The sequence below is a fragment of the Pituophis catenifer genome, unplaced genomic scaffold, assembly GCF_029215685.1.
Source record: "Pituophis catenifer annectens isolate HBS135680 unplaced genomic scaffold, rPitCat1.0.hap2 SCAF_10, whole genome shotgun sequence".
NCBI classification, from domain to species: domain Eukaryota; kingdom Metazoa; phylum Chordata; class Lepidosauria; order Squamata; family Colubridae; genus Pituophis; species Pituophis catenifer.
The window spans coordinates 1,378,262-1,945,617 of NW_027256890.1; the positions used below are offsets into that span (position 1 = coordinate 1,378,262).

The 567,356-nt window shown below is 46.7% G+C and overlaps 17 protein-coding genes across 29 annotated transcripts; 7 read left to right on the forward strand and 10 right to left on the reverse strand.

Annotated features, from left to right (window-relative positions):
- The first annotated feature begins 6,192 nt into the window (after positions 1-6,192).
- PISD (phosphatidylserine decarboxylase) lies at positions 6,193-43,566 on the forward strand. Its single transcript, XM_070950309.1, is given in 9 exon segments — positions 6,193-6,281; positions 21,493-21,606; positions 21,609-21,915; positions 23,525-23,690; positions 35,873-36,109; positions 36,366-36,504; positions 37,650-37,796; positions 41,097-41,257; positions 41,672-43,566. Coding segments are annotated over 9 exon segments (1,503 nt in total). The 5' UTR covers positions 6,193-6,274; the 3' UTR covers positions 41,897-43,566.
- Position 43,567: 1 nt separating this feature from the next.
- Positions 43,568-79,421, reverse strand: SFI1 (SFI1 centrin binding protein). 3 transcript variants are annotated; one of them, XM_070950307.1, is made up of 33 exons: positions 79,322-79,421; positions 79,046-79,103; positions 76,749-76,913; positions 75,454-75,525; positions 74,352-74,462; positions 72,639-72,733; positions 70,744-70,861; positions 70,003-70,105; positions 69,721-69,877; positions 68,474-68,623; positions 67,470-67,540; positions 67,029-67,121; positions 66,033-66,130; positions 65,276-65,342; positions 64,958-65,088; positions 63,618-63,699; positions 63,040-63,218; positions 61,382-61,457; positions 59,346-59,441; positions 58,407-58,483; positions 58,138-58,240; positions 57,197-57,293; positions 55,663-55,823; positions 55,334-55,408; positions 55,056-55,130; positions 52,323-52,499; positions 51,896-52,125; positions 50,118-50,210; positions 48,968-49,142; positions 48,634-48,757; positions 46,257-46,356; positions 45,294-45,393; positions 43,568-43,878 (listed from the first exon to the last, which is right to left on the reverse strand). In XM_070950307.1, exons 2-33 carry the CDS (start codon positions 79,066-79,068, stop codon positions 43,744-43,746), a joined length of 3,609 nt encoding a protein of 1,202 aa, XP_070806408.1. In that variant the 5' UTR covers positions 79,069-79,103; positions 79,322-79,421; the 3' UTR covers positions 43,568-43,743. The 3 variants fall into 3 exon arrangements, with proteins under 3 accessions (XP_070806408.1, XP_070806406.1, XP_070806409.1); XM_070950305.1 differs by having other exon boundaries at positions 48,968-49,208; XM_070950308.1 differs by lacking the exon at positions 55,334-55,408 and having other exon boundaries at positions 48,968-49,208.
- Positions 79,422-79,811: 390 nt separating this feature from the next.
- On the forward strand, positions 79,812-106,100 carry EIF4ENIF1 (eukaryotic translation initiation factor 4E nuclear import factor 1). Of its 4 annotated transcripts, none has more exons than XM_070950528.1 (19): positions 79,812-80,221; positions 81,401-81,506; positions 82,685-82,758; positions 87,930-88,057; positions 88,359-88,645; positions 89,316-89,517; positions 90,349-90,524; positions 94,777-94,912; positions 95,141-95,320; positions 97,559-97,785; positions 100,227-100,298; positions 100,806-101,022; positions 101,633-101,721; positions 102,570-102,709; positions 102,910-103,000; positions 103,300-103,429; positions 104,055-104,399; positions 105,034-105,198; positions 105,320-106,100. In XM_070950528.1, the coding sequence occupies exons 2-19, from the start codon at positions 81,408-81,410 to the stop codon at positions 105,547-105,549; spliced, it is 2,988 nt and encodes a 995-aa protein (XP_070806629.1). In that variant the 5' UTR covers positions 79,812-80,221; positions 81,401-81,407; the 3' UTR covers positions 105,550-106,100. The 4 variants fall into 4 exon arrangements, with proteins under 4 accessions (XP_070806629.1, XP_070806631.1, XP_070806630.1 ...); XM_070950530.1 differs by having other exon boundaries at positions 100,806-101,001; XM_070950529.1 differs by having other exon boundaries at positions 79,812-80,037.
- Positions 106,101-109,925: 3,825 nt separating this feature from the next.
- DRG1 (developmentally regulated GTP binding protein 1) lies at positions 109,926-118,165 on the reverse strand. The gene is made up of 9 exons (XM_070950267.1): positions 117,941-118,165; positions 117,136-117,259; positions 116,197-116,372; positions 112,938-113,007; positions 112,436-112,605; positions 111,842-111,972; positions 111,303-111,470; positions 110,633-110,755; positions 109,926-110,308 (listed from the first exon to the last, which is right to left on the reverse strand). Exons 1-9 carry the CDS (start codon positions 117,980-117,982, stop codon positions 110,209-110,211), a joined length of 1,104 nt encoding a protein of 367 aa, XP_070806368.1. The 5' UTR covers positions 117,983-118,165; the 3' UTR covers positions 109,926-110,208.
- A 3,541-nt stretch (positions 118,166-121,706) lies between these two features.
- On the forward strand, positions 121,707-146,666 carry PATZ1 (POZ/BTB and AT hook containing zinc finger 1). The gene is given in 7 exon segments (XM_070950856.1): positions 121,707-121,760; positions 121,762-123,026; positions 127,615-127,678; positions 131,702-131,773; positions 134,387-134,558; positions 142,311-142,448; positions 145,021-146,666. Coding segments are annotated over 7 exon segments (2,184 nt in total). The 3' UTR covers positions 145,440-146,666.
- A 13,489-nt stretch (positions 146,667-160,155) lies between these two features.
- PIK3IP1 (phosphoinositide-3-kinase interacting protein 1) lies at positions 160,156-164,020 on the forward strand. Its single transcript, XM_070951012.1, has 4 exons — positions 160,156-160,376; positions 161,108-161,284; positions 161,490-161,568; positions 162,988-164,020. The coding sequence occupies exons 1-4, from the start codon at positions 160,181-160,183 to the stop codon at positions 163,193-163,195; spliced, it is 660 nt and encodes a 219-aa protein (XP_070807113.1). The 5' UTR covers positions 160,156-160,180; the 3' UTR covers positions 163,196-164,020.
- A 521-nt stretch (positions 164,021-164,541) lies between these two features.
- LIMK2 (LIM domain kinase 2) lies at positions 164,542-211,088 on the reverse strand. 2 transcript variants are annotated; one of them, XM_070950688.1, is made up of 16 exons: positions 211,028-211,088; positions 206,251-206,350; positions 188,304-188,439; positions 185,942-186,051; positions 184,994-185,182; positions 183,909-184,014; positions 183,184-183,377; positions 178,557-178,743; positions 172,685-172,771; positions 172,312-172,443; positions 171,028-171,084; positions 170,393-170,458; positions 169,051-169,225; positions 168,024-168,079; positions 166,186-166,343; positions 164,542-165,886 (listed from the first exon to the last, which is right to left on the reverse strand). In XM_070950688.1, exons 1-16 carry the CDS (start codon positions 211,053-211,055, stop codon positions 165,730-165,732), a joined length of 1,938 nt encoding a protein of 645 aa, XP_070806789.1. In that variant the 5' UTR covers positions 211,056-211,088; the 3' UTR covers positions 164,542-165,729. The 2 variants fall into 2 exon arrangements, with proteins under 2 accessions (XP_070806789.1, XP_070806790.1); XM_070950689.1 differs by lacking the exons at positions 206,251-206,350; positions 211,028-211,088 and adding an exon at positions 190,941-190,993.
- Positions 211,089-212,130: 1,042 nt separating this feature from the next.
- RNF185 (ring finger protein 185) lies at positions 212,131-227,685 on the reverse strand. 3 transcript variants are annotated; one of them, XM_070951009.1, is made up of 7 exons: positions 227,628-227,685; positions 221,207-221,418; positions 220,247-220,265; positions 218,197-218,309; positions 217,386-217,440; positions 215,609-215,726; positions 212,131-214,365 (listed from the first exon to the last, which is right to left on the reverse strand). In XM_070951009.1, the coding sequence occupies exons 2-7, from the start codon at positions 221,377-221,379 to the stop codon at positions 214,268-214,270; spliced, it is 576 nt and encodes a 191-aa protein (XP_070807110.1). In that variant the 5' UTR covers positions 221,380-221,418; positions 227,628-227,685; the 3' UTR covers positions 212,131-214,267. The 3 variants fall into 3 exon arrangements, with proteins under 3 accessions (XP_070807110.1, XP_070807112.1, XP_070807111.1); XM_070951011.1 differs by lacking the exon at positions 227,628-227,685 and adding an exon at positions 227,489-227,595; XM_070951010.1 differs by lacking the exon at positions 227,628-227,685 and adding an exon at positions 225,738-226,029.
- Positions 227,686-227,766: 81 nt separating this feature from the next.
- On the forward strand, positions 227,767-238,916 carry CUNH12orf43 (chromosome unknown C12orf43 homolog). The gene is made up of 6 exons (XM_070950330.1): positions 227,767-228,035; positions 232,243-232,288; positions 232,950-233,048; positions 236,336-236,409; positions 236,813-236,906; positions 238,067-238,916. Exons 1-6 carry the CDS (start codon positions 227,921-227,923, stop codon positions 238,413-238,415), a joined length of 777 nt encoding a protein of 258 aa, XP_070806431.1. The 5' UTR covers positions 227,767-227,920; the 3' UTR covers positions 238,416-238,916.
- A 21-nt stretch (positions 238,917-238,937) lies between these two features.
- HNF1A (HNF1 homeobox A) lies at positions 238,938-264,826 on the reverse strand. The gene is made up of 10 exons (XM_070950331.1): positions 264,295-264,826; positions 253,129-253,328; positions 251,877-252,063; positions 249,204-249,442; positions 246,498-246,700; positions 245,883-246,084; positions 244,985-245,176; positions 244,713-244,834; positions 241,723-241,864; positions 238,938-240,774 (listed from the first exon to the last, which is right to left on the reverse strand). The coding sequence occupies exons 1-10, from the start codon at positions 264,624-264,626 to the stop codon at positions 240,653-240,655; spliced, it is 1,941 nt and encodes a 646-aa protein (XP_070806432.1). The 5' UTR covers positions 264,627-264,826; the 3' UTR covers positions 238,938-240,652.
- A 13,038-nt stretch (positions 264,827-277,864) lies between these two features.
- SPPL3 (signal peptide peptidase like 3) lies at positions 277,865-373,828 on the forward strand. Its single transcript, XM_070950974.1, has 11 exons — positions 277,865-277,912; positions 337,682-337,759; positions 345,550-345,638; positions 347,733-347,852; positions 349,290-349,368; positions 352,411-352,523; positions 359,310-359,416; positions 360,976-361,139; positions 361,339-361,538; positions 363,932-364,041; positions 370,430-373,828. The coding sequence occupies exons 1-11, from the start codon at positions 277,890-277,892 to the stop codon at positions 370,499-370,501; spliced, it is 1,155 nt and encodes a 384-aa protein (XP_070807075.1). The 5' UTR covers positions 277,865-277,889; the 3' UTR covers positions 370,502-373,828.
- A 3,932-nt stretch (positions 373,829-377,760) lies between these two features.
- Positions 377,761-385,564, reverse strand: ACADS (acyl-CoA dehydrogenase short chain). Its single transcript, XM_070950658.1, has 10 exons — positions 385,471-385,564; positions 385,200-385,330; positions 383,953-384,102; positions 383,694-383,805; positions 381,323-381,474; positions 380,781-380,951; positions 380,558-380,695; positions 379,502-379,597; positions 378,648-378,704; positions 377,761-378,475 (listed from the first exon to the last, which is right to left on the reverse strand). Exons 1-10 carry the CDS (start codon positions 385,523-385,525, stop codon positions 378,323-378,325), a joined length of 1,215 nt encoding a protein of 404 aa, XP_070806759.1. The 5' UTR covers positions 385,526-385,564; the 3' UTR covers positions 377,761-378,322.
- A 2,308-nt stretch (positions 385,565-387,872) lies between these two features.
- On the reverse strand, positions 387,873-396,597 carry UNC119B (unc-119 lipid binding chaperone B). The gene is made up of 5 exons (XM_070950984.1): positions 396,374-396,597; positions 391,934-392,047; positions 391,319-391,427; positions 390,636-390,808; positions 387,873-390,231 (listed from the first exon to the last, which is right to left on the reverse strand). The coding sequence occupies exons 1-5, from the start codon at positions 396,576-396,578 to the stop codon at positions 390,119-390,121; spliced, it is 714 nt and encodes a 237-aa protein (XP_070807085.1). The 5' UTR covers positions 396,579-396,597; the 3' UTR covers positions 387,873-390,118.
- A 982-nt stretch (positions 396,598-397,579) lies between these two features.
- MLEC (malectin) lies at positions 397,580-419,967 on the reverse strand. The gene is made up of 5 exons (XM_070950731.1): positions 419,905-419,967; positions 410,289-410,467; positions 409,603-409,779; positions 406,588-406,645; positions 397,580-403,147 (listed from the first exon to the last, which is right to left on the reverse strand). Exons 2-5 carry the CDS (start codon positions 410,451-410,453, stop codon positions 402,918-402,920), a joined length of 630 nt encoding a protein of 209 aa, XP_070806832.1. The 5' UTR covers positions 410,454-410,467; positions 419,905-419,967; the 3' UTR covers positions 397,580-402,917.
- An 11,931-nt stretch (positions 419,968-431,898) lies between these two features.
- Positions 431,899-451,300, reverse strand: CABP1 (calcium binding protein 1). Of its 3 annotated transcripts, none has more exons than XM_070950866.1 (7): positions 451,242-451,300; positions 443,346-443,531; positions 441,188-441,218; positions 439,206-439,349; positions 435,219-435,328; positions 434,248-434,395; positions 431,899-432,209 (listed from the first exon to the last, which is right to left on the reverse strand). In XM_070950866.1, the coding sequence occupies exons 1-7, from the start codon at positions 451,284-451,286 to the stop codon at positions 432,184-432,186; spliced, it is 690 nt and encodes a 229-aa protein (XP_070806967.1). In that variant the 5' UTR covers positions 451,287-451,300; the 3' UTR covers positions 431,899-432,183. The 3 variants fall into 3 exon arrangements, with proteins under 3 accessions (XP_070806967.1, XP_070806968.1, XP_070806969.1); XM_070950867.1 differs by having other exon boundaries at positions 443,346-443,534; positions 451,242-451,286; XM_070950868.1 differs by lacking the exon at positions 451,242-451,300 and having other exon boundaries at positions 441,188-441,199; positions 443,312-443,411.
- A 78,457-nt stretch (positions 451,301-529,757) lies between these two features.
- Positions 529,758-538,892, forward strand: POP5 (POP5 homolog, ribonuclease P/MRP subunit). The gene is made up of 5 exons (XM_070950576.1): positions 529,758-529,818; positions 531,804-531,946; positions 532,325-532,474; positions 536,720-536,803; positions 538,065-538,892. Exons 1-5 carry the CDS (start codon positions 529,799-529,801, stop codon positions 538,163-538,165), a joined length of 498 nt encoding a protein of 165 aa, XP_070806677.1. The 5' UTR covers positions 529,758-529,798; the 3' UTR covers positions 538,166-538,892.
- Positions 538,893-541,822: 2,930 nt separating this feature from the next.
- RNF10 (ring finger protein 10) lies at positions 541,823-564,807 on the reverse strand. Of its 3 annotated transcripts, none has more exons than XM_070951552.1 (17): positions 564,236-564,807; positions 558,238-558,443; positions 555,551-555,750; positions 554,831-554,921; positions 553,245-553,429; positions 553,022-553,158; positions 551,215-551,375; positions 548,655-548,774; positions 547,534-547,786; positions 547,247-547,380; positions 546,917-547,034; positions 545,916-546,017; positions 545,280-545,417; positions 544,621-544,718; positions 544,325-544,385; positions 543,519-543,677; positions 541,823-542,762 (listed from the first exon to the last, which is right to left on the reverse strand). In XM_070951552.1, the coding sequence occupies exons 1-17, from the start codon at positions 564,357-564,359 to the stop codon at positions 542,689-542,691; spliced, it is 2,361 nt and encodes a 786-aa protein (XP_070807653.1). In that variant the 5' UTR covers positions 564,360-564,807; the 3' UTR covers positions 541,823-542,688. The 3 variants fall into 3 exon arrangements, with proteins under 3 accessions (XP_070807653.1, XP_070807651.1, XP_070807652.1); XM_070951550.1 differs by having other exon boundaries at positions 543,519-543,704; XM_070951551.1 differs by having other exon boundaries at positions 543,519-543,680; positions 564,236-564,806.
- Positions 564,808-567,356: the final 2,549 nt, after the last annotated feature.

Consider the following 567,356-nt stretch of genomic DNA (forward strand, 5'->3'; position numbering starts at 1 on the left):
GGAGAGATTGGAGAGAAAGGGATTACAAAACAGTAAGGATCCTTCTTCTTTTGAAATGTCTTCTTCTCTCCACTGAATGAAATTACAAACAGTAATTCCCTTTTTGCTAATTATTCCACCACCAGGTAAACATTCCAAAAGGTGGTGAAAAAGGAAAGCATAGTAGCTCTCACTTAGTAACTGCATCACTTAATTGCTAAATTGCCAATCCCAATAGTGGTTGCTAAACTAGGATTACTTGTACAAGACCATATCTATATGGAAATATCCCAGGGACTTCAATCAGATTAACAGATTAACAGTTGGAAGGGACTTTGTACGTTATCTAGTCCAACCTCCTGCCCAAGCAGGAGACCTTACACAATTTCTGACAGATGACAGTCCAGTTTTTTCTTTGAAGCCTCCAGTGATGAAGCTCCCAGAACTTCCAAATGCAACTTCTGTTCCGTTGGTTGATTGTTCTCACTGTCAGAAAATTTCTCCTTATTTCTAGGTTGAATCTCTCCTTGATCAGTTTCCATCCATTATTCCTTGCCTGGCCTTCAGGTGCCTTGGAAAATAGCTTGACCCCCCCCTCCTTTCTATGGTAGCCCCTCAAATATTGGATCACTGCTATTCTGTCTCCACTGGTTCTCTTCTCTTCTCTTCTCTTCTCTTCTCTTCTCTTCTCTTCTCTTCTCTTCTCTTCTCTTCTCTTCTCTTCTCTTCACTAGCCACGTCCAGTTCCTGTAACCATTCTTCATATGTTTTAGCCTCCAGTCCCTTAATCATCTTTTTTGCTCTTCTCTGCACTCTTTCTTATAGTGTGGTGACCAAAACTGGATGCAGTATTCTAGGTGTGGTCTTACTAAGGCTTTATAGAGTGGTATTAGTACCTCACTTGATCTTGATTGGATCCCTCTGTTAATGCAATTTAGGATTGCATTGGCTTTTTTGGCTGCTGCCACACACTGTTCACTCATATTTAATTGGTTGTCCACTAAGACTCCAAGATTCCCCTCACAGTTACTGCTATTAAGCCTGGTTTCACCCAGTCTATATGTCTACTTTTGGTTTTTCTTGCCTAAGTGTAAGACTTTACTTTTCTCTACACTGTATTTCATTTTGTTAGATAGGACCCAAGTCTGTCAATTTCCATCTGGATATTGAACCTATCTTCTAGGGTGTTAAGCTATTCCTGCCAGTTTAGTATCATCCACAAATTTGTTGAGTTTCCCTTCTATTCCCTCATCTAAGTCATTTATGAAGATATTGAAGAGTACTGGGCCTAAGGCGGAACCTTGTGGTACCGCACTCCTTAGGGGTTTCAATCAGAGAATACAGAATCTGGGCTGTCTCACTGTCTCAAGCATTAGCACTAACACAACTGCAGAATCAAATTTCATGGACTTAATATTCCCAGCTAGAGAAGACATCCTAAGAAATGTCTCTATAAGCAATCTTCCTAATTTTTACCATTTGGGCCACCATGGATTTTGAGGCACTGTATATATGAAACAACCGGACTTCAAGGCATCATCCACTGGAGGTGATTAGACAATAAATTTAAAGAAAAAAAAAGCAAAATAACTGGTGTCTTGCCACCAGACTGTAATATACCATATTATTTCACCTTTGGTATTTGCATGTACCCACAAATATGTGGCAAAGCCATGGGCAAAAATTATGACGGGCTCCTCAGAGCTACTTATGACCTGGTTCTGCAGTTGGATGGCCACATTTCTTTCCCTCCAGTCATGTGTTTGACAACTGGCTTTTATTTACAGCATCCTGCATTCATGGGACAGCAGTTTTTGGCATCATTTCATGTCAGTTTCTGGCATTTACTTCTGTTGTCTGTCAAAAAATGTCTATTGAAGAAAACTGGTTTGCTTAATGATCACAGTGTTCACTTAATAATTGGTACAAATCGTGCATGGTAATGTGTGGATCCTGCTAATGACTGCCAGAATTTACGACCATAATTCCAGGCTCAATTATGGCTGTAATCTGAGGACTACCTATATGGCAGCATATATGTGGCTGACTTAGAACGGTTTTTCCCCTCTGAAGCTCCTTCTTTAGTAGTAGTTTTAACCATTCAGTTGTGTCTGACTCTGTGTGATTTTGCAGGAAAGTGCTCTCCATGCTGCCTTGTCGAGCACAGCTTCTTTCAGTTGTTGGGCTTCGTATCAGCTTTGATGGTATCAAGCCAGTGAGCTCTTTGCTTGCCACTTTGCCATCCACTAACCAATCCTAGCATCGTTGACTTTTCCCATGAATTTGTATCTTGATATGGCCAAAGTAAATCAGACGTAGTCTTATGATTTTGGCTTCTAGTAATGTTTTATAGGATTCGGCACCTCTCTATTAGTTCTGGCTGTCCATGGTATACACAATAATTTACACCAGTACCACAGTTCAAAGGCCTAAATTCTTCTTTGCTCAGCCTTTTGTATCTCTATCAATATCTCTGCTTTTCCAGATCTATTGCAGTGCAGCCTGAGGTTATCCTGCATTTCCTTTCAGATGTAGAACTGCCATCGTGAACAATTCTTGATCCAAGGAAGATAAATTCTCGAATTAATTCCATTTCCTCCTTGTTGATTTTAAACATCTCATGTCTATCTGCAGCTGCTGTCGTTATTTTTGTTTTCCTGAAGTTAAGAATCAGTCCTACTTTTTTACTTTCATCCTTCATTTTCCAGATCATTTTTCCAGGTCTTCCTTATTTTCAGCCAATAGTGTTGTATTATCTGCATATCTCACATTATTTATGGTTCTTCCCCCAATCTTCACTCCAACATCAGGCAGTTCCAGATCTAATTTACACATGATCACTTCAGCATACAGATTGAAGAAAAATGGTGATAAAATGCCTGCCTGTCTAACTCCATTTCTCCCACCTGTTTGTTCTCTTCGGTTTCTGGCATGGACGTACTTTCCAGCAATTTCCATGATGTTACCTTGGATCTGTTCATTTCTAGTTTCGGTGGTTCTTAACTTCTGTGGCATATCTTCTTATCTTTATCTTTATCTGATTTATATACCGCCCTACTCCCGAAGGACTCAGGGCGGTGAACAGCCAAAACAGTAAAAATACATAAATACAAAATTTAAAAACAGAATAAAATCGAATTAAACAATTTGGCCCAGACAAATTAAAACACCCCAATCATTTAAAAACTGATTAAAATTTACATAATTAAAAAAGAGGGAAAAGATTAGGCCAGGCCCGCCTGATGGAATAAAAAGGTCTTTAGAGCATGGCGGAAGGTGCGCAGATCCAGGATCCTCCGTATCTCTGGGGGTAGCTCATTCCAGATAGTAGGTGCACCCACAGAGAAGGCTCTCCCCCTAGGGGCCGCCAGTTGACATTGTTTGGCCGACGGCACCCAGAGGAGCCCCTCTCTATGAGAGCGTACCGGCCAGTGGGAGGCTATTGGTGGTAGTAGGCGGTCCCATAAGTAACCAGGTCCTAAGCCATGGAGCGCTCTAAAGGTGGTAACCAAAACCTTGAAGCGCACCCGGAAGACCACCGGGAGCCAGTGCAGCTCGCGCAGGAGAGGTGTTACATGGGAATGCCTTGTTATTCCCATAACCACCCGCGCGGCCGCACTCTGCGCCAGTTGGAGCCTCCGGGTGCTCCTCAAGGGGATCCTCTTCCTTGATGTCCCTCTACAAGTACATCATGCACACATTAGCTCCATCTTATGCAGGAGAACTGCCGAATGCTTCCAGCTTTCACCCAGGACACACCATCTGTAGCCAAACTCTCTGCTACAAGCACATTTGTTCTGGCCTGCTGGACAGAGATGGAAGCAGGCCTTCAGGAAACTAAATTACCCCTCCAGGGAAATCTATAGACCAGGGGTCAGCAATCTGCGGCTCTGGAGCTGCATGTGGCTTTTTCACCCCTCTGCTGCGGCTCCCTGTCACTCAAAATACGTGTCACAACCGCCAATGTGTGACACCTGCTGGCACATGATTTATTGAACTTTTCAACCCCCGGTAGGCCAACCATGGATAAATCCAAGAAAAGAAAAGTTTCAGAAGAAAACAGAACGTTTAATTCAACTACATATGCTAGTTTTGTGGCCGCTCAAGAAATAGCCAGGCATGGGAAGGGTTTTGTGGCTCCCGGTGTTTTCTTTTCTGTGGGAAATGGGTCCAAATGGCTCTTTCAGTGTTTAAGGTTGCAGACCCCTGCTCTGGACTAATCCATGGAGCCCTCTCAGGGAGCAGAGAACAGAGCAAAAGTATTCAGACAATCTTAAAAGACCTCAACAAACACAAGGCGCTTTTAACACATTGCAATTTTTAATTGATCAGTTGCTTACAATCAGTCTCACATCTGCTTCTGCATAACCAAGCAATTTTCCCTGTCCTTCCTTCCACTTTCCCCTAATTTAAATCCTACACTAGACTAGTCATTCCACGCATCTGATAACTTAAGTTGCAGCTCAAGAAAACTGATGCCTTTTAAATAAAAACTGTTACTCAGAAAAAGGGCTACTGGACCCCTGGTTTTTATTTTTTTGCCATCGTGGACTAACATGGCTCTCCTCCTCCACCATCTCATGAGGAAGTGATGGGATATTTGTTAGATTTGTGTCTTAGCTGCTTACGAGAATTTGCCTCCTTGTGAGGGAGCTGGACTGAGAGACAGTGAATGGCTCAGAATCCCCCAGGGAGCTTCATTGTCTTTTGTTGACATTGGCCAATGAGTCAGATTGTGTTTCTCTTCAGCTCAGTCAGTGCATCTCAACTGTGGTCCTCTTGATGCGGAAGCAAATTCACACTCACCTCCAAATTCTGAAATGCTGTTAGCAAGCAGTTCCATAGCAGGAACTGTCCAGCAGGAGGCAGCAGAACCATAGAAGGTTATTCTGAAACCTCAATGAGGGAGATATCTTCCCTTTGCAAAGAGCAGAAGGTAGATTGGGCTCTTATGTTAGATATTTGCAGTGAATCTGCACTGGCTGGCAATTTCCATGGTAGCCAAATTGCACAAAAGATTTAAGGGTCTAGGACACCTTAAAGACTAACACATTTATTACAGACCAGGACCAAGGCACTTCACGTAGTACCTGTTTTATACCGGTGAATTGATTTTATGTTCAATCTGCATTCCTTCATTTGTCAATCATTCCTGATAAAGGGGAATGTTTGTAACTCAGGGTTGAAATGAGGGGTCCTTAGTGCTTCCTGAGTTTGATGGTTTTCTTGCAGATGTTTCATTACCAACCTAGGTAACTTCATCGTTCGTTACTTTTAAATAAAAAAATCAAAGCAGCCAAATTCAATCAGATTTTGGGGTTCCCACCTTAAATCTAGCTAGATCTGGCAACCTCCTGGCATCTGATAAAATTTAAATGTATTTTAATATCCCACACACCATGGACCACGTTCAGTAGACTATCATAGTTCTCAGAAATGAAAAAAGGGTGTTCTACTAAATCTAATTTCATTTGGAAGAAGCAAAGTAGATGCCTTATTATGGTTAACTCTTGTTCAGTGTTCTGGTTTGCCGATAGCTTAGGATTGTGGTTTTTCTGAAGTGCCTCATGTCTGACAAATTTGAGTTGCAAGCCAATGTAGCTAGCGACAAGCTACAAACCTGTATGACAGGCAGCAAGCTAGTCTTTTTGTCCTTTTGGATACAAATTTTGCCTTTGTGAAGCCCTGTCATCTTAAGCCTTTGGCTTGAACCACAAGCTGGGCTGCAACCTCTTGCCTGCTTTGATTTCAAGAGCCTTGATGGTGCAGCGGACTAAAGTGCTGTTAAGTAGCACTTAGCTGCCAGCTGCCTGCAATTACTGCGAGTTCAAATCTCACCAGGCTCAAGGTTGACTCAGCCTTCCATCCTTCCGAGGTAGGTAAAATGAGGACCCGGATTGTGGGGGCAATAAGCTGACTTTGTATAAAAAAGAACATCACTTACAGGGGGCCAAAAGCCCTACTAAGCAGGTATATAAAAAAGTATGAAGGCTATTGCTTAACGGATTGTAAGCCGCCCTGAGTCTCCGGAGAAGGGCGGCATATAAATCGAATCAATCAATCAATCAATCAATCAATCAATCAATCAATCAATCAATATCTAAAGAGTGGACCCTTTCATTCCAGGGCAGAGACCCTTGCACACCGGACCTCTGAATGTGGTGCTGCGCATCCGTCCACTGCATCTTCTTGTGGCTACAGGCACAGGATATGTGGGATACAAGCAATATGAGAAGCACAAGGACAAGAATCTTGAAAAGTTGGGTGTGGAGGTGGCCCCCAAAATTGCAACTGAATGGGAAGTAAGTGATTAAGCATTCTGTAACTTGTTCTTAAATGCCAAATCAAAAAAATATATATTAAGTGTTCTGTAACTTGTTCTAAATGCCAAATCCTTCCAAGGAAACATGAGAAGAAACAAGTATTGTAGTGCATTGTTTAAAATGCTGAATTTGGCAAGTGAGAATCTATCTTAGAATTTCTGCTTATCTACTGGTATTACTTCTGCTCAGCCAATTAAAGCCATGCTTCCACAGCTGATCTGGATCAAAATTGTGGTTTGTCCCTGCACTGTAAATTTATAGGGAAGTATTTAAGATTCCCAGATATCAGCATCTTGCTGGTATGAGCAGAGGTGAGGAGAGGCTACAGAATCCTACAATTGTCTTTTGTTATACAAACATTAAAAATACTGAATGAAAAAGACCTTACATTTTTTGGATTCCCCCCCCCTAATTTTCTGGTAATGTTAGGTAAATGAATGGATTTGTCTATTCCTGGTTTGCATCGGTTCATTTATCCCATTCCTACATTAATCAATAACTGTTTTTGAAAAAAATTCATGAACCATGAGTGTTACTTTAAAACAATTCACTTTGAATCTTTGAAATCTAAAACATGCAATGTATACATTTTAACATCCAATTTGATTTTAATACTTTAATTCAGAGAAATGTGAAATCTAGAGACTAATTGCATTTTGGTTCACATGTTAGAATGGGAATCATGTAAGATGGTTAAAAATGTGGATTGAACAAAATTCTTGAGCTTTGCTAAATATAAGAGCCAATGAGCATAATCTGTGGTAGAAGGATTTTTTTTGTTGTTTTAAATCACTGCTCCCTTAACAAATCTTGTAGTGGTGAAAGTTAATGCTTACAGGTCTCATCCTGTTGGCAAACAGTCCCAGTGCATTGTTGGCTAAATGCATCAATTCGTTTCTGAAAAGGAAAAGGTTTGTTTTGATTGACATACTTAGTGTGGCGCTATTTCTGTATTTTTTGCTGAGGGTGAATTTCCAGTAACCAGATCTCAAAGTGCTCTGTGGGGAATCCTGTACATTAATTCATTAGAGGTGAGCGAGTGGCTGGATTGCCTTGTTGACCTCTTGGGCAGCCGGCAGGATCTGAGGCATCCCGGAGCACTTCTGCTGCCCCAGCTGAGTCCAAGGCTTTAACGTTAGGAGAGGATGTTTTTGATATCAATACTGTGTATATTTTATGGTGGCTAGATGTGTTTCACTCTGTCCTGCGGAAGGGCGGGATACAAATTCTCTTCTTAATTAAGAGGTGTGATATCCATTAGCTCACTGCCCGTTATGATAACAAAGTTTTAAAGCAATAAAAATAAAGATAAAAAGACAGTAGGAGCATAATTTATTTCCCCACAGAGGTGTGTCTGAATAAGATGTTTTTGGACCTGTGGGGGAAAATCCTGCTCTAATGGTCACCCTGGTTCAAGCTTTTCTTCCAGCTTCCCTTGGTTTGCCAAAGGTCAGAAGTGGAGCCACAGCAGTCCATGCTTTACTGACCTTCCCTACAACCCTGGTTGCATTATTCAATGTGTTCATCAATTGCCTTGAAGCTCAATTGGGAATTCTGTTTGGTGGATGGGGTGGTAGCATCTCAATACCATTAGAATAGGGGTCTCCAAACTTGGCAACTTTAAGACTTGTGGACTTTAACTCTCAGAATTCCTCAGCTGACAGGGTGATTCTGAGAGTTAAAGTCCACAAAGATGCCGAGTTTGGAGACCCCTGCACTAGAAGGAGGGGGCAAGATTTTTACTCTCATTTCTGCCATTGTCGGGGTGCACCAGTTGTCGTTGCCACATGTCTAGGTATGGCATGGCCTCTCTAATATTCCACATTCGGTTTTCCACTCCAGAGGCTTTGTCAGCTGTGGGAAACACATTTTGGGAGGGATTCAAGAAAGTGGGTTTAGCCCTGAGGTTACTCGCTCCCAAACGGTGTAGTAGAATATCTGCTATTTGTTTTGAGGTGATGTGCTTCCTCCCGGGTTTCATGGCCTGCCCTTCATCTATCCCTAAATTTCTGAAGCAGCTTTCTTTCCCTGTGCCAAAGGGTCTATCTATGCCAGGGGTTTCAAACTTGATTTCATTGAGGGCCAGATAAGCATTGAGTTTGACACTCCTGATCTATGCAAATAATTTCCGTTTTTCTTTTGAAAAACAGCTTGTTTGATACCTACAAGGATGAGGGCTACTCTCTGCTAGGGTCCTGATTTTGGAATGCCCCCCTGCATTCTATTATTTTGGCATCATTGAAACCTTTCTTTTAAAGGTGTTGTAATACAAATGAGGTATTCCATTTTTGCATTTAAGTGTGCATTTTTAATCCTTGTCAAAGCAGCCTCCCCTTTGGTTTCATAGGGTAGTTTGCATCTTGTGCTGAATGCTGCTGTTTTCTCATGGCCTGGGCTGCCTTGTCTTTGCGTTCTGCCTGGGGTTTGCTGCTGATGTTGTGAGCTGCTGATGCTGTGACATCAGTGGGGTAGAAGGGGGGTACGCTTTCAAACTGGTGAGGGGGTGCTTGTTAAGCAGCAAAATGAATACTTTAAACCAGGGGTGTTAAACTCGATTTCATTGAGGGCCGCATCAGGGTTGTGTTTGATCTTGGGGAGCCAGGGTGGGTGTGGCCAGGGTGGGTGGGTGTGGCCAGCTTGATGTCACTAGTGTTGGGGGCATCTGTTGTGGCCCGAGTGCTCTGCTAGCAAAAATGGGCTCCCAACAGTGGTGGGTTGCTACCAGTTCGCACTGGTTCGGGTGAGCTGGTAGCGGCGATGGTGAGGTGAGAGCGAATCAGTTCGCTCCGACTGTCAGCTGGGCCCTCCCGCCTGCCCCTGCGCTATACTTACCTATATTTGTTCATTTTTAGCCCAGCTGATAGGCGCGACAGAGCAGATCTGAAATGCTGTTCTGAAATGCAATGCGCTTGCGTGGAGTGCAAGTTTGGCGTGCGTGTGAGCGAAGCGAGCAAAGAAACAAAATGGTAGTAACACTGGTTGAAACCCACCACTGGCTCCCAAGCTCCGTTTCCGATTGTGACAGCCTCCTGTAACTCTCTGCCAGCAAAAACGGAGCTTGGGAGGGCCCTGTGTGCCCTGAGCTCTGTTTTTGCTGGCAGAGGCACTGCGGGCCGGTCCTTTCGCTGTTTCCAGGGCGACCCCGCAGGCCAGATTTAAGCAGTTTGACACCCCTGCCTTAAACCCTGTTAAAATAGGAGAATATGCTTAATTTGTCAAGAGGGGCTCTGCAAAGTTTACGGCACCAATTCATATCCCCAAACTGCCTAGAGTCACCCCAAAAAACAATATGGAATAAACAAATAAATATCATTAATAAATAATGAAAACATATTGAAGAAGCATCTAAAATATTCCCCCCTGCCCATTCCAGGGGGAGTGTTGGAGCTACTAGTGCAGTGCTGAGCATTCCCCTCCCCCCCTTCATACCATTTCCAAATCTCTTGAAGTGTGTAGCTTTGAAAAGGACCTATTTGAGGGACCATTTTCCCCCAGTCACACCTACTGTACCTGACCCACCAGAGCAGGGAGGCCGAGAATGTCTCCTCTCCTAAGGAGGTCCATCTAGTGGGACAATGAAGAAGGGCCTTCCCTGGGGTGGCTCTCTCCCTGGGGAATATCAGCTCTGCATAGGTCAGAGTGGCCTTGATATTCTTTTGAAAACCCCCGGAGATGTGGTCTCGCCCTATGGACCCCAGGGGGATACGGAGCCCATGAAGTCATTTGTTGGATTGTTGTCACAAAGGGAGGGGGGTGGGGGCTTGTTCAGTTTTGTATTGGGGTTTTTATTTCTGTAAGCTGCCCAGGGTCACCGTGAGTGAGTTGGTCAGCCATTTAAATTTTCTTAATAAATAATAATGGACTGAAAAACCACCAGAGGTGTTGCCAGATGGGTTTCTTTAAAATGCCTCCCTTGAATGAAGGCCAGCAGATTTTTCTCCTGGACACAATCAGGCTGTAAAGGCCAGAGTGAGTCACTTGTGCTTTTTCCGCCTTCTGCTCCCTTGTTTGTTTTCCTTTAAATATAGACTGCAGATTACGCTGCTGTCGGAAAACACCGAGTAGCTGGCAGGAGGACTGTCTAAAGTCTGGCAGAGGAGCAGCACACGTCCCCTGAACCCAGTGTCCTTTGGCCCCAGTTCATGGTAACACCTTATCCCAGGGAGGCTGGTGCAGCGTGGCATTCCAGCTGAGCTCTGCCCTTGACACCTGTCCGGGTCAGGAAGACCCCCAAGTTTCTCAGCCTTCCTCCGGGCCCTGGTTGGCGCAGCAGGGGGGTGGGGCCAGGGTTTGCAAACAGCCCCTTGGGCCCAAAGGGCAGCGGGTTTGCTGCACCAGAGTGTGCAAGAGCTGTTGCCCCATGGGAGATCATGGCTCCAAAAAAAGATCAATGGAAAAGGCCAGAGCGTGAACCTCCTGTACAGAGGGAAGCCTTCTTCCAGGCCAGCTGTCCAGGGAGAGAGGGGGAGGGAATGTAACCCCTGACCCTCTGTCCAGAGGATAGGCCGCAGTATTGGTGTGACTCAAAGGGCTGCTACAAAGACTATGGAATTTGATCCCTTGGGAACACTGGAATGTTCAGTACTATTATTAAATAGGGAAATGCGTTTTAATGCGAAGACCTCCCGTAAATCAGCATTTCTATGGGAATGATAAGTTTTTTGTATATATGCTATAACTTGGGTTAAATCTGATCTGAAGGCCATGAGGGGCTAACCATTTTCCACAAATCAGCTTTTTTCTTGCTAGCTGTGTCCAGAGGCCTCCTGGGCTGAGAATACATAAAGATCTCTCTTGGATGATTAAGTGGTTCTGAGTGTTGTATATCATGGTAAATCAGTACTTCAGAGAATGAGAGTTTGGGTATGACCTATGTACTCCATCATTTGCATTGGTTCATGTGTCCCTCACATGTAGATTCAAGGGTCAGTTTGGTGTGGCAGTTTAAGGCTCCAGGCTAGAAACTGAGAGCCACAAAGGCTTTTTGGCACAAAACCAGCTGGGAGACTTTGGGTCCCTCGTGCTCTCTTAGCCTTGGGAAGAAGCAATGGCAAAGGACTTCCAAAAATCTCACCAAGAAAACTGTATAGACTTGTCCAGGCAGCTGCCAGGAATCAATAATGTCTTCCCAAAACAAACCAAAATGTTCATTCAGATGTTATGAAAATGACATTTTCTTACTTTTTTTAAAACTCTGGAAGTTAGAGACGGTAGCTTAAATGTTTTAGTTTATTTAATTCCATAAGGTGTGTGGATTTCTTGGATTAATTAAAGATGTTGTGCATCTTTATTCCCGTTCCATCTTTATATCAGTATAATTGATACCCCTTATGCACTGGAGGGTTTGGGGGTCCAAGTGTGAAATTCCTTTCCTTGCAGGTTAAAGACCCTGGGTGGAATGAATACTGCAGATCACTTAATAGGATATCCTGAAAAATCAATATTTATGATTAAAATGCTTTTTTGCCATCCAGATGTAAACCTGTAGCCTTGACTGCTCTAGAATCCCTTCTACTATGACCACATTAATCTTATAATAGCTGTTAGAAATTGTTGTTAAATGCCAGTAAGTTGTATACTCAAAAGTATAGGGAGGCATGAAAGAAAGGAAGGGTTGGAGTGTCTGATCTATGAATGTCACTACATCATTTTGGTACCATCAAATCATTTTTCTGTGGATTAAAAATTACACTTAACACAAGACAAATTATTATTTTCTATATTATTGGACCGTGGTAGGTCATTTGGGAATAAAATTGATGAGGTCAGTTCATTGGAACGTGGTGCTCAATAACATGATACAGTATGCTCATGTGCCATGTTTTTGGAAATTATCTCACACAGTTTCGGATGCATCTTTTTTTTTTTAGGGATTAAATTGTTTTGAATAAACTGATGGGAGACAATTGCTGTTGTTTTCTTTTATGAGATAAACATATGGATCCTCTCCACCAGTATAAGACTGGAAGGATGCCTTTCCCTATCAGAGATCTGAAGAAATCTCTTTATTTTCACAAGGAATTTATGAAGCTCCATTTGGAGAACTGTGCAATATGTTTAGGATTTTAATTTCCTGCATTTTCTCATTATTAATTAAATATTACATTGCATACTCTTACATGATTATATGCATAACATTAGATTTGTTTAGTTTATAAGAGGGACATGCTTTTGTTGTCTTTATTTATTTTCCCTTTTATCAGCAATATATTTTGAAATTCAGCTTTTATCATTTATAATAGTTTTCATGAATGAATATGAATCATGTTGGGCCTTTCTAACCACTAGATATTATAAAGAGCTGTTTGTAATTTGCTCTGCTTGATATTAGTTGGTATATCTCTTTTGTTATCATCGTTGTCATTACTTGTTAGATGTTTGTAGGGCAGGCAAACAGGTTCTAAATGTGCAAGCAACGGAATTCCAATTTGGGAAGCCTGAAAAGTCTTCATGAGCAGCTAAGTGGCACTGAGGTCTGTTGGTGAGCATCGGGTGGATTGCACATGAGAAAAAGATTAGCTTCTCAGAAACTTGGAAACCAGGGGTTGGTTGTTGGGAGAATTGGAAGCACAAATGCTGTATACACTGTGTGGAGCTTCTGGAAGAATGATGGGATATAAATTTAATAAATAAATAGAAAACTTCAGGATGCTTCCAAAATAAATTGAATCTAGATGCTGTTGGGAAAAGAGCAATCCTTGCTCTTTTTTTATTGTTGTGATGAAGAGTTTTGGAACCAGAAGTAGATGGGGAAGGTGGTTGCTGAAGGAAATGGGGTATTGGCATGGGCATATTCCCACACATTTGTTGGGAAGATGGAGAGCAGGGAACACTTATTAAGGGAAAATTATTGCGTGAAGACAAGGTTCCCAAGTGAAAAAACTGTCATTGGGATGAGATAAAATGCATTTGGCCCTCGCCACAAGTTCTTTCTACTCTCCTTCCCTTGCTCGAATATTCATTGCCCAAAGGAGAATGTGCTGCTTTGCAAGCTCCAGGTCTGGTTTCATGCCTCAAGTGCTTGCGCTCTAATCTACTAAGGGTCTACTTCCAGCAGGTGAAACTTACGCTGTGCAATTCTCAGGAGACGAATCTGACATTCCACCAGTTTTAGCACTAATTCTAGCCAGGTCTGAACATGCTAAGGCTTGTGGCTTGCAAGTGGGCACCCTGTTGAAGCAGCTCTTCCCTGTGGTGGCACCTGTCTTGTGGAATGATTTGCCCAAGGCAAGTATGTTTTGACAGATATACAGTACTTGACAGATGGCATCTAGCCTTACACCTCCAGCAAAGAAGAGTCCACCAAGACACTGAACGCCTGCAACTGTAGGTGGTTTTTCCTTTTGTCCACCTGAAGTCTGCTTCCTTATCACTTGTCCTGACTTCTCTTGACCCCTAACGTTTCTCTCGTCTCTTCTCTAAGCTAAACATCTCTATGTCCCCAACTATTCCTTAAACAGTGTTGCAGTATTCCTTCATCATCTAGGTTGCTCTCTTCTGGGCACTCTATATGTTGTCAACCAGCTCCCTAAAATGTGATGTGCAGGCCTGGCACAATCCTTCACGTGTGATTGGACCAGTTCAGAATTGAAAGGAAGGCGAGCTTGTCTTGAGCTTGACAATTAAGATGGTGACCATAATTGCATTTCCTTTTTTTTCCCAACTTAATCCCACTTTGAGATCATGTTCAGCTTGTGATCCATCAAGACAATTATATATATTTTGATGTTCTACTACCAAGTGTAATCATCCCAGCTCATGTCCTTAATTTTTCTTACTCAAAAATGGAACTTTTTTTAACAAAAAATTGATTTATATGTCGCCCTTCTCTGGAGACTCAGGGCGGCTTACAATGCGTTAAGCAATAGCTTTCATACTTTTGTATATTTATACAAAGTCAGCTTATTGCCCCCACAAACTGGGTCCTCATTTCACCTATCTCAGAAAGGATGGAAGGCTGAGTCAACCTTGAGCCTGGTGAGATTCGAACTTGCAGAAATTGCAGGCAGCTGGTATTAATCACAATGCTATCAGTCTGCTGAGCCACCAAGCCCTACCAGGCACAACTTTGTTTTTGTCCCTAACAATTTTGCTGACTTTTGCCCATTGTATCAGATTCCTCCTGAATTTTGATACTGTCCCTTAAGCAGCTTGCTATCTTTCTTATTCATATGCCATCCACAATTGGCCATTCATATTTTCAACCAAGTTTTTTGTAAATACATTGAACTGCATAAGGCCGAAATGGGGAATCTCATCTGGCAACTTAACGTGGCATGATTGAGATGCGATATTTGTTCAGCCAACTCTGTGACCTGCTAATGGCAGCGTTATCCAGCCCACATGTTGAATGGTTGAATGCTTTTCAAGGAAAAAAGGCATGCTGTGTCCATCCTGGTCCCATGGTCAATTTTATTTCAGACGTTGTTTTTACGTTACTGTTGTAAATTGCTTCATGGTTCACATAAATGTCTAGTAGTCTTTTAATTTGTGTGTGTGTGCGTGCGTGCATGTGTGTGCACATACATGTGTGCATTAAGTCATTTAAAGTTAAATGGATTTTATCTCAAGTAAGCAGATGTGGAATTGTAACCACAGCCCTAGAGGACAAAAAGTACAATGTGTGAAAAAGTGGGGTAGATTATTCTGCACATTTAAATTGGGAATACTAAACATTCAGTTATTTACTTTAGCCATTAGTTTACACACTTGGCTTATTTTACACTTTCAGTTACAAAACAGCAGGTGCAAGAAGGCTTGCAACAAAAGAAAAGAAAACATTATTACTGTGAAATCCATTTAAATGCAATAAATGCTTAGGGGACAGACAAAGCGATACAAATTTCATGTCTCTTTAGACACCCTTCTAAAATGGCCCTTCTAGGACAGAGTCCTCCTCGTCCTCCCAGGACTTTCTCCGCAGATCAGGACAAACGCTTGGCAGCAGCATTGCCCAAGTGCAAGTTCATATTAACTGTCAGTGGGTGCGCCTATGCCTTAAATGTCTTGCTGAGGAGAAGGTGTGGATGGAAGATCTGGAGGTCTTGTTCCCGTCAGTAATGCTTAGGAGTCACAAAGGCCATGAGAGAATTCCATGGAAAGGAGGAGGGCTCCTCCCCTTCTCCCCCTCCCCTCCCGTCCGTGACTTATAAAGTAGTTGGGAAGATCAGGAGCGGTGTTTATTCCGGTAGAAAAGCAAACGGCAGAAGACCTGGGGGCAGGTGAAGTCCCTGGGCCTTGGATTGGATTGTCTCATCTTCTCACCTGGGAAAAGTGCTTGGCTTCTCTGGAGATCCATCAATAGGGTACTTAACTCTGTGGGAAGGTAGACTGCCTTCATTCCCCCGTCTCTCAGTAAGACAGTGGATGTCACGGCTAACCTGAACCTGCTTTTCTTTGAGAATAAAGTCTTGTTTAGATGCCCTGCATTTCACCTGTTTCCTAGCCATCCTTTAGCTCAGGGTCTTTCCAAAATGGTTTACAGCAGTGGTGCTCAATCTATGGTCTGCGGACCCCTGGGAGCCCGCGATGTCGTCACAGGGGGTCTGCGAAAGCTTTGAAGAAACATTATTATTTAGATGTTGAGTCTTGGGGGTCTGCGGCCATGGAAGGTATTTAAAGGGAATTCATGGTAAAGAAAAGCTTGAGAACCGCTGGCTTACAGCATCCAAGCAAAAGAGTCGATGCGATTTGGCAGCGTCTGCTCAAGGGGGCTTTTCGTGCTTAACATTTTCAAATGCTGTTTTTCTGACCTCCATTAATATTTTTCTCTGTTCAGGAAGTTGATCTGCTGTTTCAACCTTTTGTGGGAGTTAATTGGTTTATAAATCAGTGCTGGCTTTTGTCTGCAGTCTCAGAGTCTCCCCGCCTGAAGCGTCTCAGCCAGTTGCAAAGGAAGGCTTCTCCCGTGACCCACCCAGCCCCCTCTTCAGACGCTGCCGCTTGCTGCCTTTGGCACATGCTGCCGGCAGTGGCCGGCGGGCTCTGGAGCTGGCAGGAAGCCTGGGGGAAGTGAGCAAGCCTTGTCATGCGGCCGGTGGCTCCTCCTGCCCCATTGCCTGCTGCGCCTCTCTTAAAGAAGCCCGGCTCCTGCTCTGGTATTCGTTGAAAAGCCACCTCTCCATCTCGGATGGTGGGGCGTCCTTAAGAGGAAACCATTGAAATCTGAGCCAGCTTTTCTACTCCACTGAGCTGCTTTCTTAAAAAAAAAGGCTGCTGAGGCTGCACTTCATCAGAACGGGGGATCCCAGGAGGGACCTTCATTTCTGAGGCCTCTCTAGGTCTCCCACATGCCTCTTCTTCTTCTTCTTCTTCATCCTCATGATGAGTCAAGGGTATGGCAAAATTACTCTCCTGCTGACTTACTTTTTCTCTCAATTGTAAATGCAAATGTTACCTCGGAGGGTTTGAATAGGGAAGCGGGTGATTCCAGGTACATTAGGCAATGTTATGGTTCCGGTTACAGGGTGATCAGAGTTTATATTTGCCTTGAAAAGTATACGATGAAACAAGGCTCTTTTAACGGTGATCCAGTGTGTCTCCTCAGCCTGGACCAGCCTTACCTGCCTGGCCTTGATCAAGGCATTGGTGAGGAGAGGTTGATCTCAAGCCAAAATAACCCAGTAGAATGCCTGTGCGGGTAACAGTAACAGAGTTGGAAGGGACCTTGGAGGTCATCTAGTCCAACCAGGCTGGGATTGGCAAAGATCTCTCTTTCCATCCCCCCCAAAAAAGTTGATAAATTTACATTCTTGTTGAGGACTGCTTAGTAGGCATCAAAGCAAGGGCCTTCTACCTTCGGGCACAGGGAGCTGTTTCTATGGAAGGAGGCATCCGTGTTCTGGTTTTGAAACTGAGTAACTGGGAGAGTTTGGAAGGAGAACACGGCCATCCTAATTCTTCCCCATTTTTAAATTATGGAAGCAGAGTGTGCAATGCATATAAAAGATGGGCATAGCTTCAGTTGCACCATCCTGGCTGCCATCTTGCCTTTTTTGAGCACCCCATGCAGACACCCCTGAAACTAGGGAGTAACTTTTCAGGGGTTGCTGTTATGACAGTGAAACCTGAAATGGCATTTGTTTGGGCCGACCTCTTGGGCAGCTCCTCAGGGAAATGCTTCCTTCCCAGGGTGAGCATATGAGCCTTGCTCAGCCCCTGCTCCCTGGTCAGGATGAGGGGCTATTTTTTATTTTATTTTATTTTATTATTTTATTTTATTTTATTTTATTTTATTTTATTTTATTTTATTTTATTTTATTATTTTATTTTATTTTATTTTATTATTTTATTTTATTTTATTTTTTCTTTTCTTTTCTTTTCTTTTCTTTTTTTATATTATTATTATTATTATTATTATTATTATTATTATTATTATTATTATTTAATTTTTTATTGTTTTCTGATGAGCCGTTGCAAAATACTAAAGAAAAGTGGTTGAAAAATGCCTCCTTTCATTGATTCTTTCAGGGCATGAAATTTTCTTCCCTTGTGAGGAAGGAAAGGGCTGCTTCTTGAAAATGGCGTGAGCCGAGCAGCAGCCAATCAGAGGCAGGCTTTCCGTCTCTATTGTTCGGCAGGGGTTACAGCGTGCAAAAGTTTGTGGAAAAGAAAGAGCGGTCCCAAGAGGCAGCGAGGAGGATTTAAAGAGAAAGAGCCAGTTGTGAAAGGAAAGTGGTAAAGAGACAAAAAGTATTTTGCCTCATGAGAGAGACTCTGCTTTTATACAGCACCAAGAAATGCCCTGGCGGTACAAAAGCGGCACTGAATTCCTTCCTGAGGTGCCAAGTTTATTTGATCATTTCTTTGTTTCAGTAGGAAGGGGAGCCTTTAATTCTGAAGCCTTCTTCCATCCGCTCTCTGGGCCTGGGTGACATAACGTGGCCCACAAGGCACCCAGTGTGTCTCAGGCCTGAAGGGCCTCAGGTTGTGGGTGCAGATTTGCCTGAGTTAGGATTAACCAACCAAGACTCTGCAAACTGAATCTGAAAAGAAGCCCATAATTCTTGGAGAATAATTCTCCGTATAATCTACCTATTAGAACTCTTCACGCAGATCTCTTACGTGGATAATTAAAATCTGCTTAGCTAATTGATTATCCTGATTTATCAACCCCGTAATCAAATGCTAATGATCAGAAAGTAGGAAAATCTTCTTGGGTGCCTAAAGTAAAGTGTGATCAGTTTGTTTGAGAAGTACAGAAATAGGGCTCGGAGAATCAGAGTTTCTTGCACAACGTTAAAATAAGTTTAAAAGACACAGGATGTAATAATGAGCCTGGGCAGCAGAGGGATTTCTCTCCGTCTCCTCTCAGACTCCAATTCTGGAATCAGGTCTCCCCTCAGAAGGAAAGACAAAAATAAATTTGGTGAACTCTCGCTTCTAGGCGTCAGGTTCATGAGGTTCAACCTGATATTGCAGCATCTGATTGCTAAGTCCCTGAGACCTTGGAGTTCCTATGGAGCCATTCAGCTGGTAATATTATAGTTTTATTAGGCTGAATATAAGGTGAAGTGGGGAAATTGCCAGAAGTAATTTGAATGACAGGAAGAATGTGGAAATGTGGACTTCTCATTAACGGTGGAGAGCAAAACAACAATCAAAATGAAATGTGTTCGGTTAGTATCTAGGTGCAAGCAGCTACTCAAGTGGAGGATCTGAGTATCATTCAAGCTGGGAGTGGAACGGAACAGACTGATCCCATCATGGGATGCGGTCGGTAGGATCCAGTGGAGAAAAGCAGAACCTGGGCGCCTCAGTTGCCACCCTGAAACATAAACTAGCCAGTCCTAGTTTAGATTGTTTGGTTGTATGAACTCTGTGCTTTATTTGAAGTTGAGTCTGAAAGCTCAAAAATAAATTGAATAAACTCTATTTAATTAACCACAAGTAAGCACATTGTGCAACCACAACCAATGAAGTCTCAGGAGAATAAGGTAAAGGTTTCCCCTGTTCATTTGTTTCTGACTCTAGGGCACAATCTCCATTTCTTAGCCAAGGAAGCCAGAAGACACATCCGTGGTCATATCGCCAGCATGACTAATATATGCCAAGGCGCACAGAATGCTGTTACCTTCCCACCAAAGTGGTACCTATTTAGCTACTCGCATTTACATGCTGTCGAACTGCTAGGTAGGCAGGAGCTGGGGCAAGAACGAGAGCTCACTCCGTCACGCGGTACTTGGGTGTCAAATTGACACGCCCAGGATATTAACCGCTGAGCTTTTGTGCCTTTGATCAGGAGGAAAAAACGGTAGTTATCTCTTTCCTGTTCTGGAAGAAAGGCAAAGTAATAACGTTTACCCCATCCAGAGGCAATTCAGGAGCCAGTTTGGCCTAGTGGTTAAGGTACCAGGCTAGAGAGCGGGAGATCATGAGTTCTAGTTCCGCTTTAGCCATGAATGTCAACTGGGTGACTTTGGGCCAGTCACTCCTCTTAGGCCAATCCACCTCACAGGGTTATTGTAGGGAAAATAGGAAGAGGAAGAAAGTGTGTTGGATATGTTCACTGCTTTGAGTCATTTGTAAAAATAATAAGGACAGGATACAAATAAATAAATAAATTCTCACATGATTAAAATGTGAACCAGGGGATGACGAGACCTGAATATATATATTTAAATACCATCTTATCTGTCCTGGAGGGGGAAAAAGCTCAAATCCCCAATGCCAACAAAACCCCAAATTTACCCTTGCTTGTTCTGAATTTGTAAATGTAAAGCAAAAGAAAACGTGGTCCTCATAACTAATAACAAAATACATATGTAAATAGGACTTTGTTACTGTGTATATTCTTTTTCCTAAAAAAAAAAAGGTTTCTCAATGCCCAGCCATTTCTTGGTGGGGCTGCTGTCCATTTTACATAAGGATACTGATAGAAGCAGGAGATTTTCTGAAATTTAGGTTTGGATCTGGAAGGAATATTTTAGAATAGATACAGGTAGTCCTTGACTTACAGCCATTCGTTTAGTGACTGTTTGATGTTACAATGGCGCTGAAATAAGCGACTTGTGACCATTTTTCATACTTGCGAATGCTGCAGCATCCCTATGGCCTTGTGATCAAAATCCAGATGCTTGGCATGCGTTTAGTATGGCTGCAATATCCCGGGATCACGTGATCCCTTTTGCAACCTTCTGACAAGCAAAGTCAATAGGGAAACCATATTCAGTTAAGAACCATCTTACTAACTTAACAGCTGCAGTGACTCCCTTGACAATTGTAGCAAGAAAGGTTATAAAATGGGGCAAAACTCACTGAACAACTGTCTCACTTAGCAACAGAAATTTTGGGCCCATTTGTGGCCGTAAGTCGAGGACTACCTGTATCTGTCCAGTTGACTTGGTTGAAGGAGGAAGGGCTTGTTCTCCGGCCTGCTTTTTCTCTCTGGGCTTCCTCCCTTCCTTCCTTCCTGAAACAGACATCTCCTTCCTTGAATGCTGCTGGCAATATTTGGCGACCAGAAACCAACTCACTACTTTCCTCACCCAGACTCCGCCTTGGCTCTTTGGAGAGTGACGGAGGTCCCTTATCATCAGGCTTCTGGTGTGGTTTCTGGTCCCCTGTTTGGCACCAACTCAGATACCTGGCATGACTCCGGCAGTCTTTGGGAGACGATGGTCCTGTCTATAAACCTTTTGAGTTGTTGCCTGCACTGCTCGGTTATCAATTCTGGTTCATTCTGTTGCTAGAAAATGTTTGCGGAGAGGATGATTCCCTGGGCCAGGGCCAGGGCCAGGGCCAGGTGGGCTTCCCAGTGCCCCTCCTGCTGCCTGCCTGGCGTGAGAATGCCCCCTCTCTCCCTGGCCTCCAGCTGGCCTTGGCTGGACAAGGAGAGATTCTTTGGCCCTAAGAATGCTGCATGCGTTGCCGGGCCTTGCACGCCTGCCCAGAACCATCCAGGCTGTCATTACTGCAGTGCAGAGTTGAGGCGAGAAGCGTCTCCCCCTCCTCCCGGCCAGCCTCACTCGCCTTCAGCCCGGCTTTGGGGAGAGATGCCTGCGGCTGGCTGGCCGAGCTCCTGACCGTGGGGCTTCAGTCTCCCACCGCTGCTCCAGACTCTTCCAAGAAGCAGCCCGGCTCCTATGGCAGCCCCCGGCTGAAGCGGGGCCTCTGCATGTGTATGGGGGAGAGGAGCCTTTGCTTTGTCTCTGCAGAAAGATGTGATACGGTGCCTGTTTGTTTGCACTAGCTGAGACCATCCTAAGAGCGAGAGGCAGGGCCAGTCGGAGGACATACCTGCAGGAGAAGTTGGGAGCCGTGACTGCGCCTCCTCCTTGCCTCCTCCTCCTTTCCCGCTGCCGGAGCCAGGGGGGGAAAGAAGCAAGAGAGAGAGAGAGAGAGAGGAACTGAGTCTCAGCCTGACAGCCCAGGATGTGTCAGTCAAGCGCCCTGCAGGGACCAGAGCTGCACTCAGGGAAATGGTGAGATGCTGCAAAGCTTTACCTAACCCTCCTCCCTCTTGCTGCAACCTCCACAAAGTTAAAATCCATGTCCGGAGGCTGCGCTCAGGAAACGGTGGCGGTGGCGGCGGCGGCGGTGCTGGGGAGCAGCATCCACAGCTGGAAAGCCCGGTCCCAGCTGGGAGCACCCCAAATAGGAAAGCCCGTTTCAGGTACTGTCTGGCGTCTCTGGCTTTGCGAGGAGGAGGAGGAGGGAGGGAGAGGAAACTGGCAGGTGTCCACCAAGCCTTTGTTTGGCCTAACTGCGGTGACAAACCTCTGGATTCACTTGATTGGCACAGGAAGGAGGGGCATCGCAGGTCTGTCAGGCCCTTTGGGGGGGGGTGGGACAAGAGATGCTGGGCCTCACCTGGGGATCAAAGGGAATCTTTGGAAAAGGAGGCCCTGCCTGGAGGGCCTGGGTCCTTTTTCAGGCAGCTCTTAAACCGCCACTCGGCAGGGATTGGCTGGGATTGTCTGCAGTGAAAGGGGAAGACGGAGCCAGGAAGCGAGCGTGATGCCCTGCCTCTCAGCTCTTGCCATTGTCTCCTGTCAGGCTAGCTTTGGGGGAGGGGGGGGTAAGGAGTGGGGGGGGGGAGAGGAATGAGCAGCATGCAGGAGGCCCCTTTTAGCCTCCTTGCACTTTTTTAGCTGAAATACAGCAGCCCCCCCCCTGGGGCTATGGGCTGGGGGTGGGGAAGCTGCTTGAGTCCTCAGGGATCCAAACTAATTGATTCTAGTCCAGGTTTTATTCTTGGGACAGATCCCTGCTGCACTTTCCAGAAGTTCTTTCTCCTGAAGGAGTTATTTTTTTCCTGAGGGGAGTTTGTGCTTTGCAAACCTGCCCTAGGTGGGCAACTGGGCTGCCCATTGAGGCTCGAAATACAAGTCCACAGCCAGTTTTGCTCCTAATTTGTAACTAATATATGCTAGAAGAAGAGTGAACTCTGTCTTTCCAGATAAAATAAAAATGAATAACTGGGTGGAATTTGCTAGTGGTGCTCTTTGTTTTGGCCATTTTAAGGTTAATCCAGTCCTTGTCCCTTTTTCTTATGAAGAGTTTGATCTGGAGATCAGGTGTTTTAGGAGCCCTGTGTGAATCAGGGTTTTAAACTACTTTCCTGGTGTAAAGCAGTGCTGTGGGTAGTCCCCACGGGATTTCCTTTTTCCCTTGGGACTTGTTGCCTGCTGAGAGGAAGTGGCTGGCTTCCTTGTGGGTGTTATGAGACCCACCTGGTCCTAACGCAGGATTCTTTATAGTGCTAGCAACTTGCAGGATATCCCAGTGAGGTCTTCAGGTGAAAGGAGACAAACTCTCAGACCAGTATCCATACTCCTGTCCTACAGAAGATCCCCCCATTATTCCCTGCAAAGGCCAGCAGACATGTCTGTTCTTACAAAACGACAGGGAAAGGGGCCTTGACTTCATCCTGTAGCAGAGGAGGCGAAATTCCCCAGGAAGCAGGATTTGCCACTTCCTGTACCATCTTGCAGCTCTGCTTTTGCTGCAGACAGTGGTAAAACTGTCCTTGTGGGATATATTTGCAGGGGCTTCTCTTATCTTTCTCACCCGGTACTGCTTCTGGACTCTACGGGAGCTTCCTTGAGGGCAAGACCATCTGAATCATGGCGAACTGGGCTGCTCTGCTTTGCTGGGGTTAGGCCAACTTTGTTTCTGATAGGAGGGGCCCTGTTTTGGGGGAAAGCCTCAGGAGGCAAAAGAGAGGCCCCTCCCCATGACACCAGGTTGGCTGACCATCTTGTGTGTCTGTAATCCCACAGGTTGCAATTTCCCCAGCTGGCCCTGAGGCGGAGGTTGGGCCAGCTGAGCTGTATGTCTAGGCCTGCTCTGAAACTCCGTTCTTGGCCTCTGACTATTCTCTATTATCTCCTGCCTTTCGGTGCTCTTAAACCTTTGACCAGAGTGAGATGGAGGCCTGTGAGCCGGGTAAGTGCTTGTGAGTTTGTCTTGTGCTTGTGGTGCCCTGTTGTTGGGGGGGGGGGGGGGGGGCTCTTGGTAGGCCACAGAAGCCGAACCCGAGATGGCCGCTGAAGGGGAAGGATGCCGGAAGAGTCTGTCTTTTCCTTTCCTCTTGCACCTTGCCCGCCTCCATTATGGCTTTGCAGAAGGGACCTCCAGGGAGTGCTTCTGCCTGGAAACTACTGGCACAGAGTGGGAGAGAAAGTCATGCCAGCTTCTGTTCCTTGTCTTGGGAAGCTAGAGAAGGGTTGGCGCCTATCTTTAGGCTACTCAGAATTGTACCATGGAGAACTAAAGCGACTTGGCTTTGGGAGCTGCAGGACATGTCTACAAAGGGGTCCAAAAGGGCCCCCTTTCCTTTCCCGGTACCCTTGGGGCTTTCTTTGTGTGGTCTTGGACACATTCAGCTCTGCATCCTTGAGGAAAACTATCCTTCTGAAAGCATCTCTAGGGTCAAGGGATTTTGTTGCAGGAGGTTATGATCACAGCTATTCAATTTGTTCCTTTTAATTATGAAAAGACATTGGTATTAAGTAGATAATTAGCATGAAAAGCAGGTGTGATGGGAAGCTGTTGCTTTTGTTCCGGACTTCCCAAAGCTGCTGCTCTTCCCTTGTTTGTTTACTATCTATCTTGGGATGCTGCTGTTTCAACTGTGAAATAGAAATTAGGACAAAAGTTTAACAAAAAGAATCCGAAGTTCTGCCAAGAAAGTAAAATGAGGAAATGATGCATAATATATCAGTTAGCAAACTAATGCCACATACCAGTTTATACATTCTAAACTTTACGTTTCATATGATTTCACATCAATGTATGTGTAGTCTTACCCATTTTAGAATGCAGTGGGTTGGGGTAAGAGGTTGAGGAAAAGATTACATATTCTACGTTTGTCTCTTCTTGTTTTGGAGTTGGTGTAATTCATGTGTGAACTCTTGGCACACCTGTGCATACCTGTCTATTACAAAAGTACTCCCTGTTATGTCTGCATGCAGAGATCTGTGAAGAGTATCTTCAAAGTGTTTCCAGTTAGAGATCCATACCATATACTTTCCATCGTTTGAACTTTTGGCTTGAGCCCAAGGTAGATGTTATCTGCGTTTCTGCCCAAGTTAGGGCTTTACCCATTGACTGTTATCAACAACCTGCTGTGATCCTTTGGCCTTCACTTCTTGGACTGATTGGCTGATGAACACTCTGGTTGGAGATGATCTACTGAAGGTTAAGAGGTTGAGAGGCTCTCTTGCCCTCCTGCAGTTTCACACATTTTGGATCCCTGGGGTTTGGCCCCTGGTTTTCTTGCTGCTGTTTGAGGGTACATTTTATTGTACTCGACATTCTTGGGCCCCTTTCCCACAAAAGCCATCCGAGGGGTGGGGGCAGTTGGGTCAACTTTGGGTAGAGGATGATGCGTTTTGAGATTTCCTTGAGGTGCCCGTTCTCCCAGCCCATGTGCTATGGTTGGCATATTTAAATTTAAGGGCCTTTAAAGCACCCCCCCCTTTGAGTTCACAGAGACTTCAGAGAACAGAACAGTTTGCATGCAGCCATTGAAAGAATGTCAGTTTTGTCAAGTGAGAGATTAGTTGCTGCTTCCATCCAATGCACTAGGAACTTGGCAGAGAAAAAGGTCATTTAGGTAAGCACTTAAAATAAACTGGAATCACCCAGTGGACTGAGCCTGATAAATAATGGAGGTTGGTATGCCTCTACTGCTCTTGCTACTTTTATTCCCCACCCCACCCCCCAGTGTTTTCTTATAAATGATTTTTAAAAGGGACCATGTTTTCAAAGGCAAAAATCTTTTCTGTTTTGTGTTAGGGAGCTCATCGTGAGGGGCCCTGGGATTCTCTAAAATCAGGATGCTCATTAGGAAACAATAGAAGCTGACTGGCTGTATCGTTCTCAGGGCAGCCGTAGTGATGGCAATAGACTGGAATTCGGGTCATGTGGCAGTTCCTGGCAGCTCCCTTGGGCAAATGAAACTAGGCACACACACACATACTCCTGGGCACAGAGGCATTGCTCTGACCCTAGCTTTGCCGCACCAACAATTCCTTGAAGAACTGCACAAGCAGGAATGATATGGGATGCAATGATAGTAAACAATCAATCAGGTTAGTTTCTTATTTAGAAAAGCTTCATTTCCAGGAAAACTGACACTTGGAAAACAGGACCGTTTTTTATCTCCTTGGCCTGCAAGTAAAGTCCCTCATTCTAGCCTGCCTGGTGAATTGCAGCTCAGTCATGTCTGGAAGAACAAGGTTTGTCACTCCTGGTGTAGGGCACGCCTGGTTGCATGGAGGAGTAGTAAGAACGTCCGCTTGAAGCCAAGGTTGGAGCTGTTAGAAATATTAGGTTCACTCAGCTTCAGATGATTCTCACCAGGCTTAAGGAGGAACATTGTAGTCTCTTTCAGCACTTCCAATCTTGAGGCCAGAGCTAAACTATTGACCTGGCCCTGAATATACTTACGCAAGTACCTCAAATCCTCTCCTGACCCAGTGTTCCTCAACCTTGGTGACTTCAAGATGTGTGGACTTAAATTCCCAGAATTCCCCAGCTAGCAAAGTTAGATTTTCCCACACATCTTAAAGTTGCCAAGGTTGAGAAACATTGCTCTACTGGGGGGTCATGCAGCTGGACCCCCATGTCTGTTCCTTTAAAATTCTGGAGTGGCAGAAGGCCAGAGGTAAAAGATGATTCAACAAGAGGTTTGAGGGTATTTGGGGCACATTTTTTTAAAATTCTAAATTCTGATTTTGTTTACAACTTTTACAGGTACATATACTACCTTTTAAAGGCCTAACACACTTTTATTTGAAGTTGAAAATGCCATTTTCTTGGCCATTCTGCAGATGTGTTGTTGAATGAACACCTGTGTCAGGTGCATTGCTGGCCCAAAGAAAACAGAGAGGACAGTCTGAATTGTGTCTCCTCCTCGCCATGGGTCACTAACTACCTGGTAGATCTGAGCTAATGTATCTTGCTGCTTTTTCCTTAGTCCTCTCCTATGACTTGTATACCAGGTGAAGCGGAGCCAGTGCCTGTAATTTTAGAGACGGCCAAATTGTTATTTTCCAGACACTCTTTATGAAACTTAAGCCAAGGAACCTACAATGTTCAGTCTCTTGTGATATTAACCATCGCCATCATAGTTCCTCCCGATGGAACCTTGTTTGCTAATACCCAGTCCTCAACTTCTGACATTCCCATGCCGGTAATTTGGCTGTGCAGAGAGATTTTGAAATTGTCATTCTGCAGTCACAAATAGGGTTCCACAATGAGTGTCTAGTAAGGTCATCTGTCGTAGAATGAGGAACTCTGCCCCTGAAGCAATGGTTATTTAGAACAGATGTACGGGAATCCATTCCGTAAGGAGTATGCAGCAGTCAGACTTCTAGAATCAGAAGCTACCACTGAGTAAGACGGCTATGCAATACAATTGTCCTTAAAGTGCTTAGGGAACAATGGGATGGACAGTTAGGGTAATCCTTGTGATGAATACACTGACTTGGCAGTTGCCTGTGCTGTAGAGTTGCGCCATTTGCTTGTTTCAAAGAGTAGCTATCAAGGACTTTAAGGACCTACAGCCATAGAGGATTAGGAGTTAAACTACTGCTCACTGTCCAGTGTCAATATTAATCATCACCTGGCAGCACCTCCTAGCAACCAGGCCCTGTCAAAAGAACAACGGGTACTGTACAAATATGACAGACAAATACAGGAAGTCCTTGGATTACAACCACTTGTTCAGCAGGCGTTCAAAATTATGACTGCGTTGAATCAGGAGGACCTTCAACCAGTCCTTAACGTTGCAATTGTCACGGTGTCCTCACACTCATGTGATTGTGATTCAGGTTGTCGGCAACTGGATTGCAATTTCAATGGCTTCAGTGTCCTATTGTCATGTGAGCACCATTTGAGACCTTGCTTGAAACAAATATAGTTACTGGGGAAGCCGGCAGGAGGTCACACCTGCTGCTGCTTCTCCCAAGGGGGCCCTTGGCGGCATCGGGGATCTTGTGCCCATACCCTATAGTGCCCAAGCACAGCACCTACCCACCTGCAGCACCTGCCCATTTGTTTCCATTTCGGAGCACTGGCACATGGTGCCAGCCCACCTGTACTCCATAGTGCTGCTCATGGTACTTGCCCACAATCTGTAGTGGCCGCCTGTAGCACCTGCCTATCTACCCATAGCTCTGACCTCCCAGCCTGCTTGCCTGGGATGCAGTTGCAGGTCCTACACTCCAGTCACATGAGGTCCTTGCTTAATGAATGGTGTTGCCCATCTATTGCTCTTGCTAAGTGATGCAGTCATGTGCCTTATGGTATAAGGACCCTTGCCTTGGGCAGGGGGTTGGACCTGGAGACCCCCAAGATCCCTTCCAGCACACACACACACACAGTAGTCAAAGCAGATGACAAGAAGACCTGGCAATAGCTAAGAGCAGGAAAGTTGAAGAAAGAGACAGAGACAGAGGGGCAAATTCTGGATACACAAGACCAAGCCATGAGAACAAATACATAGAAAGCCTGAATTGAGAAGAAAGCAACAGGTAGAAGCTAAAAAAAATAGTGGATCACCTGGTTAGCTGCTGCAAGAAGATCTCCCAGACTGACTACAAGCAACGGCATGGTAAAGTGGCAACAGTGATGCGTTGGAAGATCTGCAAGAAATACCATTTGCTTGCAAGCAAGAACTGGTGGGACCACAAAATAGACAATAATAGAGAATGAAGAAACTAAAATGCTCTGGGACTTTAAAATTCAAACTAATATCTTCCAGACAACATCCTAGGTTTAACAACTGTTGATAAGAAAGACAAGAAAGTGTTCCTTTTTGCAGAAGAGAAAGAACTGTAGAAAATCACAAAATAGAAAATCCTGCAAATAAAAGGGAAACAACAATGGGAAAAGAAAGTAAAGGCAATACTAGTAGTAATTGGTGTCTTGGGTTCAACCTTAAAACATCTCGAACACAATCGGCATTGACAAAATGCCCATCACTCAATTGCAAAAGGCAGCTTTAAGTGTGAGAATACATTTAACACTATTAAACAACTTCTGCTTATCCTAGACTCGATAGATGGACAAAAATGCCAAACTAGTCTAACCATCTGGCTGATTGTGTGACCAATCATAATTTCTTAAATTTGTATGCCACCTAATTCTCAACGACTCAGTGCTCACATTGTTAAACATTTCTCTTCTTCTGATTAATTGCAACAGGCAGAAAAGTTGAAAAGAACAATTACAGCCACTGTGATTGCATAAAAGGCGCAGTGAAAATGGGAGTGTCAAAACGGATCAGTACAGAGAACAAAAGAAAAAGAAAGCAAGAGCAAGGAAAAAAATGGTTCAGGGTGGTGCCATTAACGTTTGGAATGGCTGAAATTCCAAAAGGGTGCTAAAGCCAACAAAAAGTGTTTCCAGAAATAAAGAGAAGGGAAAAGAAATAGTATATAGAAAAGGCTAAAGGATAACGAAAGAAAACAGGAGGAGGACCTCTCTCGGAGTCCTATTTTGATGACTCCTTCCCCGGCCAAAGAAGTTTTCCACTGGCTAATAGTGAAAGCAGAATGAAAAGGCAGGGCCGAAGCTTGAGCAAGACAGAGCTATAGATGCGTAGAGCTGCAGAGAAGGAGCAAAGAGGTCAGATGTCTTGCATCCTTGGCTACTGGCTGTTACTTTTGAGAAATCCTAGACTCGGGGTTGTTTAAATGTCTCTATTTGAAACAAAAAATAAAGTAAAAGGAGGATGCAGAATTATAGACCAGTCAGTCTGGCAGCAACGTCTGGGAAGATTCAAGAGCAGATCATAGAGAGGTCAAGAGATTTGAAAATAATGCAGGAATTACATGAAGTTGTCTCTTCTCAAAAAAAAAATCTTCAAAATTTTAACAAACTTCTTTTGTAAATCTAATATAACAATAGCAATAGCACCTAGACTTACATATTGCCCCATAATGCTTTACAGCCTTCTCTAAGTGGTTTACAGAAGTACCCTATAGACCCCCAAAATCTGGGCCCTCATTTTACCGATCTTGGAAGGATGGAAGCTGAGTCAACCTTGAGCCAGTGAGAATCGAACTGCTGGCAATTGGCAAAGTTAATCTGCAATAGTGCATTCCAATTACTGCGCTACCACGGTTCCTCATTAATATAATATAGGAACATTATCAAAGTCATTCTCTTTTTTTTTATTTGTACATCCCTTTTTATTATTAAGACATCAGCCGTTTTTTTCCCTGTATTTTCAAATTGGTCTTAGTCTTCTCCAGTAAGATTTGTTCCTCTTCCATAACATCTTTTAAACACAGTTTCTAAAGAGGCAGACACACTTAATTTCTGGATCCATTGTTCAAAAATCTCCATCCGTATGTAAAATATTACAATATATGCTCTATTCTGTATTAATTAAATTTGTGTTTCTTTTCTTTAATTGTAAAGTTTAGTTCCTTCTAGTCCCCTCTAGTGTCCAACTTTCAAAGTTCATCCTATCAATTTTCTCATGGGAAGAATTTTTCCAAAATCTTATCCCAATTTTCTAGAGTCTTAGTACATTTGTAACTTTTTTGAAATAATTTTTATTTATTTCAAAGATAAAATATTAAGCATCTCTGTGGAGCACTTGTGATCGATATCCAGCCTTCCCGATGCTGGAGAGGAATTGCAAAGAGCTGGTCTGCTTGCCAGCTCTTCATTATGCCAGGATCAGCGGCTCTGCTTTTAGTGAGAGAGGGACTTCTGTGGGACTTGATTCTTTGGCCAAGCTTGCCTGCTGGTGTAGGTCACTCTGCGTGGGGACAGGAAGGCTATGAGAGCGCCCCTACCTCTTCTCTCCCGCTTGCAGTTGCTGGCCAAGGAAGCTCTTTAGCCTCTCTCCCAGGGTATGAGAGCCCCTCGGTGTCCAGTGTCGGTTCCACATTGCACATAATCAGGAGCGTAGTAAAGGTGGGGAGAATGGAGACCACCGTGGTCCTTAGGTTGAGAAGTGGATTTGAATTGAGCTCAGTAATCTTAAGGGAGTTTAAAAGCAAGAGAAGGAAAATCCCATCACAAGAGCAGCTGCAGGATGGATCTTAGCAATCTTCTAGTGAAATCGGGAGATGAATCACCAGAAAGAGGAGAATGTCCTTATTCAGCTTTCAAGGCAATTGGATAAAGGGACATTATTGAATCTGTGTGCCAGGCTGCATGAAATGGGCAAGGCCCTGGTAAAAGCATCATTGGCTGTTTTGTCTGCTGGCAGAGACCTAAACACACTCGCGTTGAGAGGTTGGTGTATCTCCCTCCCATAAACGGAGACCAAAGCATTATGTGCGGCCCAAGGAGACGCTCTCCAATGAAACAGACACTACTAGATAAATTGACCAAAGGAAGGGGTGCAGCCCCTGCCACAGCAGCCAGCTTGAGCAGCTCAGACCTTTCCTGGGATACATCTGGCTTCAGTGGCATTTTGGATCCCTCAAAGTCCAGTGCAATCTAATCCTGGACTGAGAGTCCACAAGATCCCAATTCCTATCCTGGTTTGTGGGTTTGTTGCCTGTGGCTCACTCCTAACATAAGACATGGCCTTCCCAGCTGTAGTATGATTGTAACCAACCTGGTTTAAATCTTAATTATCTGGTGAGTATCTGAGCCTTGGAGCCCTTGATCTTGGGAAGTCCCAGAGGGCTCTCCTGGCAGTCTTCCATTGTCGAGATGAGATCAGCAGCCATCTGTGCCAACTAAGCCACCCGCTCGTTTTGCCACTCCTACTCACCTTTTCACCAGTCTACTCATCCTACAAAGACACATGACACTCATTTGCATAGGTTGACTGTCTTCAGATGGACTAGCTTATTTTGGAGCCTCTGGAATCACGAGATCTAATGCTCCCTAAATAGCAAGATTCTTGATTTCAGATCTGTATTCCCATGAGGTCAGAATAGTAAACAAGAGTTTTAAAAACTTGAGACTGACTTCAAAATAGCAGGAGGAAGTATGTGATTCCTGCTTGAAGAAATATATCTGCACTCTCCTCTAAAGGGATTTCTTTCAGACAGCAAAGGATAGAAGAGGCAAAAGAGACGCCAGTGTAAATCAGCCCCTAGAGAAGGCAATCCACATTAGAGGCCCATGTGCAATCATGAATTGAAGCCCTGAGGAAACTAAAGTGCAGCCCTTAGAAATCTAGCCTGTACCGCTTCTAGGGGTTTGGCTCTTTATCTTTAAAAATCTGTGAATCATAATGGTGGCTGATTACCTTGTCTTTAAAAAAAAATCAGCATCCTGAACTTACTTCTTCCTATATGAGTGTTAGGGCCCCAGGCAGTAACAGCCCTTACTTGTTCTTTTCAGCAGTAGAAGATTGAAAAATGGCTCCGTTTAGAAGCCTCCATTTGCTCTTTGTAGATGCCATTGAGCCTACAGTAATAAGCTTCTTAATGGCACCGCCAGTACCTTTATCTTCGGTAACTGATGGCCAGTTTCTCCTTAGTGCAGAAGGAGAGCTTGAAGGCTCTGCTTTACGCTGCTTTGCTCAGTGGGTGGGATGGCTGCTGTGCCATCAGTGTAGAGCAGGGACCTCCAGCCTTGGCAACTTTAAGACTTGTGGGTTTCAACTCCCAGAATTCCTCAGCCAGCTATGTAGAAGACTGGCTGGAGCTCTGCTGCTGTTAAGGACAGAAATGAGGGTGAAAGGCACCCTACAACAGGTGCAGGAGAAATTGACTCAGTCACCCTCTCCAGACAGGGACAGAGATGAAGGTGAAGGAATGTTAGATCTCCCTTCAAAAACCATGGAGGGTGAAGAATTGAATCTTATTGGGAAGAAGATTCTTCTGTGGAGAACAACAGGATATTTATGACAATTGGCAGAAGTGAAGGGACTTGTAAACAAACCATCTTTGTAATAGTAAGGGGAAAATATTCACCTTCTTTGGAAGTCATAAACAAGTATCTCTTGTTTTAGCTCCACATTGGTTCTCTCAAAATCCAATGAATCTAAATACTGGGCCCAGAAGCTACAATTTCTACAATCTTCCACAAGGACCCAAAATTATCTCCAAAGATAAGGAATGCCAAAGATCTCTGCATAAAGGCGGGTTTTAATTAGAATTTAAGGTGTCGTGGTCCCACATGAGTCATCAGCTACTGGGCTCAACTGAAGTACACAGCAGTGTTGATGACACACTGCAGAATCTTATAAGTGACTTTGAAAATAGTGAAATTGTTGCCATCTAGACCAGACAATATGATTGAGCCTTTCCATGGGAGTCTTGGCCAGGCAGGTTTACCCTGGACAACATACTGCACGCTAATTTCACAGCCTAAGAGAAGCAATCACTACTAGTTGGGGTATCCTTTTTAAAGACCTTTTATCAGTTTTGGAGACAAGAAGTAATCTGCAATTCTGGCACCACATCTGCCCCATCCCTTTTGATGGTCCCTTTCTACAGATCCAAGATGGTTGAGTCAGAGTTAATGATCATTAGGGCCATCTGCTGGTCCCTGTGATCTTGGAGTGACAAACTGAAGATGGATCAAGCCATTAGGTGAAGAGGAGAATAAGCACTTGAGTCACATATAAAGAGTTTGGGTCAAGTCTAGCCATCAAATCAACAGCAAGAATTACAGTAGAATCATGATATGTTAATATCAAGATATACATAATTTTCAAGCTTATTTTTGCCATTAGTTTGTCTCAGTAACTGCTGAAGAGAATGGGAAATATTAAATAACAGTAAGATAATTCAATTGCTTTGAAATTTAGGGCCAAAGCCATAAACCATCTTGTTTGAAATGGTATAGGATCTCCTGCTTGAGCAGGGGGCTAGACTAGAAGACCTCCAAGGTCCCTTCCAGCTCTATTCTATTCTGACACCATGAGATGTTTGGGCCTTCTTTTTGGTCATGGTCCATCAGGTGAACTTGCAGTAGGCAGGTGTTATACCTTGACTATAACTTATTGGGGCAGAATATGCACTTTTGGATGCTTCCTCCCCTCTCTCCTTTTATAGTTTCATTATTTTGTACTATGACTTGCTAACACTTTTCATTTTCTACCAAAACCCAACCCAAAGCTATGGAGTATTTGTAGCATAATTTCATAAAGGCTTGTGGGCTGTAAATCTATTGGAGAGCAACCATCCCAGTTTGCAGGAGGGCTCAAGCAGGGAATTAGTCTGGACTCACTTTGTAAATGCAAGAGGGCAAAGTGTGACACCCCCCCCCCCGCAATGCCCTTGAGCCTTAATTAGTGTTTCCCAGGCACTAAATAGTTTGGGGAAGATTCCTGTATTATTGGCAGCGAACAATAAAGTTGTTCTGACCCAGCCTTAGCAGAAACAAGAAACAGACTCCTTGTCACGAAAAACCCCTCTTTATTTATCTCCTGTGAATTAATGACATCCACACACCGAAAAATCCAGGCAATAATCCTTCAAAGAGTTAACTGCAGTAACAGACCTTCTCAGTTCCTTGAGATGGGAACTTCCAGCCGCAAAGCTGTAAATAAAGTTCTGGCAAGCAGTCTCTGAGGCACAAAACACATGAGCCAAATCTTCAAAATCCAAAGGGTTGTTTCCCACAACCACCACTCCCCTTTCCTTCTATTTGTTTCCCAGCCAGGGAGGGGCCATTCAGCATCCACATGTGCCTTTTTCCCCAAGTCGACTCCTTGTCTTCAGTTGTTCTCCTCTCCTAAGAGCTCTCTGCATGCACGCATCTGGAACAGGCCCCAGCTGTTCTTCCTCCCCACTTACCTCCACCTCCGAAGGCAGCTGGGAAATGTCTGACGGCCCTGGCTCTATCTCTGCTTCTGATGCAGAGCATCCATCAGAGCCTTCCCCAGACTCCAGAACTGGCCCAAGGTCGGCCCCAACCTCCTCCTCATCCAAGCCTAGTTTAACTCTATAAGTGTGGATCTGATTGTTCATGTGGATCTGATTCTTCGGGCTTGGCAAAAAGGTTCAAGGCTGGGGTCATTCCATTTTATTCTGGGATGTCCAGGTGTTTCTTCCTTGCCAGAGGTGCAGAGCTCTTTGGGCCTTCAGGAAGGAGGAAACTCCAGCCTCGCAATGCTCTGAAAAACTTCCCGGCCTCTTCTCTTCCACTGTTACCGCTTGATCCGGGACCAGCGGAGGAAACCATCTAGAGGACAGAGCTTCCGTTGGCTTGAGACAAGGCAGGCTGAGCTGGATGGGCCTTTTTTGACCATGGAGCTAAACAGGCATGGAGCCATGCAGCCTTTGTGGGAAAGGGGGAGGGGAATTGCATTGGTCAAGAAAAGGAGGGCTGATTTCTTACTTCTGATAATTGGCCAGTTTCTGCAGTCTCAGGTTCTAAACCCAAAGGCAGAAATGTAAGTAATAGTCATAGTCAACATGCTGCAATTCTTAGCCATCTGTGATGAAGTGTTTCCATTGCTTTGTGCCGGTTAAAACAGAGTCGGCTCATCCCGACTCTGACTTCTTCCTCATATAGTAGTAAATGTGTGAAGGCAGAGGGGGGGAGAGGAGGCCCTGGAATGAACAATGAAAAACAGCCCAGAGCACTTCCGCATTTCCTTCTGGCATGGATTTTGTGATGGTGGTGGGAAGGAGTAGCTGATGGAAGGTGACTTTTGCCTTTTGCTATCAAAACCAATTAACCATCCAAACAACCCTCTCTGCAGAAGTAGGCCGCCCCATTCTGAGGTGCAAATGGCTCCTGAATCTCTCAAGGAAACCCCAGGAGGGTTCTTTGCAGAGGCTGCAAAGGGTTCTTGGCCTCTCTGGGGAAAACATGTGAACCGAATGGAGGCGTCCCTGTGCCAGGGGATTGCTCATCCCATCCCTCCTCAGAGCTCCATGTGGATAGCAGGTTCCCTGCTCTGGGTTGTTTGGGTGTTTTGGTCTTCCGTTCAGTCGTGCCTCATTCTCGGAGACTGCTTGGACAGAGTTCCAGTTAAATCAACAGGATATTGTGTGACTACAAGAGACCCATGTCGGGAGTCTATACCAGCCTTCCCAGTTCCAGTATCCCAGGAGGGAGGGAGGTCCCTGCTCTTGATCTGAAACTTTTACCAGGGGGATTTTTCTCCTTCTTCCCCCAAATTGCAGATGACCCTTGTGGCCACACCGTGGTGCACCTGACTCCCTGCCTCCCCCTCTCTCTAGGTCTCTCTGTACAAGTCAGTGCCAACCCGCCTGCTCTCCCGTGCGTGGGGCCGGCTGAACAACGTGGAGCTGCCCACCTGGCTGCGGAAGCCCGTCCTCAGCCTCTACATCTGGACCTTTGGGGTGAACATGAAGGAGGCGGCTGTGGAGGACCTCCATCACTACCGGAACCTGAGTGAATTTTTCCGACGGAAGCTGAAACCCCAGGCGCGGCCCGTCTGCGACCGGCACAGCGTGGTCAGTTTCTGGGTCAAAGGGCAGCTGCTCTGCTTCCTCCTTTTCCATTTTTGGATAGGGAAGTTGTAGAAAACCTTTTCAGTTAAAGTTGTTTTACTGCTGCTTGTTTGGGTCGGTTAATCACATCCATATTATTCTTATTGCATTTAACGAAAGTAGGACAAAGTACTGTAAATTCGAGTAACCATTGATATTGTTTAGTAGAAGTGGAAGAGAAAATAGCATCCAGCTTCTTTTTACTCTTTCTCCTCTACAGATCAGTCCTTCGGATGGAAAGATCCTCAGTTTTGGACAAGTGAAGAACTGTGAAGTGGAACAAGTAAAAGGCATCACTTACTCTCTCGAGTCCTTCCTGGGTCCCCATGCCAGTCACGACAACTGCCAAAATAATCCAAGTGAGTCTTCCCTTTGAGCCCCAGGATCCTTCTTTTCAAACAGTTTGCTAGCGGGGCAGAAGGCAGCCCTGCTGAACAGAGCAGCCCTCTCCCTTCTTGGACAGACTTCGAAGCATCTTTAGAAGGATGAATTGCACCAAGGCAAGGCCCCCCGCCTCCTCTCCCTCCCTAGAAACATCAGAAGGAGTTAAGTGGAGTTAAAGAACCAGGTGCACCTTGCATCTGTACTGCCTCCCCCCTTTTGCTCAGCGGAGGAGTCAAGAGACAAAGGCTGGCAATCCATGGAAGGCAGCTATGTCTGTCCTGTGGGAGGAGCCATGCAGCTCAGGACTGCCGTGCACCCAGGAAAGTGAGGGAATTTCTCCTGTCCCCAAGGAGAAATTCACTTCATTTCTCTTTGTTGTTCATTTGCTCTGCTTGTCCTCCAAGGAGGCAAACTCCTTCCACAACTTTCCCACGGGGTAGGTAGGATTGAGAGAGGGTTTTGGGCAGACATTCAATCTGCTCTGTGGCCAAGGATGACCAGATCTCTTGTCAGAAGATGTGATGGTCTCCAAGGTAGTTTTTTCAGAAGCCAAATTTGCAGTGTTTGGTGCCCCAATGGCTGTTCAGCTCCTAACCCTCACACACAAGGAATAAGTGGTGTTCTGTAATTCAGTCTGATGGCTGTATATTTAATATAAATTTGCAGGGGAAAGGTGCATGTCGGTGCGCCACCGCTGTTCTTGTGTTCACTTCTGGATTTTCATCAGTAATGAATCTGGAATGAAAGCTCAAGATCGGCATTCCAGCTTTGCTTCTGAGTTTCTCTATGTCCCGCATAAGGCCATACGCAGCAGTCGATGCTTTGAAAAACCAAATTGTTGCAAGAAAACGCTGGTTCCCCTCTCCAAGTATCACTGGACATTTAGATGTACCTTGTTTTTAAAGCTATGGCCGTTGCATGTTCCCCCCTCCCCATCCAGTTGCCTCTGAGTCTTCTTGCTCTGGGCTGGGCCCTGCTTTACATGCAGGTGATGCCAGGATCAGCCCTTAGCTTTTGTCTGGAGCAGGTGAAGGAGTGAATGATTTGAGTTGCTGGATCAGGAACTAGGCAGCTTTGCAGTTCTTTCTCAGAAAACCCTCCCTCTGCTGCTCTTTTCCAGCTTCCTGTTGCGAGTCCTTCCAAAAACAGTTGGTCACAAAAGACAACAACGAGCTCTTCCATTGTGTGATTTACCTGGCCCCAGGAGACTACCACTGCTTCCACTCACCCACCGACTGGAAGGTCTCTCATCGCCGTCACTTCCCAGGTAGGCTTCTTTTCCACAGGTGGGAGAGCCAGAGGCAGCTCTTCACACACTGACATTTGTTCATGGAACAAGTGAAACATCAGTTCTTTTCCAAGCACCGCTCAGGAACACCCTCTCATCACAGCGGCCTGCAAACGGCTTCAGTGTTTATTTAGATTTACAGTCAGGTCCAGAAATATTGGGACATCGACACAATTCTAACATCTTTGGCTCTATACACCACCACAATGGAGTTGGAATGAAACAAACACAATGTGCTTTAACTGCAGACTGTCAGCTTTAATTTGAGGGTATGTACATCCAACTCAGGTGAACGGTGTAGGACTTACAGCAGTTTGCATATGTGCCTCCCACTTGTTAAGGGACCAAAAGTAATGGGACAATTGGCTTCTCAGCTGTTCCATGGCCAGTGTGTGATATTCCCTCATTACCCCAATTACAATGTGCAGATAAAAGGCCCAGAGTTCATTTCAAGTGTGCTATTTGCATTTGGAATCTGTTGCTGTCAACTCTCAAGATGAGATCCAAAGAGCTGTCACTATCAGTGAAGCAAGCCATCATTAGGCTGAAGAAACAAAACAAACCTATCAGAGAGATAGCAAGAACATTAGGCGTGGCCAAAACAACTGTTTGAAACATTCTCAAAAAGAAGGAATGCATCGGTGAGCTCAGCAACACCAAAAGACCTGGGAGACCATGGAAAACAAGTGTGGTGGATGACTGAAGAATTCTTTCCCTGGTGAAGAAAACACCCTTCACAACAGTTGGCCAGATCAAGAACACTCTCCAGGAGGTAGGTGTATGTGCGTCAAAGTCAACAGTCAAGAGAAGACTTCACCAGAGTGAATACAGAGGGTTCACCACAAGATGTAAACCATTGGTGAGCCTCAAAAACAGGAAGGCCAGATTAGAGTTTGTCAAACAACATCTAGCAAAGCCTTCACAGTTCTGGAACAAGATCCTATGGACAGATGAGACCAAGATCAACTTGTACCAGAGTGATGGGAAGAGAAGAGTATGGAGAAGGAAAGGAATTGCTCATGATCCTAAGCATACCACCTCATCAGTGAAGCATGGTGGTGGTAGTGTCATGGCGTGGGCATGTATGGCTGCCTGTGGAACTGGTTCTCTTGTATTTATTGATGATGTGACTGCTGACAAAAGCAGCAGGATGAATTCTGAAGTGTTTCGGGCAATATTATCTGCTCACATTCAGCCAAATGCTGCAGAACTCATTGGACGGCGCTTCACAGTGCAGATGGACAATGACCCAAAGCATACTGCAAAAGCAACCAGAGAGTTTTTGAAGGGACAGAAGTGGAATGTTATGCAATGGCCAAGTCAATCACCTGACCTGAATCCCATTGAGCATGCATTTCACTTGCTGAAGACAAAACTGAAAGGAAAATGCCCCAAGATCAGGAACTGAAGACAGTTGCAGTAGAGGCCTGGCAGAGCATCACCAGGGATGAAACCCAATTTCTGGTGATGTCTATGCGTTCCAGACTTCAGGCTGTGATTGACTGCAAAGGATTTGCAACAAAGTATTAAGAAGGGAAAGTTTGATTTATGATTATTATTCTGTCCCATTACCTTTGGTCCCTTAACAAGTGGGAGGCACATATGCAAACTGCTGTAAGTCCTACACCGTTCACCTGAGTTGGATGTACATACCCTCAAATTAAAGCTGACAGTCTGCAGTTAAAGCACATTGTGTTTGTTTCATTCCAACTCCATTGTGGTGGTGTATAGAGCCAAAGATGTTAGAATTGTGTCGATGTCCCAATATTTCTGGACCTGACTGTGTATGGCTGCCCACTCACTCCCAGTGACTCTGGGCAGCTTACAAATAATAAAAACCCAATATAAAAGAATAAAATGACAACAATTACAACCAGTGATCACACAAAATCAAATGAGCCACTTGATAGGTTCCACCTCACTCTGGGTTCCCGAGCAGCGTCTTCTCTGCTGAATTGATGCCAACATCCATTGGGGGATGGCAGTTTGATTCACTAAGTTTATGCTGCACATTCCCAGAATCTCCCCACTTCAGAGAAATCTGGAGTTGGTGATTCTCCCCACAGTCCTCTGCAGGTAGACAAGAAAACCTGATGAAGAGGAAGCCATGAATTAGAAGTAATTTTGGGATCCAAAGTCTTTGTCCCAGGGATGGATCAAAGACAGCTGTTCCTAAAGAAGTTTGGAGTTTTCTTTGTTTAGCAAATGCTGGGCTCTTTCAGCCACTGCCCAATCTTTGCTTCTCTGAAACAACAGGGAGGTGCAGGAAGGCATCCTAGCAAGAAAGGGGGCTGGGTGGAGTCTTGCGAAGCCCCATCCCTGGCAGCAGAGAAAGGTCAGGAGACCAAAAGGGAGGGGAAGACCTTAAGCCCTTTCCCATCATTTCCAGCCCCCTCAGAGGTCCAGGAGGACAGCACCCACTTTAGCTCCCACTCACTTGAGAGGGAGATCTTTCTTATGAGCCTTAGTGGTGCAGTGCAGTATTGCACTGCACTTAAAAGTACAGTATTGTAAGCTAACAGAGCTCGCTGCCAAGAGTTCAATTCTGACTGGCTCAGGGTTGACTCAGCCTTCCATCCTTCTGAGGTGGATAAAATGAGAACCCCAGATTGTTGGGGGTGGTATGCTGACTCTGTAAACCGCTTAGAGAGGGCTGGAAACCACTGTGAAGCAGTATATAAGTCTAAGGGCTATTGCTATCCCCACAGTAGTTCAAACAGAGCAGCAGTCCAGAGCGGTATGTAACCTTGTGGCAGATCCCTTCCTGGGGGAAGGAATCGAGTCCCCACCTCTAGTTTTTCTCCCTCAGCCTGCCTTGGCAAGCCTTCTCTCCCTCTCTTCACTAGCACTAGCACTTAAACTTACAATATGTACCACCCCATAGTGATTTACAGCCCTCTCTGTGTGGGTTAGCACAGGATTAGAGTCAGCATGTTGCCCCCAACAATCTGGGTCCTCATTTTACCCACCTCAGAAGGATGGAAGGCTGAGTCAATCTCGAGCCTGTCAGGGTCAAACTGCAGACAGTGGGCCTGCAATCCTGCATTCTAACCACGGTGCCACCAGGGCAATAGATTAAATGAATGTTAGGGGCAATCCTTCTCTGGTAGACGTTGTCTTCAAACTCCTGCTGAGCTACTTTTCACAATGGTTGGAGACTTTAGAGTGCCTCAAAGGGGCCCCGAGTCGGACTTCTGGCATCTCCCCTCCCACCACCTCAGTTCTGCTCCCACCTTCTGGATAAGCCAAAGCAACAGCAGAGACTGGCTCTCTCCCCAGGTGCCCTGATGTCTGTGAACCCTGGTGTAGCACGTTGGATCAAAGAACTCTTCTGCCATAACGAGCGGGTCGTCCTCTCCGGCTACTGGAAACACGGCTTCTTTTCCTTGACAGCAGTAGGAGCTCAGAATGTGGGATCCATCCGCATTTACTGCGATCAGGTGAGGAAACGTCAAAGGGAGGCATTTGTGGGTGGGGTGTGCAGCCCTCAGGTGCGGATGAACCCCGGAATCTCTGCCTATTGGCGCCTGCCCAGAGGCACAAGGAGACTAGGCTCCAGAATAGCTGGAGGGCCACCAGGTGATTGAGTTGGCAGGGAGGGAAGCTTAAGTAGTTTGTGGACCCCGGAAGTTGCTCCTGTCACTATAAAAAAACCCGAGTTGGGCCAAGGCTGGCAGGGCTTCCCCAGGAGTACCAGAGCCCCCTTCTGAGGATCAGGCAGGACCACCACCCTTGGGTTCCCCCATCTTTAACACACAGAGCGAGTTCAGGCAATAGACAAAGAATGAAAGTGGCTGACTGCGTCTTCCTCACCTGCAAGATAAACCGCCTTTTCCCCTCCTCTCTCTCGGCAGAAGCTGCAGACCAACAGCCCTCACTACAGCAAAGGATCCTTCAATGATTTCAGCTTTGTAACCACCAAGGACCACGAAGGCATTCCAATGAGGAAAGGAGAACATTTAGGCGAATTTAATTTAGGCTCAACAATTGTTCTAATCTTTGAGGCACCCAAAGATTTCAACTTCTACTTGAAGCCTGGCCAGAAGATCCGCTTTGGGGAGGCTTTGGGGTCCCTCTAAGGTCTCGGTGGTCAGAGGGGAGGGGCTTTTCTATGGATAGGGACTCTGTTCATACAAGGAAGCCGTTCGGTATGGTGGAGTATTGCTCAGCAGGACCTGAGTGAAGAGAACGAGTCCTTAGTCTCAACCTGGGGGTGCCAGGCTAGTCTCATCGTGAGGGTTGCAGATTGATCGGGGACCGTGGCCCTGAAGAATGTGGATCGGGTGGCTTTTCTTCCCTCGGGGCTCTGGAAGGACGGCAGCTTCTTCCCCTTGCTCCACCTGCAGCTTGCCTTTGCACCACTCCTCAAGCTCTGTCCTGAGATGCCATAAGCTCTGCGGTCAAGAGGAAGAGGAAAGGCAGAAGGAAGCTCTCTTCTTTAAAGGGACAGGATCCAACTGGCCTCATTCAATTGAGGTTACACACACCAGTTTTTCAGTCCAATCCTAGAGAAGGGGGAGGGCTAAACAGAAAAAAAAATGCAGCTTGAAATCCAATTAAGAAACCTGCTAAAAATCTAGTTCTCTCCCTTTAAAGGAGAGGTTTGCGCTGTCTTTGAGCCTCCAACATCCAGTCCGTGTTCAGCATTTCACTTGATGTTGCTTTGGATTGGAGGAGCCCAGCTGGCCTCTTCCTCTAGCTTCCTCCAACTTCTAAAACTGTCTTGCCGTGCTGGGCCTTCACTTTTTCTGTGTTGCACGGGGGATATCAGATTTCCTTTCTTGAACCTGGCTTGCCAAAACACACACCAGTCCCATCACAAGGGATGAGAGTTTGCTTCTCTTCCCACTGTGCAGGGAAGTGGCACGGTGGACTCTGCCCAGCACCACTTAAAAAACATCATTAGGAATATTAAATCATTCTCATCTTTTCTCCTGTGCGTTAACTTCTAATTCTCTGCTGGAGCTAGTTAAGGCTGAGGAGGAAGCTGAATTGAACACAATAAATTCTCCAGGTTGCCCTAAAATATTATTTATAGGCTTCAGACTTTGGAGTTATGCCACCCCCCCCCCCCAATGGTCTCTTTGTTTTAATGGCCAGTAGTTTTAGGAGACACCCAGGCTGTAGATAAATGTAGAACAGGGCTTGATCAGACCCGTGTCCTGTGTGTGATGCTGCTTTATCTATGATAAGAGCCTTTTTCTGTGGCTGTGAGGGATGAGAGGCAGAAAGTGGTCCTTTGTGATGGCTGGTCCCTCCCTCCCTTCCCCCCCAAATGCAGAAGTGAAGTCCTTAACCAGAAAACAGCTCTTTAATCCTCCAAAATCAGCCTGTGCTCTGCTGCCATCCGGCCCAGGGAAGTCATTAGGAGACCCACGGCAGACAGCTGTGCCTTGCCCTATTCGTGGAGAGGAATTACTTGCTTCTCTTTGCTTGCATTGCAGTTCGACTCTGAGCCTCCCGTTTTCTTGTTGCTCGAATTCTGCTGTAGAGGAGCCCCTTCAGCGGGTCTCCGTCAGAAGGCGGTTCTGGGCCAGGTCCTGTGAAGCGGTGGGCTCAGGGGGTCACCCAAACTCTAAACAGACGGGAGTGGGTTTCTTGGTGACGCTGTGAATTTCTCCAACATGGAGAATCCTTTTATTTTTCAACTGTATCAGTAGCACAGTATTTTTGTATGTCAAAATGTACAACTTAAGACATTAACTCATTAATGGCAAATGTTTTAAAGTAAAAATAAGAACTGACCATGCTTTGTCTGTTAAAAGTGTTTTAATTTTGGAAAATGCCCTTGATGGGTTCTTAAAAGCAAGTCCCCTTTTCCCTTCCTGGGGTGGTTCGGTTTCAGGGTCCCCTGAGGAACAGGCGGGACTATCTGGGCGCAGCTTCTCCGGCCAGGCAGAAGAGCAAATCCTCCGTGCGTCCTCACCTAGACCGGAGGTGGAGATGCCATTGCCCAGGTCTTCAGAGCGGCTCGGATGTCCTGGACGCGGCCCACATGTTTCTGCATCAGCTGCCGCTCTCCTTCCAACGTGCTTACAAGTGAGGCAATCTGCACCTTCAGCTGCAAAAAACAGAACCAAACCCAGAACCATGAAGGGGGACGTGATGGCACGCTGTACCTTTCTGAAACTATTGCTAGGCTCCTTCATCCTAAACGTTTTTCCATCAGCAACCACCAGTCTCGCACTTCCTGCCGGTCCTCAATCTGCCAGAGCAATTCTAAGTTTATTTCTCAGGGATCTGAGGGAAGCAAGAGCAGCTTCATTTACTTCCAAGCAAAATGTGGGGTTAGCAATGTAATGTCTCTGCTAAAAGAAGATGAGTATTATTTTGGAGTGTGTTAACGGGAGCACAGAAGTCAGGAGAAGTCATTGTTCCTCTCTCCTTTGCCTTAATCGAGACCTGCTGGGAATATTCTTCCAGTTCTGGGCACCACAGGTCAAAAAGGAGAGAGGGGCCCACTGGGGAGAGTTCAGGTGGTGAAGGGCCCACAACCCAAGACCTGCACAGTTGGAGAAGTGGAAGAATGTGCGTGTTTCATCTACAGAAGAGCAGATAGGACAGCAATCTTTAAATATCTGAAGATATCACACACAGGTGGCAGTGGGCTTCTTCTCTTGAGAAAAGCAAGGGTTAAAGTTGCAAGGAAGGCTACACGTCAAGAGAAGCCTCTGGACTATGAGCCAGATGTGGGAAGCCTGAGCTCTCTTTTGCTGGAAGCCTTGAAACGGGCTGAATGGTCATCTGCCTGAGGTTCCAGTGAATCCCTGACAAGAGTTAGAGGGGTTGGACTGATGTTCCTTCCAATTTCATGAGTCTGAACCAATTGTTCTCAACATTGGTATTTTTAAGATAAGCATATTTCAACTTTTATGCTTGCTGGGGAATTCTGGGAGTTGAAGTCCACATATCTTCAAGCTGCCAAAGTTGAGAAACACTGGTCTAAATTTTAGTCTTGTGTCTAACTAGGATCAATCATAATTTCTCTCGTTTGCAAATATCATGGAAAGGTATGTGGAGGGTGCTAAGCAACCTGCGAATTATGATGCAGCTGCCAATTTTCTGGATTCTGAAAGTGATTATCGGGTTCAGCATAGTAATTTCTAATAGAAAATCCAGACCTTGGGAATATGTTATATGCACACTTAAGAAAATCAGGATCTTCTGTTGTGATAGGCAAAGGCACAAAGCAATTTTACCTAGTAACAACTCCAATGTTCCAGTTTTCACCTGTGTTATTTTTGCTGCCTTGCATTTAAAACCTATGAAGGTAAAGGTGAGCTTCCATGCTCAGTCCTACAACTACAGGACAAGAAAGGAACTAGGAACCTGCCAAAGCCAGAAAGTATCTGGGGGGGGGGGGTTGCAAGGCTCGTTTCCGCTCATCTTGAAGAAGCTGAAATGTTGCAGCACTTGGCTCTGGCCTGTCTGATGCTGTCCTGTCTGTCAGTGACCCCAGAGGCCTCAAGTTGATACCTGGCCCAGCTTCTCACGGATTTCCTGCGCATCGGTGGGTTCCCCAACTCCTCTCAATTCCAGCCACTTGCAAAGAAGCCGTTCTTGTCGCTGGTAAAACCTAAAAGACAAATGAAAAGAGTTCACTGTTCTTACAGAGAAGCAACTGATGCAACAGGCAAAGGATTTCTGCCCACAGCTCACATCAACTCTGCTCTTACAAGCCATTAATTAGAAAGAGTAAAAGAAATAAATAGAAAACACAAGGAAGCTAGATGGCAAAACCTCTTCCAAAACAAACACTTGACTATCCAAGAGGCTCCTGGGCCTCCACGGACAGAACAGGCCCATCCTTCTTCAAATAGGTCTTGGTTTCCAATCTGCTCTGACCACTAGGCAGCCACCACACACACACAGCCACTGCCTTCCATATCCACCTGGAGAATGACTCCCATCCACCACCAACTTGGCTTCACAAGGAAACTGGGTGACAACCAGCCCCATTTCAATGCCACCTCACAGGAAACGAGAGAGAAGAGAGGTTGACTCTTCATTGACCCTGGCAGATCAGGCTGGGTTGAATCCTTCCTTGGTGGGAGAACCACAGCCCCTCTCCCCCGCAGTCAAAGAGCCCCGGCTTGCCCCCACCCAGGCCCTGCACTCTCCCCAGAGCACTGCTTTCCAGCAGATGCTCTCGGCACCTCTGAAGGGGCAAGGAGAGGACAGCAGGCCGTGCAAAGCAGGGCAGCATCCATCCAGCCTCCCAGCTCTACAGAAGGAGGTCTGAGGTGCTTTGAGCTTGGTTGCTTTGATGCAGATGTTTCATTATCCAAACTAGGTAACGTCACCAGTGCTAGGGAGGAGGAGGAGGTCTTCCTGACCATCCTCCACAGCCGAGCGATTCTTCCGGTTCAGACTCTTCTACAAGCTGCAAAGCAGAAACCGACCCCTGAATTGGGACAGAAAGGCGTTTTTGGTACCCACTTCAGTTCCTGCTGCTGGCTGTAGTAATACTGCATCTTTTGCCCAATAAGTTGGAGCTCATCCTCCAGCTGCTGAATTTCAGTCTTTCCTTGCTTGGTTTCTAAAACAAAAACCAGTAACTTGCTTAGCGTTTGGAACGTTTTTCCCATCCCACTTTCCTTCTAGAAATTATCTCTGGAACTTGGCAAAATTTGTGCAGACTAATCTCTTTCCCAGTCTGGTTTAGCAGGTATGAGAGGAGCTGCCGGGACGATCAGATTGTTCCACATACCAAGATCAACCCAATCTTTTACTTGAAAGGCTAAATGGCTGACACCCCCAAATTCACAGATTTTCTTTTGCAAAAGTCAAGTTCTTGCCGTGCTTATGAAGCATCAAATGCCTATTTTCAAAACATTTCAGAATTTCTGCTGCTTTCTTTCTTAAATAGACTGGATTGGGTTGACATCCCCTGACACATGAAATGGCATTTTTCTAAAAGGGGGGGATGAAAAGCATGTTTGGGAAAGGAGCTAATCATAAGATTTGCATCCTGCTGATTCCACATGGAAGTTAGTGGTTTACACACAATCCAACAATCCCCCTCCCCAAATGCAGTTAAAACAGCCGTTCCCCCAGGATGAGAACTTGGTGACATCAAGCCCCAGATGCTCTCCAGAACAATCTCCTCTTGACCGCTCACCTCAAAACCACCAGTGAGGGTTCCATTCTGGCCCAAGAAACTCCATCGGACGAACACTGACAGAGACATCATCTGTTCTGTTGTATCTGTCCAATCCTATTCCCTTCCCATCCCTGTTCTTCCTCAGTCTCTCACGTGGTCTCAGAAAATGCAAATCTGTGCCTGGAGGTACCCAGGTGCCAAGCCATCTATGGGTCTTGGAAGCTTACTGGCAATTAACGCAGCTCCTGCAACTTTGGTGCTACGCTTAATGGTTCTCTTTCATGAATTGGGGGGGGGGGCTGTTCTCTTTTGACTGCAGTTTCCAAATGGCCCCCACATACAGCACTCTGCAGTAGCCCAGCCTAGAAGTGCTAAGGCCCTGGGTAACTACTGCCAGGTGGAGTTGAGGCTGGTGCTGTCCCCTGGCTGTGGCTTCCAGGTGGCTCTCTTAAGGGTAGCCAGGAGACCAGGATTATCTCCGTGTCACAGGCCTACTTTGGGGGAGCACAGTTCCATCCAGAACTACAAGGGGACAAAAGACCAGACAATTTTGGGACAAGCACAACCTTTGCCTTGCCAGGATTCACCCAATTGTTTCCACCCATTCCCACACACCTTCCAGGCACCAGGTCAAGATTTCCCAGCAATTCCGGCTAACTGGGCATCACTAGCACATTACAAATATTTCACTCCAAACGGGCTAATGACTCCACTCGGTGTTTTCATGGACGTATTTAAGAGCAGGATGAGAGGCACTCTGGCACCAACCACTGAAACTGCCCTTTTAAGCACCGACAATTTTCCTAAATCTTCCTTCACTCAAGTAGAAGCCAGGTTGGGCACAGATCCAGCCCACAGGTGGCTGGGCCCATTCTGCAGACTGCTTGCTCAGAATCACCAAACCACAAAGAATCCCAAGGAAGCTTCCTCATTTCATCAGGCATTGTCCAGAGTCCAGGCCTGAGCAAATTTGTGCAATTTTTTTTATCAGCAATACATTGCACAAACATCTCAAGGCAGCCCTCCGGTAGCTCTCGAGTTTCACCTCCCAGAAGAGAGGAGCTAATGGCTAATCAGGCATTCTTTGCTCAATGTAGTAAGAGTGGGAAAAGGGAAAAGCTGCATCGTGGCGTATGCCTTTTTTGTGGGGTATGTACTTTATGTGGTCAAGAACGTCTCTAGCCCCTTCTGCTGCTCCATCTCCTGGGGTTCCTCAACCAAGGAACTCTCCAGAACCTGCAGATGACAGCAGCAGCTTGGATGCCAAGCAGCCTGGCCTCCATGCACCAGAGACTCAGCTGAACTGATTTCCATATTGAGAAGCTTCCCAACCCCTTAGAAATCCATCTGGACCATCATGTGCTGGTGAGCCTCATGCAAACCTGAGGACAATTATGGCACAACGGACTAACCATAACATCCTCCACCTTCAGATCCTATACCCATTGTGCTGATGTCAAGATCAGACCAATGGCTCATGAAGCCTGATTGGCTTTAGTGCCCCTCCTGGTGAATCAGGGAGGCATTTGCCCGAGTCGCTTCCAAACTCTATCCTGCCTCTCAGGACTTAAGGAATGTTTCAACCCTCTTTGCTTATTTAAGGATTCTGGTCTATCTCGGTCAAAGGTTTCCCCTTTATTTGCCACACCTCCCTTCTATGAAGCAGGGAAGGAAAACATTTCTTCTGAAGGTGTCTCAGAATTCCAGCATTACCTGCTTTTCTGCAAAGAGAAGGACTCCTTCTTCTTGTAAAATCTTCGGGTACCAGCAAAGGCCCCCTCGAGACCACGGCTGGCTTCTCTTTGCCAGGGGCTGCAGCCGGAGGGCTGAGGGAAGGCTGGGGAAGGCAAAGGAGACCCTCACACCTGTAGCTCTGAGCTGGGCTCGCTGGTCCCACCTGAAGCCCCCAGGAGGGCCCCTGGATTGAGTGCCTTGGCCATCAGCCTCTGGATCGTGGAACGCCACAACCCAGACCCCGATCCACTCCCCCCCCCCCAAGAGGCCTGGGGAAGTAGCAGAGTGGGAGATGCTACGTTCAGATGCTCACCGTCTTGACACTCGTCCTCTTCATCCCCAGCATGAAGGAGGAGGGCGGCTGTAGCTCTGGGGCAGCACCGGTGGGGCCGTGAAGCCAAGGACTCCTGGGGGCCAGTGGCCCAGATTTGGGAAAGGAACCAGAAGAGTAACCGGAGCCACTGAAAGGGGACGCTGGAGGGTCGATGCTGGAGGGGACAAGCAAGAAGGGGCCTGCTGCCATTGGCTGAGCAAAACCAGCTGAGCTTTCCAGCCTGCGGAGGGGGGAGAAATATTTGCTAGTTTTTGTATAAATACTCAGTGCTCTTCCTAAACGTTTATCCATGTATGCCTCTGCCTTTCCAAGGTCTTTTTACCACAGCTGGAAGCAAAGCCATCACACCCAAAACAGCACACACACATACACACAGAGGTCTATGCTGATAACTGTCCACTTCCCTTGGCCACGGCTAGTGCTGGCAGGGGGCCTTCTGTCCAGTGACAAACCCTCCTTGGAAATCGGCCAGGGATGTTGGTCCCTGAAAGGAGTGATGCAGCACAACTGATCGTTATTTGTTCGTGGGTTATTATTTAACAGGTTCTAATTCAACCATCATAAAGTGGCTTATCTAAAGAGGAAGCTGGGATTCTGCAACTTGGAAGGTTGGAACAAATTTATCTGCATGGCTGAATTTGGCTACGATACTGATCATGATCAGAGCTCCAATTGGGAGGCTGACCTTGGGATGGTGAGTCAGAGTCACTCTGACCAGGTAGACCAGACAGGAAATTAAACCAGATGAGCTAATTCTACTCTACCGTTAAGGCTGCATTAACAGAATTTTGCAAGTCTGAAAGTACAGCCTCCTGAGGCCTCTCCTTTGCCACGTGAGAAGTTAGGGAGGGTCCCTGGCAAGCCGCTTTCTCTGCCCGTTATGCAGGTGTGGGCAGTGTCCTCCCTTATCTGATTGTTCAATTTTCTTCACCCCGTCTGCCGAGGTCTTTTCCACGTACCATTACCATCTCTTTGCAGTTCCCTGAAACATACATTTTGACTGGGATGCCCGAATGTTTGCCTGCATCTGAACTTTGGACCCAAATCAATGTGTAGGCAGGCCCAACAAGAATTACAGAAAAGAGACTAACTCATGAGGGCCAGAAACCTGACCTTGTTGTCCACTTACCACTTCCCTGCATGCGGTAGTCCCCTTTTCTCAGGAAATGGTATCAGGAAATCAGGTCTACGAGGCTGCAGCCTCACCTGGCGAGCTGCGTACCTGTGGGCAGGAGTACAGTGCTATTAGGGGCTCCGACTCAACCCTTCCAAGACCGAGTGGCTGTGGCTTCCGGCGTCCCAATATAGCCAGCTGGTGCCATCGCTGGCTATTGGGGGCGAATCACTGGCCCCCACAGAGAGGGCTCGCAACTTAGGCGTCCTCCTGGACACACAGCTGTCTTTAGAAGAGCACATGACGGCCGTGGCCAGGGGGGCTTTTTATCAGGTTCGCCTGATACGCCAGTTGCGCCCCTTTCTGGATCGGGACTCCCTACGCATGGTCACTCAAGCACTCGTCACTTCCTGCCTGGACTACTGCAATGCTCTCTACATGGGGCTCCCCTTGGGGTGCACTCGGAGGCTACAGTTAGTCCAGAATGCGGCCGCGTGGGGGATTATGAGAGCGACGGGGCGCTCACATATGACACCTCTCCTGCGCGAGCTGCACTGGCTTCCTATTGTCTTCCGGGTGCGCTTCAATGTGTTGGTAACCACCTTTAAAGCGCTCCATGGCTTAGGGCCGGGGTATCTGCGAGACCGCCTTCTGCCGCCAATAGCCTCCCATCGACCGGTTCGCTCGCACAGAGAGGGCCTCTTCAGGGTGCCGTCGGCCAGACAGTGTTGGCTGGCGACCCCCAGGGGGAGAGCCTTCTCTGTGGCAGCACCCGCCCTCTGGAATGACCTACCCCCTGAGATACGCACAATATCAGACCTCCGGACTTTTCGTCGGGCCCTGAAAACACACCTATTCCATCTAGCCGGGCTGGCTTGATCCCATCCTCTCAGTTTTAATTGAATTCGGTTTTATTTGGGTGGTTTTTAATATCTTGGGCTGAAATTATTTAGTTGTTTTTAAATTGTTTTTAAATTTTATATGCAATGTTTTATCTTGGCTGTACACCGCCCTGAGTCCTGCAGGAGAAGGGCGGTATAGAAATAAAATAAAATAAATAAATAAAATAAATAAATTTGCTTGGCATCCCCAGGGCAGCTGCTCACCAGCAGGACACATGCAAAGTGGTTTTGCACAAGCTGATGGGTTGCCCAAGCTCTCCTCCTCCATCCCCCAGGCCCTTTATCCAGGACTATGGGGGGGAGGGGGGCAAAAAGGCCGTCGGGTGGCCAGGAGAAAAGGAAAAGGCGGTGGAGGAAACCAACTCCCAAGGGCCACCTTATTGCCAAACAGCCCTTCTGCCTCCTCTGAGCTGCAGCCTTGAGGCCCACCGCCAGCCCAACGATTCATGGCAGATGGTTCAAGCAGGGCACCCAGGAGGCCTCAAGATGGGGCACCCCTCCCCTCTCAGAGAGAGTGAAAGCTGGAGAAAGGGGTTCCGAGGCTCTGGGCACGGGAAGTTGCAGACATCAGCTCTTCTCTTGCTCCTTCTTTGCAGGGGAAACATTGCGAGCCAAGTCAGAGCCAAGTGCGTGATGCAGCTGCAGAAAAATCCAGTCCTTGGCAGCATCAACCAAAGTACGGGGTCCCAACTAAGGGAAGGCCCAGCTCCTCTCCCGTCTACAATAGGGATGGGGCAGGGAGCATCCGGGGTCCAGTTCTGGGCAGTGCAATTTAGGAAGGTGCTGGCAAACCAGAGCTGTGATGAGAAGGGCCCCGAGGGTTCAGCATGGAAGAAAAAAGATGGGGGCGCATATTCATCCACACGACCGCATCTGCGATTTCTGACTCACAAATCTGTGAGGATGGAATCTCCAGCAGCTTGGTAGTCCCTTGGCACACCGGGAAAGTTGGCCTGTCCCCTGGGAACGCCAGGAGGGGCATGGCCCAGCCTTGGCACTTCAAAAGTCACGTGCTTTTTGGCAGGAGCGCCTGAAAGTGCCAGGCTGGGCTTCCGGGAAAGAGCCTTCTGCTTCCACGTCATGGCACAGCGGTAGACCAAGTGGTGACGCTGACAGGCAGCCTGCAAGCACAGAGCAGGAGGGGCTGGTCTCGCACTCTGGTCCCAGACCCCGAACCCCACCCAGGAATGAAAAGCCTGCCCCAAGCAGAGCCCCCCCCCCTCCAGCCATCATCAGCCTGGGCAGGGCCCCACACCCAAATCCCCTGGCACTGTCGTGGGAGTGAGAGACGCGCTTGCCAGCCGGGCTCCGGCTTCACCTGCAGCTGATGCTGGGCTTGCAAGCACCCTCGGCGCTGCTTCATGGCGGCCACGTATCTCAGGATGCGGCAGATGCCCTCGCGCAGCAGCTCCACCTGGTAGCTCTCGGCCGCCCGTGCCATCCGTCCCTTCTTCCGCAGCTGCTCCTGCACGAAGCCGCCCCAGGCGCTCAGCACCTGCAGCCAAGGTAAAGCGGGGCAGCCTGGAGAGCGGCATCCCCCTCACTCGCTTTCCGGTGCCCCCAAGAGAGGCTGAGAGGAAGCGCTGAGGGCCCCGCTGGCTGGGGAAAACACCCTGGCCAGCCTGTGCAACGAGTGGGAGTTACCCTGTGCCCTTTGCCATGGAGCGCAATCAGGTCTTTGCTCTGGGGGTCCTTAGGGACCGTGCTTACAATGGCATTCCTCTTCATATGAGAGAGAGAGATGCAGCTAGTGGGCAGGGAGGGATAAATCTTTCAGAAATGCCGGATGCGCCATCAGACAGCTTGACTGTGCGCTGAGAGCAGAAAGTGACGGCCACGAGGAAACCAGATGGGACAACTCTAGAAATGAAGAACCTGGCAGTTCCTACACTGGACAGAATCTGGTTCTGAAGAACAGTTACCCCCTGCTAGCTTCCCATCCCTCTAATTTTGAAGACTCTGGAGGGAGAAAAGCAGAGAAGTCACTTAGAGATGGAAACTCAAGTCAAGACGTTTGAGGCAGAGGTATACAATCAAGATCACAGGAGGTACTAAGACCACTCTATAAAGCCTTAGTAAGGCCACACCTAGAGTACTGCATCCAGTTTTGGTCACCACACTATAAGAAAGATGTTGAGACTCTAGAAAGAGTGCAGAGAAGAGCAACCAGGATGATGAGGGGACTGGAGGCTCAAACATACAATGAACGGTTGCAGGAACTGGGCCTGGCTAATCGAGTGAAGAGAAGGACCAGGGGAGACATGATAGCAGTCTTCCAATATTTGAGGGGCTGCCAAAGAGAGGAGGGGGTCAAGCTATTTTCCAAAGCACCTGAAGGCCAGACAAGGAATAATGGATTGAAACTGAACAAGAAGAGATTCAACCTGGAAATAAGAAGAAATTTTCTGACATAGCAATCCACCCATGGAACAGAAGTTGCGTTCAGAAGTTGTGGGAGCTTCATTACTGGAAGCTTTCAAGAAGAGACTGGACTGCAATTGTCAGAAATGGTGTAGGCAGGGTCTCCTGCTTGGCTGAAGGGTTGGACTAGATGACCTACAAAGTCCCTTCCAACTCTGTTACTCTGTTAAGAGGCTGAAGAAGTGAGAGGTGTGTTTCAAAAGCCCTTCCAGGGAGCCAAGGGCCTTCGTGGGTGCAAGAGGCAGGTAAGCAACATCACAGGCTAAACCACGGAGAAACAGAGTCCAGTTCTAGGCTGCCTGGACAGCCCTGCCTCTATCTCCAACAACTGTTGCTGCATAAACTCTTCTCTTTACCTTTGGCCTCCTTTACTCATTGACTGCGGAATTGCTACTCCACAACATTGGATAGGATGTGACCTTTGTACGTGTTGCTATCACCTGTTGAACACCGATGCTCAGGTTTTAAAAGGGACGCGGGTGAGAAGATTACGGAGGCTGCTTCCTGGGGTTTCATAACAGGGTGTTGCAAGACTCTTTATCTGTTTGGCATCCTGATAAATGTGGGTCAGCGATGTCAACCTTGCTGGATCATCCAGTAGGAAAAACTCTCAATGAAGAGTATGCTACATTAAACGATTAAAAACCTGACAATACAGAACTTGAAAATTTTTTTGCAAAATTCACAATAGATGGTAATCAACAAAATGGAAACTGACCAAATAGTTACATCATTTCAATATCCTGCTTTTTTCTTTTACATTTAGAACTGGATAGAATGTAGATGCTTTAATGTTTGTTTACTTGCTTTTTGATTTTTTTAAAAGGTTTATCTTCTGTTTCCTATTCCAATTTTTTTTCGCCATTTTCTTTATCTGGATTTCTTCTTTGATGTAGATAGCATAGCATAATTACAACCATTTGTGATGATGAAGGGACTGGAGACTAAAACAAATGAAGAACGGTTGCAGGGAGTGGGCCTGGCTAGTCTAGTGAAGAGAAGGACCAAGGGAGACACAGTAGCAGTCTTCCAATATTTGAGGGGCTCCCACAGAGAGGAGGGGGTCAAGCTATTTCCCAAAGCACCTGAAGGCCAGACAAGGAACAATGGATGGAAACTGTTCAAGGAGAGATTCAATGTAGAAATAAGGAGGAATTTCCTGACAGTGAGAACAATCAACCGATGGAACAGAAGTTGCCTTCAGAAGTTGTGGGAGCTTCATCACTGGAGGCTTTCAAGAAGAGACTGGACTGCCATCGGTCAGAAATGGTGTAGGGTCTCCTGCTTGGGGGGGGGGGGGTTGGGGTTGGACTAGATGACCTACATGGTCCCTTCCAACTCTATTCTATTCTCATCCAAGAAGCTTCTTCAGAACTGGAGAAGCTTCTTGCATGAGGAGCGAAACATTTTCAAAGAAAAACACCAAGAAAGTCCACTTGCCTTTTGGAAAAGCAACACAGGGACGTCTGAAACACAATGCCCAATGCACACCCACCTCCTTTGCACAGCCTCTCAGAACCACAAATGGTGCTGGAAAGAGGAGACGGGAGGGTGGGCACTGGGGGGCTCCACAGTCAGCAGTCCCAAGCTGAGGGAGCTGGGGATGGGTACCCACAGGGCCAAGACTGACCTTCCGCTGGAGGGTCCGGGACCAGTGCCAGAGGGCCCGCATGGTCTGCTGCTGTTCTCGCCGTCTGTCCGCCAGCTGTAGGCGCAGAGAGAGGACTGAATGGCCACGCTGACAGCCGGCATCCACAAAAGGAGCCCTACAGTGGCTGCAAGACCAAAGGGGAAGGTGCCCTCTCTCCTCACCCCAGGGAACCTCCACTCCTGGCCAGCCTCAGCCTCTTCCTGCCCTGCTTGGAAGGGGGCCGGGGGCCAAAGTGGGTGCCATGTGCCCAAGCTCACCTGCACCTTCCAGGAGGCAAAGGCGGCTGCAGAAAGTCTCCGGGCCAGCAGCTGCTCCCCTTGCCTCTGCAGGAGCTACAGGGGGGAAAGCACCACCTGAAGCCCCCTTCCCTCCTGGAGGGGGACGAGGGCTGCTTCTGCCTGCTGCAGCTGCTTTTCCCAAATGCAGACGGTAATCCCAGCTTCATTCCCTCCCAGCACCCCCAAATAGATCCCTCCGGTGGAACCCAAAACCCTAACCCAGTGGAAAGGCCACACTTGACCAGAAAGGACCCCTCACCTACGCCTCCCCTCCCCAAAAGAGGGAATCTCCTCCTGGGAGATCTCACCATGACCCTGAGGCGGCTGAGATGATCTTGCTTCCACCTCTCCAGGCACCGGCTGAGCAGCTGCCTCCGGTGGTGCTCGGCTGCCACGGTGAGCTGCCCCCTCTGCTGGGAAGAGCTGGCAGTGGCCTCCCTCCAGCGGAGAAACAGCCCCCGCAGCCTCCCTGTGGGGAGGAAGGAGGACTCAGCTGCTGTGACAGCCCCCGGCCCCTCACCACCTCTTGGCTGGGAAGGTTGCTAGACCAGGAGTGTCCAACCTTGGCTATTTTAAGGCTTGTGGATTTCAGCTTCAAGGATTCTCCAGTCAGCTCTGGGAGTTGACATCTGTAAGTCTTAAAGTTGTCAAGTTGGACCCCCCTGCACTAGACACAGAGTGCAAAGGCTGTGGTGGCCACTTCCAGGACTCTGCCCTGTGCCCAGCTGGTATCACCCCACTGCCAACTTAGATATGGGGGAAAGGAAGAGCAAGTGGGGGCTGGTGAGCCAGTCCTTCCCTCCACAAGCCAAACCCCAGAGCAGCCTCCGCTCCTTGGAATGGGCTTGCAAAGGATTCCTGGGCCTGAGAATCAAGCATCAGTTTAGCAAGCTGTGTCAATTCTGCCTCATGTCATCCACCCCCCTTAGTTTAACTAGTAAAGAAAAAAAGACTCCTGGCTCATTTCTTTTGCCAAGAGTAGACTTTGTGAGAACAAAGCGCTTACAGGTGAGATGGGCAGAATTTGTTGGCTTGGCGGGAAAACAATGCAATTAACTTTCCCCTTTTCCCCTGGCCACCCTCCCCCACTCCCCCCCCCATTGTTTGTTTGCGTCTTTCTCACCTCCACATTCCTTTGGCTGACCTTGTGCTTGACTGGTGCTCCCCACAGTCAGGGCCGGCTCTGCTTCAAACCCAACCCTCAACCCCCCCAATCTCTCCCCCTCCCACAGTTGCCGATGTCAAGCTGGCAAAAGATGCAATGCGGAGCAAGCAGCAGAATGACCTCTATGACAACCATCACTGAAGGCAGATGTTTTATTCCTGGGGTGTCTCCTACTAGGCCAACACAGCAACTGTGTTCCAAAGGTGCTTTTCCAAAAGGCAACTGGACTTTCTTGATTGTTTTCCTTTAAAATGTTTCGCTTCTCATCCAAGAAGCTTCTTCAGTTCTACTGAAGTTCTTCAGCTCCCCGGATGACAAGCAAACTAAGAAAGTCCAGTTGTCTTTTGGAAAAGCACCTTGGGGGCAACCATGAGGGAGAATCTCCACAGACTCCTGACCCAGCCCCAAATTCCAGCTGGACTGAAATGGAGAAGCGACTCTCGTCCTGCAGGGGTATCGAGAGATGTTCAAGCAGCTCTGCCTTCGGCCACCACATCCTGCCCTTCCCCCACAGGAGAAAAACTGCCCTGTAATAATGATGGGCTTTAAGCTCATTGCTGGATGGGAAGTGATGGGCACTGCTACCCCTCTATCACTGGCAAGTGGGGGAGAGGGCATGGCTGCCAAAAAGGTGCCAAGGCTGAAAGAATTCCTCCAAAGAATCACTTCCCCCTCACCTGTCTGCAAGTGCCTCTGGGCATCCTTCACAGCCACAGCCACCTTTTCTCGGCTATCGGCCTGCAGCGCAGCGGCCTCCCTCCACTGGAACAACACCTGCGCTGAGAAAATGGGGGGCTTGAATATTTCCAGGGCCACATTTTATCTCATGGCGAGAAAGCATCCCAAGACCCTCACAACAGCTGCTCACTGAGTTTCCCTTACTTTGGACTTCACCAAAACCCATCCGAGCGCGGGGGGTGGAGGGGCAGATGGCCAGAAAGCAGGGGTGAAATGCTCCCGGTTCGGACCGGATCGCCTGATACGGTAGCGATGGCAGCAGGTGGTTCGGAGAACCGGTAGCAAACATCACTGCCCCCCCACCATGCCCAGCTGAGCCGTGTCAATCATCAGAGGCTTTTATTTTTAAAGCATTTTTTCTACAACCTCTTTGGCCAAAAAAATGCTTTTAAAAGTAAAAAAAAAGCCTCTGATGATCGCGCGGCTCAGATGGCATCATCAGAGGCTTTTAACAGCATTTTTTCTACAACCTCTTTGGCGGAAGAGGTTGTAGAAAAAATGCTTTTAAAAGCCTCTGACGATCCCAGCTGAGTTGCCTGATCGGCAGAGGCTTTTTTTTCTTTTAAAAACATTTTTTCTATAACCTCTTCGGCCAAAGAGGTTGTTAAAAAATGCTTTTAAAAGCCTCTGACAATCAGGCAACTCAGCTGGGATCGTCAGAGGCTTTTAAAAGCATTTTTTTACAACCTCTGCAGCCGAAGAGGTTGTAGAAAAAATGGTTTTAAAAGTAAAAAAAAAAAAAAAAGTTGGCCACACACACCCAGTCACATTTACACCCCCCCCAAGCCACGCCCAGAGAACTGGTAGTAACAAATTTTACATTTCACCATTGCTGGAAAGCCAAAGTTTCCGGGACCAGCCTTCCCTTGCTTGAGGTTACCTTGGAGAGAAGGACCCGCCTGTGATGATGCCCAGCCAGCCTGGCTGCCTTTGCTTCCTGCCTGAGCTCAGCCGTGGTTTCCTTCCAGGATCGCAGCACCTGCCTGGGAACCAGAGAGGCACAGATGCCCCAAAGCGCCTGGAGGGTTTCCCCACAGCCCGGCCAGATCTTTGGGGAGAATGGCCTGAGGGCCGTCTTCACACCGACACAGGGGAGCCCAGCCGGCTGAGGAAGGGGGATCACCCTGAGACTGAGTTGGGGAGGATTACCGCAGCAGCTCCCGCCTGTGGTCTCTCTCCTTCTGGGCCACCTGGTGAAGGACGCCCTGAATGCTCTTTTGGTATGCCTGGAAGGAGAGAAGGGCCAAAATTCTTGTCCATGAAAACTTACCCTATGAAGCATCTTCTTTGCATGAAAAGGGGCTTGAATGTGTCACACCAGACTTGGGGATGCTTCTCTGTGGGGCAGAGACCCCCCCCCTTGCTGCTTAAGGACATCACTGAGCACCAAGAAAAGACAAAGTTCACTTTTGTTGGTCCAACTAAACGGCATAAGAGTGCACAAATGTTCATGTTCCCCAGGGCTTTTCGTCAAAACAGTGCAGTGCACTGACAAACCCTGTGACCACACCACTTAATGACAGCCATTCCAGCAGTCTCTGGTTGCCGTTGTTAAGCAAGGACCTGACATGATCGTGGCCTCCCGCTGGCTTCCTCACTGACTTTGTTTTGTGTGAAGCTGGCAGGGAAGGTCACAAGTGGTGATTGTGTGACCAAGGGATGCTGTGACAATGTAAGGACAAGGCCTGGTCGTAACTACCACCCACTCAGCCCCGTTATAAGTTTGAACGGTCATTAACTGTGAACCACTTGTGAGCCCACTCCATTGTTGGATTGCTGGATGAAAACTTTTTTTCCATTTCTCTTTTTCTCTTTTAACTAACTGCTGTTTCTATTCTTCCTCATTCCGTTTTTTACTTTGTCGCAACTTCCTAAGTTTCCTTTGGTTGAAGCGATTTCCAAGCCACTTAGACCCCCACCCCCACCCCCCCGGGCCCTGCTGAGTCTGCTCAGCCTTCCAGCCTTCCAGCCGGGGACAGGCCCTCATTCTCTTCACAACAGGGAAAAAAACCCTCCCTCGGTTCAACTGCAGCCAGCAGATGCTCTGGGGCTGCCCAAAACGCTGCCAGTCCGAGCCTGGCATCCTACCTTCCAAGCCGTCATGACCCTGCCCAGCAAGGCCTGCTGGTAGTGCCCCTCGGCTCGGGCTGTCTTCTTCCACTTCTCAGACTTCTGCATCTGGTACTGGAAGGAAAAAGGAGCCTGGAGCAGAACTTGAAAAACCAGATCACATGCAGAGAGAGAGTGAGAGACAGAGAGAGACAGAGAGAGACAGAGAGAGACAGACAGACAGACAGGAAAAGAGACAGAAAAAGACAGAGACACAGAGAGAGTGAAAGTGAGAGAGAGATAGACAGCAAGACAGAGAGAGAGCGATGGAGAGACAGAGAGAGAGAGACAAAGAGCGAAAATGAGAGACAGAGAGAGACAGCAAGACAGAGAGAGAGATGGAGAGACAGACACAGAGAGAGACACCAAGACAGAGAGAGAGATGGAGAGACAAAGAGAGAGAGACAGAGAGAGAGAGAGATGGAGAAAGAGAGAGAGATGGAGAGACAGACACAGAGAGAGACACCAAGACAGAGAGAGAGATGGAGAGACAGAGAGAGAGAGATGGAGAAAGAGAGAGAGATGGAGAGACAGACACAGAGAGAGACACCAAGACAGAGAGAGAGATGGAGAGACAAAGAGAGAGAGACAGAGAGAGAGAGATGGAGAAAGAGAGAGAGATGGAGAGAGAGAGACAAAGAGAGTGAAAACAAGAAAGACAGAGAGAGACAGCAAGACAGAGAGAGAGAGATGGACAGAGATGAGAGACAGCAAGACACACAGAGAGAGATGGAGACAGAGAGAGATGGAGAGACAGAGAGAGAGAGACAGAGAGAGATGGAGAGACAGAGAGAGAGAGAGACAGAGAGAGAGACAGAGAGATGGAGAGACAGAGACAAAGAGAGTGAAAACGAGAGAGATGGAGAGAGAGAGAGAGAGATGGGGAGAGAGAGAGAGAGAGAGAGACAGAGAGAGAGAGAGAGAGACAGAGAGAGAGAGACAGAGAGAGCTTTCTGCAAAGCAGCCATTGCAGCCGAAAACTGAGTCGGACTTCTTCCTACAGGAAGTGCACAAAGACACATCCCCGGCATAGGAACTTCTGCCAGCATCTCTTACTCTCCTGGGGCCCCTCTTTTGAATGCGGGGAACAAATTTCCACTAGGAGCCCCCTCCACCCTGCAACCTGGCTCCTTCCAGACTCAAATGCTTCAGGTGGTTGACATCCAAAGCGAAGGCAGTCAAACAATGGCAGCCGAGGAACAGAACTCCATCAGGATAAACAGCCCAGAATTTCCCCAGAGTAAACGGTTTGGTGGGTGGGGTGCAGGTAAGTGGCTGCTGTCAGATGGGGGAGAGTCCACAAGGAGGCAAGGCAGGTGTGGCAAGACTTGGGGAGGGGCTGTGGGGGTGCAAGGGAGACACAGCAAAGGTTCGGGAGGCTGCCCGGAAGTATCAGGGAGAGAAATATCATATGGAGAGAAGGCATCTCTACAAACCCACTATCAATAAATCAGTTTCATATGCACATTTAATTATTAAAACACATGTTGTTTTAATATTCCTTTCATCTTATCTCCTTTTTAAAAAAAGCAGACAATAAAAGGATTTGGTCATGAAAAGAACACGTTTCTCCTGAAACTTCCTTCTCCTTCGGACAACTTTGGAAACCTCCCTGCCTCTACCAAATGCCTCCTGTGACGTCCTTGGGCATGTAACACGCACATCGCAAGAGTCGCAGCTTTCATCTTGGGAGGAAAAAAAGCCACAAAGGAAGCCGGCATCAGCGCTTTTGTGGCCACAATAAAGCCTCTGAAGGAATTTCAGCCATATTAGCAAGAGCAAGAGCACTCAGACTTCTATACCGCTTCATACTGCTTTTACAGCCCTCTCTAAGCGGTTTACAGAGTCAGCATCTTTTCCCCAACAATCTGGCTCCTCATATTGGTAGAATATTTAACAGCAGGGAAAAGTTCCCGATTCCAGCAGCCAGCTTCTTGCTTAATTTCTGCCCTCTCAGGCCACTCTGTGCTCGTGAGGGTCAGTTTCCACGGGAGAGCCTCAGTGGCTTCTCTCACCTGCCGCCACTTCCTCCACGAACACCGCAGGAGCTTCTCAGAATGGAAGTGCAATGCCGCCGCCTCCTTCGCCCGCCTGAAAGAAGCACAGGAGACCCGAGCTTTGGTGACAGCAGGTCCTTGGCCGAGATACGGGCATGACCTGAGGGAAGGAACCCAGATTCTAGCCTGGGGGTGGGGCTTCTTAAGCCCAACAAAAGCTGAGCTCCACTGAATTGTCTGAAATGGCATCGCTTGCTTGGTGCCAGGGGGGTCAGACTAGAAGACCTCCAAGGTCCCTTCCGACTCTGCTGTTCTGAATGATTCACCCCTGGAAATGCAGCAAATCCATCGGTCTTCCAGGAGACCCTGCTGGGAGCCTTGGGAAGATAAAGATTGGCCTGGGGCCTGACACAGGCTGCTCATTCCTACCTCAGAACCTCAGCAAGAGCAAAACTGGTATTGCCACCATCTCTATCCTTGGCTCACTTTCATTATGGAAGATCAGCAATGCAGGCAGGAAAGAGCATCACTGCCCCCCATCCTCCATTCAAGCAGTGACCACATCAGGCCTGTCCTGTTTTGGTTGCAAAGATCTAGACCTCAGGGAGCTACAGGATGGGCCCAGGAACATCCACCAGGAGCTCCCTTCCACTAAGTCTTGAGCAATGGTGGGACCCAAACCACTTCTGAAGCACCAAGAAGCTCAAGGCAAGAGAGATCTGCCATCCCGGCTCCTTTGCACAGTTTCCTCATTCAAAGCCAGGTCCATTTCTAATGTTTCTGGGCTCCAAAGGGGCCCTGCAAACTTTCTCAGAAACTAAAAATGAGGTGCCTCCATCTGCCCCCTAAGCAGGACCCATAGGGAGAAATCTGGCTTAGGGCCAGGTTATCTTCGAGACCGCCTTCTGCCGCATAGCTCCCAGCGACCGGTAAGATCCCACAGAGTTGGTCTCCTCCGGGTCCCGTCAGCTAAACAATGCCGGCTGGTGGACCCACGGGGGAGGGCCTTCTCTGTGGCTGCCCCGGCTCTCTGGAACCAGTTACCCCCTGAGATCCGGACCATCCCCACCCTATTGGCCTTCCAAAAAGCGGTGAAGACCTGGCTTTTCCGGCAGGCCTGGAGCCGTTGATCTCGCTCTTGTGATCTGGCGAGATCTGGCCATGAATGGCGAGAATGAGTTTTTAATGTTTTTAATGTTTTTAATTTTTAAATGTTTTTTATAATGATTTTTTTAAATGTATTGTGAGCCTCCCTGAGTCTTCGGAGAGGGGTGGCATTTAAATTAAATTAAATATTAAATTAAATATTAAATTAAATATTAAATTAAATATTAAATTAAATATTAAATTAAATATTAAATTAAATATTAAATTAAATATTAAATTAAATATTAAATTAAATATTAAATTAAATATTAAATTAAATATTAAATTAAATATTAAATTAAATCAAATCAAATCAAATCTGGGAGAAAGGACGGAAGAATGGGGGGAAGCCTCTTTGTCCTATATCACCCCACCCACTAGCCATTTTGTGAGAGCACCCACAACACTACCTGCCAGCCAGAGAAGCCAATGACCCCCCGAGAGGCTATCTTGGGGCACAGCCGCCAGATTGAGGCCACCAAGAGACAAAGACATGAAGCTCACAGCATCAGGGAATGGGGGGTCCTTACCCTCTCTTCATTTCCCAGACATTCTCCCTCCAGAGGTGCAAAGTGGCCCGAAGGAGATGATGCCGGTGATGCCCCTTGGCCAAGCAGATGCCCTCTCGCTCTTCCAGGCAGGCCAGGGTGGCCCTGTGCCACCGGCCCCAGAACTGGGACAAAACCCGCTCTTCAGCACACAACGCTGCCTGCAAAGAGAGAGGCCGGAGGTTGGGACTGCGGCTGGGCTGCCCTGGGGTCATTTCCTTGGCAGCCTCTTGGCTTCAGGTGGCAAAAAGCTGAGGGGGGGGGGGGGAGAGGCAGGGACCCAAGCAAGCAGGAAAAGAAAGCTTCTGGTGCAGGATTATGCAGCAGAACTGAGGCCAAGCTCAGGACCAGAAGGGATGCCATCTAGGTTGCTCTTTTCCCCAGACTAAGCCTCCCTTTGAGATCCGAGCCCTGTTTCAACTCCCACAACCCTTAAACTGAGGAGCCAACGATGGGCGCGGAGACACTCCTCCTGATGGAGAGGCCTGGACAGACTCAGCAGGAGAGCCGTGCACAGAACACCCCCACCCACCCACCCCCCGGCCGAAGGCCGCCCTTACCATCTTCTCTGCCGCCCGTCCCTCCTGTTGCTCACGCTGCCTCAACAGCCACTGCGCAAAGACTCGCCTGGTCCACGTCTCCCTGTGGAAGAGCGCAGTGTGAGACGCCCGAGAGAGCAGCTGGGCCTCCGTGGGTCTCCGCAGCCCACATTCTGTAGCCCCATGGGGCTGACCACACAAAAGGCAAAGCAGCAGCATGAGGGAAGCCAGAGCTGGACCGAGTGAACAGCAACCTGCCAGGCGGAAGTCCAGCAACGCTATCTCAGAGCCCCCTCCTCACTTTCTTTGCAGGGCAAAGGCAACACAGCAGCCGAGGGATGCAGCCCCAAGTGGCTTACAAGGGACTAGAACTCACGTTCTCCCCATTTCTCACCCTGGGCCCTTCCCCTTACACCGAAGTGGCTCTTCTAAACTTTGCAAGTTTCAAAATGACCCAAGGCAACCTTGAATGGTGGACTGAAGTGAGCAGGATAAACTAATGGGGTGGAAAAACAGAGTCCTACATCAGAGGAGAAAAAAATGCAAAAAGGCAGAAATCTAGGATTCTGACTTGGCAGCTCCAGAAGCAAAAAATGGTTTGGCAAAATAGTAGACCGCAACAGTCTCACGCAGGGAGTAATAAGGAAAGGGGTAAAATTGGGGTCTGGGTGAACAGGCACCCAGGGTGCAGGACATGGGAGGCAACTGTCCCCCTCTCCTCCTCTGACTTGCTCAGGCCCCCCTTGGAATTCTGTGTCCAATTCTGGCCCCACCATCCAAGCGGGACGTTGACAGACTGCAGTGCGCTCAGAGGACGGCCATCAACGCGGGGAAGGCTCTGGAAACCAAATCTGGCAAAGACTGGATGAAGGAAGGGGGTATATTTAGAGTGCAGCACAGGGGCTGCGGAGAGTTAGGAAAGCTCTTCAGAGGCCTAAGACCAGAGCCAACAGCCAGGAACTACAAGGAAACAGATTCGGGTTAGACAGGATGGTGGACGAGGTAAGAGAGGAAGAAGCTGCCTGATGAAATGGTGGCTTCCTTTCGGTGAAAGGTGTTCAAACTGAGGCTGTATTGGATCTGTCTCAAATGCAGTAGCAGATCCTCCACAGACTTGTGGGAGGAAGTTTGCAACCTCGGAGGTCTTTCCTAGCTCTTGTGATGCCACGATTCAAGGATGGATCGTTCTCAACAGCTTCTCTGATTCAGCATCCCTGATATTCGTGACTGAGCTACAAACCTTTCCGAGCTTTGCTCCTGGTGCCTCAAGAGAAGACGACGCCAAGATCCTCATCAGGCCAGAAGGAAACACAGGCTGCCTCGCCCCTAAGTGAGAGGCTGCAGCCAGCCAGCCAGCCCACCTGTGGTAACCGGCGGCCACCCCGTTCATCTCCGTCCACCAGAGCTGGTGATCCTTGAAGAGCTTCCAGGCCTGAAAAGCAGCAGACAAGAGCACGGCCTCGCGATGCTGCTCGGCTTTGGCACACTGGAACTGAAGACAAGAAGAGACTCTTAATGGGAACTTTTGATCATCCCCCACAGTCTCCTTGCAGGAATTAAGGGCTAAAATAAAGGCAAGCAAGGAAGGGAGCAGTCAGACTTCGACCCTGATGTGAAGTTCAGGATCCCTCAGTCCCACATGGTGACTGGCACGCTGGGCTTCTGTTTCTGTGGCTCACCTTCCGCCATCTTTCCCCGCAGGCTCGCTGTCTCCAGGTCTGCAGAGATTTCTGCAGCAGCCTCCGGCTGGAAGGCAAAATGGGCATGTCAGCCGAGGGTCAGCTGGCACTCAGTAGCCACTTCTGGATGCTCAGCGCCAGGGAAAGTTTTCCCTGGGCCAAACTGAATGGCCCAGCAAAGCAGAGGACAAACAAATCGCAACTTGCAAGGGCCGGGCCAATGGGATGTCTTTGGGCTTATGTGGGCATCTCTGTTTTTTGTTGGTGCCCCAACATTCACCAGTTGGAGCTGCTGACAAAAGGGGTGCCTGCAAGTATTCAGGTTCAATCTAGGGTTGGCCGGAGCTGGGACCCAAATCCTTCCATATCCCACACCTACGATTTTCAACAAGCCAGTTTACAGGAAGAACTAGTAGCTACTCTAGCCCATCTACTACGCCTGCCCTGTTGCACAAGTATGAAAGGATGTAGGGGGCCTCACTGCGGAGAAAAGATGGGCACAAGTCGGTGCCCTCAAGGGCAAACCCGACACGCCGGGCAGGAGTGACCTCTCCAGCCCTGCCTTCCCTCTTCTCTGATGCTGTGCAGGATTTTCACAAGGAACTCTATTCTATCTCACTGAAAGCTGCAAGGTGCAACAGGAACAGTACGTAAGCAAGCCAGGGGGAAACCGGCCCAGCCCCAGCCAACCCCCCTCCCTACACTTCGTAACCGGATCCTCACTGGCACTTGAGAGCCACGGGACCCTCGGCAGCACCTGTGGTGAGAAACGGCTGCCAGGGTCAGGGGGCGGTGCTGCTCGTCCTCCTTCTGCTCCAGACGGGACCTCCAGCAAGCCCAGAACCTGGATGTGAGCTGGAGGAGGAGAGAAGCGGCAGCAAATAAATAGTAACTCGACTCACAAGATGCAGAGAGAGATGGGGGGGGGAGGGTTTCCCACAGCAGACACCTGCTTGCTCATCACCAAACAGCAGCAATTGTCACCTGTGACAGAATTTGGGTCCCAGGGAAGAGCGGATCACACTTACCTGTCATCCAGCTCTACCTTCCATATAATGAACATTTTCTTTTTCCTGGTCACCTCCTGGGCCCTTCCCAATCAGAGTCAGGTACCCCGGTTCTTGGAAAAGTCCTTAGTTAGGTGCTATCCAGTTGGGTTCAACCATATTGCCCTTCTCTAGTGATTAAGACTCTCTAAGGGCTCTCTACCCATCCGCCTTGCCTCCTCTCTTCCCCTCTGCTGCTTTCCTCCATGCTGGCAAGGATCCTCCTCTTCCTAGGACAGGATCTGCTTAGGATCTGAGCCCAAGTTGTGTGTTTACTGGTCACTGCTTTCAGGGAAGCAATCTGCCTATATTTGGTTCGGGACTGTTAACTGCTTTTTCTGGTAGCCCCTGGTGCCCTTAGATTTATAATTCAAACGTTCTGTCTTCTTTCTCTTTGTCACTATCCAGTTTTCACAGTTTTACATCATCTCATTTTTTTAAAAAAAGTCTAATCTTTCAGGATATCCTTTTCATTTTTCCTGCACCCCCTCTTCAGCTACCTTCAAGCCCATCTCTTTGTCATCATCACCAATAATTTAACAATTATTGTTTACATTACTCAGGTTTTAAATTTGTACAGATGCAGAAAAAATGATCTCTAAGAACAACCACCCAGTTGAGAAAAAACTCAAGCACACAAAAGTCCCTTTTTCAGGGTGAAGGCTGAGGCCAGCATAGTTGCAAGCAGGGGAACAAGGAAGGCTCACCATGACCTGGTGCTGCTGACAAGCCAGGTTTCTTCTCACTTGCTTGAGGGAAGCCTCCCGGATGTTCCTCCGCAAGGCACGAAACCCACAACTCTGTGGAAAGTGAAAGAGCAGCTGACCTCAGTTCCAGATGCAGGGAAGGTGCACCTCTGGATCAGCCCTTCCTGTGCGTCATTTATGAAAGCACAACTGGCGAGGTCAAGAGAAGCAGGCAAGTTATTCCACACATGCGTGTGTCCAGAGCCTGGGAAATCTTCTCAATTTACTCATATTACAAGTGCCCAAGATCACGAGCCGTGCATAACAGCCTGTGGAGTAGAACCTGCGTCCTTCCAGCCTGGGCCTTCTGCTGCCTGGGCAAGTGCCAGGATGCCGCAAGGAAAGCAGCTCTCCCAGCCCCCCGCAAGATGCCTTTTCCATGAGAAACCACAAAGCTCTTACCAGCAGGCGACGGTTATGGTGGCTCTGAGCCAGCCGGTAACGCTCTGCTTCTTCCGCACACAAGGCCACATCTGACGGACGGGTTAAGAAAGGCAACAGACTGGACTAACCTGCAGCTGTTTTGTCCCTCAAAGGAGGAAGGCAACGTTTCAGAAGGTGAACTGGTGTGGCTCAAGCACTGTTTCCTCTTATCCTCATTGCCCAAACAGGATGGGTGCCTCGGTCACTGTCTGAGTTAGGAGTCAGTGGCCCTTCTGTCACCTCTGTCTGTCCTGGGACTCCTGAGGCAGTGGGCCCCCCAACTTTTCTGGCTCCACGGACTGGTGGCGGGGGGATAGTTTCATGTGTGCAACCTAGACTCTGTGCATGTGCAAATGAAGCCTTGCACATTCCCCCGCTACTTGCAGACTGGGGGTTGGGGACCCCTGTTCTAATGTATTTATTACATGGGGCTCCAGGCAATTTGCACCAAAAATAAAAGCAGCATCGGTTAAGATCACGTGACTTACCTCAGGTGGCCACCCACTCCATCCCACAGCCGCCCCAATGCCTTTCAACCACCCTGAAAGGCTAACAAGGGAAGGTGCCAGGTGTACCTGGGGGAAAGAAAGGGCTTCTCAAACAGACCGGACCCTCCAACGTGCCTCCTGCACATCTGCACCAGCCACACAGATTCTATGAAGCTCCCTGGAGCCAAGCCACATGGGCTTTATGCTTGCCTTTGCATACGGCTTTCCTTCATTTACATACCTAATTTATTTTTTGCTTGTTTTATTATTACATTTATTTGCCGCCCATCTCACCACAAGGATTAAGGTTAACCCCTAACATAAATTGCCAATTTTGCTAAACCACACAGATGAATCTCACTTTTTCTACCCAACCGAAGGATTGTTTTTTTTCTGTAAACCGTCAGTGCAGGCCTCCGTTTCAAAAGTTAGCTGACTTTGTGGGGATTCTGACCCTGTTCACCCCCAGCAGCAGGAGAGCCCAGGAGCGGATACAGAGTTTCCACCGAGCAAAAGCCCTTCGCAAAGCTGTGCCAGCCGCCTGCTGGGCGAGGTGCTCCAACTGCTTCTTGTGTCTCCATGCCAGTTGCCAGGTCAAGAAGTGCCAGCGGAGGAGCTGGGCATGATGGTGCTGCACAGCCAGCCCTGGGGAAGGAAGGAGAATGGCAGGACCTCAGAGAAAAGGAAAGGAGAGCGCTGGATGGAGATCATCTTCTAAAGAGCCTTGGTGGTGCAGCGGACTAAAGTGCTGTTAAGTAGCACTTAGCTGCCAGCTGCCTGCAATTACTGCGAGTTCAAATCTCACCAGGCTCAAGGTTGACTCAGCCTTCCATCCTTCCGAGGTAGGTAAAATGAGGATCCGGTTTGTGGGGGCAATAAGCTGACTTTGTATATAAAAGAACACCGCTTAGCGGGGGGGCCAAAAGCCCTACTAAGCAGGTATATACAAAAGTATGTGAAGGCTATTGCTTAACGCATTGTAAGCCACCCTGAGTCTCCGGAGAAGGGCAGCATATAAATCGAACCAATAAATAAATAAATAAATAAATAGAGGGAGCCCTCGAGTTACCACCAAAATGGAGCCCAGAATTTATGTTGTTAAGTGAATTTTGTCCCATTTTATGACTTTTCTTGCCACAGTTGCCAGGTGAATTCCCTGCAGTCGTCAAGTTAGTCACACGGTTGTTAAGTGAATCCGGCTTCCCCATTGACTTTGTTTGTCAGAAGGTCGCAAAAGGGGAACACGTGATTCAAGGACACTGCAACCGTCATAAGTATGAACCAATTGCCAAGCACCCGAGTTTTGGTCACGCAGCCACGGGGATGCTGCAACGGTCGTAAGTGTGAAAAACAGTCATGTGTCACTTTTTTCAGTGCCACTGTAACTTTGAACAGTCACCAAATGAACATTTGAGGACCAATCAGGAGAGGGAGGTCTTCATCTATGAATCCTGGAGTGAAAAGCAGCTTTAATATGATGCCACCTGTTCAAAAGAATCACCTGCTCTGGAAGGGCTGCTTAATCCCGAGAAGCTCAACTAATGGTCCACTCTGCACTCAAGTCCGTGTGCAGAGACAGTGGACTTCCACAACCCCATTCGTGGCCTTGACGCCTCCATCTGAACCTATTTTTTCATGGGCTTGGCCCGGAGAACCTGTGCCTCGTAACCCTCCTGCATGGGGGACACCCCCCCCCCGGCACTTGCCACGCCGGAGGAAGGGCCTCCTTTTGGGACACTCACTGCTCCTGTGCCGCTTCTCCCTCCGCTGGGCCACGTACTGGAGCCAGGACTTCAAGCCCTTCCGCATCGTCCAGTGCTGCAGGCACCTCGCTGCCCAGCTGGCTGTTGCCGTTTCCCGCTGGAGTTGTGTGTCGAGGGCCTTCCACTGCAGCCAGGCCTGAGGAGAAGAGCGACCAGAGAGGCTAAGAGCCAGAAGCAGGCAGGGAAGGCTGAGCAGCCACAAACCCCAGATTCACAGGGCCTGGGAGCTCAGCTGAAAGCCCACGAAGGTTCTGGACTCACACGAAGCTGCACGCTGTGCGCCCACTGCTGGAGGGCCTGGGACTCCATCCCCCGGTGCACCTGACTCTGGCACCATCGCTTCTGCCACCATCCCCAAGAGAGCCTGCTTGAAAGAGGAAGAGGTTTGTGAATGCAGAGTCCACAAAGCCCCCTTTTCTCCCGGCCAGACTCAAGTCAACCACTTCCACCATCAGCTCTGGAAGCTCCTGGGAAGCAGCCGACGGCCCCTCCAGGGGATCCTGGGCTTACCACAGTTCCTTTGTTGACCGTTCGAAGTTACAACGGCACTGAAAAAAAGGACTTACGACCGTTTTTCACATTTATGGCCACTGTAGCATCCCCATGGTCACGTGATCAAAATTTGGAGGCTTGGCAACTGGCATGTATTTATGACGGTTAACGAGTCCCGGGATCACGTGATCCCTTTATGTGACCCTCTGAGAGGCAAAGTGAATGGGGAAGCCAGATTCACTTCACCATCGTGTTACTAACTGAACAGCTGCAGTGATTCACTTAATAACTGTGGCAAGAAAGGACATAAAATGGGGCAAAGCTCACTTAACTGTCTCACATAGCAACAGAAATTTTGGGCTCAACTGTGGTTATAAGTTGAGGACTACCTGTATCTGAACTTTGCTGTCTCTCGGTCCTCTGGAATGCAGCCCCTCCCTCCTGGGAATCCAGACTATATTCCACCACATCCAGCCCTCCCAACTCCACCCCCCCCCCCAGGGATCTCACCACAGGGTGCTCTGCTGCCGGAAGTGCAGTGCCTCCCAGTGCATCCGCTGCTTCATCCTGCGTAGCTGGACGTAGCTCAGCCAACGCTGCCAACTCCGGAGGGTTTTCTGCTTGGTTGCTGCAGAAGATGGTTGGCGAGGTCATTAGAACAAGGGATACCGGTTAAGTTCATACGTTATGCTAAGCTACACTTTAACCACACTTCGCTAATCAAGTACAAAGCTTGGACCCCTAAAAGAGGGTGGAAATGTTGGTGCGTCTTATACACCAAATACAGCCATTTTTGGCTTCCTGAAACCCCGCCCCACGTGTCCCGTTTTCGCCAAAAACAGGCCCGTTTTTCACAAAAATGGGGTGTGCAGAGGGTTTGGGAGGCCTGCAGAGGGCTCCTGGGTGCTGGGGAGGGCAAAAACGTGACACATGGGGGGTTTGGGAGGGGGAAAATGGGAGAAAATGAGACACACGGGTCGGGGTTTTGGGAAGCCAAAAATGGTTGTATTTGGTGTATAAGACGCACCAACATTTCCACCCTCTTTTGGGAGTGGGGGGGGAGTACATCTTATACTCTGAAAAGTACGGTATATCATGGTTTAGTTAAGCCTGCCTCTATTTTGATAAAATTGTGATTTTTCAATCCTTTGGAAACTTGTCTGTCCAGGGAGGAGCAAAGCCCAGCTGCAGAACTGATGGCATGGAAGAGAGCAGAAGATCCAACTGAAGAAGCATTGGATGAAGGAAGGAAGCAGATGAGAACCAGGGGAGGGGAGGCGGGAGGCCCTTTTCTGCAGCTGCTGCTGAGGGAGACAGAAGCATCAGGGAAGGACGAGGGTCAGACCCAACCCAAGAGCTGCAGGACACATTTCCTGATCTGCAAAGGGTTACTGGATCATGAGGGTCTTTGGAACCAACAACAAGGGGTCTTTGGTTAAGAATCTCAGCCTTGCAATCAAGCAGGCAATGGGAAAAGAAGCACCAGACCCAAACACTGTCACTCCTCTGCAGAGAGCTCTGCGCCTTCCATGCCGTCATCCCCTCTGCCGGCAGAGCAGCAGCACTCGTGGGTCAGGAGGAGAAAGCTCTCCTGGTGTCAGACCTGGAAGCCATATTTCTACCTTTGTGCCTTCAGGCTTCAGGCCTGCCACAAATCCTACTGTGGGGAATTGGGAGGGGGGATTGCATAGAGAGAAAAAGATATGTAGTCACAATAAAATTCTTTATAGAAAATCAAGGCCATGGGGCCCTGCAGCTGTGTGGAGAAGAAATGAGGAGGTATCTTCTGGTCTGGACAGCAACTGATCGGATGCATGGTGGACATGTGGGAGAGGGCAAGGTCTTGAACTTCCTTTTGGGTGTGGAAAACCCGGAAGCTCTCAGATTCGGGTTTTCCCAGATGTGCCAATATGACATCTCTAATAAAGTTTAGGTTTGAGGAAATTCAAGCCTCAGAGTTTTTTTGTTGTTGTTTTTTATTTGATTTATATGCCGCCCTTCTCCGGAGACTCAGGGTGGCTTACAATGCATTAAGCAATTAAGCAATTTTGTTGGGGGAGTTAGTTGGAACCCTGACACCTGGCCCAGAAGCATTTCCAGAGGTGGGGAAGATACTGTGGGCACAAGCAGGGCACCTGCTCTGGGTAGGCAGCCCATTGAGAGAGATCTGTCCGGAAGAGACTCTCAGCCTTTCTGCAAGTATAACACCAGATTTGCCCTCGGCTTTGCAATAGGCTGGCTTTCCTTTCTTGTGAAAAAGTAGGCCAACAAGGAACTGAGTGGGCACAAGCATGAAAGGGCACATGGGGTGACAGCGGCCTTGAGCTCATCTGCACTAAGGCTCCTTCTGAGAATCGAGCCCCAACCCTCGCACCCCTGCCCAGCCCAGCCCCCCCACTTCTCACCATGGGCCTCTGCAATACAGTAGGCGAGCTTCTTCGCTCGTTGCTGGAGCAGGAAGGACCTCCAAGCCTGAAAGACCTTGTGGTAGAGAAAATACCTGACCAACGGAGAACAGAACGATTGGTCAGCAGCCAGGATCAGGTTGAGCTGTGGCACGTATGTGCTGAAGGGATTTCTGCAAATGCTTTCATATCCAACGCTTCTTGCTAAAATAACTATTTTACGTAACTCTCTCTTTCTCCCTCCTTCCCTCTCCCCCCACCTCTCTCTCTGTGGGTGGGTGTATCAGTACCAGTTTAACCAACAGGTTTCATATTTTTCCTCTTTCCAAAGAACAGGAAACTGGGACTTCCAGGGAAGAAATGTCAAAGTGGCTTCACTAAAAGAGGAACTGATGACTGTGGTGGAGTGAAGAGCCAGCAAGTACGCGAGTTCTTCATCATTTCTCTCCAGGCAAGGAGAGGCCTTGAGATCACCCACAAGTGCTCCAGACAACTGCTCCCCACAAGGAGACGGCAAGACAGTGGTCTCTTGTGGGTTCAGAGCTCCAGGAGGCGAGGGAACAATTTCCATGCTTCCTTTTTTTTCATTATTTCTGGAAATTGTTTGCTAACTACTTTTCAGTTATTAGGAAAATTTAGATCAACAAATTTTACAGCACCTGGTAAACTTCCTTCAATCCCTAGCCAAAGAAATTTGAAATACAAGGACCTTTTTTTCCCCTGGAATCAACAGCAAAAAAGTGATCAAATTTTTGACTTTAAAAATTTACAAATGGACTAAGGGTCTACATAAATTTGAAAAGATTTTGGAATTAATAAGAATTCTTGCCATGAGAAAAGATCTTTGTTTTAATTTTTTTTAAAAAAAGAACGATAGGTACTTTGAAGATTGGACACTAGAGGGAACCCTGAAGGAACTAAAACAATTCAAGGAGAGCTCTTACATTTGACTTACTAATACAGGATTAAACAAAATATTTTAACATTGGAGACTGGACGCCAACTATGGTTTAGTTTAACATTTCAAAATATTACTTCACTCTAGGCAACCCATGATCTTCTGGCCATTCTTTCAGAGATATTCCTTCCCAATGACAGGACTTCTAACGTCCTGCCTTCCTCCCTGAGAGACCTTCAGAGGTGGAGCTTCACTGAAAGCAGCCCCCGCTGAACTGAACAGCACAAACCTCAGCACAGGAAATGTTTGATGACGTGCTGTATTAGGTCATAAAGTGTTTTATCTTCATGTTTAATGTCATAAAGTGTTTTATAAAATTTGCCAAATTTCAACTCCACTGGTCTCAGATTTTTGACATATTCTATAAGTTAGCCCATTTGAGGTATCTTGGTTGAAAAATTGTTGCCCTACGATGCCATTTTGCCCTGTTAAGGGTTACAGGGACAAGAATGTTAGTAGAATATAGATTTGTTTTATCTTCAGGGACCCGGAAGAGAAATGTTGAATAGATGGAAACTAAACACATAAATAAACAACTCTAAGCTGATCTGCCTGGCTCAAGATGGTTTAGGGCCTAAACTACAGTTAGCATGCATCATGGTTCAGTGCAATGTCTGAACAGAACCATTTACTTTTTTTTAGCTAGGATGCAGGAAAGACAACATAAGCCTGGGAAATGAAAGCAATTTTCTAACAGGCTCAAATGGATTCCTAGCCCAAAGAGCAAGGTGACACCAGAACCCTCTTGCACAGACCTGTGATGGCAGTCGGCTCTGACGGTAAGCTTCCATTCTCTGCAAAGAACCCACCATTCCTCTTTCCACTCTCCAAAGGTTTTCTGCAGCATTTTCTGAACAAAATAAGCCCTACAGAGAGATGACAACAAAAACACACCAAACACCGATATAAGTAGTGTGTGTTCTGGGGCAGTCAGTCACACAAAGGACATCTGGAGCTAATCAGGCATTTGAGAGAACTGCCCACATCCTCTCCTGGACTTTTTAATCAGTGCATTGGCCCTATGGCAAAGTTCAGCACAGGAAAAGTTGGATGACATGCTGTATTACGTCATAAACTGTTTTATGATTATGTTTAACATCATAAGTTGTTTTATGTTTGCCCAATTTCTATTCATGGGTCCTGATTTTGGACACATTTTGTAAGTTAGCCCAGATCAAAAATGGTTGCCCCAGCAACTCAGCATTGGAGTAAGTGCAGCGTGAAATGCTGACATCGCCATTTCGCCTAAAGGTTATGGGAATGAGAGTTTGAATAGAATGAACAGAATAGAATGAATGAGCTGGAAGGGACCTTGGAGTTCAGCCCTCTGCTGAAGCAGGAGAACCTAGACGATTTCAGATAAGTGACTGTCTAGACCAGGAGTGTCAAACTCGTATCATTGCGGCAGCATCACGTGACGTATCAGGACTTTTTCCCCCCTTCGCTAAAGTGGGCAGGGCGGGTCCAGCACGTGACACATCTGGCCCACGGGCCGCGAGTTTGACACCCCTGGTCTAGACTCTTCTTAAAAACCTCCAGTGATGAAGCACCCACAACTTCTGGAGGCAACTTCTCGGTTAATTGTCTTCACTGTTAGGAAGTTTCTCCTTAATTCCAGATTGCTTCTCTCTTTGATTAGTTTCCAACTGTTGTTTCTTGTCCTGCCCTCGGGTGCTTTGGGGAATAATTTGGCCCCCTTCTTCTTTGTGGCAGCCCCTCAAGTACTGGAATGCTGATATCATGTCACTTCTAATTCTTCTTTTCTTTAGACTAGCATATAGATAAATCACTCCTGATGATACCATGTTTTTTGTATCTCACTGTCGAAATGCAAACATCTTTGAGCGAAAAGCTTACCTGGCCTTGGATGGCAGGACTCTTCCAAATGTCTTCCTCTTCCACAGGTAAAAAAATTTCCTTGCCAGATGCCTAGGAAACAAATGGAGTCAGCAATGCTTCTGGGCAGGCTTTTCTTCTCCTAAATAAACTGCAGCCATCAGCTCTCCATATCGAGCCTATTTTTTAAGATATTCCATTTTCTCTAACAGAGTCATAGGAGCTACAAGGAAGAGCCGAAATGGAGGTGGGAAATGGAGTTTCCATGAAACCTGGCTGAGAATTGGCTTATTCTTTACCTGTTCAAATCATTCAGAGTTTGGCATTCCATGTCCAGTTGCCCAAGGATGCTAAATAAATGTTTAGATCACTGAAACCAATAGCCATATTTTAAAAAAGTCCCATCTACTTATAAAATTAGATTAAACGGAATCAGACCCCTCCAAACCCTTAGATTCTAAACCTCCCTGAGATGGCCACAGGAACTTTCTTCTGTGATGGCTTTAAGCATCCTTTTGAGAATATCATCAAAAGGGAGCACAGTTTTACGTGTCTGTAAAACTCCTTTTGCTTCTTGAGGTGCAGGACAATATAATTCAGGGGTCTCCAACCTTGGCAACTTTAAGACTTGTGGATTTCAACTTCCAGAGTTCCTCAGCCAGTGGAATTCTGGGAGTTGAAGTCCACAAGTCTTAAAGTTGCCAAGGTTGGAGACCCCTGATACAACTGATCCAGTGACTTGGTTCACACTCTGCACTGACTAATTATATGAAGCCACTAACTGTGATTTGTATAACCCTGCTTTATGGCTGAAAAGGCTTAATTTCAACTGATTATACAAACATGGTTGAACTTATGCTGGTTTTGAACTATAACATATATACAACTAACTATAGTTAAACCACTTTCAGTTGAAGGCAGTAAGTGAGTCCCATCATTAAATCAGCTCCTTATATCACCCAGTCTGGCTTATCACTTTTAAGATTTGTGGACTTCAATTCCAGACCAACAGCGACATAGCTGGCTGGGGAATTTTGGGAGTTGAAGTCCACAAGACTTAAAATTAACAAGGTTTAGATCTCTTCCGAGTCATATTTTCTCTGAACCTATGTTACTGGGATGTAACTTTTGATGTATTCCAGTTACTGTTACTTATGCTTGAAACATAAATCATTGAAAGATGCTAACCAGGTGGACAAAGCAGGAGACACATTTCAAAAGTCACATTTCAAGATCTAATTCTTGCATACACCTGCCATTTCTAATAGATCATTCAGATTAACAGAAAATACACATAACCCAAATTTCATTCTTACCTAATACGAAGTTCTTTCAACCTCCCACCTCGATTCCAGGTATACATCACACGATATAAGATCCGGCAATTCCCACTTTGCCCCGAATTTCTGTTCGGGTGACAAGGTATTGGCTGATGGCCCACACATTCTTTATGTGGTTTCTGTGCCTTTTGAAACTTGGAACTTTAAAACAAAAACCATATTTTTTATCATTAGAAATATAGTTTAATACTATTTTATATAGATACAGAAACACCAATAATTTCAGAAATGAGCCATATCATCAGAGATCCTACACCTGAAAGAGGGCAGGAAGCAACAGATGGAAACTAATCAAAAAGAGAAGCAACCAAAAACTAAGGAGAAATTTCCTGACAGAATAATTAATCAGCGGAACAACCTGCTTCCAGAAGTTGTGAGTGCCCCAACACTGGAAGTTTTTAAGAGATTGGACAAGACCTCCAAGATCTCTTCCAATTCTGTTATTTTGTTATTTCTTTGCAGCACCTTTTCTGCTACAATAGCTCAATTTTTCTGTTTCTAAGATTGACAGAATTTGCAGACAAACTGGCTTTTTAAACCAATCTGCCTGAAATTCAGGTTCCACATAATTTAATGCTAAGATAGGCACTGCAGGTATTCCTCGACTTATGATTGCAATGGAGGCCTGTCCATCATGGTCAGTTTATGACAGTCATAAAACAGGTCAATCAAGTGACTGGCCTGTTTTATGACCTCTTTTGCTGAGGTCATTAGCAAATGCTATGAACATTAAACAAACCTGGTTTACTATGGGTGTGATTCTGCCAAACACTAGAAGGGTCAGGTTTTGGCAGAACCATCATAAAGTACAGTCAGGTGACCAGAGGATACTGCAAATGGGTTAAATGAGGGCCATGTTGCCAAGCACCTGAAGTCTGGTCACATGACCATGGGGAGGGACAGAATTTCAAATTTGGGTCATAACTAGTCCCAAAGTAGGTCTGTCGTTAATGACCAGTTGTAAATCAAGGACTACCTGCAGTTTAGAAGTAATGGCTTTCTTGATATTAAAAAGCGCATTTGCAGTCCAATGCAGATAGAAAGCAATAGTTGGGCTCCCTAAATAAGTTAAACCAAAACCAAGCAAACCACCCTATAGCTTAGTAAAATACGCAAACGGAGATAATATTTCTAAGTTTCTAAAGCAGGGTGGGCATCTATGGCCCCCTAATGACCTGTGGACTTCAACTCCCAGAATTCCTGAGCCAGCATGAGAGTGGAACCAAAGGCTCAGCCCTCAGTCAATAGAAAAGCAATTATTATACAGACACAATGCATTCCCTACAGTTCTCCAAAAACCCAACATTCAACATTCAGTGGAGCATTCAGAGGGAGCTTGGCAGACAAAATAGGAGGAGAAGCCAAATGTAAAGGCTGTTAGTCCCTCAACGTTTCCTTTGAATGAAATCAGGACAGGCCGTCCTCACTTACCAACTGCAATTTGGACTTGCAATTGGGTCACTAAGCCACGTGGTCATAAAGCGAAACATCATGTGACTGCATCCGGCGGCATTCCAATAATGAAGCCCAACCACAAGGTCCTGCCGCTTGATTGTGAGAAGCCGGCTGTGAAGCGGCGCTCAGACCACCAGGAGGGGGCGCTGCAATGCAGCCGCTTCAACCACTGACTGCAAATCGCTTCTTTTCATCACGGGGTTAATTTTGAACGGTCACAGAATGAGCGGTCGGTAAGCAAGGACGGCCCGTATGACTAAGGGATGATTCTTTCACAGCCTGGTCAGCGTCTCTTCGCACTTCGGGCAGAAGACATCGAAGCATAGGCAGCCCAACAAACAGGCTTAAAGCTGGTTTCTATCATCCTTGGGCTGTCAGACTCTTAAACACAACCACCATCACTCCACGCACACGCGGAAACCCTTGGCTAGTTTTTCCTTTTCCCCCCCAAAACTACTTGCCTAGGGGCTATTCTTTATACTGTTTACGTTGTTTGTATTTTTTGTCCTGGGTTGCGCCAGAGAGGCTAAGGCCAATTTCGTGGTATAGGTGGGGTGCAGTGGCAATAAAGGCTGTACTATAAATACTATACCGTAGCTGTTAAGGCCATGCCCGGGGCAGCCTTTCTTGCCCTGCTGCTCTTTCCCACGAGCCCATTTTTATTTGCAATTCCGCCGTTTACAGAGTCCTTAAAAGTTATACCTTCCCGAGCACTGACCTCCCACAAGCAGACATTCCTCTATCCCCCCCCCTCCCCCCCAAAAGGCCTCTCTCTCTCTCTCCCCGCCGCACAGGTGAGCGCAGCCGGCCCTTCTCACCTGCGCCGGCCCTTCCTCTCCATCAGGCGCCCTTCCCGTCCAGGCGGAACCCGGTTTTCTGGCGGGTCGCAGGGAAAAAGAGGAGATCCGTTAGTCCCGAGTTCGCCCATTCAAACGACCGTTTAGGACCCGGTTTGGCGCGGCGAGGGCTCTCTGGGCATACGCAGAGTGCCTCCTGGGAGGGTCGCCCCTCGCCCCCGCCAAGATACCCGAGGGGCCACGCCGGGCAAGCCCCTCCGGCCCGAAGACGCCCAGCGGCTAAAGCGGCATACATACCCCCGTCGGCCGAGCGCCCGCAGCCGGGCCGGGGGATGCGCTGGGCTGCAAAGGCTGCTCTGACCCGCTGGGAGCCTCCGCGGACGCTTTCGCGCCGGATGAGCGCGGTCCCAACGCGGCCACCGTTGGTTCGCGCGTGGCCCCGCCTCCTCGGAGTGTCCTCAGGAGGCTGCCTTCTAGATCGCCTGAAGGACCCTTCCCGCGCCGCCTCGACACGGCACCCGTCCGCCGCCCGTCACGCCGCCGCAGTTGCCAAAAACTGCTTCTCTGGGGCGAGCTCCGCGTTCTGAGCCTACAATCGCGGGAAAGCCACGTTTTCCCGTCAGGCGAGCGCGGAGGGCAGCCCTCAAGCAAGGCCGTCGGAAGAAGGGCGCCGTTTGCGCGTGCGCGAGCGCAGCGGGAGGCGGAGAGGGAGAGGAAGGGGCGCGTGCCCGGCGCATGCGCCGTAGCTATAAAGGGGGAGGGGTGGGTAACGGAGGCCCCGGTTACGGCGGCTGAGGAGACGCGGACGGAGGGAGCGGTGGGTCGAGTGCAGAGCGGCCCGGCAGGGGCGGACGACGGCGGACGGGGCGAGCGCGGCGGCGACAGAAGCAGCAGCGGCGGCCGCGGTGCCTGGGCCTGAGGGGGAGAAGGCCGGCGAACGGAGACGGCCTCCCCGCAGAGCGTGAAGGGAGCGCGGCGGCAGCGGTGGGCGGGCGCTTGGCGGCCGGGCCCAGGTGAGGCGCCCGCTGAGTCACCTGCCGGTGCGGCGCTCCGTCTTCCGGGGCGGCCTAGGCCCCGCTTCCCTCCTTCCCCGCTCGACAGCGCCGGAAAAAGCCCTCCCGTGGCCCCGCAGCCTCCCCTCGCCTGCCCCGCGCGGTGCTCCGGCGTGCGCCGATAACTTCGCAACGCCCCTGCCAGGTAGGCCGCCCGCCCGCCGTGCGGCTCTCGCGGACTGTCAGGCCGGCTGCCTCCGCTGCGGCGCCTCTTGCGGGGTGTATGTGTGTGTGGAGGGGGGCCTCTGCCGCGCGACCCCCGGCGAAGAAGCGGCTTCACTCGGGCCCCTCGCCGCCTCGGTCCGTGCCGAGGCGCCGCTACCGCTCCTCCCGCCCCCGCAGGAGCGCCGCCCTCGGTGCTGCCGGGGGTCCCGTGCAAGTTCCGCCCCGGTGCCTTGCTTGGCCCTGCGCGGAACGGCTGCGGGTGGCGGGCCGGTCCCAGGGCGAGGCGGCTCAGCCCTCTGGAAGCCCTCTGGGGGCGCGTGGGGGCCTGCTGGGCCGGCGGTGCTCGCCTTGAAAGAAGCCCCCGAGCATCCAAGGGGGCTGGGTGGGATGGGAGGCTGCCCGCCTCCCGGGTGTCCTGCCTGAGCAGCCAAGCCGTTTGAAACCCTCCGAGGTTTCAGCTAGAGAGGGTTTATTTCTCTGGGCCGCCAAACGCCCAGCCCGGCCTTGCTAGGCAGGTGTAACTAGCAATCTTAACTTCAGGTCTTTGGGAGCAGAGTCACAGGTCAAAGTGAGAAAAGGCCATTGGGCTTAAATCCCGAGGCTGAGGTTCAGTTTGAGGGGGCGCAGACGAGTCCAGTGGGAGTCTGGAGCCGCCTGGCTTGGCAACTGGAGAGAGGCCTACTAGTGGACCACCGGATGGGGCAAAAGGTTTGATTTGGAGTGTGTGAAGCCTCACACTTTAAGAAGGACTTGGAGAAGTTGCCTGGGTCTCATTCTGGCTGCTCCCCTCTGAAGCAAGCCGGCCGGTGAACAGGGGCTGGGCCCCTCTTGAGATTGCAGAAGAAGAGGCTGTCGAAAGACGGGGGTGCAGGGCAGGACAAGAGAGCAGGAGGCTGAAATTAAAGGAGACTAGTAGCAGGTTTGACGAGTAGCAGGAATTTTCTGACCATAAGAGCAGCAGTGAAACGATCTGTAGATACTCAGCTGGGGAAGTTGGTGGCCACCCAGGGAGGTTTCCTGCCCTGCACAGTGGGTCAGACTACAGAGCCTTTCAACTTGCACACAGTGATACTTGAAGTGAAACTTTGTTGCACCGTTTTTTCAGACAAGCTGCAAGATCTGATGTCAGATTTTGTATCTGTTCTTTTCCTCCACATAGTTCCACTATGGATAAACGAGGTGGATTGGCAGAAGCTGTGAATGGAGATGCATTGCTTAACATGAACATAATCAGTACAATGAAGTTCCCTCATCGATACACAAAAGTAAGCAGATAGAGCTTTAAAATGTTGCTAAATGGACATCAAAGTGTCACCCCATCTTTAGAACAAGGCTGTTTCTGCAAGTATAGAATTAAATTCGCTTAAAAGCATTGTAAGCCGCCCTGGGTCTCCGGAGAAGGGCGGCATATAAATCAAACTAATAAATAAATAAATAAATAAATAAATTTGGAAATTGTTTTTCTTGTTTGGAACTGGATTTTCATATCCATTTCCTATAAGGCATTGCTGAAATACCATTTAAACTGATGCCCATGTTGAACAACAAGCATCAACAAGCCCTGTAAATTTCAGTTGGTCACCACAGTAGCCTAAGATGTAAAGATATGAATTGGCTTATAGTTGCAAAGCACTCTTGTAATTATTACAAACACTTGTTTTAATAACTAAATGTTTTGAATAGTGAACAAAACCAACTATTTTACTGTTATCGATGTAAATTATGCTACTTTTCTTATTTCCATATGTTTAGAGTAAATGTATAATTGCTCAGATACATAGATACGTGTTGTACAGTACTACAAAATTACATGACAAATTGTGACATGGAACTGTGCAATGCTGGCTAATCTCTAAAAGTACTATTTACACTATGACAATGTCACAGATCTGGATATTTTACTCTTTCATTGCTATGCTTGTTTGAACCAGCATTTCCCAACCTCTGCAACTTGAAAGTGTATGGATTTCTGGGAGTTGAAGTTACATAACTTAAAGTGCTGTGATTAATATATTAACGTGTGTATATGTATGTGCGTATAGTCTCCCAATGGGCAGCAGGGAGCTTGCTGGCTGCTGGGGGAAAAAAGCCTAGAAACTAGTGGATTGGGATTTCACTGAACTAGGGCTGCAGAAAAATCTTGGTTTACGTAGGAAGAACCTGGCTAAAGAGAAATACATACATACATACATACATACATACATACATACATACATATATATATATATATATACACACATACATACACACACACACACACACTTTTGAGTAGTTTCATTTTTTAATGTGTGCCAGTGTGTTCACGGAAAAAAGTGACAATAAAGATTATCTTATCTTTGGGAAACAATGCTTTGGACTATTGATGATCCATGAAATCGTCTGAATTTCAAGAGTTAGTGGCTCTGAATACAACTCTTGCATTCCTGTTTTTTTCCTTTTTCAGGAAGAACTCCTGGACATTAAAGAACATCCCCAATCTAAACAAAGGCCGTCATGTCTCTCTGAAAAATACGACAGGTACTTCTGTTAAGCGTACAATATTGGCCAGTTTGGATGTTGGCATGTTTACTAACTAGGAATTGCATGCACTGCATACTATATTTTATATATTAGTAAATTTTGGCTTTAGTGCAGCTGCCTAGAGGTCTGTACTTTTCCTTTAGGAATAATAACAAATGCAACTTGTTCATTTTTCTTGTGATGTTTTGACTGTTAGTAAAAGGTGAAACAGTATAAAGATCATAGCTAATAGGCAAGTCTAAAGTAACACAAAATATATCTGGGGATCATTAAACTGATAAGGATAATGGGCAAAACATTTTTTTTCTATTGTAAGGATTTTCAACTTGATTAGCATTGTTTGCCTAATTCATTGCAAATTATAAACAATAATGAAATAGTTCAAATTCAGTATTTATCCTTAGGTTGCAATAGCGAGAGGTCCTACCTTTACATGTTTGTCACTGGAGAGCCTGTGGTGGTTGCCAAGGGGGTCTGCCAGATAGGACTGCTATTTTGCTGTCTGTCACTCATAAAAGGAAAAGAAGCAGAAGCTTTGGGTGTGCGATGGGGAGGAGTTCAGGTCATCACATCCTCAGTAGAGGAAACAGTTTATCATACATAGTGATCATCTCAACTGTGACATAATGAAGCAGATCATTTTATGAGTCCTGCACATTTTCGTTAAATATTAAACAGTAAAAATAGAGTACCAGTGTGATTTTTATTAAGATTGCTTTGCATATCAGAGACTTAATGCAATAGCAGGTATAAACCTGTCAAAATACTCGTGGAGAACTGACTAACCTAGAAGTTACTCTTTAGCAAATCACAACATCCAAGGATATTTCAATTTCTTACCATTTACCCACTTCAAAGTATACACTTTGGTTTCAACTGTTCATAAAAAGAAAAGGTTTATAAATTGTGCAGAAGAGTTTTTAACAAGTTTTGTAGGTGTGAGCTAAGTATAAATGACAGAGGTTTTAACAAGAGCCTTCCTGCCTATCTGGCTGCACCAGCAAGTTATTACAGGTAGAAATCCTAGGCACTCCACCTCCCCATTAGCAGCCTGCAAAATTGATGAGATACTTTGGTTGCTTGATTGGTTTTGTGTTCGTATGACCAATTGGCATGACTACGGTACTGTTGGAGCCTGTGGTGATTGTTTGTCTTGGCCATTTTCATGGCCCAGAGGCTGTCTCTGAGTTGATGTCATAGTTAACTTTTTCAGTGATCCATTTCAGCTTAACTGTACAAGAAGGTGACGATTATGATAGTCCAATCTTTTTTCACTGAATGTGTCAACATACTTCCTGGATTTGTGGAATTTGGAATAGGGCTGCTGAGATAATGCCTAACTCACAGAAAACTACATGGTGCTGAAAGTTGCCCAATGCCCTCTGGCTTTGCCCATGTGATCCGTGGGATCATTTTAGCCCATGTGATCTGTGGGACAGTGAATGTTCCTGTCTAATTAATAGGAAATAATATTTTCCTGTTAAATTTCCTTATAATTAATTATAATTATAATTCCTTATAATTCCGCCGTGCCCTCAAGACCCTGATGTTCCAACAGGCAGGGCTAAACATACAAACATGCAAATGATTTTTTAAATGTTATCTAATTCTGGGTTTTATTTAATTGACCAAACTAAGTAACAATTTTAATTAGCAATTTTATGATGTTTGTGTGTCTATATTTTTCTTGACTGTACACCACCTTGAGTCCTACGGGAGAAAGGCGGTATAGAAATATAATAAATAAATAAATAAATAAATAAATAATTGTGTGCCAGCCGGTCTTCTCTCCATGCATTTTCCGAACCTGCATGTTGATTAACTTAAGTTTTGACAGATACATTGCAGAGCCCTGCAGCCCCCCTCTGAGCTTCTTTTGTACAGTAAACAAATGCCATTTCCTTAGCCCACCTTTAAAAAAAAAGTTTTGGTAGAGAGCTGTATATGCCATAGCAGAGAAGACCTTACAATGTTCCCTTACAAGCTATTTCTGTTAGAACAATGTCATTGAAAGCAGACATAGATGTGTCATTTTTTTTCTGTCCAATTCTGGCTGAAAGGGTACTTGTTTCCAAAGTATAGTTTTGTTATTCAAATTGATGGCTCCTTCCACTAGTTTGTATTTATTTCCCTTTCAAGTCATCATTTTTAAATTCATTTGAAAAATCTGTATGAAAATCCTCTGTCCATATTATCAAGGAAAGGCTGCATCTTTTAAGATTCTTGCCCTAAGATTCTTACGTTTCTACTCGGGAGCATTTCTTTCTGAGTGCCTGTCCTCAGGTGGGAACAAGGAAGTGGGTGTTTTCCATCACAGTGCTTGCCCTTGGAACACATCCTCCCAGAAATCCAGATAGCCCCTAACCTGGCCTGTTTAAACAGTCTTTAAAAACCTGACTTTTCCCCCAGGCTAGGTCAGGGTTATTTACAAAAGATCCAGTCAAATATCAAAGTACTAGCTTTTATTAAAACAACAAAAATGTTACCTTGATCGACATGTTTGATCTGTTATTGAACCCAAATAAGTTTGGTTTCAGTAATAATCCAAAATTTCAAGGGCCAAAATCTTTTTTTATCTTGTTGGTAATTAAACCTGGTGTGGGAATTTGCAACCCCAAGCACCAAGTAGAAATAAGGGTGCCAAAGGTTTCTATGAAATGCTACACTGAAAAAGATTTTTTGTAATATCAAGTTTTTGAAGTGTTTGTGTTTCTGCATTCATGTTTCCATTCTGAACCACTTCAGAGGTGTTGTGAAATTAAGGATATGCTACACTTTCCAAGGCTAAGACTTAATCAAGGAAAGTGTAATGTTTGCTTTGGTCAAAAGCACTGAGCATCTGAGATGTTATGAAACATTGGCCTAGTTACCAATCTATTGCTTTTGGGTCTTCTACTCTTCCTACTAGTGGCAGCTGGAATTATTCTTTAGCAGGGATTCTTTCATATTTTGTCTTAACTGGGATTCCTGGCTTGCTTCCAAATAAGACAGGTGCTAGAAGCCAAAATAAAACCGTTAGCTATACATAATAAAATTGTGATCAATTGCTGTTATTAAAAAGATTAAATTCAGATATGGAAAGATATTAACATAATCTTTCCAGGTATGAATTTACGAATCAAAATTCATTCATAGTTCCAGAAACTACCGCATTTGCCAAAATTAAAGCTATAACTCTTATTAATAGGTCTAATTTTGGCAATTTGCAATTTATGGCAACTATGAATGAATTTTGAATTTTATTATTAAATATTAAACATAAAAAAGTTTCAACAGTGTTGAGTTTACAGATGAGGTTCAAACATTTGATAACTCATTGAGTACTTTTCTTCAGTTGATGAAGTTAGTAAGCGTTCTCTTAGTGGGATTATCAAACTTTAGCTCACATCTAAATAACTTTCTAATAAGAATTCAGTGGGTTCATTAATGGTTTACTGAGGTGAAGATGTATATTGTATATACATTGTTTGTATATATGGCACTCCCAGTATCTATTTACTATTGACAAGACACTTCTTGGCAAATTCATTGTGATTACTGGTAATTTATTTTCAAGATGCTTGCAGATTAGCTACATATGATTAGCTCTGGAATCTTCCCACATTTTCCTGTCTGACTGACTGTAATTTCCTGGATCTTTCCCCCTCCCCATTCTTTTGGAAGATGCTTGCCATGTTCTTGCTGGCCATGTTTTGATAATTCCTTTACCTGTTTTTCAGGTTTTTCAGAGGAAATACAAATATGTAGATCAGACAATTAGCAGGTTCTTTCATAAGCTAAGGCACAGTTCACCTGTTCCAGGAAATTTAAACTCATTCGGAGTAATTAGACATTTCCTGTTTCTATTCTCAGTGCTGCCTCTTCAGTTCTTCACATTTTTTAATGAAATTCCTATTATTCGGATTATTTGAGGACCCGCTTCTCCCTGATTGTATGTATCCATCCCATCAGATCCAGCAGAAGAGGCATGTTATGGGTCCCATCTATTAAAAAGTGCCATCTGATGGAACCCAGGAAGAGAGCCACTTCTGTTGTGGTACCCACTCCTTGGAAATATAATCCCCTTCAGAGATCAGATAGTCCTTGGCCTTTTGCATGTCTTTGAAGACCTGGTTATGCCACAGGGATGATGGTTAGAATATGAGACAGAGCCTGTGGAATGATGTTAATGGTTGGGATGGTTTTACCTTGGCTTCCAATTTGTTTTCATTGTGATATTGCTGTTATTTTATATTTTTAACTGCTGTTCCCCATCCAGAGTCATGAGCAAGGATCTCCAAATTTGTCAACTTTAAGACTTGTGGACTTCAACTCCCAGAATTCAGCATGGCTGGCTGAGGAATTCTGGGAGTTGAAGTCCACAAGTCTTAAAGTTGCCAGGTTTGGAGACCCCTGCTTGGGAGTGCAAGATGAATATTGTTGGAGAAGTAAAGGCCTAATAAAGGTTCAGTAGTTCTAAATCTTTTTTTGTTACTTTTGTTATTATTTTGCTATTTTTGTTGAGAACTCTGGTACACTCTTTTTATTATTTCTTTTCATTCTCAGCATTCTTCACTAGTCTGAGTTTATCCTTCATAACTTGTTCCTTCTTTCTATTTCTTGTGTCTGTCCATTTGTTTATTTATGACATTCTTTCAGTACCTCTTTTTTGAATCCATTTTCTTTTCTAATTAAGTTCTCCTGCTATTGAATCTGTTATTGTTGACCTGAGATTAATTCACTTTTTTAAAAATCCAATGTATTTGTTCATATGCAACTCATTCAGTTTTAATTTCCTTTAAAATGCAGCATCCCAGCATTTCTCCCTTGTCATCAATTAAGTCTTCCTGTTTTCAAGAAGAGAGGTTCTTTTTGAGTCCATTTTGAATGTTCTGTTTTAAAACTGGTTTTTGATATCTATGTACCTGCAGGCATTCATTGAGCAGATTTGGACAGATACATGTTTATCACTGGGTTTTATTTATTTAATTTTATATATCGCCCATCACATTTGCCTGCCTTTGTGTTTGGTTTTGGAATGGAAAGAGTAGCTTCTTTGACACTGAATGGTGTTGATTATGTCGCTTTGATGGAATCTTTGGCAACACGTCTTGGCTTCACCTCTGTCTGTCGCTGGTTACCAAATGCCAGGTGAAATGTAATGTGATTCTGCTTTTGCAACATTGCAGCGATGGGGTATGGGACCCTGAAAAATGGCATGCATCATTGTACCCAAATTCCGGAAGGACTTCGCCGGTGGAAAGTCTAAAAAAGGAATTAGACTCAGATCGGCCTGCCCTGATACGGAGAATAGCGGGTGAGTATTATATTCATTATGAGTTGCAGACTGAACGCTAAATCTTCAGTGCCATGAAGTGCTAATTTTGGATTCTGTCATCACTTAATAGAATGGATTAGCACTAAACCAGAGCAGATCTTGTTTTTGTTGATAGTGGGTGATGCTCATTTTGGATATTTTTAATGGGGATCTACTGTTTTGCAAACAGAAGTCATTATTTGCATGCAAATGAATAGCTTAACAAGTAGGAACAATTCTTTTTTCTTGTATTTATTATGTCCGCCTCGGCCTGTGGCTAAAATCTTTTTCAAACCTGCAGATCCCAGAGAACGGGTAAAAGAAGATGAATTAGATATAGTGCTGAGTCCCCAGAGGCGAAGTTTTGGAGGGGGCTGTCATGTTACTGCAGCAGCTGGTGCACGTCGATCCGGGAGTCCCCTGGAGAAAGAGAACGACTGTGTCCGTGTCATTGGTGGGCGCAGAATTGGGAGTGGAAGAATAATCTCTGCACGAAACTTTGACAAAGACCACCGAAGCGGTGAAAAGGACTCAAGAGATGTGAGAGAGAGAGACCGTGACAGGGAATACAAAGACAAACGTTTCAGGGTTAGTACAAAAGTGGAGGAAGTAGGAATGTGGCTTGTATTTGGCATTTACTTTCTAGGTTAGGCTTTTTTTAATGCAGGGATTGCAGATTGCAGATTCCTTATGCATCTTCAAATGCTGGAAATATTTGCAGCCTGAACTTTTGCTAAGATAATGTTAGTGTTTTTTCAGACACAAGCCTTGGGATGCATCAAATTGTTGAACTTGGTAGAATACTACAATTCCTGTTTTCTGGTTGGAAACAGATGATAGTGCCCCAAACCGGGTTAAGAGTTGGTGAATTTGCCTTTAAGCATAGGAATAAGTCACTTTTTTCTTCAAAACCTCTGAGGGGGATAAACATTGCACTTTTCTATCCTTACGAACATCACAGGATCTTTGATGGCCTGAGACCAGGATGGAGATGTACCATTCAACCCAGCAGTCAGAGAGTCCCACCTTTCTCTGTTCGGTTGTCAGATCAAGTCTGTTGGTTATTAAAAGGAAACATATTCAAAATATGAAAAAAGAAAATTAGTTGTAGTCTTAGCCTCTTTAAGGGAACATCAGCTCTCAAATTTTTCTGTTAATTTCTTTCTTGCTCAGCACCAAGCCAAAGACTGGATAAGAATGTAGTAATGGTGAAATCCTGATATTTCTTGTGACTCTATTTCCTTTTCTGTGCCCTCAGAGGGAATATGGGGACAGCAAGCGTCTCTTTGGGGAACGTCGAAGGAATGACTCCTACACCGAGGAAGAGCCCGAGTGGTTCTCAGCTGGCCCCACAAGTCAGTCAGAAACCATTGAGCTGACAGGGTTTGATGATAAAATCCTGGAAGAGGAACACAAAGGGCGGAAACGAACCAGGCGCCGCACAACCTCTTTAAAAGAAGGTACTTGATGCTGAAAGCCCCTGTCTGTATCACAGGCAGAAAGGCTCCATATAAGCTAAACCCAACTATCATTTGTCTTTGTTCCTCTTCTGTAATTTTATTTTCAAGATGTTATTTTACTGTTGTTCAATAAAATTAGACTGAAAAGCTTCTGTTGTAAAATCAACTTTCCGCTTTTACTTATGTGTATCTTTCTTGCACTCTAGAATGAGGTCCAGAATAAATAAGATTTAATGGAAAGGGCAGACTAATGAGCGGGTTTAGGTACTTTAGATCACCAGTGTGATAGCATGATAGTAAGCCAAATAAGCGTAACACATACAGATAAATTCATAATAGTGGCTATTTTGATCTTTATCATAAAGAAATGAGTGGAAGAAAAATATCACAAGTTCTTCATTTGATCCTGGGGGTGAAATGGCTATCTGTGTGAATTTTCCCAAACAAGGCCTTTGCTCACTTTATACTTTTTACCTGTTGAGCTACATTCTCCATAGTCTAGGAACTGTGTGCTCGTGAACCAATGGCTGAATGTGCTTAGCCTCAAGAGGTCTCAGGAATTCCTACAAAAATATTTTTGAAATATGGAGTTACAAATATTTGAGACCACCAAAATTAGGACAAGGCCTTTAACTGGTTTCCTTCCTGAATGTTCAGCAGAGGGGCTCTAACATTTACCTTGAAACAATTATATATAATTGAGAGGAGCTTTTAATGAACTGAACTGTAGCTGCCAAAGCCAGCAGCTAAGCCATTTAGTACCAATTATTTGATTTGAGATGATCCTGAAAATTGTTGTGGCCAGGCTGATTTGGGATTTACTTTTTCAAGGAATAGAATGCAATGGTGGAGTAACTGAGGAGGAAGAACTGCGTACGACTCGCGGCCAGGAGACGGCAGCTGACCAGGAAGTCCCCAGGGAAATGGTCCTGCCAGAGTCAGCCCCAGGAGAGTTTGATTTCAATGAGTTCTTCAACTTGGATAAGAGCGTTCCAGGTTTGGCCTCAGTGAGTACTAAAACAGCATCAACTGCAGTAGGGAACATCTTAAAGCCAGATGCTCTATCTCTGATGAATGAATGAATGTAACTTAGCTTGTTCCTTTGGCTGCATAGAAGATTTGGGTAAGATTGGTCAATGGAATAGGGAGTTTAAAAATTGCAGAACAGCCTGTTTAGGTGGATCAGTGGCATGTCCTCTCTGGATATTGGGGTAATTCACTTCCTTTCTTGGCCTCCTCATTTTGGTGATGGTTGCACAGATATCCTGCAAGGGGATAAACACCGTAAATCCTATTTAAAAAAACATGAATGTTAAACCATTTCAATAACATGTTTTGCTCTGATTTGTGTATCAACATCCATTGAAGTTCTAAAGAAGAGTTTTACTAAACTTCACTTATTTTTTTAAGTTGGTTGGAATTCCAAAAATCCTTGCAAACACAGTGGCGTTCTCTTGAAAGGCTATGGAAGGAAGCGACTCCAAAGAATATTAGTATCTGACTAGCAGATATAACCAAATATATTGGTTGCGTAATTGGTTTTGGTTATATAATTATAACCACAATCAGGCTTCCTAGAAACAAGAGCGTGCTGAGGTTTTCAGGAGAAAACCTACCATAATTAGGTATAGAGCTAACCTAACATTGGCCTGTTAAGACCTTGGCCTGCTTAGTATTCAAAGTGCAGGTTAATAATTGGGAAGCAGAAGAGAAGGTGGGCAGGAGGAATGGAGGCACTGCCTGGCTGAGACCCTACAGAAATAGGTCCTCAATTCTTCCTTGTAGATCCCACTGGGTAAAATTTACAGAAAGTTTCCAAGGTCTCACGTAGAGAGATTTTACATTTGTACTGAGCTTGCAGCAAGCTTTTAATCCTCACATCAGGCATTTGATGACCGTTCTCTATAAGTGAAGAGACATGAAAGGGAATCTTGTCTAATAGAGGAAGGAAACTGTTACGAAACATAGTAGTTGCAGGCATTTTTTTTCTCACAAGGGATGAATTTAATGCATATCTCAGCTTTTGCCCAGAAAGTGCAAGCACATAAAGTGTTTTTATAAGGTGGATTACCATTAGTTCTTACAGGGCCAAAATTATGCGTTAGATAGCAAATTCCTTCATGATCATTTGTGCTAAATTCCTTTCTTCCAAAATGATAATTGGCTTCTCCCACCAGAACAGGGTTGCTCTCTTGGGCTTGTTGGTAAGGGTACAAGAGATGGGATGAGAAATGTTGAGGTACAGATATTGGCATGGTGGTCCGTTTACAAAAAGCCAATTTGACACAGCCTGGTGAAGTTACTTCCTGCTCCTAGAGGCTACTTCTCTTTCTGTTTCCATGCTGACTGCGGTGCTATGGCCACCACTGCCTTTAAAAAAACCAGTTTGTTCTTCAACCTCTCCTCATTTAGTGGCTAACTTATTTAGCAACAATTTACTAATAGGTCAGTCATTTTTTTAAAAACTTGATTTTTCAGCAAGCAAATTTTGTGTGCTTGACAATAGAAACCTTTAGTGTGAGACTGATTAAGGTCTGGTGAGTTTCAGGTAGCAATTGTGAAAATTCCAATCTAATTATGGCCACAGCTGAACTTGTTAATTTGTGGTCTGCCCTTTTCAGGGAAGGGCAAGCAGCTGAGGAAGAGACACCTAAGCAATCTCTCCCCTTTCCCCTTCCCCCCCTCTCCCAATGAGGGAGCAAAAGGAAATAAAAGAAAAAATGGTGAGGCATAGGACACGGTAAGGGAGAACTTTATCTGAATGAGACAGGTGCAACCAGTAATCGCCCATGTTCGCTTAGCAACCATTTCACTTAAGATTTAAGGAACTGATTGCAGTCACTAAGCAAGGAGAAGGTTGACCCCATCAGCCTCAATCCTGCAAGATATCAAAAGTATGTTTCAACGAAGTTACAGAGCACTTAAATGAAACATTTTCTTAGTTGCAAATCTAGAGGGAGCTGATTTGTGATAACGTGCTTGAAACCAAGTTGACAGCCATCTGTCTAGGACTTAAGACTATGAATCTGGATTTAATTTGACACGACTGAAATAAAAAAAAGAATCTTAGTTTTGTTTTTGGTGGAAGAGCCTCAGATCCTTTCATGTATTGCACTAAACCATAATGCAATTTAGTTTTCTTTCTGTATGAGCTCAACCATTGTGGTTTATAAACTCTGATTTGGTGTGATATCATAAGTGAATTATGATTAAGACCATGACTTAATACATCGCCTCAATCTTGATACATGGGCCAAGCTATTAACTTGATATGACCAAAATGCTCCTTCTTGATTAATCAGTGCAGCTTTGAATTTAAAAGACCAAAAAAGGAGGGAGAGAAAGTACGATATAATTAGTTTCCAGGAAATTACTATAAGGAGCCTCTGCCTTTACACAGAATGAATTCTACTTAACTGGAACCAATTGGCCATCCGTGTCCATTTTAAATAACTCTCCTATCTGGACACTCTTGTCTTTGCCCAATTGCTTTTAAATAATTAACACTTAATGAAAAGCTGACTTTAGTGCTGACTGGTCCCAGGCATTTCCAGAGCAGCCGATCCTTCCCTGAGCTCAGACTCAGCAATCCATTTCCCACATGGCCCTGAACAGCTGTCACTGGTTTTATTTTGCAGAATTTCAAGTCAAAAGCTTTCCAGTAGCTTGGTTGCTGCTTAACCAAATCTTATATGGGTCAGAATAACAAAGCTAACATTGGTTTCCTTTTTTAAAAAAATCCTATATCTGCATTGATTAATACAATCCTGGCCAAAATGCAGGGTAGTATAAGAATTTAAGCTCAAAGTAGTGGGAAGGGATCAAAAGTACAACAAAATAAATTTATAATAAAAATTGGTCTCCCAATCTCTTTGCCCTCTGCCAAGTGAAGTTCTCTAGGATACTTCCTATCATTTGCCTATCATTTTCTGTGTTGGTACATTTTTAAAAAGTAGAGCCACCCACATTCTAACTTTCTGAGAATCCCTTGGGTATCTTTGTGGAGCCAGAAGCTTTCTTTGAAATGGACATGCCACTGGGTGCAAGAACGCCACTTGGCAGCAACATGCAGCCTCACCAGTTAATTTTTCTCTCCCTCCCCCTTAATTAAACAACCTGGCTTAAAAGGAAATGGGAACTTAAAATAATATAAACCCAGAGCTGAGATAATAATACTTAAGTTTTACACACTGGGCTAACAGCTGCTTGTCCTTGTAGAAAAACAAGGTAGTTAAGAGGTAAGGATCATGTCTCCATAGTGCAAGCTTCTCTTTCTGAGTGATTGGCAGGGATGCCTGTGTTCCTGTTGAAGGAAAATGGCTTTAGAAGAATGTGATCCAAATCTTGGTCAGATGTCCTGTGTGGACTCAGTAATGCCTCTTGGTTGTGCTGTATTTTAGCAGGTCATTTTGGATAGTTGATGAAGCATCCAGAAAATATATGAGAGAACAGCTAACCATATTAACTGCTTGGCTCAACTATAATCTCCAGAGCTCTGTGATGAGATATAATGGGAAGCAGAGCGACTCCCATTTCTTTCCTCAACAAATGTAGCTTTGGTGCATAGAATGCTTGATGTGGTGCTAAAACACGGGATTGAAAATCCTGTTTCTACACCTTCACAGAGTTCTAAAAAATGTCCTGTTTCTGCAGCTGAAACATTTTATTTATTTATTTATTAATTTAATTTGTATACCGCCCTTCTCCCAGAAGGGACTCAGGGCGGTGAACAGCCAAAATTAAAAAACATACAAATGCAAAAGTTAAGATAATTAAAAGAATTAAATCATTGGCTACCCAAATTTAAAACCCCAAATCCATAAAATTTAAAATCCCAATTAAAAAACCATTTAGGCTAGGCCGGCTAGATGAAATAAAAATGTCTTCAGGGCTTTACGGAAGGTCCGGAGGTCCGGGATCAATCGTATTCCAGGAGGCAGCTCATTCCACAGGGCGGGTGCCCCCACAGAGAAGGCTCGCCCCCTGGGGTGAAATGCAAGCTGCTGAAGCAAGTGCCTTTGGAATCAAGCACATAAATGGATAGGATTTTAGAAAAGAGACATCTTGTATGCCTGCTTAGACGAGGAAGAGAAAGTTGCTTAGGACAGTTGAGAGTGACAAATTCAGGAAGGAGCCATCTGGTACAGGGGAAAGGACTTTGCAGGGCTTAATAATAAGTGCTACTACCTCTTACTCACAATTCTCAGACTTTTGTTCTGTCACCGTCTGAAATAATATTCCTTTCCCCTCATGCTATAGATGATAGAAGATGTGCTGGGGGAAGGCTCTGTGTCTGCCAGTAGGTTCAGCCGCTGGTTTTCTAATCCTAGTCGATCTGGAAGCCGCTCAAGTAGTCTTAGATCTACGCCCCACGAAGAGTTGGAGAGATTGGCAGGTAACTGTGTCTTGTCCTTTCAGCCACCATTCCATGCCTTGTAGAGAGCTGTAGGATTGTGAGCTTCTCATGTTGTTGGTTGCTTCTCCCTCTTAAAGCGGTCACATCTCGCCCATGGAAAGAAATGTCTTGAAAATTGCTGTTGCAGCCTGTGAAAGTCTTGCTGGGTTCCCATGGTGTTACTTAGCCGCATAACTTACAAGGCAGTCCTGGTTTTTACTGTTTCAGGTCTAGAGCAAGGCATTCTGTCCCCTGGTCAGAACTCTGGAAACTACTTTGCTCCCATTCCTTTGGAAGATCATTCTGAAAACAAAGTGGACATCTTAGAGATGCTACAGAAAGCTAAAGTGGACTTAAAGCCTCTCCTCTCGAGTCTTTCAGCCAACAAGGAGAAGCTGAGAGAGAGCAGTAAGTCTCCCCTTCTGCTGTTGTACCTCTGCCTTCGGGCGCCTCTGACCAAAACAGGCCTCAGGGCCACATTTCCCTTTCCATGCAGGAAGTGCTAAGGCTCACTTCAGGAGTCCTCCGGGGTATTTGTTGACTTGCACTTAATTGCCTGGCCTGGGCCTCTTGGTGTGGCTGAAGCTCCCCTCTGGGCTTGAGTGGCATCTAAGGCCATGATGAAACCACTAAGCACTCAGAGGATGCTTGCCTCTTGAGCAGCTCTTGCCAATACCATGTGTTAAATAAATAAATAAGCCTCCGCTGCCTCAATGGTTTTAGTAAAGCTTCAGCAGCTACCCAAGGCTTCTCTGGATCTGCTATAAAACAGGAACATTTAAAAAGGTGGGGTGCGGGGAAGACTAGCACATGAAGTGGCAAGCCATGCTTACAAAACTTGCACAAGGAGGCGATTTAGCTCTTAGTCTTCCTGCTGGAATCCCATCTTGCTGATTATTGAGGTCCACCTTTAGCTGTGAGCAACTGGCATGGAAGACCTGCATGTGTCATATGGGCATCCAAGCAGCCCGGCCAGCTTTCAGGACGAAGTCTGTTGGCCCCTTGAAACAGATACAGGCATGTGCCCGGTGCTGAAGGCCTGTTTGCATCTTTTGCTTTGTGGCATCCAAATTACATGGAGAGCAGAACTTTTATTTTTGTTTCGCAGCTTGGCTAATGAATGTGCATGCTGGAAAACAGGGTTTGGTCCTACAACAAGGGCATCTTGCTAACTAAGTCCCGAGCCTTTCCAGGCTTCCTACTGAACTATTGCTGAGTGTGTTTGAAAGACGGAGTGAAGCAAATTGGGACTAGGCCTCTCCTTCCGTGGATGCTGGTGCCTCTTGGTTGCCGCTTTAGTCACCAGGTTTGCCTGTCCCAGGGTCTCTGTGAGGAAATCCGGGCCAAGGGGACCTTCTGCTTCAGGGTTCCCTCCTCTCTTCCTGCCTGGAACTGTCTGGCCAAGACGAGCTGCTCTTAGGGACTCCCTGGCTGGGCTTTGCCTCCAAACAGATGCCGTCTCTCTAACAGACATGACCAGCAGAGTCCTGTAAGCAAAACTCTGGACTGGCACCCTTGTACAGCTGCTTTGACGCTACCTGTCCTCCATTGTTAGACGGAGGATAATTCAAGTGCTGCTTCTGCAAGAGAGGAAATAGCCATTTCTCAAATCTTGATAGTTGTACATCGTACCAAAATGAAATGAATAGAAAAAGCCTTGTGGATGGATGAAAGCACTGTCTTTCAAAGCCAGATTGGGAAGTACCGTACTGTTAAGGGTGGACTTCCTCCTTCATTCCGAAGCAAGCCTATCTGGCCCATGGAAAGGAACGTATGTACTATGAAGACTTTGCGGGTTCCCATTGTGTTCCTTAGCAGCAAAACGTGCAAAGACAAGTAGGCTGCCCAGAATTGCTTGTTTGGTGAGATGGGCTGCTATATAAATTGGATAAATAAGTACAGTTTAATTGCACCCTAGTTAGTGTTTGTGTAGCCCAAAGGATTGCAAACTGCACAACAGAGTGTTTGCTTCCTAGTGTGAGCTTTTGCTCAGAAGTGGAAATGAGTGAGATGATGCCTCAGGTGTCAGTGAACCTTCTGTTTTTGCTTTAATCCCTCCCACCGCATCACACATTAGAAGCCCCAATGATTCAGATACACCGGCACCGAATTTCCATTAAAAATTCTTGGGAGAAATTATTGTTCAAAAAGTGTGTTGCTCCACTGGCAGATTTCACAATGTCTCTTATGTTTTGGGGTGTAAAATACACTCCAAAAGTGCCGTTGTAAAGCACTGCTTGTGTCAGTGAGGCTTGTGTGCTGTGAGCATGTATAGCTGGTTGTTTTTTGTTTCCCTTGTGTGTGCATTAAATTGTGCAAACCTGTTTGCTGCCTAATTATTTTCACTTCAGATTCAGAAATTTTGGCATTCTGATGATTGAAAAATCCATTGATTTCCTCGGTCTGCATGATCCCCTCCCTTATTTGATTATTTTGCTATGTAGATGCCCTGGAAGATTTATTTCAGATTCAGTTGCGGCTTGAATGTTAGTTCCTAGCATGGCTTCGGAATCCCTACTATTTTAATAGTCTTCCCGAATAAAGGTGGAACCTGCTTATAAACTATTCTAACAGTCTCTGTACATCTGAAATCTGCACCTAGTTCTTCATTATCCATCCTCCTCCCCCACCTTTTTTTTTCTCCAGCACATTCAGGGGTTGTCCTTTCAGTGGAGGAAGTAGAAGCTGGGCTGAAAGGCCTGAAAATGGACCAGGAGGGGATAACTGCCACCCCCTTAACGGCAGAGCGGATGGAGGAGTCCCTGAATGTGGCTGATTCACGGCACTTGAAGGACGGGGACATGTCTGCCTTCAACAAGTTAGTCAGTACCATGAAGGCAAGCGGAACTCTACCCTCACAACCCAAAGTCAATGTAAGTAATAAGACCGAGATTATAAAGCCCACCACTCCTGATCTTGGGCTACATACTGAACTGCCCCGTATGATACAGAGATGTAACGTGCATAATTTATATAATAAATGTTCAGTTTCCCTACATGTGGCCCTTTTTTTTTTTTTTTTTTTTTTTGCATATCAGCAAATAAGTTGATATGAGGCTTAGCATTAAAGCGCCCATTTTGGCAATTAAAAGAAAGTCCTTGGCAATCTAATTGTTTGGTTCCAAAAGTATCTGCATTGAGCATTCCCAAGTAGAAGCTTTTATTCAATTTTAAAATTTTATTTGTTAGACAAATTTATATGACTGCCCAACCCACAGGCGACTCCAAGTCTCTACTGTCTCTACTCTTTGTATGATAGATGAATCCAGCCATTGTGATTTGTAAACCATGGCTATAATGCTTTAGTATTGATGCCAGGAAGCTGGCAGCTGTGTCTTCCTCAACAAACCACGTGTAAAAAAAATAGCTGACTATAATGCAGAAACTGAATACAATTCTCTAGTTTCTTGCATGGTGCTCTTTTTATAGGCTCTGAGGTCCGTTTACAATGGATACATCTGTTGATAAGAGCAGGTCTCATTCCATGCAGTATTCTGTAAAGAAATGTCCTCAGTTGTAGCTCCTGCCAGGTTCTTCTGCAGAAGTAGTTTCCAGCTGCTGCTGTTTGGCTGGTAGATCTTCAAGAGGAGAAAAAACTCCTTTGAAAATAGTCCAGGGACATAAATATCCTTTGAACTCAAGGTAACCTTTGGGAGAAGGTAGAGAAGAGATCGGAGAGAATTTCAGGCAGAAACTGGTGAGAGAATATTGTGTTTATAGCTGCAATGGCTGCTGCCTTTTGGGGTTGCCTTGATTATTCAGACATGCCAACTGGCACCTTGAATCATCAAGAAAAGCAAATCTTGCCTCCTGGTAGAGGTTGGAATATCTCTGTGGACTCCTTAGATGAAACGTTGGTGGCCTCCAAACTCCTAGTTCACCAGGACATGTAACCTTAAGTCCCAGAAACATTGAATTGGAGGGGGTCAATGAGGTCATCAAATCCAGCCTCCTATTAAAGCCTCTCACCAGCTGTTCTGCTTTGGAATACATCCGGGGAAGGGATACCCTCCACCCTCCCCACCCCAGCAGCATGGGTGGAATCTCTGTTTATTGGAGAATGAGGAAAAGGGTGGACCCTAATACAGGGGTCCCCAAGCCCCGATCCCTGGACCGGCACTGGGCCACGGCATGCCAGAATCCGGGCCATGCAAACAAGCGAAACCCCATTTGCGGGATGCAGGCAGCACATGAAACAACGCCCCCTCCGGCCTGTGGAAAAAAATTTCTCCACGGAACCGGTCCCTGGTGCCCAAAAGGTTGGGGGCTACTGCCCTAAAAGACAGTGAAGGAACCTGGGTGAGTGGATCATGTGTGGTGGGAACGTGTGGTGAAAATTATAGTAAATTCAAATAAATAGCAGTCCCAGCTCACAACCTGCCTTTGCCTTTTATTGAGATTCTTGGGCAAATTATTCCTGCTCATTTGCTTTCCTGAGAAGTTGATCCTTGTGACCGCACCCACCACAGAAAACATACTACAAGTGAAAATGTATTCTACCACTTCAAAATTCCAAAGGTGCCATAAGCTCAAGTTGGAGACTCTCTAAATATTTCTTTACTAAAGCTAGAGAGAAAGAGGCAGAATTACATTATTTGTTAGTATGACATAAATTTGTTATCTTGCACTCTTTGAAGGAAGGAGGTCTACCTGGTTTTGAAGGCTGCTGACACCCAGGTCTAAGAGCCTGACTGTGTGATGTGATGGGCAATAAACTTTAATTGTCTGGATTTTAAGTCTGCATCTTGACATAATTGAACAATCTATGTTACAGAACAAAGGATGACATAATTTGCTTTTGCATAGTCACAATCTTTGGAAGAATATTAATGATTTCTTTAAAAAAATAATTGAAAACTTAGACGGGATGGCTTCCCTTAATGTTTAATGTGGACTCTTGCTAGAGGCAAATTCAGCTGCAGAACTATTTCCTCTGTTGTTTGTTAACAATAGAATTTATTAAATTAAAGACCAGATTAGTAATTTCACACATGCAAACAAAGTATTAAGATCCAAACCAGGCATATCAGGAACTACTAAATATTGTCCAAACACTTTGATGATGATAGTGTTCGTTTGTTACTTCAGATTAAATCAGCCAAATATGTGTTTGGACTGCTAGGGAGCAACCCAACCATGGCCTTTAGATTGCCTGCGTCTGGTGGCTACACACCTGGTGGCAAATTAGACACTTAGCACCTCATCAGTTGAAGGGTGCTTCCCTTTGCATGTGGTGATGGACAGTGGTTGAGTTTGGATCAGACAGTGAATTTAGCAAGAGAGAGAGATCGCAGGTATGTTGTTTTCCTTTCAGCAAACTTCTGAAAACCCACTGATATCACCTTCTGAGATGCCGGGCCAGGCAGCTACAAAGAATATCTTGCAGGTATTATAGCAATTTCTTATTTTGTTCAAACTCCTGTTGAAAACATTTCTGGCTATAGTGTTAGAGTATCAACAGAGCATTTTAATTATTCTAAAATCTTTTTTATATGGTCCATAAGATATATAATAATCATGTAACATCTGTACATTAAAAATGCAGCATTTGAAGACTGATTTAATTACTCTGCATATGACTGAGTGGTGTTAGAACAGTTTTCTTCTCCACACCTCCCACTTTCTGCTTTTGCAGACCTTAGAATTAATCTATGCCCCACTAACAGGCCCTTGAAAGAACACAGTTAGCAAACTGTCATTCTTAGGACTTTGAAATGTCATCAACGGACCCCACGCCTCAACTTGATGCCTGTTTGTTTTGTTGCATGTTTATTGATAGAGGTTTCCAAAGCCCTAAGCAGAGAGCTACGGTATTTGTGAGAATTGTAATTATACTGTCAGAAAAATGCAGAATGCATAACTGGAGGTTTAAAAGAGCTGTGTTCTTCCCAAGGAGATCCTGGGGCCCTCCCCTTCTTGCAGACAGACATCATCCAATGTCCTCAGCACCTTGATGGGGGGCTTGGAGCCTGTTCCCTCCCTCCTTGCCCAGAGAGCCTCCTCTCCACCACAGCCTCCCATCTCACAGATGTTTCCCACTCGGGCTGCTTCAGCTGACTACTTGAGGCATCGCATCCCATCTCCAGTTGGTGAGAAACGTTCCTGCTCAGGTAGTTTCAGTAACATAGATGGTAGCCAGTTCATGTCTGAAGCATTGAGCATTGACCCTTCTGTGAGATCAAGTCATAGAATGGATGGGACCTGGATGGAATTTACCTGATCTAATCCTTCGCCCAGAATACTGCTGTAGCATCCCAATTGACTGCAGGTCCAGAGTAGCTGAAAATTTCTGACTGGAATAAGCCAGACTCTGGTTCTAAATAATGTTTAGATCAACATTAAGCACAAATGCAGAAGAAACCTCTTGGCTGCTTTCACTGTGTGTTGCTTTCGGGGGATTGGCGGAGAGAATGAGACTGGCCTTTCTGCCTACTGGTGTGTTTTTAACCATTTTAAAGCATTAGAACTATAGTTTTAAAATAATTCACTTGAGCAAAGGGGCAAAAAAATGGGCCAGAATAATTGTTAAAACGTCCTATGTTTTCCTCTTCTGTTTCCTACAATCGGTAGCTCTCATTCTTCTCCGCTAAGTAGGCTGGCATTCTGATCTCCTCCAGTGAAAGATGCTTGTTCTAAAACAAAATCATACAGAAACTGCATTTTCCACCGAAGGAAAGAGCTCATGTCTTATTGGTGAAATTACTCATGAACTTATTCTAGGTTTTGGACCAGGGGCGCAGCAGTTGCTTACTGATCCATTTCAGGGGATTCGGAAACCAGTGAGCCCAGCTGCTGCCACTGCTGCTCAGGTAAGGGAAGGAGCTGGCTCCTCTCCATCTCACTTGGCTTTAAGAGTGGAAGCATAATGCCAAAAGCATTCAGTTTGTGATCTAGAGCAGGGGTTTCCAACCTTGGCAAGTCTAAGACTTGTGGATTTCAACTCCCAGAATTCCTCAGCCACAAGTCTTAAAAGTTGCCAAGGTTGGAGACCCCTGCTCTAGAGGGAAATGTTGTAAATGTTGAGTAAAATGTTGTATTTTCAGTGTGAAAACTCTGCAGCTAAAATGTTCCTCCTGAATTTATATACAGAATAATTTGCCATGCTTTTTCTAATTCTGGAGGTCAGAGCATTTTGCTCTGGGAGACCAATGTTTTAGAAAATGCTGGGAGGTGTGGAAATGTCAAAATGCACACACCAATAACCTGATTATTTAAGATAATGGTGACAATGGGGAAAACCACATTTAATGGGATCCAAGAAATGTGAAGCAATGGGAAAAAAGATAACCTACTTTAGAATAGAATACGTAAACACTTGTAACATAGCAATACAGTTATTTAGAGAGTATATTTCACAGTGCCACAGCTCTGAGAAGTAGCCTTGGTTTAATTTAACTTATATACATGGGGTCTCCCTTAAATGGAAGTAAATCCTGCAATGCACAGATGAAGTTATTATAGGAGAAACAAGAGTGTGGTGTAGCATGACACATTCTGCAGAGTAGCAGTGAGTGGTGTGCCTACTTTGTAAAAGAAAATTGTGAAGTAGCAAAAATCTGAAAGCAGTAAAGACCGGTGTCCACATTCACAGTAGACAGAAGTAGTGAAATGCCATCTTGATTAGGGTCTTGGCTGATTGAAGCCTTCTTGATTTCAGATGAATTCTCTTGAGTTGCAGCAAGCTGCGTTAGAAGGTCTCTCTCTTCCACATGACTTAGCTATGCAAATGCCAAATTTCTACCAACCAGGTTTTGGCAAACTACAGATGGATAAAAACCGAGACGGCTTCAGGAACCGGTGAGTTTAAATTTCAGGCTGGAAGTTGGAAATGCTAAACAAATGTCAAACTGCTTGCCCATCTACCTCGGTTTCTCCATCTTTAAAGTAAAGTGGAGCAAGAGGAGAAATCTGCTGTCCCTTGCTGGAGAACCTTCAGCCAGGATTTTATTTCCTTGCAGGCAGAGAAAGATGTTCTAACGTGAATTTCTGTTTGATAGGCAGCCACGCATGACTCAGTCTCCTGCCTCTCTGGGGCTCCGAGGAAACGCCTCTTCTCCTCCGACCGCTGCTGCTTCCATCACTAGCATGGTCAGTGTCACACCGGCCATTGCAAAAATGTGGCAGCTTTTTGCTTTCAAGTTCTGTATGACAAATGCGAGATGAAAAGAAAGGATGTAATTTGAAAAGTTCAAACAAATAGAAGACAGATTTCCTTAGCGTGATTGAGGGGAGGGGGCTGGCAGCATTTTCCATTCTAATTCACCCTGATTATTTATGTATTTTGTCTTAGATTATTATTATTGCATATGTTGGGCCCATAAACAACCAAAACTGGTTATTTGGGGACAAATATATTAAATATTAATTGTTGGTTTATGCTTTTGCAGCTATCTCCTTCCTTTACTCCTACCTCAGTGATACGCAAGATGTATGAAAGCAAAGACAAGAGCAAAGATGAGCCCCATGCAGCGAAGTTGAAATCAAGTGAGAGAGAAGAAGATCCGAGGACAACCGAAGGTAGGTTTGCTCACATCTGTGTAAAGAGAAATTATTCCTAAAAGGCACGTCTAGAAACTCTTGACTGTAGGTCTTCCTAAAGTTAAGAAGTTTCTGAAGGGGGCTTTTATCTAAGAGGAGAGCTCTTGGTAGCCTTGGCCGTTGTATCAAGATCCAGAGGGATTATGGAGACTAAACAAATAACATGTGGCTCCATCTCCAGACTTCCAGGAATGCTTTGATATATTGGTAAATTATTCCTGGATTTGGGAACAAGGCTATCACTCTGGCTGCTCCTCCAACAAGACAATTGTCCATGGAACAGATCTTCTTACAGCCAGAGAACAGACATGTAATGTAAGGGAAAAGCACAACTGTTTTTCTTCCTACTCTTTCATCCAAAGGATGAAAAGCTCCTCCAGCTATGGGACAGTACAAAGTTGCAGTTATAGGCAAGGAAGGGTTGCAACCACATCTGGAGTTGTTGTGCTCTTGAGCTCGCCTCCGTCCTTCATGTTTTCCCTTGACCGTTTCAAGGGAAAGAGGCCCTTGAGTTGGCCAAGAAGGTTTCTTCACGCTGAGAAGAGGGTAGATCATGGCATTGCACATGATGGTTGAGGTCGACTTCTTTTGTGTTCCTCTGCAGAGAGTCTTTTGCCACCCAGGTCCACAGATCATGTTGATCAAGAGAACTCGTCCTCCGTAGCTCCCAAACTAACATCCCTGCAGCGTTCCACATGTTCCACTCCACTTTCTCAAGCCAACCGTTGCACCAAAGAGCAGGACTACAGGCCAAAGTCTTCTGGGAGAAAAACTCCTACAATGGCTTCTCCAGTTCCAGGGAATACTTTCCTCCGTCCAATTCACCAAGTTCCCCTGGTCCCTCATGTTCCGATGGTACGACCTGCTCATCAGTTGCCCCCAGGATTAGTCCAGAGGATGCTGGCACAAGGCATCCATCCACAGCACCTTCCTCCTCTGCTGCAAGCAGGTAAGCTTCAGCCTCACTCCTGGTTGAAGGGGCCTCATTGACCAGTCAGCCCTTCATTTATGCCCAGCATTTCTACATGGGACTGTCAGGCATTGCTGAAAGATTAGCATGTGTGCGCACGCACACACACACTCACAGTCTTGATCTTACTGCAAGTTAGGAGCTTGTTTTCTCACAAGGGCAGTTACTGCATTTAGCCTTACACATTCTGTCATATTTGGAAATTGTGTGAGTGGTGTAAAAGTTGAGCAGCTGCATCTGGTAGGAAGCCCAGTGTTTTCTGTTGTTACCTGCTAGCATGGCTTGCTTTCTGATAGGAATGTGATAGTGGAGGCATACTTTGCTGATTTTCATAACTGTGAGGGAGTAGTTAAGGGTCCTGAGTTTGCCTCGTGATGCAACAGCTGTGGATGATTCACGTTTAACTATTTCTGAAATGGCTTTGATGACTACGGGCAAAGGCAGCAGTTAAGAAGTTTGCCACTCTCAGCTCACAAACGGTTGTTCTAGAGTGCTGCTTTGCTGCTTCCTTTCATCTGTGGCTTGTGGGGAGGGGGCCCCTGAGAGGTACCAATGTGAAAGTGCTAAGTATGGAAGGTCCTTGCTTAAAAAACGATATGATTCCATTTAACAGGTATGATCCCTCCTGGGGTTGACCTGTCTCACCTGCAGGGAGTATCTGCTCCCCTCCTTGGTCAACCATGCTACCCGTTAACCACAGCTGGCCACCCTCTCTTGAATCCTCGCTCAGCAACACCTTTGCAGCTGGCAATGATGCAGCAGCAACTACAGCGCTCAGGTAACGGGCCTCCCTTTGAGAAATCCTAAATGTTCTTTTTGCCAAGGCCAATCGTGCACCACCTTCATCCCAGATCTGTAACACAAGGTGGTTGGCCTCTCTCTCCCTCTCTCTCTTTCAGGCGCCGGCACACAAGGATCTGCTGTCGGGGTGCAAACAACTCCTCCCCCTGTGTCCTCTCGGACTGGACTGCCTCATATGCACTCGCAGCTTGACCATCGTGCCGCTGCCCAGCGAAGTAGCTCTCCCGTCGGCCTCGCGAAGTGGTTTGGTTCTGACGTCTTACAGCAGCCCCTCCCGTCCATGCCTTCCAAAGTGATCAGCGTGGATGAGCTGGAATACCGGCAGTGAAGAGCAGGATCTGCGCTGCTTCTGACTAGAGCCGTCTCTCCTCGGGCAGCTGGCCTCTGACGTGCTTCACTCCTATTTCTTTTGGGGTGCTTTGGTTTCAGCACTTGGTGCAGAATTCTTTTTGGAGTGACTAAAAGCACACAGCGCCTGTCCTAGCTTCCATGTCTACATCAAGATTGAAAGAATTTATTATAGACTGAATAGTGAACCCTGAAAAAACTTGGATGCAAGACAGTACCAGAAGAATTCTGGAAGCATCTACCTTTTTTGTTTGGTTTTTTTTTTTTTTTTTGTAAAAATGTAGGAATGAAGTGCTGGTGACCTCTTGGGATAGAGGTGTCAGCCTTAAGGGTTCATCACTGGAAATTCTATGTACAGACCAATGTATGAACATCTTTTTTTGTATATATCCACGGGAGAGCTTTTTTGAACTTATACAGCTGTACATATAAGAGTAGCTAGTAAAAAGTTAAGCTTTAGTTTGTGTGCCTCTGGTTTGGATCTATTCACTGTACATGTGGGATGTGTATTAAAGGTGCCGCAAAAGTCAATTGTGCGTGAGCCAGGCTGACATGGCTTTGCCTCTTGTGTATCCCGGTCTTACTCCTCTACATTCTCTTCTAGGCAGGTCACAAAAGTGGGGAAAGGCCACTAGGGACATACTGTATATTTTTGCAGAGCAGAGGACAAGAAATTACTGTCGGGATCTTAAGCCCCTGAAAAATGGGCTGCAAGATGATACTGCCCTTCATAACGGCACACAAATTTAGGTACCATAGACCTTGCACCTGACTTCCAACTCTGCTGCAGCGTGGTGCATCTTCAGTGTTGCTGTTCACTAAAAAGTCAGACATAGCTACCCTTGAGTGTCTACAACTGCTAGCAGTCATAGTAATTTGTTCTCCCCTGCTGTGAAGTAACAGCCTTAAATCGGACACCTTCAGACCCAATCCAATCCAATCCAATCCAATCCTGAATTGTTGCACTTGGTGGCATGCTGTGTTAGCATTGATGACCCAGATCAGTTTGGATAAATGTCCTATAAATTGTGCCATGACCTCTGAGGGCCATCAGTGACTGAACACTTGAAGATTTAAGTCAGCAGAAGTGGTTACAGGTGTTGTCCCTGTAAGATTGTTACATCACTTTTTTAAAATGAAAACTTCCCCAGAATTCTTTCTGTAAATAAAGTCAATTCTATGAGCTTTCTGACTCATTGTGTAAAGGGATATAGGGGCATGTTTACGAAATTTGACTTTAGCAAAACAAATTCCAAGATTCATTGTGAAATATCCATTTTTTATCAGAAACACTCAAAATTCTTGAGGATTTCAGAACTCTGCAATAAGTATCTGTTTAGAAAAAAAGGTTTTTTAATTTTTTTAAAAAAATGTATCTGATGGTGCCTGTCTAAGCCACAATGATGGTTTGGAAGCTGCTTTTGGGAATTGCTTCAACTCATTTATAGATTGAGGTTGTCTTGCTGATACTGAATCAAAAGCTTCATGATTTTTCCCCTGCAATGAAGACAGTGAGTATTGACAGTTTTATCTCTAGAACAGGGGTGTCAAACTGAAGGCCCGTGGGCCGGATGCGGCCTAGATCTGACCCGTGAGGCCAGCCTGGAAACAGCAAAGGACTGGCCTGGGGTGCCTCTGCCAGCAAAAATGGAGCTTGGGGGACTGCACATGGCCCACCCAGGCTCCATTTTTGCTGGCAGAGGGCTATCAAAACAAACTAAAAACAAAAAAAGAGGAATGTTTCCCCTTTTGCATTTGAGCATGCAAGAAGAGGCAGGAAAGGAGAAAGGGAAAGACAAAAAGGAAAGCTGGGAAGAGGGCAAGGATGGAAAAATAAGGAAAGGGGAAGGAAGAAGGAAGATTATGAGAATGAGGAAGGGTCTCAGGGAAATCCTGCCTTAGCACTTGGCCACCACAGGTGCCCCCAACATGAGTTCCGTGTCTCACCCACCATGGCCCTCCCCTCCCCCACCCTTCAAGATCAAACAGCCCTGATGGGGCCCTCAATGAAATTGAGTTTGACACCCCTGCTCTAGAACATTGTAATGTGAGAAAACACTCAAGAGCTTCAGAGATCAGAATCAAAGTTAAGCCTGTCAAACTAGGTAAGTGGTCAGAGACCAGCCCAGAAAACAGTTTGAGCAGCAGTGGGGGGGGGGGGGGGAGGTTCCCCCGGCTTTGAAGCAAGGAATTTGAGAAGTGGGTGCTCCTTTAGGTCTTGGTTCTTTAGCCCTGCAATGTGGCTTTGTAGTCTCACTTCCACCACTTAGGAAAAGCAGAAGGGGGCTGAAGGATCAGAGGGAACGGCTACCTAAAGAAATAGAGTCAGGTGCATTTTAAGTAAGATATGTTGAAATTTGCAACATTGCTTTTTAATTGTTTCCTTGAACTCTTAATCCTACTGATATTATTGGTGCTGGGGTGTGTTCTCATTCCTGGAAGATTAACTTCAGATTAATGAGCCTGCAAAATTCCTGATTAGAGTAGAATCAAGGAATGTGAAAATGGCTCAGGCAGACACCTCCCATGAATATTGGTGGGGGTGGGTGGGTAAATAGCTGTAGCGTTCCTGTGGAATTGGTTTCTTGGTCTGATCGACATAAGTGGGGCTGACCTTTTTCCTTTCTTGGGAAGCTGCAACAGTAGGGATTGTATTGGAAGAGCTATAACCAGCCCATTACATGCCTTGTGTGTGCAAGCATTTGACCAAAGCACTTAACTAGCCCATTTCTTCCCTCCCACCATATCAACCACCTCATTGTGAGAAGGGCCGATACCAGGAGCCTTGAAGGATACCCTTAAGAAGCTCTCCCTTGAGCCCCCCATACTGGATGGCTATTGCCTGGTTCTAACTTTGTCTTTCAGGAGAAGGCTGTAGGGAGGGCAGTTGAATGGCCACAAAGAAAAAATGGATTACCTGGACTCAGAGATGGGATGGAAAGATCAATCTGGCCAACAGCCCTTGGGGGATGCAGGGGGATGTTACGCATCTCCTGGTCCTACTGTACCTCTTCCCAGTCCTTGATACTGGCCACTATGGTAACATTTGGACCACCTATGAGGGTTTGGGATTGCAAGCAATACTTGCTCCTTGGCATCTGATCCCAATTGGTGGGTGCAGGGAAGGAGGGGGGACCCTCCCTTGTGGAGTTCCGGATTCTCCCCATTGGCTGCTTAATGCTTACATAAGGCTGCTGTTATTCACAACCACTGTCAATACACTGGGTATCATTACTCCAAGCCCACTTTGGAGATGCTTCCAAGGCAAGTGGAAGCCATTGGCTTGGATGGGATCATGAGACAAACCGAACCCTGGCAAAATGGCATTTAAAAGAGTTCCGAATCTGCTCTATGGTTGACTCTCAAAGGTGGTCCTGGACTCAGTCTACACGGGATGGGTGGGTGTAGCAGCTGCAGGCCTACAGAGAGCAAGATGTCCTTGCAGTAATCTTGCCATCCAGTGCAAGGTGCTCTATGTAGGGCCACCACTGACAAATGCTCAGTGGAGAAAGTACAACTTGTGAAAGCCACTTTCAGCGCTTTGTGAAATTTCCAAGGGCAAATCAATGTAAAATCTGCACAACCCGATGCCCGAGTGCTTCCAAGATGGACTTCTCCAGCTAGAATTACCCATCCAAGATATGCTTCTTGAAAGAACTGCTTGTGATTTCCAAATTTATGATGTTTGGGGTAAAATGGAAGGCTGAGGTCCAGAGAGGCTGCTTTTCAATTATGGCCCCCATTTTAAGAAGCATCCTCCCTCCTGAAATTAGTCCAAACTTTCTTTTTTTAGCAGTCTTAAAAGTTTTTTGCAATTCTATTCAAAAGATAACAAAAATGTATTTAACCTACAATTTTAAAATAGATCTAACAATCTTAAGATGTTTAGGTTTCTAAGTATATTCTTAGAGTTCTTTCTAATAGGAATACCAACAATCAGTCCTTTTTTACATCCTCTTGGTTTATTTCTGTTAAGAGTGTTCATGGGGGGTTCCCCCCCCCTTCGTATTTGGATAAAATGTGTTAAGAAAGCCAATGCTGGTGAACTGCTGGACTTGGTGAAACTTCTTCTGATCCATTGTAGTAATTCTTTGTAATCCAGAAATATTTGACACTGATTTTCCTTTCAGCAATTTCTTTCAATTCCCATTTTTAGTGAGACTGATTTTCTTGATGTCAACTGCAATTTTGCAGAACCTTAACATGCTCAAAGAATTAAATGTCAAGCCTGCCTATTTCAAAGCATCACCTAAGCCCTTTTGACGAGAACATCCTCTCCGAGTTTTTGCCTGTAGATTTTATTTACATCAGTAACAGGGACAGGACCATCACTTTTGTATACAAATCCACAAATGATAACGAGAAAAAGTTTTAATTTGTATCCTAATTTATGTCGGCAGCATAAAAGCTTCATTGACTGAACTCTTCCCAGGACAAAAATGTGGACTCAATTAAACAGCAGTGCAAAGCCACGTGTGTGTGCAATGCTCTCCCGCCCACCTCAGCAAAAAGATTTTAATCAGTCCACAAACTTGCCGAGTTGTGTTCGCATCCACTCAACCATCTGGCAGGCCAGGAAGTTCCATAGTTAGTCTTTTCTGAAAGGAATCGCGATCGATGGGCCAGAGGAATTTTTTTTTTATTTCTTGACTATCTGAATGACATCTTCATCCTCCAAAGTATGATCTTTTCCCACTTTTTGAGGGTTGTGCTTGACGGATGAGCCCCACACAAGAGCACTGGAAGAAAAGAGAGTTAGCAGAGAGTTAATGGCATGGATTTGTGATTGCATTGATCTTATTTTTAAATCAAGTAACTTCCTTCATAGATTAGGGGAACGTGGTGGATAATCTTGATTTATCTTAAGCAAAGCATTTGGATGGATGGCTTGGCTTTCAATATCTTCTCCTGCATCACGGTTGGTCCAAGGCTCCCTGGGCAGCGGCTGCCCCCTCCTCTCCTGACACTGAACACCTCCCCACCCACCCCCAGGCAGGACTACAGCTCCCACCTCTACTATAGTCCTAAAGGAACTGAATCGGCTGTTTGTAGACCATACTTACTATTTGAAATCTTTAATTAGGTTTTTATGAATCTTCATGCAGAAATCCTCCACGGTGGTCCGGGAGTCAGGCAGGACCACTGGAGAAGTATAATCTGGGAGCTGCCCTTTGGGTTTAGTGTAACTGCAATTAAACACAATGAAACGTCCCTTTATCAAGCATTTATGCTTTCAGACAAGCCCCCTTTCTAATCAAGTTTACTCTTTACAGTTATTATTACAAATAAAGAGCTTAACCCAAAGCGTACCCCAACAAGTGGAGCAGGAAGGAAGGCCCCTCTACCAGAATAATTCCCACCTGACAAACAATTACATGTCAGTGAAAAAGATTTGAGATGGTCTTCTCTGTGATGCATCCATTTTCTATATATACATAAGTGCTGGAGCATGTCCTCCAGTTTATGAAAAAAATCATTCTGAGTCCTAAAAATATCACGGACCTTTTACAGAACAGAACTGAATGATTCTAACCCAAACATTTTTCCCCCTGACTACAATCCTGCATATCTGAAGAACTGCTGAAATTCTGGCCCCCAGAGAATTATCAGGAACTTCGAGGGTCAAGGGAACATAGTTGAGATTTCAGAGTTGAGGGGAAATTGACACTAGGGAACATTTTTAAAAGGAACTGGAATGACGGAGATTTTGAGCTCTAACAAACCAAAACTTACATCCGCACAAGTTTAAGGTAATCCCAGATTTTCTCCAGCAGGTCATCAAAATTCCACCGATGATGAGCAGAGATGGGAACGCAGTGGGGCACTTTGTAAATGATGTCTAGTTCCTCAATGGAGATTTGATCAATTTTGTTCAATACATAAATGCACGGGATGTAAACTCTGCAAGGATGAAGAAGTTGAGCAAAAAATGTAAGACAGAGGTCCTTCCTATCTTGCTCCTATCTTGAGAGGTAGGAGACTTCCAATTCTAGGTAGTTACCGTAACCAAGTTGGTAGAGCAAGAGACTCTGCCCTGTAAGTTACATCCAGCCTATTTACTATAGTCCTACTAAGCAATCAGATGCTAGGAAGCTAAGAGAGGCCCCTGCAACTTTCACTGCAGTGAAGACCCCTTTCTTGAACAATGCTTTGTGCTTAGATCAAAAGAGCAAAAAAGCAGTCATGTTGTAAGATACTCCAGCTCCCTGCCATGCAACAAGAGAATCTCCTTCCCCAGGCCCTTCCTTCTTTTATCAGCCCATGAAAACTACCTGTTTCCTTCAACCACATCAATGAGGTCATCTGCAGTCACATCGCTCCTCAGGGTGATATCAGCATTGTGGATTTTATATTCTGCCAAGATGCTCTTCACAGTTTCGATATCCAGCTCACTCTGTGGACACTGATCAAACAAAATATGATGATACACAGAACCTTTCAGACCACAACAGGGACTGGATCAGGAGTGAAGCACATGGACTTGTAGGCTTAGCCATATGGCAGGAAGGGCTTAATGAGCTTCACGCATCAGGACAGGAGATGGCCACAGCACACCCAGGTGGCAGGAATGCTAAACAGAAGTCACAGTAGCTAACCTGGAGCAGGAGGTCTCCTCAGAAGCCCTTCGCAGAACCCTAAAGGAGTGTCCTGATCAAAGCAGGGCCTGCTTCTCTTCCCATCTCACTGGTGTCATGACTGAACCAAACTCTTGAGCTATACTTCAAAGGGAGCCCTTGCTGGACTCAGGGACTGTTGCCAGAGATCTCTTTCAGACATTCCTTCACATATAGCAAATGGCCGAGTACAAATTTATCAGGTCAGATTTCTTATGCACAGCAAGGTAGGAAAGTAGAGGTACTACTTACTGTGGCCGTGAGGTTAATGCCTCCTTTGTCCTTTTTTTTAAAGCCAATATTGGGAGGTTTGCTGTTCAAACGTATCCCGAAGCCCTCCAGCTCGCTCTCAATTATCTTCTTATGTCCCAAAGGTTTCAGAACATCCAGAACGATCAGGATAAGGTTGCAGGTTCGGGCAACTGAAAAAAAAAGGAGGGGGTAGAATCTGAAAATATTTTCTTTCTCTCAGCCTCTTCTAAAAAGCCAAAGTGTTGGAATCTAAAGAAAAAAACTTCATGGTCATCTAACCTCCTAACTCAAACTAGAGTAATAAACTAAACATATTTTGCATCAAATGTATGTCAAGGAAGCAAGAAAAAAACCATACACTTACTTAGTATGAAAATAAGCTTTCCCCAGATGCAATACTTTTGGGATCAGAAGCAAAAGCAGCACCAAGCACATGTCTCTTTTCTTCACTTCACCAGCCAGCCCTCATCTCCCTTTTTGCCCTGGGACCACCAGCACTCACCTGCAATGACCTGGCGACCTCTGCCTTTCCCATCTTTGGCACCCTCGATAATTCCTGGTAAATCAAGAAGCTGCAAAGTTTGTGGGGAAAAAACAAATAAGAGAAATGTGGAGAAGCCAGACAACACACCTTAACCAGCTGTTAACCCATTTCCCTTTGTCCTGTGATACTTCAGCCATGCTTTGCTGACCATCAGAATTTCTGGCCATCTCCTCCCGCTGATTCTTTCAGCATCCATTGCATTATTCTCCACCAAGGATTGGATTCCAAAATTCTACTCAACAACCTCACTGCAACAATGCAAAAGAGCATGTTGAAATCTTAGCTATTTATCTGCTTAGGAGATGATCTAGGAGCAAATGCAAAGTAATTCTTTTTTACTATTGTCGAAAGCAAATCATCTTGGATGCGTTGATGAGCTGAAGATGATCTTCAATATACAGCACCTGAAGCTATTAAAATGAGCTTGACATATGTATCTGACAGATGTACATGAACAAACCAAGCAAGGGACAAATATTGATTAAATCCATTCTTTAAATCCAGTAATTAAAAAAGACAACACTTCCAACCATTCCTGTAAAGTTTTTCCTTCCAGGGTTTTCATCTTGGCTACTTTCTTCTTGACAACCTTCAGTTTATTAGTGTCTTGTATAAAATGCAGTTTCAGAACTGGCCACAATATTCCGACCACAGAGGAACAATAACTTTTATTTTCTCTTAATACTTACAGTGGTTCTTAAAAGTTTGCAGATACTTTTGAATTTTCAATATTTTTGCATAAACGTGATCTGTTCTCCATGTATTCTAAAACTAGATAGAGAACCTTAGTTAAAGAAATGAGACCAAAAATTCTATTGGTTCATTGATTTATTGAGGAAAATGATCCAAAGCTACATATTGGTATGTGGCAAACATATGTGAGCCTTGGTGGCGCAGCAGACTAAAGTGCTGTTAAGTAACACCAGCTGCCTGCAATTACTGCAAGTTCAAATCTCACCAGGCTCAAGGTTGACTCAGCCTTCCATCCTTCCGAGGTAGGTAAAATGAGGACCCGGATTGTGGGGGCAATAAGCTGACTTTGTATAAAAAAGAACACCACTTTTGGGGGGGGGCAAAAGCCCTACTAAGCAGGTATATACGAAAGTATGAAGGCTATTGCTTAACGCATTGTAAGCCGTCCTGAGTCTCCGGAAAAGGGCGGCATATATATATATAAATATATATATATATATATATATATTTAATAATAATAAATAAATAAATAAACAAACAAACAAACAAACAAACCTCTAGGATTATCAGTTCATTTGAAGAGGAAATTAGAGTCAGGTGTTTCAAATAATGGGATGATAACGAAGTGTGAGTGGGAAAAGTCCTGCCTTACCTAAAGAACAGAATTCTGGATATTCACCATAAAAGTCTGATGATGTCATGGCTTGAATAAAAGATTTCTGAGGACCTTCAAAAAGAGTTGATACTCGACAGGTTGAAAAAAATTACAAAACTATTTCCAAAAGTTTTGGACTCTGACAGTTCACTGTTAGGCAGATTGTGTCCAAAAACAATACTGCTCCATCGACAGTTTGTGAAAACCTGTATCTTCTTCTTCTTCCTAGTGTATTCCCGCAGGTGCAGGGTGTGCTTTTGTGAAAACCCATATGAGTAACCCAAAAGGCTGTTGGAAGAATTTCTGTGAACAGACGAGACTAAAACAGAATGTTCTGCCTTGAATGAAAAGTACTGTTTTTTTTTTCTTATTTTCTTTTAGACTTGAAAATAAGCACTTGGGTTTATTTCGAGGCAGTCTTACTTTTTTTGAGGGTGCAGCAGGCCAGATGTTCGGAATGGAGGCTTTTTGGCAAACGGGAGGAAAATGGGGAGGGGGATTTTTCTGCCTGCCATCCTTCCCTTAGTCTGTCCTAAGCTTGAGAAATGGAGGACAGGCAGGAAAATTCCCCTCCCCATTTTCCTCCTGTTCACCAAAAAGCCTCCTGCAAGCCTCCCAAAAAGAGGGAAAAAGCAAAGCAGCTGGCCGCAGAGCTGCTGGCTTCGGGGACAGCCAGACAGTTGCCCCCACCCACCCACCCCGTGCCGCCCCTTGTGCTGGCCACCCCCACCCCCATGGGTTTATTTCCAGGGTAGGGGTAATATTAGGCCCACCCCCCAAAAATTAAGAATTGGGCTTATTATTGGGATGGGTCGTGTTTTCAGAGAAACACGGTATTACATTGAGCAAGGCAAGTGCTGTATTCCGGCGTAAGAATTTTATCTCATCTGTAAAATATGGCGGTAATGGTATCGTACTTTGAGCCTATTCTGTTGCCTCTGGACCAGGACAGCATACCATCACTGATGGAACAATGAATTTCAAATTGTACCAATAAATTCAAATGAAAACATTAAGGCATCTGCCATGAACTCAAGTGCAAGAGAAAGTGGGCCATGCAGTGAGGCAGTGATCCAAAATACAGTCACAGGACCAAAGAATGCTTAAAGCAGAAGTTGAGGTTTTGAAATGGCCAAGTCAAAGTGCTGACCTTTAGTCTTATAGAAGTGCTGTGGAAGGCCCGGAAGGTGGGCAATTCATGTGAGGAAACCCAGCAACATCCCTGAACTGAGGCTGTCCTGTAAGGAGGAAGGGGCTACAGTTCCTCCAAGCTGATGTACAGGACTGGACAATTATCGGAAACATTTAGTTGCAGTTATTGCTGCCGTAGGGGAGCACAGGAGCTCCTGAAAGCAAAGGTTCACATATTTTTGCCACATATGAATATATAGCTTTGGATCATTTTCCCTAATAAATCAACGAACAAGTACATTTTTAATTCATTTAATTGCATTCTCTTTATCTAGTTTTCGGACTTGTGTGGACAACAGTTCATATTTTAGATCATATTTATCAGAAATATTGAAAATCTAAAAGGGTTCACAAACTGATGCTTGGTCTATAGGTTTTGGGATTTTGTAATCATTTTTCTACCTATTTGTCAAACATGCTTTGTCATTGTTTTTAATATCACCTAAAGTTGGCTTCAGAGTTTATGAAAAATCAGGGAGCTATCAGTTGCCTACTTTGCAAAACACCACTGTCTGGCTTACATCAAAGCAAATCCCTAGAACTGTCAATCAGCAGAGAAAGCTATTAGACAGTTATGATATATGCTTCTCTACTGCTCTGGACTTGCTAAGGATAAGCATATTTCTGTGTGAAATAAAAGGCATGTACAGGCACAAGCCTTGGGTTCATAGGCCTCACCTGTATTTTGGCTCCTTTGTACCGGATCACTCCTGGAACTGTGGTTAGAGTCGTGAACTCGTACGCAGCTACTTCTGAGTAAACACCAGCAAGATTGCTCAGCAGAGTAGATTTCCCCACTGAAGGGAAGCCCACAAAACCAATCCGGGCATCGCCAGTCTTCGCCACATCAAAACCTACCAAGTGATCATTAATTCAGAGTAACGGATAGGCCCCAGAAAGCCTCTAGCAGAAAAGTCAAAGCAGAGAAACTGTGCCACCTTGGCATCGTCTTGGGCAAGAGGAAGGCCCACAGCTGTCCCTCCCTCCCGCAATTGGGGGCCCACTTCTCAAATCTATCCCCAAAGGACAGCCTGGTCCTGAGCTGCTGAAGCAAGAAGAGAAGTATAATAACCAAATTGTTTAAAATTCTATACCCTTCGCTTAAGTTTTTCAAATAAAGCAACAGGAACGTACCCAATTCAGTTTACATGTGTTACTACAATTTATACAAGCTTAAGGCTGACAATTTCACACTTCAGCTGACAATAGAATTGTGTGGACGTGACATACCTGAATGAATGTATGTACATGTTCAAAATGGACATTTTGACACATTCAACTGAAAAGGAAAGAATTGGCTGCTCCGTAGAGGCAGTAATTCCCTATAATACCAATAGACAGACCATCAACTACTTCTATTTTGGTTTAGTCTCTATTGGTAAAAAAAGTATAAAGAGCAAGGCTAAAGGGGCAAGACTGACATTTGGGACTGTTAGAAACATGGTCAGCCCACCTCACAAAATTGGGCTCGCTTTCTGTTTCTTTTAGATCTTGGGGTCACACAGGTGCCACGTTGCCGATTCTGCCCTGGTTACCAAAAAGGGCTCTGAAAGCGTATTGACATCCTAGCAGGGGATGCCATGCTCCCGCTCTGTCCTTTTGAGAGGACACACGCACCTTCTCCGGTTCCGCTCCCTCCGCCTCCTTTTGGGGTAATCAGCTCTCGACGCAGCTTGGCCAGGCGGGCCTTCAACAGCCCCAAGTGGTGGGCCGTGGCTTTATTCTTTTGGGTGCGAGCCATCTGGAAAAGAGGGGGGAAATCAGGGTCAGCAGAAAGACGGACCTGTTTCCCATGGCAGAAAATGGGGTTCGTTAGGGGGGGAAAGGCGCAGGGGGTACATTTGGTGGAGAGGCGCTGCAGGAACGGTTCTCTGGATCCCAACCAAGGTCCGCGCCTGCCCAGGGCCCCCTTTCGGCCAAGGCCCAGCTCAGAGGCAGCCTGAGAACCGGCTCTCTTCCCTGCAGAGGCTGAGGGGGGGCTGGGCGTTTTCTGCCTAGGAAAGCCCCCTTCTCGCGTTGCTGCTGGCCCAGAAGGCGGGAGGGCCTGGGTCCCAGTCCTGCCGTGGGCGCCAGAGCCGGTTGAGGGCTTTCTTCGCTGCCTTGAGTTGATCACCGAAGGAAGGGCGGAGACCTAAGCATCACCGCCGCTTCGGCCTTCTCTTTTGCGGCTCCCCAAGCGCATCCTCCGGCCTGCCTCCTTCACCGACATCTTCAGCGGCGTCCCCCGGATTCCCGTTGCCCAGAGGCCGCGGACTCCTCCGGGACGCCTGGCGAGGAGCTCCCCAGGGCGGCGAAGAGAAGCCGAGGCCCTGCCGACCTCTGGCCGGTAGACTGCTGCTGTGCGGAAGGTTCCACCGCCACGCCACGGGCCCCCCTCCCCTCCCCTCGCCCAGAGGCAAGCAGCCCGCCGCTCCTCCGTTACCTCCGCCTCGATCTCGGCGATCTTGGCCAGCGTCGTAGCCATGGTGGCGGCGGCACCTCAGAGCTGGCTCCCGTCAGGCTGCAGCCGCGCAGGCGCAGAAGAGAACTCGCGCGGGGCTCCCCACAAAAGCCCTGCGGGGGCGGAGCAAAGAAAAAAAAAGAACGGGAATTGACACGCCGGGCTTGCGCGCGACTTCCCCGCGCTCCTCCCCTGACGGAGGGCGGGAAAGGGCCATAGAGCGTGGGCGCCAGAGCGGCACTCGTCCGTCCGGCGCCTTCCTCCGCCGCTACTTGTGGGCGCCCCCTGGAGACGAGAGCCGCGGCGGGCCGCCGTCTCGCTCCGCCGCTTCCTCTTGCTCCAGCGCAAAATGGAGCGGGCGCCTCCCCCGCGGTTCCCCTGAGGCCGAAGCACGGGGGGCGCCCTCGCCAAATGGGGGCTCCCCGTCGGCCCCGACCCCGCTGCAGCCCCACTGAGCCCGGGGACGGAGGCCGCCTCCTCCGCAGGCGGAATTCAGCTTCTGCGTCGCAGCGCCTCCGCCAACCGCGTGCCTCGGGTCAACCCGACGAGCGAGGCCGGCTTCGCGTGCGTGAAGCCAGAAAACTGGGCCCGGGCTGGCTTCCCCAGAGCCCGAGGGCGTCCCGCCGCCTTCCAGAGGGAGCGTCGTTTGGGCCCCGCTGGCCCCGCGGCTGCACACCGGTCCCTGGTGTCGCGGGGGGGGGGGAAAGGAGGAGGAAAGCGGACGTAGTGCCAGTCGGTGAGCGGGCGACGGGGGCATCTGGTGTCTCATCGGTTGTCTGCACGGCCTGTTGCAGAGGAGCATCGGCTCCCACCTGCCAAGAGCACCAAGGCCCATGTTGCTGGACAGTTGGCCTCCAGGAGGGAGCATCAGCAGAGGCCAAGGGAGAGGGATCTGCTGGGGTGCCTTGGTGGCTGCTCAGGGCAGGTTTTCCCAGGTCTCCCAAACCCAGAGGAGTGTAAGCCGGAGGCCTCGGCCACACACGGCCTCCCCTTCAGACACTGAGATGTGAGGACCAAGAGTCCCGTCTCCACATTTATTTGATAAACCGATAATGATGTTCCAGTGAGATGCAAAACTTCTTCACTCCTCCTCCCAGGAACAAAAAGGCCCTTCCTTCCTTTTGGAGCAAACCAGAAATGTGCTTTCAAGAAAACCTGGACACGTTTCCAGCATGGGAGGAAGTTGCTTCTGCCAGCTGGCTTCGTCTGGTGACTTTAGGATGTTTTGAAAATGGCCGCTGCTATTCTTGAGTGCACCCTGTATATGCATAAAGCAGCAAATTTTAAACAAATAGAATAATAAGTTTAAATCCTACTTATTTCAGAGGCACACCATAAATTAAGAACACTAATTAATAAGCTTACAATTCAGGGAAGGATGGGGAAAAAGCCTCTTTTTCCAGCTACTTTGGATGTCACTTGACTGTTCTCTGGAAATGCCTTGATTCAGGATCCAGGAGTTCTGGGTTTCCAGATCCAACCCCCTAATTCCGGCAATCCAACTAAGGAGAAATGTAACTTCTATGCTGATGCATTTCCATATACACCTCCGCTGGTGCACATATTGCCAAGATGGCTGGATTTACTTAAAGAATCCATTTGGGCACCCAACTCGGACATAGCAATTCCAGGTGGCATATAATAAATAAAAAATAAAGCAAAATAAACAAATACAACTAAAATTCAAGAACATTTAATAGGAAATCACATCCAAATCCTTCTCCAGAAGGGCCATAGGCTAGTCCACAAACCATGGTTAAGAAACCATGATGGGTCTGTTCTGCCTTAAAGTGATGCAAAATTGGCCGAGTTACATTTGTGTACACTAATCTGATTTCATTGCATATATTAAGCCACCAACTGACGGCCCGGAAGCACATGAAGTGGCAGAGGAAGCTGGGCGCGTTGTGCAGTCAAAAGGCCTGTGACCCAAGGGATGAGGGGCAGGCAGGTGCCGGCCTCTGCTTATTTCGGCTCTCTTCCTGCTGCCATTCCTTGGGAGGGGGACTTCCCCTTGTGAAGGCATTAGCCCCCTGGGAGACTCCACCGTCCCCCTTCGCATGTCGCAGCTGCTTTTTCTGCTGGTGCAACATCCTTGGGGTTGAGGGGGTGCTTGGAGTTTGGGAGCTGCACTGACTGCATATGCTGATGCCTAATGGCAAAACTGGGGCATCACCAACCACTTGAAGGTCACTCCCAGGGAGGGTCCCGGCTCTCTCTGACTTGGGGGTGCAAGGAAACCAGCCCACCTCCCGATGGCATCAATGGGACTGTGCCACTTGGTTCGCCCATGCATTGTATTTTAACCTTCACAAAAGGGCCCCCCAGTTACTTGGGAGCCACAGGGATGCCCAGGGATGCAGCACATCCACCCCGAGGCTGATTTCCCCACAGGAGACCCCGAGGCTGGCAGGCCCTTAGCTGGCCAAACATCCCACAGAGTGAGGGGTCCGGATGGTGTAGGGGGCAGGCCAGGCCAGGCTTCCCGGAGGCCTGGGCCCTCTTGTGCTCTCTGGCAACTTTGGGGGCAGCCTCCTCCACTCCGCTCTCCAAGAGCTTGGAGATGTGGATGCTGGTGCCATGGCAACAGATGCTTTAAGTAGATGCCCTGGAAGAGGAAGGAGGAGGAAGGAAGGAAGCCACCGAATCAGGCGAGCAAAACTCGGGGCGACCTGGCAGTCTGGGGGGCAGGAAAATGAAAGGGGTGCCAGGGAGGGAGGGATGGGGGGGAGGAAGGGGCTCTCTCCTTCAGTCCCTGTTTGAAGCACCGCCTTCAGGCCCAACCAGCTTCTGCTGTCCGGGAGGCTCTCCTGGGCACAAGAGCAGAGGGGCTGCCCGGGGGTCGTGGGGGGCAGAAGCGGAGACTGCCAAGGGGGAGTCCCGGCCCCGCTCCAGCAGGACCCGCGGCTGTGGGGGGGGGAGGCCGGGGACGGCTGGGCGGGGCTGGTGGGGGGGGCGCTGAGGGGCGGGGGGGGGGCGGCGGCGCCCGTGGCCGCGCTCGCATTGGCGGAGGCGCTGGGAGGGGAGGGGGCAGGAAGCGAGGAGGGGGCGCCGCTCGGGCGGCAGGGGAGGCGGCGGCGGGGCGGGGGGGAGGGCTTGGCGGGGGGGGGGCTTGGCGCGGGGGGGGGCCGCGGGGGGGTCGGGGGCGGCGAGGGGGGCCGGCGCAGACCCTGGAGCGGCGGCCGGCCTACTTTTGCGGCGGGGGGGGTGGGGGACGCCCCCCCTCCCCTTCCTCCCCCCCAGGGGTGAAAGTGCAAGAGGAAGTGCAGCCGCTGCCATCTTTCCTCCGCTGCAAACACACACACACACTCGCACGCACGCACGCACACCCAGGGAGGGAGGGAGGACCCCCCCGCGCCGCGCCCGCCGCGCCGACGGCCTTCCACAGCCACCGGCCGAGCCCGACGCCGCCGCCGCCGCTTCGCCTGGGCCCTCGGAGAATCCGCCCGGCGGGGCCTGCTGCCTCCCCCCCTCGCGCCGCCCTCGCTGCCGCTGCCCTCCCGCCGGCGTCGCCCGGGCCTTTGTTCCTCCTCGCCGCCGCCGCCGCCGCCGGACTCGCGGGCGGACGGGCGGGCGGGCGCGCGCGCGCTCCCCGCCGGGCCCGGAACTGCTGGAAGGCGCGGGCGGCGCGCGGGCGGCCTCCTGACGGGCGCGCGCCCCGGCCCCTCGACGGGGAAGCGGGCGCGCGCCTCCTGCCGGCCGCCGCCGGGCACAGCAGGCAGGTAAGCGCGGCGCCGCGGCCGCCCCGATGGAGCGGGTGAGCGAGGCGGCCGCCGCCGCCGCCAGCAACCCGTGCGGCGCGACCCCCGCCGAGCTGCTACACGTACCAGGTGAGCCGGCACAGCGCCGACCTGCTGCACAGCCTGAACCAGCAGCGCAAGAACGGCGGGCGCTTCTGCGACGTGCTGCTGCGCGTGGGCGACGAGAGCTTCCCGGCGCACCGGGCCGTGCTGGCCGCCTGCAGCGAGTACTTCGAGTCGGTCTTCAGCGCGCAGGGGCTGGGCGGCGAGGGCGGCGGGGCGCCGGAGGGGGGCGCCGGCGAGGCGGGGGGCGGCCCCGGCGGGGGCCCCGGGCCCGGCGGCGGCGGGGCGCGCGAGCTGGAGATGCACACCATCAGCTCCAAGGTCTTCGGGGACATCCTGGACTTCGCCTACACGTCGCGCATCGTGGTGCGGCTGGAGAGCTTCCCGGAGCTGATGACGGCCGCCAAGTTCCTGCTGATGCGCTCCGTGATCGACATCTGCCAGGAGGTCATCAAGCAGTCCAACGTGCAGATCCTGGTGCCGCCCGCCGCCCGCCCCGACGTCATGCTCTTCCGCCCCGGCGCCGCCTCCGCCGCCGAGCTGGGCTTCCCGCTGGACATGAGCAACGGCGCCGGCCTGGCGCCCAACGGCAACGGCATCGCCGGCATGCCCGAGGACGAGGCCACGCGGGCCGTGCTCTCGGCCGCCGCCGCCGCCCAGGCCTCGCTGCCCGTGCTGCAGGGCGTGGAGCGGCTGCCCATGGTGGCCGGGCCCCTCTCGCCGCCCCTGCTGGCCTCGCCCTTCCAGAGCGTGGGCGGCGCCGGCCCCTCGCTCGGCAGCAAGCGCGGCCGGGGGCGCCCCCGCAAGGCCAACCTCCTGGACTCGGTGATGTTCAGCGCCCCGGGAGGGCTGCGCGACGCCGGCATCCTGCCCTGCGGCCTCTGCGGGAAGGTCTTCACCGACGCCAACCGGCTCCGGCAGCACGAAGCCCAGCACGGCGTGACCAGCCTGCAGCTGGGCTACCTCGACCTGCCCCCGCCGCGGCTGAGCGAGAACGGCCTGCCCGGCCTGGAGGACCCCGAGGCGCCCCGCAAGAGGAGCCGCACCAGGAAGCAGGTGGCCTGCGAGATCTGCGGCAAGATCTTCCGGGATGTTTACCACCTGAACCGGCACAAGCTGTCCCACTCCGGCGAGAAGCCCTACTCGTGCCCCGTCTGCGGCCTGCGCTTCAAGAGGAAAGACCGCATGTCCTACCACGTCCGCTCCCATGACGGTTCGGTGGGGAAGCCTTACATTTGCCAGAGCTGTGGAAAAGGTTTCTCTAGGTAAGAGAGAGAGAGGCGCTGCTGGGTTCAGAGATGCTGAGGGCCAGGCCCCCCCTCCCTCCCCCCGGGGCAGCAGGTTGAGGGAGAAAGGCAGGCAGGCAGTGGGGACAGGGGGCTCTAGCCCACCCCTCCAACCTCCGTCCCATCTCCCCCCCACACACACCTATCCCCACCCAGGAAAGAGGTTTTATCACCTCCCCGCTCTTCAAGGAGGGGTGAAGCCATCCAGGTGTGCAGGGACCGCGGCTTGGATCTCCTGGGCCCTTGATTATGGCATGTTGGGGCTGTGTCCAGCTAGGCTTGTGGATTTAATGCTTTGGGTTCTGTTTTACAATGGCCCTTTTCAGAGCGGCACCCAAAGTTCAGCCCACTTTTGGCCTTTTGCACAAAATGCCTTGGATATCTCAGTGCTTTGCCCTCTCCGCAAACGGTTCCTGAGCATCAGTTAGGGGCTTCCACGCTCTGGGTTGCAGCCTAAAGAGGAGGGAAGCATCTTCAGGATTGCAGATGGGTCCACTGCAGGGATGCCCGACCTTGGCGACTTTAAGACTTGTGGACTTCCAATTCCCAGAATTCCCCAGCCAGCTTTGGAATTCTGGGAGGTTTGGAATTTGGAATAATGCTTTAAGTTCACAACTCTTAAAGTTGCCAAGGTTGGACAGCTCTGGTTTACTGGGAAAAGAGGAGGGCTTGATTGTCATTGCCGCTGCTCCCCCCTAAAAAGGGGCCTGTACTTCCTGTTCCCCCCCCCCTTCAAGGTATTATTATGGTTTGCACACATTGGCTCAAAGGTCACGTTTCCCAATGGTTTCTCCTGAGTAAAAATTTAGATCCAGATTACCTGCTTGGGGGAATCAATCGTACTTTTACCAAGGAGATCCTACTCTTAAATTACTGCTTGCAGGCTTGGGAGATTCCTGGGCCCTCAACTCCATTAAGGTGATGAAAGCAGATCCAAAGTGGGAGTGGAGGAAGCTTTGCAGGGCTGACTTTTGCTAGCATCTAAAGCAGAGGTCTCCAACCTTGGCAGCTTTAAGACTTGTGGCTGAGGAATTCTGGGAGTTGACGTCCACAAGTCTTAAAGTTGGCAAGGTTGGAGACCCCTGGTCTAAAGGGAAAAAATGACTCTAAGTTCACATTATAGACTGAGCCAAATCAGATTTGGGGCATGGCTTGAGTTATGCAGTCAGCCAACCATAGTGTGCTTCTCTTCCACTTCAGGGTGAGGGGTGGGCAACAGGCCAAAGCAGACCCCTCGCCCTGTCCCCAGACAGCCCTGAGTCAGGACTGCTGACAAGTTAAGAGGTGGCCAAATCTAGGCAATTGTGCATCTGAAAGAAATGTGACTTTGGGAGGGCCCTTTAATTAATGTCCTCCTTTCCTGCTTGATCCGAGTACCTCACTTTGGTTGTCCAGACAGGGCAACAAAGCCCCTCATTCAGGACCCTCCCATTTAGGGACAAAAGAGCCTCATTGAGCCTGGCAAGAGTCTTGTGTGCATCTGCCTAGGAGCAGGCGGTCAGAATCCGTGCCATAGCCCTGCTTGGCAGCCGGCGGCCTTAGGAACCTTTTCCAGGTGGCCCAGACGCTATTTTTCCTTCTGGCGTGCCTGGTCTGCCTTGGCACAGAGGAGCTCGAGGAAAGATGGCAACTGGGGCACCCTGTGAAGCGCATATGCAAGGCTCCCCTTTCTGAAGAGTCCTCAGCGTCTCAGAAAGGGCCTGGCGCCCCTCCGGCCTCAGCCTGAGTGGCATCTCTTCCCAGACCTGCCCTTCACGACACAACAGTCACAGAGATGGACGTCTTCCTGGCAGCCCCATTGCCTCTGCGGAGCCAAGGGTACCTTTTCCTTCCTTTGACCTGCCCCTGGGGAGCCTGGATTTGGCCTGCTTTCCTCAGGATGTGGCAGGGGCATTCCCAAGTGCTTGGTGGCAAGGGGCACTACTCTTGAGTCAGCCACTGCGGAGAACGAGATGGGAGCAGCCCTGTGCCTTGTGGCCTGGCATCTTTGCAGCTCTCTGAAGAAAGGGAATGCTCCTTTTAGGCTGTTTGGATGTCCACAAGAGGGCTCTTGCACCAGCTTCCTTGAGGGCAGTCCTGTAGATGGAAGTAAGTGCCACTGAACTTAGCAAGGCTTCCATCCAGGTAAGTGGGTTGAGGGTTGCTGTCTTTAGAAGAAAGACATGGGGGTAGTTGACATCAGCCACAGTACAGCAGCTCTGCCCACAGCAGTCCGGAAGATCCCACGCAATACCAGCCAGGCTGTTTTTTTAATCCGAAGTGGGTAGAATCTGCATGAGGTGACCACGTCTCTTGAGCTTTCCATATTCTTGCATGGTAGGCAAGGCCTCCAGGAATTTGGGCCAGGGGTTCCCAAATTCGGCAACTTGAAGACTTGTGAACTTCAACTCTGGCTAAGCTATACTGGTAGGGGGATTCTGGGAGTTGAAGTTCACAAGTCTTAAAATTGTCAAGTTTGGAGATGCCCGATTTGGGCCTTTGTGCATGAGACTGCCTGCGATCTTGATGGTGAGATTCCTGCCTTTAGTGCCCGTGTGTGATCTTGCCTGATGGCACACAGTACCTGAAGAACTATAGTATAGCTATAATACAGGTTCTCCTGCTTGAGCAGGGGGCTGGACTAGAAGACCTCCAAGGTCCCTCCAGCTCATTCATTCTAAAAAGAATGAAAGTGAATGAAGCTCACTGTGGGGAACACTTTTACGGCAGGGCTCTCCAACTTTCGCAACTTTAAGACCATGCTGGCTGAGGAATTCTGGGAGTTGAAGTTCACAAGTCTTAAAGTTGCCAAGGTTGGAGACTCCTGCCGTAAAAGCGTTCCCCACAGCTTTCCCCTCTTCAGGTGTTGTGTGCCATCAGGCATGATCGCACATCATGATCAAAGAATTTTGGACCTCATGCTTTTGCACAGAATCTGCCGTTTTGGGAAAGAACAAAGGGTCTCCTGGCCCAGTCTTGCAGCCCAGACTCACAGAGCAGGATGGGGTCTCCAAAATTACTCCACGGGGTGTAATTTTAAGAAGCAGCAAAACGATAACGAGCGAAATCCTTGAGGATTTCCTCCACTTATAGAGGTGTTTCGCCATTTCCAAGTTCCTCCCCAGGGTGGTCTGGAGGTCTAATAAGTGAAAAGAGTCCCTTGGGGCTATTAGTCTCTGGCTCGCTGGGTGCCATCCAGCCGCCATCCCTGGTTTTCCCAGGAACTCGGTACAGCCTGCACATTTTCTGACCGAGAGCTCCCAGAAGCCTCTTTCTGCCTTGTGCTGGTGCAGGAAAGGAGGACCTGCTGGATTTGGAGGCCACTGAGTCCAGGAATGACTACTAGAAGGCCCAAACAGGCCTCTCTGGGGCTATAGCCCACCACCTCCCCTTCCCTCAGCTGAACTGCAAGCCCCATGGGAGAATTCCGCTGAGCTGCATGGGATGGCTGAGGACAGAGAAGCCGGGGAGGGTCATCTCGTTTCCAAGCAACTTCTGATTGCCAGGCTTTCTTCCCACCCTTGTTCCAACTCCTCTGGTGATGCTTGAAAAGAAGAAGCTTGTTTGTGGTTGCGTTGCCTGCTGAACGGGATCTGCAAGCACCAGCCAAATGGTCTATTCAGGTGCCTGTCCTTTACACACCTCCCAGCAGCTGTGTCCAGTTGATGTTGATGGGTGAACTCAGAGTCCAGCAGAAGGACATGGCCTGGCTAGTCCAGCCGGGCATCAAATCCTAGAGGAGCAAATCGCCATAACAGAGTTGCTGTTTCCCCGAGTGACTCTCCAAGCCACACAACAATCCTCCATGCTGGAAGCATTCCAGAGAATCCCACAATTTTATCCTGTCTTCTGACCCAGAATTTTGGAGGTCCAGGCACCGACCCCAACAACTCTTCTGCAGTTGCATGAAGGTTCCTGCAGAGCGATGGCGCTCAAGACCATTTGGGGAAGATTTCAGATGTTAAACGATAATTATAGAGATGTATTTTAAATCATGAACAAAGGCGATTCGTGGTTTAGATATTTTAAATCCTTCGAGGTGCCAACTGATGCTTAAACATAGAAAGGAATGCCACTTACTAAATCTTGTGTGCGTAAGCTTGCATGTGAGTTTTTTTAAAAAATAGCAACTTTTTTTTTTAAGATCCTGAAGAAAGAAATTTTCTTAGGGTGGGAGAAAGGGGGAAATGCCTCCCTGAAGATGGCCTGTAAACCCTGCACTCCTTAGATGTAGAAGTTATTTAGCATATGGCATAACGTGCATGGACTTGGGCCATTAGATTGTGATGTTGGTCTTTGGACAGGCAGGCCCAGCCCAGGTGGCTCAGAGGTCTCCTCTAGAACATTTTTGGCTGCAGCCCTGCCTGGAGGCCACTAGTGTCTTGGAAGCCTATGCAGTTCATCTTCACTCGTGGCATGATGGCCTCCTGGTTCTTCAGGAGATTGGTGGGTGGGTGGGCAGGGTCTGTGTAAATGTGGTGCCTCCACACCTCTGGAGGTACCTTGGAGAGAGTGTGGTGGTTGAACTGTGTGTCCAAGGAGTAAGCTTGCAGATTGAGTCATGCTTGTCCTTGTTTTTCTTTTCAAGGCCTGACCACCTGAATGGGCATATCAAGCAGGTGCACACATCAGAGAGACCTCACAAATGTCAGGTAGGTGTCCTGGGATGTGGTGAAGGTGTTCGTTAGAATAAAACAAAGCATGCGTTTGCAGCGAAGGTGGAGCCCTGGGGTGGCCGTTGCTTGCAGTAGAGTCCAGAGGCTGTTGGACCTCTTGGCTGCTTCCTGATGTCGTCTTTGGCTTCTCCAGCTGCCTTCTTCTTCTTCCCTGGAAGACCCTTCCTCCTCCCCAGCCTTGGATCTCTTTCTTTACAGCTTGGCTTTCCCCACTTAGACACTGGGGTTCTCCGTTCCTTTGTCTCTTCTGCCTATTCACCAAGAACTGGCCGTAGCTTGGGGGCAGCACTAACTAGCCCCTGAACACCATTTCCTGGTTGCCCCCTCCCTGCCTGAGCAGCCTTCAGAACACGACCTTGGGAATCGGTTGCTTCTTCCTTGCTTTCTCTCGAGGCTTCTTGTGGCTGAAGCAGAACAGGAGCAGGCAAAGCATGTGCAGAGTTTTCCTTCCTGTGGCCTGAATTTGTTTGCAATTGAAGTTTAAAGCACAGAGAGAATCCACTGAAAATGGAATTTTAATAGGATTTGAAGAAAAAACTCCTTCCCCTTTGCACTAAAAGCAAGCAATTTAGAAACGGTGAAACTCTTGTCCAGCTGTCAGGATGCCCCAGGGCCTTACTGTGGCTGCAGGGGTCTTTTTTTCTCTTGCCCACAATTGTGCAACCCACCCACCCCATTTCCTTTCCCCCATTTCAAGCATGTTGGGCCAGCCTTTCCAGCCTGGATACTCTCAGGAGGGGGGGTTTCAGCTCTCGGAATACCCCAGCGTGGCTGCTGCTGCTGAGAATTTGGGGAAGGGGAGGGAAAGGCACAGATTGACTGGGTGCTGGGGGAGTAAAGGCTGTTTGAGCCCCAGAACTCTGGTGGAAATTAACTGGGATTAAAGGAGATTAAGCATCCCCTGAACATCGGTTGTGTTTTGGGATTCGTTAGAATTAATACAGGTAGTCTTTGACTTATGACCGTTCGTTTAACAACAGTCTGAAGTTTCAACAATGCTAAAAAATGTGACTTATGGCCTGTCCTCAAAGTTATGACAGTTGTACCACCCCCGTGGTCATGTGACCGGATTTCAGGCGCTTGGCTTGCATTTACAAGGGTTGCAGGGTCCTGCAATCACATTATCACAATTTGTGACTTTCCTGCCGGCTTCTGACCAGCAAAGTCAGCAGATTCACTTAATAACCATGGTAAAGAAATGGTCATAAAATTGATTCCAGTCAAGTGATGATCTTCTTAGCACCCACACTGCTTAGCGATGCAATTTCTGGTCCCAACTGTCATAAATTGAGGTCTAGCTGTAATAGACCCCAAACCAAGATTGGGAGGGCTGCAGGCTGCAGGTTTGGGAGGGGTCTGTGTGTCTCAAAAGAGCCTGAACTGAGTAAAGTTAAAAGGGGGGGATATTATTTTAAGCTGCTGTGTGGTTCGTAGCATATTCTGTTAGAAATGGGAGGTAGCCATCTGATGTCACAGCCTCAATCAGTCTTCTGGAATCAACCAGGAAAAAGGGGGAGAGGAAATCACTCCCAGCAACCCTGCAAATGGGGAAAAAAAGATAAATTCTTTTAATTTGGCTCTAAGAAGATTGGCAAAGTTAAATGTTAGCAGGTTTCTTTTGGGAGGAAATGGCCGTGGGAATGCTCTGCAGATTTTTACTTGCCGGAAGTGCTGAACGTTCACCAGGAAGGGAAGTGGGCTTGTTCGGGGATGGTGTTTGGCCTTGAAAGATGCTGAAACTAGCATGAGTTTGGGAGGGGGGGAGGGTCAGGGCTAGGCTCAGTTGTTTTCCAGGTTAGCCTGTTTGGGTGTTTCTCTTTCTAGGAATTGCTAATTGCCAGTAATCACAACCAGTGCTTTAGACATACAGTAGCTGTGCAAAAGCTGTTCCTTGCCATTGTCATCGGCTGTAAATTCAGGGACAGCCAGGGGGTCTCTTGATGCGGATCTGCTCTTTCAAGGAAGTCCAGAACAAGCTGAACCCCAATCCTAGCAGCATCTCCACCTTGTCTGGACTTAACCTCGGTTTATATGCCTTTGTCCAGCCCTGGCAGACTTCGGCAGGCAGCGGCAGCCGCTTCCATTCAGATGTGGGGAAGTAGGAACCCGGCTGGGTCTCACCCCATTCAACAGGGACTCTGCCTGAGGGCTCCTCAAGTCTCGTGTAGATGTTCACAAGTGCTGGGAACAAGCTGTTGGCACCAATTTCCGGTAGGGGATATCCCACTCCAACAGGAGAGACGGGCTCGTTGTAAAAGAGTGCCCCAGTCTCAAGACTGCCAGGGGGTTGGAAGCAGGATACCGTGCTTGATGGGGCTGAAATCTTGGGAGGTCCAAGAACAGGTAGAGCTGAAGTTTCACATTGAAATCCCAGCACAAGTTCCCCGACGGGGTAGATGCATGACCCTCCAGATGCCCTGAAGCTATAAGGCCTCTGCATTCTTATTCAGCCAGAAATAGGATGTTTGAGATCAGCCATGAGATTCTCCAAGCCAAGGGAAGTTTTCTTTAACAAGGGTCTGCTTTATTGCCTGCTTTAGTCAGGGATCCTTTTTGGCTATTGTGGGTTCTCCATCACTGGAGGTTTTTAAGAAGAGGTTGGACAGCTATTTGTCCAGAATGGTACAGGATCTCCTGCTTGAGCGGGGTTGGTCTAGAAGACCTCCAAAGTCCCTTCCAACTCTGTTATTCTGTATTCTATTCACCTGCTGATGAGCAAAGGGCAAGCTCTGCTTACCAGACTCCCTTTTTCCCTCCCAATATTGGGAGGCACCCCCCTCAAATCCTGCCTAGCTAATCAGCCAGCCCCTGTGACTTATGTTTTTTTTCTCCTTGTGGCCTAACGCCCAGATGTGAGTAGCACTTCTGTGCTTAACATAGAAAGCAACCCAGCTGTTTGCAGAAGAAGAAGCAAGTGTAAGCAACCTTGCCATAGCTGGTAGCACCAGGTGGGCTGGGTCCGGAGGTCACTGGGTTGGAGAAGACAGAGATGGCCATGCATAGCCAGGCCTGGGGAATCTCACGATGGGGCTGACTGAGAGTTTGACTGAACGATTGGTAAAAAAAAATAGTATATATTTTTCATAGTTATTCTTTTTTTGCTTCTTTACTAGAATACCTTGTTCTGGTATGTGTAACAAGGTATGCAAACGAAAAAAAAAAAATAATAATTTAAGCTTGCTTCTCTTAAGAAGCGACAAGTACATTAAATTGCATATTATATTTTCAACATTGGAAATGGCTCTTGAATTGAAGTTTTTGGTGATTAGTAAGTGTACTTACACTTGATGAATTTATTTATGTCATCGTATTTTTATGCCTCATATTCGGCACCTTAGGAAAGAAACACCGCATCGTCATTAGGACTCGATTCCCCCTCCCATCCTCAGGGACTGTCTTGATTGCAGGTAGCCGAATCTGTCCAGCTGCAATTTCTGCCCAAGGCAGTTTGATCCTCTTCGGTAGGAAAGATGCCCCCAGGACTGAAAAGTACAACCACAGTTTAGGAAACTCTGCTTCCTTTAACAAGAGGAGCTGAGATCGAAACAGAGATGCTTCCAGCTCGCTTTCAGTCCGTTCGGCCGTTCCCTTGTTCAGAGGCCAAGCAGTTCCCAGAGTTGCTGGCTGTTGTGCCTGGTGGATGAGCCCAGATCACAATCACAGTCCAATCCTTCTGAGGACTGTTGACTTGAGAACAGAACTTCTTGGGGGGGAGGGGCTGGGGGGGGCTGGTTCAGACATTGCAGCAAAACTGTTGATTTGGGGTAAACCTGTCCAAGGGTGGAACCTCCCAAAATGGCTAGAGAAATGGGGACTTAGTGCAGGAGTTTTCAGTTGGTGGTCTTCTCCCTCTCGCTGCCCTCCAAGTGCATCTCTTCCCCTCTAGCCAACGGGGAGAGTCCGGAGTGGGTGGGTTGTGAAGACCGATACTCTTCCCCACTGATGTTGATGTAGGAATTAGTCTTCGTTTTCTAATCTTTCTTACTTCCTGCCTATTAGCAGGAAAATTCCAGCTTCCAGGGGATAAACTCAGAGACCTCTACATCCATAGAACAGTTGAAACTTCAAGAGGTATTTCTTAAACACTGTTTATTGTTTCAATATAAACACACTTCTCTTTGCTTACTATATTTGCCATGCTTGACAGGAAACTACTGGGCCTTTTACTTATTTACCACTGTTGTTAAGAACAGGGGTCTCCTGTGATGTTTTACTCTTCTTTAAAAGGCATTAACGTTTTGTGGTTTATTTTAAACTTTCCGGGTCTTGCTTGATAGCTGACCTCTGCAGTTTGGGTCTTGTGTTTCGGCTTCTCTTAACATTATTTTTATTTTACCTTCCAGTCTCTTAATTTTGACTGGGAATAAGCTGTCATTTGGCATCAAGAGAGATGAGCAAATTAAATACTGTCTTAAGGACTGGTCGCTGGGAATTTCTCTTGAAGGAGAGGGGGGAATAAATTGGTGGGATTTATACAGACCATCCTGAACCCTCCTGAGATCATTGGGTGGGGGGGAATTGCTTACAAATGTAGGACAAGAGTCACCCTATTGGGGAGATGGGCAGCATATCAATTTAATACATAAATAACTAAAGCTATAACTTTTCTTCCTTTTACAAGTAGTTCCCAACGTAACATATTACCATTCGTTTGATGACTCTTAGAGTTTAGGATCAGTCCTCACACCTACAACTGTTGCATTGTCCCCACGGTCACATGATCCTGTCCAGCAATCCGCTTTCATTCACAATGGCTGCAGGATCCCAGCCATTTGCGACCCTCCCAGTCGGCTTTGACAAGCACAGGCCATAGGGAATCCGGCAGGAAAGGCCACGAATTATTATCACGTGGGTTGATCTCGGTTGACATAAAAAGTCATAAAACTGGATGTGGTCATTTGATGACCACACCATTTAGCGACTAATTTTCCCGTTCTGATTGTGGTCGTTATTTGAGGATTTCCTGTATGGCCATGATGATAGCTATTTAATGGAGCTCTGAAACATATGATGGGCTTTTTTTAATGGCCAACTGCCTGGTAACTTTCCACTGGAGTCATAAAAATTGCCTTTTGTTTTTCATGGGTGACATTGGGCATGGGAAGCGATTGCGAGGAGGAAGAGCTTTCACAGGCCAATCAAGAGGGATGCTTTGGGGGAGGACACCCCTATGCCCCCCCCTCAAAAGTCTTTTCTTCTTCAGATCCAAAGGGCTCCCCTCCCAATTATTGTGAAACGGCACTTTTAATAGGACCGCAGACCCCTTGGCATTCTTCCTGAAGTCTCTGCTTCGGCTCCTCTTGGTGTTTTCTCCCGTGTGCTCTTTGGCTCAATGCCAGGTCTTCGCTTCACTTACCTGAAAAGGATGTCACCTTTTGGCTTTCATCATTTGAAATCCCAGAATCCTTTCCTCGTGCAATGTTAGCAATCCAGGTTGCACCCACTTGTGTTGTAGACACAAATGCTATTAAATACGCCTCAGTTCTCCAGGAGCAGGTCAGCATCCTCAGCTGAGCATCAGAAGATCCCAAGGGATCCCAAAGATCCCTTTGATGCCCGGCTACCAGGCTTAGCTGCATAGACCTTCCCTTTTCTTTTTTCTTTTGTCCTTCCATCATAGGCTGGCAGTGCAGCTCCTCCCAAGGCAGAATTATTTGCCCAACAAAGATCCCTAAAAGTTCTGGGAGACTTTTTGATACGAAGGAGAAGAGCTCAGTCGGAAAGAGTTGTCCTGCTGCAGACTTGCTTCCCAGCTCGTCCTGTGGCTCCTCCAAGAATTCCTTGTTGAGGCCACCCCAATTGGTGGGGTGAAAAGTCCTGAGCGAGTGCAAAGTGATTGCCACTGTGGCCAAATCGGGACACATTGGTATCGAGATGTTAGGTTATCCTTTCCCTCAAGTATATGAAGGCACCACTGTTGTTTTCTTGGCAACTTTATAATAGATAGAATTCTTTATTGGCCAAGCGTGATTGGACACACAAGGAATTTGTCTTCGGTGCATAAGCTCTCAGTGTACATAAAAAATACATTCATCATGAATCATAAAATACAGCCCTTAGTGATAGTCATAGGATACTAAATAAGCAATCAAAATCATACTAGGAAACTAAATAAAACAATATAAATCGTAAAGATAGAAGCAACAAGGTTTATGGAAGCAATCAAGAAAAAGAAGGCTGTTGATTGTGTGTCCGTGGGAAATGGTTTGGAGAAGTTACCTTCACGGCCATTTGCTTCTTGGCTTCTCTAGCTGTATCTTTCCTCTCTGAACAGAAAAAGGGGAAAAAAACCAGACCGTTGAATGACCATCTCTCGCTAGGGAGGAGCCCTCTCTGATGGGGCTTTGGCTGGGTCAGCCGTGATGCGGCCAGATCTCAGTGCAAGGGCTCAGACTTGGTTCTTCTGATTTAGGGCAGTCCTGGTCATCCTTTGATTCTAGCAATTGAGTGGGGGGAGGTCTGTTGAGCTTGGGCCTGCAGCCCCCTAGGCAGAGGAGGCAGAAACTGGGCTATGACGGAGTCTGGGTTTGGGCATTACAATCCTGCCATTGTGGGGCTATAACTAAGGATGAATTACGGGCTCAGCCAACTGCCTGACTCAAAAACCTGTGGTCAAGCAACCCCAGCAGAACCTAATCCCTTTCTGCCCCTGCCTGGCTAATGTCCCTCTGTTGCCCTCCACAGACCTGCAACGCTTCCTTTGCCACCCGGGACCGGCTGCGCTCTCACCTGGCTTGCCACGAAGACAAAGTTCCCTGCCAGGTCTGTGGGAAGTACTTACGGGCCGCGTACATGGCGGATCATTTGAAGAAACACAGCGAAGGACCAAGCAACTTCTGCACCATCTGCAACAGAGGTAATGGGTCTCCTGCTGTTGGTGGGCTAAGAGGGTAGGGGGGTGGCTTCATTCAAGCTGATTGAAGTCTCAGGAGGAGGAGGAGGAGGAGGAGGAAAACAATTCTTCCATTCAACAGAAGGATGTTCCTCTTGAGGTTGTTGTTTGTTCACTCTCAGGCACAAAAGACCCCCAGATCTGGCCCTGCACTGCCTCTTCCATTGCTGGAGCCCTGGTGCTTCTGGACGCTCATTCAGGCCTTCCAGGCACCAGGGGGCCAACATGAAGCTCTGGGCATAGAGCAGGGGCCACCTATGCATGAACCAGCACCCCGTCTTGCTCTCTGAATCACCTCAAAAGGTGGATGAGGCTGGGATGCAGGGGGGGGGGCACCCACACATTCCTCCTAGTGTGCAGGGCAAACTAGGCCCTTCTGCCAAATGAGGACATGGCAGCAATATCCCTCCACAATGGCTGGGTGCGTCACTCTGCAAGGCGTGTTTTTCTCTTAGTCAGAAAAGTCTCCCTGAGCCCGGAAGAATCTGCCCCATTGCAGCCTCGGGGCCGTGACCTAAGTTTGGTTGTGCTCCGTGATCCTTCCCCACCCTTTTTTCCATGGGGAGTCCCTCTGAGCATGCCTAAGATTGCAGCCGTAGCCAAAAAAATGGTTAAAGGGCTAAAGCTGCTTAGTTCTTAAATGGCTCAGTTTGGATGTCGCAAATAAAGACTGCCGGTGATATCAGTGGCAATATATTCTTTAGACTCCAGGCGGGGCAAAATGGTCTTTCTCTGAGAAACCTGCTCCATTTGTGGGAGTGTGGGAGGCAAGAAAAATAGGGACCTGTAGTTTAGTAGATCAGGGGAATGCTGTAGACATAGTATACCAGGAGATTAGCAAAGCAGTCAGGAAGCCTCTCATAATTTTCTCCATAATCAAATGACAATGTGTGAGCTGGACCATACTACGATGACATAAATAATTGTACTGAATGGATCCCCTTCAGTCGAGGGTCACTTGGAGTGGGCTGTCCCGGGCCCGGTGCTGCTCAACATTTATCAAGGACTTGGATGGGAGAGTTGAGGGGATACTTGCAAAGTCTGTACATGATACAGAACTGGGAGGATGGATAAAAGGGATTCGTCTTCTTTTCTTTTAACGACCCCATAATCCCTTGTGGGGTGGAATCTGGGTAACTGAATGGAGCTAGCAGAGTGTTCCAATGGCCGGATGCCCTTCCTGTCGCCAGTGTGGAGTTTTTGTTCAGCAAATGTGCCTCTCTCAGTGTGCCCAGAGAGAGAAATAATTGCTTCTACCTAGGGTCGAACTCGCAGCCTCCTGATTGTGAGGCGAGAGCTACACCTCTAGGCCACCGCACCACTCCATGGATAAAAGGGATTAAAGAGAACAGTTCAAAAAGATCTATCCAGGGCATTCTAGTGTCTAACATGATCCAGCAGTGCCATGCAGATGCTAAAAAAGCACACGGGATGCGTTCATAGGAGCATAGGGTCACGTCATGGGACCCAATTGCTCTCTTCTACCCGGTCCTGGTCAGATCCCACTTGAAGTGTTGTGTCCAGTTTTGGGCACTACGATAGGAAAAGGGCCCTGGCAAATTGGATCCAGTTCAGAGGGAGGCTGCCAAGATGAGGAAAGGTCTGGAAATACCTGAAGGCTTGTCCCTTAGAGGAGCGAGTGGACTTCGTTGCCCCAACAGGTAAGGCCAGAACCAGTCTGTTAAAACTACAAGGAAGGAGGTTGAAGTTAGACATCTTCCTAAGTGTACAAACTGTCAGCCAGTGGAACAGGCAGCCAGATCAAGTGGCAAGTTCTCCTTGCTGCAGGCTTTGAGACAGAGACGAGATCAGGGGTCTCCTGATCAGCAAAGTTGGCTGGGGAATTCTGGGAGTTGAAGTCCGCCAGGCTTCAAGTTGCCAAGGTTGGAGACCCCTGGACTAGATGGCTGTCTGTCAGAGATCCTGCACTGAAGCAGAGGGTTGGAGTGGAAGACCAGGGAAATGAGGAGGGGGCTAAAAGCATCAGTCCTATGAAGGGAAAATGAAGGAATTGGGGATGTTTAGCCTTGAGGGAACATACCAGAGAAGGAGAAGGACAGCAGTCTACAGAGGAGGCCACACCATATTGTAGAGCAGTTGCTGGGGAATTCTGGGAGTTGAAGTCCATAAGCAAAGTTGCCAACTTTGGAGACCCCTGTTGTAGAGGACACAGATTGATAGGCCAAAATTGTAGGGGAACTGATGGTGACCGATCTCAGCAAGAGCTTCCTAGGCGTAAGACCCATTCAAGAGTGGAACTGGAGATTGGGGAGGGTCAGCCCCGGTGCCGAGAGCCACCGCTCTGAGTGAGGCTGGGCATCCTTGTCTTAAGATGCACCTTCTGGTTGGATGAATCTATTTGCTGATTAGTGTTAGATTTGAGGTTAACTTGCAGGCAGCAGGAGGGAAGTCCATCCGCGGAAGCTGCAGAGACTGAGAAGAGAGGAAAAGGTAGCTGAAATGGGGTTTCGGGAGGCTGATCTGGGGTGGGAGAAGCTGCTTGAAGACACAAGTGACAGGATAGGTTGCTTGGTGGACATCCAGACAGCACGTTGGTCATTTTTTATCTGCCCAGCCTCTTGCCCTTCTGGTTTTCTGGTTGAGGAAGATTGAAGCTGGTTCTTCTGGGTGCTCCTTGGCTGCCCTACCAGCTTGGACCCCTCAAACACCCCAAGGGCCCCTGTAGAGCCACTTAGGTTGACAAACAGGTTCCTTCTGCACCCCAACTCCAGGCCTTCTGGCCCCCTTGGACTCCAGCTCCAGTCTAGGCATTGCGCCCCTGGTCACCCCATTTCTTCTCTGCTGGGCCTCTTCCAGTACCCACACAGATGAGTTGGCATCTCCTGCCACCTGGTTGGGATAGGACCAGTCCAAATATTTTTTTTTTTAATTTGATTTATATGCCGCCCTTCTCCAGAGACTCAGGGCGGCTTACAATGCGTTAAGCAATAGCCTTCATACTTTTGTATATTTATACAAAGTCAGCTTATTGCCCCCACAAACTGGGTCCTCATTTTACCTACCTTAGAAAGGATGGAAGGCTGAGTCAACCTTGAGCCTGGTGAGATTTGAACTTGCAGTAATTACAGACAGCTGGTGTTAATCACAATGCTTTTAGTCTGCTGAGCCACCAGGCCCAATTGCCAAGTCCCCAGTCCAGCTTCCTTCAGCTGCTGTTCTATGTTTCAGCCAGATGGCCACTGAGTGTCACATAGCTCCGGCTACTGATCCCCCCCGCCCCGCCCCGCGGCGTTTGGTTGACTCTGGCAGCTTATAGAGAAGGTCGCTTTAACCTGGCACTGTGTTTTGCCTGCGGGGAGGGCTGTGCCAGGCCCCCCCAGGACTCTTGCCCCCTTAATTGAGATAGAACAGCCTCTGGTACTGGAGCTGCTGAGAGAGAGACTGCGATGCAAGGACCCCAGAAGGATAGATACAGATACAGATACAGATACAGATACAGATACAGATTAATAGAGTTGGAAGAGACCTTGTAGGTCATCTAGTCCAACCCCCCACACAAGCAGGAGACCCTACATCATTTCTGACAGATGGCAGTCCAGTCTCTTCTTGAAAGCTTCCACTGATGAAGCTTCCACAACATCTGAAGGCAACTTCTTTCCATGGTCAGAAAACTTCTTTTTATTTCCAGGTTTCTCTCCTTGCTCAGTTTCCATCCATTATTCCTTGTCTGGCCTTCAGGTGCCTTGGAAAATAACTTGACCCCTTCCTCTTCTCTAGTCCTTCTCTTCACTAGACTAGCCGTGCCCAGTTCTTGCAACCGTTCATCGTATGTTTTAGCTTCCAGTCCCCTCATCATCCTGGTTGCTCTTCTCTGCACTCTTTCTAGAGTCTCAACATTTTCATTATAGTGTGGTGACCAAAACTGGATGTAGGACTCTAGGTGTGGCCTTAGATAGAAAGGAGGGCTGCTGTAGTGGTGGGGTGGGGGTGGGGGGTGGCTTGGAGACAGACCCCTTTCTCCCCACAGGAGGGGCTTTGAGCTGCTTCCGGGTCTTCCAGCTGGGCCCCTCCTGCTTTCCATTGAGATGAATGGGCTTCCTGGGCGGAGATCTGATTTGTGGGGGTTCGGTTATCCTGCGGATGCTATTTTTCTCTCCTTCCCCAGCAGAGGAAAATGCCCGTCTCCAACCTCACCGAAGGAGACTTTTGGGCAGAAACACGGGGCAGGTCTATTTCAGGAGCCAGGTCTGATTGCCTTGCGAGTCACACCAGATTGGTCTTTAGGGGGGCATCACACAAAAAGCCTTTGAAGTCAAAGCACAGTCAGAGCCTGCCATCTTGGATTCTGCCAGGGGGGTCCTGAGAGGACCCCGGCAGACCTTGAGCCCAGCCACGTGCCCTGCCGAAGGGGGAGGCTGCCAGTTATCTGGGCCTGACAACCCTCAATCCTCCCGTTTGCGAGCAACCTATTGGTGGCATTGCTTCCATTTCAAGATCAGGAATAGAGGAAAACTGCAGTGGAGGCCTGAAAATGGACAAGTTTATTTATTTATTATTTATTTATCATATTTGTATACCACCCTACTCCCGAAGGACTCAGGGCGGTGAACCACCAAAATAAAATACAGAGACATACAAAAGTTAAAAACTATTAAAAACAGATTAAATAATTTGGGCTCAAAAAATTAAAAGCATCCAATTTATCTAAAAAACATTTAAAACCCAATTTAAAAGCCAATTTAAAAGGGGGAGTTAGGCCAGACCAGCCTGTTGGAATAAAAACGTTTTTAGGGCGCGGCGGAAGATGCGTAAGTCTTGGATCCTCCGTATCTCCGGGGGGAGCTCGTTCCAGATGGCAGGTGCCCCCACAGAGAAGGCTCTCCCCCTGGGGGCCGCCATTCGACATTGTTTGGCCGACGGCACCCTGAGGAGCCCCTCTCTATGGGAGCGAACTGGTCGGTGAGAGGCTACTGGTGGCAGAAGGCGGTCTCGTAAGTACCCTGGTCCGATGCCATGGAGCGCTCTAAAGGTGGTAACCAAAACCTTGAAGCGCACCCGGAAGACCACTGGGAGCCAGTGCAGCTCGTGCAGGAGGGGGGCCACATGGGAGCGCCACGTTGCTCCCGTCACCACCCGCGCGGCCGCATTCTGGACCAGTTGGAGCCTCCGGGTGCTCCTCAAGGGGAGCCCCATGTAGAGAGCATTGCAATAATCCAGGTGTGAGGTGACAAGGGCGTGAGTGACCGTGCATAACGAGTCCCGATCCAGAAAGGGACGCAACTGGCGAATCAGGCGAACCTGATAAAAGTTGAGGTTAAAATCAAAAAATGCCCTGAAGTTGGCCCCACCCAGATGTGTGACTGGCCCCACCCAACCCGTTGGCAGCTCCGCAGCTCTCCCCTGGCATTCAGAAACACGTTTTGCAAGTGCTTCTGCGGTTTCCGTAGGCCCAGAACGGGACAGGGGCCTCCTGCATTCAGCTGGACTGGTTGGCTGGGATTCCCTGGAGCTGCATGTTCAGGAGGGTGGGCTCGGCCCCACCCCACTCATCCAGGGGGCAAGGCCAGGGCTCTTGTCTCTGATGCCCCCGGGTGCCATGGCTGCAGCTGCACTGAACGGGCACAAGAGCTTCCACAGAGAAAACGGGTTTTCTTGCAGCGTGAGAAGTAATAGCTCATTTCTTTACAAGGGGTCCTCGGCATACAACCATTCATTTAGTGACCAAAGTTAGAATGGCACTGAAAAAAGTGACTTGTGACTTTTGCAACGACTGTTGCAGCATCTCCATGATCACGTGATCAAAATTCAGACACTTGGCAACTGATTCACATTTATGACGGTTGCAGTGTCCCGAGTCATGGGGGTCCCCCTTTGCGACCTTCTGACAAGCAAAGTCAACGGGGAAGCTGGATTCACTGAACAACCATATGACTAACTTGACAACCTGTGGCAAGAAAACTGGTGCAAAATTGACAAGTGTCTCGCTTAGCAGCAGAAATTTTCGACTCAATTTGGGTCGCAAGTCGAGGAGTAGCTTTACTTGCTTGCTATATTTAGCGCATCTGTAGAAGCAGCATTTTGCACAGGCAGCATAAAGACCCGGACCCAGAAATAGCCAGTCAGTTTTAATTAAATAGGAGGAAAGCATCAGAAAAATGGGGCTGTCGGACATTTCTGAGGACGAGATGGGTCCCATTAAACCAGCAGGCTGTGGGGGCAACAGGGGTCCTGCACACAGCACCCCCCACCCCCAAATAACCAGACGGAATGGGCAGGTTGAGCAGGCGCACGCTAGGGCTTATTTTCAGGGAACACACGGTAGGTAACACTCTTATTTAATCCAGAAGTTCTGTGGCTGGTATAGAGGTTTCTGGTGTCCCAAAAGTTTTACAACAATCACTCTATCCAAAGTAACATCATGTGATTTTCTCTCTCAGGAAAACAAGAGAAACTGTTTTTTTTCTTGATCTTCTAAATGAAGGTTTCGGCCTGGTTCTCTCCACTAACGAAAAATTAACCATAAAAGACATGAGAATGGCATGTGAGCCATGAGCTTCTTGGCTTAGGGCTTGGCTTTGCTGGCTGGGGAATTCTGGGAATTGAAGTCCACCCACCTTAAAGTTGCCAAGGTTGAGGAAGTTACCAAGGTTGAGAACTATGGCTTCAGAGGTAGAAGGGTCTGGGTTTTGCCCCTCTGCTTAAGGGTCTCGGGCATTGGCATAGAGAAGAGACTCCCTGGAAGGGCAGGAAATGCGAGCAAGACGTCATCCGAGATCCTGCTGACCTTAGGAGGCCACTGTCCGCAGGAGAGAGGTCCTCCTGCAACGGGAGGGGACTTTTGTTTTCAAATGCCACCTGGCTCTTCCTGGGGGTCTAGTGGTGTTTGACCAACAGCCAAGAAGGTGGAGAAGGTGGGATCGTGTTCTCTGCGGAGTCCTTTGAGTCTCATCCCTGCCACCTGACACCCCTGGTGCTTTGCTGGTGGGGAATTCTGGAGAAGTTGTCCTGTCTTGTCTGGTGGGACTTGAGGTACCAGACCTCCCTTCTCCAGGAGATTTTTCCCCTCTTCTACCAGAAGATGCATCTCCTTGGTCTTGATGTGTTGGCCAAAGTTTCTCACTTCGGTCTGTTCTGGACTGCCAACCAGATATTATAGGTTCCTCCCAGAGCAGAGCACCAGGTATTCCTGGTGTGCGATTTTCTGGAAGGGACACGGCCATGAATGGATTCTAGAGTCCTGGCATGTCTTGCCGCAGCATCGGCTGGGCCTGGAAGCTCCCCTCGTCTCTCTGAGCTTGGCTGTTTTCTTGCAGTGGTTCGCTTAACAACTGTGGCAAAAACAATGGTAAAACAGGGCGAAACTCACTTAACATGTGCTTTGCTTCATAATGGAAATGTTGAGCTCCATTGTGGTCATAAGTCGTAATGAAAGTAACGTCATCAGTGCTAGCGCTAACGCTGATGATGTTACCTAATTAGGTCATGAAACGCCTGCAAGAAAACAACCAAGTTCAGAGAGCACCAAGGGTCCTCATTTCAGCCCATGCTACAAATATTCTCCTTTGTTGGCTCCATCATTCCTGGGCCGTTTCCCCCCCAACAGAGGGGCACAAAGGAGAGGCACCCTCTGCAGCTTGCTGCCTCTTCCAAGACCCGTCGCGCCAGTCCTGGGAGCGGCCGGAGAGGTCCGAGGGGAGACAGGCAGAGGTGCGTCGGTGCTGGTGGCAGGATCTCATCTCCTTTTGTCTTGTTTAGGTTTCTCCTCTGCCTCCTACTTAAAGGTCCATGTTAAAACCCACCACGGTGTTCCCCTTCCCCAGGTCTCCAGGCACCCGGAGCCCATTCCGAATGGGGGAGCGGCGTTCCACAGCGTCAGGACCTATGGCATCAAAGGCAAGCGACCCCTCCCCCGATCTCGGCGTAGGACTCTGGTGGGGGGGACACAGGTGGGTGGCCAGGGGCCCGTCACGTGGCTGAGGACAGGAGCGAGCAAAGGACTTAGGGAGCAAGGGAAGGCCGTGCCCAGGGCACCCGCCGGCTCTGCGAAGGGAGGCCCCACTGGGATTCTGAGATGCTGCTGTCTCTGGGGGTGGGGTGGGAGGGGTCTGTGTGTCTGCCTCACTATCCTGCTGAAGAGACACAGATCAGCTGTTCCCATTCTTATATCCACCCAGGGCTCAGGGCATCCCTGGCCCCTCTAGAATTCTGTTCCACAGGTTGGGTGTTTCTTGCATGGAGAGCAGTTTTTGTAGCATGTGTTCTGGTGTTGTCTTTCTGACCATCAAATCAGTGTTTCCCTCACAATGAACCCCTGGTATTTTCCAGACAAGGGTGTCCCACCCACCCACCCACCTATCCCAGACTGGCAGCCCAGGAAAAACTGCATTTTCTCAATGCGTACAACTGGAGCCTCCAAAGCCTCCGGCTGACCTCTGGCGTCCATGTTAGCATCTGTAGCCTAGGAAGTTCAGGCTGCATCCTGGATGGGGGGGAGGGGCTTAATTCTCCCCCTCCTCCCTTCATGCATGCTTCAGGCCTCATGGCAACCTTCCCATTGTGGCAGGGAAAGAGGAGAGCCCTAGCCTGGCGCACCTGTGGGCAGAAGACCAGGTGTGGGAAGGCTGCTCAGTGTGAGGACAGCTCAGCCTTCTGATGGACAGCTTGGTGGCCCCCAGACAGGTGGTCAGCCGTGGATGTCTGGGAGGTGGTGCAGCTCCGGCTGATCTCGTGTTAATGTGCAGGGAGGCTCCTGGCTTCAGACCCTGCTAGCAGTTGAAGGCAGTCATGCCCAGTGAGAGTGGGCAGAGGGTCCTGGCTTCCGAAGGCTGAGAAGACAGTTGCATCGTGCTTGGAGTGCCCACCAGAGCTTCCAGGCTTTTATTCCTGGGGGGGAGAGTGGCCCGTCCTCACCACCCCTTTGTCGTGCTTGAATCGAGCCCGTTCTGTGGGTCTGCTGGGGGAATCTGGGTTTGCCTCCTGAGGAAAGTAATTAGAAGTTGTTGCTTGAGGGACCTTCTTCTCCACTCCTTGTCCTCTTCTGTGCCTCCTCAGTTGCCTCCCACGTGTCCCCCATGTGGAGCGGGGCTCTAAATCATCTCTGGCCGGCATGGCATCGCTACCCATCACCCCCACTGCTTTTGAGGTTGTCTTTTGGCTCAGGCCAAAATGGGACTTGATTGATCGTGTTGCGAGGTTTCATTGATGTGGGATGTTTTCATTCATGTTGGGGTGCAAAAATTGTTCTGCCGGGGCTGTTCCGCAGACCAGTTGCTCCTGGGACAGCTCGACCCTCAGGTCTGCCGGCAGTATTGGAGCAGTCTTGCAGGGACCCTGCCCCCCCCCCCCATGCGCGGCGTAGCAACGTAGGGTAGCCACTTCCCGGTTGGTCCATGCTCACTCAGAATGGTAAATCCTAAACCAGAGTTCACACAGGACAGATGCTGCTTTCACACATCACATGCTGTACCCAGAGAAATAGACTCTAGGAGACTTCCCTGCATGGCCTGATTCAGCCCACGTATGAAGACGGTGGCTGGGATCCCAAAGAGACAAAACCCCTGAGCCCAAACGGCTGAGTGGAGGAGCCCCGCTTGGGGTCGTGTCTGGGCAGATGAAAGTAAACCTTCGGGGGGGGGGGGTTCCTGACATGGCAAAGGGATGCAGTTACAGGCGGGAAGGGCAGTTAGGCCTGGCCTCTATTTTATGGGTTAGGGAGTGGGGGGGGGGGGGTAGAGCCTAGAGGGTGGCCCATCTGCTGCATCTCTCAGTGGGCTTGACTTCCAGCCAGAGAAGCGGCTGAGCCTCTGGGGATCTGCAGGCAACATCCCTCTGCAGCTGCAGCCAGATTCTCACATACGGCTTCTCCTCCTAGCTTGGCCTGGGATGCTGCACTTCCCGGGCAGACGCCGGCTTCTCTATTGTGAATTGGGGGGGGGGGGTCTTGTTTTCCGTTGCACTTTCACACCATGAACACATCCTCCTTGCCCATAAAGGTGCCAGCAGCTGCAGTAGAGAAGTCCAGGGGATGAGACTTTCACAAGCGGATTGAAACGTGGGGTGGGACATTCTGTTGCATGTTGATGACGTTGCCATCTTGAAGGACGATTAGCCCAAGTCTGGAATCTGCCCTGGACCTCAGTGGGGCCAATTTAGCTAGGAGCCTCTTGGGGCCGTTGTGTGTGTCCCTCAGGGCCTAATGAGGGATGCTCAACTTTAAGATTTGTGGATTTCAACTGCCAGAATTCCCCAGCCGCCAAGGCCGTTTGGGGAATTCTGAGAGTCGAAGCCCACGAGACTTAAAAATTGCCAAGGTTGGACATTCCTGGCCCAAGGCTTTGCAGTACTTAAGGTAGCTGTGGCTGGGCTTCTCAGCTAGGCTACCCACTGCATGGAATAGAAGGGGCGTCCCTGGGAAACGGGTGGCCACCGTCGGGTTTGAAAACCGCCATTTTCTTTCTCTTCCTAGAAGGCCAGAAATGCTCACATTCGGACCAGATTGAGAGCTCAGATTCCTACGGAGACCTCTCTGACGCCAGCGACCTCAAGACGCCCGAGAAACAGAACGCCAACGGTTCCTTCTCCTGTGACATGGTGGTCACCAAAAACAAATTGGAGTCAGAGGGGGATAAGAAGTACCCCTGCCCCGAATGTGGCAGCTTTTTCAGATCCAAGTCCTATCTCAACAAACACATACAGAAAGTTCACGTCCGCTCCTTGGGGGCCCCCTTAGGGGACTTGGCCTCTGCCTTGGGGTCCCCTTTCTCCCCCCAACAGAACATGTCTCTCCTGGAATCATTTGGGTTTCAGATTGTGCAGTCCGCATTTGCCTCGTCTCTGGTGGATCCAGAAGCCGACCAGCAAGTGATGGGGCCAGACGCAAAGTGAGGCGCCTTGGCTCTTAAGAAGCAGCAGTCAGTTTTTATTTTCTAGAGAAGATGGCTGTGAGATACCAGATGCAGTTTTAGAGTGGGGAGAGGTTGACTTAAATTCCCTTGAGGTGTCCACCCTTCCTCCTCTTTCTTTTCTCTCCAAACCCTTCCCCGGATGGAGACAGTTTTCAGCTAACAATCTGCAAAGTCCCTGTATGAGGGTGGAGATGTAGCGGAATAGGGGATCTTGAGCAGAAGGCTGGCAGAGATCTGGCTCGAAGACCCCGTGAACAAAAGAGATGCCCCAAAGCTGGATCCAGAATTTGGAGATGTCCCGCTTCAGCTGGCAAAGATCCCAGCGCTCCTCTGAGCCCTCTCTGCTCAGGATTCCCATCTTGTCTGCTCATCCACACATTCCCCATGGTACCCGGTAGGTAGCGTGGCTGTTTCCTTGGAAAGGAAAATCCACAGGAAGCCAGCTTCTCAAAGCCAGCCATGGTTCAAGAAGACAGGGCAATTGGCAAGAAGCAGAGGTGCCACAGGAGGAGATGCCACCAGATTCCCAAGATGACCAGGAGGCTGCCCGAGACCCCCCGGAGGGCATAGCAGCAGCTTCCCGGAGGACCTTGTGCAGGGACGCCTCAGTTGTGTGGCTGGCTTGTTTTTCTGATCCTCAACACTTGGCCATTGGTTTCCTCTCTCTCTCTCTCTCTCCCTCTCTCTCTCTCTCTCTCTCTCTCTCTCCCTCCCTCTCCCTCTCCCTCCCTCCCTCTTGCTCTCTCTCTCTCTCTCTCTTATAATTATGGTTATTATTATTATTATTACATTTATGATTTTAGGACCTGTTGTAGTGATTTGCTACTGAGATGCCTTCCAGGGCAATTATACAGAGAGCTCTTAAAGCAGCAGTCATGTTAGGATAGGATTAATTTTTTTTAGATGTATCATAATTAAAACCTTGCCTAGTTGATTGTTTTTAAGTCTACGGGATAATATAGTTATGCAAAGTGAAAGAAAGTTGGGGGTGGGAGAAATAAGCTTAAACTTTAAAAGAAGGTAAGAAGGCACTCTTGGTTGGTTGATGCATAAAGACCTCCAGAAGTTTAACATTTTCAATTAGATGATAACGTTTTTTTGAACCACCAACCTCCTGTGCAAATAGAGAGTTCACAGAGTGATTTCAAAGCAGAAAATAATTATTGGATTGGACTGCATTAAAGAAGTTAGAATGTTACTTTATAAACTTTCTTTTGTCTTTTTTTAATTTTTTAATTTATTTTTATTTGTTTGGCACAGGGATTGAAAGGTACTTCTGTGCTTTGGTGGCAGCAGAGAGATTGTTCTGGTGGGAAGATGCCATTTCTGATTGCCACCTTTCGGGGTGCACCTTCCTCTCTATATGCTTAGCTTTGTCTCTGGGAACATAAGCCTTCTTAGATCAGACTAAAGTCCCGACTCTCCCCCCCCCCCCCCCCATTGCTCCATGCCGTTGGTCTGTGATTCCACCGGAATATATGCAGCCCTCGGGACTGGTTGCCCCAAACAATGAGCCCACCTTCTTTTCAAAAAATAACTTAGTTGCCCCCCCTGCAGTCCCATCACCTAACCTGGTTTCTTTCCATGTCACTCCTTGAGCTCAACAGCAGCAGATTAGCTTTAATTGCAGCTTGCAGGCCTACTTCCAATTACACCTAGAGGGGACCCACAAGGCAATTGTACTATTGCTGGGGAGGGAAGGGGAGAATTGTGCGAGGCTCAGATAGACAAGAGGTTGTGGGGAGGCACAGGCTCCCCAACCTCTGGTGAGCAAGGTAAGATTTGCTCTGGGCTGGGAGCCAAGGGCCTCCTGGTGGGAAGGAGCCTTGCGAGAGAGGATCTTGTTCATTCAGAGGAACACCACCAGTCCCCCCACGCCCCCACCGCCTCTTGGTGAAGCTGGGTGGTGGCAGGGACAATGAGCTTGTGGAGTGTGGGTGGGGAAGGTTGTGGTCACAGCAGGGAAAGGCATGACAGCAGCACAACAGTGCCAACAATCAGGATAGGGACCCGGCCACATCTCCCTCTGAACGGACCTTTGTGGATCTTCCAGAAGACTGTCATGGAGTCCACATGATGGTGGCCCAGGTTACTGCTGGTTTTGCCTCACCGAGTATGAACGCGAGCCAGGCTGCCTAGAGTGAGTTTGGAGTCCAGGCAGAGTGCAAGTCTCGGCTTGTCGTTCGTTCTGAACCGCGGCCGCAAATAAACCACCAGAAACAATGCAAAGTTTACTTCAGTGCTTGTAGGCTCACAGTCAAAAGTAAAGTACAAGTCGGTGTTTTGGTTCAAAGTCAGCGCTGTGCGCAACTACACCACAGCGCTATTTAACAGAAAATCAGCCCTCAAACAAGATCCGGCACTTAACAACAATCAATAACCCCCTCCCCCAATGCCAACAGCTGTGAGCGTCGTGACAGCAAGTTCGGAGATTCTGACGTTGACGTCATCATCGCCAAAGCGAATGCCACCGACCAGGAACTGCGTGGGCACGTGTGCTGCTGTCCGTCTCCGCGCTCACCTTCCCATACCCCCCATCAATGGCGAGCTCCGGTAGGATTCGACAGGCGGCCCCTCTACCAGGAGCTCATCTGTAACAGAAAGCACACAGATGTTAAGTACTGTTATGATCCTACACTTGGTTTGTTTGGGTATTTACAATTGAATCGTATTAACCGGGCGGCGTGAACATCGGGTGCTGCCACCCACGTAGCCTGTGCTATAGGATATCCTTTCCACCTGACAAGATACTGTAAAACCCCTCTACGGAATCTGGAGTCTAGTATCCGGTCTATTTCATATTGATCGGTATGCACGGGACCTGGTGGATTGGCTGAAGCATTTGGTCTTGTTATCGTTATAGGTTTTAACAAACTGCTATGGAACGCAGGATGTACTCTGCTAAACAGAGAGGGGAGTTTAAGAACTACGGTAACAGGATTGATTACTCGTGTTATTGGGAATGGCCCTATATACTTTGGCCCTAGCTTTTTACTAGGTAGTTTTAGTTTGAGATATTTAGTAGACAAGTAAACTTTATCTCCTACTTGGAATGGTTTTGGATTAGCTCTTTTCTTATCAGCATATTACTTGTACTCGTCTGCTGCCTTTTGTAACACTATTTTCACGCTTGGCCACACGTGGCTAATTTTCTTGGCCCAACCTCGTGGGGTGTCACTATCTGTCGCAGGGGGATCTAATTCTGGAATGGCTGAAAAGTCCCGACCGTATATTACCTGGAATGGGGATAGTCCTGTACTACGATGTGGTATGTTGTTATAAGCTACCTCGGCAAAAGGCAGGAGACCTGATCAGTTGGACTGCTGATATGAAACATAACATCTTATATATCTCTCAACCTTGGCATTGGCCCGTTCAACCGCTCCGTTGGTACTCGGATGAAATGCCGAGCTCAGCCCTTGAGAAGATCCAATTAAATGGATAAAACATTTCCAAAATTTAGACGTAAATTGAACACCTCGATCGGATATAATCCTTGGTGCCCCATGAAGTCGATAAATATGTTGTAGGAAGAGTTCGGTTAGCTGCCGTGCGGATGGTATGCCTTTACATGGCACGAAGTGGGCCTGTTTTGAAAACAAATCCACTACCGTCCAAATCACGGTATGACCATGGCTAGAAGAGAGATCGTCCATGAAATCCATAGCGATCTCTTCCCAAGGCTTGTTAGGGTTTGCTACTGTCTGTAATAATCCTAATGGTCATCCAGACCAGCGTTTGGCAGTTGCACAAGTTGTGCAACTTTTTACATATGCTTCTATCTCTCTACGCATCCGTGGCCACCAGAATTGCCTTCTTACAAGATGTAAGGTTTTTAAATACCCAAAATGGCCTGCCGGTTTAGCATCATGGCATCTGCGTAATACTACATTCCGTAGGCATTCCGGAATATATATCCTATCCTCTCTCCAGGCTAATCCATCTTTGTAGTTGATCATAGATGGATTCTGAGTTGCCTACTGGTCATGTTGTAGAGCTGTTTTGAGCTCAGAGTGTAACGGATTATCCAATTCTGTAAGTATTAGTGTCTTTTGGGAAGGTGGGATAAGAGCTATGACCTCGTTTGCTGTTATACTGTGGCATTCGGGACAGCACATGAGCTAGGAAGTTCTTCCCAGCAGGAACATACCGTAATCGGAAAGAGAAGCGCTGAAAATATTGTGCCCACCTTATAGTCGCCTGGGCGTTTGCAAGGCTTCTAAATTTTTGTGGTCCGTCCACACCTCAAAAGGATGTGACACCCCCTCCAATAGATGCTGCCACATCATCAACGCCCAATGGACAGCAAATGCCTCTTTTTCCCAGATTGCCCATGCATGTTCTGTAGTGGTTAGTTTCCTAGACGTGTAGGCACAGGGTTGCAACCCTCCTGCCCCATTCTTTGTAGGAGTACCGCTCCTACAGCCACGTCGCTAGCATCCACCTGGACTACAAACAGTTACGTTGGATCTGGATGTTTGAGCACTGGCTCTCGGACAAAGAGTTTCTTCAACTGCTCAAAAGCTGTTTGACACGTTGACGACCACGTCAACGGTTGTCCCGGCCTCGGTTTAGTTGTGGCTGGTTTGGTCCGCAATAAATCTGTTAATGGCAGAGCTATCTCAGCAAAGTTAGGAATAAACTGCCGGCAGAAGTTGGCAAAACCTAGGAAGCTTTGCAATTGCTTCCTAGTCCTAGGAGCCTGCCACTCAAGCACTGCCTGGACCTTTCTGGGATCCATCTCCACCCCATTCTCTGATATTCTATAGCCTAGATAATCGATTTTCTTTTTGTGAAACTCACACTTCGAGAGTTTCACGTACAACTTGGCGGCTAGTAGTTTTTCTAACACTCGTCAGACCAGGGTTATGTGTTCCTCTTCCGTTTGGGTGTATATCAGTATATCATCTAAGTACACAAGGACACCCCTATACAGATGTTCATGCAATACCTCATTTATGAGCTGCATGAACACTGCAGGAGCGCCCTGCAGCCCGAACGGCATGACCTGGAACTGATAGCTTCCTAGGGGACAATTGAATGTTGTTTTCCACTCATCCCCCGGTTTGATTCGTATCCTATAGTATGCCTCACGTAGGTCAAGTTTCGTAAAGATACAACCGGTTGCCAGGGTAGCTAACAGGTCCTTCATTAATGGGAGTGGATATAGGTGCTCCACACACACTGCATTGAGGTCCCTGAAATCAACACATAACCGTAACCCCCCGTCTTTTTTCCCCACGAAATAGGACGGGAGCAGCCATCCTAGATCTACTAGGCTTGATAAAGCCCCGGGCCAGGTTCTTGTCTATGTATTTCCTTAACTCTTCTAATTCGGTTTCGGTCATCGAGTACATCCGGGGTTTTGGTAGCTTAGCTCCAGGAATCAACTCAATAGCGCAGTCCGTGGACCGATGGGGGGCAGGGTTTCACATTCCTCCTCACTAAAAACAATGGCGAGGTCTCTATACACACTAGGGAATGTCGAGTTTGTAAGCGGTGTCCCTGATTCTGTCCCCCCTGCTGTTTCCTTTGTCCGGTGGAGGTGGACCTAGCATCAATCAGTTTGCGGAAACCCCCTTCCCACCATATCGTAGGAGCCCACTTATCCAGCCATGCTAAACCCAAAATTACTGGTTCTAACATTTTCTCCACTATGATAAACCGAATGGTTTCGGTGTGCTCTCCGATACTGAGGTGCACACTTTCTGTTATATGAGTGCCCCTCCCAACAATGACCCGTCCATCTGTTCAAAAGTTATAGGGGTTCTTAACCGTATAACCCGTAACCCAAGTTCATCCACTATTGCTCTACGGATTAAGCAACGGGTACATCCTGAATCAATTAACGCCCCATATTGGCGTCCAGTAGTTGACAGAGGGTTCCGGAGTACGACCGGTATCACGAAAGGTCGGATGGGTTCACTCACCATCGGGTCATCCGGATCCTCATCATTGTCGTCACTATCCCCTGCCACAACCGGGAATTTTTCCGTCACCACCTTCTTAGTATCTCTAGCTGGGACATCCGTCTCCGTACTGGACGTTCAAGTCATTTGTGACCGTTCGGACATCGGTCGACCCCTACCCCTCATCATGGCTCTAGGGGGTTCTGGTCCGGGTTATGAGGCATAGGGCTAGGACATTCGGCTGCTCGGTGACCGATGTGATTACATCTAAAGCAACGGAATACGGGCCGCTGGTTCCTATCTCCAACGCCTGAGATGACACTGGGTTTAGTCTCTTTGGGGGGTTGTGTGCGTTCTGCTGGCTATTTCACCTGAGTTGCAACCCCTTCACCCCATACTCGAAATTCTCTAAGACTCACGTCCAACTCGATTGCTGCCTTGAACCACAGGCTCAACTTGGGGGGGCAAGCCCCGGTACGCACAAGCTTGCCGTAAATCTCGATCCAATCCTTTATGGAATTGGTGCACCAGAAGACGTTCCAGCCAACCCACCAAACGGGCCACAGTCTTCCGAAATTCATGCAAATATTCCTTGGCTGATAAGCCCCATTGCTTGAGTGCAAACAAATCCCCCTCTGCTACCTGAGTGCTTGTTTCATCTTCAAACCTAGCACGAAGAGCCTCCAGCAACCTTCCCACATCCACCAGTTCTCTTGCATGTTTAGAGTGGAGGCTCACTACCCACTCGGCTGCTTCTCCTATCAGGACCCCCATAACAGCAACCACCATAGCCCACTGGGATGGGTACCACTGTCCATACTGATCCATATGACTAATCACCTGACTCGGGAAAAGAGCCACTCGTTCAGGGCTTCCGTCAAAGGAGGTCTGCAAGGCAGGTGGTCCCCAAACAGCCTGAGGAGTCCATAATCCTGGAGGGGCTCCCGGAAGCCAGGGCATGGGACCTGGGGACCTTGCTGCGCTGGCACCCCTCCTATCCTGCCTGGGTCGGTCTCTCACCGCTCCGCGACCCCCAACAGGTAAGCCGCCTGTCAGCTGTGCTGGTTGGGATTCAGGGCCACCTCCGACATCTCCCGACGAGGTTCCTTGGTCCTGTTCTGGGGTGGCTGATCCACCGACCGCGCAGAGGCTCGGTCCAGCTTCAATTTAGGACTAGTGAGCCAGAACTGGGTCTCCGAACCAGTTACCCCTGTGTCCTGCCAAGAAGAGACCGGAGTTCTAGTCCAGCAACCCATGGCTGCCATGATGGGGTGTCACGGAAACCTGACTCCCCGAAGCGCTCACGCAACATATCCATAGTGCTGGGACCAGAAGACGAAGGATACCCCCATTCTCCTTCCTCCTCATCCGTCCAACGTCTCTCTCTCCAACCCTGGAAGGAGGCTCCTAAATGAGGGGGAGTTGGCATCCGCGGTCTGAGGAGAACAGAGCTGTGCCACTAGTCCCCCGTCTGCCCTCGCTGTCCCGGGAGACTCTCCTCCTCCGGGCGGGGCGGTCCGCTTTTGGTTTGCCTAACTTTCGGTTTCACCACCAATTGTTCAACGTCTTCCTTCGCCTCCTCTATCAGCAGTTCCTCCTCCTCTACACCTCCTCTGCACTCCTCCGATTCCAGCTCTTCCAAAACCATCCCTTCTGCCATTATCCCCACATTAAATAAGCAATAGGGATTCCGAACTTACATGTGAAAAGGAACACAGCGCTGACTTTCTCTCGGCTTGTCGTTCGTTCTGAACCGCGGCCGCAAATAAACCACCAGAAACAATGCAGAGATTCAAAGTTTACTTCAGTGATTGTAGGTTCGCAGTCAAAAGTAAAGTACAACTCGGTGTTTTGGTTCAAAGTCAGCGCTGTGCGCAACTACACCACAGCGCTATTTAACAGAAAATCAGCCCTCAACAAGCATCCAGCACTTAACAACAATCAATAACTACCCCCCAATGCCAACAGCTGTGAGCGTCCTGGTGACAGCAAGTTCGGAGATTCTGACGTTGACGTCATCACCCATCGCCAGAGCGAATGCCGCCGACCAGGAACTGCGTGGGCACGTGTGCTGCTGTCCGTCTCCGCGCTCGCCTTCCCATACCCCCCATCAATGGCGAGCTCCGGTAGGACTCGACAGCAAGAGGCTGGGGGAAGGTCAACGGCTGCTGCTTCTCCCTCTCTTCCAGATGCCCAGACACAGTCTCTGGAGGGCTGCAGTGGCATCTGTAACACTCTGAATGCCATGGGGTTACCCAGCCTGTTTGCTGTACTAACTTTGGCACGTCTTCCAAAGGTAAATCCTGCAAAATTAGAGAGTCCCTTTTTATATCAAGCCATAAACTAGCTAGCCACCTTTGACTATGTTATGGGAAGCCATGGTTACGCTAATCTTGGGTGAGTCTATTGTGCGAATGCAGCTTCTGTGATTTACTCCAAGATGAACTGCATCATATTTGGAGCCACAAATAAGTAGTTCGGCTGAGAATGGATGGAGTGTGAGTGTGTGTCCAACAGCTCTGCAGGGCATCGCTTGAAGAAGGCTGCCCAGGAAGGCTGAAATGCAAGTTTTCTGGGACCGACAGCAATTTAGCCATTGGATTTCCAAGTTAGTGGAGATCCTAGATTTGAATCCTAAGAGATTAGATTAAACAAGGTGCAGCAGTTGGGTGCACACAACCAGGCCAAATGTATGATGCTCGAGCATGTTGTGAGCCCATCCAGAGGGCCTTCCTTCGGGTGAAGAACATGTGGGCTGCCACAGGTTGAGGAGCAGCACAAGGGGATGTGGTGATGCGGGGAGCTAGAGGGTTTGATGATCTCCCTGCAAGGACGTCCTTTGGAGATGGCACGTCAAGCAAACATGGAGCTGGGGCAGGGAGGTGAAGCCCAGAAAATGCACAAGAAGTGGGTGTGTGCAGATGTGACGCTTCTCCTTTTCATTAGGATTAGGCAGCAGTTCACAGAACTTTCTGAAAACAGCAAAGCTACAATTTGAGATGCCCTCTGCTGTGGCCTCTTTGGACAGTCTAGCATTCAGTGCTGCTTAACATAGTTGCCAACAAATTCATTTCTTCAGATGCAAAATTATAGAGGGGGAATACACACACAGGCACACATTTGTGCATCTCCTTGTATGCTGCTGCCTCAAAGGATTCCAGGCAGCTTGCAGGTCACAAAAACACCACTGCATAGACCCACAACTCCTCCAGTTGCTATCCTTCACAAGAGCCGCCTCTTGTTATGCCCCCACCCCCAGCTCTGGAAGAACAGACTCCCAGGCTGCCTTGGGGGGAGGGGCTGCTCCTCACTGTGCAGCCACCATTGATCTGGGTCTCCTCCATTCCTAGGGAGAGGTGGCACACCCCCCCAGCCCCCCACCCAGCATTTTCTGAGTGGGTGGAGTGTTGGAGTAGATGCTCCGGAAGGTAGCAAGGAGCTGATCTGAACTGAGCCCAGAAGTCAACCAGCAACTGGAGCATCTCCCACAGGATTGGTGCCCTTCTGCTGTGCCAACTTCCATCTGTTGACAAGCAGGCTGCTGAACATTACACACACACACACACACAGAGTAGTTTCTGAACCTTCTCCCAGGGCAGCCCTGCGAAGAGCAACTTGTGGTAGTCCCACCCAACAGACGAACAGCTTCTGTGTCTGCTCCTCGGTAGCACCATCCCAGCCAGAGCGAAAGAGGGAGCCACTTGCAGACTCTCCATCAGGGCTTCTGGTGATCCTGATAGGACGTATTGCAAGTCGATCCATTCCCATGACTTTCAGGCCCAGGGCTTGTTTACGTGAATAAAATTTGATGAGCAATTGAAGTGTTTCCATTTTAACTCCAGAATTTAATACCCCAAGGAAGTGCCCGGTGCACCAATTGCAGCCCTACTTGGATCAGGAGGCTCTCCTCACAGTCACTCATGCCCTTGTCACCTCACGATTGGACTATTGCAACACGCTCTACTTGGGGTTACCCTTGAAAAGTGTTCGGAGACTACAGTTGGTCCAGAATGCAGCCACGTGAGTTATAGTGGGTGCGCCTAGATACACCCACATTACACCAATTCTCCGTGAGCTGCAGTGGCTCCCTGTTGGCCTCAAGGTGCAATTCAAGGTGTTGGTTATTACCTTTAAAGCCCTACATGGCTCAGGGCCAGGCTATCTTCGAGACCGCCTTCTGCCGCATAGCTCCCAGCGACCGGTAAGATCCCACAGAGTTGGTCTCCTCCAGGTCCCGTCAGCTAAACAATGCCGGCTGGCGGACCCGCGGGGGAGGGCCTTCTCTGTGGCTGTCCCGGCTCTCTGGAACCAGTTACCTCCTGAGGTCTGGACCATCCCCACCCTATTGGCCTTCCGAAAAGCGGTGAAGACCTGGCTCTTCTGGCAGGCCTGGGACCGTTGATCTTCTTATCTTGTGAGACCCGGCCACGAATTGGAGTGCATGTGTTTTAACGTTTTTAAAGTTTTAATGTTTTTCTTTTTAACATTTTTAACGGGATTGTTCGCATTGTTTTATTCTTTGTTGTAAGCCACCCAGAGTCCCTTGGGAGTTGGGCGGCATAGAAATGGGACAAATAAATAAATTAAATAAATAATTTTTGGAAATTCTTTCTAGAGTTCATTCTCCCCACACCCTGATCCTTGCAACCAGGCTGGGGGTGTGCCCCTCTGAAATCCCAAGACGAGGTCCCAGAGCAATGGGAAGCACAAGCCAGGATGGCTGGCCAGGCATTTTAAAGGGTCCCCCACTCCAAAGGGCAGATGCTGCTAACAGGATGGAAAATGTGGGTCTCTCCAACAGCCGAGATGAGGGAGGCCTGTTGTGTTGGGGAAGAAAAGGGAAGCAGCTTTCAGTTTCTGTCTGCGGCCTTCAAAATGGAGACCCCGCAGAAGCCCCAGCGGGGCGGATTCTCCCCCCGAGTTGGCCCTTGGGAGGCAGCAGCTGGAGCATCCCCCCCCCCGCTTTTGAGGGCCATTGTGCAACACGCGGCTGCTGTTCTTTGCCGTGCTAAAAGGGACGAGACGGGGAAGTCGAAGTACCATCAGCGGCCGACGGCCAGAGGTTCCCGCCCTGCTTGCGGGGCTTCCCCTCCCCATAGCTCGGAGGTCGCCCTGCTGCTGCTCCTCGGGACTCGAAGCCAGAGCCGGATCGAGGCAGGGGGACGGGAAGCGCCGCGGCCTCTCGGCGGGGATCGCCCCGCCTGCCCGGCTCAGCTCCGGCGTCCTTCGGCTCTTCTCACGTCGGGGCAGCCGCGCCTGGAGCGCCGGCCCTTCGTCCGCGGAGCCTCGCCCTCCCGATTCAAGCCGGGTTGCAGGGACAGAGGCCGAGCCTCTCCCCTCCCTCAGCGGCCCCGCAGGCAGCAGCGCGGTCTCTCCAGCAGGGCCGGGAAGGGGGCGCCTTCCGCGGGGGAGCCGGGCTGCCCTGCGGCGCTTCTGCCTCCCCGCCCGGACTGCGCCGGATCGCGGGCAACCGAAGCCGCCTCCTGGGGGCAAAGCTGCGGGGGGGACGCCCGGGGGGGGTCGGGGGCGTCCCAGGCAGGCAGAGCGGCGGGGAGGGGCAGAAGGAATCCCTCGCCTCCCCCTTCTTGGCTGCCGGCCTGGAAGCCGATCCGTGCGAGTAAGCCGGGCCGGCCGCCCCGAAGCAGCCGAGAGCCGGCCAAACGGAGCCTTTCCGGCCCTTCTCCTGCCGCCCATTGAGGGGTTCAGGGGCTCCTGCAGGCATTTGATTTGCTCGGCCAGACCTTGGGCCCCTTCAAGAGCCCCCCCCCAGCTTTCCCTCCCTGGGTGGCAGCTGGAGCCCGGGGCGTCTCTTGGGGGAGGGGCTACCCAGCCAGAGGGATCCCAGAGGCGCGCTAGGCCTATGCTGACACAACCCCCCCCCGCCCTTCAGAGCCGCAGCGCTTCGAGGGGAGGCTCGGCTCTACCTTGGCACTGCCCCCCCACCCCCCCCCCCAGGAAATCGGCCACAATTTTACCACAAAACCTTCCCACCCCTTTTCCGTGAAGCCAGAGGATGCTTTACAGCCACTCGGGGGAGGGGGGAAGCAGCCCCCCTCCCGCCCCCCCCCGATACGTGGCAGGCGCAAGAGGGCGGCCTTTCTGGCACGGGGAGGCCCCTCAACTTCCTGCCGTCGAAGACGAATGGCCCTGAACCCAGGGACCAAGGCGGAAGGGCGGGGGGGGGGGGCTCTCCAGTGCAGTGGAGTCTGCGGGGAGCAGGCCAAATTCAAGGGGGCGAGCAGAGGCAGCCAAGCCCAGCAGCGTTGGGGCACAGAAAGGAAACAGTTCGGAGTTGCTGCCTCAGTTAACTCCCTGCAAGTCTGTCTGGAAATCTGCTTGCACCTTTCGATATTTTTACCCTGACGGGAATTAAAGGCACTTTGTGGTCCTTGGATTTGCCAGCAATCTGAAGCCCCTCAGCCCTGAAGGCATCTGCACAGAAGGGAAAAACCCCTAGAGGAGGAAGGACACGGAGGCCCCTCTGCAGGGGTGGGCAGGCAGCTCTCTTGCCCTCAGCAGCAGTTGGGAGGGGGGGCTGCTGCCAGGCCAAGCAGGCCCCATGGAAGAGCCCCGAGGCAGGCAACCCCCTGCCAGTCCATCAGAGCTGGCCTGGGTGCCTTCTTATAAATAGGCCCCGTTAAGGTGTGGGGCATCTTGGGGCACTCTGAAAACTTGGTTGGGACTTCAGTTAAGCTAGGAAGGGGGAAAGGGGTGTGTGTGTGGGGGGGGTTTGTGATCAGTGAAGGACAGCAGGAAAGCCTCAGGGGAGGGAGCCTGAGAGCCACTGCCAACCCAGCCAAACTACCAAACCCAGCTTGTCCTTGCCCTGCACTTGAGATCTTGGCAACCCCAGAAAGGTTGCAGAACGTCTGCTTGGCGTTCCAATAACACCGCAGATTCTGTCCCTAAGTAGGGCGGGAAGAGTCCTGTGGCTACTCTGAGCTGAAAGGCTAAAAGCTTGCTTGGCACAGGAAAGGTAGTGCTGTTTAGAGTGCTAGCCTAGCAAACGCCCAAGGCTGAAACCTGGCTTCTGGAATGAGGCTGTCTGAGCAGTTGTGGCAGAAGCAAGGAGCCAAGAGCGGGTGGATATTTGGGCATCTGTCATCGGCTTTCAAAAAATAGCTCTTTGGGGAGGACTGAGCTTTTAGTGTGGTGAACCAAGGCCTCGCTCCTCCAGGGCATCAAACAAGAGCTGGGAGTACACACAGCTGGCTCTTGGCACAAAGCCTGGTTGCCGGGCACTTTCTCCTTGACCTGCTCCTGCTCCCCCCCCCATTTCTACTGCCACCTCCAAGGGCTGCCCAAAAAGGCATTTGATAACATCCGTGGAACTTATCGGCAGAGAAATGAAATCTTAGCTACACTCAGCCAATTCAGACCATGTCAGCCCCTGAGCTGCACTGATGACTGCCATGCAAAATGCCCCCTCCCCATCTCAAGCACTAAAGAAGGAGCATCCTGATCAGGCCATGAGCAAGAATGCTGCTGGACTGGAGTCCTGGCATCTTCACCCAGCAAGGTATGGGTGCTAACCCCCTCCTGGCATTTGTCCTGCACTGATGTGTGGGTAGAAAGTAGCTCCCAGACTAGTAGCTGCCTTGACTTTGTCCACCACCCTGTTTTCAAAAAGCACCCAGCTTCGTGGTGATGACTTGTAATGCACCAAGCATGATCCTGCTCGCCTGCAGAACAGGCTCCGCCCCCAGAAATACGGCCTCAGACTCCCATGCGCTCTGGAGGGTCCACACCGAAGGTCTTGTGCTGGTAGAAGGAAACATTTCCACACTAGAACACCTGAGCCATCTTGGGCTGCCTCAGAAGCAGGCTGGAGAGGAGATGGAGGCCAGGCCTTGAAGACACTTAAGCCTTTGTGCCCTGCAAGGAGAAGCACATATGCAGCTCCCACAAATCAACACAGAATGGTAGCAACCCTGGGCTGGTAATGATGCCCCCAAATTATGTTTGTGTTGAGCTCCAGTTCCGTGCCCTCGGCCGCTCATTCTGCTTCCCTCTTCCTGGCTTGAGCGTTGGCCACAGAGCACAGAAGGGGGTCTTGTCAATTCTCACAGCCGTCTGTCTCCTCAAGTCTTTGTCCAAGACCTGCAGATCTTGGTGCACCATTGTGGAGAAACAGGAAGGACTCTGGGGAAGCCAGGCGGCTCCCCTGCTTTCCAAGCCAGTGTTCCTGGGATGCCTCAAGTTTGGAACATTGTGAACTAATCCCCCACTTTCGCTTCCTGAAGGGGCAGCCCTGTCACCCCCCCCTTCCTCTTGGGCTAGAAACTGTAGCTGACAAACCACCGCCAGCAGCTTAATGCAAACAAAGCAAACAACTACATTGCATAAAATCAAACTTCAAGGCGTTGTGTGAACACACCGCAATTTTGCAAACTCGGACGGATCCCAAAGGGCTCCTAGTGAGGCCACCAACCCCCCTTCTTCAGGCGCAGGAGGCCTTCGGGGGGGCTCGGCGGGCACAAGGGACTCGGCCGCACCCAGCACCGAGAGCGAGCGCCGCCCGTCTGCCGTCTCGGCCCTCCCGCCCCACCCGGGCCTCTGCGGAGGAGCCGGGACAGCCGCTCTGCTCGCGGGGCCGCCCCCCGCTCTGGCGCCGGCCCGGGGAGCTCAGGAGAGGGGACCGCGCAGCGCGAGCCCCCCGAACCGGCGGCGGAGCAGCGGAGCCAGCCCGCCCGCGCTCCTTCCCTCCCTCCCTCCCTCCCTCCCCGCGCGAGGCGGAGCCGCTCCGGAGCCTCTCCCCCGCACCCGCCCGCGGCGCCCTTCCAGATGGGCCGGCCCTGGCCGGCTGCGGAGGATGGGAGCCCCGGTCCGCGCCCCCAGTCGGCTGCCTGCTGCGCGCCGGGAGGGCGGCCTGCGGGGCTGGAGGCTGCGCGCTCCCGAACACCAGCAGGAGCCGCGGGGCGGGCTCCCCTCGCCTCGCCGCCCGATGGAGGCTGCCCGGCTGCTGCTGCTGCTGCTGGCGCTGCTGCGCCTTTCCACCGCGGCCGAAGGTGCGCGGCTCGCGCGGGGACGGGACGGGACGGGACGGGGGGGGGGCGGAGCGGGGCCCGTTCGCACGTGCACTTTGCACGCGTCTGGCAGCTGCCGGCGGGGCGCTTCCCGGGGGGCTTCCCAGGTGGGGCGCCGGGCTGCTCGGGCCGGGACGGTCACTTGCGGGCAGCGCTGGGGTGGGGGCAGGCAAAGCGGCGCCGGGAAGAACGGGCGCACTCTTCACGTGCTCAGAGGCCACGGCGGCACGCGCGGAAGGCACACGACGACCCCCCCACCACCCCGCGAGGATTGCTCCCGAATACGCATGCTCGGCCCTCCGCACGGGGCGGGGCGGGCAGGGTGACGTCGTGTTTTTCTCCCGAGTCCCCGCCCTCCTCGGCTCGGGATTGGCTCGCGCTCGGTGTGGCGACGGGCCCCTGCGGGGTGATGTCATCCCAGCCGCATTGCTCCGTGGAGTAAACAACCTGGCCCCGCCCCCGGCACGTGGCCGGCCCCGCCCCGCGGCGAAGCCCCGCCTTGAACCACAGCTCCCATAACTCCCAGCCTCCACGCCCCCCACCTGAAACGAGCGGGGCTCCTCGGGGGCGGCGGGCGGCCCTTTCTCGCCTCCGCCCTTCCTGGGCGACCAGTTGCCTGACGTGGCGGAGGGTCTCCCGCTCTGAGCGGCGGGTCCGACTAGAAGACCTCGGAGGCCCCCTGCAACTTTTGTCCCTGTGCGCTTCCTCGGCAGATGCCACCGCCATTCCGCCGGGCTCGCCGGCCCTTCCCGCCCGGACGCCCGCCGCCCAGGAGCCGCCCGAAGCCTTCGAGCCCGCCCGGGGCGGGTCGGCCGCGGTGCAGCCGGTGGTGGGCATCAGCCAGAGGGTCAAGATGAGGCCCGGCGAGAAGAAGGACCTGGGCACGCTGGGTGAGCGGGCCGCGCAGGGAGCCCCGTCTGCCGCAGTGGGTGCTGGGCAGGGAGGGGGAACACACCCTGGAGCAGCGGCTGGGGAGCCCTTTGCAAAGGCTGCCAACCAACCCAGCTTAGCTGTTGGGGGGGAGACAACCTAGAAGGTGGGCAGGCTCAGATCGGGGGCATCACTAACCTCGCTGCTTTCTGCCCCCCCCCACAGGCTACGTGTTGGGCATTATCATGGTAGTAGTCCTCATTGGCATCGGAGTGGGCGTTGTGCTGGGCTACCTGTACAAGAGGCAAGTACTGGGGAGCAGCCCCTTATGCCCTTGTGGACGGGTTTTGGTTTTAATAAATGGACACCTCAGTCTCCCTTTGGGGGTCCCACAAATCCCCGGCCTTAGCATCCATCTTATCCCGTGTGAGAGTTGCAGGGTGTGTATCTCTCTGCTTTCTTTCCTGTCTTAAGGTCTGTTGTGGCTGTGTGCATCTCTCTCTAGGCAATACTTGTCTTTGGTTAAATAGTTTTCTTGAGGTTTCTGAGGTTTTGCATGTGGGGCTCAGACCCACTTTGGCCTTATTCTTAGTGCTCCCCCATGCTTTGGAGCTTGGTTTTAGGCAGTTTCTTAGTGGGGTGGGGGGGCTCTTCTGTTCTCTTGAGGCAGAACTTTTGGGAAGTGGTCAGGAGCCCTCTGCTCCTGCAGCCACGGAATAACAGAATTGGAAGGGACCTTGGAGGCCTTCTAGCTCAAGCAGGAGACTCCAGTGGCCTGTGCCATTTCAACAAATGGCCTTCCCGTCTCTTCTTAAAAGTTTCTAATGATGGAGCACCCACAACTTCTGAAGTTCCAATGATTAATTGTTCCCGCGGTCAGAAATTTCTCCTTAGTTCTAGGCTGCTTCTCTCCTTGGTTAGTTTTGCAAGCGCAACTAAAACTTGCATTCAGAATCTGAAATGTGTCCAGCCAGTCTGTCCTGGAGGGGGATCTCTGTATTTGGGGGCACAACATTCTGTGCACTGCCCCACAGGTGGCAGAGGGCCATGGGAGGCAACTATTATAGTTGGTAGCAAATGAAAATTCATTCTCCATTAAATTGGCTGGATTTTGTGTGTGTGCACAAAACTATGCAGGAATGGATTTGGGGGAGCTGTCCCTGGCTTATTCCTGCCAGCTTTGGGCTTCTCTCATTCCTCAGCTATCTAGGAGAGTTGCTTGAAAGCATTTTTGGGGTTCATGGAGAGGTTTCTAGAAGGGCATTTGTGGAGCAGAGAAAAACTTTCCCAACTCAGCCTGTGGCCTCCAGCAGCGGCCTCTGCTGTTTTCCGGGGACCATCGAAGGCCAAATGCCCACCACTGCTCTGGGTCACTTGCCAGAGACACGGAGGCAATTGGATCAGCTGCGGTGGCTCTGCACCCAGAACAAACGTCTTGGGGCACCAGTGCCATGGGACAGTTCAGGTTTCCTACACTGCCTTGGGAAAAACAACACCTGCTGAAATGTATATTTACTGACAAAAGAAAAGTAAATATAAATTTAGGACAAAAATTAGTTTGCCTGCGAAGGCTCCTGGACTGGGGCTGAAAGGCGAAAGCGGAAGCCGTCTGCTCCGTCCCATAGCTGGGTAGACCAGGTTGCCCTGATAAAAAACACTTAACACCTGTTGGAAGTTGTAGGTACGCCCCCACAAACGCCCCCGTCTCTTCGGTCTCTTCCAGGGGCAAAGACCTGAAAGAGCGGCAGGAGCAAAAAGCCAACGAGCGCGAAATGCAGCGCATCACTTTGCCCCTCTCGGCTTTCAGCAACCCGGCCTGTGAGCTCGTGGAGGAGAACGTCATTGTGGTGCACACCAACCCCACCCCGGTGGAGGAGATTCAGGGGGGAAACACTCCACTCATGGGCCAGGCCGGCACTCCGGGGGCTTGAGGAAGAGATGCCCCCCCCCCCCCCGTTGGACCTCTGAGGCGGACGCCTCTTTGCCTCTCCATTTACCCTGAGGATCCATTTGTATTTTGCTTTTCCGTTTGAAAAACAGGCCACCCGGACAGAAAAGCGCCCAGCACTCGCTCAGCCGAGCAGAGAGAGTGGCGGCGTGGCTGTCCCCCCAGCCAGCAGCAGCTCTGCAGGGGGCCTGTTTGACGCAAGGGGCCGGGTGGGACTTTGGGAGGGTCGGCTGCCTCTGGTTCTTCCATTGTGCGGCCTGCACGTTCTCTGGGCAGCGCCATGCTGGAGTGGGGAGCTTTAGCGAAAGGAAAGAGTGTTTGTGCAGGGATCCAATCCTGCGCACGTTGATGCTGCTGAAAGGGCTGCACATAATATGGCAGTTCCCTTCCTTCAAAGCGGCCACAGCCTTGCCAGCCCTCCAGTCTGGAGCCAGACGGAAATCCCCCTCCCTGCTCCTCCCGGGGCGGAAGCAGCCAGGCCTGTCTGAGCAAAGAGGAGATTTGGGGGGGAGGCAGCACCAAAGGAAAAGCTTGGAATCGCCCCAGAAGGGCTTTGGGTAGGGCTGGAATGGGGGGCTGATGCCTCTTGTGCCAGCAAGGAAGCAACTCCAGCTGTGCTTTTTTAAAAAACCTTTTACCACTCGAGGGCGGGAACTGGGACTTGGATGCCAAAAGCAGAGGTTTCTTACAAGTTCTGTTTATGCAGGTTTAGCGGTTTTTTAAAATCTTTTAAATGCCTTTGGATACAGTTTATTTCTAAGTGTTTTGAATACCTCATACCTAAAAATAAAAACTATTCAGGTTGTAAGTGTCGTCTTTAGTGGGATTCACCTCCTGCACCTGGGGGCGCACACATCCCCTCCTTTCTCTCTCCAGCTGCCTCCTGTCCAAGGCCAGGCTGGTCTCAGGTTGCCAAAACTCATTCCAGCCCAGACATCCCCCCCCCAGGTCCATCAAAAGGTTTAGGATTTGCTCCACCAACTGCCCAGTCCCCCAAGAGTCTCTTCCTCGGATCATCTGAAGTTCTGGCAGACTCTCTAAATCAGGGGTGTCAAACTCGAGGCCTCCTTTTAATGCCCTATTAAAAGCAGCTTCCCTCACTGGGCATTACAAAGAAAAGCAAGTGAATTTGTGCAACAACAGAAGCCCTGCAAGCACAAACACAAACTCAATAGTTGCATTGCAGGAGTTTGGTGCTCTTGTTCTTTGCAATGAAAGTATTGTCAACCTGGAGTAGGAAATGGACCAGACTCACAAAATGCCTTTGGCAGTCGGCTCCAAGTCAGGCTTCAAGAAATGGCATCTACGTTCATCTTTGTAGAACGAAGTTTATTGCTTTTAATTTAGACAAAAATCTGTGCGCTTACAACAGTTGTGTCACCTTTCTTGACACATGATCCATGTTTCCTATAGCTGGCCCGTTTATAGCACATGTGCGCGTACACAACTTTTAAGAATGAAATGAAATGAAATGAAATGAAATCTGGTCTAAAATGCACCGGATTTGTTGCAGTCGCTTAGACCAGTGTACAAGGGCCCAGCATTTTGAGCTCTTGTAGCATGAAAGGGGGGTAGAAGTCCCTCCAGACACCAGTGAACTACAACCCACAGCATTCCAGAGTCTTGGGATGCGTGGCCAGACCTGCTGGGAGATGTTCAACATCCAGGGGTGTAAATGTTGCCAACCTTTAAGTAGCCCTCAATGTATTTTGCAGAGAGGGGAGAGATGCAACCAGCGCAGCTCCTCTCTACTTCTGGAAGAGGGAGGGGAAAGGTGGCCCCAGCCGAGTGTTTCTCTGAGGGGCCTGAAATGGAGGACAGAGGTAGTGACTATAGCGTGCCAGTCTTTCAGATCTGTGGCCCAAGTTGATTGCTCCACTCCTGGTCAGTTTGGGAATAGAAGCACTTCCTTTCCAGGGATCCACCTCCACCAACCCCCTCCCTCAAACGGAGAAGCTGCCCAGCCTGGCCCTCAACCCATGTCTGTGGCCCTACAGGGCAGACCGATGAAATGCCACCCAGTGCATGAAGAGTTCTTTGGCCAGGCAGATGGTGGTTCGGAGCTGTTCCTGGGAGACAAACCGCAAAATTCAGCCGTCTCTGTAGAGGTGAGTGCAAGCAATCCAGGTTGCCCTCCCCTTACCTGATCTAGCAGAACAGGGAGTCCCAGTCAAAGCAACCCCAAGGTTTGTATCCTGGCGGGATTCTGCTTTGTGAGCCCATCCTGGAGGCTTCACAACTTGTAGTGTATTGTGTTGGAAGGCAGGTCCGCACCCCAACTCTTGAGAACCGCATTCCCAAAGATAAAGAACATCTGTACTGAGAAGCGAGTGGCGTGAAGAAGAGGATGATGCTTTCAGGAAGTGCCCACAGGAGGTGACGGTGGTGGAGAGAAGTAACGAGGCGAAAGAGGCTGCCTTCCTGTTGCCCTCCCAAAACGGACGGGGTGGAGATTTTTCTGCTGCCTCCAGGACAATCCGTGGAAAGAAGCCGCACAGCGATGGCCAAGTGGTGGGATTATGTCAGATCGCCAGAGTGCTTGTCCCGAATCAGGCCAAACTGCACGCTCACGCTGTGGTCCAGTTCCTCCAGTTCTGAAGGGAGCGGAATGCCCAGTTCTCCCAGGTACAAAGAAAGGGCTTCAAAAGAATCCTCCAGTTTGGAAAAGGGGGGCCTAGGAGAGAAGGCGGGAGAAGGGAAGGTAGCAATGGGGGCTTCCTAACAGGAGCGCCATTAGCACACCTCCGAGCAGAACTGCAAGCCTTTTTCCAAAAATGCAGCTGACCCTAAATTTCCATTCTATGCCGAGGTAGTGATCGCTTCTGCCCCAGCCTCTTCAGCTGTTGAGAAGCCCAGCAGAGGATCAGCAATGGGGCTGCCTTGCCGACCACTCCCTCGCCTAAACAGCTTGCTTTCAGCCCCCAAAGGGAGTGGGGCAGAGGAGGCACACACACACAGACCTCCCAGACTGACCTGCTCTCTGGCTCCAGCCTGCAGCAGATGGCTGCCAGAGGGAAGAAGGCCGGAGGACAGTCCACCGGAACAAACTTCTCCCAGAACAGCTTCACATTGAGGCCAAAATCCAGGGTGCGAGGGAGACAGTCCGGGTCCGCATACACTTGTCCTATGATCTGGAGCAGAGCAATTCCCCGTCATTCCCTCCAGGCACCTAAGGCAGGACGTGTGGCTCAGCTACCTGCTGCTCCTGCTGACTCGACGGTTGCTTCAAGAAAGGAGTCCCAGGCCTAAGCAGGAGGCAACTGCAAGCACCCAGGCAGCCCAAGGTGCCTTGTGGGGAACAGCAGGCTCCCTTCTCACAACCCCTGTTGGCAACCTTCACTGGGTGCCATGGTATTCATGCCTGCTAGCCTGGCTTTTGTGAAGCTGCCACACTAGTCCCCACTGACAGGCAGGGCTCAGGGCAATGCAACCTCCCTACAGCGGAAGGCTCTTGCTGCAGGATGAGATGGACTGGACTCAGTTTGAGAAAACAACCTTGAAACTATGACAAGATTAGAATTTCCAGGCCTGTTATTGCCTCAGCTTTTCCCCCCGAATAAGAGAAAATTATACTGATGCTTTGCTGGAGCAACTACCAGAAAAGCAGGAGTTTTCACTTAGGGTGGATATGCTCCAGTGGTGGGTTGCTACCGGTTCGCCCCGGTTTGGGCAAACTGGTAGCGGCGGCAGCGGGAGGCTCCACCCACCCTCCCGGACGTCTCTGCGCATGCATAGAAGTGTTGAGCACGTGTGCGAGAGAACATGAGTCCATGAGCGAACCGGTAGCAACAGGATTTGAAACCCACTACTGATATGCTCAAACCTTAGAAATTGCAATCAGGAATTCAGAATGGACCTGCTGCTAGCTTTGTTTGAAGTAAGCCACTGTAGAAAAAATGGAAGTCTGCAGTGAGTGCTATAATATATGGTACACTGCTCAGACCTTCTCTGAGGGAGATGGGTGGTTAAAAAATACAAAATATAAATAAGCTTTGATTTATCATGAGAGCAGAAAAACTGGCCCACCCTCGAAAAGGACAACCTAAACCATATTTCTTTTTTGACACATGGCAAACTTTTAGTGATGAAAAATAAATCGCGAGCAAAAGCTGTCCGTTGTTATCCCTGGGTTCGTTGTCGCTGATATAGGAAAATATGTGCTATTTATAAAAAAATTAGAGAGTTGCTAGGCAGTGGGTTAGATGATAAAAATTCCAATTTCTTACATAATCTCTTTCTAAGAAAAATATTGAAATGGAAGCATTATATGTGCGCTGCTAAGAGTTCCACATTATCTTTCAGAGAATTCACAACAAACCAGCAAGAGGAGAGCTGCCCTCAGCTCCCAGATGGGCTTCCCCTCCTGAAGTCTTCGCCTCCTTAAGTCCAGAGACCGAGTCCATTGACCAAGAGGGTCTGAACTGCCAGCCCATTTGGGAAAGACTGATGGTCAACCAGGTGTGCCAAAAAACCCCAAGCAATTGTGCAATCATTGGACAACTGGGGTGGCTGCAGTCCTTGGCCAGGAAAGGTGAGCTGGCAGCTCCATTCTTAGATGAGCAGCTCAAACCAGAGACAAACCCACTTTTGTGGTTGACCACTGAATCTTCCTCTGGGTAGTCCAGAAGGCGGTCCAAGCCCACCCTCCCTTTTCGTCTCTAGCCCTGGCAGCCTCTACAGGGGGCTGGCTGGTGAAATCCCAAGGGGCACAAAGCCTGAGGTTTCCAGGTGTGGTCCTCGGCATTTTCCGGGACAGGATCGATCCTCAAGCCCCCTACCCCACCCAAATCCCCTCAATGGACTGGGCTTACCTCACAGAGCACGATCCCAAAGGAGAAGATATCGACTGTCTCATCGTAGCTCTGTCCTGTAAGAATCGGAAACAGTCATTAGAATGGAGACAATATGGATGAAAACCCACGCAGGGGTAGGGATAACTGGGCACAGAACGGAACATGGAAGAATCGGGGTGCCCTGCCTATCCTGCAGGGTGGGGCAAGTATCTTGTGTGTGTCCAGCTGCCATGGAGCCCTGGCAGCTGTGAGGGGAGGAAGTGGAGAGCGAGAGCTTCCCCATCAGTATCAGGGCAGCCCTTCCGGAACTCCCACTCCTCAAAAGAACATCAGGCCCAAAGCCAGCAGGTGGATGTCTTTCCCCCACCAAATGGGGAGAGGGGAGGCAAGGCCGGTCAGCCTTCGAGGTGATCCAGAGAAGAAGGAGCCACTGTGAGCAGTAAGGCTACTTTCACTGTAAGGCGACAGCAACACAATCTTGCAAGTTTGACAGCACATTCCCCCCTCCCTTACTTTTCCCTTCCAGAGAAGTAGGGAGGGTCCCTTCCAAGATGCCTGCTCTGCCCCCAGTCCTTCCCTTGGCTGAGATAAGGCTTGTCAGACCCACTATCCTGACTGTGGCTCTCCCTCCTGTCTCCCAAGGTCGGCCTACGACCGATTCCTTAGCAACTGTTTCATGTTAGGATGGACCTATCTTGGGGCTACCTATGAACTGGATTTGAAGTTGCAACAGTCGCCCCCTCCCTCCCCCCCCCCCGGTCATGTGAGTGAACTTTGGGCACTCGGCAACCAGGTTACATTTACAATTGTTTGACACTTCCCACATTCACATGATATGTTTTACAACGGTTTTGTCAAAACTGCACCCATAGCGAACCGTGGGTTCATTTGACTAGCACAGAAAAGGCTGTAGACTCTCAGGCTCCACGCGTGTGCGGAGCCCACGAGAGGACAGACCAACCGTTGGCAAAGGCCCAGCGGCCAGGCTCTGCAATGGTGAGTTTGGCAGGCTCCTCCACGGCCCCAGGAGGGAGGGGGCTCCTACCGTTCAGCATCTCGGGGGCCATCCAATACGGGTTCCCGACCACAGTGTAGCGCTTCCTCCGGTCGCTCTTGCGCAGCGTCCGCTTCTTGGCCAGTGGCTTTTCCAGGGAGGGCCTCTTCCTCTCCTCCACAATCAGCCGAGAGAGGCCAAAGTCTGCCACTACCACCGTGTTGTCCTGGGCCAAAGGCGAAGCAAGAATTAGCAAGCCATCCCGGGAAGGCCTGGACTGATCAGGAGAGAGGAAGCCCTGATGCTGAGGGCAGGCACCACTGTGCCATGTTCCGGGAACCCACTTCATACACGTGGCATCAGCACCGCTGAGGGGCACAAGAGCCTTCCTGGCCCTTCTCCAGGCAGCTCCTTCTGCTCCCCCCGGCCCTTCCGGCCTTCGCCAACTGCCAGCAATTCTTGGGTTCTCAAGTGTGAAGGTTTTTCAACTGCATTGAAATTAGATTTGTTTTATCCAAATGCACACAAAACAATGAAAAACCTCCAGTTTAGGCCTTTTCATCAATTCATTGGGCCTCAAAGAATTTTAAAAGTTTGGCTTGCCTTAAGAAAAGCAAAACAAAAGGGTCTGGGACCCTGAAATAGCAAAGGATGACCTCTGATATTCATCGTTTTTCAGGGGTCTTCAAACTTGGCAGCTTTAAGTCTTGTGGACTTCAACTCCCAGAATTCCTCAGCCAGCCGTTGCTGAGCTATGTTGGCTGAGGAATTCTGGGAGTTGAAGTCCACAAGTCGCCAAGTTTCAAGACCCCTGATTTATATGTTCCTTGAGTTGTTAGACCAATGAACAGGCTTTGATTCATAAACCACATGTTCCACAAGCCACAATTTTCTCAAGGAAAGTGATTGCGGGTGTGCTTGCAATTCCCCCATTCAAAGTGGGATTTGTGGCCAAACAATCTATAGTAACCACTGGATTGATTGGCATTCATGCTTCTCAAAGGCTAAAGCACCCTATGACAGAACGTCTTCTTCCTTTCTGAAGACAGGGCTCCCCAAATTCTCCCTCAGTGGTCAAATGCCTATTTTGGGCTCTGCCCCATGCAAGATCTCGGCTGACCATCCTTTGGTTGGTGCTCTTTGCTTTAACAGCAAGAGAGGAGTTGACTTGCTGCAACCTGCTGACATTAATCATACTGGCCTTGGCTCCCCTCTAATGGCTGGTGCACTGCTGGGCGAGTTTTCCGACTGTGAGACCTTTGTGCCAGTCCAACCTGAGGCTGGTGCTTCCCAGGGAAAGGGGCGGGCCCCCCAAAGAACCAGGAGAGCCAGCCTCCTCCTATGACTTCAGCAGGTGAGCAGGAAGCGGACCTGGCCAAGCGCAGGTACTTACCAGTTTGATCAGGCAGTTGTGGGAGTTCAGATCTCGGTGAATGATACGCATGGAGTGCAGGTAAGCCTGCAAGAGGGAGAAGCCAGAGGTGAAGACGAGGCGCCATGTGTCTCCATGCTCAGCCTCGGCTGCTGTCCTGGGAGCCTCCGCTGGCAGCTGAGCAGCCCAAGAGACGGGGGACAGGCCAGCCCAAGGGCTACTTTGTCCCCTGGGAAGGGCCGATGCCTGGAGGCAAGGCTGCTGGAGAGTCAGGGGCGGGAGCAACCCCTACACCAAGAAGAGCTGGGGGCAGAAGCTGTGGGGTGGGGCGATGGACTGAGACTGAGGACTCGGATTCTAGTCCTCACTGGACCCAACCTTCCTCATCAGAATTACAGTAGGGCTAAAATGCAGGCAGGTCTCATTCTTCGTGTTTTGAACTTCCAAGAAAGGTACGATAAAGCAACCAGCTCTTGTGTCATCCTCGCTTTGGAAAACACATGACTAACTAAACCTCAGGTGCTGCCCCAGGAGATTCTGTGACTCTATGTTGGTTTCAGCAGACCTTCCAACCGCGGCTGAATGGACTGGCGATCCGCACCCTCTCCCTTTGGCCCTAAGACCCACCCCTTCGCAAGGCCAGGAAGGGGGCTCACCATTCCAGAGGCAATTCCTTTGGCAAAGCTGACCTTCTGTTCCCAAGGAAACGGATCCTGCAAGGAAAAAAGGGTCCCTTCATTAAATTGTCTTCAAGACAGGGAGGGATGCCAAGGGTTTTGCCATCACAGCAGTGGTGGGCATGTAAAAACTGACCCAATTGTTACCAATGTGTAGAGCAGAATGCAGTTAGGACATGAAACAGGATTTTCTGCAGGTGATAAGATGCAGAACTGGCCTTCCCCACGTGCCTGCAGAAAATCCCTTCAATGCACGCCAGGAATTTCCACCTCTTAAATATCTTTGAGGAAGAGGAGGAAATCCTTGCTGTGCACTGAAGAAATTTCATAATGATAACCCAGCAGGTTGCAAAGCAAAACTGTATGTCCAGAATCATTCTTCCCCCCAGAAATGTTTCCTTAAATGAACCCTCAAGTGAGTCTTTTAGAAAAACAAGAACAAGATGACCTTGATGGGAAAAACCCAGGAACCATTACGTAGGTAAAAGAAGCTGGAACTCTTTTTTAAATTGAAAAGAGCAAAATAACATTTGAAAGCAGCTCAGGCAGGCGTATCCTTAATTCACCAGATTTTTAAGGAAGTGGTGAAGGTCCAATCAGATTTGCAAGACTGATGCAATCCCACTAGGTCAACCAGCCAGGATATCAACTCCTTGGAAGGTTAAAACTATTTTTATTGAAATGGGTTACAATAAGAGAACCTTCCCAGTGAATGGAGAGAGGGGTCTACCTGAGCCGCTTCTGGATGTTATGTTGTAGTTCTGGACTTCCAACGTGCTTCAGCCCCTTTTCCCCAGGCAGCAGGTCCTGCCCAGCTCTATCAAGGCCATCTCCCCCTAGTCGCCAAAAGGGCACACAGAAGGCCCAGGGCTGGTGAAGAGGGCAAGTGACTCCGTTTACCTTTAGTAAGTGGGTATTTTGTGATTGTCAATGCTGACTATGTCACCCATCTTGTAAAAGGTCTAGGATTTGCCATCAAATTTCACACAGCCCAGAAGGGCTACCCTTGCTTTACAATGGGTAATTTGAAAGGGAGCAAAGCAATATCAGGTGCTGGTCGGCTTCACACACCATGCTAAGCCCAGGTTTGTTGAAAAGGTCACCACCGCCATGTTTAAGCCAGAAACCAAAGTCTTTTTTCTTTCACGACTCGTGAGCCAGCCATGGAGTGGGATCTCATTTCGGGGTGTTTTAGCTGCTTCTTCCACAAGGACCTTCTTTCCCCTGGCCCAGCCTACTGATGCTGCAAGAAGTGGCACCCACCACGTTCCGGAGGAAGTCCTTCAGAGTCCCCCCTTCAATGTACTCGGTGAGAAGATTCAGCTTCTTGTCCTTGTACAAGACCCCGATGAACTTCAGGACATTGGGATGCTCTAGGCTGCGCATCACCTTGACCTGCAAGAGAGATGGATGTTTCCCACGCTTGGAATAAACCGAGGCCGTTGCCTCTCCCCCAGGGACCCTCCTTACAAAAGCAAAATAACGAATTCTGGTATACCAAAAAAAAAAATAAGCTAATGTCCAAGAGCTAAGTCGCTTTCCTCTGGTGGGGCCTTAAGCCACAGGGCTGCTGAAAGGAAATGCTCTCCTCTGCCGGGACATCTTCAAGACGGCCCTTTTCAGAAAGGGGACTCACCTCGGTCAGGAAAGTCTTCTGTGTTTCTTCATCACAGCGAATCAGTTCCTTCATCACCATCACCTTTCCTGTGGCTTTATGAGTCACCTGATGAAGAGAAGAGCATGACACCTTTCAAGAGGAGAACAGGGGTTCTTCTGTCTTGGCCCTGTTGAATCACTTTTAATTCCCTCTAATTCTGCCTGGAGCCCTGGAATAAAAGCCCAACCACAGGTGGAGGAGGGAGAGGAACGAAGCCAAGCTTGGAAGGTGAAGAAAGTTCTTCCCTCCCATCAATGGCTAAGCACATTATTTCCTGCTGTGACCAGGGTTTCCTTCTGCTCCTCAGAGATTTGAAAGAGTTGCTCCATGGCAGAATCAAGATCTCTGCTACGGCTGCAGGCAAAACAACAAGCAAGGGAGAGATTCGACATGAACGCGGCCAGGAAAATCCAGGGTAGGCTGGCCCTTCTTCCTTTCTGCTCTTCAACCACAGGCTGCCCCGAGTGAGCAAAGACGACTTTACACTTTTCAAGCTGACAATAAAACAGGTTCTGTGCTTCCTTCCAGGGAGCTTCATCAGCACGGACCAGTATTTCACTGGAACTTTTCCTCCACAACTCTGGGCCCAGGAGGCCTGTGCTGCTTGGCTCGCGTGGTACACTGGAAGACTTTTTAAGAGCCCCGGTAGCGCAGCAGACTAAAGCACTGTTATTAACATCAGCTGCCTGCAATAACTGCAAGTTCAAATCTCACCAGGCTCAAGGTTGACTCAGCCTTCCATCCTTTCTAAGGTAGGTAAATTGAGGACCCAGTTTGTGGGGGCAATAAGCTGACTTTGTAAAAATATACAAAAGTAGGAGGGCTATTGCTTAACGCATTGTAAGCCGCCCTGAGTCTCCGGAGAAGGGCGGCATATAAATCAAATTAAAAAAAAAATGCCTTCATGTCCACAAAGGAAGAAATTGTTTGCTTAAAAACTCCCCTTTCCACCCATTGCACACGGGGGTACTTTCCACACTAGGATCCCAGGGCTGGTACCTGGAGCCTAAGAGCTCCTCTTTTTTCTGTTGGGTTCTGCTCAGCGAGGAGGCCAAACCGGTCAGAAAGCTCCAGCTAGTTAGAGCTCTGCAGAAGGTCAGGAGCCACAAAAGTGGCATCTGCCTTTTGAAAGCAGCCTTTGTAATATGCCCTGACAATCTATGGAAGGAAAACCTGGCGACTTGGATCCCAAAGGTGCTTTTTCAAGAGGCAACTGGACATTCTCGGTTCTTTTTTTTGAAGACGTTTCGCTTTTCATCCAAGAAGCTAAAGGATGAGAAGTGAAACGTCTTCAAAGGAAAACAAAGAAAGTCCAGTTGCCCCTTGAAAACGCACCTTTGGGACAACTGTGACCTGGATGATCGAGAATCCCCAGAGCCCTCCGGCTACTTGACTTCTCTGCACTTGCTTCCCTCCCTCTTTCCTGCCCCCAGAATCCCCTGCAAGCCAAGGGCTTTCCAAAGGAGCCTGAGCATTCTGCAGAAATAATTATGTCAAAGGAAGACTTTGATTCACGCAACTTTACGCACCAAGACGTCCTACAAATTTCATCAGCCGGAAGAATTTTCCTAGCACTTGGAGAGAAATCTGTAACCTTTTATCCAGTAGCATTTTGCTAATGTTATTTGCATTCACAGTGCCTTATGTAGCTATGCGCTTTTTCTTTACAAAAAAAAAATCCCTGTAACGGAAGCTGGGAAAGTTTTTATCTTCCCAAGGAACTCTTCCTTGTGCTCTGCCCTTAATCATCGAGCTACAGCAACAGCGACATTTTTTGGCTAGGAAATGTGAAACTGGTGGAGACCAAAAGTTGGCTCTGCACAGCTTCAGGAACCTGTCACAAGTGACAATGAGGTCGAAGACTCTGCTCAAACCGCAAACGCACTTAGCAAACAGCAGAGCCAGGTGCAGTTCACTTGTGCTTTCGTGTCCCAAATCTTGCAAGCCAGGCCCTTCCAGCACCTCCCAGCAGCCTTGGAGTCAACAAGGCAGGCAAGCACCGACAGCTCAGGGAGGGGAGGGGACCTATGAACAAGCTGCACCTTGTCGGGCTTTGTTTTCACCCTGCAGCCTTAGCGACACAAACAGAACGTGGATTGCCTGGAGGCATTTCAGATCAAGATATGAACACCTAAGGTGAGGAGGGTGGCAGAGACACTATCAAACCGCAGAGGCCTGTCCAGGGTTAAGCAGGAGGGCTAGCACGAAACACGCTCTAGAGTAGGGGCCTCCAACCGTGGCAGCTTTAAGCCTTGCGGACTTCAACACCCAGAATTCCTCAGCCAGCTATTGCTCCCAGGAATTCTGGGAGTTAAAGTCTTAAAGTTGCCCAGTTTGGAGACCCCTGCTCTCTAGTGCAAACTGTCGCCATACAGGATGCTTCAGAAGTTAAGAACAGCCTCGCTGGATCAGGCCAAGGACCCTGTTAGTCCAGCATCCTGTTTTTCATTAGAGCTGACCAGATATCTCTGGGGTGTCCATCAGCAGGAGATGGCCAACCCCCTCCTTTCCCAGAGCTCTGTGCCAGCAATAGGCATCTGGGGACAGGCCGGTAAGATGGAGGCTTCCAGGTCAATAGCACAGAAACTCATCCTGTCCCACCAGGCAGACCAGACCAGGAAATCAACTCCGCAGGAAGGCTAAAGCTGCTTTGAGAGTAGGATTGCCAGAAAAAGCAGTCCTTTCCATCAACCCGTTCGCTCAGGTGGTCGTTCTCTCAAGCCCTGTGTGCTCCTGTTGGGTTGCCAATTCCAAAAGCCTCCTCCTTGCTAACACACAATACTGCCAATTCACACCATTCAGAAAGAACTCCGAAGCACCATCCCCTCCTCTGCCCTCTAGGACGGTGCACAGCGCAAAGGCAGGCGCTTTAATTAGGCACAGATCCTTCCAGAGTTTCATGAGGTTAAGCCCAAAACCTCAAGGTCACTGCATCATCCCTAGTCCAGCAGGTTACTTGGCCCCACAACTGCACATTAACTCCCTTTCAGGGAATTAATATAGTCCAGGCACGGACTTTGTGATTACCTAGGAATGTAGCTCATCTCCAAGAGTTGGAAAAAGAATGAAAGATGTCACCACCTCCACAAAGCCTAGAAATAAAGAATTAGGGATCTTGTTTACTTGAATCTCTCCACATGCAAAGGGCCTCCCTTGCTCCCTTTAAGACAGGGGTGGGGACCCCTGGCCCTTTTTATGACTTGTGGACTTCAACTCCCAGAATTCCTGAGCCAGCATGGCCCTTTAATGGCTGGCTCAGGAATTCTGGGAGTTGAAGTCCACAAGTCATAAAAGGGCCATGGGTCCCCACCCCTGCTTTAAGAAGACCAGTCTTAAAACATTCGCTTCAGCATGAATTTCTTAAACTACAGATCACCAAATACAGAAGAAAAGCAAGTTCAGGAGAAAGACCTCTGAGATACTACAACTAGCGGCAAGCCATCTGTTTATATTAAAAATAATATAAATTTCTCAGACTGTAATAGATACTATTTCTCTCTCTTGTCTTTCTCATTGACAATTGTAAGTCTGGCATGTCATGAAGCAGGTGACCGACCGTCTGTCTGAATGTTAAAGTCTGGATAGTGGACGTGACAATACCTGAATAGAAGAGAAGGAACTGGAGAAGATCACAAAATACAAAGACCTGCAAATAGAAATAGAGTGACTATGGCAAGAGAAAACAAAAGTAGTACTGATAGTCATTGGGTGCAAACAACTGGAACACCTTTTGAACTCTGTCAGCATTAAGAATTTCACCGTCAGTCAATTACAAAAGGCAACTTAATTTGGGATAGTTTACATCCTGCAATATTTTTAAAACCATCAATCGTCCACATCTGCCTATCTCCAGATCCTTAGGAAGGACTTGATAGGCAGACAAAAATGCCAAATCCAGTCTGAACCTCTGGCTTAGTTACTGTGTGACAAAACAAATATCTCTTGATATTACAACTCCTAACACCGTGCCTAAACACTGTTTCCAACAGCCCAGGCTGTAAAATCCATAAATAACTGCAATTTCAACAAAAATAGAAGAGTTAAAGAGTTTCTTTGACGGGCTTAATAAAAACATTGCTAAAAATACAGTCATATCATTTGACTTTAAGCCAAACTGCTTAATGGCAAAATACTGGCAAAAATAGAGTTTGTGCTCTCTACCTATCAACACAAGGAAACTGTTCTATATATAGCAAATAACAGAATAAATGCTAGGAGTCACTTAATTTAAGCCAACTTCATTGCCAACTGCAAGCAATTGATGGTAAGAGGGCTTCCCAGCTATAAAAGCAGAAAGGGGATTAACCACCTGCCTATTTCAACAACCTTCCTAAGGACGAGAATCTGTCTGGGATCCTTTGCAATCACCCCTGTGTGAGTCTATGCAATGTGAAAAGGCTCTCAAATAGTAGTTGGGGTTTTCTCCAGGATTTACACAAAACCTCTAATAGAGGATAGATACCAAATACCAATCAGCCTCCCCCACTTTTGCTGCGGACTGAGGAACCTGTGCTTGGTCCACTTGAGCCAGGATCGATCACCACCTACAGCCAAAAGGTGAACAGAAGGTGTATTGTGTATTGCCTCAGACTTGCAATGTTGCACATTTGGGAGTCAGCAAAACTTCTGGCAGCTCTAACAGGCTCACAAAATAACTCTTGAGTCAATCCAGAATGGAGTTTTAAAGTCAAAGGAAAGACAACTGCCGACTTGACTCACCCCTGTGTTAATTAAAGAAAATCCAAGATCTCAAAGAAAAAAATACTGACCCACACGGCCCCAGTTAAGCTTTCTGTTTCTGAGCAGTCGCTCCAAGAGTCTTTTCCCCCCTAATTAAGTTTGCGGAAAGTTAATTATCGGAAGCCGGCTCCGTTCATTCTCTGTCTCAACAAAGCAAGCCAGTGGTGTGAGAAAACCCTTTGAAAGCTGAACCTCTCCTCTGAACCCTGGTCTTCAGATGGGGAATTTCCCTTTGGGGAGACTGGAAACCAAGTCAAGGTACCCCAAATAACCCCTCCTAACCCTACCACCTAGTAGATGGATGTTCCCCTGTGTTGAGGACCCATCCAGACAATGAAGACAAGTTTAAACTCATCTCAACATTCCTTACAAAGGACCGAGGACCCAGCTTGCATGAAGATTCACCACAAAAGCCTATTCTCCAGCTTGAACGAGGCATTTAAGATGAGACCATTAGGTACGGCCTCTTAACTAAATCGCCCTCGTATACATATACGGGTTACATCTGATTTCACTGAAGACCCTCTGGGGAAATTCATCAACTGTATCAGTTGGAACCTTCTTATCTAAGAGTTTATTTTAGAGACTCTGATTTACAGGATAGGATGCAAGAGGCACTTCCGATGCTAACAGTAGATGAGCCACCATGCCTTGACAGGGCTCCTCCAGAACCAGGGTCTGCTATATTTAGATTAAAAGCTACAAGGGATAACCATCTGTTTGCCTCAGCGGACAAGCTAATTTCACTTGTTATAGACTTCCGGGTGGAATGTGCTACAGCAGACCAAATCGCTGGGTGCCATTCATTTAAAGGGATACAATCAAAGGAATGGTTGCAAATGCGAAGCGAGGCAAAATTTTAAGGGCTTAAATGGTCGTCAAAGTTTAATGGTCCCAGGGATCTTCAACTTCTTCATGAATGATGAGCGAGCTGAAGAAGTGCTCAGCATGCTGCAAACAATTCTGGTCACCCTACTACAAAAAAGATGCTGAGACCTTGGAAAAAGTGCCAGAGAAGAGCAACTAAGACGATTTGAGGGGTGGGTGGGTGGGAGGGAATGAAAGTAACATGTGAAGCCTGGGTGTTGGGAAAGGGGGCTGGCTCTCTCACCTTGATTGCTTGGCCGAAGAAACCTTTGCCCAGCACCTCCCCATGGATCAGGTCACAGGGGCGGAAGATCTGCTGGGAACCGCTGGTGGAGGAGCGAAGGGATTCCGATCGGCTGATGTCGCGGCTCAGGATGAGCGGTTCCTTGGGGGAGCTGGGCCCGGGGGACTTGGAGATGCTGTTGCTTCGCCTGGAATACAACACACATTCAGAAGGGGACTCCAGGTACCATCTGCAGCCTCAGTGCTCCCTTCCCTCTTTGAGGAAAGAGCAAACTTCCGAACAAGAAGAGCACCTTAACAAACAACCTGGGGAACTGGCTCCATGCAGGAGCAGGATGGACATCCATGAGTCAGACCAGGATCCAGGCTACCAAGCAATGCCCCCTCCTTTTAATCCTTTGCATATCTGGGATTTTGCCCAATCCCATCCCTAAACTGGCCTCTACAGGAGGAATAGATCCAAGTATGTATTTATTTGTTCAGCGTATGATGAGAACATGACAATGAGAGGTAAACATATACACACAATTAATCCAATTAATGAATTGATACGAAATATCTCTATCAATCCAGAAAAAGTAGACTGGAGGGGGGGGGTCTTCCTCCTTACTTTAGGATTTTCTGTTGTTCCTTATGCGAATCACATTAGCCTGTGGTAGCCAAAAGTCAGAAAATCTGGTAGGACCTTTATAGACTAACAAAATTTATTTTTAAAAGGTATAAACGTTCACCAGCTGCAGCTCCCTTCATCGTATGCACAGACTGGCTCGGTTGATGCAGCGTTTAAATTGGGATGAGGTGGAGGGAAATGGAAGAATGATTGGGCAGATTATATCCGAGGCAGATGACAAGAACCGTATCAGTTAACAGATGTGAAGTGTTAAAACTAATTAGGTTTGTTGAGAGACTTTCTGAAATAGACTGAAACTTGTCTGATGTTTGTGAGTCCACTGGTCTCGTGGTCAATCATGCAGGCCAGGTTTCTTACTATTTCCAAAATAGTCCCACACAGAACCCAGAGGGGAACTGCCAGCAAACGATGGCATTAGAAGAGCCGGTGATCTTGTGTGCCTCCAGTCTTATTTGGGAGGCTGCTGAGGTCTGTGGTGGTGCTGTTGGTAGAAATGCAGACCTGGGTTTATTAGAGGGTCTCATGTTGGCTCTTGTTGTTTCTTGTTGCTTGTGAGAATCAGCTTCAGGCTGGGGGGTGGTCTGCATGCAAGTCTGGGCCTGCCACTTAGGACCTGTAACAGGCCAGGGTTATGGCTGAGTGGGGCTCTGGGGCAGCGTTGATGGGTTTGATTGGCTGGAGCTGTGAGATGTCGCTGACCACCAACCACATTTTTTTCAATTTTTATTTAGGGAATTTATATTGCCGCCTATTCGCACATGGAGACTCAAGGAGGCTTACAGAATATAAAACCTCATTTAAAACAATAAAACTAATAAAAAAAGAATCAAATAAATTAATGTAATAAAATAAAATAAAATCACCCCCCCCCCCACCCCAGCGACAGCAGATCACACGAGCCATTTAATGGGCTCCATCCTGCTCTGGGTTCCCCAGGCCCACTGGCAGAATCAGGTCTTCAGCGCCTTCTGGAAGAGTGTCAGAGTGGGGGCCATCCTAATCTCTGGGGAGGATGATGTTCCAGAGAGAGGGAGCCACCACGGAGAAGGCCCTTCTTCTGGGTCCCACCAGGTGCATCTCCCTTGGGGATGGGACCTGCAGCATTCCCTGCCTCCCTGCTCTGGTGGGTCAGGTAGATGTGACCGGCAAGAGACGGTCCCTCAGGTCACCTGGTCCCAAGCCATGGAGGGCTTTAAAGGTGACAACCAGCACCTTGAATTGCACCCGGAAGCAAATCGGCAGCCAATGCAGCTCCCGCAGGAGAGGTGATACATGGACACACCGGGGTCTGCACAAAACCATGTGGGCTGCTGCATTTTACACCAATTGTAGCTTTTGGATGCTCTTCAAGGGCAGCTCCATGTAGAGCATGTTGCAATAGTCAAGACGGGAAGTGACTAGGGCATGAGTGACTGAGTAGGGATTGTTGGTCCAGGAAAGGGCGAAGCTGGCACCCAACCCATAGTTGCGCAAAAGCCCTCCTGGCCTCAACTGCCACCTGCTCTTTGAGCAGGAGTTGAGTCCAGGAGAACCCCCAGATTACGCACAGGGTCTGTTTGAGGTTGTATTCTGTTACTCTGTTTGGTGGGATGTTCTGTATGAGATAATGCACAATTGTATGCTTTGTGCACAGCCAACTGCTTTACCCAGCAAGGGTGTCCAACCTTGGCAACTTTAAGACTTGGTGATTTCAACTCAACATGGTTGGCTGAGGAATTCTGGGAGTTGAAGTACACAGGTCTGTGGATTTCATCTCCTGCTATACAGCATCCCTCTTCCAAAATTTCTCACAATAACCCAGTGGGGCAAGTTGAGTTGAAAGATTTTGAGTTTTGAGCTTCACGGTAGAGGTTGGGATGCTGGCTGGGGAATTCTGGTAGTTGATTATCTTTTATTTCCTTTATTTTCTATGTGCTAATTAGTAGGAGCTGCGGTGGCACAGTGGTTAGAATGTAGCAGGCTATTTCTGCTGGCTGCCTGCAATTTGGCAGATCAAATCTCACCAGGCTCTAGGATGACTCAGCCTTCCCTCCTTCCGAGGTAGGTAAAATGAGGACCCAGATTGTTGGGGTCAAGAGGCTGACTCTGTAAACCGCTTAGAGAGGGCTGTGAAGGACTGTGAAGTAGTATATAAGTCTAGGTGCTATGCCTATTGTTATCTTCATTGTCTCTGAAGTTTACTATAAATTAAATCGTACCCTGTTTCCCCCAAAATAAGACATCCCTTGATCCCCAATCGGGCTTTTGAATGCATGGCAATAAGGCCAAGCGCTTATTTCAGGGTTCAAAAAAATATAAGACAGGGTCTTATTTTTGGGAAAACACGGTAAGTATGTTTGATGCCTCTTGGGATCTCTGAGCAGAAGATTTATCACATTTAATTAATTTAATTTAATTAATTAAATTTATATGCCGCCCCTCTCCAAAGACTCAGGGCGATATATATATAAGATATATCACAATTATAACCAAATTTATAAGGAATCACTTAAAGGTCAGTTTTGGGATTCAAAAAGCATTTTTAAATTTCTTCTATCATCAATTGTTTTTACAGATGACCAGATCTACCAATAAAGTAACCGTTATACATTTTTCCTTTCTTGATTTTGATTATACCTCGTGACCAATCTAACTCTCGAAGTACGGAGGGGCGATTTTCCTGGTCAACCCCCCCACCCCCCCAGGGTGATGCTAGAGACGCTTGAACCCATTGTTCTCCTCTGTTTCTCTTCCATTTGCCCGCAAGGTGCCTAGGCTGCAGGACACCTCTGCTGATCTCACACATCGGGATCAGAGGGGGAAAGCCCCAGGAAGAAGCAGATGGTGGCAGGTGTTCCAAAGTTGGGGAGCAGGGCAAGGTTCCCGGGACAGAACGCTTGAGCTGTCAGTCTCACCCCTTGCAGCTCAGCTACTTACAGGGACAACCGAGACGAAGCTGCTGTGTCAGGGAAGACGTGATTCAAGGGAATCTATTTCACTTATTTCTTACCCTTTATACAGGCAGTCCTCAACTTAGAACCATTTGTTTAGTGACCATTTGAAGTTAACAAAGGCACGGATAAAAGTGACTTATGACTGACCGATTGCAGCATCCCCAAAGCTCACATGATCAAATTTCGGGAGTTTGGCAGTAGGCATGTGTTTACGATAGTCGTAGCATCCTGGGATCACGTGATCTCTATCTGCCGCCTTCCCAACCAGATTTCCAACGAGCAGCCAAGGGCGGAATCCAGATTCCCTTAGCAGCTACTTGTTTAACTAGTGACTTACTTAACAACCATGGCAAAAAAAAAAGGTTGTAAAATTGGGCACAACTCACTTAATAATCACCTTGCTTAGCAACGGAAATTCTAGTCCCAACTGTGGCTGTAAGTCGAAGACTACCTGTGTATCCCTGACTGGTGGTTTACAATAAAGGTGAGGAACCATAAGACCAAATCAGCAGCAGGCCAGGCAGTGATCAGCAGATGCAGATAGGAAAAGCGCCTGGCCTCTAGAGCAGGGGTCTCCAACCTTGCAACTTTAAGCCTGGCGGACCTCAACTCCCAGAATTCTGGGAGTTGAAGTCTGCCAGGCTTAAAGTTGCCAAGTCCTTAAAGTCCTCCAGGCTTAAAGTTGCCAAGGTTGGAGACCCCTGCTCTAGAGAGCCAGAGATACAGCCTTGCAGAAACTACCCAGTGGAGACAGTTCCAACATGTTCAGCAACATGATTAAAGCCTGAGAAATGAACACCAGGAAGCAGCTCTGACTGAGTCCACCCTGAGCTGTAGGAGGGAGGGAGGGAGGGAGGGAAGGAAGGAAAGGCAAACCCAATCAGGCTTTCAAGAATCTGTTACTAGAGCTCAGGTCAATTAAGCAACGTTCCAGTCAAACTGGCAGGGTCAGTTCCCTGCCTTGGCCACCTCCAAGGACGGTTATGGCCAGAGGGCAGCACTTGCTTGTGCTCTACTTCGCAGCTGGAGATTAGCAGGCCATTCTGGAGTCTGGGGAATGTTACCTGAGGGAGCGTCGCCGCAGGGTCCCTTCCAGGTTCTTCTTGAGCTCCAAGGCAGAAATAGAAGGGGTGGAGGGCTTCTTATTGCCCCCGGAGAGCCGGGAGTCCAGGCGCAACCGGTCCAAGCGCTGAGAGACCGGGTCATGTTCGATTAACAGCTGAAGGGTTTGATTCGTCTTGTGGATCAGTTCTTTGACCTGAGAAGTAAAGAGTTCAGGGAATTGGGCCGTGCTGGGAAAAGGTTTCCAAAACAACAGAGCCACAATCTTCCTCCATCAACCTGGGATGGGAAGGGTTGGGTGAAGGAGGCATTTTCTTAGCAGGTCTTGGCTCTCTTTAAGCCACTTTTCCTGATCAGGGCTCCTTTATTTATGTCACATAAATCTGCGATGAAAATCAAAATAGCATATGCAAGTTTTTCGACTGGCACTCAGGAAGACAAAAAAATACGAAACTCCTATTTTTGTTTTAAAACACCACCTTAAGGAAGAAGTCAAGTCTTCTGAAGCATCAGGCCAATCCCCCCAGGCCCTTCAGCCAGCCTGCTCTTCTCTTCTCTCTCAGCATCTCTTCAGGTTTTCAGAGGAAAGGAGGTCTTTCACAGTTACTTAGAGAAGCTGAGAACTTAGAGGGGGCTGCCAAACCCAGCTCCTCCCAGCCCCAAGAGGCCTTTGGTTCCCGCTCAGTTACGGGACAGCAGGAAATAAGGAAGGCTGTTCAGAACGTACCTCTTCGGTTTGTAGTGTGCGGACTGGGTTTCCGTTGATCTCCAGGATTTTGTCCCCAGGATGAATGGCATTTTGGACATCAGAGCTGATGTGCCTTCGGTCAACTCTGCACACAGAGAAAAACATGACTTGGGCAATGAAGGCAATGCAAGCCACCTCTGAAGGAACAAGGATAGGTAATCTTCGCTTTATGACCTTTTGTTCAGTGATAGTTACAATAGCAATGAATGAATGATGGTTAGGAACAGTCCTCAGTTACAGCTGTTGCAGGGCCCCTAGAGACACATAATCAATATTTGGGTGCTTCACAGCTGTATTTATTATGATCGCACGGTAGGATTCAAGTCGTGTGTCCCGTCCCGTCGTCCCCGTGTCCACCCCCCACCCCCCGCTACTTGCCTACCTCTCTCCCTATCTTTGGGGACAACCCACACTCCATCACCCCCTACCCCTGCCACCCCCAGCTGACCTTTGTTATCTTCTTCTTCCCTCCCTCCTTCCTGCTGCTGCTGGGAGGGCCAGCAGTTGCCTCAGCTGGAGCAGCTGGGAGGAAAATGATAGTGAAGGGGGCGGCAAGGGATGGGCGACGATGGAAGTGCCGGGCAGCCAAAAGGGCAGGGATGGGAGGAGAGATGGGGTAGGGGGAAGTGAAGTGCATCCTCTGGCCTTAAATTGTTGTAAGCTGCCCAGAGTAGCCCCCACAGTGAGATGGGCAGCAAATAAATGTGATAGGTTTTGCAATCCCTTGGTCATCTTTGTTACCTTTCACTGAAAGTGTTCTACTCTGAAAGCCTTTTGTGAGGAGGAGTCTGGCATCACTTCTTCCAACTAAGAATTATTTTTCTGCGTTGCATCTGCTGGTATCAGACTGATGCAAGACTGAAACTGGGGTGAGGCAAAGATTATGCAGATGCAGGTTACAGGTGAGACAGTTCACAGGCGCCTTATCAATTAACAATGGCGACCTGCTGAAAATGCACTGTATCTGAGTCCTTTTGAGGGATCCTTTTGGAAGAATTCACAAGCAGAATAATTTCAACACAATGCCTCCTATTTTCAAGGAAGGCCATGAATGGCATACTCACTCCTTCACTTCCACAGTAGCAGCATAGGGGGAGCAGCCCCCTTCCACAGCCACAGCAAACCCCCTTTCGCCATTGGTGGCTGCAGGCATGGAGAGAAGAGTCAACGTGTACGGCAGCTGTTCACACAGAGGCTCCACTGACAGCCTTTCTAGCATTGGCGTCAGCACAAACTGGTTATGGCATTTGCCACTGGAAAAGGAGAACGGAATTCTGCTGTTAGTTTAGACCAGAGGACAGAAAAGACCAAGTATGCTTTCCATGCCCATCTAAAGCCTTGGCCTTCCTTACGGTGCTGCTGGTTGCAAAGACAAGGCCTATATTCAGACAGCTTTGTTTCCAACATTCCCTCTTTGGCATTCCGACACCCCCTTGCCCTCAGGGTTCTCTCCCCACATAGGACCACAGTGGCCAGAAAAGCATCAAGGCTAAAGATCCAAGGGGCAGCTGGGCTGGCCAGTGAGGGAACACAAGGTCCAGGCTTCACTCTGTTTCCAAGGAATTCCAAGACAACATGTGGCCCACCCTCCACTTTCCAGCCTTCTCCTTTAGAGATCTGGGTGGCACGACCACTTGAAGGCAGCTGGCCTTTTACCCGCTGTCTCTTACAAACAGCACAGATCTCCTGATAGGAATCCTAGGCCCTGGCAGGGCCTGTTCCATCCTGGCACATGGACATGAAGAGCGGGAAAGCAGAACCGTCTCGTGCAGCCTTTCCTTACTTGGTGCCCTGAAGATCCACTGACCCTCCATGCTCCTAATGACCAACCAGAGGGGTTGAGGACCGGAAGGCACTCTCCAGGTCCCTCCCCTCTCTGGGGAACGCAAGGGGGGAAACACACAACCATTTCCTGCCATTCTCACTTCTTGGTGCCAAGGGCAGAGCAGAAGACTTTCCCTGTCCCAGAGAGCCACTCAAACCCACGGCTGAGCGTCGCCGCTTCTCCTTACCAGTAAAGAGCCGAGTGCTGCACCAAAGCGTAGCTGTCACCATCTTCAATGATCACTTTACATCGCATGCACGCAAAGCACTCCGGGTGGTACTTGTACTCCCCGGCCACCTGCCAGGAAAAGGGACGTGCAGGATGGTCAGGAAGAAAAGTGAGGATGCTCTAGAAAGATGGGAGTGAAACCCCAGTGGTGGTTTTGCCCTTTTCCTGAATGCAGACATGGCAGTTGCTGTCGAGCCAGAATTTTGCCACACTCTGAAATCCCAGATCTCAGAGATGCCTCAGGAACAGGGACTCCTTGCGCACTCTTGCACAGAGCACACGACGGGGGAGACGGCCCCAGGAGAGAAGAGAACAAGGGGCCAGTCTGGTTCTTCATGGTGGGGCTGGAAGGCAGCTGGCAAGGAGAGGCTGAGCTAAGGCGGAGGGGCCTTAGCTCAACTGAGAGCAGGAAACGAGGTGCTAAACCACCGGGCAGCTGCTGCTGTTTGGGAAAAGAGGCAGGGATTGACAAGCCAGCACAAGAACCATGGATGGGTGGCTGATTCCAGGAAGGGAAATCTCAGGAACCGTCTGGGGGAAATTACCTTGCAAGGCCTGCTTAGTTTTAATCAGACTTCTTGCTCACTAAACACCCTCCTACGGACTGCTAGGATCTGGGAGGGAGGCTGTAGACTCAGCTGACCTACCGGTCTGTCCTCGGCAGCCTTTCTCACTTGCCTTACACTGTGTCTCCAGGCCGTGCCCTTGTGAAGACAAGCAGGGAAGCCGCCCTCGATCCCAGGACCAAAGCAAAGCTAAAAAAACCCGGGGAAGGGAAGAGGAAGAGAACCCGGGGCTGCTCCCCGCCTCTCCCTATCTCTCAACTGCCACTTCCAGCCACTTTGAAAAAAAGAAACGATAAAACCAAGAGACTCGTCTCCCCAGCTAAAGCATCTACTGCTACATGTAGAGGGAGGAGGGCTTCCTCCATATTGCAGCTTGTCCCCAAGCACCAGACGGTGGTCTCAACCCCCAAGGCCAGCATGGAGGCAGACTCTGGCTCCCCCCAGCCCAAGAGGGCCCTCTAGTGGCCACAACCAGGTTTCAGCCCTCAGCCAGTGTCCTCCTCCTGGGTTCCCTGGGCCTGAAATGGGCTGTTTCTCGGCACTTTTGAGACCGGAGACAATAGCTAAAGCCCTCAGATGAGATTAGCATTATTTTAAAATAAAAGGTTTCCCAAACCTAGGAAAACATGCCTCCCACCATGCAGGTGATCCAGCTTTGCCATGTTCCCTGACCTCATGCTTCCCCCCCCAGAGGGGTCCTCCACCCCCACCCAAGTGGGAAACCTGATTCCAGGACACTAAAAAGCTATTCTTCCAGCCCAGTGACCCTTCTGGCTTTTAATGGGTGCGGTTAAGCCTGAGGAATTCTGGGAGTTGAAGTCCACACACCTTAACATTGCCAAGGTTGAGAAACATTAGCTTAAGGGATGAAATGAATGTGTCACTCCTTCACCCCCAAGTGTCCCTTCCACCAATCTGGCACCCAACGCTTGAAAAAGCCAAGCATTTGAAGCTGTAACTCATAAAATGAAGCAATTTGGGGTTTTTAAATTCAATGTTGTTAGGGTGATTCAGGTGACCCAAACCCCCAAGTGCCCTTAACAGCTTAAAAGAGCTGTGGTGGTGCAGTGGATACAGTGCGGTACTGCAGGCTACTTCTGCTGATCATCGGCTGCCAGCAGTTTGGCAGTTCAAATCTCAGCAGCTCAAGCCTTCCCTCCTTCCGAGGTGTAAAGAGGACCCAGATTGTTGGGGGCAATCTGCTGACTCTGTAAACCGCTTAGAGAGGGCTGGAAAGCAGTGTGAAGTGGTATATATGTCTAGGTGCTATTGCTGTTGCTATGGCTCTGAGAGAGAGAGAGAGAGAGAGAGAGAGAGAGAGAGAGAGAGAGAGAGAGAGAGAGAGAGAGAGAGAGAGGTCTAACAACTAGATGACTGCAAAGAAATACAATCCTTCTGCGCACACACATCCTGTCAGAATCTATCTTTCCATTCCTGCACCATCCAGTCACAACTGATGATGCTCCTTGGATGAAAAGCGAAACATTTTCTTCTTCCTCAAGGAAACAACAGTCCAGTTGCCTTTTGAAAAAGTACTTTGAGACACCTAGGACCTGGATGACTGAGAATCTCAATAGGCATGTTGAGAGGATGCCTCCTCAGGCTGCTTGCTGGAAGGTATGTGTTTAATAGACCCCTTCAGGGAGAAGCCCACCGATCCCATCTCTGTGGCTAAGGAAGGCAATTCATTTCTCCCAAGGGGAACCCAGAGGTGCTAGCTGGCTATGGTGAGGGAGAGCACAGCACAAGACTTACCATGACGGGCCCCGTCATCAGCAGCGAGCAGCCGTGGCAAGACTCCCCAAACTTCCGCCAGTAGTCCTTGGGGCAGTACAGCTTGGCATCCTTCTCATAGTACCAATTGGTGAGGTGGTCCTGGCACTCTGAGCAGCTGGCAGGGGGGAAAAAGAGGGCGGGATGTTTTATTTGCTGGGCACCGTTTTAATGTCACATTTTTAACTATTCTTGCCCTATTTTAATTTTTTTACATTCAGCTTTTATGTTTTTAACATTTTATTTGCACATACGACCCATGATCCCTCTATGAGGGAGATGGGCAGTTTCTAAATATGATGGATGGAATGAGATAGATAGATAGATAGATAGATAGATAGATAGATAGATAGATGGATGGATAGACCTATGTACTAATCCGATCCCCATTTAATGTTGCTTGCTTTGAATAGAGAAGGCCTGCAACTATTCCCATCTCTTCAATCTGGGAAAGAGACAGTGAAGGAGAATCCAAAAACAAAACCCAAGCTAGGGTTGACTTCTTCCAACCAGAGGCAAAGGGGGGCTTCACAGAAACAAGCAAGGCTTCTTTCCATCTGCTGGGAACCAAGAAGCATCTTTTGCAAGGTGGACCATGAGGAAAAGAGCTTGGAGTCTATTGAAAGCCCCCCTGGAGCAGCTGCAGTTACTCCTGAGCAGCAAGGAAAGAGACTGGAAAATTCTAAGCTGTCACTGAGCAAGAAAATACCAAAGAACCCCAGAATGGAAACAAAAAAATAAATTCTTGCAGTGACTCTGAACACTTCTGCCACCAGGTCCTTGGCAAGATTTCAAAACTGTCTTTCTCCTCCCCCAAAATTCATTACCTTTGCAGCAAAGACCAATTTGTTCCGGGGGGGTGGGGGAGGAGATGATGTACTTTGGCTTGTAGCTACAGATCTTGAAACCTTCCCAAGAGGAAACGGGCCAATGCTGGCCAGACCACACTGCCTTCACTCACTAGGCATGCTTTCCCACAGAAAGCTCCACTCCCCCAACTCATTCATCATGCAACTGAACATGAAATCTGATCCCCGTTGGAAGTCTGTCATTCTGAAACACTTTGCCTTTGCTTTGGGCTCTGGCTGGTCAAAGAACTGGGACGTGGACCCAGGTTTCATGGCAAACAGGGAGAGGGGCCTTTAAAGTGGTCTTTGACTACCAAAGCACTTTGATGTATGAGTTCACCGGCACACTTTCTCATGTAGTACCTACCAAGTGACTTTTGGAATTTCCACTGAGGAAAAAAATTATTATCCTGCCCCACACTGCCTAAAGGACAAAAAGAGCTCTTCCTTTCTGTTCCCCCTGGAAAAGATAGCAAATCCACTCAAGGAGGCATCGCATTGTTCAGGTCCTTCTAAATTTACCTGTGGTTTCCAAGGAAGGTGTTATGGAAATAGGCCTCAGGTATCACTTTTCCTTATGCTCAGTGATATTTTATATTTATTTTAAAATAAATCTCTACTGTTGCATAAAAGAGAAAATCACTTCCATCTAGATAGACGATGTCATGAACTGATTGAAATCTTTACGTATTTTGCAATCTATACCAAACTGACAAAACAGCATGTTAAGTTTCAAACCCAGATTTGAAGAACTCTACACCTAAAGAAAACCAGTGGGTATTTTTGTGGTTGCTTAGTAGCTGATTGACAGCTTCTGACCACCAGCACTTCTTTATAAGTTCATTATATTCTTCCCTGCACTGGAGAAAGGCCAACCGATAGAATTGGGAGAGTAAGACACAGCTGCCTTCACTGAAAGGCTGCCATGCTGGGAACATCGATAACAAATGAATGGTTATCGCAAAGTCCACTAGTAAAACTGCTCACTGCCACCCCCTCCAGTACCAAAAATGTTCTTCACCTGCTCAACTCACCTCTATCCTTTTTCCAGATTGTTAGAAAAACTTCGAAAGAAAGAGGGTTTCCCACCAATTTTGCCTTCTAACAATCTGGGGCTTGTGGGGAATATAAAGAGAGGCATTTATGGACACTTAATATTCATAGACGCTACGTACCACCAATCACTAATGTCTCCCACCAGGCCAGGAATAATGGATCGGTGTTATATTCCAATAACATAATGATTTCAATCAAGTATGGAGTTCATGTATAAAGTTGCAACTGTCTCTTCAGTAATAAACTATTACTTTCCACTTTACAGATTAACAGAGTTGTAAGGTACCTTGCAGGTCATCTAATCCACCCCCCTCCGTCCAAGCAGGAGACCCTACTACACCATTTCTGACAGATGGTAGTCCATCTGTTCTGTTCTGTTCCTTGGGTTGATTGTTCTCACTGTCAGAAAATTTCTCCTCATTTCTACATTGAATCTCTCCTTGAACAGTTTCCATCCATTGTTCCTTGTCTGGCCTTCAGGTGCCTTGGAAAATAGCTTGACCCCCTCCTCTCTGTGGCAGCCCCTCAAATATTGCAACACTGCTATCCTGTCTCCCCTGGTCCTTCTCTTCACATCTTTGCATCTGCCCTATGGACAGAAAATCCTATCACAGAGCAAAGCAAGCAAAAGGCACCTGCAGTTATCCTCCCTTCACCCAGCTCTTCGCAAACAAGGTCTACTAGGCAGACAAGGCAAGCGGGAAGGCAGACTTACCAAAAGGGCTTCCTTGGAGTGACATAAGCCCAGGCAGACAAGTAGCTTCCCATCTCCAGAGCACTGGCCAAACCAGCTCAGCAGCAAACCTGTCCAACTGCGTCTACTCAGCCCTCGCAAGGGTGCACTTCAGCTCCTGAAGTGTTTCAGGTGTTCGCACGGGAATGCCAGATGCTGGGCCAGCAGGGGCTCCTCGGTGGGCTTGCCCCAGCTCTCATGGTCTCCTGCCCCAGAACGGCCCAAAGGGCAGCTCAACTCGCAATCGTGCAGGAGGGCCAACGTACTTGCGGAGGAGCTACCCAAGGAAGTCAAGACTGGCTGAGGCACCAAGTTCCCTCCCTTTGCAGTTCTCCCGCGAGGGTGGAAGAGGAGGAGGAGCTTCCTTCAGAAGAGAGCTGGATACCTGAACGATCAGGAGGTAACAACTGATCTGCAAAGGGTGGAATTGCAGCCGCGGAAACCCTGGAGGGCATGAAGCTCTTGCAAAGGAGAAAGCTGCCTCCAAGACAAAAGAGGCCAAATCAATCCGACAGCCAAAGTTTGCTATGACACTTGGCATTATTTTCTTTTTTCTTTTCCTTTTTAATGTTGCTGAAAGTCTTTAAGATAACAACAACAGAAAACTATATAAACCCAGAAGACAAGAAAAATAAAGTGCCAGAGAAAAGAAAAGAGGAAAAAAAAATGAAAATAGAGAGTGACTTTCAGTCTTCACAATAAGCACAAATTTAGTAACTTTGGTTACCTTTGTAGGTGCTCCTGATAAAAATACAGACAGGTCTGCTAGACGTAACATGCAAAGATCTCTCTTCTTTCCATATCTTACTTATTCATATGCAAACCCATAAATCATTATCATTCCAGTCCTCATATCAGCAAAATGTCCATTAAAGGTTCTCAGAATTTTACACTAATATGTCTTGGTTTAAGTGTGGTCAAACAAACCAACTTTTTACTCCTTTTTTTTTGCTTCTACCAATCTTGAACTTTATTCAGATGCTGTCACAGAATTCAATCTCTCTTCAGTTTTTCTTTTTCCCATCTTAAAAGCTTCTCGGATTTATCAATCCTCCTTCATAAATCCAGAATACAATAATTTTCCAGGTCATTTTCTTGGCTTATCATCTGTATTTCCACTAACTGTTATCCCTACTTTATAATTCCCCCCCCCTTTTTTATTTTTTCAGTATTTCAACAGTATTTCTTTATATTTCAGCATCAGATGATATTTCTTTCAACTCTTTATCCTGTAGATCTTTCGGCCAATTCTCCTTCACATCTGTTATTTCTTCTTTGGGCAAGAGGTTGGTGGCAGCCTTAGCTGGTACTGGCTTTCCAGATGCAGCTTTTCTGAATGTTGTTGTCTCAAGAGTGAAATGGTTGCTAGGAGGCAGAGGAAACATAATCCTGCTAGCTCTCCTTGGGCTTCTCTGTAGCTTTTGATGCTGTCAACCATCAAACCCTTCTGGAAAGTTAAGTAAGGGGTCCTTGGCACTCACTGAGCTTGGTTAACCCAAGGAGCCCTCATTTCAACCCTGGGCTACAAATATTCTCCTTTAAATTTAAGTAAATTGGAGCTGTGGCAACTATTTTTGGATCGTTCCAATATTATTTGAATGGTTAATTTCAGAAGATGGCTTAACTTTTTTTTTTTTTAATTTGATTTATATGCCGCCCTTCTCCGGAGACTCAGGGTGGCTTACAATGCATTAAGCAATAGCCTTCATACTTTTGTATATTTATACAAAGTCAGCTTATTGCCCCCACAAACTGGGTCCTCAATTTACCTACCTTAAAAAGGACGGAAGGCTGAGTCAACCTTGAGCCTGGTGAGATTAGAACTTACAGTAATTGCAGACAGCTGATGTTAATCACAATGCTATCAGTCTGCTGAGCCACCAGGCCCTTCTTTGTGTTCATACTTTTGAGTAGAAAGTATTTAGTAGACAGCTTATTTGCCTAATAACTGATAAGTCTATGGAAGACTGCAGACCCCACTTCTTGAAAAATAATCTTCTTGAAGCACATAATCTAGAAATCACTTGTGAATTGTCCTCGTTGTTGGTGCATCTGTAGGAGCCTGATGGACATGAGAATCCTTTATTAGAATAAGTGGAAATTCCAGCTACAGCACTCCTGGGACAAGGATACTGTGTTGGGAATTTCCTATCTTGAATACTGCAATGCATCACATTTGGAACCAGTTTTCAAAACCATTCCCAAATTGTAGTGAGGTCAGAGTCAGAGACAGGTAACTTGGAACGGGAGATCAGAGCCTGCTTCTAGGGCTCCTCCAACTGCACTGAATCCTGGAACATCGTTTCTGTGAGAATTGGATTGTTAAGGTTCTTTATAGCACAGAATTTTCCCCCTGCTTGCATTTACCCAAACTGGCTGGGAGTTTTTCAGAGTCTTCTTAAGGGCCAGAGGAGATGCAGGAGCACCTGGCTTTTGGTAAGGGTCTTTTCAGTTCCATGGTACCCTAGTTCTGCAATTTCTTCCCCAAAGAATACCATTAGCACCTAGATTGGTCGTGTCTACAATATGTTTGCTTTGCAGGTTTCTGAATCTGCCTTAGCTTCAGGCTTTTTATGCCTCAAGACTTTCCTTTTCTGTGGTGACTGCTTTTTTTTAATTCTTATTGAAATTCTACTTGATTTATAGAATAAATAGAATAATTTATTGGCCAAGTGTGATTGGACACACAAGGAATTTGTCTTCGGTGCATAAGCTCTCAGTGTACATAAAAGATATAAGTGATAAATCATGATGATAGCCATCATAAATACATTCATCATGAATCATAAGATACAACACTTATCTCTTGTGAGTAACTCAGAGGACTTTACTATAGGAACAGGGCCTCAGGGGCTCTGAGATCCATGCCCCACATCTCCATTTCCTCTGTTAAATGGTATCTCAGGGACAACAAAATTGGAAACTCTCCAAATATTTAGTGTTTGTTTGAATTCTATGTAAAAACCCATACATTTTATTAGTCCTCTTTGTCATGCGTCATGGACCAGATTCCTCCTAGTGCTAAACAAAGGCTGAGGGCAACTATTTTATTTATTTAGCCTGTGAAATCTACAGAGGTGATGCAATCACTGATATGCAAATATTGGAGTCTAATTGCTGCCTTTATAGTTTTTGGCCTTGAGGGATGCAATATCCTCTTTGGTTGCCAGTGTGTATAGACTATTAAGACAGAACATTGCCAGGCAGGGGTAGACCATTGTGGAGGTAGTCCATACTTCACACCCCAGGGCATCAGTCCAAATTCATGCATGGCCCAGTCACAGAGGCCAATCAGATGCTCTCCAGGAAACACCAACACAAATACACAAGCTTCTCAACCGCCACCTCCGCCAGTGGCCACAAACGGTCTCATCTTCCAGAAACCAACCTTTCTTTTTTGAAAGACATCCACGCCCGTCACAACATCTGCTAGTCATGGATTTTGGGGACTATCTGTGTGGATATATGGATCAGGACTTGTTGCTGCCTGGAATCTCCTGCTTTTCAGTATAGTTAGGCAATTGTTACATACATAATTGAGTCCTGGGATATAATTAAATGCTGCATTTTTTTCACCCCGGACCATATCGATCGTGCCATTCCAGAAGACAACTGGCCTATCAGGCTGGCTTCCTGAGTCAGTAAAACATAAAAAGTAGTCCCAAAACCTCTTTTATTGCAACAGCTGTGAATTATGTTCATTCACAGATGAGTCCCAAATAGTTGTAAAGAGTCCTTCCGGATAAGGCTGATAATCACCCTCCTTTATCTCCCTTGACATGCTGCCAAAGACCTAATTGGCAAAGCCACACAGAGTCCAGAATCAAACAGAGCTTCAGACTTTAAACTGAACAGAATTAACAATGTTGCTTCCTGCAAAGGCCCAGGTGCCTTTGCTCCTCTTTTAAGTCTTATGGCACTTCCAGGCAATTCGCAACGTCACATATTCATAACAGTCGCATTTGTTCCGGGCTCAGATGATCTCCATTTGTAACCTTCCCATCTGGCTTCCAACAAGCAAAGGCAATGGGGGAAGCTGGATTTACTTAACAACTACATGATTCTCTTAACAACTTCAGTGTGTCAACCCTGAAGTTGACCTGACCGGAGCCATCTTGGAGCTTCAGTGTTGCCACAATGGAGCTGAGGGATTGGGGGGGGGGGAGGATTAGAGATAGCTGGAGTTTGTAGCCAAAACAAAATACTTTCTCTTGGGAACCAAGGACATTCTCACACCTGGTCCGAGGAAGGACGAGTGAGGTCACCAGGCAACCAGACAGTGTCTTGATTGGACCATGTAACTGATTGTTTGGGGTTGTGGGAAAACTTTCTCTTTTAATTAGGTGAAAACTGTGGGAACCTTCAGAGTCAGCTTTCACCAGATTTGTGCCAATATGATATCTCCAATAAAGCCATTCTTTGAGGAATCCGTCTGCCTTGGAGTTTTGCTTCCTAGGGGTCTATTACTTGGAACCCTGACATAGTGATGCACTTGCCTTGCTTAGGAAAGGAAATTTTGGGTTCTGTTGTGCTTGTAAGTCAAGGACTCTCTGTAAATAGAACTGCTAGCATATCCCTGAAGGGCAGGAGGAATAGGACTGCGGCCTTCGGATGCTCCCAGCTGGGAACCAGCCGTTTTCTTTAACCCTGAAGGCAGGAAGGAATCTGGCACATGCACCACCTATCACCAACGACAACATCCAGTCTACCCTTCCCATTTGGAGGCAGATTTTGAACTGCGGACCTTACAGTTGAAGCATTTGGTCAAATGTTGGCATTTCCAGTTCTTCGCTGTCCCCCGTTTCTACGTTAATGAATGATGAAGAATTCTGGAGAAGCCAAAAATGGCATGTTAAGGATTTATGGACCAACTCAAGCATGAAAACAAAATGGTGACTGTTGATCCTCAATTCAAAAAGGAGCTTTGCCATACCCCTTGTGGGTGGGCACAAGCAGCAAACAACGAGTTACCCTTGCTTTAAAACTCATTGTAAGACAAGCCACCCCTCCTCCCAGCAAGAACTCAAAGGTACATTTTGTAAGTATTCAAAAAGGAAATGGAGCTTTCAACTCTGTTCACAAAATGGCTTGGTCTGAGGTGCAACACAAGAATTAAAGGAATGTATGCTTTGGCATCAATCCTCCAATAGTGGGGAGAGACAAAGCAGACACGAAATGGTGTGTTGACCAACTGGGTGTTACACGCTACTCCCGAGCTTTAGAGCTGCACCAAAACTATTGTCCTTTTGGTATCGATTCTGCTCTTTGGACAGCTGCCCAACACAAGTGATTTAATTGTCCAAGTTTGCTATGGAACTGATCTTGCTGCGCTCCACAAAGCCTCACGGAGAAACAGCAGGGCGGCTGGCAACGTTTGGGTCTTTTCTTAAGAAACCTACCCTGGTTTCCTCAATGAGGAAAAATTATAGGCCAGTCTTCCACTTCCCTCGGTTGGGAGAGATGACGGAGAAGGTGGTGGCAAACAGCTTCATGTGTTTTGGAGGGAACAGATCACCTCTAGACCCATTTTAAGCAGGCTCCAAAGTCAGCTATGGGCTTGAAATGGCCTTGGTCAGCCTGACAGATGACCGTGACTAGTCCAAAGAGTATCACAGTTGGGTTTTCCTGAATCTTTCCATAGATTCAGAATCCAGTTGGTATCTTCTGGATTTGGAAAGTATCTTCTAGATCTACAGACTAAGGAATTTGGGAACTGAAGTACTGCACTGCACTTGTTCCATTCCTATCCTTTGGGTAGAACTCAACGGATCCTTAATGACATAGTCACTCCTCAAAAATATTGGCGCCACTTTGTCATTGATATGAAACTGCCGAGCGAGATCATCTTGGTGTTATCAAGATGCCAATGACACTAATTTATTTCTCCATGTTATTACCTTCAAGTAATCTTCAACACCTCCAGACAGAAAGGCTGTGCTTCAAATTCAAAAAGGTGTTTCAGTGTATGTGGGAACACTGTAGAATTACCTGCATTTTCCCAATATTGTGTAGTAGCTGCACGGGACAGCCACATGATCTGAGATTAGTTAGTTTAGCTTATTTATTAGCCTGCATAGGCCATATCAAAATACAGAGTTCCAAACACAAATTATTAATAAAATCCTATAAAAACAATTTAAAATGAAATTGGAATAAAACACAATTATTTAATATATAGATAAGTGAAACAAGATAAAATTATATTTCAGTATCACCCCTACAATCTACTTCAATCAGTCCCACATATGAGCCTGGATAGCTCAGCAGACTAATGCATTGTAATTTAACTCCAGCTGTCTGCAATTAGTAAATTCGAATCTTGCCAGGCTCAAGGTTGACTCAGCCTTCCATCCTTTCTAAGGTAGGTAAATTGAGGACCCAGTTTGTGGGGGCAATAAGCTGACTTTGTAAAAATATACAAAAGTAGGAAGGCTATTGCTTGACGCATTGTAAGCCGCCCTGAGTCTCCGGAGAAGGGCGGCATATAAATCAAAAAATTTTTTTTAAAAAAATGCCAATCTCAACCGAACCATTTTACTCAAGTACTGCATCTTATTAAATGTTGTTTTCAAATTCTGGCCGCACATGTTGTTTTAATATGGGGTTCCCAATGGGTCAATTGTTTAATATATGAACCTCTCACCTCTCATTACAAACAACACCCAATCAGTATGTGAGCCAAGTTTTCTACCTCTGCTGCTCCGCAAATGCAGATATGCCCATTATATGATATAGAATGGAACCTCTCATATCTGACCATTGGGTCAAACTGTTTGAATCTTGCTGGCATAAAAATCTCTCTCAGATGTTTTGGCAGTTGTATCTTTAAATAGCTGTCTATTTGAAAAGTAGGTTTATATTCACTCAGACATTTCAAGTTACCAGCCTTACTGAGAGTAGCTCATTTTGTGCTTCTCTGCCCATCATTCTTTGAGCAAATCTTTTTTTAACTTGTTCTCCTGTTACATAAGAGACAGGAAGGCCACAGCTTCTTACAAAATTTCTCAGGTTAGTGATCCAAGAGGTTTGTAGTTCTGATTTTATCTGCTCTAATAAACATAACTTGGGGAGGGACAAGGAGGGCTGATTCTGCTAACAATCACCCTCGATTTCAGGGCCAGGAAGTTATGAATTTATTTCATTTCATGTGTTTCATTATTTTGTTTTCGATTCGTCAGAAAAGCCACATTAATATCAATAGAAACATTATTTTTAAACCCTATCTTTATATCTTCAAGGGATTTTCAGGGCAAGGGAACACATAAAGGGGAGGGTAAAGCCTTTCATTCAGCCCCTCCAACAATTAGGGATTTTTTAACTCCACCCATCCTCGGTGGGACACATCCGTTGGCAAGCTGGGCTTTGCCATAAAGCAGAGCATCCACAATTGCTGACTCTCAGCCCTGACCTTCTGGGCTGCCCTTCCTTTTCTACCATGCCATTATGCAACTTTGAAGCATAAAAGTTCAAAGGGCCCAAGCAAGACAACCAATGTTAAGGCATTCCCTCTGGACGCTCCTTTAAAGCCAAATTCAGGAGGCTCCTTTACACAGGAAATGTCTTACGAATCCCAGGTCTGCTTCTGAATAAGAGTCTGGCAAGGAATCAATAAAAGTTATCCTTCTCCAGCAGAGGATACTTCCCAGCACTGAAGGGAAAAAGAGTTCACTGCTCAGACAGGAATACAGCAGTCCTGATAAAATGGTGCAGAAACTTGGGATGGATGGATGGATGGAGAGACAGACAGACAGACAGATTAGGTCTGCCTAATCACAATTCCAAAGGTGCCGTTCAAAAGGCTTCTTGGATGAGAACTGGGCTTCCTTGGGTTTTTTTTCTTGAAAACGTTTTGGTTCTCATCCAAGAAGCTTCTTTAGTCCTGGCTTGACGCTTCTTGGGTGAGATGCAAAACATTTTCAAGAAAAAACCCCCAAGAAAGTCTAATTTCCTTTTGATCAGCACTTTTGGAATAGCCATGGCCCTGGAATGGTTGAGAATCCCCATAAGCATTTGCCTAATCACACATTTTTTCAATGAAACTTTTGAATGAGTCTTCTTTAATGTGGATCCCTCCCAGGGATGTCGCTTCAAGGCCAGGGCAACCATGGCTGAGTATTTATTTAGTGTATTTACAAACATATTCAGAAGACACCCAGATAATGGAAGATAAAGCGATGCTATGCTAAAATTAAGGAGAAACTTATTTATTTATTATTCATATTTCTATGCCGCCCACTCTCTGAGGACTCTGGGTGGCTTACACCAAAGACAGTATACTAAATAGCATATTGCCCCCCAACAATCTGGGTCCTCATTTTACCCACCTCAGAAGGACGGAAGGCTGAGTCAACCTTGAGCCGGTGAGATTTGATCCGCTGATCTGCTGAACTAGCAGTCAGCTGAAGTAGCTGCAGTACTGCACCCTAACCACTGCGCCACAAACTCTAACCGCAAACTTCCTAACAGGGTGGACAATTAACCAGTGGAACAGCTTGCCTCCAGAAATAGTGGGCGCTCCATCACTGGAAGTTTTTAAGAAGAGTCGACACCACAGGTGTCAAACTGCATCACGTTGCCATCATGTGACATTTCGCGATGCTTTTCCCCTTCGCAGAGCTGGGGTAGGCATGGACTGCACATGATGCATCCGGCCTGCAGGCTGCCAGTTTGACACCCCTGATCTAAACAGTCACTTATCTGAAATGGTATAAGTTCTCCTGCTTGAGCAGGGGGTTGGACTAGAAGACCTCCAAGGCCCCTTCCAGCTCATTCCATTCCATTCCATTCTCCTTTTAAAGGCAACTTCCCCATTACAAAGGAAATGGGTCTCTTCCAAAGACTTCTGGGTGCTGCAGTCCAATGGCAGCAGAAAAGAATGCCTGTCCCTGGTACCACCATCTCTGGAAGAACTGGGTCCTTTCTCCAAAAGGGTAGACTTCAGCTGTTAGAACCGGCAACCAGCTTGGCCATTCCTGAGAATTCTAGAAGCCCATGGAGACCATCCAGCCTGGCCAGGGCTGGACTCTGAACTCCAATACAAAAGGAATTCAACGTGAGCATTTAATGCAGCGGAAGAGGACAAATAGCAGGGCATAATCCTTTAAACACAATTTAGTGCAATGAAATCCAAATTGGTATTTACAAAGGCAGCTTCAGGGCCCTGCTCAGCCCAGAAATGGCTGCACACTCCAACTCCCAGACTTCCCCAGCCAGCATGCGCTCGGCCACTTCGGAACCACCCGAATTCATGAATCATGACATCCTCCAAGAGCGAACAAACCTGGAGCTTGGCCGCAGAGTTCATGAGCAAGGCGCCTTCTTTTTCATGCCCTTCCTGCCCTCTGGGCTCGGCCAAGGAGGGGAGAGGAAGGCGACGTGCCTCTTCAAGGGACTGTGCGGAGATTAGGCAGGTTGCGCCACTCCTGGGAGAGGGCTGGTCCCGAAGAAAGCCTGACACGGAGACCTGAGCACATTCCTGGCAGGCCTCTGGTGACACATTAACTGCTCAGAAGGGGCCGCACGGGAGGGAGCCTGCAGCTGCCCCGGGGGAGGACAGGGTGGGAAGGAAACCATCAAGGAGGCTGATCTGCTGTTTGTTTCCACAGAGCTGGAGGTCTGCCCCACCCAACTTATGTCCAGGTCACAGGAACAAAAACAGCGAAAGCAAGGGGGCACTCAGGAGTCAGAGCCCAAACGAATTCTGTCCCCCCCATCATGGGTCACAAACAAAAGGCAACCATTCTACTTGGCTTGGCACCCAGAAGAAATAGAGAGGTCTCCATGAAGCACTTCCAATGTTTAAGGGGAAAAGTCTCAATTTAAAGCCAATCATAGAAACATGGAAAGCTGATGGCAGAAAAAGATCTAGTGGTCCACAAAATTTGCCATTGGAGTTTGGTTTTGTTTTTAATTAATAATTATTTTAATTATTTTTTATATTTGATTGATTTTTTATTTTTAGTATTTGTCAAATGATGGACTTACGTTTATCTCCCTCAATTACTGAGGACTTGAACCACTACTTCCACTGGAAACTGGCTCCAAGCTTCCACTCCTCTTTTTCTGTGAAATAAGACTTTCCCGTATTATCTCTGAACTTCCCTCCTGTCAGGTTGAGGTTATGCTGCCACGTTCTTGAGTTTTTGCTTAATGGCCTGAGAGGCAGAAACGGGGCAGGGGAGGGAGGGAGGGAGGGAGGGAGAGAGGCTTTGTTTTCTCTGTGCAAGGGGAGACTGGGGTGGGGGGGGAAAGAGCAGGACAGACCAAAGCCCGGGGGCTCTGCCATGCACCCGCAGCCCCCCTCCCTCGAGAGAAAGGCCACCAGCACATTCTTGGTCAGGGTACAGCAAGTGCTCTCAGAGTCAGAGAAGGGAGGGGAGGCAACGAGAGGGCAGCCCACCCAGAAGAACGAGTCCTGGGGCATTACCGGCCCCTTGGCATGTCTGTAACCCACTTACATCCCCCAAGAGAAAAGCGATGCTTTGGAAGATATGGAAGATGACCAACTAGGCATCTCTGACCCTCCTCAGGCACAAGAGGGCTGCCTGTGGCCCAGGCCTACTCCAAGCCAAAAAATGACCCAAAGGTCTGTCTGGACTAAAGTGACTCTCATCCTCCCTCTGAGAGCAGAGAACAAACCTCTCTTCGGATCAGGCTAGGGACGGTCACCAAGTCACTGCTGGTTTCAACCACAGGCTGTTAATGGCCCCCCACCAGCCCTCAGTCAACTGGCAGCTGTCCTGCTACTGGCTCCAGGCCAGATCCTGTCCCAGCCAGGTCCCATCCGGTATGGAGTAATGGTGAGCCAGAGCTCAGTGGGCAGGAACCATTCCCTTCCCAGCAACATCCCCTTGTCAGGTGTCCCCATCCCGAGCTTGAACGTAATGGGGGCTCAGGGCTGTATGCTGCGGTTGCTGAAGAGGACTTGCGGACAACGGCCGTGAGATCCTCTTAGGTCGGGTTTGCAGCTCAGGGGTGTCAAGAGACAAAAGGAGAAAAACCTGGCCCAAAGGAGAAGCCGGGAGATTCCGCCCCAACTGTCCGAGTGCTGCCTCCTTGGCTGAGCAAAGGCCTGGAGGATGGCCAGTCACACAGCAGCACAACTGCACAATGGCAGGCCAAGGAGTCAGCTAATCCGCTGGACGCCTGTCAACAGCCTTCCCTCTGCTGGAACACACGGCCAAAGGCTTTTCACCCACAGCAGCCTCTTAAAAATTGACCACAGGAGCCGCAGAAGCAATTGGGGCATGCTTTTTTTTAAAAAAAAAGAGGACTTCTTCTGGAAGAAAAATGTTTGGCTCCTGGGAATGCAGGTAGAGAGAGAGACACATTTCTGCAACTGCAGTTTCAAATGTGAAATGTTGGTGTCCTGGCTTGGATGGCTGGCCAGAAAGGAAGTGCTGACAGGTCCAACTGCAGGGCGTCCAGTTTTTTGTTTTTTAAATGGAGCTGAGGCTGGATGCTGACCCCCCACAATAGAGCTAGTCCTCCATTTACGACCACAATTGAGCCCAGAATTTATGTTGCTAAGTGAAAAATTTGTTAAGTGAGTTTTCCCCCATTTTACAACTTTTATTGCCATAGTTGTTAAGGGAAGCTCTGCAGTTGTTAAGTTAGTGACACGGTTGTTAAGTGAATCTGGCTTCCCCATTGGCTTTGCTTGTCAGAAGGTCGCAAAAGGGGATCGCGTGACCCCGGGACACAGCAACCGACATAAATACGAACCAGTGGTCAAGCATCTGAATGTAAATCATGGGGATGTTGCAATGGACATAAGTGTGAAAAATGGTCATGTCACTTTTTCCAGTGGCGTTGTAACTTCGAACGGTCACTAAATGAACTGTTGTAAGTCGAGGACCTTACCTGTAAAGCCTGGCAGAGTAAAACTCAAGCCATTTCCACAAAAGTCCCTCCCTCCCTCCCAGTAAGAGGGTAGAGCCAGCCTTAAAGCCGTCCTGGTTGGGGCAGATTGTCTGGGACGGATGAAGCCGCTTCCAGCTCATCTGACAAGCCAATTAAAACAGCTCCTGGCAAACTGGCCACCCTGGAGCCTCAGCTTGGGAAGCATCCCGAGATCTCCCTGCTCCAATTTTCCCCATAGCCCTGTCAGGCTAAGGACGATGGGCCCAAAGCCACCCAGGGAGCTCCCATGAATAGATCTGTGGCCCACTGCACGACACCTGGGTCACCCCCTCCTTCCTCGCTCTGTCTATTCATCTATTCATCTGTACCAGATGTTAGAGGCGACACACATCCTATTTAAAACAGCAACAGACAAAACCAGCAAAACACAACCGGATCCGAGTATCAGGAAGAAACCATTTCCTGATGAAAAAAAGCCTCTCTGTCAGGGAAAGACTACCCCAGAGCAGCAAGAGGGGCCTCCCTCTGAGAGAGCCTCCCAAAGCCCCCCAACCTTTCATGTGGGAATTCCTTCCAAGCTCCCATGTGCAGGATGAGCAGTAAATCTCTGACAAGGTCACCCACTGGTGCCCTCTGAAAGGACCCTTCAGAGCCGACGAAACACAGGAATGACAATCATTTGTAGCTGCTATCTTAAGTTGGGGGACACTCCTATTTCTACCCGTTCCAAAGCCAAAATGGCTTTCAGAGCCATCACTTGGGGCACCAATGAAGGAACCCAGCTGAAACTCCCAGATTAACAGAGTTGGAAGGGACCTTGTAAGTCATCTAGTCCAACCCCCCGCCCAAGCAGGAGACCCTAGGCCATTTCTGACAGATGGCCGTCCAGCCTCTTCTTGAAAGCCTCCAGGGATGAAGCTCCCACAACCTCCAAAGGCAACTTCTGTCCCATGGGTTGAGCTGCTGGGCCAAGCAGAAGCCCTGAAGGCAGCATGCAGGGAGCATCAAAAAGGAAGGCTACAACCCGGCCATTACTTGCTTGACTGGCTCAGCCAGACCCTTTTCTGCCCCGGCCATTTGTCCTGCTTTGTAATTCACAGACTCAGAAGAGGCCACCGAGGTCCCAGGTCAGAGCCGGGACCCAGATCCAGGCATCCCGACCACACCTGCCGTCTTCTGCTCAAAAACATCCAGAGAAGGGAGCTCATTAAACCAGGGGTGAAATGCTCCCAGTTCGGACCGGCTCAGGCGAGTAGGTAGCAATGGCAGCGGGCAGTTCGGAGAACCGGTAGCAAAAATCCCTGCCCCCAACCCCCATGCCGCAGGCTGAGCCCCACAATCATCAGAGCCTTTTTTTTCTTTTAAATGGCTCTGACCAGCCAAGCTCTGACATCCCAGCTGAGTTACCTGCTAATCAGGCAACTCAGCTTGGATCGCCAGAGCATGTAAAACAAAAAAAGTTTCTTTTTTTCTCCCCCCACCCCTCTCCCAGCCTCCAGCTTGCTTACCTTAGCTGCTGATCGCATGACGATCGCAATCCATGCATCAGCAAGCAACTGAATCTCCCTGCCTGCAATCAAGCTCATCGGTAAGCAGCTCTTTCTGCCTGCCTGCCTAGACTTGTGGACTTCAACTCCCAGCAAAGCTGGCTGAAGAATTCTGGGAGTTGAAGTCCAGAAGTCTTAAAGTTGCCAAGGTTGGAGACCCCTGTTCTATTGGGTAAGTTTTTTTCCCCTTTGGGAGCTTTAAAAAAAAAAGTTAATTGGGGTTTTTTTTAAGTTGTTCTTTTTTTAGACCTAGCCATTTAAAGTTTAGGATGTTTTAAATTTAGCTGCTTTTATATAAAAATAAAAATAAATTAAAATAAAATAATATTTGTGCAGCTTTCTGAGATTTAGTGTGTTTCTGTAGTGTTTCACTCTAACTACACAAACACACAAAATCTCCCAAAGCTGTATGTGGAATTTTGTGTGTGTAAAATGTGAAAGTTGGTTTTTTGGCCTTTTTGTGGCTGTGTGAGGTTCCTGCTTGTTGCAGGGGCCACTTTGGGTCTAGCACAGATGCTTTTACATTGTGGGTGAGCCAGTTGTGTTGTGTTGTGTTGTGTTTTGTAGGTTAAAAAAGGGCAAAGAAGTGACATTGACTTGGCCATGCCCACCCAGTCACCTTACCACCAAGCCATGCCCACTAATTAAGCCACGCCCACAGAACCGGTAGCAAAAAAAAATTAGATTTCACTCCCGCATTAAACCCTCTGGCTCCGAGGCTCTAGTACTTAAACGCATGGGGATTTTTTTTCTCTTGGTATTTAATCAGGCTCTGCTTTGCATCAAACTTCAAAATGTTTTCCAGATCGTGGAGCTTTGCTTGATAGGGAAGAGGGCTTGATCTTCAGATACTTCAGTCTCACCAAGTGCCCCTCAGTTGTCTTTCTTCAAGACCAGACATATATGTCTCTATAGCTATTCTGTCCATCTTTCTTCATCAGGCTTCGCTTCTATTTCCCCGTTATCCTTACTTCGCAGAAGAAAACACAGCACCCAAGATGGGACCTGGCCATCACACCAAACTGACTTTAGTAATTAAATAAATAATAAATCCTGTGATTTTTCTCACTATGCAATGAAAAATTATCAAAACAGCAGACATTAAATTTTCTTCAAATAAAACCACTACTGAATCAGTACAATTCAGCTATATTGAATCAGTACAATAATACAGTGTAAGGACAAGGTAAGGAACAGAAAAGTAAAAGCAAAATCTCCATAAATGTTTAGATTGCCTTTGGTTTTTCAGGAAGAATAAAGAGAGAGAGAAAATAAAAATCCATTCTCCAGATTTCAGATGCCACAGACATAATTTGCTCCAGGCTTCACCACCAAACAATAGCTCTTTTGTCTCCAAAGCCATCCGAACAATGATGTCATTTACCATAGTTGCATAATTGACTTTGCCTCTATTTGTAATTATGCAATCGGCATTTTTACATCATTTGAGCCACTGAAAATTAAGCGATGACATAAACAGGGAAGTATGCAACTCTGCAAATTATCCAGATTTATGAAGGTGACCGCAATCACTTAACTTTAGACATACCAGATATCTTTCTCCTCTTTAAAGGGAGGTTTTATTTTACTGGAGGAGGAGCCCAGTCTATACTGGGAGGGGAGGGTCTCAACGGAATGATAATCTGATGAGCTGGCTCCCCCGTTCATAATTTGACCTCCCTCTTAGTCCTTTCAGGATATTATTAACTTTTGTGCTTTTTACAGGTTTTCAAAATAGTCTTTTGTCACGTCACATGAAACGCGTAAACAGACAGACATTGATAGATGCTGTAACCTGCCTACATGAGTTGTATGTTCTGAATTTCCACAGTCGCAGCCCTCCCAGGCTATCCAGAAGCGACAACAGGAGCCCTTTGACCTACCGAAAACAGGAAATATGCCAAGATTCATTAACGGTCTTGAAGAGGCGTTGACCAGTTGCAATGCTATTGCCACATCCCAGGCACTTCCAATCTTCTTCACCTACATGGAACACAAAAAACGGACACTTCAGTAGATGCTCTTTCAACGGCAGGTATATGGGAACAGGGTATCATGAAAGTCCAGCCTTAGGAAAAGACCAGCACTAAACATGGGTTTCTTCTACAATCTGTTTCCTATACAGTCGGCCAAAAGAAAATTATTGCTGACAAAACTGCTCTTATCAAAGTTGTGACTCCCAAAGTTTCACGTTTATATACTGGCTGCATTCCTGGCCTACTCAGTTTTTATGAAGACTATACTGGTGTAGGTTTTCATGGCTGGTAACTGTTGGGCAGTGTTGGGCCTCAGGGTATAATGATCCTGGTCTAGAGAAGGGATTTCCTCCCTCTGAAGATGCCAGCCATGGTTACCAGTGAAGCATCAGGAAATGTTTTTTGTAAACCATGGTCTAAAACTAAACCCTGACACCCAGCACTGTTCAAACTCAATAACACTGTCAAGAATGTTGAAGGGGAAAAAAAGATTTTGAAAATGGAGTTCACCGTAGATGGCTCTCACTTGCTCACAGCCAATGAATGCATTCTGGCTAATCTGCTGATGGACCCACAGGGGAACATCAGTGCAACCTAGAATTGCACTGTAGTACAGTGGACTAAAGTTTTGCTTGCTTGACTAAAGCCCTGTTATTAACATCTGCTGCTTGCAATTACTACAAGTTCAAATCTCACCAGGCTCAAGGTTGACTCAGCCTTCCATCCTTTCTAAGGTAGGTAAATTGAGGACCCAGATTGTGGGGGCAATAAGCTGACTTTGTATAAATATACAAAAGTATGAAGGCTATTGCTTAACGCATTGTAAGCCGCCCTGAGTCTCCAGAGAAGGGCGGCATATAAATTAAAGCAAAAAAAAAAAAAATTCCTAAAATATCTGTGTCTACCGATTATTTCTCATCGTGCCAGCTTGCTTTGCTGGTTCAGACAAAAGCCTTCTGCTGGGCTCCCTCCAGGCCCTCTCCTGCCATGCATGAGAGTGAATGGGAGGAAGAGCTGTGAAGCAGGAAGCCCCGTGAAATCCTTTGTTATGCCCTACATTCATCCGAAGAGCCCTGGCTGTGCCAGAGGCAGCCGTGAGAATTCAGCAGTTTCAGAAGAAAAGTATTTTCTGCAATACAATATTAAAAGCGCATTACCCCTTTGGGCTGGATTACATTCATTCAACTAGGGGTGTTCCCTAGAGTTGGAATACCAGTAGACGATTTTCTCAGAAAGGGAAATGCAAGCAAGCTTCCTTTAAGCTATAGACCAATTCATCACTGATACTACAGATCTGAACCACGGTTATATAACACTGAAAAGCTGGCCTTGTGAAACAGAATATTCTGACAAAAAACCAGATTGAATTCAGTGAATGAAACTCCATTAGGCCTCTTTTTAATATTGCATAATTGGGCTCATAAATGTGCAAGTTCACCTCTCTTTATGTGACTTATTTTTGTGCAGCTTTTTATTTAATCAACAGAAACTGTCTGGAGGAAATTATCAGCTACAGAGGGCACCGTCTCTGATTTTGTTCCAATTTGTAAGGGAAAAATCAAGTGTCCCAATGTGGCTTTTGTTCTGCAGAATTTAGGTTTGATAACATCTCAGAGGCTTGCAATCAAGATGATGATGCTCTAGCACAGCTTTAGGTCTCAGATTAGAAGGAAAGTTGGTTACTTGGTTGGAAATGCAATATAGATCTAGTCAGTATAACAGAAACCTTAACAGATGATCCTGAATCCACAGTTAAGACAGAGAAAGATTTACTGGGAGAAAGAGAGAGGGTATCAATCCAGGGGTGAAATGCTCCCGGTTCAGACTGGTAGCAATGGCGGCAGGTGGTTCGGAGAACTGGTAGCAAAAATCCCTGCACACACCCCCTCCCCCACCATGCCCAGCTGAGCCGCACGATCATGACTGGTTGCCTTGACCAAGAGGAGGAGGAGAATAACATGGTGGGGAAGATCTGAGGAAGGCAGGATGAACATCAAGACCATGGGAGGTACGGTGGGAACCCATGGATGGGTCCCTCTTGAGAGCACTGGGCATGCCATTTAAGCATAATCTGAATGTCCAGCCCAAAGGGTAGTCTTAGCGGGGTGGTCTTTTCCCTGTAATTATTGCTTTTCCTTTCTTACTATACTTATCTACTTTCTGTTCTTTATTCCTCAAGAATGAGTCTAATGCTATGTAATCCGACACAAATATTTTAAATGTGTATGAATACCTGAAGGTACTTTGACCTTACGTTTTGATATACCCCCATGGAAGCACATACTTTTCAGAATGAGATAGCCATATACTTGAAAGAGAAGGAGTTCAAATGAATGCATCTGCAAGAGATGCTTGTCATGGAGTTGAAAACAATCAGAAAAGAGAAGCACATCCTCTCCCTCAGACGATGACTCAGCTGCTGACCTCTCAAAGTCTACCCAAACATTCAGTCAAAAATCTGCCTTCCCTAAATTAAGCCCCTTAGCCAATAGATCTTGAGTCTGACACCCCTGTACTAGGTGTTCCAAGAAAGCATTTGCTGACCAATTGAGAGCAATAAGAAGAAGGATTTCATGGCAGGAAAAGGAGTTCAAAATAAGAAGGCATTCCCTAAACAGGAAATATTAAAAGCCCCATTGCAAAACAATTCCTGTAAGCAGAAAATGGGAGAGGAGCAGATAGTGAGACTGTACAAACAAATTTAGCAAAGATAAAAAACCCCAAAGGATGGAAAAGGAACGTCTCCAGTGATGAACAGCCTGGAACTGCAGAGTTCCTCACACTGTGCAACTGGAATATCATTGTGGCTGCTCTGCTAACATCATCTGTTCTGATGGATCAGCAGACCTGGAGAATTGTTGATGGACATTATCTGTCCAACACCCCTAATCCATGATCATGGATGAATTCATGAGTCAACGGTATGATTGGCACACATTTGTTTCTGTCTGCCTTGGAGTAGTCAATTGTTAACAGCACAACTCTTGTCTGGGCACAGATCAGTAATATGCCCTGTGCAAGTGTCATTCAGGGTTTTTCTTTTCCCACAGATTCAAAGCTGGTCTTTCATGTATGAACCTTTCTGTAGGAGCTCTTTCTAGGTCCCACCAGTATAGAAATGTGTTCCTTGGTGTAGCTTACAGAGAGTGGTGTTTCCTCCATCAGCTATCATTTACTCTATAAGTGTATAGACCAGTGTTTCTCAACCTTGGCAGCTGGAAGGCAGGGGGACTTCCATGCTGGCTGGGGAATTCTGGGAGTTGAAGTCCACCCGCCTTCCAGCTGCCAAGATTGGGAAACACTGGTATAGACTCTTTACTTGGCCATATGAACCTTTGTTCATTGTTCCAATCCTGGTATTATTTTTCCTCCTGAACTACTATAAAGTTGCATTTGCTGCAAGACACATACCAGACTGTGTTCAGGAAGGAAAGGAAACATGCCATAATCATTAGAGATCATGGTTGCCGTGTCAGGTTCCCTGTTATTTCAATTTCTTAAAGTATACCAGGAGGCAGATATTTATTTCTTCTTGCTTCCTTCTCAGCTTTGCAAGTTAGCTAAACGCATCCTTTTGAACCTCTCCTGCCCAAACCCTTTTAAGCGTTTCTATTCACTCGCTCGATGAGCTCATTTCTTGGAAACGGCTACTCTATATTCCCCCTGCAGCCTTTCCAGCGGCCTCTGCTTCCTCGGCAGGAAGCAGTCATTTAATCACCCACAGTGGGCAACGCAAGGGGCTCTAAGGCATCCCCTTCCCAATCCTAGCCAGATGAGGGCTTACTCCGAGTAGAACATGTGGCCCTTGTTCCTTACTCTTCTGCACTTGTTTTGTCGAGCCACCCAAGTCTGTTGGTGCTCCCTCTTTGCTGGCTCAGCCACATCCCTGGAGGGTTCACACGAACCCTCAGAGAGAATAAAATGCCAAGACCTTACAAAGCCTCTAGAATAATTCCACTTCCAGCCTCCAAATGCTCTAAAATGAAATCCGAGGCAAAAGCCCACACAGTACAGCTGTAAAAACGATCACCTGGGCTCAGAGCCGCCCAATAACACAGAACCTGGATAAGGTGAAATGCAATTATGGAGCATGGAAACATTTGAGACTTCCAAAGAACTCGGAACAATCATACACAACGCAGGTGCCACACAATCTGTTTATGTATCTGTATCTGTGTCTATCTATCTCCCAAGATCTAGATAAGGGTCGTCTATTGTTTAAGGACCCAGCCACTTGGCCTGAGCTGCACGTGCCTTTTCTCAGCCCGGGTGGCCTTTTCCCTCCCAGAACTCCCCAGCCGAGGTCGAGACGCGCAGCCTCTGGTGGGACGGTCGCAGGGGAGGCTCCCCGCAGGGTCCCCCCGCAAGACGGCCTCTCTTTCAACGGCAGCCACGGTCACCGCTGCTCCCCGGCAGGGTCTCCACGCAGCCCCCGAAGACCCCCGAGGCCCCACCCTCCGGCAGGACTCCGGCAGGACCCGCTCTCTGTCGGGGGGGGAACCTCCGGGCCAGGGGCGCAGCCGAGACCCCCGACCGAGCGAGGAGCGTCCCGGCGGCGGGAGAGCCCTTCAGGATCCCCCCCCCGAGGACGCGGCGCCCGGGAAACCTGAGCGGGACTCGGCCACGCGCCCCGCCGGACACCTGGCGCCGGGCCAGCCGGCTCCCCCCGCGGCCGCCGCCTTACCCGCCGGCGCGGCCACCCCGCCGTCCATGGCCTCCGAGCGTCGCCTCGGCCACCCCGCGCGCGCGTGACGTCACCGGCGGGGCGAAGGCGGGAGCCTCACACACACACACACACACACACACACACACACACACACACGCCCCCCCTCCTCCTCCTCCCCCCGCGCTCGCCAGCACAGCGGACACCGCCAGCGACGTCGCACCTGGACCTCCGGCCACGCCCCGCCCGGCCCCTGCCCTCGCGCGGCCAATGACCGGTCCCGCGCCGGCTCCGCCCCTCTTCCCCGCCCACCGCTTCCGACCAATGGGGCCGCGGAACGAGACCTCGCCGCCCCCCGCCTCCTTTTAACTTCTCTCTCTGCGCCGTTCTATCCCCGCCCCTTGTTCAGCCGGGTAGCCAATCGGCGCCTGCCGCTCCCGCCGCCGCACGTGGCTGAGGATGCGAGCGACTCCGATTTCGGAAACGAGCGAGTCGGCGCCCGGCTTGAGTTCTCCCGATGCTGGACCGGGAATCCCCTCCCGGCTGCAGGGCTTTGCCAGCCTCGCCTGGTTTTCCCCGGACGGAGGGCGTGGAGGTCCGGCCCGGGGCTCGCTTCACACCCGGAGATGCTTCCGGCAAAGCCTTAAAACGCCGGCTGACTTAGCGCTGGCGGATGCCCGGAGCTTGCAAGAGGGAGGCACCGGGGCTGCCGCCCTGCTGAGCAACTCGCGCGCCTTCTCGAATCCGGCAAATCCAAGTTCGTGCCGGAAAGGCTCCCTTCGAACGGCCTGCCCCAGCGCCTCTGCCGCCCAAGAGCGAAGCCGTGTGAAGTGGGCAACGGTTGCTTCGAGGGCCCGCTTGGCTGGGGGAAAGCAAGCCGGAAGCCTCCGCGCTAATGGGGAGGCAGCGCCACAGAAGCTATGCGACCCAGCAAGGGGGCATACCTGGCTCTGCGCTCCAGCCCCACCCCCCGGGGTGAAGTCCGGTTGGGCAGGTGGCCCTAGGGAGGAGGAAGGCTCCGAGGGAATCGCTGGGAAATCCCTGGCGCTCCTCCCGATGATGGGGCTCCCCTTCCGCTCCCAGCCATTTGCCCGGCAGGAAATGAACTCCACGCAGCAGTAGGATAATGTAAAAAGGTGTTTATTCTGACTTTTGTCACAAGAGTGAAAATTAGTGAACAGCAGTGTTGCACAGTGGTACCATACTTTGCTAACCACAAGCCAAGAGGAATCTGAATAGATGGTGCAGAGGGAAAAAAAAGGGGGGGAATACAAAGAGTGTGAGGCCGAGAGGGCCTTGAAGACCAGAGGAAGTCCAGGGGTGGGTCTGCTTATCAAACAAACGTGACCGGAGGGGCCAGTGGCTCCCTGAAGCCAAGGAAGCCCAGAATCTGCCACAATCACAATTCAGCCAGAAACTTTTTCAGATTCTGTGGCAATTGTGTTCCCCCACCAAAAGCAGACAAGCCAGAAATAATCCCAACCCCAAAGACAATGGACCTTGGCCAGCACGGCCAATCCAACCGTCAACGTCTGACAATTCAATGCTATCCCACTATCACAGCCATTTGATTGTTTGTATAAGATTGATTTTAGAAATCCAGCTTTTCCAATGTGATAAAATTTCTAGCAGAGGGAGAAATAAAATATATTTTATTTTACAATGTTACAATGCAACTGAATGTTTTTTTGTTGACAGTAGGTGGCACTGATTTTCAAGGGATGGAGCCTTCTTGCTACCAAGTCTGATTTTGTGGACAAGCGATGGAACATTGCTGTGTGGAGCTAGGTCTGCCTTCCGTGCTGAAAGATCAGAGCCAGGATAGAATTTGGGCCACAAGAAAATTCACATTTGGTATCTTACTTCTTCTGTGAAAGGAAACGGTGGCGACATGCATCTTGCTCTTGAGATTTCCAACCTCGCCCCCCACATCACAGCTACAGGAAAAATAAGCCTCAACCTCAGTGGGGTCTGACCAGCAAGCCTCTGTTAACATCCAAAAGACCAAAAGAATCGCAACAGAAATACGTCCTTGAGAGACACTCTTCGTACAAAAGTATTGGCAGTCGGTCAAGTGAATGTTGCATCCTGTGGGCCCAGAAGATTCAACCGCAATTATTTTAAAGCATGATTCTTCCTCCGCCCCTTCTGTAAAGGGTTCTCCAAATGCACCCAGTACCATCATGTGAGACGCTCTGTGGCTGAAGCGCTGTTCAAACCACTGCTGCATTGGGCCCATGATTACCCTTCCAAAAAAACGTGTCTTTGGTAATGTGAAAAAGCTCACCCACCAATGGCCCCTTGGCCACGTTTAAGCAGAATTCCTTGCTCTTGTCAAAAATGTACAGCTTCCCATTTGCGTAATAATCATAATTGTGAGGGGGAGGCATAAAATACTCAGCAAATTACCCCGTTAGAGACTGTCCTATACTCCTCCCAGTTAACCTATTCCAAATATGGAAAAAATGTACATTTCAGGAAGGAGAGTTGTATATAAATAAGAACAGCAGCTGGAATTATGTCCACCTAAATTAAAAGTTGATAGCTGCTACAAACCCTTTAAAACACTGCTTTTATCGGCGAGGAAGTGTGCTGCAGGACAGCTAACAGCCCCTCCAAAACCCTGAGATGAGAGATTCTGCCCCTCCCCGATTCCAGTAAATTTAGATATGCTACCGTTTTAGGTTAAAGAGTCTTTTATCCTTTCATTTTTGTGATTGCTGGAAAAAGAAAGATGGTCTTTTATCACTTGGGTATGTAACAGCAGGAATGGGACACAATCCTCTTCAGCCAGATGTCTTATCTATAGAAGATATTACCTGGAGTCAGTTGGCTTTTGAGCAAGATGTACAGCTGGGTTCTGAAGTCTACTGATCTCCTTTCTCTCGCTGCTCTTGAGACACAAGGTAGTGGGGTATGTGACGAGGTCCATTGCTAGCCACCATGCCTGATTCCCTTGGGGGCAGCATCTCTTCCAGATGTTTGGCACAAGATTCAAACATTCCTCGTTGAGATACGGAGCTCAAAGCTAGGGTCACAGTTCCAGCCAGATCCTTGTGTAAGTTATGGCTGAGCTTCAGAAAACTTTAAAAAACGTTAACTCCATAGCTCTGGAAAAATAAGAGAGACTCCTCCTCACACGAAGACACTGGTGGCTTTTAGGAGCCCATCATTAGCTGAAGAATTGGACACCAAGAGGCAGACAGGGAGACAAGCAGCAGTCTGTGGCTGGTTCAGAGCTCCGCAAGGTATGGAGCCAAGTTAAGCTATCAGGAGCCAGAACATGATGACCAGGGCCACGAACAGGAAGAGGCGAGAAAGAAACTGTTCATCCACATACTGAGGAGTCCCTGGAACAGCTAAGGAAAGCGAAAACAAAGCCCAGTTATCACCTTTCTGTTAGAATTTACCAACAGAACTTTAAGTTTTTCCAGAATTGGAGTTCTAGGTGTGGAACCTAAAGCTGTTTTATTAGAAAGCTTCCCTTAAAATGGACAGTCCCTACAATGTCTTGTCTTCTTAGAAATAGATGTGTTTTGGAAGGAAGACCTTCTTCCGAGGGATGTTATGGGCTCACTTCTCATTTAGTCACTGTAGTTATGTTAGTAATAGAGTTCCTAAGTGAATCTGGTTTCCCCATTGACTTTGCTTGTCAGAAGGTTGCAAAAGGTGATCACATGACCCAAGAACAATGCAACTGTCATAAATGAGTCACTTGCCAAACATCTGAATTTTGATCATGTGACCATGGGGAGGCTGCAATGGTTGTGTGAAAAACGCTCATGTCACTTTTTTCAATGGCATTGTTAACTTCAAATTGTTAAGTCGAGGACTACCTGTATTGTAAAAAAAATTCTTAATTCACTGGAAGTAGATTTCAATTAAATGTCAGAAAATGTCTACAAGCCCATTGAAGAGTTTAGCCAATGACCCAGAGAGATAATGAGCATCCCTTCCCTGGATATGTCCAAAGGGAAACTGGATGGATATCAGAGGAGAATGCTTTATTGTGGATTCCTGCCTTGGATTCCAGAAGAGGCCATGGCTTTTGTGCATTAGCTGTTCAGGAAGGCCATAAAAACAATCAGTGCAACAGTTTGCCTCCAGAAGGTGTGGGTGCTCCAACATTAGAGGTTTTTAAGAAAAGATTGGACAGCCAGTTCTCCAGATTGGTGTATGGTCTCCAGTTTGGGCAGGAGGCTGGAGTAGAGGACCTCCAAAGTTCCTTCCAACTCTGTTACTCTGTATTCTTCCAGGTTTTGCAAAGTTCTCCCAAAGCAGATGTCCCTGTTCTCTACAGCAGGGGTCTCCAACCTTGGCAACTTGGCAGCCAGAGGAATTCTGGGAGTTGAAGTCCACAAGTCTTAAAGTTGCCAAGGTTGGAGACCCCTGCTCCAGAGCCTGCTACAACTCATCAGATAGTGACTCTGAAGAGGGCCATATACAGTACAGATGCTCATCGGGCAAAGTGAGATGATGAGCATTGATTCAGGGATGAAAGTTAAGCAAAACAGATCAGAATACTTGGCTGCACAACAACTGAAGCTCAATGGAGCAATGCCCAGTCATGATTAGCCAGGGTAATTTTATTTAATTCCTTACCTGGAGGGGGTCGCCCATCGTTTATATTGAAGGCTGTAGCAAATATGCCAAATGGAAATGCTCCAATTCCAAATGACATTTGGAAGCCTCCATCGCCAAAACCAAAACCCTGGAAACCCTAGAAACAAAGAAAGAAATGATCAACATGTAGATATGTCCTAGTTTACAAACTAAAACCTGACTGGCTGCAGTCTCTTTATTAGAGGGGCTTCCAAAGTGTGTGCTGTGAGAACATTGAGCTGAAAGTAGAATCCCAGACCAAATGACTTTATGGACCTGGCTCCATTTCCCTTCCAACAGAAGAGAATAAACATAGCTCAGGGATGAACTGTGAAATCCTTGGTGCACTTCAAGCTTGGTGGTTTGTGTGTAGATGTTTCATCCACGCTTCTTTGGCCTTGCCTTCTTGCATTCAGGTGGCAATTATTTTCTGCCACCCTTCCATACTTGGTCTCTGGATAAAATCTCATCTCTGCAAAGCTACGAGTGGAAAGGTATGTACGTCTTGGCCACTGTTATTCTGAAACTTTTCAATTCGGGGGGGGGGGGGGGGGGAGGCTCCCTAAGAGAAGCAGTGAGGGACCTCCGCAGAAATACAGTGACAGTAGTAAAACCTCAGAGTGTGTAATCCCTTGTTCAACAAATGTTTGATTACATTTTATTTCATTAAATGGGTCCATCTGAAAAGGTGCTGCAGACTCCTGATGCTTGAGCTAAAGATCATGAAAGTTTATGCCTTTAACAGAATTTGTTAGCTGTGAAAGGGGGCTACAGAGTTCTGATTTTCAGGGCTTTGTTACTGTCCTCTCATGTGATTGTTTTGGGTGCAAGAGTATAGCGTGTTTCCAAGTTGACAGCATGTTAACTCCCCCAAGACTTTAATAGATAAGCACGATGGTTCTTTGCTGGTCAGAGGTTGCAAAACCTGCCTGAGCAACCTGAGCTTATCCCCATAGCAAACAGAGCCTGAGGATCAGAGATCACCTTCAGGCTGGGTAAGGCAGCCTGTGCGCTTTGCCATGGGAGCTTCAGGCAGAAGCCATGCCAAAAAGGTGCCCTCCACCTTCAGCACCTGATTCAATAAGGCATTGGCTCTCCAGGGAGTAGAGGATCGAAGTGCTCCTTAATCACCCCCAGCAGAGCTGTTTGTTTGATGAAAAGAAACCCAAGAGCAGCCTCTGGAGGCTCCCGCTGACTTGCATGGAAACAGGCAACTCTTTCGTCAGGCCAGGCACACTCCCCAACTCAGGGCTACGAAAGATTAAACTACTACTCCAGAGTCTGCTATTTATAAAATCAGCATTCACAATCTTTTTGGACACAACTTGATGCACCTCATGTAATGCAGGCTAAGTTGATACCCACTATATTTTAAAGCGGAGTTTCCAACCTTGGCAACTTTAAAAGTTGTGGACCTCAACTCCCAGAATTCTGAAATCACTGTCTAAAAGTCACTGCCTAAATCAGAGTTGTCCAACCTTTGCAACTTTTAAGACTTATGGACTTTAACTCACAGAAGAACTTTGCTGGCTGGGAAATTCACCCATTTTAAGAGTAGTCACACTGCAGCTGGAAGTTTGCAAAATCTACACCAGAGCATTATTTGTATCAGCAATTTAACTCACTCTCTACATAAATGGTCATCCAAGATTTAATTTGGCTTACAAAGACCTGAAGCAGACAAGCCTGAAAGATCTCCCAGCCACCAATGGCCTTGCTGCATTTTCACTCTGCACTTCCGAGAAGCACAAGCCCCTCCCGTAGTCTCTGTACTCACCCCTCTGTTTTCTGGCTCAGGTCTCTGGCCTTGAGGTCGAGGTGGCGTTTTCTCCCTGCAAGACACAATCCATTATGGGGCTTAATGAGGATATTTAGCAGTTGGCTGCAGGCCCCAACAGGGAGTATCACCTCCGTGTTTCAGCAGACCCTGGTCCTGAGAACCCCACATAGGCTGGTAGGAGCCATGTATGAGCAAACAGCCATTCAAGGAAACGTCTCTATCCTTACTGATTGTCTTCTGAAAAATCCCAATAAAGTTCCAAAAAGACAAAAACCTCCTGGATATCTGTTTTTTAAATTATTATTTCTAAGTTCCAAAGAAGGCTTCCACTGCTCAGTAATGCAGCTGCCCATGGCAGACTTGGACTATACCTGTGAAGCTTACGTAATGCTAAATTTGTCCATCCTTCAGATTCTTTCTTGCCTATCCTACTAAGATAGGGAGAGGATGGGAGGAGAAATCTCCAGAATCAACCTTGACCATCTTTGCTTGTTGATTCTTGGCTTGTGAGCCTTATGGGTTAACATACCAAAATGAAGATGTGGAACACTATTTCCTGTCTCCAGCCGTATCATGTGAAGCTACATAGGACCCCACCCAGAATGCTGCGGCCAGGGACCGGCAGCACATGGAGCAATCTATTACCAGTAAGAAACATTTGAACGGTGAGATTCTTACAGGTAAGAAAAGGTTGCAGAAACCTGAAGACTAAATCTGAGTCAAAAGTAGCCAGACAGGTTTTCTTCCATGAATTCCACTTGAGGAGAACTTGAAAGCCAAAGGCTGTTCCCAGGAGAGGCCGTCTTACCTGGGGTCCTGTTGTCCAGTGCTGCCCCTTCCATAAAGTGGTATAACTTTATCACGGCTGATTCCTGCTTTACATACAGGGCACACCTGTCTGTTTGGCCTGGTCTCCAGCCACTGAAAAGCAGAAAAGAGGAATGGCATCTGGTGAAAACCTGGACTACAACAGAAGAATGCCTCGCATCTCCCAGGCCTTGGGGTAGGGAGTCTGTGGAACTCTGGGGTGGTTGCTAGTTGTGCGGCTTGTCTGGACACCTGGATTCTTTTTCTTGATTTTTCTATTTTAAGCATAATCACTTAGGAGCCGCCCAGAGTCATTTTGGAATTGAGGACCTCCTAAATGTACTAAATAAATAAAAAATAAAAACATGGAGTGCTACAAAGATGCTATTTATTGGCTTTACGGGCAATCCTTGTTTAGTGAGCACAATTAGGACTGGCAATGTAGTCATTAAGTGAAAAAAAAAGGTGACCACGACTGCACTTATGATTTTACTTCAGGTTTCCTCTGCTTTACAGCATCAGGATACAATGTCAAACATCTGGCTGAGCCCAAATGGCTGAGAAAAGGGGAAATCTTATAGCCCTTTTTTCTCACTCCCCAACCCTTTGGAAGGCTCATTCTGATGCTGGGATAAGTAGCAAGAAGATCATTGATGTTTATATTCATTGGAGAGAAAGGGAGTATAAGAGACTAAGCCAGCACACAATAGGAATATACATGGAAAGGAATGCAATGGTGTTTAGGAGGCAAATAAAAGCCTTTAGTGTGAAACTGACTAGGGTTTTGTCAATTTCAGGCTGCAGCTGCAAGGCCCATTCTAATCAAGGTCACAGAGCTGAGCTTGTTAACTTGCCGCACTACAGAGAAAAGCAGTTCAGGACAAGAGAGCTTCTTTAGGCAATCTCTCAGGGATGGGGAAAAGAAAAAAAATGGGTCAGGCATAGGACAATAAGTACTACCTGACTGTAATGGTGAACAGGGACTGAGAAACACTTTTACATTATAACTGAATTGTCATTTTCTGAGGCAGTCGCTGAGGATAGAGTTGATGAGGATACTGGTTCTGTTTGCAGGGCCCAAAGTGTCCAGCTGTTTCCCCTCCCACAAAGTTCCCAACACTGTAAAATAATCCTGGTCTGGACAAAGGCTTGGCACTTCCATAATTCTACACTGTTGGGATTATGGAGAGGAGGAAAGCAACGAATGATTCATCTGCAAGCCTTTCACCCAGTGGGAGATGGGTCAGCACCTTTTCAGACATTAAAAACTAAGTATGTCTGTCTGTCTGTCTGTCTGTCTGTCAGGCCCAGCCGAGAAACGACATAGAAAAATCCAGCCAAAGTTCAGTTCTTTATTTGTTCACACCAAATAGACAGAATCTTGCCAGACTAAACTTTTGCTACTCTCACCCGAAGGGATGTATCCTGGGAGATTCCTCCGAGTGGCTATTCCTCTGTCTCCTATCCATCTCTGGGCTGTGTTGCCTCTTTTCTCACCTCCCTCCTTGGAATGTGCTCCCTCCTTCCTGTGAAACTGCTGCTTCCACAGTCCATCACACCACCTCCCTCTCGGTAGGCACAATCCACCACAATATCTCACCTTTCTAATCTGAAAGTTCACAAGATCCTTATGTGAGAGCGTCAACATATCACAGTGTCATATTTGCTGTTGGGTGGTTGGGAAATGTGATTTAAGTCCCCCATAAATTCTAAAAGAGGTCTCCTAAAACCATCTAATCTGCCATCTTAAGTATTAATCTAACCTACCTCACAGAATGACAGAAAGGATAGCCAGAATATATATCTTGAATGCTCACTGTTACTAAACAGTAGCATCTCATCCCTCTTTTCATAAAAGCCGCCAAACAGTAGATTGCCAATAATTGCATGGTTAACGCTAATTACCAAAAGGAGTTGCCTTGGGGAGGACGCACAATCCATTTAGAATTGGAAAGGCATACTGCACCTTCCCAGAGTCCCTTGGGAAACCAAGAAGGTGGACTGGGTAGCCAAAGCTGATGAAAGACAAAGCAAAGCAGAACCAGCCTTACCTGGTGTAAACAAGGCCAACTGCAGGGATTCCCAAAGTGATTTGTTCATAGAGTAGAATGTCCGCAGAGGTGGCAGTGGGGAGAAAAACCAACACATTACACGTTAGATGTGGACAATCAGAAACCTGAAATCCAGCTCTGCAAATTCGCCTCTCGGATAATACAATCACAGCATTTTAAAAGGCAACAGCAAAAGCAGGATTTTCCTGCTTCTTTAATAGCTGGTCTTCCAATTTATACAAACCGGCATAGACATTTCTTGAACTAAGGGACTCTAAAGTGGAACTCCCCTTACTAAGAAAGCATGAATTGAACTCTGCATAACCGAATTCTGAATTAACTGAATTCTGTAGAATAAGGAAAAGAACACCCCACCCCACCCCCAGGAAATACAGTGTGATACACAGCCTGAGTAATGAAACGACAGCACACACCGAAAAAAAGGACAGGATTACTTGCTCTGCCAAGTCTCAAATCTTGGCTCATCAGCAGGGCAGATTCTTGAATGCATTCTTACATTACACATAGCTGTTGCACTAATGTCACTAAGATATTTCCACCCCTGTCAACTGTGGGTACTACTTCTGGAAACCCAGGATTAGTTAAGATAGTATGTTTTTATACTGATGTGAAATGTTATACTCTGGCAGAACCTGTATATATTTACAAGGCCCTCCAGGAACTCCAGTTTTGTAATCCAGAGTTTGGCACATTGTCTTCTCCACTCTTTCATAACTGTGGCTGAAGCTCATGGCCATTATACTGAGAGAAAACCAGAAAGTCTAAATTATGCGGCTGGATTTGGAGCTTGGGTACAAGACAAGATTGTTCATTCTATCTGCTTTAAATTCAACACATTTTGTTTTAGAAAAGGTAGGAGACGAATTTAAATTGAAATATTAATTCAGAGTGAACAAATACAATCACAATTGCATGCTGAAAACTGGGAGTGATACTGACCAGAAGAGGTGGCCACACAGACTGATCACAGCATCTTTGGCGGTGTCCAAACAGATGTTGCATTCAAATGTGCTGTCCTGACCCGTACTGTCCCCGTTGCTGCTGTTCCCACTGGTTCCACCTGCACTGGAACTTTCTGGGGAAGCTGAAGCCGCAGGTCCTTTGCTGGCCATTCTTGGCTTCCAGTTAGGAAGTCTCTGGGAAACTGAATCCTGGCAGAGCAAATAATAATAAGAGTTAGAAACAGAACTGAAAAAAAATCATCAAATGATTCAAAGTGCAGATTTTGTGCAAAGAAACAGTAGATAATGTACTTGGCTTGTGCAAGAAGATTGCACAAACTCATTATAAGCAACAACACGACACAGTCGCCAAAATGATTTGCTGGGGCACCAATAAAACTTATCATTTGGCAGAATTTGAAAAAATGGTGGCAGCTATTAGTTGAAAAATAGTCAAAAAATGATCAGAATAAAATATTGTGAGATTCCGAATTCAAGCTGATAAAGTCTTGGCTCATAACTCCTGAATCAACTATATTTGGAAAAAAAACATAATTGTGTGGCTAATTGATGGGGCAATACCAGAGAAAAGTAGAATAGAAAACAAAGGACTGGAGAAGACCACAAAGATCAAGATCTGAAAATAGAAATTGAAAGATTGTGGCACCAGCTGTGGTGATTTCAATGATTATTGGCACACTGGGTACCATACCAAAAACTCATAACCAGAAAATCTCTGCACTGACAACATTTCCATCTGCCAATTGCAAAAGGCCACACTGCTTGGATCCAAGATAGTACCCAATAGTGATAAGTACCTTGGGGGCAATTCCAAAACTTTTGGAGCACCACTTGAACACCACAAGTATTGACAAAATCACTGCTAGTCAATTGCAAAAGGAAGTTTTACTTAGAGCAGCTTACATCCTGTGAGGATACCACTAACACCATCAGAAGACAATATTTGCCTATTCCAGATCCCTGGGAGGATTCGATAGGTGGATAAAAATGCCAGATCCAGTCTGAACGTCTGGCTGACTGTGAAACCAACCATAATAATAATTCAAAACCACAATTATTTTGCTAACTACGCCCAGAAGATGATACCCCCGAGGCTAGTTGTGCAATAAGAGCACTTACAACAGATCTTAAGAGCCTTGGTAGTACAGTGGTTTAATGCACCCTGTTATTAAAACAGCTGCCTGCAATTTCTGCAGGTTCGAATCTTACCAGGCTGAAGGTTGACTCAGCCTTCCATCCTTTCTAAGGTAGGTTAAATGAGGACCCAGTTTGTGGGGGCAATAAGCTGACTTTGTATAAATATACAAAAAGTATGAAGCCTATTGCTTAACGCATTGTAAGCCACCCTGTGTCTCCGGAGAAGGGCGGCATATAAATCAAATTTTTTTAAAAAAAAAAAAGAGTTTAGAACAGGCAGGAGAAATCCTGATGGATTAAGAAACAATCAAGTCTTAATATGAGAATAAGAATCCCGTGGATGCTTTTTATTCAAGGTAATTTCTACCACAACACTGAACATGCCTGTTTCTAAACGCTTATTAAAGTTCGTTGCATGCATCAAGAATCTCTGCATTCTATAAATATATAATAATAAAAATTACATCTCCACATGTTGCCCTTTCCAGAGAGCCCAGCAGAGCTTATCTGTGACAGAAGAAAGCTGAAATATGGGTTTAACAAAGTAGCATGAAAAACAGATAAATTCTCTAAAATGTCTAGCATTCAATAAGATATGTACAAATCTTTAGAGAAAGAGTCTTGTTAGCAGAGAGACCAGTCAGCAGCTGAAAGGAGGGTGGCAGGAGAACAGGAAAGCGCTCTTGATCATCAGAGGCAGAAAGGGAGCTTAGGGGCAGCTCCTTGGATGGCTGGAGGAACAACAGCCCAAATTCCCCCATTCAGAACAGTTCGCACAGGAAGGAGCCAACTCCAGTTAAAGGGTTAGGTTCCCAAAAATCTGTCTCTAAGAGACTGGGAAAGGTGCAGTGATTGGTTCTCCCTTCTGTATTTCCTGCTTGCCCTGAGGGTAGATAGGCCGAAACCCTGAGACGTCTCCTACCTTCTAAAATGGTCTGGATTTGACTCATGGAGCAAGCCTGCATCCTGAAGTGGTCTGGCCTGAAGGAGTTTCAGGATGCTAAACCTGAGCAGCCAGAACACAGAGCGCCTGGCTCCAGGGATGGAAGAGAACTGCAAGAGTACTAGCCGTAGCTCAGAAAATCTTTTGAGCACTACTACTAGACAAACAAACACCCGCATCAGGTTTTTTCCCACCTTTTCTGTTTTAATTCAGCAAATGGAAAGAGCTGGGATGGAATTATCAGTTGTACAAAAGGAAGCCAGTCCCTTGACCCAAGATGAATGTTAGAATTATTTAAAATTCACACATAGTTGTGCTGCAACACAGCAATCAGGTCTTAACATTTTTCTAGCTGGAAATAGATCTTTCAATAGGATAAAATGGACTAAATTGAGAAGAATGTGGCACTAAATTTGTGTTTTTCTGGCTTGAGGAAATTCCTCACAGGGATTTCTTCAGTGACAGATGCACCTGACAGATCTGAATTCCATCTAGAAGGACTGAAAGAACCTGAAAGTCAAGAATTTTCCAATAACTATTTCTGAAATTGTTGCATTGAGAAACACTGCATTCTTAAAAATGCACTTGATACAGACTTAACATTACTTTAAGGACCCTTCACTACATGTATTAACATTAGCTAATTAATAGCTTTTTTTTTTTACTTTTCTAAGCCAATATCTATATATCTTACTCTGGCAAGCTCCTCCCCTCCCCCAATTTGTTATAAGCGATCAGGCAGAAAGGCTCTGAAAAGCCTGCAACACAACAATCCCAGGACAGGGGCTTAAGGTAATGGTAAATATAGGTAGTCCTCAATTTACAACAACAATTGAGCCCAATGTTTTTGTTGCTAAGCAAGACAGAGGCTAGGTGAATTCTGCCAGATTTTACAATCTTTCTTGCCATTGTTGTTAAGTGAATCACTGCAGTTGTTAAGTTAGCAACAGGTTATTAAATGAATCTGCATTCCACACTGACTTTGCTTTTCAGAAGATCACAAAAGGAGATCACATGATTCCAGGACACAACAACTATCGTAAATATGAGCCAGTTGCCAAGCGCCTGAATTTTGATCACGTGACCATGGGGATACTGCAAGGGACATTATTAACAGTGCAAAACGGTCGTAAGTCACTTGTTTCAATGCCGCTGTAACTTTGAACAGTCACTAACTGAACTGTTGTAAATTGAGAACTCCCTGTATGAAGAAATCAGGAGAGGCCTTGGAGCCCTTTTCCCAAACAGCCCATCTTATTAAAAGGCAGGCGCTTTGGTAAGCTGCAGCTCCCTTCATCATTTCCAAAGGGCAGCTGATGGATAACAGAATGTTAGCCAGGCCAAGGTCTCCTCACACACTCAATGCCTCTAACAAAGGCAGCTGTGGCTCACCAAACTTTTTAACCTTTTAATAAAATGTGAAAGGCAAAAAAAAAAAAAATTGCTCAAGAACACACAGTAACACATCCCTCTGTAACAGTGAGATGGACAGCATATAAATTAAATATAGAGCCCTGGTGGCACAGCAGACTAAAGCACTGTTATTAACATCAGCTGCCTGCAATTACTGCAAGTCCAAATCTCACCAGGCTGAAGGTTGACTCAGCCTTCCATCCTTTCTAAGGTAGGTAAAATGAGGACCCAGACTGTGGGGGCAATAAGCTGACTTTGTATAAAATATACAAAAGTATGAAGGCTACTGCTTAACGCATTGTAAACCGCCCTGAGTCTCTGGAGAAGGGCGGCATATAAATCAAATAAAAAAATAAATAAATAAATAAACAATGCACCTCATGAAAAAAGCCAAAATGCTGCTAAAAGGTTTTTTAAATTATTATTACTGCTTAATCTACTGTTTTGTCTGTCTACAGAGGAAAGCTGCATTTGGGAAAACTAGTTTCGTATTGTGTTTCTCAATTCAACAGCATGACAATCTCAGGGATCCCTGGGACAGAGCTACGGTTGGGCTGCTGACCCACCAATAGGAAATGTGAGCTGGGATTAGGCCATCATAAAACAGTTTTACTCTTAGTTTTACTTAGTTTACTAAGTAAAAGTTTTACTAAGTTTACTAAGAGTTTTACTCTTCTGATGTAAAATCTACATCTTCTAGATTGCATTAGGGTTCAGTACACGAAGAATTGCAAGATATATTATTTTTTGTTTTCACATAGAAAACAAGTGTACTCCCAGACTCTCTTATGGCAATACATCAAAACCTAGTTAAAGAAGGGTGCCCTCAGCTGTTGCGACCTCACCTGAAACAAGGCTGCTGCTCAAAACTACTGATCAAATCTTAGCTAAATAACATCCAAACCTACAGCCTTTTTAAAGTCATAAAATACTTGGGGATAAGGACGACTTCCTTCATTTTAGCTAATACATTCAAATACATACAGTAACAACAATAACCTCTGGCCTGACTCACCTGAAGCAATCTCTGCTCACCTCCTATGCAAATATTTCCAAGAAAAACCAAAGCAGCAAAGAAGACGTCTGTATCTTCCCTCAGCCCTGATGAAAATGTCCACCCACAACCAGCCACAAGAAATCCAGGGAGACTTCATGCCCACAGTATCCAAACACAAGTGGAGAAAGAGAAGATCTCTATTTCAACAGATTTTTTTCATTCAATTACATCATGCAGGATGCCCCCAAAGGACAACATCACAATCTGCTAGCAAGCATCTAACAGACCAGCTTTGCCAGCTCCGAGCTCTCTTTAGTGACGTCAAAGTGTGCAATTTGAATGAAAAAAAGGCAATAATGTGGGCAAATGTTTCATGACATCTTGTGCTTCCTCCCCACAGAAAAAATATTCTCTACACTCAGATATGGGAGATAATTTTTTAAAAAAATATTTAATTTAAATGCTTTTTCTCTGTGACTGAAGCTTCCATTGTGAAATCTCTACATCCGTGTTACTATTATTTGACTCTTTGGTACATTAATTACTGCAATTATTACAGTTGAGATGGGCAGCTACAGAAGCTGAATAAATAAATAAATTATAGCCCTTCAGGCAACGAGTCTTAAAGCCATTTTCTATGCAAGCGTATGATGTGTATTTGGAAATAAATTCAATTTGTTCATTGGAGCTTTGTTTTTAAAAACAAACAAGGAAGAGGAGGTAAGTGGCATTATTCCTTATATGTAATCTTTACATTAGCAATAATTTATGTACAATAATGTGATCATTTACCGGTACTTATATAGCAGCATCAAATAGGTGAACCCTGTACCACTCACTAGAAGCAAGCCAACTTAACTTTTAGAATAGGACTGGAAAAATCTTAGATGGCACAAAAGGGTCTAAAATTCTTATTCCAAAAGTAGTAGTGCTGAAATATTTAGGCACCACCTGACTCTGGATGATTTACAATACAAGGGGGGGTGGGGAGGAAAAACCCAAAAATAATGATTTACATAAAGAGCAACTGGATTTTTAAAGTGAATCTTAGAAATTCAAATATCCTTCTACTTTGTCATAAATTGTACTACATTCTAAAAAAACCTAATGTTTAGTTGCAAAACCATTCTAAATGTTAAACCCCAAGGAAGGGCTATCCTGGATCAAGTCTGAGAGCTGGTCTGGCCCATGGAAGTCCACGCACAGCCATCCCTCACGACCAATAGTCACAAACGGCTTCGAATTCAAAGCCGCATCTCGAGGCAATGAATCCCCCATGAGACAACCCGAGTTTAATCCTAGAAGTTTAGAAAAAGTGATTTTCCCCAGCTCTGGCCACAATGCGGCCAATCCTGAGGCTTGTGGCTGATGGAATGAAATGTTGGCTTGTTGGAAGAGTGAGATGGAGGTCGAGACTGTGAGGTATTTTATCAGGATATATTATCTTCTTCCTAGCCTTCTACCCCCCCCACCCCCCACCCCCACCGCTGGAGGGTTTGTTCTCTTCCGTCGGATCCAGCGGCTGTTGACCCACTGACGGCCAGAGGGACGGATCCAGCGGCCCAGAGCCCACCGTCGCCGCCTCCTCTCAGGCCAGAGGGACCAAGACAGAGATGGTAAAAGGACCCTCAGCACACGGGCGCTGCCTTTCCAAGCGCCCCACCGACCCCCTTCCCCGCCCCGCCCCCGCCCCCCCACGGCAGCCTCCCCTCAGGAGAACCGCCTCGCGCCCCCCACTGCCCTTCCCGGCGGAGGAGCCCCAGCCCCACCCCGCTCAGGGCCGGTCGGTGGGGGGCGGCTTCCTTCTCCCCGGGGGCTTCCGGCCGATCGGCGAGCGCTCCCCCGGCAACCCCCGGCCCGTCTTCCAAAGGCCCCGCTCCACCGCCCGGACCCCCCCCCCCCGCTCACCGGAAGGGGCCACAGCCGCCGCTCTCCTTCCCGGACGGCGTACGCTTCTCTCCCCACCCAGCCGGCCGGAAGTGAGGCCTGCACCGGAAGCGCCTTTCGCCCCCGCGCCGCCACGCGCCACGCGACGAAGGTTCCGGCGGCGAAAAGGGTCTGTCCGCGCGGCCTGGAAGAAGTTCACGGAGCAGCGGACTTTCCTGACTCAGATCCCGCGTTCGCCCTCCCCACCGCCGGCGCGCCTCAGCGGCCCCCGGACTACGACTCCCAGAGTGCTCCGCGGCCAGCACGGCTTCGCGATGGCGGCGCCCGAGGCGAGCGACAGCGAGGAAGAAGAAGCGGCGGCCTGGCAGCGCCTGAGGGAGGCGGCCTGGGATCCGGCGCTCGGCCGAGCGGCCGCCCTGGCTCCAGCCGGTAGGGCTTCTGGGCCTGCGAGGGCCTCGACCCGTCCGGCGGCTGGTGGCGACGGCGCCCCGCTTGCCAAGGGAGCTCCGTGCGGCCCCCGCCGGCCCTGCGCGTCCCCGAGAGGCAGCCCGGGCCCTTCCGGCCTCTTCCGGCCTGCGGGGCTTGCTCTTAGACCGACGCCGGGGAGGCGAAGCGAAGCGAAGCGCGGCGGTTGCTGCCAGGAGGGATCTAGGGCAGGGGTGGCTCAGCTTTTTGCCATCGAGTGCCCAAAGCGCGGGGGGGGGGGTCGCGCACGCACGTGCCCCCCCATAATTCTATGGGCCCTGCCCCCCCCCCGCTTTTGGCATGCGATGGCACAGTGGGCCACCAGACTTCTGGTGGGACTGGAGGTCGGAAAGCGAGCCGTTTCCGGCCTCTGGAGGGGTGGGGAAGGACATTTTCGCCCTCCCCAGGCTCCTAGAAAGGCTCTGGAGGCTGGGGAGAGCAAAAAGCAAGACTTCCTCTCTCACACACACACACACACACACCCGTAGGCCCTCCAGAGGCCGGAAACTGGGTTTACTGACTTCCAGTGGGCCCAGAAAACCCAAAAATCAGCTGGCGCCAGGCACATGCATGCACACCAGAGCTCAGCTCACTTGGCCACCAATATGGCTCCATGTGCCACCTGTGGCACGCATGCCATAGGTTCGCCATCACAGATCTAGGGAGTCTTGGGGGGGGTGTTGTATGTATACCTATATATATATATATATATATATACCTATGTTTTTATATACATACACATGTACGCACACAAACATATAAGCAGATAACCCCCGACTTACAACAGTTCGGTTGGTGACCATTCGAAGTTACAACGGCACTGAAAAAGGAGACTTATGACTGTTTTTCACACTTAACGACCGTTGTGGTATCCCGATGGCCAGGATTCACATCACTGCTTCGTATTTATGATGGTTGCCTCATCCTGGGCTAATGGAATCCACCTTCTGACAAGCAAAGTCAATGGGGAAGTGAGATTCACTTAACAACCGTGTTACTAACTGAACAACTGCAGTGGTTTACTTAACGGTGGCAAGAAAGGACACAAAATGGGACACAACTCATTTTGATTGTCTTGCTTAGTAAGGGAAATTTTGGGCTCTCTCGTCATAAAAAAGAGCCTTGGTAGTACAGTGGTTTAATGCACCCTGTTATTAACACAGCTGCCTGCAATTTCTGCAGGTTCGAATCTCACCAGGCTCAAGGTTGACTCAGCCTTCCATCCTTTCTAAGGTAGGTGAAATGAGGACCCGGTTTGTGGGGGTAATAAGCTGACTTTGTATAAAATATACAAAAAGTATGAAGGCTATTGCTTAACACATTGTAAGCCGCCCTGAGTCTCCGGAGAAGGGCAGCATATAAATCAAATTAAAAACAATAAAAAATAAAAATAAATAAATCAAGGACTACCTGTATGTGTATGTACAATTCTATGTAATATAAGGCATAATAGATGTGCTACAAATACATTCGCGTAAGGAGGAGGACTCAAAACCCATCACCTCCCTGTGACAAAGTTTGTGCAACAGACTTGGCTGGGCTCTCTGGGAGATACTTCCAATCACTCAGCTCTGCTGGCTCAATTTGCCCTTGGAGTTTAGTATTGCTTTATAAGGCCTTGGTAAGGCCACGCTTGGAATTTTTGGTCACCACAATGTAAAAAAGATGTTGAGACTCTGGAAAGAGTGCAGAGAAGAGCAACAAAGGATTAGGGGAGTGGAGGCTAAAACACAGGAAGAACGGTTGCAGGAATTGAGCATGACTAGTTTAATGAAAAGAAGGACTAGGGGAGACATGATAGCAGTCTTCCAATATCTCAGGGGCTGCCACAAAGAAGAGGGGATCAATTTATTCTCCAAAGCACCTGAGGATAGAACAAGAAGCAACGGATGAAAACTAATCGAGGAGAGAAGCAACCCAGAAGTAAGGAGAAATTTCCTGATAGTGGGAACAATTGACCAGTGGAACAGAAGTTGCCTCCTCAAGTTGTTCCAACACTGGAGGCTTTTTAAAAGGAGAGATGCTTGCTTTGCCTCTTCTGAGGTCTGGACTTTGCCCTAGAGATGACCCGTGTCTATGGAATAGTCTGAGGCTGCAACTCTGCTCATGTTCTGATAGCCAGACACCCCCAGAGCATTGGAAAACGGGCAGAAATTGTTAGTGGTGGTGCATATCCCTCTGCGGCTGAGACCTGTTTTGCAGTAAGTCTGATCCTGTGTGTGTTGCTGATGTTTTTAGATATTTATGCTCTGGTTAAAAGAAAAACCTGGGGCAGGAAGCAGACTCTTCCTTATACTGACTGGGAGAACTGAGAAAATGGCTGGCATGCAAAAACAATCCAGCCGTCCCTTATTATGTGCTGACACTTCATGAAAGTGGATCAACTGACGGCGTGAGGAGAGCTGTGTCACATGAGCAGATCTTTGTGAAACAGGTCTAATGCAAGCAAACGTAGCTTAAGAGGGATTACAAAAACAGGAGCCTCCCAAATGGGAAAAAAATCCTTTGCAGAGCTTGTTTCGGCATCACTGTCGAGGAAGCCTCGCCCAGCACCCGCAGGTCTCGCCTATCTCCATGTTGTATCATCTGACATTTAAGGCTTCAGGAAAAGATCTTAAGGACAAAGAATTCAGCATTAAATTGTGGCAAGAAATTGGGGTCAGAGTTCTTCAGACTAAATGTGCCAAGAACCACCAACCTTCTATTCCTCAACTTCCAAGCACCTAGTCTCAATCGCGTCCCTCCACCACTAGGCAAATGTCTCTCCTAAAATTCAGTACAAGTAGTCCTCACTTGCTGTCTGAAGTTGGGACAGTCCGTCACTAAGTGATGTGGTTTTTAAGTGAATTGTCTGCAGTCATTAAGCGTGACATTTTGTGACTTCCAGCCAGCTTTTCATGGTCTTTGCTTGTCAGAAACGGCAGCAGAGCTTGTGGTTGTGGTCGTGTGACTGCACAGATGCTGTGACGGCCACAATTTCAAGAACCAATTGTAAATCTTCTTTTTCAGGGCTGTCGTACTTTCTGATGGTTGCTAAAGGGGTAGTCGGTAAGCGAGGACCACCTGTACAGTATCCAGGACTGGAATCCATATATCAAGTGCCATCTGATCAGCATAGGACAGAAAGAAATGATCACTTATTTTTATCGTCTATTGATGCTGCTTAAAATTGTACAGGTAGTCCTCAGCTTACGACCACAATTGAGCCCAAAGTTTATGTCATTAGGTGAGAAATTTGCCCCATTTTATGACTTTTCTTGCCAAAAGAAAGTGACAGGAAGTGAATCACTGAAGTTGTTAAATTAGCAAAAGGCAGCTGTTAAGTGACTCTGGCTTCCCCATCAGCTTTGCTTGTCGGAAGGTCGCAAAAGGGGATCATGTGACCCCAGGACACTGCAGTCGTCATAAATATGAACCAGTTGTCAAGCATCTGAATGTAAATCACATGATCATGGGGATGCAATGGTCGAAATTGTGAAAAATGGTGGTAAGTCACTTTCTTCAGTGCTGTTGTAACTTCGAATGGTCACTAAATGAACTTTTTGTAAGTCAAGGACTACCTGTATTTGCCTTTCTTGCTTCACTATCAGACTGTTGGCTTCTATTCAACTCGTGATCCATCGAGACATCCAGATGCCTTTCCAATGTCTGGTTCATCTGTCCTTTATTTTTTTATATATATCTTTATTTTTTTCTTGCTTAGATGTGGGACCTTGCTTTTGTCTCTGGTGACATTCACGCTGCCGGGTTTTGTTCAAAGGAGTCATGCTGTCTGCTTTCTGCCAACGGATAACCATTTCCCTAGTCGCTCGTCAAAGCCATTTATCCAACAGAGCTGGCCATCCTCCCCTTGATGCTCCCCTCCAGCTTAGCCCAGAGCCATGGAGCGTTCTCTGGTTACAGCCGTTCCACCAGCTCTGCATCAATTCAGGGGGAGCATTGCCTGACCTCTGTTTTACTGGCTTCTCCTCTACTTGGCTCTGAAGGGAGACTTTGCCAAGTGCTGCGATGAAACTCAAGCAGAGGGTCTGCGCTGCATTCCTGTCGTCCGTTAAACTGGACTTTCCATCAAATTCTCAGTAGACCACTAGGGCTTTTTCTTCTACATTCCTTAGTCACAACTGTTGTGAATTCACATTGAAGGTTTTTTTTATTTTTTTGTTGTTTTCAGAGAATTCTTGGAAAAGGAACCAGCAAGCCGGTGAACCCAGCATCAGGTAATTAAGCAGTCCCCAATTGCACCTACTAGACATAATTCTGACTCTTAAACAGTGGCCCCTCTTCCCTCCACCAGTAAGAGAAAGGTATGTTTGTGGATGAGGAATACTGAGGAGAGAAGGCTGAAGTCCTTGACTCCCGACATACTAACTTCCCAAAGGCAAATGTTCAGCCGCTGCCCCTCCAAAAAGGGGGGTGGGAGAGAGAGCACAGCCCCTGAAGAGAAATAGCGGAGGCAGTACTTACTCAGGAGAAGGCTGTTTCTTCACTGAATTGGGGATCATTTCCTGCAAGTCACATTTAGAAAGTAGAGGTCTACTACACTGAAAGCAGGCAGATCCCAAATCAGATAGGGTATGGTGTTTCTTCTCCCTCAACTTTCCAGAGACATCCGCTGAGGAGCACGGACTTCGGCTCCCAGCATCCCAGCCATCAAAATCATTGCAGAGACTGCTGGAAACTGTAGTTCATACGAATTATCTGTCCTGGATGATCTGAACTGCAGTTGCCATCATTCTCAGGGATCCCCAAATCCATCCAAATGATTCTGTTCAAGGTGAACTATCCAAATAGCAAGTGCTTGAGGGACGTCTTCCAGAGATTACTCCTATGGCGAAGGGAATCCCAGAAAATAACTGAACCTTCTTTCTCCTGAAACAGAGAGAAGATCTGCAACCATGAGCAGGATGGAAATGAACTGCAGACCACACCAGAATTTCGAGCACACGTTGCAAAAAAACTGGACACGATCTTGGACAAGTAGGCACAAGCATTTTATTAACATTTCCCCTTAGTTATGGCCTGGTGAGAGCTTTTCATAGAGAATTCTGAATAGCAGTAGCAATACACCTAGACTTATATACTGCTTTACAGCCCTCTCTGTAGACTGAGTCAACCTTGAGCCAGTGAGAATCGAACTGGTGGCACTTGGCAGAATTAGCCTGCAATACTGCATTCTAACCACTGTGCTATCATGATTCCTGAATAGTACACTTTACATTCCCGCCCCAAGGGTCTTATCGAGATACTGCAGATACCTCTTAGTTAGTTGGTGATATGCAGGTATCAGTATTGTTGCTTGCAATACTGATACCTGCATATCACCAACTAACTAAGAGGTATCGGCAGTATACCTAGCAGTATACAGTATATCTAGCAGTTTCTAGATTAGAGATCCTGATTTGCACAGAATCGCGTGAACATCCTTGGGGTAAAATTCCATGATGTACTTCTAACCCAAATGTGCCAACCTGGTTGATATGGTCCTTGGCAGGGAATGCTTCGTGTTGCATGGATACAACCGAGGCTGGTGGTCCGATTTATACATTCATTCACTTCTTTCCAATCAACATGTTCCTTGAAAATCTTGATGGGTAGCAGAAGTCAATATATAAATTTTATATATATATATTGTTCTTTTTTCGTAGATCTATATGTGCATTACTGTTCTAGGGTTTTTCCTATGTAAATCAAGATGTTTGTATAGCCATAGTTAAGTGACATCCCAAATCACTATTTTCTAGGCTTTATCAGACATTTAAGCAGCATTATGTTGTCTGCTGCAAGACTTAAGGGAGACTAGAATAGATCTATTTCTGCCTTATTTGGCTTCATCGGCTAGCCACACTCTCATTTTATGACTCCTCCCTGTAACGGTCAAATATTTATTTGGCTAGAACAGTAATGTGTGTATAAATATATATATATATATATATGAGGCGATAGACATCACGATCTCCGGAACATTTAAAAGTTTAAAATTTTTTATTTTAAAACTTGTGCTAAGCTTTCGTCGGCCCCTACTAACTTCGTCAGAGTGTAAAATCCCCATTGAGGAGCTGCTTGCTTTTATGTAATGCTGATCAATTTAGTCATTGTGCGTGTAACAAGGCCCACACCCTTGCCTTCCCCCTGTAATTATCTTTTTTTCTGCCTTAGTCATGCTAACAGATGACAATGCACTTTCCCCTGCCTCCTTCCCCATTGTGTGTTGCCTCTTTCTCTCCCTGGGGGGTAACGCAGGGTTATCAGGCATTGCTTTGAAGGTACCTGGGCCTGTTATATATATATATAGTGTTTTACCGAGACACCTGGTCTACTCCAACATGTGGGAGAGCGCATTCTGCTCTCTTTTGCCTTTCAGCTCCAACCCAGGAGCCCTCAAGCAGTTGCATCCACAACAAACCATTTTTTATACCAAATATATTTTACTGATAAAGAAATGAAGGGTGACTGGTATAGATCTATTTCAAGCTTCTTAGCTCTCATCAGCCAGCCTTACCCTTACTTGGATTCGAACCTGGGCTGCCTGCATGTTAGGCAGTTGTATTAACCACTGAGCCACAGGTTCTCCTCTCAGGTGTTTTCCCGCGTCATTGTAAATAAGTTGGTTAAAATATTTAAAATCCTAGTTAAAATCCCAGCTTAAAAGCAGCAGCAAATATAGATAAGCGACAGCTCCGACCTCGCAACAGAGAACCCATAGTTTCCAAACGAAACAAGAGCCTGAAGATGACAGGGTTGTCAGCCTGTCGAAACGTTGCTATAAGAAAAACTTTTAAAGCCACTGGTAGGATTTTAGCTGAGGTTTTAAAGGACCTTGCAGAGTGCTCTGTAGGGATTTTTAGAAGATTTTAAGATGGGATTTTAACCAGGATTTTAAATATTTTAACCAACTTATTTACAATGACGCGGGAAAACACCCGAGATTTTAATTTTTTGCATATGCACACCCACGAAAACTTAAGAAGACATATATGTGTGTGTGTGTGTGTGTGTGTGTGTGTGTGTGTGTGTGTGTAAAACATACAATTATATGAATGTTTAAAATAACTAAATATCTGTGGACTAGTGATGACGGTGGCATTTGGAGGATGGTGACTTGGCACATAAGAGGAGAGAATGGCAGAGTCCTTGAAGTAACGACTGAAGAAAAGAAATACAAGTAGTCTTCGCTTAGTAGCCACTTTGTTTAGGGACTCTTCGCAGTTATGATGGTGATGAAGCAGTAACTTTCCATCCAATCCTTGCACCTACACCTTTGCAGGTCACAGGAAAACTGAAGTGAAATCATCAGCACAATGGCAGTTTCTCTTAGTGGCCACTTTGTTTAATGACTGAGATGTGGGTCCCCGTTGTGGTCACTATATGAGGACTCCCTGTAGATATAACACAGGTCCACAAAGCCAAGAGAAAATGACAAGATCTGAAAGAAAGTGATCGCCTTGTGGACTGGAGTGGATGACAGGAGGGCTAAAATACAGGTCAGGAAGCAGGCATGAGTGTTATCTAGTTATCTAGTTGTGATGGTTGCAGGTGAAAGTAGGGACTCATAAGCTGGAGGTATTTGCATGTGACACACCTCAGTGACGGGACAACAGAAGAACCAGAGATGACTTTGCAGGCAAAATGTACAACATTCCGAATGTCACCAAGGGCAAAGTTTTCATAATGCCATCCATCTCCCTGTCCAGCAACTCTGGGCAGTTAAACTATTCCATTAAGTGCCCTGAATGGATGTGTCGAAACAAGAGGAGAGATTATTAACCTGACTTTCCTTCTTTGAAACTAACGAAATAACAACTGATTTCAAAATAACCCTCTATCTTGGTGAACAGGTCCATTAACTTCCCCCACCAGCTGTGCTAAAGTCCTAGATTTCTCCAGGCCTTTCTCTAGCTGTGGGAGGAGGGGAAAACATCTCTGGATGCTCCTGACTTTACTCTTTTCACCAGCTTTCCTGGTGCGCAAAACATGGGACTTGTCTGGTGCCCCTGAAGTCATTTGGGCAGAATCGGTTCTGCTGGTCTGGGCCCATATCTCTAGTTTACGGGGCCCAGATTTTGGGGCCTTTGCTCTTCTGGGAACTTGGGCCAGCTAGGAGTGTTAATGATCAGCAGGCACTTGGTTGCAGATTTAGCCTGTGTTTTTTTTCAGGCATGAGAGGCCGCAAGAAAACTCACTGCTAGCCTTCTTTGGCACCACGCTCAGTGGCAGCCCTGGCTTCCTCTCTTTCTCCATTGTGCTTATCCTGCTTTTCCTTTCAGTGTGATAACCCTCTCGACATGCCCATTGCGACTCCCGCGACATGGGAACAGTGCCTCCCTGGAAGAAGACAATGGTGAGCTACTTGCCTGGAGGAAATCCCTGGGGATAAACGTGTCCTGTTCCTTCAGCCTGCTGTGTCTGGAGCTCTAGAGCAGGGAAGTTGTGCTGGCTGGGAGCTGAAGTCCCTAGAAGGTGACAAGGTTGGACACCCCTGCTCTAGTTGGACGCTTGAGCCGCGCGGGATTGATGGGCCGTGTGTGGGAGAGGTTCACCCCCTTCAAAGGGTCCGTCTTTCGGCACTGGACATTGAGATGCTTGCAGTGTGGGTTTTAGGAAGCTCAGCTCCCATAAGCCTCTTCTTCCTCCTTTCAGGCACCAGCTTTTAATTCTAGAAACCAACTTTAGGGTTGCCTGGCCCAGCCTGAGCAGCTAACTTACACAGCACCTTCCCTCTTTTTCCTCCTGAAACGGCGCAGGCTTTCGCCTCTTTTCCTCCTCCGTCCCGGGAGACACTGGGGAGCCAGAAGCTGCCCCTCGGAAACGGTCAGCGTTGCAGCATTCCAACTCCAGGTGAGGAATGGGAATGGGAGGGTCTCTGCCATGAAAGAGACGACCTCGGCTGCTGTAATGTACTGAAGCCTTCTGGCTTGCAATTGGGCCTCAGTCAGTCTTTGAGGCTGGCTCAGGGTCTGGGCTCTGGCAGCCTGCCAGCTGAAACGTGCCTTGCCCTCTTGGGTGCATTTATTTTATTTGTTTATTTATATCTCATCCAACTCAAGGTGGCAAATATACTAATACTCCTTCCTCCTGTTTTCCCCACAACAGGGGAAGGTGAGGTGGGCTGGGCTGATTGGCCCCAAGATACCCAGATGACTTTTCATGCCTAAGGCAGGACTAGAAGTCACTGTCTTCTGGATGTTTGGCCCAAAGTCCTCCACCCGTCCTTCATGCCTAAGGAGGGATTAAAACTCACTCTCTTCTGGTGATCGGCCCAAAATCGCCCAGCCCACTTTTGTGCCTAAGGTAGAACTAGAACCCACTGTCACCTGATTTCTATCCTGGTGTCTTAACCACTAAACCAAACTGTCAAGCAACAATCTTTAACTGAATGGAGATAGCCTTGGTCATTTTTAAGCCATGGCTTAGAGGGTGGTGTGGACCAAGGCAGTAGATTTTTTTTTAATTTTTTTTTTAAATTTGATTTATATGCCGCCCTTCTCCGGAGACTCAGGGCGGCTTACAATGCGTTAAGCAATAGCCTTCATTCTTTTGTATATTTTATACGAAGTCAGCTTATTGCCCCCACAAACTGGGTCCTCATTTTAACTGACGCCAGTCTAATGTTACCTCTCTTAACAGAGCATAGTAAGATTTGCACAGCATACAGCACCATAAACAGACTCAGTTTGCATAACACGGTGATTGTGTCCACACAGGATAACAAGCACATTTTAGCCAAGTATATTGTGCAAACTCAGTGCATGAAGTTGGGTGTTGTACAAAGAATATTGGTTGAATCACTTGATTAAAGATAAGTCAGCATGACACTCATAAAAGGAATTAAACATCTGGTTTTCCAGCTGTTAATATTGTTTCATTAATATACCCCCTCACCCCCCATGTGTTTCATAATAGTACCCGGTTTCAGTCTCAGAATTGTAAGCCATTAATAAGCGTATATAAGTGTTAGCCGAGTATGGGAGAAAACGTAATTCTGCTTTCCTCCCCAGCATTGCTTGTGATCCTTCCAGCGGCCTGGAAAGTGACCAAGAGTGGCAGAGATGCCAAGAGGTTGCGGTGACGGCAGCAGACATTCTGAAGCAGAGTGGTCTGCCCCCACCAGCGGCCCAGGACTCCGGCCAAACAATAGAGGCTGGATGGAAAAAAGTCAAGAAGAAGAAGAAGAGGAAGAAAGGGAAAAAAGAGGAGAATGGCCAGCCAGATGCCATCAAAGCAGCGGGTAATAGCCAGAACAAGGAGCCCTCGTGTCCCAGCAGTCCAGAGGCCATTAGTTGGACAGAGACGATGCAGAGGAAGAGGAAGAGGAAAAGGAGGAAAACAGAAGCAAGAAGAGAATGACCATCCCTCCAATACTAATTTGCCAGGGGGAGTTGCTTACAGAGGGCAGAGGGCTCCAGAGTTGGACCTGGTTTGGCTCTGCACCCTGGGAAAATGAAGGGACTCTCAGTGATGGAAAACAGCTGCTCCCACTACTGTTGTCTGGGCAGCCGATGGGGCTGGGATGGATCAGGAGGGCTGCTGTGGCTCCTGGGTAGCACTACAAATTGGGAGGAAGAGCGGGCTGGCACTCCTTGCATCCCATCAAAGTGGACATCCTGACTGCCGCTTTCTCTGGTGAGCCCCAGCGGCTCTTGGAGCTGCAGGACCGGGGGGGGCGGCAGTGAAGACGGTGAGTGGGCCAACTTTGTGGGTCACCTGGTGGAGCAGCCAGAGCAATTTGTTTTCTCACCTGGTCCATCTGAAGAATGACGTGACTCTGCTTTTACAGATATGGTTCCAGTTTCTATGAGATGGTCATTTTGTGAATAGCCAATATATATATATATAACAATATTTTAAGATACAGCGTCTCCCCTGTTTTATTGACCCAAAGTTAAATATATTTACAAAACAGAGCTGATGAGGCCCTTGATTCTGCAAGTGAAATCTCCAGAGTGCTCTGGGGCTTAAGAGCAGCACTGGGAGCTTGAAACATCCAAATGGATAAATTTGGCTACTGATTTACATGATTCAAAAGCTCAGTGAATAATATTTTGAGCCTCAAATAAGTACAGGGTGATGCATAGATTAGACTTATGCCTGGTTAATTTCTGACTTTCCTTCCACTCTGACTTGACCAGTGGTTTTCCCTCTGGCTTTTTTCTTCTAGCTCCTTCCATGTGAACAATTTGTGGTTCTCCTAGCAACAGAAAGACCTTGGCTTTGCCTGTTTTGTGTGGAGACACTGATGTCCAGCGAGGCCAAGAGTAAGCTAGCATATCCCTAAACATTCCCTACGAAGGAAGCTTGAATTGTGCATTTTGAGAAGTGGCCTAATTGACTAAATTGTTGCTGGTGTTAGCAGACACAGGTCTGCCGCTGGCCACGGTGCAGGTGTCTCCAAAGTCTGATTCCAAGATGAGCAGCCACTAGGGAAGAAGCACAGCTACTATTTTGTGCTTCAAAAAAACCACCTGTGAAAAGAAATGCCTGTTTCTGCAACTGGTTCAAATTATGCCCAGTCAGAGGCTGTGTTACATAACAAACCAAGCACTTGAGGGGGGGGGGGTGTCTGAATCCAGGAAGAGAGGGTTGAGGCAGATGGAGGAAAGCTGATGGAATGCAGGTGGTCTCAAATCCTTTAAGGTGGGGTAGCAATAACAGAGTCGCTTTGTTTCTAAGCAATTTATAGAAATGATGCTCATCCTCTTTGGGGATTTATTGCTATTTTTACAAACATCATGAGGACGTGTTATTTGGTTTGCTTATCTCTAAAATGGGAGACGAGACTCTTACCAATACTTTTGCATTTAAACTCAAGGTCCATGTTTTACTTAGGCTCTTAACTCTTACTACGAGTGTGTCTTTTAATTTAACTTTGAAAACAGTATTCTGTTTATGATGTAGGGTGCATCTGTCACACTTGATTGCTGCCAGAGCAGATTCCTGGTGCCTTGCACTAAGGCACAAACGTGTAGAAGTTCCAGGAAGTATCCCCTGCCTGGTTCAGACCTTTGGCATCGGGACTGCTCTCCTTGCAGTTTCCACCTCGGGCCAAGCCTGTGGGGCTGCTTGTGGGCTGAGAACCAGCCAGGACCTCACTGCAACCAGAGCCAACTTGAATCTGGTTGGAGAGCAAGTTCTCCCAAGGCTCAGCACCTTGGGAGGCGTGTGTCTCTTCTACATCCTTTATAGAGGATGAGTGCTCCCTTTTTCTGTTCCTCATTCCAACTCTGCTTTGTCCTTGCTCTGGGGGCCCATCTGAAGAGCAGAAGGGGGCCCATCTACTCCACCATCACTCATCCCTCGGCAGCCAGCCCCAGATCAAAGAATATTGTCCACTACAAACCCTTCTTGACTACTTTCTCTGGCTTTTCTCAGCAGTGCAAAAACTCCATCTCTGCCTCCTGCTCACTTGGTACATATTTTTGCTTGGAGTTTTGAAATTACAGCGTGTGTTTTGGAAAGGGTGGGGAGCCATACAAATCCTGGCAGAGGAGGCAGCCAGGGGCATAGCCTGGCCTTCCCTCCCAGGAGCAGGGATGGGGTGCAGGAGAAGTTCCTCGGGATGCAGGCAAGGGCTGCCGAATGTCCAGTTATTGTGTGGAAGAAGCCATATGGGTGGAGATGAAGGTCTCTATCACGCCGTGGGTGGAGGGCAGCAAGTGGCCGTTGGAGGAGTCGGAGCTCTGGTAAAGGACCAAACTGCCGGACGAGACTGTTTGAGGGGGGAAGAAGGGGATTGGGTGGGGGCAGAAACAACAGGTAAGCACATCGCACAAGGAGCTTTTCACTCTTTCCTTCACAGTCCAGAGGGGCCGATACTCCCTACCCCCAAAGTATCCAAGTCCTATTTAATCAGCTGATTAAAAAACACGGAAGGGATTATTTTTAAAATGACAGACAGCATGTTTTATTCCTAGAGAGTTTATGGCTGACTATTGGGGGCATCAGAAGAGCTGAACCTCCCATTCTGGCAGGTGACAGTGACAGTGATGATGCCCCGTTGCTAAGTGGAGCCCCAAGGAACTAAGGAGGGTCCCTATCTCCATCATTCGTCCCAGGCCGCTGAAGGCAAAGCTTTCCCTTTCTTTTAGGGCTGTGGGGAGCATTTTGAAAGCGGGGGGGGGGGGGCGCTGCCAGTATTTCAAAGCCTGAAGGCCCCAGGGGTGGGGATGCCTTACCTCTGCAGACCTTCTCCAGCTGTCTGCATATGTTTGTGTGCGCTTGGACAAGACGGAGTGGCTGTGGTTCTGCATGGTTAGCCACAATTTATTTGCCAAGATTAAAGATAACCAAATGTAGCATTTCTCTAAAGGCAGCTGCCGAACGACTACACTTTAAGGTGTTACGTTCAATTGAGAAGAGATTAAAAACACAGAGACTTAAAAAAACATTTTAGTATGGGGGACCTTTTCATCACCTATGAAATAGAAACTTTTCTGGCTCCATTATGGAGGCATACAGGTAGTCCTCGAGTTATGACCATAATGGAGACTGTCCATTACGGCCATAAGTCATAATGGTCGTAAGGTGGGTTGCTCACACGACCAACCCAATTTTATAACTTTTTTGCAGGGGTTATTAAGCGAACCCAGTGCTCATAAGTGCAAATGTTCTGGGATCTACTAAGAAACAGAACAACTAGTGAAAAGTTGCCGCTTACCGGCAGGGCTGGAGGTCAGGCGGGGTCCCGACTGAAGGTGTGACTGGATGGAGCCTTCCTGGCCCTGCAAGTGGACCGAAGATTGGCTGGTTGGCGTTGGGATCCCAGATTCCGTGGGAGTCTCTGCGTCTGATGTGAAGATCTGGGGGGAAATCGCAACACAAGAGGAGTTACAAAGCTTGCCCGGGCCACTTGCGAGACGCAGCACAGTAGAAGACGGACGTTTTTGTTAAACATCAGTATTGTTTTAGCCAGGCTTAGGAACTAAATTCGATCCAAAACATTCAGAAGAAACGCTTTGAATCTGGCAGAGTGACGCTCCTGCTGCTGTTCAGTATCCAGGGATGCAATGTCTTTGGCAGGGGTGGGATTCAAATAGTTTAACAACCAATTCTCTGCCCTAATGAGGGCTGGGTGGGCGTGGCCATGGTGGGCGTGGCCAGGGGGAGTGACAGGCAGCACTTGGCCTCCTGCACCCCCCTGGGAGCAAAAACGGGCCGCAGGGGGAGAGCACCACACCTAGTAGGCCTCCCTGCACTTACCTGGGAGCCAAAATGGGGTGCATGGAAGGGGCGAGGAGGGGAGGGGTGGGACCAGCCAGCAATTTAACAACTGGTTCGGCCGAAGTGGTGCAAACCGGTTGAATCCCACCACTGGTCTTTGGTCCTAGAGACTGCAGCTCATGCAGCGTTTATGGGCGTTTCTGTAGGTTATGGGGTTCCTCCTGCCCCTTTATAGCCCCTCCTGCCCCTCAGCTGTTTGTGGAAGAAGACTGAACTGAAGCTTTTCATTATTTACCAGCGTTTGGGGCAGCTGTTAAATTTATTCTTACCCAGTTCCTTTATTTTCAGCATACCCGAAGAAGCCTTTTTTGTCCTTGGTCTCCTTCCCTAAAGCTCCTCTTACTTGGAGTGTTCCCTTTCCTCTCTCTCAAGACTCTCCTCTTCCATGAGAGTCGCCTGCCTCCCCATTTCCCTCTTTAGATCTTCACTTGGCCTTTTTGCGTGGCTCTGCTCTTGTGTTTCTATTTCCTTCATTTGATTTATTTGTTAACGGCACTTTTAAAATCTCCTCCTTCAGGATCAGCTATCCATCCTGAAGCCCTCTTCCCATTTCTCCTTCCTGCCACATCTTCTATTTATCATTGGTCTCTTTTGAACAAAGTTCAAATTCATTAAAGTCCAAGACTTTGCTCAGACTTATTATTTGTTAAAATCGGAAGCCAGCATTAAATGGTCCATTTCCATTAATTTTCCTACTGCTTCCATTTCCTCAGCTAAACTTCCTATGGCTTAGCATGGAGTCCAGGACGGCTGAACCTCTTTGGCCTTCCTGGACTCTCCCCTGGAGCGAATGGTCAGCAAGAGAAGTTCGGAATGTCCTGAAAGGGCCAAGAGAGGGCCAAGCCTGCTTAGGCCGGAAACCCTATCATTTCAGAAAAATGGTTATCCAATCTCTTCTTAAAGATTCCCAGTGTTGCAGCATTTACAACTTCTGGAGGCAACTTCTGTTCCACTGGTTGGTTGTCCTCACTGTCAGGAAGTTTCTCCTTAATTCCAGGTTGCTTCTCTCCTTGATCAGTTTCCATCCATTGCTTCTTGTCCTGCCTTCTGGTTCTTTGGAAAATAAGTGGACCCCTCTCTTCTTTCTTAGCACCTACAATTGCTGGCCCCAAACTTTGCAGGCAAGTTCCCCTTAATTTTTCCTACTTCTTCATTCAGTTCCTTCTTCTTCTTTAAAGCAGCTGGGTTCTCCCAACCCACAGCTTCTGTGGGGGGAGGGAGTAGCACCTGCTTTAAAGAGTTGCATTCACAATAACAAGCTAACTGCAGCCTGAAAAAGACGGGCTGCTCGAATGAATAATCAGGGGGAACTTTGCTTCTACTTGCAGGAGGTCCAAAGGCCTTCTGAATCCTTTTCAAAGCGTGCACAGACCTTAAAATAACATTCAATCTAAAAAAGCAAACTAAACTTCACAATACCATAAAACCAGTAAAAAAAGGCAATCTTGCCACCCTTGGCCTTTGATCTTCTAATCTTAAAAACTTTGGAGGAGAAGATCAAAGGCACAAAGCTGGCCATAAAACTAGGAGAGAGAAGGCAGGAAGTAACTAGATGGCATTATAGAGGAGGCCCCGTTTTCTCTTGTCTTCTGTCTAGCAAATATCTCAGCTTTTTATGGCCAAGGAAAACCTGCCCTGTGGGCAACTTTCCTGTGCTCACACAACCTGTTTAAGCAAGAGTGGGACACCTTTTGTTAAGCGAAGAGTGCCGAGTGGCTTGACAAGGAGATGGGCAGCACAGACGTTTGATAAATGAATAAAATGCAACCTGCTCTCCTTGCCAACCAAAGAACTGGAGGATACCTTGCAGGAACAAAGCAACCTTGCCAGATCAAGGAGGGTCAATATTGGAGGGGGTGGGATGTTTAACCTTAAGGGTGAGAAGGAGAGCAGGGCCTCTGTGGAGGGGAAATGCTTCCATTCCTGCCTTCATCCCCTCCAGAAATCACCCAAAATTCTATTTGAAAGTTGGGATGCAAAATTTAGCAGGAACAAGAGATTTAATTTCAGGTTGTGAAACTCACACTCGTGTTTGGCTAGCAGTGTTATCTAATTGTTTTTGCAAACCACTAGTTTCTTATAAAAGAGAGAATTTGCAGCTCAGGGTTGAACCGTTGGGTCTTTGGTGCTCTGAGTTTGCTTGTTTTCTTGCAGATGTTTTGTTATCCAGCTAGATAACATTGTTAGTGCTAGAAGAGGGAGGGGTTTTCTCTCAGTTTACATACCAGTTTCTGGTTCTGCAGAAGAAACTGTAGGATTAGTCCCTCCCTCCCCTCGAGAGACTTGCCTCTTGGGCCTAAATTTGGTCTGCTGTGGATGCAGAAGCAGACCCCACGTGCTTCGGCTCAGCTTGTTCTCTTGGGCCACGTGGGTGTTGGCCCCTTGGGCTCCCTTCAGCTGTGCCCCCCCCCCAAAGTCTCCCCTCACCTGTTTGGTTGGCGTCAGGCTGGCCAAGGTACTGAGGTTCGCCGTGTCTGTGATCACCATGGTCTGGGGGAGAAGACTGGTATGTGCGTACTGGGTCATCTCTGGCTTGTGGCTATAGAGAGCTGGGAATAATGGAGATCAAGAAGGTATCATGAACCACGGAGGCCTTGAGGGACAGGCTGGAAGGTCCTCCTTCCCATCAGCTCCAAGGTGCAGGAAGGCTGCCTGGCGTGGAGCATTCCCGGGATGGCCGTCCTCCCTTCCAAACCTACCATGAGGAGCCTGGATCTGGGCCATGGTGGCCATGAAGGGGCTCTGGTTGAGGTGACCCTGGACCTGCTGCATGATAGGTTGCTGGTAGGACGGGTGCAGCTGCTGGGAGAACTGGACCGGCTGGAGGGTGGTGAGGCTGCTGCCCATGTTGTTGATCATAGGGACGCTCTGCGCTTGGGTGGAAGCCAGACCTGGCAGACAGGAGAGCCTTCGTCAGGCTGGGCTGCAGCAGCACCCGGAGCTTGTTGGGATGCGGCATCCGGGTGCCTGGCTGTCAAACCCCCAGGGGCTCCCCTTTCACATGAACCCGCAGCCCTCATGCACACCGCCACACAATTGGATGGGTTCACCATTTGCTTGGTTTTGTCCTAGCAGATTCTTTTGGGATGACTAGGTTACTGGCTAGTCCCACGATGGCTTGTTCGATCAACCATGCAAATTGGCTTTAAAAGTCTAGCCACCGAGCTGAAACATATGGCTTTTCATAGTGTGCCATGCATTTGATTGGTAAACTATGGTTTATAGGATTTTGTTATGCACAAATGTTGGTTAAGATGAATTGGGGCTTCATGGAATGTATGAAGCCACCCACATTTGCAAACCTATTAACCTGAAGCACAAATTTCAGTGCGGCACCTTTGGCTACTTCATCGGGTCCTTTGCATGAAGGCTGAGCTCAGTGGCCCTCCGGCCATAATATTTTCCTCCCCAAAATATCATCTCGGCTGGAAGGCCTCAAGCTATGGGCAGCCCCTGCCAGTAAGAGAGGAATGCCCAGCTGGGCAGCAGAGGGCAGGGCTCCTGAAGAGGGAGCTGCCCTGCACAGGGGTGGGTGCCAGCTCCTTTCATGCTGCCTAGAATGAGCCCCCTCTCCGCACCCAATGCCTCCTCACTTACCAATGACTAAGGTGGAAGCCCCTGTGTTGGTGAATGTTGGTGCAAGCGAAGGTGTGTCTCCAGGGCCAATGGCCATGACCCCCGGGAGGGAGGCCATGATGAGGTTCTGTGTTTGATGGCTCAGGGCGTGTGGGTTGGGCTCCAGGCTGTGCAGCGCTGTCAGGGTACTGACGGGGGGGAGCGAGCCCCCTGGAGCAGAGATCTGTGAGACAGGAAGGAAGCCACAAGGTCTAAGGACCCTTTCGAGCTTGGCAGGTGTCTGGAGACCACAGTAGTGCCCAGAGATCTTTAAGCCAAAAGTCTCTGCCATCCTTTGCTTGATCTGGCTGCTCTTGATCCCGGCTGGTCCTTCTCGTCTCCTGCTAGAGTCAACGCCCAGCTTGGACATAAATGTGCTGGGTGATCAAAGTGTCCAGGTAACATTCCCTTAATAATCTGCCATCTGTAGATGGCACATGCCAGGAGCAGGAAGCCCTCAAGATACACCCACCCGGGGCCTATGCCCACCACTTTGCTACTGGATCACCGAACCAATGGCCAAGATCGGTACCAGACCAGGTGATCCGGTCTGATCCGGGAGCATTTCACCCCTGGTCTCGGGCATCTTTCACTCACCAGCTTGGTGTCTGGTCCTGAGCTGGTGGAGCAGAGGCTCGGGGAGGAAACTTGGTGCAGGATGGTCTGGGTGGTGGTGATGGAATTGTGCTGGCTGTTGTTGGAGGAATCGGTTTCACTGACTGGCTGCTGGCCGTACCTCATGCCCGGGTCCGAGAAGGAGAGTCCTTGTGGCTGCTGCTGCTGCTGGAGAGGAGAGGGCTCTGAAACGACAACGGCAACAAGAAAGCCTCATCAAGTAGATGCCTTGGTGAGCATGGCCAGGGACAAAACCCCGTGCCACAAACTGGGGAGGGGGTTTCCTGCCACAAGCTTTTGCCCCCAGGATAACTCTGCTATGCTGCCTGATCTGCGTCCTCTTGCTCAGCCAGGGGCAAACAGTAGTATTTGGAAACTAAGTGGGAGGGTGGGGGGTACTTAGGAAGTGTTTCAGTCCCCTGAGGACCACAACTTTTCCTGCTCCATGGACTGGGGATGGTTTCAGGTGTGCAACCAAATCCTGTGTATGCGCAAATGCAGCTTTGCACACTTGCCTGCTGTTTGCACAGACCGGTTTCCAACACGCCGCGAACTGGTAGCAGGCCACGGACTGGGGGTTTGGAGACCTTTGCCTTAGGAGACCTTAACCTCCTTCTGCCCTCCCCCTCTCCAGAGCTTGGCAGAACTCGAGGCTACAAAGCAGATGCTCCAAGTTAGCAAAGCTCCAGCATGTGTTTTTCAGGTGAGACCGGTCTATCAGGGCAACCTGGTCCACCCAACTATGGGACGGAGCACATAGCTTCTGCTTTCGCCTTCCAGCCCCAATCCAGGAGCCTTCGTAGGCAGCAGCTTTCACGACAAACTATATTCGTGTTGCATTTATATTTTACTGACAAATCTTCCTGTTTCTTTCAAATCTTCCTCCTGCATCTTCCTGTTTTGCTTAGAAACAGAACTTTACATGTGAATATATACAGGTCGTCCTCGGCTTACAGCCATCCATTCAGAGGTGAAATCCAAACCGGTTTGCTACCGATTTGCTGGGCGTAGATGCGCAGTGCGTGCCAAAAGGAGGCTGGGAAGGTAAGTAGAAGCAAGGGTGTGGGGATCAGCTGTGGCGCACGATAGCAGGATTTCCTGCTTCCTAGCAAAGCTAAACCCCGCTGCACACCCCGCTGTCGGAAATACTGGTTGGGAGGAACCGGCAGCTTATTTTAGCTACTGGTTCTTCCTTACCAGAGCGAACTGGTAGCATTTTACCCCTGCATCCATTTTGTTACCGTGGAAAGTTACAGCAGCAAAAAAAAAAAGCGGCTTCCTCCCAGCATCCCAGGGGTCACGTGGGTGATAAAAATTCAGGCGCTTATATTCATCAATACCGGACTAGGGGGACAATGTAGGGGCATTATTTTAGATCACTTTTTGGGGGACTTGTTTAGTTTTTGCTTTGTTTTTATTTTTGTATTTTGTTATTATTGTTATTTTCTTTTTTGTTGTTGAAGTTTGTATTTTAACTAAAATAAAAATAAATAAATAAATAAATAAATTATCAAGTGACTGGCATGTAGTACGGTATTTAGGAGAGTTGCAGTGTCCCAGGGTCACGTGATCGCCACCTTCCCAGCCAGTTTCCAACAAGCAAAGTCAGCTGTTGGAGAGGGAGCCGGATTTCCTTAACGACCTCAAGATTCATTTAATCTTTAAAGTGATTTAAATGGGGGTTTTGTCCCTGGCAACCGTGGCAAAAAGAAGATTGCAAAGTCAGGTATGATTCATTTAACAACCACCTTGCTTAGCCATGGAAATCTTGGTCCCAATCATGGTAATAAGGCAAGGGCTACGCATACGTTGATATATTTTTTTAAAAAAATGTATATATACCAGGAGTGAAATGCTACCGGTTCGCACCGGTTCAGACGAATCGGTAGTGATAAAAGCTACTGGTTTGGGCAAACAGGTAGTTAAAAAAAAGGTCTCGGTTCGTCCAAACCAGTATTTCTGACGATCAACTGTGCCGCGCGATTTAAATTTGCGAGAAAGCAGAAAACCCTGCTTTCTAGCGAATATAAATCACACGGCACAGCTGTTTCCCCCCTGCCCGCTGTTCAACTTACCTTGTTAAGCCTCCTTTTTCCGTGCAAAGCGTGCATTTGGTGCGCACTGCGCATGCACACAGACACTTTTGGTGCACAGCGTACACGCCGCGCGCAGTCAGCGAACCAGTGGCAATCCGCAGAGGATTTCACCACTGATATATACCCACTTCTTAGTAACAGAATAACAGAATTGGAAGGGATCTTACAGATTTTCTAGTCCAACCCTGTTCAGGCATTCCAGACAACCCTCTGTACCATTCCAGACCAAATGTCTGTCCAGTCTCTTCTTAAAAACTTCCAGTGTTGGAGCAATTACAACTTCTGGAGGCAAGTTGTTCCACTGATTAATTGTTCTAACTGTCAGGAAATCTCTCCTTAGTTCTAAGGTGCTTTTCTCCTTGATTAGTTTCCATTTATTGCTTCTTGTCCTGCCTTCAGGTGCTTTGGAGAATAGGTTGACCCCTTGCTCTCTGTGGCAGCCCCTCAGATATTGGAAGGCTGCTATCATGTCACCCCTGGTCCTTCTTTTTATTAAACTAGACATGCCCAATTTCTGCAGACATTCTTCATATATTCTTCATACGTCCCTGCCCATCTCCCTCTGCCCTGCCACCCCCTGCCTGGCACTCACCATGGACTTTGCTTGGGGACAGAGGAGTTGCCGATTGGAGAGAAGAGGACCCATGAGAGGCCAAAGTGGGCACGGAACTGGGCTGGGAGCCGTTGTAGCTGTCCATAGCAAGCTTGTGCCTGAAGGCTTCCTCTTTACGGCGGTTGGCAAACCAGTTGTAAACCCTCACCTCGGTCACCAGGTTGGAGCCCAGCCCCTGGGCCTGGGATGGAGAGACGCCACGCTGAAGACACTCTGCCCTGCCAAGGAAGGGCATGGTTGGGTCAGATCTGGAGCAATCCCCAATTGGATATGTTCCCAATATGGCACAACACAATTTCTGGAAGTTCTCAGCAACTGACTGGGAATTTTGGAAGCTCAACTTTTTTTTTTTTTTTTTAAATTTGATTTATATGCCGCCCTTCTCCAGAGACTCAGGGCGGCTTACAATGTGCTAACCTTCTCACCCTTGGCCACTTAAAGATTGTGGTTGTGGAATTCTGAGAGTTGAATTCAGTGGCCAAGGTTGAGAAATAATTATGAAGTTTAGGAAAACTTAAGTGACCTCCAAGAATGCGTGATAGTTGTCTCTAGGGAAGGAAAGTTGATAACTTGGTTAGTATCTCATTCAATCCTGATGTGCTCAAGGCAGAATGATCACAGTTCACAGCAAGCTAAGCACAATTGGCTCCTTTCAAGAAGAGTTTCCACACTTCTGCTAAACCATAAATTATGAGTTGTCAACCACAATTGCTGGATTTACATAGCTCATCAAACCAAACCTAGCAGACCGTTTTATGGCTCATTTGATAAGTGAAGCAAGTTCAAGAGATAGGGTGCATCACTCTGACAAACTATTCAAACCAGTCCTAAAAAAGAATATACACATCATGGTGACCACCATCCCAAAAGATGGCTTATTCAGCCCAACATGCAATTGCAGAGAAGTATTGTGCGCCGGAGCTGGTGCTGATGAACCTCAAAATGCTTATGTAGAAGCCCAGCATATTTAGCAAGATTCAGGCCTTCAGAACAGACAAACTGTCATTGAACTGCTTCTCCAGAGTTAGGAAGAGAGCCAGTTGTTGCCTAGTCATTAAAGCCTCAGGCTAGAAAGCAGGGGACTCTGAATTCAAGTCCTGCCTTAGCCATGAAAGCTGGATGGGTGACTTTGGCCATTCACCAGGTGACTGGGAGTTCTAGTCCTGCCTGAGGAATAAAAACCAGCTGGGTGACTTTGGGCCAGTCCCTCTCTCCCAGTCCAGTCCACTTCACAGGGTGGTTCTTGTGGGGAAAACAGGAAGGTGTGTTGGATATGTTCGTCACCTTGAGTTATTTGTAAAAATAATAAAAGCAGGATATAAAGAAACAAATAAAAATAGGTAAGTTTGAAGGTTTTTGCCATGAATAGCCCAGGGAAGCTCTCATGTATTTATTCTGCTAATTGTAATCAAACTATGATTGTACTGAATCTCTCAGTGTTCTCCTTTTTTTTTTTTTTTTTTTGCATCAAGCTCAGATTGATGGTTAGTTGTTTCAGGTTAATTTGAAACAAAATAGAGATGGGAGGGTGAAGGAGCATTCTCCCCCTTTTCATGGAGCAGATTGTCTTGCTCGACTGCGGGAAATTGATGAGATCTCAACCCTCCCTCCCTCCCTCCCCAAGGGTTTCTGGAGGCTACTAATTTATTATATTTCTATACCGCCTTTCTCCCGTAGGACTCAAGGCGGTGTACAGTCAAGAAAAATATAGACACACAAACATCATAAAATTGCTAATTAAAATTATTACTTAGTTTGGTCAATTAAATAAAACCCAGAATTAGATAACATTTAAAAAAAATCATTCACATGTTCATATGTTTAGCCCCGCCTGTTGGAACATCAGGGTCTTGAGGGCACGGCGGAAAGCACGGAGATCAGGGATATTCCGTATCTCTTGTGGGGCTGGATCAAGGAGCCGTTGGCCTGGTAGGGCCTTTCCAGTGGTGGCCTGCGGGAGGCTCTGAGAGGCACAGAGGGTGGACTTTATAATACTTGAAACATGGTTTTGCAATACTGTTGCACTGTGTAGTTAACATGGGTTTTCTTGTATTTATTTTAAATTTGTTTTTTCAATTGTGTTGCTAATAATTTCCCACAAACCTTCAAGAAAGAGCCTCTCTTTCAGAAACCAGGACTGGCAGGAGAGCATTCAACACATTATAGATAATAGTTTCATTTTTAGCTGTTCTCAAACTTTGGTGAACAAAGGAAATAGTCAAGCCAACCTTGGGAAGCGCCGAGAATGTATCTTACCCAACCCATTTGGATGTTTTTCCTCTGCAAATGTTTCTTTTGCTGTTGCTGAGCACACAATGCCCTTTCCTATGGCTATGCTGTAATTCTTGTGATGTAACTGAACAGATGACTATTCCTAAACCAATCTGCTTTTGCTTTGAAGCTCTAACTATAAAAGTAGATGTAATCCATTTCTCTGGGTTCCCCCTTTTCATAGGGAGACCGAACTTTATCAGAGTACTCTAATAAATTGCTTTTAAGTGATCTTCCGACTTGGTTGCTTATTCAAAAGGGGAAACCGAGGCAGAACCTAGGGCCGGATTTGGCCAACAGCTCCCAAGTGGGATCCAAAGGCCTTCCCCCAAAGAGGCCCTTTCCGGAACGGGCACGAGGCAGTGTCTGTCTCCCCGGTACCTGTTGCATTCCTCCACCAGAGCCTCCCTCTCTTCCTTGCTCGGGTTCTTCTGCCTCTCGTAGGCTTGGAAGAGGATCTGCTGTGACGCCGGGCCCCACTTGAACCGGTTCCTCCGGCCCTTCTTGACCGGGAGCTCCTCCCCCATCGGGTCCTCCACCATGAGGCCCTGGCCGGCATGGGTGAATTCTGGAAGGGCAAAAAGAGACTCTGGGAAGGGATCGACGGGGCAGGACTGGAAAGCAAAGGATTGCTGAGCTCTGGAGAAGAGAGCAGGAGCAGCTCCTTTGCAAGTTTTCTTGGGGTCTTGGTGGCTTCTGTATTCGGCTAGCTTCCCCCCTTCCCCCCCGTCTGTTCCCTCCAAGTCCAAAGGCTATTGATGGTTGGGAATAATTTATTCATTATTATTTATTTATGTACTAAGCACATTTATATAGCCACCCAAGTCAACAGTGTACAATATTAAATATTCACAATTAAAAATTCACAATTTCACCCCACCCCAATAAGAAATTGGGAATAATGGCTGTTGGAGCCCTGCTTTAGATCCCACCTCTAAAATCTGTCATCTTGCAGTGTCTGAGGGATGCTGCTAGGCAATTTTACGTACGTGACCGAAAGGACATAGTTAATTACATGTATATGTACAATTAATTAAATCAAATTAAACCTAATTGTGGGTTTGCTGCCTATTCCTCTTGCTTGACCCCCATCATCTTTTGGGGGGTATAGATTCTAGAGTGATATTTGCAGATTCCTCGCCCCCCCCCCCAAAAAAAAAAGTTTGCAAGGATTAGGATTTCAGATCCAGAAGATGACATGTTACTGTATTTCCACAGGAAACATTTTCTGCTTGGCTTGCAATCCAGAAAGGGGCCATAATAATACACTCCCCGCCCTTTGGCAGGTGTGGCTAACATCTGGCCATTTCCTGCTGAGAACCGTCAATAAGAAACGGAGACAAAGGAGCCGTCGAGCCTCAGAACTGGCTCAGAGCCTCTGATGAACTGAAGAAGTAGCCTTCCCCAGGCCCACCCACCCTCCCTTCTGCCTCACCCTCTGCCCACAGCAGCCCTCAGCCCCAGAAGGAGGAAGACCTGCACAGATCTCGGGTTGGGTCTGCCTAGGGCACCATCTCCCACCTCTGCACTGGGAAAGCTTGCTGGAGCAGAGATACCTCCCAGAGTCCGAGCTGGCCCCTGGTCTACCCGCAGGGGTCTTGGGAAGGGACACGCTGCTGGTTGCTGTACTTACGCTGGGCCACCTCTCGTTGCTTGCGAACGTACCAGGTGTACAGGGCAGCTCTCTTCTGGGTCTTCATGGGGGTGCCCTTGTTGAGATGCTGGGAGAGGTGGGACTGGTTCAAGCCCGTTGTGTCCACCACCTCCCGTTGAGGGATGTTGTGCTGCTGGAGGTAGGACTTCACCATCTTTGCCACCCTCCAGGGATCCTCCCTGGAAGAGAAAGAAAGCGGCTGTCTCAGAGAGGGGTCTTTGCCCCCCTCCGAATCCTGAGATACAATTTATTTATTTAAGAAAATGTATATGGCCACCCAACTCACTCTTGGTGACTCCGAGCAGCTTACAAGGATAAACAATCCAGAATTGCTAGGTTCATACAATGTCTTGCCTCCAAATGAATCAAGGTCTTAGGGATAACATTCAGTTCTCTGATTCCTGGAACATGTGAAGACACTGGCTACGTGCCCAGTGCCCACAACTCTGTTTTATCCCGCTGATATTAAATTAGACCATACTAGGAAGCCAGCATCATTCTTGCTAAGACTACTTTTATTCCAAGATCTTAGTAACAGAATCCTGCAAGTCTGAAGCCCCCTCCTTCCACCCTCCCTCTCATTTTCTTCAAGAGAACCAAGAAGGATCTTGTCTGAGATGCTTTCTGGCCCAGAGTCAGATTTCTTCTTTCTCTGACCATTGTCTTGCTGACAACTCTTCCTCCAGTCCCTGAAGGTCAGGAGTCTGCAAGCTTGGCAGCTTTAAGAATTGTGGACGTCAACTGGCCATGCTTGCTCAGGAATTCTGGGAACTGAAGTCCACAGGTCGTAAAGTTGCTCTGGTTAGCAGTCAAGGAGAGGGCGAGTTCTAGTCCTGCCTTAGCCAGCTGGCTGACTCTGTGCCAGACCCGCTCTCTTGGCCCATGGCCTCAGGCTCAGATTGAAGCCAGTCAATCCTCTTCCTAACTCAACCAACTGATCAACCATTTGGTTGATCAAAAGCAAAACAAACAAACAAAAAGGCAGACCCAGAACTTGTGGGAAAAACACTAAGAAGAAAAAAACAACTTTAGGGAAATACTAGGCAGAATCCTGCGGACAAAATTTCTCTGATAAAGGGAGGGAGTGCAAGAGAACTTCTCAAAAACTAAGATGGCAACCAATGAGGAAAAAGCAGCTCAGGAATCCACCCAAGATGCCCAAGGAGCTTTTGACCAAAGGGTCAAAAGGAAGCCTGTCAGACAGCAGCTAATGCAGGAAGTCGGAACCCCTGAAGGGCCAAAGGAGCAGAGCTCACAAGGGAAGCCGAAAGCAATAAAAGCCCCTTTTGGCTCTAGGGGTGGTAAAACCAGGAGGAGGAAGGGGTGGGCGGCTGCTAAGATGGGGAGAGGGCCCAATTCCTACCTGGCTCCTGGCTTCTCCTCTGGGGGAATTGCATTCAAAGGGCTCAAAAGGAGGGAGTGGCAAAAAAAAAAATAGAATAACATAATGGAACCTCGGAGATCTTCTAGTCCAACCGCTTGCACAAGCAAGAGACCCTATACATTCCAGACAAATGATTGTCCAGCCTCTTAAAACCCTCCATTGGTGAAGCACCCACAACTTCTGGAGGCAGGCTATTCTACTGATGAATTGCTCTGACTGTCAGGAAATTTCTCCTTGGTTTTAAGTTACTTCTTTCCTTGATTAGTTTCTATCCATTGCTTCTTGATCAGCCTTCAAGTCAGGGGTGAAATGTTCCTGGTTCAGACTGGATCGGGCGATCCGGTAGCGATGGTGGCAAGTGGTTCGGAGAACCGGTAGCGATGGTGGCGCGTGGCTCCACCCACCCGCCTGGGTGTCGTTACTTCCTGGTTTTAACCAGGAAGTAATGTCTTTTGCCCTCTGCGCATGCGCAGGTTTTGCGCATGTGCAGAGGGTCTGTGCCTACATGTGACGTGTGTGGTGCGTGCACTTTCGAATCGGTAAGGAAGGTAAGTAGATTTCACCCCTGCTTCAAGTACTTTGGAAAATAGGTGACCCCCTCTTCTTTGTGGTAGCCCCTCAAGTATTGGAACACTGCTATTTTTTCACCCCTAGCCTTTCTTTTCGCTAGAATAGACATTCCTCCAACCATTCTTCGTATGTTTTAGCCTCCAGTCCCCTAATCATCCTTGCTGCTCTTCTCTGCATTCTTTCTAGAATCTCAATACCTTTTTTTATATCATGGCAATCAAAACTGGATGCAATATTCCAGGAGTGGTCTTATCACAGCATTATAAATTGGTACTAACACTTCATGTGATTTTGAAAGGGGAGTAAAGCAAGGCTGAGGTGTCCTGCCCTGCAAATGGGTTTAGGGCTCCAAAATCAGGTTAGTTCCATCCAAAAAGCACAAAGGGACCTGTGGATGTTGTCTTGGAGAACTTTTCGGTGTATCTGAGGAACCATGGAAGACAGAATGTCAGAAGTTCAGAGAAGGCAAAAGCTGCCTCACTTTTAAAAAAGTGGCTGGGGGGAAGAATGGAGAGCAAAATACCATCTAGCTCTGCGGTGTCAAACTCAATTCATTGAGGGCCGCATCAGGGTTGTGTTTGACCTCAGGGGGCTGGGGTGGGTGTGGTCAGAGTGGGTGTGGCCTGCTCAATGTCACTCATGTCAAGGGTGCCTGTGATGGCCTGAGTGCTCTGCCAGTGAAATGGGCTCCCGAGCACCGTTTCTGGCTGTGACAGCCTCCTGCAATCCTCTGCCAGTGAAAACAGAGCTCGGGAGCCCATTTTCACTGGCAGAGCGCTTGGGCCGCCACAGGTGCCCCTGACATGAGTGACATCAAGCAGGCCACACCCACAGTGGAAACAGTGAGGGCCTGGCCCGCGGTGCCTCTGCCAGCAAAAACGGGTTCCTGAGCTCCGTTTTCGCTGGCAGAGGGTTGCAGGAGGCCATCGCAACCGGAAACGGAGCTTGGGAGCCCATTTTCACTAGCCGAGGCACCATGGGCCAGGCCCTCACTGTTTCCAGGGTGGCCCCACGGGCCAGATCCAAGCATCCTGTGGGTCGGATCCAGCCTGCGGGCCATGAGTTTGACAGCCCTGCTCTAGCTTGATGTTATTCCTGCAGGGAGGGGCAGGAATCCTTTCTAGGCTATCTACCACTTACCATATTTATAAATGACTTGGAGGAAAGATTAGAAAATATGGTTGTCGCATCTGCAAACAACAGAACAATGGGGGGGGGGGAATAGAAGTGTTTAGATCGGCATTTCTCAACCTAAGTAACTGTAAAATGGGCGGACTTCAACTCCCAGAATTCCCCCAGCCAGCAAAGATGAAGTCCACCCATCTTAGAGTTGGTAACGTTGAGAAACGCTGGTTTAGATGAGAATATCAAGATGCAAAAGGATTTTGGATTTTGACAAAGGTGCTCATCTCCTCAGTAGCCATTAAAACGCCCTCAAAGGCATTTCATATGGGGAATTTACAGTCTCTTTAGATTGTGTTGTGTTTATTCTGGCATAGAGCCATACAACCTGTTTTTAAAAGAGGTAAAGAGAGAATTAAATGCACAAAGATGGGGAAAAAACTGAAAAAAGCCACACAACAGAGGCAAGAAACATGAACATGGCAGAACTTGGGAAATAGTGAAATTGACCTCTTTGATCAGGGATAAGACAACTAAAACTTTTGTAAAAGACTGAATATCTCTGACAAAAAAGAATATTTCAACAAAAAAGATTTTTTGTTGAAAATGGAAAAGATAAATGGCAATTTATAGATTTTCTGTTTAAAAAGGGTTGAATATGGGCGTAAGAGACCCATGTTGTAACTTTAAAGAGGGAAGAGATGTAATCAATTTGTAAAGAATATTGGAAGTCTTTTTCCTTTCCTTTCCTTCACTGTTTTTTCTACTTACTCTTTTATCTTTTATTTTTCTTAATTTTATACTATATAATTTCAGGTTTATGTGAATATATACATATGCATATACATATACTGTACATATACATATGAGAAATAGAGATAAGTGAATTTAAGGTGGCCACAATAGCTTATTTTACTCTGCGGAAAATGTCCAATATTTCATTGCCCCATAATGCAATTGAAGAAAATTGGAAATAAATTTGAGTGAAGGAAACGCACAGAATATGCGCATCTGTCCCCAGAATGATCTCAGGTACTTTGGTAGAGCCAGAAATGTGGGGTTCTTGGGGGTAGCCGTTTCCTGGAGCCTTGAAGGGAGGCTGAAAGGAGCATTCAAACCATGTCCTGTCTGTGCCTTCTGATGTGGGGCAGAGGTGGGGAGCAAGGGGGTCCTTAGAAAAGTATGAAGAAACCCAGACATTCAGAAGGTCACCTTAATTCCCCCCTCCCGGGGGCAGGAGGAACAGGCTTTGGTGGCCTCTCTCTGCAGGAGGGCTTCTGGGTGTGGGACAGTTGAGGACGGGTCCCTACCCCCTCCTGACCTCCAACCTTTGGCCCTCCTGCTTTTCCCTATGGGGATCACCCCTGGGGTTCAAGTTCCTCTCTTGCCCGGTCCGAGGTTATTCCTGAAGGGCTTCCTCACCTCCCTTTTGTTACCTGAACAATAAGTAACCCAGGTAGTTAGTTATCAACTCAAAGGGAACAAGAGCCTGGTTGATAATTTATAGCAGCATCTCAAATTTAAATGGAAAGTAAATATCAAGTTGTTAGCATTAAAAGAAAGCCCAATCCTCAGAAGAGGGAATTCAACTTTCGGGGTGGGGGGACGACTCCATGTTCCTCCCCTCCTGCTGAAATCTCCTTCTCTCCTTTTCATTCTCCTCCATGTCCAGCTGTCCCCCCGTCCTCCAGTCTTGCCTCCTTCAGTGCTGAGCCAAGCCAGTCTGGGGCGGCCCCAGTTTAGCCTAGGTCAACCTGGACCTTGGATTCTTGGGAAACCTCCCCGAGACTCCTTACAGAGGACCAAGCGGGATGCTAGATCGCCACGCGTGCCAAGGATGCGACCATCCATGCTGTCCTTTGACCCGGGACCGTTCTTCTCTCTCGCTTTGGTGGATTGCAGTGGACTTGGGGGACGGACAGGAAGAAAGGTAAGACTTGTGTGCAGTGATGTGTTTTATTCTTCTTGATGGATTTGGCCCTTCCTGGCTTAGGCTGGATTCTGCGCTGTCTGAGGCAACACCGGAGATGTTGCAACGTTCAGATATATGGACCCAAACGTCTGCAAAGAAAAAGTGAGGAAGGGACCCAGCCGGGGCCTACTTTCATTTCACAGAAGGTGATTCTAGTTGCCTAAATGGGCTTTCTTATTTTTGGAATGGAATTCCATTTCTCATCCACCCTTTCAGTTTCTTCTCTATTTAAAAGAAGTCTTGCTTGGAATTTTCTTTCAGGAAGTAGCAGCCTCCACAATGAAGGGCTTGAGGCTCAGCCCAGGCTCTAGCCCCTGCCTATCAGCTGAACATTTGTGGGCAACTGCAATAGAGTTTTCAAACTCTGGGAACCCTCTCAGCCTTGGCTACTGCCCTTCTCCCCAGTTTAGCGATTTGGCAGGGGTCCTTCCTGGGTGCCCTGTGCCCCCAACACATCTGTGTTACTGAATCTGATGGTAATGGCAGGCAAGCTGTCAGTGGAAGTTATCCAGGACTTCCACGGAGAGACCCAAACTCATGAGGAGGCGTGTTACCCCTTTGCCGGCACGGCTGCACCCATAGACCTGGGAATGACTATGGAGATTCTCCATCATCTTCTAGGTCATGGTTTCCTCAAGGGTGCTTTTCCAAAACACAAGTGGACTTTTTTCCCCTTGACAGCGTTTCGATTCTCATCCAAGAATCTAGATGGGAATCGAAGAAGCTTCTTGGATGAGAAGCAAAGCGTTTTGAAGGAAATAAACCACAAGAGTTCCTTTTGGAAAAGCACCTTTGGGATTCTCATCCGGGACTGGCTTTCTGTTGGCTCCTTCATGGATCTCTTTCTCTCTCGGGGAGGGGCTGGAAGAGTTTCTGTTCAGCTGTGCAAGGGCCACCCCACCTTCTGCGCCTTTGCTGTTGCCAGTATTTTTCCTAAGGCCAAAGTCCAAAGTGCTTCCACAAGCTGGATAAATTAACAGGAGTCCATGTTTACTCTCTCCTCCCTTACAAGATAAAGAGCACAACATGTTCCCAGAAGGACAGTAAAAAGGCCTGGATGTGGTCCAGAAATGGCCCTGGAACAAGGCGAGGCAGATCTGGCATGCCACCAGCGGCAAAAGGGTGGGCAGACTTTTGGGGTGCAGCTTCTGTTGGCTGCAGTGGTGTCTTTCCTGCTGGGTTGGGATGCTCCTCTTCCATCCCTCTCCATGCCAGTTATTTCAAGGTGTTCCCCCACTCCCCAAAGTGGCTGTAACCACCTTGCTAGCCAAGGAAAGGGAGCAGAATTAGGACTTGGTTCCTGGGTAGAAAAGCACCAGGGAATGTAGATTCCCACTTTCCAAAGAAGTGGAAAAATCTTCCTGTAAGAAGTCATTTGCAGCTGTGAAAGAGACAGTGGGAGTTGTTTATGAAGAGGAGCAAGGGAAATGTTCTTCTTTCAGTTCCTTTATGCAGAAAGGCCCCTTGCTGAGAACAGGCACTAAGAAAGAGTACAATTACTAGAGTCGGCGGCACAAAGGTGTAAATTAATGAACATGGGTGCAATCGGCTGCTCTAAAACAAAGGGGTCCAACTTTGGCGACTTGAAGACTTGTGGACTTAAAATTTCTAGCATGCTGGCTGGGGAATTCTGGGAGTTGGAAGTCCACAAGTCTTCAAGTTGCCAAGGTTGGACACCCTGCTCTAAAGAGTTTTGAAAAAGGGCTCTTAAATTAACACCCCCTTTTTTTTTAGCTCATCAGAGCCCTTAGACTAGATTTGCATTAGATTCCTGGCATTCCACGCCTTCAGTCACCTGATAAGACAGTGGAAAAGGTCAATTTCAGCCCTGCAAGATTGATTTTATTTTATTGTACGATTTTCTAGAAGTCCAAATGAGTATGTAATCAATGGGGGTTGACTCCAGTGATTCTGTTCTCAACCAAGAACCTCAGAGCCACCGATGCATTGCCCAGAACGGCATTTGGCAAAATGAGGGATGTCAAATCTATTCATGCTTTGAGTGTTGCTTCAGGGCCCTGTTGTTGCTGCTGTTATTTCTTGGGGATGGGGGGGTGGGGGATGTGGATGCAAAATACTGGCTAGAGCATGAGCCAAATGCAAAATGGTGACGTGGGGTCAAAATGGCTGAATTTGGCAGGACACAGGGCTGTCCACAGGGTGTAGTCGAAGGAGCAAAGATGGTGGCTAGGATAGCATGATAGAAACTTTTTATGCTGTTGCCTATAAAAAGCAGCAGAAGTTCAGTGACTCCGTTGTGGCTGCCATCTTGACTTTTCTGACTGTGGACTCTCCTGGTGGGTTACAGATAGAATAGAATAACAGAGTTGGAAGGGACCTTGGAGGTCTTCTAGTCCAACCCCCTGCCCAAGCAGGAGACTCTGTATCATTCAATCAGAATAGAGCTGGAAAGGACCTTAGAGGTCTTCTACTCTAACTCCTTGTTCAGGCAGGAAACTCTATACCATTTCAAACAAATGGTTGTCCAATCTCTTCTTAAAAACTTCCAGTGTTGGAGCAGCCACAACTTCTGGAGGCAAGTCGTTCCACTGATTAATCAAGCAGTTAATGAGTGGAGATCCTTATGATGAGTCTTGCAGCTGGTTCATATTGTGGATTCCTTTGAGCTTGCCCTGGAAGCTACACATTTGAAGGGTCTGCAAAAGAGATGACTGATGGGAGATGAGATAGCAGTCTTCAAATTTGTGTTATTCTCTGTTGCCCAGAGGTCTGAAACTTTGGGAAAATAGATTCAGGTTAAATGTGAAAAGCGATTTCCTAATAGTGGGCTTCTCTCTTGATGGAGCACTGAAGAAATTTTCTCTTCACTGGAGGTTTTCAAGCCCAGCGAAGGATTGGATTAAATCAGGGGGTTCAATCTTGGCAACTTTTAAAACTCCCCGAATTCCTCAATTCTGAGAATTGAAGTCCAAAAGTATTAAGCCTGGGGAATTCTGGGAATTGAAATCCACAAGTCTTAAAGTTGCCAAGCTTGGAGTCTCCTGGACTAAATGACCACTAATGTCCCTTCCAGCTCTAGGATCCTTTGAAAACAGATTCGGTTGATGCTGAATTTTAACAGCCCAGTCTTGAGGGTTCTAGGGCTGAAGAACTTAGCTGAAGGGCTCACATGACCCTCACATTACTCGCTGTCTATCCCTCATTTAATATGAGGATTAATCCTGGTAATTGTGATTCTTTAAACAAACCTGGATGTGGCTATGGTTTAGCATTGCATGTGAATTAAGTTACAGTTTCATGTTCTTGGCTAATTCCTCCCAAATCCTTTACCCAATTCTGTGAGTTGAAGCCCACACACTTAAGATTGCCAAGGTTGAGAAACACTGATTTAAAAGGTGTTTCCAGACACTTTCTAACCTATATTCTAGGTGGCCGGTCCAGAACTTCCCAGGTGTCATAATCCTGGAGCTTCTTCTGAATGTCCTCTAAGAAAACAAGCAAAGGAGGGAGACAGGAGGTTGCTGGAGGGGGCTATGGAGGACCTCATGTTCTCTGCAGTTGGAGAAGATGGGCCCCTTCTTTATCTTTGAACCGGGTCCCTGAGGTTGGCTGCTGCACTTCTTTCCCCCTAGTTATCATGGACCTGACTTGATGATGGGGAAACCTGATGAAGTCAATCACTATGGTTTGTCTCATAAATCCACAGAGCCATCTGGTATGACTTTATGATAACTCAGCTAAATCCTAGATGAGCTAATTCCATAAATTTATGCGAGATGTTTTGAATTCTGAAATAGTGCCAGTTCAGAGGGCCAATATTTTGGTTGTTGGCCCATATTCCTGCAAAACTGGCCAGAATGTTTTCCTTGGGCACTGGGCACCCAGTTTAGGTGAACTTGATTTAGTGCTATCTATCTATCTCTCTATCTCTCTATCTGTCTATTTAGTGAATGGCAGAGTAATGGATAACAGTAGTAAAAATATATAAAAGGAACACATAATACTATGGTACATGTGTGAAGGAAATATGTACATAAGTACTTAAGTTCCTTTTACTTGCAACCACAATGGAACCCAAAATTTTTGTTGCTAAGTGAGACAGTTAAGTGAGTTTTGTCCTATTTTACAACCTTTCTTGACACAGTTGTTAAGTGAACCTGACTTTGCTTGTCAGAAGGTTGCAAAAGGTGATCACATGACCCCGGGACTCTACAACCGTCATAAACATGAGTCAGTTGCAAAGCATCCGAATTTTGATCACATGACCAGGGGGATGCTGCAATGGTCGTAAGTGTGAAAAATGATTATAAGTCACTTTTTTCAGTGCCGCTGCAACTTTGAAAGGTCACTAAACAAGCGGTTGTAAGTCGAGGATCAATTTTGTAAGGTATGAGGAATTCAAAAGTTAGTTATAGGTTATGTTTTAAAATACATCGGCTCACGAGAATGGAATAAGTATTCTATATATGAACATCTTCTAGTGCTGCCCCGGGCAGAGACCCCCACTGCCCTCCCTCTCCCCTTCTGCCCTGCTGGTTTCCCAGGACCCCTTGCAGGACAGGTGTTCTCTGGCTTCTGCGCTTTCCTCTAAGAAGAGACACCTGATAAATCATCAGAAGTTAATGATCAAAAGGCTTATCTGAGCCTTTTCGTTTATAAATGTATAAGACAAAAGAGAAATAATAAAGCCACTGGATAATTAGTAACCAGTCCAGTCCTGAAACGTTGGAAACCAAGCTGACCCTAGATCTCCACGCAGAGTCAGGGCGACTTGGGGGACGAGAAGAAGGGGTCATCTGAAGGGCAGGTAGCTTGGAAGCTGAACCCCAGAAGGGGAATTAGCGAAGGGAGATGAGTGGGGAAGGTCTCCCTAGCTGCAACAGAGGAAGAAGAGGAGGAAGAAGCCCAGAAGCTTGTCTGCTTCACCCCACAGGTAAGGATCCCATCTAGGGCATGCTTGTCCTTTACTAGGGAGGGGAGCCCCCTCAATCTCTAAGGCAGAAGAGCTTCTCGACCCCTGCAATCTCTCTATTCCTTCTGAAAGATGGGCGTCTGCATTTGCACTCATCCCCCCCACCCCCAAGGTGGAAAGAGATGGCTGCTCCCAACAGATCTGGCAGGGCTCATGTAGGCTTCATTTTCCAGGGGAGCCTTTCATTAAATGCTTAGTGCGAGACTCCTCACTTTTTATTCAGACAGATCTATGACCCACTTTTTAGCAACGTCCTGAGCCCTTTAGGAAAGAACTAAAAAAACAGCGTAAAACAGAGTTATAAAACAGCCCCTGCAGTAAGATCCAGGATAATGAAAGAAACGAAAGGTGGGGAAGACACATGGTGGGGGGGGGGTCTTCCATCCTGTACAGAAACTGTCAGGAGTTATGACTTGGGGGGTGTGGGGGGGGAAAGCAGTCACAGTGCTAATGTCAGGCAGCAAAAATGTGTTCCCCAAAACGCGTTGCCCAAGAATAGAGGGGCCTCATGCAAAGACTTGAATTAATCGTATAGAATTATTCCCCCCTCCAAGGATTCAACTACCCGTTTTTAAGCTGGTTAGGTACGGAGTAACACCCTTTGTAAGTTGTGTTTGTGCAACTCGCTTCATCGTGTGCCATGGGTTACAATTAATACAGGTGGAAGGTACTTCTGCCATCAACACAGTTCTTCACAGCACCCGACCTTCATAAACAGCTTGCTCCCCGTTTGGTTCTATGGGGTTCCTGCACGCCGATTCCTCCGAGCAATATTTGAAATGGGCCCCTCAAAAAACAGAATGTGGAAGGTTGTTTTCTGCTTTGACCGAGAAAGGATTTTTTCCCTCCCAGATGTGCCTGAAATGTCCACTGTCCCTCCACCCTCTTTCAGGATTGTCAGCCTGGATCTCATTGCCAGCCTTGGGATAAACCTCTGAAGTTTAGGTTAGTTGGGATCCCTAAACCACTCCTGGGGTCATCTTTCTCTCACCAGGCCCCTCTCCATACACATTGGACTGCATCTTCCATCCTCCCCAGCCAATGCCTCCTTCCGAGGGATCCTATTGGGGAAAGGGGTCCCAAAGTGAAGGAGGAAGAAGACAGAGCCATGGACGAAGGGAGAGAGAAGGGCGAGGAGGAAACTAGAGGCAGGCGTGCTCTTACTGTAATAATCTCTCCACCACGGCTTTCTGGTGAGCAGCTTCTTCTGGGCTCAGGTTTTCCAGTTCCTTCATGATTGGAGGAGTGAAGTCTTCCCCATCGTCTGAGGTCTCCTCCTCTGACATCCTGGACTCCCCCATTCCATTGGGGAGATGCGGGATCATCTCGCTACAAGGCTCCCCCTTATCCACTTGGAGGGCTCCACCGAGCTGCTGGTTGTCCCTGTGGTGCAATTCGGACTCCGCCAGAGCCTTGATCAGGGTCTCCTTGCTGAGCCCCGATTCCAGCAGGGCTCCCAGCAGCTCCACCTGAAGATGGGTCAGTTTGGAGACCATGGTCCCAGCTGTCCTCCTTGCCTGGAACTTGCGCGTTCAACGCCTTTTGGGGCTACATCATGTTTCCAAAGTCAGCCATCCAGCCGTCAGCGGATAGAAATGGCCGCAGATCTTCTTTTGGCACCCCCACCCCCAATTTCCCCAAGACCAAAAAAAGAGAAAAGGCTGCCTTAGGCCCCCCACCACTGTCCTGAGCCAGTCCTGATAAAGGGACCCTCGCCTTTCTGTTTACATTGGAGCAATGCAAATTCTCCAAGGTTCATATTTATCTGTGTGCTTAGGCAAGTAGCTGAACTTTGGACTTCGGCATTGCAACAGCAGTTCACAAAGTGCGTTAGGAGGGAGGGAGGGAGGAAGAGCGAAAATGGGGGAGAGGAAGAGAGAGGAGGAAGGCTTATGGAGAGAAGGGCCAGGGACGAGGACAAGGACCCCACACCAAGATCCTCTTGCATTTGTGGGAAAAGGAGCTTCCAATCAAGGTGGGAGGTTGAGGGACCTCATCTAAGTAGCTCCATGGAAGACTGATATCTCAGATGGGCTCCCCTCCCTCTCCTCCCTGTTGCAGGGCAGGCGTTGAGATGAAGCACAACAGGGAGTATGTCCCATACTCTGCTGCCTGCTTGGTGTGACTTTCTTGGTTGCCTCGTCATGGGACCTTCTGCCTTGAGCTAAAGGCTGCTTCCCAGACCTTGCTGGTCTGTTTCCTTCTTTGGCAACCAAACTTCAGCCGGAGCATCCCTGCTTCCTCTTGTAGGGAAGGGAAAGAAACAACTTTAACCCCAAGCATAAGGGAAGAGGGTGAAAGGAAGGCACCCAATAGAAACGTGGATCCTGCTTCATTCCAGTTCTCTCGTGGGTCATAGAAAAATCACGTTCTCTCCATTCCAGCTCTGAGCTACTTTTTTCCCTCACAAAATGTGGCAGATGGAATTGCATAATTGTGCTCTTACTGTCCTCAAAAACAACCTAGAGATAAAACAACAACAACAACAAACACATTACATAGTCCTAAGGCACCTTGAAAGCTAGTAAGAAGATATGTTTGAGTTGTTTTAGTTCAAAATATTGGTTTTACTGGTTGATCATTAACTTGTGAACTAATATTATTGGCTGGAATTTCGTAATAATTGTGTTTTTCTTTTGATCTAGTTTCTCTTACTAAGCATCTATACAATGGCTTTGTAAAGGCTCAGAATGAATGTTACGATTACGATTGTTAACCAATTAATTGTGCAACAATCAGTTGATAGAGGCATTTGGCTTTGCAGTGGTTAAAGTGATATTTTACTGATAAGCCTCCTCCACTCACTAAAAAAGAAAAAGAAAACAATAAATAAAAGTTATTTTATTTACAAGGTAGTCCTTGAGTTATGTCTGTAACAGAGCCTGACCAGAATAACAGAGTTGGAAGGGACCTTGGAGGTCTTCTAGTCCAACTCCCTGCTCAAGCAGGAGACTCTACCATTTCAGACTGATGGTTGTTCAGTCTCTTCTTGAGTGATGGAGCACAACTTCTGAAGGCAAGTCATTCCACTGATTAATCATTCTCAGTATCAGGAAATTTCTACTTTGCTCTAGGTTGCTTCTCTCCATAGTTGCTTCTTGTCTTGCTTTCTTGTGCTTTGGGAAATAAATTGACTCCCTCTTCGTGGCAGCCTCTCAAATATTGGAACACTGCTATCATGTCAACCCTAGTCCTTGTAACTCATAATGGTAATAAAGCAAGTCACTATATGATTGGACCCATTTTTACAATCTTTTTTGCAGCGGTCATAAAGGGAACCCCATGGTCATAAAACAAACCCATTGTTCCCCATGGAACAATGCTGAAAACCAGAAATAAATGCCTGTTTTCAGCAAAAATGTTGTAAAATGTGGTCATGTGACCATGGGACACCCCAAACTCTTGTAAATGCAGGCTGGTGGCCAAGCTCCAGATATGCAGTCACATCCACCCACGCTAATCATAATGGCCACCAGGAAGCTTATATGGGGCAGGATGTAAATTTTGGTTAGAGGGCATGGCCAAGGCTGCCTTCTGATTGGTACAGGGAGGAGGGGAATGGCCAACAGGCCTATAAAAAGGTCTGTTGGCCATGAGCTCCAGAGTAGTGTCCAGTGGTGGGCTGCTATTGGTTCGCCCCAGTTCGGGTGAACCGGTAGCAGCAGTGGGAGGCTCCGCCCACCTGCCCAGATGTCATCAAATATGATCTGCGCATGCGCAGAAGCTTCTGCGCATGTGCAGATGTGGTGCACGTGAGCGAACCGGTAGCAAAGGTAAGTGAAACCCACCCCTGGTAGTGTCCCACTTGAGAGCTGATTCTTGGGATTCGCTGGAGAGATGTTTTAAGAAAGAATTCAACATTGGGTTAGGTCAGGAATGTCCAACCTTGGCAACATTAAGATTTGTGGACTTCAACTCCCAGAATCCCCCAGCCAGCAAAGCTAAGGTTGGACACCTCTGATTTAGGCAGTGACTTTTAGACATGGATATTTTTGAGTTTGAAACCTCGTGATGGAAACAACCAACAAGAACTGAATTCAGGAGCCACCTGCTGTTTCCCTGTTGCAGAAAACCACAAGTAACTGGATTTTGTGTATCACAGTATGCAATGCATGGTCCTTTCTTCATAAAGTGAAAATACAATAATCCTAAAATCTACCAATATGAGGGTCAAAAAGGGAGGGAAGGGACCAAAAAGGTGACACTGGGAGAAGGCGGCTGCCTGGGACACGTTTTGGTCTTTCTGCCTTCTTGCCAATGATGCGTATCTGTGGCCTTTGGCAACCTTGGCTTGAGATCAGCTTAAAGACACTGTTTAGGTAGTCCCAGACTTGTGACCACAACTGAGCTCAACATTTCTGATGCTAAGCAAGGCAGTTGTTAAGTGAGTTGTGCCTCATTTTACAACCTTTTTTTGCCACTGTTTTGCCCTTAAGGGAATCTGGCTTTCCCCATTGACTTTGCTTGTCAGAAGCCAGTTGGGAGGGTTCTAAATGCTGATCACGTGACCCCCCCCAGGATAATACAACTGTCATAAATGCATGCCAGTTGCCAAGCATCCAAATTGAACAGTCACTAAACGAATGGTTATAAGTCGAGAACTTATGGCAATGTTCCAATATTTGAGGGGCTGCCACAAAGAAGAGGGGGTCAACCTATTCTCCAAAGGACCAGAAGGCAGGACAACAAGCAATGGATGGAAACCAATCAAGGAGAGAAGCAACCTAGAACTAAGGGGAAACTTCCTGACAGTGAGGACAATCGACCAGTGGAACAGAAGTTGCCTCCAGAAATTGTGAGTGCTCCATCACTGGGGGTCTTTAGGAAGAGATTGGACAGCCATTTGTCCAGAATGGCTTGAGCAGGGGGGTGGAGTAGATGGCCTCCAAGTCCCTTCCAACTCTGTTAATCTGACGACTTGTAATGATAATCATTATGTCAATCTTATACAATGATGCACCTCCAACTTAGTGGGCATAGCTGTGACTGGATGGAGGAGTTAAGCCACGACTATCTTGCAACTGACACCTTAGCATTTTGAAGTCCTGCAGGTTTGTGAAAGAACAGGCTAATTAGAAAAATGGCAGGCCCCTGCGCCCCCTTCCTCCCCTTCATCTGAGTTCTCCCCCAGCGTCAGCAGGGCAGAGTTGCCAATAAAGCTGCAACCTTGACACAGGTGTGGGAGGAGAATGCAGGCAGCGCTCCATTTTGGAGGCTCTGCAGCTACCGACAAGCAGATAAAGCAGCTGATGAAAAACAGGCCTTTGTCTCTCAAAGGGAATGGATGGTGCAGAAAAGAAAGAAGTATAGAGACAGAGCAGAGCACAGGGATTCTACAGGCTAGCCATTAAGAGAGAAGAAAAAGAAAGTAGAAGAAATTCTGGAGAGAGAAGCATTAAGGCAGAATGAGATAGTTTTCCTGGGTGTCCAGTTGACACCCTCAGATTGATGGCTATCCAGCTTCCACTTGAACAGGTCCAAGGAACCCCCGACTCTACTTCCAAATTGCTCTTATTTGTTGGAAAAGGTATAAGATCTGCTGCTTGACCAGGGCGTTGGACTAGAAGACTTCCCTTCCAACTTTTATTCTTTTATTCTGTAATATCTGTTATCATGCTTAGTTGGAGGCTGCCTTTGGAGGCTGCAGAAGGAATCCCCGAAGAGGCCAAATTGTCACTAGGAAAGAACTAAGCATCTTGGGGAGTCACAGAACATAGAATTATAGGCCTGGAAAGGACCTCAGAGGTCTTCTAGTCCAACTCCCTGCTCATGACAGGTGACTTTATACCATCCTGGTCAAATGGTTGTCTAATCTTTTCTTGAAAGTCTCCAGTGTTGGAGCACCCACAACTTCTGGAGACAAGTCGTTCCACTAATGAAATGTTCTAACTATCAAGAAATTTCTCTTTAGTTCTAGGTTGGATCTCTCTTAAGTTTCATCTGTTACTTCTTGTCCTGCCTTCATGGTCTTTGGGGAATAGGTTGACCCCCTCTTCTTTGTGGCAGCCTCTCAAATATTGGAACATTTCTATCATAACACCCCTAGTGATACGACAGCATATCATATCAATCCCCTCTTCTTTGTGATAGCCTCTCAAGTTCTGGAAGACAGCTATCATGTCCCCTAGTCCTCCAGAGTAGACATACTCGGTTCTGGCAACTGTTCAGCCTAAATTTTATCTTTATCCTCTAGGTCCCTAGTTATGCGCATAGTTTGTGCATTGCTTTTAGGGCCTCAGCAACTTTTCTATATGATGATGACCAAAACTAGATGCAGTTCTCCAAGTGTAGCTTCACCAGTGCAGTGTAAAGCAATACTAACACTTCACATGATTTTAAAACTTAAATCCTCCTGGTGATGCAACCTAGGACTGCCTTGGCTGTGGGACCCACAGTTCAATTTCTACCTTATGGTACCTGTATTGACTGCTGGATTTTTTCCTTCTCTTTTTAGGACTGCCGAGTAGCTTGATGGGCAAAGGGGATATAAAAGAAGTGTCTGTTCACTGGAAAGAAAATCTGAAGTGGGGTCAGGGTCTGTGCCCCAACAAAGCAACACACCCTTTGTAAGCTTCTGCTGATTCCATCAAAGGAATTGAAAGGTTCCTTTGGCTCCTGCAAATTCCACTTCAGAAGTGCAACGGGGGCATATTTTCCTTCTGCTGAAGTTTTATACATATAAAACTTAAAAGAAAACAATATTCAAGAGCTGCCTCTGAATTTGAAATATCGCCAAAACAGATACTTTCTGTTTAAGGTCTATAAAATAACATGCTGCAGTATCATTATCAGATAATGGACTTTAATTCAAATGTCAAATTATGTTTCACAAGAATGTTAACTATTAGTATTTTAAGATAGTTTAAATATTGATTTTTCATTTAGAGAGGTTGTTGTATTATACTTTTTATATGAAAAAAGAAGGTCACTTTTATATTTATTTGATGGGTTTTTTTGTTACCTTTTAATCTGTCCCGTTATTCCTATCCTATCTTAGTTTGTATTTTAATATTTATGAAATAAAGATATTTGTAAAAAAAAAGAATGAACTCATTTTAAATCAATTATCTTTTCCTCCTCCCTCCCTCCCTCCCTATTTCTTCTCTGTCCCTCTCTTTCTTTCCTTTATTAAAAAAATGGATGGCTTTCATCCCAGATCTGTGTTTCTTGCTCAAAACATATGAGAACAGAATCAATCACGATGGGGGGCACAAAATTTTCTGGAGGTAACAAATGTCACTTTACAGACAATAAGAGAATTTCTCCCATTGCCCTTTTTCTAGATCAGTGATGGCTAATCTTTTCTGGACCGAGTGCCCAAAACATATGCACCTGTGTGTGTGAATGCGCACGCGCACGCCCACACCTCAAAAATGCAATGTAAGTGCGCACCTGCCCCCCTGCGCATGCACGCGTGGCCCCCTGCATGCTTCCCTGTATGCTCCCATGGATGCACATATGGCCCCACACACTTGCCCTGCGCATGCACGTGCAAGCCCGCACGTCTCCCATCTCCCCATGCGTGGCAGAGACCCAAAGACCAGCTGGCTGGTGGGAGGCACATGCGCATGCGCAGCGGAGCTGAACTGGGTCGACGGCTCATGTGCCATGAGAGAGGGCGCTGCATGCCATGTGTGGCACACGTGCCATAGGTTCACCATCACGGGTCTAGATCAATGTTTCCCAACCTTGGCAATTTTAAGATGTGCGGACTTCAATTATCAGAGTTCACATCACTATTGATCTGGTGGAAAATTAAACTTTCCCTTTTCTCTGATTTAGGCATTTCACTTTTAATCTTTTTTATTGTTTACATTTGGAAATGTTATAGGTCTGTATTGGACTAAACAAGTGATTTCTTATTAATTGTATTTATTCAATACATGAGTATGAGTCAAAAAGAGGGCTGTGAAAATATTTACAGACCCAAGACAACTAGACACAAGAACAGTTTTTTCCCCGAACGCCATCACTCTGCTAAACAAATAATTCCCTCAATTCTGTCAAACTATTCACTGTCTGCATTATTACTATTAATCTTCTCATCGTTCCTATCACCCATCTCCTCCCACTTATGACTGCATGATTGTAACTTTGTTGCTTGTATCCTTACAATTTATATTGATATTGTTTCCTAGTATGATTCGATTGCTTATTTGTACCCTATGACTATCATTAAGTGTTGTACTTATGATTCTTGATGAATGTATCTTTTCTTTTTATGTACACTGAGAGTGTATGCAACAAAGATCACACTTGGCCAATAAAGAATTCTATCTTCTATCTATTCTTTTTGAAGCTAACATGACTCTATTGGTTCTGTTGCTATCTATGAGCGCCATTGGGGAAAATAATGAAGCATTTGCCTATTTATTTTAGGTAGAATCTTCTGCTTTGTAAAAAAAAGAAAAAAGAAAAAGAAAAGAAGGCAGAATGTTTTTCTTCTTGATGAGGGCAGCCAGTAGGCTTGCACAAAAGTTGGGAACTAGTAGCAGAGATACAAGGTTCTTCCCTGACCTTTTCTGTCCTTGTTGAATGCAGAGAAGCTCCTTGCTCCTCACCGCCCAAACCGAACACGAGGCCCCACCTACTCCGAGATGCAGGTGGAGGAAAGACGCTGTCTCCATCTGTTCCCAGGACTGACACAAGATCTTGCAAGAAAACGGAGATTCTTCTCGCCTTCTCAGACTCAGGCGGCATGTGGAATCCTGCAAGCATGTTGCAAACATGCCCCCACCCAGGGCTCTCCCCCTCACTCCGTGGGGCCTTGGGTGGTTCCGTGCCAACTCTTGGTCCTTTTTCTCAGCAACCAGACCCATTTCTAACCCAAAGAAGCCGATCCCCCCCTCCCCCTCCCATCTCCTCCTCTCGAAAGGTACCCAGGGGACCCTATTAGACTACTTGAGAGAAAGTGGTTTGAAGACTGCAGCCTAAAGCCACCATATCATTATGATGTCTATACATTACAGAACATTTTAGCTCTCCTGGGAAAGTTGCTAAAAAGGTTAATGATGTAATTACTGTTATTATCATAAGCATAATGAATGGAATTGCCTCATTTACTTAAATGCTGCCAAGCTATTTGCTCCTTGCTGGACGCCTCCCCAAAGGATAGCATCTCTGCTAATCCTCCTGGCAAATTTGTTCCTTTCTTTCATGTTAAAAGCTGTGAAGGACTGCAAGACCAGTTGGAAGCCCCAGGTCCAGTTCTCTGCTGCAGAGTTCCAGTGGGTGTTGAGTGTGTGCAAATTCTCAGGATTGCAAAATGTAACTAGCAAGACTTCCTCTGTCACTCTGACCCAGTATTTCTCAACCTTGGCAACTTTAAGATGGGTGAACTTCAGAATTTCCCAGTCAGTATGGCTGCTAGGGAATTCTGGGAGTTGAAGTTCACTATCTTAAAGGTGATAAGGTTGCCAACCCTTCTTAAACTCAGCAGCTGGATTCTACATAGCAAGAAGCCACAACATGTGCTAGTTTCTGCTTTCTGGGGTTCATAACTGCCATATATGGTGCATTGTTCAATATGAATCTTCAGGGCTTGTTTTTTTTTTTTATTTTATTTTATTTGATTTGATTTATATGCCGCCCTTCTCCGGAGACTCAGGGCAGCTTACAATGCGTTAAGCAATAGCCTTCATACTTTTGTATATTTATACAAAGTCAGCTTATTGCCCCCACAAACTGGGTCCTCAATTTACCTATCTTAGAAAGGATGGAAGGCTGAGTCAACCTTGAGCCTGGTGAGATTCGAACCTGCAGAAATTGCAGGCAGCTGTGTTAATTACAGGGTGCATTAAACCACTGTACTACCAAGGTTCACAAAACATATTTAAAACAATAGCAATAATAGCACTTAGACTTATATACTGCTTTGCAGCCCTCTCTAAGCGGTTTACAGAGACAGCCTCTTGCCCCCAACAATCTGAGTCCTCATTTTACTCACCTCAGGAGGATGGAAGGCTGAGTCAACCTTGATCTGATGAGAATTAAACTGCTGAACTGCTGGCAGCCAGCAATCAGCAATCAGCAGAAGTAGCCTGCAGTGCTGCATTCTAACCACTGTGCCACAGCTCACGGTTTAATGTTGGCAAAACCAACCATTTGAATACAGGTAGTTCTCAACTTGCAACGATTTGTTTAGTGACCATTCAAGAGTATAACCATTGAAAAAAGTGACTTATGACCGATTTTTCACACAACCATTGCATTGGTCTGTTGTCTATTGTCAACGTGATAAATATTGGGATGCTTGGCAGCTGGTTCATATTTATGATGGTTGCAGTGTCTGGGATCAGGTGATCCCTTTTGCAACGTTTTAACAAGCAAAGTCAATGAGGATATTAGACTCACTTAACAATATTACTAACTTAACACCTGCAGTGGTTCACTTAATAACTGTGGCAAGAAGGGTCATTAATGGGGCAAAATTCACTTAACAATTGTCTTGCTTAGCAACAGAAATTTTTGGTTCAGTTATGGTTGTAAGTCAAGGGCTACCTGTACAAAGATACAAGGTTCTTTATTTTTTCATTAAGATTAAATATTGTTTTGTTAACTATACAAGCATAATATAAATGAAATTCATTTAAAAACAACCAAAGCTACTGGATTCTGAATCCAATTTTCCTTCATTCTTCAGTTCAGCTTAACTGATGACAATTGACCACTTTCTTTGTAAAAAAAAAAAAACATGAATGTCCTTGACCCATGGTGCATATGTTCTCCCAGGCTGGGATGAATGTCTGGATGGGACCATAAGGAGACAGGTGCCAGATACAAGCATGTCTTCATCTGCTGAGGGCTGTACTTCTCTGGATGTATTTTGGGGCTGTTGAGGGACATGCTCAGCTGGTCAAAGAGATCCCATCATGGGTGCCATGGGATAAGGGTGGTAGTTAATAGCAAAGTATCAGTTTTTCCCAGTCTTTCTCAAACATGTTAAGTCTATCTATTGGCTTATAGATGTCCAAATTCTAAGCATGACAACAAATTAGATATTTTTACAGTGTGCAATTTAAAATCAAAGGGGTAAACCTACTAGTGGCTTTTCATTTGTGCAATTGTTTTCTTTTCTAATTCTTTTTAATCTTGCTGCTTTCACAATTATAGTTATAGGACAAAAGAAAATATTCTATTAAAAATTTAACAGACACTTACATACTCTTCCTAGAATATGTGGTAGATACACTGAAGCAGTAGGCGTGAGCTTAAATGGACTCCAGAGGATGGTAGAGGACAGGAAGGCTTGCAGGAACATTGTCCATGGGGTCACAATGGGTCAGACATGACTTCGCAACTAACAAGAAGAAGCAGGAGATAGTAAAATCCTCAATCTGGCAAGATTTTATTTATAGACACAAAATAATAAAGAACTCTGCTTGGAAGAATCACCACTGAATCATCATCATTCTTGGCTTTGGGCCTGACAGAAGATCACTTGGAAGCTGCAGCCGGCTGCGTCTTGATTTGTCCATGGAACATAACTGCTTTGAGAGTTGCAATGCTTACCTGTTTGCCTCTGGGAAAAATTAAAGGTGTTGGTTGTCACCTTTAAAGTGGGCCTGTGCTATTAGATTGCAGAAGGGACTTCATCCGGGGTCCCTCTTTTGAAGAATGTTAGCTACAATGTGTTAAGGCAGTCTTTTATTTATCACTGCCCCCATTCTCTGAAATAGCCTCAAGATCTGACTTGCCCCAACCTTATTGGGATTTAGGAAGGCAAACAAAACCTGGCTAGGATTTGGAAAGGAATTGATTTAGAACATAGAAGATACAATAACATAGTTGGAAGGGATCTTTGAGGTCTTCTAGTCCAACCCCCTGGCTCAAGCAGCAGACCAGTGTTGGCGAACCTTTTCGGCACCAAGTACTGAAACGGGAGTGTGTACGTGCGTGCCGGAAACCCGAAGAGCAGCTGGCGCAAGCTGGAAACCGGAAGATCATCTTCCTGGCATGTACATGCGCATTGGGTGACTGCTTTTCCACTTTCTGGCACTCCAGTGTGTGTGAAGACCAACTGGCCGGCGTGCTGGACCCCGGAAGAGCAACGGGTGATGGTTTGCGTGCCTGGAAAGATGGTCTGCAAGCAACTTCTGGCACCCATGCCATAGGTTTGCCATCACGGCCCTAGATCATTTCAGACAAATAGCTGTCCAGTCTCTTCTTCAACTTTTGAAGGCAAGCCATACCACTGGTTAATTGTTCTGTCACAAACAACAACAACATAAGCAAAGCTGTGTTTATGCACTGGGGAGCTCAAGGGTGAATTGTGCAGTTGGAACATGCTTTAAAAGTTATTTAGTCTCAGCAGGCTGGTCTAGGATTCACTGAAATATTTGGCAAATTTATTTAGTTATTTATATGGACACTAATCTTGCAAACATAACTCTTGGGGGCTAACCATGCAAACAAATATGAGCAAAACCCCAAAGTTTTGCAAAGCAGGCAGGTCTTAAGACCAGCAACCTCTGCTTGAAGACCCCCGGCAAAGTAGAGTTCACCACTTTCTGCGGAGGGGCTTCCATTGGCTTCCAGCTTGATCCTTCAGGAAGTTCTGCCTGATGTCTAGCTTGAATTTGAAGCTTGAAATAAAGGCTTGTACATAGCATGGAACCTTATGGTCAGCTGTACATGTCAAACGGAAGGCGAGTCAAAAGTGTGGTCCCAGGAAATAAATATAATCCCAAACTGGATTGTATCCCTGGATTAGATACCACTCAGGCTGGGCCTGTCCTTCTGACAGACTTCCACGGGCAGAATTCCTGACTGAGATGCATTTTGTGTGATGCATGATGCACAGGTCTGCACTGCTGCTATTCTGTTATCGAACAGGCTGAAATATCAAGAACAAATATACTGGGTTTTAAACCCCTGTATGGATTGGAGGGTATCAATACCAGTTGATGCAGCCTGGGATTGTATTTATTCCCTGGGATCAAATTTTTGATTCACATTCCCTTTGATATGTACAGCTGTCATGCTTTATCCATGCCTTTTTTTTTCTATACAAATGTAGGATTTTGCATTTGCTCCTATTGGAATTCATCCTGCTGATTTCCATTTATTTTTCCAGCATCCCAAGATCCTCTGAAACTTAAACTTATTTTCTATATGTCTCTATTTTGTTGCTGGTTCTTGACCAAATAAAGATTACCGGTACTTGAGGCTTAAACTAGATACTGTCTTCTAATGAATCAAAGATGACTTCAAAAGAAAATATCTGGTTCATCTGCAAACCAGATAAATCATATTTCCTAACTCATCCAAGTCATTAATATATTAAATTGCAGACCTACAACAGACTCCTGTGGCATGCCATTTGACACTTCCTTCCAGCCTGATGCAGAGCCATTGATGTTAGGATAATTTTATAAATTTATATACTGTCCAACTCTCAGCGATGTTATAAATGGTACCAATGGTTAAAAACATTTAATCAAGAAAATATTTTTCAAAAGTGCTGTGAGCCATTGCCTATTTCCTGGGGCTAAGGGAGTGACTGGCCCAAGGTCTCCCAGCTGGCTTTGTGCCTAAGGGAGGACTAGAACTCACCGTCTCCCAGTTTCTAGCCATTGCGCCAAATGGGCTCTCCACATCGACTGCCCCTTAGGCCGAATCTGGGCACTCCATTAACATTTTGCTAGTCTCAATCCAGTAAATGAGAGCCAGTTTAAGGCATCATCAGGCTAGAGACCGGGAGGCTGCGAGTTCTAGTCCCCCCATAAGCACAGCTGGGAGACTTTGGGCCAGTCACTCATTCTCCGCCCGCGGGAGGAGGCAATGGCAAAGCACTTCTGAAAAGCCTTGCCAAGACAACTGCAGGGCCTGAACGGGAGGAAAACATGCCAGTCAATGGGAAAGGCGAAGGGAGGCTGGCGGGGTTTTCCTCAGCTCTCCGGCCTGTCTCCAAACGGCCAAAACCCCTTTGGGCATCCTCTGGAGTTCGGCATTTCTCCTCAGAAGGGAGTGGACTTCAACTCCCAGAATTCCCCAGCCAGTTTGGCTTTGTTTGGACATAGGAAGGACGATTCCAGACGGATTCTACTGTCCGAAAAGCGAGAGATAGCGGAACCCCTGCGCTCCCCGCGCCGGGCAGCTCAATCGGCGGCCCGACGACGGGCCCAACTCGACTTCCCCACGCTCCCCTCGGGCAGGCCTGCAAGAATCCACGCAAGCGCAGTAGGCCGCTAAGCCGGCTCCTCACGGGGCGCACGCGCAGCCGGGTGGGCGGGGTCATCTCGCTCGTCCCTTTCTCCGCCAGGCGCCGCTGGCTTCCCCGACGCGCTGCGCCGAGGCACGTGAGCCTGTTTGGGCCACGTGACGCGCCGCCGGTTCGCGCGGGATGCGTGCGTGAGTGCGTGCGCGGGCGACGCGCCTCCGCCCCGCCCCGCGTCCGCCAAGCCCCGCCCCCTCCGCGCGAGAACGAGCGAGCGGCCTCCCCTCAGGAGCTCGCCCGGCCCGATCCGCTCCCTCCGCCGCCGCCGCCGCCGCCCTCCCGCTCGGTTATGAGGCGCGCCCGCCGGCGCTGGAGCGCAGCTGGGTTTGTGCGGCGCGGCCGCCGCTGAGGCTTCGCCGCCTCCGCTTGGGCGGGGACCGCCTTCCCAGCCCCCGCCGCCGCCGCCGCCGCCATCGCCGCCAGGATGGGCCGGGAGCCGCAGCCGGGCCGCCGCTGAGCGCGAGACGCGGAGGGAGCCGAGAGCGGCAGCGGGAGGAGGAGGAGGACGACGAGGAGGAGGAGGAGGAGGAGGGCCGGCGCCATGGCGGAGCAGACCTACTCCTGGTGAGCGCCGCCGACCCCCGGCCTCTCCGGGAGCCCCGCTGGCCGAGCCCCCGCTCGCAGCCTTCCCTTCTCGGGCCGCCCCGAGCTGCCGAGGCGCCGCGCTCCGGTTGTGGTGGTGGGGGGGGGCGGCCCGGGGTCCTCCGGCCTTGGGAGCTTTTGTCCCCCTGAGGAAAAAAGGGGCCGAGCGACCCTCCTCCCCCTCCCCCCCGGCGCTCGGCTGGGCCTGGAGCGCACCTGGAGGGCCCACCTGGCTGGGCAGCGGTCCTCGGCCACCAGCGCTTCCCTCTCCCCCAAAGACCGAGCCGCGGGGCCGATTCGGGGCCTGTGGTTGGCCTAGAAAGTGGCCGATTCGGGGGCGCTCAGTCGGGGTGGTGGTGGTGGAAGATGGAGGAGGAGGCGCCTGTGTGTGTGTGTGTGTGTGTGTGTGCCAGACAGGCTTGGGAACCCCGCTGGGCGGGCATCGGAGAAACGTCCGGGATGCTGCCACCGTCTCCCTGCTCCGGGCTTGGAGCAGCCGAGCATCCCACCTGCACGCACATCGCACCGGGCTGCTGCCTGGCTCCATCCGTTTGCTCTCGGCGCGCCTTTTATGGCAGTCTCCGAGGTGCCTCCTGCCAGGAACAGGTTTGTTTGGGTGGAGAACCCAAAAGCGAGTGGGAGCTGAAGGCCATTTTCCGAGGGGAAAGGGATTAAGAGAGCCTGGCTTTCCTATTGTCATGCTGATGGGGGCTCCTAGCAACTTGTCTAGTTGTGGGGGCAACCTTGTGATGTCTGGGGAATAACAGGGGGGCTGCAGCTTTGCACCTGTCTCACAATGGCTGTTTTCCCTGAAATCTGCAATTGTGAGAAGAGGCAGCCCTGTCCTTTCTGTTAATGCCTTCTGAGGATGAACTCTTACAGAGGCATGATTCATACTACAGTTCACCCTAAGCCATAATGTAGCTTAATTTTATTATTTATTTACTAATCTTACAGACTACTATAGTCCAACAAATTCCCAGTGGTTTAGAATATTTAGAATATTCCTGTTAAAAGATCAAATTTTGATAAACGGTACAACTGATAAAACACTAGGTATCTATTTTCATTATTGGATCCTGTAAACCCAAGCATTATACTTTGTAAATGATGGTATATTGTTTAGTGTAATGTGTAAAAACAGCTAAGATCTAGTGGGGTTTGAATGGACATAATATTACACCATGTTTTTAAGTGTAGTCGGGAATTTGGTTTTCATACATAAGATTCTCACATAAAGCAGTAAATACAAAAGCTTGGATGGCTATTGTGTTAAGTGGTGATTTTTCATATTCCTTTGATGATCTTTTTGTGAGGTTAGGATCAGTTATTTGGTTAGAGCCATTTTGGTCTAGTGGTTAAGGCACTAAGGCTAGAAACCTGGAGATTGGGAGGTGCATGAAAGCTAACTTAGTGACTTGGGGCCAGTTGCTCTCTAAGCCCAACAACCTCACAGGGATGTTGTGGGGAAAATAGGCGGAGGAAAGATTGTTAGGTATGTTTGCTGCCTTAGTTATTGATAAAAATAAAGGGATAAAAATAAATAAATTAAACTGATGTCATATGGCTGAAAATTAGTGGAATGTAGGCTTAATTCCAAAGCTGGATGTTTGTGAGGCAGTGATACCATTGACCTGAGTATAACTGTTAGAGTGAATAGTGGTTAAATTGAGATAACTAATTACTTAGAAAAATATTTGACTTGAAATGTTATGTTTTGGCCAACATGCCAGTTAAAATGACCTATTGCTAACATCCTGATTGAGATTTCAGTCCTGACACCCATGATAACTAAGGACATTTGTTCTTCAACAAAGGAGAATATTTGTGGCTCAGGGTTGAAACGAAGGGTCCTTGGGACAGTCTGAACGTCTTTTCTTGCAGATGTTTCATTACCAACTAGCTAACATCATCAGGTGATTCAAGGACCAAGGTCCCCTCATTTCTTCTTCTATTCAATTGTGTCTGATTCTTGGAGACTGCCTGGGCAAGTCCCTGTGGTTTTCTTGCAAGTTTTTCTCAGAAGTGATTTGCCATTGCCTCCTTCCTAGGGCTGAGAGAAAGTGCCCAAGGCAGGACTAGGAATTATGGACTCCTGGTTTCCTGCCTGATGTTTTCACAATTACCCCAAATCGGCTCTCAATTGATAGATTTTTTAAAAATTCTTGAGTCACAACAATATCCACTTGGAAGTTCTTAAAGAATTATTCTATCAGAAATATTTCTGTTTAAAGTTGATGTCTTTTTCTGAAAACTAGAAAATCATTAACTCCAGGTTTTAAAAGGATGTAGGGAGGAGGCAGGATTGACTGGCATATAATATCCTTTCTAAGTAAATGATAAAAAGCATTATTGAAGAAGCAGTAATTAAATATACATACAGAAGAACAAGCTTGCTCTAAAGAACCAACATGGCTTCTACAAAGAGATCAGCAAGCATGTAGACTGGTTATAGTCAACAGATTGTTTATTTGATATTTCAAAAAGCTTTTGTTGGTCTCCCTCATCCAAAGCTCTCATAAAATCTTAAAACCATCCAATAAAAGAGCAGGTCCTGCCATAGATGTTCAAAATGGACACAATATTTGTATGCTTTTAATTTATTTGGATTTAGAATTGAATAGAGAATTGGCCAGTTTGCTAGTGATATCAGTTGTAAAATCAAAAGAAGACCCTGGGAACTTCAAAAGGATCTCTCCAAAGGGGATGAATAATGAAAGATGCGGTTTGCAATTGCAAAAAGCATCTGGCACATTTTTCCTCAAAAATTTCTCATGTGTACAATTCAAACTGGTGATGAGTGACAAGGAAGAGTTTCTTGAAGACAGACATAATCATTATTAGCCAGAGTATTATGGGTACTGTGAAAAAGTTAAGTTCCAACCAATAAATTCTTAAAGGAACCAAAAATTAACTAGCCACTATAATATGATTGGACCACACTTGGAAGGTTATGTGCAGCCCTGGTCGCCATAATACCTGAAAAGTGGAATATTGGCTGGCTCCCGGTGGTCTTCCGGGTGCGCTTCAAGGTTTTGGTTACCACCTTTAGAGCGCTCCATGGCATCGGACCGGGGTATTTACGAGACCGCCTTCTGCTACCAATAGCCTCTTACCGACTAGTACGCTCCCATAGAGAGGGGCTTCTCAGGGTGCCATCAGCCAAACAGTGTCGACTGGCGGCCCCCAGGGGGAGAGCCTTCTCTACGGGGGCACCTACCATCTGGAACGAGCTCTCCCCAGAGATATGGAGAATCCCGGACCCGCGCACGTTTCGTCGTGCTTTCAAAACTTTTTTATTTCAGCAGGCTGGCCTGGCCTAACTCTCCTCTTTTAAATTTTTAATTCGTTTGATTTTATAAATTGGGTGTTTTAATTTGTGTTTCAGCCAAAATATTTAATAATTTTAAGAGATTTTTTAATATTTGTATTATCTGTATTTTATCTTGGCTGTTCACTGCCCTGAGTCCTCCGGGAGTAGGGCGTATAAAAATTTGATTAATAAATAATAAATAAATAAATATTGTATAATAGGAAAAATCACAACAAAGGCATCCAAAATGATCAAGGGGCTGAAACACCTTCCCAGTGAAGAAAGACAGTGGCCTAGAAGAGCCTCGGTGGTGCAGCGGACTAAGTGCTGTTAAGTGCTAGCACTTAGCTGCCAGCTGCCTGCAATTAGTGCGAGTTCAAATCTCACCAGATTCAAGGTTGATTCAGCCTTCCATCCTTTCGAGGTAGGTAAATTGAGGACCTGGATTGTGGGGGCAATAAGCCAGCTTTGTATAGAACAACACCGCTTGGGGGGGCCAAAAGCCCTAATAAGCAGGTATATACATAAAAGTATGCTATAATGCATTGTAAACCGCAATATTAAAGCATAGGTTTATCTATTAAAATTAAATATAGGGAAATTCAACAATATTTAAAGGGAGGATCTGTTTACATAATCCATGGTTAAAAATATAGAAGCCCTTGTATTCCTGATGTGATAGCTTGTGGCTGATTTAGGGGGTTGGATCAAGTCACAGAGAATCAATTATTATTGATGTTATTTTATGTTCTGTTTCCAAAAATCATGACCAGCTGATCTTAAATACCAGATTGACCACTCTGTGATCTAGAATGCTAAATTAGACGAAGTTGACATGATGTAGTAATTTCTTTAATTTTTGTGTCAATGTGCTTAGGACTGCAATCTGAATTTTATAGTGATGTAATTGATCCAAGAGGTGAGAATTCCCAAGCTATAGTGTAGGACTAATGTGGCATTTTGGATAGAGAAAATGTGGTTCAAATTGCTCTTTTAATTAAAAATTGCATTTGGAGGCTGTGGACATATATTGCAGTGTTCAGGTTCAGATTTTGAGTTTCTCCCATTTCCTTGTAGAATATTGTTACTTTTGTTATTTTTTTACTGTATCCACATTACAACAACACTGGCTTCCAAATCAGAAAATGGGGACTTGTCATTTTGGTTCTAGATTGCTGAAAACCTGTAGCTCTTATATAAATCATCTATACTTAATAGACTTTGTGTTTGCTAAATGTGGACATTTCATTGTTGAAACATTGCATTTTTAAGTACATTGTTTTACAATTGCGTCAAAATTATTATGTGACTGAAAATGACCACAGAAGCAGATTCAAATGTGGGCAGCTGAATGTCATCAATTTTCTCTCAGTATTAAGCTGCAATACAGGTAGTCCTTGACTTACGATCAAATTTGAGCCCAAAATTTCTGTTGCTAAGCAAGACAGTTAAGTGAATTTTGCCCCATTTTACGACCTTTCTTGCCACAGTTGTTTAGTGAATCACTGCAGTTGTTAACATAGTAACACAGTTATAAAGTGAATCTGGGTTTCCCATTGAGATCACAAAAAGGGATCACATGACCCCAGGACATTGCAACTGTCCATAAATATGAGTCAGATTTGACTTTTGATCACATGACCATGGGGATGTTTCAATGGTCATAAGTGAAAAAATGGTCATGTCACTTTTTTTAATGCTGTGGTAACTTATAACAATCACTAAATGAATGTTGTAAGTCAAGGACTACATGTAGCTTAGATGAAACATTTATTTACTTACTTACAATTGGAATTCTGGGCAAATTATTAACAGAGTACAGATATGAAAGAATACAAAACATTTTATAAAAACTAAAACACCTCCCCCAAATGTTTCTGTAAATGAATGTGGAATAGGACCAATGGAGGTGGGGGGCTCGGTAGTCACTTGGGAGTTGAGATTTCTGAAGTGTGGGGGGGCCACAACAGGAAGGGCTGCTGTCTGGTACTTTTCTACCAATCTCTGTTGAGAGGGTGAGTCATTGTGGGCCTTCTGAAGTTTCCATCCTGGCAAGGAGGTGCTGAATCTATCCTGGTGCTTTATGATCTGTAGTAATAATGACACTTTGACTTGGACCCCAAATTCTGCAGATGGCCAATGCAGTGATTTTAGAAAAGAGTTTACCTTGCAGTTAACTCTGCAATGATCCCAGTGCTGTCTTTTGGATCAGATGCCATTCTGGGCTGCCTTATGCAGTGTACATTAAGCTATCAGTTGGATAGTGGTAGAAGCAGATTGGGTCACTGCTGACACACCTGAGGAACCTGGGCAAAAGACTCCTTTAACATGACTCCCAAGAGGGCTCCCAAACTGTAAACCAATTCCTTCGGAGGGAGGATATCTCCATTCAGGCAGACTAGTGGAACCAATGTTTCTGGACACTTATTGATATACAGCAACTCAGCCTTGAGTTAATGCCAGATTTAAAACACGGAAGTTTTTCTTGGAATTTTTATTGGTACATTATTATAGATAAGGCTCATGTGTAACTACTGTTCAGTGCCCAGTTGGAACTTTATAACTTAAGGTTTATGTTCCATCTTGTGTTCCAAGTATATTAAGTTGGGAGGCAGCATTGACTTAAGTTGAAACGGGTGCATGCGTACATCATAGCATGGCGACTGAAAAAACTCATAGGTATTGATGAGTGCTTTCCATATTCCATTCTTGATCATATCAATTTATCTTATTAGATCTGGCAGAGAAGACCTCTGCCTACATTTGGTGGGTCCCAGGAGCACCTGCCTCCTGGAAAATGCTGTTGTGACCCAGGCCCAAGTAAGTAGTAGGAAAATCAGTCAGTGAAAAAAAACAAACAAACTTTATTTTGAACAGCTGGGAATTACTTCATTCCCAGCGTCTTTCAACTAAATTAAAGCAAATTCCTCCCAACACAAATTCCTCAGTCCTATTGCAAACCTTGATCCAATTAGGCAAACTGCCAAAGGTCTTTCTTGGCAAACATTCAGAAGTCCCAGATACAAAAATAAATGCAAGACGTAGATGAAGAAGACGAAGCTACCAATGTTGTTTTCCGGCAAAGCCCAAACGCCGTTGCTGGTCTGTTTTAAGCCTTATGGGAGGGGCCAATCACCTCTTGGCCCTACTCCCGAGTTGTCCTCTTTGCTTGAGCTGCTCCTGCCTTCTGGCAGCTCTTCTCATGCGTGCTTTAGGAACAGGCTCCTCCTGTTTCTCTGCCTCACTCCTACCAGTCTCTGGAGGCTCTGGAGTCCGCGCATCACTCCCCGATGGCCCTGGCCCCATCTCTGCCTCCGATGCAGAGCCCTTATCTGGGCCTTCCCCAGCCTCCAGGACTGGCCCATGTTCTTCCTCAGCCTTATCGCTGTCCGACTCTGCTGCCAACTCCGCAGGCTGCTGGCGGACCACAACACTTGCTTCCCCCCAAAATGAGATCAGTTCCATCACTTTTGCCATTTCAGAAATCCCTCAAGATCTGGTTATGTTTTCATGCCTGGGGTTCCCAGGGAGCCAGAGACATGCTGTTGTTGAAAAGGCCATTCTGATCTCTCTCCATTTAGGGTGTGTGTATATATATACATTAATTATAATGGAGATCTTTATATTTTTGTATCTGTTGGTTTACTTCATTGTTGTATGCCACTCAGTCAGTTTTGGTGAGACGAGTGGTTATACATGTTTGATAAATAAGTAAATGAATATTGAGGACAGTTAAGAATCAAGACAGACTGAGACGGTTTTACAGGTAGTCCTCGGGTTATGACCGTAATGAAGTATGCCCATCATGGTCATACTCATGAGAGTCATAATGACCTTTTTTGGTCATAACGATGATTGTGGCAGTCATTAAGCGAACACCAGGGTTGAAGAGCAACCACCACAGTTGTTAAGTGAACCCGTGATTTGCTATGGGCAGTTTCACCATATATCAGAAGTAAATCCAATTTTCAGCAAAATCGTCATAAAACACTGTGAGGTGAGTGTGGGATGCTGCAAACGGTCCTAATCTGTGGCTTGGTAGTCAAGGCTTAAAGTACAGAACATGACTTTGGAGGGAGAGCAACTTTTGGAATCCAAATTGTAAGTATCCGTCAGGTAAGTCAGTCACAATTTTGAATGTCTGCTAGGCCACTGATCATAACTTAACTTAAGGACTACCTGTGTAAATCTCAGAAATGTCAGTTTCTAGGAGGACATCCATTGCAGTTACAGCAAACAGAGGTTTCATTCAGTGACTGCCTGATCGTTGTTTAGCGATCATCTGCAGTTAAGGTGGTGATGAAAAAGTAACTCGATGACCAGTCTTCACTTTTTCAGCCAGCCTCCAGAAACAACAGGAAGTTGAAATCCAACAGAGGTTTTAATTCTTGAGTTGAGAGGTGGTGTGATGAGGTAAGGGGCATGGTGTGCCTTAGGGAGTAGAGAGGCCCAGTGCCGGCTGCTTGCATCTCTCCACTTAGGGGTTAAAACTGCATGGATTTTGGCAGGGACGATTTTCAGCTCCTGAGTGGAGAGACACTTGTATGAGGCCTGTGCCAGGCTTCCCAGGGTCTCCTCCATTCCCCTGAGGCACCCATCCTCCTTATTTGGCACTCCATTCGCTTAACAACCAATGACATTTTTTAACAACTGTCTGGGGATTTCTGGGAGTTGAAGTCCACAAGTCTTAAAGTTCCCAAGTTTGGAGACCCCTGTACTATACCCTCTGTAAGTATCCTAAGAACAGCCTTATATCGTCTTTCTTGATAACACACCTCAGGAATTCTGGTCATTTTTATGTGTGTTTACTAGTATGAGATGAGTATGATTTAGTTTTCTTGGATGTAGCCAAATTCTGTTATGGCCTGTAAAACTAGCACACTGATTACCCATCAATCTGCTGTCAATTGCAACATTCTTGTCCTGTTTTGTATTTTTAATTCTTATTTTTAAAGTATTTTGTTTAAAACTCTGATTTGTAATAAATTTGGAATGGAAATCGCCTTGAAGGGAATATTCAGAAACCCCTTACAGAAACCAGAAGGGTAGAATTGAGGAGTTAGAGTTAGGAAGCAGCTCTGGTTGGTTCCTCCCTGACTCAGTGAGGTGTAAGAGGGACAGAAAGTAAACATCAGAATGCAAAATTCTGTTACTGTAGCCTATCTCAATATAGTATATTCTAGAACAGGGGTCCCAACTCCCAGGCCGTAGCCCACTACCAGGCTGCAGCCTATTCGGAACCGGGCAGTGGGTGCTTGCGTACAAAGCTCAATTTGTGCAAGCAGTGCATGTGCCCCTGTGCAAATGGAGGTGTGCGCACATTCACGCAGGTGTCTGCCACTCCCCACCCACCCCGCCTGTCTGCTAAGCCTTCCGGGGACCCGCTGTTCTAGTTTTTCTGTGGAGTCAGATCCGATCTGCCTCGTGAGACTGAGAATTCTGTCAAAACTCAACAATGTTTTGTTTCTCTTAAATTGTCATTTTTAAAAAGTGAAGGCGCTTTAGCTTATAACATGCCCTACAAATTGCACACAAAATACATGCTCCTGATTTTGTGCCTGTACTGCGAGCACCCTGTGAGGGAGATTATGCTGAGAGGCTGAATCCTAATGTCCACCAGAGAGCTTCTGAGGTTGAATGTGAGCTTGAGTCTGGTTCCTGTAATTGGGGCCCAACTATGGAACATCCCGCCAGCATGAAGAATATTGTCTAAAATATAGAATACTGTAAGCATTCTATTCCTCAAATTTAACTTGTATTGCATTCATTATATTCCTGTTTAATGCCTTTGGCTGCAAATGTCCCTGGTGATACCATTGGGTATTTGCCAAGCCCTCTGCCACACCTGATTTTAAGATTCTTTTAATTAAAAAAACAAAAACAAAAAATGGAAACTAGTATACTGCAAAGCAAAATCTAAGTTTAATTTATAATCTCAGTCTCCAAGAATTCCTCTGGGCCTGTAGCAGCTCCCATATATAAAATATAAAAATATAAAAATGATAAGCGGCTGCTGCCTAGAGTTTTGTTTGGGAGCGTGCCCACCTGCCCAGAAACACAGTAGCTGGAGAAGGAGAGAAGCTGTAGACATTGTTGAGGAGCAACTTCAATAGCTTGCCTTTGGCTAAATGGGAGTTTTGTGGCTGGCAGTGATTGCTTACATCAACCATTTTATGCAAGTTCTTGTAAGTTCCTTCCCTCCCAGAGTCATTTTCTGAAATGGGCGGCTATCGAAATTAAATAAATACATAAAATAAGATGCTTTGAAAATTCCAGACGTGCCCACCTGGAGTTGGTGATTGGATGCATTGTTGCGTCACTCTCCCTAAATGCACTTTAATTATACTTACTTTGCCATCAAAACAGATTTATAGTTGGCAGTCGCCATAGTAAGCCCAATTTAAGTGTCCTCAAGCTGTTAAAAGTCTGTTATTGCAAAAAGAATTTTATCGCACCTTTAAAGTTACTAATGTATTAAATCTTAAGCATGCCCTTCATCTGATGGGGAATTAGGGTTGATTAAGGAGGAGAAAGCAAATAACCATAATAGGCAAAGTAGTTTGTTTGGTTACTTTTCAATTTAACATACGTAGAGGGAGAGGACATCCCTGCCAGGGGCAGAAAAGACTACATGGGTTACTAGATCGTCATGTAAACTAGTATATTAAACTGCAGAATGGTCATAGGTTGAAACATTTGGCTTCCAGATTGTTGTTTCAGGCATCTATGGGCAGAGATGCTTCCTTTAGTGGTGGTCTCCCCCTCCTCCTCCTCATTTTATTCTTATAGAAGGAACTTATGAGATTTGTCCTTGCAAAAAATCTCTATCAGTTGAGGTAGATACTAAAGGTTTGACATGTATGATATGTATGAGTGTATAATCAGTGGGAAGTAACTGGTAGGATGAACTCTGATGATGTCATTCTTGAAAATGGATGCATAAAATATATACCATATTGAAATAAATGACTTGCATTGTTTTTATACCACGTATAAATATAACATAGATTGTGGAATTAACATGATTTAGGGACTCTTTCTCTAAAATTTCTCTAAAAAGGGTGCTTTCTGAAATATTTATTTAATTTATTAAACAAATTTATTTAGCCACCCAACTCGCACAAAGTGACTCTGGGAAAATACGGAAACAATTTTTAAAGGACATCTGGGAAACTGGCTTATGTTTCATACTAGATTCTTTAGAAGTATCATGTATCATGGCAGATACTTGCCATATTTTTTGAGATTTAAATCACTAGCAACATTTGCAGAAGTGGGAACTTGTACCATGTTCTAAGCCAATTTGGGATTTCGCTTTTGAATTAGGTTAGCTTTATCCATAATAGGTTTAGTAAGCCATAGTTCCTTGTTTTCTTACATCCATAGATTCTGATTTGCAAATCTCGCTGAACTGAGTTTAAACAACATGCTAAGCTAAAACCAGACAACCCACATTTCCACCTAATGTATGTATGTATGAACTTATAAACTTATAAATCATTCATTCATTCCCATGATGGAGGTAGTCATCTTATATGTAGGTACTCTGTGGCCAGTAATGAGCCATATTGTTGCAATCCATGGTTCTAGGACTGTATAGTTTGTTTTCTGTTCTGTCTCGCATGAGAATAGCTGTGTGCAAGTACCTAATTCTAGCTTTAAATTAATCACAGTTCCTTGAGTTTGGAATGTCACTGAGATGCATTTAATTTTAAAATTAGAAGCAGATGTTTCCAGTTTATATGAGATATAAAAGAATGAGAGCATTTGGGATTGTTGCTGTATGTTTTATTCCTCTATTGAGAAAAATCAAGGGTTCAGCACCTCAAAATATTCCAGCCTAATAAGGGCTGTTTTCTGTATTATAAGTTATAAATAGAGTCTGATTTCAAAATGAACTTTGAAGAGTGTTATTCCAACAGTCTTGATAATAGAAAATATCTTAAAAATTGAACTTTTGTTTTGAGCTTGAAATAAATACAAGTAGTCCTTGATTTATGGCTGGATGTTAATGGCCGTTTGCAGTTACGGCGGCCTTGGATAAGGCATTTTATGGCTGTCATAAAACATTGCCCCCCAGTCACATGATCACATTGGGGTGGCAACCTGTTTGCATTGACGACTGATTGCCAGGTGCCCTTCAATCAATCATATGTTTGCCATTTGCAGTCTTCTCTGCTAGCTTCCCTAGAAAGTCAGTGGAGAAGCCAGCGGGGAAGTCGGCAAGTGGACTGGATGGTAGAGCTGATGTCTGTTCCCCCAGCATGCTGAGGGAATTCTCCTCCACCTGCTGGAGGAATGGACCTGAAATCTGGCAAAAACACTAGTGAACCCCAGCATTCTGGAAGCCTCAGAATGTAGCTGTTTGCTATTGTTTCTTCCTTCAGAGGGGTGGAAATGCTAACAAATGCCTGGTTCTGACCCATCCAGAATGATGGTCATTCCGCCCTGTGGAATGAGCTACCTCCTGGAATACGACTGATCCCGGACCTCCGGACCCTCTGTAAGGCCCTGAAGACTTATTTATTCCACCAAGCCAGCCTAGCCTAAATGATTTTTAATGGGATTTTTAAATTTTATAGACTTGGGGTTTTAAATTGGGAGGCCGATTGATTTAATCTCTTTTAATTATCTTAACTTTTGTATTGTATGTATTTTAATTTTGGCTGTTCACCGTCCTGAGTCCCTCTTGGGAGAAGGGCGGTATACAAATTAATTAAATAAATAAATAAATGATCATTTTCCCCCACATACCCTCTCCCTACCCACCCCAGCCTGGGAGGCCTGGGCCCTCTCTCTGGTACTTCGCTTAGTCACCCATGGGATTGCTTAGGAGTGCAACTGGAAGAGCTGGGATTGTGGTCATTGAGTGACGTGGTCACACGGTTTCTCACTTTGCATCCAATTTGCTCAGTGACTGAGATTCTGGACCCAATTGTGATCATAAGTGGAAGACTTCCTGTACTCAAAAAATATTTTTCATGAGACTTCAAGTTTTGTTCCAATGGATCATATTGAAGTGCCCTGCGTTATTTCAGGCTTGAAATAAATCAGATTTGTAATTTTGTAAGTACCTGTACATGTTTAAACCAAGTTTATGTATGATACAGATAGCATGATTCCATACTTTATAGATGTGTTGATAACTGGCTTAAATGTTTAATTGTGATGGGTTTATATTTGGCTATGCTGTTGTCTTATGTTCAGCTTCGGTTCTTGAGAGTTTAAAAGCTGCCCTAGTAATCTTCTTACAGCATAGGCTGGCTTTGTGATGGTGTAGTTGTTAAAGCAAATGAAGAATGGATTAGCCTGGCTGGACACAGTTGGATTCTGTCTCTGTATACTTGCATATATCTCCAGACATATTAAACGTTTTATTATGTTTAAATGTGCCTGGGAAGAATTTGGGTGTCGCTTATACTTGTGTTTCCTGAATTGATCAGGAAATTAATGTTCCTTGACTTCAATATTGATTTTTTTTTCTTTAAGTATAGTTATTGCTTGAAGTTTTTTATTTGCAATCATGTCCATTATATTTTTATTAAATTGTGCTGCATTTCAACATGCCATGAGGGACATTGCTAGGTGGAAAGGTATTCTAAACATCCAATTAGTAGTAATAATATTAGTAACTGCTGTTAGCTCTGGTATATTACAAGGGAGGCAGTAGAGCCAGTCTCCGCTTACAGCATATCCAGCAGAAGAGTGAGAAGCTTATGCAGAAACCATAACCATGGCTATGTTTCTGAGGAGCAAAGGAAACAGAAAGAAATAACTCCTTTCACCTAAAATGCAAAAAATGTGTTTCAGAAACCATATGAAACAATGGGATAAATTCATTCTGAACATGGATCATTCAGAACACTAGATGTAGGTGAAATTGCTGAAATAGCTTTTTGGAGTCTAAAACCAGATTATGGCAACATGTCTCCCAAATACAAATAAGATAGTTCTGTACTTGTTTCTTTGCAGTTCCGCTTTTTGAAAATTTAATATGATCAACTCTGCAGCTATAAGTAATGTGGCACCTTCTAAAAAACACAACTTTGTTTGCATAGTGATTTTTAACCCTTTTTGTAATGTTGGAACACGGCATAGGAGCTTTTTCATTATGGATATTTAGCTTCTGTATCAAGAGAAACACAGGAGGAGAATAAAGGAAAACCAGATCAATACCCCAAGGATATCTTTTCCAGTTTTACTGATCATTTACACTGCCAGAATGCATTCCTCCCCAAGAGAATTGCATATTTACATGTTGCAGTGGGACTTACTACTGTTGTGGCTCCGTTACCTGAGCCTGTGTCATCGGCAGGAGAGGAGTTGGCAAGGCCTCCCTCTCCAGGACCCTCCTCTCTGGCAATGCCTTCGGTGTCCGCCGAAGGGCAAGAGATAGGGCTGGGGCCAAACACGTCCACGCAGCCACAGATGGACAGTGATGAGGGTAATGAGTCTTGGCTGGATCCACGCCAGCGTCGCAGAGATAAGCGCGTGCAACAGAAGAAAAGGCGTGCCCGAGATTAGGTTGAGTCACTGGACCACACCCCACAGGATATAAAAGGGAGCGTGGTGGCCAGTCAAACCTTGTGACGAACAAAGCTGAAAGCTTCCACGCCATTCTTCATTGCCCGACTTTTGCTATAGACTTTGCTGGATTATCTCTGGACTTGATTGACTCCATAATTATTGAGCTGTTTCTTTTGATGTACCAGGAGTGGGGAGAAGTTATCTCTCCTCTTCGTAAATAATAAACTCTTGGCAGGCAGCCACTAGGTTGTTGCCAAGTTCTGTTATCATAAGGAAAAGGATTTTGCTGGCTGGTTTGGTCTTTAACTCTTGAACGTCTGTTGGTGTGTGTGCATGTGGTTGGGGACAGAACAACTACACAGTAATGCAGAACATCTTTGCTTTCAGTGTCTATAGTTTGTTCATGAACTTGTGTGTTCAAAAGAGAGATTGAATATTGAAGAGAGGCAATATTTGTATTGGCTAAGGGAGCTCAATTAATTACAAATGACATTCCTTATTTTATGTGAATTTATTTCAGTTGATCATTTCAGTTAATTTTGATTTTTGGTCTTGGTCATTTTTATAGGTGGGTGGTAGGGTTTGGTGTGTGTGTGTGTGTGTGTGTGTGTGTGTGTGTGTGTGTGAGTGAGAGAGAGAAATGGCCAGTCATGTACATGTTTGCCTGCCTGCCCATCTATCTGTCTGGATCACATGTTCATCACAATTGTTCCAAAAAACAATATACAGGGTAGGTTTCTTTGGGAACTGACAACTAGCTAGCAAGGAAATTGTAACTGTAATTTTAAAATCTGTTTATAAGTTTTTTTGTTAATGTTAATGAAGACTTAAAGACAGGAGAGTTGTCTTATTTTCCTTTGTGATAAATACAGTGTGCATGCAATACAGTATGAGTATTGAAATGGTTCTTCATAGAGAAAAATGTAGTTCCAATTACCTGCAAGTGAATGCTGGTCTATGGAGAACAAACATGTATGTATCTGACTTCATAATTGATGCATATTCATAGGAAAGGTGCTATGCAAGGGTGAAATGCTATTGATTCGGACAAACAGGTACCGATGGCACAAGGTCGTCGTTACTTCCTGCGTGGCACGTGCACTTCTGAACTGGTAGGGAAGGTAAGTAGATTTCACCCCGGTGCTATGTATTGTTTGAATTTCAAATTGCTTCTATGGCACAAAATGCCCTTTGTTGGCATAGGCTGGTAGCTGTGACCCTATCTGAGAATGCAGAGACAACGTTACACAAAGCTTGGTGCAGACCTTGTCCACTCTTAAGTATTCGTTTTTGGCAAGAGCACCTGGCCTTAGGTTCTGGTGACATTCAACTTGAGAGCACTATTTATTTATGGACTAGCAATATCTCTTAACATTTCAGCTAGGTTAAAAGGTTCACCAAGAACCAAGGTGGCACAGTGGTTAGAGTGCAGTACTGCAGGCTATTACTGCTGACTGCCTGCAATTTGGTAGATCGAATCTCACCAAGCTCATTGTTGACTCAGCCTGCCATCCTTCCGAGGTGGGTAAAATGAGGACCCAGATGGTTGCGGGCAATATGCTTAGCCTGGCTAGGTGGCTCAGTGGCTATGACACTGAGCTTGTCGATCAGAAAGGTCAGCAGTTAAGCGGTTCGAATCCCTAGTATAGGTCTCCTGTGTGAGCAAGAGGTTGCGCTAGATGACCTCCAAGGTCCCTTCCAACTCTGTTACTGTTACCTGTTACTGTTAACTGTTACCTATAAACCGCTTAGAGAGGGCTTGTAAAGCACTGTGAAGCAGTATATAAGTCTAAGTGCTATTGCTATTGCTATTGGGCCGGTATAGGCCCTCAGCTCACAGCCAGTTACAATGTGATCTACAGTTTGATGAGGGACCCTGCAGTCACACTGAGGGGAGGATGCTTTGCCCCATTTATAGAGAGAGTGAGGTGCGAATCCTATTCAGGATTGTCTGTTGCTGATGTGATAGTTCAAAGCCTAGCACCTTTTTTGTGGGGTCATATGTTCTTCCTGGAAATAGGCATTCAGCAACCCATTTGGCTTGATATCACTAATGGTCTTTCAAGATTGGTAGCATGGCATGGTTATTAGAAATTATCATTAATGGGAGTTGACAATTCTATCAGGATATATTTTCTTAAAATGTATTTCAAAATCTGTAGTTCTTCACCTATTAAAGCTGTACTAGTCAGAAGCACGCTTTTTTAGAATACTCTCATTTCTGAAGAGCAGCAGAAATCTGAACAAAGTTCTTAGATCTTTTTTTTTTTTTTACTAAATAGTATGGCTAAAAAAACAAATCAATCCAAAAATATAAATATTATCTTAGTGCATGCTGCTGAGAGACAATAACAGCAGTATAACAAGCTCAATAAGTAAATATAGTGCATGCATTGAAAAATAATCAGATACCATTTGGAGAATTTCCATGCCAGCAGGACGCCACGGTTATACTTGGAAAGCACAGTATTGATCTACTTTATTGCCATGCCTGGTAATTACCACTTGTATATATATAACCAAAAGAATGATCATGATACATAATTTTTGATCAAAGGATTTTGATTACAATAGTAAAAACTAAGACAAAAACAGATACCAAAAAGGGCAAGGAAAAAAGAGAAAAGGAATATGATAAAGAAAACAAAAGTATATAAATAAGTGACTTCCAACTTCCATTACAACAAATGTAGACAAATTTAGTAACTCTTTACCCTTACAAGATTAGCAGGGGCGGGCAAATGTGGCCCTTTTACAATCCTTTTACAACCTGTGGACTTCAACTCCCAGAATTCCTGAGACAGTTGTCTCAGGGATTCTGGGAGTTGAAGTCCACAGGTTGTAAAAGGGCCACATTTGCCCACCCCTGGATTATAGGATACATTATTGTCTTCATTCCTTTTTCTATAAAGAAACCTATAAAATTATCAACTTTTCAATTTCTGTCAGCAAAAGGTGCTAAAAGGTTCCCAAAACTAAATGTGTTAATTTAACCTTGATTAAATAAACTTGTATTTCTTCTTTTTACTTCTAACAGTCTAAATTTATAGTTCATCCAAATATTGTTATAGGATTTGATTTTTCTTCAATTATTTATTCCACCATATAGACTTCTTCAAAAGATTAACAAGCCTCTTTTTTTAATCCAATAAGAAAACATTTTCCTTTGGTTTGGCATTTGTATTCCCCCTTTAATTTTTAAAACTTCAGGCAATTTCTTTTGTATATTGAATAAAATAAAGCACCCTTTTCCAAATCATTATTTTCGCCAGTTTATCTTGTCAGGAAAAAAATGTTCCATATCTGTCATTCCCTCATTGAGCTTTTTTGGACATCCATAGAATCAGATTACATTATTACTGACACTGGGTTGATATTGTAATTTCTAATTTCTGGCTCCATTTTTCAAAGTTCTCCTTTAATATTTCCCTTGTTAATGATATTTTGTGTCATTTTTAAAATCCCAACTAACCGACATAAAAAAACAGATTTGTCATTCCCCCCACTTCTTAGAATTTTTAATTCCCTCCTAATGTCCAGTTTCTAAAAAATTTAAAGATACTTATCTTTGCTTTGACCCAAGGTAATCAAAATAAGTCTGGTTCCCATGAGAAAGCTATGTTTTATAGTTAATTTCAAAATTTTATGGTAAAGGTAAATATTTCAAATTTAACTGGACCTTTAATCCATTTGTTAGATCAAAATGATGTCGCTCTGTTTTTCCCTCTATTGGGGGTGGGTGGGTGGTGTCCTGATGTCATGAAATTCACCTGAATCCTCCAGCTGCTCCTGTGTTTGATCAGCCTCAGATTATTCTTAGTTCTGTGTCTTCTGAGGCTGACATCCCACAAGTTCTGCTGGCACCTTTTTCTCAATGTCTGAGTTCTGGGCCATGACAGATACTAGGTTCACAAGCTTCACCTTCTAATCATTTTTGGAAATTAAAATTATTTAGAACAATAAGTGTGAAAAGTCACCTGGCTGAGTTTTGCTTCAACCCTGAACAAAAGAAAAATTAATTGCAAATTTAAGAACAAAAAAAATAAAATCAATAGCAAAAAGGTAAATAAGATTCTATTAGTCTTCTGGCCAAGCAAGGGAGTAAATCTTTTGATTGATAACAGCTGGTTGCAGCCTCATTTAAGAAGCAGTTCTGACCCATGTTCCCTTTGCTTGGAAGCAACATCTGGTCTCCCTGTTTGTGTAACAAACCCTGAATCTCTCAATCTTGCCAAGATTGAGAACCCCTGCTCTGACCCATAGGACTGTCAGACAACTCTGACCCAGCTCTCAGAACATTAGATTAATTCTGGACTTTTTTTTTTTGTTTGCTCCTATTTGAAAGCAATTCATTCAAGCAAGCACCTAAGACTCTGAGTTGGTTTGTGTGCTCTTATCTCTTGACTTTGAGCAAGCTGAAAAATAGCATACCAACTATGTGTGAGTCAATAATTGAAAGAAACTTTTGAACAATTTAGTTCAAACAATTGAACTGAAGCAGCACAATTAAAGCAGGACTCCTTTAAAAGCCTCTGCAATGGTTGTGAACAAAATATCTCCTGGCACTCAAGCCCATGGAAGACTGATGCCCTGTGGTCTCCTCAGGAGGAGCAGCTGCTCAGAGGGGGTGCAGAGTTATCTACTGTCCTCTCCTAACCTGGAGAAGATTCCCCAAAACTGGTCTACTTATTGGGTCTTTGGACTTTGCCACAATTGTTGGCTCTGCTTTCCCAGAGGCATCTTGTTCACCATGCCTTCTCTGGATGGCTGTAACATAAAAATGATCAATGAATGTATCATTAAGGTTTGAAATGATTACAATAAATAAAAATTTAGCATCAGATTAGTATCCTAAGCCTATTTCTTTTGTGAAAGAAAATAATACTATTTAGAGAATCTGTTGGAGAACAAACTTTATCCTCTTCCATCAAAATGATTAAGATCTGTATACGTTTGGAGAGAAACACATTTTTAAGACATTTTAATATTCCAAAGCCGTGTTCTCCTCTTATTATTTATATGTCAAATGTCTATCGTCATATTAATTGAAAATGTGAACTTGTCAATATCAAGTCCAGATTATCCCAGAAAATTCTGATTTTTAAAGACATGTTCCAAAATGAGGACAGGTACACAATTGTTTATGAACAAATTATTGGAAAAAATGTGCCAAGTTTTAGGGCAAAAATTGTGACTTGACTGAAATGATTCCTGTCATCATGTCTTACAATACCTTGCTTTCCTTTTAAAAACAACCCAATTTGCTCTTTAATAAAAAGTATGTATTATAGTGAAACACATTATGTCTGCAGAATGCAAGTCTGTTCTATGTTAGCAGAGCTTGCATTTAGGAGAAAATGTATTTCCTCTGTGATTTGTATAACTGGATGTGCAGCATTGTCAGTTACCTCCAATCAGGGGTATACAATTTGTCCAGTTTTACAATCGTCGTACATTAAGTGTAAATTAAAGTGTGAATGCTTTTAATGAATCATGCACAGGGTTCCTGCCAGCAAACTGGATCAAAGGGGCAACACAGAGACTGCTCAAAACCGCATCCTGTATTGTAAAGATGATCAAATTCAGTTATCAAACTCACCATGAACTGAGGTGTATGAGAACAAGGATAGCTCAACAGACAGAGCTCTATAATTTAACATCAGCTGTCTGCAATTAAAGTAAGATCGAATCTTGCCAGGCTCAAGGTTGACTCAGCCTTCCATCCTTTCAAAGGTAGGTGAAATGAGGACCCAGATTGTGGGGGCAATAAGCTGACTTTGTATAAAATATACAAAAGTATGAAGGCTATTGCTTAACGCACTGTAAGCCGCCCTGAGTCTCCAGAGAAGGGCGGCATATAAATCAAATTAAGAAAAAAAAAAAAAAAGTTGTAGATGGAAAGTTTTTCCAGCATTTAATGGCTGGAAAGATAGCAGATCTCCCACAGAAAGCCAATTAATTGAGAATGGGAGACATTTCATGAAACTAACTGACTTGGGAGGAGCAGAACAATACTTTCACACGGTATGTGCATGTTACCACTGCCTCAACATAGCTGAAAGATTAAAAAAGTGCTGCAATTTTAATTAAAAAAAACGGTGAAAAAAGAGTTTATGTAAAATCCAAATGTTCCAATACAGTAGACCTTGACTTAGGACCATTCATTTGGTGACTGCTTAAAGTTATGAGGATGCTGAAAAAAGAAAGACATGACCTGAGCTTGCACTTATGACTGTTGCACCTTTTCTGTGGCCATGTGATCACCATTCAGGCACTTGCCAACTAACATGTATTTACATGATTGCAGGGTCCTGAGGTCATATGATTATATTATTAAATTTATTGGCTGCCCATCTTACCACAGGGTAACTCTAGAGCAGGGGTCTCCAACCTGGGCAACTTTAAGCCTGGAGGACTTCAACTCCCAGAATTCTCCACCTAGCTGGCTGGGGAATTCTGGGAGTTGAAGTCCTCCAGGCTTAAAATTGCCAAGGTTGGAGCAGGGGTCACCAACCTCAGGAACCACTAAATTCATAATTTTAAATCCCACGGACCACTAATACAAATCCAGTGCGCCGCTCACTGAAGTGCCTCGACTGCCAGTGACGGGATGGGGTCCTGGCACTTAGTTTGGCCTAAGAAAGAAAGAAAAATCTCTCTCTCTCTCTCTCTCTCTCTTTGTCTGTCTTTCTGTCTCATCTCTTTCTCTCTCTCTCTCTCATCTCTCTGTCTCTGTCTCATCTTTCTCATCTCTCTTTCTCTTTCCCCCCTCTGTCTGTCTCTCTCATCTTTCTCTCTCTTATCTCTTTCTCTCATCTCTCCCCCCTCTCTTTGTCTCTCTCTCTCATCTCTCTCTCTCTCTCTCTCTCTCTGTATCTGGCTCATCTCTCTCTCTCTCCTCCTTTCTTTCTCTCATCTCTCTCCCCTTCTCTTTGTCTCTCTCTCTCATCTCTTTCTTTTTCTCTCAACTCTCTCTCTCTCTCTCTCTCTCTCTCTCTCTCTCTCTCTCTCTCTCTCTCTCTCTCTCTCCCTCCCTCCCTCCCTCCCTCCCTCCCTCCCTCCCTCTCTCTGATTCTCCAGCGGTCTCTGGATCCTGCAGGCGCTTCTTTGGCCTTTGTTGGTGCTGAACGCACCTTGGTCACTCAGGGAGACGCACAACCTGCTCTCCGCCCCGAGACACTTGCCCAACCCGGCTGCAACCGATGCTCCGCATAATGGGCTCCAGGAGGAAAAGGGGACGCCGTCTCCCCCATTGTGAAGCATGCAGGCAGGCAATGGAGGCGCCAACAGCAGCAGCAGAGAGAAATGGTCGGGCCAGGCCAGTGTCTCGGGGCTAAGAGGAAGTTGCGCTCTCTCCGAGATGCTTAACAACCATGATGATTCACTTAATGACCATGGCATTAAGGTCATAAACTTGGGTGAGGTCACATGATGATTCATTTAATCATCGTATTGTGATCACAATATTATCACAATATTGTGACCATATTGCTTAGCAACAGAAAGTTCCAGCCCCATTGTGGTAAATTGAAGGCTGCCTGTAAAAGAGATGAAGCTTACAAGGGAAAGGAAAGTCTTCACATTTTACTGTGGGAAATAAGGATTTTAGGACTAGGTCAGATCCGATCAAAGAATTAAGCCAAGATTGAATGGCAGAATGGAACATTAAATCTTTAGAATATAAAATTTTAGTACTCAGAGAAAATAGCTGATAAAAAAAAGCAGTAAAAGAAACAGTGAATCAGATTATATCAAGAAGGCAGCAAGGCCAGAGCTCACTGCTTTCCCGGGTCATGGAAGGCATCCATTTCTCTGCATATCTAAAAACTAATCATGATCTGTCAGGTTTACATTCTTCAGCTGTTTATTTAGGTAGTAAGTAGCCTAGAGAATCAAAGCTTAGGAAAATCAAACCCCAAATCCAATTGGGGGGGTGGGGAGGAAGATTTCTCTCTCAGATGGGTATTTAAAAGGAGATAGGGAGAGCCGGTTCTGTGTAGCAGTGAATGCATCAGGCTAGAAACGGGGAGACAGTGAGTTCTAGTCCTGCCTGGGGCATGATAGCCAGCTGAAGGACTTTGGGCCAGTCCTTGTCTCAGCCCTAGGAAGGCTTGAAAGGGACCAAAGGGGGGGAGGGGAGCCCCCCCCTCTATTCTGCCCTTGTTTTTTGCTTTTCTTGGGAGGAATGGGAGCATCTCTTCCAGGTTGGCTTAGGGCCAGGGAAGGAGAAGCCACAAAGCCAGAAATCTCAGGAATGACATAGCTACTGTATTTAGGGACAAGAAGCTGCTGAATTCAGGTTGGCATGTTGATTGTTTGGTGAAAAATAGTTTCACCTGTTTCCCTTTTGTTTTGCCTTGGGGGGGGGAGGTTGCAGGTGAGCAGGAAGAACAGAAAAAAACCCTTTAGGTGTTTTTATTACTTTCTTGGTATGTATAATAAAGAATTGTACTGAGTCGGCAGTTTCATTCTGAAAAGGTTTGACTTTAGCATCTGCATCTTCCTCTGCTCAGCTAAGTTACAAACATAAAAAGGGGAGGGAGCAGCAACTGAGTGATTTAACTTCAGAGAAGATTCCTCCGGGGCAAAGTAGCTGGTGGCAGTGGTCCAGGAAAGATTATGGGGGTGAGATCTAGGGTTAGATGCCCCCTCATGGGACCCTATTACATCCCAAGTATATATGCATTTGCCCATTCAGAACATTAACAGAGAATAATGGTATTGGCAAGAAAAAGTTCATAACACCAAATTTCCCATGCTTTAAAACAGTTATCTCCAAACTGGCAACTTTAAGCACTTCTGGACTTCAGGTCCCCGAATTCTCCAGCCACTGCATTCTGGGAATTGAAGTCCAAAGGTCTTAAAGTTGCCAAGTTTGGAGAACCCTGCTTTAAAAAATGCAATGCGTAGACGTACAAAACAGAATTTATAGATGATATATTTATGTGGAGTTTATTTAATTATTATTTATTCAGTGTATGATGAGAACATGACAGAAGAGTTTAATGTTTCAATTAAAACTAAGGCAATCAACCATATGAGAGGAGAATTGATAAAAGAAAGTTGGGAGGCATTAAAGCAAATTTTAGACACACATTACCAAACTAGGTAACCTCATCATTGCTAGTAAGGAGGGGAAGTTGCTTTCATTTTATATATCCTGGTGCCCTATCAGGGTGGGAGGGTTCCCACACTCATGCCCCCCCCAATATGCCACACCACCCACATATGTGTGGCAGGGACCCGACAACCAGCTGGCCGGCAGGAGGCACACACGTGCGGCAGAGCTGACCTGGGGTGACAGCTTGCGTGCCCACAGAGAGGGCGCTGTGTGCCACATGTGGCCCGCTTGCCATAGGTTCGCCATCATGGATATAGTCAATACATGATGGAGTTTCCCTGATATGTGCCCAGAGGGCAAAGTTCCACAATATGTCGCACTGTCTGGTTTGAACTTCGACCAGTTGCCAAGCACCCCGATCCCCATTCTCTAACCTTCCCCGCTGGCTTGCTCAGAAAGTCAACAGGGAAGCTAGCAGGGACAGGACACAAGTCCCTGGGATAGGTCCCCCCAACCAGTACACCTTCCCCCAGGCCTGCTGTGCACACACACCGATCCCCCCATGTACCTGAGCCACATATTGCCTCTTCTGAACCCTCCCAACCTATGTGCTGCCTCTCGTTCACCCCCTTGCACCCTCCCCAACCCATGCCTTTTGTGCACTTACCTGCACTGTCTGCAACCTACATGGTGCCTCTTGCGCACACTCATGAACCCTCCCAGAGCCTCCCCCGCGCACCCTCTTGCTCCCTCCCCCAACTGGCATCAGCCATGTACCTGCCAGGGGGGCTGGGATTTGCAGCTTCCTGCTGGTTTTCCCATTAACTTTGGTTTGTGGAGGTGGTCTTGCCTAATGACTGTGGAATTCAGTTAATGATGGCATAGCGAAGCCCCATCCGCAGGATGCAGGCAGCACATGAAACTACGCTCCCTCCGGTCTGCAGAAAAACCTCTCCACAGAAGTGCCCAAAAGGTTGGAGGCCATTGAGCTACACAATAGATGGTGGTGTAATAAGTCTTGCTGGAAGTTTTCACTGTAATGCATTAAGATCAAGCAGAGATTTTGAAATTCCAGTCGATTAATGGTGCAGCAGTGCAGAGATACATTGATAAAAAGAATAATTGATATTGAGGAACAGCTTCTCCAATAGACAGCAAAACAGATCTTTCTGCATTTGAAAGGTGATGGTGATGAATGCTGCATACTACTGCAAGAAGACGTGTTAATTGATTAAAATGCCATCAATCTGGATCAGTTCTTAGTGACCGCAGGATAGATTCTCTCCAGGGTAATCTGTCTGCAATTTGATCTTCAAGGTTTCTCAGGTGTGGATGTCCATTGACAACATAATTGAGTCTGTCCACCATGATCATGCTTTTCTTCAAATTTTCCTAGCAACTTAACAAGGAAGCTAGGCCTTCATGTAATAGGTCCAAAATATGATAATTTAAACCTGGTCATTTCTGCCTGAAATGAAAATTCTGTATTAATTTGTGCTGTGATGCACAAATTAATACAATTAATTAATTTTTCTAGCTGCTTTGAAAGTCTTTTCCAGCACCCGAGTTTGAATGCATCAGGTTTTTTTCTCTCTCTCTCTCCCTCCCTCCCTCCCTTCCTCCCTATTTTTCACCATGCTCCTTGATGTTCGTTACTAGACTCTCTAGATCAGTGGTGTCAAACTCAATTTCATTGAGGGCTGCTGGGGTGGATGCGGCCAGCTCGATGTCACTCATGTCAGGGGCGCCTATGGTGGCTCGAGCCTATCCCACCAAAAACAGGTTCCCAAGCTCCATTTCCAGCTGTGATGACCTCCTGCAACCCTCTGCCAGTGACAACAGAGCTTGGGAGAGCTGCAAACTGCCCTCCCAAGCTCCGTTTTTGCTGGCATAAGCACCACAGGCTGGTCCTTAGCTGTTTCCAGGGCAGCCCTGTGGACCAGATCTAAGCACCCTGGGGGCTGAATCCGGCCCCTGGGCCTTGAGTTTCACATCCCTGTTCTAGATAATTTGCTTTCATGTTTCTTCCTCTGATCCATGGTTATCTTGTAGTCCAGCTTCTCTCACTGTATATTAAAAATATTGATTGACTTAATAAGATGATAGTATATAACCGTGATGGCGAACCTATGGCATGCATGCCCGAAGCGGCACACGGAGCCATGTCACTGGCATGCGTGGCGTCGCCTGTCCCTCTTCCCAGTTTCTGGCATGCGACAATCAGCTGGCCTTTGTGAGTGCAGCAGTGCCGGAAACCAGAAGACCTGGTCTTCCGTTTTCCGGTGTGAGCCGGCCAGCTGATTGGCATGTGTGAATGCGTGGCAGTAACCAGAAAACTTGCTGACGTGCCGTACTTCATCCGGCATGCTCCTCTTCCTGGTTGCGGCCCTGACGAGCGTGAAGTGCTTTCCTTTTTGGCACTTGGTGCTGTGCGCACACTCACTTTCTGGCACTCAGTGCCGAAAAGGTTCTCCATCACTGGCATATAGGTTTGTCTCACTTCTTGCTGACCCGGAGTTGGTCTGTTGCATCTGGACATGGAACATCCTGTCCTTTATGTAAATTTTGCATGACAATAGTGATTTTGTGAGATTCCCATTTTTCTAAGGACACCTCACAGCTTAACAGGGTTAAGCCGAGGTTACATTTCTGTAGTCATTGAAGTACATGTTGGCTTATTTGGGGTATTCTTTGGCTTTTTCAGTTATCCAGTGTGATCAGTAATGTACTTGTGGAGTTTTCTAAAACAACTGTCATTTCTCTTTCTATGTAGGGCTCTAATCTGTAATTTTTTAAATCCTAAATACTTTTACAAAGCAAGAATTGGTGTTGCCACTTTAAACGTACCCTTTTAAAAAAACTTCACAGTTCGCTCTTTCAACTCACAGCCACAATTGAGCCCAAAGTTTCCATTGTTAAACAAGGCAGTTGTTACATGAACTTTGTCCCATTTTATAACCTTTTGTGCCATAGTTGTTAAGTGAATCGTGCAGTTAAGGGAATTTGAGTTTTCTTGTCAGAAGTCAGCTGGGAAGGTTGCAAATGGTGATCACATCGGCCTTGGAACAGTGCAAACGCCATCAATACATGCCAGTTGCCAAGCACCCAAATTTTGATCAAAATTTGATGAAATTTTGCTGAGAAACAATTCTATTATGCTGAGGTTCTTCACAAAAGAACAAAAATAAGCACAATAACAAAATACTATGGATTTACGTCAGTTTCGAAGAAGGAGGTTTGAGATGGGTTTTTCTTGCACTCAGTGTATAAACGTAGAGACATCTTTTTGCAAAATGTTTTAAGTTGTTGCCTAAATCAATGCTTTATGAGTAAATGCAGCAAATAAAATTAAAACTAATTCCAAGAATAATCATCTATTTCATTTATCTTGTTACAATTATGATAAGCATTTTGATAATTTGTTATTGCATCCAGATGTTATTGCATCCAGATTCTCAATGTGTTTGACACATTTAGTAGATTTATAACAGAAATCAAATACACTTTTGAATTTCAAGTACTGGAAACAAAATTGGCATACAAAAGTTTTTAAAAATGAAAAAATATGTTTTATTTGACAGAGGTATCTAAGTAGCTTAATAACGTTAATTTCATGTTTAGTTACACTTACTGATTTTTATCTCTGTATTTATTGACTATTCAGGCAAGAAAATTCTGTCAACTATTCTCAAGCAGATTAAAACTGCTGAGATGGAGAAATTTAGAACCCACTTAATGTGCTCTGAGAATTGACAGGATGGCTGAGTTCAATGGCCTAAGAAATTTAAAGGGTGATGGTAAACACACTCAGGGTAAACGTGTCAAGAGATAATTTTGCAACTGTGCCACAGTGACAAATGAAAGCCTATTGTGTTCAAGGTGGAAATTTATAATTTCAGCAGCAGCAGCCAGAAGCTGATGCTCTTTAGCCACAATTGTGGAGTCAACTTTCATTAAAGCTGCCAGTTTTACAACTTTGTACCTAGTTGAATCAGGTTCCAGTGCAGTCAATCTTTTTACAAAAGAAACTTATTTTGGACTTTAAAAAAAAATAATAATAACATGTTTATGTGAATAATGAAAAAGTGTTGTTTGTGTGAAAATTGATTTGATAGCCACTAAAGAGAACCTCTTTAAACTAACTAAAACTTAACATGATTTACAAAACTGAAATGTCACAGGTGAATGAGAGTAGTAACTATTTATAAAGAGGTATAAAAACCAGAAATGTTACTACATAGGTGGGTGATAAAATCTATTGCAAGCGTAAGAGTATTGAAAGACTGGGAGTTGATTGAAAACGGATTGCGTATCATTGCATTTAAGCATCCAGACGGGTGTTGCCTATTGATGGGAGTTGGGTGGCATTTAAATTTAATACATTGCAGGTAGTCCTCGACTTACAACCACAATTGAACCCAAAAATTTCCATTGCAAAGTAAGGCATCCGTTGAGTGAGTTTTGCCCCATTTTTGCTCCACTTGTGAAGCGAACCACACAATTGTCAAGTGAATCTGGCTTCCCCATTGCCTTTGCTGCTTGGACCTTGGTTGGGAAGGTTGCAGATGGTGACCACATGAGCCCAGAACAGTCCAGCTGCCATAAATTCAAGGAATGCCAATTGCCAGCATCTGAATTTGGATCACATGACCAAGGGGATGCTTCAGGGATCGTAAGTGGGAGAAACAATCATAAGTAACTTTGAACGGTCACTAAATGGTTGTAAGTCAGGGACTACCTGCATAATACGTTTTTTTATTACATCCGATGCTTTGAAAGCCTCTCTTGTATTCAGCGTGAATTCTATGAATTTCAACCCCATTCTTATTTTGCTGGCAATAGGCAATAGGCAAGGCATATGCTAGCCTTTTAGAATTAGAATTAGAATTCTTTATTGGCCAAGCGTGACACAAGGAATTTGTCTCCAGTGCATAAACTCTCAGTGTATATACAACAATAGTGATAGATTATTATCATAGTATTGTAAAAATACATTCATCATAAAATATTAGATACAACACTTAGTGATAGTCACGGATACTAAATAAGCAATCAACATAAATCATACTAGGGTACTAATTAAAAAAAATAAATTGTAAGATACAAGCAACAAAGTTATAGTCATAAGAAGATAAGGTGATATGTAATAGGAAGGATGAGAAGAATAATAGTAATGCAGTCTTAGTAAATAGTTTGACAGTGTTGTGGGAATTAGTTTTTTAGCAAAGTGATGGCATGGGGGGGAAAACTGTCCTAGCGTCTAGTTGTTCTAACATGCAGTGCCCTATAGAGGCGGCGTGCTTTTTTTGATGACATATTTTATGGTAGGTGTCCATTTTAGGTCTTGAAATATTATACAACCTAGAAACTTGAAGTTCTCTACTGTGGCTACTATTGTCTGGTATTGTGACTGGTGATAGTGTAGGAGAGCTTCTCCTAAAATCTACTGTAGAAATCGTTTCAGCCGCACCACAAGACTAATTGTTCAACCTCCCGTCTGTATGCAGATTCATCATTGTCTCGAATGAGACCAATCACTGTTGTATCATCTGCAAACTTCAGTACTTTAACAGAGGGATCCTTTGAGATGCAATCATTGGTATAGAGTGGGTATCGGCAACCCGCGGCTCCAGAGCCACATGCAGCTCTTTCGTCCCCCTGTTGTGGCTCCCTGTCGGCTGGGAGCCACCACTGGCTGGCCCCACCCCTTGCCCTCCCCTCCCAGTCATTCCTCGCCTAGCTTTAATTGTGCTGCGAGCACTTTGCGCAGCACAGTTAAATTTAGCACGCTTCATAATGAGGGAGACGTCCCCTCCTCCTCCTGGAGCCCATTACGATGCGGAGCATCGGCCTCAGCCAGACCAGGCCAGTGTCTTGGGGCAGAGAGGAAATCGCCCATCTCCCCGAGCGACCAAGGTACACGCAGCACCAACAAGTGCTGGACGTAGCGCCCGCGAGAGGAGGCAAGTACAGAGGCACTTCTCTCCTGCTCTGAAATATGCAACAAGTCTCCATCCCCCACTGTCACCTTTACCTTCTCAGGCCAGGTGAGGAGTGACTGGGAGGGGAGGGCGAGGGATGGGGCCAGCCAGTGGTGGGTTCAGTTGACAGGAAGCCACAGCAGGAGGACAAAAGAGCTTCATTTATCTCGGAACCTGAAATGACTCTTGATTTAAATCAGATGGTAAAAACCACCCAAAGAAGAAGAAAGAACATCAGCCAAAAAAAAAAAAAAAAAAAGGAAGAAAACAAATAAAACCCTTGCCTGTTTTTGGAAATGGTTCAAGAGAGAACACACACAAACACACACGAGAGAGAGAGAGAGAGAGAGAGAGAGACAGACAGACACAGACACAGACACAGACACAGACACAGACACAGAGAGAGGGAGATACCTGTTTCCCACAGAAAAGAAAACACCGGGAGCCAGAAAACCTGGGTAGGCGTGGCTGGGTGTGGTCATGTGACTGGGTGGGTGATGTTGAGTTGGCCAAGCCCACCCAGGTTTTGTGGCTCCCGGTGTTTTCTTTTTTGTGGGAAACTGCTCCAAATGGCTCTTTGAGTGTTTAAAATTGCAGACCCCTAGTATAGAGAGAGAAGTGCAGAGAGCACACAGCCCTGGGGGCCCCTGTGCTAATTGTACAGGTATCTGATGTGATTCTGCCTAGCTTCACCTGCTGCTTCCTGTCTGTTAGATAATTGTACTGCAGACCTCTTACATGGGTCTCTGTCCTTTTGTGTCATGTGCAGCTGAATATGCTTTAGGCTTTTCTTACAGGGTTTTTTCCCCAAGCCCTTTATCCTCCTGCTTGCTCTGCTGAACTCTTTCTCACTTTTCCTTTGAAGGGTGCTGGCAAAAATGGTCACACTGAACTCTGATCTAACCAATGTGGAGTTTCCTCCCATGCTTTGCTTGCTGTTCATGAAGCTCAAGACAGCCTTGGATTTTCCAGGGTTGCTTCACCCTCGTTGCTCGTTCAGCTGGTGATGTGACCTTGGCTACTTCTCACACAGAAAGCAGCCATGCCACATTTCTCCAGTGTTATAGCGATGCATTTGAATTTCCCTATCACATGCAAAATTGTTACAGTTAAATTTTGTATTATGTTCAAGCATGTGGGAAATAATCCAATTCCCCTAGCCTGGCCATTGATAAGCAACACATTCATTTGCATTGTCTGTTACTTGTAAATAGGTTTTAGTAGGCAGAGACAGAGCCCCGGGGGACACTGAGAACTGCCTTACAGTATGCCGAAGAAGCATGTATAAGCATGCTTTGGGTGCAGTGGTATAAACCGGTCGCAAATCCATGGGACTGTGATTCTCCATAGGAGACTTTGATCAAACATTGCATCTGTTCCAATCCCTTGCATGTTTATTATGGAAAGATATAGATTTAGGCTTGCATGTTTTTTTTTGTTGAAAAACAGGTGCTGGTTCCTGGCTCCATCCCAGACGTATTGCTGATACCATGTTCTAGTGTTCCATCAGGTGCAGCTGCTACCGGTCTGTGGTTTCTCAGGCCGCCACTGGCTCTTTTTGAATAGTGGAAGTGCTCTTCTCCAGTCTTCTGGCACTTCACCAATTCTCCAAGAAATTTCAGGGATGGTTCTTCCATCATTTCTGGTATCTTCTTCAGCATCCTGGGATGTATAATTTGTCTGGTCCAGGATACCAATTTGCTAAGGGTAAAAATTCAGCTTGCTGCTTGAATCGTTGGAGTCCCTTTCTTTATACAAGGAAGTTTAAAAGAGCTCTCCTTTTCTGAGAGAAGAGAAATAGCAATAGCCCTTAGATTTATATACCACTTCACAGTCCTTTATAGCCCTCTCTAAGCAGTTTACAGAGTCAGCCTCTTGCCCCCAACAATCTGGGTCCTAGTTTTACCCACCTCAGAAGGATGGGAGGCTGAGTCAACCTTGAGCCTGGTGAGAAATGCAAGGAAAGTACTATGTCTTGTGTATTCTCATCACTTTTTCTGCCAACAGATCAGCAGCTTCCTTGACCCTTATTTTAGATATAAACTCCCCCCTCGTGCCCCTTGCTTCTTACATTTATATTGTGATTGTTGTTATCTTCAGATGATTTTAAGTTTTAGCTTTCCAACTTCATCCCTACAGCATCGACTCTCAGTTTGGCTTCTGAAGCCTGTCAGTTGCTGTTTATTGTGCACTGAAAACGCACATGCAGGCCTGGTGCTCGATGGCCCATGTTTCTGGCAGCTCAAATGTTTGTCTTTCAGGGTGTCTCCAACAGTATACTAAGCTGCCCCAGATATTAATTAACGCTGTAATGCTTGTAGGAAGTGATTATACTTTAAAAGAGGCACTTGGGTGATTGCATGAAGAGCTCTGATCTGGAACCAGATCAATCCATCTGTGTTTTGCTACTTGTACTTGAAATATCCTGGGTTGATTTGGGAAATGATAAGGCTTGTACTAATCCTAAAAGTGCGAAGTTGTTTTCAGAAGTTGCTCCAGGGGATTGATGCTTGATCGGTTGACTTTTTATGCAGCTTTGTATCTTCTAACATTTGATGTTATGTTTTTCAGTGGAATTATACAACTTACATGTTATATTAAAGGTGGAAAGATTTCTGAAGTGATACATAAAACAAAATGCAAAGATAAATCACTTTAAAATGCATTTTAACAGGGGTGTGTAGACTTTTTATATCTAATGTACGATGTTGCTTTTTAACAATCCTAAAACTATACTTAATAAAAATTTGATGGTGGAATTAAACAGAAATTATTGTGCATTGGAACAACAATTTCGCGTTTTCTTCACTAGCTGCTGCCTGTCCATGTTCCTGCCCAGTTCGGGGTGCAAATGGCCAAATAAGCTTTTTGACCTGTTAAAGTCACTTAGTAGATGCTTTTCATTCTGGTCTTCCTGCTCTTGAGGTAAAACTAATGGAACCAAAAAAGGAATGTTTTTGCTGTTATACACCGTCTTTGAAATTATTTCACTAAAATCTTGAGCTTCTACTTAGTTATCTTTCCGGTAATGTTTTTTTCTTCAATCATTTTATCTAAGTGCAATATTGTTTCTGTGCTTTGTTATGTGCTGTTTGTTGCTTAGATATAAACCACCTTAAGAGTTAATTGATGGAATGTACACATTTCTAAAGTAATAGCTTTTTTTGAGATACAGTTGGCTGAGATCTCTCCTCATCTAAAGAAGTAGATCGAGCGTCTTTCTTACACCTTCATTTTTTTCTAGAAGAAAGAAAGCTTTTAGCAGGATTTTAATCGGTTCATGGTTTTAAAAATTGTTTCAAATTGCCAGCTCATTGTTTTAAACTGTGTTTTTCTGTTTCTGTTCTTTCATTGTTTTGATTTATTTGTTTAGTATCACACCTCAGTAGTGTAAGAAATAAATCAAGTGATGTTTACCAAACAATACAAAAAGGCACTTCTTGTCCATAGGTGTATAATCTGAAAGTATACAAGATGGGGGAACAAGAAAAAGACAAAAGAGATACCAGTTTTTAGGGCAACAGAGTTCTTGGCGTGTCCCTCTGCTGCACCTGAGCTAATTAGGCAAATGAGTTAGGAATTTTGGAATTGGAAAAGCTAACAAAAACTCATCCGATGAAATATTTATATAGATTGTGCTTGTAAAACATAGTACAGCTGTTACACACAAATCTGCATGTTCTTATGCTTAATCGTGGACTCCTACAGTGGAATTGAAGGAGTCCATTTAAACCATTGAGATCAAACTTTTGTCTCAGTTCAAGAATTCAAATTAAACTATCCCAAACAAGAGGTCACCCCAGCTTGGTTTGAACACATCTTATGAAATGAAGCCATCACCTTTCTGGCATTCAGTTGGAGCTTGCCTTAAATCCATTACTCCCTAATGGAATATTCTGGAAAAAAGAGAACAAGCTTCCCAGTCCTGAATTAAGTCACCATCTTGCTTGGATTTTTCCACGTCTACATCCTGACAGCCTCCAGGCATTGAATCGTGACTTCTGTTGTAGCTCTCATTGAGGTCGGGTTGAATTGCACAACTAGGTTTCATTAGCGTACAAATGATGCCTCACACCTAACCAGAAGACGACTGTCTCAGCAGCTTCATGGAGCTGCTGAACAGACCAAACCATGATCATCCATGAGAATGACCAGTGCAGTGCATCCCTCCGAATGCAGCTGAAGCCAGACTGCTATAAATCAAATAATCAGTTTCTTCTACCTGTTCTCTATAATTGCAGTGAACCTGCTTTTTTTAAATGATCTTCTCTAAGAAGAGAATAGTGGGGAAAGGATGGTAGGCTGCATGCTGTCCTGGTTCCTGCAAAGAGGGCAGAGTTGCTGGGACCTTACCTTTTCTCAAAGAAGCATTTGTTACAGCTCCAATCTGGTTCTCAATCCCTTCCCTAGCTGCTTTCAGTAGCCAAGTGAAACAGGAATCCAATTCACAAGTGACGGAAGAACTGAGATCCCAGAGCCCAGTCCATTTCCTCAAGATTCCCAGTCTCCAGCACCTTCCACAGGGTGTCACCTCTATCATCTTGCTAGATTCTGTCCATTTGGTTTTGCTCCGAGCCAGAATGGGAATGATTTTATTCAGAAAGTGCCTGAGCAGATTATGGCAATTTTACCTAATAGGTTTTTCCAGTTTATCTTTTCTTACTAGGGATTAGCACACTCTAAATAGTAGTGCAGCTGGCCAGCATTCCACAGATGCAGTGAGGGCAGAAAACTCATTCTGCTTGGCCACCCTGATTCCCATGGCACAGGCTCAGATTTGAGCTCAGAGATGTGCCTAGTCACACTTCTTTCTCATTTATGCCAGTGGTCTTTGCCCACTTTATTTCTCTGAGCATCTCAGAAAACCAAGGAAATTTAAAAATATTAGTTGTAGAAGAGTTTGCTGGAAACAGCTCAACTCCTTCTTCACTGGGTAGGAATGCTCCTCTTCCTCAGATTAAAATATTTTTTATTCTTAATATTAAAAAGGCAGGATAGAATATTTCCCCAAAGAAGAAATGGAGAAACAGGTTCTTAAAGGCAGAAAGCAGCCCCAGTCTTCCTGCCATAGGAAAACAGCCTCAAACAGAAGAGACTGGTCTTTGGGAATGAAGATTTGGTATCCATTCAGGAAGACTGGACCAATCTATTCATAAACAAAATGCATGGACAGAAGGTTGGATCTGATGGGATTAAAATCTGCATTCCCCACCCAAATCTAAGGACAGGGCATGACCTCTAGGACATAATAGGATTAACCCACCGCCATTAGAATAGCAAAAGTCACAAGGCTCACTACATTGCACAACCCCCTGGAGCATCTGAATCAGAACCCTATAAAGATCCATCCACTTACTCAGCCATTTGGTCAGCCACCCCAGAAACATTGCAATCACTGAAGTTTCTGGAAACCAAATAAACCTTTCCTTGCAGTCAGTCAGCCTCCATTTTATTTCTACCACCTTGTTCCCGGCTTGGAACCAGACCGGATTGTTCTTCCAACAACCGGTTCTCCTGTGATACCCATTCCAAGTTCCCCCTGCTTGTTTCTCTGTAATTGCACCTTCAACTTTTATTTCTGGATCAGTTTTCATGGAATTCTCTCACAACGTTTTGCATTATTTTGTGTATCTGCCTCCAGATTCTTCAAACTAGAAGCCTTGCAGTGCTGATATCGTTTATAAGGGAAACAGTGTCTTTTTCAACTCTCCAAGCCTTGTTCTTGCTATCTACTTAGCTTACCCTTATCTTGGTATGGCTCAAAGTTTTACAGTGCGCCAATAGAACTTTGAATGGCCTTGCTTTCTATCAGTCCAAAGCATCAGTATCAGTCTAAAGTAAAGGTTTTCTAAATTTGGCAACTTTTAAGACTCGTGGACCTCAACTCCCAGAATTCCCTAGTGAGTATGGGGCTGGTTGGGGAATTCTGGGGGTTGAAATTCACAAGTCTTAAAAGTTGCCAACATTGCCAACATTTGCATGGTATAAATCCTTTGCTGAAGTCAAGGGTTCTTAAGTCCATAACCTTCTCTCCATCTGTTAAGAAAATTAGCATCATGGATGTATATAAAATTTGTAGATTCATTAGATGATTCCATGTGCAGACTCCATGCAGGCTTGGTATGACATTGGTAAAGTGTATTATCTGGGTAGAAAATTAGCACCCATCCCTCTCCTAGAAGAATGAAATATTTTAGGAAATATTAAAAAGGCAGAATATTATATTTCCTTAAATAAGAAATAGAGAATCATGCTCTTAAAAAGACAGAAAGCAGACTCAGTCTCTGTCCCCCCAGCAGATATTTTGTGCCCATTAAGAAAGACTGGACCAGTCTATCTGCAAAACAAAAGACCTTCAGCTCCAGGGTGATAGGATTAAGACATGACCCTTCAGGACATAATACGATTAACCCACTAAACCACAGAGCTCACTACATTGCACAATCTCCTAAGGACATTGCGTCACCCTCCAAACTTCAACCAAACTTAGCTCAGACAAACATGACCCCTACATGGCCCCATGGGAGTCTGACAACAGCCAATAGAATACATGTTCTTGCACAGGAAAAGGAAAATTAAATAAGAAGCCTAGAGAAGGTATAAAAGCCACCCACTCTCAACTCCATCTGATCAGCTGCCCAGAACCATGTGCTTGGTGGTTCTGTTCATCATTAAACCATTTTTCCAATCAGCCTCCAGCCTCCATTTTGTCTCCAGTGCCTTTCTCCCGGCTTGGAACTGAACCAGATGGATATTTCTTTCAACAATTGTTACATACCATATTCAGGATGTGGATGGAGGTATTAGCAAGATTATTCAAATTTACTGTTATCCTTTCCTCTTAATCCATTTAGATCCAATGATAGATCCAGAAGAGATCTTAAAAGAATCTCGAGACTACAAGATGTAGGGATGTGAAGACACAGATAGGGTGGTTCCCCCTCCAACCTCCAAATCAGGCCTTTTTAGAAGAAAACAGAAGCCTAGAAGTCAGCAAATAGCTATGCAAATAAGGTCATTGAGAAGGACTTAAAGTCTATGACGGTGGTAAGCACTTGGCAGCATCTTATCAGTCTCATCAGGAGAGATTTAAACTACAAACAAAGAGGCTGAATGGCAGGGACCCAGAACCAAATATGCAGCCAAGCCCTGAGAGCACAAAAGGGCATCGTAAATGGAGAAATGGGAAGCCAGGATGGAGGCTTCTGCATTCCTTAATAACTAAAAAATCAGTTGGTTTTATTTGTAAATCCAGTGAAAGTAAATCTTTTTCCATATCACTCTTGTAATGTGGCATCCCAAACAGATTAATTCTCAGTTGTATCCTCTTTTATCTACTCTTTTATCCCCATTTTTATGGTATCAGAAAATCTTGAGAAGTTTATTAGTAGTGCATTGTTCCCAAATGTCCCTGAATTTTTCCAAAGTTAAAATACTTTTCTCTATTCTATATTAGTAAGTCTTCTTTAATTATAATCTTTAGTTCTTTCTGCTTGCCTCTAGTGTCCAGCTTTCAAAGTTTCCTCTTATCACGTTTTTCTCTAATCCACAAAATTTTCCCAAAGGAAGATTTCTTACACTTAAATTCAGAATCTTCATATATTTTAATGGAATTTTAAAAAACCCACAGGAAGGATTCTTACAATTAATTTCAAAATCTTATTTCTAAGCCATCTGCCCTTTACTCCAAAATCAATGTATTTATTTCAGAATATTGTGTTAAGTTTTTAAAGTTATATAAAACTTCTTTTGCAGAGGATTGATGGAAAATCACTCAGTGATGGAATGTGCAGCTGGAGTTTGGGGGGGGGGGGGGAGAATCTCAGCAATCCCATCCTGGTTTCCTAGGGAGGGGGAAACACATTCCAGAGACCCAAAGTAAGGGATTGTGCCCTCCTGACTGGACAGGGAAGGAAATCTCCCAGGATATATCTATTAGATTAGAATGCAATAGCTATAGCCTGGTGAGATTCTGTCTATTAGGTATAAGCCAGTGTTTCTCAACCTTGGCACATTGAAGATGTGTGGACTTCAACTCCCAGAATTCCCAAGCCAGCAAAGCTTCAACATGCCAAGGTTGAGAAACACTGGTATAAGCAAAGAAAGAACTGGACTCGATTGGATTTCACTGTGTCATCTTTGGATTTGGTCTGACATCTGGTGTGATGGAACCTGTCCTACTGAAGGTTCTTAATATCCAAAAACCAGTTAACAAGCAATTTCCTGAAGTGATCAAGAAAGGAAGTGGGGGAACTCAGTATCCCTTTGAAGTCTCTGAATTACAACTTGGGCAACGCAGACTTTTTCCTTGGCTTCCAGAGCTCTAAAACCCATTGAAGACAGCTGTTTTACAGCGACCCTCTGTATGGAGCGCTTGTGGGTGATCCCAGTGCTGTCTTTGTCCAGAGAGGAAGTTCAGGGTGCCAATCCATTTGCCTGGTCCTAGTTCTGCTGTGGTCATTGGCTCCACTGAAAATGGAGGCGTCTTCAGTGCACCATTGCTTCCTGGAAAGTCCGGTCGAAGTATTTTCTATCGCTGGAAGAACTAGGGCCAGAAATAACAGGTGTAAATTATAGCTATCTAGATTTTATTTTCTAACTGCACAGTCCCTTCCTTTTACCTGATGGTCCTGCCAGAAGAACTTCACAGACATGGACACTCAACTGGGTGACCCTCACAGAAGGGCTGCTTTAATGTTTGGAAAGGAGGGTCTTCATTTGGAAAAGCGGTCTTTGGAAGTGCCCTCTTTCAGATGCCTTGCACAACCTTTTCTCATTCTACATTTAACAATGTATATGTAAGAAAGAAAATCAGATCCTGGAAGAAGTTTTCTAAGTCTTTATAATAATTAGGACAAAGGGTCGTAGGCTGTTATCGTGTGTGTTTGAAGTTATAACAAAACAGTACCTACCTCTCGCGACTCTTCTGTAGAGCTGGAAGGTTGCCAATTAGGTTTGAAGGTTTTTCTTCTTTTTCTGAGAAGTCAAATTGTGGGATCCTGAACCTGAATCCTGCACTGTGGTCTCCCTCCACCTTCTCCAGTCTAGCAGCTAAAATTCAAGGAACCGGCTCCCATGCAGCTTCTGGCCATCTGTTCCTTCCCTTGGGATGTCTTGTAGGGCAATAGAATAGTTGAACAGAAAGACTGACCGTCCCCTCATGGTTCCATTTCTGGAGCATTTTTGAGCGGTCTGGAATTGTTGCTTGGAAACTATAACCATCTGAGCATTTGCTCCTTCTGCATGCCTTGCTTGGGATACTGCTTTCTGAACCTGCTTCTTCTCCCTGCAACTTTCATAGGTAAAATGAAAAGGTTTTGTGTCCAACACTGTCTTGAAGTGGCAGATGGCTGCCACTTGGTGACTGGCCTGTTTGAGATCCCTGTATAATGCAGAACAAAGTTTCAGGACATGGGGATCTTGGAAATTTGAAAAAAATAAGACCCACATTTCCTTAAACTATTCGGATAGTTTATTGTTGTGAGCCGCCCTGAGTCCTATGGAGATAGGGCGGCATATAAATCAAATCAAATCAATCAGTAAATAAATAATCAAGATACAAGTTGAAGAATACTTGAATGAGGGATCATCAGCAAATGCCAGGTCTACAGAATAGTCTGGGAAGTGGAAAAAACTCTCTGAAGAAGACAGTGGCAGCCACTTACTTGCTGTTGCCATGAAACAGCAACATGGCCGCACCCATCAGTCACCTGGAGTTAAGGAAGTCTTTACATCCCGAAACGGAGCCACAGAATCAGTTCTCACTTTCTCCTGCCATGGTTTTGCAGTTAACTTGCTAGGCAAGCTTAGTTTACAGCTGCACCTGTGGTTTACTTGGTGGGGGGTTCTTTTGTCCTATGCTATTTGTGTATTCACTGTGCTTGTGTGTAATTAGTTTCCCTTGTGCTTGCCTTTCCCTGCTTTTGTGTCTTCAGTGTGTTTCACATTCTTGCAATCTGCCCAGGCAATCAGTGGTTTTGCTTAAAGAGAGCCAGTGTGATCTAGTGATGAAGACTCCAGGCAAGAAACCAAGTTACTGGAAGCTGGAAGAGCTGAAGAAGCTTCTTGGATGAGAAGCGAAACGTCTTCAAAGGAAATCCAGAAAGTCCAGTTGCCTCTTGAAAAAGCACCTTTGGAACAGGAGACTGGAAGTTCTAGTTCCGCCTCAGGCGCAAAAGCTAGCCGGAGCGAGTCCCTCTCTCAGCCTGATTGTCAGTCTCAAGCGACAAGTTGGTTGATCAATTCCTACCACAACCAATGGATCAATACTCAGTTCATCTGAAAAAGAAAAAGGATCTTGCACTTGTGGGAAAAATGCCAAGCTTGCAAAAAACCCAGTGGTTTCTCTCAGCTGGCATGTGATGAAAAGAAGGTTCAATAGAACGCTCCCCTTACCTCTCCGTTTGACCTATTTCAGGAGAAGCACAGTGGAGGTGAGCTTGGAAAATATGTAGAACATGATTTGCACGTTGCTGTCAGAAAATAGGAGGATCTTAAAGCAAGTGGGGATGAAGAGTCTGGTTGCCATGCAGGTTGAGCAGGCATGTTACATCTCCATGACCAATTATAAACCACGGGGAGGTGGGGCACACCTGTTGACAGGAAGGAGCCCGACATTCTGTCTTGACTAGTATTTGACTAAATTATAATTAATAATACTGGTGAGTTCTCATTCAGATAATTATTCACTCTGCATCTGCACATATGTATTCCTTTCCAATGTGAATTTGAGTTGCTCTTTCATTTTAAAATTCCATTTTGTATCATTTATTTTGTTTCTTGTTTAGAAAGCTAGACTTTCCAAAGGAGCCTAAAAAAACTCTGAACCAAGAGTTTACTCATACTGTTCATTCTTTCTATATTTACGACGTTTTCCCAATAGGTAATAACTAAGTCATGCTAATTTCATTTTAATTTTGAACACAGGTAGTCCTTGACTTACGACCTGAACGGAGCCCAAAATTTCTTAACATTTGTTAAGTGAGTTTTGCTCCTTTTTGCAACCTTTCTTGCCTCAGTTGTTAAGTTAGTAATACAGTTCCTAAGTGAATCTGGTTTTCCCATTGACTCTGTTGCAAAAGGTGATCACATGACCCTGGGACACTGCAACCTGGATCTGGATCGGGATCGGGACTCCTTACACACAGTCACTCAGGCGCTCGTCACTTCCCGCCTGGACTACTGCAATGCTCTCTACATGGGGCTCCCCTTGAGGAGCACCCGGAGGCTCCAACTGGTGCAGAATGCGGCCGCGTGGGGGATTATGGGAGCGAGGGGGCACTCCCATGTGACACCTCTCCTGCGTGAGCTTCATTGGCTTCCAGTAGTCTTCCGGGTGCGCTTCAAGATGTTGGTCACCACCTTTAAAGCGCTCCATGACATGGGACCTGGGTATTTGCAGGACCGCCTTCTGCCGCCGATAGCCTCCACCGATCAGTACGCTCCCACAGAGAGGGACTCCTCAGGGTGCCATCAGCCAAGCAATGTTGGCTGGCGACCCCCAGGGGGAGGGCCTTCTCTGTGGCAGCTCCTGCCCTCTGGAACGATTTGCCCCCAGCGATACGAAGGATATCGGATCTCTGGGTTTTTCGCCGTGCCCTTTTCCATCAAGCAGGGCTGGCGTGAAACCCCCCCCCCCCCTTTTTAAAGCCTTTTTTAGCTTTTTAAATTGTCAAATGGGTTTTAGTTTTCAATGTTTTAAATTTTGGGCCACAGTTATATAATTCTTTTAATAATTTTAAATTTTGTATTGGTATGTGTTTTAGTTCTGGCTGTGCACCGCCTTGAGTCCACTAGGAGAAGGGCGGGATATACAGGTGAAACTCAAAAAATTAGAATATCGTGCAAAAGTTCATTTATTTCAGTAATGCAACTTAAAAGGTGAAACTAATATATGAGATAGACTCATTACATGCAAAGCGAGATAGTTCAAGCCTTGATTTGTCATACTTTTGATGATTATGGCTTACAGCTCATGAAAACCCCAAATTCACAATCTCAGAAAATTAGAATATTGTGAAAAGGTTCCATATTCTAGGCTCAAAGTGTCCCACTCTAATCAGCTAATTAAGCCATAACACCTGCAAAGGGTTCCTGAGCCTTTAAATGGTCTCTCAGTCTGGTTCAGTAGGAATCACAATCATGGGAAAGACTGCTGACCTGACAGTTGTGCAGAAAACCATCATTGACACCCTCCATAAGAAGGGAAAGCCTCAAAAGGTCATTGCAAAAGAAGTTGGATGTTCTCAAAGTGCTGTATCAAAGCACATTAATAGAAAGTTATGTGGAAGGGAAAAGCGTGGAAGAAAAAGGTGCACAAGCAGCAGGGATGACCGCAGCCTGGAGAGGAGTGTCAGGAAAAGGCCATTCAAAAGTGTTGGGGACTTTCACAAGGAGTGGACTAAGGCTGGAGTTAGTGCATCAAGAGCCACCACACACAGACGGATCCTGGAAATGGGCTTCAAATGTCGTATTCCTCTTGTCAAGCCACTCCTGAACAACAAACAACGTCAGAAGCGTCTTACCTGGGCTAAAGACAAAAAGAACTGGTCTGTTGCTCAGTGGTCCAAAGTCCTCTTTTCTGATGAGAGCAACTTTTGCATCTCATTTGGAAACCAAGGACCCAGAGTCTGGAGGAAGAATGGAGAGGCACACACTGCAAGATGCTTGAAGTCCAGTGTGAAGTTTCCACAGTCTGTGTTGATTTGGGGAGCCATGTCATCTGCTGGTGTTGGTCCACAGTGCTTCATTAAGTCCAGGGTCAACGCAGCCATCTACCAGGAGATTTTGGAGCACTTCATGCTTCCTTCCGCAGACGAGCTTTATGGGGATGCTGACTTCATTTTCCAGCAGGACTTGGCACCTGCCCACACTGCCAAAAGTACCAAAACCTGGTTCAATGACCATGGGATTACTGTGCTTGATTGGCCAGCAAACTCGCCTGACCTGAACCCCATAGAGAATCTATGGGGCATTGCCAAGAGAAAGATGAGAGACATGAGACCGAACAATGCAGAAGAGCTGAAGGCCGCTATTGAAGCATCCTGGTCTTCCATAACACCTCAGCAGTGCCACAGGCTGATAGCATCCATGCCACGCCGCATTGAGGCAGTAATTGATGCAAAAGGGGCCCAAACCAAGTACTGAGTACATATGCATGCTTATACTTTTCAGAGGTCCGATATTGTTCTATGTACAATCCTTGTTTTATTGATTTCATGTAATATTCTAATTTTCTGAGATTGTGAATTTGGGGTTTTCATGAGCTGTAAGCCATAATCATCAAAATTATGACAAATCAAGGCTTGAACTATCTTGCTTTGCATGTAATCAGTCTATCTCATATATTAGTTTCACCTTTTAAGTTGCATTACTGAAATAAATGAACTTTTGCACGATATTCTAATTTTTCGAGTTTCACCTGTAAATTGAATAAAATAAATAAATAAATAAATAAATAAATAAATAAATAAATAAATAAAACTTCATAAATATGAGTCAGCTGCCAAGTGCCTGAATTTTGATCATGTGACCATGCTGCAATGGTCATAAGTGTGAAAAATGGCCATAAGTCACTTTTTTCAGTGGTGGTGTAACTTCGAACGGTCACTAAATTAAGTGTTGTAAGTGGAGGATTACTTGTACCAATTTCCTTGTAATTATTATTTAAATACGTACTTTATTTTCAATTTATATCATATGTACTATTTGGATACATAATTTCAATACCCACCCACCCAAATATTGGGGAGTTATGTATACTTCCTTCTCCCATTATGACTCTGATCCCTCTTCGAAAAGCATAAGTAAGAAAAAATATTGCTTGTAAATTGGGAGCCTTTTGCAAGCAGTATTCAAAAAGAAGAAACTGACTTGGAGTGTATGTGAAGGTCAATGTCACGCATGTTGCACTGCCTTAAATCAGATGTGCCTTTTCTTGAAATCCCATGAATGCTGCAGTGTAAGTCCAGGATGATGGGCAGCATGTCTAAGGAGTTGCAGTAGATGCAACCTTCGGTACTTGTTCATATACACAATGAATAATCCCCCTTTCCCTTTTAAATCTGGATTACTGCAGCCCAGCTCCCCATTTGTCATACAGTCAGATTCATTCATCATACTTAAGCAGTATACAACAGGGAAGCCTTATTTAGGGCATATATGTCCTTTGTTTCTCATTATGCATTTTTCCAGAAATAAGAATTATAGGAGCAGTCCTTTTGAAAGTATTCTCCCAATCGGTATCTTATCTCTTCAGCATGATGAACTGAGCTTTCTCTGTATTGCTCTGAGGCTATGGATGCCTTCAGAGTTACATTTGGCCCTCACTGTTCTGTAAAGAAGTATTATTCTTTTTCCCAAGTTTTAACAGTTTTATTTCATTTGTGTAAGTGAGTGAGAAAGCTTGCATAAATATTTTGTTGACTATGGGCACAAACTGAATAAATATTTTTCTGTTTATGCAACCAAAGATCTGACATTTTCCCAAGTTAAAACTAGTAAAAACATGTTAATGAGATTCTTCTCTAAAGAAATTTAATTAAATTTGACTCCATATCTCTTCAACAGAATTTTCTTAGCAGACTCCTGGATTTGGTTCCTTCTGAATTTTGGCAGTGAATTTTATGGATATGAGCCAATTTTGCAGAAAGTTATACAATAACATTATAACAATTGCACTTATAACTAAACCGCTTTTAATTGAAGGTGACTTATAATTTATCTGCCACACAAGAGTGTTGACAGGGCCACTGAAGCCAACTCTTTCAGTGCAGAAATCCAATTTACTATCCTTCTCTCTGTGAAATTACAGATTAACAGACTTGGAAGGGATCTTGTAGGTCATCTAGTCCACCCCCCCAAGCAGGAGACCCTACATCATTTCTGACAGATGGCAATCCAATCTCTTCTTGAAAGCTTCCAGGGATGAAGCTCCCACAAATTCTGTTCCATGGGTTGATTGTTCTCACTGTCAGAAAATTTCTCCTTATTTCCAGGTTGAATCTCTCCTTGATCAGTTTCCATCCATTATTCCTTGCCTGACCTTCAGGTGCTTTGGAGAATATTACAGTAGTGATAATTGTTGGCATTAACTACCAAGGGTATCAGCATATATTGTATGCATCTCTGAATTGTTGGGATATTACAAGTAGCAAGTATATTATGACATTGAAGGTAGACTGCATAGAACAGCAGGAGTATCCTTGGGTGAAATTCTGCTTTAGTTGCACCAGCGCTATACTGGCCCAAAGGTACTAAAAGAAGTATTGTACTGACCTTGCAGAAGGGAATGCTGCATGTACTGTAACTTAGATCACACTTCTCTACCTCTCTAAAATTCATTATGTGAGGACAAGCATAAGAGTGGCCATCTGTGTGGGCAATTAAAGAATTAATATAAATTTACAGAATGATTTCCTGGTGGCTTATGATCAATTAGTGATGAGTGAATTGTGATAAAAAATAATATATCTGAATGTGAGACCGAGACTATTCTTTTGTAATATCCATAATGAATGAAATTGGAAAAAGAAAAACAAAGTGAAAGAAACAAAAGTGAATGCAGAAGGAATTCAGGAAGAAAAAGAATGAATTCTGTATCAAAATTATTACAATATAATCTCCCAACAGAATGAATAGGAATCAATAAGGAAAAAGGATTAAAAAAACTGCTTAGAAAAACGTAAAAAGAACCATCTTACAGAACGTTACAGAACTATGATGGGAGTATGTAATGGCAAGTTTGAAGAAAAAAAAAGTTAATGGAATAATGGAAAGAGGCAATGGATGATTAAAAAATAATGCTAGAGAAAGGTGCAGGACATGTGAATGTAAGGAAAAAATAGTTGTAGAGAATATAGAGAACAAAAAAGAACATAAGGAAAAAAATAATTGCAAAGTGTAATAAAGAGAGCACAGAATGGCTAAAGGGCAAAGAAAATGCAGAATAATTTTGATGGAGATGTTCTGGAAATTGGGTGAAGATGCCTAAACAAGGAGCCTTCAGCAGAGTGAGTAGAATTAAAAATAAAACTAATGAAATTATTAGGGATGAAATTGAAGTAAGGGCATACTGGGAGATTTCTTTGGAAAGGATACTGGTATATGAAAGAACAGAATTGAAATAAACACTGTACATGTGAGCGCCCAAGAAAAAATTATAAAGGGGGGGGGTGTCATAGATGCTGTATAAATTGAAATACTTACGATTGCAGGTGAAGATAGTATATCTGGAGAAAAGTGATTTGCTCATGGAATGGCTCTGCAGCTTGTTCAATGTGTGTGTGTGTGTGTGTGAAAATAATATTTGGAAGAATCTTGGTGTTATTTCTCTATACAAAAGGACAGATAGAGGGGTGAATGCAAAAGCTTCAGCGGATTAATCGGTTAAGTATGCCTGTTGAAGGTTTTGGCAAAATTCTCATTGAAAAGTCAGGAAAGGTAAAAATCAGAAAACCATTGGGAAGGGCAGTGCCAGGCTGAGGGAGTGCAGACCAGGCATTTGATCTTCAGCGAGTTATTTAGAGCTGTATGAAAATTAAAGTTTATGGTGTGTTTGTGTATTTGAAATACATATATATGCTAAAGTGAATTGGCTTGAGTGGGGTCAATGTCAGACTGCCAGACCGGCGCAGGTGGTGTCCTCCTGGGCATTGTGCCTGTAGATTGAACCACAGCAGAGCCTTCCCCTGCCAACCCCAATGCCTCTTCAGGATCCTCATTGGCCAACACCCTTCCCTCTTTGGCTAGCATAGTGCCAAGCAGTGGGGAAGTCCCCTGGACCAAGAGTGCTGTATCCTGTCAAATTGAGTACTTTGTGAGTAAGCAGCCAGTTGCTGGCCTTGCAAGCAAGCCAAGCATTTAATTATTGGCAGCTGCTGAGCAAGGGAAGCTTCAGCTGGGTGCATTCAGCGGACAGAGGTCTGCCTCCCATAGCTGGAAGCAGCTTTGGGGTCGGGCTTTATACTTCAGGAGCAAGAGCAAGAAAAGCTCTTGGCGCTTACGGATTTTGGCCAAGTCTTGGGTTCTTCCACTGGCCTTTTCCAAGAAATGGTACGTTTTCTGACTATGGACCAATTTACCTGGTTTATATCTCCTTCTCAGCCTCCATTAAGCTAATATCTGCACAAAAGTTCCTTCTCAACTCTACTCCTGTTGTCTCTCTCATCTGCCCACATTGGTACACTCCTGATGCCTCATCTTTGCCCTCCTGTTGTGGTTCCACCAGCCAGGTTCTCCTGACACTTCAGAAACCTCACTGGAAAGCACTGTTCCCATTGTGCATATATGGACTCTCCCCTTGGCCTTCCTTGCTTCTCTGCTGCCAAGTCCCACCTGAGCCCCTTTGCAAGGCCCACACATGGCTGCTTGCACTGTGCCTTTATTTTGCCTGCCAGTTCCATGGGTGTTTTGCACCTGCTGAAACTAGGATGTGAAAATGTTCTGCGTAAATATGGAATTGGGGTTGTTGAATGTAGTAAGAGCAGTATATGATGGAAGTAGAGCATACAGGCAGGAGATGCTTAGTTCAGTATCAAATAGGGAATAAGACATGAGAAGGTAGATGAAAGTGGGTCGGCTGTCTTAAGACTTAATCTTCACCACCCAGGAGGATTAAGCCAGCCAAAGAAGTAAAGTTAATTGGAACATTGGGCAAAAGTGATCATGCTGTCCTTGAATTTGTGATGTCCAGAGGAGGAGTAATTAAATTTGTAAACTGAGCTTCAGAAGCACAGTTGTTGATGAACTCCATGTAGTTTGGATCCAATAGCTTGAAATCCTATTTTCAAGAGAAATATGTTTAGAAAAGATAGAATATCCTATGGAAAGAAATTCCACAACCCCATGGAAAAGCATTATTGCAGACAATCTCTGCAAGAAGGAAAATGGGAGGACTCTGCACGAAAGAGCTCAGCCTGAACGTAGGTATTGCTTGTGGAAATGAAGAGAAAAAGGAACAAGAACAGAAAATGGAAGGGGAAATATAACCAAAAAAAGAGCAGGAGCTGTCTCTGGGAGTCCATGTTCATTGTGCACCAGTGGTGGGACACAGCTGCTCAAAAGCAAGTTGCAATCTTGAGGTTTGTTCCCAAGAGCACAGAGTCTTTTGATCACAAGAAGCCGTTCCATTCTACTCGGTCCTGCTCAGATCCACAAGGTGCACTGGTAGGTCAGTTCAAAAAGGATCATGGGAAGTGTTTTTCTCAATCAACTGTTTGGTGCATTGCTGAAGCCAGGGGGGTGAGCTTGTGCTTGGTGTGGCTTTCAGATCTGAATATACGTTATGTATATATTTATTAATATGCTGACCATCTCACTATCCAAAGCAGGTCAGAATAAATTAGATATTTTTTCACATAACCTTTCCCATTGATCCACACTTTGAAATTTTGCATCCATTTTATCATGCAATTTTTGGTCCTGTTTCCATATCATATTTCAGTAACTTTTTTTAAATACAATACAATGATCTTAATTTTATGTGAATGCTTCAGATTCTGTCATTTTTCTCAAATTCTAATTATTATTATTCTCCATTGTGGGTGGAGACAGCAGCCAGTATGGATAATCCTCATCCAATCAGCCTGAAGGACTGGGTCTATCCAAAGCTTAAATCCCGCCCTTGTTGCCGGGTAGACCAGCTTTTGACTCAGTCCTTCAGTCAGGATTGGCGTGTGGTCTTTAGCTGTCTCTAATTTGTCTAAATTCTGCTTCCTATTTGATTCCTTTGGTGTGATTTTACTCTGGACTGTTGTATTGACTTCGCTTTCTGGATTTTCCTTCGGATTTGGTGATTCTGGACTGTGCTGTGAGTTTCCCTTTGGTTGCTTGGGGCTGCCCCTAGCCTAACAGCTTTTTCCCTGGGAAGGCAAAGGGAGGATTTCTTCTGCCTTGCTGCCTGTGGCGATTCCTAGTCTGGAAGGGAGATCGTTGGGGACTTCTCCGACCTGTGCCTGTCCCAGATAGCCCCAGCCTCCTGGTTCCTTCATTTCGGCCGTTTTTCGCGCCGTTTGAGTGGCGGCGGCCATTTTGTTTCATCGGGACTGCAGCGCAGCTTTATTTTCGGCCCGTTTGCTTCACTGCGGCTTGGATTTCACTCTCCCACTTGTTCCTGGCCATCGGATTGCTGAGGAGGGAATTTCCTGCTCCCAGAGGGACCCTTCGACTGTCACCCATAGCCTGCACGATCGCGCGGCTGCGCGGCTGACCTCATTTGGCTGCCTTTCATCTGGGAGTCAAGTTTTTCAAACGGAATTATATTTGCTCTCCTCAACTTACTTTCAATTGCCTTTGATCTTCAAAGCACCAATTGCTGTGACTGGACAGGCTGCTTTAATAGGACTGTTTTAATTCACCTGTCACTGACGGCCGCCATTTTGTTTCACTTACTGACAGACACGGTGGCCATTTTGTGGAGTTTCCGCGCTCCCCCCTCTGATTGCTGAACTAAGATATTGACATTTGAAGGTCCTTGTGGAGTTTCTGCGCTCCCCCTTTGCCCCTTGATCACATCTCTGTCTGCCTCGCTTAGTGTCATCATGCCCAAAGCAGTCGCTAAAACAAAGCACGGCAGCAAGGCCGTAGCTTCTTCTGTTGCCCACTCAGAGGGTCCGTCTACTATTCCTCCAATTTCTGCCCAGGCTCCTAGCGAGGCCCCAGCTCAGCCCCAAAGGCCGCACTCACACCATAAGGTGCATAGCAAACATGGCGGTACTTCCTCGAAAGTGGAAAAGCGCTGTGATAAAGTGCTTACAAAGCTCTGCGACAAGGCATGCGCTGAGCGGAACCCATCTGCAAGTGTGACACCAATGGCGGCGACTGATGTGGGGGCTTCTCAGGATATTCGACCTGCAACTCCTGACCAGCTGTCTCTTCAAGATTGCCCAGTGGCAATCTCCACTTCTGACCTGTGGGGCCCTGGACCATCTACCCCAGCCATTGCTCCAACTTCAGTTATGGCGCAGGAAACGTCCATCCCTGCTTCCTCGACAGGGTCTGCTCCTCTGGCCTTCCCAGACCTGTTGACCTATGACCATTTACAACTGCTCATTGAAACTGCGGTACAGAAATCCTTGGCCGCTAGGTCCCTTCTCCCTAGCAGGGCCACTTCGGTGAGATCGGTCTCTCCTGTGTGTCATCATACTACAGAGCAGGATGTCGTCGGACGACCCTCTTCTCCCTCTGTCTCGCAGACTGCCCAGTCTTCTGCTTTGTCTGATGTGGAGGATGCTGAGGGTTCTGGCTTATCTGATGACGAGGATTTGCCTCCGGACCAACCTGTCGTATCCGGCCTATTCCCACAAGTTCTGTTTAAATCCTTACTTTTTAAGGCCATCAACACGGCCCAACTGTCTTCTCCAGTTGCCCAGTCTGCTACTCCGGTTCCTCCCAGGGCCCTGGACCCGATGTTTGCGGAGCCGGCCAAACAAGTCACTGCTATTCCTGCCCCACCTCTGTTCCTGAATGCAGTTAAACAACAATGGGTTTCTCCAGGCTCTGCCCCCATGCCCTCATCTATTGATAGAAATAACTTTAATGTTGCGTCTGACCTGGACTCACTACTTAAACTTCCGTCAGTGGATGCCCCTGTGGCTTCTCTCCTACCAAATGCTTACACTACTTACACTACTCGGCCTCTCTCCCGGGCTACTGATGGTGGGGGTCCTTCCTCTTCCTCCTCCTTTTTCCCTCCGTCATGGCCCTTCAATAATTTCGGGCGGCCTCGGGAATCCCAAGATAGGTTGTCCCAGGGTAAACACCTTGCATCCAAATGGCCCCTTCGGGGGGGCGGGGGTCGTTCCTACTGGCGCCGTCACTAGTCGCATCTCTGACCCTCCCATTGGCGGCAGATTGGCCCTCTTCGCTGCCATTTGGGAGAAGTCTATTTCGGATAAATGGGTCCTGGCCACTTTATGATCAGGGTTGGCCATTGAATTTCTCCCCCCCCCCCCAGCACCTTTGTCTGCTGTCCGATTTCTCGTAACGTCGAGAGGAGGGCCCTTATGGACTCTGCTGTTCAGCATCTCCTCTCCATCAGGGCTATCCAACTGGTCCCTGCGGACAAAATTGGTACGGGGTTCTATTCTCGTGTTTTTCTGGTGCCTAAATCCTTGGGGGAGTGGAGACCCATTCTGGACCTAAAACGTTTGAATCGGTACGTGGTGTACCGGAAATTTAAGATGCAGACTCTTAAATCCATTCTTGACGACGTTAGGAGGGGCGATCTCCTTTCTTCCATCGACCTTACGGAGGCCTATTTACACATCCTAATTCTACCTTCTCACAGACGCTATTTACGGTTCTGTTATGGGGGAGTTCATTATCAATATTGGGCTTTGCCCTTCGGGCTTTCGTCCGCCCCCTGCACCTTTACTAAGGTGTTGGCGGCATTGGCCGCTTACCTCAGACTCTCGTCAGTCAGGCTCCTTTGTTATTTAGATGACATTTTAATATTGTCATCTTCCACTTTCCAAGCTGCCCGGGATATTCAATTCACTCTTAAGAACATTAGCTGCCCATGGTTTTTCCATTAATCTGGAAAAGAGCCATCTGGTCCCTTCTACTTTCCTAGTTCATTTAGGGGCTCTGATTGATTCGCTACAGGGTAAAGTTTTTCTTTCCCCAGAACGTCAGGTTAGCCTGCGAGATTTGGTGGTTAGAGTTGAAGGATCTCGGAAGGTCTCCCCTTATGTTCTCTCCCAACTCTTGGGGAAGATGATTTCTGCTATAGCCATTGTCCCTTGGGCGCAGCTCTACGCTCGGGAGCTCCAATGGTTTCTTTTACCTTTACAGAAGGCGGGCAGAGGCACATCATCCAGTCAGATCCTGCTTCCTCCTGCTGTTCGCAGATCCCTTCGGTGGTGGCGATCCCCGGCCCTTTCAGCGGGTTCCCTCTTTCTCGAGCCCCAGAGAGTGGTGGTAACAACGGATGCCAGCCTCCGCGGCTGGGGGGCTCATTGTTAGGACCAGTTCGCCCAAGGTGTGTGGAACGAGATGGATGCGCGCCGTCCGATCAACTGGCTAGAGCTACAAGCCATCTTCCTGGCTCTCAGAGCGTTCCCTCAACTACTAGCCGGAGCCCACGTTCTTGTCTTGACGGACAATATAACAGCCAAGGCGCATTTGAACAAATTGGGGGGCACCAGGTCATGGGCCCTATTGTCTGTGGCTCTGAAAGTCGGCCTCTGGGCAGAACGTCATCTCGGGTCTCTTCGGGCAGAACACATCTCGGGCGTCAACAACATTCAGGCGGATTGGCTGAGCCGACAACAGGTGGACAATGCGGAGTGGCGACTCCACCCCCAAATCTTCAAGAGCCTGGCCCTTCGGTTCGGGACTCCAGTCGTGGACCTCTTCGCGACTCCAGCAAACGCTCAGCTGCCCCGCTTTTTCGCCCGGTTTCCATCACCTCAGGCGAAGGCTGTCGACGCCCTCCGAGTTCCTTGGCCACGAGGCCTGCTATATGCCTTTCCACCAACGTCGCTACTCCCCAGAGTGATCCGCAAGCTCTTGGACGAACGGGCAGAGGTGATTCTCCTGGCTCCTCACTGGCCTCGCAGAGCTTGGTTTGCGGACTTGGTTTCCCTTTCTGTCGCCCCCTCCTGGCACATCCCGATTACACTGGACACTCTGTCTCAAGGGGCTTTGAACCACCCAGACCTCCCGTGGCTCAATCTGACCGCTTGGCGGTTGAGCGGCTCTCTTTGAGCACGGCTCATATTCCAGACGATGTTATTCATATAATCCAGGCCTCCCGTCGCCCTTCTACCAACAGGGTTTATTTTGCCACTTGGCGGTCTTTCTGTTCTTGGTGTGACAGGAATGGTGTGCCCATCCTACAGCCTTCGATAGTGGACATCCTGGTGTTCCTGCAACGTGGATTCGCTGACGGACTTTCACCAAATACGTTGCGTCGCCAAGTTGCAGCCATATCTTCGGTCCTTACCTGCGGATCCCTCTCGGCGCAGCATCCTCTAATTCGACGCTTCCTCCGCGGGGCCACTAACCTGTCCCCTCCCGTTTTGCACCGTTACCCACCTGGGACCTACCTTTAGTCTTGGAGTCTCTCACGGGACCTCCCTACGAACCCCTACGAACAGCTTCTCTGCGTTTGTTGTCATGTAAAGTCGCCTTCCTGGTGGCTATCACTTCGGCGCGGTGCATCTCGGAAGTAGCGGCTCTTTCCACCAGGGCGGACCTTTGCGTGTTTCACGCTGATCGGGTCGTCCTCCGCCTGGATCCAACCTTCGTGCCGAAGATAAACTCAGTGTTTCATCGCTCTCAAGAACTCATCCTCCCGAACTTCTGTCCACGTCCTTCTCATCCTCGCGAATGCCGTTGGCACACCTTGGATGTCAGACGTGCCCTCCGCATCTATATCAAACGCACAGCATCATTCAGACAATCGGAGGCTTTGTTCGTTTCCTTCCTCCCCGTCTCCTTGGGTCGTAAGGTGTCTTCTTCTACTATCGGTCGCTGGATCCGACAGACCATTGCCTCAGCCTATGACTTCCGCTCTCTGCCACGACCTTCTCATGTGACTGCTCATTCTACGCGCAGTGCAGCAACGTCGGCGGCCTGGGCTACTCAGGCTCCATTGCTAGAGATTTGTCGTGCGGCCACGTGGACCTCGCCGGCCCCCTTTATTAAGCACTATAAAATTGACTCATTCGCCTCTGCGGAGGCGGCTTTTGGTCGGCAGGTGTTGCAGAGGGTTGTTGATGGGGAGGCTATTTCGGACCAGCCTGGGCCCTCCCAGGTCTCGGGACAGTGAACTTGGGTATGTCCCATACTGGCTGCTGTCTCCACCCACAATGGAGAAGGGGCGTTGGTCCTACCTGATACGCTCCTTCTCGTTGGGTGGAGACAGCAGCCAGGCTCTCCCGTTTTTTTGTGTCAGGCTGGTCTTGTATTTCTTTCTCTAACTTTCTGTTATCTGGACCACACGCCGAGTCTTTCCTTAGTCTTCGCCAAAAGCTGGTCTACCCGGCAACAAGGGCGGGATTTAAGCTTTGGATAGACCCAGTCCTTCAGGCTGATTGGATGAGGATTACCCATACTGGCTGCTGTCTCCACCCAACGAGAAGGAGCGTATCAGGTAGGACCAACGCCCCTTTTGCCTCCAAGCATCCATCAAAGTCAATATGTCCATGTGTTGGAAGATCTTTTTTTGGGGGGGGGGAATCTTTCCTCCACCCCCCTCACCCCCCTTGAAGTGGTTTATCTAAATTCAATCTAGATCTCCATTCGTGTCTCTTTCAGTGGTGATTTCCCCCTCTGCCATTTCCACCAGCATGTGGCAAAACCTTGTATGAAATTGTTAGGCAGAGCCCTGCATGGTTAAGTACATAAACAAGGCAAAGAAAAGGTCCTATAAGTGGCCCAGTCTGGATTAACATCTGAAAAATAAGGCACTGATGTCATTTTAGAAATCTAATGGTTTTGTTAGCAATTACAAAATAAAATAATGTGAAATATGATTATGTGAATCAAAGTTTTCTAAAGGCAGAATTTTGAGAATCACCTGTTTCATACTTACTGCTACATTATGGTGAGTTTTGCTTGTTTTTATTTAGCACTGTCAGAAATGTTCTCCCCTTCCCACACCCAAGCTGTGGTTTAAAATTATATGTGAATCAGGTTAGTAGTCAACCCATGGCTTAAACAATTCTGATTTAGCACGATATGTGAATGCCTTAGTCTGGTTTTCTCAAGCTTGTTTTGATTGCAGCCTTGGAAGCCTTCCCTCCCGCCTGTTTCCTGCTGTGCGCAACTGCTTTGTCATCTTTGTTGAACCTACTTCTTCATGCTCAGCCCTGTGTTTCTCAACCGTAGCGACTTCAAGTGAAGAGTGGACTTCAACCCTGGGAGTTACAAAGTCCACACTTTGTAGAAGTGACTTGGTTGAGAGACACGACGTAGCCAGCTTTTAATTGATATGCAGCTCAGGATCAGGGCAATTGCTTCACTTACAGTAAGTTGCCTGTTTCCAGCAATTTGGCTTTTTCTTAATGTCTCCTGATGCAGACAGATAAAAATGAGTTATGTCACCTTTTCATCTACTCTCAGGCCTCTCAGGTAAAACAGCAGGAAACGACTACATGAGCTAATTTTATTTTATTTTAAGGGTACATTAACAGAATCTTGCAAGTCTGAAGTCCTGCCATCCCTTTCAACTGTCTGGTCCATTAGGGCAGGACTCAAAGTACAAAAATAAATTTCGGACTTCTGATCAGAATTACACTTTTCACAATGCAGAAGAATGAGTCTGCTTCAGGAGGAAGGATCGCTAGAATTCACTTTGAGCAGTTCCAACTGAAACTAGATTGACAGATCAGTACAGTAGAGACAGCAAATTATGACATGGGTGTTTTGTGGTTAGGACATGCAGTGCTTTAATAAGTAATTTCACTTCTGGGATAAGGAAGAAAATATGAAAATAATTTAATTACAACTTTGTTTACATATCCTCCTTTGGGTTAAGAAACAAATTTATTTTGAAACATTAAGTACAGATTTACTTAACAATTAACAAATGGTTTTACATTGTTCTAGAATTCAAAACACTGAATTTTTAAGAATTGATGGCGTGAACAAAACCTGCAGCAGTCATAAACATTAATTGAGGGAAATAAACCTTTGCACACAAGCTGCATGACACCTGTAATAAAAAATGCTCATCTCATAAAAGTCAAGCTCTGCAACAAAAGTTTGCAAGTCTGACCATAAGGCAGATGTGACTCCATTCCAGGATTTCTTCACTGCTTTGAAATTGGTTATCTCCTCCAACTGAGCACTCATTTCACAGGAAACAAGTCATCAATTTCCCCAAATCATTTGGAAATTAATTTATCTTAAATGAATTGTTCTTCAAATTAATTTCCCACAGATTTATTTCCTGAATAAATTACTGTTTAGCTATCTTTCAATATAATCATTGTCTTTGTGGCTGCCAACTCATCTTTTCCAGCTTGCTTCTCTGTCTGTCTGTCTGTCTGTCTGTCTGTCTGTCTGTCTGTCTGTCTGTCTGTCCCTCCCTCCCTCTGCCCCCCCCCCCCCGTAAAAAATATGCAAGCACTTTTTGCCCTCCTCGCCAAAAAACAAAGTAACAAAAAGAACTCTGCTGGATGGAGGAAAAACTTCCCTGGGTTTCTAGCAGCTGGGATTTAGAGGTGCACAGCCTCCAGGATTACAGGTAACGTAATCGCCACCAACTGCCTGTAGTCTCCATGACCTCTGATCTCCCTTTGAAGCCATGCGATTGCATCTTTTGAGAGAGAGGTGCATACTTCTCAGGTGTATGTAGCCACCTCATCATCTGTGGGGTTCCAGTCCTGCATCAGAAGTTGAGCTGAAGGGCTGTGTGCAATTTAGGTGACAATACATAGTAACATCCATCTCTGTTCTGAGAATTTAAAGAAGGAAGTGAGTTGTATATACCGTTTTAAACTCCCATAAAATGATCCGCATACATTTCCTCAGTTATTGAACAGATACTTTAAAAGAATTATGTTCTTTTGATGTGAAACTTTGATGGTCTGCTTTTATTCTTGGTGTGGCATCCATCCGTTTCCTACAGACCCAACTCAGTATTCAAATATGCTCTAGAATGCCAAACAACTTTCCCCAAGGGGTGTACATTGAAGGGCAGCATTGTCCCTAGTGGCAACAGTGGCTGAGCTTGATGGGAATTAAGTTCCCATCCAACTGGATGCTGTGAGCTTGGGAAAACCTGATTAAACTAGCACACAAACTCTTCTACTGCCTCATCCGCACAGCAACATCTTCAGTTTCATTTGTCTAGTTGGTCTTGTGCATACGAGGCAGTTGTAAGCAAGAGCTTCACAGGGCCGGAAGGCTGAAAATGTAAATAAGCAACTGCCAGGAGCACCTAGTGTGAGAAATGGAAAGCAGGATTCCCATTAAGTGATGGGAACTTGTAAAGATATTTAGCTGTGGATTTTTCAGGAATAGGATCTGGCCACAAAAGGTTTTGTATTCCATACAGAAAAGAGTAGCTGATCTGCTGAAACAGGTTGGTGATATGTTGATTCAGATACAGTTGTTTGAAGGTTGACTCATGGCGACTGGAATTATGTTGCTTGTTAGTGTGAGACATTGCTCATCCAAGCAGCAGCTAGTTAGTTAGGCAGAGAGCCCTTGGAGGTACCAACTCCTTCCCCAAAGTGCATTGTAATAGGTTGATTGGGGGGAAACCTTTGAAGTTGATCAGCCAAACATCTCAAACTAAGAAGAAAAATAAGTTCAGTCTCCATGATTCAACCTTCAGATGAGTTGCCGATATGTGTCAGTGTTGGATTAGTCTTTATTTTGGAGGGGGGAGGGGCAGAGAGGATGATTTGCAAGCATCTGATCGAAGATTTGGGACTTCTCTCTATAACATTTTTTCCCTTTTTCTTTCCTTGCTGCTAATTTTATGACTGTTGATTTTGTTGATAAATGCATTTGTACTTTCTTTATTCATTTGCATTGTATTTATACAATAGGGTACTTTTTATAAATCCCTACATGGACAGGCCTGGCATCAACAGCTAATTCATCTTATTCTGGATCAGAGCTCATATCATTAAAAAAAAAAATACTGCTGAAGCTAAAACCTGGGCTCTCCCATATAGAGAGGGGTTAAAAGATATATTTCCCATATTATTATTTTAGCTTTTAAGTTTTATAACTATGTTTTAATACTGTTTTTATGAATATTCACTGTATTAGTCAGCAAGCATTGTCAAAGGTTAGAGTGAAAGAGAAAATGTTTAAACACATAAATTACCACCTGAGTCATCTCTAATGTCTTGAAAGCTGTGGTTGTTACATGTGTGCGGGCCTGATTTTGATCACGTGAGAACAATGATGCTGTAACAGCCCTAATTTCGATCCTGGGTCAGAAGTTCCTTCACTCGGCACTGTTGTAACTTATTGCGGTCACTGAATCAATAATCCTAAACCAAGAACTCCCTGTATTCCTCCGTCTGTTGCTTACATCCATGCAGATGTGTCCTCCCGTGTTTCACCCAGCTATTTTTACCACACACACACACCCATTTTACTATGCCAAAAAGCATTTTGGAAAATGAAAATGATGCAGCGTGCCATCATTGTACACGCATAGGACACGCAAAACTTTGCTGCACCCCAAAGAACCTATCATGAAGAAGGCAAAAAGCAGTATGGGGCCTCCAGGCACCAAAGGGAATCGGGGGATCTTGTGTAATCTACTGGTGATGGGAGAGTGGCTCTAGTCACAGAGGCCATTAAGAGATTGCATGTGTTCTCTCTGAGGGGGAGATGGGTGGTTAAGGAGTGTGAAATATTAAATTCTATTTAGGGTCTTCATTTATTATTTGTTTAGCACAGGGGGTGTCCAACTCAAGGCCCACAGGCCAGATTCTGCTGGCTTTCCCCATAATTTGACTTCTTGTAAGCAGGAACTCATGAGGTTGCTTAAGAGACCTGAGTCCTTCCTTAACAACTTCAACAGGGAATGCCGTCACCAAGTACCACGTTTTCTTGAAAGTAAGACCCATCTTAATTTCTTTTGGGCCTCAGAATAAGCACCAGGTCTTATTTTTGGCTTATAGAGCCGAGGTGGTGCAGTACTGCAGGCTACTTCAGCTGACTGCTAGCTGCAGTTCAGCAGTTCAGATCTCACCAGCTCAAGGTTGACTCAGCCTTCCATCCTTCCAAGGTGGGTAAAATGAGGACCCAGATTGTTGGGGGCAAGAGGCTGACTCTGTAAACTGCACTATGAAGGGGTATATAAGTGCTATTGCTATTCAGGGGATGTCTTACTTGCTTACCTTAGGACCGCTGCAACCAGGCCTCCCACACTCTGACACCTGTCATGCTACTACCTGACTCTTGTGGCTGCTTGCTGGTGCCGCTGCTCACGGCAGGAGGCTGTGTGGCGCATTGTGCCCTTCCGCGCACGAGTGGCATCACCTGCGTGATGTGCCCTGCAGTGCCCTGCAGCGAATGGTGCCACTGGTGTCATGAGCCACACACGCATCCCTGGCCTAGCTTGATTTTTACGCATGTGTCTCACCCCCATCTCGTACAACCAGATGGTGGGCAGGGCGTAACTAGTGCTTATTTTTGGGGTAGGGCTTATACAGTAGAATCTCTGGTCACGACTATAATTTGTTCCATAACTTTGGTCACAATCCAAATTGCTCGTGACCTGAACCTAATTTTGGAAATTTGGCACTTACAAAAAAAAAAAAAAAAAAAAATGGTGCAGAAGGGGAAATTGGCCGTGAAAAAAAAAATTTTGGTTGGAACCTGATTAGGTCGTGGTCAGAAGTATTCGTGACCAGAGGTTCTACTGTATTCAGCACAGGCGTGAAAATCAAGCTAGGGCTTGTTTTTGGGTTACGTTGTATTTTTGGGAAAACACGGTAGCATGGTCATGTGATGTCACACTTTACGACTGCATTGTGTAGCATTGGAAATTCCGGTCCTAGGTACTGTCATTACCCAAGGACTACCTGTGCTTAAATAATTAGAACCTAGAATAATAGGGTTCAAAGGGACTTGGAGCTCTTCCGGTCCAATCCCTGTTGAACTTCATGTTACCATCTAATGGAATTGAAACAGAAATATGCAAGTGCCCTTGGCTGAAGTCTATACCGCTTCAAAAGTGCCACAGCAGGAGCCCAGTTTAGGGGTGCACTGAAAGCATCTTTTGCTTTAAACCCTCCTCCCCGCCTGCAATTTTGGTCCCACCTGCTCTGCACAATGCAAAGGTACTGCTTCTTAGGGTTGGTTACCTTTTTAATGCTTTTAAATCTGTGATCTACCTAGCAATTGTCATCGTATATAGAGCTTGAAAATAGCTTGGAGCATTGTTTCTCAACCATGTCAACTTTAAGAGGGGTGGACATCAACTCCCAGAATTCCCAGCCAGCCCCTCTTAAAGTTGCAAGTTTGAGAAATACTGGCTTGGAGTATTTCTGTAGATAGAAGAGCCTTTAGGTTTGTCCCACTGTATAGGCCAACCAGCTACTGAAGGTGTGGTTCTTGAGATTCTTCTTGTTCTGCTGTGAATACGTTTTCTTAGTGATTATTGTGTATTAATGAGTTATTGTGAATCACCCTGGGGATATTAAATTGAAGAGCCTAACAAAACTATTACCTGGCACGAGGAAGAATTAAATTGTTCAGCACTATTTCCTTTTATGATTGAAGATGCTGCAGAATTGGGTCTTGGGCTGTGAAGTCCAACCTGAAGCCGATTGCATAAGTCCTCCGTATTGTGACCCAGTTTATATTCTGAATCATGAAGTGGTACAGCTGGAAAAAGGCCATTTAGGGCATTGTGTTCAGCTTTGTATTTGGTGTAGGATTTCAAATGACAGCATCTGCAGTGTCGAGCCTCTGCTTCAGCAAACAGTAAGAGAGGGAGGCCAACTGTGGATCAGTTGTTCTCATGGCAGAATTGTTTTTCCCCAACACCTAATGAATCTCTTCCTTCTTTGTCTCTGTATCTGGAAAGGTAGCGAATAGATCTTGACTTTCTCCTCGATGGCAGCTCCCTTATCCCCTCCACTCCTCCGGTCTTCTCAAGGAGAAGCCTTTGCAGTCCCTTCAGTTTTCCTGGAACGTGGTTATCCTTGTAGCCCATTTGTTCCAGCAATAGCATGCTTATAGTTCTCCTGGGATGCTTGCATTTGGAGTCACAGTGCCCAGTAAATGGGGAATGTTGAGTGGCTGAGTAAATAGACAAGTTAGATATTGCAACAGGTGTGGCTTAGTCTGAATTTTCAATAAACCTTTTGCCTAATTTTGAAATGATCAAATTTTAAATTGGAATGGTTCATTATTGTAATATGCTGTGTCTCTCTTCCTTTCAGGGCTTATTCCCTTGTGGACTCTAGTCAAGTATCCACGTTCCTAATTTCCATTCTTCTCATTGTTTACGGCAGCTTCAGGTAAGGTCATTGGCTTTTGAATATTGCCACTCCCCCCCCCCCCAGCATGCCTATAAGTTTAACAGTTCTGCTCACCATGTATATACATTAGAGCCCAGGAGGAGATAGGACGGTCTACAATTCAGGTCTCAGTGGGCTGTTCTTTCAAGTAGGAATGTATATTAATGCTATTTCCCTGAAATGTAGAATTGCAAAGCAGGCCAGAACTGAAGAGCAGGTCATTTAGCATACTATTTGTTCCTGGAAGCTTTCATGGAAGATTTTTTTTTAAAAGGTTGTGAAGAAGCAATTACTTTTATTGTGACTTATTTAAAGGTGAAAATTGAAGCTTTTGTCAATTTATTCTTAAGGCTCATTTTAATCCAACCTGCAATAAAAATTGCAATCTGGCTCTTTTATCTGAAACACACCGGATAATTCAAGGAAAGAGTGACACATTCCTTGAATTTCTTTAAAAAAAAAAAAAAAAAAAGCAAAGACTCCAGAGCTGTTACAGAAGCCTGGGAAATCTAAAAATAACACAATATTGTGCAGTTGCTGCTCTTCTTCAGTGTTGTTTTTGTTAAATTCACAGAGATTAGATACTTTGGGGAAGAATTGAAATGTTCTAAAATTGCTATTTTTGTACTGAAGAGGAAGGAAGTTTACAGGGAAGATAGGTAGGTGGGTACTTACTTAAGTAGGCAGGTAGATAATTTATTGATCAATTAGTTTTATGACCTGTTTAAAAACATACAAATAAAGATTAAATACAAATTAGGCTTCCAAAATAAAATAGGTAAGAGCAAATACAATAATAAAATATGTGCTAAATACGAAGTATCAACATTCAAATATAGTAGTTTAATTTAATATAATTTAAATGCTGCTCATCTCACTCTACAAAGCAACTCATCACTTTTACATGATAGCCCGTTCTGTTTTATTTTTATTTTATTTATCAAATTTAGAAACTGTCCATCTCCCTTACAGAGGATTCCTGACAGTATACGAATAAAATATTAAATCCTAAAATACAGTATATACTCTGATCTGTTCATTATAACAAGTTCTTAGCTGAACTGCCTTGTCTATAAATTACCAGTTCTGCACACAATGTATATATTAAAGCCCAGGAGGAAATAGGACTGTCTACAATTCAGGTCCCAGTGGGCTGTTCTTTCAAGTAGGAATTTTAAGTATCTAAGCCTAAAAGGCATACAGTTGATAATCAAATAAAACATGAACACGAACTATCTATGATGGCCGGAGCAACACATATACACATCTTCTCATGATATCACAACTAATGGAAATGCTCTTATTTGGCCATGGAATCCAACAACTGAAATCTTGCTCTAGAAAAGGTTTTCCTTAGCTTTGGGTCAAACTTATTGACTGGTGTTTTTTGGTTTGGAAAGTGGTTTTGTTTTTAGCCAACCAATTTAAAAATCATTTTTTTGCCAATAACTCTCATCTATTTAGAAAATGATAACTAGGACTCTGTTTAAAAATTGCCTTTCTATGGGAGGCATTGGATAGAAAACCCATGCTGTAAAATAACTTAGGATGTTGACTTACCCAGGAGTTGGGCTGAGTCATACTTACGATGAGGAATGGCAGGAATTATATTTTTTGCAGTCATTTACCCAACACGGAGTCATGGGCAAATCATTTTTAAAAAAACTCAGTGACATAGGTACCAAAAATTATCTATGGAAATTCTCAGTCATCTAGGATGTAGTTCTCCCAAAGATGCCTTTTCTGTATTGGGTAAAAATTGTTCCTAAATAGATGAAAGAATTCAGTTGTCCAAGAGGTTTTCCACCCAGCACACTTTATATGTTATATGTCACTCTTTTAGTTTTGCTGAATACCACCACTTCAGATTTTGTTTTAGTCACTTTTAAAGAATTGAGCACCCAGTAGGTTTTTAGCTTCTGCGGCATTCTTCTCAGGACTACTTGGGAACGTGCCATCAGAACCGTACGGTTAGCATATAAGAGAATATTAATAAATTTATCATGCATCTTTGACATATGAGTGTCTAGAGCATATATAGGAATCCTGGGATGATGATGTTATAGAGGGTTAAAAGCATTGGAGCTAGAGCACTACCCTGTCTAATATCTTCATCAGAGTAAGCCTACTCTGAGTTAGAGAACCATTTACACCAACACACACCAGGTGTTTGAATACAGGGCTTTAAACAGGAGTAAGAGTTAACTCCAACTTTTCTGATTTGATTGATTATATGGGTGATTGATTATATGGGCCATTGGGTCAGTTCTTAGCAACCACATTCACAACCTGTCCACAACCTGTTCCTTTAGGTCTTCCTATGATGAAGACATGGCTGCTCTAGCTGAGGCCATGCTGGTTGCCTTCTTCGCTATCTTCCTTCCAATCTTTCCAAGCATTATAGACTACTCCAGAGATCTAGGTGTTCACACAATATGTCCAAAGTGTAATAATTTACACTTAAATTAATTAATTAAATTAATTAAGGGGTGGGGGAGTGGCAGCAATCATTAGAGAAAGTCTTTGCCCGAGGGAGGCCACTGTTCCTCAGATAGCCGGATGTGAGTCCCTCCTTGTGAAGTGGGGTCAGGGGATTCAGATGGGCCTACTGATTGCGTACCTGGCTCCCTGCCACGTAACAGCGGTCCTGCCTGAGCTGCTCGACATTATAGCCGGGGTGGCGGTGGAAACCCCCAGACATACTGTTATGGGGGATTTTAACCTGCCATCCGCTGGTGAGATGTCGGAGACGGCTCGGGAGTTCATGACTTCCATGACGGCCATGGACCTGACCCAGGTAGTTCAAGGCCCCACCCACTTGGGGAATCACACTCTGGACTTGATTTTTGTCTCTGATCAGTGGCTGAATGATCTAAGAATAGGGGATATAGACATCAAGCCCTTGTCATGGTCTGATCATTCTCTCCTTCACATGGACTTTCAAGTCACTTCCACCCACCGCAGGGAGACGGAACCAACCAAATGGTTCCGTCCCAGGCGCCTGATGGACCCCGAAAGGTTCCTGATGGAGCTTGGGCCATTTCCTGAGACTCTGGCTCACGACTCGACTGAGGACCTGGTGGTCGCCTGGGACAGGGCGGCTACTGGGGCCTTGGACCGCGTTGTGCCTTTGCGGCCTCTGACCCGATGCCGATCTCGTCTAGCTCCTTGGTTTTCCGAGGAGCTGAGAGAGATGAAGCGTCGGAAAAGACGCCTGGAGAGCGATTGGAGGACAAGCCGATCTGAATCTGACCGAACACAGGTGAGATCTTATATTAAGACCTACCTAGTGGCGATAGGAGCGGCGAAGTCTAGCTACTTCTCCGCTCTTATTGCATCTGCAGAGAACCGCCCAGCTGCGCTGTTTAGGGTTACCCGCTCCCTACTTCAGGTGGGGGTACGGGAAGATCCCTTAAAGGGTCGAGCTGAGGATTTTGTACAATTTCTGCATGATAAAGTCGCTCAGATTCGGGAAGGCCTGGACTCCGATTGGGTAGATCCAGGGGAGGAGACAGGGGCAGGTCTTGAGAGCGTTATCTGGGAAGAGTTTGACTCTGTGACTCCTGAGGACATGGACAGGATTCTGGGCAAGCTTAACGCTGCCAAATGTTTATTGGACCCGTGTCCCTCCTGGTTGGTACTGGCCTCCCGGGAGGTTACACGAGGCTGGCTCCAGGGGATTATAAATGCTTCTCTGAGTGAGGGTGTCTTTCCCGCTGCCTTGAAAGAGGCGGTTGTGAAGCCCCTCCTCAAGAAGCCTTCCCTGGACCCAGCTATATTATCAAATTATCGTCCAGTCTCCAATCTTCGCTTTGTTGCGAAGGTTGTTGAGAGTGTGGTGGCGCGACAACTACCCCGATACCTGGATGAAGTTGTCTATCTGGATCCGTTCCAGACGGGCTTCAGGTCACGATACAGCACGGAAACGGCATTGGTCGCGTTGGTGGATGATCTCTGGAGGGCTCGGGACAGAGGTTGCTCCTCTATCCTGGTCCTATTAGATCTCTCAGCGGCTTTTGATACCATCGACCATGGTATCTTACTGCACCGGCTGGAGGGGTTAGGAATAGGGGGCACCGTGCTTCGGTGGTTCTCCTCCTTCCTCTCTGACCGTTCGCAGTTTGTGTTGGCAGGGGGGGCAGAGGTCGACCTCGAGGCACCTTATTTGTGGAGTGCCGCAAGGGTCAGTCCTCTCACCCCTTCTGTTCAACATTTATGTAAAACCGCTAGGCGAGATCATCCGTGGTTTCGGGGTGAGTGTTCATCAGTATGCTGTTGACACACAGCTATACATCTCCACCCCAGACCACCCCAATGATGCCCTTGCTGTGATGTCCCGTTGCCTGGAGGCCGTGCGGATCTGGATGGGGAGAAACAAGCTCAGACTCAACCCCTCCAAGACCGAGTGGCTGTGGCTTCTGGTGTCCCGGTATAGTCAGCTGGTACCATCACTGACAATAGGGGATGAGATCTTGCTCCCCACAGAGAGGGCCCGCAACTTGGGTGTCCTCCTGGATTCACGGCTATCTTTAGAAGATCATTTGACGGCCGTGGCCAGGGGTGCCTTTTATCAGGTTCGCCTGATCCGCCAGTTGCGTCCCTTTCTGGATCGGGACGCCTTGCGCACGGTCACTCATGCCCTAGTTACCTCCCGTATGGACTACTGTAATGCTCTCTACATGGGGCTCCCCTTGAAAAGCACCCGGAGGCTCCAACTGGTCCAGAACGTAGCCGCGCGGGTGATTATGGGCGCAGCTCGTTACGCCCATGTAACACCTCTCCTATGCGAGCTGCACTGGCTCCCGATGGTCTTCCGGGTGCGATTCAAGGTGTTATTTATCACCTTTAAAGCGCTCCATGGCTTAGGATCTGGGTACCTACGAGACCGTCTTTTGCCACCAATAGCCTCCCACTAACCAGTTCGTTCTCACAGGGAGGGACTACTCAGGGTACTGTCAGTCAAATTATGCCGACTGGCGACTCCCAGGGGGAGGGCCTTCTCTGTGAGGGCTCCAACCCTTTGGAATGAACTGCCCCCGGAGATACGGAATATCCCTGATCTCCGTGCTTTCCGCCGTGCCCTCAAGACCCTGATGTTCCAACAGACGGGGCTAAACATATGAACATGTGAATGATTTTTAAATGTGATCTAATTCTGGGTTTTATTTAATTGACCAAACTAAGTAATAATTTTAATTAGCAATTTTATGATGTTTGTGTGTCTATATTTTTCTTGACTGTACACCGCCTTGAGTCCTACGGGAGAAAGGCGGTATAGAAATATAATAAATAAATAAATAAATAAATAAATAGATAGATAGATAGATAGATAGATAGATAGATAGATCTTGGTCATTTGTGCCGCAAGTAAAAACTTTGGATTAATTTGCTCTTACTTCTGCGGAAAAGGAAGAACTTTTAGGTCATGTGTTTAAAAAAAATAGGAGAGGGAAAAAAAGAGAAAAACCTTTAGACAAAGAGGAAGAAACGAAGCCCCGAAGTATGCAGGGGTGCCAAGTAGGGACAGAAAGATCATCTCCTTTGTTTCTCGTCTGGCCAGACAGATTAGTAGAAAGCAGCTTTTTACCACCCTGGGAAGTTCTGGGTGGGGGCATCTCCCCACTTCTCCCCTCAGATGAATAAAAGGTGAATGAGGTAAGCAGAGAGTTCCAGATTTGCTTCCTCCTTTCTCTCTACTGAACTCGGTGAACTTCAGGCATCCCTACCTAGGAGACCCAGGGAAGGTCAGGCTTCATATGGAGACCAAGTGCACTGTCCCTACTTCCTATTCGAAAAGAATAGCCGGGTAAAAAGGACAGTTATGTGACATGGAAGATGGAGACAGCACTCAGGCACATAACTTCTATAAACTGTGCAGCCTGGATTCCTACAACATGGTAATCAAAAACCCAACAAGAACCTTAAAGATGGATTCTGAGAACACTTACTAGTAGCATCAAAAGGACCAGGGGAAAGTCAGCTGCCTTCCCTGCCTTGTCTAAACTGCATCTAAAATTTCATGATGATGATGATAATGATGATTTTGTAAGTAAAATATGGACAGAACCCATTTCTGTTTGGGAATAAGTGGATAGCTATCCTAGCATTGACAATCCCATTAGAGCCCTGATTGGTCTCCAAGTCACTCGTCTAAAAATGGTCTCACCCTCCCAATAGAGTGCAAAGTTTACGTAGGTGAATACTTGAGGCACCATCAGTAGCTATTAACAGATTAACAGAGTTGGAAGGGACCTTGTAGGTCATCTAGTCCAACCCACACCCAAGCAGGAGACCTGCACCATTTCTGACAGATGGCAGTCCAGTCTCTTCTTGAAAGCCTCCAGTGATGAAGCTCCCAGAACTTCTGAAGGCAACTTCTGTTCCATTGGTTGATTGTTCTCACTGTCAGAAAATTCCTCCTTATTTCTACATTGAATCTCTCCTTGTCCAGTTTCCATCCGTTATTCCTTGTCTGGCCTTCGGGTGCCTGGAAAATAGCTTGACTCTCTCTCTCTCTCTCTCTCTCTCTCTCTCTCTCTCTCTCTCTCTCTCTCTCTCTCTCTCTCTCACTCTCACTCTCACTCTCACTCTCACTCTCACTCTCACTCTCACTCTCACTCTCACTCTCCTCTCTCTCTCTCTCTCTAACTCTTTCTAACTCCCTAAATGAATAGTTGTAAGGCAAGGACTCCCTGTAATAGATTGGAACCTGTTGCAATGGAACAGGTACTGACCAGGGAAAGGAACTCTGCCCCTGTTCTTTGCATGGGGCTGAAGAAGACTAGGGCTTGGAGAGCTTCTTGAAATTCAAATCTGTGAAAAATTTCAGAGACATTTATAAGGCAACAACTTGGTCAGCGTTTTTTTTCCCTCATGAACCATTAGAGAAGATGGATGTCTAATTTCATTTGTTACTAAATCTTAATTATAAACTCCAGTTTAGTAGTAAAATTCAATTATGTGCATATAAGGGCCAATTATTTAAGACCAGATGTCTCTTCAGATACTATTTTTATGAATCTAGATAAGTGGACACTAGATTTGTTGAAAATCTTCTTGGATTCCATGATCTGTTAAGAGGTTGTTGTGTTACCGTCTGAGCTGAGCTTGTGTGCCCTGAGAGGAAGCATATTTTTTATCAGTGTTGTTCAGCTGCAAAACAATCTCCCTAGGAATGTACAGCTGATCCTAACTAAATCTGAAAATTGAAACCGGCTTCATATTGATTTTATAAGTTGTTATGATTGATATTATTATAATATTTTTAGTTTATTGTTTTGCTTCTCTTTCTATACAGCAAAGCTAGAAAAAATGTCTTTGGATGGATGCAGATCTTCAATAAAAACAAAATTAACTCTTGTGCATAAGGATGTTTTAATGTTTTAATGAATCATGCTCCTAAGTTTGATTCTGTGATTGCTAGCATTTACATTGCTAGAATTTCATATTTTTCCAGCTTTGCTGCTCCAACAATCCACACGCATGGGTAATCACTTCCTGAGTGAAAAAAGTCTCTGGCAAAGCAGGAAGTGATTACCCATGCATGTGGATTGTCGGAGCAGCGAGCTGAAAAGGGATGTTCAGGTAAGCCAATGTCCATTTTCTGCATAATTGATTTTTGTTAATACATCTACTATTTGTGTAAGATGCTTGGAAAATTCTAACAAAAAGTGGGTACAAATTAAAAAAACCCCTATGTTTTGATTGCACTGATATTCCATTTAAGGACACCAACGTTCTGGCCCTTCCAGATGTAAAGCTGATATTTTGCATGTGCTCATTTTCTGCAGGTCCCTGAACATGGACTTTGAGAACCAAGACAAGGAAAAGGACAGCAGCAACTCGGCTGGACCCTTCAATGGCGGTAGCACCAATAACAGTAAGAGGCTTCCTTCAAAGGCCAGCTTTCATAACAGCGCTACTTTTGGGGGTAGACTGTGACTGGCCGCTCCACACAGCCGGCCCATCCAGCTTTCAGTGTGGCCCAGCTGGAAGAAATGGGACTGAGGCCCACTCTGCAAAACTGGGATGTTTAAAAAACTTCTGTTAATGGAAATTAAGGAATTAAGGTTAGGCTCCACCCCCAAGGTATTTTTTTGACTGCAGCCAATCTTTTCAGTCGGGTTTGGAGGGCTCAGACCTTTCTTCAAGGAGCCTTCAATTTTGCCCATCTCTGCAAAAAGTATATAAAAAAGGAAAGTACTCTAGAATCATTTGCCCAAAGTGAGAAACACAGAACCTGCAATATCATAAAACAAGGAATAGCTTAGTTGAATGTTTTTTTTTAAATACTGCTGGCATATGCAAGATACAAAAAAGAGCTTATTTGTGAAAAGGGGAAAATTAATAAAAGGAAGGCAACAATGAGAAACTCCAAATAAAAGTCAGAAGTAAAGTTAGTTGGATCACAGGTTGTGTCAGGTTGAGCATCTGCAGAATCTGCAGCCACAGTGCCAGTGAGTCCCAGAAGCTCCAGAGGAGATGGCTTTTAGGAGGATCCGGACTCCGGGATCGTGAAATCCGTGGAAGCTTATTATCTCTTAGTCCTGTGGGGAGAGCAACTGGTTTATCCAGCTCTGTCATCTGTTTCTCGTGTTAGTGGTCTAGACAGTAAATCTTAAAATTATTGCATGGTTGGGCCCACCTATAATAAATGACACATTTCATGAGCACGTTGAAGAATTAAAATGAAATTTAGCCTACTCGGGTTATCTGGCATGAGCTAGAAATGTAGAACAATATCAATATTATATAAATCTTCTACTATCTTTCCTTGTAATAATTATATCTAAAATTACGCATTTCTAATATATGTTAATAACAGTTATTTCATTTTGGAGTAGCAGTGCTGTTGTCTGTGAAACATAGATGAAATATTTTAAGAAAATTAACCTGATCTTGGAAGTTACAAGTAGTAAAATCCAAGGCATCTTTACTTTGAAGAAAGGCATATGAAATATAGCGGGGTTCATTTCATTTTTTTTTTTATTTGATTTATATGCCGGAGACTCAGGGCGGCTTACAATGCGTCAAGCAATAGCCTTCATACTTTTGTATATTTTATACAAAGTCAGCTTATTGCCCCCACAAACTGGGTCCTCATTTAACCTACCTTAGAAAGGATGGAAGGCTGAGTCAACCTTGAGCCTGGTAAGATTCGAACCTGCAGTAATTGCAGGCAGCTGTGTTAATAACAGGGTTAATAACAGGGTGCATTAAACCACTGTACTACCAATATTTTAATATTTTAATATTTTTAGTTTAAGAGATGTTGGTGGTATATAAGTAGGTTAGTGCAAAGTATTGAACTGTCTCCTAATAGGCTCTGAGCTTTCATTTTTTTAATTATTAGAATTTTGAATAAAAGCATTGAAACTATTAACAATTAACAGATTAGAATAAAAATAATAATGGATTTCAAATAATTGAGTAGAGTAAAACAGATTGAATTGTGACACCACTTTAAATCCTACCCTTCAAAATGGTGATTTTCAGCTCTCCGAATCTACATTATTCTTGAGGACAAAGTCTTTTAATTGATTCTGAATTTATATCAAAGGGAACAAAATCTTCTCAGGCTGGATTAAAAAGTCAATTAGCCAAACCGGATTTGCTTAATGATCCCAGTGATTCACTTCATAGTGAAAATGGTCACCCTACATGAAATTTACAAGATTGATCATAAAATTGGGTTGAGTCGTGTGAGGAGTCACTTAACAACCACATTGCTCAGTGACTGAAATTCTGGTCCCGATTGTGGCCATAGGTCAAGGACTATCTATATTATACCTCTTGTTTTTCTCCTCTTCTGAACATTTCCTATTTGCAATTTAAAAATGTGCATATCTAGCCTGTCACTTTAGCTTTGTTTGTTTGTGTGTGTGGCAGCAAGAGGATCTAGGCTGACGCCCTTGTAGCTGTGGCTATTGTGTGATGCCAAATAATCGCTACCTTTCCTCCTTTTCCCCTGCAGGTATCCAGACTATTGATTCAACACAGGCGCTTTTCCTGCCCATTGGGGCATCCGTGTCTCTCCTGGTTATGTTCTTCTTCTTTGACTCGGTTCAGGTGGTTTTTACAATATGCACAGCAGGTGAGGCTGATTGTCCCAAGGAGAGGTTTCCCAGTGGATTCATGACTCAGAAGCTGTTAGCTATAAACCAGGGGTGTCAAACTCATGGAGTCATGTTGTCATCATGTAATGGATCGCGACGTTTCCCTCCTTCGCTAAAGCACGGGTGGGCGTGGCCAGCGCGAGACGCATCCGGCCCACAGGCCATGACTTTGACACCCCTGCTGTAAACTGATTTTCTGGAAGCCTTCGTCAAGAAATGCAGCGCTAGTGACAGAAATTGGCTACATTTGAGCACAAATGTTTTATTGATTTGATTTTTTTATTTGATTGATTTTTTTAATTAAGGGCATTTATATGGCTTCCCAATTCACTCACGATGATTTCAGGCAGCTTAAAGAAATAAAATCCTAATACAAAACCCCAATAAACCTCCATCCAGCTCTGGTGACAACAGTCAAACCAACCACTTCATGGATTCTGGGTCCCCAGGCTTGATGGCAAAATTATACTTTTTTCACCCTTAAACCCTCACAGTATCTTGGGGTTCCAAGGAACAGCTTGAAAAACCTGGTGTAATATTTGCCAAAAGTCTAGTTAGCCTTGTGTGTGTATATCCAAGAGAGTTGAATAAACGTATTTATTTTGTCAACCCCAGACACCATGACCAGAAGTGTGTTGCATGCGGGGAATTGTAGCACAAACTATTTGGGCACAACTAAATTGTCAACCCTTGATTTGGAAGTCCTTAGCACATCAGCGATCCCCCCAACCCACCAAATGCCTGATCTCACCTATTTCTGCTATTTTAAAGATCATTTTATGTTTATTATGGTTCTCTTGTTTTTATGCTGCTTTTTATACATTGCACTGGTTCTGTTTTACCTTTTTACGGAGTAATGTTTTTTGTTTTTTTTAAACCACCATGAAATTGAAGGGTGGCCATAAACCTGTAGAATAAAACAGTTTTAAAATGAAATAAATAATAGTATAACATAATCCGCTGGGAAGCTCTTTTTCTAAAACTACATTTAAGCGGTCAGAAACTCTGCGAGAGCCCCAGGTGCCGATTTCTTTCAGTGGAGCTGCAGAGAAGAACTCGGAAGATTAGAATCAAAATGTGCTGCTGATGTTGCTAAACTTCCCCAGTTGCATCTTAGTCACCCTGAGTCTCTGGGCTGAAAGTTGGGCCCAGTCACAAAAAGGCAGCCTCTGGTACACTGCGCCCAGTTTTTTGTCTTCTGCCAAATGTCACGTATGCGTCACCAAATCAGAAAGTATTTGTTTCATGGGTATAAAGTACTGGATCGCAAGCGCCGAGGGTACTGATATTATTCTTCAAGAAACAGGGCTCTTAAACACAAAATTGTCTGAGTTAATTGTGGATGTCTGCTTTTCTTGGATTTTTATTTTTTTGCAATAATGGTATTTCCCCCCCCTTTTTCTGTTTCTCTGCAGTCCTTGCAACAATAGCCTTTGCTTTCCTCCTGCTCCCAATGTGCCAGTATTTAACACGACCTTGTTCACCTCAAAACAAGTAAGAAGGAAGTTTGTTCATCTTCTGTGTCGTTAAGAGATCCTGTTGGACTGGTAGTGAAATAGCTTAGCAATGGATTCTGCAGGGGCTTTTCATTCATGCAGAGAAGGTACCAGGTGCAACCTTTTCTGGCACCAGACAAGAAACCCAAAGTTCCTTTCCCCTGGCCATTTGGGGCAGTGCTGATAATATTGAAACACAAGGGGTCCTTGATGCTCTCTGAGCTTGGTGGTTTTCTTGCAGATGTTTCATTACTCAAACTAGGTAGCATCTACTTCATGTTAACTGGGATCATCATTTTGGTCTCTTTTGACTAGGATGATCCCAGTTAACATCAAGTAGATGAAAAGCCCCACCAGCAATCAATACCCAGATGAGCATAGATTGACACCCAGGTTAACATCAGGCCAACAATCAAGAAATACACAATACTCTAATCAAGAAACTGTGAAATAACAGTAACAGTCCAACCAAGCCACTAGAATATAAATTGAGAACAAACTTCACACTTTACTATCACTGATGATGTTGCCCAGTTTGGGTAACAAGAAAACAACCAAGCTCAGAGAGCACCAAGGACCCTTCATTTCAGCCCTGAGCTACAAATATTCTCCTGTATCAATAATGAAACAAACATCTGTCTGTCTGTCAATAATGCTGGTCCAATCCCACAACATTGTTGTATAAAAACATCTTTATATAGCAATTTTACAATGTGACAGCATAAGTAAAAACGGTTAACTACTCAAATAAAAAATGGCTAGACATCAAAGGCCTATTTAAAGGAGAAGGAGCTTCCTGGAGTCCAGGGGAAAGAGATGAACATGCCTGGGGGACATACTCGTGGGGCCACAATCCAAAAGCCCATCTTCTGTCCACCCCACCTCCGTTTCACAAGCAGACCCTTCTCCTTTGTGATGAGGCATCTTCTGTGGATAGCCATGCCTTTAGGGAGAGAATAACAGCCACAGTTCTACACCATCATTTAGCATTGGCTTTTCAATTTGGGCAGGGACATGGAAAAAATGCCCCAGTATACATGATCGATTGGATCCATGCTCTCCTCTGAAACGGTGCTCTTTGTGAATAGGAAAAAAAGAAAGAAAGAAATAGAAACAATAAATAATAATTTTAAAAATAGAAAAAGCTGGGTGATCTTAGGCCAGTCACATTTTCCGCCTAACCCACAACCCGCTGTGGAGAAAATAGAAAGAGGATAGAATTTAGATCCGTTCGCTGTTTTGGGTTATTTATAAAGATAATGAAAATGAGATAGCATCCTGAAGTGGGAGATGCATGACAGATTCTCTGGCCCTGCTTATAAAGCTACAAATATTCTCTTAAGAGAAAAAGGCTCATGGCATCTTTGAAATGCCCCTGTCTGATGGGAGCACAAGGAGCCTGACTCCTTTCATAGAAATGGCCACTAGGAGCTGTTGAGCATGCTCTCCTAATCGGCACAGCTAATAGGTGCAACCCTTATTCACTCAGGACTTGTAAAGTTAGCAATAACAATAGCACTTAGAACTTCTATATTATTTATAGTGTCTCTTTCTCCTGGATTCCAGGAACTCTCTAAGCAGTTTATAGTCAGCATATTACCCCCAACAATCTGGGTCCTTATTTTACCGACCTCGGAGGGATGGAAAGCTGAGTCAACCTTGAGCCAGTCAGGATTGAACTCCTGGCTATGGACAGAGTCAGCCTGCAATGCTTCATTCTAACCACTGCACCATCAGAGCTCCTAAAGTTACCAGGCTGTGCAAGTCAGTTCTGTATAGGTATTTTTGCACAATAATTCTTTCATTGCTTACATACGGGGTGGGGAACTCTGGTCCTTTTATGACTTGTGGACCAACTCCCAGTATTCCCAGAATGATTTGTGAACTTCAACTTGTGGACTTCAATTCCCATGCTGGCTAATGAATTCTGGGAGTTGAAGTCCACAAGTCATAAAGGGGCCATCGTTCCCCACCTCTGTCTTATAACGTAGCCAATTGTGTAGTGTGTGCAATACTGCGGGAATTGATATCCAGTTAATGCTAATTGGGCTAAAATTATTCTGTTTTTTATCTTGATCTTAGCAGCCAACTATGTATATCTGTCATTTTATGCTTTTTAAAGTAATGCATAATTCATTTTTAAATTTGGTTACATATCTACAGTAAGTAAGTCATGGATTTTCAATAAACGGTACAGAGGCTTTCAGAGTTTAGAATTTAAATTTATTTATAGCTCTTAGTTACCTTATTTCTATTTTATTGTAGTAATACATAGATTTTAGATTCATAGTTATTCACTTAAACTTTGTGATTAATTACATTACTCACATTATAAGTTGTATTCTCATAGATACTTTATGGCAAATATATTTTCTTACTAACATCTAGCTCTGTGGGTACATCATCAATTTTGAGATTAATTTTGTTTTGTTTATTTTATATCTGGTTGAAAACAAACAAACCAAGAGAAGTGTAGTAGAAAGGAGCATTTAAGTTTAAGTTTCCAAATTAGTCTAGTAATTTTAATAATGAGTTTGTTTTTTTTAATTGTACTTTGCTTTAGAATGTAGGTATGGCACCATTATGAGCCACGGTGGCGCAGTGGTTAGAGTGCAGTACTGCAAGCTATTTCTGCTGACTGCCGGCTGCCTGCAATTTGGCAGTTCAAATCTCACCAGGCTCAAGGTTGACTCAGCCTTCCATCCTTCTGGGGTGGGTAAAATGAAGACCCAGATTGTTGGGGGCAATAGGCTGACTCTGTAAACTGCTTAGAAAGGGTTGTAAAGCACTGTGAAGCGGTAAGTCTAAGTGCTATTGCTATTATACGATCATATTTATTACACCTTCTGAAAGGCAGAAAACTAATGGCTGATCCAAAAAGAGCTTTTGTGGTTCCCTTTTAGTGCTTTTTGGAGGACTGATTTTTCTGCGGGACACTTTTCTTATGCTCTGGTGCCCTTGGAGTCCATAGAAATGAGAGTTGGAGATGTTTTCTCTCCTTTTGTTGAGAGGATCTTAAACTTGTGGCCATATTTTCCAGGATTTCCTTTGGATGCTGTGGGCGTTTCACTGCTGCAGAGCTGCTCTCTTTCTCACTCTCTGTGATGCTCGTCCTTATCTGGGTCTTAACTGGGCACTGGCTTCTCATGGACGGTAAGTGCAGGAGATGCAAATTAGAAGGGTCAGACCTTCCTGGATTTCCTCTCACCTTTCTCGTGGAATGGAGTATTTTATATGGCATTCGTTCCTGGATTGGAATAAAAGTCCTTGCGTTCAGAGAACTTCAGAATCCTTGCACAGACTTGCCTTCACTTGTTTTGTTTGCTTGTTCTCCATTAGGTTTGATGGGCCACCTAGATCAGCATTTTTCAACCTCAGCAAGTTTAAGGTATGTGGACTTTAATTCCCAGCATTCCCCAGACGTTGTTTGGCTGAGGAATTCTGGGCGGGTGTTGAAGTCCACATACCTTAAGGTTGCAGAGGTTGAGAAACGCTGATCTAGAGATATGCAGGGGCTTTGAATCTAACCTGTTTCAAACTTGAAAGGGCCCAATTCAGCTCTTTCAAGCAGGAAACGGGCTGCTTGCCTCATTCTGAAAGTATTTCAAAGACAGGCCTGTTTCAAGTCTGAGGCATGCTATTCTGAACTCAAAACACTTGCAGACTTTTTAAAAAAGATGTTTTTAATCTGAAACACTTCTAATATTGACTAAGGGTACAGCCCCTGGATTACTAGATGCAGAGGGGCAGCGAAGGTCAGAGTGCAGAAAATGCCCTTCTAGCTCAGGCAGGCAAAAGTTGCTGTGTTTTGCAGTACATGAGCTTCATTCTTCACTTTTGGAATAGAAACATGAAACATGCCTACATTTTCAATGCAGGAAAAGCCATGGCTCGGCTTTCAGAAATCTGTACTTCTCTACTATCCCAAGCATTTGGTGACTTTGTGTTCCAAACAGGGATTTTTAGTTACTGTAGTTCTGACTTGAACTTGGGTACAAGCGGTATCCTGGTGATTTCCAGTGACCAGAATCACCTATAGTGAGTTTACTTTCTCTCCTCTGGGCCCAGCATGAGGAACAAGTGGGCACCATGGAAAGACAGTTCTTCGTAGTTCAACTGCCGTGTTTCAGCTAGTAAAATTTTAGCTAGTAAATATTTTAGCTAGTAAAATTGTTTTTATAGCAAATAGTTTGGATTTGGAAGGGCTTGTGGTATAACATCCTGACCAGATAAGCCTATTGCGTAGCATGCTTCGGTATTCCTTGGGGGGCTGGTTCTTTATCAATTCTTCAGCCTGGTTCTTTCTTCACAGAATGAAGAATTTTGGGCATTGAGAGCTACCCACTTTTTTCCTGTGCAAATACTGCTGTTTTATTGTTTCTCATCTAATATTTGCATTTGTGATGAAGCCTGTAGGGCCTGTACATACTTGATACCACAAGGACTGGGTGTGAGTAGAAAGCTGCTCTCAGCACTTTCAGTGAAGCATCATCTTTAAATAAACAACTCTACTATTGTAGAGTGATAGAACATAAGGGTTGGTGGGACCTTCAAGATCATTTAGTTCAAATGGCTGCCCAAGCAATAACTCGCTCTTACAGCATTGCCAGTTGAAAGGGCTGCAGCAAAAGAACGTCCATCAGCTCTCAAGGCAGTCCTTTCCATTGTTAAGCAACTCTTAAGGTTGGGACAGTCTTCGTGATGCTCAAATGAAACCTTCCCCACCTGCAGTTTAAACCCATTGCTTCTTGTCTTGCATTCTGGATAACTCTGAATACTTCTTCTGCACTTTGTTTGTGGCAGCTTTTCAGAGACTTGAAGATAGTGATGGTTTTTTCTTCTCCAAACATTTTCCATCCATTTTGTTTTGTATGCCTCTTGTTTTCCAAAAACAGTTGAGTTTGTCATTGTCCTTCTCAAAATCCAATCATCTTGTTTTAATGACCCCGTAATCCCTTGCGGGGTAGAGTCTGGGCAACTAAATGGAGCTGAGTGTTTACTGCCTGGATGCTCTTCCTGTCGCCAGTGCAGAGTTATATCCAGCAGATATATTCTCATCGTGCCCAGAGAAAGAAATATCTGCCTCTACCTAGGATCGATCTCAAAATCCAATGCCAGAATAGAATGCAGTGTTCTTCTAGAGCAGTCTGGCCAAGAAAGAAAACCTGGAGGCTTTTAAGAGGAGACTGGACTGCCATTTGTCTGGAATGGTATAGGTTCTCCTGCTTGAGCAGGAGAGGGTTGGACTAGAAGGCCTCCAAGGTCCCTTCCAAGCCTGTTATTCTGTACTCTGTTGTTGACATTATATTTCTGTTGATGCAGCCTAGGATCATATTTGCTTTTTTTTCTTTATAGTTGCCACACGTTATGGGCTCACGGTCAGCTGGACACGATCCCCTAAGATACCAAGATCCTTCTGCATGTACAACTTTATTAATTAGGGTTCCCTCCTCTGTTACACATGTAGTTTTTCATACAAGAATTTGGGGCTCCTCATTTGTCCCTGTTGAAATTCATCTGGCTTGCGTTTGCCCAGTGTTCCAACTTACTGTTCTCTGAGATACTTTCCATCTTTCTATTGCTGCACTGATACAGGTAGTCCTTGACTTAGAGCTGTTCACTTAGGGTCCGAAGATACAATAGCACTGAAAAAAGTGACATGACCAATTTTCACACTTACGACCATTGCAGCATCCCCATGGTCATGTGATCTAAATTCAGAAGGTTGGTAACTGACTCTAAATATGAGTCTCCTTTTGCGACCTTCTGACAAGAAAAGTCAACAGGGAAGCCAGATTCACTTACCAACCGTGTTACTAACTTAACAGTTGCAGATTCCCTTAACAACTGGGACATAAAGGTCTCAAAACAGGACAAAATTCACTTAACAACTGTCTCGCTTAGCAGTGGAAATTTTGGGCTCAGTTGTGGTCATAAGTCAAGGACTACCTGTAGTCATGAAACGTCTTCAAATGACAAAACAAGAAAGACCAGCTGCCGCCTGAAAAAGCACCTTTGGGACTACCTGCAGTCATGTGTTCTAACCTCTTGTCTAGTCATTGGTAAATAAGCCCATGAAGTAGACCAGGCCAGGAAATCAACGCCACAGGAAGACTAAAATTACTTTTACTGAGAATGGCTATAAAAGTATAGACATAAACATTTTGCAAGTCTGTGCCCTAAACCTGATCCATCCTGTTCTAGTTCAGCGAATTAGGAAAGTATTTACCTGAGCTGCTTCCAAATGTTACCCCATTGCTTACTCCAGGACGTTAGCCTGGAGTTGCCAGTGCTGCTCCCCTCTTCCCAGCTTGACATGGACCCACTGATGTGTACTTTGCTCTCCGTTCTCCTCTCCCCTTTTTTGAAAGTGGGGCAGCTTCCGCCTTCTCCAAATTTCTGACGCTCTATCTTCCATGGTTCCTCAGCTACACCAGAAAGTCCTCCAAGACAACACCCCAAGCCCCTTTGTGCCTCTTGGATGATCTGATTTTGGAGCCCTGAACCCATTTGCAGCAATTGGGACCTCATCATCTCTTTACTGCCTTTTCCTTACCATTCCCTCCTTTTGTCCACCATCCCACTTAGAGCCCTTTGAATGCAATTCCCCCAGAGGAGAAGCCAGGAGCCAAGTAGGAATTGGGCCCTCTCCCCATCTTAGCAGCCGCCCACCCCTTCCTCCTCCTGGTTTTACCACCCCTAGAGCCAAAAGGGGCTTTTATTGCTTTCGGCTTCCCTTGTGAGCTCTGCTCCTTTGGCCCTTCAGGGGTTCCGACTTCCTGCATTAGCTGCTGTCTGACAGGCTTCCTTTTGACCCTTTGGTCAAAAGCTCCTTGGGCATCTTGGGTGGATTCCTGAGCTGCTTTTTCCTCATTGGTTGCCATCTTAGTTTTTGAGAAGTTCTCTTGCACTCCCTCCCTTTATCAGAGAAATTTTGTCCGCAGGTTTCTGCCTAGTATTTCTTGAAAGTTGTTGGTCTCCTGAAATCTATTGTGGGTGTCTGGGTGTGCTCCATTTTCTCACTCTGTAATATCTTGAACCCCAAGATGGTGTCATTTCTGCCCAGATTTCCATTGTTTTTTCCTCTTCTTCCAACCTTTCCTTTTGATTAGGATCAGATTGAGGAGAAGCAATACCTTTGTCTTCTCTCTAGGCTTCTGGAAAACAAAAGTCAGCAAGGAGGAATTTAAAGGGTTTGCAATCATGCACGAGCTAGTTTTTGAGCAGATGTGCAAATAATTGAAATCTCCCTTAATTCTCCTCTCTCTCCCTCTCTCTCTCTCTTTCTGAAAGTTCTCTCTTTTGTCCATTATGCTTGTCTTTGTGCTTGCCAGCACATTGTCACTATTGTTTCGTCTCCCCTTCCTTATATTTTTACCCCAATCCCTTTGAATAAGTTCTTATCTTTAAATGATTGGAACTTTGAATAGGTGTATTTCCTTCACAGTTAACGTTAATTTATTCTCTGCACATTGAAGGCGTTGTACAATGTTATAAACAAAAGATACATTTCTTGTAATTCTGGTGCCCACTGTTGGCACTTTAAAAACGATGTAGACAGATTTAAATAAACACAGAGGATGAAGAGTCAGCAGCATAGAAAGCAAGTTTTACAAGAAGAGGTGAAGTAATTGTCTGGGCTTAGTCTAGTGAGCAGAAGGCCAACACTTTATGGGACGAATTCTTGTAGTGTCCCATGAAGACCCAAGGATTTGTTGACTGGTTCTGAAGGTTGAAAAAACAGGAAGTACTTTCTGTGTCTCAAGGAGTCTTAACAGTGGGGCCATTTACACTTGGCCAATAAAGAATTCTATTCTATTCTAGTCTATTCTATTTAGCCACTGCTGTCAGTTTTCAAGCAGAGACCGGATAGGGACCTCCTTAAGGTGCACAAGCCGCCTGATTTTGTGCATAAAGCTAAGATGGACTTCAGCATCCTGCCGTGCTTTATTCTGGTTTTTCTACTTGAAAGTGCTGAAATACAGTGGGGAGTGACTTGCTTGCAAAGATTATAGGTTTAAATGTTTGCCTTGCAAAGTAGCAGAACACAGAAAAAGAAGATTTGTGTGCGAGAACTGCTAACACTGACGGTGGGATTTAAAATTCATTTTGAAAGTGTTGAACCAGCAGCCTGTCTTGTTCTTCGGGGATTCTGGAAGGCTGGTTCTTAATTGAAATATTTAAGGGTGTTTAAAACATCATCCAAAGCAGCACTCTTGACTGACTTGAGGAAACCCACTGTGACTTGATAAGTAATGAAAAAGTGTGTTTTCCACAAGCCCTTTACACAATGGGAAAGCTTCTGAAATTGACAGATTATTAAAATAAGGTTGCATGAAGGCGTGTCGGATGATCACATTTCTTGCCTGTTTGAGGCAAGGGCTTCTGTGCCTAGGGAGGCAGACTGCAGAGGCAGCAGGCTTGGGCCTCAGGAATGCACTTGGCTTGTCAGCAGTTAAATTTGTTTGTCTTGTCTAAACCATGTTTGATACAAGCCATGATAAGTCATATCACCCCCCCCCCCGATTAATGGCACCCCCAAAGGGTGTTCCAGAATTAAAGCCTCTAGAAAATAAGCAGGGGAACAACTGGTACCCAAAGCTTTCCAAAGTAGCTGCCAGGCAAGCTGGACATTAAAACACTACAAATGTTCTCCTGAGAAGGTCCTCTCCAGCGGCTTCCTCTTACAGAGTTGGGCTCCCTGGGAAGGAGATGACGCTTTTAAGAAGGGGTTGGAGAGCCATATAGAACAGGGGCATCCAAGCTTAGGAACTTTAAGACATGTGGACTTCAACTCCCAGAATTCCCAAGCCAGCCAGGGGAATTCTGGGAGTTGAAGTTCACAGGTTTTAAAGTTCCCAAGGTTGGACACCCATGATATCAGGCCTCCTGCTTTTGGGCAGGGGATTGGACTAGAAGACCTCCAAGGTCCCTTGCAACTCTGTTCTTCTGTAATTCTGGGCTCTCATAGCTGCCCCTTCCTCATCTCAAACCCTCAGCTCTGTCCAAGCGCAGAATGGCAATGCTGCCCTCGTGTTGGGCTGAGGAGAAGTGCCAGTGAAATGAAGAGGAGGCCTGGGCATGGCCCAATGAGGCCTGGGCAGCTTTCAGTTGAATCTCCTTTTCGGCAGGAGCACCGCTTGGAAAGAGACACTTTTGTCTGACATTTGGCGTTGAAATTTGAAAGGGCCAAACAGCCGCTGCACTAAATGAGTTGACTGCTGGGGAGGGAGGCATGGAGAAGATCCTGATAAGTTTGCCCAGTTCTGATTTGGACATCTTAGCTGTTGCTTTAATTTGAAGTTTGTTTCCCATACTATATGCAAGTAGTGCTTGACTTAACGACTGTTCACTTAGTGACCATTCAAAATCACAGTGGACTTAAGATCCCGATTCAAAGTTCCAACATCTCCTCCCCCAGGTTGGTCACCTAACAGCGTTGTGGCACTTGGCAGCCTCCATGTATGTGACTGTGATTTGTGGTGGGGTTTTTTTTTTTTTAAGAAACTGGCTTTTACTTCCAGTTTCCAGCTTTTTTCATCCCACAGTGAACAATGAGTTCAGTCAACAACCACAACCATGTGCTCGCTTAATGACCGCTGCAAAAAAGGTCCAATTACGAGTTCAGTTATGGTCATAGGTCGAGGACTACCTACCTGTCTCTCATGTTTCATACAGGAGCTGAAGGCATCAGAGTGAAGAGTTCCTTCTGCCAGGCTCTTTTCCCTGACCCTGGGCCCCCTGGGAGGGGATTGGTCCGGGAGAAGCTTCCCGCTCAAAACCCCTCGGAAGCTTCCAGGTTTCCCTGCGCCTGGTTCAGCAACCATACCCCCTGGCATATTTCTGCCCTGGACCTTCTCCACTAGAGGTTTTTCTTTTCACCAACGCCTCTTGTTCTGCCTGATAACGCAGATCTGATTTCATTCCTTCTCTTCGTAGCTCTGGCCATGGGCCTCTGTGTGGCAATGATTGCCTTCGTCCGGCTGCCGAGCCTTAAGGTCTCCTGCCTGCTGCTATCAGGGCTATTAATTTATGATGTCTTTTGGGTGAGTTTTTGAATACATATCTGTATTTCTAAATATATGTATCTGTTACCACAAGCATAATATTCTTCCAGCTTTAGAATTTGACATCACAGCTACTTTTATTGGGTGTTATGGAATGCCTCTACAGGCATTATATTTCAGAATGCTTTGCATTTATCAACTGTCAAAATGCCTTTTCATTTATATAAAATGTATGTTCATTCCTCTCTCTCCTCCCCCCCACCCCCAATACATTCTCCTGAGGCTCTCATGTTCATTTCAGCTAGGAAAAGTATAGAAGGATCTGCAATCTTCATTAGGGGAGCTAAATATACATCTTAATGTATACATCTTAATGCACTTCAGAGTTTGGGAAATTAAAAGCTGCTACACGATGTGCATCATAAACCAGGCTCATCATAAAAATCTAACATTTTAATTCTAAACATTTGCTCTTCTATTTATTTATTTATTTATTTATTTATTCTTTCCTTCCTTTGAGTTTGAAAGACCATATTAGGCATACCATATCAACAGCTGTGACTTCATGGAAAGCAAAGCTGCTGGAGTTTCTGGGATGGGAGCAGTCACACTTAAAAAATCCCTTGACCAGCTTTTTGGTAGCCGCTACTTTTTTGTGCTTGCAGGCATTCAGAGACATTCCCATCAAGTCATTTTCCTTCTCTCTTTCCTAGACCTTAGAGCAGGGGTATCAAACTCAAAGCCTGGGAGCCAGAGCCGGCCCACAGGGTGCTTAGATCCGGCCCGCAGGACCACCCTGGAAACAGCAAAGGACCGGCCTGGGATGCCTCTATGAGCGAAAACAGAGCTTGGGAATGCTCTGTTTTCGCTGGCAGAGGGTTGCAGGAGGCCATTGCAGCTGAAAACGGAATTCGGGAGCCCGTTTTCTCTGGCAAAGTGCTTGGCCACCACAGGTGTCCCCGACACGAGTGACGTTGATGCTGGCCACACACACCCCTGCCCCCCTCCCCCCCCCAAGTTCAAGCACATCCCTGATTTGGTCCTCAATGAAATCAAGTTTGACACCCCTGCCTTAGAGGCAGAGGGGGTGGGCAGGCCTCACCTTCCAAATCTCCAGGCTGAAGCAACATCAGTGATGAATGCCCAAAGAGCTCTGGGCAGATCTTCAACAGGGATCTGTTATTTGGGGGTGAAACGCCTGGCACAGTCTCTAGTTTGCTGTTGAGTTTTGCAGAGCTGCCTCGCTGTGCAGACCTGTCTTCTTGGAAGCTGGGCTGTTTATTCTTCAGAGTTCCTCAAAGGGTAGTTATAAGCTGGACAAGCCTCCCACCTCCTTGTTCACTGCTGACTAGATATGTTATTTTATTTAAGGAAGGGTTCCCAAGTCATAGATAGAGCTGAATGATGCAAGTGGACAAAGGGGTCACTGTTTAATTTGCCCACAGAACATTTCTATATATCTTTCCCACCAGCAACAAGGCTGCTGAGGCTGGTCCCTGAGACCTGGTGGGTGCATCTGCCAGCCTCCGTTTTGCTTCCCTGCTGCAGGTCCCAAGTTGGCTGGTGGGGAGTTCAAACTCGCTCTTTCTCCCCTCCAGGTCTTCTTCTCTGCCTACATCTTCAACAGCAACGTCATGGTGAAAGTGGCCACGCAGCCGGCAGACAACCCCCTGGATGTCTTATCTCGGAAGCTTCACCTGGGGCCCAGCGTTGGCCGAGACGTCCCCCGCTTGTCGCTGCCTGGCAAACTTGTCTTTCCAAGGTAGGATTGGGCTTCTTTGTTTCCTGTCCTGGGCTTCTCGACTTTGGGAACTTATTTTCAGGACATGATTGTCCTTACAAAAGAGAGACCCGTAGCCTTCCCGTTCATCAGCCTGGCTTCCCTGGCCAGTTTGTGGCCATTGCTGGCCAAGAGGGAAGGGCTGGTGCTGGGGGCCTTAATGCCACTTGCTCTTTTGCAGTTCTACAGGCAGCCATTTTTCCATGCTGGGGATTGGAGATATTGTGATGCCAGGCCTCCTGCTTTGCTTTGTTCTGCGTTACGACAACTACAAAAAACAAGCGAACGGAGATTCCTGTGGCACAGCAGGACCCGGGAACATTTCTGGCCGGATGCAAAAGGTCTCCTATTTCCATTGCACTCTCATCGGATACTTTGTAGGTAAGAGGAAAGGACAGCTGGAAAAGGCTGTGACAACTGTGAAATGTGTGTGTGTTTTTGTGTATGTGTAGAGGTGTTCATCGGATCCCTCCACGGAAAGAATATGTTTCCCTCTTCAACATTCTTTGTAGTATTTTCCTGAATCTCTCCCTCTCACAAACTGTTCATTTGGGTTTGCCGTTGTTCATAATTTGGAGTGGTTTATGATTCTTTTCCAAGTACAAAACACAAAAAAAGGTAAGAAGTGCAAATTCTTAAAACTCTTATATGTTGATAAAAGCTTAACTTACACACATATAGGCTGTTCTCGACCTATACCCACAATTGGGTATGGGATATCGGTTGTTGAGAGAGTAGTCATTAAATGAGACATCACATCACTGCTTCGCTTAACAATGCTGGCATTCTCGGTTGCTGTTGTTTAGCGATCTCAGGGGTCATTAAGCAGATGGAGTTCCAGGTAAGGAACTTGAGGTGTGGGAGACCCTGGGCAGGACACAGAAGTTGGAAGTGCTGTGGACAGGTTTCTCCCCTCAGACTGAAGATCCTCCCTGCTAAAATCCAAGGAGGATTGTCGGCCCCTGAGCAGAGAGACACTTGCATGTGGCCTGTGCTTCAAGGGCTTCTTCCAGTCCTGAAGCACCCCACCCTTCTCCCCTCTGGCACTGAAAATCGTCCTTGGTGAAATCCACGCAAAATTTCCAGTGCTAATACGGAATAGCCGATCTGCGCTGACTTCCCAGGGACTCTCCCACCCCTCTGAAGCACCCCATAGAAAGCCTTGACTTTCCGGGGAAATTGACAGGGAAGATTGCAGATGGCAATCAGGTGATGCATGGTCATAAATGCCAGTGGGTTGCCAAGTGCCCAGATTACAATCACTTTTGGGGTGGGGGGGAGTTGGAACATTTTTTTCCAAGCACCCTTTCTGAGGCATTGTTAATCTGAACCTCATTAACATGACACCGTTGATGTAGAAATAGGGAGAAATGGGGAAAGAGACCTATAAACCCGTATGTGTGTATGCATTTTTGTGCCTTTGAGTCAGTTTTTGGCTCCAGTGACAGGCAGGAAAAGTCCCTGCTGGTTTCTTGGCAAGATTTGCAGAAGTGGTTTGCCACTGCTTCCTGCCCAGGGTGGAGAGAGAAGGTCAAAGGTCAGCCAGCTTATAGCCTGGTATCTTAAGCAATACGCCAGACTCATAAACACAATACATGCGGGGTGAATTTCTAAATAGTTTCCAAATGGGACTTCTGGCAATTCAGATGCAGAAAGAGAGCGGGGTCTTCAGATCGCTGTATAATTGGCAGAAAATGCCTTTGTCATTGTAAGAGCCTGGGGCTTGCCACTTCCTGCCAGGTTTCCCAGTCATTTGATGGTAGGAAGCCAGCAGGAAATTGCCCAGCCTAATGGCTTCACTTAACAGCAGCACACGCAGGCTGCCTGGATTGCCATTGCTAAGCAAAGCGGTCACACCTATGACCGCCTTGCTTAGTGACGGCATTCCCGGGCCCGATTGCCATTATGGGTTGACTTAGAAGAGGATTTATGCTGAGCATTCCAAATAGAGTAATTGAGTTCATGAGGTATGGTAGCTTGAAGTTTTTTGTTTAGTTTTTTTTTTCTAAACACAGGTAGTCCTCGATTTACGACCACAATTGAGCCCAAAATTTCTGTTGTTAAGTGAGACATTTGTTAAGTGAGTTTTGCCCCATTTTACGACCTTTCTTGCCAGAGTTGTTAAGTGAATCACTGCAGTTGATAAGTTGGCTAACCCAGTTATTAAGTGAATCTGGCCTTCCCATTGACTTCCTTGTTAGAAGGTTGCAAAAGGTGATGATATGACCCTGGGACACAACAACGGTCATAAATATGAATCAGTTGCCAAGCATCTGAATTTTGGTCACATAATCATGGGGAAGCTGCAAAGATCATCACTGTGCAAAACGGTCATAAGTCACGTTTTTCAGTGCCGTTGTAACTTTGAACAGTCACTAAATGAACTGTTGTAAGTCAAGGATCACCTGCATAGCCCTAATTTTTAATTAGTTTTAAACATACACATGTAGGCTAACTAGCTCATAGGATGACTAGCTGAGAAATGTAGTTTTGGAGCCATTATTAACTCTTGGAAGCTTTTTAATTTTTAATTGGCAGCAAAGCTGGCTGGGGAATTCTGGGAGTTGACGTCCACAAATCTTAAAGTTGCCACGGTTGGAGATCTCTGGTTTGCAGATAATTCTGTTTGGAAATGGGTGGCAAAGCAGAGCCAGCAAAGACAAACCTCCTCTTCTGTCCCAGGCCTTCTATGGATAGTAGATTTCTCCAGGGGTTGAATCTGCTGAGTAAGAATTAGCATCTTCTAGCAGTGAATTTTCTTGCCTCCTTTGCAGGGCTCTTGACAGCAACCGTGGCATCTCGCATCCACCGGGCAGCCCAGCCGGCTCTGCTGTACCTGGTGCCCTTCACCTTGCTGCCACTCCTCACAATGGCCTACTTAAAGGTAAGTGGGGCAGGACGAAGACCAGCTGAGGGTTGCCCCCTTTGGAGCAGGGGTCCCCAACCGTGGCAACTTTAAGACTTGTGGACTTCAACTCCAAGAGTTCCTCAGCCAGTTTTGCTGGTTGAGGAACTCTGGGAGTTGAAGTCCACAAGTCTTAAAAGTTGCCACGTTGGGGACCCCTGCTTTGGAGAGTCTGACCTGTAGCCACAGAGGCAGCTAATTCCTAGAAGGGCTTCTCTGGACACTATAGTTCCTGCTCAAAAAAGGAAAAAATGCACTTGTGCCTTGAAAAGGCTGTGATCTTTAACCAGCTTTTGTTTTTATGTCTTTATGTTAAGTTTTAAATATATCTGCCTGCAATTGCTTGAGATTGCCCACTGCCTAAAAACGTAACTCCTCAGCTAATGCAGGCATGTTAAATATCTTGACTTCCTTCTTGAATCCTTTGTCAGGATGGCCTGCAGCAGCACTGCAGTCAGCAAGTAGCCCCAACTGGTTGTTTACTGAACATTCAGGTGGCCTTAGCCTAGCAGTTAAGCACGGTGTGATGGAGTGAGCGCTCGTTCTTGCCCCAGCTCCTGCCCACCGAGCAGTACAAAAGCATGCAAATGCGAGTAGCTAAATAGGTACCACAACAATTGGACAGGGGAAACCTTTGCCTGTTGTTGTTGTTTTTTAAAAAACCTCTGGAAAGGGTGCTGTTGTAAAATGCCGGTTACACTATCGTCTGCTGGGTGCTTGGCAATTGGCCTATATTTACAACTGATTGCAGCATCTTGTTGTCATAGGGCTGCAATTTGTATTGTTTTTTTGCCCGTTTCCAGCAACGACAAAAAAAAAGTCTATTATTTATTTATTTATTTATTTATTTATTTATTTATTTATTTATTTATTTAATTTCATTTCTATACCGCCCTTCTCCCGAAGGACTCAGGACCGTGTACAGCCTGATTAAAAGCACAAAGACAGACAAAATTTAAAAATAATTAAAATTATTAAATAAGTGGCTCAATTATAAAACCCTCAAATTTAAAATCCCATATTTAAAACCAATTAAAATCTTTACATTGATAGCCCGGCCTGGTGGAACAACAAGGTTCTTCTATTCAGGAGAACAGATTTGAACTTACAGCTATATTTTTCTCCTAACAATTGCCATAAAAACAAACATATAATTGGGTCCGGCCTGGGCGTACGACCATCACAGCTCACAATTCTGGTTGCAATTGTAAGAAGCACCTATAGAATACTAAAAGCCAATACAAGAAAATGCCATTAATTCAGAATAATTATAAGCTGCCTTTGAGGCCAGGCCATTCTGGACAAAATATACATAGGCAAAACATAATACAGTGAAGCCTCATTTTAACAGAGGGATGTCCGTTAAATTTAAACTGGTGTAAATCATTTGGTAACTACAGGATTGATGTTTTTATCTCATTTGTGTCAATGTATACAAATATATGATTGATGCAAATGATATAAAATATAACAGATGTAATTATGCACAGTGGACAGATTACATGGACTGACTGGCTTTGGAAATGGTGGATTGGAGACTAAAATGTTGTCCATCTGAACTCTTCTAAAGAGTGGGTGGCTGAAGAACTGATCTTTCCTGGGTGTTGTCCTGTGGCTAAACAAACTCCCTGGCTTAGCTACCACCCGCTCAGCAAATACTCAGAGTTACAATAGTGCTGGATAAGGAGACGTAACGATCTGTCCTTGAATAGCGTCCCCAGGGTCACATAATCATGATTTCAGTGCTTCAGACAAGCAGAGTCAATGGGGAAGCTGGCAGGAAGGTTCAAGTCACAAGCATGAGGCGTGCATGATTTGCTTAGTAGCTAGAACCAAGGTCTTACGTTTGACATAGTCCTGCAATTTTTCACTTTACAACCTTAGCAATGGGGTTGCTGTTCCCAATGACAATCATTAACCGGGGATTACCTGTACTTCTTGCAACCAGAGGCATCGCTTTGCACACGGTAACTCTAAATCAATGGTTCTCAACCTTCCTAATGCCGTGACCCTTTAATACAGTTCCTCATGTTGTGGTGACCCCCAACCATAAAATTATTCCTAAAACCATTGAAAATATGTGTTTTCCGATGGTCTTAGGCGACCCCTGTGAAAGGGTCGTTCGACCCCCAAAGGGGTCACGACCCACAGGTGGAGAACCACTGCTCTAAATGAAGCCGTAGGATTTCATCATGGAGCAACATGAACCACAGGGCCCAAAATATAAAGAAGGGCATTGAAAGGCAAAATATACTAAAGGTTGTTGTGAGGCCTCTGGGGCCATTTTCTTAGAATAAACCTGGTCTTTTTGGGATGGTGGTTGAGAATAAGCTGTTCCTGATGCCTCCCAGGGCAGCATGTTCTTTTTTCTACTCCGTCTGGAGCTAATGAGATGTTCTGCTAGGCTTGTTGGCTAAAACGGCCCTTTAGATAATTGGTCCCCAGCCATTTCCCTTCAGAGGTTCACACCAGCACTTTGCACGGGGCGGTGAAATGTATTGATTGCTTCTGCAGTGGGCCCCTGCCAGGCTTTCTTCGGAGGAATTCTGTGAAAATACTTCATAGCAGACCAGGAATTCTAATTGCAGTAATCTGTATATTTGAACCCTTGGCAAGAAATTGAATGACTTTATAAAGAGATCAGGACTGGGGGAACTCACGGTCCTTTTTGACTAGGCTTCACCAGGGTGTCCTTCTGAGCCATCTCTGAGGGATTGGTGGAAGAGTCACTCATCTCATCGTGGTTGAGATGAGAGAAAATGGCCACCCCTCCCCTTTTCTCCCCTGTGCTGCTGGCACGGCCCAAAGGCACCTTCCCTTGGGGTCCTGAGTGCCTTTCAGACTTCCTTTTTGATCACGCCCATCCTCTACTTCCTCTCATTCTTAGACGAGAGGGAATCTTTCTGGGTGTCCATAATGTTTTCTGTTTCTTTCTTTGAAAGAGAGAGCTGTTCTCCTTAAATTTTAAGTTTTGAGGTGGCTCCTCTTGCCTTCCCTTTGACCGGAGAGTTTTGCTCTCTGGCTCACCTGGCCCAGGAGCCTTCCCCCTCTTGCCAGGAGCCCCTGATTCGGAAAGGAGTCCCATTAGGGAAGGCTCCAAGGTGTTGCTCTGCTCTTTTCTCCCTTCCTGGCCAGGTCCTTTCACAGGCCAGGAGGGCAGTAGAGCTCCCTCTGCCTTGCAGAGCCTCCAATCCTGCATCCTTTGTTTCCTGTGAAGGTCAGGCATCCTTCTTAGCTCCAGCCATCGCATCACCCGGGCAGTCACGGGATCATGACTGGGCACTTGGCAACCGGCTCACACTTACGTTGGTTGCAGCATCCCACAGTTACATGGTCACCATGTGCAACTTTCCCTACTGGCTTCCCACAGGCAAAGTCAAGGGGAAAGTCACGTCCTTCTTTTTAAATCTCCCCCACCCAGCAGTATCCATCCCAAGCCCCGCCCCGCTTGCGCCACACCTGGCAGCAGCCCTGTCCCTGTCCCTGCCAGCCAGCCAGCCAGCCAGCCAGCCTTCTTGCAAGCAAGCCGTCCCAGGCTGACAACTTCCTGTCAAGCTTCCCATTGACTTTGAGTGTTGGATGCTGGCAGGAAGTTGCGACGAGGTCCTCACTTAATACTTGCCTCCACAATACTTGCTTAAGAACAGCTGTGGGGACTGCTGGGGTGGTTGTTGCTAAGTGGTGATGTCACCCTTCATGACTTCAATGCTTGGCAATGGAAATTCCAGTCCCACTTTCTGCCACTTACAGAAAACTCTCTGTAGCAGAAAAGGATATTTGTCAATGAGACTCTTGCATTGCGTCTCTGTAGGTGTGGCCCAGGAAAGCAGCCCATTTCTCTTGATGGACAATCCAATCGTTGCTTCTCTCCCTCTCAGTAAGGAGTCTCACGCCTCACCCTCTGTTGTTGCCTCTTCCTCAGAGTACAAGACTCTGCAGAATCCTCTTATTTGGTCTTGGAAGTTTGTGGCAGCTGCTCTTTATTCCCTGCTTTCCTCAAAGCTTCTGGATGAGAAGGGAAATGTATTCAAAGAAAAAAAGCAAGAAAGTCTAGTTGCCTTTTGGAGAAGCGCCTTTGGGACCCCCTGGAATGTCTTCTGAAGTTCCAAGAGAATTAAGAGTTTTTCTTGAGAGCTTGGGCCATTGCGGCACCATCCTCCACTTTTAGTCCCCTCTTTTTTCTTTTTTTGTTTCTAGAAGCATTCTTGTAACTGTTGTCTATCTGTAAGAATTTCCTGAGTCTGATTTAATGATCCCAAGATAACAGCTGGAAGTGGATACTTTGCCTCCAAGCAATCCTTTCCCAGCACAGGTGTATCTATCTGCACGTCCACTACATGTGGTTTTTGGGGGTTTTTTGGAAGAGAACAGACACGGCTCCTGCTTTCCAGGTCCCAAGAGCAGCTCCTCATGTCATCTCAGGTGAACAGTAACCGTAAGACAAAGGTGCCACCTCCTTGATCTGCCAAAGTCCTTTTTGCTCGCTCAGTGAGCCTGGCTGCCTAGGGAGCCTCCCTTACATGCCTCAAGTAGGTCAGCAGCATGCCCTGCTCCAGTGGGCATTCAGCAGCCAAGACACAGGTCAGCCACCTCTCCCTGTCCTTGTTTCTCCTAGTCCTTTTCTCCCTCTTCAGCTGAACTCCCCTGCCAGACTTCGGCTTCTCTTCCTGTTTGGTTGCTCAGCAGGCTCACTTCTTTGGGAGCTGGCTTCTGAAGCTGCCTCAGCCAGGTCCACTGAAAGCAGGGCTCCAGCTACACACCCAGGGCAAGGAAACGGGAGCACCAGTCAGCAGCCAATCCCTCTGCTTAGTTCCTCCGCTCTTCCTCTTCCTTCTGCTTATTTGAATTCCCCGCTAGACTGCTGCCTGCTTGGGATTTACAGATAGCAAGAGCACTTAGACTCACCGCTTCACGGGGCTTTCCAGCCCTCTCTTGTAGTTTACAGAGTCAGCCTGTTGCCCCCAACAATCTGGGTCCTCATTTTACCCACCTTGGAAGGACAGAAAGCTGAGCCAGCCTTGAGCCGGTCAGAATTGAACTGCTGGCAGCTGGCAGTCCGCAGAAGTAGCCTGCAGTGCTGCATTCTAACCACTGCGCCACCACCAGATGATTTAACTCAGATTATTATAATTTAATTAAATTTATATGCTGCCCTTCTCGCTGATAAGGCGACCCTGGGCTGCTTACAAATAGTAAAAAGATAAAATATAGAAACAATTCAGATTACAATTCAACACTGTATAAAAACTATATAATTACTTCAGCATGATAGTATTCTTCAGGTTGGGTGACATCACTGAGAAGCCCCTGTTGCCATCATCGGGTATGTTTTCAGCAGGAGCGGGGTCTCCAATTAGGGTATGACATTATTCAGGAACGCGGCTGAGCGCTCGTCTCTTGGGAGTCAGTCCTTCGAGTGGGGACAAGAAGCAGGTGTGGGAGTGTGGGGTGGGGAGATGCCTGGGTTCAGCAGAAAAACAGCTTCAATGATGACAATTTTCCAATGCTCGTACAGTCCTCAATGTGTGACCATAATTGAGCCCACAGTTACATTCGTAAGTTGTGATTGTGGTTATGATCACGTATTTCGCCCAATTTTTACAATCTTTTTTGCAGCAGTTGTTAAGTGAACCCATTATTATGGCTCATTTTTTTTGCTGAGAAGTTTAAGTAAACGCCAATTTTTGGCAAAAAAAAGGCATAGCTTTAATGGTCACTAAGCAACCGGTCATAAGTTGGGGACTATCTGCACCTGGCTTTTGATTTTGATAGGGAAATGCATTCATGGTGGAAAGGAGGTAATTGTTTTTCCTCTCTTAAACCAAATTTTCTTCAGGAAATCTTTCTAATGAAAGGACCTGATCTCTTTTTCGGCTCAAATCCAGGAAGCCCCTATTGGCCCTTCCAGAACATCTGCCCAACAACTTTAACATTCAATTCCCAATGGGTCTCTGAATGCCCAGTTACAGGGAGAACATCTAAATGACCCCACAAAAAAGGTGCCAGGCTTTGACCTACCATGTCAGCAACGGACAATCCTGAATAGGATTTGCACCTCGCTCTCTGTATAAATGGGGCAAAGCTACTCCCCTCAGTGTGACTGCAGGGTCCCACATCAAACTGTAGATCCCACTGTGACCGGCTGTGAGCTGAGGGCCTATACCGGCCCAGTATCTGCTTTTTAAAACATATAAACGATGCTGCTCTTCAATGGTTGGATGGCACAGACACTGGTATTCGAACATAAATCTTTTTAACATTTATTTTTTATTGGGTTCCATTAACCTAGGTGAAACGTTAATATATACGTTGCTAGTCCACGTATGATATGCTGCAGGCTAAATAACTAACTCCATCTCTTTCACAGGGCGATCTGCGCCGCATGTGGTCGGAGCCATTCCATTCGAAGTCCAGCAGCTCACGGTTCTTGGAGGTATGATGGAGCGGACGGACAGCGGCCAAACTTCTGCCTGGTCCTTTTTTCACTCACAGCTTGCTTGCCGGTGCCTGAGGCTGGGCTGGTACTTAGGAGCATTGCCAGTTTGTGGAACTTGTACAGATGGACTTGCTATGTTTCCAGGAGGAGAGGGCAGAGCTGCCGGGCTTCCTCTCCAGCCTCCCTTCCTCCTTGTGACTGGAGACCCCCCTGCCCAGCTCCCTTCTCCTCCCGGCCCCCCTCCTGTTTACAACTCAGTGCCAGACCATCCGCTCTTCTTGAGGGGGGCAGGAGGAGGAGGAGGCAGCAGCCTAGTTCAGAAAACGGCACCACCGCTGAGTCATTGAGGAACTTGTGAACACTACAAGGAAAAATGGCCACAGCACTTGGAGTTTCCTGGAAAACCCCACCAGTACTTTGGATCCTGTTTTTCCATTGGACTCCATTTCGGAAAGAACTGAATTTCTTCTCTCACTGTACTCTTCCCCCCCTCTTCCATTTATTTTCTCCTGTGGTGTGAGGTGACCTATGACTTCCACAGACATTGATTGACTTCTCGCAGTTATTACACCAGATTAAAAACTTTGTTGTAACAAGTTACATTTCCACCCTGATATCATAATGCAGTGAATAAGAGCACCACACACACGCACACACACACACACAGACAGACACACTCCTACACTCCTCCTCCTTTTATACATCCCTACAGACATAGGCACATATAGCATTGTATATGTGTGTGAACCGACACAAAACACAGTCCGCCACCCACACTGCAAGGGTGAACTCTGCTAGGATCATGCTTTGTAGCTGAGAGGGGCTTGCTGTAATTTTGAGCATGTAGAGCAGTTGACAATGGCTTTCTTGTATATGGATCTGCAAACAGCCCAATGCCTCCCTGTTCCTCCCCACCAGTGAAGCTTCCAGTTTCGTTTTCTTTTAAAGGTGTAGTATGTTGTACTGAATGTCCTCCTGGATTTTAGGGGATTTTCTTTTGATTTGCAATCAATGTAGCAAACTTAGGGGAGGAAGAAAGACGAAGCCTTTTCCTTCCTGCCCCGTTTTGTTTGTGGGTTTGTTTTTTACAACTTGTCCATTACAGTTTTTAGTAGCTCTCTTCTTGACTTAATGCATGTATTATAGCAGCTGTTGTCTTCGTGTGTTCTGATCATAGTAATGTATGACTTGTAAATACATTTTTTCTATTTTCTATTTTTTGGTAATTTCTTTTGCATTGTTTCATTAGTGTGTTGTATTTCTCCCCATTACCCAGTGTTTAAAAGTGGGGGACCCCACCCTCTGCTGTTGTGATGGTCAACGTTTATGATGACTACTTTGTACCTGGGAGTCTCTTAAAAACAAGGACTTTTCTAAACAAATTGTCCAGGTTCTGTTGTGTTAACTGTGACAGATCATAATGATCCCTTTCTGATCAAAAGAAAAGTTTCTGGTTTTCTATTTGAAAGGTTTGTGCCTGTAAACTCTCAAATCCCAGGAGGTGACAGGCCTTTCCTGGGCTTGCTTTGAAGAAGTTGGAGCTGAAATGGTTTATTGCCCTTCAGTCACACATGGACAGTCATCTCTTGCCTGGCATTCAACTCTCCCTCATCCCTCTGTTCCATGTTGCCTTCCTGTCCAATTGGAGAGCTTCCTGGAAGCATCTGGTTTAGGGGCCTGCTGGAGATGGTGTGGTGCACCTCACTCATCTGATCCAATGGACCTCCTTTCTATCTCCAGTTTAAGAGGCCCCTTGAGAAAGTGGCACAGGAACACAATTCTTAAATTAAAGGAACCCCACAGCTTCCCTCGAGAAGTTGTGGGTGTCCATCCCTGGAGGTTTTTAAAGAACAGCTTGGCCATTTGTCAATGGCCAATCTCCATTTGTCTGGAATGGAGAAGGGGATAAAGGAGTCCAACCTTGGGAACTTTTAAGGCTTCTTATGGTCTTCAACTCCCAGAACTCCCCAGCCAGCATAGTCTTAAATTTCCAAGATTGGACACCCCGGGATAGGGCCTCCTGCTTGCACTGGAAGACCTCCAAAGTCCCTTCCAACTCCCTTGTTCTGTCTTCTGTGTGTGTATTTCATCTTTTCTCCGTCGTGGAGCTTGCAGGCCACCCAACTTCCATCCAGGCCCCGACCACTCTAAGAGCTGCTTGACTTCTAAAGATGGCTGCTTCTCTTGTCTTTACATGCGGTCCAGGTCAAGTGGTCAGTCTGGAACATGTTGAAATTTTTGTTGTAAACAAATCCAGGACTTCTGTAATTTCCAGACAGGCTTTTGTACCGTGCATTGGAGACTCGGTTTCTCTTGGTTTAGTTGACCAATTGGAGCCGATCCTAAGAATTCCTGCACATTCCTCGCACTCGACTCATCAGGCCGACCTCTGCTGTATCTTGGTGTTTGCTAGCTTTAAACATGTTCTTCAGTCAGTTTTACTATTTGAAGAGCACAGGTCTTTGGAAAAGGAGCCACCTTGGAACAAACGTTTATTTTGCATTTGTTCAAGTCACCGGGCAGGAATTCACTTTCAAGTACAGATTTCATTTAGCAGCCGGTGTGCATTTGCATATGTGACAGCATTGAAGACGCTTGCAGGTTGCTTAGAGAGGCAAGATTTTTTTATGAAGGGGACTTCTCTGACTTCCGGTCCACTAATTTTGCATACTGGATCTTTGCATCCCCTACCCCCCCCCCCTCTCAAAACTCTTGGTGGGTCTGGGCTTGAATTTTGAAAATCCTTGCTGAAATCCCCAGGTGATTTGCAGTTGAAAGTTCTTGTCACTTTCAATCATTTTTCAATTCTCAGATATCATTTTCTTGTTCTCAACGATGGTGATGTAATTCACTCATCTTAAAATCAGTTTTGGTGCTCCTAGGAGAATGTACCCATTTGCATGGAGAATTGACGTAAATTGCAGGTTATGAGAGAATGTGAGGAACTTTTTGAAGCCATGATAACCATTTGTCCGGCTCTAGAGGGCTGGGAATTGGCAGGCAGGAAGCACATCTGGCCACATGAGGCAGGACCCTGTTGAAGGGCCTGGAAGCAGCTGGGAAGCCTGCAATGATCGGGGTCTCGTGGGGTCAATCTGCCTTCCTCCTGGAGGGCCTTTCGACGTGCTGCGATGGGTTAAGAGTGACTGGGATTTTCACTGCGCAAGAAGCGCAGATATGGTGTTTATTTGCTCTGCTCAGACCATGCCTTTCTATAAAATATTCCCAATGTACGCATATTTTTAAACCATACTTTTTAGAAGTCATATTTTTACAAGTCCGTTAAAAAGCAGCTCCAACGTGGATGCTATACTTGTACTATAATTAACATCCCAGCATCTTATAAAGTATATATTAATTTGTGCTTGTGGCTCTAATTTATTTAATGAGATGTGTCGAAATTATATGTCATTGAGGCACTGATTATCAGGGTCTGGTTTCTTCAAATCCATTTAAAAATGTTTTCATTTTTGATCCCTTAAAAGAGAAAAAAAGAGGGAGGCAAAATTATTATACAGGCAGTCGATGCTGGGTTGTGTTATATCAAATTACACATTTTACTTTCTATTTAAAACTCTTCTCGTTTTCTGCTTTGAATTGGCTCTGTGGGAGGAAAGAATGGCTCACTTCATGTTCTCCCACCGTGGCGGTAAAATGACTGGAAGCCGGTGGTGTTTTTGTTATTTAAATTCCCTAACTCTCTAGGCAAGACCCAGGCCTTTCTCTACCATAATTTTACCAGGGACGTGAGTTTGAACGGAGGCCCAGAGTAGCTAAAGGCTGTTCTCGGGTGCAGAGTGGAGGCCCTTTTCCTAAGAAGAGCTGCCCAAGTGCACGTGCAGATGCCAGCTGGGGTGGGCAGCGCTGGAGCCGGTGGAGATGGCTCTGCTAAGCCCTGCCAGTCGGAGACATCTTAGTGGCCAGAAACCTCAGTCAGGGTCTCCTCCTTCTCTGGATTGAGTCCCCATTTGTTGGCTCTTGCCCAGTTAGCTGCTCTGCCCAAACATTGCTTCAGATGCCGGCTCTGCCAGCCTCTCCGGAAGGATTCCAGGGTAGCTGGAGAGATGGCCACCAACAGGCCCAGAAGGTCTGACAAGATTACAGTCCCTGGTTTTTTATTCCCAGCACGGGTTAATCCCTCAAGGCAGCCAAGTTTGGTTGCATGGCTGGGCCTCCCAAAAACCAAGGAGCGTTTACATTCAGCAGCTCTCCAAATTTTGGTAATCCCAGCCTTGTGTGTTGCTGTCCAAGGCCTTGTTGTCTGAGCGCTGATGTACCTGGAACCGAGGAAGAAGCTGCCAGAGGAGCCCCAAGGAGGATCCTTGAAAAGCTTCTGAGGAGCAGCAGCAGCAGCAGAAGCACGTTTTGTTGACTTGCTTAAACATTTCGTTAAATATTTTTGATTCAGAAGCTCCTACTTTCTTTTCCTGTGGTGGTGTAACTGTACAGGAGCCCTTAACTGAATTCAGGTTGCTAAGCAACGCAGTCATTAAGTCGTTAAATCATTATGGGACCAGACCCAACTTTATGACTATTTTTACCACAGTTAAGTCAATCACCGTGGTCGTTAAGTGAATAACATGATTGCTTAGCGAATCCAGCTTCCCCGATTGGCTGCTTGTCAGAAGCCGGCTGGGAAGGCCGCAAACGGACTGCAAGATGCCGCAAGCGTTATAATGTGAGCGCCCAAGTTGTGATTGTGTGACCGCAAAATTGATGTAAGAGTTGTAATTTCAAAGCAAGCCCCTTTTTCTGAGGCCATCATAACTGTGAATCATTGTTACTGTAAGGGAAGAGTGGTAAATTGAGGGCTACCTGTAGCTTTATTGTGATGTTCTCAGGGTAGAAGGGCAGACACAGATACGCCAAGACAGACGGAGATCCTCAAACGGCCCAACGTTGAGCTTCCTGGATTTGATAGAATCCCCTCCACCTGCTGACATCTTCCACTTACGATGGGAGAGAAGTAGATCACATGCTTGTGCTACTTCTCTAGTTATCCATCCTGGAATGGTGCAACTTGAACTTTCTTTTTATCCCCATCTAAAAAGACCAATTTTACCTGCAATATCTTTATTATGTTTTAAATACTGTATTTTTCGGAGTATAAGACGCACCTTTTCCCCCCTAAAAGGGGGTGAAAATTTAGGTGCGTCTTATACACCGAATGTAGCCCCGCCCACCCACTGGCCTCCACCCTTTGCCCTCTGCCTCGCAGCAGTTACCTCCTTGCAAGCAAACAGCACGAAAAAACAGCTCCTTTCAGCTTCAGCACAGTCTAATTAGCACAAGTTGATTGGATCGGCCTCCGGACTCTCAGCTGATTTGCTCTCAGCTGTTTTGCACAGGGCTCTGCTGCTTGCTGCAAAGAGGTAAATTGCTGGAGCAGATTTTTTTTCCCTTGTGCTAATCAAGCTATGCTGAAAATGAAAATGAAAGTAAAGCAGGCTGTTTCCTGTTTGCTGCAACAAGGCAAAATTGCTCAGAGGCAAAGGCAGATTTCTTTTTCTTCTTTTCCTCACCAAAAAAGGTAGGTGTGTCTTATACTCTGAAAAATACGGTAGTTATGATGTGAGTTGAATACTGCTTCAGTGGCAACCCTTTCCAAGAAAGATATAGCTTATACCGCTGTCAAAAGTTAATGTTATTGCACAGAGGACACACTCTACAACATGCACAGCTATAGCCATTTGCATTCGGAATCACCTTCTGGGTGGCCTTCCAGGGCAGCCCCATATAAAGTCTATTTCAGTAATCCAAGCAAGGGAGAAGCAAGGCATGATGACAGAGCAGCAAATCTCCTGGCGCAGAAAGGAGATGCAGTTGTGCAAGAACCCCCTTGGCTGCCGTTGCCACCTCCTCCTGGCAGAAGCCACGAGTCCAACTGGTGATTCTGGTTCACCAGTTCCAAATGTGTGCATAATCGAGGATGGAATCTCCCTGGACTCAAGATATTCTTGGGATCCAAAGCAATTCCATCTTACTAGATTCTGACTTCCGGTTTGTGACTTGATGCCAGTATACCCAGATGAATATTGGTCTACTGATACTGTGTCAAGAAATAACCTGCCACGCTTCATACGGATGTTGTAGAGAAGGAGTCAAACATTGCAGCCACCTACAACTGAAGGGCTCCACTTCTCCCACTACCATTTGCTGGATTCATCTTAGAAGGATAAACACTCTTAAAAATTTTCCCGATTCCCAAACGCAGGAGACTGCCCAGACCAAGGCGGTGATTTAATCAAAGGCTGCTGAAAACTCAAGGAAGGACACAGGTCATCAAAAAGCATGGATATTGTTTCACAAATTTACTGAAAACCTATTTCTTCCAGAGTTACAGACCCACAACCTATTCAAGAACTTTCACTACGAATGAAGCATTAGAGACTGGTTGGTAATTCTCCAAATCAGACTGAGTGATGTCTAAGGAGAGCAGTTCCACTGATCGGAAAAGGCAGGGATCCAGCCCAAAAGAGTTGGTAGGATTGGTGTCCAAGACCTTGGCGGACTTCAACTCCCAGAATTCCCCAGCCAGACCAACAATTGCAGGCTCATCCCAGGTAACCTCACAAGTGGAAGCTTTCTTCACCTCAACTGGTGACTCAGCAACTTAACTCTGAATGCCAGATGCTCAACAGATGTTCTTCAGAGCCCTCTGTCTCCTTTGGGGAGTGAGATGGACTGATCAATATTAATCAGGCTATGATAGCTGACTTGTCAATGCTCCCCAAATTCAGATTGTGCTGCCTCTGCTCCAAGGCCATGTGCAAGCAGGCTCCCAAGAAGCCCACGATTATCATGGCGACCATAACATCTGGACTGAATCCAACCCTGGAGAAGGCAAACTGAAGCTGCCCGAATCATTAGCCTGGGAATGTCCTGTGCTAACTTGGCAATGAGCTGAGCTACAGCATGTTTCTCAACCTCGGCAACTAACCTGTTGACTTCAACTTCCAGAACATGGTGGGGAAAGAGCTCCAAGCTGGAAACGAGGAGATTTGAGAGTTCTCGTCCCGCCTTAGGCATGAAAGCCGGCTGGGTGAGTTTGGGCCAATTAAATTTCAGTTAAATGCGCAGATAAAAACACCTGGCAGGGAAACCACTTTGAGGGGGGAGCCAGGGCCCAGCAAGAGTCTCCCCTTTTCTCTGGAAAGCTTCAAGGGATCCTCTTCCATTTCACGGTTCTAGCAAGCAGGAGGCTGGGCCCTTGAATGTGGGTTCGAAAAAGGACTGCAATTAAACCAAGAGACACAACAAGCTGTCAGTGCTTAAATTTAATAGTCTATTCTGATTGCATCAAGGAGGGCACCTGCATGCGAGGTGGAGGAAACTTGGCTTTGGGGTACAAACAAGGCACTTGGGAGTCTTATGGCTACTGTTCGCGCTCTGCCACCACCATCAGCAACTTTTCAAGGTTCATTTCAGTTGATTCGGGTCGCTTCCCAATTCGCAGTTAATGTCTCTCTGACCTGTTTCCCAACAACCTGCTTTCTTGCAGCTGTCACTGAACACAAAGAGAAACTGCACCTGGGCAGATCTGGCTCCATGGGAATCCGTGTGGTCCACGATAGAGTAGATCTTGGCAAGAGACTAGTGGACTTTGACAAGTGTGGTTTAGGAGGCACTCGTGCACCCATTTCCCAGGTCCTCCTTCCCCTGGTTGTTCCAGGTGCCTCTTCTCAACCTCCATCGGAGAGGAGTTGGATGCCCGGCCGGTCTCTTCCGTAGTGAGCCAAGGGGCAGATGCCCTCCATTTAAGCCAGTCCCTGGACCTAAGGGGTGGCACCTCTTCTTCAGAGGCCTCTGTAGCAGTCCTCCCCTTCAGCCTCGATAGGCCTTTAGCAGCTGCCCTGCAATCACCAACCTCTGGATTTCGCTGGTTCCCTCATAGATCTCTGTGATGCGGGCATCTCGGTAGTGGCGCTCGGCCGGCATTTCTGTCACGTAGCCCATGCCGCCAAGGATCTGGATTGCCTGGAAGAAAAACATAGGTTCTGGCACGGATGGAATGGAGGCCATCTCCCAGTCATTTAATCCCCAGGTTTTGCCAGGATCTTCTGCCCTTACAAGACAGAAACACAACTCTCCTGCTGCTGCTGGTTGGCCATTCAACCTTTCCTGAAGGATCAGAGCTTCTGGAACTTACCTGGTGGGAGATGAAAGTCGCTGCCTCGGATGCCGACAGCTTGGCCATGGCTGCTTCCTAGGGAGAGAAAATAGAGAAGTTACCTGGCACAGCCCTCCCTAGGAGGCTCAGGGTACATGTATGACATGTGTGTCACCAGTAACATGCCAGGCCTCTGGAAGCTGTGTGAGAGGCTTCCAAAAATTCATGCAACTTCCTCTTTTTTCTGGCAGGGGGAAATGGGGGTTTGTGTGGGTGTGACATGCCAGCAGAGTCAAGACAGGCATTTTCTGAATTTTCGATACGCCAAACTCAAAAAATATCACCGGCCAAGGGGAATCTGCTGCTTATGGCTTGGCTTTCTTGCAGGGCTTGTGAATCCCAGCAACATCTTGCTTGGTAGAGCCAGGAGGCCTTTACACCAAGCAGCAGCTTCAGGGCCCAGTACAGGTGCCCCCACCCAACTGACAACTATTAATGAGCCTCGGTGGCACAGTGCTGTCTGCAATCTGGCAGTTTAAATCTCAGCAGGCTCAAGGTTGACTCAGCCTTCCGTTCTTCCGAGGTGGGTAAAATGAGGACCCAGAATGTTGGGGGCAAGAGGCTGACTCTGTAAACCGCTCAGAGATGGGTGGAAAGCACTTTGAAGCGGTATATAAGTCTAAGGGCTATTGCTATTAAGAAATTCTTGAGATCCTTCTTATTCCTTTTCATAATCTTGTAAAATGTTGGCATTCTCCTGGGATGCTATGTTAAAGATGCCACACTCCTGCTAAAGAAGCTAATTATGATGCCCTTTCAAAAGACTATAAGCGCTCGGGGGCCATTTTCTAGGCCCTTCAGAAGATGCTCCAGTTGGTAAAGATGGAGATTACCTTTGTGTAGGGCTTTCCATTATCACTCAAGGCGGCTGCTCTCCAGGTCAGCAGACGAGCCCCCTCCAGCGCCACCGCCATGTCAGCCATCTTAAACTAGACACAGAACACCCCGAGGGGGGGAGGTGTTACCACTAAGCCACGGGAGTCTAGTCCGGCATTATTTCTGGTTAGGAGGCCACCCACTCTTAGCTGAAGGGAAGACGGTGCCACGAAGGAGCGCTGAGCGGCCCTTGCAAGGCCCCCGGATGGGGCAGGGGATTCGCCATGAATGGGGTGGGGGGAAAGTCACATGTGAATAGTATAGGGCAGAGGTGGGCCACTATGGCCATTTTATGACCTGTGGACTTCAACTCCCAGGATCCCTGGCTGGTTCAAGAATTCTGGGAATTGAAGTCCATAGGTGGTAAAGTGGCCATAGTTGCCTCCCCCATTAGAGTCCTCAACTTACAACCTTTCGTTTGGGGGTTTACTTGTGATCAGTTTTCACACTTAAGACCATCGCAGCATCCCCTTGGTCACGTGATCAAAATTCAGACACTTGGCAACTGACTCGTATTTAAGACGGTTGCAGTGTCCCCGGGGTGTGTGTTTGTGTGTGTGTCGTGTGATCCCCTTTTGCAAGCAATGGGGAAGCCAGATTCACTTAACAGCTGGGTTAATGTGCAGTGATTCACTTAACAACTGTGGAGACAAAACTCACTTAACAGCTGCCTCGCTTAGCAACAGAAGTGTTGGGCTCAACTGTAGTTGTAGATCGAGGACTATAGGGTCTCCTGCTTAAGCAGGGGGTGGGACTAGAAGGCCACCAAGGTCCCTTCCTCCTCTCTTATTCTGCATTCTTCAGCCCCAGCCTCCAGTGGGACATGGGCTGGAGCCCCAAATTGGGCAGGGGGAGGCCTGTATTTTCTCATTTGGGCCCCAGAAGCGCCTTTAATCACCTCCCTGACATGATGAGCATCTTCTGTGCCTCCAAAAGAGAAGCCCTTGAAGGAGAGCTGGGCAGCAAGAAGAGCGGGAAAGCAGGGGGGGGGGCCATCCCCATAATCCCCATACCTGAATGGCCTGCAGCTTGGTGATGGGGTGGCCAAACGCCAGTCTCTTCTCCGCGTAATCCACGGCACAATCCAGAGCCGCCTGGGCGATTCCCAAGGCCTGGCAAGCGATTCCAATCCGGCCAGAGTCCAAGGTTTGCTGAGAAGACGAGGCGATGGGAGAGGGGCGATGGGAGAGGGGTCTGGGAGAGGGGGGCCCCCCCGCCCTCCCCTGCTCCACTCACCATGGCGATCTTGAAGCCCATGCCCTGCGTGCCCAGCAGGTTCTCCTTGGGGATGCGGCAGTCTTCGAAAATGAGGTTGGCAGTAGAGGAAGCCCTGATGCCAAGCTTGTCCTCCTTCTTCCCCAGCGAGAGGCCCGGGCACGGCATGGGCACAAGGAAGGCGCTGATGCCCTGCAACAGACAGCAGCCTTTCCCGGGGGTTCTCCAGAAACCCCAAAGCCACGGCTGACTTTTCGTGCCCAGCAGGACTTGGGAAGGGAGGACGCAGCTTCCCCTCCTCCCAAGGGAGCCCTCAAGGAAAGTCACCTGCTCTGCTTCTGAACCCAGACCCCCCCTCCCCCCATGCCCTTTGTCCAGCAGCAGCCATCACTGGGGAGGTTGTCCCAAAGATCAGGACCTCCGATTCCCCCCACCACCTTCACGGCTTCCTTTGGACACCTGTGGTCTCCTCTTTCTTTTCTCAGCCAGGTTCTTCGTCCCTCTGGAGATGTTTCCCAGGGTCCTTTCTCCCTACACAGAGACCAGCCGAGGCTGGAACCTACCTTGTGCTTCAGGGCTCTGTCTGTGGTGGCGAAGACCACGGTGGCCGAGGCCTCCCAGGCGTTGGTGATCCAGGCCTTGGTGCCGTTCAACACCCACTCGTCCCCAACCAGCTGAGCAACCGTGGATGCAGCACCAGCATCGCTGCCGTTTCCTTGGCAAGAAAAAGAGCGTCTACAGCCAAGAGGCGCTATGGCTGCTGCTGGGCCACATGCATTGGGTGGGCAGGGGGTGGGGGGGGAGAGAATGCTGCCTTTTGCTCTTCTACAGCAAGCACTGCCTGGCTGGCTGCACTAGGTAGACAGTGCCCTGTGTCAGACCTGCCCCAATCTGATCCCTTAGGAAAGAAAGACCCTCGACTCCCATTTGGTTAAAGCAAAGGATTCTTTTACTAAAGGTGTTGGCTGCAGTAAAGTCAGGCTAGCTCTGATGTTTCCCACGCTCAAGTTACAAGAAGGTTTGCCCGCAGCCCACCCATCCCCCCCCGAACAGTCCATTTCCAGCCAATCAGAGCTCACCAAAGTGCTTTGAGAATGCTGAGATGTTTTGGGGTAATCCACCTATTTTCTCAGGGTGCCTGGCTTTAGGAAGCTGTTACAAACTGGATCTGGGCTTCATCACCTGTTATTCCCACCCCACTCCCGATTCCCATTCATGGACACACACAGCTTTATTGCCCTTCCATCCTCCCCACCCCCCACCAGTGTTTCATGGCAGGATGCCTGTGAGGCGTCAAGCTGAATCAGAAGAGCTGACGCTGCATTTCTCGGGCACTGACCCTCAACTGGACCCTGTGGAACTTCCACCTTGCTCAGCTGTCGCTTTGGCAGGCGGGGACGGTGTGTCAGCAGCATCTGAACTGCAGGGGGCTTGTGGGGCACAGCCTCCCCAGGGAGCCCCTTACTCTCTGCTAAGCAACTATGCGAAGGCAGGACGTGGCTAAATGTTAAAAAACATGCAGAAGAAATTGGGGAGAAATTATGCAAAGCAGAAGTAACACCCGGCAGGGAGCTTCCAGTCCTGGCTCTCTTCATTACCATCGATGATTTTTCTAGAAGTTTCTGCTCAGTCGAGCAAAGCGGAGCCACCGAGGGGTAGTTTAGAGCCATGTCAGGGCACAACAGATGCCCAGGTGGCAAAGCTGCTGCTGTGCTTTCTGAAGGTTTCTAATTGCAAAGGCAAGAATTTGGGGTGGGGGAGGCCCAGCCCCATCGGCAAAGCCACATCCAGGGACTCTTTGCAGCCTCCATTCCTCTCCATTGCATAACACCCTACAGACATATATGCAAGCTTCCCTGTACAGGTAGTCCTCGACTTACAACCGTTCATTTAGTGTGTTACAACAGCACTGAAAAAAGTGACTTATGACCATTTTTCACACTTATGATCGTTGCAGCATCTCCATCGTCACATGATCAAAATTTGGATGCTTGGCAACTGGCTCGTACTTATGACGGTTGCAGTGTCCCGGGGTCACGAGATCCCCTTTTGCGACCTTCTGAAAAGCAAGGTCAATGAGGAAGCTGGATTCACTTAACAACCGTGCAGTGATTCGCGTAACAACTGTGGCAAGAAAGGTTGTAAAATGGGGCAAAACTCGCTCAACAACTGTCTTGCTTAGCAATGGAAATTTTGGGGTCATTTATGGTCGTAAATTGAGGATTATCTGCAGAATTTAAAACAGGGGTATCAAAATCAAGGGCCACAGGCTGGATCCGGCCTGCAGGGTGCTTAGTACTGGCCCATGTGGCCGGCCTGGAAACAGCAAAGGACCAGCCTGTGGTGCCTCTGCCAATGAAAATGGAGCTCGGGGGGTGGGGGTTGCCCCCCCTCCTGTTTTCGGCTGCACAGCCTCCTGCAGCCCTCTGCCAGAGGAAATGGACATCGGGGGGGTGGGGGAGAGGGGGCGTGAGGCTTCCCTGAGCTCAGTTTTCACTGGCAGAGGACTATCAAAACAAACTAAAAACAAAACAAAAGGGGAAATGTTTCCCCTTTTGCATTTGAGCATGCAAGAAGGGACAGGAAAGGAGGAAGGGAAAGAGGAAAGATAAAGAAGAAGAAGAAAAGATGGGAAGAGAGCAAGGAAGGAAAAATAAGGAAAGAGGGGAAGGAAGAAGAAAGGAGAATGAAGAGGGAAGGAAAAAGAAGAAAAGGAAGGAGATTATAATGAGAATGGGGGAGGGTCTTAGGGAAGTCCTGCCTTAGCATGTGCCTCCCACACGTCCTATGTCACAGCCACCATGGCCACTCCCCCCCCCCAGCCCTCTGAAGTCAAACACAACCCTCATGCAGCCCTCAATGAAATCGAGTTTGACACCCCTGATCTAAAACGAAAAGGGCTGCCAGGGGGCAACTCCCAAGCACCCACCTTACCTGGTTCGCTTAGGGCAAAGCACCCCACTTTCTCCCCACTGGTGAAAGGAGGGATCCACTTCTGTTTCTGCTCTTCAGACCCAAACTTCAAAACTGGCCCTAGATACAGCGACTCAAGAAACAAAAGGATCCCTGTAAATCTCCTTTGGGGACCCCCCACCTCTGACCATCTGGGGAGCAGGCGTGGCCCCTCCAGGCAGGGCAGTGCCACTGGGGTCAGGGTGGGGGGGTCGGGGAAGGGGCCGCTGGTGGGACCTACGTTGTTGACACTCATGATGACACCGGTGGAGGCGCAGCCGCGGCTGATCTCCTCCGTGGCGACGGCGTAGGCCAAACAATCCAAGCCGGCTCCTCTGTATTTTTCGGGCACAGCCATCGCTAGAAGGCCAAGCGCCCCCATTTTCTTAATCTAGACATGGGAGGAATGAGGTTACGAAAGGGACTTGATGGTGTTTGGCCCCAGGGGGAAAACCCAGCAAAGCAACTTAGCTTTGAGTGTCGATCAAGTTAGTGGCAGTTGCTGATGCCACCAACCAATCCAGGATCTACCCTCAAGCTAGAACATTTATGCCCGGGCTGAGCAACTCTGCCAACGTTACGACCTGTGGACTTCAACTCCCAGAATTCCTGAGCCAGCCATGCTACCGGTTGTAAAAGGGACACAGCTGCTCAACCCTGATTTATGCCCTTCGTTGCTTCTCAAAATGGCATAGGTCAGAACAATTTAAGTTCAACAAGGAAGCGCCAGGCAAACACAAATCGGTGCAAAAGACGTTGAGGTGGCACACCTGCCGTAGCTTAAGGGGCAGAAAACAGGAAATGGTGGCTGGAGAGCCTCGTTCTCCTGCAAAGAATCTGCGTTTCTCACTTTAGAAATGAAAGGAGGCCTCCTGCGCCTTGTGGTTAAAGGACTGGCAATGCCAGGAGGGGAGGCAGAGTCGCCCAGCCCAGGTGGGAACCCCGTACTGGAGGGGCCAAGATGCCTCGAAAAATGGAAGGAAGTTCGTCCACAGGAAGCAAATAAACGTGAAATGCAGGTAGTCCTTGACTTACGACCACAACGGCGCTCAAAATCTCCGTTGCTAAGTGAGTTTGGCCCTGTTTTACAACCTTTCTTGCCACAGTTCTTAACTCCTGCAATTGCCAAGTTAGTTGTTCAGCGAGTCTGGTTTCCCCGTTGACTTCGCTGGTCAGAAGGTCCAGCAAAGGGGATCCCGGAGGTGCTTTTTGGCCGGGCTCTTTCCCCTCAGAAAGCAGAAAGTCCAGCTGCTTCTTGGAAAAAGCACCTTTGGGGCAGCCCCGACTGGATGGCTGAGAAGCTCCACGATCCAAAGGGGATCACGGGACCCCGAGACTCCCCCCCCCCCCCCGCCAAGCCTCCGAACTTTCAGTGCCCTTGCCACTTTGGTCACTCAACGAATGGTCATAAATCGAGGACTACCTGGAAGCAATTCCAGGAAGCCCCTTTGCAAAGCCCCCCCCCCATCCCCGCTTGGCTGCTGGGACCTGCTCGGCGGGGAAGCGGTGGTGGCGGTCGAGGCTTGCGGCGAGGGGCGCCAACTCCTTGGCGGCGAAGTCCCGGCAGGTCTCCCGCAGCATCCGGTGCGTCTCGGGCAGCCCCGCGTGGAGCAGCCGCGCTGCAGGAGGAAGAGGGGGAGGGGGAGGAGAGGGGGGCTCAGCCGGCCGCCCACCCCAGACCCGCCCGCCCGCCCGCCGCCCCTGCCAGGCCGGCCGCCCCCGGAGCAGCCGGAGGGTCCCTCCCCGAAGCCCCGCCGACCTCCGCGGGCACCAAGGACGCCCCGACGCCCCGCCGAGGCCACCAGCGCCGCCATCGCCTCCGTCGACGCCCACCGGAGGGCGGGGCTGGGCGGGGCCTCCCCTCGCCCCTCCCCCTCGCGGAGGGTGGTCCCTCTTCCTCGGACTCCGCCTCCGCCCAACGACCCTCCTTCGGCCCCGGGACGGAGGGGGCGGGGGGGGGGGTCCAAAGCGGGGATGATTTGCTTGCGAGAAAGCGGGGAGGGGGACACACCCCGGTTTAATGGCCGGTTCTTCTCTGGCTCCTCCGTTAAACGAAGCTTCTAGGCCAGAATATAAGACAGGTGTCAGAATCAGGTAGCCCGGAACTGGAGAATCTGCTCTGGGCCGTTTGCTGCGCCCGAATTAAATCCTCTCTTTTTTTCTTTTTAATTTGATTTATATGTGGGAGACTCAGGGCGGCTTACAATGCGTTAAGCAATAGCCTTCATTCTTTTGTATATTTTTTACACAAAATCAGCTTATTGCCCCCACAAACCGGGTCCTCAATTCACCTACCTTAGAAAGGATGGAAGGCTGAGTCAACCTCTGCAAAAGGTTTGGTCACAAAACGAGGATGCGACTTCTACGTTCCAAACTTGTCCCAAGAACTCAGTGAGACCAACCGAGGGAGTCTTGCAATGTCCTTCTGCACTTCTGGCTGATGTAGAGCAAGAGTTCTTGGCCTGCATGAAGGCTGCCATGATATCCTCCACCTCCTGCTTTTCTCTCCTTTTCCCTCTTTTGCAATAATCACAGTTGAAAAAGTGCTGCTTCTATGGTCCACCCAATTATGGGACAGAGCAGACTGCTTCCCTTTCGCCTTTCAGCCCCAATCCAGGAGCCCTGGCAGGCGGTCGCTTTCACGAGAAACTATTTTGTATTTACTGACATTTCTTTATTTCTTTGTCAGTAAGTATAAATTTCAGAGAGTTGAAAGTGGCCACAGAGGCCAGCAAAATGAGCACATCCAATCTCTCGGTCTGCAGAGAAATCCAATTTTACTACTCCCCAAGGATTTCAGAAGTCTTTCTCAATCAGACAGAATAGAGTTGGAAGGGACCTTGGAGGTCTTCTAGTCCACCTCCCTGCTCAAGCAGGAGAACCTATACCATCTCAGAGAAGTGGCTGCCCAGTTCTCTTCTTAAAAACCTCCAGTGATGGAGCGCCCACAACTTCTGGAGGCAAGTCGTTCCACTGGCTAATTGTCCTGTTAGGAAATTTCTTAGTTCTACATTGCTTCTCTCCTTGACTCCATTTATTGCTTCTTGTTTTGCCTTCAGGTACTTTGGAGAATAAGTTGACCCCCCTCTTCTTTGTGGCAGCCCCTCAAATATTGGAAGATGCTATCATGTCACCCCAGTCCTTCTTTTCTCTAGACTAGACCTACCCGATTCCTGCAACCCTGCATGTTTTAGCCTCATCATCTTTGTTGCTTTCTTCTGCACTCACTTTGCAGTGTCTTAACATCTTTTATATTATGGTGACCAAACCTGGATACAGTATTCCGAGTGTGGTCTTACTAAGGCTTTATAAAGTGGTGCTAATACTTCACATTGTCTTGATTCTATCCCTGTTAACGCAGCCTAGGGTTGCATTGGCTTTTTTGGCTGCCACCATACACTACTAACTCATGTTTAAGTGATTGTCCGCTGGGACTCCAAGGTCCCTCTCAGTTTTCTAGCCAGGTGTCTTGTACCTTTGGTTTTTCTTGCCCAGGTGTAAAACGTTGCTTTTCTCCACATTAAATTTCATTGTGTTGGATAGGGCCCATTGTTCAAGTCTGTCAAGTCCGTGGGGTGTTCACTATTCCTGCCAGTTAAGTATCATTTACAAATTTGATGAGTTCCCATGCTATTCCCTCATCCAAGTCATTAATGAAGCTATTGAGTACTGGGCCTAAGATGAAATCTTGTGGCACCTCACTGCTTACTTCCCTCCATGTAGATGTAGTACCATTAAGGACAACTTGTTGAGTAGGGTTTGTCAGCCAGTTACAAATCCATCTGGGGGTGATGCTGTCTATCCCACATTTTTCTAGCTTACCAAGAAATACATTGTGATCTACTTTGTCAAATGCCTTGAAGTCTACTATGTACACAGCATTTCACTGGTCTACTAATTTAGTCACTTTGTCAAAGAATGAAATAAGTTGGGCTTGGCATGATCTCTTTTCAACAAACCTGACATAGTGCTGACTACGTTATAATTATCTACTTATAGGAGCATTATTAACCGCTACAGAAAAAGGCTCCTCCCCCAATTTATGTGGGATGCTGACATCCTCCAATGTTCTTCTGATGTGTCCTCTTAGGCCCCCTTTTTAAGTAAATTCACAATCTGAATGTACAGAATTCATGCCCACGTTATGACACAACACCAGGGTGGAATGTAGGTTTTTTTTAATTACTATTGCTTCAGACAAAATAACACTTTATACAAACAAGTCGGCTAAATTACTGCAGATCAAGGAGATATAAAAATGATAGCATGATGGAGCAGATACTATTATGGAAATCACTTGGGGGGGGCACTTTTGGAACTTCTGCCATTCTCTATGGAAAAATATCTCGGCAAAAAATTAGAAAAACTAGCGACCATCCTGTGCACTTCACACTTGCCACACTAAGATTCTGTCTTAGGGGAGGGGCAGCCCCTTTCATGGATAAACTCTCATGAAGCGCCACTGGCCAATTCAAAGCCACAAGATCGGGTTGGGGGGCATGTGTGGGTGTGGGGGGGTTTTTGGCCACAGTGCTCAATCTTCTCCCGCCCTGGGAAAATTCATTGCACTGTTGCTCTAAATAACCATCTCAGAAGATCATTGCATACGGAATTCCAGAACATCCGTAGTTTGAGCCTGCAGATCAGTTCACATAACTGGAAACGGCCAGAGATGCATGTGTGTGTGCTTGACCCACACACAACGGCCGTGGCCAAGCTGCTGCTCCTAAGCAGTACTCGGGTGGGGCATGCTCCAGACAGGATGGCTACCAGTGGCCAAAAAGGTGGCCACGGCTGCTGCCGATTGCCGAGAGCAGGTCTCCCCAGAGCAGTCTTTGCTTTCAAGGGTGGGGGTGGGGGGAATGAGCCTAAAGGGGAGCCCCCCTTTTGCTTTTCTCATGAGCTGGCTGGAGGAAACGAAACCCTCTCAATTTCATGCCCCTTTTCCAGCCACCCACTTGCCTAGGTCACTAGTCCCCCTGCAGTGCTCCGGCCAAAAGGGAGGCCTGCATTTCTAATCACATCCTGCTTTGGAAGGGCAGCCCCACTCTGCATGCCCCCTTGGTCAGCATGGCAGAAACACCCCAACCCCCAAACTGATCCCTGCATGCCCAACGGGGGTGGCAGAAACGCAGCCCTTGCAGAGCAGAACAGCTCCAGGAGAGAACAGATGAGGGCCTAAGGACAGCTGTTGTCCAGGGCTCCAGAGGATGCACTTGGGGCGTCTGGCAATTCCCTCTTGCCCAGTGAAGCACCCCATTTTTTTCACACACGTACCCCATTTCCCTCCTATTGCTGGGCAGTCAGTGGCAAGGAAGGCACAGAGGAAAAATGGCAGGGAGGGTGGGTTATTGCGAACGGCCCCTGCTTTGGGGTCAGCCCTTCCAAGGCTTCCAGGTCAGAGGAGCTGCCTGGGGACTCCGTGCAGCAGAGGGTAGTTCCAAAGGCACCTGGGTTTAACCGTGAAGGATCGGGAAAAGAGAGCCCTTGGAGAAAGGCACTTTGCCAGAGAGAGCCGGGGAAGCGTCGACCCACCATTCTCACCACCAGCCCTTCCCCAGACGACCATGAGAACTTACCCCTTAAAAGAACCGGAACTGAGTCCTGCACCCGAAGCTCTTTTGTTGGGGGCAGTTAAACCTCCCCCCAACTAAGAGGTTTAAACGTTGCTCGTTTGGGACTTCTCCGTTGCTCCCTGGAGCCTCCCTCCCTTTGGAGACTGACTGCCATGGGGTGCCCCACCTCCCTCCAGAGAGACTCCAGCCCTTCTGCCAAAGCAGCGCCTGTAGCCCAGCCAGATGGCGGAGTCAATTCTCACCTGCAGCCTTTGCCAGCCTTTTCTCAGCCAGAAGCAAGGCAATATTGAGAGGGGAGGAGGAAGACTAGGATGGCCCCCACCTCCCCAGTGAGAATTGCTAGGTAGTAGAAGCCAGGGAGTCACCTTCTGCTCTTCTGGCTAGGGGCACATCTTTACCATACAGGCCAGACCTTTAGGGGTGGCTGTTGCTCAAACAGGCCCAGAACAAGACAAAGTTCTGCCCTCCCCCAGGAGCCCCCTCCAGGCCCCTCCGACTCCAAAGACAGAGAAACAACCCTGACAAACGGGAACATCAGCTCAGGTGCAAAGCAGGCCACAAGGCCCAGCACTCTCTGAGCTGCGGGATGCGTTAGGAAGGGGATTCTAGCCAAGCTTGGTCCATTGGGAGGGCCAGTGCTGGGCTTGTCACCAGACCAGGATGCCAATGGAAGCCATGAGGGAGCAAAGCATCAACGGCCCAGAGAATTCCTTTACTGTCCCAGAGGAGACCCCTCCCGCTTGGCATGCTGCTTCTTGAGCCTCGCGGGAAGGAGGGGCAGGACCAGGCTGCCTCTGGCCCACGCAATGTCCGCAGGCGATGCTGGAATGGCTACTGCCCGCCATTGTAGGCGTAATCGGCCTTGTTGTGCATGATCAGCTTGTTGTCCACAAAGTAGAAGCTGTCTGAGCGAGTCTCGTAGGGGTTCTCGACCATCAAGCGTACTGCAGGGGCAAAAGAGAGGGAGGAGGGTCAGCCACAGCCCAGAAACAGCCACTGGCACCGACCCTGCAGTGCAGGTAGCGTCCACTCCACAAAGCAGCCTGAAACACTCTGGGGAGCAGGAAGCAGAGAATGAATTTGTGGGTTTCAGAGAAATTAAAGTAAAACCGTTTATCTTCTGTCTCCCTCAAAACATTGACAAAACGTTATGGGGTCCATAACGGCACCAAAGCAGATCACTATGGACGAATCATCCAAAGGGCAGAATGTTCTGACTGCTGCCGAGGAATCCGGTGCTGACAGGGAGCCTTTTACGGAAGGCTCCCTGCTTGGCCCGTGTGACTCATCTGGTTCAAAGCCTCCCACCTGTGGACCTTTCACCAGACCAGGCCCAAGAGGTACTTACTGAGGTCCTCTGACAGCTGAGGAAACTCGTATATGTGCTCACAGGTGTTCCTGCTGCAGGGGATGCAGAAGCCAAAATCAAAGTCAAAGTTCTTCAGAAGACGGTCCCTGAAGTAATGCCTCTCGATCATACGGAAGTTGGAGACGGGCTTGTCTCCCACGGTGAACTCCACCCTGCAGGGAGAGAAAAGGGCGAGATAAACCCACAGGTGGACAATCAAACTGGTCTCCTCCCACGTGGCAACTCTGGAGTCCTGCCCTAGAGACGGCCCTGAAGCCGCTGAGGCAGCGGGAGCACCCTTGAGGGGCCCAGTTGTCCCTTGACACGATCCTGCCTGCATCACCACCAGTCTTTCTCCCCTGGTTGTAAAGAAGGGCTGACCTAGGAAGGGGATTCAACTCTGAATTCAAATTAGCAGAAAGAATAATAAGAAAAAAGAATAAACACAACAGACCTGCCTCAAGCAACATATATTCTTCTTTTGATTTGTACAAACTGCAAAATTCCAGACTTGGGTTTTGAAAATCTCTTTCTTTCTTTCTTTCTTTCTCTTTTACGTGCTCATTTAGAAGTGCTGAACTTGCTTTTCACCATGCCCGGTTGTGATTTTGTGGCTGGTGCTGAGCACAGCAACCACAGCAGCCCCACAGTCTCGCCCATCCCGAGCTTCTGCCCAGACTCACGTTGCCCCAACGGTCCGTAGGCGCAGGAAGGCCGGAGTGAACTGATAGCGAACAAAGCGTCCGGCGCTGCTGTCCACCTCCCCAAGGTCACACTCATAGTCCTCTTGCTCTGTTAGGAATTAACAGTTATAGAAAATTCAGCAGGTCGGCTCTGTGGGGCTTCTCATTGGCCTGCCCTTCTGGAAGTGGGGCCACTCCAGGAAGCCCCCGCAGCCGTCGCCTGCCCTTCCAGGTCTCAGCCTTCGGGGGCTGCCTCTGCAATACGGCCAAAATCAAGGTCAGGAACAGGAACTGTGGAACGAGCAACCGAGGCAGCTTTGCTGGACCAAGCTAACAAAGCTAAACATGACTTGGCTTAGGTGGGTGAACTGTTGGGACAGATGCCTTTGTGGGCACCTGGAATAACAGACGGAACCCATATTTAGACAGAAAAGTCCCAAGGAAACAGATCGTCCCAAGAGTGATGACAGAGGAAGAGGAAGCAAAGATTTAGGGATTGTGAAACCACCATCTAATTATACTTGGAAACAAAACATCCTTCTTGGAATTTTTAACCATTAGTTGGGTCTTGCGATTCAGAACGGACCACGTTACTTTACACCAAAAGTAACTTACCTAAAATTGAAGGTTTGGCAATTTCAAACAGCACTGTCCCAGTCTCCAGGTCCCGGATTTTAAACTTGGTGAAGTCGATATTGTAGATGTTGTCTTCGGGTCGGCAAAGGTAATCTGGAAGAGAGGAAAGCAGAAGTGATGCTGAAATGCAATGGAGAGGCTGCCTGGCCCAGCCCACCAAAAGGGCCTTTGCATTCAGGGCAAGGAAGCGAGTTTCCAACCACAGCAGACAATACTAGGAAGTCTCTCCCAAGATTCCTGATCAATTCTGTGGCCAAGAGAGGCACCCGGTTAAAGGAGAAGAATCAGTGGAAGGATGTAAGACACAGACCTACTGTATGCAAGCACCATGGCAGGGATTCTACACCTAAAAAACTTCGCATTTAGAACCGAGCAACAAAATTATCAAGCTTACTAATGGCACCAAATTATTTAGCCAAGATAGGAGAAAAGTGAAAGTACAGTTACAACCAGTCAAGAGAGAATTAACACAAGCAGCCTACCTAAATCTAAGTAAGTGCAACCTAGCTCATATCAGGACAAAAAGGGCCTAATTTTAAGTACAAAGAATTGTAGATCATAATCTACTTTATCTGACTTTATTTTTAGTAGTCTTGTAATGGAAGAAAAAAGAGAGAAATGGTAAACAGGGGACATGTAAGCCAAATTCATGACATAAAAGTCAGGGCAAACACTTTTATACCCTTGTGACTTTGTAAAGATCGCCAGTCCTACATACCAGCTAAATCTGCTAACTACTGTTTATAGATTTAGGATCCTCGGTTTAATGACCATTCAAAGTTACAATAGATCTGAAAAAAATGAATTGCAACTGGTCCTTGCACTTAGGATTGACAAAGTGTCTCCAGGGTCCATAATCGTGTGATTCACTCAATGGCCATGGCAAAGAAAGATCATAAAATCAGGGACAACTGACTTAACAATTGATGTCCTTGTGATTCTTGTCAGCTGACATAGTCATTGGACCTTTCCTAAGCAGCAGCTACTGTTTAGGAAGCATCCAATGAATATCTGTTCTTTCTTCTGCAATTTTATATTTATTTATTTACAGGGCTTGTAGGGCCACCTAGCTCATGCAGTGATTTTAGGCATAAAAATCAAACAAACAAATAAATAAAACCAAATGTAAAAACAGAAGTCCCCCCCTCCCCAGGCATCCGACCACACAACCCCCCCCCCCAGCTCAACCCCAATCCTAGCCCAATGCTGAGAGAAGAGCCAGGCCGTCACGGCCCTCCAGAAAACTAAGCAGCTTCAGGTCTCTCAACTCTCAGCTTGGAGGCTATTCGAAAGGGCCACGACGATAACAGTGAAACTATGTTGTGGCAGTTGTCCCAAAGCTGCTTCCAAAGCCCACAGAAAAAGTTCTGCCAGAGGAGAAGCCTCTTTTGCACTTAAAAGAGCCGGAGTGGCTGAGCTCACTGGGTTGGTGACACCTGATACAAATAATCACATCATGGAGCGGAATTTAAAATTTCCCTGTTCTAGCAGGGAATGCAAGAAACTGCTACTCAGCCAAATGGTCCATTTAATAACATTTCCATTCTGGGCCCAATCCTGTAGTGGTCTCCCTAGCAATTCCACAAGGGTCCTTTTTGGTGACATCACCTTGCAAGATGATATTATGGGTAGACATTGTTGAGGTGGGGCTAGTCAGAACCTCACTGCCCTCAACACTGACAAGACGGAATAAGAGAATAAGGGACTTGGAAGGGACCTTGGAGGTCTTCTAGTCCAACCCCTGTTCAAGCAGGAGACCCTATGCCATTTCAGACGAGTGGCTGTCCAGTGTCTTCTTAACAACTTTCAGTGATGGAGCACCTGCAACTTCTGAAGGCAAGTCATTCCACCGATTAATTGTTCTCACGGTCAGGGAATTTCTTAGTTCACTGCTTCTTGTTTTGCGTTCAAGTGCTTTGGAGAATAAGTTGACCTCCTTCCTCTTCTTTGTGGCAGCCCCTCAAATATTGGAAGATGCTACTTCTGGAGGCAAGTCATTCCACTGATTACCGTAACTGTTCTTGCTGTCAGGAAATGTCTCTCCTTGATTCGTTTCCATCCATTCCTTCTTGTCCTACTTTCAGGTGCTCTGGAGAATAGACTGACCTCCTTCCTCTTCTTTGTGGTAGCCCCTCAAATGTTGACAATCCAGATGTACATACAAAATCAGGGAATCTTCATGCAGCTGTCTACCTGCTTGTTGAGGGCACAATTACTTTGACTAGCAATGAAGCATGTGCAGCAGCATCAAAGGTTGGTGGTGCTCATTAACAACCTTTTCATGTTCAATCGTGTGAATAACACCGAGATCAAAAATAGTATGAATCTCAGACAGGCCACAACGATGAAAGGAACACAGACCTATGGCAATGACTTCTTAAAGATTTAAGGTTTCAACATGTGCCATAAAAAAGATACAAGTGCTGTGGCCAAGACTGTGCACTTCTGCTTCGAAGCCTGAAGAGAGTTGGTCATCTCCAGGCCGTGTCTTGGCACACTGTCTTCCATGATCTTGTTGAGACGCCTTTTTGGTTTCTGTGGAGACTACACAAAGGTTGTGTACAGAATCAAGCAGACCCTCCCGCTAAGTCGAAAGGGTGATGCAGATGCCGCTTCCGGTGCACTGATGTGATGAATGGAGGGATGATGCCCATTCAGCCGTCTTGGTTCATGCCACAGGTTGTAGCACCCCATGAGTACGAGAATCTTTCTGAGGAAGCAGACTGAAAGAGCAAGATGCAGGTGCCAGTGGCATTCCGTGTCATGCAGTGCAACAACACCTGTGCCATACCATAAACCGCCTCTCTCTCATGGGATTTGAAAATCTTTGTTTTGGATGTGCACAAGGAGTCCAAATATTTGAAGATGACGACTACTGGCAAGTCAGACTTTGATGCCACTTTGTTGGCTAACACAACTCCCTATGGTGCCCTGGTTAGTGGCAAGCTAATCTACCTTGAATCTGATGGGAACAAATTCAACAGTGTATTGACTGAAGGAAGTTTTGTCCCTTCCCCCCTTTAGAGCTCAACCATTTTTGGCTCATGATGAGTTGCCAAAATGGATCAGAATGAGCAGCAAAATGAAACAAAATACATTGCCTTTGGTGTAACATTAAGCAATTTGGGGTGGGTGGGAGAAGAGGAGACACGACTACCGAAAGCTGCAAGGGATGCCACTGAAGTTACTCTCTGCCAACTTCAAAATGAATCTGGCCTGCCGCAGCCATCTTTTCGTTTCTCATCTTGCCACATTATACGGGGAGAGGAGGAGGAAGCTTGGAATGTCGGACCAGATAATAACAACCAATCCTCCCATGGGAACCAAGGCCATCTCAACAGGTGTCGGCCAGAGACTGGAAGGAGTTACCAAGGAGACGCCAGAACACTTAATTGGACAATGTGATCTGTGACATGGGAAGGGAATATCTATTCTTTAATTATTCCAAAACTGTGGGAAACAAGAGTTGGTTTTGTTTTCATGGGTGCCGAAATGGTGTAGTCAATAAAACAGTTCTTTGCGAAAGCTGTCCGTCTCGGAGTGCTGAAGGGTTGGGTTCATCAGTCGGGATCTTGACACTCCCGTGGCCAACTCTCTGGAATTGACAAGTTTGGGTACAGCAGACGGCCTACATCATGAAGAGGCCGAGGGGTGCTGGAACAGAACTGAAGCTGAGCAAGATCCAGCCGAAGCGGATGAGCCAGGAGGGCAGCAACCTTGCGTGAGGGACCCTCCGTTCTGGGTTGTAGCTAGAGGAGGGGGCTCCAACCTGGGCAACTTACTAAAGCAGAGTTTCTCAACCTTGGCCGTTTGAAGACGTGTGGACTTCAACTCCCAGAATTCCCCAGCCAGCAACGCTGGCTGGGGAATTCTGGGAGTTGAAGTCCACACGTCTTCAAACGGCCAAGGTTGAGAAACTCTGTAGAAAGGCTTCCCCAGCATGGCTGCCAGGGGAATTCTGGGAGTTCCAGAATTAAAGCAGCCACGGTTGGAGACCCCTCCCCTTGAGTGTGAGATTTGGGGGGGGGCTCTATCTTTCCAAAAAGTGCTGAGTATCTGGGAGGTCAAGAGGGCAACCAGGGAGCTCCTGCATTCCGGGGAGGGGGGAACGTGGGTGCCCAAAAGGCCTAGGAGGCAAAGATGGGGGGGGGGACAGACCCTGTGGGTGCCCCCCCCCACGAAAGGCGCCGGGGGCTCCGTGCCTAGGAGCCCTTCCCTCCCCCCCCCGCTCTTTCTGCGGAGCCCAAAGCCCCCCCGTGCCTTCACGCCTGGCGGGGGGGGAGAGCCGGCGGGGGGGAAGGGGCGGGGGGGTCTTTCCAAGAGGCTCCACCCCTTCGACCCCCCCCTCAAAGGACCGGACTGCCCGGCGGCCTATTTCCCGGCCGAGGAGGCCCCGGGCGAAGGGAAGCGGCTACTCACGCTCCGTGACGCGGCCGAGTCCCAGGATGTGCTCGGGCCGCACCGCCTCGAGCGCCAGCAGCTCCGCCTCCGTCCTGGGAGGCGGCAGGGCGGCCCGCGGAGGAGGCGCGGCGGCATTGGCAGCCCCCGAGCTCCTCTGCCCGCGCAGGCGACTCAGCGCCCCGCCGGGCCCGGCCGCGGCCACCCTGGGCTTCGAGCCGCTCATCGCCGGGCCGGCCCCGCCGCCGCCGCCGCCGCTGCTGCCAAGATGGCCGCCGCCTCTGCCTCGGCCCCGCCGGTCGCCATGGCAGCCGAGGGGCGGGGCGCGCGGCCTAACAAGGGGAGGGCGGCGCCGCCCCTGGAAACGGGCGGGCGGGCGCGTGGCCACGCCCCCTTCCCGCGCCTCTCACGCCGGGCGGCTCCCCCGGGGCGGTCAGAGGACGACCGAGGCGGCGTCCAGCGGCCCTCTCGGAGCCCTTTCCCCACCAGCCCGTCGCTTCGGGAAGCGGTTTCCTGAGAGCAGCGCGGCTCCACTGAGGAAGCCCTGAACCGCCTCCAGGGAAGAAGAAAAAAAAAAAAAGGCCTTTTGGAAAAAGAACCGCCCACTCCCTGAGTTCCCCCCTCCCCCCCGCGTGGTGGCCGGAGAATTCTGGGAGTTGAAGTCCACACAACTTTCAAAGTTGAGGCTGTCCTAAAGTGGATCCGACAGCACAGCGGTTCTCAACCTTCCTAAGGCCGCGACCCTTTAATACAGTTCCTCATGTTGTGGTGACCCCCAACCATAAAATTATTCCTAAAACCATTGAAAATATGGTCTTAGGCGGCCCCTGTGAAAGGGTCGTTCGACCCCCAAGGTGGAGAACCACTGCCATAGCAGAATTTGGCAGAAAGCAGAGGAGTTAAAACACGCCTGACTAGAAGAGGGAGGGAATCATTTTTTAAACCTTCAAGCCTGTTTTTTGCACACAGCAACAGCACTTAGGCTGCTCTACAGCCCCCTCTCAGCCTCCTGCCCCCAACCATCTCGCCTCCCCACTTGACCCACCTCGGAAGGACGGGAGGCTGAAGGACAAGCAAGCTTAAGGCCTACCGGAGGCAACAATGTAACTGCCAGCTTGGGAAGGATTCTTTGTTGTGGTTCCAGGATTTTAAGTTAGGCACGAGTTAGAGAGTTTCGAGCTGAGTCCGTCATCTTTCCACTTAAAAAAATAAAAATGCCAGTTTTGTTAAGTGACAATATAATTTTTATTTTTTTTAACACACTGCTGGTTAAAACTGCCAGGCAGTAGATTTCAGAATATTTCCCTCAACCAGACATCCTGAGAGAGAAAAAAAGAGAAACCAACAAAATGTATTTAAAAAACAAAACAAAACAGCTAAATGTACCAAAATGGGATGGAGGGAATAATTAATGCAGAACTCATCCATACCTATTTCACTTCCCCAGGAAAAGAAATGTTTTGCAAAGCCAATGTAGTCAGACAAAAGTCGTATGTGCTTTTTACCCTTTGCCCAAGCTCAATATTAAATGCACACCTACACACATCCCAATAATAAAAAGAACCAATGCAAAATATTAAAAGACACAAAAGTAAAGGACAGTTGAACGCACCACCCTGCTTCAGAATTATGTACTGACTTTAAAGTTATGAATGGCAAACCAGCGTAAGGACAGATTCCACCCAAGCTTGAAACCTGGCAGCAAACATTCTAGGGCCTAGGCCATGTCAACTTCCAGCCTGGCAGACTTCAACTCCCAGAATTCCCCAGCCAGCAAAGTAAAGTTGGCTGGGGAATTCTGGGAGTTGGAATCCTCCAGGGTGGAAGTTGCCACGGTTGGAGACCCTGTTCTAGGCTGTCCTAAGAGGCCATGTCAACGCCTCTTTAGCAAGCAGGGACACAAATAGAAAAGATAAACACACATAACAGTACAATAAAGGGTGGGGCCTCAATCTTCTGATAGCTGAGACTGCAGCCCCCCAAACCTGCATCTGCCTTGTTAACAACAATAACAAGGATTATCTCCACTTAAACTTTGATCGTGACAAGGTGACCTGACTCCAATTGGCTTAGGAAGTGAAGTTGAGAGAGAGGGGGAGAGATAGAGGGGGAGAGAGAAAGGTCAGGCCCTTTCCCTGGGGGGAATTCAAAAATCTCTCAAGGCATTCCCCAAAGGCACCCCAAATAATTTCCCATAGGCTTAACCAGGGAGTGATCTCTTGGTTCAAGAAACGAACCCAGGGACACAAACAGAGACCAAGTCAAATAACGATCTGGAAGCTAAGCCCCACTCTCAGATCCCCATCAAGCACAGCTTTGGGGGCCTGGGGGCGGGGGGGGGGGGCAGCCCAAAGGCAACGGAAGGAGGTTGGCTGCCAATGCCTCCCTATTCCCTACCTCCCTCGGCTCTTCTGCTTTGAAGGAAGCAGCATTAGGGGCTAGCAGGCATTGTGCACCACCAGCTAAGCTCCTGAAGGAAGACGGCATTTCGAGGCCTATCCAAAATTCTCCAGCAGAGATTTCTACTGCTGTGTTTGTCTTCGGGGTTTTTCAAAAGCCATCTACAGTCAGGTCTTTAGGATAAACACAGTTCTCCACAGCAACCACCTCAACTTTACCTTTGGCTTTGCGGCCAGGGAGGCCCAACAATATCCGTTCACTTAGGCTTTCCTTTTGGCAAATTCCAACATCCGATCTTTCCAACTTATATGGGAGTCGGAGATGCTTTTAGCGAGTCTTGGCCTACATCCAACGGAATACTCATTGGAATTACCCAATGCCCATACCAAAGCAGAGTTTTACCTTTGGGATTCACTGATGAGCCCCAACCCAGCCCTCCCGCCAAAGGCAACTGCAGATCTTTCCCAAGGCTGCTCAAATGGCCCTTTCTCACTCTTGAAGATATTTAAACGATGATACCCGATTCATAGGTTTCCTCTTCTGAATGTCTAAATTGCTGCAGTAAAACAGGAACATTTCTCAATAGCATAGGTCTGATGGAACCTCAGGAACTATAAAATAGTCATTTATTCCCCCTACTGGCTAAGGGAGAGGGCATGATATTTGTGCAAGCAAAATGTAGGTCACAAAATAAAAACAATTCCACAAAGGGGCAGCCAGATTCCACTGTGCCCAATAATGCTACTACTCAAGGACCGGTGCCCCAAACACATAACTAAAGCATGCATCGGCATAAATGAATCCAGAACGCGGACCCTGCTCACAACAGCGGTAGCGGAAGGAACCTTCATCACCTTTTGGCATCTGGCAGGCATAGACTGCCATTCCCTTGTACCCTACAGCCTGCAAGCACAAGATCTCCAGCTTAGGTATAGAAGAGCCTCAAGGACCACGATCCCTAAATCAAGATGCCAAGGCAACGTAAGCCAATTGACCCCCAACCCTCTGTCTCAAACTGTGCAGATCCACAGTAGTCTTAATACTTTTATGGATCCTAAAAGGGGCAGATGCCCCGCACAAACACAACCAGAGAGTTGTAAAAGCAAAATCTGTGGAAGAAGAGATCGGCTTCTGTTGTGATGTGCTTTGTGGAGGGCAACTCTGCAAGCATCATCTTGACAGATACGCCTGTTGTTGTTTTTTATTCTCAGAGTATATAGAGGAATGAAAGACCCAGCCCTCGCACATGCTCATGGTTTTAAGGGCATCTCAGAACAGGAAGTGAAGGGTAGAGGGTGAACTTCTCCACTTTTTGCAAGTGTACAGAGCATGGGGCTCCAAGGGCCTTTCTCGTGCAAAGTTTCTACAAAACAAAGTTCCTTTAAAAAAAAAAAACCACCTCTTGACATGCAAAGAAGCCTGCCAACTCATACCTGAAAAAGTTCAAAAGGCAGAAGCAACAAATGCAGATTCAAATGCTGACTTTGCTGCAGTTTCCTTTAAGAAAGAAAATACTAGAATGTCTTACCACACTCAACGTATTCAAATTCTAAGGGAAAATTAGGGCCACGTTCTTTCTGTATAAAAAATAGGGATGAAGCTGCTCTTACTAGTGAATGACTGGAACCAAACCTTCTTAGGATAAAAGGGAATTGCCTTTTTTTTTACGCCTCAAGACCCAGAAATGCAGAATTTCAGTTGCGTTAAGTCTACCCATCCATATCAGAAACAAACCATCTCTTCCTTTAGGAATTTTGAGTTCTCTGAATTGGAGACGATAGCAAGTACTCAGATAGCTCAGGAAGATAATCAGTAACTGTTTGCCTCCTCTGGCCCTGGAGGAAAAAAGGGAATGGAAATAAGGTTGCAATCGCTCACTTGGTCTTCCTCCATCTTCCATTTGTTTGTGGAGGAAATGTGCAGTTTTACAATCAAGTGGGAAATTAGGGTACGAGCGAGGCGAGGCAGCCTATATGTTCTGTTCACTTGCAAAATATAAGTCAGTCTCCAAATAAACAGCTACAAGGGCTTTCGTTTAAAGATTAAGGATTCAAAAAAATGAATAGTCAGCCCCTTACCCTCGTGGCTATGTACCTGAGCTCACATAACATCCACCTGCTTTGAAAAACAGATTCATCTGTCCACACCTGCAACATTCATGGCTTCCGATTCAAATTCTTCCAAGTTGAAATTCAAAGAATATATTGGTGAAATTATTTCGGGGTAATGTGTGTGTGAGACAATGAAGGTGCGAAATTTCCATAGCTGTATTCTGCTAGCAGGTATCAACTGTCTCACAGGGCATAACCCAGAAGTCACTTCACCAATGACAGCCATGAAAATGGGACACCCTACTTCTGAATATGGGCTTCCATCAAACGAAATTTAGAGCCATGGTCAGAAAGAGCAAAGGGGAGCAGCTTTCAGATGGGGCTCTTGCAAATCCCTGCCAGCATTTTCAGTCAAATGGGGTTTATTCCTAAATAAATTGGGGCAGGATGGGGTGGGCATACTACTGTCTGGTAGAAATATATATAAATAAATAAAAAGAAAAAAAATTACTTTTGAGGTGAAATGTCTAAAAGGAAGCCAAATCTGGGCAGGAAGACTATTTTCTGAGCCAGCTGGAAAAAGAGAGCAGCTGACTGAGTTTAATATGTTTACTAGCAGTATGAAAAGAAAATGCAAAACAGTTCACTTCCCTGTTGAGATTGTAGCTGGAAAGAAACCGGACAAGTGCCTTAAAATTAAGCCCACAAACTGGGAAAATGGAACAGATTATAGGAACAAACATTAAATACGGTGGCACAACCTGGCCGCTGCAGGGCTCAAGCACCATGAGCTGAATATCAACTGACTGATTGACAAGTACAGTCATCTCGCTCTCTGTGTGAAAAGGCCATGGAGGAAAATGTCTTCCACTCTGCCTTTGTTTTGCCCAGATTCCACTTATATAACTACAGCAATGGAAAACCAGAAAGCCACATCAAGAGAGGCGAGAGAGAAATATTCCTTAGATCCCAGTAAATATTTAGGGAAGATAACAACAGCAATCCCAACAGCCCAAGGAGGGAATTTTTCTGTAGGTTATAGATTCTCAAGCAACCCTGCCTTTGCTTACAATACAATCTGCTCTCCATGGAAGGTCATTTCAGACTCTGCCCACAAAAAGACCCGAGAAAGGAATGGCCAGCGGGATCCCTCCAGAGGGCATGCATCTCTTTCAAAAGTTGCCTTGAAGCTGAGCCTAAAGAAGCTCAAAGACACAAACCTTTTCGAGATTTCCTAGCTCTGGACCTCTTAAGCAGAAAAAAGGAGATGCTGCCTTGGATTATGGAAAGTCTCCAGGCACAAGAAAAACGGAAGGCCATCAGGGAAGATTCCTACATGCCTGCTGGAGTGCCAGCTTCTACTGGTCAGGTTTTTGCCACGTAACGTGGAATGGGAAGAGGAGTCAAGAGTGGAATCACAGCATTTGGGAGGAGGGGGAGAGAAACTAGATTAAAGTTACACCGTGTCTGTGTGTGTGTGTGAGAGAGAGAGAGAGGAAGAGGGAATTCTCTAAGGACAACTCAAGACTTGCCAGAATTGTCATGACCAGGGAAAGCACTTGCCTGAAAATAAAATCTTCTCAGAATGCCTGGCAGAGCAGGGGACCTAGATTACCTGCTCAACCTGTTCCATAACCAAAAGCAGGTTGACCAAACATCAATCCGTCAAGGTGAACCTCCTCATTCAGAGGAGAAAAGAAGTACCATGTGTTGAGCTACAAATGTTCTAGCGGATGTCTACCCAACCCCCACCTCCACACCCGTGGATCCTTCTAGCAAGGCTGCTCAGTGGCCGCTTTTCTTTTCAGCCAACCTTTGGATCGTGTGCCTTTTCTCCCGCCCCTTTTGACGCCATCTTGTTCGTCGCAGGATTCGCTGCCCCAAAGATCCAGGTTCTGCTTCAAGACCTTCTGGACAGGAAAGGTGCCCGCTGCTGGCCCACAGCTGGCCAAGACCCAAAGTTCTGCTGAGGGGGATGCAAACTCTCCCTTTATTGTACCTGCTGCTCCTTAAAAAGCCATTATTTTCCTTAAATACGGAGAAGCCAGGGCTGACTCCACGTCCGGCCCAACTCCTCCTCCCCGGCTTGCAGACCACTGTGCTTGCTGTCTTTTTCACAACCTGCAAAGGCAGAAGAGGGTTGGAATGAAGACGCCAAAGGCCACTAAGATCGGGAACATGAGGCTGCTGTTGTCCGAGGCATAGGGGTTTGGTGTGCGGGGGCCTGACTGGACCCGGTTCTTATTGGTCTGCTTTTTAGGGCTGGACCCTTCTTCATACTCCTCTTCATCTTCCTCCTCCTCTTTCTTCTCCAGGCCTGGGTGAGGCTGAAGCTTTGGAACATCTGTAGAAAGAAGAAAAACAATGCCAGAGTCTACACCATGGTGCAAAGCAGAGAAATTGCAGGGAGGCAAGGAGCATTTTTCTAAACCCTAAACCGTTACGATTCAAAGCTGTAGGTAAGATACTTAATCCACATACAAAACCTTATCAAGGCCAACGTAGAATCCCACCGAGAGTTGAACATGTCATCCTCTCCATAAAATGCAACAGGTTAGCATTTTCTGACCATTACAAACTCCCTTTTTCCCCCCCTGGAAGGGAAGTTTGGGGCACTAGCCCTAGGGAATAGAGAAATCTGAGGCTCCCTTCCATTTCCTCTGGGTGTTCTCAACAGACAAGTAGGCTGACACTGCTCAGATAGCCAGAGCACCTGCAGCCAGACCCCTGTCCACGTGACCTCTTCTACCACCCAGAGAAGGTCAGCCAAATGGGAATGACACCCCCACCCTCACCCCCAGATGGCAACCTACGACTTCCCTGCTCCAGGAGTGCTCTGGCGTAGCATGGCAACACATTCAGCTTGCCTACAGACTGTTGTCTCTTGCAGTGGGACTTGACTGCAGCTAGAAGAACTTAGTAAAAAGAAAACTGTTGCGGGTGAGGCAAGAGGAGTTCCTTTCTGCTCAAATGGACCCGAGAATACAGGGCTATGTCCGCCTCTTTGGCCAGAAGGCTCGAGGCATTTTCCCGTCTCGTGTGGGAAAACCCTCCTTAGGTAACACGTACTGGCTGAGTCTGGTTTACTGAACAGCAAACTAAAGAGAAAACCTTTCCACTGGCTGGGAGCAACACGTAGCAGTTACAAAGAAAAAGTTAATGTTTAAACCCTTAAAAGCTAGAACCATCTATTTTCTTTTAGCGGTGCAGGACTAATTCCTATCTTTTGGAGACCCTGAACATATTGAAGGATAACTCCAGCTACTGTTACCAGAATTATATTGTCACGCAGCCTAAACTGAGTTTCTACCAGGTTGCCAGCATTCAGGAGATGTTGCCTTCAATTACTGGACACATAAGCACGACCGATCAATCTGATACTGGCTTTGAGGCAAGAACTGCTCGCTTACCTCCACTGCAGGGGAAAACCCACAGACTCCTAAGCCAAAAACAGCACAATCAGAATTACAAGGCCCCTGAGTGTTTACACTTTCCGCACCACTTTGGGCAGCACCAGGATCAATGGGAACAAACCAGGTGGAATTTCTGGCTATGGGGCCACCAGGGTTTTGAGTCTGGAGAAAAAGTTCTTCATTTGTTACAAACAACAGAGGATTCGCATCTTGATGAGGTTTTGGGAAACTGACAACGCAGCCAGTGCAATGATACTCTTAGATATTCAGCTGATATGGAGAGATGCCCACGCTGTAGCTTTGTGGCTTCCTTTGCAAGGTTCCCTGATCTGGAGCCACTGTAACTGTTTACGCAACCTTCCTAATATATTCCACTTGTTTCTGTTGGTGCTGTCCACTCCCCTGGATCCATAGGGCCTTCAGAGCCACCATACAACCTAACTGGTTGATAAGCAAAATCCAGTCATGACGGGTCCTGATTCCAGCACTGCTCCTCCCTCCATTGTGTGCCTATGGGTGGCATTTCCTGTGACAGGCTGGATGGAGATAGCAAGTGCCTTGCTTGGGACCGTTCTATGTACAGTAATCGGAGGTGCATCTGGTTCATTCCTGACCCAGGAACATTTAATTTCCCCCCAAGTGCAGGATTTGTGTGGGACCTCTAGATTTCAGAACACTGGGAGGCACTGAGGTTGGAGCTGCTCTCTCTTTTCTCTGTAGCGAACAATCCAATAAGCAAATATTCCAAACTGCATTCTTTTAATGCAAATTAATGCAAATGACCAGCTGCCTGCAAGGAGTATAAATCCTTCAGTTCCCCATCATCCGGTCAGAGCTGAAGAAGCTTCTTGGATGAGAAGCGAAACATCTTCAAAGAGAAACCAGAAAGTCCAGTTGCCTCTTGAAAAAAGCACCTTTGGGACAACTGTGACCTGGAGGACGGAGAATCTCCATAGAAGACAAGGGCTGCTATCACTTTTCAAAATATTTTGGGTATCGAATCCAACAAATCAGAGGAAATTCCAGGAAGAGGTTCTGATCGGAACATGCAAACATGCTTCTAAAAGATTCACCAGGACTAGTAAAACTGATGCAACAGCTTTTCTTTTCAATTTTCCATTTTGAAGGCTTAATACCTGCTAAGAGTTAAGCCCTTTCATTGACTTATCAAGTAATATTGGGAATAAATCAGAATTAAATTGATGGGAAAAAGCAGATCGTGTGAGGTCATCCACAAGCACATGGGTGCCTGAAGTCGCAAAGTACGACGTCTTCCAGTCTCAGCCCACAGAGTGAAATCACACTGCCTAAAAGCATCCCACCACTTGCAAACACTTTGGCAAGCAATCTCCCTGCAGGCTTCGGCAACCCTTTGCCAGCAAGAACGGAGCCCGGGAGGGTCCAGCGCATCCCTCCTGGTCTCTGTTCTTGCCACCAAAGGCAAAGATGACCTGCAGGCTTCGGTAAGGAAATGGCAAACGGCGGGAAGGCCTGAAGGACCGAAGCCTTCCCTCCATTTGCAAAGCCTTTTGCCGCAGATCTCATCCAGGCCTCAATTTGCAGAGAATAGAGGCCTAAAGGAGAACGAGATCTCGCGCTACTGATCTCGTATGATCTCACAGTACTTGAGGCCTCTGCTCTCTGCAAATGCACCGAAGGCCTGATGTAACGAAGCAGGCAAAGACATTGTGACACAGAGGAGGTCTTCGCAAGGTGAGTCTCCACAGGCAGAGAGCCTGTGGCAGGGTGAATGTTGCAGTGCCTTTGCGGATTCATAAGGATGAACAACTGCGGTGGTGCTGCAACATTCATAACTTTGGGACTGTGTCGTAAGTACTTGGGGGGAGCTATGTCGCAACTTAGAACGGTCACTAAGTGAACTGTCGTAACTTGGAGATTACCTGTATATGGGAAAAAAGATAACTAAGAGAAAAAATGTCAGCTAGCATGCTGCTTGCTGGAAATGGACAGAGGCAGCTCTGACAAAAAATGTATAATTATTATTGGGAACAATATAATAATAATTCAATCCTTAAGTTTATCATTAATATCAGACAGTATGGACACATTACTTCATCTTTTCCTTTTTAGAACAGACTTCAAAAATAAACAATGACCAAATCTCTTTCTTAAAATCAGGTTTTCCATTTACACAACTTTATTTCTCTGCCGCATCCCAGGCTTGATAAAACTGAAGCTCTTTCTACGGTTACAGATTCTATCTTTTAGCAACTGAATTTAACATCACCTTAAGTTCCTTAAATTATTGTGTTGGTGTGTGACCGAGAGCTGTCCTTTGGACAGAGACAGGATCGCCCGCCATTTGCCTGGGGGTTCAAAGAAGAAATGGGAAGACAAAGAAGTTACTCACCATCCACTGTTCCTGCGAGGACATAGAGTGCACAGATTTTTGGATTATCATAGTACCCCTGTGGAAAGCAACAGAGAGTTGATGAATTCCTTCGTGACCATTTGTTCCTTTGGAAGAGCTGATTTTTAAGAATGGTTCAGGTTTGGGGCTGCCCAAGGAGGTTGTGAGCTCTTATGGCAGCTCTGTAGAAGAGTTCACAGCCCAGGCTCTCAGGGGTTGTTACCTGCCCACAGAGTTGCCCGGTTTAGGATACTACTGGGAGAAAGTGAATTGGGATTCACAGCCAGCTATCTGTTGGACTTTTTTTAAGTACATGTAGACCTCGATTTACAACTATTCATTTAGTGACCATTTAAAGTTACAATGGCACTGACTTATGACCAGTAGGTACACTAAGGACTTCTGCACCAGAGACAAATTCCTTGTGTATCCAATCACAGTTGGCCAATAAAGAGTTCTGTTCTGCTCTGTCCAATCCGTTCCCACACTTATGACGATTGCAGCATCCCTGTGGACAAAATGCAGGCGTTGGCAACTGGCATGCATTCATGACAGCTGCACTGCCCAGGTTCAAGTGATCATCATTTCTAACCGTCTCATCCAGCAAAGTCAATAGGGGAAGCCAGATTTGCTTAATGACCGTATGTCCACTTAACAACTCTGGCAAAAAGGTTGTAAAATGGGACAAAACACACTTTGTGTTGCTTAGCAACAGAAACTTTGGGCTCAATTGGGGTCATAAGTCGAGGACTACCTGTACTTAAACTAGCCTCCCAAACGTCCCTCAGGCCAAGCCCACAAATAATTCAAACTCCACTGAGTGAAATTCAGACTGGATCCACGTTCATGCACACACTCAAGAGATCACAGGAACAAAGTTAGCCTTGATGCAGCTAGAAATAACAGAGGTGGGTGCTTTTTGGGCCAACAGATGAAGATCAATGGTAGCCTCGGTACGGGACAGAGGGTGCAACTTCTCGTCGTATGTCACTGGCGAAAATATGCTGCCCTTGACTCTGCAGTGTAAGTCTGTCAGACCTGCCCCAGGTAGATCCCTTAGGAAAGAAAGACCCTCGACTCCACTTGGTGGAAGTGATAGGTTCTTTTACCTAAAGATGCTGGCTGCAGTAAAGTCAGGCTAGAACTAAATTTCCAGTGCTAAAATGATACAAAATGTTTCCCCTCATCCCAGCCTCCCCCCCCCCCCGCCCAAAATGACTATTCTGTATTCAGCCAATGAAGTTTCATCTACGTAGATGTTTTGAATACGCTGAGATTTCTGGGTAATCCACACTGTTTCTCAGGGTGCATGGCTTTTGAGTGCTGGCCCAAACTCATTCTGAGCTACCCTGTCATTCCCCCCTCCCTAATTCCCACCACATAGCCATACATGTTTATTGCCCATTTGTTCCCCCCCATGGCCCACCTCCCTCCTAGCCTTTGAGGGTAGGATGCCAGCCAGCCAGCCAGCCAGGCGCCAAGCCAAAGCCTGTGGAGACACATGTCATGGCTGCCATTCTGCTTCTAGCTTTGCATCACATCTGGCCAGGCTGTCATTTGCAACCGGGGAAGGGAGGGGAGACATGGGATGTGGGTGGATAAGGACATGGGGGTAGGGATGAAGCCGGCCCAGCCCTGACAGTGAGTCGCACCAATCTAGTACAAGGTCAGCCAAAACAACTGGACGGGAGTCTTTCTTTGCCCAAAATGCTTTGGGAGCACAAGTGACAGGTACCAAGTGCTTGATTTCCACATTATCTTAGGACCTTATATTATTTGATTATCCACTCAGGAGAGGGAAGATGCTTCAAACTTTGAATCTGAATTGGCTGATAGCACATTCAGTCTGCAAAAGGAGTTTTGAATTATTTTTAAAACTGAGTTATGAATGGTCTGAAAAATCCCAGCCCTGACAAAGCCGAGGAGCAAGACGATCAGGGACAGCAAGCATGTCTCATTAAGGCACCCATGTCTACAAAGGCGCTTGTTTAATAGGCTAACAGAGTTGGAAGGGACCTTGCAGGTCATCTAGTCCAATCCCCTGCCCAAGCAGGAGACCCTACATCTGTCTCTACCTAGGATTGAACTCACAACCTCCTGATTGTGAGGCAAGAGCTCCACCTCTAGGCCACAGCAGCTGGGCTTTGATGTCAAGGCTCTGGTATGAAAGCACCGCAGAGTTCTGCCCCTCCCAAAAGGAACCATAGCAGCTGTTGACTGAAGGAAACTCTGTACAGGTAGTCCTCGACTTAACAACCACAATTGAACCCAACATTTATGTTGCTACGTGAGAAATTTGTTAAGTGAATTTTGCTCCTTTTTACAACTTTTCTAAGTGAATCACTGCAGTTGTTAAATTAGTAACAGGGTTGTTAGGTGAATCCCACTGACTTTGCTTGTCGCAAGATTGCAAAAGGGGATCACACGACCCCAGGACACAGCAACTGTCATAAATACGAGTCAATTGTCAAGGATCCAAATGTAAATCATGTGACCATGGGGTCATAAGTACTAAAAATGTCACTTTTTTCAGTGCCCTTGTAATTTTTTTTTTTTTTTAAATTTGATTTATATGCCGCCCTTCTCCGGAGACTCAGGGCGGCTTACAGTGCGTTAAGCAATAGCCTTCATACTTTTGTATATTTATACAAAGTCAGCTTATTGCCCCCACAAACTGGGTCCTCATTTCACCTACCTTAGAAAGGATGGAAGGCTGAGTCAACCTTGAGCCTTGGAGAGATTCGAACCAGCAGTAAATTGCAGGCAGCTGTGTTAATAACAGGGTGCTTTAAACCACTGTAGTACCAAGGCTCTTGGTAATTTCAAACGGACACTAAGCGAACTGTTGTAAATTGAGGACTACCTGTACTCTCTTTCCTGCTCTACTGGCCCCTTCCTCTGGCTCCAGAACGAGAGAGACATGTGGCTCCCTCGGCTCCTCTGCCTGCACAGGATGGTGACAAAGGGTTTAGCCAATCTGCCTTCTTGCAAGTTTTTTTTTTTTTTTCCTTTTACCTTGACAAACTCAATGTTGAGCTTCCCTGTGAAGGTAGAAACCTCTCCCTGCACGCTCAGCTTCCCCTTCTTGATGCTGATGGGAACAATCTCATCGTGGGCAGTGCTGTGTCCCACTCGGTCAAAGATGTCCAAGTCCTTCACCACCATGTGGCCGTTCAGACGCACATCAAAAACCTGCAAGTTGAAAAGGAGACAGAATTGCTCTCAGCACGTTGGGAACACAGACGCAGGTGAGTTTTCAAGCTGCTCAAAATTCTCTCTGTGAAGAATGGAACGGCCACACACAACACACCCGTCTACACTCCTTGTTGAGGAATCTTGCATAACTCAGGCCACTGAGAGCTGCTTTCAATAAATGCTGCACCAATGGAAATATTATTTTATTAACACCGTTTTGAGATGGTGCCAACATTTGGAGCTGTGAATTGGACCAAAGGGCATGCCCACTCACTGGTAACATAAATGAGACAAGTATCTTTAGATATATAGTCAAAACTGAAGTTTAAGGTCGTTCCCCCCTCCACAGTGGAGCACTCCACAGTCCAGGGGAAACCGTCCAGGATGGCAGCCCAACCCACACCTCTTGGGATGCCCCCTCCAGCTCCACCAGCCTTTCAAATGGCACTTCTGTTCATTCACAAAAAAGGCTGAGTTCCCAGGACAACTTTTTCTTTCTTTCTTACCTTCTGCTGTGACTGTGCAAAATAGACTTCGGCGAACTTCAGCACCAGGACATAGTCGCCCTCTTCCTTGATCGGGACCTCGTAGCCAAAGGTTTCCTCGTTGTAGCGTTCCGTCTGGTAGAGAATTTGATCCTCGGGGTTGGAGCGCAAGATGGGCAATTTCATGCCATAATCAGAAGCTGCAATTCCAATAAATAAATACATAACGTATTTTTCGGACGCACTTCCCCCATGCCCCCAAAAGTGGGTGGAAATGTCTGTGTGTCTTATAGAGCGAAAAATGCGCGTGGGTGAGGAGGGTTGGTGCGGTGATCAGCTGTTCTAGGTGGCGGGGATCGCCCCTGCCTATTGGCACCACCCGTTCACAGCAATCAGCGGCGAATGGGCTGATTTTTTTTCTTGCTTTCCTCCTCTAAAGCTAATGTGCGTCTTATAGTCCGAAAAATACAGTAATTTTTATAAGCATAAGGCAAGTTTACCTTAGCCCAGTGGTCCCCAACCCCCGGTCCGCGGACCGGTGCCGGGCCGTGGAGTACCTGGCACCGGGCCGCGCAGCGGCCGGGGGACATGAACGCTGCAGCGCAAAGGCTCCTGGGCCGTGCGCAATGGGCCGTGCGCAAAAGCTCCTGGGCCGTGCCCCCACCCCTGCGCGCGCTCAGCGGGCCGCGGCGATAAAAAGGTTGGGGACCACTGCCTTAGCCCATGGGAAGGTGGCACCAAACATTTAAGTGTTTAGCTTCTCCTTCCCTCCCCTTCTTCTTCCCCCAGACCTTAAGGCACGGGGTGTCCAACCTTTTGGCTTGCCTGGGCCGCATTGTGTCTTGGACCACATACAGGATAAACTATGCAGTATAGTTAATGTATATAAATAACTAATTTCCTGTTTTAATCTTTTATACAATCTTGTGGAGCTGCATTAACTAGCTGCTCAGGGCTTCATACGACCTGTAGATTGGACACACCTGCAAAGTTTAAGGAAAGAATTCCCTGATCAAATCTCTCAATCTCTCTCTCTCTCTCTCTCTCTCTCTCTCACACACACACACACACACACACACACACACACACACACACAGAGCTAACTTGAAAGACATCTGCAGGCTAAACCAAGCGGGTCACAAGGTATCCCAAGAGTTCTGCCAGTGACATTGGCTCAAGATCTACTGGCCTATTTCCCGGTGACATGTGGCAGGTCAACAAGGACTTCCTACTTTCAGTAGCTTAACAAAAACAGTGGAGCATTTTCTTCCCTCTTAAATTAAGCTGCTAAATTAGGAACTCTTTGACAAAACCAGGAAGCGATTGGTGGGGAGGGAGCTTCAAACTCTGGAACAGTACAGAAAAGAAAGTCCCATGCGGAGCACGTCTTTAGCTGCATCCCTCTCAGGGACGCTCGGTCCACTTTCCCCCCAGAATCCACTCGGGTGGATCTCGGGACGGTAACTAAGAAATAAAAAGCTTTCAGGTCTGCTCAATATTGGGATCTCATTTCTGGAGAGAAACTGACACAGCTGTGCTTGCTTCTCTCTGCAATGCAAGCCATTACATCTTTCAGGTTACAAAACTAAGATCTTGAATTGGTGATACAGGCTGTCCTTGAGTTAAGACCAGTCACTTAGTAACTGTTCAGATGAGCATCCCTAGAGCTACTTGCAACCCAGATGTGAAGTTCTGGCACCCTCCCTGCAGTCACGTGATGATATTCTGGGTGCTCATCCCCTGCATTCACAGCTGCTTGGGGAATCCTGTGGTCACGTCACTGCGGTTTAGTTTTTTTTGCTGAAACCCAGCATTATTTCTGGTTTCCAGCAAGCAAAGTCCATTGTAGAAATGGATTCGCTTAATATGCATGGGGTTCGCTTAATGACTGCAATGATTCTCTTAATGACTGCTGCAAAAAAGATCGTAAATTGGGCATAGTCACACAGTGACCCACTAATGATTGGCACGACTTATGACTGTAATTCATAAGGTCATAAATCAAGCACTACCCGTTTATTAGTAGCAGACTACTATATATTTTCAAACCACTTTGATGCTGTAATTCTCTTTATTGGGTTATTTTCATTTTAAGTGTTTATGTGATGTTTTCTTATGGTTTATGCATTCCATGGTTTAAATTCTGAGATGAGAACTTCTCAAGAGTTCTTTGACAGATGGGCAGAGCAGATCCGCAAGGAAGTCGTGCCATTTTACACAGCTGACTTCTCATGTGTCCTTGGGGTAGCTCTCCTCCCTCTTTTGTTCTGCATGTAGGAGGGTGGGAGGACAAAGGAACCACAAAATAACAAAAGGAACTTCAGCCACCCCTAGCCCAGAAGAAAATGCTTGAAGAACTAGGCTGTGTAAAGGTTATGACTTGATGTCAAAATGTCTAACCTCAGCATTATGACAGCCAAGCAGAAGCCTTCATTCTGCTATTTTTGGCATAAAACCCCCTGTAATTCCTGTGAGAAATGATAAGTACGTTCAGTATCTCAATGACAGAAGTTGTGTCCCAAATCATTCCACATATGCCCCCATTTGGGATGCTTAGTTCTCCTCCCCGAAAGAGCCCAAAGTCATGGCAAAATTTGAGCAGGCTCGAACCAAAGCTTGAGTTCCTGTGTGTAAATCCTTAAGCACGCCCTTTCCAGAAACAGGGCTTTTTCCAGCTAGCAAAGCCAGGAGGGAAGCTGGATTCACTTAATAAATGCAGTGATTTGCATAAACAGGGCAAAAAAAGAAAGTTTGGAAAATCAGCCACGACTCACTTAATAGCTTTGCTGCTTAGCAATGGGAATGCTGGTCCCAACTGTGGTTATAAACTGAGGACTAGCTGCATGGCTAGATCATGGGGGTGTCATTTGGAGAGGCCTGTCAGAGCTTCTCATTCGCTAGCCATGAGCCTGCCATGGGAGGAAGCCGAATGGGACGGGGGAAGGTTACAGACTCATCATACCTTCCAGAGACACCATCTCAAGGTCTAAGCCTGGGAATGGAATGCAATATCTTACCAACCAGCCCATCATTGAAGAGATTGTTTGAATTTTAAATATAATTGGACAATAGGGGCCAGGGGAGGTGAGGAACTGGATGGGGAAAGTTAACTGGGAAATTCTAGCCCGCAAACTTCAGTTCTGGCTTTGTTATACTGTAATCCACTTGGCTTTTAGTAAAAGTATACCTTTCACTATAAATGGAGTCAAGGGTCTTTCTTAACTAAAGGACCAAGTCGGGGTAGGTCTGACAGGCACTATGTGTGGGAAAACCTGTTTAAATTTACCTGTAGAACCTGGATACACTCACTTGGGGCAAAATGTGCTATCCAGCTTGGAAGTCATTCAGATTCAGGGAAAGAAAACTTTACTCCCAGGCACTAAGAAGAGAAGTTATTCCAGACTGAAGTCAGTGCACTCCTGCCCTGATTCTAGCTTCATCTACCAAACAAGCAGCACAATCCCAATGGAAGTGCAAATGGCTGATGAGCATCTTTATTTTAAGTATGGCCACAGTACGTTCATGTGATTATAATATCAGCTGATAACAGAGCATTTTCAATTAACCACAAAGCTAATTTATCTTTTGATCTACAAAGCCACTCTTCCTTCTCACACACACACACGTCTCTTGTCTCTTCAAAAACAATGCAGCTTTTATGAGACATGGGTATGTTCATCCAAAAGCAACAGCAGGTTTATATTTATATTTAAGCATCAATTATCGACAACTTTAACACTCATCATTGAAGGCTCACTCACCCACAGTAGAGCATGCAACATTCTCTAATCAAGACTTGCAAAACTGGATTTGAAGAATAAATTAGTAGGAGTTGAGCTTAAGACGCCGCCTGGACCTTCCTTGAGCCAAAATTCTCAATACTGCAGCACACTACAGATTAAAACAAAGTGTGTTGCAAGCTTAAAGTTCCCAGTAGAAGAAATGGTTAGCCTACTCATTTGGCAGATTCAGCGCTGGGATCCTCTTATGAACCTGAGGGCCCCGAGTCTGCCTGGCTTTTGCAATGAGAGGAATTGCAGATTCCCAGCGCATTTGCCATGACTCAGAAAAATCTGCCTAGAAACTTTTGCAAAGAAGTGACTCTGGGAATATCTGAAAGCAGGGAATCCTCTAACGTGCGATTCTGTACCCATAATGCAGAAAGACCTCTAAACAAGGATGAAATCTAATGGAGGAGGAAGCTGATGTAAACCATTACCAAGTAATGAAAGCTACCTGCTTGGTTGAAGATGACCTCTTCATCCAGTAGCTTACAGCCAACCCATTAAAACAATTTGTAACACCATAAAGATTAAACAACTTTTGTTCAATGTTTGGATTTGAATTGTAGAGTTCCTAAGGTATGACCTACACTTACTTTTAAAACAAGGGGAGGAAGAGACGACACGCTCACCAGTGTACAGAGTGCAGGACATGGGAGGCAATTGTCCCCCTCCCCTCCTCTGACCTGCTTAAGCCCCCCTTGGAATTCTGTGTCCAATTCTGCCATCAACGCGGGGAAGGCTCTGGAAACCAAATCTGGCACAGACTGGATGAAGGAAGGGGGTATATTTAGAGTGCAGCACAGGGGCTGCGGAGAGTTAGGAAAGCTCTTCAGAGGCCTAAGACCAGAGCCAACAGCCAGGAACTACAAGGAAACAGATTTGGGTTAGATAGGATGGTGGACGAGATAACAGAGGAAGAAGCTGCCTGATGAAATGGTGTCTTCCTTTCGGTGAAAGGTGTTCAAACCGAGGCTGTGTTGGATCTGTCTCAAATGTGGTAGCAGATCCTCCACCATGCAGGATTTAAACTAGAGATCCATTCTGGGGAGGAAGTTAGAAAAGAAAGGATTCAAGATGCAAAGAATTAACATAAAAAACACAACCTTGTGTTCAGAACATAATTTATTCTAGGAAAAATGAATATAGGAAATATTAATGACTGTGAAATACACACACACATGCACACAGAGTCAACTGGCCCCCTCAGTCATCTAGCAAAGAAAGACTGCTGGCTATTTGTTCTTGCTAAGAGTATACTTTACTAAAGCTTACGTGGTTATAGAAGTAGCGAAGCTGAAGCTGAGATTTTCCTGTGCAAACAATACAAAGTAAATATTCCTCTCCCACCCCCACCCACCCGCCACCCCCCAGTTATCTGCAAGTGTCCAATCAGGCGCTTGTATATTGTTCAGGAAACAGGTTCTCGGTTCCCAGCTCTGCTTATTGATAGTTGAGCTTGACTGGCTGGAGCTTCTCAGCTGGGCTTCCATTCCCCCCTTCTTCTTCCAATCTTTCTCTCTGTTGCTAATGTCCAGCTGTCAGCTCATAAAGTTTGGATAGGAGAGATACAGCCATGACACACACACAGATTTATATGGCCACCAACTTCCACAGTGTGACATTAAAAGTGAAGAGTATAAAAACCCACCCCACCTCGTTATTATGTATTATTTTAGATTTAGATTATAACACATATAATCTTTTTAGATTATAACACGTCAGCTGGTCAGGATACAATTATAAAGTCCTCTTCTTCTCCCAACTAAATAGTGCTCTGAAACAGGTTGAGAAGACTGCTTTAATTTATAGTTTAAATACATTTTACTGTGAAATAATGTAATATACATGGGACCAAGCCTACCTCAGCACCAAGTCATTATTTCTGGCTTTTAATTTGGAATCCAATGCAGAATGCCCGCCCGCCACCCCCAAGTCCCTACTATGTGCATAGCTCGAGCCTCAGGTTGGAGCTTTGGCTGGCCTTCCTCTCCAGAAAAGCTCAGCAGAAAAGCCTTGGCAAGCCCCCATCTCCAGCTCAGGAGTATCTGAGAGAGAAATGGACCCGAATGGCCCCAAAGCCATCTCTTTATTGGGACAGAGATGGCACTGCCACAAGCAGCCTTCCCTCCCACCTGGTGGCATCTGGGGAAAAGTGACCCACCCTTGGGCCTGAGTGCAGCCCCTTCCGCTCCTCCTGGGCAGCGCATGGACAGTCATTACACAACAGTGCTGAAGAGTTGCCATTTTTTCCCCAATGTTACTTTTACTACTCCAGATCACAAACCAGAGAAAAGTAGAATAGAAACGCAGGAAACAAAGCAACCGAAAATTATCTTTCCTCACAGCTAGAATCCCAGAAAACTCACTGGACTTCCAAACCTTAATGCTAAAATGAGGCAGAGAGTGGGAAGCAGACCAAGGGCCTGCAGAGAGCTGCAGCAGTCAGCTGGGGAAAAGCCGTATTCACTTGGGAAGAGGCAACTGGGCCATATCCATGGACTGTCCAGTATACAAGCAGCCAAACTCCTTCAGGGTTTGATTGAGAAAAGACAGAGACTGCATGCATGCACAGTCCAACTGCCTGCAGTCAGAATATTGCAGCAAGCTTAAGCCTGAAATACTTTTTATAGTCTTGTGGCAAAGTCCAGGTTTTGCAAGCCAACGTTTCCCAACCTGGTAACTTTCAACCCATTTGATTACAGCTAACATAGAGAAGACAATCTAAATACTTGTGCAAGAGCTGAATATTGGAAGAATCTTTGTTTTGACATCAAAGGGCAATTTGTAAATATGATGGCAACACAGAAAATGTGTGAAATGGAGGTTTGTTTTAATATATGTCACATATTGATTTTGAATGAAAAATCTGGAAGTTGCTTAGTGTAATTAAATCTGATGATAGCTCAGTTACATGGTCAGAAAATGTCTGCAGTATGATCATGGGGGCAAGATCAGAGAATCAAAATGTTAAAGGAGCCTAAGACCATCGAATCCAACTTCCTATCCAGGACAGGAATCCAAATTAATACATCCCAAAAGACTAACTCTTGTCTTCAGAGAAAGGAAGCCCACCATCTTTCTTGGAGTTAGTTTTCCTGTTGAACTGTTACTTATGAGAATTTTTTTCTAAAATAATTCTTCCACATTCTTCCTACAGTTTAAATCCATTATTTCATGTCCCAGACCCTGATAAAACAAGATTGTGACCATCCTCCAGTTTGGCCTAGTCAAGTCAGTTTGGTGTAATGGTGAAGGCTTCAGGCTACAAAGCAGGAGACCGTGACTTTAAGTCCCGCCTCAGCCATGAAAGCTGGGTGGGTGACTCTGGGCCAGTCCTTCTCTCTCAGCCCAACCCACCTCACAGGGTTGTTGTTGTGGTTGTTGTTGTTGTGGGGAAAATAGGGGAGGAAGGGATGTTGGATATATTTGCCACCTTGAGTTATTTGTAAAAATATTAAAGGCAGGATACCAACCAACCAATAAGACATGATTACAGGTATTTGAAGAGGGCTCCACCTTTAGTCTTCCCTTCTGAAAGTTAATCCTCCAAATTCCTTCAATCTCTCATCATGGGAACTGTTCGTTTATTTTCAGACTATTTCTCTAAGGTACCATGAAAGTTTTAAATTTTGCTTTTATCTTTTAGGATGTCCACTATCCCAATTATGTCTGTCAACCGTAAATCTGTTAAGCATTTGTCTTCGCTTTGCAAACAGTTAATAAACTGTCGTTTTTACAGACTACAGAGCTCAGGGCTGAAACTTCTGGCAGCTCATGCCACTGAAAGAATCTTCAGCTTGTGCAGCAAAATCATATTCCATATCTATAAACTGCCCCAGAAGATGACAGACATTACTGAAGATTATGATCTGTTTTGCAAAACCACACAATCTACTAAGGCTTTACTCATCAAGCCTTCTTCCCCTAGCAGTGAAAGTACTACTGGACATGTGAAAGCAGGAACTGCAGCGTTGTGTCGAAGTGCTGTGTCCTTCCAATATAACCCTCTAGAATTCAAGCTGCTTAAAGATTAACAGGCCTGGAAATGAGAATGGGGAAGAAGCTGAGAGAGTCCAGCTAAACTTAGAAAACTATTGGAACCACCGGAGCACAAAGTGATGAAACTGTCAAGCAACTTTGCAATGGCTTAACATTTTCCACTTCCCACCAGCCCAGTTCTGGGACACTAAAAAACAGCACAGCACAGAAGGAAAAAAAACCCCCAAGAAATGTAGAAAGAACAGGAAGCAAAAATTATTGCAGCATTTTATAAGACAAGGAGGTAGAAGAGAAGCAGCTTCTGGTTTATTCCAACCACAAACAGCTCCCTAAAGAGGCACCTGGAATTGGTGTGGTTATTTCTTTGAGCAGACACCACATCTATCTATCTCCATCAGAGCTGCATGCATGAGGGGCTGCCCCCCCCCACCATCTGATGTGAATCAAAAGGAGAACAGGCCATATGCTCAAGTTCCTCACATTTGCAGTTTACCATTCATACAAGGAAAGCAGATTATAATGACTTGTCAAAAGAATTCAGAAACTCTGGTTTGTCACTGAAGCCCCAAAATCCAGCCACAATAAGCCAATACGGAGAGGGAGAGGAGGAGGAAAGAGAGATGACAAGAATAACTGTAGAAATCAAGATGTTGGGAAATGGTGAAAAAAGGAGAAGCAGATCATGGAGGGCAGCTCTGAAGAAAGAGAACAGGCCACTGCAGTGAGGAGAAGGGGAAGCCCAGCAAGGTCAGAAAGGCTGGTCTATCCCTCATCTTCCCTTCGCTGCTTAAATTTCTGCTTGCATGCAGAGGGTGCAATGGAATTCACACCAAGGCAGAAGTCAGAAGCGTCATGTGAGATCAGGCCATGACTTCCCCAGAGCAGAAGCAGGGATATGAAGGGCAGAATCCACAAAAGGGGAAAAAAAGTGGGCTGGGAGCTCCCCTGTGCATAGGAGTTGTGCTCCAACACACCTGGAAGCCCCAAAGCTGGATGTTCCAGGTAATGAGAACTGCATTACTCCTGGCCAACAACATCTACGTAGTGCCTTGGACTCAAAGTCTACGCACGTGGGCGATCAGTGCTCTTTCCACCCTCTTTCGAACCAGGATCTGTACAGCATCTGCAGTTTGGGCTGAGGGGCTAATCCTGCACTGCCTCTACCCAGCATTTCTCTGGAAGCATGCCCACCTTAATAGTGGGACGGCCGCCTTTGTCCCGGGGCGCAGAGCCGGAGGGACACCCCCTCTGGAGCAGCGAAAAGGGAAGGGCATGCTTTCAAGTTTACTTTCTGTGGCAGCTGCCACTGGACCACAACGTGGAAGGCAACCACTGCGTCGCCCCCTTTGCCCAGCTTGGCAGAAGGTAGGGCAGCAGGGCAGCTGCTCCCTGGTGAGCCCCCCCCACTCCATCCCATTGACAAGCAGCGCTGTCAAACTCAGAGCACGACCCTCCCCCTATTTCTGGGAGACCCAGCAGATGCCAAGGACCCTCCCCCGGGAGGGGGGCACATCCTTCTCCCCTCCAGGCCTCTGCAGTCTCAGGCGAAGAGGGCAGCATCGCAGGAGGCCCAGATAGGCTGCCTCGACACATGGCAGATCCATCGCCCTATCACCCAACCAGCCAGCCCGGCGGCTCTCCTCGCCCTACGCCAAGCCCCCCCCTCAGGTACACAAGCCCCCCCTCTCCCCCTCAGGTGCAGAAGCCCCCCCTCTCCCCCCTCAGGTGCACGAGCCCCCCCTCTCCCCCTCAGGTGCAGAAGCCCCCCCCCTCTCCCCCTCAGGTGCACGAGCCCCCCCCCACCCCTTCCCCAGGTGCAGGAGCCGCTGGCGTGGGGGTTCCGGCGAGCTCACCTCGTCCCACCCGTCCCTCGAGGGGGTCCTTCCGGAAGTGGATGCCGTGGACGTCCACATGGGCCTCCCCGCCGGCGTTGACGGCCCAGACCACGTTCTCGGCCAGGCTGGCCCCGGCCACGCTGCCAGGCGGCGGCTGCGACACCAGCAGCGCCAGCAGCGCCGCGGCCAAGAGCGAGGCGACGCGGAGCTGCGGCCCCCCCGGCCGCGGCCACCATCTCCGGCTCCTTCCGCGCTGCCGCCTCAGCTCGGCAACGGCTCCGCCCCGCCGCCGCTGCCGCCGCCGCCGCTGCCCCTCTCGCACATGCCTCCCGCCGCCTCAGCCGCAAGGGGGCATCCCACCGTGCTGGCCGTGCCGGCTACCCTGACGCCGGCCAATCGCCGCGCGGCTTCGCGGGGTCGCGCCGCCTCGTTGGCTGCCGGAATCCCGCTATTTGCATATCGGCACGGCCGCCGGCCCATAGGTGCGCGGAGAGGGGGATGGCAGCAAGGTACGTTGAGAGCGCAAGTGGACGAAGCCTATTGGGGGACTCTTTGGCCTATTGGCGACGCCTCCCGCCTTTCTGGGGGCAGAGCGTGGCCGTGGACCGTTCCACCGAGACCTGATGGGGGTGCGACTATTCGCTTCTCCCTGGGCGGCCTTTGCTCTCCGCGGCTTATTACCACAGAGAGAGCGGAAACGGAGGAACTGCGATGTCTGTGTTTTCCCTGGCAAAACGTTTTCCTACGTTTCCTCCCCCGGGTTATCCCCCGATCTAGTGGTAGAGCCCAAAGCAGCCTGTCCAATTAGAAAGCTACAGCGCGGCTCCTGAGCGCGGTGGATTGTGGAGTCGTGCTGGCAGGAAACCGGAAGTTGATGCCCGGGTGCTCAAGAGGCCTGTGGTTGCCATGGCAGCGCACGCCTGTCCTAGAGTAGCGGTCTCCTTGTGGGAACGGCGCTCCTGACTGAACCTGCGTTAACGTGGCATGCAAGCGAAGCATCTTATTGCTTCCCGTGACGCGGTAGCGGCTGTTCAGCCCACCTGTTTATTCGCAACCATTGATTGCCATTAAGTCTTAAAAAGCCGTGGAGTTTATTTAAAATAGGCATAAATGATGTGCAAAGCAATGTTTCCAACTTGGCAACTTTAGGATGTAGGGAAGTCGACGTTTTGGTGTGGTAATAGGTTATTGTTCATTGTGTGTCTGCACTTTGGCTAGAAATAAGAGCGTAATAAAGAGAATCACCATTGCTGCTGGCCCTTGCGCATGTGCAGAGTGCATTTTCGTAGCTCCTGCTTGGCTCCCTGCTTTCTCCGCGTCTGGATTTCAGCGACTGCAACTGAGCACCAGCAGGCCGGGGACCTTGGGGGAATCCAGCCCTGGTGCTTGAAGGGGTCGTTTAAATATCATCTATTCGGGCTCATCGGGAATCCAAACTGAAGCATCCCTGAGGAACGGAGGAGTCCTTGGCTTGGTCATCAAACGGCTCTTGCTTATTGGAGCAATTCCTTTTTTTAAGGTTCAAAAACCAGACTCCCTGATTTTGCCCTTTCAATTAGGGCCCCTGGGCAGCACCCTTCAGGCCTTTGAAGGCGGCTGTCAGAACTCGAGGGGTTTCACCAAAGCAGGACGGTGCATAATCTCTGTGGTTCAAAAATTGCACTTTTGATGAGGAGGCAGCCCAAAATGGCATCTGACTTTCTTTTACTGCCACATCACCTGACTGGCACAAACTCGAGTGCTGTTTACTGTTCCAAAGTCCTTTTCATGTGGGCTGTTATCAAGCCAGGGATCTCCCATCCCATAATTATGGGTTTGAATTGCTTCCTCTTTAAAGGTCGTTGCCTTTGCCACATTTATTATTTCCAGTCTAGATCTCTCTTCTATCCTTTCTGTCATCTTCTAAAGCAGGACTCTCCAAACTTGGCAACTTTTAAGACGTGTGGGCAACTATACAATTTTTTAATCATTCTCTCATCTGTTCCTGTAAGTATCTCATCCAATTCTACTATCTCCAAAGAAAAACCTTATAACACTGCACCTTTTTCATATCTCGATTGTATTTGCAATTGTGTATACCACTCCATATCAATCCCTTGTTCACCATCAATTGCCCTCGATGGCAAGTAATACACGTCCAGCTGGAAAAATTGTCTGCCATTCCAAGCGCTATCCTGCAGCAAGAACCAACCATGAGAAGGTTTGTGGTGATCACCCTCTCCTCACTTTCATGGAAGAAAGTGTGTGTGTGTGTGCATTCAAGAAGTATTCAAACGACCTTCACTTTTGTCAGTTATGCTGCAGCCTGATTCTACAGTTGTTGAAATTATTTTTTTTCTCATTAATCTACATCAGTACCCCATAATGACAAAATGAAAACATTTTGGAAATGTCTGTAATTTTTTTTAAAAAAAAACTGAAATATCATATTGGTATAATTATTCAGACCCTTTGCTACTTGGAATTTTGCTCAGATGCCTCCCATTTCTCTTGATCATTGCTGATGTTTCTATACCTTGATAGAAGTCCACTTGTAAATTAAATTGGGCATGGTTTGGAAAGGCACACACACCTCTCTATAGAAGACCTCACCGCTGAGAATGCAAAAGCCATGAGGTCAAAGGAAATGCCTGCAGAGCTCAGAGTTAGGATTATTGCAAGACACAGATCTGGGAAAGGCTACAATAAAATTGCTGCTGCACTGAAGGTTCCTAAGAGCACAGTGACCTCTATAATTTTCAAGTGGAAGAAGAAGAACCTTAAGCACAAGCCAAAACAACACAGGAGTGGCTAAGGAAGAACTCTGTGAATGTCCTAGAGTGGCCCAGCCAAAGCCCTGACCCTATTGAACCTGAAAATGGCTGTCCACCGACAGTTGCCATCTAACCTGATTGAGTTTGAGAGGATTTGCAAGGAAGAATGGCAGAAAATCCCCCAATCAAAGGTGAGCAAAGCTTGTTGCATCATACCCAAAAAGACTTGAGGCTGTAATTGCTGCCAAAGATGCTTCAACAAAGTACTGAGTGAAGGGTCTGAATACTTATGCCAATGGGATATTTCATTTTTTTTCTTTCTAATACATTTACAGACATTTCTAAAATTCTGTTTTCACTTTGTCAGCATGGGGTAGTGAGTGTAGATTAATGAGAAAAAAAAGAATTTCAATCAGGCTGCAGCCTAACAAAAGTGAAGGGATCTCAATACTTTCTGAATGCACTATTACAATATATGACATAAAATATTGCATTAAGATAAAACCATGATAAAATCACCATAATGTAGTGCCATAGAATCGAATAGGATAGATGCTATAATTTGACATCCTAAGGAAGCTAAGCATCCAGATGCTTGTGTGGTTGCAAAGAGGTCGCCTCCAGGTGCCTTGAAATATCCTGAGAGGACATTTGCAAACTATATATGTTGTTGTTTGTTCCAATGTACCTGGTGTGTTGCAGGCTTTTGGCCATTCCCCACTTAAAAGAATTTTGTCTTAGTTCCGGCCTGGCCTGATTCTATTCAGGTGGGTCCATATTCCTTGGGGCAGCAGCCTTCCTGGAAGTGGTATTATTGAATCTGCATGATCTATTTGGTTATAGTTATTAAAGGCCAACCCATTATAATCGCCCTTCTTCATCTAGATCAGGGGTCTCCAAACTCGACAACTTTTAAGATTTGTGGACATGCTGGCTGAGGAATTCTGGGTGTTAAAAGACCACAGGTCTTTAACTCCAAGAGTTTAGAGACCCCTGAGCTAGATCATACTGTATATTATCCCAAATTGGTTTCCTAGACATAAGCCTGGTGCAAAGTAGAGAGCCTAATATTTTATGTATCAGTAGATCTCTAGGATTCGATGGCCTATTGATCTTATTCTACTTTCAAGCTGTCTGTTTTTGTCGCCTGAGATCAGGAAGAGGCAAGTGTTAGAAAGAACATGGAGCCATGAGAGTGGTATGGATTTGAGGATTCAGATATTGTTCTCATTGTGTCATTAGTCTTTTGAACTAACAGATCCTGAAGAGAATGGCAGTGTCAAAGGAGAGCCATCTTCAGAGCTGTGTTAAAGCTATTCAGTCCATTCTTTCATGGTTTCTTCAAACAGAAGCAGCTTCCGGATACTTCTAAGGACACCAAAGACCCTCCAAAGATGTGACTCTCTTACACGAGGGCTCTCCTCTCCCTCTGTACTTTTCAGGAGACCTTGACGACTTGGCGCAAGCTGAGGCACTCTTTCATCTCTGGCAGGTTTTCTTCAGATGCATCTCTTTGGCATTTAAACAGTAAACGTCCCTTCCAATTCTGTTATTCTGGGATTTTTTTGGTAGCATCTAAAAGCTGAGTGCCCCATTAAAGAAAAGAATATGTACCTTCATTTCCACATGGAGAACTTTGTGCTTGAGGTGGAAAAGAATGAAACTTTGATTTTGGGTTTTACCGATTAGATTGATAGGTCCTTATAGAAATGGCTAGTTTACTAACTTTTTTCTTTTTCCCAAACCCTTCCTCACTTTTCTTCCCCCCACCCTTTTCCCCTCACTGCTTTCCTATTTACTTTTGTATTTTGTATTATAACTAATGGTGAAATCCAAATTTTTTTACTACCGGTTCTGTGGGCGTGGCTTGGTAGGCATGGCAGGGGAAGGATACTGCAAAATCTCCATTCCCACCCCACTCCTGGGAGCAGCCAGAGGTGGTATTTGCCAGTTCTCCGAACTACTCAAAATTTCTGCTACCGGTTCTTCAGAACCTGTCAGAACCTGCTTATAACTCAATAAAGTGTTAAAACTCTGATAAAAGCCGAGTGCCCCAGTTAAAGTGCTCTGAGCAGTCAAGACGTATTCATGAAGGCAGTTAGGCAGTTAGATAGAGGCACTAGGTGGAGCTGTTTACCTACAAGAATCGTGCTCAGAATTCCTCCCATTGCAGATTTTAAACCCACCTCATCATTACAGAAGCTGAAGGGACTACGGACACCACTACTCCCTAGCTAGCCCCAACCCAGTGCTTAGTGCAAGGCCTGCAAATTCATACAGTATATATAGAGTATATATATATATAGCATACATATAGGGCCTCCTGAGGTAGAAGATCTACCGTATCCTCTCATTCCACCAAAGGAGAGCCTTCCCAAGAGATCTGTCTTTTCTCTCCCTCTCTCTCTCCCCCTCCCTCCCCCCTTACTTTCTCCAATCTAAGAGCTTTTAAAAAAAACCTGGACAATCATTTGACTGGGATGGTATTAAGCTCCTGCCTTGAGGAGGAGATTGCACTACAAGATCTCCAAGATCCCTTTCATCCTATGAAGCTATGATCGGAATCTATTCAGCTTTTTTCAAGAGGACTTGGTTTACATACTCTTTCCTCTCATTGTTTTCTTCTGGGCACACTATAGCCTAGAGCTAGATCAGGACAGAGTCCAGAGGCAGTGTGGCCAGCGCAAAGATTGGAAAACTATTCTGATGATCCTCAACATAGCTGTGAAGGCTGGAAACCACGGTAGTACAACCCATCTACAAGGCACCAGGAAGCAAAGGAAGGCCACACTACCCCACAGGCTTCACTATGGTTGCACAGTAACACAAAAAAGCATAGAATCATAGGGCTGGAAAAGACCTGGGTGGGCTAATCCAGTCGCCTGGCCAAGTCTCTGAATTCAGCTCCTGGCTCTGCCAGTCCTCATGGACAGATAGTGCATCAAATCATGCAATGCTAATTTTTTAAAGAAGATCTGTACCAACTTAAAATCAATCCATTATTTATCAGAGGCTTGGACTTGTGAAATATTAGAGTGGACCACAAGAGCCGAATATAATTTAAATGCTCTGATTGCTCTTAAAAAAAGATTACTCTCAAAAATCAAGGAGAAAGATGATGAGTAAGAGTGTTTCTGTATCAAAATCCTTCTAATTCCACTTCTCAGAAATTGGGACATTATAGGGACGTAGTATTTAAATTGAGGGAACTGTCAGCCAGGCACCATCTGCTGCTAGACGTGTTGCCCCATCCTGGTTCATCCTGAAATCTTTTCTCCTTTTGCCTCTTTTCAAAAAGGAAACACATTTTCTTTTATATAGCACTGTACAATTTTGTGCTTTGGCCCCTTTGAAGTTTGCCTTCTTGACTAAGGCAAGAAGCTGAAGTTTGGAGCTGAGTGGCCTGAAGGAGAATACAGCCACTTCACACCCCAGGAAGGAAGAGCACCCAAGTCACAGCGATGAAATATTGAGAAAATGAGAAGAAATTGCTTTTGCAAAGTGCCAGTAATGATGCCATCTGCTGGGAGGGTGGGAGGTTGGAATCTGTCAGGTCCAGCCGTCAATCAAAAGAGGGTCCTTGCTGGGTGATTTCCTCTTGCAGGGAATTGAACCCTCAGCATTCTGCAGAAACTGCCTCTTCAGGCTGGCATGACCAATGTTCTCAGCTCCTCGTTCTGCAACAGGTATACTGTGCTTGTGTGATTGTCTGACAAGGAGTAAATCCACTCCACGTGGGAAAGAGAGGTAAGTGAAGGTAGGAGGAAGCAGAAGCAACTCAACTTCCGTTGGCCAAGAATCAATCCTGGCACACGTGTCCATGGGAAGCCATGCCTTCACACAAAGGATGCCAATTACCTAACATGCATCACTCGTGTCAGTGGCACAGTCTGCATCATGACACAAGGTCACTTTTTTGGGTCTGCCTGGCAGGATCCGAGAATAGTTGCTCTCTGATCTGTTTTGCTCCATCATGTTAAAATGGAGCATAGAAATGTTTAAAATAAAAATATGTTTTCTGAATTCGTCAACATTTCAATTCCTTTTTTTTGGCAAAATGCTGCTGGCAGCAGGAAAAACGATTGAAGGACTATAACAAAGTGTTAGAGCCCAACCTCAACATCACCACCCAGGCCTTCCTGTGCCTGTATCCATCCTTGACAAAAAGTTCTGGCCAGTTTCATACATCCTGCTAAATCCTCAACACCGATGACCCAAACACAACTGCCACAGAACATGTCACCTTCAGCCCAGTAAGTCAGTGGAACATCTAGGTCGGGTCTCCAAAACTTTTGGATTTCAACTCCCAGAATACCCCAGCCAGCATGGCTGCCTAGGGAATTCTGGGAATTAAAATCCACAGTCTTAAAGTTGCCAAGTTTGGAGACCCCTGATGTAGGTGGAAGGGATCTTACAGATCATTGTTTGTCATGGTTTAAGGAGACAACCCACCTAACATGCAGAAACAACAGGCAAGCCTGCCACAAACTGCCCGTTTATATCCCTGACATGCAGGTTGGGCAAAGAGAATGGAGGGGTATAAGTACAGTTGTCCACAGAGAAATATCAGCTACGCATCCTCCCGTGTGCCAGGTTTGCTTGGCTCCTGTTTTGGAAGGGCAGCAAGATCTTGGTTTAGGTTGCAAAGCGATGAGGAGACGCAGCACTCCGTTTCCAGTTCAAATCCAGCAATGTGCTCTCATTGCATTTAAATACTTTGAAGAAGGATTGCTGATCTGGACAAATCAGAGCTTAAGCTAAGTGCCAAATCACAGGAGATTAATGAGCATCATCTGTAATCATTGTAAATGAGCCTCAGTGAGGCTTAGTCCACCAGGTGGAGAGGAATAATATTTCAGAGACTGGAAGGGGCCGTTTGTGTGGCACACAGTGCAATATGTGGTGCGCAAAATCTAGTCCATTCCTTGGCAACGGCAATTTGCAAATGGCTCCTAACTTCAGCTCTTTCTATGTGGTTGATTCCACCAACCCTAACAGTATTCAAAATCAAAAGTTTATGCTGCTTAAAAAGCTCTCCCTGTAGCAGGTCTATCATTTTGGGTCCATGACCATGTTTCCTCCTGGAGACCACCAGCCCTGGCCCCTTGGTCTTTGCATTCCAGAGATGGCTGTCTGCAGCTGCTCCAGTTCAGAAGGTCTGGGATTGGGGTTCTAACCTCAAAGATTTCAGGATACTTCCTTTTAAGCAAGCAAGGTGAGAGCAAATGAGGACCAGCTGAGGGATCCTGCTGTTTTGTGATGTTGCTGTCTTAGAGCAAATTGACCAGGGGAGGGGGCTTGTTGCTCTCTAAGCTTGTATGTTTTCTTGCAGATGTTTCATTACCCAACTAGGTAACATCATCAGTGCTAGTGATATCACCTCGTTGAGTAATGAAACGTCTGCAAGAAAACAACCAAGCTCAGAGAGCACCAAGGACCGCTCATTTCAGCCCTGAGCTACAAATATTCTCCTGTATTGGTAGAGAGGAGTGGGCTGCCCTTCACCCCCTGCATGGAGCCTTTCCAAACACCATCTGTCCTCCACCTGCCCCTCTCCCCTTTGAGGCTGCCTAACCGGAAAGGCTTCAAGACAGTTCCTACACTCTGGAGTACATGAGGCTGGAAGGGGTCCTACAGAGAGGAGGAGGTCCAGTTCCTCTCCCATGCCAGAAAAACAGGCTGAGATGCTGACCAATGAAGTTGCTCTGGACGGACTGATGGGAGCCTCCTCTGGGCTGGCTGGCAGATGAAAGGAGTAATCTCTGCAATGAGATTATTAGATTGAAGACTTAATCCCCAAATCCGTCTGTACATGAAAACTACCTCCCCCCCAATCCTCCCCCTGCCTCCATGAGCATTGTTTGGCAGGGAACGAGAGAAGTGGGAGAGCCTCTCTTGCAGGAGGAGGAGAAGGAGGCTGGAAGGACTGGATCCTGACACACACACACACACACACACACACACACACACACACACACACACCCCAAAATTTAATGAGAGGTGCTGAGGGACAAGACCAAACCACCAGGGCTGAGAGGGGGAGAGTACATTCTGGACTTTTGTCAGGGCAAGTGCAGTCCACACAATGTGGGAGAAGAAGCCAATGGTTTTGCATCTTTGGGGTTCAGCCTGTTGTGGAAACCAGACCTAAACATGAAACTATAATCAGCTTATTGATGGGTCTAGCACATGACCTGAACACAGCCATGTTTTCTTAGCCTGCGATGATGACTCCAGTTTAGCGTGTTGTGTGAACATATTGTGCAAGGACTACCGGGTTTCTTCATAGCCACCTCTCTACAAGCTGTGATTTTCCTTTTGTAGGCATGTGAGATCAGAATGGTAGTCACTCTCTTGGCTGAGCCTCCCAGAGGCAAAGGATGCCTATTCAATGGCAGGAAAGCCTTCCAAGCCCCTCCCCCTTTGCTTTTCAGCCGACAACCACCAAATTCTGCCACGGCTTTCAGTGTTCATCTAAATCTGTTTCTCAAACTGGGCCACTTTTAGGTAGGGTGCACGTCTACTTCCAGATTTCTTCAGCCAGCATTGTTGGCTAAGGAATTCTGGGAATGGAAAGCCACATACCCTCAAGTTGCTGAGGTTGACAAACACTGATCTAAATTAATCATGTTGTGTCGTACTGAGTGATTTCAGTATTTCATTTTGTATTCAGTCATCCAAAGGAAGGATATTCCTGCTGATTGCATTACAAATCTCCATTAATACTGCATTTAATGTGCTTGGTCATAAGCGCATCATAGGGATGAGTGTGTTTGTGCATGTGCAATCTTTTTGTAAAGACAAAGACTCCCATGCTCCTGGCCGCTTCATACATGCATGATCCACCGTGTTTTCTTAGCAGTGATGTAGATTTCCTGGTCTCCCTACCCTCACTAGATATGAGCCTGCTTGGCCATTTAGGATGCTGCCCTGTGCTGAATTTAATTTTGCCTGTCTGTAAAAACCTGTTTTGATTCTTTAATGCACTAGGTGAGTTGCCTACCACTCTCAGCACAAAAGCTCAAGAGTGCCCAGTTGCTGCAGCCACATGTGCTGACTGTGTCTCACCTATGTAAAAGGGTGCAGCTCCAGGTGGTCTGCAGTGTTTGGTCAAAAATAGTCAAGATGGCAGCCACAGCTGTGTGATCGAAGCTCTGCCTGTTTTCCCATCCACTGTGTGCGTCTCCCAAGGGCCTGGCACCTGGCTGGCTCAGATTAATGGCTAACCCAGTCAGGGGAGAGTGCTAGCCTTCCTCCTTTAGCAGCTGGCATCTCTGGAGTCAGGTCAAGATGGCAGCAACGCAGGTAAGAAATGGACAGCTTCAACTGCAAGGCCGCAGCCACCATCTTGGTCTTAGACTTGGATGGCCAGAGGGCAAGTGTGGGGAACAGGCAAACAAGTGTGTTGTCTCTTCTTTCACAATGTGGCTTCTTGGGTGAGGTTGTGTGGTTTGCAGACCGGCTGGCATGATGCATGTGGCCAGATGCAAATTGGCAAAGTGGCTCCACTTGAGTCTCTTTAGCAACCCAGGAGGCCAACCTGCCTGGGCTGTGCCTCCTGCCAGCTTCACTGCCCCTTCTCCCCTACATTGACTTCTTGCAGAAGAAGGAAGAGGAAGGCCATGTGGACAGGAGCTGGGCAGATCCAGGGGCGCTCCTCGACTTGTGGGCAAGGGGTTGCCTTCCTTTGATTCCTCTGAGCCATTTGGGGGGGGGGGGAATAGCAAGTTTGGAGCTTAAAGAAGACACCAGAGCAGCCGAGACTGGCCACAGATGGACAGTCAGGCCACAAGGGCCATTGTTTCTTGCTAGTGAAGTATAGGGGCTCTAGAGCAAAACTTCTCAACCTTGGGAATTTTAACATGTGTGGATTTCAACTCCCAGAATTCCACAGCCAGCATGATGGCTAGGGAATTCTGGGAATTGAAGTCCACAGGTTAAGTTGCCCAGGTTGAAAAACACCAGGCTAGAGTAAACCAGGTAAACATTACTTGTCTCCTAAGGCAAGAGCAGTCTGCAGCTTTGTGCCAGCATGAAATGTGGGCACAACAGTATCAAGAGAAGCAGAGGCTCAATCCTTTATCTCTTCACTAGAGAGAGAGGGCAGCTGAAGAGAAGCCGGGCTCCTGGGCATACCCATGCCGTGGAGCTGCAGTGTTTACAGGTGGCCTCTGGTGGACAACGCAGTGGTCATCCTTCCCCTTGAAAAGGGGTTGCCTTCGTTATGGCAAGGTGGCCTTGCCAATGGACAATGATCGCCTCCAATGGGCAACGATTGCCAGCTCCAGTTTTGAGGGGTCCTTGGTGTCCTCTGAGCTTGGTTCTTTTTTCCCCACCTGTTTCATGACCCAAAGTAGGTAATGTCATCAGTGCTAGTCAGTACTGGTCAGGCTAGCACTGATGGTGTTACCTAGATTAGGTCATGAAACATCTGGAAGAAATCAATCAAGTTCAGAGAGCACCAAGGCCCCTCAGCTCAACCCTGAGCTACAAATATTATTATACAATATTATCCTATTATATATTATATAATATATATTTATATTATATATTATATTATATTTATATTAATTTTATTTTAATATAATAAATATATATATAATTATTATATTCTCCTATTCTTTTAGCATCTTATGGCCATCAGTTGTTTGTATCTTATTATTTATGTTGACTGCTTTTATTTAGGATCGTATGACTATCCCTGAGTGTTGTATCATGATTTATTATGAATGTATTTTATGATTATGTTCATGGTTTATCATTGTTGTTTTGCATGTACATTGAGAGCTTATGGACCAAAGACAAGTTCCTTGTGCGTCCTATCACACTTGGCCGACAAAGAATTCTATTCTATTCTATTCTTAGCTCCAGCTTTTTTTGGGGGGGGTTCTTAGTAGCCCCCCTTGCAGGCCTTGATCCCCAGTTTCCCCACTACGGCCCCATCACCCCTTGGCAAATAAGAGCCAGCCTCGCGGAGAGTATTTGTTCGATATTATTTGTTTTTCTGCGCAAACATATATCGGTGCCCCTTAACATGACTGTAGGGAGACAGAAAAACATTCCAGAGGCAAAAATCAAGGCGACACAGAGGAGAGGAAGGAGGCATTCGCACAAGGCGCCTTGGCCAAGGAACAGAAGTCCAGAGCACAGTCCACATCAGGCACTGGTCCCGGGGGCCCCACCACATCCAGGCCCCCCCCTCTTTCTCATCGCTTTGCAGGGTTGGCCGGAAGAGCAAAAGCAGGCGAGGCGTTGGAAAAGGAGACCTCGACGACGTCCAGCCCTCCGTGGCTGCTTCGGGCACGGGCACCGCTGCCCCCTCTGAGGTCGCCTCCCCCGGCAGCGCTTCGGATGCAGGAGACCCCGAATCATTCACAGTGTGGAGAGGGAAGGAGCATCAGGCCAGGTGGAGTAGTGAGGCAGGTCACTGCGGCACACCGTCGGTGGGGCAGCCAGCATTGCATAGGAGCTCAGGGCATGGCGCGCCACACGGGCCCTTTTCTATCCTCCAGGATTGGGTCACCACTCAGCTCAAGAGCCGTCTTCAGCGAGACATCATCCTGACAAACTCTGCAGAAAAGGGACGAGGCCAGAGAGACAGTGCTGGACAGGACCTTCTCCCACTGACCAAGGGTCCTTCTAGACCAGCGTTTTTCAAAGTTGCCAACTCCCAGAATTTCCCAACCAGCTTTGCAATTGAAGTCCACACATCTTAATATTGCCAACTTTGCCAACAAAAAACACTGGTTTAAATCTCATTATTCAGATTTACAGCAGTTTTCCAGAAACAGAGAGCGTTTCTGTAAAGGAATTTGGGGGAAGGTATGAAAGAGACACCCAAAGAAGACGTGGAAAAGCGGTTATGTGCCCAGAGAAAGAAGGAAGAGGGAAAAGAAACTCAAAATAGTGGACCTTGACTCTGCTTAGTATAAGAAGGAACAGACAGCAACCTGGGAAGCCTTTCAACATGGGTGTCAGACAGGCCAGGTCAAGAAACTGGGGGTGGAGGTGGGGATCCCAGGAATTCATGCATTTATTGTATTGATTTGATTATAGCTGCCCCCCCAAAAACGGACTCAGGATGGCCAACGTAATTGCAAAATAACTGAAAAAAAGAGATTATACAAATAAATGGATACTTTTTTACTATTATGGGGTATAGGATTAAATAACAGAATCTTGAAAGCCTGTTCAGGCATCTTGTTGTTCTTTCTTGTACTAGCTTGAGCTTCTCGTGCTTCCTTCTGTCTCATGGTCTCGGCCAACTTTCACCTAAGCAGCCCTTCCCTCCTCTGTCCTCCCCTTTCCTTCCTTTCCCTCCCTTCCCCTTCCCTCCCTCCCTCCTCCCTTGACTAGCTCTTTCATATCTTCCCCAAGTTCAGCTCACAATTTCTTCAATTGCTCAAGCCCCAATTTCCTAACAGTGAGAACAATGATCCAGTGGAACGACTTGCCTCCAGAAGTTGGGAATTCTCCAACCCTGGAAGTTTTTAAGAAGCAATTGGACAACCATTTGTTTGGAAAGGTATAGGATAGGGTTTACTGCCTGAGCAGGGGGTTGGACTAGAAGACCTCCATGGTCCCTTCCAACTCTGTTACTCTGTATAATTGGAGATGATGCTGGGGGTGGGAAATCTGCCATTTTTTATTTCTTGCTTTCTAAATAAAATGTCCATTTTAAATTACTTAATGTAAGAATTACATTATGTTCATGATTAGCGACTCTGGGAACTATTTCAAGGTGGGCTGGAAATGCCACAAGTAACTGTATTAGCAGGTCAGAAGGCATCTTAAGAGCCTTTCCACCAGGGATGGCATTCACTTACCTTCTCTACCGGTTCACAAATGTGAGCGCATGCGCAGAGCATCAAAAATGGGACGTGATGTGCAGGCAGTTGGGCGGAGCCTCTGGTAGCTGCCGCTACTGTTTCGCCCGAACCGGATAGAACTGGCTGAATACCACCACTGGCTTCCACAGGGGGCTTTAGCAGCCCTTCTTGGCCAGCAAAGCCCATTTTCTTCTGGCTCAGCTGCCCAAATCACAAATGGCAGAACATCCATGTTTGTGTCTAGAGACCTGTTTGAGTTGGGGGTGGGAAGAACCCCCCCTCCCCCAGCTCCTGACTCTGAGTCTCCCCCATCCCTGGGCTGCAACAGGTACAGAAGCCTCTTAGAGCCAGGCCACTTTCCTTTTTCTAACCTTCTAAAGTCAGGGGTGAGGGGTGGGAGCTGGCCAGAGGCCCCTTTCTACTCTCCTTTAGAGGCTGGGGGGGTGGTATCTGTGTGCGTGCGTGCGTGCGTGCAGATCATCCCTGCCATTTTCACAGCAGCTGGCCGAGGTCAGTCGTGAGAAGAATTGTGAGGCCCGTAGACCAGGAGTGGGTTCTACTTATCTTTACTACCGGTTCGCAAGAACCGGACAGAACTAGGAGCAATCCACCACTGCCGTAGACCCCTGCTGAGCCTTTATTGAGTGCCTCTTAAGAGCCTCTACATGCTGTAATAAACAAGCTACAGGAAAGGATCTTTCTCCAAGCAGCCACGTCTCCCAGCTCCATGGCTGCTTCCCTCCCTGTGGCCAATGGACAGCCCCCCTCCCTCCGCTCACCTTCAAAGTCCACTCGCCCATCCCCGTTCAGGTCGACATCCCGTATGATGTCCTCTATGTCTCGGTGTCCCACCTGCTGCCCGAGGAGCTTCCTCATAGCTTCTCGCAGTTCGTTGGTGCTGATTTCTCCGTCTCCGTTGGTGTCAAACTGCACAAAGCACACCAGGAGGAACCACAGAGTTGGTGGCTCCCCAAAGGCTTTCCGTGGATCTCTCAAAGCTGCGGCTTTTTTTTTTTTTTTTTGATTTATATGCCGCCCTTCTCCGGAGACTCAGGGCGGCTTACAATGCGTTAAGCAATAGCCTTCATTCTTTTGTATATTTTATACAAAGTCAGCTTATTGCCCCCACAAACTGGGTCCGGCTTGACCCAACCTAGCCCACTACACGTGACTACACTTTGGTTTTACACCTCACACCTTGAGAGTGTCCCTTGAAAGCCGTTGGCCAACAGCAGCATTAAATGCAATGACATGCAAGTGTGAATTGCACTTTCAATTCACGAGGGGAACTGAGACGAGGCCATTCCCAGTGGAGGGATTAGGAGGGAGTTCTTCTTATCTTCAGAGCGGCAGCTGGAAAGTAGGGCTGCGCAGCTCTTCAGACGCGGTCTCCAGAAAGTGCTTTGGCGTGTGCAGGAAAGTGAACCTGACACCTGCCTCCAGCAATTTCTATCAACCCCCTGTTCTCAACAGGTGCAACGCGCATATTCCATGTGCCACAAAGCAATTCTTTGAGATTCAATCCTAAGCACACCTACTCCAACTAGGGAGGAAGCAGCGATGGGAAAGAAAACAAGGAGAATAGCAGCAGCACCGCCATCCCGTCCAACCATCGAGTAAGGAGAAAACACCACCAAGAGAATCGGGGAAAGAGACCTTTGTCCCCACCCCCCCACCCCCAAGAAGAAGGCAGAAAAACAATCCTCCCTCCGAGAGGAAGAGAAGAGACATGACGCAAATGGTTTCTCACCTCCCTGAAGGCATCTCGCAGCTCCTTCACCCCAATCATGTCGGCCGTCTCTGCCAGCAGCTTGGGTCCCATCAGTTCCACAAAGTCATCAAAGTCTACATGGCCGCCCACTGAGGACACAAGGAGGGAGAATGTGCAGAAGGCGGTTACAGCTGAGCACCCCCATCCAAACCCAGACTCCGGCCGCACCGTCTGGACGCTACGGGATGTGCACAAGTGGCCCCACACGGGGTGGAGAAGACAGCATGCGCTGGGGGACTCCATGCAGCTTGGCCTGTGCCTAAAAGGGCACAGAAACAATTGACGTCTAAAAAGGAGCAGATTACCTGTCCAGCCAGGGCTGCCTGCCCCCCCACCTAACACCCCCTCCCCCACTGTTTTGCAACTGCTGGGGGAGGCCACAGAGTCTGCATGTACAGAAGAAAAATAAGTATTTTCAAACGCAAACTTCCTACTGAAACAAAGTGTGTAAAATTTTAGGCTTGTTATGAGTTCATGTCACGATGTCACAGCACAAATGTGCGCTTAAAATAAACTCATGAGCTATAGACCTAAAATTGCAAGGATCTGCTGTTTCTCATGATTATATTTTTCAATCTGAATTTCTTAGTTTAAATAGACTCGGCATCCTTTTTTCTGCAACCAACATTCTCGTCACACCAGTTCAGCGGGATAAATTGAGACCAAAGTACGTTCACAGCTTGGCATGGAATAAAAGCAAGCAGCTCTGGATTCAGACTGACTCATGACCCAAAACATTCCCAGGACGGTAACATTTACGGCTGTGAACCACTCGAAGAACCCTGGATGGCCTCCCTGAAGAAAGAGTGGAAAATATTTTTCTCTAGTGAGACTGGAAACATTCTCATAAATACTTGGCAAGACAGCCAGAGCCATGTTCCTCAACCTTGGCAACTTTAAGGCTTTAACTCCCAGAATTTCCCAGTCTCCCGTGAATTCTGGGAGTTGAAGTCCACCCATCTTCAAGCTTCCAAGGTTGAGAAACACTGTTATAGCTGATCCTGAACCATCGTTAAAGTTTTCAAGAAAAGATTGGAGAACCATTTGTCCAAAATGGTATGAAGAGTGCTCCCCTGAGCAGGGGTTGGACTAGAAGGCCTCCAAGTTCCCTTCCAGCCCCTCAATTCTATGCTTGGTATAAAAAGAGCTACCAACAGGGAAGAGTGCAGGGCTTGGTGACCAAAAGGGCATACTTGGCAAAGGCCATTGACTGGGGAAGGAGTAGATGGGCTCAGCTTTGATTTTCAGCTTTATACATGCATACAGATTAGATTAACAGAGTTGGAAGGGACCTTGGAGATCATCTAGTCCAACACCCTGCCAAAGCAGGAGACCCTACACCATTTCTGATGGATGGCAGTCCAGTCTCTTCTTGAAAGCCTCCAGTGATGAAGCTCCCACAACTTCCGAAGGCAACTTCCGTTCCATAGGTTGATTGTTCTCACTGTCAGGAAATTCCTCCTTATTTCTAGGTTGACTCTCTCCTTGATCAGTTTCCATTCATTATTCCTTGTTTGGCCTTCAGGTGCCTTGGAAAACAGCTTGGCCCCTTTCTCTCTGTGGCAGCCCCTCCAATATTGGCAGACTGCTATCCTGTCTCCCCTGGTGCTTCTCTTCACTAGACTGGCCAGGCCCACTCCCTGCAACCGTTCTTCATTTGTTTTAGTCTCCAGTCTCAGAATCCTCTTGGTTGCTCTTTTCTGCATTCTTTCTAGAATCTCAACATATTTTTTATATACATGTGCGCATGCATGCGTGTGCGCTCACACACGGACGCACACACTCACAGAGGCAAGCACAGCCACAGCCTGGGGACCACTGCAGCTCTTAGCACCGGATTCCTTTTCTCTCTTACATTTCAAGATGGCAGCACCAGTGTCACTTTCTCCTTTTTCATAACTTCCAAAGAGTTGCTTATTTCCCAAAACAAAACGATGCTTCGCCTCGAATGAGGCATCTGGTGGTTCAAGGCAATCGCAGGTCCCCTGATTAAGTCAGCCTCCGACTCTCTCGCTGCCCTGCTGCTGCTGCTGCTGCTGCTGCTGCTGCTAATTTACTGCAAAATAATTACTTTCTGCCCTTCTTGGAGGAAAGGGCAAGACCAGAACAGAATTCGCCTTGCCAGGCCAACTGGAACTGATTTAAACCAACCGAGGCTGGTTTCCGTCCCCCCAGCAAGGCAGCAGGAACCCTGGAGGAAAGGGGTGCAGCAAAGCGAGAAGGCGATTACGCATGTGGGAGTCACGTTCCCGTCTCCATCTGGCCTTGCGACGGGAACTGTGCTTGGGGGACAATCCTTCTGCTTGCCTTGCTCTGAGCGAGCGGGAGGATGTGCAAGCCACTGAGCAGAGCCGCTCCCTACCTTCATCCCCAACTGGCGCCCCCCCCCCCCCGACTGCAAGGGGCTGCTCAGTCCGACCCCCCCTCAGGGTGGGAGCCAAGGAGAAGTCCTCTGGGGGTCCAGCCTTCGCTCCAGCCGATTGAGTGACGGGAGGCAGCCCCTCTCCAGGTCAGCTTGAACCCAACCTCCTGCTTTCGCTACTCTAAAGCAGCTTTTCTCAGCTCGGAAGATGTGTGGACTTAAGTTCCCTTAGTTCCCCAGTCAGCATGAATGAAGACTTCAACAACTCCCAGAATGCTGGCTGGGAAATTCCAGGCATGGAAGCCCACACCTTCCAGTTTGAGAGACATGGGTCGGTGGCTACAAAAAAATCAAGAGGTGTCTGGGAACATTTTTTCCTAATTTAACAGATTTTATCAAAAGAAATAAGCTTGCTGTTGCTCTTTCGGTTGCACTACCTTCTCCTTAAAATGTAGGTTAAAATAACAACAACAACAGACACAATGCCATCACGGTACCCCAGTTGCTTGAGAAGAACTATTGTGGATGAAAGCCAATGCCGGCTGAAGAACCAGCAGCTGTGGCTTCACATTTTTGTGTATATAATATTAATAATATGGTCCCAGAACTGAACACAGAACTCGTGGTAAGTCTACCAGTGTAGTAAATGACTTTTTTTTGGTTTTAATCGCAATAATACACACACTAACAACTGCTCTAAACTCAATGTAAATTGTTCTAAACTTGACTGTAAAAAACATGATATCTGTAATAGAGTTGTCAAAGTCTGGAATCCTCTACCTGATCCAGTTGTCTCAGCTACAACATTTTCACAGTTTCAGTCACAAATGGACTTCCGTGGCCCTTACATCATACTTAAGTGGTCAGTGGAGGGGGCGTGCATAAGTACACTAACGTGCCTATTGTCCCTGTCATTGTATTTTTATTCTTTCATTCTTGTTCTCTTTTTGATAAATTCTAATTAATTAATTAATTAATTGTAAACAGTCCCTTTCCATGGTTTCAAAATGATGGTTTGAGTGATGCTGCTTAAATTCACAAAGTGTGTGATTGTAACTAAACTGGAACAGGGGACTTTCAGCTTCTGTACACTGCAGGAATTAAAGTGTCTTAATGTGCCTCACACAAACCATCGCATTAAGCCTGCATAGGAGATTTGGAATGATGAACTCGGTTTTGGGTTGAGTGAAGTGTGTGAACCAAGCCAGAGTCTCCTTGGCCAAAGCAATCCTCCTATCCTTGCAAAAACACTTGAGCTGGTCCAGGAAAGAACGATGAAGCTGCACGAGGGACAATCCCCTCCACCCCACCAAGGCAGCCGTACAGGGGAGTGGATGATGGCAGGCCCCCCGAGAGGAAACGGGGCACCTTGAGGAGCAGTGGGCTGACTCTCTCCTCCGTGTGTTGGCTGAGCTTTCAGGCGCGCAGATCCCACCGGTGGCCATGCAGGGATCATGCCTGGCGCAAGGCTGGGGTTCTACTTGGGCGAGGAAGCAGGCAAAGGTGGGAGCAGGAAGATGGGGCCGGAGAGAGAAAAAGCATCCAGGAGAGGCCGGGCACACACACACACCCTGGCAGCAGGCAGGTGGGTGGCTGCCACTCACAGTTCATGTTGATCTGCTGCGACAGTTCGATCAGCTCCATCTCGGTGGGCATGTAACCCATGGTCCTCATGCAATTCCCCAGGTCTCGGCAGTTGATGTAGCCGTCTCGGTCTCGGTCAAACTCTTTGAAGGCTTCTCTCAGCTCTGTGGGGTCAAATGCAGGTGAGGGAGGGGCCTGTGGAGGGGGACAGGTCTTTTGCCCTCGCCTCTTGCAAAGCCTGGCCCTGGAGGGTCTCTCATCTAGGGTCTGGGAGGGGGTCTCTGCCCCCCACTGCTGACTGGAGCTCGAGCAACACACGTGTTCCTGCAGAGCCCCCCTCCAGCCCTCCCTGAGATTTCGCCTCTTCAAGGAATCAGCTTGCAGTGAAGCCAAGAAACCCCACCATCACTCGGATCTTCCAAGGGGGAGCAATTCCCCAAGAGGACGGCTATGGCGCTTGGCAGAAGCCCAGGGAGGTCATGTGGAACAGGTGCCAAAACTGGCAGGTGAACGGGGGTCCTGAAAAGAAGGTGGCAGGGGGGCATGTGTGGGAATTGGTGCTTTCTCCTCCGATCAGCCTCCTGGGGATTCAGCAGACCCTCAGCCTTGGAGCAAGACCCCCACCATTATTGTCTTCTTCCGCAGGTGTAAAGGAGCTAGCGACTTGGCTAACTTTTGTGCCCTTTTGGGAGCAGAGAAGGGGATGAGTGACAACGCCCCCCCCCCTCGACTCATCAGAGGTCTTTTTAAGTCACTCTCGGTGGCCCCCACAGAGCTAAAGGCATGACTCTCAGTGGAGATCATCCAGGTCGTGGTTGTCCCAAATATGCTTTTCCAAAAGGCAATTGGACTTCCTTGGTTTTTCTTTGAAAATGTTTTGTTTCTCAGGTTTCTTCACTTCTAACCGACTGGTGGAGGATGGAAGGATTGATATTCTTTGCAGTCACCTCGTGGTTAGCACTCCAAGGGCCAGTTGTAACGTTAAGAAGCAAAACGTTTTTCAAAGGGAAAAAAAAAAAACCCAAGAAAGTCCAGTTGCCTTTTGGGAAAAGCAGCTTTGGGGTAAAGCCACATACGATTCCACTCAAAGCATCTCAGAGGATCCTGGTTTAAACCAGAAGTCTTCAAACTTGGTAGTTTTAAGACTTGTGGAGTTCAACTCCCAGAATTCTCCAGCCAGCATAGCCAAGTTTGAAGACCTCCGGTTTAAACTAGCGGTCCCCAATCCTCAGGCCGTGGCCCACTGCTGGGCCATACAAGCAGCAGGCAAACACACATGCGTGTGAAGCTCCACTTGTGAGAGCGGTGGGCACCCATACACAACTATTCCCCCTCTCCCCCCACTCTCTGCCAGGCTGCCAAGCCAGTAAGGTTGGGGACTAAGGTTTAAACTAAGAACCTCTCCAAAACTCCCCTAGTGTCTCTGTACTCTCCCCCCAGGCAGGGACTCAGAGTTGCTTGGATCACAGATCACTTTTCGTGAATCCAGAGTCCCAGAGTCTCATTCTGGCACCCCAGCAGGATGCTTCTTTGCTGCCGATTCAAATCCCCACTTCCAAATCAATCTGCCACCCAAACATATTTCTCCAGTTTTCACACTTCTCGGAATGTATGTAAGGATGCAAGTTTTCACACAAAGTATAATCTAATCTGTGTACATTTGTGGGTGGGAAATACAGAACAACCGCTTGCAAAGATAGATTGGTAGATGGGTGAAAAAGAGAGAGACAGACAACATGCATAAATGCATGTCAATTTTTATGGCTCTTTTTTTTTTAAAAGTTGCCAGTTGCTGGAGAAGTGGGAGACAACTAAAGATTGAAAATACAAGAACTGGAGTCTCCGACATGAATGGCCCTCTTTCCCTTTTACAGTCCTCTAAACCAGGGGTCTCCACTCTTGGCAACATAAAGACTTGTGGGTGGGGAAATCTGGGAGTTGAAGTTGCCCAGTGTGGAGACCCCCTCTCTAAAACAGTAAAAGAAAAGAGGAAACATCTCACCGTCGATTTCTTCTGGACGCAGCTCTCGGTCCTGCAGGGGGAAAGTTCCTGTGGTTAAAACCGGCTCTTCATTCCTCAGAGCATACACTGAGTGCGCTGACATGGGAAGTGAGGAAAAGGCATGAGGGGCCATGGGGAGGTCATCGGGTCCAGTAGACAATCTGGCCAAGAGCGTTTGCAGCCGAACTCCCTCCGCCCTCCTGTGGCTCATCCATGTAATTCAGGGGTACCTGAAGAAAAGGCCTCCCTCCTAAGGACAGAGGATGGCGGATGTGGTAGAGGGGGTGGGGAGGGAGAGCCCCTTTCTCAGGTGGGGGGTTGGACTACAGGACCTCTGGGTTCCCTTCCAACTCTGTTTTTCTGTTCTGTTACTCTTCTTTCTATGATCCCATCCCATGAACCCAAAGAAAGTTTGGAATGGTATAGGACTGTGATGGCGAACCTATGGCATGGGTGCCACAGGTGCCACACGGAGCCATATCTGTGGGCACACGAGCATTGCCCTACCTCAGTTCAGCATGCATGTGCCCGCTGGCCAACTGATTTTGGGGCCTTCTGGGCCCATTGGAAGTCGGGAAACGGGCTGTTTCCGGGCCTCCGGAGGGCCTCTGGGGGAGTGGGGAAGGCTGTTTTCACCCTCCCCAAGCTCCTAGAAAGGCTCTGGAGCCTGGGGAGGGCAAAAAAATGGGCCTACCAGGCCATCGTATGCCAAAAGCGGGGGGAGAGCGGAGGGGTCACTCGCGCATGCGTGGGGGGATGGGGTGCATTTAATTATGGGAGTGGGCACGCGCACACGCAATCCCCCCCATTACCCCCGCTTTTGGCACACGATGGCAAAAAGGTTAGCCATCACTGGTATAGGATCTCCTGTCATAGGGAGGGGCTTGGACTAGAGGACCTCTAAGGCCCCTTCCAACCCTATTATTGTATGTTCTATGTTCCTTCCTTCCACCCTGTTTCAGCTGCAGCCTCCACCTCCCCCCCCCCGCCACTCCTGCTCTTCAGGGCAGCAAGAATGGCCCAGCCTTAGCCCAGAGATGCCGTTAGGAAGGGATCCTGGGGTGGACGAAGGAGGAGGGGCCAACAAAGGCATGAAGCAGCCAAGATGGGCCTTGCGCTTCAGAGGTGGAGGATGGGGAGGGAAGGAGGGAAGGAAGCTCGTTTGGAGCAGAAGAAAACTCTGTGGCTGCCATGAATAGAAGCAAACCCAGCTGGAAATGCGCTGCTTAAGGGGGAAACATCTCTTCTTCCATAGGATGCTGCTGGCTCCCAGCCCCTCCCCCCTCCCCAATCTCCTTGTCTGACAAAGCCACGGAAGGCCGGCTACTCCACCTAGCATGCTCCTGCCCTGAGCCCAGGGTGGCTCCAAGGGGAGCAGAAAGGCTGAACCAGACAGCAAATCCCTTTCAGATGGCCTCCCCGCCTGTCCCCCCCACTTCTTTCCAGATGCCACCTCCCCTTTCTTCTGCTAGGCTGGGAGGGGGGAGTGAGCAGGAGGGGCTGCGAAGGAGAAAAAGCAGCTTCCTTGCTTATGGGCAATCTCTGCGGGAGATCAGTTGCAGCCATTGGCTGGTTTGGGGCAAGGATCCCTCAAGGGTGCGGAGAGCAGTAAGGCAACAACAGGAATAATCACCCAGAGAGCTGGAGCTGAACCCAGCCAGATGCTGCCCTGGCAGAGCAGTTGAGAGGAGACGGGGGAGGGGGAGGGTTAAATAACTTTTAGGGCGCCCTGAGGAGAGCTCTGGAGAAGGATGATCCCCTAACAGGCATCCTGGTGTAACGGTGGGTTTGCAACGTTCCGGGGGTGGGGGGGGCAGGGGGGAATGACACATAGGAGATGGCCCAACTGTCAGCCGTTTCTCCCCTCTGCCGCTCCATCAGCCCCCACATGGCGCCTCTTGAAGGTGTCCTCCACCTGAGCTCAGCGTAGCATCGCTTTCCATGGTCCCCCTGCTGCAGTTCAGGTCTCCGTGTCATGTTCCTGCAACTAAGGGGTGTTCGGGGCACGGGAATCTCCCCGAGCATGGGAAGGGCCAGGCAGGGGAGGAGGAGAGGTCTCCGGGGGTCTCGGAGCAGCCCCTTCCAGCCCTGGGCGCAGGCGATTCTGTGCCCCCTGTGGGCAGCCTGTCCCAAGAGGGTGCTGCTGTGACTTACATACCGGCTGCCTGTTCTCCGCGAATCCCTTCCTCAGGAAGATGCAGGCTGGGCCCAGCAGGTTGTGCATCACCGCGCAGTTCTGGGCCAGCACCAGCAGCCCAGAGCCCTGGCCCTGGCCCTCGATGGCCGACGGCCCCTCCTCACTCAGCTGGACCGCCTTATAGCAGGCCTTCTCCTCCTGGTGGATCTTCTTGGTCAGTTCAGCAGCAAGCAAACAACACAACAGAGGAAGTTACCTCTCTGCGCCTCCGGCCTCAGGTGGGCACCCCGAGAATCACCCCTGCCTCTGGGACACCCCCCCGCCCTCCCTGCAACCCCTTGAAGTGGCACAGCCTTCTCAGCTGAGGATGGTTTCAGAGGACCAGCTGTGGGGTTCTAGGGGAAAAGCTACATCTTTCAGGCACAGAATGTTCTACCTCCCAGACACCTGGTACCTGGCTACCCTTCCACAATCTTTCCCATCGCCCTGCAGTTTGGCCTCAGTGTAAACTCACATTCGCTTCAAAGAGAGGACGCAAGTTTACATGTCTTTGTAAATCACTCAGAGAGGGCTGTAAAGCACTATGAGGCGGTACTCTTGCTCTTGCAAGTCAAGCAGCCTCCTCCACTCTCCGGACTTTACTTCTGCAATGACATCAAAAGCCACACAGTCCTTCCAACAGACAGCAGACCCAGCATGGAAGAAGGGCTGCTGGATTCACTTCGGTCACTGGTCCTAAGCAAAGAAGGCTTGGAGAGGCCAGGACAATCCAGCAAGAGTGCAACCGGCAACTGCCTGGTCCCAACATATTGCTAACTCCGAAGGCAGGACCCAAGAAACCAGCATTTCTCAACCCCCATAACTATTGAGGTGGGAGATAAACAAGAATATTCACATCTCCAGATGTCTGGGGCCCAGCAGCCCCCAGCATGGCAGATGTGGAGGGGTAATGGACCGTATGGATGACCTTCGGGGAGGAGGGGAAGAGATGCTGCCTAGGAAACAATCAGAGAGAAGAGATTGAGAAGCCCCAGACGCTTAAACGGTCAGAGGAAGAAACTTAGGAAGGAGCTGCCTTAATTGATCAAGGATTTAAAAGGGGTGGCAGGAAGTTTCTACCTGCAAGATTCTTTTAATGCAACCTTACAATACAGTAGATTTATCTCATCTGTTTGTATTTCCTGTCTGGCTCACCTGACATGAGGGGGATCCCCTTCCCAAGAGTGTACGTTGCTATTTTTAAGACCAAGACAGTAGCAAAAACAAGAAAGGTGGGATAAAAATATCTAAAAGAATATTAATAAAAGACCTTTCAGAGAAGGTGAAGCTCTAGCAGAGACCCTCAGCCTTTAGGACAAGGTTTGCTTTCGGTGTTCAGGGATGGAAGTTCCAGGTAACAGTCCACCTTCTCTGCCTCAGATAGGATTGGATAAAATACCCCGTGAGGTTTTTGAGGGAGGAAGGAGCCACAGTTGCTTGTGTCTTCATTAGGGCTTCCTCTAGAGCAGGGGTCTCCAACCTTGGCAACTTTTAGACTTGTGGACTTCAACTCCCAGAATTCCTCAGCCAGCAAAGCTCCACAAGTCTTAAAGTTGCCAAGGTTGGAGACCCTGGTCTAGAAGCAGTTTTTTTCAACCATGGCTGCTTTAAAATGTGTGGACTTCAGCTCCCAGAATTCCCCAAGCAGCATGGCTGGTTGGGGAATTCTGGGAGTTGAAGTCCACACATCTTAAAGCGGTCACAGTTGAGAAACACTGTTCTAGAGTCTTCACCTGCCCCCTCTCTACAAACGGGGGGGGGGAGTCTGCCCATTTGATTCTCATCAGAAAAGCCTCCCAGGGCCCCAGGCTGTCATCCCTGCTGTGGGGAAAGGCCTGTTGTCACGATGGAGGTCACTCCTTGCCTTGTTTTTACAGACTGCGCAAAAGAGCCTGTGGGTTCAGACAAGCCAGAAAATGCAAACCTTTTGTGGGTCTGCTTCCTCCCTGCTTCCGTAAAAGCCCTTCCTGAATCTGTTCTTCGACTCACTTACTGAGCCCTTTCATTAGGGCTGCACTCCGTGCATGCACAGAAAACCTTGCATAGACTGACCAGCCATTTAGAATCCCTCAAATTTCTGCTGTGGAGGTTTTATTTCAAGGCGAACGGCTTGTGCAAAGGCGAAAGGGGAGCCCCCTCCCTCTGGAGAGTCCAGAGGTTTCCTGTGCAACACGGGAGACTTGCATTCTACTGTATGTAGAGGGCCGACCACACGTGCAATTGTCTCTCGCTCTTGTGCATGACACAGAGAGAAACAGGCAAAAAATCAGCAGCAGCAGCCAGCTATGACCTGGTTTAGCTCCACAGGAGCCGACTGCATGCTGGGTTTTAACCCACTGGATGCAGCACAGCCCCTACCTGACTCCCTCTCTGGGGGCGAGACCCATTCCCCTTGCCCCCTCCCCCCATCTGGGGCACAGCTTCTCCAACAGGCCTTCGGGGCTCCAGCTGGAATCCTGTCTGAGTGCTTCCAGGCCCAACAGAGAGTCAGTGGCTCACACCTTATATAGTCATGACCCCCCCACTCCAAGCTCTGGCAGAAACGCTCCTTCCCGACATTCCCATGCAGCTATAAAAAGCAGCGGTGCTCACAAGGACCTCTGCATTCGGTGCAATAAACATTTGCCATCCTATTGCTGATTTCATGAGAAGCCGAGAGCATTCCCCCCTTCCCCTCAAAGTTCCTCTGGCCCCATTTGAGAGCTACTGTTAAGAAGCTGCCACCCCATCATCCTGCTTGGCAGAATGCTTCCTGACAGGGCTGAGAATGTGGATTCAGGGGGCACCTGCACTGCCATGTGGAATGGCAACGAAGGTTTATGGCAGGGGACACACCCTGCCTGATGGGATGGCCGTTTTTTCTGTCTGGAACGCAGCCTGAATGGACTCGCTCCGGTCAGCTGCAGCTGGCGCTGGGGGTGGGGGCAGGAGCAGCTTCCGCAACCAAGATGTCCCCACGAAATAAGGTGGGCACTATTTCCCAATAATAGGTCCCCCTCCCTGGACCAATTGGAATGAATTTCTGGTATGGGCAGAGGTCCACACCCGGCTGGACCCAACATTCTTTTGAAGAGGAAAGCCTGGCCCAGGAGGGGCTTCTTGAGTCTGAAGGCAGAAGGGTTGACCTGCAGCAGATATGGAATACTTGGTCATGGGAAGGGGCAGCCAGGGGCATGGCTGGCTGGGGAATTCCACAAGTCCTAACGTTTCCAAGTTTGGAGAAGGCTCCTGCTTTAAACTGGAACCTTCAACTCCAGAGATGCTTTTTCTAAGGACTCAGAGCCGCATCTTCTTATCCTCGCTTCGGCCAAAGGGAGAGCAGGGACGGCAGGACACAGCACCGAAATCACCATCCACACCCATTTTAGTAGGTCCCCTCCTGGTTTCTCAGCCTCCACACCCCCAATCACCAAAAACTCATCTGGGTTGTAGGCTTAATGCTGCAGACCAAACCCAATGCAGTGACCAACTCTGTTGGCCGCAATACAAAAAGGTTGTTGAGGAGCCAGAGAGCAAAGAAAAGCAGCAGAGATGGTGAGAGGCTTGGAATATAAACTTTATGGAGGGTGGGTACAGGAATACAGTATACCAGAGTCGGAAGGGACCTTGGAGGTCTTCTAGTCCAACCCCCTGCTCAGGCAGGAAACCCAATGCCACTTCAGGCCAATGGTTGTCCAATCTCTTCTTAAAAACCTCCAGTGTTGGAGCACCCACAATTGGCTGAGTTTAGCCTCAAGAAGAGCAGGCTAAGGGGAGACAGGCTGGCAATCTTGCAATACATGAAAGATGTCACAGAGAAGAGAGGGTGGATCTATTTTGGGGAGGGTGAAGGCATAGGACAAGAGCCGATGGACAGAAGCTTTACAGAGGAAGATCCATACTTGAAATCAGGAGGAACTTTCTGACTGCAAGAGCTCTGGAGCCATGGAAGAACCGGCCTCCTAGTGTTATGGAGGCTCCATCACTGGAGGCTTTCAAATACAACCTGGACAGCCATTTCTCTGGAATAGTCCAAGACTTTCTGCAGGGGTGAAACTGCAAGACTTCCAAGGTGCCCTTTCAACCCCAGCGGTTCTACGGTTCTATCCTTTAGTCCGTTGAATTCACCGTGAGAACACAGGTGGGGTTGTCTGCATATTCATTACAACTCTCATAACATTAGAGAGCCCGTGTGGTGTGGTGGTTGAGGCAGCAGTCTGGAATCTGGGTGGTGGTGAGTTCTAGTCCCACCTTGGGCATGAAGTCAGTTGGGGGGGGCCTTGGGCCAGTCACTCTCTCTCAACCCTAGAAAGCAGGCAATGGAAAATTACTTCGGAAAACTTGCCAAGAAAAGTACAGGAACTCATTAGTGGTAGTCCTCGACTTACGACCACAATTGAGCCCAACATTTCTGTTGTTAAGTGAGGCATTTGTTAAGTGAGTTTGGCCCCATTTTACGACCTTTCTTGCCACAGTTGTTAAGTCAATCACTGCAGTTGATAAGTTACTAACACCGTTGTTAAGTGAATCAACTTTGTCGGTCAGAAGGCCGCAAAAGAGGATCACGTGACCTTGGGACACAGCGTCGGTCATAAATACGAACCAGTTGCCAAGCATCTAAATTTGGATCACATGATCATGAGGCGGCTGCAAAGGTTGTGAGAGCGAAAAACGGTCATAAGTTACTTTTTTCAGTGCCGTTGTAACTTTGAACGGTCACTAAATGAACTGTTGTAAGTCGAGGACTACCTGCAGTCCAGGCAATCACCAGGAGTCAAAACTGACCACACACACACACACACACACACCCCTCAATCAAGGGGCCTTCTTCCCTTCTTTCCTTCCCCATTCAAGACCCTGCTGGTCTCCTCTGTAAAGCCAAAAGCACCAGGAGCTTCTCTGGGCACTGCCAAGGAAGATTTCCAAGACTGCAGTGTGGCAGATGATGCTCAGGGCTGCACATTTTGAAGACCCGGGTGCCATCAAACACAGACTTACCGCTCGTGAACAGGCGCCCCAATGAGACCTAGCTCCCTGATTGGGCTGTACGTTTGCACAGACATCCTTGGGGGTGTCCTTAAGGCTTCTTGGGGGTGAGGGGGGGGGTGATGTGGAGGAAGAGACAATTAGAATTTATGTGAGGTTCAGAGTCCTAAATTATATTTATCCTCTTTTGGAACATAATCTCTCAAGCTAATTTCTTTCTGAAACTTTATCTTGGGTGACTCAGAAGGAGGGCAGAGAAATCAAAAGCCCTGAAAATTGAGCTGAAGCCCCAGCCAATAAACCTAGTTAGGGTGCTGTATCAGCAGAGCTGAAGGTGATAATAAAGTACCAGAATAAGTACATGATAGATTCTTCAGCCTCCTTCAAAGGGTACCTCTTCCCATCAACTCTCTTGATCCGAGATTCAGCTGGAGGGACCAGCAGCTGCTTAGTCTGCCCAGCTGGAGATGGGCCAGAGCATCAGCCAGAAAGACCTCCACCCCCACCCACCTCACCCCCTGTCCTTGTTGGGACCTCATTTAAGCCCTTCTCCTTAAGGCACTCTGGACCTTTGGACAGAACATTCTCTCCTCCCCTTCTAGGAAGCGCTGCTGGGACCTGTGCCTTCCCACACGTCCATCCTCGGAGCCACGATGGAGACCCCAACTCAACATCAAAGTCATCCTAGCATCTCTCTGTCTCACACACAGGCACAAACACACACGCCTCTGCATGGGCACAGATCCTTAGAGCAATATGCCGCTTGATGACTTGCACACACAATAACCGCTTGTTCCAGATTCTCAGCTCCTGCTTGTTCCGACCAGCAGAACCTCAAACAACACAGGAAGAGGGGCAGAAGTGGGGCTCTGGTCAGCATATGTCCAGGGTGGGAAATGCCCCATAAGAGTGTGTGTTGGGGTGCGCAAGGAACATTGTTCAATTCCTTGCTATTATACACACACATGCACACTTCATTAGCACCACGTATATTTGTGCCTGGACTTCCATTAACACGTTTTTTTTCCTCTAGAACAGTATTTCTCAACCTTGGTAGCTTGAAGATGGGTGGACTTCAACTCCCAGAATCCCCCAGCCAGCTGGCTGGGGGATTCTGGCAGTTGAAGTCCATCCATCTTCAAGCTTCCAAGGTTGAGAAACACTGCTCTAGAACTCTTCCTGGCAAGCCTGCCCCTCTTCAAGCCCCAGTTCCTTGAAGGATCAGGCTCTGCAGGCCCAAGGAGGCCCCCTTGTCCTGCCTCTCTTTGAGAGCCACCAGCTGGGTGAGAACAAGGGATTATTTCTCCTTGCAGGGGGCAACCCAGTTGTGGGTTCCACTGAAGGATATCAGAACAAGTTTCTAGGAAAGCTTTGATGACTCATAATCATTAATCAATTGTCGTTAGCTTGGATTGGACGGGATAGTTTTTCCTTTCCTTAGTGCTCATTGCATAGCCTGATGTTCACCAATGCAGGACAGGAAAGCAGCTTGGGAACGGCCTAATTTTTTTTAAAACAACAACAAAAAATAAATGCAAAGTGCCCAAGCAAAAGGTCTAATCCAAGGGACCGGGGACCCCCAACCTGCAGCCAAAAAGTTGAGATGCTGGTTCGGGAAGGAGCAACGGTTCAGTCCTATTGTTTTGACTGCCATTTTGGCTTTTTAATCACTCCCAGGAGCCCTGACGGAGGCCTTTCCGCTGATGAGCCACAGATTGTTTCAGAAACTGGTACCTCCATTCAAAGCTTTGTCCCATTTTAGAAAAAAAAAAAGGGAGGGGCTTTGGTGAAAACCAGTAAATATTGTAGCGTTCCTCTATATTGCTGAGTTTCTTGGTTAAACTTCACGGTAGCTAAAATGATTTCTTGCAAAGGCGGTGCCAGGAAAATTGAAGGCATCATCAAGCTCCATAAAGCAGCTAATGGTACAAATTCCCAAGTACCACTTTGGCTGGGAATTCTGACTCTGCCATCCTCTGAAGGATGATCGGATGCAGAGTTAGCAAAACTTCAGCAAAGCCAGAAGCCCCCTTATAAAGCTGCATGCAACATAAGACTTGCTGGCTCATACAAACAATTTAGAAACAGTTTGGGAGTATAAATCTATCAAGGAAGCTCCACTGAACACTGAGCAAAAATATTGATCTCCTGGGGAAAAAATTCTCTCTCAGCAAACTTCTGGAGTAGGAGATGTTTACTCTCTCTTTCTCTCACCTGGAACTTGCCAGGGGAAAAAGAAAGGGGGGGGCAGGAAGGAAAGAAGAGGAAGTTCCTTCAAGTACCTTAAATGGAAACTGGTCTGTCTTTTTTTCCCCTCTACATCTCCTTTTCCCACACATAAACTACCAGCAGTGGATGGTGAGAAAACAAACGCAAATATTTGGGGACGTAACTAGCGATGCAGCTGCGTGCCCAACCCCTGGCACGGCGATCTTGCTATGGTTTCCATCTGTGCCTGGCACTAGGGAGCTCCCCAGCCCTGCAAAAGTCCGGCTTACGGCCCTTCAGCTGCCGGCGCTGCAGAAACTCCGACCGGCGTCTTTCAGAAGGGAGCGGGAGACGCCGGCGCCTGTGGGGAGGGGGCTTTGCCTCCCCCCCACCACAAAAGGTCCTCCTTAGCAGCCGCCTTCCCGCTTGCGGCGGATCCGCCAGACCCGCAATTCCAGCTGAGCAAACTGGAGGGAGCCTCCGCTAATCCGACACCCCCCGTTGCAAACTCACCCATTAGGCGACCACCACCTGCCCCGGGATACGAGAGTGCGTGGCCGGAGCCCCCCACCCGGCGCAAGAGGCTCCTTTGGCTGCTGCCCGAGATCCACGTGCCGCCTCTGCCCGCGTCTTCTCCACCCCCCCCCCCACGCCCCCCCGTCCCTCGGCCGCTGGGGAAGGGGCCCGCCGCGCTGGGGGACCTACCTTCCGCGAGAGGCTTCTCAGCGGAGACTTCACGCAGTTGCCCATCCCGGAGGCGGCCTTCCTTCCTTCCCGGCTCAGGCAGGGCAGCCGGCAGCCGAGCCCATCGGAGCAAAGGGCGCCCCCGGTCACCCCCGAGCCCTCTGGCTGCCGCGGGCGGGGCCTCTCCCTCCCCTCCCCCCTCCCTTCCTCCCTTCTTTCTTTCTGCCGCCTTTCGCCCAACTTTCTCCACCAAGAAGGGAAAGAGGGGAAGGCGAGGGAGGGAGGGAGGGAGGGAGGGAGAGGAATTATCTAATCTACCTCGGTTTAAAGCCCGACCCCTCCCTCCCTCTCCCCCCCCCCCGCCCCGCTTGGCAGGCAGGGAGCCGCTCTGGCTCTGAAGGGGAGCGGAGATTAAGGGCAAAGCGCCCCCCGCCCCATTGCCCTCCCCAGGGTCGGGCTTCTCTCTGCCTCCCGCTTCGCCGCCGAGCAAGGGGGCTCCCGGCCGGAGGGAAAGCCGCGGTGCGGGGAGGCAGGTGGGCTCCTCCGGGCAGCGAGCGGGGTGCCGGCGGGGAGGTCCAGAGTTGGCGCCGCTTAGCCTTCCGACGTTCAGGTGTGCGCGGGCAGCTGAAGGGGAAGCAACCGGTAAAGAGCGGGCAGATCAAAGGACTCTGAGCGAAGAGGAAGGAAGGAAGGAAGGAAGGAAGGCGCGTTCCGGCCAGTTCCCGGGAAACGGAGTCGGAAAGGGAGGCGAAGGCGCCGTCGGAGCCCCGCTTGGGTCGCCCTTTCTTTCTTCCACGCCCAGGAAGGCTGGGAAGGGACTCCACCTTCAACCTAGGAAACTGACCCATAGTTGAAATCAAGGGTGCTGGAGCTCAGCTGCCCCCAGGTCTAGCCAGCCCCCCCCCCAAGCCCCGCAGGAGGGGCTGAGCTTTCCAGGCAGCAGCTGAAGGGAGCCAGCTGAGGGTCTCTCTACCACAGCCAGCTAACTCCTACAGCCAACTTGCTCTGGCCAACTCACTGCAAGAGAACTCACAGGACAACCTGCAGGACCAGTGACACTAACGTCAAAGAATTGGTGGAATAGAGTCATTAAAGAAAGGATGCAAAAGGAGGGACAGAATGAGATGGGAATGGCAAAAATTAAAATAATGTTTATTAAAAATGATTAAAATAGAATTGTTGAAATTGTCCCACGGTGAGTTTTCCCATGGCGAGAGCTGGCCGTGGCAAACTGTCCAGCAGCGAGTCAGCTGTGGTGACTTAGTCATGGTGACTTGGCCACAGGAAGTTGGCTGTGGCAAGTTGTCCCATTCCCCCCAGCTGAGGACCTCTCTGCTCTCCTTCTCAGATCCAGGGAGCTCCAAGGGACATTCTCTGGAATGAGAGAAGGCAGCTCAGCTGAGCTTTCTTATGGGCTGCTTTTCAAGCAAGACTGAGCCCTTCCCTTCCTTGGGCACTTGGAGAAGGTCCAGAGGAGAGGAAACGCAAGGAATTATTCTACCGATACACTCAGGCCAACTGGAGTCTCTGCAGCCAGACATTCCTGGATCAGGGAGCTGATCCTTCAGAGCCCAGAACCAGGTTTATGAAGCTGAGAATCCAGCATATACAAAGAGGAGGGAAGGGGAAAGGAATAGACCATGGTGGGGCCCCGAATGGCTTGGCAACAGCCAGAGGGTTCTGGGCACAGCATAGCTGGTTGGGGAATTCTGGGAGTTGAAATCCACACATCTTGATATTGCCAAGATTGAGTAACACTGGTCTAAGGAGATACAAACAGACTTTTTCTCCACACTCAATTTGAGGCAGCTCCAAAATCAGCCCTTCTATAATATCACCTCACTGTCATGATTAAGAGTCAGTTTGGGGTAGCAAAGAAGGTGCTGGCCTGCAAACCAGGCACAGTGAATTTTCTCCATTTGTGATGTGGAGATTTTTCAGATTTTGGTGAAGTGGAACTTCCCCTCATCGGGCCTGGCTCTTGTATTCGAGCATCTTTCTTCATCCTTTCCATTATCCTCACCCCGTCTGGTCTTCTTTTAGAAATGACGGAGCAAATGCTGATAGAGGAGCTTGAACTGAGGGGGCAGAGGGCGGCAGACACCGATTGAGTGTCCATCCTTTGTCCCTTCTTGCAGAAGAACTGATGGTTTTAATACTTTTCTCCCTGTTTTGAAAATCACTGCAGCTCAGTTCAACCCCCTTTTTGAGGAGGGGGAGGGGGCAATTGCTTAGTATTTGCCAGATGTGGCTGAGCAGGGACCAAAGCTGCTGCTTTTTTTTTTAATACCAAAAGAGGGTCTCTCCTGCCCCTCTGCCCTGGTAGGAGAGCCTCGGCTCTTGACTATTATGGTGTGAAGGTCGTGCGTCATTGCTCACTTTCCGCCGTGCTTCTTTTCTAAGCATGTGTGTCCTGAGTGGATGCACAGAACTGTTTTCCAGATGGCAGCTTAGCCTGTTTTGCGCTTAGCAATATCCTTTCACCAAAGGCAGGTTCCTTCCAGCCAGCCAGCCATTGGAAGCGAGTTAACTCCAATTCAAAATGCATTTTGGCCCCTTCTGAGGATGAGTCTCCTGCTCGAATTTGCCTCACAGGAATCTCAGTTATTCGGCGGAGAAAACGGTCTTGCCCGGCTGCTAGAGGGGCTTGTGACTGACGGGGCAAGCCATAAGTGCTGCCACCAGGTCACCTCTTCCTCCTCCTGCATCCATCTGCCACGGGAGACCGGATGGAGCTTCCTTTCCTGAAGTGGCTCCTTATCTTATCAAGGCAGTGACAAGAGGAGTCTGGGCCTGCTGGGAAGATGCCAGGGTCCCTTGGCTGGGTCAGCCAGGCTGTGCGTGGCTTCTTCAGGAGCCCCAAGGAAGCAGGTGCTCAGATCCAGATGTCCTCCTAGCTGTGAGTTAAATCAGGGGTCTCCAATCTTGGCAACTTTAAACCTGGCGGACTTCAATTTGTTTTTTATTTATTTATTTATTGGTTCGATTTATATGCCGCCCTTCTCCGGAGACTCAGGGCGGCTTACAATGCGTTAAGCAACAGCCTTCATACTTTTGTATATACCTGCTTAGTAGGGCTTTCGGCCCCCCCTAGGCAGTGTTCTTTTTTATACAAAGTCAACTTATTGCCCCCACAATCCGGGTCCTCATTTTACCTACCTTGGAAGGATGGAAGGCTGAGTCAACCTTGAGCCTGGTGAGATTCAAACTTGCAGTAATTGCAGGCAGGTGGTGCTACTTAACAGCACTTTAGTCTGCTGCGCCACCAAGGCCCCTAGGGGGCTGGGGAATTCTGGGAGTTGAAGTCCGCCAGGCTTAAAGCTGCCGAGGTTGGAGACCCCTGTGTTAAATGATCTTTGGAAGGATGTTCAACTTGGCATGGCTGCCTGGCCCCCGGGATGATGCAGAAGGGCCTTTTCTGGCCCTGTAAGATGAGCAGAGGGGCTCAGAGGCAGCTGCTGTTCTACCATCTTCTGTCTTTGGCAACCAGCAGCTTGATCTCTCCCCCCTCCCCCCTTGGAGTTCTGCTCCAGTTGACGGACTTCTGTGAACACTGAAAAGCGGCTCCAAAGAGGGGCGGCTGAGGAGCGAAGTCTCATTTGTGGCAAGAGCTGCTGGGTCGGACACTGTCCTCTGCTGGGGTTTGAATGCTTGCCTCTCCCGCAGCGCTGACCTGCCACTAGGTGGAGCTGTGTCCTTAGTTCTCAGCCGGTCTTCTGATTCTTGCCAGGTTTGCTCAGGGAGAATGCCCATGGATGGCATGGCGGGTGCTGCTGCTGCCGCCCCCTGGCAAGAAGGTTTCTGGTCTCACTGCTACGTTCCGACAACCACTTCATGCAGTCAAAGCAGCCCTTGTCTCCAAAAACCCAGTCTCTTGACGAAAAAACCCAAACCACAACCCCGTTCTTGAAGGAGTCCTGTGGCCCCTGGGTGGGTTTCCACTGCAATGGGCCAACATGGGGGTCTCCAAACTTGGCAACTTTAAGACTTGTGGACTTCAATTCCCAGAATTCTGGGAACTGAATTCTATGCTGGCTGAGGAATTCTGGGAACTTTATTTTATTTTTTATTTTATTTTTATTTGATTTATATGCCGCCCTTCTCCGGAGACTCAGGGCGACTTACAATGTGTTAAGAAATAGCCTTCATCCTTTTGTATATTTTATACAAAGTCAGCTTATTGCCCCCACAAACTGGGTCCTCATTTAACCTACCTTAGAAAGGATGGAAGGCTGAGTCAACCTTGAGCCTTGGAGAGATTCGAACCAGCAGAAATTGCAGGCAGCTGTGTTAATTACAGGGTGCACTAAACCACTGTACTACCAAGGCTCCTGAAGTCCACTTGAAAGATGCCAAGTTTAAAGACTGCTGGGCTAACACAAAGTCATTTTAGAGGAGTCTCTCTACCATAGGGGAAACAGATTAATTTTATATGTAGGTGCTTTGACATATATTCAACCACAAAGGGACAAGCTACAAACAAGTATGCTTAAGGATCCGCCTCAGTCAAAACAGAAAAATGAATCACAGTCTAGGTACTGTAGTTGATGTCTAAATGCTAGATGTACCTTTCACTAAATTAAATAATTAGGATTGTTAGTTTCATATTATAGTCAGGCGCAGGCGATATTGTTCTTCCATTATTAACAAACTATATTTTTGTTTGTGGGTTTGCACTGTAGTTAGTGGGTTCAATAATGTTTGAAGAAGCCTCAGAAGCACATAAAACGAGTATATCCTTTCCCAGTAAGAACATCTTAGGTAATTTAACTGAACAGTGTAAATATAAAATATAAAGTTACCGTTTTGCTTCTTTTTAATCTTTTACAATAATGGTTTTTATTGTATTCTAAGCTCCCCAAAGTCACATATATAAATTTAATAAATAAACGCAAAGCAAAAGTTGAGAACAAAAGTCTGCAAATTACTTTTACATTATTTTTAAAAGTGTAATTGTAGGCAACAAAAGAAACCAGAGCTGTATTTCTATTCTTTTCTGCTTGCCTGCCTTTTTCACTGGCCTCTGAGTTGTGAGATTCAGCCCAACACAACCTTCCTGGTGGCACCAAGCAGACGACAGGAAAATCCCCAACTGCTGCCTAGTTTAGAGTTGGGAAAAACATAAGCAGAGCCAAAGGAGAGAGGCTGCAAATACAGGTAGACGCAATTGAGCCCATCCTTTCTGTTGTTAAGTGAGACAGTTGTTAAGTGGATTTTGCCCCATTTGTCACCATAGTTGTTCAGTCACTGATGAATGACTGTTAAGGTTGTTAAGTGAATCTGGTTCCCCATTGGCTTTGCTTGTGAGAAGGCGACAAAAGATGATCCCATGATCCACTGCAACCGTCATAAATACGAGCCAGTTGCCAGGCATCAATTTTGATCATGTGATTATGGGGGATGCTGCAATGAAGTCGTAAGTGTGAAAAACGGTCATAAGTCATTTTTTTTCACTGCCCAATGTCACTCTGAATGGTCATTAAACGAACTGTTGTAAATCAAGGATTCCAGGTACTCTGCTAAGTACTTGACAGGCCAAGAAACAGCATGGCCCCTCCCAGAACAAAAGGCCTCTCGGTTCCCCAGTCCAGCAGCTTAAAACATGGGACTTCTGCTCCGTCGCTGGCTGGGGAATTCTGGGAGCTGAAGTTGCCAAGATTGAGAAAGATTGTTCTATGGTCTGCCAAATCTCTCTTTGAAAAGATTGGCCTTGACCTGACTCCTAAGAGCAACAACATGATATCCCACCATTCTCAGGCAGGAGAACTGAAACGAAAGCCCCTAAGAAGAGTACCAGGAAGGGGGGGGGTGAAATCAAAAGCCCCCTCCTTCCTAACTTTTAAAACTAGCCAGTGCAGCTAAGCCAGGACCATCCACTGTGGAGGTGACCTTCAGTTGTGCAAAATTTGCCCATCCGGCCTGTCTCTCCAAAAACTCAGCCAGACAGGAGACTTTGCGATCTTCGAGGAAGGCTTTTCAAGGCTGGTTTTACAGAAGAGATCTTTGCTTCCTGGAAAAGCTCAACCGGTTTCACCGTCACCTTTCCTACAGCTAGTTTTCCAAGCACAAAGACACCGACTGCCAGACCCCCCTTTACTGTCACCAGGGAAGGAAGCAGCTGCGGCGCTGAAGGGCTGCCCAGCTACACTCCACGCTCCAAGTCAAGTTCAGCTCCCACCACCACCACAAAGAAAGAAAGATGCTGGTTATGCAGCCATTGGTTTGCCACATGCCCAATTTGCAAGGTCCCCTCAAAATGGAGGAGGGGGAGAAAAAGACAGGGGAGGCGCATTAACCCCTGCTAAGGCCACGGACTGATTGTCTTCAGGGATCCCCATAGTACGCCCCAAAAAATCCCAATGGTGCAGTTGAAGCTCCAGCTGGTTTTAGGCACGATGCACCTAAGAAACCTAAGTAATTGCAGGCAGCTGGTCTTAACAACAGGGTGCTTTAGTCTGCTGCACTACCAGGGCTCTTTTTTGGTCCTTGGTGCCCTCTGACCTTGGTGGGGTTTTTTTTGCAGATTACCCAATCTAGATAACATCATCAGTGCACTACCTAGTTTACCTTTGACCATTGACCATTATTTATTTATTTATTTAATTTATTTATTTAGAAAATTTATATTGTCACCTAGTCACACATGGCAACTCAAGGTGACTTACAGGAATATAAAAACATCACATATTAAAAAAATAAAACTAATAGAAGAAAATAATCAAATAATAAATTAATAAAATAATATAACTGTTGTGGCCTGTCTGCCCCTCCAGCAGCCAAATAAGAGGAGGAGGAGGAGGCGTGGGAGTCAGGGCCAGCATCAAGGCAACCTGGGAGCTCCGAGGGGAAAGAGAGAAGGGAGCTGTCAGAGAGAGAGACAGAGGCAGAGCCTGGGCTGTCCGTCAGCCCTCAGATGGAGAGTCAACAGCCCCCAGGTCTGGAGGTGGCTGATGAGGAGGAGGAGGAACAGCTGGGTCCAGTGCCTGATGCACAGAAGGCAGAGGAGAGGAGAGCAGTGGAAATCTGTGGGCCAGTCCTTGGGACGGAAGAGCCACTGCTGCTAGCGAAGCCCCACCCTAGCTGTGGGGATAAAAGGCAGGGGTCGGAGATGAATACATGTGGCAGACAACTGCATCTTCCGGCCAGCCGGACGTGTTAGCCTGCGGTGAGAGAGAAACTTTTTGCCGGGGCTGCCGGCACTCCTGATAAAGGAATATTTGAGTTCACTTCACAGGGTTTGTCATGTTTGGGGAGCTGGGTCAATTTGGGTCAGAACAATAACAGCCACCCCCCCCCCCTTGTTTGGGTAATGAAACATCTGCAAGAAAACCCACCAAGCTCAGAAAGCATTAAGGACCCATCAGGTCAACCTTGAGCTACAAATATCCTCCTTTATTGATATTTGATTACTTTCTATTAGCACATGTCAGGCGGTAATAAATTAAGAGCTTCGAGGAAGCAGTGGTGTTTTGTTTACAAAGAGGCGGTCTCTGGAGGCTGATTCCAGCTGGATATTCAAAAACTAGAAGAGCCCTTTGACAGCAAAGGCTCTAGAAGTTCTGTGATTTTCTGGCTCAGACGTGGTCAGGCGGAGGCTGGACAGCTCTCTCCCTGGGACACTGGCATTTGAGTTCCTCTACTGCAGGGGTGAGCAGCTATGGCCATTTTACAGCCTGTGGACTTCGGCTCCCCGCATTCCTGAGCCAGCATTCTGGCAGCTGATGTTCAAAAGTCATAAAATCACCATCACGTAACCGGTGTGCCAGTTACACCCTTTCCTAGACAGGGATGCCCTCCGTACAGTCACCCAAGCTCTCGTTATCTCTCGTTTGGACTACTGCAATGCCCTCTACATGGGGCTGCCCTTGGAGTGTACCTGGAGGCTCCAGCTGGTCCAGAATGCGGCCGCACGGGTTGTTACGGGAGCGTCCCGTTACTCCTGTGTTACACCTCTCCTGCGCGAGCTGCACTGGTTACCGGTGGTCCTTCGGATCCGCTTCAAAGTGCTGGTACTTACCTATAAAGCCCTACATGGCATGGGCCCCGGGTACCTGCAGGACCACCTTCTGCCTGCCTCCCACCGCCCTGTGTGCTCACATAGGACTGCCCTCCTCCGGATGCCATCAGCTAGACAATGTCGGCTGGTGGCGCCCAGGATGAGGGCATTCTCTGTGGGTGCACCGACCCTCTGGAATGGGTTACCCACGAGGCTCCGGACAGCCCCTGACCTCCGCTCCTTCCACCGTGACCTGAAGACATGGCTTTTCCAACAAATTTGCTGATCTGATGGGTGATTTTAATTGGGAGATTTTAATTGATTATTTTAGTAGCTATTTTTATTGTTTTCATCGTTTTAATTTTTGTGAGCTGCCCCGAGTCCTTTGGGAGAAGGGCGGCATATAAGTATAAAAAAAAACATAAATAAATAAATAAATCATTGCCCACTCCTGCTCTACTGAATTGATCTAAAGGGTTGGCCATCATTGCATTCAACTCCAGGATTCTAGCATTAAATAACGTAAATAAAATGTTATTTAATGCCTCCAGTGTGGAGACAAGAGCTGCCCTTGCAATTCAGGCATGGTGGAAGGTCTAGGAATGGCAAGGGGGAGAAGTGGTTGCACACCTTGTCTGTTGTCTTCCTCTTCTACTTCCCTCCAGTTTGCACCTTGGTGTCCAAGGAGAGGAGCTGCAAGAAGGGGACAGAAACATCCTCACGCAAACACCACAACTGATGTATTTGAGGCAGCTGTTTGGATACCAGTGCCTAGACACGTGATGACATCGCAACAGATGGGTGAATATTGGAGTGTTACTGTGGTTTACTGTGGAGGTTGAGATGGAATGGAATGGGGAGGTGGTTTCTCGGGAGGGAGGGGGCCGTTCCAGAGGAGAAAGCAATGACTCAGTTCAGAGAGTTTGTGTGAGAGAAAGAGGGTGAAGACAGTCCCTTCTTATTAGTTCCCAGCATACAGGCTTCATGTGGGTAGCAATCTGGCAAATTTCTGTCCATAACAAAAAAGAAATCTATTTGGAAGATTCACTCCATTTTGGGGGAGGGGATGTCTGACAACTGTCAAGCATACTGGTAGTCCTTGACATACAACATTCATTTAGTGACCACTCAAAGATACAATGGCATCAAAAAAGTGACTTTTCTTCATATTTACAACCACTGCAGTATCCCCATGGTCACATGATCAGAATTTGGACATTCATATTTATGACGGTTGCATTGTCCTGGGGTCGTTTGCAACCTTCTGACAAGCAAAGTGGGGAAGCAGATTCATTTATCAACTGTGTTATTGACTTAACAATTGTGGCAAGGAAGGTCATAAAGTGGAGCAAAACTCACTTAACAACAGAAATTATGGGCTCAATTGTGGTCTTAGGTTGAGGACTATCTCTAATGATTTTTTCTGCTCCATCATCCACTCTGCTTTGCGGACTTCAACTCCCAGAATTCACTGGCTGGGGAATTCTGGCAGTTGAAGTCCACAAGTCTTAAAGTTGCCATGGTTTGGAGACCCTGCAGTAGGGGATAATATTCAACTTTAGATATTCAATTTAGGAGCTGTGGTGGCGCAGTGGTTAGAGTGCAGTACTGCAGGCTACTTCTGCTGACTGCTGGCTGCCTGCAATCTGGCAGTTCGAATCTCACCAGGCTTAAGGTTGACTCAGCCTTCCGTCCTTCCGAGGTCGGTAAAATGAGGACCCTGATTGTTGGGGCAAGAGGCTGACTGCTTAGAGAGGGCTGTAAAGCACTGTACAGCGATATATAAGTCTAGGTGCTATTGCTATTATTATAGTCCAGCTAATAAATGATTGTGTATCCCAAGAAATGAAAATACTGAGAATTTATGCCATCCCCCCCCCCCCCCCGCTAACCCAGTTGGAAGAAAGAAAAGAGAAATTTCAAGACAGACAAAATTTCCAAAGGCTCCAATATTTGGATCTGTAGAACCCTTACAATTTTTTATGGCTTAGTACAAGACTTGCCTTCTGTCTCTTATTTTTTGAGTTCTCTTAATGGCTGAGATTTGGATGGGACAAACACCTTGTGAAGCAGGGAAGGGAACTTTATTTATACCAGGGACCGGATTCCCTCTGAGGAATTGTTGGAGGAGTTTTGCAGGCTCACTGGAAGAGGAGAAGGAAGGGAGAAAGTCAAATCAAAGTTGGGCTCCTGCTTTCTGCTCAGTGGCTCATTTCCCAGCACATCAAGCTATAATGGGGCTATTTGGTGTGGCTCATTGAGTGGTACAACTCAGCCACCAGGGCTTGTAAACCATGGTTGACAGCTCACCATCTTGTGTGAACGCAGCCAGTTGTAGTTAATTCAGTTGGGTGCAGTTAGACAGATCCCATTATGGGTTATCGGCCATCTGCTTTCCTTTCTTGCCTGGGAATCTCAACTTGCATGTGGCTTTTGCAATTTAGGGAGCCTCCAGGCCCAAATCTTCTGGTTTTCCAGCCCTGGGCTAAACAAGGGAGAAAGGAAGAGGTGCTGGGTTCTTTGCTGGCAGAACTTTCATGACCAGGTAACATCACCAGTGCTAGTAGGTGTGGGGTTTGTTCCTTGTTTATAATATTTGTATATAAAAAGAGTCTAAAGCCCACACTTGATAGAACTTATAATGCTACATAGTTGGGTAATCAAATGTCTGCAAGCAAACAACCAAGCTCAGAGTGTATCAAGGACCCCACAGTTCTCCTCCTCCTCCTCCTCCTCCTCCTCCTCCTCCTCCTCCTCCTCCTCCTCCTCCCCCTCCTCTTCTTCACAAACCCCTGTCTCTTCTAGCACTGATGCTGTTCCCTAGTTGGATTATGAAATGTCTGTAAACAAGCAACCAAGGTCAGAGAGCACCACGTTCTGCCCTGAGCTACAAATATCCTTTTCTGAACAAAGGATTAGGTTGGTCAGTGGCACAATTAACAGTGTCCATATCTCTAAATTGCTGCCTGCAATTACTGCGAGTTCAAATCTCACCAGGCTCAAGGTTGACTCAGCCTTCCATCCTCCCGAGGTAGGTAAAATGAGGACCCGGATTGTAGGAGCAATGAGCTGACTTTGTATTAAAAAGAACACCATTTGTGGGGGCCAAAAAGCCCTACTAAGCAGGTATATACAAAAGTATGAAGGCTACTTTGCTGAAGAATTAGAACAGACTTCTTGATGCTAAGAAGAGTCTTCTGAGCCCAAGATGGGTGGCCATCCATTTAGGTTACCTAGGTGGCTAGATCCATACAGAAGAGTGTAGAGAAACAGCTGAGTTGCTGGGGTTCACTCCTGAAGAAGAAGCCTAGCTGGGAGTAGCCACTTGCTTAAGGAAGGGAAGGGGAGTCTCCAAGCCCAGTTGGCTTGAGGAGCAACTTCCTTTGATGGAAATGGGGCTGCTGAGATTTCCAAAAGAGGGACCCGCAAGCGGATATTGCACCCCTCTTTCTTTGAGCCGGATGGAATTGGAGTGATCCTAAGAGCGGCTGGAAGGAACCGTGCCAGGCTGGGGAAGAGCATCATTGCAAACAGAAAAGCAGACAAGCAGAGCGCCAGGCGGCTTGCTTGGACTGGTGCAGAGGGACAAAGAGCTATCAATGTTTCCTGTCAAGGTCAAGAGAAGCAACATTGAAGAAACTGGGCCCAGGGGAAATCTTGCTGAGAATGAATTTGGAACACTTTGCTGTTGCCCGATAACACAAACAGTGGTCTTCCCACTGCAAGGTCCAGGCGCAGCCTTGGACTCTTGCTAACAGCACACAGTCGTGGTTATTAACTCCATGTGCTCTGGAGTTCACGCGGAGGAAGGAGCTTCATAGCTTGGATAGCTTCAAAATTGGAGATTTTTACATGGAGCTCTTTACAGGTACATGCGTTTATAAGCATGTAAACCAGGGGTGAAATCCAGCAGGTTCTGACAGGTTCTGGAGAACCGGTAGTGGAAATTTTGAGTAGTTTGGAGAACCGGCAAATGCCACCTCTGGCTGGCCCTGGAGTGGGGACGGAATTGGGATTTTGCACTATCCTTCCCCTGCCACGCCCGCCACGCCACGCCACCCCACACCACGCCCACCACACCAAGCCACTCCCCCAGAACTGGTAGTAAAAAAATTTGGATTTCACCACTACATCAGTACCTCTGTTTTGCCCCAGCTCCGGATTTCCGAGGTTATTGACACACACCAACGGTCCTTATTAAATTTATTAAGTAACAAGAATAAAAAGACCGGCAAAGGTTGGCAACCAGCCCAGAAAACAAGATATGATAAACCAAAATACTCTGATAATAATACAAGTTGTTTTCAGCAAGAAACTTACTAACGGTGTGTGACTTAAATAGGCTAAGGGAGTGGCCAATTATCCTCAAGCCCTACTCTCAAGGAGACTTCCTCCTCCTGAGTAGCCACTCCTGCCTTTTGGCAGCCCTGCGTGCTCGAGCATTGAGGAGAGGCTCCTCCACTTCGCTCTCTCCACTTGAAGGAGCCTCTGGAGGTTCTGAAGGCCCTGGCTGAGTCTCTGCCTCTGGCACCACATCCTCTTCAGCCTCCTCGCTGTCCGACGTGAGCGCTGGCTGTGCAGGCTGCTGGCACGATCCCACACCAGCCTCCTCTTTGTCGGGATGAGCCACGATCCACACAGGCCACTGGTGGGCCACAACAGCTCTTTACAGGTACATGCGTTTATAAGCATGTAAGCCAGGGGTGAAATCCAGCAGTTCTGACAGGTTTTGGAGAACCGGTAGTGGAAATTTTGAGTAGTTCGGAGAACCGGCAAATGCCACCTCTGGCTGGCCCCGGAATGGGGTGGGAATGGGGATTTTGCAATATCCTTTCCCCAGGAGTGGGGAGGGAATTGGGATTTTGCACTATCCTTCCCCTGCCACGCCCGCCACGCCACGCCACGCCACCCCACCCCACGCCCACCACCCCACCCCAAGCCACTCCCTCAGAACCGGTAGTAAAAAAATTTGGATTTCACCACTGATGTAAGTCTCTGCATCTCATGTTTCCCTGAAATCTTGCATCCCTGGCCCACCTGTCTTTATGCCTCATGTGCTGTGAGTGTCTTGAGAAAACCAAAGTGTCAGTCAAGACAGTGCAATGTGACTAACGGAACTCTCCAGGCTCTGCTCCAAGGGGGGGTGGGAGTCCTGCTCGGCTGATCAAATCCAATTGCAGAGCTGCAAAACAACAACAACAGCGGGTTGTCTACACTTAAGGGGGAAAAACAAAGATAAACATTCTACACCAGGTTTCCTGAAGTGTGTAGATATGACGGAAGTTTAAGTTCGGATTTAGTACAATTAAACCAAATTATCTTGGTTCTGTCTGGGAAAGCCAAGGGAAATTATCAAAACCGTAAAGAAGTGAAAGTTAGACTATTTTGGACATGGGATGCAACACCCAGAAAAATATGGCATCCTTCACTTAATCCTCCAGGGAAAAATTGAAGGCAAAGGAGGCCCAGGCAGAAGAAGAAGATCATGGCTTCAAAATCGAAGGGGCTGGTTTGGACTAAACTCAGCAGCACTTTTTCGTGCAGCTGTTGATAAAAATAGGATGGCCAACATGATCGCCAACATCCGATGACGGATATGGCACAAGAAGAAGAAGAATCTTGGTTCAGTCTGGGGAGATGCAAAGTGCTATGCAATATTATGTGAAGATGCTTGACTCCTTCACTACGACAGGAAAAATCGTAGTTGAGACGGGGGAGGCCTTCTTGGGTATATCAGGCCAGAGGGCTCTATGTGGATCTCCCTCTAAACATGAGCCAACAGAGTCAGGCAGCTACAGAAACCTCAAATGCAATCCTAGGTGACCTTCATCGAAGTACAGAGTCAAGATCATTGCTCTTCTCTCTTGGTCTTCGTATGTTTTAGCTGCCAGCTCTCTGATCATTCTTGTTACTCTTCTCTGCACTCTTTCCAGATTCTCCCTCAACCCAACCCACCTCACGGGAAGAGGAAGGGATATGTTCTCGCAACTTGAATTATATATCTCTATCTCTAAAAGTAAAGGTATCCCTGACAGTTGTGTCCGAACTCCAGGGCATATATATATAACATTATATATATATAAAACATTATATATAAAATATATATAATAAATGCTAAATATCTAAAGGTAAAAATCTAAAAGAAGAGGGAAAAAAAGACATTGACAAACTGGAGGGTGCCCAGAAGTGAAAATCAAGATGATAAAAAAACCTCAAAGAAAATACTGAAGAAAAGATTGAGCCTGCAGAAGAGAAGACACGGTGGAGGAAAGGTGATATGACAGCATCTTGAGAGCTATTTGGAAGAATTTTTCAACGTTGTTCAAGGGGCTTAAATGACATGGATTTTGGACAGCACCAGGAAAAAAAATCCCCAGCAAGAAGAGCTCCCCAGCAGAGGAGATTCTGCTTTGCTGAGGGTGTTTAACGGAGGCTGGATGGGCACCTGCTGCTGGGGGGGGGATTTGAAAGGGGGGCAGAGCTCTGGGTTTCCCCACCCCAGGCCCTCTTTATGCTCTACAGTCCTATGACTCTTCAGTCTCGCCCCTTTCAACATGCATTGCCTGCCCACTTCTGCAGCCTGAACATGGGGCTTTTGAAAGAAGAAGCAGACCTTTGCATCCAGTTCAAAGTTCTGTGCCTCCGAATGAAGCCCACTCCCAGAGGCAGGTTTAAGGAAATGTACAGCAGCTGCACTCCGAAGCTTTCCTTGCCTTGGTCGACTGTTGTCTCACATTTGTCATTGTCTAGACTGTAATCTCCTTGGAAGAGGAACTTTCTTGCAATGATTTACAAAGTGACGCATTTAGGAATGTTGCTCTCCTAATAAATTAGCCACAGCCAGAGACAACTGCAATCTACCTCCTAACCGCCTCCAGCAAATTGCATCTAGTAAGCCACAGACACACACAATGCCCTTGGAGCCTCTCTGGGGCCATCGCAGCGGTGCTGTTAGGGGTGGGGGCTGACCTGAAATGCTAACCAAAGGTGATCCTGTCTGTATTGCCTGGGCAGCCAGGCAGCCAGGGATGAAGAGCAATGATGACAGCATTTTTACAGCCTCACTGAAGCAGCTGTAAGGACTGATGCTAGTCTCCATTGCCATTTGATAGGAAGGGTCTACTGGCATGAAAAGCTGAGCACTACAAACCTGGGCAGCTCCCTCAGCGTCATCAGAAATGCCGCTCGCACCAGAAGCTGATCTTTTGCAAGGAGACCAGCGGGTTTTAGAGAGGGGCTCGGTCTCGCTCTCCTGAGCTGCTGCATTTCAGACAGAGGAACCCCCAACAGCTTCAATAATGCTCTCATTGTAGGCAGAACGCACCATTCCATCTTGAGAGCAGCTATGCCTGGCTTCGGGCTCACAACGGCCCCGTGGGACATTGCTGGCTGCTGGTGATGGAAGAGGAGGACAAGCAGGCTGAGTTTAAGGGGTGTTGGGGGGGGGTTCCACTTCTCTCAGTGCTCCAGCCGCTTCTTCTTTACCTTGGCTCCCACTGGCCAACTCAGCCAGCCGGCTGCATCTTGGCTCTGGGCCCCATTCCCGCAGAGGACTCCGCCTGGCTAAGATTTTAGCAATTACTCCACCAGCCAGGCGCACTAACCGGTCATTAATCTAATGCGACACCTCAGCTTGAGCGCAGAGTCAGTGACACTGAAAACCGAGCACGCTGTGCCAAAAGCAGCAGGAGCCCAAATGCCAAACCTGGCCAGGCCTTTCCTTACGTGCCCCGTTCCCCAGACTCCTGCAGCCAAGAGGGGGGCATCAGATGGGAGAAAGTTGCCAGATCTTTCCCTGGAGCCCCACACCTTCCCCCTTCCTGTATCACAAATACGGGAGGCTCAGGAAAACAGGCAGCTTCTCACCTTGAAACCACACAGCCTGTACAGAAGCTGCAACTTTGCCCCCCGAAACCCTGCAGTCTGATTGACAAAGGGCTCCTTTGCAGCACCTCCCAGGAATGGCTTGCAGATTCCGCAGCATCTCTCTCCCACGCAGAAGCTCTCTGACTTGCTTCGGTTCCCTCCAATCCAGCCTCCTCCAGCACTTTCTTGTAATCCATACCTGGGAGCTGCTGTCCATGTGCCTCACCCCAATGCAAAATGAAAACAGGGACTCTAGTCTTGGTGCTTTCCCAGCTGCTCTCCCCCCCCCCATTTCTTTCCCCTGAAGATTCGGTATAACCAGACACCAGCAATGCGCTGCATTCAACCCTCAACCGCATCTTACAACCAACGTTCAGCCCTCTCTGGCTTCAGCACCTGCCCTAATTTTCAAAGGTGTTTTCAAATTTCTTGTCTGATGGAAAATCCTGGGGGATTTCTTATGCACAGGCTTCTTCTGTCATTTTGATTGATTCTATAAAAATCTTGCCCAACCATGGATTTTTAAGTACAATTTATTCATTACCAATGCCAAACTATTATTTTGAAATCTTCCTGGTCACCATGGCTGCCTTTTTCAATTGGGTGTGTCATCCCCCCACCCCTGGCCCCACCCCCACACTAGATATGTTAGAATATAGCCACATTATCACAGGGCAAGCCCAGAAACGATGGCCTTTGTAGTCCAATCCATTGGAAGGGCTACAGGGAAGAAGAGAAACTGCCCTTGGAAAATGTTATTTTCCAACTCCTGGATTAAGTTGTTAAGTCATTTTTTTTATTAAGAAAGGGAAAAAAAAAGATGAATTTGAGCAGAGCCTATAAGGCAGTTGAAAGCAAAGTCAGGGACTCTCTCTGGCTTTGGTGGATCATTTGAGGATTCTGGGAGCACCCAGAACAGTCTTGCCTGGATCACCTCTTGGTCTCCAGAGACTTTTGCTTCCTCTTCAGGACCCTTCCCGGGGGAGAACGGCCTTCTGGATCATCTGCTACTCTTTCCTTTTAATTTTAACTTACATTTCTTTTTAATAATTCAATTTCCTTTTCATCACAAATCACAATGAAGCATGCCCGGGACAACATAACCAAGCACACAACTAATTGCTACAGGATTATGACTTGTGCCCCATTCCTGCAGCATAAGAACGAGAAACAAGAACTTCAGGGAATGAGAAAGAGGAGAATCCCACCCTCGTTCTCTGCTCTTTCGCTCGAATGTCAGTGGTTACCACTGCATTGCCCTGAAAGAGGCTGGAATATAAAAGAGAAACTTCTGAATGAGGGCTTGGCGTTTACTTTGCAAGCTGGTCTATGGCAGGTTTTTCAACTTCAGCATGGGCAGACTTCGACATGCCAGCTGGGGGATTCTGGGAGTTGAAGTCTACATATCTCAAAGCTGATGTGATTGAGAAACACCGAGCTGTTGCACAGCTTTCCTTCTTGAAATCCTGCAAAGCACAGCTGTAGCTTTCAATACACCAGTGGATCGCTGGAGGACATTTCTCTCCCACCACTTGCCTGCCTCCCTGTTTTTAGCCCATTCCACTTCATTTTTATAAGCACCTCCCTAGGTGCCCAGAAACCTGCCCTTCTATCTTTTTAGTTAAAAAGGGGCATGATATGCCAACTGCAAAGTGCCAGATTTTGTATTTAAGCTTGTACAGCCAATCTAAAGAACTTCTGACTTTAAATGGCCTATTATATTTTGTTTCTGCTGCTTTTTAAGTATGTCCCCTTTATACAATGGTTGTGATCATAAAAAGTAGATTTATTATGCAGAGGCCATGATTCCTGAGGTTTCGCCTGGCATCTCACTTTTGCCAGCTCTCTGGAAAAGGTATCGAGCAAAATCTAGCCTTCCCTCAAAGAGTGTTTTCCCCACTAGGACTGGTGAGGTCTTTGAGGTTCATTCCCACCATGGTTGGTGCACATTTAAAGTCATGAGGGAGGAAATGGTCGCAGTTTTCTTCTTAGGACCAGTTTTTCCTACCTCTTGGGCTCTATCCCAGTTTTAGCGTGTGCCTGCCAACTGCAAAGCACCATAGCTGAGAATGACCCTTTCAGGAGAGTCACTTTTACTCTTGCCCTCTATGCGGGAAATTTTAGCCAGCCCCTCTTCCTCAATCTCCTCTCCAGACTGGGAGGGCATCCCTGTCTCTGCCTTCCCTCTTGCCTAGGCGTCCTCCAGCTCTCTTCCTCCTGCCTTTCAGGAGGCCTCAGAATTGGGTCAAAAGGATGTTTGATGAAGCTCATGCACCATCAATCTCGTCCTGATTCTTCCCTCCTCCAAATTTTTGTGACTAATTGCATGCACAGAATCAGACCCAGGGCACAATTCAGGAAATAAAACTAGGATGGCAGATATCTCCCTTGCCCTCTGCCAAGTGGACGCTGAACCTTCGGGGGACGCAGGAGAATGAAAAAGAAAAGCGATGTTGAAAGACATTCCCCACTTCTGCCACTGCGAAGCAGAGCAACGGGTGGCAGCCTGGCACACTTGTTGGGATGGAGAAGGTCTTGTGGGAATGGAGGTGCACTGATCAAGCAGCATCCCAGCAGCTGGGCAGGGATGGCAAGATTGCACCCCTACTACTGTTGGCTGCATTTATACAATGTGATTAAGAGGGTGACTGAATTAACCCACATTCTGGAAGCCCAGACTCTAGCACAACAAATGAAGTGGGTTCGCAGGACAAACCTGCATAAAATTAGCCAAGCCATAACCACATTTATCATGCTGTGCAAATGGTACTGTTAGGTTTGTAACAGAGTAATTGATCTGAGTACTTGTGTACATACACCGTGTGTGTGTGTGTGTGTGTGTAGTCTCCACTTTCACAGGTAGCAGACCACACTGTCCCCTGGAGACCCAAGAAAGTAACACCAAGACCAGCCCTGCAGGTACACAAAGCCTAACCTGGCCAATTCCAGACAAATGCTCACTTGTGGTAGGTCAAGCCTTTGTTGCACCAGGTGCACAAGCCTCTAAACAGAAGGCAAAGAAGGAGGCAGGGAGTTCCAAGGCGGTGCCCACACTCTGTTAACGGGAACACCTAACATCCTATCTAGGTGTTCTTGTCCCTGCCAGGTGGCCACCTTTCCCTCCCCATTTTGACTAGACATAGAACTTGAGGACTGGTGGGCTTTGCCATTTCCATCCCCATTCCGTCTTTTCTGCAGTTGCAACGGCCCGAATTTCAGTCACCCCTAAACACTCCCCCAACCTGTCTAAAGGCTGCCCCTGACAACTCAGAGAAGTTTTATGCCATCAGCCCTGAAGCAGCGCATTTCCAGAACAGAGTTTTCGACCCCAGGGAGAAAGGCGAAGGGCGAGCGCCTACCTGGCCGAAGACGGCGCTCAGGACAGGGCGCAGCTGATGGACCAGCGGGTCGCCGTCAACGCCGGGCTTGGCCGCGGGGCTCTTGCCGTTGGCCGGCAGCAGCGCTTCAGGGGTGGCCCGTGGACTGCCCGCGGAGGTTCCCCAGTCTGAGCGCCGCGCGGTCCAGTCCTGCTCCCCGTCCGGGCTGGGGGCCGCTGGCGAGGGTTCCTGGGGGCGTGGGCGCCCCCGCCGCGGCGCTGCCTGCTGCTGCTGCTGCTGCTGCTGCTGCGGGCGCCGCCGGAGGCTGCCGTTGGCCGGGGCGTCGGGCTGGCAGAGGGGCCTCCTGGCGCTGGGCTCGGCGGCGAGCGGTGGGCAGGGGCTGCTTTCTGCTTCTGCCGCGGCCGCCGGGCGCCCGTTCCGCCTCTGGCTCCGCGGCGGGGGCGGCGGCTGGCCGGGTGCCCGCCTGCCGCTCCCGCCGCGCGCCGCTCGCCGCAGGGGCGCCTTGGAGTCGCTCTGGTGCGGTGCGGAGCTCATGGTCGGCACGGCCGCGGAGCGGAGCGGCTCTTAAGGCGGGAAGGCGGAGGGCGGGGCGCTGTGGCCGCCGCCGAAGCGATCTCCCCCCCGCGCGGGAAACGGCTCCGGAGGCGCCGCGCTTCAGCACCGCCGCTGCGGACAGCGCCAACGGGGCAGGCGGGCGCGCCGGGCAGCTGCGAGTCGCGTCGTTTGGGCTGCCTCGACGCGCAGCTGCCGCCTGGCCCGCTGGCGCTGTCCGCAGCCGCGGTGCTGAAGTGCGGCGCCTCCGGAGCGCGGGATAGCCCCGGGCGGCCCTGAAAGGGTGCAGGCCACGCGACCGGCCCGAGGCTGGCGGGGGCGATGAATGAACCCGCAGAACCAGACGGGTCAGCAATCTGGAGGAGGAAGATTAGGGGCCCGCCTTTCAAGCAAGCAGTGGAATGAAGTCCTCTCTTTCTTTTGGAAGATTCATGCTACACACACACACACACACAGTGGCTCTAGTCTGCCTGCCCTGCCTGCCCGACCACCCAGTTTGTCTTGGTGTACCTCTTCTCTAGGTGAGTTGGCTGGCTGCAAGGTCCGTCATCTTCAGCTCATGGGGGGTGGGGAGTAAAGCAGGAACGAACAGTCTTTTCAGGTCGTACTGGCACCAGCCAGGCTTTGAGGCAACATCAAGAACATCAAATTCAGCAATAGTAACATAAGGATAAAATCTTGTTCCAATCAAGTTCATAATCTCAAGTATTCTTGGCAACAATGCAGGAGTGATTGGTCATTGCCCTTTTCCAGGATCTATTATTTACTTCCCAGCCTTTCCTACAGTCGTGGGATTTCCTGGAGGCCTCTCATCCAACTACTCACCAACTACTAACCGGGACTAATCCTATTTTATTTCTCAAGTTCAACTTGGTTAGCAAAGTGGCTAGTCATGATCTCTCCCCCCCCCCACACACACACTCCCCATCTACTATTAACACTGGCCAAAGTTTGGGGTCATCTGCTGTTGGATTTTGCAAGGTTTGAGATGTTTTAAGAGATAATCTGGTTGAAATCTGATGACTCCTTCAGAGGCATTTAATGATAGTGTAGTACTTTTATTGGCCAGCACTTTACTGTCCCAGCCAGACCTATTGAATTCCATATGAGTTGTACAAGACGGTCATGTTGTCAAAAGACGGTTGACCCGATTTGCTGGTGCTGCAGTTAATAAGTTCATTTTTGTGGGCTGATTGGCTCAGAGTCTCTGTTGACTCTAATAACTGGTGAGTGGCCATTTTCACAAATAAGCTTCAGTTTTCTCTCTTTCGCCAGAGATAGAGGGAAGTTAGCATTACCTGGGGTTGGTTTGGGAGAAACCCACATGCCTTTTGGCCCTCTTTCAAGTGGTGGCAAGGGAAAGGAACCAAAAAATAGGGATCCCTGTAGGACTTTGTTTCGGAAATGAAAAGGAATTGTTAGTCCTCCCTGAAGTTCTTTGGATGGAATAGCTACTCGGGAGAAATTATTTTACCTCCAAACAGCTTAGAAGCTAAAACAGGGGCTAAAACCAAGTCTTCCCAGGTTGCCTATTTGCATGCCTGTTATCTCCTTCATGACCCAGTTAAATTGGCAGGCAGACCGAGTTCTGCCTCGATTCGCTAGGGACCTCATGATCTACCAGTGAAGTGGTGGGTGCCAAGCTGAGTGCCCATTTTATTCTGAGCAAAGGATGGTTGGACCATCTGGCAGAGTTCTAACCATTTGTCTCCATTTTGGACAGGCCCATGCTGAAGCCACCCAGACCAGGGGTGAAATGTAAAATTTGTTACTACTGGTTCTGTGGGCGTGGCTTGGTGGTGGTGGGGTAATGTGATTGGGTGGGCATGGCCAACTTTTTTAAAAAAAAAAATTTCAAAGCATTTTTTCTAATGCTTTGAAAAGCCTCTGCCGATCAGGCAAGTCAGCTGGGATAGTCAGAGATTTTTCAAAGCATTTTTTTAACCATCTCTTTGGCCAAGAGGTTGCAGGAAAAAAATGCTTTGAAAAGCCTCTGATGATCCCAGCTGAGCCGCGCTTTTTTTTTTAACTTTTAAAAGCATTTTTTCATTGGAAGAGGTTGTGGCATGGGGGGGGGGGGCGCAGGGATTTTTGCTACCGGTTCTCCGAACCACCCGCTGGCATCACTACCGGATCAGGCAATCCGGTCCGAACCGGGAGCATTTCACCCCTGACCCAGACACAAAGGCTACCTGCACTGATCTCACCGTCTCAGATTCTGGAGTGAAATCTATCTTGGGTTAATTATCCCTTAGAACTTGGCCAGGGCACCAAATTCTCTCTTGCAAAGGTAAGTAAAAGAGTCCTGGGCCAGACAGACATGGAATATCAGCAGCCAAAGGTTACACCTCTTCCCTCCTCCGCTTTCTCAGGTGCCCACTTGACACCCAGGGAGGTCACAGCGGGCTATTTTTATGGCCAGTAACCATCTGCAGGTAACCAGAGGCCATCTTACAGTTGGACTGAAAAACAAAAATGCATGAACACCAGATTGTCTGATAACAAGTAACCCAACAGACACTCTTTCTGAAGTCTTAAAGCTTTGCATTTTTTAAAAAATGACATTAAATATAACACTTCCTTAGTCACCAAACGTTTGGAGTTATATTTTTCTTAGTTGTTTCAAGGCCTCCTACAGCACAGGCATAACATTTCCTTAATATATATTTTTCCAAAACACCATTTGACTCTTGCAGATGTGTGAATAGTGTCTGTTGTTTCAGTCAACTGAACTCTGCAGAGCTAATTTACAAATGGAGCAAAGCTGGTTAATGCAGGAAACCCTAATTCTGGAGGAGCAATTGATTTGATGAAGGAAGTCAATCGGTCATGATTAGGTATGAAAGGGTTATTTGTATGGGCCGATTAAAATGGCTTGCCCAAGGTGAATGCAATAGTTTTACAGATGAATTTGAAAACAAAAGACTTGGAACGTAGAATCATAGGGTTGGCAGGGACCTTGGAGGTCTTCTAGTCCAACCCCCTGCTCAAGCAAGAGATCCTATACCATTTCACACAAGTGGTTGTCCAATCTCTTCTTAAAAGTCTCCAGGGATGGAGCAGCCACAACATCTGGAAGGAAGCCATTCTATTGATTAATTGTTATCATTAATAGGAAATTTCTCCATAGTCTAGTTCGTTCTCATTCTCTTCTCTCTCTCCCTCTCTCTCACACACACACAAACACACAATGCATACCTAAACAGGCTAGAGAGTTCCAGATTAACTGAGAAAGGCTGCTCATGTCTTGTGATGTGATAGTTCTGCTGCCTTTCCTTATTTTCCCAAAACTACTTAAATCAAAATTTGGAGGTGCCTTTTTTGAGTCAATGGATCCTGAATTCTGCAATAATTTGATTGGCTACCTCCATGCTGTATATCTGTCTCAGGCCCTAAAGGATAGATGTTGAAAGTGTTTGCATAGCGGTGGGAGCAGCTATGGAAAAATGGGGGAAATGCCCATTTTGCACAACCTGTCTAATCAGTGTTTCTCAACCTTGGTAACTTTAAGATGTGTGGACTTCACTCCCAGAATTTTCCAGCTAGCATTCCATTCACATAGTGACAGACAACTGTCCCCAACACATAAGCATTGCACTTAGACTGCCATAATTGAAAGTCTTCTAACCATATACAAAGTGCATTTTCTTCCACTGAAAGGAAACACTGTTATTTTAAAACCAGCCAAAGAACAAAGTACTCTTGGAAGTGTGCAGAATATGGTTCTGGTCCAGGAAAGAGAAAAATAGAAATATCTCTTGGAAAGGGAGAGGGGAGGGAGGAAGGGAGGGAGGGAGGGAAGAAGGAAGGAAGGAAAGAAGGAAGGAAGGGAGGAAGGAAAGAAGGAAGGAAGGAAGGAAGGAAGGAAAGAAGGAAGGAAGGAAGGAAGGAAGGAAGGAAAGAAGGAAGGAAGGAAGGAAGGAAAGATAAGGAGGGAGGGAGGGAGGACAAGGAGGGAGGGAGGAAGAAGAGATATGGAGGGAGGGAGGAAGGAAGGAAGAAAGAAGGGACAGAAAAGGAGGGAGGGAGGGAGGGAGGAAGAAAGAAGACAGAAAAAGAGGGAGGGAGGGAAGAAGGAAGGAAGGAAGGAGTATTGTTGGACTGGAAGCTAGGAAGTTCAAGCAACTGCTGACTTTGAGAAACATTCTTTCAGTCCATATTTGCTTGGAAACTTCCAAATATTCCTCCTGCTGTGCCCAGCTCTGCAGATGGGCACCAAAGCCCTTTAGAGCTGCCCTGTGTACAAACAAGTCCCAAGGAAGCTCTGCTGTGATTCAACCGTTAGCTACGTAAACAGCCTCCTGAGAGAGGGTGGATTATTTGCCATCTGGCAGTACTGAATTGTCAAGACACTTAATATTTTACATAATATGCTTATTCACTGCTTCTGAAACAAGCCTACCCTTGGCACCCACCTGCTTTTCAAGGCAAGGAAAGGCCTCTTAATACAGTGGTGCAGCAGGGCACTCGAAGCAACCGCACTGTGGCATCCAGTTCTGAACACTGAACATCTGAGCACCTGGACCAATCGGAGGTGCCCAAGAGCTCTCAAGACGATAAATAGCCAGGAAGAAAAAAATTGGGAGGAAGAGTTGGAAGTATTAATATTTTTTAGTCTGGAGATAAGAGATGTTGTGGAGAGAGACAGGATAGCTCTCCTTCAAGTATCTGAAGGGCTGTCATGTACGAGATGACAGAATGGTTTAAGTTACAAGGAGGTAGGCTTTGGATGGACAGTAGGAATAAATTCTTAACGGAAATAGTTTTTTAACAGTGGAAAGCTTTGATTTTGGGAGATGATGGACTCTCAAGGAAGGTGTTTACAAAGGCTAGATTCAGATTCAGATTAACAGAGTTGGAAGGGACCTTGTGAGGTCATCTAGTCCAAGCCCCCGCCCAAGCAGGAGATCCTACACTATTTCTGACAGATGGCCGTCCAGTCTCTTCTTGGAAGCTTCCAGTGATGAAGCTCCCACAGCTTCTTAAGGCAACTTCTGTTCCACTGGTTGATTGTTCTCATAATTCCTTCTTATTTCCAGGTTGAATCTCTCCTTGTTCAGTTTCCATCCATTATTCCTTGTCTGGCCTTCAGGTGCTTTGGAACAATGGTTACCAACTGGTGATCCGTGGACCACTGGTGGTCCACGAGAAAATTTTGATGGTCTGCAGAAAAATATTGTACTAAATCAGGGCTCCTCAAACTATGCCCTCTGGGCCGGATACATGCAATGAACGTTTGTGTTGCTGCAGAGAGTCTCCCCCTTCGGGGTCTTCTTGTGTGGGTTGGAGGGGGGCAGAAATTCTAACTTGGGGTCTGCTTCGGCCTCCTGGTACAGGGCTTTGGGCGAAGGCTGGATGGATGGAAGTGCTGCTGGTGGAGAAGAGCCGGAGGGCCTCGTTCCAGTAGGACTGCCTCATGGCCTGTACCTGGCTGACCATCTCAGCCCGCTGAGCCTCCAGGCGCCGGTACCTGGCCTTGCACTCCCGCAGGTCTTTCATCTGCTTGGAAAGCCTATGCTCCTAGTCCTCAGTGAGGTGCTTCTGCTGAGCCTCCTTCTCAGTCAGATCCAATTTGAACTGAGCTGTTCTCCCAACTCTTTCTCATGGTGGTTGCTTAGCTCCAGCAACTGCTTCCTGTTGGGGCCCTAAGGAGCCCGGCTGGGAGTGGCTGGGAGGGGAGGGGCAAGTAGAGGCCAGCGAGACACCCCTCAATGTGAATGATATAAAGTTGGCCACACCCACCCAGTCACATGACCACCTAGCCACACCCATCCAGCTGGTCATTAGGCAGATCATATTAGTGGACCGCAGGATTTAAAATTATGAAGTTAGTGGTCCCTGAGGTCCGAAAGGTTGGGAACCCCTGCTTTGGAGAATAGCTTGGCCCCCTCCTCTCTGTGGCAGCCCCTCAAATATTGGAAGATACTATTCTGTCTCCCCCAGTCTTTCTCTTCACTAGCCCAGTTCCTGCAACTGTTCATTGTATATTTTAGCCTCCAGTCTCCTCATCATCCTGGTTGCTCTTCCAAATTTCTCTGGAAGTTGCTGTAGGAGTGAATTCCTGCATTGAAGATCTCCTAGGTTCCTTCCAGCCTTAAGTTCTACAATTCTGTGATTGCTCTGGGAAGAGAACTTGAAACCATGCCGGGCAGAGGATGAGATGTGGTTGGGATGGTACCCAGGTCCATCAACCATCAAGCCTCTTGGCTCAGCAAACTTTTTCTTGGCTTGAGAGTCAGATTGTTCTCCCAGTGAAGAGTGGATTCTTTCATTGAAGGTGCCAGGAGACACAAATCACATGAGTTTGCCTTTATGAAATGATTCTCTCCCCCAAACAAATGCTTGAAGCACATTCATGCAACCTCCAAGACATACCTGTTCGCTTGCTTACAGAAATGCTCTAAAACAGGGGTGGGGAACAATAGCCCTTTTATGTCCTGTGAACTTCAACTCCCAGAATTCCTGGTTGGCTCAGAAATTCTGGGAGTTAAAGTCCACAAGTTGTAATAGAGTCATGGTTCCCCACCCCTGCTCTCAGGGACCCCTCTATAGCAGGGGTGAAATCCAGCAGGTTCTGACAGGTTCTGAAGAACCGGTAGTGGAAATTTTGAGCAGTTTGGAGAACTGACAAATATCACCCCTGGCTGGCCCCAGAATGGGGTGGGAATGGAGATTTTGCAATATCCTTCCCCCAGGAGTGGGGTGGGAATGAGGATTTTACAGTATCCTTCCCTTGCCATGCCCACCAAGCCACACCACGCCCACCAAGCCATGCCCACAGAACTGGTAGTAAAAAAAAATTGGATTTTACCACTGCTCTATAGACTGCATGATACAGGAAAAAAAGGAACTTATGATGTATGTTTCTGATTAGGAAAAATAGATAATAGAAAAAAGACCATTTTTAATAACTATTGAGTAAGAGTTAATTTTGTATTTGTATTTATAATTGTGGTAAAGAAAATTGAAGTTACTTGTTTCTCTTTTTATTCTTTTTTTTGTACTTTGTTTTTCCCCTTTCATTGTTTTTTTTATAGTTCTTATTAGCTTTTATCTTCTTTTTAAGATTTTTAAATAAAAAATAGATGACAAAAAGAAATGCCGAAGGGATGTTCTTCCATGTTAATAACCTCGAGAGAGAACAGGCCATGTGAGTCTCTTTCCCCCCACCTCCAGGGAAACATCTGCCATGAATCAAATGCTCCCTCACCCATTCACAATTTCTTCTGCTCACTTGGGCTGAAAAGAACTGGGGTGGGGGGTGGGGGGGAAGGTGGAGAATTGGCCCAGCTCCCATAGAGGAAGGGGGCTCAGTTTAAAGTTTTGAGGGATCCGATAGAATAGAATAGAATGAATGAGCAGGAAGGGATCTTAGAGGTCTTCTAGTCCAGCCCCCTGTTCAAGCAGGAGAACCTATACCATATCAGATAAGTGACTGTCTAATCTCTTCTTCAAAACCTCCAGTGATGGAGTGCCCACGATTTCTGGAGGCCAGCTGTTCCACTGGTTAATTGTCCTCACTGTTAGGAAGTTTCTCCTTAATTCCAGGTTGCTTCTCTCCTTGATCAGTTTCCATCCGTTGCTTCTTGTCCTGCCTTCAGATGCTTTGGAAAATAATTTGACCCCCTCTTCTTTGTGGCAGCCCCTCAAATACCGGAATGTTGCTATCATGGGTTACGGTCCATCATTTATATATTTATAAATTTATATAATGCTGTCCATCATTTGGGATGGATGGATGCTTTTTATTTAAAGCAGTAAAAGTAATGAATGCAGGCGCAATTCGTTGGATAATGTTTTCTGGGTGGAACATCCAGAGTCCGGTGCCCAGTTTAATCCCTACATTTGAAAAAGAATATAATAGAGCTGCAAACACACAGAAGAAGGCAATGCCTCCGGTGGAGGGGAGGATAGGCCGGAGCACAGAAATGCGCATGTACAGTTAGAAAATTAAGATGGTGATTGCACTAAAAATGGAGGGAGCTTTTATCGTTCCATTGTGGCTGCCATCTTGACTGTTTGATCATATGCCACAGATATCCCTGGGCTACGAAATGTGGGACCCTTTTGCTTAAAAAAAAAGGAGACTGGAGGAGGCAGCATAAAATCATACATGGTGAATGTAGTTTTTCACCCTTTGCCAAAATACTAAAACTAAGGATCACCCACTGAACCTGATTGGAAAGGGTAGACCAAAGAAGATACATTTTAAGAAGATACCTTTGCTGTGGAATCCACCATCATAAGATGTGGTGACAGCCACCAACATGAATGCTTTCAATGCAGGAGACATCTATTGAAGGTTTTTTGGTCTTGAAGCAATGCCCTTCTGGGTTGGGAGTACAGATAGTCTTCAATTTACAACCACAGTTGGGAACAGAACTTCCATTGGTAAGCTAGGTAGTTGTTAAGTGAACTGAACCCAATTTTAGGACCGTTTTTCTCAGTCATTAAGCAAATCTGGTATCCCCCATTATCTTTGCTTTTTGGAAGCCTCCTGGGAAGATCTCAAATAACAACAGCAATAGTACTTAGACTTATATACCACTTTACAGTGCTTTCCAGCCCCTTTCCAAAAGGTTTACAGAGTCAGCCTCTTGCCCCCAACAATCTGGGTCCTCATTTTACCAACCTCAGAAGGACGGAAGGCTAAGTCAACCTTGAGCCTGGTGAGATTTGAACTGCCAAATTGCAGGCAGCCGGCAGTCAGCAGAAGTAGCTGCAGGACTGCACTCTTACCACTGTGCCACCATGGCTCATAGCAATAGCAATCACATGATTGTCAGACATTGCAACTGTGAGGGTTGCCAAACACCAGACTTTTGATCAACTGACTGTGGGGACACGGTGTTGGTCATAGATTTGAGGACTTTTCCCTGTACCATTGTACTTCAAACAGTTGTAAGTTGAAGACTACCTGTAACATGCTTCCAGTTGCAAGTGAACATTGATGGAAGAGACCTCCGGAGCTTAAAGAAACCTGGATGGCTTGCCTACGATTTGCCTGATCCAGTAGAGTTGAGGGTAATTTTTATGTTTAGGGCCTGCATTGAAAGAGCTGTACTAATTGCTCACCAAACCACAATTCTGTGTGTTATTCATTTGCCAAGTGTTTGACTAAGAGTCAAGTTTGATTTGACTCAAGAACAATGCCACCTTTCCCCATTTTAACTTCATATTCTGTATTTTAACTGTTATTCAAAGTGTTGAACGTTTAATTGGGTGACTGAAAATATAAAGTCAGCTAAAATAAAACAATGCAATACATGCGAATTTAGCATACGTAAGAATGTCATTATGCTGCAGCTGTTCAGCTCACTGTGTAATGCAACCGCTAAAAAAATAAAGCAAATGGGGTCCAGTGCAATTCAACTGTTAGGTGAGGCTTTCCTGGATCTTGGATTGGTCTGCAGGGAGCTTCAGCTTCTGAAGTCACCTGTCGTCTCTGTCAGGTGCAAGAAGCCAGGAGAGCTCAAAAGCACTGCAAATTTATTCCATGCAACTGTGGGAAGCCACCCCTCCCCTCCTAATTTCTGGCACAGGAGAGCCAGCAGGGTGGTAAAGCTGCAAAAAGGGCAACTGCTATCTTGAGATGCACCTGCTCTGACTTACTCAGACCTCATTTGGAATCCTGTGCCCAGCTCTAGGTACCACCATTCAAAAGGAAACTGACAAATTGAAGCCTGTCCAGAAGACGGCTATCGATAATGCTGAAGCCCTAAGCAGAAAGGTTGAAGAATTTGGGTCCAGGGGTGTCAAAGTTGATTTCATTGAGGGCTGCATCAGAGTTCTATTTGACCTTGGAGGGCTGAGAGGGCATGGGGTGTGGCTGGAGGCATGGCCATGGTGGGTGTGGCCAGGGGTGGGAATGGCCATGGTGGGCGTGACATGGGACTCGTGTTGGGGAAACATGTGGTGGCCAAGTGCTAAGGCAGCATTCCCTGAGACCCTCCCTTACTCTCATTATAATCTTCCTTCCTTCCTTCCTTCCTTCCTTCCTTCCTTCCTTCCTTCCTTCCTTCCTTCCTTCCCTCCCTCCCTCCTTCCCTCCCTTCTTTTTCCTTCCCTCTTCATTCTAACTTCTTCCTTCCCGTTTCCTTATTTTTCCTTCCTTGCTCTCTTCCCATCTTTTCTTCTTCTTCTTTGTCTTTCCTCTTTCCCTTCCTCCTTTCCTGTCCCTTCTTGCATGCTCAAATGCAAAAGGGGAAACATTTCCCCTTTTGTTTTGTTTTTAGTTTGTTTTGATAGCCCTCTGCCAGCAAAAATGAAGCGGCCTGAATGGCTGCCTCCCCCAAGCTCTGTTTTTGCTACCAGAGGCACCGCAGGCTAGAACTAAGCACCTCATGGGCTGGATCTGGCCTGCGTGCCTTGAGTTTGACACCCCTACAGAAGGGAAGATTGAGGTCAGACTGGAGAACACTCGCTAAATACCTGAGGGTTTCTTCTATAGAAGAGTGGAAGTCATTCCGTGTGGCTCAGAGGGCAGGACCAGAGCTGGTGGGATAAAACTGCAAGGAGGGGATTTCGGGAGTGGATAAGCTTTCAAAGCCGTCTCTCCAAGCCAAGCGCCTCCATTGACCTGGACTGACAAACAACATTACAGAAAGACTTTTTCTGCTGCAGAGTGAGAGATGGACAATGCTGGCTCTTCTCTTGAGGGACAGGACTTCTTATCCCAGAATGCTGGGCAAAGCAACACCGGCCTCCATTCTCCCCTTCAAACTCACGAACTGTGTTTGCTCTTCACTCAGAAAAGCAGAGCTCGGGATGAATTATGTATGTGGAGCAACTTTGCATAATTTCTCACTCTGGCTGTAATTTACTCATCTCCTTCTACTTAAATCTTCAGAAGCCGTTAGAGTTGTAGCAAATCATGAGAACAAGATACCATATTTGAAGTTCAGTGAATCATGAAAATTAAAGATAAGTCAAGCAGGTTAGCCATTTCTAAGATTTATTAACTGGTGGGTTCTCCCCCCAAAAAAACCTGGATTTCCATTTTAGAGTAAGAGTCACATTTAGGAGAGTAGTATAGTTGGTTTTTTTACGCACTTATAACGAGATGAAAGGCAGTATGAAAAATTAATAAGGTTCATTAGAGGTAGTTTTTTGACTTACAACTGTCCACTTAGTGACCGTTTGAAGTTGCAACCCAAAAAAGTGTTGTACTTGTTTGAACCCCTCCCCCAGAGGTACTTATTTCCAAAATTATGACGGCTGCTCCCCTTTGCAGCCACCTGACCATATTTACAGCTGTTTGCAGCCTCCCACAGTCATGTGCCCGCAATTTACAATGTTTTCTCGAAAACCAGCATGGAATTCTGGTTTTCAGCAAACATGCCCCATAGTGAACAATGCAGTGCGAGCTGCGAAAAAGCTCTTAACGGCAATGTGGCCATTTTAATATGAGAAATGCTAGCTGACAAGGCTAAAAGAGTAGACCAATAGATCAGTGTTTCTCGAAGCTGGCAATTTTAAGATGTGTGACCTGGAATAGTGCATTCAGTTTTGGTCCCCACGTTATTAAAAAGATGTTGAGACTTTGGAAAAAGTGCAAAGAAGAGCAACTAAGATGATTAAAGGCCTGGAGACTAAAACATAGGAAGAACAGTTGCAGGATTTGGGTTTGGCTAGTCTTAAAGAAAAGAAGAATTAGGGGTGACTTGATAGCAGTATTCCAGTATTTCCTGGGCTGCCACAAAAAAGAGGAGGGGGTCAATTTATTTTCCAAAGCACCAGAAGACAAGGCAAGAAACAACGGATGGAAACTAATCAAGGGGAGAAGCAACCTGGAATTAAGGAGAAACTTCCTAACAATGAGAACAATTAACCAGTGGAACAGAAGTTATGGGTGCTCCACCACTCGATGCTTTTAAGAAGAGACTGGACAGTCACTTTTCTGAAATGGTATAGGACAGGTTCTCCTGCTTGAGCAGGGGGCTCGACTAGAAGACCTCCAAAGTCCCTTCCAGCTCTATTGTAATTGATTGATCTCCCAGAATTCCCAGCCAGCAATGGAATTCTGGAAATTGAAATCCACACATCTTAAAGTTGACAGCTTTGAGAAGCACGGCAATTTGCCAAAGGACCGGTTTGTCCAGACAGTCTGATGAATTAACCCAGCAACTTAAACCGGCATCTTTTATGAATACGCGGTGTAGGGACTGATGATAAAGGGAGGGAGGGGAGCTGGCAGAAAGCCCAGGAGAGTGGAAGCTGTGCTGCTCTGGACCCAGATTACAGGATGGACCTGCAATATAGAACTCTTAAAAACCATTGATTAAATACGCACAGCCACTGAAAAGAATGCCCACTTCACAGGGCTTGCTGAACTAGGAATGCTACCTTGATGCTCGATGGAAGAATAGGGCCATGTAAAGATGTCAGGACAGTCTAAGCAATGGAAAATGTCATCCAGTCCCTGGAAACTTGCAGTTGCAACAGCCCTGGTAGCTTTCAGCAGAAGAACCATCAATTATTCACGCTGGAGACCGACAATGGGCAGCCTGAAAAATGTTAAGGTTAATAATTGCAGCTTGTGTATGTTTGTGAGCTCAGGAGGCTCTCCAACGAGTTGTGTACATAACACACATCAAAAATAGGTGGAGCTTCCATCACAGTGTTGTGGCTACTACCTCGCCTTGTTTTTTTTACCATCTCCTGCAAACAGATTAACAGAGTTGGAAGGGACCTTGTAGGTTATCTAGTCCAACCCCCCCACCTAAGCAGGAGACCCTACACCATTTCTGACAGATGGCAGTCCAGTCTCTTCTTGAAAGCCTCCAGGGATGAAGCTCCCGCAACTTCTGAAGGCAACTTCTGTTCCATCAGTTAATTGTTCTCACTGTCAGAAAATTCCTCCTTATTTCCAGGTTGAATCTCTCCTTGTTCAGTTTCCATCCATTATTCCTTGTCCGGCCTTGGAAAATAGCTGGACCCCCTCCTCTCTGTGGCAGCCCCTCAAATATTGGAAGACTGCTATTCTGTTTCCCCTGGTCCTTCTCTTCACTAGACTCACCAGGCCCAGTTCCTGCAACCGTTCATCGTATGTTTTAGTCTCCAGTCTCCGAATCATCCTGGTTGCTCTTCTCTGTACTTTTTCCAGAGTCAACCTCTTTTTTATAGTGTGGTGACCGAAACTGGATGCAGGATTCTAGGTGTGGTCTTCCTAAGGCTTTATAGAGTGGTATTAGTACCTCCTTTGATCTTGATTGGATCCCTCCATTAATGCAACTTAGGATCGCATTGGCTTTTTTTGGCTGCCACCTCTGGTCAACCTCAAGAGAACTTTTTCTTCTGTACTGGGTAGATCAATCCTCAAACATGGCAAGTTTAAGGCATGTGGACTTAGAATTTAGAATAACAGAGTTAGAAGGGACCTTGGAGGTCTTCTAGTCCAGTCCCCTGCTCAAGAAGGAGACCTACGCCCATTCCAGACAAATGGCTGCCCAGTCTGTTCTTGAAAACCTCCAGTGATGGAGTACCTGCAACTTCTGGAAAGAAGCCATTCCAGTGATTAATTGTTCCGTCAGGAAAAAGGATGCAAAGGACCAGCTGTCTGCAAGGAATATAAATCCTTCCATTCCCCACCATCCAGTCTGTGCTGAAGAAGCTTCTTGGATGAGAAGCAAAACATCTTCAAAGAAAAACCAGAAAGTCCAGTTGCCTCTTGAAAAAGCACCTTTGGGACACTAAATAAATTGTTATAAGTCGAGGACTATCTGTATTCCAAGTGTGGTCTTATTAAGGCTTTATAAAGCGGTACTAGAACTTCACGTGAACTTGATTCTATCTTTTGTTAATGCAACCTAGGATCGTGTTGGCTTTTTTGGCTGCTGCTGCACACTACTGGCTCATATTTAAATGGTCGTCCACTTATGACTCCAAGAGCCTTCTCACGGTTACTGCTATTGAGCCAGCTTTCACTTAATCTGTACGTTGTACACTGTACATTGGATTTTTCTTGCCTAAGCATAAAATCTTATTTTTCTTGTTTTTTTCTTGGTCTGATATTCACCTGGGGAGGCATGGTGGGCCTCTGACCAAATGCCTCCAGGAGTTTGATGGTGGAGTGTTGCTGTGCAAGAATTCGCCCTCAATTCCAAGAAACGTCTTGTCCTGAGCAACGTTTGGCAGCTGATTGTTCCAGATAGCAACTGGGAAGGCAGGCAGGGTCTCTGGAGTCTCATCAGCTTCTTCCTCCGACCAGCTCAGATCTCCAGGGCAATCCGTGAGTTTTCCTCTCGACTAAGGCCAGGCACAGCCACGCTAATCCCACCTCCACCGGTGCTCTTAATAAGAGAAAGTTCAGGGAAAGATACAAGAAATTCCCGGGGGACTAGATTAATTCTGACCCCTGCTTAAAAGAAAAGTATTCAGCCAGATGGGCAAACAGTCATGCCACCCTTTGCCTCAACCTCCCAGGCCCCAAAACCCATTCTGCTGAATAACAAGTCAGGACACTTTCTGTTCCCTGCTAAGCCGCTGCCATATTTGCAATGCAAAACATGATGGTACAAAGCATAATCAACATGAGAGGAAGAGATTTGCCTTAAGCAGACATTGAAATAGGCCTTTAAGCCTTTCATTTTCCTTGCACATTTTCAAAGGCTCAGTTTATAATGAAAGCGCTGGAGATCAGGCTGCTCAGAGTGAAATCTATTCCTGGAGACTTGATTTGACAAGCCCGGTATGGATAAGAAGGTTATATAAGATATGTTGTCAGATATCACTGAAGCATATCAAAAATAAAACAGGACATTAAAAAAAACAGCAAATCAAGCAAGAAAAGTCTCCGGCTATTAAGTGGATTAATTTTTTCATCGGTCTAAGCAGTCTTCCCCAGTTCAAGCCTTCCAGATGTGTTGCGCCTAATCTCTCACTCGGCAAGTCTCCTGGATTATGAAACATGACACTCCATGCCTCTCCAGGGCCTTGCTTGGGGGAAGCAGCTGCAGGGTTGAGGGTGGGGAGTGGCATCGTATTTCTTCTGAACTGAAGCAGGAAGAGGGCACTTGCTCCAGAAAGGGGGAGCTGGCCATGGGTCAGAAATGGGGCTGCGATCCAAGGACTTCGCCTGCACGTGAGAAGCGCAACAGCTTTTAGGAGTGCCAGGGAAGTGGTGTGAGTTCTCAGCCATGTGCGGGAGGAAGATTGTGGCTGGCAGACCTGCAGTCCCAGCAAACTGAAAGGTACCACAAATGAGACAGGAAGCATCATGAGTAGGTTGTGGTCCAAAATAACAAGATGGCAGCCACAACTGTGTTTTTTATGTATGTTGCTTTGATTGTACATTACGGTTGTGGCTGCCACCTTGATGTTTTTGACTACATCTGGCCTAGGAGTCATGGCCGGTGACCTGCAGATGACTTCTGGAGCTTTGGGTACCACATTCCAAGCCTTTTCAGAGAAGATGAGCAGAGTGTAAGATAATAGCAGAACAGAATAGAGTTGGAAGGGACCTTGGATGTCATCTAGTCCAACCCCCCGCTCAAGCAGGAGACCCTACACCGTTTCTGACAGAGGGCAGTCCAGTCTCTTCTTGAAAGCCTCCAGTGATGAAGCTCCCACAACTTCCGAAGGCAACTTCTGTTCCATGGGTTGATTGTTCTCACTGTCAGAAAATTCCTCCTTATTTCCAGGTTGAATCTCTCCTTGGTCAGTTTCCATCCATTGTTCCTTGTCTGGCCTTGCACAGCAGCTACAGGCTCAGGTGAACTGCTCCTTCACCTCTCCTCTGTGTGTTCTTAGGATCACACACAATCATCACCTATGCAAGACAACATAGACGTGGTTCTTCTGCCGACAGACACAGCCCAGCCCAAATGGGAAGCGCCCCAAACACCACCACCCCATGGTTGTAAAGAAGCTTGGCAGCATTATCCAAAAATGGGCAACCGCATGCAAGATTGAATATGAAGACAGATCAAAACAGAAAAAAAATCCAATGCAATTCTGCGTTAACAAGATCACATGAAGTCTTAGTACCATTTTATAATGCCTTGGTAAGACCGCACTCGGAATGCTGCATGCAGTTTTGGTCACCATGACACAAAAATGATGTTGAGACCTTAGAAAGAGTGCAGAGAAGAGCAACAAAGATAATAAGGGGCCTGGGGGCTAAAACAGATGAAGAACGGTTGCAGGAACCAGCTGGATATGTCTAGTCTAATGAAAAGGAGTACTAGGGATGACTTGATAGCAGTCTTTCAATATCTGAGGGGCTTCCACAAAGAAGAGGGGGTCAACCTATTCTCCAAAGCACCTGAAGTCAAAACAAGAAGCAATGGATGGAAACTAATCAAGGAAAGCTCCCATCTAGACTGGGGGGTGGGGCATACTGATTTCTAAATCAATGTTCCTCAATTGATTTGGGAACTTTTTAGAATTGTATGGACTTCAACTCCTAGAATTAAATTAATTCTAGCTTGGGAATTCTGAGAGTTGAAGTCCACACATCTTAAAGCTCCCAAGATCGAGAAACACTGCTCTTAATAAATAAGTAGTAGCCCAGGATGGAGGGGAATCATCTAAACTTGGGGAATCTAATTTCCCCAAGAAAACAGCTAAGCAACAACAGAAATGTACAGGAAGGAAGGAAGGAAGGAAGGAAGGAAGGAAGGAAGGAAGGAAGGAAGGAAGGAAGGAAGGAAGGAAGGAAGGGCTACCAGCTCAAAACATGCAGTAGTCTTGAAACCTAAAACCAGCAAGGCTGCCCCAAACCTAGTGCCCTTTCTAGTACTTTCCTATTTCTCTCACAGTTATGAGCGGAGGCTCTAAGATTTGAACACTAGATTTTCTGCTAGTCACCGAGTGGCAAAGAGGGAGGTGTTTGGGGAAATTGCCTCTGCTGCAGACCAAGGAGTAGAATTGGGTTATGGCCGGGTCTCCTAAACTTGGCATCTTTAAGATGGGCAGACTTCAAGAACCCTGTAGGGATCTCTGGGAAGAGGGAAGATGGAGTTTTTCAACAGGAAACTTGGAAGGCCCGGTTATAGTGCAGGGAGATTTGGCAAGGGACCACAATCAGAAATAAAATACAAACAAGCCTCTTGTCCTTCCCACCAGACACATGGCCCCCTCAGAGGGTTTTGCAAAGCCACAGGAACCAAAATAATTTACTTTGAATCCATCAAGCATTAAAATCCTTTCCCGGAGGGATTGAACTGAAAAATGAGCCGCAGACTGAAATTAGAAGCTCTCTACCCAAGCTGTCAGGAGGGATTTTCTCCAGATGGAACATAAGCAAAGCTGAAATCGCAGGAAGCAAATCCTTCTTGCCTTTCGGTTGATGTGCCAGTAGGACCTGTTTTGGTGGCTCCCCTTCTGGTGGGACCATGATCAACGGGATGTGGCAAATGGAGCCACAAAGCCTCTGGAAGGGCTGGCCAGCTCCCTGGTGGAAAAGGTCAGTCAAGAGGGTACAACCCACGGCAGTGCAGTTGAAGCTCTGCCTTTTGTGAGCTTCAACCACACCATCATTGCCACCATTGCGATCTTTTTTCAGCCATACCTTGGAGACTCCCTGCTGCACCACTGGACTTTTTACACTGCTCAACAGTACTTTTAATGAAAACACAGAGAATCCAATGCACTGCCAAATCTAAATTACCCTTCTGGCCCACCTGGTCAGAAATAAGGAAGAAAATATGTTCCAACGGTGGTGAAAGCCAGTTTGGTGTAGTGGTGGAGGTGCTGGCCAAGACACCAAGAGGCAGCGAGCTCTAGTTCTGCCTTAGCCATGAGAGCCGGCTGGGTGACTTTGAGCCAATCACTAGGAGCCTGTGAATTCTAGTCCCACCTTGGGCATGAAAGCTGGCTGGGTGACTTTCAGCCCATCGCTCTGTCTCAGCTCAACCCATATGACGGGGTGGTGGTTATGAAGAAAATAGGAGGAGGAAGGAGTATTAGATATGTTCATCACCACCTTGAGTTATTTATATATATATATATAAAAGCAGGATAGATATAAATAAAGGAATAACATTTAAAATGCCTCATAAAAATATTTATACTGACTGTGTGGGTTGAGAAGCACAGATTTGGTGAACATTTATTTCTTTCCTTCCGTTCTTTTGCCCCACCCAGCCCACCTTCTGCCTGCCTCTCAAAGCCAAAAGGATTAAATCCCAACAAGCCAGCAGTGACTGATATTACTAATTAGGAGTATGTACATGATGGCTTTTAAGGCATCCATCATTGAATGAGATCCTTGAGACTAGAGAAACTGGAAGGCAAGTCAGAGATTTACAGCCTCAAACATCAAACAGCAGCTTTCTTTTCATAGAGGGAAAAAGCCGGGATGGGGAAGAGGAAGTGGTGAGTTATGTTCTTTGATATGGGCAGGAATAGCAATCAATCAATCAGAATAGAGCTGGAAGGGACCTTGGAGGTTTTCTAGTCTAGCCCCCTGTCTCAAGCAGGAAATCCTATACCATTTCAGATAAGTGACTGACCAGTCTCTTCTTTAAAACCTCCAGTGACGAAGCACTTACAACATCTGGAGGCAACTTCTGTTCCACTGATTCATTGTCCTGACTGTTACGAAATTTCTCCTTAATTTCAGGTTTCTTCTCTCTTTGGTTAGTTACCAACCATTGTTTCTTGCCTTGCCCTCTGGTGTTTTGGGGAATAAGTTGATCCAAAGGATGCAATCAGGGGTGAAATCTAAAATTTGTTACTACCGGTTCTGTGGCTTGGTGGGGGGGAGGTGTAATGTGACTGGGTGGGCGTGGCCATTTTTTTTTTTTAATTTTTAAAACCATTTTTTCTACAACCTCTTTGGCTAAGAGGTTGTAAAAAATGTTTTCAAAAGGCTCTGAGGATCCCAGCTGAGTTCCCTGATCGGCAGAGGCTTTTTTTAAAAAGGCTCTGCCGATCAGGGAACTCAGCTGGGATCATCAGAGAATTTAAAAGAAAACAAGGTTTTTTTCCTTTTAAATGCCTTTGATGAGCCATCAGAGGCTTTTTTAAAAAAAAACTTTTAGAAGCATTTTTTCAGCCGAAGTTGTAGAAAAAATGCTTTTAAAAGTAAAAAAAAAAGCCTCTGATGATTGTGGGCTCAACTGGGCATGGGGGGTGGGGGCGGGGATTTTTGCTACCGGTTCTCCAAACCACCCGCCTCCATCACTGCCGGTTCAGGCAATCCAGTCCGAACCGGGAGCATTTCACCCCTGGATGCAATCCAATGGATGCTCTCATGTTTACTAACAGTGCCTGGCACAGGGCTCTCTGAATCTCACACTTCAGCCAGAAATTGTTTAGGCAGGTGCACTTGAAGGGAGAAAGACACACACACACACAGATGTTTTCCGTTGTTGTGGTAGTAGCAGTAGTAGTAGTAGTAGTAGTAGTAGTAGTAGTAGTAGTAATAGTAGTAGTCCTCCTCCTCCTCCTCCTCCTCCTCCTCCTCCTCCTCCTGATCCGACACACTTAGTCTCTTGCAGGTCTTGTTTTTTTTCTCCATATTATTTTTTTACTTATCTCTCCTTAACTCTCAGTTTATTCCTCTGACTTTTAGTCTAGTCAGTCCTATTAATCTCCAGCCAATTAGTTACTGTCAGTATCCAGCAGATTAACTCAGTTCTGGCCACTCCTCCCTTCCAAAAGAGCAAACATATGTTTCTGTTTGTCCCCTGCCTATCTGGCCATCTTCGTTGCAGTGGGGGAAATAAAGTTTCAGATGTTAGTCAGTTGATGCATATAATGCAGAAAACATTACATAATGACACACAAACATCTAAGACTTTTTTTGAAAAAATTATTGCCATTTCTAGAGGAAGCGGCTGCCTATAAGATATGCAAGAAAACCTTCTGATCTACAAGTGCAAGTGGCTGGCAGATGGTGGAGTTTTTGATTTTTTTAGAAAAAAGTACTCTTTTTAAACAGCTTTTGGATGGTTTTGAACTTTTTTTAAATATGTCATCCTGGATTCTTGAGAGGCTGCTCTGGCATCCTTTCTTCCTTCCTCCCTCTTATCTCCACTCTAAAAAAAATGAAGGTCTCTGGCAGAAATCTTGCAGGGCAAATATTATCTGAAGGAGCAACTGCCCTTGCAATTTTCACCTACCCCCCCACCACCCAAAATAAATAAATAAATAATAAATTCATAAATTAGTAGTGGAAGATCTGCCAAAATAAAAATAAGCAGTTGCAGCTGTTTCAATAAATCCTCTTGATAATCTGTAGTTGATTCTTTTATCAGATTGAGTCTTACATTGATCTGAATTGAATCTTAGAATTTCTTAGTTTCTTTGAATCTTGTAACTCAGCCCCAAATTGAATTGTGGCTGTTGCACACCTGACTCAGAAGTGGAGCTGAAGAGTATTTGCCGCCATGAGAGCAGAATTCCCTTAAGTCTGGAGAAAAAAAAAGGAAATGCCTCATAATGAAAACTAAATAGCTACCAGTCCCTGAAACTGTCAATCACTACAAATATCATGTTCTGCTGAAGTAAAAGAAAGAGATAAAAATAGTTTTGCTCCTCTGTCTGTTACTTTGTGTGGGTTGGGGAAAGAGTTGATCTGTACCCAAGAAGATTTTATATTCTCAATTTTTCACATGTCCTCTTTGACCAAATCCATATGTTGCTTTATAACTTGAATCTCTCCCTGAGATCTTGAGGACGTGGAAGTAAAAGTTAAGCAAAAGTCACCCCTGTCACTCAGTAGTATTATAAAGAACAATCCTGTTGCTCTGATTATTGTAGCATTGAAAGGCTCTGCCTTAGTTTGTGTCCAAATGAATAGGGTGTGTATGTGTGTGTGTGTGTGTGTGTGTGTGTGTGTGTGTGTGTGTGTGTGAAGGCCTCAACAGGTATAATCACCTAGGAAAACAAAGACATAAGGGTCCAATCTGGGTCTGTCACTGGGACCAGAGGTTTTATCTACCGAGCTTTTGGACTCATGCTGGAGCCCATCTTCAGGGAATTTCTCTTTAGCAGAGTGTGTGCTGTTCTGTGTGTGGTATTTATAGTGCCTGTTTTTTGTGGCTTTTTAGATGTTGATTGGGGTGTGTTGGTGGCTGGCTGTCATTTGTGTGTGCTGCCCAGCCTTTGCCTTCTAAGTACTTGATTGGCTGGTGGTAAATCAGCACTCCTGTTGATTTGCAAGGTGCCTGTTTCCCAGGCTTCAATCACTTCCCTGGCTGTTTTTGTGCCTGCTCGTCCAACAATCTTCGTAGCTGCAAAATTGAATATGAGTCCTTTTCATTGCAGTGTGAGGCTACCAATGAGTCTGGGTCTCCTCGTCCGACCGCTAGCTTGCGTTCTTGCCATCTGGTGCTTAGCTTCCTCCCTGTCTGTCCTACATAGTCACAAGGGCAATCCATGCAGGGAATTTGGTAATTACACTGGAAGTATCTCTCACCTCCAAGCAAACTTTACAATGCATGATTTGTCCTTCCTATAGTAGCCTCTGGGCAGTGTGTGATGCCCACTTGCAAATCTTGGAAGCTGTGTTCCACAGCTTCTGATACGTTTTCGTTGTATGGCAGGTGTGCCATGTGGTTGGTCTTACAACTTGTTTCTTCCTTTCTCCTCCCACCGTGTTGCACAGATACCTTGTGACAAATTACTGTGGGTACCCATTCTGCTTGAATTGTTCAAGTAGGTACCTCCTGTCCAGCTGTTTGGCTTGCTGGGTACTACAGTGGGTTCTCACCCTGCCTTATAGTGTTCTGGTACAATACTTTTGGTGTGACAGTGGATGGTTGCTGTTGAAATTCAGAATCTGTGGAATGTTGGTGGCCTTGCAATAAACTGTGGTTTCTAGGTCTTCCATCCTCTTGTCCGTTGACAAGTACATCTCAAAATGCTAATTGCCTAACTGTTTCTTCCTCCATTGTGAACTGCATGTCGGGGGAGATGGAGTTCAGCGTGATATGAAAGTCTTTAAGTGCATTTCTCTTGATGATGATGAACATGTCTCCCATGTAGTGGCACCAGAATTTAGGTGTGTAGTTCTGAATGCTCAGAAGACAAAATCTCTGGTCCCGGTGACTGACCAGATTGGATCCTGCAACATTATCCTGGGGGCTTGTATAGCCGCTTTCATTCATGAAAGACATGAAGGAAGTTCTAAACCTTTTCCCCATTTAACCTCTGGAATTGACTCTCCCTTGAATTATGTTGACTCTCACCATGGATAGTGAGATAGGTGGCATATAAATCTATTAAATAAATTAATGTCGAGCGCAATTGCTGAAGTTTAAAAAGGCTCTTCAAAGACTTCTTTTTTGCAGGAGCTCTATGCAGCCAGAACTTTCTTTGTTATTGTGCTAGAACAGCATTATGTCACTGTTGTGCTGTTACTATAACTATGTTTTATGCTGATAAAGTATTTTACTACTTTGCCTGTATTATGCTTAATTACAAGCACACGTGAAATGATACTAGTATTACTGCAATCACAGCAAAGCTCTCAGGAATCGGCAGCAGCAGCAGCCACAGTCGTCCACAATCTCTCCTTCTCAGAGAGAGATGGCCCCAAGGAATGATCTTGGGAGACACGGGGAAGAGTCACAGGCAGGACAACGGTCAGATAAAAGGCAGCTGAGCCCACAGAAGGAAGGAGGGTGTGGCTCAGAAGGGATAGTTTCCGGGGCTGCAAAGGCAAAGGGGGAGACATTCACTTTCAGACTTGTTCAATTTATATTTACCGACAAAGAAATAAAGGGAGACTAGTATAGATCTATTTCAAACTATTTAGCTCTCATCAACTAGCAATACCCTTCTGGGATTTGAACCCGGGCTGCTTGCATATTAGGTAACTGTATTAACCTCTAAGCCACGGGCTCTCCTCATTTTGTCTGCTATACCAGGAGAGAGATTCAGTGTTTTTTATCAGGGCAACCTAGTCTACCCAGATATGGGATGGAGCAGACTGCTTCCGCTTTTGCCTTTCAGCCCCAATCCAGGAGCATTCGCAGGCAGTCACTTTCGCAACAAACCAGTGGTGAAATCCTACCAGTTCGCACCAGTTCAGGCAAACCAGTAGTGATAAAAGCTTCCAGTTGGTCCGAACTGGTATTTCCGATGATCAGCTGTGCTGTGTGATTTAAAATCTAAATCATGTGGCACAGCTGTTCCTCCCCCCCGGCTTCCCAAGTCTCCTTTTTCCGCGCACAGCGTGCGTTTGGTGTGCATTGTGCATTTGTGCATGTGTGCACGTATAGCGTGCATTTGATGGGCACTGTGCATGCATGCACGCAGCATGCATTTGGCATGCACTGCACATGTGCTCATGCAGCGCCTGCTTAGTGCGCATTGCATATGCGCAGGCAGCGAACCGATGGCAAACCGGGGAGGATTTCACCACTGCAACAAACTATTTTTGTAATGTTTATTTCTTTGTGGTAAATATAAATTTAACACAAAAATAGTTTGCCTGCGAAGGCTCCTGGATTGGGGCTGAAAGGCGAAAACGGAAGCCGTCTGCTCCGTCCCATATCTGGGTAGACCAGGTTGCCCTGATAAAAAACACTTACTTTCAGACTTGCAAGATTCTTCTAACACAATTTTTACACTAAAGATAGAGCTATTCTTTCTTGAATGAACTAAAAGGCTGACAGGTATTCACGTGGTATGGTCAAAAGCGTCAAGATAGTGATAGAATCTCCACTTATTTTTTGGTTCATTGTTCCCTCCCACCATACCCTTTAGAGACCCTCCTTGTCCCTTCCTGTCCACCAGTCAGTAAAAACAGAAACTCCAAGATAAAGCTGTGTCAATCAAGGTTTGGGATGAGATCTGGGGAGAAAGCGAAGAAGTGTGGCTGTCAGATTATCCAGGGGTCACAAGAGATAACTGGAGTCAAAAGGTCACTAGGAGATTTCCCCCAACTTGGAGAAAAGACATTGCTGTTTATGGAAGTGCTGCTTGGAACTTCCGTGCTAATTCCGCTTCTAACTATTCCTGGGAAAAATATTCTTTCATCAGCTCTCAGATATTCTATCATGGGCTCATGAGAGAGCCTGGTGGATACCAAACGTTGAAGTGTTGTTTTTAAACCCTGAAATATGGTTATGTTATTAGCAAGGGAGTAAAGAGTGGTGTGGTGGCCTAGAGGTGGAGCTCTCCCCTCATAATCAGGAGGCTGTGAGCTCGATCCTTGATAGAGGCAGATATTTCTCTCTCTGGGCACAATTTATTTATTTATTTATTTATTGGTTCGATTTATATGCCGCCCTTCTCCGGAGACTCAGGGCACCTTACAATGCGTTAAGCAATAGCCTTCATACTTTTGTATATACCTGCTTAGTAGGGCTTTCGGGCCCCCCAAACGGTGTTCTTTTTTATACAAAGTCAGCTTATTGCCCCCACAAACCGGATCCTCATTTTACCTACCTCGGAAGGATGGAAGGCTGAGTCAACCTTGAGCCTGGTGAGATTTGAACTCGCAGTAATTGCAGGCAGCTGGCAGCTAAGTGCTATTTAACAACACTTTAGTCCACTGCACCACCAAGGCTCCTTACAATGAGAATAAATCTGCTGAACAAAACTCCACATTGGTGACAGGAAGGACATCCGGCCATTAAAATACTCTGCTAGCTCCATTCAGTTGCCCAGACTCCACCCCATAAGGCCGTAAAAAGAAGAAGATGATGATTAGCAAGGAAGCAAGAGGCCTGCTGGAATGAAATGTCACTGCCCCTACAGCTTTGCTGGCTGGGGAATTCTGGGAGCTGAAGTCTACCCATCTTAAAGCTGCTGAGGTTGAAAAACAGTACTCCTAAGAGGAATGCAGACGGTTCAGCTTTTGTCATTTTGCAGCAAGGACGTTTCTGTTTTGGAATTCCCTCTTCTCCTAGATTTGGAGTTTTGGGGATTGAGGAGGCAGGAAGGAGGAATTGGGGCTCCTAGTTTATACTGTGTTTCCCCGAAAATAAGACCCTGTCTTATATTTTTTTGAACCCCAAAATAAGCGCTTGGCCTTATTTTTGGGGAGGTCTTATTATTTTGGGGTGTGTGGAGCAAGACGGGGCTCCTTTTGCTGTCTTACCTGATTTCCAGCTGTGACCATAACCCTAACCCTAACCTTAACCAGAAGAAATGGTGGGGACTAGCTCTCATGCAGTTTAATATTTTCGGGGAGTGCTTATTTTTGGGAGGGGGGGCTTATTTTAGTGGATTCATTCAAAAGCCTGATTGGGCTTATTATCCAGGGAGGTTTTATTTTGGGGGAAAGAGGGGTAGCAATAGCACTTAGACTTAAATACAGCTTCACAGTGCTTTAACAGCCCTCTTTAAGTGGTTTATAGTCAGCCTCTTGCCCCCAACCACCTGGGCCCTCATTTTACCCACCACAGAAGGATGGGAGGCTGAGTCAACTTTGAGCCTGGTGAGATTCGATCTGCCAAACTGCAGGCAGCTGGCAGGCAGCAGAAATAGCCTGCAGTACTGCACTCTAACCACTGTGCCACCGCAGCTCATAGGTGGACCAGTGCCCACAGCAAACTACCATGATGCCCAAATGTCATCCTGCACATCCTGCATACCAATCCAGGGGCATCCTGACATCTACAACGGGTAGGTAAGACACAGCATTTGTAGGAGGTTGTTGTGCTCCTTTCATACCCCACACCACCCCGTGGACACCCATGTCCCATTCTCGAGTGGGTCGGAGCCAGAGCTTCCCCATCTCTCCAAACCCGCATGAGCTGCTGGACCCGAGTGACGGCATTAATGGCTGTTTGCAGTAATTCAGTCACTTTTCTGAATTGCTGTACTTTTCCTGCCAGTGTTTTGGCATCTCAGCGCCTCGCTCCGCCTGTGCCGGCATATGAGTGAAAGCAAACAGCAGGGAAATGCCAGTTGCTGTGGCTGTGAACGCTTGGAGGAAAATCCCCCTGGTAGGCAAGGAATAACACCGGCTATCTTTTGGGCACAGGCTTGGATTGTCCTGTAGGACGAGTAGGATTTTGCCTAATGTTTACCTAGCACTATAACACCCCTCCAGCTTGGGGGTCTGGTGGTTTATTAGCCTATAAAACAAGTAATTAGAGTTATGAATTAACTCTAGCCACAGTTATTAATTGTACCTTTGCCTGCTAGAAGTAACATTTCCATTTGCAAGAGCTAGAGGGGTCAATCGAAACACTCCATAGGCTGACTACAAAATCTCCCCTATAGGCTCTCTGTTGTTTTGCAAGTGTTTCTATACCGGAGACAAATTCCTTGTGTGTCCAATCAACACTTGGCCAATAAAGCTGTTCTGTTCTGGATGAGCCTGGATGAGCTGGGGAGAGGAGTCAAGCGGGGAAGTAGTCTGGAATAGTTACATAGGCAGAAAAGGGCGAGGTCTGACCCTGCTTGAATGCCACCGAGACTTTTCTAGTCTTGTTCGGGTACAAACTGCCACTCTGGGAAGGTTGCTGTGAAGTAGGCATTGAGCAACAAAACAGCTAATTTGAACTCTTCATGTGTGGGTCTGGTTGCTCATGCCTGACAATTTAGAAACTTATATCCTTTCCCAAATAACTGAAGTTTTGCTCCGGGGTGGTGGTGGTTATACAGGGTTCCAGAATGGGATTCCTTTCCAGGGGGTTTTCAAGAATGCTTTGTTCCCATTCTCCCCGGCCATCAGTCATGTTGTCTGGGGTGATGGGCATTCTAGTGTATCTCTCTCTGTCTCTCTCTCTCTGTCTGTGTATGCGTGTGTGTTTGTTCTTTTTTTACTGAATGGACTAAGTCTATCTTTGGCTCTGTTACCTGAGTCTAACAGGCTCATTCAGTGAGGATGACATTTAGACTCACCTTTTATTGTTTCCTCCTGCCCTGTCCTCTTGGCCAACATCCAATCTGATTTTCACTTGGAGAAGCTAGAATATTCTTTAATAAGGAGCAAAGAAGGAGGGGAGAGAAAGCGGTGCAGCTTATGCCATGTCCTCATTGCTTATTAATGATCTCGGAAAAGACTTTGCATTGTGGGAATTATGCAAAGAGGGGCTCAGTGGCACTTATCTCAATTTGTATGCAAGGAACTTTGATGCAGAAGGATTTGTGTGTCCTGCCAGACACAGGAGTTGCTACCAAGCGACAAGACAGCTCTGCACCCTTGAAACACCTCGGACAAATGTCCAGTTGTTTTGGGGGGGGGAGGGTGGATGTAATTAGTCACGAGAGTCTTTTGGAGAACAAAAAGTGCACGGCAAAATTGCTTCAGCCACTTAGGAAATGTGATAATCCTGCCCAAATCGAAAACCACAAAAGGATTTGATTGTCATTAAGAAGAGACATTATGAGTCACAGGAAAAGAAAAACAAGTTGCATCCAACTGAACAGAGGATGCCACTGGAGGGTTGATTCCAATAAAACAGGGAGACGTTTGTGTCCAGATTAACAAGATTTAGACCTACCGTACTATAACAGAAAAGAATAACAGGATAGCAGAATTAGAAGGGTTCTTGGAGGTCTTCTAGTCCAACCTCCTGCTCAAGCAGGAGACCCTGGCTATATCATTTCAGACAAGTGGTTATCCAATCTCTTCCTAAAAACCTCCACTGATGGGTTCTCCATTATTTTGGATAGAGGAGAGATGTCACTGCCTCTTCTTACATCACTCAGTCCTGGTTTGTTTAAGCCCATTTAATTAATTCACAATGGCCTGAGTTTGAAAAGGTGCTTCAGATTTAGGGAGAGTCCCCTTACCCTACCTGTTGGCAGCTTCTTAAAAAAACTTCACATATATTCAGATTTACAGATTAACAGAGTCAGAAGGGAACTTGTAGGTCATCTAGTCCAACCCCCTGCCCAAGCAGATGGCAGTCCAGTCTCTTCTTGAAAGCCTCCAGGGATGAACCTCCCACAACTTCCGAAGGCAACTTCTGTTCCATCAGTTGATTGTTCTCACTGTCAGAAAATTCCTCCTTGTTTTCCAGGTTGAATCTCTCCTTGGTCAGTTTCCATCCATTGTTCCTTGTCTGGCCTTGCACAGCAGCTACAGGCTCAGGCGACCTGCCCTTTCACCACCTCCTCTGTGTGTTCTTAGGATCACACACAATCATCACCTATGCAAGACAACATAGATGTGGTTCTTCTGCCGACAGACACAGCCCAGCCCAAATGCGAAGCGCCCCAAACACCACCACCCCATGGTTGCAAAGAAGCTTGGCAGCATTATCCCAAAATGGGCAACCGCATGCAAGATTGAATATGAAGACAGATCAAAACAGGAAAAAAATCCAATGCAATTCTGCGTTAACAAGATCACATGAAGTCTTAGTACTATTTTATAATGCCTTGGTAAGACCGCACTCGGAATGCTGCATGCAGTTTTGGTCACCATGACACAAAAATGATGTTGAGACCTTAGAAAGAGTGCAGAGAAGAGCAACAAAGATAATAAGGGGCCTGGGGGCTAAAACAGATGAAGAACGGTTGCAGGAACCAGCTGGATATGTCTAGTCTAATGAAAAGGAGTACTAGGGGTAACTTGATAGCAGTCTTTCAATATCTGAGGGGCTTCCACAAAGAAGAGGGGGTCAACCTATTCTCCAAAGCACCTGAAGTCAAAACAAGAAGCAATGGATGGAAACTAATCAAGGAAAGCTCCCATCTAGAATTAAGGAGAACTTTCCTGAGAGTCAGAACAATTAATCAATGGAACAGTTTGCCTCAAGGAGTTGTGGGGCTCCATCCCTGGAGGCAGTGGCGGGTTGCTACCGGTTCACCCTGGATTGGGCAAACCAGTAGTGGCGGCAGGAGGCTCCGCCCACCCACCCGGACACTTCTGGGCATGTGCAGAAGTGTTGTGTGTGGGAGTGTGCGCGGGCACGCCCATGAGCAAACTGGTAGCGATGGGTTTTGAAACCCACCCCTGCCTGGAGGTTCTTAAGAAGAGATTGGATAACGATTTGTCTGAAATGGTATAAGGCTGTGTTGGGAAACCTATGGCACATGTGCCGGAAGTGGCACGCAGAGCCATTTTTCCAGGCATGCGAGCCATCGCCAAACTCACCTGAAACTGCACATGCTGGTGTTCAAGTCTCTAGTGCGCATGCGTGCAAATCAGGGGACCCAGCTGGTCTTTGGAGCTCTCCTGCACATGCATGCGTGTTTGCGCATGCATGTGAGATTGTGCGCAGACAGCGTTTGTGCATGTGCATAAAAGCTGTGCTCATGCACATATGGTGAGATTGTGCGTGCAGCATGCACTAGTGCGCATGCGCAAAAGCTGTGTGCATGCGCAGATGGCGCAGTTGTGCACGCAGCACATGGGGAGGAGCCACGCATTATCGTGGATGGCACGCAAGTGCGCACAGAGCACAAAGCGCATTCCTGTTCAGCACTCTGTAAGTAAAAGGTTCACCACCACTGGTGTAGGGTTTCCTGCTTCAGTAGGGGTTGGACTAGAAGACCTCCAATGTCCCTTCCAACTCTGTGCCATGGTGACCAAAACTGAATGCAGTGTTCCAAGTGTGGCCTTACCAAGGCATTATAAAGAGGTACTAACACTTCAAGTGATCTTGATTCTATATCTCTCTGTTGATGCAACCTGGGATTGTGTTGGCTTTTTGGGCAGCTGCAGCACCTGGCTGGCTCCTGTTTAAGTGATTGTCCACTAGGACTCCAAGATCCCTCTCACAGTTACTGCTATTGAGTGAGATACCACCTACTCTATGCCTGCGCATTGCCTTAACCCACTGCCTTAACCTTTTATTGTTTCATCTCAAAATAGAAGAATGAGACTTCCCCACAGAAAAAAAAGATCCATCTGGGGTTTCAGTGAGGAACAAGCACGGCTGAGAAGAGAGATGGGAAGAGCCTGATCGAAGTAGGATGTTGGCGTGGAGAATGGTGATGTGGAGACATGTTTTCCCTTCTCCTTTAATCCTTCAAAAGGTACAAACATCCCATCTGTCCCAAAGGTGCTTTTTCCCCCCCAAAAGGCATCTGGACTTTCTTGTTGTTGTTTTTCTTTAAAAATGTTTCACACCTCATCCAAAAAGATGAAGAAGCTTCTTGGATGAGAAGCAAAATCCAGGACAACCATGACCTGGATGATGGAGAATCTCCACAGACAAACACCCTGTGTCAGCATTCTGATGCTGCCATAAAAAGGAGGTGACGAGGCTTGACTTTTCATCTACTTATTTTCTCTGTAGATAATATCCCCTAGGAGATGGGATGGGAGGGGGGACATTCCTGTGGGGTGAGGTCAGAAGCTGGGGAGACTGACTTGGAAGATGGGCAATGAGAAGATGAGAATTGGGGAACGGAAAGGGAAAGGTTTGGGGGTCAGAGGGTTAGTATCGGCTACGACGAAGTCGGGGCCAGATCTGTCGTACTCAATAAATGGAATATTTCAGCAAAGATTAATTGTTTGGGAGTGCAATTTATTTGAGATGACATTGAAACCTGACAGACCATGGGAGGAGATTGTCAGGAATAAATGCCTTGCCTCAGACCCAGGGCTAAGGGCAGGGGGGCTGGACAAGCCAACCCCCAAGGTCCACCCCAATAACCCCTCCTTACCTTAGCCATGCCCAGTGGGTACTTAAGGGTCAGCCATGCGGTCCTGCTTCAGTTCCAGATCTGTACCTGTAATGATAAGATGCCTTGTTAATAAATACTACTTGATTTAATGAATACCTGCTTGTTGGAGTTATTGGGCGCGATCCTCGAACATCCTTAACAGAGATTGAGATGGATTTCATAGTAGAACTGCCGAGAAGTGGTGGCAACACAGTGATCTGGACTGTAATAGACTTATTCTCCAAACAGGCACACTTTATACCCTGCAGCGGGCTACCCTCAGCCCACCAATTATCCAAACTGTTCCTGAAACACATCTACCGCCTGCATGGAGTGTTAATTGTGTTCGAGGATCGTGCCCAATAACTCCATAGGCAAGTTCTTAGTAAATCAATTATTGTTTATTGATCATACATCTTATCGTTACAGGTACAAGTCTGGAACTGCTGCAGGACCGCATGGTTGACCCTTAAGTACCCCCGGGGCGTGGCTAAGGTAAGGAGGGGTTATTGGGCTAGGGTGGACCTTGGGGGCTGGCTTGTCCAGCCCCCCTGCTTCCAGCTCTGGGTCAGAGGCAAGGCATTTATTTATGATAAAACCCCCTCTAAATGCCTGGCCGAGATGTTTTTGCTTGGTGTGTACCTGAGGTGTCCTTTTCAGTAGGACGCCTAATTTTGATGTGAGATAGGTGTGTTGTTTATTTTGCAATGGCTTTGTTAGAATGTCTGCTGTCTGCTCTTCCGTGTCACAGTGTATAACCTTCACAAATCCTATGTTCGCGAACTGTCTGACGTGCTTGTACTTTATGTCGATATGCCTCGACCTTTGACCCACCGCTTCAGCCTTAGATATTTCCATGGCAGCTTTATTGTCCTCGTGCATGATGATGGGATAGCTTGGCTCGGCCCATATGTCAGCGAGCAGGTCATCAAACCAGACCAGGTTGTTGGCGGCTTTGGACAAGCAGATATATTCGGCCTCTGTGGTGGATGTAGCTACCAAGTCTTGCTTGCCTGTATACCAATGAACTGGGCTGTTGTTCAGAAAAAATATGTAACCTGAGGTACTCCTTCTGCACTTTACGTCCCCAGCCCAGTCAGCGTCAGCGTAACACGTGAGTGTGGGTGTTGTGGTGTTCTCGGGCTCTAATGACAGGCAAGCCTCGGAGGTTTGCTTTAGATACCTTAATACCCTTTTGATGGCCTCCCAGTGGTACACAGTGGGCTTACCCACATGTCTTGACAGCAAGTTAACTGGCAGGGCGATGTCTGGCCTGGTCCAGTTTGCAATGTATAGTAGGGAGCCTATGGTGGATCTGTATAATGTGTTGTCCTTGAACGCCTCAGCCTCATTATACATGTCCTTTAAGAAGTCTGGTTGCATTGGCGTTTCACACCCCTTGGCGCTTGCCATGTTGCATTTATGAACTAGTTCCAAAATTTTATCCTTCTGTGACAGTTGAAAACCCTTGCTTGTTTTCGTGATCTGCACCCCCAAGTATTTGTCCACCTTGCCCAATACTTTTAGTGTAAAATGTTTTCCTAGTTCGTTGGCAAAGTTATTACATTTGCTGGCTTGATCACCGATATACAATATATCGTCTACGTATATCAAAACATATTCGAGGGAGTTGTCTGACTTCTTGGTGAAGAAGCAGTTGTCGGCTGAAGTGGCTGAGAACCCCATGGATTTTAATGTCTTGGATAGGCACTCATACCAACGTTTCCCTGATTGTTTGAGTCCATACAAGCTTCGGTTTAAAATCCAGGTTTCTCCCTTTTTGGTGCTTTGGCTGGGTGGCGCTCTCACGTATATCTCTTTGTCGAGTTCAGCGTGCAGGTAAGCGGTTTGCACGTCGAACTGGTGCACTTCTAGCCCTAGCAGTGATGCGATTACGAGTGCACACTTCACGCTCTCGGCCCTGACCGTGGGGGAGTACGTTTCCGTGTAGTCATCAGGGTATTTCTGGGCGAACCCCTGTGCCACCAGTCTCGCTTTGTAGAGCGCTTTGTTTCCCTCTAGTGTCTTGACTTTGTAGACCCACCTAGTGCCTATGGTTGTCTTTCCCGTTGGGACTTTGGAGGGAGTGTATACGTTTAGTTCCCTCAGGCTGTCCATTTCCCTTTCCATGGCTTGTTCCCATTTCTCTCTCTCCTCATCCGGTAACCCCAGTACGTCCTCGTATGTGTTGGGGGTTAGTTGGTTAGTGTGTAGGGATAGTATATAGTCCCCCAACCTTTCTGGCCTTTTGCCCCTGTTTGCCCTGACTGGTCTGTCAGGAGGTGTCTCTGTGTCATGCATGTACCTAGCTTCTTTCTCAGTGAGTGAGTCCACTTTAATGTGCGGGTGGTTTTCCTTCCATCCCTTCACTGGTATTTCCTGCCCCTTGGGTTTGTTCTTTGCCTGTTCAGTGTCCCTTCCTGCTTGGTGTTTTATCTCCCTTTGATCATCCCCTGGTCCGTCCTTGTTAAGGGACACCTCGTTGAGGTGTATTTTGGACCAGTTGGTGTTTTCGTGAAAAACAGCTGTTCGTGATATTACGAAATTGTTGCTGTTGTCTATGAACCTGTATCCCTTCGTCCCCGGCTCATAGCCCATGAACCTCAGCCTCCTGGATACCCTGTCCCCCTTACGCCTGAGTTGCTTGGGGATGTGCACATCTGCTGTGACCCCGAATATGTGTAAGTGTGATACCTGTGGTTTCCTTTGGTACATTAACTCGTATGGAGTTTTATTTAGTACGCTGGACCATAGTCTATTTAGGGTATAATTCGAATAGATGAGTGCTTCAGACCAGAAATGCTGCCCTAGGCCGGCATCATCCAGTGCGCACCTCACCATGGTCTGTAGCGTTCCGTTTTTTCGTTCTGCCACGCCATTTTGAAAGGCGGAAAACGGAGAAGTCGTGTAATGGACCATCCCGTGTGCTTTCAGCCATCGCGAGAAGTCGCTTGATAAGAATTCAGACCCCCGGTCTGTCATTATTTGCCTGATTTTGGTGTTGTGCTGTGTTTCCACCCTCGCATAGAATTCCTTAAATTTTTGGAATACCTCATTTTTGTGTTTCAGGGTGTACACGAAGCCATAGCGGCTGAAGTCATCCACTATGGTCAGGAAGTACCTTTTCCTATACTTGATGGAGGGCCTTAGTGGTCCCACTAGGTCCATATGTACAAGTTGAAAAATCGAATTAGTTGTGCGTACTGATTTTTTGGGTCTTGGTTTGGTTTTTAATTTGGAGCCCTTACAAATAGAACACTCGAGATAGTTCTCACAATCCTTTATTTTTACACCTTCAGAGCATTCCAACATTTTCTGCACTACGGGAAAACTAATGTGTCCTAGTTTTCTGTGTAATAGGTGGGCACAGTTGTCATGCATCGGTTTTCCTATTGCTGGTTTCTCCTTCCTGGGTGCCCCCTGTTCACTGGGTTCATCGGTGGTGTGTGTGTGCTTAACCCCCTCTACTTCCTTACTTGCGTTGTCTGTGTTACTGGGTCTAACCCCTCGGTGATTGTTTACTTCTGGCTGTCTGTCCTTGGTTGGGTGGAAGAATGGTAGTTCCCCAGTGACTACTACTTTCCCTATCCTTTTACCCCCTCTGGTTACCTGTGCCTTTCCTTCTTTGAAAATCACCTCTACATTGTTATCCTTGCTCAATTTTAGGGTGGCAAGGATATTATATGGTATGTTTGGCACTAGGAGTACTCCCTGTACCTCACCTATTCCTGGCACGTACGCGTTACCTTTGCCGGTTACTTGCACGTTATTCTGGTTAGCCACTTTCACTACGAAGCTTTCTCCTGTAAAGGAGGTTAGTAGATTGCGATCATGTGTGGTGTGGTTTGTGGCTCCTGAGTCCAGTAGCCACGTGCCCTCCTCCTTGTCTTGGCCTATGTGTCGCACTTGGTCCCCTATGCCATACAGTGATCCGGTGTGGCTCTCCCTGGAACTGTCCCTGTGGTCTCTCCTGTCCCTGGGGCTAGGGGAATCCCTACGCCTGTGTCTGGCCTCTGGTGAGTGTCCGCTAGTGTGTCTTACCCTTTGCTCTGGCCTATCTCTTCTATGTATTCTGTCTCCTGTATTTTTGGGGCAATCCCTTTTGTAATGGTTTCTTGACCCACATATATAACACTCTGTGTTGCTGTGGCTCCTGCCCTGTGGTTCAACCTTTCTGCTAGGTCTTTGCTCCCTGCGGCTTAGGGAGCGGTCCTTTCTGATGCAGTCCTCTGATATTAGTTTGCTTGTTAGTAAGTCCAGTGAGAGCCTCCCTGTCCCTAGGTTGTCTATCTGCGTAATGAAGGTGTCCCAACTGGGGTCTAGGGAATTTACTATGATACTTATCATGGTCCTCTCGCTTATGACCTCCCCCCTTTGTGTCAGCTGGGCCCTAGTATTATTTAGGGATAGTAAATGCTCGCTCATGGGTGTCCCTGCCTTGAGTTTGGTGGCATAAAATTCCCTGGAGAGCCTGGTGGTGCTGGCAACGCTTTGGCAGTAAAACAATTTGTGCATTCTCTGTATTATTTCTAACGCAGTCAGGTGGTGCCTAATACTGGGGTAAATGCTGGGGGTGATGCTTGCAATTACAATACAGTAAGCTTTGTGATGAATGCAATCTAACTCAAAAGTCCAGGGTTTTTCTGGGGGGTCTGTAACCATAGATAATAGGTCTTCCTTAAGCAGGGTGGCCTGGAGTTGTTGATTCCAGTCCAGGAAATTCTCCCCATCTAGCCTCAGTTTGGGAAAGTCACTGGGCAAAGTCCCTGAATTGTAAGTTAAATTACTCACATTATGTCGCTGTCCATGGTTTCTCACGTAAGGATACTCACAATAAGGCAGAGGGACGACTGTGGCAAGTCTGAACTGACTTGTCTCTATGTGTCTGCGTCGGTGTAGCTCTATGTTCTGTTCCGTTTCTTCTACAGGGGCGTGTTGCGCATGCGTGAGGTTCATTTCTCCCCAGTCGCCGTGGAGTGAGGAGCTCGTCCATGCTGCTCCCGGGTGAAGGCCCCAATCTTCCGGATGGGCCTTCAGTTCTTCTCCGGTCGGCCTTGTTTGCTCGGGATCGTCGCGGATCGTCGCCTGGAGTCTCGGGAAGCGGTGAGGATCGCCGGTGGGTGCTGGGAGTCCCGTTGGGGCCGCAAATGGTCCCGGGTGGCCCGGTCTCGCGCGGATGCCGCCTGTGGGTGTCGGGCCGAGCCCCCTGCCCGCCGATGGACGTCCCCTGCCAGCGGATGGCCTCGCGGTCCACGGATCTGGTCCCGGTCGTCGGTCCGGTGAGTAGTCCCATCGCCCTTGGTGTCCCGTTTTTGCGGGTGGGTCCCTTAGGGGCTCTGGGTGGTCCTGGGTCCACGCGATGGCGGCTGCCTTCCCGGGGTGGGCGTCGGCGCCGGCCCACGTCGCGCTGGGGTCCCTTTTGTTTTTCGGCCTGGCACCGGGGTGTACGGTTGGTATTTTCACCTTGTCCCCTAGGGCCGCGGCGATTAGTTCGATGGCTTTATTGACCTCGGGCTCGGTAGGCGAGTCTGTAGGTTTGGGTTTTGGGCTTTTGTGTTTTTTGTGATATTTTTGGTCGGTAGGTTTTGAGTAGGCCCCGATTCCCGCCATGGAATTTAAATCTCGGGAGTCTATTGGTGGATGGTCGGCCATTTTTGATGATGCCGTCTTCCAAGATGGCCGCCGTGAAAAGGGCGCGAAGTCTCCTTCGGCCTTTGCGGTAGGTTTTTGGTGGGGGAAATTTTCCCTTACCGGGTCTCCTTCGCTGTAATCGGATTTGTCCTCATCTTCCTCACTCGCTGCTTCGCAGCCTTTGATCAGGCTTCGGAGTTCCGCGATGAGGTCGTTGTTGCTTTGCGACGAATCTATCAGCTCGAGGAGTTTTCCTTTTAGGTCGTGCATCTCTTCCTTTGAGGTTTCGTGCTTCGTCCACCCCTCGTTGGTCCTGGCCGGGGTGGATGGGTGGTGGAGTAGGCCGCTCGTCTCGGGTGCCTCTCCTTGCGTGGTTTCGGGTTGAGCAGGTCGTTCTGCCATCTTCTTGGTGAATGCTCTGGTATTCACCCTGTCTGTCGTGGTCCCTTGCATGCTGTGGAGTATCAGGATTGGGCTATCCAACCATCCTCTGCTACCATATTGTTAATTGTGTTTGAGGATCGTGCCCAATAACTCCATAGGCAAGTTCTTAGTAAATCAATTATTGTTTATTGATCATACATCTTATCGTTACAGGTACAAGTCTGGAACTGCTGCAGGACCGCATGGCTGACCCTTAAGTACCCCCGGGGCGTGGCTAAGGTAAGGAGGGGTTATTGGGCTAGGGTGGACCTTGGGGGCTGGCTTGTCCAGCCCCCCTGCTTCCAGCTCTGGGTCAGAGGCAAGGCATTTATTTATGATATGGAGTACCCAGAAGAATCATCTCCGACCGAGGGGTCCACTTCACAGCAAAAATTTGGAGGGAGTTCCTACGATCCATAGGTTCATCCCAAGGCCTCAGCTCAGCGTTTCACCTGAGCACCAATGGGGGGGGGCGGAGAGACTGAATGCCATGATAGAGCAGTATTTAAGATGCTACGTCAACTACCAACAGTCCAATTGGGCAGACCTCCTATCGTTTGCGGAGGTCACATATAATAACAAGTGTAAATTGCTTAACGCATTGTAAGCCGCTCTGAGTCTCCGGAGAAGGGCGTCATATAAAAATAAATAAATAAATAAATAAATAAATAAATAAATAAATAAATAAATAAATAAATATAATGCTGTCCACAGTAGCACAGGATTAACCCCGTTTAAAATAGTGAGTGGTATGGATTTCGTGCCCATGCCAGAGTACCCAAGGGAGCCCCCTTCCTCAGTCAGCTTGACCGATTGGATGGATATGTTGAGGGAAACCTGGGAGAATGTTAAGAGGGTGTTGGCCAAGGTGGTACAATCCTATAAGAAACAAGCAGACAAGCACCGAACTCCCCAAAGACCATTTCGAGTGGGGGAGAAGGTTTATCTCTCCACCAAGTATTTGAGACTTAGACTCCCAAGCAAGAAATTGGGCCCAAAATTTATAGGACCTTTCCCCTATAGAAAAAATAATCAACCCGGTTACAGTACAACTGCAGTTGCCCTGGCTACTAGGGGAGATACACCCCGTTTTCCACAGCAGCCTCCTGAAGCCTGTGGTGGGGTCAACTTTAAGGCCGGTGCCACGTGACCCCCCCAAGCCCCTGGTTGTTGGGGGCCACACTCACTATGAGGTACAGCGAATTCTCGATTCTAGGTGGCATAGGGGGCGCCTCCAATACTTAATTAAGTGGAAGGTTACCCCTTGTCAGAGGCTTCCTCGGTGAAGAGCACAAATATCCAAGCTGATCGCCTTATAGCCAAATTCCATGCAGAATCCCAAGGCGGGAGGGGGTGGGACACACCCTCAGACGGGGTAACGGTACTTAATTTGTTTTTTTTTTCTTGAAACAGGCCTCCCTGGAAAAATGAAGGGAGAGGGGCCGGATGTCAGCATTCTGATGCTGCCATAAAAAGGAGGAGACGAGGCTTGACTTTTCACCTACTTATTTTCTCTGTAGATAATATCCCCTAGGAGATGGGAGGGGAGGGGGAACATTCCTGTGGGGTGAGGTCAGAAGCTGGGGAGACTGACTTGGAAGATGGGCAATGAGAAGATGAGAATTGGGGAACGGAAAGGGAAGGGTTTGGGGGTCAGAGGGTTAGTATCGGCTACGACGAAGTCGGGGCCAGATCTGTCGTACTCAATAAATGGAATATTTCAGCAAAGATTAATTGTTTGGGAGTGCAATTTATTTGAGATGACATCGAAACCTGACACCCTGCTTGTTTAAAGAGTTGTAAACTATAATTACTCATAAAACTCTTGGGCACAGTGTGGTGATGATCAGGGGTGGGTTGTACTTACCTTTACTACCGGTTCGCAACGGGGCTTCTGCACATGCGCAGAAGCTTCCTGATGACGATGGGATCGGTGCGCAGAGCCTCCCGCTGGTTTTACTACTGGTTCTTGCAAACCGGTCTGAACTGGGGGCAACCCACCACCGGTGATGATGCTCTTGGCTTAAAAGGCCATACACCACAATAATGGAGAAGAACTGCGGGATTCCTGACTGCGTGGAAATCCTTCTTCAGAAGCCATGTGCCACTGAAGGCCAGTTGGGGGGAGGCAGCAAGTGTGGCTGTGGGGGGGCATTTATGGGCAAAAGGAGGCTGACCTGGGCGCACCCTTTACCTGATACAGAAATACTTTCTCTTGGAGTTTTATTTTGCCCCAAATTTCCTGGTTTGCCTAGCAACCCAGAGGGAGCAGATGGCTGCTTCTGTCAGAATTGCTGCAAAGTAAGGAGCTGTCAGGATTCTGAGCCAGGCCAAACCTGGAGCTGCTGGCTGAAATCTCCTCTCGTAGAGAGACCTGTTGTCCCAGCAAAGGACAGCATGTGACTGATGTCTTCAGGGCCGAAATCTTTCAGAAGCTTTCACTCCCTGTCAAGTGTTGTCATGTTATTCTTCAAGAGCCCGTGGCTATTTCAGTAGTCGAATGCACTTAAGAGAGCCGGTTTGGTGCAGTGGTTAAAGGCCTTTGACTAGAAGCTGGGAGATGGGGAGCGCCAGTCCCGCTGGAGGCACGAGGCCAGCCGGGTGACTTGGGGTCAGTCCTTCTCTCGCAGGCCCAGGAAGGAGGCCAGGGCAACCCCCTCCCCAAAAAACCCCTCCTCCTAGAAAACTATGAATCAAGATTGACTCAAAGACACTTCATAGCATGCCCTCATCTGGCTGATGGAAAACAACATCTGAAGGAGCCTTTTCAGAAGCTGAGATTTAGAGGAGGAGGGGTGACTATGCCAAAGACGGCAGATTGAGAGTAGATTCTGCTCCCCAGAAAAAAGAGATCTCCCTTTACTGGATGGGTTGAAACAGAGGGCAGAGAAAGAGAGAAAGAGAGAGAGAGAGCCATCTATCTGAGACGCTGTGATTGGGAGCTCTCCTCCATGCCTGGACAGCCTGTAATAAATAAGCAACTTACTGAAGATGTATCAAGAAAACTGTTTTACAATCTGTCTGATACTAGGATATTATACAGATACAAATGGAAATATGCCACCTGGAGTTGCAGTTTTTATGGGCAGCCACATAAATCCATTAATAATATGGAAATTTTAAAGAAGAGATTGGATAACCATTGGTCTGAAGTAGTGTAAGCAGGAGGTTGGACTAGAAGACCTCCAAGGTCCCTTCCAACTCTGTTGTTCTGTTCTGTTCCGTTCCGTTCCGTTCTAATGAAATGATGTTAAAAATGAAAGAAAGGAGAATGGAACATGCACTCAAGAGGCAGAGAAGCAACCCAGGCCAAAATCATGGTTGTCTCACCACCCAGCCAGCCAGCAGCACCAGGAAAACCTTGGGATATATGAAAAAGGGAAGTAGAACTGAGCCTAGAATGGAGATCCTCCAGGCAACTGCAGATCTGTAAACTGGTACCAGGAAATTGGGGAAAAAACTATAACCCAGGCATGGTCAAAAAAAGTCAAAATGGCACCCAGGATGCTGCTGTCAAAGATCTGTCTTTGCAACACACTTTGAAAATGGCGGAGCATCAGTCACACAGTTGTACCTGCCATCTTGATTTTTTTGACTGCACCTCGTAGACATCCCTGCCAGCATCAAACCGATTCCATATTTCACCAACAGAAGCAATATGAACAATGAAGTCAACAAGCTCAGCTTGAGAAAAGTACTGAAAGTATACAGTGCTACTAATACCACTCTATAAAGCCTTAGTAAGACCACACCTAGAGTACTGCATCCAGTTTTGGTCACCACACTATAAAACAGATGTTGAGACTCTAGAAAGAGTGCAGAGAAGAGCAACCAAGAAGATTAGGGGACTGGAGGCTCAAACATACGATGAACCGTTGCAGGAACTGGGCATGGCTAGTCTAGTGAAGAGAAGGACCAGGGGAGACATGAGAGCAGTCTTCCAATATTTGAGGGGCTGCCACAAAGAGGAAGGGGTGAAGCTATTTTCCAAAGCACCTGACAAGGAATAATGGTTGGAAACTGATCAAGGAGAAATTCAACCTAGAAATAAGGAGAAATTTTCTGACTGGTTAAAACCAGAAAGTAACGACGTCCAGGCGGGTGGGCGGAGCCTTGCACTGCCGCCACTACCGGTTCACCGAACCACATGCCACCACCGCTACCAGTTCATCTGAACCGGAGCGAACTGGTAGCATTTCACCCCTGGATTGGACTAGATGTCCTACAAGGTCCCTTCCAACTCAGTTAATCTGTTAAAAAAAGTCATGGTTCCAACTAACGAACCCAAGCAAATAAGAACTCTGAGGCTAAGATTTTCCTCAAAGAACTTCTTTATTGGATACATCATATCAGCACAATCAAATGCAAAACCAACTCTAAATGTTTCCCGCAGTTTCAGTATAATTAAAATAGGAAATAACTCCCTCCCCAAAAGTCACAGGTCAGGTTGGCCAATTGGGTTAATCAGTAGGCTCTCCAGGCACTCCTCCCCATCTCTATCCACCACCTGTAGAGATGACCTTGGTGCCCACAAGAAAGTTCTGTGTTTTGTCTAGCAATGCATTTTGTTAAGGATATAGTTGTTAAGGATAACTCTGTTTAGCTCTGAGCAATTCTGGTTAATTCTGGTTGGCTCTGGGCCCATAACCAATGTTAAGGATATAGTTGTGAGATAACCAGGAATGGTTATGAAGCAGAGCATAGAGTTTTGCGCATGGAAACGGTGCTGAGAGTAGTTATGAATAAACTGCATACAAACTGGTTTTTAAAGTAGTTTACTTATAGAGCAAAGCAAATTCATAGTCTTTTACCAATCCAAGTCTTAGCCATGCATAATCAATCCAGAGATACAAAACTTCGTACCGGTTCATAGAACAATACATGAAACATTCAGGAACAATATAAAAACAGTTCATAAAAGCAGTAATAAATAAACCATGATCAAATTGACCATGTAAAGATCAAAGATATCTACAACATAGCAGCAGGTAACAATATGGTGTAATGTCCACACTGACCACAATCAGTGGTCTCCTTAAATAGAGTTGCTACAGAGCTCATTCAATCAGGATGTAGAATGACTCAGCAATACTCTTAAAGTTATATTATATATATTCATACTATAAACATATAATGTTGGCTTATATATTACCTGGCCAACTAGTTAGGCAATGACCATTTCCTAACACATTTCATCCTTCTTCCCCCTCCCCCCTGTGTGTGGCAACTGAGGAATAGAAAAATGACTTCTGCCAGGTTCAATTTGAATTTGACATTACCTTTAAGTGAACTTAGTAGAACGGGGAGGAAGAAAATGGGGGTGATACTCTCTCAAAGGCCATCCATGATTTCAATTCAGCCAGCCATGAAGGCTGAGCACAAGAAAAGACACCAGGATGGAGGCAAGACAAACCTGTAGCCCCACCAGTTCCCACCTCAGAGGGCTCTGGAGGACTGCAAAAACTCAGGTCTGTAACATTTGTGCCTTTTCCCAAGTCAAAATGGTGGCTGGGTGTGTGATCCAAGCTCTCCCATTTTTCATGTGCAACCTGGATCTTCAATTGCACTACTATAGCTACCTGACATTTTTGACAACACCCTGATACTGATTTTCAGGGACTTTTTGTTCTGGGTGGTGTGTAAGAGCTAAAATTTACCTGAGATTGACATATTTTGGTTAAGGCTGATGACTTGCAAATGTAATGTTTATGTCTCTTGGGCTGTCAAGGATTGGCATCCAAGAGGCATTGCGTTGGTAGCTGCACAAGATGTTGTGCTTTGGCTACTCATCACAGACTCCACATACATCATTCTCTTTTCAGTTGGCTGTTTGTAACTGCCTGACAAACAGTACTCAATGTGTAGTCTGTCAGGCCTGGAGGCCATCTTTTTCTTTGGATCTTCAGGGCTGCCACACTTAGTGCTGTGGGAAATTGGGAGGGGGGATTGCATGGAGTCACAAGGATATCTAGCCATAATAACATTCTTTTCTCTGGGAGTCAAGGACGTTCAGGCTGCACCTGGAGTGGTGTGACTGGGAGGCATCTCCAGTTGGGACGGTGCATTGATTGGACTGTGTGATGGACATGTGGGTGCAGGGGAAAGGACTTGGACTTGCTTTTGGGTGGGGAAAACCTGGAAGCTTTCAGATTCGGATTTTCCCAGATGTGCCAATATGACATCTCTAATAAAGTGGAACTTTGAGGAACTTCTAGCCTCGGAGTCTTCTTTCACTGGGGGAACCCTGACGTAGTCCTCCACAGAACTACTTCCACATGGAGGGAAGTAAGCAGTGGGGTACTACAATGTTCCATCGTAGGCCCAATACTCTTCAATATCTTCATCAACAATCTAGATGAGGGAATAGAAGAGGAACTCATCTAATTTGAAGATGACACCAAGCTGGCAGGAATAGCCAACACCTGAGATGATAGTCTCAAGATTCAAAATGATCTCGACAGACTTGGGCCCTATCTAACAAAGTGAAACTCAACACAAATAAAAGATTTTACACTTAGGCAAGAAAAACCAACTGTACAGACACAGACTAGGTCAAATTTGGCTCAATGCCAATAATTGTAAGCGGGATCTTGGAATCCAAGTAGACAATCACTTAAATATGAGCCAATAGTGTACGACAGTAGTCAAAAAAAGCCAATGCAATCCTAGGCTGCATTGAGGGATAGAACCAACACAACATAAAGTATTAGTACCACTTTACAAAGCCTTAGTATGGCCACACATGGAACCCTGCATCCAGTTTTGGTCACCAGAATACAAAAAAGATGTGGAGACTCTGGAAAGAGTGCAGAGAAGAGCAACAAAGAGGATTAGAGCGCTGGAGTCTAAAACATATGAAGAACGGTTGCAGGAATTGGGTATGTCTAGTCTAGTGAAAAGAAGGACTAGGGGAGACATAGCAGTGTTTCAATATTTGAGGGGCTTCCAAAAAGAAGAGGGGGTTCACCCTATTCTCCAAAGCACCTGAAGGCAGGACAAAAAGCAATAGATGGAAACTAATTAAGGAGAGAAGCAACTTTCCTAATGGTGAAAATAATCAATCAGTGGAACGGAAGTTGCCTTCAGAAGTTGTGAGTGCCCCATCACTGGAGGCTTTCAAGAAGAGACTGGACTGCCATTTGTCTGAAATGGTATATAGACTGTCCTGCTCGTGCAGGGGGTTGGATTAGATGATCTCTGGGGTTCCTTCCAACACTGTTTTCCTATGTTCCATGTTCCCCCTAAGGCTGCACCTGCCCTGCTGAATGTCCACCTGTGAAAGGGGGATAAACTAAGGCAGTGTTTTCCACCTCAGCAACTGTCAGATATGTGGACTTCTACTCCCAGAATTCCCCAGCTGCCTTCCTCTCTCTCTTTACTGTAAAATTACATGTATATAATCTTGAGTTCTGAAAGTACATCCCTCCCGCCCTCACTTTTACGGCCCAAGAAAGTAGGGAGGGTCTCTTGTGTGATGTTTGCCACACCCTCGTTCTTCTGAGAGCTGAGCTGCCTCTTATCTGGCCAGTGCCTGGTCTGCAGCTCTTCCTCCTGTTTCCCAAAGTCACCCGCACAGATCATTATGTCAGCTTTGTGACCTTATGTCCTGGAGATTGGATCCCTGCAGACCCGGCTTCTTAAGAATGAGAGAACGGCAGCTCTCAGTCAAACCTTGGGAGAAAGGCTTGAGGGGGAGAGCTGTCAGGGCTCTCCCTCTCCCTGAAGCCCTTTTCCTATGAGGTTGGGAGACAATCTTCAGATTCTTAAAAACCTTAATTAACTGCCTGATTGACTGGCATCGTCTCTCCAATATATTTGCATTCTGCTCTTGACCTACTGCTTTATTCATTTATTGGCAGTTTTAAAGGTTTTTAATGGCACTAATTGCCAGTTTTCCATGCTTATGAAAGATAGCTTCAACATTGTCTGTACGAATGCCCTGTTGTGGCTGCCATCTTGACTGTTTTTGTCCATCCTCGCAGACACCTCTGGACATTAACAGATTAACAAAGTTGGAAGGGACCTTGTAGGCCATCTAGTCCAACCCCCCACCCAAGCAGGAGACCCTACACCAGGGGTGAAATCCAGCAGGTTCTGACAGGTTCTGGAGAACCGGTAGCGGAAATTTTGAGTAGTTCGGAGGGCTGGCCCCAGAGTGGGGTGGGAATGGAGATTTTACAGCATCCTTCCCCTGTCATGCCCACCAAGCCACGCCCACCAAGCCATGCCCATAGAACCGGTAGTAAAAAAAATTGGATTTCACTACTGTCCTACACCATTTCTGACAGATGCCAGTCCAGTCTCTTCTTGAAAGCCTCCAGTGATGAAGCTCCCAGAACTTCCAAAGGCAACTTCTGTTCCATTGGTTGATTGTTCTCACGGTCAGAAAATTTCTCCTTATTTCCAGGCCGAATCTCTCCTTGTTCAGTTTCCATCCGTTATTCCTTGTCCGGCCTTCAGGGGCTTTGGGAAAATAGCTTGACCCCCTTCTCTCTGTGGCAGCCCCTCAAATATTGGAAGATGCTATCCTGTCTCCCCTGGTCCTTCCCTTCACTTGACAAGGACATCTTGATTGGATATTGTGTCTTAACTATTAATACTAATAATAATTGGAAGGCATGGGCTGCCTTTAAACATTTTCTCTGACATTGTTTAACCCAGAATCGAGGCAGATGTCAGAAAAATGCCTGCCAAGGTATGGTCTGAGTGCAGCAGCACCAGAAGCTGAAATTCCCAAATGATTTTTGTAAGAGATTCACTCTCTACAGTAAAATTCTTTTGCAGCAGCTGGGGCAGCTTGCAGAATTGACCCTTGTAAGCGGCGATGGCAGAGGCTCTTTCGAAAGAAAACTCCCAAGAAGGGTGGTTGGGCATAAACAGAGGAGTGCCTCCCCCTCAGATGGTCCTGAATGATTTTGGCTTAATGAGGAAGTGGCTTTGGAAAGACGTTGCCTGCCTGTGTGACTCTTGGCAAAAGGCTGCTCCTCAGCTGTGTGTTCCAGAGGGAGCCTTGGAAGGGGTTCAGCTTGTACGAGTGGCCTTCTCGGTGCTCTGAGCTCCAGGCCACTGTGCCAAAAATGCTCATTTCTGTTTCAGTGACTTTGGAAAATGAAGGAAAGGGAAGTCGGTGTGTGTGTGAGAGAGAGAGGCGAGCCGAGAACAGAAAGCCCCAGGCAGGAGCAGCCAAAATTCAAATGGCTGTTTTAATTTTAGCCAGATTGTTTTGTACATTTAGCGGAGGAGGTTATTTTAGGATGAAAATATGCTTTTCATAGGCAAGTGCAACAGAAGGATGCTTGGCTGCTTTGTCACATCACCAGGTTTATGTAAGCCTGAATGCAGCCCTTCTAACAGGCCCCACCCAGGGGTGAAATGCTCCCAGTTTGGACCAGATTGGCCGATGGTAGCGGTGATGGTGTAGCGATGGAGGTGGGTGGTTTGGAGAACCGGTAGCAAAAATCCCTGCCCCCCCCGCCCATGCCCACCCAATTGCCCAGTCGCCCACTTGCCGCTTCTTTTAAAAATGCTTTTAAAAGGTTAAAAAAGGCTCTGACAATCCCAGATGAGCCGGACGATCGTCAGAGCCTTTTTTTTTTTTTTTTTACTTTTAAAAGCATTTTTTACAACCTATTCGACCAAATAGGTTGTAAAAAAAAATGCTTTTAAAAGTAAAAAAAAAAGATTGCATGCCACAGCTGATCACCACCACCACCCCCCGTGTTGTTCTACTTACCCCATGCTTCCTTGTGGCGTGCACTAGCGTGCCTGCGCAGCCAGCAAACCGATACTAAACCAGTTCAGATTTCACCACTGGCCCCACCTGAGTGTCCAGGTGGGGAGAAAGTGAGTTAGCTGCCTCTTCTGCCAGCTGGACGCCACCATCTCCAGCGCCATGTCCTGCAGGCCTTGGGGTCAAGGGTGACCTCTGGGTTGTGGTCAGAAAAGAAGGTGGTGGCCATTTCTTATGTGTTTTTCATGCTGGATGAAATCCAGGATATGCCTGGAGTGGCAATTCCTCTAACGAAATGTGCAAATGGAAAATATATTCTAGGATTTCTCGAAAGCAAAAGTAATATTTTCTATTGATACTAACCAGCATTCTAGAGCATGGCTGGCTGGGGAATTCTGGGAGTTGAAGTCCACACATGTCTGAAAGTTGCCAAGTTTGGGAATCCTTACTCTAGGAAGGGAGACCAAACATTGAATTAAAAGGGATGCATTTTTATAGTTAATATGGGTCTCTGATTGTCATTATTAGTTGTGTACCTTGGTTAAAGGATGTGGTAACAGTAACAGAGTTGGAAGGGACCATTGGAGGTCATCTAGTCCAACCCCCTGCTCACACAGGAAACCTATACTAGGGATTCGAACTGCCAACCTTTCTGATCGACAAGCTCAGTGTCTTAGCCACTGAGCCACCTAGGGAGCCACCATGTTGGCTCAATGGCTAAGACACTGAGCTTGTCGATTGAAAGGTCGGCAGTTCAGCGGTTCGAATCCCTAGTGCTGTGTAACGGGGTGAGCTCCCGTTCCTTGTCCCAGCTTCTGCCAACCTAGCAGTTCGAAAGCAGGTAAAAAATGCAAGTAGAAAAATAGGGACCACCTTTGGTGGGAAAGGAACAGCATTCCGTGTGACTTCGGCATTGAGTCATGCCAGCCACAGGACCACGGAGACGTCTCCAGACAGCATTGTTCTTCGGCTTTGAAACGGAGATGAGCACCGCCCCCTAGAGTCAGGAATGACTACCATGTATGTGCGAGGGGAACCTTTACCTTTACCTTACCCTGGTTAACCATTTTTTAAAAAAATTAAAGCTGGGAAGTTGTGAGAGGCAGCCGAGGTCTCCCAGCCCCTTCAGCCCAGTGGTTATAATTGAGGCTATGCAACAGTGAGCAAAATCAGAAGGGATGGGTAGCTTCAAAGGAATTCTGTAGATCACTGAATGTACAATCAGATAGCAAACAGTTCTGCTTGTGTGAAGCTGTGCATGCTTTGAAAATGAGTTGGAAAAGATGCTTCAGCGCACATCCAAATACAACTGGTTGAGGGGCGGGGGAGGGGGAGGTATTTCTGCGAAGCCTGAAACAAGTTACGGATGCTGTGCTTACATTCTGGCTGGTAATAGAGGAGAACTTTTGTAGCTCAGGGTTGAATTGAGGGGTGGTTGGTTGTTTTCTCATAGGCGTTTCCTTAGCCAAAGTAGGTATCATTATGAGTGCTATAGTAGCACTGATGATATTATCTAGTTTGGGTTGTAGGAAGTTAGCACCCACCCCTTTCCTAGAGGAATGAAATATTTTGGGAAATATTAAAAAGGCAGAATATTATGTTTCCCTGGATGAGAAATGGAGAAGCATGTTTTAAAGACGAAGCAGCTCCCATCTTCCTGCCTCCACCCTTTGTCAATGGGCCAGAGGCAGAAACTCAATCTTTGTCAATGGACCATCATCTGCAACACAATAGGACCCATCTAGGACAGAAACTCACCACATGGCACCTGGGAAGATTACATCAGCCAGCAAGGCTAGCTAAAACCCCCACCCCCTGGGAGTCTGACAACCAATCAGGATACTCTTTCTAGGCCCCAGGAAGTTCAAAGCCAGAGAGAGCATAAAACCCAGGGACTCACTGTATCTCGCCCCTTTTCTGTTCAGGAACTCAAACCATGTGATCCTGTCCACCATTAAACCATCTTTCCAAGCAGTCTCCATGTTTCCAGTATCTTTTTCCCCACTTGGAGCTGAACCCAGAAGGATATTTCTTCCTACAGGGTAATGAAGCAAATGCAAGGAAACAACCAGGCTCAGAGAGCACCAAGGACCCCTCATTCTGGCTTGTTCCAAAGCCCCTCCTGCAAAGAGAAATCTGAAAAATAGTTGAAGAGAAGGCCAAAATAACTGTGTTCATGGGCTGGGATGGGAGAGGAATAATAAAGGAATGGCAGGGATCCAGGGCAGGGCAGCCCCTGGTTTTAGAAATAGAAATAGAAATAGAATTCTTTATTGGCCAAGTGTGATTGGACACACAAGGAATTTCTCTTGGTGCATACGCTCTCAGTGTACATAAAAGAAAAGACACGTTTATCAAGAATCATAAGGTACAACACTTAATGATAGTCATAGGATACAAATAAGCAATCAGGAAACAATATCAATATAAATCTTAAGGATACCAGCAATAAGGTTACAGTCATACAGTCATAAGTGGAAGGAGATGGGTGATGGGAACAATGAGAAGATTAATAGTAGTGCAGACTTAGTGAATAGTTTGACAGTGTTGAGGGAATTATTTGTTGAGCAGAGTGATGGCGTTCGGGGAAAAAACTGTCCTTGTGTCTAGTTGTTCTGGTGTGCAGTGCTCTATAGTGTCGTTTTGAGGGTAGGAGTTGAAACAGTTTATGTCCAGGATGCGAGGGGTCTATGAATATTTTCCCAGCCCTCTTTTTGACTTGTGCAGTATACACGTCCTCAATGGAAGGCAGGTTGGTAGCAGTTGTTTTTTCTGCAGTTCTAATTATCCTCTTCTCCCCAGTTTAAGATTATTTGTAAGTGCTGTGCCTGTAGAGCGTCATCCCTGGCATTTTCCAGCTGGTCAGAAGAAGAATCTCACCAAACCCCTCTTAGCAAATAAGTCTGGGCTGACTTGGCATGAGGCCATTTTCAGGTGCTAATTTTGGTTTGTTTATCATTGGGCTTTCATTATTTTTCCTTGTTTGTATATGTCTCCGACTGGAGCTTTTCACCCTCTTGTTTACGCTTTTTTTCTTTAAACAGAGAACATGTGTATCCTGACGGTTACAGGATCGGAACTCGTAAAAAAATTAAAAGGTTAAGTGAGCAACGCAGACAAACAGCTCTTCAAGAAAGTCACTATGCTGTTTATTGGGGTTGGTGATGCAGGAAGCCCCCCCCCCCGAGAATAAAATATCTTGGGGAATATTAAAAGAGGTAGAATATTATATTTCCCCAAAGGAGAAATGGAGAAACGTGTTCTTAGAGGCAGAAAGCAGCCCCCAGTCTTTCTTAATAGCCCACAGCAGATGCCCATTAAGAAATCCTGAGCCAGCCTATTCACAAACAAAACACCTTCACCTCCAGGGATGGGATTAAAATTTACTTCCTTCCCCCACCCAGATTCTAAGGACAGGATGTGACCTTTTAGGACATAATAGGATTAACCCACCACCATTAGAATAGCAAAAGACACCAGGCTCACTACATTGCATTTCAGAAACTGTATAAAAAGCCTGGCACTCATCAAGCTAATTTGTCAGCTGTCCCAGAACTCCATGCTGCGGTTCTGTTCATCAATAAATGGACCTTCTTTCCAATTAGCCTCCATTTTATTTCCAGCACCTTTCTCCCATCTTGGAACTGAACCAGATGGATTTTTCTTCCATGGGAAAAGTGGGGCTTGCCAGACCCAAATGTGTGGCAGGACCTAGGAAAGCCTTTTCACATTTGCCCTTTGGGCATCTTTCCAAATAAAATGAGAGAAATTAATGATGGAGATGAGGCTATTGGGAAGACCCGTATCCTCCACAGGCTGGTCACCTATTGTTCATTTTGAGATCGCAAACAAGAGCCAGTTTTTGTTTGGGTTGCTAATTAATGCCACTGCTGGCTCATCGGGTTTCCTGCCCCACCTTCAGTGAGACCTCAGCTCCATGCCAGGCCTTCTTTCTCTCTATTATCTGAAAGGTTAAGTGATGTTAAGTACTTGGGGGAAGCCAAAAAGCCAGTCCTCCTTTCTTGGGCTCTTAGTGGATGGTGCAAAAATCAGACACCAACTCAATGGGAGGGAAGGAATCGGAGAGCTTGGCTGCCTGAAGGGCAGCAGTGGGACACACAGTGGCTGACAGAAAGTCACAGAACATAGAACATAGACTAATAGAGTTGGAAGGGACCTTGGAGGTCTTCTAGTCCAGCTCCCTGCCCAAGCAGGAGACCCTGGTCTATACCATTTCAGACAAGTGGCTTCTCCAGTCTCTTCTTAAAAGCCTCCAGTGATGGAGCACTTATGATTTTTGGAGTCAAGCTGTTCCACTGGTTAATTGTTCTCACTGTTAGGAAATTTCTCCTTAATTCCAGGTTGCTTCTCTCATTGTTTCTTGTCCTGCCCTCTGGTGTTTTGGAAAATAGCTTGACCCCTCCTCCTCTCTGTGGCAGCCTCTCAAATATTGGAAGAATTCTATCATGTCTCCCCTGGTCCTTCTCTTCACTAGACAAGCCATGCCCAGTTCCTGCAACTGTTCTTCATGTTTTAACCTCCAGTGCCCTCATCATCCTAGTTGTTCTTCTCTGCACTCTTTCTAGAGTCTCAATATTTTTTCTATAGTGTGGTGACCAAAACTGGATGCAGGATTCTATTGTGGTCTTACTAAGGCTTAATATTGTAGCCTGGATCCTCCTTTAAATGCAGCACTGTACCAAGAATTGAACAGCACATGGAAAGTGGGTGGAGACGAATGGACTGCAAATAGAACCATTAGCTTCTTATGATTTAGAAACTAAATATCTATGGATGTGGCTGAAATTTTCTGTTATTTTATTTCACACCCACAACTCACTGTTGGTTCATGTACATAAAGTTGCAATCTGCTACTCCAAAATCTTTTTCACAGAAACCACTATCAAGCCAGGAATTGCACATCTTGTACCTGACAATCTGATTGGTTTCCCCTTAATTCAAAACTGTTATTTTCAACCCTTCCACAAATCTATCAACTGGTTTGAATTTTTATTTCTGTCTTCTCTCTATTTATTCCATGCATTTTTTTCCATGATATGCAAATCAGATTAAGTATTCTTTCCACCCAAGTCATGAATAAAGATGCTCAAAGTAGAGCTAAAACTGCACTTAATACCTCCTCCAGTTTGAGTACCCTTTGCAAACCAGCTATGTATTCCCGTGAGAATTTGAGTTATGGCACAACAGCGCCCTCTAGAGCATAAGTGGGACCCATGCTGAGTGGGCTGAATAGCAGTTGCAATAGCAATAGTTTCACAGTGCTTTACAGCAGGGGTCTCCAGCCTTGGCAACTTTAAGCCTGGCCGACTTCAACTCCCAGAATTCTCCAGCCAGCCAAGTTGCCACTGTTGGAGACCCCTGCTTTCCAGCCCTCTGTAAACTGTTCAGAGTCAGCATATGGCCCCCAACAATCTGGGTCCTCATTTTACTGACCTCGGAAGGATGGAATACACTACATGGAATTCAGCTTTTCTCTCCCTCACCCCACTCCCATCTTCTCCAGCAATAATACAAGTGAGGAAAGTAGATTGTGCCTTCATCCATCTATCATCATTAGCCACTAGATTTCTGATCTCTAAATTTCTGATTTCTGGGTAGACATCAAACATGGAGCAGTTTGCTTTACTGGACAAAGAAAAAAAGCTGATTTTTTTCTCTGTATCAGGTGGGTTATTTATTTATTTATTTTATTTGTTTAAATTTATATACCGCCCTTCTCCAATAGGACTCAGGACGGTGAGGGTTCTCAGGGTTCTACTTACCTTTACTACCAGTTTGCAATGGGTCTGCACGAGCTCTGCTGGTTGGGGAATTCTGTGAATTGAGGTCCACCAGTCTTAAAAGTGAAACAATCAACCAGTGGAACAGAAGTTGCCTTCAGAAGTTGTGGGAGCTTCATCACTGGGGGTTTTCAAGAAGAGATTGGACGGCCATCTGTCAGAAATGGTGCAGGGTCTCCTGCTTGGGTGGGGTGGTGGTGGACTAGATGACCTACAAGGTCCCTTCCAACTTCCATGTTAATCTGTTAAAGTTGTCAAGTCTGGAGGCCCCTGTTCTATATCATAGATCCTCCCGTGTTTGTGTTATAAAAGATCACAGACTTTTCTCTGCCATTAGCTCTTGGGCAAGAGTTTTCATTCCTCCAATGGGAGGTTCCTCCCAAGATCAAAACCCCCTCTTCAATCTAAGTCTTCTCTCCACTTCATTAATCATCATAAAAAGCTCCCTCTACATTTATTATATCATTAAGACCTCCTTTAGTTTGAACGACGTTTGTGGGTCTAGAATGCTGTGGGGGAGGGGGCAATCTTTTACTGAGAGCCATCAGGATGGTTCTCCTTCCAGTATTCCTAGATTCTGAAGTCCTGTTTTCCCCACTGAGCATCAGGGATCCAGGTCCTCTCACACCTGTATTTATTTACTTATTTATAGAATAGAATTCTTTATTGGCCAAGCGTGATTGAGGAACTTGTCTCCGGTCCATACATACAAACAAAAGTGATACATACAAGTGATTAAATTTACATCCTGTCCATCTCACTATCAAATGACTCTGGGCAGCTTACAATATTTTGTACTTGTCCGTGATCCAGTTGTTAGGTGATACAGTAGTGGCCAAAATTGTGGGAAACTTTTGGGAACAGTGTATTTTCTAAAACTAGCTAATAACATCACTTTTTTTTTGGAGTAGCACCATAAAATTATAGATCAATGGAAAGATAATTTAATCAAGAATGTAATGCAAGAACTTTTATGATTTGCTATTAGAAGAGCAGTTACAGTATAAAGAAGAAAAGTGAAACACGTGGAAAAAACGAGATATACAAAAATTATCACCATGTCAGTGAATACTTCGTTGGGTAACCTTTAGCATGAATGATGGCCTTACAACGTCTTCCCATGGAGCGAACCAAGTCTTTTAGTTCTGCAGCTGTTCTAATGTGAAACCAAGATTGAATGATGGCTTCTATTAACTGGGTTTTATTGCTGGGTCGCTTCTGACTAACAAGTTCCTTTAGTCAGCTCCATAGATTTTCAATTGGGTGAAGGTCTGGGCTATTCCCAGGCCATTCCAGCAGTGGAATAGGATTGTCTTGAAACTCTCCCCAAAAAAGTGGTGTTATTAGCCACCAAACCTCAAAAATACACTTTTCCCCAAAAGGTTTCCACAATTTTGGCCACGACTGTATGTGCTCAATATACTCTTATGTTAGAGAGCATGGGCAGTAAAAGACTACAGGGAGTCCTCGATTTACAACAGTTCATTGAATGGTCATTCAAAGTTACAATGGCACTGAAAAAGGTGACTCGTGACCATTTTCACACTTCTGGCCGTTGCCAGCATCTCCACAATCACATGAGCAAAATTCAGACGCTTGGCAACTGACTCCTAGTTATGACGGTTGCAGTGTCCCGGGGTTGCGTGATTCCCTTTTGCGACCTTCTGACAAGCAAAGTCAATGGGGGAGTCAGATTCACTTAACAACCGTGGCAAAAGAGGTCATAAAATGGGGCAAAATTATCTTAACTGTCTCAGTAACAGAAATTTTGGACTCAATTGGGGACTTAAATTGAGGACTACCTGTATCAGGTTCCTTTTTTCCAGATGGAAGAAATTAAGGAAGGTGATATTGGTGGCAATACGTTTCCATATGGGTGGCAGCTACCCCAAGGGAATGCGGTTACAGTGGTGTTTTTCCCACTTAAAAACAAAGGAAAATGGTTTGTCTCGTGCACTTTTTCTTCCGCCTTCCATGTCGCCCCTAATCAGACTCCTGAGCCAAAAATAGAAGCCCTTTGCTACTCCCTGGACCTGGCTCAGTGCACCCTTCCTATCCGATTACCCAACCAAGCGCACTCAAGCAGACAGGGTACCAAAGCCTCAGCTGCATCGTTGTCAGATGGAAAAGCACAACCTGTGTTCAGGGTTTTGTAAGGCACGAGAAAGCATTGCATACTTGGAGAAGTGTCCCTGCATCGAGATCCTGAGCTGGAAGGCGAACCGTTCTCTGGGAGGGAAGGTCCAGAATGCAACCTGATTAAACACACGTTAACCATAAAGCTTAGAGCCAGGAAGGGGAAAGAGGGTTGAAGCAGGAGTGCTATGCTGAGACTCCAGTAGACTCAAAGGCTTACAAACCTGTTCACAGCTTGAAGTGAATACTTTATTTGGCAAATGCGATTGGACCCGCAAGGAATTTGTCTCCGATACAGAAGCTCTCAGCAAAGCAACAGAATAATAATAATAATAATAGTAATACCAATAAGAGGGAGTAAAGAAGATAATAAAAAGGATAAATAATAGTACAGTCACACTGGGTTAATGGGCATTAGCAGCACTGAGAGAATTAAGGGTTCAACAGAGTGATGGCACGAGGGGAAAAACTGTCCCTGTGTCTTATTGTTTTGGCATACAATGCCCTATAGCAGTGATGGCTAACCTTTTTGCCGTCGCGTGCCAAAAGCAGGGAGAGTGCCGGGGGGGGGTCATGCGCACATGCCCACACCCATAATTCAATGCCCACCCTGCACCCCACGCATACAACCCCCCCCCCCCGTGCCCTGTTTTGGGCCTAGCAGGCTTCCCTGAAGCCTCCGGAGGCCAGAAAGGGCCCATTTCCAGACTTCCCATAGGCCCGTTTTTCACCCTCCCCAGGCTCCAGAGGCTTTCCTGGAGCCTGGGGATAGCAAAAACGACCTTCCCCGCCCCCTCTGGAGGCCGAAAACGGCCTCCCAGAGCCTCCATGCGAGCCCTGTACTTACCTGGCATCCAAAACGGGCTCCTCCAAAAACCCATTCTCATCGCTACAATTTTAAACATGTTAAGCTCCAGATTGTTACAATCAAAAAAAGTCAAGGTGGTGACCACAATAGTAAAATTTAACCTTTGCCCATTTTTATACACTGTCTCGACTTTTTGACCATGAACAATTGGGATGCCTGGAGTGTTACCTGGCACTGGGGCACACAAGAGCCTTTCAGGCCCCCAAAGCAGGGATGTGATTAGTTTATGAATTTAATGTTGGATACATGAGCATGCATGTTAAATAAGTAAGAGAACATACAATATATACATTGTAGTGACTTGGGCTGCACCACATTCTGGTATGGGAAGGTCCCTCATACAGGCACTAGCTGGGCAGTGAGCTCAAATGGGCAAGGCTGCATCTGACAGACAAGGGAGGTGTATGGACAAGTAGGGGTTTCCTTTGTTTTTGAAGGGCAGAGCTTTTTTGCAAAGTGCACTTACCTGTTTCCTTCTATAGAATTACAGGAAATTGCTATCAATTCTTGGCAATCAGACTAGCAAATTTGGCAATGCAGCAATGCAGTTGGAGGACACTCATAACCATAAAAAGGTTTTTGGGGGATTACATGGAAGCAATTATGTACATTTCCTGCAACACAATGCAGAAGTCACAATTTGAGCCAAGTTTCTTAGAAAAGGAAGTGGCATTTCAAGGAGATTGAAAATAAAAGGGCAGTCGTGTTTTTCCATAAGTATTCACACATTTTTATGAATACCCCAATCTACATTTTTGTTCCATAATCAATACTTATTGTACTGCCCATCACTCACCAAAATCTTCAAGCATGACAGTAGTTCGCTTTGTTCACATTTAAGGAATTGTGCAAGAGATAAAACTTAATCCTACCTCCTTCCCGCCTGAACTCTGCATTACATGTGTTTTAGCCATTTTCTTCCTGACCTTGTCAAATCTGGTCTCTTCTGTTCGCTGGACGTGTGGATTTTCTAGCAAGGCATCAATATGAAAGGGGCTGGTGGTCTGTTTCTCTCCAACAAAGCTGGGCAGTCTCTGAAGGGGCAGGAGATTTTAATTGTTCAATATTTCCAATATTTGAACAAGCCCACCTAGGTGAGGCTTGTGTGCAAGTGGCAGCATAACATCCTTTGCACTCATGATGCTTTCCTACAATGGGCAGCAGGCCAAGATTTGAAGTGTGAATGAGTTTTCCAGACAGTAGAAAATGGAAAAGGAAAATGGAAAGCCACAGGATGTCACATTCATTCTATTCCTTTAGTTTCTCCAATTTCAACCGGGTGGAGGGTGGATCTTGCAGCAGTGGGCACTGCCAGCGCAGCTAACCAGAATCTCAATAGAAATTTTATCTTGTGTCAGAAAAAAAGAACAGTTGAATGAATTATGGCTATATACACTCTGTGGCCAAAGAATCCTTGTGCTTGTTTTTTTTATCTGTTGGCATTATGAATTGAACCCCCCCCCCCCCAAATTTGACAGTTAATTAGAAAAAACATTAACTGAATCAATTGAGGTGCAATTCTAGAGAAAGATCAATCAGAGAACCTTATTACCTGTCAACCTTACTCTGCTTGTCCAAATATTGGAAATGTTAAACAAATAGAACATTTCTGAGATGTTGGACCATCCTGCCCCTTCAGAGACTGCCCAACCTTGTTGGAGAGAAAGAGACCATCAGCCACTTTCATATTGATGCCTTGCTAGAAAATTCACACTTCCAGTGAACAGAGTAGACCGGATTTGACAAGGTCAGGGAGAAAATGGCTAAAACAGTTTACAATAACATAAAGGTAATGTCTCTTTCAGATTGAGCTTGACCTCATTTAAATTATATATGGGAGTATTTAAGATAAATAAGTATTTATAAGATACTTATAAGTATATAAGTATCTTTTTGCTTACATAGGCACTCTAGATGGCTATTTAAATTTGAGGCACACTGCCTCAAATTGCCTCCTAATAACATGCACACTGCTGAAACATTAAAGGCACAAATTAGTGTATTCAATTTAATGACATATTTACGCACATTGTTTTGTTCTGTTTAATATTAAAAGCAAAGGAATTCGGAAGGGCAGGAAAAAATTCACTGCTTTTGCTTCCTGATTCCACTAAAAAAAGGGACAGCGTAGCATGATGATGCTTGTGTTTCCAACTGCTTTTTCATACCTTAGCAGTGTCAACTTTCTCCTCAAAGTCCCTCAATAGCAATGCATCAACAAGCAAATCACACATGGTGAAGCCTGGGTCCACCTGCTTTGCCTTGGTCAGTGTTTCTTTCGGGCTGCTTGATTTTCCAGGGCCATCAACTCAGCATTTTAGCTTTGATCCTTCACAAAATCCAGTATTTCTTTTAAATACAACAGGGCTTGCATTGCACAGATTTCCAGAACTTTGAAGAGGGCAGTACAAGTAGTAATGGCTGGAAGCTCATTAAAGAGAGATCCATCCAGCCTGGAAATAAGATAACCTTTCATATCATTTTCCTGTATACAGTACATAATGGCACACATTAAAATGAAATTCCACTGTACTGTACGAGGAGGAACTGATTACAGCTTCAGAAGTTGTAGGTGTTCCATCACTGGAGGTTTTAAAGAGACTGGACAGCCATTTGTCCAGAATGGCATATGGGGTTGGACTAGAAGACCTCCAAGGTCCCTTCCAGCCCAATTCATCATTGAGCACTTGTCTTTTCATAGCATCCTCCTCCAACTGTAATGTCAACTCTCTTCTCTCTCTAGTGACACACATCCTTTCAAGAACCCCCAAATTATTCCCCACCCCACTGCCTTCTTCTGCCCTGTTTTTCAACTTCATTCAGCCTGGGCTTTCCTGGTGGTCTCCCATCCAAGACTGATCCACTCTTAAATGTTTAGTGCTGCCACTCCACTGAGCGGGTTAAGCTAAGCCAATCCCACATTGAAACACATCTACAAGGCAGGATGTGCCTTGGCTGCAACGCCTTCTTGGTGGGGATGATGGGTATTGTTGTCCCAGCCATTCCCAGAAGGCTCTTCGTGTCCCCGGAATTATTCACTGGCGGGTTTGTGTGTTGAGGTGACAATTGGTGACATCCAATTCTCTTATTTGTATTGATTTACAAAAGCGAGACGTCGCCTCAAGAAGCTCTACCCTCGCTGAAGGGAACAAAAAAAAAAATCCCCCAAAGGGCGGGAAAAAAGCGGCTTTTATAGGCTCCGTTTTGGTCCTCTCCCCGCCTTCCCTCCCAAACAGCCAATGAGAGAAGGTGCTACGTTAGAGACAGGAAAAATAAACCGTTTGTGGGAGGAGAAAAAGGAAGGGTATGACAGCCGCTGATTGGTCCATTGGAGAAAAAACCCCGAAAAGAACTTTCCAAAGGAGAAGGCGAGGGCGGCAAAAGATCTGCACGTGACGTCAAAGGCGGACCAATGGGAAGGCGAGTCTTCTCTGACGCAATCGGTCTTGCCGCCGCCTTCTCGAATGATAGGATACCTCAGAGAAACGAAAAGAGGAGTTGTCCTCCGCCCCGGAAGTGCTCGCCAGGCTTCTCTCTCTTTCTAACCCAGAGGAAAACAAGCGGATATAAATGCCCGTAGACACCACTGTTAGTTTAAAAATCAATGGGGTGGGAAGAAATCAAGATTTCTCCAGTGACTTCCAGCGAGAGCGGCTGAGCAGGAGAAAGTGCCCGTTTCTTTTCCTATCTCTGTGGGCGACAGCGCTTCCGCGATAGAGACGCCGCGGGCTAGAGCGCACCTTCTTCCGGACTGACTCGCGCTATGGTGCGGTTTAAAAACCGGTGAGGCTTCGGCGGGCGGGTGGCAGGGAAGGACGGAGGGCTGGGCTTGGCCGCTTCCCACGGGAGCTCGAGGCGCGCGGCGGCGTTTGGAGCCCTTGTCCCGCCGAAACAGCCGCTGCCTTCCCACGACGCGTGGACACGCGGGCTAAGCGCGTGGTGGTGCGGATGATTAGAATGAATGAGCTGGAAGGGACCTTGGAGGTCCTCTAGTCCAGCCCCCTGCTCAAGCAGGAGAATCTATATTATTTCAGATGAGTGACTCTCCAGTCCCTTCTTATAAAACCTCCAGGGATGGAGCGCCCACGATTTCTGGTGGCAAGCTGTTCCACTGGTTAATTCCCTGTTAGGAAGTTTCTCCTTAATTCTCCCGCTCTCTTGCTTAGGACTCGGCGGGTGCGAATGCTTCCATCTGGGCTTAAGTGCCCCAAACCGAAGGACGGGCGTGCGTCTCGGGTGAACTCGGGCAGTCCGAGCTGAGGCTTCGCAGGGAGATTCAGGCAGGAATTGAGACCTTGTGGAAAAGTCCGGGAGATGGGGGCGGGGGTGAGAAGAGAAGCGGGGGATCTGGCTGCTTTGTTTAACCCAGGAATGGGGGGGTGTTAGGATATGGTTTGAGCCTAACAAGTTGTCCAGGTAATATATGTGTTCTGTAACTTTAATATGAATATGTATTGTGTGACTTTAAAGTTTTACTGCTGATTCATTGTAATGCTGAGTCATGCTGTAATTAGATAATCACTGGTTGTAAACGTATTTAAGAAAGGTACTGTAACGTAGTCAGTTGATGATAAGCTACCATAGTGTGTGGAGTTGCTACCATTGTGCTATCATTGTTGGATGGATCTGCTACCATCGTGGTTTGTGAACTAGAGTGAACTTGTTATTCTAACCAACTACTGTTTGTGTGGTAAGAAGATATCTGTATCACTGGACTGATTTAACTGGCAAAGACTTGGATTGATTTAAAGACTATGAGATTGTTTTTTTTCACTATAAAGTAAACTTTTGATAAACCAGTTTGCACATCTCTTATTCATTGCTCTCAGCAACGTTTCTCTGTGCTCTACACTCTGCTGGTTGGTAACACAACAACAATATCCTTAACGGGTGGGGGACTTTGGCCTCTTTATGACTTGTGGGCTTCAACTCTCAGAATTCCTGGGTTTAGGAATTCTGGAAGTCCGCAAGTCATAAAAGGGCCAAGGTTCCCCACTCCCCTGATTTAACTGATTAATTCTGCTTGCGAAGCACTTGTTCTTGGTGAAACCATCTGCAAAAGAGCTGAAGAAGCTTTTTGGATGAGAAGCGACACGTCTTCAAAGAAAAAGAAAAACCAGAAAGTCCAGTTGCCTCTTGAAAAAGCACCTTTGGGACATCTGCAAAAGATTTTTGGAATTGAACTGAATGCGTTGATAAATAAAGCGCTTTTGGAAAACTTAAGAATGCTTTTGTGAACAATATTTTGCTTCTAAGCTTTTAATTATGTGTAAAGGATAAGTTTGTATTTGATTTAGCCACTAAATTCTCTCACAAATGAGAGAATGAGTTCAAAAGCTCGAAAGATTAAACCTCTGGCCTGGTGACCAACCCAGACTGGTTCTTGCACTAAATTCACTGTTGCAGCTCAAAGATCCCTTTGATGAAAATTAATACAGAAATATTTCAAATAATGAATAATATTGCTTGCCAAATGAAGCCCTGGTTGACTGGCAACAGATCTTCCTAAGTTCTGAATCAGTCCCTGCCTGGCTCTACCTGACAAGGGCAGGAATTGATGCCACTCTCTGCGGCTGTCACCTCAGCTGTTAAAACATGTTTACATCTGCCTATCAAATTCTGGAAAGTGCATAGGTGAGCCTAGGCAATCCTGTTCTTTGTTCTCTGGAAGTTATGAATATGTTCTGCTGCCCAGCGGTGTAAAGCAGTTGGTGCGCTATGGGTAGCTTTAAGAGTCCTTTCTTGGATCTTCTGCTCTGCTTTTCCAGGTACTTCCTGTGCGAGATCATCTCCGAAGACCCTCGCTGTCGGCAGTTCATTGAGGAGCGCATAGTGCACAATGCGGTAAAGAATGCAGTTGCAAGAATACATGGAGACTTTGGAGTCGCCTGTTGCTCTATTGCTTTTTCAGGTCTGTTTTCCAGGTTTTGCTAGTGTGCAGTGCAGGTAGTCTTTGATTAATGGCCGTGATGGAGCCTGTACATTAGTCATAAGTCATGATAGTTGTAAAATAGGTCACCATGTCACTGACCTAATTTTATGATGTTTGCAATGGTTAAGCAAATCATCATGGTTGCTAAGTAAATCCATGGTCATTGAGAGAATTCATTGTTTGCTATGGGTCATTTTTGCTGAAGTTTTCGGCAATGCTGGCAGCGGAGTTCTAGTTGAACGCCACAAGTTGTCAAGTTTGAAGCCACATTTTTTTTTTCCCTGAAAGGAGGGAAACTTCTGCGTGCTGCTCATCCCACCACTTCCCTTTACGAGATTCTCTGGTTTCTTTCTTCAGTAAAATACCTGAATGCCTACACGGGAGTAGTTCTCTTCTGCTGCCGGAAAGATTTTTATCGGCTTCTGTGGTCGTCCCTTCCTTTTATTACTCACTTGGAAAATAGGAGCCAACACTGCCCCTGCTCTTTGAACACACTTCATGTTGGAGGTAAGCTTTCTCTTGTAAGAGTCTGTACTTTAACAGGGCATTTTTTAAAAAATCTTCCCTTGTGCAATTGCTTAAGGGAAATAATCTGATTTATTGGTACCATGTTCATTGGTAACCAGTTTTGTTGTATATATGATGTACAATGACAATAAAGGCTATACAATCTTTGCCACAAGTGGAATTGTTCAAAGTGTGGGTATTTTGAAATAAAAATCCATACAATTTACAGTAATAGCAGAAATAAATACACATTGTAACAGTTTAAAAAACAGAAGGTTGAAATGAAAAATAAAAGAAAGTGAGGTTGGGCACAGCAGTAGAAATTGGGAGGAAGTGAGTTTTAGTTCTGCTTTAGGGTGACTTTGGGAGACAGACAGGCAGACACACCCACAGACACACCCACACACACCAGGCAAAGCAAACCAATAAAACTGCAAGCAGCCTCTGGGAATCAGGCATGATTGAACAGGAAGAAAAGACTTCAAAAGGACACAAGTATCGGGGAAAAGTTAAGTTTCCCAACATTACCTCCTTAGATGTAGCCATCAGGGATGGGCATCAGACCCTGGGTCTACGGCTGATGTTATGTAATGCCAGGTCAGTAGTAAATAAAGCCCCCCTCATTCATGATCTTATTTCAGAGGGGGGTGCTGACCTGGCAGGGATTATGGAGACCTGGTTAGGCCAGGAGGGAGGAGTTCCCCTTGTGGAAATGTGCCCGCCAGGTTTCCGTGCATTCCATCAGCCAAGGGCTCAGGGAAGGGGTGGGGGAGTGGCAGCAATCTTTAGAGAAAGACTTTGCCCGAGGGAGGCCACTGTTCCTCAGATAGCCGGATGTGAGTCCCTCCTTGTGAAGTGGGGTCAGGGGATTCAGATGGGCCTACTGATTGCGTACCTGGCTCCCTACCATGTAACAGCGGTCCTGCCTGAGCTGCTCGACATTATAGCCGGGGGTGGCGGTGGAAACCCCCAGACTTATTGTTATGGGGGATTTTAACCTGCCATCTGCTGGTGAGATGTCGGAGACGGCTCGGGAGTTCATGGCTTCCATGACGGCCATGGGCCTGACCCAGGTAGTTCAAGGCCCCACCCACTTGGGGAATCACACTCTGGACTTGATTTTTATCTCTGATCAGTGGCTGAATGATCTAAGAATAGGGGATATAGACATCAAGCCCTTGTCATGGTCTGATCATTCTCTCCTTCACATGGACTTTCAAGTCACTTCTACCCACCGCAGGGAGACGGAACCAACCAAATGGTTCCGTCCCAGGCGCCTGATGGACCCCGAAAGGTTCCTGATGGAGCTTGGGCCATTTCCTGAGACTCTGGCTCACGACTCGACTGAGGACCTGGTGGTCGCCTGGGACAGGGCGACTACTGGGGCCTTGGACCGCGTTGTGCCTTTGCGGCCTCTGACCCGATGCCGATCTCGTCTAGCTCCTTGGTTTTCCGAGGAGCTAAGAGAGATGAAGCGTCGGAAAAGACGCCTGGAGAGTGATTGGAGGACAAGCCGATCTGAATCTGACCGAACACAGGTGAGATCTTATATTAAGATCTACCTAGTGGCGATAAGAGCGGCGAAGTCTAGCTACTTCTCCGCTCTTATTGCATCTGCAGAGAACCGCCCAGCTGCCCTGTTTAGGGTGACCCGCTCCCTACTTCAGGTGGGGGTACGGGAAGATCCCTTAAAGGGTCGAGCTGAGGATTTTGTACAATTCCTGCATGATAAAGTCGCTCAGATTCGGGAAGGCCTGGACTCCGATTGGGTAGATCCAGGGGAGGAGACGGGGGCAGGTCTTGAGAGCGTTATCTGGGAAGAGTTTGACTCTGTGGCTCCTGAGGACGTGGACAGGATTCTGGGCAAGCTTAACGCTGCCACATGTTTATTGGACCCGTGTCCCTTCTGGTTGGTACTAGCCTCCCGGGAGGTTACACGAGGCTGGCTCCAGCGGATTATAAATGCTTCTCTGAGTGAGGGTGTCTTCCCGCCGCCTTGAAAGAGGCGGTTGTGAAGCCCCTCCCCAAGAAGCCTTCCCTGGACCCGGCTATATTATCAAATTATCGTCCAGTCTCCAATCTTCGCTTTGTTGCGAAGGTTGTTGAGAGTGTGGTGGCGCGACAACTACCCCGATACCTGGATGAAGTTGTCTATCTGGATCCGTTCCAGTCGGGCTTCAGGTCACGATACAGCACAGAAACGGCATTGGTCGCATTGGTGGATGATCTCTGGAGGGCTCGGGACAGAGGTTGCTCCTCTATCCTGGTCCTATTAGATCTCTCAGCGGCTTTTGATACCATCGACCATGGTATCTTACTGCACCGGCTGGAGGGGTTAGGAATAGGGGGCACTGTTCTTCGGTGGTTCTCCTCCTTCCTCTCTGACCGTTCGCAGTTTGTGTTGGCAGGGGGGCAGAGGTCGACCTCGAGGCACCTTATTTGTGGGGTGCCGCAAGGGTCAGTCCTCTCACCCCTTCTGTTCAACATTTATGTAAAACCGCTAGGTGAGATCATCCGTGGTTTTGGGGTGAGTGTTCATCAGTATGCTGATGACACACAGCTATACATCTCCACCCCAGACCACCCCAATGATGCCCTTGCTGTGATGTCCTGTTGCCTGGAGGCCGTGCGGATCTGGATGGGGAGAAACAAGCTCAGACTCAACCCCTCCAAGACCGAGTGGCTGTGGCTTCCGGCGTCCCGGTATAGTCAGCTGGTACCATCACTGACAATAGGGGATGAGATCTTGCTCACCACAGAGAGGGCCCGCAACTTGGGTGTCCTCCTGGATTCACGGTTATCTTTAGAAGATCATTTGACGGCCGTGGCCAGGGGTGCCTTTTATCAGGTTCGCCTGATCCGCCAGTTGCGTCCCTTTCTGGATCGGGACGCCTTGCGCACGGTCACTCATGCCCTAGTTACCTCCCGTATGGACTACTGTAATGCTCTCTACATGGGGCTCCCCTTGAAAAGCACCCGGAGGCTCCAACTGGTCCAGAACGTAGCCGCGCGGGTGATTATGGGCGCAGCTCATTACGCCCATGTAACACCTCTCCTACGCGAGCTGCACTGGCTCCCGGTGGTCTTCCGGGTGCGATTCAAGGTGTTAGTTATCACCTTTAAAGCGCTCCATGGCTTAGGACCTGGGTACCTACGAGACCGTCTTTTGCCACCAATAGCCTCCCACCGACCAGTTCGTTCTCACAGGGAGGGACTACTCAGGGTACCGTCAGTCAAATTATGTCGACTGGCGACTCCCAGGGGGAGGGCCTTCTCTGTGGGGGCTCCAACCCTTTGGAATGAACTGCCCCCGGAGATACGGAATATCCCTGATCTCCGTGCTTTCCGCCGTGCCCTCAAGACCCTGATGTTCCAACAGGCAGGGCTAAACATACAAACATGCAAATGATTTTTTAAATGTTATCTAATTCTGGGTTTTATTTAATTGACCAAACTAAGTAACAATTTTAATTAGCAATTTTATGATGTTTGTGTGTCTATATTTTTCTTGACTGTACACCGCCTTGAGTCCTACGGGAGAAAGGCGGTATAGAAATATAATAAATAAATAAATAAATAAATAAATTTTTTGTGAGGCAACTCAAAAGGATTCTATGATCTGGAATATTAAAACAATATCAAGAGATTTTTCATTGGCACCAATTCTGTAATTGGGGTCATGGTAGAAGCAGTTCAGAAAATTTATTTTCTCTTGCACCAGTATTGAGTAACAGTTACGTGTACATGTCTTAGGCAACAAACTAGTCAGTCAATTTGTTTCACAACTGGTGGATTAAAACTTGGGTTGGTCTGAAAATAGAAGGATCCTGTTTTTGAGAGAAAGCACTAGTTAAAAAAAAAGTTATGCATGTTATTTCTGGGCTAAAATATAATGCACTAATTATAAACTGATTTCTGGATTTCATAAATAGTAAATATGGTATTTAAGTCACCAGATGGCAGTACTCAAAGATGGAGGGCACTAGTGTTTTACTGTCCTCCAATTGGTTGTGTGGATTTTTGCAACACAGATATTGTAGCCTAATCCTGAAGGAAGCGGGCACAAATTGTAAAGGTTACATGAAGAGCTTTAATATAGTCTTTGTTTCTTGCTTATCTGTTAAAAATGGGCAACGAGAATGTCTCATTGTGGCTTATTCTGTTAAAAATCCATTTCTCTGAATATTTAGGCTGCAAGTAATTCCTTGTCTGCATAGTCCTCATGTCTTCCTTCTCTGCTTCTAGCAACAATACGGACCTGTCAGAAATTCCTCATTCAGTACAACAGGGATCAGCTACTGCTGCTGTTACGGAACTGTACCAGTGAAGGTAATTAATCATAACCTGGCATGTTGGCATACCTCTGAGTGAAGCGCAGCCTCTAACTTAGAACAGAATGGCAGAGTTGGAAGAGATCTTGGAGGTCTTCTAGTCCGACCAACTACTTGAGCAGGAGAGGCTACCAGTTGGGCAAATGGCTGTCCAATCTCTTCTCGAAAACCTCCAGTGATGGGGCGCCCACAACTTAACCTTCCTTTTAAAAAATCTCTCTGAATCCCAAATAAAATAAAAATGAGGAACGAGGCAGCGGCAGGCCATAGCTTGATAAATCAGTTCTTTATAGCTGCATTGTCTGTGGTGGTTGCTTTTTCAAAAACAATAATAATACTGCAGCCTCCAACCCAGGAATTATGCAGATTCCAGTAATAGGAAGATAAATCCTTGTAGATCTAATGTTTCTCAACCTTGGCAACCTGAGGATATGCAGACTTCAATTCCCAGAATTCCCCTGCCAGTTTGGCTGGCGGAGGAATTCAGGGAGTTGAAGTCCGCATATCCTCAGGTTGCCAAACATTCCTCCTCTGGAATCAGAATGCCTTGTAAAAAGAGATTGAATCTAACATTACTAAGCACTGGTTATTAATTATCTAATTACTAACTACTGGAGCTCCATTGGCCTTATTCCTCTTCCCCCCCCCTTTTTTTTTGTGCGTGTGGCTACTTTGTCCAAGCACAGGACAGTTTAATTTTTTTCTTTAAAATCCCCTGTATTTTACATAAAAATTGAGAATCACCATCATGCAATGGCAGTACTGAGAACCTATATGGAATGCCAGCTTCCTGGAAATCTGAACTTGTTTCTTTCAATTTCTAATTCCTAACAATCAAAAAGTTAAATCTGGATTGTGTATGAAATAGCCAAAGGCAGGCTATTTCAGGCAAAAGGTGGGTGGCAGCGTTTGGTTTGCTGCTCCAGATGCTTGACCAACAGGATTAGACAGCCAAGGAAGGCAGCCATTGGACGGGGAATTCTGGGTGCTGCAGTCCAAGGTGGGGGAAGGAATGCTATAGGAGTATTCAGCTTTTAAGACTTCAACTTCTACAGTTTCTCAGCCAGCATAATTCTTGAGTGGCTGGGGAATTCTGGGAATTGAAGTCCACGACATGAAGTGGCTCAGGATTGAGAAGTATTACTAGAGACATTCCATTGCCATGATGTCAACTAAAGGAGGGCCACTGGAAGACGGTGAGACCTCTAATGACATGTCAATGAGAGTGTCTTGCAAATTCCTTTCCCCTGTTTTACCAGCCGATAGAGAAGCCATCCGGAAGTCGGTCCAGAGCTGTGTGCTTGTGGGAGTGGAGCGGTTCCAGAGTGAAGAGAGTGAGGAGAACCTGGAGATGGACTGAATTACATCACCCCTGAAGTGCTTAGGCAAGGAGTGCCTCTCAAGGGCAAGGATCAGTACCTTTTCTCCATTATATATACATATATTTACAGAGTTTTACACATCTTTTATAAAACTAGCTGAAGCTATGTGTGTATTGTACCAATCTCTCCTCCCCCCCCCGTCTCTGCTCCTGTTTGTTCAAGGGGGGGGAGGGGAGCTTTTGACCCACAGAAAAACCACAAGGGCTGGACACTGGGTGGAATTGATGGTGTGGCGTAATGGTGCAGCACATAGAAGAGTTACTTCCAGAGGAGCGAACCGGAGGCTGTTTTCCAAGCATGGATTTAGTGTATTTGCTGGAAAACGCAAGGCCATGAATGCACACAGACAGGCCAACAGTGGGGTCACTGGTGGATTTGCAGTGTGCTGCAAAGATAGCAGTCCGGGCAGCAAATGGCCATGGTTGGCAGCACCCAATAGCCCACGGAGCAAGCAAAATGGCGCCCCTCCTTCTCTGATAGGAGCAGCAAAACGCTACCCAAGTGAAATCCCGGTCAACAAGCAATAGCAAGGCCAGAAGATGTTCGGTTGGGATGGAACTAGCAACCGTTAACAAGGTCTGAATTCGGAAGATGCACATTCTTGTACATTTTCCCTTTTTTTGTATCGTTCTGATAATTTTATACTGCAGGTGGGTTATTTTGAGGGAATAGTATGACTATAATTCTTTGTATAACACAGTTCTAAGGGGCTAAACAAAGAAATAATAAACCAAAAAAATTCATGAGTATTATTTTCAGGGGGATTTTTTGATAAGAGTAAGCCATCCAGACTCTGAGGATTAGATGGCATTCAAACGTGTACCATCCATCCATCCATCTAGGGCAGTGGTTCTCAACCTGTGGGTCGGGACCCCTTTGGGGGTCGAATGACCCTTTCACAGGGGTCGCCTAAGACCATCGAAAAACACATTTTTTCAATGGTTTTAGGAATAATTGTATGGTTGGGGGTCACCACAACATGAGGAACTGTATTAAAGGGTCGCAGCATTAGGAAGGTTGAGAACCACTGATCTAGGGGATAAACAATCCCTTTCTTCAATGTATTTACTCTGTATTTTGAGTAATACATGACTCATACCTGAACCAGTGTTTCAATTGTACCTTTAATTGTACTGTTCTGGGTTTCAAAGGAAACTTTCCAGAATAACTTAACCATCCTGAGTGCAGTAGAAAAATACTCTGCTGTTGTAAAAGGGCATAACTGCAGGAAACTTAAAATATATGACATATGCCCCTGCAAATAAGCTCTACTTTCCCAGAGAAGTAAAATTCAGACTCTTAAGAGACAGATGCAATAGATATCAAGGCCTGTTCTCATGTTCCTGAGCGCCGGACATGTAACAATATGTTGGGATCACAGGTAGATGATGACCACCAGAAAAACATACTTACCATTAAGGACAGTGTAACCTGTTCCCCAGAGAGGTGGTGGATTTTCCATCATTGGGCGTGTTCAAGGGAGGCTGAACAGCCCCGTCTGGGTTGCTATAATTTGGATCCCTGTCCTGAGCAAGGGAGCGACCTCAATAGCCCTCCAATTCCAGGGTTCTATGATATGGAAGTGAGACATACTGCTACATCATTTTGTGTGCAGTTGTAATACATGAGGGGGGCATTTGCTCAGATTTGTCTGGTGCGCCAGTTGCGCCCCTACCTGGACTGTGATGACCTGCGCACATTCACTCGTGCGCTCGTCACCTCCCGGATTGACTACTGCAATGCTCTCTACATGGGGCTGCCCTTGAAGACCACCCGGAGGCTTCAGCTGGTGCAGAATGCGGCCGCGCGGTTAGTGATGGGAGCGTCCTGACACTCTCATGTTACACCCCTCCTGCGGGACCTGCATTGGGTACTGATTGCCCTCCGGGTGAGATTCAGGGTGCTGGTTATTACCTATAAAGCCCTACATGGCTTAGGCCCAGGGTACCTGGCAGACCATCTGCGGCCAGCAACAGCTCCCCATCGCCCGGTGCGCTCTCACAGGGAGGGCCTCCTAGGGGTCCCGTCGGCCAGACAGTGTCGGCTGGCGACTCCCAGGGAGCGGGCCTTCTCTGTGGAATCAGCTCCCCCTGGAGCTCCGGATGGCCCCTGACCTTCGTTCTTTCCGCCATGACCTCAAAACATGGCTATGTCAGCGCTTCAACGCTGGCATAGAGAGCAGAGGAGAGAGAGATAAGCTCTGAACTTTTGCCTGCTAAATCCCTTTGAAGTCGGGTTGTCGTGGAAATGAGGGGGGATATTCCTGGGAAATGACGAGACAAGAAGTCTGAAGAATGACTTGGAAGATAGCCAATGAGAAGCAGAGATTTGGGGATCGGAAAGGGAGGGATTGGGGAGCAAAAGGTCAGTCTTGTCCGCATCGAGTCATGATCCGGTGGCTGTGCTCAATTAAAGAAAAGATTTCCTTAAAGATTGGCAGTTTGGAAATCATTTATTTTGAGATAGCACCGAAGTCTGACAGGCTATTTGGCCTGGCCGGATTGGACTGAAGGGGTTTTTTAAAGGGCATTTTATTGGTTTTTATATTTGAATACTGAATTTTATGCGTTTTTTATCGTTGTGAGCCGCCCTGAGTCCTTGGGAGAGAGGGCGGCATACAAGTTTAATAAAATAAAATAAAAAAATGAATCTTGGATTTAGCATGCAGAAGGCCATTAGACATCCTGCTACTTAAAAGAGTCCATATACTATTCTATATCTAAAGGCAAAGCAGCATCTACAGGTCCCCCTATTTATAACCATTCATTTGATAATGGTTTATACTTATGACGTCCTAGAAAAAGTGACTTATGATCCATCCTTAAAGTTACAACCATATGACCCCATAGTCGTAGTCATAATCTGGGTGCTTGACAGCCAACTCACGATGGTTGCAGAGTCTTGCAGCCACCTGATCATGACCTGAGACCTTCCCAGTCGGCTTCTGACGAGCAGTTAATTGGGGAAGCCAAATTTACTTAAATGCATGATTCACTTAATGACGTGACTCGCTCAACAATTGCGGTCATTATTTATTAAACTTCTATGCTGCTCATCTCATCCAGAGGTGACTCTAGACAGCTTATAATCAATAAAAACAAGATAAAACATTAAAACAATATTAACACTAAAATTGATTTAAAAATTGACAAAGGAAGGAAGGGAGCAAGATACACATTGAGAGGAGTGGGGTTTAAGCTTAATAACCAGGGTAAAATTGGCTATAAAATTGGATCCAGTCACCCGATGACTCACTTAACAACCATAGTGCTTAGTGACTGAAATTCTGGTCCCAATTGTGGTCAAGTCAAGGAGTTTCTATAAGACCACCGCATACTGAGGGAATATTCTCCTCAGGGAGGAGCTTATAGTCTTTCAGGGATGTTTTAAGAAAAGCGATTTCATGCATCTACTAAAATGAAGTGATCGTACAGATCATTGGTTTGTTAATTTTAAGTTCCTGCATGATGTGTTACTGGTTTGGTTTGCAACGGAGCTTCCTGTTCTGGGAGATCAGCTACATGTTTTTGACATGGGTAAATGGCCTGTTCATAATGAAGCAAACTGATTCCAAATCAGAGTGACTCAATCAAAAATAGAATTGGGGGGAGAAAAAAACCCTGCGGAAATACCAATTGTTGTGCATATGGTTTATTGCAACTATTTACTTTTGCTGGTATATTACACCAAACTTCATTGTAGTCAATGGAAATGACACTTTAGTACTAATTAATTTCGGATCAAGCCAAAAAGCAGTGCAGAATGGGAGTTTTTTTCTCTAACAGAAGAAACGAAAGTGGGAAAAGAACACACATCCTCCTACCCATCTGGAATCGGCCCCCAACGAATGCCAGGCTCCTCTGGGCTGCCCCTTCTGTGCAAAGGGAAACGCTGCTCCCCATTCCTCCCTTCCCTCAGGAATTAGCCCCTTCACCCCAAAAGCAGCCACTGCACACGGACTGACCATGGTAGGTTTATTCCAACAGAAACTCTGCAAACACTGGTCATCGCAGAAAGCATCGGGAGGGAGGAACTGAGTTACATGCACCACGACCTGCTGCTCTCCCAAGTGCTAATTAAGTGGGCACAGCCATCGGGAAGTGTGTCTATCGGCTGGTGTCTTCCCTATGTCCAAAGTGTGAACAACAGCCCCCTGGTTGCGTTTAGCTCACTGCAGCCCCAGGCTAATCACATTCAACCTGTCCCCCGAATGGCAAAAGCAGCTGTGCACCCACCATCCAGATGTTGTACTTCTACAGCCCAATGGCAAGCCAGCCTGGCAAAACACACATCCTTTTGGCCAAGGGTCTGTGTTGCAATACTTCAGTTTGATATCAGCAAGCAAACAAACAACATATGCCCATTTTTAATCATCCCTAGCCCTCCCCGCTTCCCGGAAACAGATCGTGTTCGAATTAAAATAATTTATCTATAGCAGCAAAAACACAAAAGCAAACCCAATAAATTGAAAGGAGGAGGAGCCACCTGCCCATTGATAAAATCACTTTGTGTGAACCACTGATGTGCTGAAGAGCAGCTTCTGCTTCTGCTTCTTTTTCTTGCCTCGTTTCTCCTCTGCAAAAGAAGAACAGCCATCGGGGCCTTTCAAAGCCTGCTAAACTATTGGCCAAGAGATGGTAGCCCTGACTGAGGAGGGATCTCCCCTCAAGCCTGGCTGCCGTTCTGACCGGTTCCCCTCCTGCCCCCAGCCAACATTCCCAGGCAAACAAGCGGCAACTCCTGTGATGTCTGCCTACTGCAGGTTACATCAAGGTCTCAATTCTATTTTGTTAAAATATACAGCCTGCCTGTTGTAAGTACCTCTAGGACACGGGTGTCAAAGTCAAGGCCCATGGGCCGGATCTGGCCCACAGGATTCTTAGATCTGGGCCGCGGGGCCGGCCTGGAAATAGCATCCCCAGGGTCATGTGATCAAAATTCAGACATTTGGCAACTGATTCAAATTTATGACGGTTGCAGTATCTTGGGGTCACGTGATCCTCTTTTGTGACCTGACAAGCAAAGTCAATGGGGAAGCCAGATTCACTTAACAACCTTGTTACTAACTTAACAACTGCAGTGATTCACTTAACTGTGGCAAGAAAAGTCGTAAAATGGAGCAAAACTCAATAAATGTCTCACTCAGCAACAGACATTCTGGACTCAATTGTGATTGTAAGTTGAGGACTACATGTATTCAGCTGGAGAAACTTAAAGACAGGTATGACCACGGTGGGACAGGTGTCCTGGGATGACTGAAGGAACAGGTACACCAGCTGCCCCTGCCTTTCTGCACAGAATGAAGGGCGAACGCCCTTTTCTCTGACTTACCTAAGAGGTGGTCAGAAGTGGATGGTTTGTCCAGCTTGAGGAAGGCTGCCTCGATAGCTTTGCTGAATGAGTTCTGGAAACTGGGCACGGGCACACGGTCCGAGTTGTCGCTCTCTGCATCGCTGTCTCCGGGAGCCGGAGGTGCCACAGTGGGGGTCTCTTCTGAAAAATGCTGCTTTGAGATTCCTGGAAAGGCTACAGATCTCACGAGGGAATCATGACCATAGAACTCTTCTCTAGTGGATCTCCATTGGCCAGGAAAAGATTAAGATCTTTCGCCTCCCAGGTTGCTCAGATGTTAATGAAATTTACAACTCTTTTGAATATTTCAGTACTGTTTTATGGCTTGCCTTGATTCATTTTACTTTTAATCTTATTGACAGAGGCTCATTTTACCACTACTGTTGGCTATTTCAAATGTGATGCACAAGGAAGGTAGGATTATCAATGGAGACCATCACTGCACAATTATTTAGAAAGGACTACTTTAGCAAGTGAATTTGTAAATAGTATGATTAAGGAAAATTGGTTAAATGGACATTAATCACCGATGCGAAGGTTTTCTAGAAGTTAGTCGATTGACTCTTTGTTAATGTATAAGTGTTTACATGTATTTGTGTTTTATGTTTGTTTATGTTAATAAAACTTAAAAAAAAAAAAAAGAAAGGACTACTTTAGAAAACTGCTGAATATAAACAGCAGCTCCCTCACCTAGTTAGGTGATGAAATGTCTGCCAGCCATCAATCTGAGAGAGAGCACCAAGGCCTCACAGGAAGGCCCAGCCCAACAGAATAATCCTGCTTACCTTTCTTCTTTGGCTGAGAACTATTCCATACTTCTGGTTTGGCTTTTCCAGCCCTCAGCATCTGAAAAGATACAAAATGGACTCAGAAACCTCACATGCTGATTTTTACTGATTTGGGAATCAAGCAGGATCATCTGTTTACCAAGCGATTACCAATAAAGCTGCTTGAGATAAATAAGAAAGGGAAGCCCAATTTCTACAATTCAAGAGTTACTCAGCCATGTAGGCCAAGTTCAGCCTCAACTTCTGCTCTCCATAAAATGAGAAGATAAGGTCTTGCAGGCAGCCACACGCACCTGGGCAAATGAGGGGAAGGCAGAGTCTTCCTCCAGACTGCCAATAAGGAACGGGGGACTGCCAAGGCTGGAAGATGACAGGGGAGTCAACAAGGACTCTGGAAGACACAAAACAGACAAATGAAGACTTGTTACTAAAGAGGCAGGGAATATAAATTACACACTTTTGATACTGTGCCCCCCAATTCCAAATTTTATTACATCATTAACCCTCCTGGTTTTTCAGATGTGGGCCTCCTGTAATTCTGGGGTCTCCAACCTTGGCAACTTTAAGCCTGGTGGACTTCAACTCCACCAGGCTTAAAGTTGCCAAGATTGGAGGCCCTTGCTGTAATTGATTTTCGGTCGTCTTAAGAGCTCCAGCTTGCAAATTTCTGCTGCTTTGCCTTTGAAAGCATCTGGCAGGCCTGCAGCTGCATTAGGGTTCCTTTGGACTGATTTAGTTATTATGCAAATGTTAAGTGTCACCACCAAGTGGTGGAGGAAACAGAATTACATAAGCCTTTTCAGAGCCATGGCAAAGTTTAAGACTTCAATTCCCAGCGTTGTTGGCTGGGGAATTCTGGAAGTTGAAGTCTGCCCATCCTTAAAGTTGCCAAGGTCAAGAAATGCTGCTTTAGAAGATGCTGTCGATGGCTGAAATTGCTTCGGCTGCTTACCTGACTGAGAAGTGGGACTTCCTCCAACACAAGGTGGTAGCAGGTGGCTCTGGTTCTCAGGGCCAGCAGGTTCTCCTGAGCAAGCGCTGAAGGCCGGAAACTGCTGTAGGTTCTCTAACGCAATCCGGACCTCTGGATCTAGACATAAAAGAAGAAGTTCCATTACAAACTCTAAACAGTTTTCTATTCAGGTACACTGGTCAACTGAAGCCAGGCCCCTTCCTTTTCTTCCCAGGAGCAAGGACTTCAACAGCACTGCGGCTTCACTGCTTGAAACAGGTGTTTCAACTTTGCCAAAGCCTGGCGTCAATGATCCCTTAATACGGGCTTTGCTTCCCATCTCTGCCAAACTAGGCCTAGACTTCTGCCTTTTCCCCTTTCATCCAACTGTGCCTGATTCTCGGAGGCTGCCTGGACAAGTCCCTGCAGTTTCCTTGGCAAGGTTTTTCAGAAGTGGCTTGCCATTGCCTCTTTCCTAGGGCGGAGAGAACGTGCTAGACACTTGGCTTTGTGCCCAAGGCAGGATTAGAACATGACGTAGCCGGATGCCTTCACCACTACGCCAAACTGACTCGCTATACGCCCACATACTGGGTGATGACACACAGATGAGCTGTGCCCAGGAGTGCCACTCACATTTGCCCTGCTTCTTGTTTTCCTCCATCTCAATTCTGCGTTCCCGACGCCGTTCATCGCGTGCTTTCTTCTGTCTGAGCCGTTTTCGTTTCTCAATGTCATCTAAGTTGAAAGGGAGTCTTGGTGAGATGGGCTACTGCAGGCACCCAAATCTCTGCTGTGCCCACCTTTTGGGGAACTGGGTGGCAGTTCCTCTCCCCCATCCCTCAGAAGCCCAACCCAGTACTTGGACTTCAGCTTTCACTGACTACCGAAATCATTCACGACTATGGATCAGTGGTGGGTTTCAAAATTTTTTACTACCGGTTCTGTGGGTGTGGCTTGGTGGGCGTGGCATGGCTTGGTGGGCGTGGCAGGGGAAGGATACTGTCAAATCCCCATTTCCTCCCAATCAGCTGGAACTCGGGAGGCAGAGAATAGATGGGGGCGGGGCCAGCCAGAGGTGGTATTTACCGGTTCTCCGAACTACTCAAAATTTCCGCTACCGGTTCTCCAGAACTGGTCAGAACCTGCTGAAACCCACCTCTGCCATGGATCCAATCTCTTGTTTCCAAATTCAACATTTCCATTAACTGCCTTTCTTTTTTCAACCCAAATTTCAACAACTAGATTTTTCTAAGCAGAGCAATTGTTTTTCCTCGTTAGTTTAATTTAAAAATGAGAGGATACTTTGTCTAAGCTGTTTTTTAGGTAGTCTTTCTTGTGGGTAATGTAAGTTGGAACTTGAAAGTAAAGCTGTTGACTAAAGTTGCTGACCCCGTCCCTGAGGATTTCATGGCCACGTCCATCCAGCTTCCTTAGGGAACAAGAGCAGAGCAGCTGGGGCTTTTCTCTCCTGCCCCAGAACAGCCTTCAGCTACAGCTTTCTTAGTGGTCTTCCTACTAAAGACTATGTGTGGCTCAACGGTGAACTCCCGCAAGATTTCTCGGGCAACTTTTTCTTGAAATCCTTTTTTATAACCGAAAGCAGAACTCCCAGAGATCCATTTTCCTGATCTCACCTGAAAACATCTGCAGTGTTTCCTTCGAAATGACAGGAGGCTTCAAAGCTAATTCGCAGATGCTGAACTCACAGGTGAGGGGCAAATGGCAGAGGTAACGATGACGCTGACGCACATCCTGCAGGCGGGAGTTGTGGTTCAGGGAAGAGAAATGGACCCCAAACTCTTCTCCCCCCCAACTCCCCCCTTCCTATTTTGTTACCAGACAAAATAGGCAACCCTAAGAGACTCCCAGAAAGAGTTTGAGCAAGGACTGAACTGAAACATCTCCTAGCAAAGGAGCTTTAATGCTCATCCAAGAGGCCCTGCATGGCCATCCCCCCCCCTTACCTCTGTCATGGAGTGGCCAGATATCTCCACCACGGTAGCCGTGATTCTCTCTGGACTCTTCTCCAGGCTCCCATATTCATGCACGAGGCAACGGACGTTCACTGGGTGCAGGTACAGACACTGCCCGTCTTCAGCTGCAGCATGAGAAGAGAAGTTGTAGGGCAGTTACTGTATGTACAGTTAGGATCTTAAAACAGCCCCTCAGGGCGAGACAGCATTTAAGCAGATCGAAAGTAGGTAGTTCTTGACTTATGACCATAATTGGGACCAGAATTTCCTTTGCTGACCTTGGTAGAAGTAATAGGAAGGAGAACTCTGGGTGTGTCTGCTGGCAAATGCAGCCTTGGGTTTTCCTGAGGCAGATGCACTCAAAATGGCTTCCCCTCCTTCACTTGTGCTTGCTGGATCCATGTTCCTCTCCACGCCGTTATCCGCTGCCGCCTCTGCCCTTTCCAAAGGTGGGGGATCTCCACTCGCAGGATCCACAGGAGGAGATCCCAGCAATTCATCATTGAAAGCAGAAAGGTATTCTGGAATGCACTGTAGCAATAAAAAGCAGTTAGCACCCACTGGTCTTTTTCCACTTAATTTCTTCTTTCTTTCCCTCTGTAGGCTCGAGAGAGGCCAGCACAAAGAGAAGGAAGGGAAACAATGGCCGGGAAGAGAAAACTGGAGAATCACACTCCAGAACAACGGCCAAATTTGTCTTTATTTTAAAACCAGGTAGAAACTGCTTGCAAAATGGGCAGCCTCGGGAGACAAAGTGTTCTCGGGGAATCTCTGGGTGGACAAAGGGCCTAGGTGCCTCACTTCCTGGCACTCTCGCACTGCTCTCACCACCACTGCACTCAGGCCACCCACAAAGCAGCCGAGAAGAAGATACTGGAGATGCTTCCTCAGGCATCCCCTTCCTGCTCATGGGCTGCTCAGTGCTAATCAAAATAGCAGGAGACCTTTAGGCAGAAAGGATCATCCACCCATGTTTTAAAAACCCATTTCCTTGTGAGCAAGGAACTCTCCAATGTCTGGCCACAAAACGGAAGAAACAGATATTTACAGGAAAGGATCTAATTTGGTGATCACGAACTTGGCCCCCGTCTCAACGCGCAACTGCAGCTGCCAGAATTTCCCTCCATTGGCCAGGCTCATTGTGTCTCGGTTGCTCTTTTCTTGACCTGCTCTAGATGTGAATTTCTTCACTATGAATACTTCCATGCTGATTCTCAGTAATCTTTCAAAATGCAGCACCCAGAAGTGGGTGGAACCAACTCTTAAGAGTTGTTACCCTCATGTGCAAGGCCACAGAAAGCGGGTCTGGTCCCAATTCATTCTAGGAAGCCCACTTCCTGTTCCCCAGCCTCCTTCTGAAGGCGGATGAAATGCGATTTAAGACCACACAAGTACTCACCTTTTCCTCCTGTGGTACTGCCAGAGTTTCTTTCTCAGAAGCTTCTGTCATGACTAATTTTTCCACAGCTGCAGTGACACCAGGAACATCACCGTCAGACATCAAGTGGCCTTCACGATCCTAGAAGGAAATCCAGTTATGTGACTTTAGAACCATATAATGTAAACCTAATCTATCTAATTTTTCTATTACTGAGTTAGGAATGTGGTCAATGCAATGTGCAAATTATCAGAAGAGTAAAAATCTTCTGATAATCTTCTGATTCTCAGTCATCCAGGTCATGGCTGTCCCAAAGATGCTTTTTCAAGAGGCAACTAGACTTTCTCGTTTTCCTTTGAAGATGTTTCGCTTCTCATCCAAGAAGCTTCTTCAGCTCTGACTGGATGGTGGGAAATGGAAGGATTTATACTCCTTGCAGACAGCTGGTCATTTGCATCCTTTTAGAGGGTCCTTGAGGCCACTTGGAGGTTTGTCTGTGTCCTCAGGGTCACCTGAGTGGTGCAAATGGGGATGAAGCCTTCTGGGCTACAGGATGTTTTCTGCCCTTTGTCTCTTCACTGTTGAAGACAGGCACAGGCTATCAGGGAAGAATCTGTGTTGTTTGAATCTCAAACTGAAGCACAAATGGTTCCAATTTTTTCTGGAAATCCATTCATACACCCACCCCATTTGAAGGGTGCTCATCACAAAGTGCATAGTTAAAAGTCTATGGAGATTCTCAGTCATCCAGGTGTAAATCCTTCCATTCCCCACCATCCAGTCAGAGCTGAAGAAGCTTCTTGGATGAGAAGCGAAACGTCTTCAAAGAAAAAACAAGAAAGTCCTGTTGCCTCCTGAAAAAGCACCTTTGGGACTATCAGTAAGTATTAATAACTTATTTTTGCCAACACCCTAAAATCTTTATATTTTACACAATACTTCCTATTCTGTGGACCCCATCCTGTCATGTAGTTTGAATAAACAAACACAAACTATTCCAAGGATTTCTAACTTGCATTTTCTGCAGCTACTTGCTTAGTGACATTTTTTGTCCTCCTCCTGTCTTCCATTCTCTGAAACTTCTCTGAGATGATAAATTGAAATTGGAGACACCATCAATACCTACCTTCTGTTCCCTAAAGCACAACTGATCCAACCTTAGAAATTTCAGCTCACTGTTATTTCCTGAATGTGACTCTATCAAACTCGATTTTCATCTTTCAGTAGTTTCTCAAGAGTTATTCTATGAACTGCATAACCTCTTTTTGGTTCATTCTTAGGTTCAGCTTTCCCGATATCAAAACTAGTTTGCTCTTCCCTAGTGATCTTCCAGCTTTTTGAGTTTCAGTAACTTTTGCGCACCTACAACAGAGTGACATACTATATGCTAAATAAATAAATAAATAACCTACAACAGTTGCTCCTTTTTTTTCTTTCCAGAAATGACTCATAACTGTCCTTTCCATATATTCTTTTTCATGAACTTCCTTTTGTTTTCAGTAATTTTATTCATTAGCTTCTTTTATGAAGGAATCCAACTTAGCTTTGCTTTATATGTTAACTCAAATCTGGATTCCTATTCCCTTCTCTATCAAATAAATCCAGGATTACACGGCACTTTCTCTTAACGTTGCTGCTCCTTCCACTTTCTGGATTAACTTTTCTATTTCACTTAGCTGGTCCTCTACCCACTGAAAGTGAAAGTTGCCAGAGAGGAAGTCCTCCATGGGCTTCTTTGAAAGATCTGCAAAGGGCTTCAGGAATGCTTCATCCACAGCAGCTTAGGTGGGTGGGTAATCAATAAGATATCCTCGACCTACAATCACAATTGAGCCCAAAATTTATGTTGCTAAGTGAGACAGTTAAGTGAGTTTTGCCCCATTTTACGACTTTTCTTGCCTCAGTTGTTAAGTGAATCACTGCACTTGAAAAGTTAGTAACCTGGTTGTTGAGTGAATCTGGCTTCCCCATTGACTTTGTTTGTCAGAAGGTTGCAAAAGTGTATCCCGTGACCTTGGGACACAGCAACTTGGGACACGCATAAATATGAGTCAGATGCCAAGCATCCGAAATTTTGATCGCATGACCATGAGGATGCTGGGAAGGTCGTAACTGAAAAATGGTCGAAAGTCACTTTTTTCCCACATCTTGTAATTTTGAACAGTCACTAAATGAACCACTTGTAGACACTATCAGTGATGGTGCTTTTATTCATCTTTATTTGTTCCTTCTTTCTAATAATTAAAACCATATAGGGTCATTTCTAATTTTTATTTTTAGAATCATCATATTGTGGGGCAGATTGGAGTAACCCAGAAAATATCATGATCAAGCAAAGAACCAAATCTCAGGTCATTCCAATCCTTGTAAAATAAAACACAGTGTGCAAACTAGAAATATACAGGCTACTCAAAACAAACAAACTAACTAACTAACTAACAAACAAACCCAGACCACATTAAAACAGGGGTCTGTACAAGGAAGTGTTCCAAGCCAACGGCTGCCATTCTACAAGCCAGTACATCACACTGATTTCCATCCCTCTCCACACATGATCTCCAAAGTTTAAAGGATTCTCCACCTTCAGTTCCTGCAGGGCTGCTTCAATAAAACATGCTTCAGGTGTATGTTTTTCCTCCTGGTACTGATGCAGAAGGGCCATCTTTTCCTCCAAGATTACTTGCTGGAGGACCTGAGCCTCAGAAGCCAGAAGCAGCTTTGAATACTGGCTGCGCGGCTTATCTGGATGAAGAAAGAGAGATACATTGCAACAAACGTTACCTCGTCTCATTTGGATCTATTGGACATCAATACCCCACAATGCACTCTCAAAGCAGCTTTGTTAAGGAGTTACATTAAAACTTTGTCTTCAATGACAAAATAGTTAAGGTTTATAATGAAGAAGAAAATCTGCAAGACTAGAAACAACTTCTAGTTGCTTCAGGCTGTCTAATGAGAGTTTGTGTGATGCCTTTAGAGAGCAGGGATTGATTTTCAGTAATGTACAGACTGACCCACTGTAGAGCAACCGATCTCAATGGAATTAGAGCTGCTCCTTTCAGTAAGTTTCACAGGAGATACAATAACTCTGGAAGCAATTGGGGTTCATTCTGCACCCAGCTCGGGTTTGCAGAACTCAAAGCAATCTCAATTCACAAGACACTTGAATCCTCAACATAGAACAGAACACAGAATAGAATAATAGAGTTGGAAGGGACCTCAGAGGTCTTCCATTCAACTCCCTGCTTGAGCAGGAAGTCCTATACCATTTCGGACAAATGCTTGTCCAGTCTCTTTTTGAAAGCCTCCAGTGTTGAACATTAGGAAATTTCTCCTTAGTTCTAGGTTGTTTCTCTCCTTGATTAGTTTCCATCCACTGTTTCTTGCCTTACCTTTTGGTGTTTTGGAAAATAGTTTGACCCCCACATCTTTGTAGGAGCCCCTCAAATATTGGAACACTGCTATCATGTCACCCCTAATCCTTCTTTTCATTAGACTTGAGTGTAGGAATTGACTACACTTAATTCCTGTAACCACTGTTGGTATGTTTTAGCCTCCTAATCAGAATAGAGCTGGAAGAGACCTTGGAGGTCTTCTAGTCCAACCCCCTGCTCAAGCAGGAGGCCCTATACCCGTGATGGCGAACCTATGGCACACGTGCCACAGGTGGCATGCGGAGCCATAATAGTGAGCACGCCAGCTTAGCTTTGGGGCGCATGCGCATGCCGGCCAGCTGATTTTCGGGCCTTCTGGGCCCACCAGAAGTAGGGAAACAGGCTGTTTCCTGCCTCTGGAGGGCCTGGGGTGTGTGTGTGTGGGGAAGGCCCGTTTTTCTTTACCTGGTTCCAGATCCTCTCTATGCATCTGGGAAGGACGAAAACAGCCTTTCCCACTCCCTTGGAGGCCCTACGGAGGCTGAAAGGGCCCATTTCCCGACTCTCGGTGGGACAGGAAGTCCCCAGCCTCCAGAGACTCCTAGAGAGGCTCCTAGAGAGGCTCTGGAGGCTGGGGACAGCAAAAAATGTCACTTCCTGTCCCACCGAGAGTTGGGAAATGGGCCCTTTCAGCCTCCGTAGGGCCTCCAAGGGAGTGGGAAAGGCTGTTTTCGCCCTTCCCAGATGCATAGAGAGGATCTGGAACCAGGTAAGAAAGAAAAACGGGCCTACCAGGCCATCATGTGCCAGGAGCGGGGGTGGGTGGGGTTGCGTGTGCATGTGCATGGGCACATGTGCGCATGACCCTCCCCCGCCCCGTCTCCTGGCACACAATGGCAAAAAGATTAGCCATCACTGCCCTATACCATTCCAGACAAGTGGCTATCCAGTTTTTTCTTAAAACCCTCCAGTGATGGAGCCCCCACCACTTCTGGAGGCAAGTTACACTCTTACCCCCCAAGTGAATCGGCTGCTCCACGTGGGCGAGCGCTGACTTTGGCAGTGCCATCAAGGCTCCTTTCTTCCGCTGCATGAGCTGCATTGTTATTGTGTCACCAATTGCATACTGACGGGTTTCTAGAGCCACAACACTGTAAAAAAGAAAAGAAAAGGATAAGCAATGACAACTGACTTGGTACAGGAGGAAAAGGAGGCCTCCCTCAGGGACTCTCTATACCTTTTGAGGTCCTTCTTGTGAATAGAGCCGTAGCAGATGGGGCACTTACTCCAGATCTTCTCACTCAGGGAGAGATAGTGCAGGATGCAGGCCCAGCAGAAGATGTGCCCGCAGTGAGTGATCTTGGCAGCAGTGGGTGGGTATAAGCAGATTGGGCAGGAGGGCACTTCATGGCTGTAAATCCGCTGAAAAAGTACAACAGAATCCCATTGATAAAAACTGAACTCTCAAAAGGTGTTCTTCTTTAAAGAGCAGAATATATTAAAACAGGATGTGGGGAGCTGGCTATTTAAAAGCCCAGCCATGAATAAAACTGTAAATCAGGTGGCTATCTGATTTATATTTAAAAAAAAACATGCTTCTCTCAGTAGCACTGAGAGGTCATTCCAGCACCTGCCAAATTTAGCAATTTCAATGGAGAACGTAAGAAAGTATCCCTGAGAAGTGACTCTCCAGGTTTTATATGAAGTTCTAGAGAAAAGCAGTCCCACAATCAACTTTCACTTCCACTATCAAATCGCTTGTACCATGCAGAAAAATTTAAATGTGCTCCCCTGCAATTTTCTTTCTAGTTCTACATGGCATAAAGCAGGCTAAATCCGATTCCACTGTAGAATATGTTAACCACCAGCAAATGGTGGAAAACTAGAATTAAAAGCCTAGGTATTTAAAAGGCCTGACCTGCTTAATTTGGTTACCACTGATTGTCCACTTATAGAAGCTATATATTGTGATGCTTTGTGAATACAGTCACCTGGAGTTTGGAATGGCTGATTTCCAGCTTTTTGTCTTACAGCCTGACCCTATTGCATGTAAGCTTTGTGGTGTTCCCTGAGACACGGGTGACTGCATTATCAACATGTAAAAAGAGAGCAATAGCAAAAGACTTATATACCGCTTTACAGCCCTCTCTAAGGGGTTTACAGAGTCAGCCTATTGCCCCCAACAATCAAGGTCCTCATTTTACTCATCTCGGAAGGATGGAAGGCTGAGTCAACCTTGAGCCTGGTGAGATTTGAACTGCCAAACTGCAGTCAGCCGGCAGTCAGCAGAAGTAGCCTGCAGTACTGCACTCTAACCACTGCACCACTGTGGCTCATGGAAGTTCAGATGGAAGTTGGTTCATGAGTTCAGGGCAGAAATCATGTTTAGCCGCCACCTGTATCGATAACATAAATGTTTCACTTAATGAAGGGGTCAGAATGCAATTTGACTCCTTTAAATAAGGAGTCCTGGAAATAAAGTTTGTCAGTTTGATACTGGGCAAGCCTTTGAGATATATGTGTGTACACACTCACACACATATATAGGGTGTTTTCATATGGCATCGTTATCAGCTAGAAAAAATGAGGCGGCTAATTTGCTCTCTACCTTCTTTTGGGGAACTGTAGTTTTGAATTCACAAGTTGCCTAATGAGGTGTGTGGAGGACTTCCTTTTCTATCCTGAATCTCTCCCACCAGCCCTAAGCTGACTACAGTACTTGTTTGAGAGAGAGAGAGAGAGAGAGAGAGAGAGAGAGAGAGGGAGGGAGGGAGGGAGGGAGGGAGAGAGAGAGGGGGGGGAGAGAGGAAGAAGGATACTAACCACTTGTTGCACAAAATCCCAGTTGACCAAGGTATCTGGGTCAGTGAAGTGAACCGTGTAGTCCTGATCATCACGCACCACAAACTGGCAGCTGCAAAGAATATGAGGGATTTAAAGTTAAAAACTCATAACAACCACCTGAAACTGATTATATAGAAATGATCCAGGAAGACAGATATTCAGATGAAGTAACTGCTAACAATTGTCTACAACAATCTTAAAACAACACAATTTATCTTTTCGATGAGTCTAACTGCAATCCAAGGACATACAGCGCTCTCAGAAATCAAATATGCCAAAGAGAGAAAATTGAAAAGTATCTGCTTTTTAACCTTCCAAGGAATGCTCTCAATTAACCAGAACTGCATTCACTATTTATTTCTACAAATAAAATAATGCATATTAGACCTTGGCATTAATAATTTCATAAAGCTATGTTGTATTGGACATATTTGAATTCACATCACTAATACTTTTCTTTTTCTTTGTTTTGAATGAATTCAAATGCAAGCAGCAATTTAAATGCATTTCAAATACAACAGAGCAATGAGAGTCAAATTGCCAAAACAGCTTCAAATGTAAAATATAAACCCAAAGTAAATGTTTCCATGGAGAATAAAAACTACAAAACAGCAGCTGGAAGCAACAGGCGGGAACAGCACAGGAACCTGATTAAATTCTCCCTCAGATATTTATGATCCAGACCGAGCTCACACTCACTTGGCCTGAAGGAAAAGCTCCTTGTTGAAAGGTTTGTTTTCCCATCTGTTTCTTCTTCCCCAACTGCCATGGCTGCTCCCATCAAAATGGCTAGTATGGCCACGAGGTTCAAATGTAAAATTCAGCAAATGGTTCAGATTAATCTTCTTGGGGCCAGAGAATTGGGCAGGGCTGAACTCTGCCCGCTGAGTTTCTGCTACCTGAGAAAACAGACAATTTAGTTTTTGTTTTTTTTTATTATTAGATTTATATGCCGCCCTTCTCCGGAGACTCAGGGCGGCTTACAGTGCGTTAAGCAATAGCCTTCATACTTTTGTATATTTTATACAAAGTCAGCTTATAGCCCCCACAAACTGGGTCCTCAATTTACCTACCTTAGAAAGGATGGAAGGCTGAGTCAACCTTGAGCCTGGCAAGATTCGAACTTACTTTAATTGCAGACAGCTGGTGTTAAATTACAGTGCTTAGTCTGCAGAGCTATCCAGGCTCTTCCCTAGTTTGCAGGAGTTGCAATAAAAAAACTTTTACCAGGAAGATGAACGTTTGGCCAGAACTTTGGAACAATCTCTTGGAGGAGGGAAAAGCAAACTACAGCTTTATTTTTGCCAAAAATATCACATAACTTTCCCAAGTAGGAACAGAGTTCAAACTAAAGAAAGCTTTATTCTTCTTATAAGCCAAGAGCTTATTTTTCTGTAGCCCTTTACATCAGATAGCATATGATTCACGTGCAAAAGGACACTGGACTTTCCTCTGACATTATTTTCTATATTATCATCAAAAATCTTTTAAATATATTTTGCTTTCAAAGGTCATGATCTGGAAAACAGCTTATACATCCCTTAAAGCAGGGGTGAAGTTCAGCAGGTTCTGACAGGTTCTGGAGAACCGGTAGCAGAAATTTTGAGTACCCTGTTTCCCCCAAAATAAGACATCCTCTGACAATAAGCCTAATCGGGCTTTTGAGCGCATGGCAATAAGGCCAAGCGCTTATTTCATGGTTCATAAAAATATAAGACAGGGTCTTATTTTCGGGGAAACACAGGTAGTTCAGAGAACAGGCAAATACCACCTCTGGCTGGCCCCAGAGTGGGGAGAGAATGGGGATTTTTCAGTATCCTTCCCCTGCCATGCCCACGAAGCCACTCCCACGAAGCCACTCCCACAGAACCGGTAGTAAAAAAAATTTGAATTTCACCACTGCCTCAAAGTATAGGTTAAGAAGGATTTGCCATTTACTGTAATTTTTTAAAATATACAAATAGAAGCAACATCAACAGTCAACCCTCCAGTTTTATTTGAGTCTTTCGACAATTAAACATTTGAGGTAACACTTCAATCAGATGCATTTTTTGGTAATGAGCCTCCATCATCCTTGAATATGAACTCACCTAGACATAAGGTAAAGTCTTAAACATCTACAGCTTATATACCTGGGAAATGCTGAACATTTATCTTTCTTGAATTCCACAGGCTGGATAGGGACAGCTGAAAGGCCAGATGTGACCCGCAAATGTCCAGGCCTGCCATGTTTAATTGCCACATTTGATAGAACTAAGAAAAAAATGTACATGCTAATGCCAACATTCCTTTCTGTACACATTTAGAAGCAAAGAATCCATAGTAAACTCTTGCATTTTTGCAGAAGTAATTTGGCCATTATTTTTTCATGATAGGACATTATTGTTTTATTTTTCCCCCCACAAGCATGAAGGTAAGAATATTCAGTTCAATTGTGTTTAATTTAAATCTTACCGACAAAGAAATAGAGGTAGACTAATATAGTTATTTCAAGCTGATTAGTTCTCATCAGCTAGCCATACCCTTCTGGGATTTGAACCTGGGCCACTTGCATATTAGGCAGATGTATTAACCTCTAGGACATGGTCTCCCCTCTCTTTGTCAGCTGTACTAGGGGGGAGATTAAGTGTTTTTCTGGTGAGACAGATCTATCAGGGCAACCTTGTCTACCAAACTATGGGATGGAGCATATTGCTTCCACTTTTGTCTTTCAGCCCCAATCCAGGAGCCTTCGCAGGCAGTCACTTCCACAACAAACTATTTGTTGTTTGATACAGTTGCTTCCACGACAAAAAATAATTGTCGTGGAAGCAACTGCCTGCAAAGACTCCTGGATTGGGGCTAAAAGGCAAAAAGCGGAAGCAGTTACTCCATTCCATATCTGGGTAGACCAGGTTGCCCTGTTAAAAAACACTGAATCTCCCACCTAGTATAGCAGACAAAATGAGGAGAGCCCGTGGCTTAGAGGTTAATACATCTACCTAATATGCAAGTAGCCTGGGTTCGAATCCCAGAAGGGTATGGCTAGCTGATGAGAGCTAAGTAGCTTGAAATAGATCTATACTAATCTCCCTTTATTTCTTTGTTGGTAAATATAAATTCAACACAAAAAATAGTTTGTCACGAAAGCCTGTGAAGGCTCCTGGATTGGGGCTGAAAGACAAAAGCAGAAGCAGTATGCTCCATCCCATAATTGAGTGGACCAGGTTGCCCTGATAGTCTCACCAGAAAATTATTGTTCAATTAAATTCTTATTTTTAATCTGCATTTCACATTTTTAATGAGAGAAGAAAAATAGAAGTTTCTATTGTGTCAGAAAAGAGAGATAAGACAAAATATTTATTTAATTAAAGCATGTAACTGTCCCAGTAAGGGCAGGATCTCACCTCATCTCGTCTTCCACCATTAGAAGAAAGGCTAAAAGATTTGCTGCCGCTGTTCTGCTCCCCCCTCTGAGGGGGCATCTTGTTAAAAGCTTTGCTTTTCTGTGAAAAGGAGCGACGGGACTGGCTGGGGAAAGTCTCATTTTTGGGATATGAAGTTTCTCTCTTACGATTATAACGCTGTCTGGATCCACTTGCATTTTTCCCTTCTAAAATAAACAGGAAAGGAAAATAATGTTCAGCATTAAGTTAAAAGCAATTCCTAGCAGAGCAGGTAACTTATATCGAGCCAAAGTGACAGCCAGACTGGTAACACAAGCAAAAGCTTATCTAGAGAAACCTACCACATAGCACTTTCATGACTTGAGGGTGAAGCCAAATATCTTTATTTAATGATCTTGCAAACTGAAGATATTTTGATCTTAAAAACTATAACATTTTTCTGACCCTTGTGCTGACAAAAACAAAGATCGCACTAATAGAAATGTTACTATGTTTACTTACAACAGGAAAGGATTACTCTTATCCTCATCCTCAGAATCGCTTAGGAAGAAAGCGGGTTAGTCTATGGTGGCCCAAAATCAGAAGGACCGATAGCCCCTTTCCAGACTAATTAAATTTTATTAACATTGGATTATTTGCTCAGTTGCCTAATTTCATGATTCTAATACTTTGAATCACCCCAAGAGAATTAGACAAGTAAACATACGTAAATGCTTTACCTATATATTTTTTTTCAAATGCTTCTGACAAGGAAAACATTGATCTTTTTAAATTTGAGATTTTGTACACTCAAGCTCTTTCTTCCAGCAATATTAAGTTTTCCACACATCGAAACTTTTTTCAATAAAATAAATTATTCTGTATGCAATCCAAAGTAATAATGTTTACTATCCAATGTAGGCAATACATTTACATCATCATAAGTTGTTATAATAGAACAGTAATTCAAGAAAGAAGCTGCTACTAGGATAGGAAGCTTGGGAGTACAGGTAGTCCTCAATTTATGACAACTGAGCCCAAAAGTTCACTAAATGAACTGTTGTAAGTTGAGGACTACCTGTATTACCAACCTTAAATTCCCTAAGATATAAAATTTAAAACTTTGTAATATAAATTCCCCCAGTTGGAAACAGATTTCCTACATGTGTGAAAAAGTTATATATATACAAATGACAGATACTATCAAAAAGGAGAGCAGGCATTTGTCGTTTCCTACTTATAAACTTTAAGAACATCCAAGGAGTTTCTTTCTCCCTTTAAAACAGCCAATGATTGACTGGAAATTATCAGAACTTAAGAAGTACTGTATATACTGAATTTTTGCAACTTTACTCTTGTATAGAAAGGCCTCTTTTCTAAAATATTTGTCATATATAATTTTAATAATTGTCATATAAATCATTTGGTAACCGCTAGGCAATTCTGTAGCTGCAGGATTGTTACCCCAGGCTTGGTAGAATGTGATGGTAGTGTCAGCACACTCAGCTATTTGCACCACTGCCCCGTTCAGATTAGGACTTAATCAATGTCTGCACACACGGCTGTCGTAAGCTAAAAGCAGCATTTTCTAAACGTGAACCTTTTATCTACAGAGAGCCTCCAGTTACTACAACAAAAAATTAGTTGAAAATAGTTGGTCAAAATGAATGTCGCCTTCTGTAGTGATGGAAAGCTTGTGGACTCTACAGAACCATTCTGCATTGTTGTGACCTGGAACGTCATCTAAGAGTTGTTAGTAAAGATATTCTATAAGGCAGTCTGGTGCAGTGGATAAAGCAACAAACAAGAAACCAGGAGGCCGGGAGTCAACAGTGACTTACAGGCACACACAAAATTGAAGTTGTTACATAAAACAGTATATCCTTTGATATCTCCTTGGTGGTAGCCTTTTCCTTTCCGAGTGATCCTTTCTGCAGATACAATTGAGCCCAATCCTGCAGGCTTTTAGAAGTTTTCCCAGGCATTTGGGTCAGGATGAATAAAATCCCATTTGGATGAATTACAGTCCATTTAGTCTTGATAGCTGCCCAATTAGTAATTACACTGCAGAAGATGGAGATCTCTAAAGAGTTGAACACTGGGCCCTATCTAACAAAATGAAATTTAATGGAGACAAAAGTAAGGTTTTGCACTTCAGCAAGAAAAATCTGTGAAAGGGATCTTGGAGTCCAAGTGGACAATCACTTAAACATGAGCCAGCAGTGTGTGGCAGCAGCCAAAAAAGCCAACACAGTCCTAGACTGCATTAATAGAAGGATAGAATCAGAATTACCTGAACTATTAGTACCGCTTTATAAAGCAGCCTTAGTAAGACCACACTTAGAATACAGCATCCAGTTTTGGTCACCATATTATATTAAAAAATGTAGAGACTCTGGAAAGAGTGCAGAAAAGAGCAACAGAGATAAGGGAATGAAAGCTAAAACATTTGAAGAATGGTTGCAGGAATTGGGTTTGTCTAGTCTAGTGAAAAGAAGGAATAGGGATGACATGATAGCAGTGTTCCAATATTTGAGGGGCTGCCACAAAGAAGTGGGTGTGTGTGTGTGTCAAACTATTTTCCAAAGCACCAGAAGGGAGACAAGAGTCAATGGATGGAAAGTAATCAAGGAGAGAAGCAACTTAGGAGAAACTTCCTAACAATGAGAACAATTAACCAGTGGAACAGAAGTTGCCTTCAGAAGTTGTGGGTGCTCCATCACTGGAGGCTTTCTTACACCAGGCAGTTGAGTCAGATGTTTAAATCAATGAGATGATACTGGGGTGTGAGTTTAAGTGGCATTCTTCATTTAAAAACAAACAATCCCAACCATAACTGGTTGCTAGCACTTGAGCCTGCCTTCATGAATCTGCTCTGTGGAAATGAATACCACTCCAGTCAAAAGAACTGTCTGACTAACTCAGAAAAAAAGACTTCAAGAGGCTAGAAGAACTCATATAATCATTGTCGAAGACTCTGACCTCCATCATCAAGCAGACAGGATACAAATGAAGAAAATGCAACATTAGTTGTCCAATAACAAATCACCAAATATGATGAAGCACAATAACACTCCAGAAGAGTTCAAAGAATAATGGCAAAGAAACTGCAGGTATTTTTGTGCTGCCTGATGTCAGTCTCTGTGTCTACCATAAGGAAAATACTGAATAAGAGCAAGATGTACGGGAGAATACCAAGGAAGTATCACACTCTGCAAAATACACTCTGCTGCCCATCAAAACTGAAGAAGCTTCTTGGATGAGAAGTGAAATTTTTTCAAAGGGAAAAAACAAGAAAGTTCAGTTGCTTTTTGGAAGAAGCACCTTTAGATTGCCTATCTCAAATTTGCCAAAGACCACCTGGATGATATAGAAGGCAACTGGAACAATGTTCAAAGGACAAATGAGATTAATATGTTTTTTTTGAATAATGAGAAATCTTAAGCTTGGAGAACACAAAGGAGTGTTCCATCACATTTCAGATGTGAAGCTTGCCAGCAGAAATAGTTGGATCTAGATCAGGGGTGTTACACTCTATTTTATTGAGGGCCATATCAGGGTTAGGTTTGATCTCGGGGGGCCGGAGGAGGTGGCCAGGGTGGGCGTGGCCAGCTCAACGCCACTTGTGTCAGGGGGCCGAGTGCTCTGCCACTAAAAACAGGCTCCGGAGTTCCGTTTACAGTTGCGATGGCCTCCTGCAACCCTCTGCCAGTGAAAGTGGAGCTCGGGAGGGCTGCATGCGGCCCTCCCAAGCTCAGTTTTCACTGGCAGAGTTACTGTTGTCTGGTCCTTTGCTCTTTTCAGGGCAGCCCCGCAGGCCAGGTCTAAGCACTCCGTGGGCCGTATGCAGCCTTGAGTTTGACACCCAATCTAGATAACTCAATCATTGATGGAACAATGGATTCTCTGCTGCCCAGACGAATGCCAGGTGAATATGGGATAGGCTGCCCAATGATCAACAGGTACCTACAGGAAAACATTTGGTTCAAGTCACTGGTGCTGAAAGGGGCACCACTGTTACCGCATCTAAAACTTCACACACTTTTTCCAGTGAGGTCACTGAAATGTTGGCTCATTTCTCTGTGGTTTTTTTAGCCAGAATCTCTCTCTATTAAAATGACATGGATGACACTCAGATTACACGATCTGTGGTCACAATACTGGACATTTCTCAAGGGCTCATAAACTTTCTTTTACCACTGAATCCAGAGCAAAATATACCTGCCCACAAAGCAAGCAGGAGTTAAGGAATGAGCTCTACATGAGATTTGTTTAATAAAGGGGTACCCCTGAATTTAGTTCAACTGATGACTTCATGAACATGTTGGCTTCCACTGCTTCCTTCCATAAACTTTTTTGAATCTCCTCTAGATTAAATTAGCTGACATTTCCTATGGTCTCCAAAAATTAACCAGGACCAACCTCGCTTAGCTTTTTAAGCCACAGTGGCGCAGTGGTTAGATTGCAGTACTGCAGGGTACTTCTGCTGACTGCCGGCTGCATGCAATTTGGCAGATCGAATCTCAGGGTTGACTCAGCCTTCCATCCTTCCGAGATGGGTAAAATGAGGACGCAGATGGTTGGGGGCAAGAGGCTGATTCTGTAAACCGCTTAGAGAGGGCTGTACAGCAGTATAAGTGCTATTGCTATAACAAAAATGAGGGTGGTGCTGTCTAGATTCAGTTTCAAACATAGCATCCTTGTTAGGATGACCTAGGAGGGATGACCAAAGTCTTTTGATATGGGAATAAAATATTCCAGAATGTTTTAGTTCCCTCCAGAATATGCCAAACCTCCCCTTAGACCATGTCATTTCTAGAAGTAAATAGACATGATATTCCAGATGAGGTCTCTAGTTTGAAGCTTATCTAGCCCCCGACAACTGATACTGACAAACTACTTCCATACCACTCCCAAGAAAAAGGCAGACACGGAGAGTCAGGCTCAACTCATGGGTGTCTGTTTTTCCAGCTCTGCAAAACGATGATGCCTCCAGGGCAAAGGAGTGTTTCTTTTAATCTAAGGCAATTGGCAGTTTGTCACAGAACAACAACTGCATTAAGAAAAATGGAGACAAGGATGCCTCACTGATCATCATCTGGTGACACTGCCACCAGAGGTTATTGGAGTGAAGACTTACAAATGCCGTCTGTCCAATTAGTTTCATCTCATTTAAAGGCTGCGAATGTTTAGATTAAACATTGGGCTTTTTAATTGCAACACTCAAGCATTCCGAATAAAGAAAAACAAATACAATAAAGCCTGGAAATCCAGCCAGCAGAGTCCCTTCTTTATCGGACAAACAAATGACAAATTCCACCGACGTATTTGCTTTGACTTTTTCAACATGCTGTACCTTATCTCCACTTTATATATTGGCTATATAGCAGATTACAAGTCGTTTCTAAGCAGGCTTTCCCCTATGGAAAGAAGCTCCTAACCTCCCAAATTAAAAAAACAAAACAAAAACCCAGCCTTAATTTAGATTCATAAAAAACCAGCGCCTTGCTGCACTCTTTAATAAGAACAAAGCTAAGATCCAACCCGGGGGGGGGGGAAGGGGGGGCTGGCAGCAACCTGGCTTGAAAGTGCTTCACCTTCCCTTTAAAAGGACAAAGGTCACCCCCATCGGTAGGAGGTTTTATATGTTGGGTGTGCAAGATTCGTGCAACCGCGTTCGGCTCCGCCGGTTGTAACAACCCAGGAAGCGGCTGCGGCTGCTTGGACTTCGCTCTAGGGCAGGGGTCTCCAACCTTGGACGCTTTAAGACTTGTGGACTTCAACTCCCAGAATTCCTCAGGCAGCAAAGCTGCCTGAGGAATTCTGGGAGTTGAAGTCCACAAGTCTTAAAGCGCCCAAGGTTGGAGACCCCTGCGAGTCCAGCGCAGCGTCTCAACCTCCTCCAACGTCCAGAATTCCCCACCCGCCCGAGGAATTCTGGGAGCTGAAGCCCGCCCCTCTTCAAGCTGCCGGGGCGCATGGGTCGGGGGGTCCCTCTGGTCCAGATGCGCGGCCTTACCCCCTTTGGGCTTGGACTCCCCCCCGGCCGGGCCGGCGGAGTTAGAGCGGGGCTGCTGCCCTTTGCCTCCCGTCGCGGAGGAGGATCCGGGGCCGGGGCCGCCGCAGGGGCTGTTCTTGTCCATGGCGTTGGCGGGCGGGCGCGGGGGCGCCGCTACGGAGCGGGCGGGAGGGCGGCTGGCGGCTGGGGCCGAGGCCCAGGCTCATGGCCCGGCGGCGGGGTCGGCGCAGCGCAGTCGTCTCGGCCACCCTCATGGCGACATGTTCCTCACGGCTTCGCCCGGGCGAGGGAAGGAACGGGCCGGGATGCTCCGGTGCCGAGTCAGAGAGACAGAGAGAGAGAGGCGGCCTGGCGCGGCCGGGCCTGCGCCCCGCGGACGGAGGAGCGGCCTCGGGAGAGGGCGAGGGCCCGCGAGGCCTCCGCAAGCCAGGCCCGGCCTTGCGCCGGCGCCTCGAGAGTGGCGAGAAGGGGAGTCCGCGGCCAAGGGGAGCCGCCCGGTCCGCCTCAGCGCCGCCGCCGATGCCTGTAATGGCGACGAGTCGCCCACAGCCCTGACGGGAAGGCCCGGATGGAGCCTTTCTCCAGGGGGCGGGGCGCGCCGCAAAGCATGCCGGTCGCGGTGGTTCCTCCCTCAGCGGCCGGACGGACCAGGCGCCGGCCTCCTTTCCAAGGAAAAACTACGCCTCCCGACAGGCACCGGTTGAGGCTCGCCCAGCGGCCTCGTAGGCGTAGAGGCGGTTTTGGGATTTGTTTGGCAGGCCGAGCTTTGGGGCCGCTTGTTGCGGCTGAGCGCCTTGGGGGGGTGGCGGCTCCCTCGGTTCCTGTGCCCGGGGAGGCTGAAAACTGGGTGCCCGCACTCTTGGCCTCTCCTAACTTTTCTAAACTCTGCCACCGACTTGCAATAGTGGTCAGTCGAGTGGGGAGTGCATAAGTGCACTAACTTGCCTATCCTCACTGTCATCTTTATTCTCTTCTTCTTGTTTATGTTTGACAAATTCCAATAAATAGATAGATAGATAGATAGATAGATAGATAGATAGATAGATAGATAGATAGATAGATAGATAGATAGATAGATAGAATAGAGCTAGAGATATAGATAGATAGACTGACTGACTGACTGATAGACAGACAGAGATAGAGCTAGAGATAGAGCTAGAGATAGATAGATAGATAGATAGATAGATAGATAGATAGATAGATAATAAAATAAAATAAAATAATAAAATAAAATAAAATAAAATAAAATAAAATAAAATAAAATAAAATAAAATAAAATAAAATAAAATAATAAATAAAAGTCCCCTGGCTCCCAGTAAGACTTCTGGCGAAACTCTGTATTTTTCACCCCGAAACTCTCCCGTGGCTGGATTAACAGGGAGGGTAACCGTATTCCACATTCCTGCCTTATTCATGACCTAAATTCTGATTCCATTGCTGAAGCGATGAATGGTGGCTCAACCAGCCAGGGCACATAACTTTGTGAAGTTATGCGTAAATCAGCCTCGTTTTCCCCCTGGGGTAATTGCACTTAATTAGAGACGGGTGGATCTTGTTTTCCATGCTGTATACTTTAAAAAAAGAAAAACCGAAATATATATATTCTAATAAGGATTTTATTATACAAATAGAAAAACTAGCTAACTACATCTTTACCGGCAGCTTATCACTCAGACGAACAAAAGAAAAAAAAAACAGGAAGTTAGAAAAGAAAAATGTAGACATGCGCAGTAGCTCAAAGTTTCACAAGACTAGTCTTATCTCTGTTGCTATAGATACGCGATAAAGTTCTCTGGCAGGCTACCATAACGCTCAGAAAGGACACTCAGCTGACAAACACATAATGCAGTGACAGTATGGCTCCAGGTTAATTATGTAAAACGAAAGAGTTAGAAAAGCTGGGTTGTTGGACAAAATAATAGCTAAAATTACAGAATGTGCAGAACTGGATAAGCTCACAAAAGAAATACAAGAGAAAGACAATACTGATTACTATTTAGTATGGCAAAGATGGTACAGCTGGCTGGAGACAAAATAGGAATATAAAGATAATTTTCGACTATTCAATAGAAATGTATAGAATTAAATAAAGAGTCAACTATATATATATATATATACAATCATGTAAATATGTGAATGTAGATATAGACACAAATAGAGAAAAATAAGAGAAATACGAAAATGACCCACCGTTTGTAGTAACTTCTAAGAGTCAGTCATTCGACTGAATTGATGTTTGTTCGTTTTGTATGTTGTTTTAATATATTTATGTTTGTTTGTATTTTTTTTATTATTAATAAAAATCTTTTTAAAAAAAAGAAAAGAAAAGAAAAGCTGGGTTGTTAATCTTGTCCAGCCTCCTGCTTGGAGCAGAATTGGCTAAATAAAACATTTCAGGCAGGCTCTGAAAATTTCCAATGAACAGCAATGTTGCCCTTCAAGGGGCAAACTATTCCACTGATTGACAGCACTTTGCCTGAAGAAGTTCCTCCTAATAACTTAGCTTCCTGCTTCCCTGCACTTCCCTGCATCCTATTGCTTTTGGTCCCTCCCTCTGGGGCAGTGTTTTTCAACCATAGCAATTTTAAGATGAATGGACTTCAACTCCCAAGGCAAATACCAGAATTTCATGGCTGGTATTCTGGGAGTTGAAGTCCACTCATCTTATTGTTATTGCATAACAGCAACAGCACTTAGATTTACATATGCTACATAGTGCTTTACAGCACTCTCTAAGTTTACGGAGTAACCCTCTTGCCCCCAACAATCTGGGTCCTCATTTTACTGACCACAGAAGGATGGAAGGCTGAGTCATCCTTTAGTCAGTGAGAATTGAACTCCTGGCAATGGGCAGAATTAGCCTGCAATTACTGCAAAACACTAGGTAATAGAGAACTTACCATTCCCTGCCCTCTCTGACAATCCTTGAAGACCACTACAATATTGTACCAGTATCTCCCCTAGGTATCAACAGCATGATATACCCAGTTATGCATCTTTATTCCTGGATGAACAATAACACAGTTTGAAGTAGTAAAAATAGCTAGAAAAACAGAAAATCCTGTTATCTGATGCATATGCTGCCTTTTATTCAGAGCTCATGGTAATATATTGTGGGATT

What these genes read in the sequence shown, in the direction of transcription:
- DRG1 (XM_070950267.1), bottom strand. Translation starts at nt 117,982, where the DNA reads ATGGCTACGACGCTGGCCAAGATCGCCGAGATCGAGGCGGAG. An exon ending in AGGTCGCCAGGTCATTGCAG is followed by an intron (nt 112,606 to 112,937) that starts GTGAGTGCTGGT and finishes TTTTTTTTTCAG; the next exon opens with TTGCCCGAACCTGCAACCTT. An exon ending in CTAATTAAAGATTTCAAATA is followed by an intron (nt 110,309 to 110,632) that starts GTAAGTATGGTC and finishes CTTTTCTTCCAG; the next exon opens with TGCTCTTGTGTGGGGCTCAT.
- CABP1 (XM_070950867.1), bottom strand. Translation starts at nt 451,286, where the DNA reads ATGGGCAACTGCGTGAAGTCTCCGCTGAGAAGCCTCTCGCGGAAG. An exon ending in GCAGCAGATCAACATGAACT is followed by an intron (nt 435,329 to 439,205) that starts GTGAGTGGCAGC and finishes TTGTGTCCTCAG; the next exon opens with TGGGCGGCCATGTAGACTTT. An exon ending in TGGGCGAGTGGACTTTGAAG is followed by an intron (nt 432,210 to 434,247) that starts GTGAGCGGAGGG and finishes CCTTTTCTGCAG; the next exon opens with AGTTTGTCAGGATGATGTCT.
- CUNH12orf43 (XM_070950330.1), top strand. Translation starts at nt 227,921, where the DNA reads ATGGCGGCGCCCGAGGCGAGCGACAGCGAGGAAGAAGAAGCGGCGGCC. An exon ending in GGCCGCCCTGGCTCCAGCCG is followed by an intron (nt 228,036 to 232,242) that starts GTAGGGCTTCTG and finishes TGTTGTTTTCAG; the next exon opens with AGAATTCTTGGAAAAGGAAC. An exon ending in TTGCAGCATTCCAACTCCAG is followed by an intron (nt 236,907 to 238,066) that starts GTGAGGAATGGG and finishes TTTCCTCCCCAG; the next exon opens with CATTGCTTGTGATCCTTCCA.
- ACADS (XM_070950658.1), bottom strand. Translation starts at nt 385,525, where the DNA reads ATGGCGGCGCTGGTGGCCTCGGCGGGGCGTCGGGGCGTCCTTGGTGCC. An exon ending in ATGGAAAGCCCTACACAAAG is followed by an intron (nt 378,705 to 379,501) that starts GTAATCTCCATC and finishes TTCTCTCCCTAG; the next exon opens with GAAGCAGCCATGGCCAAGCT. An exon ending in CGACTTTCATCTCCCACCAG is followed by an intron (nt 378,476 to 378,647) that starts GTAAGTTCCAGA and finishes TTTTTCTTCCAG; the next exon opens with GCAATCCAGATCCTTGGCGG.
- EIF4ENIF1 (XM_070950528.1), top strand. Translation starts at nt 81,408, where the DNA reads ATGGATAAACGAGGTGGATTGGCAGAAGCTGTGAATGGAGATGCATTG. An exon ending in CTCTCTGAAAAATACGACAG is followed by an intron (nt 82,759 to 87,929) that starts GTACTTCTGTTA and finishes GCAACATTGCAG; the next exon opens with CGATGGGGTATGGGACCCTG. An exon ending in CCTGATACGGAGAATAGCGG is followed by an intron (nt 88,058 to 88,358) that starts GTGAGTATTATA and finishes TCAAACCTGCAG; the next exon opens with ATCCCAGAGAACGGGTAAAA.
- POP5 (XM_070950576.1), top strand. Translation starts at nt 529,799, where the DNA reads ATGGTGCGGTTTAAAAACCG. An exon ending in GAACACACTTCATGTTGGAG is followed by an intron (nt 532,475 to 536,719) that starts GTAAGCTTTCTC and finishes CTCTGCTTCTAG; the next exon opens with CAACAATACGGACCTGTCAG. An exon ending in ACGGAACTGTACCAGTGAAG is followed by an intron (nt 536,804 to 538,064) that starts GTAATTAATCAT and finishes CTGTTTTACCAG; the next exon opens with CCGATAGAGAAGCCATCCGG.
- MLEC (XM_070950731.1), bottom strand. Translation starts at nt 410,453, where the DNA reads ATGAAATTGCCCATCTTGCGCTCCAACCCCGAGGATCAAATTCTCTAC. An exon ending in TTGCACAGTCACAGCAGAAG is followed by an intron (nt 409,780 to 410,288) that starts GTAAGAAAGAAA and finishes TTCAACTTGCAG; the next exon opens with GTTTTTGATGTGCGTCTGAA. An exon ending in TCAACATTGAGTTTGTCAAG is followed by an intron (nt 406,646 to 409,602) that starts GTAAAAGGAAAA and finishes TGCTTTCCACAG; the next exon opens with GGGTACTATGATAATCCAAA.
- SFI1 (XM_070950305.1), bottom strand. Translation starts at nt 79,068, where the DNA reads ATGGAGAGGAAGGGCCGGCGCAG. An exon ending in CTACCGCATGCAGGGAAGTG is followed by an intron (nt 49,209 to 50,117) that starts GTAAGTGGACAA and finishes CCCCCTCCGCAG; the next exon opens with GCTGGAAAGCTCAGCTGGTT. An exon ending in TTCTCTTTGCAGAAAAGCAG is followed by an intron (nt 46,357 to 48,633) that starts GTAATGCTGGAA and finishes TTTTTGTTTTAG; the next exon opens with AAACCAAGCAAGGAAAGACT.
- UNC119B (XM_070950984.1), bottom strand. Translation starts at nt 396,578, where the DNA reads ATGAGCGGCTCGAAGCCCAGGGTGGCCGCGGCCGGGCCCGGCGGGGCG. An exon ending in ACTCGGCCGCGTCACGGAGC is followed by an intron (nt 392,048 to 396,373) that starts GTGAGTAGCCGC and finishes CCTCTCTTCCAG; the next exon opens with ATTACCTTTGCCGACCCGAA. An exon ending in TGCCAAACCTTCAATTTTAG is followed by an intron (nt 391,428 to 391,933) that starts GTAAGTTACTTT and finishes AATTCCTAACAG; the next exon opens with AGCAAGAGGACTATGAGTGT.
- SPPL3 (XM_070950974.1), top strand. Translation starts at nt 277,890, where the DNA reads ATGGCGGAGCAGACCTACTCCTG. An exon ending in TTTTACAATATGCACAGCAG is followed by an intron (nt 347,853 to 349,289) that starts GTGAGGCTGATT and finishes GTTTCTCTGCAG; the next exon opens with TCCTTGCAACAATAGCCTTT. An exon ending in GCACTGGCTTCTCATGGACG is followed by an intron (nt 352,524 to 359,309) that starts GTAAGTGCAGGA and finishes TTCTCTTCGTAG; the next exon opens with CTCTGGCCATGGGCCTCTGT.
- PIK3IP1 (XM_070951012.1), top strand. Translation starts at nt 160,181, where the DNA reads ATGGGAGCCCCGGTCCGCGCCCCCAGTCGGCTGCCTGCTGCGCGCCGG. An exon ending in CCTTTCCACCGCGGCCGAAG is followed by an intron (nt 160,377 to 161,107) that starts GTGCGCGGCTCG and finishes CTTCCTCGGCAG; the next exon opens with ATGCCACCGCCATTCCGCCG. An exon ending in GAAGGACCTGGGCACGCTGG is followed by an intron (nt 161,285 to 161,489) that starts GTGAGCGGGCCG and finishes CCCCCCCCACAG; the next exon opens with GCTACGTGTTGGGCATTATC.
- RNF185 (XM_070951009.1), bottom strand. Translation starts at nt 221,379, where the DNA reads ATGGCCAGCAAAGGACCTGCGGCTTCAGCTTCCCCAGAAAGTTCCAGT. An exon ending in ACTGGACAACAGGACCCCAG is followed by an intron (nt 217,441 to 218,196) that starts GTAAGACGGCCT and finishes TGTGTCTTGCAG; the next exon opens with GGAGAAAACGCCACCTCGAC. An exon ending in CTGAGCCAGAAAACAGAGGG is followed by an intron (nt 215,727 to 217,385) that starts GTGAGTACAGAG and finishes CTTTGTTTCTAG; the next exon opens with GGTTTCCAGGGTTTTGGTTT.
- LIMK2 (XM_070950688.1), bottom strand. Translation starts at nt 211,055, where the DNA reads ATGGACGGCGGGGTGGCCGCGCCGGCGG. An exon ending in ACAACTGCCTGATCAAACTG is followed by an intron (nt 169,226 to 170,392) that starts GTAAGTACCTGC and finishes CCTTTGGCCCAG; the next exon opens with GACAACACGGTGGTAGTGGC. An exon ending in AGGCTGGAGCCAGAGAGCAG is followed by an intron (nt 165,887 to 166,185) that starts GTCAGTCTGGGA and finishes CTTCTCTCCTAG; the next exon opens with GCCCCCCTTTTCCAAACTGG.
- HNF1A (XM_070950331.1), bottom strand. Translation starts at nt 264,626, where the DNA reads ATGGTCTCCAAACTGACCCATCTTCAGGTGGAGCTGCTGGGAGCCCTG. An exon ending in GTGGTGGAGAGATTATTACA is followed by an intron (nt 253,329 to 264,294) that starts GTAAGAGCACGC and finishes TTTCTCTTCCAG; the next exon opens with GGAGGATCCCTGGAGGGTGG. An exon ending in CAGGACCAGACACCAAGCTG is followed by an intron (nt 246,085 to 246,497) that starts GTGAGTGAAAGA and finishes CCTGTCTCACAG; the next exon opens with ATCTCTGCTCCAGGGGGCTC.
- RNF10 (XM_070951550.1), bottom strand. Translation starts at nt 564,359, where the DNA reads ATGGACAAGAACAGCCCCTGCGGCGGCCCCGGCCCCGGATCCTCCTCC. An exon ending in ATGGTGGAAGACGAGATGAG is followed by an intron (nt 555,751 to 558,237) that starts GTGAGATCCTGC and finishes CTGTTTTCTCAG; the next exon opens with GTAGCAGAAACTCAGCGGGC. An exon ending in GGGATTTTGTGCAACAAGTG is followed by an intron (nt 553,430 to 554,830) that starts GTTAGTATCCTT and finishes GTACTTTTTCAG; the next exon opens with CGGATTTACAGCCATGAAGT.